The 467,096-nt window shown below is 43.1% G+C and overlaps 2 protein-coding genes across 4 annotated transcripts; both read right to left on the bottom strand.

Annotated features, from left to right (window-relative positions):
* Nucleotides 1-70,006: 70,006 nt before the first annotated feature.
* Nucleotides 70,007-166,297, bottom strand: IHH (Indian hedgehog signaling molecule). Its single transcript, XM_033944750.1, has 3 exons — nucleotides 165,887-166,297; nucleotides 107,915-108,176; nucleotides 70,007-70,926 (listed from the first exon to the last, which is right to left on the bottom strand). The coding sequence occupies exons 1-3, from the start codon at nucleotides 166,181-166,183 to the stop codon at nucleotides 70,265-70,267; spliced, it is 1,221 nt and encodes a 406-aa protein (XP_033800641.1). The 5' UTR covers nucleotides 166,184-166,297; the 3' UTR covers nucleotides 70,007-70,264.
* A 26,175-nt stretch (nucleotides 166,298-192,472) lies between these two features.
* NHEJ1 (non-homologous end joining factor 1) lies at nucleotides 192,473-463,266 on the bottom strand. Of its 3 annotated transcripts, XM_033947133.1 has the most exons (9): nucleotides 463,089-463,265; nucleotides 448,331-448,529; nucleotides 446,356-446,542; nucleotides 445,592-445,807; nucleotides 438,390-438,528; nucleotides 434,061-434,119; nucleotides 210,071-210,176; nucleotides 195,246-195,373; nucleotides 192,473-193,430 (listed from the first exon to the last, which is right to left on the bottom strand). In XM_033947133.1, the coding sequence occupies exons 3-9, from the start codon at nucleotides 446,521-446,523 to the stop codon at nucleotides 193,338-193,340; spliced, it is 909 nt and encodes a 302-aa protein (XP_033803024.1). In that variant the 5' UTR covers nucleotides 446,524-446,542; nucleotides 448,331-448,529; nucleotides 463,089-463,265; the 3' UTR covers nucleotides 192,473-193,337. The 3 variants fall into 3 exon arrangements, with proteins under 3 accessions (XP_033803024.1, XP_033803027.1, XP_033803026.1); XM_033947136.1 differs by lacking the exon at nucleotides 448,331-448,529 and having other exon boundaries at nucleotides 463,089-463,266; XM_033947135.1 differs by lacking the exon at nucleotides 448,331-448,529 and having other exon boundaries at nucleotides 463,101-463,264.
* Between the last annotated feature and the right edge of the window lie 3,830 nt (nucleotides 463,267-467,096).

Here is a 467,096-nt window from a genome sequence, read left to right on the forward strand (position 1 = left end):
TTCTGGTTGTCTTCTGATAACTCGCTTGCCAGGGTCTCCTGTCCATTTGTCGTTTTCTTCTTTCTTTGTACTAACCATCCATCTTCAATTTCTGTCCTCCCCTTCCGTTTCCCATTCCTCCCTCGGAGGACTGGCATCTTTCCTTTTTTTCGTGTCCATATCTGTAGCTGCAGAAATGGAGTCCACCATCCCCAGATCCACCATTTGTCCTTTTCTCAACTACCCTTTCATCCAGCATCTCTCCCTCCTTCCCCACCATCTCCGGGTCCACCATCTCTTCGTTTCTCTTCCCAACTTCCCTCCTATCCAGTATTTCTATCCCTCCTCCACACCATAACTTGTGTCCAACATCTCTCTCTTTCTGTTCCTTCCCTCCCTCCCATTGCCCACCATCTCTCTCCCTCTCCTGTTTTATTTCTTACCCACCCCACCCTCCACTCAGTCTGGCATATGCACATCTGGACCCCTCCTTCTCTCCAGCCTTCTATACCAGGGCCTGCCCCATCCTGAAGGCCTGCATGTTTTCTCCCCTTCTTCTTCCCAGTCTCACCGTTCCTACCTCCCTCCATCCCGGCTTCCTGATCTCCTCTGGCCCACCGGCACGAACCGCTGCCACCACTGCTGCTGCTGCTCTTCACTCGTATCTGCCTTCGCCTGGTCTCTTCTTCAAAGCAACCTGCTGAGGATCGCTTGCCAGCTGTAGTGAACCTCGCAGGCCGTTGTCAACCTCAGTAGCACGTTCCTTCTGACGCAGTCCCGCCTCTCCTCTAATGTATGGGACATAAGTATCGGGGTGGCCTATTCCAGACTTGGGGGCCCAGGGATTCGAATAGCTTTTTTTACACTGAACATGATGAGGGGATGGATGGTCAGCTTAAGATATTGTGTCTTTCTTACATTATGGAAGGAATGCGGAATCTTCATGTCCAATACCAGATTGCCAGAGTTTTCACCATAAATTGCTTTATGGTGATCTTGAAAAGAATCCTCCCAACAGCGGGCTAGCCTTCTCAAATTTGCCTACTCTGAAAATTCATCTAGCTGCAGTGTTCTGGGATAGTAGCAGTCTCTTGTGTTTCTTCTCAGCAGTCTGTTTGCACTGTTTAAGAGTTGTCTGTATCCTTCTTTGTACCTCTCGGTGTCTGAAATCAATACAGAGCCTCCTCTGTCTGTAGGTTTCATTATTTTGGAAGCTTTTTGTGGTGTAGAGAGATTGTACAGAATTTCCTTTTGTTTGCTGTAATTTCACCCTATCTCAGAAGCTCTAGGTAGTTGTCTAATGTATAGTTTTGTCCATTGTGTGGGGTAAAATTTGTATTCTTATGTTTAAATAGTATTTTAGACAGAATCCAGGCGCCCAGATGCCATTATAGAACAGGATTTCACAGCACGATATCAAGGTACCTAAAAGTGGCACCTACCAATAAAATTGTTCCCCATGATGCCCCAGTTGATATCTGGTGCCAACCCAGCCACCCCAAGATCTGTAAGGTCTCTAAACTAGAAGTCATCTTCTGGCCCACCAGTAGTGGATCTGAATCTCTTTGTAGTTGGGATGGATAGACTCCATCTCCATCCATGGAGTAGAGAAGCCTCCAATGTGTGTCTTTCGTCACAGGACTACTACGACGATTACTTATTTCTAGAGCGCTACCAGACGTACGCAGTGCTATACAGAGTCCATATAGCATCAGCTTTACAAAGGAAAGGAATGGGATTTGTATACTGCCTTTTTGGAGTTACACAACCCCAGTCAAAGTGATTTACAATATACAGGAAACTACGCACCATAAAAAAATACTTCAATGACACCGCTTTCAGCCTACTAGTGCAATCTGCCATTCTCAGCATTCTAGACTACTGTAATATTATCTACCTGAACTCCACAAAGAAAACTACCAGGAGACTAAAATTGATCCAAAACACCGCCGTTCGTCTCATCTATGGCCTAAAGAAATGGGAACATATCACCCCTTTCTATCACCAACTTCACTGGCTGCCTTTCCAATCCAGAGTGCTTTTCAAATTCGCATGCTTCTGCTACAAATCGGTAAATGGCCCCTCTTTAACCTTTACTACACCAACAAGAAATCCCGCAGAATTCAACTGTTCGCCTACCCCTCGCTAAAGCTTTGTCATCTCAAAAGATTACTAGACAAAACCTTTGCCTTCCTAGCAGCCAAGATGAACCCATGGCTTGCCCAAATGATACTTGAGGCCCCCACTTACCTTGGCTTCAGAAAAATACTCAAAACTTACCTATTCAGCAAACAAGACCCATAACCGCCCCCCTTCCGACATTACCGGGCCCCACGTGCGGCCCTCTCCCTCCCCCTCCTAAACGCTTCCTTCTCTCTCTTCTACCCACTCCCTTCTTCATCAGCCAAGTTCGGCTAAATGTGTTGTAAATCTAATAAATTGTTGTAAATCAGCATGTCAATGCGGATCCTAATGTAATTGTTGTGAACCGCCTAGAACTCGATGGGAAAAAAACTCGATGAGTATGGCGGTATATAAGAATAAAATTATTATTATTTTGTTACTGAGACAGTGACTTGCCCAGGGTCACAAGGAGCAGCCCTGGGATTTGATCCCACAGCCTCTGGGTGCAGGAACCCCCCCCCCCCCCCCCCCACTATACCATATGATGTACTGCAGAATTAGATGCCCATATACTGGCTTTTTAAAACTGAGATTTAGACGGCCATGCAATCTGGATGTCTAAATGCCAGTTTCCAGATGTCCAAACCATGAATAGAGCTTCTAAGATAAGGCCATAGCATGCCAAGGGCTGTGTTGACCATGGTGCTCCATGCCCTCCACAATGTACCTGTGACGGAGGAGGGGCATTAATTAACACAGCCCTGATGAAAGATTGAGGAGCACTGAAAAAACATTTGTTCTTCTGTGCATCCAGTGAACTGCTGTGATATTCCAGATACCTGGGTTTCTTAGAGTTGTAAGATCCAGCTGATTATCTGGCCAGCAGAGGCATAGCTGGGGTGGGGGGGGGGGGGGGTCCAAGAGGAGCAGCAGCTATTTCAAATTGATTTTGAATGAAATGATGTCTATGTGGATTGTCCTTTCAACTTTGCACTGGTACCAGGTTTACTAAAGGTCTGCTCCCCTGATGGCAAAACATGACTACACTTCTACTGACCAGCCATGATGCATGTTAGTTTTGACCTGTCCCGGAGGAGTAATAAAGACCTGACCCTCCCCAAAAAGCTAAATATGTAAAAAAAAAAAAAAGAAAAGGCCTCTAAACATTATCTCCTAACATCTCAACACAGCTGAATAATCTTGAACATGTGTTACACAATTTATTACATGGGAACATGGGTTTATACAGAGCAGTGAAAGGATTCTTTCAGGGATCTCTAATCCCCCCAAGACAATTCTGAAAACAATCGTAAGGAGAGACAGACAGAGAGACGAAATCCGGTAGAAGAGAGAGAGAGAGAGATGGGAAGGGCACTGTAAAGGAGACCAAGAGCGGAAAAGAGAAAGAGACCCAATGAACTAATACACCCAAAACATCATATTTTCACCTTTCAAATGTTGGGAAATGAGTCTTTAGTCATGAAAAGTAGATGAGGAGAGGAGCAGCTGAGACAGAGGGGGAGAGCTGAAGTTTGATAAATGTCAGAATGGCTGATGAGTTCAGAGTCTTTGAGATCATTAATCAGATCACTGTTGGATTAAGGTGTCCGTGGGCTGATTAGCTTCATCTGGTAGGAGGAAGCTTGCGAAGCAATAAATTACAATAAAGAGTGACTGCCAACATGAACTCAGATCTCATGTGGAAACCAAATCACAGCAGCTGTTTACCAACCACCAGGGACTTAACCTGGGACTAACGGAAGACAATAAGTGCAGAACCCTCAACAAAATACTTCTAAATCTCCCTTCCACAAAAAATCTTCAACACAAACGTGTTTTCCACTCCATGGCGTAAAAACTAGGAATGACCAGAACGGAACCTAACTACACCATATTCCGGAAGAAAATGAAAACTCATCTATTTGATACTTAATCACCTGTATCCTCTCCTCCCCCCTCCACCCCTCTCCCTATCCCCTCCTCCCCCCCCCCTCTTTAAGTCGCCTTGAGCCTACCTAGGTATGAGTGATGCAGAAATAGAAGATTAGATCAGATCACCAGGAGGCTAAACTGGGACACACGGCTCTAGACCACCAGGAACATAATTGAGGCAATGCATGCAAATCTATCTCATGAATATTCACTGATAAATACCTACTAACTTTCAGAAGCCTTCTATTGCACTTATCATTTTTTATTACCACATAATAAATATATTTATATCACATTGATTTAAATTACCAAACCACCCTCTCTGTGAACAAATCACACTACACAACGGGAATACACCATTGGGTCGGAAAACCTGGACTGGAGCAAAGCCTTTTCAATTCCTTTCAACACCACAACTCCCCCCCCCCATGACCGCCCCCCCGAACCCCTGATCGGCCCCCCTCCCCACCGACCTGCTACCCCCGCCGACCCCATGACCCCCCACCCCAATCCCACCCCCCATACCTTTGAAATGTTGGCCGGACGAACGGGTGGCATCGCGGTAGGGGAAATGAGGCATCTCTCCTGCCGCGATCATTGCTGTAAGGGGTAGACAGGTTGCTGGGGCCACTGAGCTGATCGCAGCAGCCACAATCAGCTCAGTGGCCCCTTTTTTGGCACTTAGACCTGTTTTGACTTTGTCTAAATCAAAAATGTATAAGTGCCGACTAGGCAACCTGCCTAAGGTTTTGGTTATACCTGCTGCACGCCTAGGTGTAGGTCGGCCCACCTCCCGCCCTTTTCCCTCCTCTAAACACGCCTGTTTTCTCTCTGTGTGTCTAGAGCAGTGGTTCCCAAACCCTATCCTGGGGGACCCCCAGCCAGTCGGGTTTTCAAGATATCCCTAATGAATATGCATGAGAGAGATTTGCATATAATGGAAGCGACAGGTATGCAAATCTCTCTCATGCATGTTCATTAGGGATATCTTGAAAACCCGACTGCTTGGGGGCCCCCCAGGACAGGGTTTGGGAACCACTGGTCTAGAGGCAGGGGAAAGGCCTAAGGTGGGTACTTGGACGATCAGGCTTTTTGATCATCCAAGTAGCCATGTAGGACACATTTTAGACGTTTTTTTATTTATTTATTTTTAATTTATAAATTTAATAATTAACAATATCAGATGATACCAAGGAAAAAAAGGTTTCTAACACAAAGTTTAACAATAATTGTACAGCACAAAAAAAATCCTTTTCAAGCCCACAATAATGGGGAGACATGCCACTTTACAACTAACAAAATTTAGGAAAACAAGAAGTTGGCTTTTGATTCAGAGGAACCACAACCATTTCCAACTAATTGGGACTCTAACATCCTACCTTTTCCTCAGTAGTGAATCATTTAAGGCAAAAGAAAAACAAAAATAAACTCATTTCTGTTCTCGAGCTATTAGGAATTGTTGCAATTGAATAGGATCCCAAAATATATATTCAATGTCTTGTACTTTGACAAGACATTTACATGGGAATTTTAGGTAAAAAGATGCCTCAAGTGCTAAGACTCTTGTTCTTAATTTCAAAAATTCTTTCCTTCTTAGCTGCGTTGCTGTTGAGACATTCTAACCAAATCTCCACAAAATTTGGTCAACCTATTTTTAAAATATAGTTTCATTATTAGCATTTTATCTATCTCATTCGTGCATGTTATTACCATGGTGGACCTACTCTGGATCACATCCTGAGCGTCCTCCAAAAACTCTGTCAGGCTTATATCATCTGCTACCAGGTGGTCCACCTCCTGGTCGGATTCTATTTTCTTTTGCGAAATATAATATCAATTATTTATCGGGAAATTTTCCGCATTGGATAATCCCAGTATTTCTTTAAAAAATTTTCTTAACAATATTTCCGGAGATAACAAATGAGTCACTGGGAAATTAACCAAGCGGAGATTCCTCGCTCTATGCGTATTTTCCAGCATTTTCATTTTAGACTGTAACACCGTAGAATCCTTAACAGCAGATACTGAGACAGATTGCAACGTATTACTTTGAGTTTCAACCAGACTTAATCTTTTATCCAGACAACTTAAGTTAGAATCTAGACGGGGTTTTTTTTTTATTATGAACCCCATAATATCTTCATATTAATTCATAATGGTAACCTTATAATTAAAAAAAAACTACAAAGCACACTATACGCAGAGAAAATGTTAATTATCATTTATATTTGGGGGGTTTCAAAGATGTCAAGGCAAATGACTTTCAAATATGCAATGTCACCTCAGTAATATAGTGCAAACTATAGACAGCAGATATAAATTCTCAAAACGGGCACATTTTGATCACTAAATTGAAAATAAAATCATTTTTCCTACCTTTGCTGTCTGGTGATTTCATGAGTCTCTGGTTGTGTTTCCTTCTTACTGTGTATCCTTTCTTTCATTTCTTTCTTTCTGCACTCAGGCCCAACATTTGTCCTTTTCTATTCCCTCCCTCCTTCCTTCCTATGTCCTTAGTGCCCCCAGTGCCTCCTTCCCATGTCCATAGTGTCCCCAGTGCCTGTTCAGTGTCCTTGTGCCTCTTTCCCATGTCCATAGTGCCCCAGTGCCTCCTTCCCATGTCCATAGTGCCCCCATAGAAACATAGAAACATAGAAAGTTGACGGCAGAAAAGGGCTATAGCCCATCAAGTCTGCCCACTCTACTGACCCCCCCATTAGGTCTGGATGCTAATGTCCTAGTGCCTGTCCTGTGTCCCAAGTGCCCCAGTGCCTCTGTCCTGTGTCCCTAGTGCCCCCAATGCCTCCTTCTCATGTCCATAGTGCCCCCAGTGCCTGTCATGTGTCCCTAGTGCCCCAGTGCCTCTGTCCTGTGTCCCTAGTGCCTCTGTCCTGTGTCCCTAGTGCCCCCAATGCCTCCTTCCCATGTCCATAGTGCCCCCAGTGTCTGTCCTGTGTCCCTAGTGCCCCAGAAACTCTGTCCTGTGTCCCTAGTGCCCCCAATGCCTCCTTCCCATGTCCATAGTGCCCCCAGTGCCTGTCCAGTGTCCTTAGTGCCCCCAGTGCCTCCTTCCCATGTCTGACGTCAATTTTGACATCGGAGAGGAAGTTCGGGCCAGCCAGGCAGCGATTGGCTGGCCCGGAACGTCCTCTCCGACGTCAAAATTGACGTCGGGAAGAAGGGAAGAAGCAGCAGTGGCAGCCCAGGGTTAGAATTGGCATGGCAGGGAGGGAAAGTGATCGCCGTCCTGGTGTCACCGCGCACAGCTTCGGGACGCTGTCCCTGAAAACGGGACATTTCGGTGTCCCGATGCATTGGGTCGGGACAATGGGACAGTCAGTCCAAAAATGGGACTGTCCCATTGAAAATGGGACGTATGGTCACCTTAATCATACATCAAAAGTGTAAAATTACATAAGGCAGATAAGATGCCTCAATGAAAAACATCCTTGCGCCAAATGAGACAAACCAGACCATCGAAAACCTCCATGACCAGCACTCAACGCTCAACAGGTATGTTATTATAGAATCCTAAGTCAGTTCAATGGGTGTGACTACATGCACCATGTGACAGTACAAGTTACATGCATCAGATGTGAGAATGGCCTGCCCATGGCTCCCTACAGTTGTAATAGGGGAAACACCCTCCAGGGATTCAAGACAAAGTTAGACAAGTTCCTGCTGAACCAGAACGTATGCAGGTAAGGCTAGTCTCAGTTAGGGCACTGGTCTTTGACCTAGGGGCCGCTGCGTGAGCAGACTTTTGGGCACGATGGATCACTGGTCTGACCCAGCAGCGGCAATTCTTATGTTCTTATGTGCTATCACACTTAAGCTCTACCTATAGAAACAGAGAAAAATGAAGGCAGAGAAAGACCGCATGGCCTATCCAGTCTGCCTATCTCTGCCATCTACTCTCCCTTCCACTTCCTTACAAATCCTGCATACTTGTCTCAAGCTTTCTTGAATTCAGGTACAGTTTTCATCTCAACCACCTCCAAAGGAAGGCTATTTCATACATTTACACCCTTTCTATGAAGAAGTATTTCCTCATGTTACTTCTCAGTCTGACCCCTTTCACCTGTAACCTATGCCCTCTCATTCCAGAGCTTCCTTTCAGTTGAGATATTTGCTTCCTGTGCACTTGTGCTATGGAGGTATTTAAACATCTCTGTCATATGATTCCTCTCCTGCTTTTCTTCCTTTCTCTTACATACTTTATGACGAGGACTATTGACAAGGGTTACCAGATTTGTTCAAGAAAAAAAGAGGACATGCAGCCCCACCCCATTTTGCTCCCAGCTCTGCCTCGTTCCTTCCCAACTCCACCCCCACACAAACCTCCTCTCTTCTCCTTTCCCAAGTCTGGACCATGTCTGGAGGACCTCCGAGCAAGCGCAGATGCAGTGACGTTACACACATCTGTGATATCATCACATCCACACATGCTCAGAGGTCCTGCAGATGCGGCCCCAAGTTCTGGGCCTTCCAAAACCTGGACAAACTGCTGGGTTTTGAAAATCTGTCTAAACACCCAGACAGTCCTCTAAACTGAGGACTTGTCCAGATTTTCCCAGGCGTCTGGTAACCCTATATGCAGTTTAGCAAAATAAAAATGTCTGACCATCTACAGATATATATCCCAGATATGGTCTCCCATTGGGTGGAGCAGTCACATGCATTAAAGGATTTGAAGTATACAGTCTTAATTCAAACACGTAAAAATGAAGGTGATATATCGAGATTTTTAATACAAAAAGAACAGCGCTTGATATACAACTGGCAGACTCTGGAACCAAAGGGTTTAAATTTAGATATTGAATGGCTAGCACTATAACCTTTGGAGGACACCCTATGATGTTGTGTTCACTTCCGGCAGTCGGATCGATTAGTAGTTCCGGTTAGTTACCATAAATAGCATGCATTTAGTGGAAAGTTTCAGACGGCCCGTCCATTTTGATCGTTCCTGAACTCAGCGAGCCTTTACTAGGTAATATTAGAATTTACAAGGTTTATAATAACGTAATTATACAGGTTTTCAGGAATTTAATAGTGTTTAGATTTTAAAGTTACCACCATTTAATTTGTTAAGTTTAGTTGACACAAACTGTTTGTTTGATTTAATTTTTTTAGTGTCCCTCTCTGACGAAGAGACGAAATCCGGATTGGGGGGACGGGAATCAATTCAGAAAAGAAAAAATATCCAGGATTTTACTGAAGCACCTGCACTATAATTTTAATTAGTCACCAATGAGAGTTAACAACACTAATTGCCCCCTAACACAGATAAGTATATCAAGTTGGACGGACCTAGAAGTTAGGTTTCAGTATTTAGGGAGGGCAGGGGACCTGTGAAGGCGATGATGGTCCCCATGAAAACCTCATTGTAGTGACATCACTATACAAAAAATTTTTGTTTTGCACAATTATAGATGGTTAAGTTTTTAATTGGACTATAGCTGTGATAATATTAATATATAGTAAATTGCGTCACAGATTACTAAGCAATTTATCTCTCTAACTTGTAGTCAATTTGACCATCTACAGAGACATACAAAAATCAGTCTTTCGTAAACTTTGCATATAAATAGGTTTTCAACAATTTCCTGAAGTTCATATAATGGAGATCAGTATCCCAGATCGCTGCTTGATATGATAATGATTGGTTATGATATCTTTTATATAAACAACCCTTAACTGAAGGAAAGTTGAATAGTGTAGCTATGTGCGAGGAACGTCTAAACTTAGAAAAGTTAAAATGCTAGAGCCAAATATCCAGGAGCCAGGTCATATAAAACTTTGTAGCACAGACATCCAAACTTAGAAACCCCTCTAGCCTCTGTATTATGGGGAACTGCTGCATTTTGTATCAGTTGAAGTTGGTAAAGATTTGTACGGTAACCTGCTAAATGAGTAAAAGATTCCAAGTTTTATTTAAAATTTGATAAAATGCTTATAAAAAATTTTTTAAATCGATTTACATAAATAAAAATAGGCATATAGAAATATATGAGACAGACATAAACCATGACTAACTTGAAATTCAGGGAAAAGGGTAGAACTACAATTATGTGAGGGGAGGGATAAGGGTTTGCCTAAAATGGCTAATTTATCAATGTTGTCTCTAGACCAGTGGTTCCCAACCCTGTCCTGGAGGAACACCAGGCCAATTGGGTTTTCAGGCTAGCCCTAATGAATATGCATGAAGTAAATTTGCATGCCTATCACTTCCATCATATGCAAATCTCTCTCATGCATATTCATTAGGGCTAGCCTGAAAACCCGATTGGCCTGGTGTTCCTCCAGGACAGGGTTGGGAATCACTGCTCTAGACTAATGTTTATCTGATCATTTGGTCTTAATTATTTAATAAAAGCATCAGTGTAAAGCAGGGGTAGGGAACTCCAGTCCTCGAGAGTTGTATTCCAGTCGGGTTTTCAGGATTTCCCCAATGAATATGCATTGAAAGCAGTGCAAGCAAATAGATCTCATGCATATTCATTGGGGAAATCCCAAAAACCCGACTGGATTATGGCTCTCAAGGACCGGAGTTCCCTACCCCTGGTCTAAGGGCTCCTTTTACTAAGGTGTGCTAGCATTTTTAGGGCACGCAGGAAATTACCGCACGCTATGCTTCTAGAACTAACGCCAGCTCAATGCTGGTGTTAAAGTCTAGCGCGCGTGGCGATGTAGCACGCGCCATTCCGCGCGTTAAAACCCTTAACGCACCTTAGTAAAAGGAGCCCTAAATAAGCGGTTATTAAAATAATACCTAACCACACGAAGCTTCCAAAGCATGAAAAACGATTTTCGGACTAGAGCATCATCAACCTGTTTAGTCATGGACAAATTCCAATCCAAATAGACTCTTGACTGACTCCATCCATCCTGTTTGTAGTTTTTGAACTGACAGTCTCCAGAACTTTCCACCGTCCTCTAAATCAGTGGTTCCCAACCCTGTCCTGGAGGAACACCAGGCCAATCGGGTTTTCAGGCTAGCCCTAATGAATATGCATGAGAGAGATTTGCATATGATGGAAGTGATAGGCATGCAAATTTGCTTCATGCATATTCATTAGAGCTAGCCTGAAAACCCGATTGGCCTGGTGTTCCTCCAGGACAGGGTTGGGAACCACTGGTCTAATGAATATGCATGAGAGAGATTTGCATAGGATGGAAGTGATAGGCATGCAAATTTGCTTCATGCATATTCATTAGGGCTAGCCTGAAAACCCAATTGGCCTGGTGTTCCTCCAGGACAGGGTTGGGAACCACTGGTCTAAATGAGATCTCTCACCAGAGACTTATACAGAGGCACTTTCACCTCCTTTTTCCTACTGGCTAGTCCTCTCCCTATGTGTCGTTCTAGCTTTTGCCGTTAAGATCATGGCATACTAATAATAATAATAGCAGTTTATATACCGCAGGACCGTGAAGTTCTATGCGGTTTACAATGATTAAAAAAGAATGCTACAATTGAGTAGAACTTACCTAGTTGGCAATTAGTGACTAACAGTATATGAGAGCAGCAGTTGTGGGAGAGATTGTGTGGATCAGCTACCTAGGTAATTCAAGAACAGATGTTTTTAGGTGTTTCCTAAATTCACCATAGTTGTTTGTATGCCTAAGTAATTTTTCCAGGTCTTTGCCCCATAATGCTGCTTGATAAGAGAGAAGATGTTGATGGTATCTTAAATTTACATCCTCTAACCAGTGGGGAGACGAACTTCGGGTGTGAGCTTCTCTTATGATTGTTGGTTGAGAAGGAGAAGAGGTCAGTTATATATTTAGGGGCTAAACCGTATAGTGCCTTAAAGCATCCCAGCTTAAACTTCGCACGTACCTCCATTGGCAACCAGTGCAGGAGTCGGTAGGAAGGGGTTATGTGATCGGACTTCTTCAACCCCAAAATCAGCCTAACCGCTGCGTTCTGCACCAGTTGTAGTCTCTGCAAGTTCTTCTGGGAGATTGCCCAGAGAACTTGCAGAGTCCCCACAAAGTCCTTCACCTCCTAAACTGTACTGTTTGCAGCCCAAATGCATTTCATAGCATTAAATCTTAGCTGCCACATTTCAGACCATTCTTCAAGCTTTGCTAGGTCTTTCGTCTACCCTATTGCAGATGTTAGGTATGACCTGAAAAGAGGCAAACCTTACCAGACAGCCCTCCTGCAATATCCCAGAGCTCCCAGGACACATTGGCACATATCTATGAATTTTTGGTGCCCCTGTTCCATGTAAGTGCCAGTTTATAGAATTACTTCCTATGCGTGCCCATATGTTTTATAAAATACACCCATGCATCACAACTCCATTTCCCCTCCACCCAGGGCAGAAGACAGAAAAGTAGAAACATAGAAGATGATGGCAGAAAAGGGCTACAGCCCATCAAGTCTGCCCACTCTGCTTACCCACCCCCTGTCTATGCCCTAATGACCCAATTTCCTTATCTTGACCCTCGTAGGGATCCCACATGGGTATCCCATTTCTTCTTAAAGTCTGGCACGCTGTCTGCCTCGATCACCTGCACTGGAAGCTTGTTCCAATGATCAACCACTCTCTCTGTGAAGAAATACTTTCTGGTGTCGCCATGAAATTTTCCGCCCCTGAGTTTGAGCGGGTGCCCTCTTGTGGCCGAGGGTCCCTTGAGAAAGAAAATATCATCTTCCACTTCGACACGACCCGTGAGGTACTTAAATGTTTCGATCATGTCTCCCCTCTCCCTACGTTCCTCGAGAGTGTAGAGCAGCAATTTGTTCAGTCTCTCTTCGTACGAGAGACCCTTGAGCCCCGAGATCATCCTGGTGGCCGTCCGCTGAACCGATTCAATTCTGCACACATCTTTACTGTAATGTGGCACACAGTACTCCAGATGAAGTCTCACCATGGCCCTGTACAACGGCATGTTCTTTCCCTATGTGTACTTTTTATGGACCTGTGTGGTCATTCAATATGATAAAACCCCTTTTCTGTGCATAAAACAGGTTTTGAATACAGAAAAGTTAGCCCCTTGGGTATGTTCTTAGTCCAGCTGTTCAGGGTTACCTACTGTCCTTATTATGGCACAGAGTGGTATAGGGAGCTTTACATTACATTAGTGATTTCTATTCCGCCAATATCTTGCGGTTCAAGGTGGATTACATAAAAGTTTTCAGAAATTACATAAAAGTTTACAGGAATAGCATAAGAGATGTCATAAGAGTTACATAAGAATTACCAAAGAGTTGTCGAGATCTTAAGATGGTAAGTGTTGGGTAAATAAAGGTATTTTAGCATTGGTTGGGTAGTTAGAAGCATATTAGAATATGCTATTAAGGGTATAGAGTGAACCAGATGGTAAGGGAATGAATACTCTGTCTGAGTAGGCCACAGGGACCTCAGAGGTCAGAAGACTGGATAATGCTAACCACCAGTGATTGCTCTTTACATCTTCATGCAGTCTTGTGGTTCAGCATGGGAAAGGATATAGACCACTGGGGAATCTTTACACTCATCAACTTCTACTGTCACTAAGACAAATTGTAATCTGTTAACTGAATATTATGGATGTTAACCTATAACCCATTCTGAGCTCTTTGGGAAGAACAGGGGAGAAAACAAAATAAATAAATCTACTCAAGGTGGTGAAGTCTGACATTATAAGGAGGAAGAGAACAGAAACGGTCCTCGCCTGGGATGTTTGGTAGAATGGACGGACCGAGTGGCTCTATGGCTTGAGTTACACTTGATTTTCACTTTATAGGTCACGATGTTTGCCAGTAGTGAGATGATCACTGGCTGAAAAAACCTTTAGCCAATCCGATTTCAGGCAGAGAATCACATGACTCTTCCACATCATAGAAACATAGAAACATAGAAATTGACGGCAGAAAAGGGCTATAGCCCATCGAGTCTGCCCATACCAATGACCTACTCCCTGACTTTTACTCCCCTATTGATCCCATGTGAATATCCCATTTTCTCTTAAAATCTGACACGCTGTTGGCCTCAATCACCTGCTGAGGCAGCTCGTTCCAATGATCGACCACCCTTTCGGTGAAGAAGTACTTTCTAGCATCACCCTGAAATTTCCTTCCCCTGATTGTCAGCGAGTGTCCTCTGGTTATCGAGGGCCCTGTAAGACTGAAGATATCATCTTTCATCTCTATACGCCCCGTGATATACTTAAAGGTCTCAATCATGTCCCCCCTCTCTCTTCGCTCCTCCAGCGAGTACATCCGCAGTTTTTTTAGTCTTTCTTCATATGTGAGATCCCTGAGCCCCAAGACCATCCTGGTAGCCATTCGCTGAACCGATTCAATTCTCAACACATCTTTCCGGTAGTGTGGTCTCCAGAATTGAACACAATACTCGAGATGAGGTCTCACCATGGATCTGTACAGTGGCATAATGACTTCAGGTTTTCTGCTGACAAAACCCCTACGGATGCAGCCCATCATTTGTCTTTGGACGAAGCCTTCTCCACCTGATTTGCAGCCTTCATATCATTGCTAATGATCACTCCTAAATCACGTTCTATCGTGGTACTGGACAAGGTTTCACCATTTAGTGAGTAAGTTCTGTGTGGGGTTTTTTTGCCTAGGTGCATTACTTTACATTTTTTGGCATTGAAGCTTAGTTGCCAAGTTGATGACCACTGTTCCAACTGTCGTAGGTCCTGCGTCATAAAGTCAGGTACACTGCTTTTGCCTACTATGTTGCATAGTTTGGTGTCGTCGGCAAACAGTGATACTTTTCCTCTAAGTCCTTGGGTCAAATCTCCTATGAATAAATTGAATAGTATCGGCCCTAAGACGGAGCCCTGAGGTATTACAAGCTGTTATTTCCTGATTAGCCCTTGCTCATGCTGGAATCAACAATTTGTCTTTATGGGATAAAAAGAGAACCATTGATAGCAACATGCACAGAGATGAGGTGAAAGTTATGGCCGAGCCTTGGGATTCTGGGCCATCTTGGCTGCTGTCGCATCTCAGCTGCAGAAGGGAGCTGGTACTGATTCGGTGAATGGGCCCCTGTAGCCTGAGGCTCATTTTCTCAGATGTTTCTTCTGGCACATATCATGATCAATGCTGGCAGTCTGTTTACCTTCCCCCCTGCTGTCTGCCACTTCCCAGCCCCTGGAGATAAGGGCTAGTGGGAGACAAATGATGAAGGCAGTGTGCAGCAGAGGGCAGAAAGGGTTCAGTACCGTTCACTTCTATATGTACACCCTGATGCATATGGACAATATATACTATACAATAGTTTAAAAAAAGGTCTGGACAATTTCCTGGAGGAAAGTCCATAGGCTGTTATTGAGAAAGACATGGTGGAAGTCACTGCTTGCCCTGGATCAGTAGCATGGAATGTTGCTACTCTTTGGGATTCTAGAATCTTGTTACTCTCTGGGATTCCGGAATCTTGCTATTCTTTGAGATTCTGTATGGAATGTTGCTACTCTTTGGGATTCTAGAATCTTGTTACTCTCTGGGATTCTGGAATCGCTATTCTTTGAGATTCTGCATGGAATGTTGCTACTCTTTGGAGTTCTAGAATCTTGTTACTCTCTGGGATTCCGGAATCTTGCTATTCTTTGAGATTCTGCATGGAATGTTGCTACTCTTTGGGGTTCTAGAATCTTGTTACTCTCTGGGATTCCGGAATCTTGCTATTTTTTGAGATTCTGTATGGAATGTTGCTACTCTTTGGGGTTCTAGAATCTTGTTACTCTCTGGGATTCCAGAATCTTGCTATTCCTTGAGATTCTGTATGGAATGTTGCTACTCTTTGGGGTTCTAGAATCTTGTTACTCTCTGGGATTCCGGAATCTTGCTATTCTTTGAGATTCTGTATGGAATGTTGCTACTCTTTGGGATTCTAGAATCTTGTTACTCTCTGGGATTCCGGAATCTTGCTATTCTTTGAGATGCTGTATGGAATGTTGCTACTCTTTGGGATTCTAGAATCTTGTTACTCTCTGGGATTCCGGAATCTTGCTATTCTTTGAGATTCTGTATGGAATGTTGCTACTCTTTGGGATTCTAGAATCTTGTTACTCTCTGGGATTACGGAATCTTGCTATTCTTTGAGATTCTGTATGGAATGTTGCTACTCTTTGGGGTTCTAGAATCTTGTTACTCTCTGGGATTCCAGAATCTTGCTATTCCTTGAGATTCTGTATGGAATGTTGCTACTCTTTGGGGTTCTAGAATCTTGTTACTCTCTGGGATTCCGGAATCTTGCTATTCTTTGAGATTCTGTATGGAATGTTGCTACTCTTTGGGATTCTAGAATCTTGTTACTCTCTGGGATTCCGGAATCTTGCTATTCTTTGAGATTCTGTATGGAATGTTGCTACTCTTTGGGGTTCTAGAATCTTGTTACTCTCTGGGATTCCAGAATCTTGCTATTCCTTGAGATTCTGTATGGAATGTTGCTACTCTTTGGGGTTCTAGAATCTTGTTACTCTCTGGGATTCCGGAATCTTGCTATTCTTTGAGATTCTGTATGGAATGTTGCTACTCTTTGGGGTTCTAGAATCTTGTTACTCTCTGGGATTCCAGAATCTTGCTATTCCTTGAGATTCTGTATGGAATGTTGCTACTCTTTAGGGTTCTAGAATCTTGTTACTCTCTGGGATTCCGGAAAATAAATCATTTTTCTTACCTTTGCTTCCTGGTGATTTTAAAGACAGAATAATATGATTAGAAAAATAAAATCACCAAGCAATAAAGGTAAGAAAAATGATTTATTTTCCTTTTAGTAATTAAAACCTGTTGGTTCTGAGAATATAAGAATAGCCTTACTGGGTCAGCCCAACGGTCCATCAAGCCCAGTAGCCTGTTCATTTGATGGCCAATCCAGGTCCCTAGTACCTGGCCAAAACCCAAGGAGTAGCAACATTCCAGGGCAAGCAGAGGCTTCCCCATGTCTTAATAACAGACTATGGACTTTTACTCCAGGAACATGTCCAAACCTTTCTTAAAATCAGCTACGCTATCCGCTCTTACCCCAACCTCTGGCAACACATTCCAGAGCTTAACTATTCTCTGAGTGAAACAGGGAACAGGCAATTTAAGCAGGCAGGAGCTTCTTCTGCCTGCGTGCATAAATCACTTTGAATATCAGCTGGTAAGATTGTAGAATTACATAGAAACATAGTCAAGCATGATGGCCCATCCAGTCTGCCCATCCACAGCATCCACTATCTCCTCTCCCTAAGAGATCCATGGAAACATAGAAATATGATGACAGATAAATGAGGGAGGGGGGTATTTATCTTAGTGTTTGGGCCTAAAGTCCTTTGGAGTGGTCAGAGCACTAGGCTGAAAAGCAGAGTTCTAATCCCATTGTGACCTTGGCCAAGATACTTAACTCTCCATTGCTATAGCTGTAGATATTAAGCCCTCCAGGGACAGGGAAATACCTTGTGACTCTTCATGAAATCCCCTTCTGTTTCTGTGTTATTGTACGGCAAAAGAGACACAGGTTAGACCTGATGAAGAGAGGACAACTCTCGAAAGTCTGTCAAAGATACATGAAATTAGTCCAATAGAAAGGTATAACTGACAGCTTGGTCTGGACACTTGTTTCGTTGTTTGCTGAAATGCAGAAGTTTCAGACTTCCTCTTCCCCTCCCCAGCAGGCTGACCTGGGACCCGGGAGCACTGCTGTTTCCATCTCCATGCCTGTGGAAGTTAATCAGTGTTCAGAGACTGGTTATAAACCAGCATTATCTTGTTAATGAGATGACATTAATTAGAGCTCAAGGTTCAGGAGGAAAGGTTTGATTTATCCAGCTACTATATTGTGGGAAAAGGAGAGAGCAAGACTGTGGTGAGAGAGAGACCATTTGAAGGGAGGGTGTGACAGAGAGAAAGAGAAACCATGTGTATTTGCACATGTATAAGAGAATAATATATTAATATTTACTCTGTGTCCCATATACTAATCCCTCAACAGAACATTCTATGAAATAATTTACCTAATGGATAGCTGGATCTTCAGAAATGCGTCTGATTAGTTTTATCCGCACCACTTGGGACTGCACAAAATTGTCGTCAACAATCCCCTCTGTATTTATTCTTTTTACCCAAAAAGACTCAGATATTGTGAAAAGTCAGCAATAATAAGAAAACACTTTCACTAAGAAAGATGCACGATGTCAAATGGTGTATTAATAATACAGTTCAAGCTAAATGACAATCTAAAAATGGAGGAAAAAGCCTCAGACAAGGGCCCTCCCATCTCCACAGTGGTGGAATAACGGTGGTTAAGCGTTCACCTCATTGGCAAAAAAACCTCCTTAAATGAAACAAGCTCTGTACTGTGTTATGTTTTGCTTGTAGAAGATATTAAAAGATAGATGAAAATATTTATCAACTTATCTTCTGTTGATCGGTACACCAACGGTGGCCAACGTTTCACAAATCTGCTGCCTCAGGGTGTAATGTAACCTTTATCATCAGTTACTCAATTCATGCAGCGAATCACGCACTTGCAACAGCATCTGATTACCGACGCATTGTCACTTCCGGTTATGACAACAGCATACTGGGAGTATTCAAATCCAGTGCGAGCTTTGTGGAGCCATCTTTGGATGTAGGAGATGCGTTTAGCGTCCCATTTAAAGGTTGATTTTTATTGGCGTTTTGTGAAGATATACACTGGTCCAATTTTAACTTTAAGGTTTTGTTTTGGTTCCAGCTTGATCGCATACTTTACACCCTGAGGCAGCAGATTTGTAAAACGTTGGCCACCGTTGGTGTACCGATCAACAGAAGATAAGTTGATAAATATTTTCATCTATCTTTTAATATCTTCTACAAGCAAAACATAACACAGTACAGAGCTTGTTTCATTTTAAGGAGGTTTTTTGCCAATGAGGTGAACGCTTAACCACCGTTATTCCACCACTGTGGAGGTGGGAGGGCCCTTGTCTGAGGCTTTTTCCTCCATTTCTAGATTGTCATTTAATATGAATTGTATTATTAATATACCATTTGACATCATGCATCTTTATTCTTTTTACCGACATCTCCCAATCATGCCTCAATTGAAAATCTCCCCTCTCCATCAACCGGTTGACTTTGACTAGGCCCCACGCCATCTCCCATCCTGCTGACAGAGAGGATGGGGGAACGATATCTGATCACACAATTGTAGCCGCAGGGAACCAGTTCATAATCAACCACAGGTCGTCCTTAACCTCAGGACTGGAGATCATTGACCTCCCCCCCCAAACGGAGCAACACGTGTGGCTCGTTCAGTTGAGACTGCAGGTTGTAAATCAGGAGCGATGGAGAAAAACGAACGATAGGGATGATTATGACAGCTATGAGTTGAGATTACAGGAATATTTGAGGTTATGTAAGGATGAGGGATGTAAATATTTTCAGTTGAAAATAAAGTCTGCAATTAATCGCTCTAGAGTTATACTCAACTGTTCATAAATTGACCAGTAGATTAGATAAGGGAGGTAGGGTAAAAGATCTTGATGCAGAAGGTTTTGGAGAATATATAACTAAATGGCAAACTCTGAATGAATTGATAGAGGTGGAGAAGATGGAACAAGGCGGAGTAGAGTGGGGAAGTGTGGAGAAGAAATGGGTAGCTTTAAAACTGGCGTCTGAAATATCAAGGATTATAGAGACCATGACAGCTCTTCTGGTGTCCTACAGCAATTGACTTTTACTATTTCAGAGATTGTTATAACATTGACTCCAAGCATTAGAAAATCTAGCAAAAATGTTCATTTTTGCATTATAATGCTCTTTTGCCAAAAATCAGAGGGTTATACGGAAGAATTACAGTCCGTTTTGAATTCAGCGACCCCCAAATCACTATAGGACACCCACTACAATTCATGCCCCAAAACATCTGTTGCACAGTGTTACACTCCTCCATGACTGAACTCTGGCATCACAACCGAGTGGCAGATGTGGCTCTGGACACCTTGTTGGACAGACCAGATGGACCTTGCAGGGCTTTATTTATTTATTCAGTTTTCCATACCGTTCTCCCAAAGGAGCTCAGAATGGTTTACATGAGCGTATCCAGAGGACCAATGAGTGGCTACACGGATGGTGCAGGGAGATGAACTTCGGATTCCTGAACCATGGAGAGGCACTGCAGGGACTTCAGGGACCAGACGGACTCCATCTAACCAGCAGAGGTAAGAACGTCTTCGGACACCGACTAGCCCGCCTGCTTCGTAGGGCTTTAAACTAGGTAAGTTTGGGGAGGATACCAGTGCAGTAAGCAACTATCCTGAGGAGAGGAGTCGCAGCTCCACTTCTGAGTCCGAGGTAAGTACTCATATTGCTAATGATTCTTTAGGAGCCACACTAACTCAGATGGGAAACTCCCCACAGGGACCTAGTAATCACAAGGTATGGAGGGCTATGTATGCTAATGCACACAGTTTAGCCAACAAAATTCTGGAATTGGAGACCGAAATAATGAATGCTGACCTAGATGTGGTGGCGATTTCCGAGACATGGTTCACGGACTCTCATGGGTGGGATATGGCTATACCGGGTTACAACTTACTTCGTCAAGACAGAGAGGGCAAGTTAGGGGGAGGGGTAGTACTATACACTAAAGATGACATCAAAACTACGAGGATCACAGATGTCAAGTACACCGGGGAATCCCTCTTGGTAAACCTGGCCAGAGGCAAACTAAAAATGCCTGTATCTTGGTGTAATATACAGACCTCCAAGACAACTGGAAGACAAAGACACAGAATTAATCAAAGACATAGAGAATATCACTTTACGGAGGGGCACTGTACTGCTAGGGGACTTCAGTATGCCAGATGCAGATTGGAACTCACTCTCAACAACAACCAGCGGCAGCAGAAGGCTATTAACCTCCATGAAGGGAGCACGACTCAATCAATTGGTATTGGAGCCACTAGGGCCCATGCGATACTGGACCTGGTCTCACTAACGGAGAAAGCGTCTCGGAGGTATCGGTAGGAGATAAGCTAGCCTCAAGCGATCACAACATGATATGGTTCAACCTCAGGAGAGGTTTCACTAAATCAAGCACGACAACAAAAGTACTCAACTTTCGAGGCACTGACTTCAATCGTATGGGAGATTTTGTCCATCGGGCACTACAAAACCAAGCTGTGACCGATAATGTGGAAGCTATGTGGTCAACCTTGAAATCTACCCTACACATAGCAACAAACCGCTACATAAAATCAGTAAGTAAACGGCGAAGAAACAATAGACCCCAATGGTTCACCGCACAAATCCTTCTTCAGGTATATTAGTGACAGAAAGAGAAACACGGATGGGATAGTACGCAGGGGACGTCTACGGCGAACTATCAAGACTCAACGTGAACGAAGCCATGGGACCGGACAATCTACACCCCAGAGTGCTCAGGGAGCTGTGTGACGTCCTAGCAGAACCGTTATCCGTACTCTTCAATCTCTCCCTGAGTACGGGAAGAGTCCCCTTGAACTGGAAAACAGTTAACGTCATTCCTCTGCACAAAAAGGGGTGCAGGGCAGAGGCTGTAAATTACAGACCGGTGAGTCTCACATCGATAGTGAGTAAACTCATGGAAGCACTAATCAAATGCAAATTAGACACGATCCTGGACGAGGAGAACCTACGCGATCCCCACCAACATGGATTCACCAAGGGTAGGTCCTGCCAATCCAATCTCATCAGCTTCTTTGACTGGGTAACAAGGAAGCTGGATTTGGGAGAGTCCCTAGATGTCGAGTACCTGGACTTCAGTAAAGCTTTTGATAGCGTCCCCCACCGCAGGTTATTGAGCAAGATGAAATCGATGGGATTAGGTGAAACACTAACTGCATGGGTCAATGATTGGCTAAGTGGTAGACTTCAGAGGGTGGTAGTTAACGGTACCCTCTCTAAAACGTCAGAGGTGACCAGTGGAGTGGCACATGGCTCAGTCTTGGGCCTGATAATTTTCAACATATTCATAGGAGACCTGACCCAGGGGCTTCAAGGTAAAATAACATTGTTCGCCGATGACGCCAAACTATGTAACATTGTAAGTAACAGCAATTTGTCAGACAGTATGACGCAGACCTGCTTTTATTGGAACATTGGTCCTTGACCTGGCAGCTGAGCTTCAACGCTAAAAAATGCAAGGTCATGTACCTTGGCAACAATAATCCGTGCAGAACGTACACATTGAATGGTGAGACCTTGGATAGAACTGTAGCAGAACAAGATTTAGGGGTGATCATTAGTGAAGACATGAAAACTGCCAATCAAGTGGAGAAGGCTTCATCCAAGGCTAGACAAATGCTGGGTTGTATCCGTAGAAGTTTTGTTAGTCGGAAGCCCGAGGTCCTAATGCCATTGTACAGGACCATGGTGAGACCTCATCTGGAGTACTGTGTGCAATTCTGGAGGCCACATTACTGTAAAGATGTGCTGAGAGTTGAGTCGGTTCAGCGTATGGCCACCAGGATGATCTCGGGGCTCAAGGATCTCTCGTACGAGGAAAGGCTGAACAAATTGCGGCTATACTCTCTCGAAGAACGCAGGGAGAGGGGAGACATGATTGAGACATTTAAGTATATCACTGGTCGTCTCGAGGTTGAAGATGATATTTTCTTTCTTAAAGGGCCCTCGGCCACAAGAGGGCATTTGCTGAAAATCAGGGGCGGAAAATTTCATGGCGACACCAGGAAGTACTTCTTTACCGAAAGAGTGGTTAATCATTGGAATGAGCTCCCAGTGCAAGTGATCGAGGCCTGCAGTATTTGACATAGTAGATGACGGCAGATAAAGACCTGGTCCATCCAGTCTGCCCAACCTGATTCAATTTAAAATTTTTTTTTTTTTTTTTCCTTCTTAGCTATTTCTGGGCGAGAATCCAAAGCTTTACCCGGTACTGTGCTTGGGTTCCAACTGCCGAAATCTCTGTTAAGACTTACTCCAGCCCATCTACACCCTCCCAGCCATTGAAGCCCTCCCCTGCCCATCCTCCACCAAACGGCCATACACAGACACAGACCGTACAAGTCTGCCCAGTAACTGGCCTAGTTCAATCTTTAATATTATTTTCTGATTCTAAATCTTCTGTGTTCATCCCACGCTTCTTTGAACTCAGTCACAGTTTTACTCTCCACCACCTCTCTCGGGAGCGCATTCCAGGCATCCACCACCCTCTCCGTAAAGTAGAATTTCCTAACATTGCCCCTGAATCTACCACCCCTCAACCTCAAATTATGTCCTCTGGTTTTACCATTTTCCTTTCTCTGGAAAAGATTTTGTTCTACGTTAATACCCTTTAAGTATTTGAACGTCTGAATCATATCTCCCCTGTCTCTCCTTTCCTCTAGGGTATACATATTCAGGGCTTCCAGTCTCTCCTCATACGTCTTCTGGCGCAAGCCTCCTATCATTTTCGTCGCCCTCCTCTGGACCGCCTCAAGTCTTCTTACGTCTTTCGCCAGATACGGTCTCCAAAACTGAACACAATACTCCAAGTGGGGCCTCACCAATGACCTGTACAGGGGCATCAACACCTTCTTCCTTCTACTGACTACGCCTCTCTTTATACAGCCCAGAATCCTTCTGGCAGCAGCCACTGCCTTGTCACACTGTTTTTTCGCCTTTAGATCTTCGGACAATTTTAAGAATAAATGGGATGCCCTTGTTGGATCTCTAAGAGGGTAGAGTTAAGGGGATGGTCATCAGAGTGTGATCTCTCAGAGGGTTAAGGGGGAGGGTCAACAGAGTGGGCAGACTTGATGGGCTATGGCCCTTTTCTGCTGTCATTTTTCTATGTTTCTATGTTCTATGAACTTATTCAGGTACTCAAGCAGTTTTCCCTATCTGTCCCGGTGGGCTCACAATCTATCTAATGTACCTGGGGCAATTGGGGGATTAAGTGACTTGGCCAAGGTCACAAGGAACAGCGTGGATTTGAAATCACAACCTTAGGGTGCTGAGGCTGTAGCTTTAACCATTGAAATCAAAGTGTAGTAAAAGTGAGCCACGAATAGGCCAATCAAACCATTGTGACATCACTGATGAGGTTGGCTATTATTGGTGGAATGAGGTATTATGATGTCACAATACCAGCTCTGCTTATCAGAGGCTGAAGCTTTTCACAATATTCATTTAGTTTTCTATGCTGTTCTCCCAGGGAGGTGCCACCAGATGCTCAATAGTATCTCAGAGCAACTGGCTTTATGCCCCCTATCGTCATCGGGTCACATAGACTAATTAGTTTTTAGAGATTTTTTTGTGCAATGCTATAATTTACTTATGTGTTAATTCAATAAATAATTGTTAAAGTTTGGTACACTTATCTTGGGTGGTTCAGCCAAGAGGGACAGAGTACTGCCAACATGTTTCACCCTATCCGGGTTTCCTCAGGGCACAATCCCTTCAGAAGAATAATTAGAAGTTTCAGTCCTGAGGTTTACTCCTTCCTTTATATGGGGAATGCTGGCTTCTGGCTTCTGTCCAAGGATTCAGGTATCTTGTAAGCTTGTGGCTCTGGCTCCGGATCCCACTCCCTCTCCCTCCCTCCGGATCCCTGGGATGACGATAGGGGGCATAAAGCCAGTTGCTCTGAGATACTATTGAGCATCTGGTGGCACCTCTGAGGGTCTGAAGATTCTGGTTATTGAGCAGTTGTGACATAGAAGACAACGTGGGGAGGGTTATAGCACGTATTTTTCTATAATTATTCTTCAGTTACAAGCCTACATACTAGTTCTCCCAGGGAAGCATAGAATGGTTTATTTAAATTTATTGGTGCTCAAGCGTTTTCCCTGTCTGTCCCGGTGAGCTCACATATTATCTAATGTACCTGGGTAATGGGGGGATTAATGACTTGCCCAGGGTCAGTGTGAGATTGAACTCACAACCTCAGGGTGCTGAGGCTATAGCGTTAACCACTGTACTGCACTCTCTCCCCTCTGCTGTTATTTACTGTGTCTTAGGGCATTCAATGACAAAACCAGAACTGCAACTCCCTGCATGCAATGGTGCAAACCCAGGACCGGATTAGTCAGTTTGGATGATCTGGAGCGAGGCAGCAACACTTGCAGCAGATTTTGTTAAATAAACATGAGTCCTTTACCTTTAATTCAGCATTCTGAAAAATGAATGGGAAAAGCTCTCTGATTAATTTAAACATTCAGGGAGCGCTACACAAGGTCTGTCCTTGGAGGCTAATTCAAGCTGATTAGTGAGGGAGAAACATGGGAGAGGGGAGATGGGGGGGGGAAGAAGGCTGGGTATAAAGGGGCGGAGGACCCTTTGCTCTCCAAGCTGCCAGTGCACATCAATCAGGTTATTGCGTGGCACACACTGTCAGCTCCTCACAGACCAGTCGACCAGCCGCCTACCTCTCCTTAATGGGATGAAATGCTCTTGCATCTCATGTTTATTTAGGAGCGGGTCTCCACTTCTGCTGTTCTCTTCTCACCCTGGCAAGGTCATTCTTCCTACAGCAGTCCCCTCCCCCTTTTTTTTCCCAAGGCATAGAAGCAGAGAGTATGAGACAGAGAGGGAGACAGCTGGAGAAGGTAAGGAAGAGAGAGAGACAGATGGGGAAGAGGAGAAAGGGTGAGAGGCAGAAGAATGGAAAGAGGAGAAAAGTATTTTAGCTGGTGAAAAGAGAAATCTAGAAAGGAGGAAGGCAAATGAAGATGTGGAGAGAGACTGGAAAAGGGGGCGAAGGGAAACCAAAGGAAGCTGAGGGCTATCAGATATCTCGGGCACCTTTGGGGTCCAGAAAGGAACTGGCCAGGACCTCTGGGAGCTGGATGTAAAGAGGAAACAAGACAAGACGCAGCTTTCCCCAAGCTCAGTCCAAAAACGGAGTGCTAATCCCCTTTCTGCCCTAGATCTCACTAGTTTGTGGAGTTTGCAGAATGACTTTGAATGTGACACCAAACTATTTTCAACTTGAAACTCTGACCTGTTCTGCCCTTGGCTGCTCTTCGGTCCTCATGACCTGTTGCCATATGTAGCTTCTTCCAAGAGTTATGTCCCTCTTTCTTCTACCTTATGCCCCCCATTTAGGCTTTCAACCATTGCAAGCTCCTCCACTGTGCTAAGGACATAAGAAAAGCCTCACTGGGTCAGATCAACGGTCCATCAAGCCCAGAAGCCCATCTTCACAGTGGCCAATCCAGGTCACTAGTACCTGGCCAAAACCCAAGGAGTAGCAACATTCCATGCAGAATCTCAAAGAATTGCAAGATTCTAGAATCCCAAAGAGTAGAAACATTCCATGCAGAATCTCAAGGAATAGCAAGATTCCGGAATCCCAGAGAGTAACAAGATTCTAGAATCTGAAAGAGTAGCAACATTCCATACAGAATCTCAAAGATCTCCAAGATGCCTGTTATATCTACCTCATCATTCAGTGCTATATACTCTAACTCTCCTATTTTATTTTTTTAGACTTCTATCATTTACAGACACTTCAAATTACCTTTTTTCCTTGTATCTACAGGTTGCTGAGAAGATGACAGGGATAATTTGGCATCTTTACTCTGGTTCCCTCCTAAGCTCTCTTGGCTTTCTTTCACCATTTTTTGAAACCTCTCTATTAGGGACTCCCTAAATGTTCTGATTCAACAGTATCCTTCAAGGATACTCCACACCAAACCATCTACTTCTGAGCAACTGTTGGCTCCCTCCCCCCTCCCCATCTTAGTTTAAAAGCTGCTCTATCTCCTTTTTAGATGTGAGCACCAGCAACCTGGTTCCATCCTGATTAAGGTGGAGTCCATCCTTTCAGAATAGGCTTCCCCTTTCCCAGAAGGTAGCCCAGTTCCTAAAAATTAGAAGATTGCTTCCAGGACTCCCCATGAATACCAAAATCTGCAGATGCTTGTCTCTTTTAATTCCCTCCCTTTTTCTCCCCCCACATGGTGTGGCATCTCGCAGCTCGCTTTCTCAGGGCAGCCTCCACCGGGCCATTCCCTCTGACCCAGCCTATCCAGGAAGCTGAATCAGAAGGGGCAGCCAGGTAAGAAGGAAAGGCCCAATACAGGCCGCAGTCCTTGAGTACGGCTGCTGCTGGGCCGAAGACTGCGTGCAAAGGTACACTGGGATCTGAGAGAGAGAGCCGCAGTCGGGCCTGCGGTTGGTTGAATCCACAGATGCAGAACCCGTGCAGACAGAGGACTGACTGTGTTTATATTTGTCATGGCTTTACAGAAAGTGTTCATATTGTTTATTAGTGAGTATTTCTTTGTTCTATTTATAGAAACTTGTGACTCCTGATGCAGATAAAGGTGATGAAAAATGGCTACTTTGATTCCACCAATTGGTTGTACCACGGACCCTTGTGGATAAACATTACATTACATTAGGGATTTCTATTCCGCCATTACCTTGTGGTTCAAGGCGGATTACAAAAGAGTTAAAGAGGGTGTTTTACAAAAAGATTTCTGGTCCTTTTTTTGGGGAAAAAAAGGATAGCAGGTTGATTTGGGGGTTCGGGGGGGTTAGAGGGATGAAAGGAGGAAGCTTGAGAGGTTAGGACTTTTTCAGGGATTTTTTGAAAAGTAGAGTCTTTATTTCTTTTCTGAAAGTTTTGTAATCTGGGGTCGTTGGCGATTTGGGTGTCTATTTTTGCTGCTTGAGTGGCTAGGAGGCCATCATATAGTTTTTTCCGTTTAACTTCTTTGATTGGCGGGTGTGTGAATGGGGTGTGAGTTTTCCCATGTCTGGTTGAGGTGGTTTGGATGAGGCGGTTGTTCAAGAAGGTTGGGCTATCTCCGTTTAAAGTTTTAAATAGTAGACAGTAGAATTTGAATAGTATTCTTGCTGGAATTGGAAGCCAGTGAGAGTTGAGGTATGCCTCTGTGATATGGTCGTGTTTCCTCAATGAGTAGATGAGTCTTAGAGCTGTGTTTTGAATTGTTTGTAGTTGTTTTGTTATTGTAGCAGGACACGGGAAATAGAGGATGTTGCAATAGTCTAGTAGTCCTAGTATTAGTGATTGTACTATGAGCTGAAATTGTGTTTTCTCGAAGAATTTTCTGACTTGTCTTAAGTTTCTCATGATATACATTAAAGACTTTAGCTACTGGCTTGGATTTCTCTCGTGTAGTTATTTTCCTCACTACAAATTATAGCCAATTAACTCTAATAATTGGCAACTGTTGGTTCTTAGTGTCGATTGGCCCCTAATTAGCCAATTAATTTGCTCACTAACTGCAATTTTACAAGCTAAGGGCCTGACTCTCTCTCTCTCTCTATATATAGAAATGTGATTTTATATATATATATATATATATATATATATATATAAAATCACATTTATATATGTATATATATATAGACAAACCTTATAGAACCTTATATATATAGAATCACATTTCTATATAAATATATAGGTAGACAAACCTATATATCTATATATCTATATATAGGTAGACGAACCTTATAGAATCGCATTAACATATAGTAAATGATGGCAGATAAAGACCTGTAACCGCATGCATTAGAATTTCATGATTAAATTAAAATGTCTTTTTTCTTTGTTTCTTCTGGGCCACAGACCTTAGACATCCATATCGTACTGCACTTAGGTGCCAACTACTGGAGTTGCCGTTGAAGCCTATTCAAACCGGATTCAGACTGTGAAAGTTTGCTCATTTCTATTCTAATTAGCAATCCGCTTTTTTGAATTCCATCCCTGTTTTCATCTCCACCACCTCCTTGGGAGGGCGTTCCAGGCATCCACCACCCTCTCTGTGAAAAATAATTTCCTAACATCATTCTTAAGTCTGTCACCCCTCAACCTCAATGTATGTCCTCTAGTTTTACCAATTTCCCTTCTGTCTGTATCATATCACCCCTGACTCTCCTCTCCTCCAGAGTAGACATGTTGAGATCTTCTAGTCTCTTCTTGTACTTCTTTTGACGCAAACCCTCTACCATTTTCGTCCTTTCCTTTGGATCACTTCAAAGTCTTTCTATATCCTTGGCCAGAAACAGCCTCCAAAACTGAACACAATACTGCAAGTGGGGCCTCACCTATGACCTGAACAGTGGTGAGACCCCATCTGAAATACTGTGTACAATTCTGGAGGCCACATTATCAAAAAGATGTGCGGAGAGTTGAGTCGGTTCAGCGAATGGCCACCAGGATGGCCTCAGGACTCAAGGATCTCCCGTATGAGGAACGACTGGGTAAGTTGCAGCTGTACTCACTTGAGGAACGCAGAGAGAGGGGAGACATGATCGAGACATTCAAATATATCATGGGCCGTATCGAGGTGGAAGAGGATCTCTTTTTCCTTAAAGGACCCACGGCAACAAGAGGGCATCCATTGAAAATCAGGGGTGGCAAATTTCATGGCGACACCAGAAAATATTTCTTCACCGAAAGGGTGGTTGACTGCTGGAATAATCTTCCACAACAGGTAATTGAGGCAAACAGCGTGCCAGATTTTAAGAAAAGATGGGATTGGCATGTGGGATCTCTTCATGGAGGTAGTTAGGGGGTGGGCCATTAGTGTGGGCAGACTAGATGGGCCCTGGCCCTTTTCTGCCATCATGTTCTATGTTTCTATGTGTGTCACATGACTTTTTGGCCAAGGAAAACCAGCCCTAAATCCCCGTGCCTAACGCCGGTGCGCACTGGACGTATTCTATAACAGTTTGCATAAATTCTACGAACACCCTTAATCTGCCCATGCTTCTCCCTCCTTTTCAAATATGCACATGCAGCACTTTATAGAATATGCCTACCAAGTTGCGTGTGTAATTTTTAATTTGTACAAATTAGTGTCACTTTTGAGGGGGTAATTACATAGTAACATAGTAACATAGTAGATGACGGCAGATAAAGACCCGAATGGTCCATCCAGTCTGCCCAACCTGATTCAATTTAAATTTTTTTTTTTCTTCTTAGCTATTTCTGGGCGAGAATCCAAAGCTTTACCCGGTACTGTGCTTGAGTTCCAACTGCCGAAATCTCTGTTAAGACTTACTCCAGCCCATCTACACCCTCCCAGCCATTGAAGCCCTCCCCTGCCCATCCTCCACCAAACGGCCATATACAGACACAGACCGTACAAGTCTGCCCAGTATTGGCCTTAGTTCAATATTTAATATTATTTTCTGATTCTAAATCTTCTGTGTTCATCCCACGCTTCTTTGAACTTATAGGTGCCAATTAGGCTTGTTAAACAATTAAGTTGTGTGTATACAACATAATAATAATAATAATAGTTTATATACCGCAGTACCGTAAAGTTCTATGCGGTTTACAAAAGATAAAGCACCATGGGCTAGATTCACTAAGCAAACCCATCGTGTACCGCTCGGTTTGCGCTCACTTTCCGACTAACCTTCCTCCAGACCCCATCCGCAACCGATCCGATCTGCGCATGCAAATGAGTAAAAAGACATGCAAATTTCTTAAGGCCTCGATTCATGAAACCATTTCTTCCAAACCGACTGGCCTTTCCGATCCAAAAAGTTTCAACTGCTGAGAACCAGTTGTTCACATCCTCGCCGACTTTTCCTGCCTAGCAACTGCCGCGTGCGTGTTACGAACCCCATTAAAAATATATATCTATCCCGCAAAAAATCCACAATATACCTAAACTTTAAATATATGTAAACTTTCATGTACATAAGCGTTAGAAATCTTTTTTTTTTTTTAATTTTTTGGAATGCGCATAACGAGCGCGGGAGTGAATCTCGGATTTGTAATGCGCATGGCGAGAAAATCGCGGATTAACCCTGTGCTCTCCTTGCGCATTGTACATTTCATATATCAATGCCAAATTAAAAAAAAAAAAAATCAAAAATAACTTTAAGGGCCAGCTATCCCTCCCCCCTTCCAGCTAGATTGTCGCGTGCATCTGACGTCACGGGGTCGCCTTCGTGCTTCATGGCAGAAAGAGCCGCACAGTCTCCTGGAATTCATAGGCTGTATATAACAGCGCGTGATCCCAGCGCATTCAACTGCTGTTAACTGTCGTGCCTTCTAGCAACTTAACAGTTCTTTTCCTGAGAGAAATGGGCGGAGCCCGCCAGTAATGTCCGTAATTAAACCCCGCCCCATTTCTATGCAGTGAAGTCTTAAAGAGCTAGCGAATGCGTTTTGTGCTTCAAAACCAACAAGGAGACAGTGCGCACGCGCGTCGATCGATGGTACAGCGAGACGTGGGGGCGTGTTTACGATTTGATCATTTGCATGGCCAAGCTTTACTGACTCGATCGGCCAGAATGACTCGGAAACGGATAGGACACGAATCGGATCGATTTGTGGACTTTAGTGACTATACAGAATTTGGGGGTAAGTGTGAAAATGTGATGCAAGATTATAGAATGGGGGGTGGGGGTGGTAGCGTCTACATCTCCTGCCCATCTTGCTCTGGCACGCATTCCTTTTGTCCCCTTCAGCTCAATGGTAAACAAGGTGAAGGAACTCGCAAACTGCCATGTGCGACAGTGGTCTGTCCCTGTTGCATGCAGTCCCCGAGTGCAGTCCTTCAGCTACTGCTTCATTGTAGAAATGGAACACCTTTCACTGGCCGAGGGCGGCCTTGCTGAAGAATTAGAAATAATTTAATTTGCTTTGCCTGTCAAGTGGCTGATGAGCGGAAAGTGGCTCTGTCAGAGCAGAAATTTATCTTCCCCCAGTCCAACATCAAATTTCAGCACTAATTAGAAATCCAAGTTCCCCCCTCCCCTTCCCAAAGGTAAACTGAACAGCGCCATTCTGGAAACAAATCACTCCATTAGTTGCATTGCTGTGGCTGTCCGCGCCCTGCGTCTTGAGTTATTAATGCAGGAGGGAGCCTTTTGATTAAGATGAATGATTGAGTAAGGAAAGGGGGAAGATTGGTTTTACCTTTTCCCTGTTCCCCTAGTGTCTCCCCAAGGACTCACCTCCTCGAAGGTCAGAGTTGTGCTCAGAGAGAAACACTTGAATTCCCCCTGCTGTAGAGAGCTTGTGGCCAGGAGAGTCACAACAAAATGGCAGCTCTGGGAAATGTCTAAACGGCCTCTTCCTGGACTTCCTTGCAGAGGGGTTGAAAAAGGCAATTTTCCCATCCCGTCCCAGTTAGTTTTGTCACTGTCCCTGTCTCATTCCTGTAAGCTCTGCCTTAACCGCACAAGCCTCGAACACTTATGATTTAAAAGTGTTTGAGGCTTGTGCAGATGAGGACGGAGCTTAGGCATTGGTGGAATGAGGCATTATGACATCACAATCTGAGCTCTAGAATGTTGTTACTTAGGATTTTAAAGTATTTGAGGCTTGTGCAAATGAGGACGGAGCTTAGGCATTGGTGGAATGAGGCATTATGACATCACAATCTGAGCTCTAGAATGTTGCTACTTATGATCTTAAAGGGTTTGAGGCTTGTGCGGATGAGGACGGAGCTTAGGCATTGGTGGAATGAGGCATTATGACATCACAATCTGAGCTCTAGAATGTTGCTACTTAGGATTTTAAAGGGTTTGAGGCTTGTGCAGATGAGGACGGAGCTTAGGCATTGGTGGAATTAGGCATTATGACATCACAATCTCAGCTCTAGAATGTTGCTACTTAGGATTTTAAAGTGTTTGAGGCTTGTGCAGATGAGGACGGAGCTTAGGCATTGGTGGAATGAGGCATTATGACATCACAATCTGAGCTCTAGAATGTTGTTACTTAGGATTTTAAAGTATTTGAGGCTTGTGCAAATGAGGACGGAGCTTAGGCATTGGTGGAATGAGGCATTATGACATCACAATCTGAGCTCTAGAATGTTGCTACTTATGATCTTAAAGGGTTTGAGGCTTGTGCGGATGAGGACGGAGCTTAGGCATTGGTGGAATGAGGCATTATGACATCACAGTCTGAGCTCTAAAATGTTGCTACTTAGGATCTTAAAGTGTTTGAGGCTTGTGCGGATGAGGACGGAGCTTAGGCATTGGTGGAATGAGGCATTATGACATCACAATCTGAGCTCTAGAATGTTGCTACTTAGGATCTTAAAGTGTTTGAGGCTTGTGCAGGTGAGGACGGAGCTTAGGCATTGGTGGAATGAGGCATTATGACATCACAATCTGAGCTCTAGAATGTTGCTACTTATGATCTTAAAGGGTTTGAGGCTTGTGCGGATGAGGACGGAGCTTAGGCATTGGTGGAATGAGGCATTATGACATCACAGTCTGAGCTCTAGAATGTTGCTACTTAGGATCTTAAAGTGTTTGAGGCTTGTGCAGGTGAGGACGGAGCTTAGGCATTGGTGGAATGAGGCATTATGACATCACAATCTGAGCTCTAGAATGTTGCTACTTATGATCTTAAAGGGTTTGAGGCTTGTACAAATGAGGACGGAGCTTTCAGGAATGGGGAAGGGACAGGAAAAGAACTCAATGGGATGGGACGGGGAACAATTTTTCCCCATCTCCACAGGAACTCAACTTCCCCATCCTGTCCCCGCGAGTTTTGTTGCTGTCCCTGCCCCATTCCTGTAAACTCTGCCTTAACCGCACAAGCCTCGGACATTTATGATTTTAAAGTGTTTAAGGCTTGTACAGATGGGAATGTGTGGTGCAGTGGTTAGAGCTACAGCTTCGGTTCCCTGAGGTTGTGGGTTCAAATCCCATAGTGCTCCTTGTGACCCTGGGCAAGTCACTTAATCCCCATTGCCCCAGGTACATTACACAGAGTAGAAGCCTGCCAGGACAGGTAGGGGAAAATGTTTGAATTATTTGTAATCCGCATAGATTGATTAACAAGTCAAAAAGAAAGATGAGGATAGAGCTTGCAGGACTGAGGAAGGGGCAGGAAAAGAACTCACTGGGATGGGTCATTCTCGGGTATCTTTTCCTGTTCTATGACCTGGGCAGTCACCTGCGGATACCCCTGTGACAGCCCCGCCCATGGACTCCTCCACAGCTTGATCTACAAGATGGCACTTGATCCACAAAGACCCAGAGCTGCTTCTCCCAGTCTCCCAGCTGTTAACCTTGCGTTAGAAATGGAGCTGACAGGATGAACTGAGGGTTCTTCTATGTTTGTTTAGCTTGAATAGAGCTCCTCTGGATGAAATCCTACTGATAAGTCAAATTGGAACGGGGAAGATCAGGGGAATGGACAGGTCAGGAGGTCTTTATCCGTCACTCTTTTCTAAGCTTTCGCGTCTATGACGATAACCCCCTGGTCTAGAGCTACAGTTTATATAAAGCAATCCTGAGCTGTTCCTAGCCGAATGAATCAATGGGCAATGGAGATACTACATAGCCGTAATTCTGTTCAGGGAGGCGAGGAGAGCAAGCCAAAAAAGTGAATCCATCTGTACACAATTATAAAGAGATTTGATGGAGAGAAGGGCAAACACTAGCAGCCTCTCCTGTCAACACTCAGCAACATGGCTGTGGTGGGAAAGAACGGTAAAGCACAGGAGGAGATTGGGTGTGGGAAAAAGACAGGAAGGGTGATGGCAGTGGGAAGCCCGAGAAAGGTTAAGGGATTTTCCCTCGGTGTATTGATGCACCTTCTTGACGAGATTGTAAGCTCTTGTCAGCAGGGACTGACAAAGGGCATACAAAAGGTATGTACAAGAAAAATAGAATCAAGCCAAACTCGGCGATGAACAATGCAATACAATACAAGCAACCACACCATCAAAGAGCACAAGAATGGGGAGAAGACTATAATATAGGCAACGAAGAGGTAAAAGAACCACAGGCGAGCCAAAATGACCCATTAAAAAAGGGAACGTACTATCCCCCCCTAGAGAGCATCCAAAAATAACTGGTATGCTACCACGAAATATACCAGGTATGTCTAGTAGGGCTAGAGAAATGATTAGGATATGAGATGAGGTTCAAAGGACGCAAATTCAGGAGGAACATTACAACATATTTTTCCAAGAGAGGTCCAGGCTTGTAGTGGAGGTCAAGGAAGTAACAGAAACGTGGAAAGTCTTGGAGAACATAAGAACATAAGAAGCGCCATCTCCGGATCAGACCTTCGGTCCATCAAGTCCAGCGATCCGCACACGCGGAGGCCCTGCTAGGTATACACCTGGCTTATTTTATAGCCCACCATATCTTTATATGCCTCTCTCAAGGAGATATGCATCTAGTTTGCTTTTGAAGCCTAGGACTGTCGATTCCGCAATAATCTCCCCTGGGAGAGTATTCCAGATGTCAACCACTCTCTGTGTGAAGCAGAACTTCCTGATATTAGTCCTGAACTTGCCCCCCCTTAGCTTCATTTCATGTCCTCTTGTCCGTGTCAAATTGGACAATGTAAATAATCTTCTCTGCTCTATTTTGTCGATTCCTTTCAGTATTTTGAAGGTCTCGATCATATCCCCACGCAGTCTCCTTTTCTCAAGGGAGAACAATCCCAGTGTTTTAAGTCGATCCTCATATTCCAGTTTCTCCATACCCTTCACTAGTTTAGTTGCTTGTCTCTGCACCCTCTCCAGCAGTTTTATATCCTTCTGAGGATCCTTAGCTGGGGAGGGGGGAGTGAGGGGTAAAGCCTGGGATTGGCACTGAGGATCCTTATCTTGGGGGGGGAGTGAGGGGTAAAGACTGGGATTAGCACTAAGGATCCTTAGCTGAGGAGGGGGGAGTGAGGGATAAAGACTGGGATTAGCACAGAGGATCCTTAACTGGGGAGGGAGTGAGGGAGTAAAGCCTAGGATTAGCACAGATGATCCTTAGCTGTGTGCGTGGAGAGGGGAGTGAGGGGTAAAGCCTGGGATTAGCACAGAGGATCCTTAACTGTGGCAGTGGGATGAGGGGTAAAACCTGGGAATAGCACTGAGGATCCTTAGCTGGAGGGAGGGGTGTGAGGGATAAAGATTGGGATTAGCACAGAGGATTTTTAGCTATGGGAGAAAGTATTCAAATCGATTCCAGGCTAAAATCCCACCTTTTCGAGGCTTCTTATAACTCCTAACCCCCACTAACTTGTAAAGGTCCCATGCCTGAGAAACTCCCGGAACCCCTCGTTGTCCTGTTTGCCTATTTGATTAGATTGTAAGCTCTACTAAGCAGGGACTGTGCAGAAATGTCTCCTAGATGGTTAAATCACTCATGTGGGTCTATCCACTGATATTGAACTGCCTCTGAATACCACCACAGACCGCTGTTGCCAAAGCAATCCAGGCTCAAAGTCCGCACTTTTGTGGATAAGTTCTGATATTCAGCCCATTATCATTTAAATGAAGCAGCCATATGGGATCATAGAAAACTCAGTCCTGTTTTTTGCAGTATGGTTAAGGTGGTTGATTGCTGAATGTCGCACTTGAGTGCTAAACTGGAACGTACGCAGGTGAGGCTGGACTCAGTTAGAGCACCTAAGGGCCGCCGCGTGAGCGGACTCCTGGGCACGATGGACCACTGGTCTGACCCAGCAGCGGCATTTCTTATGTTCTTATTCATCTCTGCGCACAGAAGTGACCCAGCAATGAATATCCAGGAATCCAGCTGATAATCAACCTGAACTCATAGATCTGGTCCAGGTTTTACCCTATATTTCAGTGTTTACAATGAGACAAATCCAGGGCTGAATCCACCATTCAAGCTGACCTGGATGAATTGGCAACCGTAGATGTGACCTTCTTGTTTTGCAGAGAATCCGTTCGTCAGAGCCCTACATCAGTGTCACACCAAGAAATACAGAAGAGAGGGCTGCAACGTGGATCGTCAGAGCACCAGGGAGGTTTCACAAGCGGGAATACAGCACAGACGGCTGAAGGGCAGATCTTCAGATTCTCATGCGAGTGTCACAGTGAGGAACACAGCACAGACGGCTGAAGGGCAGATCTTCAGATTCTCATGCGAGTGTCACAGTGAGGAACACAGCACAGACGGCTGAAGGGCAGATCTTCATTAGACTCCCAGGGAGAGAGGCTTTTATTTCATAACAGAAAACTAGAATTTCAAACTGAAATCATGGAGCATTCTTGTCGCCTGTCAGAATAATTCTGCATAAGAGCAAAATATACATAAGGAATGGAGAAAGTATTCGAAATAAGATTAATCAAAAATGAATATAAACATATATTTGGGGGAGGGGGGTTGTAATTCTCTTTATTTACACCATTAAGAAATAACAAACAATTCATTCTACAGCATTTCAATTTATAACATTTTATTGAAGGAATCAAATAAATATACAATTATATAAAAAAAGAGATATTCAATATAATTAGATTCACAATAATAATATTTCCATAGATATTTCTATCATTCCTCCAAAATATATTTCCATATGACCTAATCCATTCCTTTCTACATCCCCCCCTTCCCCTTCCTCCTACCCTTCCCCCCTCATTCTTTTTATTTCAATTTATAACATTGTACTAAAGAAATTAATCAAATAAACAATGTAAATTTCCATACATATTACTATCATCCCTCCCCCCCCCCTCCCACTCCCCTGGAATGGAAGGTGACACAAATTATCAGGTATTGGAATGCAATGAAAGTGCTCTAGAGGAAAGATTTTGAATATAGGGGTCCCAAATTTTCAAAAAGAGACGAGTTCATCTAGAAAATCTACGAACTTCTCAAACCTCCAACAAAATGAAACGATGGAGTTGATTCCTCCAATGCCAATAACTAGGCGGATCTTTCTGTAACCAATACCGCAAACTACATTTATGACCAATCATGAATGCCTTTTGAAATAAAAGGCATCTTCCTTGTCCAAATACCCCACAAGCAGCAGCTTTCCCAAATAACACCCCCTTGGGGATTCCACTAATTGACTATTCCATGATGAACCTAAATATGGTAGGATGGGAGACCAGAATGACTGATAAGAGGAAATTGCCACAAAGCATGAGAAAGTGTATTAAGAGCTTTATCACATTTAATACAATTAGGAGAATTAACTAAACCAGTGAAAAGTAAGCCCTAGTTAGCATTCCTTCCAAACACAGAACTACATCATTTCAAAGCTCGTTCAAAACATAACTTAAGCTGGGTGAGGAATAAATAGATGGATTACCTAAAAAAGAGTTCTCTTCTGAACTATGCATTATAGAACACGGATTGTAATGAACCAAGATCCAATATCGTCTCTTCAAAATGGCAACAAAAGAATGTTAACAGAAATAGAGGAAAATCTTTTAAGTGTACACTTCTCCCTCCGTATTCGCGGTTTCGATTATTCACGGTTTTCAGATTACTGGCTCCTCCCCCCAAATTACATCCACTTGCATAGAGAAATCGCTGATGCCAAGTGTTTACAGAGAGAAATCGACGATTCCCGGCCCTTTCTTCACCGTGTTTTGCCTCTCCTTCAGGAACAGGCCAGGTCTCCCACCATGTTATTCGCGGTTTCACCATATTCACGATGGCTTTTATTCACAGTTTTTCTGTTCTGTTAATCTCCTATCACATACAGAACAGAGATACACCCTCGCCCAATATGGAATAATCACAAACTAAAAATAGAAATATATAGACAACAGTTAAACTGAACCACCAGGAAACCAGACTCTGCATACAATGCAACACCATAAAAACAGTAACACATGTCCTCTAATACTGTGCAAAATATAAAGACAGTAGATGTAAATTTGAAAAAACTGATACATAACAATCACCACTTTACAAATTAACAAATAAAAATAAAACAAATAATGAGAAATAAAAAAATACAATTTTATTGGACTAATCCATTTTTCAATTAGCTTTCAGAGGCCAAATCTTTCTTCAGAACAGTACTGTTCTGGTATCCTGTCCTGACCTGAGGAAAAGAGGGTTTAGTCCAAAAAATTGCCTTATTTCCATTTCCTATTTATAAAATTTTATCAATACAGTTACAATATTACTCGATTCTAAGTAAAGCAACAAAAAAATCTTTATACCTTTTGATGTTTCTGCTTTAATCAACTTCTCTTTGCTCTCTTCTTTCTATACAGCGTTTGTCCTCTCTCCCTTCCATGCAACATCTGCCCTTTCTTTGCCCCTTCCACCCAGCTTGTGCCCTCTTTCTCTCTCTCTACCCCTTCCATCTACTGTCCACCCTCTCTCTGTCCCTTGCATCCACTGTCCACCCTCTCTCTGCCCCTTGCATCCACTGTCCACCCTCTCTCTGTTCCGTATGGCATCTTCCCTTTTTCTATGTCCTTTCAATAAACTGTATATCCTGTGCCCTTTCTCTCCTTTGTACATGATTCATTTTGGCTTCACCCCCTTCCCTATGCTCTGGTATCTCTCTCTTCTCCTTTCCTTCCTTCCTTCCCACTCCACCCCATGGTCTGGCATCTCTATCTCCTTCCCTTCTCTCCCCCCATGCCCTGGCATCTCCCTCCTATCTCTCCCTCTGGCACCTCCTCTCCTTTCTTTCCCTCTGGTCAGGCATTTTGTCTCCTTTAATTTCCCTTCCTTCCCCCCATGCCCTGGCATCTCTCTCCTCTCCTTCTGTCTACCCCTCCCACTCCATTATCTAGCATCTCTTCTCATTCCTTTCTCTCCTTCCTTACACCTGGTCTGGCATCTGCCTCCTCCCACTCCCCCCTGACATCTCTTCCCCCCCCCCTCCATGGTCTGGTAGCTCCTTTCCTTTCCTTTACTCCCTTGGTCTTGGCATCTCTTTCCTCTCCCTTCCCTGGTGTTCCTTCTCCCCACTCTCTCTTCCCCATTTCCCTTCAGCGTCCTCAGCCCACTCTCTCTCCACTTTCCTTCAGTGCACGCACATAAAAACAAGCAAGTAATTTTATATCATTTTCATTCTATTCATTCATAGAAATTAAAGTCTAAATAATACCAGTCACATAACAAAACATGATTTTACAAAAATAATTCCCTGCACAGGTATGGAGAACTTGGAATACGAGGAACGACTTAAGAGACTGGGATTGTTCTCCCTTGAAAAAAGGAGACTGCGAGGGGATATGATCGAGACTTTCAAAATACTGAAAGGAATCGACAAAATAGAGCAGGAAATAAATTATTTACAATGTCCAATGTGACACGGATAAGAGGACATGGACTGAAGCTGAGGGGGGACAAGTCCAGGACAAATATCAGGAAGTTCTGCTTCACGCAACGAGTGGTGGACACCTGGAATACTCTTCCAGGGGAGGTTATTACGGAATCCACCGTTCTAGGATTTAACTAAACTAAACTAAACCTTGGGTTTATATACCGCACCATCTCCACGAATGCGGAGCTCGGCACGGTTTACAGGAAGAAAGATGAGAGAGGAACTACAGTGGAGAGATTAAAGAGTTAGGTGTAAAGGGGGAAGGTGAGAGGCCTAAGAGGGGGGAAGTGTTACAGTTTTGAGAATAGCCAGGTTTTTAGGTGTTTGCGGAAGAGTTGGAGGGAGCTTGAGGTTCGGAGAGGGGAGGGGAGGTTATTCCAGATCTCAGTGATTCTAAAGGGGAGGGATGACCCAAGTTTGCCTACATGGGAAATACCTTTTATGGAAGGGAAGGATAGTTTAAAAATTTGGGAGGATCTGGAGGAAGTAGGGGTTGGGGAGTTCCAGGATAGAGGGATAACGGCAGGAAGGATGCCATGTAGGATCTTGTAGGCCAGACACGCACATTTGAAGTGGATCCTGGGGATTACTGGGAGCCAATGGAGCTTAGACAGGAGTGGTGAGACGTGATCAAATTTGCTTTTAAAAGCAAACTAGATGCACATCTCCTTATGAGAGGCATAGAGGGATATGGGTGACTAAAATTACGCCAGGTGTACACCTGACTGGGCCTCCACGTGTGTGGATCGCCAGACTTGATGGACCGAAGGTCTGATCCGGAGATGGCAGTTCTTATGTTCTTATGTCAAGCCTGCAAAGATTACTAGATGTCTTTCAGCAGCTCACCTCCCTCCCTCCCCCTTATCTTCGTGGCCAAGTCAAAATGATCTACCAACAATAAAATGTTAAAAACACAAAGCACACTGTACGCAGAGAAAATGTTAATTATCATTTATATTCTGCGGGTTTTCAAAGAGGTCAAAGCAGATGACTTTATGCAATGTTACCTCAGTAACAACTATACAAAAATAGACAAATATACCCCCTCCCTTTTTACTAAACTGCGATAGCGTTTTTTAGCGCAGGGAGCTGCGCTGAATGCCCCATGCTGCTCTCGACGCTCAAAGGCTCCCTGCGCTAAAAACCGCTATTGCGGTTTAGCAAAAGGAGGCCATAGTGCAAAATATAGACAGCAGATATAAATTCTCAAAACAGACACATTTTGATCACTAAATTGAAAATAAAATCATTTTTCCTACTTTTGTTTGGTAATTTCATCAGTCTCTGGTTGCACTTTATTCTTCTGACTGTGCATTCAATATTTCTTCCCTTCTTTCAGCCTCCTGTATGCTTCCTCTCCTCCAGACCTCATTCCCTCCCCAAACTTTTTCTTTATTTCACCCTGCCCCCTTCTATCTTTCTCTCTCCATGCCCCCTTTCTTTCTGTATGTCTATCTTTCTCTCTCTCTCTCTCTCTCTCTGTGCCCCATTTCTTTCTTTCATTGTTTCACCCTGTCCCCTTCTTTCTTTCTCTCTCCATGCCCTCTTTATTTCTCTATGTCTGTCTTTCTCTCTCTCTCCTTGCCCCATTTCTTTCTTTGTTTCACCCTACCCCCTTCTTTCTTTTTCTCTCCATGCCCCCTTTCTTTCTCTATGTCTGTCTTTCTCTCTCTTTCCGTGCCCCATTTCATTCTTTCTTTCTTTGTTTCACCCTGCCCTCTTTCTTTCTTTATGGATCCCTGTTCCCCCCCCCTTTCTTTCTTTCTCCCTGCTCTCCCCCATGCCACTGCCATTGGGAAACATGCTGCCACCTCCGCCAGGGAATAGGATGCCACTGCCACCATCGGAAACAGACCGGCGTCGAGTTCTCCCTGCTTCTCTTCCCCGTGGAGCCGACCAACTCTTGCTACCCGATGTCAATTCTAACGTCAGAGAGGATGTTCCGGGCCAGCCAGGAATTGACGTCAGGTGGCGAGAGTTGGTCGGCCCTGCAGGGAAGAGAAGCAGGGAGATCCAGCCTGTTCCCCGATGGCAGCGGTGGCATGGGGGAGGGCAGTGAGAAGGGAAGCAGGTTGGGCACCCCTGCTGTAGACGAGCCGCGAGCCGCACTCAAGTGGCTAAAGAGCCGCATGCGGCTCGCAAGCCCGACCACTGCCCTAGGGAGAACACTGGAGGGTGGCCAGCTGTGCATCCCCTTGGGGCTTGCACCCAGAGCAGACCGCCCCACCGCCCCCATGGTACGCCACTGCTCGAGGGTTTCCTGAATGCCCCAACCTAAGAGCATTCTCCTCAAAAGAGAGAAATAGAGACACCTGACGTGGGTAGAGAAATAAGCAGACATGGAAAGCAAAATTTCAAATCAAGAGAGCGCACCAAGGGTTGATATTCAGCCGGTAGCAGTGGTATTCCTGCATATTCCATGTCCAGGCACCAGAACTGGCTCTTTCGTACATGGTTACAGGTGATATTCAGAACCTAACCACATAATAGACACTGCAAAAAGCTAGGACTGACTTTGATGCTGTCTGATTTGACCACTAAATTTAGGCAGTTCTGAATATAAATATAGGAGTAAGGTTTTCAGCCTGTCTGCACGCACAATGCCCCCCCCCCCCCCCGAGAAATACACAAACTCTCTGGCATCCTTGCCAGGACCTGACACACAGAGACCAGACCCAGACTCCCCCCTCCCTCCCCCAGAGCAACTCAACATTTTCCCTCTTCTCCCTACATCTAAAACATTTTCTGACTCACATAACACTTTGCTGAGGGACAATTCTAGCCTTGCACCATCTTCGATTAACTTTCATGTCTCTAGGAATCCCCCATGAGATTTATTACATTTTTTTCATGAACTTCCCTCCCAGAACTAATCTGAAAATCACATAACTGCTTTACCTGTAGAGCAGTGGTCTCAAACTCGCGGCCCACGAGGCACATGTGACCCACCAGGTACTATTTTGATTAACAGTTAAAGGAAAGATTTATAAACTATAAAGAGTTTTATCTCATGCTAAATTGTCATTTCTTTAATAAGACATTAACTGTCTTTTCTGCGGCCTTCCCAAGTACCTACAAATCCAAAATGTGGCGCTGCAAAGGGTTTGAGTTTCAGACCACGGCTGTAGAGCATTATTTTGTTTCTAGATCTAGTTGAATGGACAGAGAGGAGCAGGAGAACCCCAGCCATGCCACTATTTGGGAGACTCTCCTGTGCCCTTGGGAAGGGCTCGGGAGGGGGGGGGGGAGCAGCTTTAAGATTTCAAACATAGCTTAATGGTAATGTGATGAAAAAAAAACATACAGGGTGGGAATTTCTTTCTCCATGTCATTTGGAGGAAGATGGAGCATTAATACCATAAGTTAAACAAGCATTTGAGTGCTGTGGTTCAGAGAGACTGAGATAAGCCAGAGAGAGTTTCAAGCAGGGCACAGGTGGTCACTTATCACCTGGGGAGGACAACAAGGACCTCTGTTAGAAGAAATATCCGCTTGAGCCACTGGAAAGAGAGACTCCTGTGTATTTACGAGGAACTGTAGTCATGGAAGCTTCGTGTCACCATCTTTGCTCTTTCCATGTGACCCACCTATAACCTTCTCTCATTATGGACGTTTAGTTCTGGGGTTGCTGTGATAAATCCCCCCCCCCCTCCCCAAACACCATCACTCACACGCTTCATTAGAAAGCATTTGAATTCACCCTTCTCCAAACCCCCAGCCCTCGGTGGCTTTTCTCAGGGGTCCAGGCCCATTGCTCTGCTAAGTGATTGGCAATTTCTATGATTACAGGTCATGTGACCCTGCCACGCGCTAACGATCAATGAGGGAGTGATAAAAGTCCACTTTGGGTGATTAGTTTAATGTGCTGCCAATCTCTAATTAGAGACAGCGGGACCCTCTTCCAGTCCAGGCAAAGACCATTCTACACAGCTTCTCAGGGACTATTTGCACTGCTTTCTCTTCTCGCCTCTCATTTCTTCCAGTCTTCTCTCATAGAAACATCGAGAAATGAAGACACATATTTATAAGAACATAAGAATTGCTGCTGCTGGATCAGACCAGTGGTCCATCATGCCCAGCAGTCCGCTCATGCAGCGGCCCCTAGGTCAAAGACCAGCGCCCTAATTGAGACCAGCCCTACCTTCGTACGTTCCAGTTCCGCAGGAACTTGTCTAACTGTGTCTTGAATCCCTGGAGGGTGTTTTCCCCTATGACAGACTCCGGAAGAACGTTCCAGTTTTCCACCACTCTCTGGGTGAAAAAGAACTTCCTTACGTTCGTACGGAATCTATCCCCTTTTAACTTTAGAGAGTGTCCTCTTGTTCTCCCTACCCTGGAAAGGGTGAACAACCTGTCTTTATCTACTAAGTCTATTCCCTTCATTATCTTGAATGTTTCGATCATGTCCCCTCAGTCTCCTCTTTTCAAGGGAGAAGAGGCCCAGTTGCTCTATTCTCTCACTGTACGGCAACTCCTCCAACCCCTTAACCATTTTAGTCGCTCTTCTCTGGACCCTTTCGAGTAGTACCGTGTCCTTCTTCAAGTACGACGACCAGTGCTGGACGCAGTACTCCAGGTGAGGTCGTACCATGGCCCGGTACAGCGGCATGATAACCTTCTCTGATCTGTTCGTGATTCCCTTCTTTATCATTCCTAGCATTCTGTTTGCCCTTTTCGCCGCTGCCGCACATTGTAATTTGTTTTCTCCCCAACAAGCTCAGAACAGGTTACAGGTTGCCATAGTTACATAAGGCCTACCTAACCATGTCATCTATTATCCCCCTCCTCTCTTGTAGAGATCCACTGTACTTGTCTCAAGCTTTCTTGAAATTAGATATACTTTTTGTCTCCACTGGGAGCAGTTCCAAGCATTTACTAGCCTTACCTTGAAAAAGTATTTTCGGAGGTTACTTCGGAGTCTGTCTTATTTCACCTTCATCCTAAGCTCCCTCATTCGACAGTTTCATCCACCAGTCCTCCAGTACCACTCCCGATTCTAGAGAAATATTGAAATGGTCAGCCAGCAGAGCCACCAAAACTTCCCTAAGTTCCCAGCATACCCTCAGATGCACACTGTCTGGCCCCATTGCTTTGTCCACCTAGCTCCTCACGAACACAATCCTCTGAAAATCGACCGGGTCTACTTCACCTCCATCCCTATTTAAGTTTCTTTTCTGTGGTTCTGAGGTAAATATTTGTTCACTAGGTTTTCTCATTTCTAGATCACTGTTTGGTTGGGACCAAGTTTCCAAGTTTATTATACAATTTGATTAATCGCCTAATCTATATTCTAGGCGATATACAAAATAGTACAAATATATAAAAACATAGGTAAATTATTACATAGACAAAAAATATTTCAATATTACAAAAACAAACAATATAGAAACAATAGGAAAGTTCTTTAAAGGTTACAATCTGTATCAAGTTCAATATATAAAGGTAACAACATTAGTAGGGAAGACGAACATAAAAAGAAGGAAATATAAGATAAAGAGGGATTGTAGAATCATTTATTCACTAAAAGCATCATTAAAAAGGAAACTTTTAAGCTTAGTCTTGAATTTGTCTAAGTTCGTTTCTTCTCTTATATAAAGTGGGAGATCATTCCAAGACTGGGGGGCAGTCACTGAAAAAATAGGAAGACGTCTCTTATTAATGACTCTCGATGAGGGAATGGCCAATAGATGTTGATCCTGAGATCTCAGTGTAAGGAATTAAAACTCTAAAAATGAAAGCGGGGGTTTGAAATGTTAATGATTTAAAAGTAAGCAGACATATTTTATATAAGATGCGGTGTGCAACAGGGAGCCAGTGTGATTCTTTAAGTAAGGGTGTGACGTGGTCGAATTTTTTTGCTTTATGAATTATTTTAATAGAGGCGTTCTGTATAATTTGAAGACGTCTGATTTCTTTTTGGGACAAGCCCTTAAATAGGGCATTACAATAATCTAGTTTGGAGATAACTAGAGAATGTATTAGAATATTTAGGGATTTTGCGCATAAGAACTTGGCGACGGAACGAATTTGTCGCAATCTAAAGAAAGTAGATTTAACCACATTGCTTATGTGATCGTGGTATGATAATTTATTGTCAAATGTTATTCCTAGGATCTTAATATTTTGGTGCAACTGCAATGGAGTGCCATCAATGGACATTGTCAGTAGAGAGCCCTGCTTTGATTCGTATGTTGGCTATTTATTTGGGATGAGAGTATCGATAACAGTATCGACAATATGATTGATTGTACAGAAGAGAATTCTTGGTGAAATATGCATTTTTAATATACAGTGACTATTTTGGGTTGAAATTTCCCATAGAGTGTGTAAGATCAGAGGTCCTTCTTTAATTATGAAGTATGCCTTTTAAACATTCAGGCTTTCCAGATTGTGACCCAACTCTACTGGAAATCACACAAGTATATAACCTCTCTGTTGTGAATCTTTGGTATTTCTGCCAAGCTAAGCACATTTGATCTTGCATAAAGTGTTTGCTGGGATCCAAGGGATCAATATTCCAAGCGATTTTTCCAGCCAGGAGAGGTTCCTACCTTGTTAAATCCCCTGTGCAGGGCATCCACCGATATTCATCAGCACTTAACCAGAGGCCAGAATTCAGTCTAATTCTGGTTTAACTGACCAAATAGGACCTATCTTTGGCCGGTTTAACTTACCAAGACTAAGGCTGAATATTGGCACTTAGGGAGGGGAGGGGGGGAATTCATCAACATGCGCTAACCACATTAGCATGCTCTAACGATTAGCACATGCTAAAATGCCCATTATGTTCCTAGGGGTGTCTTGAGCTGTGCTAAACATGGTTGATGAATTCTCCCCTTAAGCTGGTGCCTGGACATGGCTTGGTGTTGGACATCCGAGCATAAAGCCAGAGATGGTGATAAAAGTCACTGAATATGTAATAAATAAAAGAGGAAACCAGGCTGTTCGTGTGGAATTATATTTTTTTGTTCCGATAAGGGGATTTTAAGATTGCACTATGATAGTGCTAGGAGTATTTTCTAAAAAGCTTTTTACTAATGCTGTCTTTCTTTAACCCACAATGATAGAAGCACTCTCAATGCGATTATACTTTATATAACAGAGCACGACATCTAGTGCAGTGTTTTTCAACCTTTTTACACCTATGGACCGGCAGAAATAAAAGAATTATTCTGTGGACCGGCATCAGTCCGTGGACCGGCGGTTGAAGAACACTGGGCTAAGTCGTGGGCCAGACCCCGCCCATCTCTACCCAATCTCCACCCCAGACCCCGCCCCCATAATAGTGCTAATTGCACCTTGCACGTCCCTTGCCTCATCTGGAAGCCTTCCCTCTGACGTTGCAACGTCAGAAAGAAGGCTTCCGGTTCAGACGCAGGATGCCCATAGGAGCCGCTGCCCGTAGCTTTGTTCACTGAATCAGTGAGGAAGAGGGAGCTGGCTCAAAGATAACGCCGCATCGATCTCACTGTGGACCGGCGGTTGAAGAACACTATTTTGGGCCTGATGCACGTGCTGGCCCTGTGGACCGGCAGGAAATTTCTGTGGACCGGCACTGGTCCACGGACCGGTGGTTGAAGAACACTGATCTAGTGCATTAGCCCAGCCCTAATCTCGTGACTTATTCCATTCAGGTCACACTTTACTGTATCTGTGGAACTCCACTATTCGGTTTTCAGATGCAGTGATCCAATTTGCATCTAGTGGAGCGATACAGAGGCATTCTGATTCTCTTTCTTTAATTCTCCACTTCTTCCTAATCATTTTTTTTTTTTTTTACTTTTTTTTATTATAAATATGCAAATCTACAAAAGATAACTTAAACATGAAACAGACTAGTTGTACATATCAGAATTAATAAGCGGGAAGATAGTATTAATTATAAGTCAGTACAACCAGTGTCTCATGTCAACCAAATCCAGCAGGGCCAGTACAAAGAATTTCAGCTGAAAGTATATGTGTGAAACGTGGAAGAGATTTCCCAATGAGCATCCCAAACAACAAGATGTAATATAAATATTACATTGAGGTAATTTATGTCAACGGCCCAAGTCCCAGGTCTCCATACTCTGAGAAAATAACTAATAGAATGATGTTTGTCAGCTATTATACTTTCAAATTTGTTGGTTCCACCTTAGATAAGTCCTTCCAACAGTGCAAGATGTTTTTAATAGCCAAGTAAGATGTTAAGTATTCCTAATCATTTCTGACTGCTGTTGCATTCTGGGTGGAAGATTTTAGCATATTGTCCATGAGGACATCAAACTCCTTTTCCTTAGCGGCAGTAGCATAGTAAAGGGAGATAGGGTAATCTTAGAAGGGGCAGCATAGCAGTGATGTGGCTGGCAGGGACCCCAAGCCCTTAAGACTCCAAGCATCTCTGCTCTCCCCTCTTCCCCCTATAAGAGTGGGGGTTCTCTTAACTGCACGCTTTCCCTGGTACCTCTTAAATCCTTCTATTGTTCACTAGCAGTGAGCATGGAGTCCTACCCGCTGCTTACACCAGCCCCATACTCTCTCTGTGACATAACTTCCTGTTTGCGGGACCAGGAAGTTACATCAGAGGGAAGGCACGAGCAGAAGGTAGGAAGCCCTGCTTGTTGCTGGTGAAGAACAGAAGGATTTAAGAGGTGCCAGGGAGAAGGGGAGTGCAGTTAAATGACCCCCCCCCCATTGCCATGGGAGCATGGCGCTCTCCACCCTGGGCACTGTTTTCCCTTACTATGCCACTGCTTGGTGGTGACTTGGAATCAGGAAGCTTACACCACCTACTTTATCGAACAAGCTGACAGCCCTTCCAGCCAACTGGTCTTCATTGCCTGCAGTCAGAGAGGGACCAGCCCTCCCCAAATCCCAGCACAGGAATGACCCTAATTAAGATAATGAAAAGTGTAAATGAGGACAGACAGCTGTGATCACTTCTCTGCCCCCTGCATATCTGGGAAGGCCCAAGGGACCCGTTGGATGAAGGAGCAATGAGTAGCAGGGAGGCAGGAATAGACAGCACACTTTCTAACACATCTGTCAGTTTTAAGGACAATGGAGGAGAACATTGGTGCTGATCCTCAGTGACCCATTAGTTTTAATGCAGTTCGTCTGTCTCCTCATTCACTCTCCCCCTCTCTAGACAGCTCTGTGCCACTCAGGACCTGAGGGCTGCTGGAAATCAGAGTCACAACTCAAACACTCCATCCAAAATTACAGGGGAGCGCCAAAGGCTAGCCATGAACCCAAAGAGGTCAGTGGGGAGCCAGAGTGGCATTAAATTAGCTACAAAAATACTACAAAAAAGGTGTATTGTAAGAACATCCCCCTCCCTTACCTTCAGCCACCCAATTCTAGAACATAAAAATAGTATTACTGGGTCAGACCAATAAGAACATAAGAACATAAGAAGTTGCCTCCGCTGAGGCAGACCAGAGGTCCATCCTGCTCAGCGGTCCGCTCCCGCGGTGGCCCATCAAGCCCATTGCCTGAGCAGTGGTCTATATCTATCTATACCCTTCAATGGTCCAATACCAATGGTCCATCAAGCCCAGTAGCCCGTTCTCACGGTGGCCAATCCAGGTCTGGAGTCTGTAGAATGGAAAAGAATCTAAAAATCAGCCCCGCAACTCTCTAAACATTCATCCAGCAATGAAACTAGAACATTTCTCGCTTATAGCAGGTTTCCGGGTCTCGCTGCATCTTTTCAGCCATCTTGCTGTGGCTTTCTTCAGGGTATGCTCTGAAGTCTGCAGTGTGACTTTGGAAATAGTGAGTTCATTGACCTGATTGGGAACAGGGCAGTCTACCAATTTTAATTTTGGCGGGAAAGTCAGTTGGTCTCAATTTCCCTAGAATGGAAAAGTCTCTGGTGGGTTTAAAGATGGTAACATGTTCTCTCAGGGTTTCTGCAGCTGGCCTTGTGCTTCTAGCAGGTTTCCGGGTCTTGCCAGTTAGAAAGCGACGTTTCAGCCACCGTTCTGTGATGAACATATCTCCTTAAACTCACCATACAAAATATATTCAATTCAAAGAACCCTGTAGACTAGATACCATCACCTCTATAGCAAACAGCAGAAAATGCAAGATCCCAACCTGTGAACGAGTGAGACTTCTGCAGATCCCTACCCAAGAATTACTAACAGAATCCCTCACCTTGAGCACACACTCAGAACATGGAAAGATTACCCCCTCCCTCCACCCAGCTTAACCCTAGTTTAATGCGCTCCCGAGAGAGGTGGTGGAGAGGAAAACGATGATGGAGTTCAAAGACGCATGGGATGAACACAGAGGATCTAGAATCAGAAAATAATATTAAATATTGAACTAAGGCCAGTATTGGACACACTTGCACAGTCTGTATATAGACATCATTTACCTCGAATTCCAAAAAGTCTTCGACAAGGTACCCCACGAGCGGCTACTTAGGAAGCTGTGGAACCATGGGGTGGAAGGGGATGTTTACCGATGGATTAAACACTGGTTGGCAGAAAGAAAGCAAAGGGTTGGAGTAAAAGGCCAATACTCGGATTGGCAGTGGGTCACGAGCGGTGTTCTGCAGGGGTCGGTGCTGGGACCGCTGCTGTTCAATATATTCATAAACGACCTACCTGGAAACGGGGACGAAGTGTGAAGTTATTAAATTTGGGAATGACACCAAACTCTGCAGCAGGGTCAGAACCGTGGAAGAATGTGAAGACCTGCACAGGGAACTAAAGAAACTGGAAGAGTGGGCAAAAAGTGGCAAATGCACTTTAATATAGAGAAATGCAAGGTCAGGCATATAGGGAAAAAGAACCCGATGTTCAGCTACACAATGGGGGGATCATTGCTAGGGGAAAGTAACCTTGAAAGAGACCTGGGTGTGCTGGTGGATACAACAATGAAATCATCGGCACAGTGTGCAATAGCCTCAAAGAAAGCAAACAGAATGTTGGGTATCATTAAGAAGGGTATCACGACCAGGACGGAGGAAGTCATCATGCCGCTGTATCGTGCGATGGTGCACCCGCACCTGGAGTACTGTGCCCAGTACTGGTCGCCGTACCTCAAGAAGGACATGGCGATACTTCAGAGGGTCCAGAGAAGAGCGACGAAAATGATAAGAGGTATGGAAAACCTTTCATACGCTGATAGGTTAGAAAGGCTGGGGCTCTTCTCCCTGGAAAAGCGGAGACTTAGAGGAGACATAATAGAAGCCTTCAAAATCATGAAAGGTATAGAGAAGGTAGACAGGGACAGATTCTTCAGACTACGGGGAACCACAAGTACAAGGGGGCACTCGGAGAAACTGAAAGGGGACAAGTTTAGAACCAATGCCAGGAAGTTCTTCTTCACCCAGAGAGTGGTGGACACATGGAACGCGCTCCCGGAGGTTGTGATAGGGCAAAGCACGCTACGGGGATTCAAAGAAGGATTGGATAAATTCCTGAACGATAGGGGGATTGAGGGGTACAGATAAAAGTAGAGATAGGTTAGGAAGAGTATAGATAGAAGAAAAAAGGGGGATTATAGGGCTAAGTCAAGGAACACCTGACAGGTCATGGACCTGATGGGCCGCTGCGGGTGCGGGCCGCTGGGCGCGATGGACCTCTGGTCTGACCCAGCGGAGGCAACTTCTTATGTTCTTATGGCCGTTTGGGGGAGGATGGGCTGGAGAGAGCTTCAATGGCTGGAAGGTGGTAGATGGGCTGGAGTAGGTTTTGACGGAGATTTCGGCAGTAGGAACCCAAGCACAGTACTGGGTAGAGCTTTGGATTCTTGCCCAGAAATAGCTAAGAAGAAAAAATTTAAAAAATTAAAATTGAATCAGGTTGGGCAGACTGGATGGACCATTCGGGTTTTTATCTGCCATCATCTACTATGTTACTATGTAACCCCTGTTTTGCTTCCTCAAATGCTTTTGTCTTTAGAACCCACTGACTGGTCCTGAGAGCACATCATAGAAACATGATGGCAGATAAAGGCCAAATGGCCCATCCAGTCTGCCCATCCGCAGTAACCATTTTCTCTTTATCTCTCTGAGAGAACCCACGTGCCTATCCCAGGCCCTCTTGAATTCAGACAAAGTCTCTGTCTGCACCACCTCTTCTGAGAGACTGTTCCACCATCTTCCACCCTTTCTGTAAAAAAGTATTTCTCGTTACCGTCACTGCCATCCCAGCAGCGTGCCAGATTTTAAGAAAAGATGGGACTGGCATATGGGATCTCTTCATGGAGGTAGTTAGGGGGTGGGCCATTAGTGTGGGCAGACTAGATAGGCCGTGGCCCTTTTCTGCCGTCATTTTCTATGTTTCTATGTTTCTAGATATTTGGGTTTAAAATGTTTTCCATTTGCTTGTACAGAAAGAGAGCTCTTCAATATAGATTAAAGTTGCTAACTGGATCCAGGTTTGCCTGATGTTATTACTCTAGTCCTGGGTTTACTTAACTGCATTCTGGGACTTGTAGTCTTGGTTTTCGTAGGGAGTGCAGTGGGGAAATCAGAGCTAAAAGTCCCTACATGCAGTGGATCAACTTTGTTGGGCATAACTGGATGCCGTTGATAACCTTAATACAGACACTGGGACTCTTAGGACCTCTGTGGGATCGCTACAAGTCTGAAGAATCCTTATTCCCTGGCACTGCCACAGACCCTGTCCTGGAGGACCACCAGCCACTCAGGTTTTCAGGATAGCCCTAATGAATATGCATGGAGCAGATTTGCATGCCTGTCACCTCCATTATATGCAAATCTCTCTCATGTATATTCATTAGGGCTAGAGAATGACACAGGGAAAAAATCTATCCCCATCACTGCACCGTCCCTGGCCCACTGTCCCCTTCACCGCCCCGTCACCGCCATTCCCTTCACCACCCCGTCACTGTCACCGCCATCCCATTCACCGCCCCGTCACCGTCACTGCCATCCCATTCACCACCCCGTCACCGTCCCCGCAACATCCATACAAGCCTCAGTACTGCAATATTTAGCTTATTCCTTCCTTATAAATCAAAGTTCTGGCTACTGAACTGGAGAAAGAGACTTTGTTTATAAATTTTTATCCAACACAACTAATATACTACGGTACTTTATCCTAAAGCAAAGAAAAGAAATATACATTTTTTTTTCTATCTTTGTTGTCTGGTTTCTGCTTTCCTCATCTTCTCATTCAATTCCTTCCATCCACTATCTCTCTTCTCTCTGTGTCTTCCATTTGGTCTGTTATTATGCCTTTCCCTTTCTCCTCCCCCTTCCAAATTGGTCTAGCACCCATCTTCATCCCTCCGCTCCCCCCCATAGTCTGGCATCTCTGTCTTCTTCCCTGCCAGCATCTTCTCCCCACTCTCTCTTCCCCATGTCCTTTCAGCGTCCTCCCCACTCTGTCTTCCTCATGTGCTTTGTGTCCTTCTCCCCCCTCTGTCTTCCCCATGTGCTTTCAGCGTCCTTCTCCCCCTCTGTCTTCCCCATGTCGTTTCAGCGTCCTTCTCCCCCCCCTCTGTCTTCCCCATGTCCTTTCAGTGTCCTCCGATACAGGTGATCGAGGCCAACAGCGTGCCAGATTTTAAGGGTAAATGGGATGCCCATGTGGGATCCCTGAGAGGGTGAATGTAAGGATGGGTCATTTGGAGTGGGGGCTCTAGAGCAGACTTAGGGGGTGGGTCTGTGGAGTGGGCAGACTTGATGGGCTATAGCCCTTATCTGCCGTCATTTTTCTATGTTTCTATGTTCTTCCCCCCTCTGTCTTCCCCATGTCCTTTCAGAGTCCTTCTCCCCCATCGGTCTTCCCCATGTCCTTTCAGCATCCTTCTCCCTCCCCCCTGTTTTCTCCATGTGCTTTCAGTGTCCTTCTCCCCCCTGTCTTCCCCATGTGCTTTCAGCATCCTTCTCCCCTTCTGTCTTCCCCATGTGCTTTCAGCGTCCTCCTCCCCCTATATCTTCCCCATGTCCTTTCAGCGTCCTCCTCCCCCTCTGTCTTCCCCATGTCCTTTCAGCGTCCTTCTCCTCCCTCTGTCTTCCCCATGTCCTTTCAGTGTTCTTCTCCCCCCATCTTCCTTCCCCATGTCCTTTCAGTGTCCTTCTCCCCCCTCTGTCTTCCCCATGTCCTTTCAGCATCCTTTTCCCCCTCTGTCTTCCCCATGTGCTTTCAGCGTCCTTCTGCCCCCCTCTGTCTTCCCCATGTCCTTTCAGTGTTCTTCTCTCCCCATCTTCCTTCCCCATGTCCTTTCAGCGTCCTTCTCCCCCCTCTGTCTTCCCCATGTCCTTTCAGCATCCTTTTCCCCCTCTGTCTTCCCCATGTCCTTTCAGCATCCTTCTTCCCCCCTCTGTTTTCCCCATGTCCTTTCAGCGTCCTTCTCCCCCTTCTGTCTTCCCCATGTCCTTTCAGCCTCCTACCTCCCTCTGTCTTCCCCATGTCCTTTCAGCAACCTCCCCGTTCTGTCTTCCCCGTGTCCTTTCAGCGTCCTTCTCCCCCTTCAGTCTTCCCCATGTCCTTTCAGCGTCCTTCTCCCCCCTCTGTCTTCCCCATGTCCTTTCATCATCCTCCTCCCTCTGTCTTCCCCGTGTCCTTTCAGCATCCTTCTCCCCCTCTGTCTTCTCCATGTCCTTTCAGCGTCCTTCTCCCCTCTCTGTCTTCCCCATGTTCTTTCAGCGTCTTTAACCCCCCCTCTGTCTTTCCCATGTCCTTTCAGCATCCTCCCCCCTCTGTCTTCCCCATGTCCTTTCAGCGTCCTCCCCCCTCTGTCTTCACTGTGTCCTTTCAACGTCCTTCTCCCCCCCCTGTCTTTCCCATGTGCTTTCAGCATCCATTTCCCCATTCTGTTTTACCCATTTCCCTTCAGCATATTTTCCTCTCCACCCCACATTTCCTCCTCCCTGCCCCTTGCCTTCGTGGTGCTTTCACTACCCCCCCCCCCCCCCCCCCCCATGGACAACAGGCCCGGTCCGACAAACCTCCCTGCCCTTTACCTGTGGCCGGCAATGTCTAAACTGCCTTCTTACAGCAGCCGAAGTGTTGTAGTTGCATATGGCTGTCGAAAGCTCGTCTCTGCTGCAACCTGCAGTCACACGCAGCTTCAACGCTCCGGCTGCTGTATGAAGGCAATTTAGACTCATGGCCATGAAGGTAAGGGGCAGGGAGGGAGAAAGGGAGCTGTTTGAACTCAGCAGCTGCAGTAAGGAGGGCGGTGGTAGGGAGTGAGCACGATAGGTGACCGCACGCGTTCACTCCCTTAACTGCGGGGACAAGGCCATTCACCGCTCCACGGAGCAGTGAATGGCCTTGTCCCCGTAGCCACGGTGAACACAGGTTTTTCCTCACCGTTTTGGCGGGTTACCCGTGGCTAACAGCCAACGTGTCATTCTCTAATTAGGGCTATCCTGAAAACCCGACTGGTTGGGATGGGGTTCAGAACCACTGGCCACCTTCTCAAGGCTCCAGTCCACACTGGTCATCCAGTGGGAGTGGCAGGAGATGGCTGTTCTACAGGTACTAGGTCTCAGTGATGGATTTCAGGTCAAATTTTGTGGTTCTGCTCTTATGGCAAAAAATAAAAACCATATTTGTACTCTTTAGTGATTTGGGTTCTTTTATTTATACACTTCAAGCTCCTATAGCTGACCTACAAGTGGGTTCATTCTGCTGCCCCTCAATATCTCTCCTCTCTTCTCTCTCCTTATACACCTCCGAGAGAACTCCATTCCTCAGATAAGTCGCTCTTAACGTTACCCTTCTTCTCCACTGCCAATTTGCCGATCTTCCCAGCCAGCTGATTAACCATTCCCCTTAACTGTATCCAAGACATCCTGTTTAGATTGTAAGCTCTTTGGAGCAGGGACTGTCTTCTTTGTGACTGTACAGCGCTGTGTGCGTCTGGTAGCGTTATAGAAATAATTAATAGTAGTAGTGTGAAGAGTTTCAGTCTTTGGGATGCAGAGCTGAACTTGTGATGTCATAATGCCTCATTCCACCAATAAGAGCCAACCTCCTCAGTGATGTCACAATGGCTTGATTGTCCTGGACTCCCCTCTGCCCTCCAACGCAGCCAGCTTAACCATTCCCCTTAACTGGATCCATGACATCCTGTTTGTCTGTCTTGCCTGTTTAGATTGTAAGCTCTTTTGAGCAGGGACTGTCTTCTTACTCTTTGTAACTCTGCACAGCGCTACGTGTATCTGGTAGTGCTATTGAAATAATTTATAGTAGTAGTGGAGTTTTTTGTGCGCCTGTGCCAGTGCTTTTTGAAGAGATAGGTTACCTAGTTTTAAAGGGATATTTCATTTTCATTTATATAATCAATATAATTGAATATAATGAAAATCGAAAAATAACCTCTATAGCCCAGGTTTTGTGTTGGGCTTGGCTTCTATGGAACACAATGTAGAGAAATAGCACCACCTTGTGGTCCTTTTATGAAGTTCCTCATCAGAAAGGTTCGAGGAGTGTGGGCCTTTATTCCTTTTTTTATCATTTGATTTCTGCATTTCCAAAAAACAGTCTATTGTTCAAAATGCACAACTGAGAACATTTAAAACCAGCGAGGTCCTTATTCAGAAGCTAGGAAGGTAAAATTGCACTAATCTTCCCTTATCTGTGTAACAAAGCAATAACATTTAATGTTCAGTGGCGTGGCCTAAGCATAAATTTATAGATGGATATATTTCAGACTTTCAGCCAAGCTCTGCATTCAATTACAAATGCTGAAAGTGCTGAAGTAACTCTGAACAGATAATTTAATCCATTTAAAGTTATTCCTGCATTCAGACTTTAACATAAAGTTAGCTGAAAAGCAGATGAATTTTGCCATTCTCTGTATAAATTTTTGCCCTGTCCCCAGACCCAAATCCTGCCCCACTATAACCATATAATTTTTGGCCAGCAAGTTGTGTGATCAAATATTATTGTAAGGTGGCAGGTCTCTACAATATTGCTAAAATCAGACCCTTCCTTTCTGAGTGCACTGCCAAGACCCTTATCACCTCTCATCTAGACTACTGCAACCTGATTCTCACTAACCAGGGGTCCCCAAAGAGGGCCGAATCTAGTCGGGTTTTCAGGATTTTCCCAATGAATATGCATGAGATCTATATGCATGCACTGCTTTCAATGCATATTCATTGATGAAATCCTGAAAACCCGACTGGATTCGGCCCTCAAGGAGGGACTTTGGGGACCCCTGCGCTAAACCATCTCTCCCCGCTTCAATCTGTTCAGTACTCTGCTGCACGCCTCATATTCCGCTAGTGTCGCTATGCCCACAAGTCACTTCATTGGCTCACTATCCGTTTAAACTCCTCTACAAGAGTTTTCACTCTACAGCTCCTCAGTATCTCTCCTCTCTCCCCACATTCTGCTCATCAGGTAAGACTTTCTTATCTGTACATGTCTACTCTATGGCCATCTCCAGACTGTCCCTTCTACTTTGTTGCCTGACTAGGTCCATCAAGGTCCATCTCTGGCAGTATTAAGAACATAACATAAGAACATAAGTGCCTCTGCTGGGTCAGACCAGAGGTCCATCCTGCCCAGCAGCCTGCTCACGCGGCGGCCCACCAGGTCCAAGACCTGTATAGTAACCCTCTATCTATACCCTCCTATCCCCTTTTCCTTCAGAAAATTGTCCAATCCCTTCTTGATCTCCAATACTATACCTTGTCCTATCACGCCCTCTGGTTGGTTCTAAATCTGTCCCCTTTTAATTTTGCCAAATGCCCTCTCGTTCTTTCAGATTTCGAAAGTTTGAAGAATCTGTCCCTCTCCACTTTCTCTATGCCCTTTATGATTTTGTAAGTTTCTATCATGTCCCCTCTAAGTCTCCGCTTCTCCAGGGAAAAGAGCCCCAGTTTCTCCAGTCTTTCACCGTATGAAAGGTTTTCCATACCTTTTATCAAACGTGTCGCTCTCTTCTGAACCCTCTCGAGTATCGCCATATTCTTCTTAAGGTACGGCGACCAATATCGGACGCAGTACTCCAGATGTGGGCGCACCATCGCCCAATACAATGGCAGGATAACTTCTTTCGTTCTGGTTGTAATACCCTTCTTGATTATACCTAGCATTCTATTCGCTTTCTTAGTGGCCGCTGCGCACTGTGCCGATGGCTCCATTGTCTTGTCGACTATTACCCCCTAGTCCCTTTCTTGGGTACTCTCACTCAGTAACAGCCCTCCCATCGTGTAACTGTACCTCGGGTTTCTGTTTCCTACATGCAGGACTTTACATTTGTCTACATTAAACTTCATCTGCCATGTCGTCGCCCACTCCCCTAGTTTGTTCAGGTCCCTTTGTAAATCTTCGCAGTCCTCTTTAGTCCTAGCCCCATTAAATAGTTTGGTGTTGTCTGCAAATTTTATTACTTCAGACTCAAAAGTGCACTTGTTTGAAGCTGCTTCAATCCCAAACTCCAACCCACCTTCTAAGCACCAATATCTGTCTTCTCATTCCCCCTGTAATTCCTCCAACTGAGCACTGTGTATTGATGCACCTTCTAGTCCAGTTTGTCTGTCTTGACTGGATTGTAAGCTCTTCGGAGCAGGGACTGTTTTTTCTATGTTTTGATGCATAGCGCTGCGTATGTCTTGTAGCGCTATAGAAATGATAAGCACTAGGTCCCTTGCTTATGCTGTAGACTATATGGAGGGTCTGTATGGTGGGACTTCTTGCATAAAGAATGATTTGGTTTGAGACCAGGGCTAACCATATTTTGGTACCAGTTGTAGATTCAGTGCCAAAACCAGCCCAAAATCCAAATTTGGCTTTGTTTCAATTGAAAATTCCAGCTCATTTTCAACTGAAACCAAAACTCAGTGTGATGTGTGCACTAGAGAATGGCACGAGGACAAATATTTGCCCGTCGGAACTAATTTTCCTGTCCCTGCTCCATTCCTGAAAGCTCCGTCCTCATCTGCACAAGCCTCAAACGCTTTAGGGGCAGGGATAGCAACAAAACTCACGTGGACAGGACGGGGGAAATGGAGTTCCTGCGGGAACAGGGACCAATTTGTCCCCATGTCATTCTCTAGTGTGCACTTGCTCTCATTCCCACCCCATCTTGGACTTACCTGGGTCTACCTTAGCCTCCCTGGTGGGCCAATGTCTAATTAGGGCAAGGGCAATTCCCTCTCATGCTGTCTCTTCTTGCTATGTCATCTCTGCTTTCCACAGCTCTTGAATCACAGCAGATATATTGAGCACAGAGTGACATAGGGAAGAGTGATTAAGAGGAAGGGATTTGATATAGTGCCTGCTTGTGATTACATATTACTCTATATACATGTACGTATTTTGTACCTGTGGCAATGGAGTCACAAAGAGATGAAGTGGGAATGAACCCAGTTCCTCAGGTTCTTCTGCTATTGCCCAGGGGTTGAGGTGGCTGTGGATATGTCCAGGGGGAGGGAGTGGAGACTCTCTTTCTTCAAGGGAGAATGGAAGGAGGGAAGACAGGATGGAGTCTCTTATTGTTGGGGGGGGGGGGGGGGGGGGGGAGAGAGAGAGAGATTGCAACTAGTGTAGAGGCAGAGCCAGTTTCATTTTTGGGCTGTGAATTTCGATTACAGATTCTGTTTTGGCTGCACTTTCTATTCAGTCATATTGCCATACTGTGAAAGGCCAAAGGTCCAACAAGCCCAGTAATGTTTCCAAGAGGAGCCATACTAGGCCACAAGTACCTGGTTATCCCAAGAGTAAGATCGTTTTCATGCTGCTTGCCTGAGGAATAAGCAGTGGATTTTCTTAGATCCGTCTTAACAATGGTTTGTGGACTCTTCTTTTGAAATATATCCAAACTTTCCTAAGCTCGTAACTCTTTTCTCACATTCTCTGACAAGGAATTTCTGAGCTTAATTCCACATTGAGTGAAGAAATATTTCACCACTGTTTGTTCTAAATGTCACCTAAACCTTGAACTTTTGGAAAGAGTGAACAATTGATCCACATTTACCCATTCCACTCCTGATTTTATAAAGCGCTCCCCTCAGTCATCTCTTCTCCAAGCTGACCGGCCTTAGGAAAGTTGACATTCGGGTCACCCTTCTCTGAACCTTTACCAGTTCCACTATATCTGTTTTGAGATGCAGTGACCAAAATTGTGCACAGTATTCGAGGTGTGGTTAATAAATCAGACCAGGCTAATGTCGGTTTTGTGAACCAATTCTTTATGGTAATGAAATGGGACAATCACAATTGCAGAGGCAGTAATCGAACAATATTTACAAAGTCTGTAATGAGTCTCCCTTACAACCTTTTCTATTTGTTCCTCAAGAGAAAGGAGTATAGTGTAGGTACATTTTCAGAGATTATCACTTAAGTCTTAGCTGTTGAAGTGTGAGAGATGCTGGCTCTCGGAAGCTCCTAAGCAGGTGTCATGGTCCTGGTTGGCTGTGTGATGTTCCCCAGGAGTGGTTTGTAATTTCTTCTTCAGCGTCTGAAGCTAGATACCTGGTCCTGGTATAATTCATACCTGCTATATGGTCTGTGGCCCTGCTGGATATACACAACTGAGCCAAGCTTCTCCCTGGCTCGATGAATGGGTGCGTCAGGTTCCCTGTTCCCACTGTCCCACTTGCATAGGTGGAAATAAGTGTCAACAACCAACTGGGCTAACGTAATGTATCTTTGACAAGTTTTTGAGAATTATCCTCCCTTCATCGTGTCAATGGAGACGGTCAATGTTTTTCCTGAGTCCTTTTGTGTCTTCATATTTTTTGCATCGGATTACAATTCAGGGATCTCAAAGTCCCTCCTTGAGGGCCGCAATCCAGTCGGGTTTTCAGGATTTCCCCAATGAATATGCATTGAAAGCAGTGCACACACATAGATCTCCTGCATATTCATTGGAGAAATCCTAAAAACCCAACTGGATTGCGGCCCTCAAGGAGGGACTTTGAGACCCCTGGATTACATATACAAAATTCCTGGAGAAGTCAGCCTGTGAGCTTTTATTCGGAATGTCTTTCCCTTGTGGGTAGCTGGAAGGTCCTGTGACATGTGCTGACATTTGGATTATAACTCCCTATTGACATTTGAAGAATACAGCTTATCCAAAACACTTCGACTTCTTAGTGGTGCCAGAAAATGGGATCAGACAACACTGTTGCTTTTCCTTTCACTCTTAGATTAACTTTTAAAATGTTGACATTTCTTCATATAGGTGGATCTTTTGTCTTCTTCATAGCTTACTCTTCTCTGAGTATTACGATCCTCACAGCACAATCGTTTCGTAACACTTAGCTCCAGAGAAAGAGAGGATGGATTGAGATATTTGGGTTTTACTTCCATTGCTTTCAGTGGAAGTAAAACCCGGATGTCTCAATCCGTCCTCCTTTTTCTGGAGCCATAGGGTAACCCTAGTACTCTTTTCTCCACATCTAGTGATTCTATTTTTAGCTTGGTTGACCCTACTTTTTGCAACTCCCATCTTATCTGTCAATGGAAACTTATTTTCAAGGATTTATAGATGCATTTGATAGATAAGCAGGCCCGTCAACCTCTATCCTTTCCTTGTTTATAATTCTCGGTTTTCCTTTTTTGCTTTCTGCTTTTTATTGTAAAGCCCTGCAAAAGTATAACATTAGGGTGGTACATTGAGAATAAATACAATTTGGAAGTTGAAATTTTTGGTTAAAGGATTCTGCTAGAGTTTAAAGTGAACTCAGTGGTGGTATCTTGTAGCTTAGCTGTACATAATGAAGTTTTGAATGTGTTATGAAGTGAATTACATCTGTCAGTTGGTGTCGCCTACACTGAATTTGTACATCGCCGTTGCACATTGAGATCGTAGTGTTTAAAAAAAACGATACTTTCCATTTTGAGTTTGATTATGGGATGAGATGCATTGAAAAAGCTGTTAAATTGGTTTGGGGTTCTTCTCTCCTTCACTCCAAATTAGGAAGTCATCTATGTACCAGTAATCAAGGTGAGGAGAGGCCTAGCGGTCGAGTTGCTGCCTCAGCACCCTGAGGTTGTGGGATCAAATCCCAGGGCTGCTTCCTGTGACCCTGGGCAAGTCACTCCTCCATTGCCCCAGGTACAAAGTAAATGCCTGTAGGTATGTGAACCGCTTTGAATGTGTAACCACAAAAAGGTGATATACAACTCCCACTCCCTTGCCCCCTAACATCTGAAAGATTTGTTGTGACATAGCAGTTCCCAAAATCTGTAAATATATTGTTGAAGCTGAACTGACTGTGAAAAAGGATGAATTCAATTAGTTTTTAAAAAAATTATTGCTATGGGGCTCATTTTCAAAGCACTTAGACACACAAAGTATTATAGGTTACTATGGTACTTTGTATGTTGAAGCACTTTGAAAATGAGCCCCTATGTATTCATAGTTCAGAGAAGCTGCCCTTTGGGGTCTGTTTTATTAGAAAGAATGGCGACTGCAGAGGGTAAAAATGTGGGAATGGGTGAAAGATAGAAGGGAGTAAGAGGCTGGGGAAGGGGTGAGGGTGGAAATAGACCAGCCAGGAGGTATGAGGAGAAGGAAAGTTGATAGGTGGAAAATAAAAAGGAGATGAAGAATGGAAGGTAAGACACACAGGGCCAAAATATTGGACAGAGAGGCAGAAAAGAGCTAAAAGAGAAATATTAATTGTTAGAGACATGAGGAAAACAGGAAGAGAGAAGGGAAAAGACAAATGGATAGCAGCCATTGTAGCAGGAGTTACCAGAAGACAGGAAAGCAGAAAAGAAAAACTAGGACCAATGTGATTGGAGAAATAAAATGCTCAAACAACCAAGGTAGGAAATTTCACATCACTCAGTTAATTCCGTGCTAGAAGATGTTGGTGCCCACTGGAAGGAGAAAGGTCATATGATACTGGATTAATTCTGAAACTGAATGGCAGCTGTTTCTTGTGATTTTGACAGACAGATATGAGTTGCTTAGGTATCTTTTAAAAGGAAAGGGAAAACATGGAATGCCTGAGCCAGTGTTATTTTTCTTTGCTATACGCCAGGATGAATGCGCACAGTAAACTGGGCACAAGTGGGTGAGATTAGAACTCAGGATTACCATATGGCTACAGAAAAAGGAGTGATAACACGATCACAAATACTTGAAAATAGAAACATAGAATATGATGGCAGAAAAGGGCCGACGGCCCAACAAGTCTGCCCAATCATGATCCCTTCCACCCTAGAGAAACTATCCTCTATCATACTTCTGTAGCGACCCCACATGTTTGTCCCATCATCTCTTGAAGTCAAACGTTTCAGCATTCACATCTGTTATTTTTCAATTTAATGTTGAATTTCTTGTAAAATCTAGACTTATAAATAAAGTTGCTTTTATTCAAAAACCCTATATATTATGTTTTGGCCAATGTGCTCAGTACTCCTCCACCCAGGTCATATGCTAAATGCAAGGACCATGAATTGAATTGAAGGTAACCATCATCGCACAGTTGTCTTCCCACCTAAATGCCAGCAATCAGTTGGTTGTTAAAATCAACGATCTTTCCAATGTATCCTATATGTGTAAATAAGTACAACTACTTATCTGGAACACTGTCTTTCCAGCGGTGAGGTATCACAATCCAATCCAGGTCCCACCCAGTGTTATTATTCCCCAAAAGGTGCAAATGAATTCTTTAAAAGTCCATATTCAGTGCCTGCAAAGATCTCAGCTCGTGTCTGTTCTCCAGAAAGTCTAGAAAGAGTAGGACAGAGTGAAACATCCAGGTTTTACTTCCATTGCTTTCAGTGGAAGTAAAGCCCAGATGTCTCAATCTGTCTTCCTTTTTCTGGAGCCATATGATAACCTTCCACTGGCTGCGCTGAACGCCAGAGACGGTGGAATTGGAACCCAAGTCCTAAGATTCCTCCACTCTGTGTTCTGACTCTAAGGCTGAACAGTCAGGCTCAGAAAGGTGGTAAGGTGCAAGAAACCAAGAACCAGGCCTCAGGCCTTCAGGGAGTGGCAATATCATGAAATAAGAAAACACGTGGAGAAAGGAAAACTCAGACAGTCAGAGATGGTGGCTCTGGTCATTTTATTGGTCACATAACACCAAACGTGGTAAGTGGCTTTCACATGTATGCAGATGTAGCCACCTCCGAGTCACAAATAGAGCCACATCGGAAATGATCTTTAAATAATTAGTTTTCTTCCACGATTATTGTTTCAAATGACATATTAATATACTTTTATATAGTTTTTAAAACAAACCTTTATAGATCTATTTTACAGAGTAGAAAAATAAATAAATATAATTTCACCAATTTCAGGCTGCTTCTTCAATCACAGCCAGCGTATAGTGAGAATAATTATTCTAATAGGTTTTAAGACAAGTGACTGTGGTGGTCACTGACTGTGCAAACCGCAGCTCTAGTAGAGCTAACAAGGCACTTCTGGGTGTGGCCAAAGGGGCTGCAACTGGGGGGATCTTCACAGCCACCAAAACCCCATCCAGTAGAGGCACTCAAGATCATCTCTCAACAACACAAGAACTTCAAGCCCCAGAGTACCCTGTGATGGGGTTTAAGGAGACCAGGTACCAGCCTCAGAGAAGGCCTGACACACTTTAGGACAGATTCCTTAGTGACCAGAGCCGAAAGTACCCAACACCCCAAATCAAGCATGATTCGTGTCAGTTGATTAACAAATGATTTCACTTTGGATTGATGTTCCATTTGGAAAATCTGGGCCCCCAGACCCACCTCCAGGCCCCCCCATCCCCGCTCTAGCCCTGCGCCCACTCCCTGCCCAACGCGATTTGAGGAGGTTTTTCAAAACCTGGACAAAGCGCCAGGTTTTGAAAAGCCCCCAGACATTCCTCAAAAGGAAGACATGTCCGGGGAAATGTTAGGCCATCTGGAGGATGTGAGGTTTAGACCCATAGCCTTCAGCAAAGGTTCTGCTCTCTCTCATACATCCTCAACATGGCTGTGACACACAGGTCCAAAAAAACCAAGGCAGCCGGTCTTGCTTCAGCAAATGCTGTGAAGACTCTGGGTAAGAGGCAAAGGTGTGACTCCATCGCTCTCCCGTTAATATTTCACTAAAACAGTCCTTGGCAAAGTCTTCAGTGACCAGTTCCTGGCCAGATCCAAGGACCTCTTCTTAATTCTCACCACCTACTCCTTGATCTGCTGTTCTCACTTGGATTTCGGGGCTCTGTTCTGTCTTGGTTTTCTTCTTCTCTCATCATACTCCTCTACTACTTCAAGGCTTTGCCTTGAAACCTCTTCCCTTCTCCCTCGATATGTATTCCCTTGGTGCTCTGATCTCCTCCCACGGTTTCCCTATCATCTTTATGCTGACGACTGCCAGTTCTTTCTCTGACACCAGAAATGCTGGCAATAATCCAGGCCCAGGTCTCAGCCTGTCTGGAAATCTCATTGCCATCAAAAATTGAGCATCCTTCCCCCCCTAAACCCACCACTCCCATTCCTCCTTTCTCTATTTCTGTGGATAATATTCTCATCAGCCCTGTCTTGTTAGCTCTGTACACATCCAACAGACTGTAACTTTTTCTCTACATGACAATTTACACCAGTATGTACCATCCAGATGTTTGTGATACATGCATGGTTGTACACTTGAGGTACCTAATTATTGACATCTAGAACTCAGACAAACAAGGAATCGTTGATTTCCATAAATGGAACGTATCTCCTTTCAAAATGGTGCTTAAATACTACTTATATGGTTAAGCCTATGGTTGGCCTTGACTTCACTATTGATACTGCAATTATTTGTTGTCTTTGAAGGGTTGTTGGATAAAGGAGAGTTATAAATACTAAGCAAGAACATGTCTTTCTCTATAACATCACCACAGTTCCTCCCTTCCCTTCTGAACATTACTAATACCCTTATCCAGACTCTCATCACCTCCTGGTTAGGCAACACAACCTGCTCCTTCCAGATTTCCCACTACACCATTTCTCTTCTCTTCAATCTGTTCCTAATTCTGCCGCACAATCCCATAACCCCTCTCATCCCGTCCAAGTTTTATCAGTGTTTGATATGCTGTCCAATCGGAGACTTTTCTGATTGGTTTACAATATAAAATCTAAAGTTCGAGGAAAGGAAATGACATCACAGACAGCACAAACACATCCAGTTCAAACTCCTCTTGTTGACTTCCAAGTGCATTCGCTCTGCAGCTCCTCGGTATCTCTCCCTGCACCCCTTCCTGCACTCTCCATTCATCTGGCAGTCTCTTCTCTGTACCATCACCAACGCTAGATTCCATTTTCTCCTATCTTGCTGGATTAGATGTGCCATGCTCCCTCTCTGGCCTGTTGAAGTCCAGTCTGAAAACTTACATGGCTGCTTTTAACGCTAACCCCTGACTTTCCTATTGGTCCTAATTCTCCTACATCTCCTGTTTGTCTTGAATAGATTGTAAGCTTCATATGTGTAGTTCTGCGTAAGAAAGACATGTAGGGAGTTGGGATGCCATTGAGGGCTCTTAATATGTCATTGTTCACACCAATACTCTCTAACCAATAATTTGCCTGAGCAAGTGTGGGCTTCCCTCTCTTCATTCCCCCCTCACATTTTTTTCTTTCTTTCCCCTCTCAATCCTTCTGTTCTTTTCTAATGGTTAGGGCAGTAGCTTGAGGACCAGGGAGCTGGGTTTGATTCCCGTGGCAGCTCTTTGTGACTCTGTGACTTCAGGTACAAAATAAGGACTTGCATATAATATGTAAGCAGGGTTTTTGATCTTCAGGTCTATAAAATGCTGAGTGCAGTGGAATGGGTAACTGTGAATTACATGTTTATTCTTTGCAAAAGTACCAGGACTAGGGAGCTTGCAATGAAGCCACTGTTTGCCCTGGAATAGTAGCATGGAATGTTGCTACTCCTTGGGTTTTGGTCAGGTACTAGGGACCTGCAATGGCCACCCTGAGAACAGGTTATTGAACTTGATGGACCATTAGTATGACCCAGTAAGGCTTTTCTTATGTTTTATGTTTTTAAGTACTAAATTTAAAACAAACTGGAGAAAATATTTCTTCACTCAATGTATAATTAAACTTTGGAATTCATTGCCAAAGAATGTGGTAAAACTAGTTAGCTTAGTAGGGTTTAAAAAAAGGTTTGGATAATGTCCTAAAAAGAAAGTCCATAGACCGTTATTAAGATGGACTTGGGAAAAATCCACTGTTTATTTCTAGGATAAGCAGCATAAAATCTGTTTCACTCTTTTGGGATCTTGCCAGGTATTTCTCATATGGATTGGCCACTGTTGGAAACAGGATACTGGGCTTGATGGACCTTTGGTCTGTCCCAGTATTGGCAGATCTAATGTTCTTAGGTGAGCCAAGTCTAGGGCAATGAAGCTATTGTGACATCATTACTGAGGTTGGCTCTTAGGCATTGGTGGAATGAGGCATTATGACATCACAATCTAGCTCTGGAATGTTGCTACTCTTTGGGTTTCTCCCAGGAACTTGGGACCTGGGTTGGCCACTGTTGGAAACAGGATACTGGGCTTGATGGACCTTTGGTCTGTCCCAGTATTGGCAGATCTAATGTTCTTAGGTGAGCCAAGTATGGGACAATCAAGCCATTGTGACATCACTGCTGAGGTTGGCTCTTAGGCATTGGTGGAATGAGGCATTATGACATCACAATCTCAGCTCTGGAATGTTGCTACTCTTTGGGTTTCTGCAAGGTACTTGGGACCTGGATTGGCCACGGTTGGAAACAGGAGAGTGGGCTTGATGGACCTTCAGTTTGTCCTACTATGGCAACTCTTATGTTCGTGTGGGGAGACAAGAACATAATCCTTCCTTTCTTCTCCCCCCCTTTCTGCCTCCCTCTCCTTTCTTATCCACAGTATCTTCTCCAGACACTTTCTCTTTCCTTCACTTTTCACTATTTCACCCTCTTCATGTTCCATTTGTTCACTGAGACCCAGAAACGTTTTTCAGTAGTGACAGTCTAAAAGCAATGCCAGCTCTGGCTGACGTCTGCCTTCTCTCTTTTCTCTCAGCAGCCGCAATGTGTCATCTCCAGACCAGTCCCTGCTCTGGAAAGTAGATTTCTTTCTTTCTATTCCCAAAATTCTTTGGGTTTTCAGCTTTACTGCAAATCGAAAGTCAACGTAAGAAGAAACCGCCACACTAGTTGTTGAGGCTGACACATTTTTAAACACTTTCTCAGATGGTGAGTTGGGGCTCACTTGACCCTCCATGGCTAGGATTTTTACCTCTACCATGACCGTCTGTTCCAGCACTCTCTTATTAGAACCCACCGAGTGTGGAGCAGCCTCCAGGATTTACCGCATCAACATTATTGGAGGTCTCTTCTAACCTGTTTGTCAGCAGCAATTCTTCTTGAGCTCCGTGTACCATGAGACAGCCCCATTCTGTAAACAGTAATTTCTCATGGCTATTACTATGTTAGCATAAGAGACACAATCGGTATCTGCTTCTTTCAGCGAGTGACATGATGATATGCACTGTGTGAACCTATCAAATCCCATCTCATGGAAGAACTTTGGAACCCTGTTTATAGCATGGCTGCCATCTGGGACTCAACGAGATGGACTTGAAGAACCTGAATGCTAACACCATAGCAGTACTGCCAAAGACCCTATGTCTCTGCTCATCGGACATGGTTCGGTACATGCAAGAGTCAGATGGGAAATGTCTCCATAGACTTAAAGTGCAAAAATTTAACATCCTTCATGTCTGCTTCCTGCCAGTCCCAATTATTGCCCTCAAAGCATATAAAGACAGCACCATCTCTCCCTGAACACAGACCCTTTCCTCCTTCCCCACAATCCCTATCCAAAGATGACCACTGATAGGTCCTTATGTAAAATTCATACCAAACATTACTACATTTAATTGATGACCTTCCTCCGCCCTCCCTTCTCTGGCAGTCAAAGATCAACCAGAGCAATGGCAGAAAGCCAGACTCTGTGGCTATTCCTGCCTCTTATGCTGGGTGTCCTGATTTTAGTGCAATCACGTGTCATGGAAGAAGAGAAGCTGAAAAAGCCACCATGTCATTGCCTTGCTCTGCTCACAGTACTGTGTCCTAAGAAATTGAGAAGAACCTGAAGAGCTGGACAAGAACCAAAGGAAAGATGACAGAAAACTCAGCCTAGAAAGGGCTCTATGAGAGAGATCAGTTAACGTAGCTGCTTTTAAGAAAGATTTGTACAATTTCCTGGAGGAAAGGTCCATAGTCTATTATTGAGACAGACATGGGGGAAGCCACTGCTTGCCCTCGATCGGTAGTATGGAATGTTGCTACTCTTGTTACTCTCTGGGATTCCGGATTCTTGCTATTCTTTGAGATTCTGTATGGAATGTTGCTACTCCTTGGGTTTTGGCCAGGTGCTGATGACCTGGATTGGCCACCGTGAACACGGGATACTGGGCTTGACGGACCATTGGTCTCACCCAGTAAGGCTAATCTTATGTTCTGAAGAGGATTCTCAGAAGAAAGCTGGGGAGATAGGAGGACAAGAGAGAACTTAACTTGGAAGGAACCCTAAATGAGAGACCAAGAGGATTGTGAGAAGGAAGCTGAAGAGACAGGAAAGGAGATAGATGGAAGAGAACCGAAGATACATAAAGGAAGGGAGAAAACTCACTTCCAAAAGGACTGTCAGTACTTGTAACCTGTACTGTGTTGAAATCAGGATACTGGGCCCCTTGATTTGACCCAGTAGGGCCACTCTTAGGTTTTTACGGTCATTCCCTAAGAGAGATTCAGAGGATTCTCAGGAAGAAACTGGGAAGCTAGGAAAAGAGGTATATGAAGTTCCCTCCTTTCCCTTCATGGGACCACAATGGGGAAGGAAGAAATGGATATGTTGAGGAAGCTGATAGAGAGTAGGGGGGGGATAAGAAAAAAGATAAGGGAAGAGGGCAAAAGGGAGTAGGGGGTCCGATTAATGTATCATACCCTGGATCTCCTGTGGATATCATATACTTTTGTTTTCTGTACATGGCAGTAGTATGTCCAGTTGAGGACAGAAACATAGGTCATAGGTTTATCTGCCTTTGTTTTTCTATCTAGTATGCCCAGCCATGCCATCGACTATCCCTTCCTTTCCCTTAGAGATCCAACATTGTTCAAAACACAGGACGTATTCCCACCCTCCCGCCCCTTTCCTCTGTAACAAGAGAGGATACTTTAAAAGTTCAGTATCTCTTGCATCCATTGGAGCGGCCAGAATCTTTGCATTGTGGATGCGTTATGATATAAACGGGGGGAAGCTGCTACAGCTGCTGCATTCACCCCCGTCTCCTCATGCCACAGTTTGCTAGAATTGTGGTTCCCCATTTCCAGGCTACCACGTGTGCACAGCCTCGGGCCTGTCCCACCTGCTGGCTTCTCTCCTCTTCCTCTTTTCTCTTGGCTCAGCTGTCCGACTGGAGCATTCCCAGAGGGTGGAACCTGTCTTGGGACAGCAGCAGCCGAGCAAACCGATACAACAGATGTGAGTACCAGTGCACCCCATCCTGCTGGACCTCAGCTGGCCGGTGGACCAGACTATGGTAGAACCGCAGTGGCCAGAATACCAGTTGCGCCAGTTCTTGATCCTGGACCACGGCAAAGCATGAGGCAACCACACCATCCACAACTACCGTCCCATGCCGTGTGAGGGGTGCATATGCCCCAGTGTCCAGCACTGCACTGACCGCTGTGATTTGTGCAGGTTGGAGATCAAGTGCCCCTGCCACCAAGATGTACTGCCCAGGCTGTACACTGCTGGCGAACACAGGCTGGAAGTCTGTGAGAGACCTGGAGAAGTTCTTAGCCAGGAAAAGAAGGTGCGAGGCAGTGAGCGTTAGCTGACGGGGTGGAGCCTGAGTTTCGATCACAAGAAAGTGTCGCAGTGAGGAAGAGTCCTTGTCCAGGAAGGTGAGGAAGTCACTAAAAATGGGTCTGCCTGTTTTGTCCATGGCCAGAATGCGCTCTCCAGTCTGTAGTGTAGACACGGCCCGCTGCTCTCCACTTTTCAGTGTCACCAGGGCACCACCAGGGAAGCAGCCTCCTGTCTTAGCTGCTGCGGAGTGTTCTGGAAAAGAAAAGAAAAAGAGAAGGCTTAGTCCCAACCCAAGATCTGCTGCTTATTTCTGTGTATAAGATCTGTGTGTGTGCCTTCTGTGTCTGGTAATTAAGCGTTTTTGCATGTACGTGTGTGCATTTTATAAAAAGTGTAATGAGACCTCTGTGTGTACCTTGTGTGTGTGTGTTTAAGCTATGAAAATGAGATCTGTGTGTAAGCATGTTGGTGTATGTTTTATTTGTGTGCATAAGACTGGTATGTAATATCACTGTGTGGGTGCATTTTTTAAGTGTGGTGCTTCTGTGTGTATTTGTATTTTTGTGTGTTCACTCGGTGTCATTGAGACCTGACTTTGTTCCCTGCGTTTTATCTGTGTGTCTGTTCCTTATGTGTGGTACCGTTTTGTGTCTGTATTTTATCTGTCTGTGTTAGACCTCTGTGTGTCTGTATCTCTGTGTGTGTGTGTGTGTGTGCATTTTATCTGTCTGTGTTACACACACTCTCACTCAGAGAGGTCTAAGTGTGCATTTTATCTGTGTTCATGAGAGCTATACATGTTTACCTGTGTGAGTTTGTGTTTTGTGTGTGTGTTCCTTTGGTGGTACATATTTGTGTATGCATTTATACAATTCAGGTGGTAAAAGCTCAAAATTTTCTCACTGTGCACACTAGCTCCAGCCCTAACACACTCTGTAGTTTGTAATGCTACAAAACCAGGTTCTGCTGGGCTGCAGCACCAGGCAATAATGAACAGAGCCCGTCCCATTTCACTTTATCTCATCAGTTATAGAAGGAGAGAGAATAAAGGCACATAAGGTCCAAAACACCATGAGGCAATATCTCAGAGTCTGCCCAGTGCCCCACCACCAACCACATCCTCCTATGCAGAAATTCTGCACCTCTCAGACTTTGTCACTTCTGTCTCAGTTTCTCCATCACCCTAACCCCCTCCTCCCAGAAGGCCTTTCTATACACCCAACATCCTTTCTGGTGTTACTCCCGAGTCTGTCCCAGGTATATATCATGATCTCTTATTCTAGTATTTTCTTTCTATTACAGAAGCTGAGAAGAGATAGGGAGAGATGGTGGACCTGAAGATTGTGAGGAAGGAGGGAGAGATACTAGATGGGAGACACTTGAGAAGGTACAAGTGGATTGATATTTTACTGCATCAAGATTTACAAAGACTAGGGGGACACTCGATGAAGTGAAGCAGGTCGAGATTAAAGAAAGTCAAGACAACGGCAGTGAATGGTATGTTCAAGTATTTTGGATAAGAAGGGGAGGAGGGAGGAGGGAGTTGGGGCAATAGTTGGAGGAGCAGGTAGGGTCCACTGATGGCTATTTTGAGGAGCAGTGTAACTACAGCATGTTTGAAGGCATTGGGTACAGCTGCAGTGGACAGTGATAGGTTCACGATGCGGCAGATAGAGGGAATGACCTTAGGAGAGATGGTGATGAATAGACAAGAGGAAATGGGATCAGAGGAACACATAGTGAGTTTGGAGGAGAGAAAATGTGCAGATTCCTCCTTCGTGATTTCAGCGAAGGAAGAAAAGGCAGCAGGACGGGAGGAGGGAGAGGTAGAAGTGATTCAGTCGAGAACTCAAGGTTGATCTTGTGAACCTTGTCATGGAAGTATTGTGCCAAAGTCTGGGGAGAAAGTGAAGGAGGAGTCGGAGGTGAGAGCACTTTGAGTAGACCCCTTCACAAATCCTCTCTGTTGCTCAGCACGTTCAAACCGTGGTAATCCCGTGGTTACATTTTACATTGGCCCCAGAATGGGACAAGAGCAGTAGCAGAGGGCCAAAATGTACCAGGTTCCGGAAGGACATTGTGGCCCCTGCTCCAGAAAGTGCTGGTTTCTGAGGGAGAAGTCCAGTAGAATTAAAGGGTTAGCTTTTGGAGGGAAATATGAAACGGAGTCGGGGAGAAGCCTAGTCTATCTTCCTTAGGGGAGGGGGGCAGCAAGGAGAGATGCAGAAGTACAGGAGGTGGGTTACCCCATTCTGGGGTCCTGCTCTAGGGAAGGAGAAAACACAGGAGTTGCTAGTTTGATGGGTGGCCTTCTTCTGCAAAATTAGTGAGGCCCGGATTCTGAAAACTTTAACATCGTCACTAAACTGTTTTCCAATGGTTTAGCCTTCACGTATTTTAGCGGCAGATTATCAAAACGGCTTATCTCTGTCTTTAGCGAGGTTTCTAGCAGTCTCCGACACTGACATGCAAATGGGCTCTTCAGCATTAAAATGAGCACTCCGGTGGATTCTTAACAATAGCCGAGCCATTTCCATAACAGCGATGTCGGCTTTCGGTGACAAAAATCAGCGACTGATCCAGGGGTGCTGGTACAGTGACGGCACTGTTTAAACCCCCGGTATGGCAGTGTTGGAGACTGCTTGAAAGCCAACTGATCCCGCCCCCCTCCCCCAGCAGCGGGAGAGATGCCCATTCTCTCCCACTGCCACACAAACCCCCCTCCCAACCTTAAATTAGTTGACTGAGTGGAGGGATGCCTACTTCCAAATAGGCCTTCCCCTTCCCGGTGCATTCTGGGATGCACTGGGGAGGGGCCTGGGGCTCTGCTTGGCCCAGGTTGTATAAGGCCCCTCCTATGCACTGCAGATACACAGCATGGGATTAAAAAGATCCATCTGCCCTTTTATGGCACATTTTGGATGGTTTTCATTTTTGTTCAAAGAAGAGCAACTAACATGATTAATAAGATATAACTTTTGTCTTCTGAGAAAAGGCTTAAGAGGGGGGTCAATAAAATCCTGAGTGATGTAGAACAGGTAAACATGAATCGATTGTTCATTCTTTCAATAAATACAAAGATGAGGTGACGCTCAATGAAGTTCCATGGAAAGCAAATAGGAGGAAATAGCGGTTAGCCTAACCGGGTCTTAAAAAAAGGTTTGGCTGTTCTTCTGTTTTCATCCACTCGTATCTCAGCTGAGATTATATTCATGGACCTTTCTGACTTCACATGTAACTAAATTTAAATTTCTCCCCTGTTCCTCGATCTTCCATCTTTGCTTTGTATTCTGTTAACATTGTAATGGACCATAAACATAGAAACATAGAAAAAAGCGGCAGAAAAGGGCTATAGCCCACCAAGTCTGCCCATTCCAAGTATCCCCTCCCCTGAATTTACTCCCTTAAAGATCCCACGTGAGTATCCCATTTTCTCTTAAAATCCGTCACGCTGCTGGCCTTTATCACCTGGAGTGGGAGTCTGTTTCTATAACCATAAAGCCCTATGACCTCACAATGCAGATGGAAAGAGCTTTAGCCAATAGGAAGAGGAGATGCAAATGTTAAGAGCCTTAGCCAATAGGGAGAGGAGGAGATAGTGGATGCTGTGGCCATTTGGCCTTTATCTGCCATCATAGAAACAGAGAAAAAAGCAGCAGAAAAGGGCTGTAGCCCACCAAGTCTGCCCATTCCAAGTATCCCCTCCCCTGAATTTACTCCCTTAAAGATCCCACGTGAGTATCCCATTTTCTCTTAAAATCCGTCACGCTGTTGGCCTTTATCACCTGGAGTGGGAGTCTGTTTCTATAACCATAAAGCCCTATGACCTCACAATGCAGATGTAAAGAGCTTTAGCCAATAGGAAGAGGAGATGCAAATGTTAAGAGCCTTAGCCAATAGGGAGAGGAAGAGATAGTGGATGCTGCGGATGGGCCATTTGGCCTTTATCTGCCATCATAGAAACATAGAAAAAAGCCCACCAAGTCTGCCCATTCCAAGTATCCCCTCCCCTGAATTTACTCCCTTAAAGATCCCACGTGAGCATCCCATTTTCTCTTAAAATCCGTCACGCTGCTGGCCTTTATCACCTGGAGTGGGAGTCTGTTTCTCTAACCATAAAGCCCTATGACCTCACAATGCAGATGGAAAGAGCTTTAGCCAATAGGAAGAGGAGATGCAAATGTTAAGAGCCTTAGCCAATAGGGAGAGGAGGAGATAGTGGATGCTGTGGCCATTTGGCCTTTATCTGCCATCATAGAAACATAGAAACATAGAAAAAAGTAGCAGAAAAGGGCTATAGCCCCCCAAGTCTGCCCATTCCAAGTATCCCCTCCCCTGAATTTACTCCCTTAAAGATCCCACGTGAGTATCCCATTTTCTCTTAAAATCCGCCACGCTGCTGGCCTTTATCACCTGGAGTGGGAGTCTGTTCCAATGATCCACTACTCTTTCGGTGAAGAAGTACTTCCTGGAGTCGCCATGAAACTTCTCTCCCCTGATCTTCATCGGATGCCCTCTGGTGGTCGAGGGTCCCATGAGCCAGAAGATATCCTCTTCTGACTCGATGCGTCCCGTGATGTACTTATATGTGCCATATTGTTATTTGAATATTTTTATTGCCAAAATTGTGTATTGCTTATGTTTGACTTCTTCTCACTTCCTTCAAAAAGGTGCTAAATAAATTCTAATAAATAAACATGAGACCTGCATTTGTTTTTTTGTGTGTGTGCCTTGTGCGTTCCTTGTGTGTGCACGAGCTCTGTATGCATTCTTTGTAGGTTGAAATCTCAGTAGACCTTTCTCTCGCATTCAGACAGTACATTTTGGTCTGAGCTTGCCACACTTAAAAATACGCAAAATTGAACAGGGTAAATGTGTGGAAGAAAGGCGATGAGAAACAGTATACCAAAAAATAACATTTATACGGCATTCTGCTGCTACTCAAAAGTGTGATCAAAGAATGACAACACTTCCATTTGCTCAGAGATGTGCAAAACTCTGTTCGGGGGTTTTCTGCAGTGTTTGAATGAGATGAACTTTAGCTGAAGAATTATTCATGATCTTTTTATTTAATCTTTTGCTGGTATTTTGCAGATATGTTTTTAGGATTTTTATGTAGAAATTTTTTTAAATTAATGTTAAAAGCAATCGCAAAAGGGAAAGGTTGCGAAGGAAGAGACGATTCAAGTACAACCTAGTCTGTCTCCTCCATTCTGCAAAGGTGACATCTGAAGCAGGAAAGTCAGTGGAAGAGAAATGATTTTACTCCCTCTGGACCCTGCCCTGCTCGCTGCATCCCCACCTCAGCCCTTGGCTCCTTTCTGACAGCCTCGACCACGTCGCCTCCTCAGACGCCAGAGACACCTCGAGTTTGTTTTCACACCTCCTTGAGTTCCTCTTTCACCAGCAGTGCCACAGAGGCTCCCATTCTACTGTGGATGCCACAGAGTGTTTGCTGATGGTCGTACTGGTGGAGGTGGGAGGTGCCGTTTTAAGCATTGGTTGCTTTGAAGGACGACCGGCTCTGTTTATAGCAATCTCAGCCACATCCTTGGAATACTCCTAGTTGTGTGATTGTGGACTTGTCACAGGACCAGGTGGGGAAGGGACACAAGGGTCTTATGTATTCCTCGAAGACACCATAAAACCATCTGCACGATCTCCTACTTAGAAACCCAGTATGGAAAACTACAGGCTCCCTATTTCAAAACCCATTCAACTTCCCTGCACAAGGCTGACCCCTGTGCACACACAGACATTGGAATCGCATGTATATGAGCACACACACACACACACTGTATTTGAGCTGTGGAAGCAAATCTTTGAATTTCGTGTCAGTGAATTCATCTGAGGGATTTCCTAACGGTTAAAAGCTTCATTCATAGATACATTTTCTACGCTTATGCAAAACTTTTGCACAAACCTGAGCTCGGGTATCAAAAGAACAATTCCTCAAGGAGCAAAAGCCACGTTCGTGCACTGGCTTTTCACCAGTCGCTTTCCACCATCTCACGTCACCGTGGTTCATTGTCTCAGAACCGTAGTTAACTTTTGCATGCGTGGACTACGGCGAATGTTTATTACAGATGAGAGGGGGCTCTTCAGCACATTTTTTTCCAGGCAGGTAGGCACAGTGGTTAGAACTCCAGCCTCGGCACCCTGAGGTTGTGGGTTCAAATCCCACGCTGTTCCTTGTGACCCCGGGCAAGTCACTCCACACTCACAAACAACACACTGTGAACTTAAGGGCGTCTTTTACGAAGGTGCGCTAGCGTTTTTAGCGCACGCACCGGATTAGCCAAAAAACTACCGCCTGGTCAAGAGGAGACGGTAGCGGCTAGCACACGCGGCATTTTAGCCTTCGTATAAGGAGCCCTAAAAGTCAAAAAGCCACTACTAGGCTTCAGACTCGGGCCTGCTGCTAATTTTTTAAGTCACTCAATCTCCCCATTTGACCCGGGTACATTAGGCAGAGTGGGAAAACGCTATTTCTGGGCACAGAGTTCCTCCGTCTGAGAAAACATTGGCTTCTTTTTCTGCTAGGGGAGGGAGGCAGAGGCTGTTTAGAAGGGAAGTCCACTCGGACAGGTAGAAATGAATCCATGCAACCACCTCGGAGATGACTTGGGGTTTTCTTAATCTTGGAGAAACTCTGATTTGATTTCTCGGAGGATGTTGGCAGTTATTTCATTCTCAGCCCCCCTTTCTCTCATCCTTCCTAACACAGCCACACTCACTTTCTACAATGTATTAATAGTCCCTGCTCCAGACCCCACATGGATCCCCTGTAGCTTCCCACAGATCCCATCCCTAATTCATGCAACACTGTATGAAATGTTGCAGAACTTCCAGATAAACTGCTTCGGTCGTATCTCTCATGTTGGATTTGCAGTTAATCTTCTTGAGAAAACCCAGTTGGACTGGCCTGGAGGTCATGCTAGAACATGAGAATAACCTTACTGGGTCAGACCAATGGCCTTCACGGAAGCCAATTCGAGTCACAAGTACCTGCCAAAAACCATGCCACAGATCCAGGACTAGCAGTGGCTTCTCCCATGTTTATCTCAACAGCAGTTTATGGACTTTTCCTCCAGGAGCTTATTACTCTGATTCCTGCTGCTAATCCGAAAACGCACCCATATCCTGACTTATGATAGTATTTTCCCTAGAATGGACGGTCAGCTAACTGCTCTCTAGTCACTTGGCATGCATCTTTCACATGCCCTAAGAAATTTCCCTAATACTAAGAATCAGGCAGCAGTCTAGCAGTGAGGTAAGTGTTAGCTGGATTTTTGCATTAAATTTCACAGTTGGTAAGAGGTCACAACAAGCTTCTACTTCTCACAGAACAGATCTCTTGAAGATAAGAGTAGCAGATTTGGACGCAGCTGAGACATACTTGGACTGGACGAGCATCACCACAGGACTTGATGCTTGGACCCATGCTTTTCAACATCTTTATAAATGATCTAGACATTGGTACGATGAGTGAGGTAATTAAATTTGCAGACGATATGAGGTTATTCAGAGTAGTGAAGACGCAGGGGGATTGCGAAGATCTGCAACATGACATAATCAGGCTCAAGGAATAGGTTGCGACATGGCAGATGAGGTTCAACATGGATAAGTGTAAAGTGATGCATGTAAATAACAAAAATCTCATGCACGAATACAGGATGTCCAGTGCGGTACTTGGAGAGACCTCCCAGGAAAGAGACAAGTCGATGAAGCCATCTGCGCAATGTGCAGCGGCGGCGAAAAGGGCAAACAGAAAGCTAGGAATGATAAAAAAGGGAATCACGAACAGATCGGACAAGGTTATCATGCCATTGTATCGCGCTATGGTACGCCCTCACCTGGAATACTGCGTCCAGCACTGGTCGCCATACATGAAGAAGGACACGGTACTATTTGAAAGGGTCCGGAGAAGAGCGACTAAGACTAAGGTTAAGGGACTGGAGGAGTTGCCGTACAGCGAAAGATTAGAGAAATTGGGCCTCTTCTCCCTCGAACAGAGGAAATTGCGAGGGGTCATGATCGAAACATTCAAGGTACTGAAGGGAATAGACTTAGTAGATAAGGACAGGTTGTTTACCCTCTCCAAGGTAGGGAGAACGAGAAGGCACTCTCTAAAATTGAAATGGGATAGATTCCGTACGAACATAAGAAAGTTCTTCTTCACCCAGAGAGTGGTAGAAAACTGGAACGCTCTTCCGGAGGCTGTTATAGGGGAAATCACCCTCCAGGGATTCAAGACAAAGTAGATAAAGACAGGTTGTTCACCTTCTCCAAGGTAGGAAGAACGAGAGGGCACTCTCTAAAGTTGAAAGGGGATAGATTCCGTAGAAACGTAAGGAAGTTCTTCTTCACCCAGAGAGTGGTAGAAAACTGGAACACTCTTCTGGAGTCTGTCATAGGGGAAAACACCCTCCAGAGATTCAAGATGAAGTTGGACAAGTTCCTGCAGAGCCAGTATCAGTTAAATCGACCTAAATAAATCCAGGAAAAATTCCATCTGATAATGAAGGGAATAGACTTAGTAGATAAGGACAGGCTGTTCACCCTCTCCAAGGTAGGGAGAACGAGAGCGCACTCTCTAAAGTTGAAAGGGGATAGATTCCATACAAACGTAAGGAAGTTCTTCTTCACCCAGAGAGTGGTAGAAAACTGGAACACTCTTCCGGAGTCTGTCATAGGGGAAAACACCCTCCAGAGATTCAAGATGAAGTTGGACAAGTTTATGCTGTATCAGAACATATAAAGGTAGGGCTAGTCTCAGTTAGGGCGCTGGTCTTTGACCAGAAGGCCGCTGCATGAGCGGACTCCTGGGCATGATGGACCACTGGTCTGACCCAGCAGCGGCACTTCTTATGTTCTTATACAGAGAAGTAGACAGAGAAGACCTCTAGGTAAAGAATGATACGGGGACAAATCTGGAACTCAATTTTCCCGTCTCGTCTATGCAAGTTTTGTCGCTGTCCCTATCCCTGTCCCATTCGTGTAAGCTCTGCCTTAACTGTACAAGCCTCAAACACTTATGATTTGAAAGTGTTTGATGCTTGTGCGGATGAGAACGGAGCTTAGGCATTGGTGGAATGAGGCATGATGACATCACAGTCTGAGCTCTAGAATGTTGCTACATAGGATTGTTTGGTGCTTGTGCAGATGGAGTTTCTCACTGACTGTTAGTCCACTGGGGGAGGGGGAGGGAGGGAGGTTGGCAGGTAGGCAATGCAGGAATTTACGGTTTGCCCTGAGTGCAAATCTTGTAATGAATGATTTTCTTTCTTATCAATTTATTTATTAGTGTTTTAGTTATCGTAAACCACCTAGATCCTAGAAAGTTCAATAAATACTACAAATAATGGTGAAACGAGACATTGGATTCAGGGAGGAATTGTAGGGAGAGGAAGGGGAGATGAGACACTGCACCAAGTGGGAGGAGGGGAAGGGATGCTGGACCTGAGGAAGGAGAGAGGAGAGATGATTACCCTTGGGAGAGGAGATGACCTGCTGAATAGGAGAAAAGGGAGTGGAATAGGAGATGCTGGATCCATGGGGGTAGAGGTAAAGATGAAATGCTAGACCTGAGGGAGGAGAGAGAAGAGAGATGGTTACCCTTGGGGGAGGAGATGAAGAGGACCTGCTGGATAGGAGAAAAGGGAGTGGTATAGGAGATGCCGGATCTATGGGGGAGAGGGAAAGGTGAATTGCTAGACCTGAGGGAGGAGAGATGATTACCCTTGGGGGAGGAGATGAAGAGGACCAGCTGGATAGGAGAAAAGGGGGTGGAATAGAAAATGCTGGATCCAGGGGAGAGAGGGAATGGTGAAATGCTAGTCCTGAGGGAGGAGAGAGAGGAGATATGGTTACCCTTGGGGAAGGAGATGAAGAGGACCAGCTGGATAGGAGAAAAGGGAGTGGAATAGAAAATGCTGGATCCATTGGGGAGAGGGAAAGGTGAAATGCTAAACCTGAGGGAGGAGAGATGGTTACCCTTGGGGGAGGAGATAAAGAGGACCAGCTGATAGGAGAAAAGGGAGTGGAATAGAAAATGCTGGATCCATGAGGGAGAGCGAAAGGTGAAATGCTAGTCCTGAGGGAGGAGAGATGGATACCCTTGTGGGAGGAAATGAAGAAGACCTGCTGAATAGGAGAAAAGGGAGTGGAATAGGAGATGCTGGATCCATGGGGAAGAGGGAAAGGTGAAATGCTAGACCTGAGGGAGGAGAGAGAGGAGAGATGGTTACCCTTGGAGGAGGAGATGAAGAGGACCTGCTGGATAGGAGAAAAGGGAGTGGTATAGGAGATGCTGGATCCATGGGGGAAAGGGAAAGGTGAATTGCTAGACCTGAGGGAGGAGAGATGGTTACACTTGGGGGAGGAGATGAAGAGGACCAGCTGGATAGGAGAAAATGGGGTGGAATAGAAAATGCTAGATCCATGGGGGAGAGGGAATGTTGAAATGCTAGTCCTGAGGGAGGAGAGAGAGGAGATATGGTTACGCTTGGGGGAGGAGATGAAGAGGATCAGCTGGATAGAAGAAAAGGGAGTGGAATAGATATTGCTGGATCCATGGGGGAGAGAGAAAGGTGAAATGCTAGACCTGAGGGAGGAGATAGAGGAGAGATGGATACCCTTGTGGAAGGAGATGAAGAAGACCTGCTGAATAGGAGAAAAGGGAGTGGAATAAGAGATGCTGGATCCATGGGGGAGAGGGAAAGATGAAATGCTAGACCTGAGGGAGGAGAGATGGTTACTCTTGGGGGAGAAGATGAAGAGGACCAGCTGGATAGTAGAAAAGGGAGTGGTATAGGAGATGCTAGATCCATGGGGGAGAGGGAAAGGTGAAATGCTAGACCTGAGGGAAGAGAGAGAGGAGAGATGGATACCCTTGTGGGTGGAGATGAAGACCTGCTGGATAGGAAAAAAGGGAGTGGTATAGGAGATGCTGGATCCATGGGGCAGAGAGAAAGGTGAAATGCTAGGTCTGAGGGAGGATAGGGAACGGAGATATTGGCTCAGACAGTAAGAGGTTGGGCTTTGAATTGCCTTCTGGGGCAGAGGGTCAAATGGCTGAAGGTTTGCCCAGGACATCAGGGGGAGAGGGGGGTAAAGCTGGAGCGCAGCAGAAAACCCCCCTAGTTCAGCCCTCCGCCTCAATTGTCCCTCACCTTCTCCTCTAGTGCAGGGGGATAAGAGGAGAGGCAATAAGGCTGGCATGAACAGAACCGAGAAAAACTGCTCCAGTTCCTAATCACATCCATCTTCTCCTGTTATTTTTCCCTCAACCTGCAGCAGTTTATAGATCAGGAAGGGAGAAGCAGGCAAGCTTAAGATTTTCTTGTTTTGCTGGCGATTCCTGAGTCATTGGATCCAATATAGAAAACGTCTATATAGAAAACGTCTACTAGTGATTAGTAGTAGAGCATATTGACAACCAAGGAAGTTGGATTCAAATCCACTGAAACTCCTTGCGATCTTGGGCAAGGCACTTAACCCTTCATTGACTCAGATTCAAACTTGAATTGCAAGCCCTCCAGGCAAAGGGAAATACCTATGGCACCTAAAAATAACTCATCTTGATCTACTCCCCACCAGTATGTCAGGTGACAGAAGTTAGTACTGGAAGTGCTACACATCCCCTCCACCAGCATCCAGGATGTCAAAGGCAGGTCCTGTGATTGTGGATATCTCCAATAGGATTCAAGCTGCCCAAGACTGAGCTGTATCTCCAGCAGTTGGTGAACTGGGTGTATCTCTATGAGGATGTAGGCTGCCTTAGTTTGCAGTACATCTCTGTCTGATTGGGAAGCAGGAACATGCCAAGGCTAGGCATTCTGAACAGTGGCGTTAAGGGAACCGGGGCTACTTTCCCTCTTAAGCAGCAGCAGGGAGAGGAGTACCCATTCGATGATGTAACTGGTTGGATCTGTTACATCATCAAAGAAGGACTGGATGACAAACTCTTTTGCTGCCACTGGCGTGATGGTGGAGGCATAATTGCTGGCATGCTCAGCCTGAAGGAACCTGATGAGGTGTTTCTCTGTGTTCCTGAGATTAGGGTGTCGGTGCAGGTTTCTTCCAGATCCAGCAACTAAAACACCGTCCCAGCAAGTCCAAGAATCAGCAAGACATACCTCCCTCTCCCCACAAACCACACTGACAAAAATAATTAATCCAAATAAGAGACATCATAGTGGAACTATTTAAGCGGGCGCAATGCCTCCTTCTGCTCTAGGATCCCTGCCAGAATAAATGATCCATACAGGACACAGACCTCAGGTCCTGGCAAGGCTACAGCCCCCTTTGGCTGCAGGTCCGCTCTGCCCTGTGGTCAGTTGAGAGATTTCAGCCCCTTGCGGGCCTGGACTGGCCCTGCCCTGTGGTTCGAAAGGGAAGAATCAGTTCCCTATTCCCTTGCAGCTTTCCTATAAACAGTGGGGCTGGCTTTCTCTGAACTTGCCATAATTATTTTATTTTTAATACTCAATTTTATTTTGACTGTTTACCCTGGTTAAGGGGTTGGCAGAGCTGGAAGCTAAAGAGCTGATGTTTTTCCAGGGAGGAGGGTGGTGTAACCACCACAGGACCACATTTCTCCCTGGCTGTCTGAACCAGGAAACAATCGGTGGGACAAATCTATCAGATTTTCAAAGCAAAACTTGTGAAGATTTGGAAATAAAAGATGAACAGAAACATAATACTAGCAATCGTGGTAATGAAGGGGAAGTGGAATGGTATTAATGGTATGTGCTGTACATTTTTATTGGGGTGGATGAATGGATGTCATTATGTGATTTCTGCATGACTAGGATAAGCAGAACCTATGTACAATTTGAGCACATGAAAAGTGAAGGTGTTGATAGGTTGGGGGGAATTTGAAAATGTAAGGCGGTGCTTTTGTTTGACCGTTGACAATAAAATGCCTGGGTACCATTTGCTAAAGTTCAGAAGGTTTTTTTCCTCCTTGTCTTTTGGTGATTTTCTGTCTGAGGAAACTTAATAAGAATATTTAAGAACCGATAATCAGTCTGTGCCAGTCACCAAGTGTAAAGGCACTGACCACTGCAGACCCAAAGATTCAGTGCCAGGCTTATCCAGGGACTGGCCAGCCACTGAAATTAGGACCAGTTAGGTCTCTGCTTTGGCCTGACTCTGGTCCTCCCCCTGGACTCTCCCAGCACTAACTAGACGCTGCCAGGGCAGTATATGTGGTCAATTTAACCCAGTAGTAACGTCCAACCTGTTGGAATATGCTACCGTTGGACTTGAGGCAGGAAGCGAGTGTGTTGCAGTTTAAGAAGGGGTTAAAGACGGTGTTTGAGGTCTGAATAGGCTCTTGTGGCTGTGGCTTTTTTTTATTCTTTGTTGCAGAGCTTTTCTTCTCTCCTTTTTAATCACGTAGGTAAATTATTTGGGCGAGAGCTTGCGGCTTTGTGGGTTGGCAAAGTGTTGTCTTATGTTTTGGTGTATTGATGTGTTTATTGCATTTGTTCTGGGGGTTTATGTGATTTTATTACGCATGTTATTTTGTAACCCGCATAGAATGGTTGGGTAAGCGGAATATACATTTTTTAAACAAATAAGTAGTCTTAGAAGTATGAATACATAGGATAAGTATGCTTTTGGGTACAGACAGATATCGGAGTCAAGTTCCTGTGAGCAACCTGTGTAACCAGAGACCTGTGAGCAAGAGTGTAACTGCTGCAGTCTCCTGAGTTGAGAGAGAGCGGTGACTTCCTGTAGTGTGACTACAGTGCTACCCATCTCCTGAGCTAACTGAATCAAAGAGAGGAAGAGCAGAAGGGAGAAAAAGACCCAACCCTCAGCTGCCTTCAGAGGTCATAGAGGAGGCAGTAAGTTTCTTAGGGTTCCCCGTTCACTTTTCATCTGGTCTGTGATCACTTATTCTATACAGCACTGGTCGCTGTACATGAAGGAGGACACGGTCCTACTTGAAAGGGTCCAGAGAACAGCGACTAAGATGGTTAAGGGATTGGAGGAGCTGCCGTACAGCGAAAGATTAGAGAAACTGGGCCTCTTCTCCCTCGAACAGAGGAGATTGAGAGGAGACATGATCGAAACATTCAAGGTACTGAAGAGAATAGACTTAGTAGATAAGGACAGGTTGTTCACCCTCTCTGAGGTAGGGAGAACGAGAGGTTCACTCTCTAAAGTTGAAAGGGGATCGATTCCGTATGAACGTAAGGAAGTTCTTCTTCACCCAGAGAATGGTGGAGAGCTAGAACACTCTTCCGGAGTCTGTCATAGGGGAAAACGCCCTTCAGGGATTCAAGACAAAGTTAAACAAGTTCCTGCGGAACAAGAACGTGCGCTGGTAGGGCTAGTCTCAGTTAGGGCGCTGGTCTTTGACCTATGGACTGCCGCGTGAGTGGACTGCTGGGCACGATGGACCACTGGTCTGACCCAGCAGCCTGAATTCTTATGTTCTTATATATGACCCTCCTGAAAAATGCCTCTGCTGTAAAAGCAGTGTACCACCCAATCGTTTCCATCCCCTTCTTTGTGAAGCTCCTGGAAGGTCTTGGGTGTGATCAGATGCTTGTCCACTACATGACTCCCAAGCAGGATTTTGATGCCTTTTTACCACTGAGCCAGTGCCAGCCTTGTTGTTGAACCTATTTATTCAGCAGAAGACAGGGTGCCCTAGCCAGGCAATTCAACCTCAGCAGTGCTTTCGACCCAGCTGACCACACTATGCTCCTATCCCACCTAGATGCTACTGGCATCGCAGGCACAGCCTTGAAATAGGTTTTGGGGCTCAAATGACAAACTTTCCTCTGTCTGGACCACGCACTGCAGAGTGCCTCAAGGTTCTTGTTTAACATCACTGGGGAGCTGACTGGCATCCAGAGAAGTAACAATCCTCCGACCTTCAATGACATCCCTTTGTACCTTCAAAAGAGCTAGACGAGTCGACGGGATTATCAGCGTAACGGAAGGCTGGATGAGGGATCATAAACTAAAACTGAATTCTTCTTCGCAAATCCCTCAACCTCGACTGAAGACAACATCACCATTAAGGGCAAGCCCCTGGCATTAGAATCAATCATTAAGATCCTGGGAATGACACTAGATGGGAAGCTTACCATGACATAAAGGCTTTGCCACTCTCTAGAAACCTGCGATCTCTTCACTCTTATTTTGATCCTCTCCCCTTCTGGAGCCTCTCTCAATCACTAATCCTTAGCGTCCTGGACTACTGCAACATTGTATATCTCTCATGCCCTCAAAAGCATTACGACAGACTTTGAACCACTCGACACTCTTCAGGACATGTCTGGGGGGTCCAGATGACTTTTCAAAACCTGGGTTTTGAAAATCCTCCTCAAATTGCATTGGGCAGGAAGGAAGTCTGCACATGCTCGGACTTCCTCCCTGCCCATTGCAATTTGCGGACAAGAGCAGGCAGCGTGGAGTAGGGGGCAGACAAGAGCAGGCAGTGGGGGTGGGGCTAGGGCAGGGTAGAAAGAACTGGGTGGGCCTAGAGGCGGGTCTGATTGGAAAATCTGTCAACCCTAGGCGAATCCCCCGACCCAATGAGCTGGCCGGAAACCAGGGCTAGGTATATTTGACGATGGTCTGTCTGTGATTGGTGTTGGATTTGCAGATATGTAGTTTCTCAGCGGCTCTGCTTGTTCTGTTTTCCCAGTAGGAGGTGCACTGGTGTTCCAGGGCCTCATATGATATTTACATCATTGCCTTTTAATAAGTGGGCTAGTTGCCATTTCAGTTCTGGACGTCGGCGCTGTTTTGATATGGCAGAGACTCTGTGTGACTCTTTTTTGCAGGCTTTTATGTTACTTCACAATTAGACTGGCAGCGGAGTGTCTTTGTGTTGCTGTTACTGAGATGAAACCAGAATGTGAATGATTCGTTTGTAAATTGTGGATAATTAAGGGAAGAGTCCAACTCCGCTCCACATCTGTTACTGGAGCTATTTCTGGAAGTGCAGGATTTCCATTTAGGTTTTTGTCTCATTCTGTATAATTTGGGGTTAATCATTAACTCTAGTCCTCGCTTCCATATCAAATCATTTTCAAAGTGGTTTTACAGAGGTGAGGGGTGGGGGGTTCTTTATCGCATAGAGGACTCTTAAAAGCATTTAAATCTCAGGTCATGTTAATGTATTTCTAAACTATGAAGAACTTGAGATGGTGTTCGAGGGGTTTTGGGGTCTTTTCTGGCAAATGAAAATCTTTGTCATGTCCACATTTCCTTGTAGGCCTCAGACTGTTGGGTTCCCGTATGGCTCCAGAAAAAGGACAGATTGAGACATCTGAGCAGTGGCGTGGTAAGAGGGTGGGGGCACTCCTCTCTGCCCCGCACCTCTTCCCACTCCTCCCCTCACCAGCCGCGTGCTCCCCTTCCCTTCCCCCAAACTCTAGTTGGTCTCTGCCGCGAGGAACAACTTTAACATGCTCCTCGCCACTGCGTCATCTCTCCTGCTGACATCACTTCCGGGTGCTGCGCATAGCAAGTGCCATCAGCGGGGGACACGGGGTCGCAAGGAGCAGGTTGAAGTTCTAGAGGGGCATGCTTGCGGCAGGGGGAGATTGGGGGAGGAGTGGGAGGAGCAGAGACGAGGGCAGGGGAGGGGCGCCACTGCTGTCAGTGGAAGTAAAACCCGGATGTCTCAATCCAGCCTCCTTTTTCTGGAGCCTTATGGTAACCCTGGGTCACTCAGGATTTGCAGTAGGTCTCCACTAGGTTTGGATTCTTTTATACTCGTAGACCAGATCATCTACAGTTTATGTAACAAGCATTTGATTGCTTAGTCCTGAGGCTAAGGATCTCTTCAATATTTGGGGGATATAATTGATATAGATCAGGGGTGTCAAGCTCGTTTGGGAGGCCTGGAAACCTGTCCTATGTTTAGAATTTCCCTAATGAACAGATATGCTATGTATTTTCATAATGTGTAGGTGCCACACGCAATTATATCATGTGCAGATCCATTACAGGTATCCTGGAAACCTGGCGGGTTTATAGATCCCCGAAATTGCAGTTTGACACCCCTGAAAGAGGGGGCGCTGTCTGACTTTGGCCAAAGATCTCTGGCCACATTTTGTTTCATTTTTCTCAGACAGCTGATGAATACATAGATTTAATTCTATCATAGTTTTGGACAGGGAAGAAGTAGTTTATTTCAAAAGGCATGTCTGATTGGTCATAAATGCATTTTGCAATATTGTTTACAGAAAGATCCTCCTCGTTATTGGCATTGGAGGAACCAATTTCATCGTTTAATTTTATGTGAGGTTTGGGAGGTTCGTAAATTTCCTAGAAGAACTCATTTATTTTTGAAAATTTGGGACCTTTATATACAAAATTTATCCTCTAGAGCAAGAAGTATGATTCTTAATGCTTTATATTGAAGTTTTGGAAATGTTCTTTGCATTTTAATTCAAGGGTAAGGGTGGGAATAGGAGGGATGATAGTAATACGTGTAGAATTACTTGAATTGTATTTTTGTTTAATTCATTTATTACAATGTTATAATTATTATTAAAACAATGGGGGGGGGGAGAGGCGAATGGGGGATATGGGAAGGGGGAAGGAAACAGGGAGAGTGTTTTGAGAGATGTAATGGGTAATATGGAAATATATTTTGAAGGAATGATAGACATATGATAAAATTTAGATGGTGAATTTAAATGTAATGACTATTTTATTGTATTATATTATTGGATATTTATTGGATTCCTTCAATAAAATGTTATAAACTAATTCTATCATAGGATTCCTCCCCAATTCCAGTTTGCACTCTCGTTCCGATTGCCTGTCTTCCTCTCAGGCATATTCTACATTTGTCTGGCGGTTTCTGCCTCACTGAACCGCAGCCATCACCCCTCAACCCCATGCAAATACACACTGGGCTTTTCTTGATCTTTGTCTAACAAATCAATTTCATTGTTTAATTTTATTTGAGGTCTGGGAGGTTCGTAAATTTCCTAGAAGAACTCAGTTATTTTTGAAAATCTGGGACCCCTATATACAAAAATTATCCTCTAGAGCAAGAAGTATGATTCTTAATGCTTTACACTGAAGCTTTGGAATTGTTCTTTGCATTTTTATACTTGGTAATTGATGTCACCTTTCATTCTAGGGTCAGGGTGGGAATAGGGGGATGATAGAAATATATGTGAATTGTATTTTGTTTAATTCATTTATTACAATAATGGGGGGGGAGAGGGGTGAGGTTAATAGGGGGAAAGGGAAGGGGGAAGCAAATAGGGGGAGGGTATTGAGAGATATAAGGGGTAATTTGGAAATATATTTTGAAGAAATGAAAGACATTTGATGGACATTAATATGGTGAATTTAAATGTACTAACTATTTTATTGTATTATATTATTGTATATTTACTGGATTTCTTCAATAAAAATGTTGTAAATTAAATATCTAAAGAATACCTAGAGAATCTTGTCTCACAGAAAGGGGAACAAGTTGGGCATTCATATCAGCACGCACAGATTCAGACATCCAGGTACTTCTGTGGCAAAAGTCCTTAATTTTCAGGAAAGGCTAGCACACCCCAGTGACCATCTATTATTATTTAATTTAATCATTTATATCCTAAATGGTTTACATTCAGGTACTTTATCAAATTTCCTTACCTGTCCCGGTGGCCTCAAACTCTATCCAGTGTACCTGGGACATTGAGGGGATTAAGTGACTTGCCCAGGGTCACAAGGAGCAGCCAGGGATTTTAACCCACAACCACTGTGCCACACACAAACATGCCCATTTGCAGAGGCTGAAGATGGTAAGCTCTCTGGGAAAGGGGAGCCAAGTGTGCTAATCATTCACTGCATCCCTCCACTGACACTGTACAGTGCTGTGTACACAGAGCTACAGAAAACCAGCACAGCCTAGAGTTGTAAAAATACAATGGGCAAAACAATTAAAGAATTGTCTTTATTAAAAAATTATATTGTAAATAAACTTTAAGTAATAAAATATACACAATTCCAGAAAATAGCCAAAGCCTTTAGAACAGTAGTCTCTACCATGCTCCTTAGGGTGACTTGGTCAGCAGATCGAGTTTCTTTCTCCTAGGCCTCCGACCTGATCGCCTCAACTGCCGCTCTTTCTTCTGCTGTCGCTGCTTCTTGCGACCTCCCCTTTTCCTCGCTTTCTTCCATGTCACATCACCCGAAGACTCAGGTTCTTCAGCAGGAGACATTCTGAAAGCAGAAGAGACATCTGTGGGTAAACAGTGTTCAGCCAGTCCTAAGGGTCAGAGAACAGATACTGGAGTTTGTAAGCCTCGGCACAAAAGCAAACAAACAAAAACCAGGACTGGCCTAAAGCCTCCCTCCAGAAAGAGGTCACTGGACCGTTCTACTCTAAAGATTAAAAGTAGTCAGGGCAGAATAAGCCAATTTTGGATTCACCCCACTGTACTGTGGACTTCTCTTAGATTGCAACTGCAAGTGTGGATAAAACTAGACCCTGCAGCTGACTGGGTGCTTTCATAAGAAAAAGATTCCTTTCTACCAGTGTCGGAGAGCAGACTTCACTGGGTTCCCTCTGATCTCACGGACTAAAGGAGCCCAAGGACACAGAGGCTCAGGTGATAACGGCTGGACCCGAAACCTGCAGATATGGAAAACAATTACCTTCCCACTCCCTTCCTCCATAATGCAGCAACACAGAGGTTGCCAACTGGATCCTGATTTTCCTGAAAGAGTTGATCCAGTCCTAGGTTTATTCCATTGCATGCTGGGACTTGTAGTCTTGCTTTTCTTAGCGAATGTAATGGAGAAATTAGAACTACAAATCCCCACATGCAATGGGGTAAACCCAGGCCTGAATCAACTCTTTCAGGTGAATCTGGATTGAGTTGGCAGCCCTAAGACAAAATCCTGGGAAAATGACCCCACAAGGCAATGCTACCAGGGCTGAATGTGAGAGGAAATAACCCCAGCGATCAGTGTTTCTTCCAGCTACAAACTTGTTTCCAAAAACCCTGCACAGCTATTGGCTCTGAGTTCAAATGCCCTGCAGCTGAATGGGCAGCAGAAAAGACAATCTTGAGACATTGTCCCCACAGGAGCGTCTACTTAAGCTTTTCTCCTGCTACTGGTCCAGCTGCGGGAATGGGAGGCTGATTAAGCGGGTGGCGAGATAGAGTATATGTTGGTGATGGAAGGAAGCGGGGGAGAACAGATGCTGGGAAAAAGAGCAAGAGGCGGGGCAGGTGCTAATGAAAGACGAGATAAAGACATGGAATGGAAGCTGAGGGGAAGGATAAATTTGGAGGAAAATTGCTGGAATAAGAGGAAGAAAGTCCAGGTGGTGATACCAGAAGAAGGGAGTTAGAGGCCAGGATAAAGCATAAGAAAGGAAGTGTATGGAAGAGAGCAAAAAAGGACTGGAAGGGTAGGAGAGAAAAGATGAAAGATATTAAAAACTAGAGAGAAGGAGGCTGAGAAAAGAAGGAAGGCGGCCAAGGGAAGGGTGCAGGGGAGGGTTTACAAAGAGCTCGAGAGGCAGCCAACCCTTTCCCTTCTGCTCCCCTGCAATAGTAAGGTATAACTGCACGTGTCCCAGAAAAGATTGGAGTGTTCATAATGGTACGATACAAGGACTGACTCTGAGGGAAATTCCCTCCCCCCAGTGATGCAGTGTTACAACGACTGGCTTTGAGGAAAAAATGCACCCATGGTATGGCTGGAGATACGATAGAGGTTCAGTGCAGTGATGGGGGGAATCACTGAAGTAGGGGAGACTTGGTGGGATGATTAGGACTCATTGAGCTGGGAGCAGAGTTGAAGAGTTATGATGGTTGGGGGACAAGTAAGGGGATTGTGAGACAATAGTTGAGATGACTGGGGATCTGACAGCCTTCAGTGCCGTTAGATGATAGCAGTGATGGGGGAGACCTCAGTGAGGCCAGGCAGGAGGGGGGCAATAGGGAGGGCTCAGTTCTTGGTGCAGTGATGGAAGCACAGATGTTGACGTGGGGAAAGCCATTCTATAACAGGGCCCCTGGGAGGATCCTATTCTAGAAAAGGAACCATTTACAGGGTGAGCCATTATGCCAGTCATAGCACCTGCCTCTGCTGCCCCCCTGTCTATACCCCTTTGCAAACACACACAATGTAGTTTTAAGCCAAACGGGTATTTACAGAATAGGAGGAATTTTAGCTGTTACGCGTGCATAGGGAGGACACAGCCAAGTACATAGATAATCTTGGGCTCGCCCAGTTGTGCCTGGGGGTAAAGGGTCCTGCCTTTGATTTACTGCCTTTGTATATGCTTTTTACCAGCTTACTATGCTGACTTTCTCTGCCCCCAGTGGGCTCAAAATAAATTTTATTCAATCTCTGGTCTCCTCCCCACTTCGACACAGTGGTCCGCTAGTATCTGTCTGAATTCTGCCACAATTTTAAATCTGCCACCGAAACACCTCCCCCCCCCCCCCCCCCAAAATAACTGTTGAGCCCCACTCCATTCAGATTCACGTGATGTTTCCTATCTATGTATTTCCATTTAGAAAGACACTCTAATCCAGGGATAGGGAACTCCGGTCCTCGAGAGCCTTATTCCAGTCGGGTTTTCAGGATTTCCCCAATGAATATGCATGAGATCTATTTGCATGCACTGCTTTCAATGTATATTCATTGGGGAAATCCTGAAACCCGACTGGAATACGGCTCTCAAGGACCGGAGTTCCCTACTCCTGCTCTAATCCCAGAGGCTTCCACAAACTTAACAGACAGAAATTTTAAATTAAAGCAGCTCAATATAAAACTATAAAAGAATAATTGGACCGGAAAAAAAAAAAAAAAAAATTATCTGGAAAATGTTTCCTGATCCTGTCGTACTGAAGTCTGCTAAAGATTTCAACATTTGCATCTTCCTTCTACAGAAGTGCTTATTAATCTTTTTGTGACCTGATAAGAGAATGACACGGGGACAGAATTTGTCCCCACCCCTGGGGATAACCATGAAAAACCATCCTATGTCATTCTTGAGTGTCTATCTCCACACCGGCATTCTTCAATGCAAGGCTTGAGCATCAGTGACTGAGTCCATTCATACTCTGATTCCTAAGTGAGCCAAGTATAGGCCAATCAAGCCATTGTGACATCACTGATGAGGCTGGCTCTTATTGGTGGAATGAGGTGTGATGATGTCACAGTACCACCACTGGTTATCAGACCCTGAAGCTTTTCAAACTATTTATTCATTCAGTTTTCTATACTGTTCTCCCTGGGGAGCTCAGAATAGTTTACATGGATTTATTCAGGTACTCAAGCATTTTCCCTGTCTGTACTGGTGGACCCACAATCTATCTAATGAACCTGGGGCAATGGGGGGATTAAGTGACTCTCCCAAGGTCACAAGGAGCAGTGTGCGTTTGAACCCACACTCTCAGGGTACTGAGGCTGTAGCTTTTTTAACCACTGCACCACACTCTCCCCTTTATTTGGAAGCTGTCTTCTGTAGGGTTCAGTTTTCAAAGTGACCCCCCCCCCCCATCCCAATGGCTAATCCAAGCAAAGTAGATGTGGGGATTTAATCCTTTCAAACTGTTAAATGTTTTAATGCTGTTTACCAGTTCTCCAAGTTTTCAATTCATCTTCCTTCTTTTCTACAGCTTCTCACCCCAGACCCATTTACCCTTCTAACCCTAACTTCATATCACTCATGAAGCCATTGAATTGGACCAGACCTTGAACTCACTGCTCATTTTCCCTTCACCAGAGTGGACCCTACTGACCCCCAGTCTCTGAGTTTTGCTTTTTGGCCAGTTTATCCTTTTCCTTCTAGCTTCCAGACTGGCCAATGTGGAACAGTATCTAGAAACCAGACAGGCTACATCTACTGCACTCCTCTGTCCCTAAGACGGAGTATGCTTTTCAGTTTTAATTATACTCCTCCTCCAATCCAAGCTCAGGGCCAATTACAACCAGGTATTCAAGTTCTTTCCCACTCCCCGTGGACTTCAAATGTCAAAGAAATGATCCAAATTTGTTTGCCTAGATCTTTATGTGAAATCACACGACTATCATTCTGTAACTCAAGGAAAGGTAGACTAATGGTTAGTGCAGTGAGCTGAGAACCTGGATAACTGGGTCCCCATCCCCAGGCAAGTCACTTATCCCTCCATTGCCAGGTAGAAGAAAAGATTATGAGCCCAGTAGGGACCAGTAGATCAAGTTCATGACTCTTTACCTTGAGACCAGTGAGTTACAGGAACTTAACAGTTTCAGAAGAGAAAGATCTTGCCAGACAACCAAGACTTTTGTATATGATGATGTGAGCAGACACTCAGTGGACAGTTCATTCTTGTGAGCGTATTTACCGTGTCAGACTCTGGCATCGCCTCTTGCTGTCATCTACCTGCAGCTGATGCGACACCCATGTTTTACAGTCTCCTGGGGGTCCCAGCATCCCGTCTACTCCAGCTCTGGGGGACCCCTTCCATGCTGCACGCAGAGAGAAACCAGGGGGCAAGCCGGACCCACGCAGCTCTAGGAGAGAAAACAAAATGTTGTAACATCAAAAGAGCCCTATGGAAAAAATGATTTAAGTTCAGTGAGAAGGTACTTACCAGAGTGGGAGTGCGCACTGAACTGCAATCCTGAGCAGAGACCAGATGGAGCCAGTGTTATAGCAAGCTGTGTGTTGAAGGACCAACTAGGCCCCTGACCCTTCTCTGCTGGGGAACCTGGGAGCGATTGGGTCACCTCACCCAGATCCCAGAGAGAGACTTTGCAACAGTCCACCACCCACATTTTCAGATTTGGAGTCCTGTATCAGACCACCGGAAGGGGTGTAACAAGAACTTGGCACTGGGCAACAAAGAGCAAGATGCTTCATTGGCTTTGGAAAAGGCTTTTGAGCTGATATTCAAAATTAATGTTGCACTTGCCGGCGGCTGGGAAATGTGTCCTTGGCCTCTCAAAATATTTTCCAAGAATACACTAAAGGTCAAATATTACCTGTATAGTTGTGTAGGAAAAGAGTGGGGGGAGGGGGGCAGTCAAAATAATATTCGCTGAGCAACAGTAACAGCTGCTAAATTGGTCGTTGATGCATCTGGGGCCAGTTAGGCGCCAGCCGGCCAAATTCCTCACACAACTCCACATTTTTTAAAGTCAATCGGTAAAACTAGAGGACATAGATTGAGGTTGAGGGATGGTAGGCTTAAGAGTAATGTTAGGAAGTTGTTTTTCACGGAGAGGGTGGTGGATGCCTGGAACGCCCTCCCGAGGAGGTGGTGGAGAGGAAAATGGGGATGGAATTCAAAAAAGCATCGAAATGAGCAAACTTTCACAGTCCAAATCCAGCAAAGGAGATCGTTTGGATGGGCTGGAGTGAGCTTCAATGGCAAGGCCAGTAGTTGGAACCGAAGGACTCTACGGCCCAGAAATAGCCAAGGAAAAAAAAGACATTTTAATTGAATCATGAAATTGTAAGGCATGTAATTATTGATCAGACCGTTCAGGTCTTAATCTATGTTATTATTAATTCAGCCGCCTATCTTTCAAGTGGGCGTGGTTAGGGGGCGAAGTTCAAGTTCTATTGTATTTGATATTCCGCCTAAGTACAGTTTACATAAAATGAAACATCTGTACAAATGGTTCAAAGGTCATGATATAATAAAATAAAGAGGTAGACAAAGAAAAAGACACACTAAAGGGAAAAGCAGTAACAGACACATCATCTAAATTTGAGGTGGGGGAAGGACTTAGGCACCAGGAACTAGGCCAAGAAATCCCTGGCCTAAAATACGAATGCCTAACACTGTTGAGTTGGGTGCCAATAGGCATGACTCTGTAAATGGCTGCCTAGCAGTTGATTTGCAACCATGCCGAGTGGCGCGTAGAAGACAGGCACCGTTTATAGAATCAGCACACACTTTACGAGGGACTTTACGAGGCACTTCAAGATAGAGCTCTAAGAGCCCTGATCAAATCCCCCCCCCCCCCCCAGTGAAACTTCAATGACATCGATTTGATAGTATCATTCCATCAATCATTTCATAAGGAAATGAGGTCGTACTACACAGAATGGGACAGAACCCACTGCCGTTACTACCCACCATAGAAACAAGAATATCCAAATTCTGGGGAGTTCTCCGTTTGGGGAAATGTGTACCTTTCATGTCTTTGTATTTTGCGTTTCTCCACATTTGCGGAGCCATTTTTTCACAGGTCAGGTGTTTACAGCAGCAGTCTAAAAACAACAGTTCAAAACTGATCTCCACAATATACTCCAGGGGTGTCAAAGTCCCTCCTCAAGGGCCACAATCCAGTTGGGTTTTCAGGATTTCCCCAATTAATATGCATGAGATCTATTAGCATACAATGAAAGCAGTGCATGCAAATAGATCTCATGCATAGTCTTTGGGGAAATCCTGAAAACCCGACTGGATCGTGGCCCTTGAGGAGGGACTTTGACATGACAGAACATTTCCAGGCGAAAGAGGTTCCCTGGCAGACTGTCATTGTGCAGCTGCACGAAAAATATGTCCCAAGGAGTGGAGGTTAAGAATTCTTTTCAAGGCCCAGCTTTTGGATGATCCATTCTCATTTTTAGGCTCCTTCCCTATCTTTTCTACCTCTCTGGGCTCAGCTTCCCAATCTATTCCCTCTCCTAATTCATTCCTTCTTTCTCATTGCTGCCTCTCGTCCACCTGCAGGAGGTTTGAAACGCGTGTGCCAGCACTTGCTGGACTGAACATTATCTATGCGCATATTCCACCACACAATCTTATAAGTCTTTTTCTGTACATAAAATGTGATATTTTATCAAACTTCCCCCAATGTGACACCTCAGCAAACCAGCCTCTCTGTTGAACCAGCAGGTTCTCTGTACAGTAACACAAAACCCTGAAAAACACATAAGAAACCAGAAAACAGATTGCACAGATATACTTAACAGACAAAATACCCCCAAAGTACTGAAGTTTAATCAATCTCCATCCTAAAACCTAGACAAGTCTTCGGGTAAAGTGAAAGAATGTGGGACAGTCCAGAGGGAGGGAAGAAAAAAATGAGTTTATAAAAGAAAAGAAATAAATAACTGACCAAATTCAGTGAGAAATAAAAAGAGTTATTTCCGTAAACGTACACTGATCAAAGCCCAACACCAGACAGGTTAAAAGGAGGCGAGACTAAAGTAGGGTTACCACATGGCTCCAGAAAAAGGAGGACGGATTGAGAAATCCGGCTTTTACATCCATTTCTTTCAACAGAAGTAAAACCCGGATATCTCAATCTGTCCTCTTTTTTTCTGGAGCCATGTGGTAACCCTAGCTAGAGAATGACACGGTGACATAATTCATCACTGTTCCCGGATAACCACGGGAAACCATTCCCATGTCATTCTTTAAGGAGAGAGGGAAAAATCAGAGTCTGAATGGGCCCAGCCATTGACCCTCAAGTCTTGCATTGAAGAATGCTGGTGTAGAAGGACTAAGGTTGACATCATAGACACAAAAGAATGAAAGTCTCTGGTATCCAGATCTGAGATTGTGATGTCATCATGCCTCATTCCATCAGTGCCTAAGAGCCAACCTCATCAGTGATGTCACAATGGCTCGATTGTCCTATACTTGGCTCACATAAGAATCAGAGTATGAGTGGGTCCAGCCACTGACCCTCAAGCTTTGCATTGAAGAATGCTGGTGTAGAAGGACTGAGGTTGACATAGACACTAAAGAATGACACGGGATGGTTTCCCACTGTTATCCATGGGGACGGGAAAGGTGATTAATTCTCTAACCCTAGCTTAAAGCGACAGAAGGATGACTGGCAACTGCCCCACAAGACAGTGAACAATTGACAAACTGCTTCACAGAAATGCTAGAACTGACCAATGGAGATTCTGGGTGCCACATGATGATGTCAGAAGGCCTGTATACAGAAAAGTAGGATAAGGTAGCACCAGACATTCGCTGGAGACTGGAAACCCTGCAGCAGCAGCTCTATAACGGAGTGCAGTGCCCCTTCTGAAGCTGGGTATCTAGACTCTGTCCTAGATATTAGCATAAGCCCACACTGGCGCTCCCATTTCTGACAGTCCAATGGCAAGCGTGAATGGGAGGCCTAAGTGCAGTACGCACGCATGAAAAGTTCAGTATTCTGTCCGATGCCCCTCCCCTCCTGTGCTCCCATAGGTGTCCCTACAAGGTGGCAGTACCAATACCTATAAGCATAGGTGCCTGGTATCCAGCCACAATCTACCCCACCTCCACCACTGATCATCATCAGCAGTCACTGAGCCTCAGACTCTGCACATGGCTGCGGGTCTCAAACCCTATGATGTCCACGTCCCGTTCTGGGGCAGAACTATCAATCGCATGACTGCCCTTAGATTCTTCTGCTGCTGGTTGCAAGAAGTGGCAGTGGCTGGGCTATCAAGGGTGGGGAGAACAGAAGATGCCAAGGGTGGACACAGAAGACATCAGGTAGTAGAGCGAGAGAAATAGACAGAGGAGGTAAACACTAGAAGGTAGGAGAGAGGGGATAGGGAAGAGGGAATGGTGAATGTGAAAGTGACAGAGATGGAGGTGGGAGATGCTGGATGGAATGGAGAAAGAGAGAGGGAGGTGCTAGATGGAAAAAGAAAAAAAAGAGGAGACCTGCTGGATGGAAAGAGATATTAATCGAGGAGATGCTGGTTGAAAGAGAAAGATGGATATGCTGGATGAAGGGGGGGGAGGAGAGAGAAAGAAGGAACAAGCCAGAAAGAGGAGAGATACTGAAAAGGAGGATAGAGAAAGTTCTGAAAGGCCGTGGAATAAGAGGAAGTGGAATATGAGAGCCAGGGGGAAGGAAGGAGAAAGAAAGTTGGAGGAAGATGAAGTACATAGAGAGAACCTGAAGACTGGGTAGTCAGAATGAATTAAATCGGAACAGAAAGACAGAAAAATCAATCAACGAAAGCTGCAAGGAAAAGGGGGAGATCAAAACAACCTTCAACAGGTCACAGCAAGATGCCAAATAGGAGTATACTCACCTGAGCTGAGGAAGAATGCTTTGACTCTACAAGCTCATTGAAAAAAGGATTAAGTTAGTCTATGAAAAAAGTATCCTCTTACTTTCCATTTTTGTTAATAATTGGAATATGTCAGCTTTGAAATGTATGCCTTCTATCTTTACATTTTGCACATTACAGGAGGGACACGTGTCACTGTTTTTCTGGTGTTGCTCTGTACAGAGTCTGGGTTGTCTAGTCGACATATTTCCATTTGTAGTTCCTTATTCTAGACTGAGTGATGGTCTCTGGAATTCTCTGCCTGACAATACCATTTGCAATTTAGGAAACCTTTGGAGTTTTGGCTATTCAACAAGTATTTTAAATGACCATATTTTGTGTTGATATTTGCTATCTATTGGGAAGTTTATTTTGTCTTGTCTGATCTTTACATTATTTAAATTTCCGAATCAAATGTCATCTTTCCTTCTGTGATTGGTCACAGCTTTTAATATGGTTAACTGGCCAGAGCTAAGGATCAGGGCAGTACATTGAAAAATGTTGATGCTCTTGTCACCACCATGGAAAGGTATGAGAGATGAAGGAGATGGGTCCTTGAAGGGGTTCAGTGAGGTACAAATGGGGTTCAAAAGATCATGGAAGAAAAGAAATTTGAGATGGGGCAGAGGGTCAGAGACGGAATGGCCTGGAAAGACAGAGATGGAGTTGGGGCTGGGGAAGGAGAAAGCAGAGGGGGCAATAGGATTGCTGGAGAGGGGATGAGAGAGAGCGGAGAAAGGTCAGTAGGTAGATAAAGAGACTAAGGACTAGAAGGTGGAGAGAGAAGAGGAAAATGTTTCAAAAAACGATCGAGACAAACCTGGAAGAGAATTTAGAAGGCTGACGCAGAGACTGAGACAAACCCAATAGAAAAGTGCTCAGACAACAAAAACAAATTGTATTTAATATTTTAAGGACTGGTTTTGGTGTGTTTTTTTTCTATTTGGGGGAGGCGGAGGGTTGTTTTGTTTTTAGCAGAGTACAAAAGAAAATACATTTCTGTTTCTCTTTTACCAGCAATGCACTGCTTAGAGAGAGTCTGGTCTCCATTGCAGTGTTTCTGATTCTGAGGAGTGGCCTGGCACTTAGAGCAGCTGCCTCCGCACCCTGAGGTTGTGAGTTCAATTCCTACTGACTCTGGGAAGTCGCTTAACACTTAATTGCCCCAGGCACAAAATAAGGACCTGTCTAGAATATGTAAAGCAGCCTATCAAGTCCCACCCCCTTCACCCTTTATTTTGTATAAGAGCGGCTTAAGAATCATCTGGGATTGTCAGCTTACTCTGGAACAGGGATCTCAAAGTCCCTCCTTGAGGGCCGCAATCCAGTCAGGTTTTCAGGATTTCCCCAATGAATATGCATTGAAAACAGTGCATGTACATAGATCTCATGCAGAGTCATTGGGGAAATCCTGAAAACCCAACTGGATTGCGGCCCTCAAGGAGGGACTTTGAGACCCCTGGCCTAGGCCAGACAGGGGCAACTCCAGTCCTCGAGGGCCAGAATCCAGTCGGGTTTTCAGGACTTCCCCAATGAATAAGCATTGAAAGCAGTGCATGCACATAGATCTCATGCATATTCATTGGGGAAATCCTGAAAACCCGACTGGATTGCGGCCCTCGAGGAGGGACTTTGAGACCCCTGCCGGTATCAACAGTCCTTAAAACTGTTGGGGGTTTAAAAAAAAAAAACTTCTACAATTTAGCTCAGTTTGGAGTTTCTTTGATCAAAATTCATTTCACTCTCTTCTATTTTCCATCCTTATTTCTAAACTGACAATTCTACATAAGAACATAAGAATTGCCGTGGCTGGGTCAGACCAGTGGTCCATCGTGCCCAGCAGTCCGCTCACGCGGCGGCCCTCAGGTCAAAGATCAGTGCTCTAAATGAGTCCAGCCTCACCTGCATATGTTCCAGTTTAGCAGGTTGTCCAACTTTGTCTTGAATCCCTGGAGGGTGTTTTACCCTACAACAGATTCCAGAAGAGCGTTCCAGCTTTCTACCACTCTCTGGGTGAAGAAGAACTTCCTTACGTTTGTACGGAATCTATCCCCTTTCAACTTTAGAGAGTGCCCTTTCAGACTAACTTGAAGAACTACAAAACAAACCCCTGTAATCTGATTGTTATGTCAAGCTCATACATTTGGATGGAATAACACAAGAGAGTCAAATTCACAAACACAACACTCAGACGCGAAGGAGTGGAAAAGAAACACAACACTCAGTCTCCTTCACATCTGAAACTCATATATTTGACATTGACCACGTTTCACCCACACTCCAACATCATCATCACTGACTTCCACTTCAACACCAGATTAATTGGAAAATGTCAAGTAATTTTCAGATGGGCTTTCCACCCTGTTTGCCTTCACAAATTCCAAATATGCCATCTCGTGTTCTTTAAATGACCGTTATTGGTTGGTTTTACCAGGTCCGAGAGCTGCTCAGTTGGAATCCACTAGATACAATGCTTTCCTTTTTAAGCTCCCTCTGCCTAAAAAAAAAAAGTCTTCTTCTGACTATACATTGTGAACTCTTATTCAAGTGTTGGGAAACAATGGTTAAAACCTGTTTTTTCCATAAAGCCTATGGTACTTAAATGGGTCTGACATATCTGTGATGACTTTCTCCATTTTTAGGAAGAACTACCATCTCTTTAGGCCTCCCTTCTGTTCCTGGTTTTGTGCACAGGCCATCACCCAGAAATAAAAATACTCAGGGCTGGTGGTCTCCAAATCCTGTACAGTTACTATATAAACAAACAAAAACCCATCTGCTTTAAACACTGCTTGGTACTCTTCCTGAGTCACAATTTGAATATTTTTTGACTAGTGAGTTGTATGGGAGAGAGTTCCATTGCTGGAGAATATGAAATTGTGATACTGAACTGGAGGTACAGGGTTCGATGAAGGCTTTTCAGTGAATATCCAGCTTTACAGCCCTGCAGAGCTCTTGGGCTGTAGATTCTCCAAACCCCCTGAAGGCCCCGACAGTACTGATCTGAATTTGACTGGCTGAGCAGCATCTGCCTGTTGCCTGCTCAACCAATAAAATTCAGAGGAGTGCCCTCAGGGCCATTAGGGGGTGAGGCGAATCCCCTGAAGGCCCTGACCCACAGGCCACTGGTTTATATTGAGACTCTGGCCAATTCTGAATGAAAGAGAGAGAATCCAGGATCCACATAGAATTTGTGGTTGCTTTCAGTTATTATGGCAGGTACTTGTGCAGGTCCTGAGACCTAGGTGGTTTTTCAGGACCCACCCTTACCATCTGTTAGACAGAAGCAAAAATGAGAGAAAAGAACCTTTCCCTCCAAACCTTGAGCCTGAAAAGGCATGAAAGAAATTATTGGATCACCTTACGATCAAGTGGGTTAACCTTCAGCTTTGCCCATTTGCAGCTTTTTGGATCTGGTGCAAAGATATCGTTTACCTGTGGACAAGCGCACTAAGCTAAAAGCCAATGAATGTTGCAGATTTCTGCACTTGATTGAACAGTCTATCCCCAGCTTGTGCGTCAGCTGGTAAGAACTGCCACTGTGTTTTCTGATAGATGGCAAAAGCACTAGAGCCTTCCATCCCTACCGGACTAATACAGAAGTAGACACAGCTTCTTACTCCTGGGTATCTGGTGCCACCTGCTGTGCATCCCTGAAAACTGCAAGTCATCACTGGTCCAGAACTATAGAAAAAGCCCTACTCACTTTATCTAGTACCTAGGACCTTAAAGAGAGGTAGAATAACTACAGACTCCTGGGAGAATGGCCAGAGCTTACTGAGAAAGTAGGTAAAGTCTTTAACGAACAATGGCTTCTGTTTTTAAACAGCTGCTCAGCGGCAAGATAAGAACTTAGCTGGTCTCCTTTAGAAGAATGTTCCGCTGAACTGGATCAAGGGGAGTGATGGCTGTGTCCTGTGGCTTTTCATTTATGGGGGGAGGTGTATTTTCCAATTTCCATCTGGCCTTTTAAAATGATTCCAACAAAAAATATTTCATTGTAGAATTCATTAATCTGTGGTACCAAGATACCATTTGTTAAGGAATCCTATAGTAATTTTCACATGGCCAACTAGCACACACTAGCAGAACTCAAGTATGAAATTGCTGATCGGCTGTCAGTGATCTGTAACCTGACATTAAAGTCATCTGAAGTACTTGAAGACTGGAGGATGGCCAACGAAACGTCAATTTTTTAAAAGGGTTCCCAATGTGTTCCAGGAAATTACAGACTGGTAAGCCTTACATCGGTTCTGGGCAAAATGGTGAAAACTATTATAAAGAATAAAATTACAGAATGCAACATAGTTTAATAGGAGAGAGTCAGCATGGGTTTGGTCAAGGAAATCTTGCCTCACCAATTTGCTTCATTTCTTTGAAGGCACGAATAAACATGTGGATAAAGGTGAGCTGGCTAATGTAATGTATCTAGATTTTCAACAGATTTCAGTAACACAAGAATGAAATAAGCCTCAGTAGTCATCTTGGTCAATCCAGCGAGCAGGAGACAGCGGCTAAGTCCGGCTGAATATTAGGAGGAATGTTCCTTCATGAACCATAATGATCCCAAATAGTGCAGTCATACCCCTAGCTAAATGTGATTTTCTGTCCATCTCATGAATGAATTGGTATTACAGTTACATCCCAGATAAGATGGTTCACATCAAACAGACAACAGACTTCTGTAGATTCTGTCAGAAAGAACTGGAAGTGGATTTCTATACAGGAAGATAAAATAAAGATGGTACATCTCATCTATTAGACCCTTTGTAAAAATTAGAATATGACCACATCAGTCCTCTTTTTGGTCTGGCCCTAGGGTACTTATCCTCCCAATTTAACTTTTACAGATCATCAAAAAATACTCGTAACGATTTTATGTTTACGTACCCTTCTGTTAAGGCTTGTCATTACAAGAGATTTTTGAATAAGACATTTGCCTTTCAATTAGGAAAAATGAATTTTTGGTTAAGCCCTTTGATTTCCCAAATGTATTCTTATAATGTTTTTAGAAAGTTTTTAAAAACATACCTGTTTGATAAGTTTGTTACATAACTATATTTTTACTTTCTATTCCATTATTTTGTTCTACAGAATTTTATGTGTACTTCACTGATTGTACAGTTCTTCTTCTTTGTGACCCGCCCGGAACCATAAGGATGGGCGGTATACAAGAATAAATTTTTTATTATTATTTAGAACATTATTTAGAAAAGTAGAGGAATCATGACCCAAAGAGAATTATGGAGAATGAAGGAGACATCTCCATTCTGACCAATACGTTTGATATCCACTGTCCAACTTGGCTCTGTCAATTATGATCTCTCCAAATTCAAGCTTCTGTCCATCAGTGGGATACAGACAAGTTTTCCCAAGCAGAGCTGGATAGGTTGCCGGGAGATGTTATATCTTCTGAACTCTGGACCCTCTCTTTGGCATAATGCGAGTGAGCAGTGAATTTGAGAGACTGAGATCAAACTCCACATGCCCTGTCTTAGGAGTGAGGTTCATTCCTATCATGGTGTGCACACAAAACTAAGCTATTTGGAGACACTGACCTTAAGTCCAGTTTTTCTCCCTTCCAAATAAGAATTTCATGAGCCACGCTCCTTGAGATTTCTTCACTTGCTACCTTAGCCTTGGGTTTATCATAGAATAACATCCCTTTTGCAAATTCCAGACCAAAGTCAATCATATGATTCCATGCCATAGAGTCAAAATCCTTTCATCATCCTTAGTATCACCGTTTACTGCACTTGGTATACTCCCAAATTTTCATATTTGTGCTGATATTTATTTGTGGAATGAAATCATTTTGATGAGAGAACACTATGGTAGCCAAATGGTTAGTTAATACTCTGGTTAGAATTGGGCAAATACAAGCCAAAATCTGTACTTTTTTTTAGGAATTAGTACATCCAAATGGCAGATGAAATTGAATGCAGACAAATACAAAGTGATGCACATTGGGAAGAATAATCCAAATCATATTTAACCGAATCAGCACCCAAGAAGAAGGTCTAAGTGTCATTGTTGTGTTCAGTTTTATATCCCTCTGAATCCTCAAAAATCAGAGCTCTAAGCACAGACAGTACGCCAAAATCTTCCACCCAATGTGCAGAGGTGGCCAAAAAAGCAAACAGGATGCTAAAAATTATTTGTAAAAGGATAGTAAATAAGACTGAGAATATTATAATGCCTCTGCATCACTCCATGACACAACCGTGTTCAATTCTGATTGCCAAATCTCAGAAAAGATATAGCGGGATTAGAAAAGGTTCAAAGAAGAGCGACCAAGATGGTAAACGGGATGGAACTCCTCTCGTATAAGGAAAGACTAAAGAGGTTAGGGCTCTTCAGCTTGAACAAGAGACGGCTGAAGTGGTGTAGAATGTGTACAGGTGGATCGATTTTTCACTTTTTCAAAAAATTACAAAGACTAGGGGACACTCAATGAAGTTACATGAAAATACTTATAAAACAAATAGGAGGAAATATTTTTTTTTCACTTAGAGAATAGTTACGTTCTGGAATTCATTGCCAGAGGATGTGGTAACATCGGTTAGCATAGCTGGGTTTCAAAAAGGTTTGGACGAATTCCTGGAGGACAAGTCCATAGTCTGCTATTGAGACAGACATGGGAGAAGCCACTGTTTGCGCTGGATCGGTAGCATGGAATGCTGCTACTCTTTGGGTTTCTGACAGGTACCTGTGAGCTGGATTGGCCATTGTTGGAAGCAGGATGGTCTAACCCAGTATGACTATTCTTATGTTTGTTGATTCAGGAGGGAGTGCCTATAACTACAAGCTAATTGTTTTTTCCTTGATTTGTATTCATCTCTAGGATCATGCCATGTCCTGGGGATTTCCCTGAAGAAAGCTCTCCTATTGCTTGTTCTATTTCCGTGAGAGTTAATGGTCTCTTTGGCATTCCTTTGTTTTGTTCTATATGTCTAATACAGTCAAGGTCATGAATGTCTTGATCAGATATTGTTCAAATTGAATATAGATGTCTGTATAAAAAAAATTCTTCTTCCAGTGTAACAATGGTTCCTTTCTTCATTCTTATCACATTGATTCTTGTCTGGCATCTTTTTTTAGAAAGGAAGCCAAGAAGTTTCCAAGTATTCACACAATCTTTGACTTAAGTTGCAATTATATTCACTGTATTTTTTTGATGTTCAATGAATCAATTTTTGCTTAATCTTTTTCCACATTCTATTGGAGTCTTTATAGTTTTATTCTCCACATAATATTTTTCCAGCCTTCTGATACCAGCAAACCTGAGACTGGGTATGAAAAATTCAAGTAACAAATCTAAATTATAACCCTTTCAGTCTTGCTTTCCAGGTCTCCTAAATAATTGTTAATCCTCTGTTGATGGTTCATTTTCTTTTTTCAAGGTGATTGATCATTCTGGGTTTCTTGACTGATATCTACACAGTTTCCAAGTGGGAATTGGCCAGATTCTCAAAACTCACCATGTATTTAATGATGGATGTTGGTCTGTAAGGGCGAATAACTAAAGATCGCTCTCATTCAGATGCACCCAGCCAGGACCGATTTTCAGGATTCATGCAAATTTATCTCATGCATATTCAGTGTGGATATCTTAAACACCAGACTGGTTTGATGTGTCCCGAGGACTGAATTGAGAACCTGTGGTCTGATTAAACAACATCAGTGAAACATACATCAGTTCTGTTGTTAAAGGGGCCCAGAATTAGAACAGCAAAACAGCTAGCCAAATTTTAAAAAAAGACATGGTACGGGACCGTAGCATGACAAAACTCCTTGAGCATGCACTCAATGCCTACTAATTGCCATCATAAAACATAACGTATGGCTCTGGTACTGAGAAAGATCCAGTGTATTTAGTGAAGTACTCTCCTCCATTATGAAAACAATTTGAAAAATAATACTCTCCAATGTACCTTTTGGGATATCCCCCCCCCCCCCCCCGTATAAAAGAGGATGGCAGATTTCTTTATCTTTATTGATATGCTGGATTATTATGCGTTGATAATGATGCAAAGCTTTGTTCTTTTTTGCATATAGCTTGAAATAATTGGAAGAGCAGTAACAGTAGTCACGGTGGGAAGAAAGGCCTGCAAATGCAAATGGGACCAGATTAACGTATGTTGGGCCCTACCAAACATACATCTGTGAGCCCCACTTTAGGCCTTTGTTCACTTCTTTTCTCACCCCTCCCCCCATCACATTCACTTTAGTTGCTGTCATCCCTTCACTTGTGGTCTTACCCCAACTTTTCACCACTCCAGACGCGGCAGAGCCTAGGTGTGGGCCTGGCGGCAGTAACAGTGTGTGAGTGAACATGGGGCTGTGGCAAGCACATGCTTCAAATGGAGTGGCTTAATGGGTAGAGCTGGAGAGCTGCTACGTTACCTAGTTCCAGGAGGGAGGGCTTGGCCAGTCCTAAAGTTCTGGTGCATTATGGGTATTTCAAGGATAAGAATCAGGGACCGCAAATGGACTCTTTCCCCCCCTCCCCCTCCCCACAACAGCCCTTGCAGCCTAAATGGAGTGGAAGAGTAGCCTAGTGGTTAATGCAGCGGCCGGCAGCTCCTTGTGACTCTGGGCAAGTCACTTAACCCTTTATTGCCCCAGGTACAAAATAAGCGCCTCTGTATAATATGTAAACCACTTTGATTATAACCATGGAAAGGTGGTACATAGCAAGCCCCATCCCCTTTCTCTTGTCAGCACCCAGAGAAGAGAGCGGCAAAGAATCACCGAAAAAAGCCTTCATGCCAGAAGCTTGGCCTGCTGATTTCTGAGACAGTATTCAGTACAGTAAGATGTTGAGTACAGCATACAGATTGGCCAAAACTGAAACACACATGCTGCTGAGGCTATGCATTTCTTGTTTCTGCTGGAAACGCAAATTCACCTATGAGGTCCAGATTTTAGGGTACATCAGGAGCCTTTCCTGCCCCCTTCTGTACTTGCCAGCTAGGGGTAGATAGTGAATCCTCCCTTGGAAACTGCTCAAACGTTTCTGTGCAGTCTGCTCCACCCCAGCCTCAGCAACACTCACAAAACGCAAGAACACAGTACTCAAGGCCCTAGCTGAAAGGCTCTCAAACTGCATGGAACAGCCATCTTCTTCCATAAGAGCCATCAATAACTGGTGACACAGAGGACTCTATAAAGCTCCTGTGGACCCTCTCAGCCAGTGCTTGTAGATCTTACCTGATTTTACAGAGCAGTGAATGTGGGCTTTGGACTCATAGTACACCCAGTCAAAGCCAGCTTCCACAGCCAGTCGGGCCAGTAAGCCATACTTATTGCGGTCACGATCTGAGGTGGTGATGTCCACAGCCCGGCCCTCATAGTGCAGTGACTCTTCTGAATGGTGACCATCCTCATCCCAGCCTTCTGTGACTCGCAACTTTATCCCCGGCCACTGGTTCATGACAGAAATGGCCAGCGAGTTGAGCCGATCCTTGCAGCGCTGTGGGAAGAGAGAGAGAGAGATAGAGAAAGATTCAGAGGTGAGCAGAAGGATGCCAGAACTACCACAGTTACACCCCCTCCAGTGGTACAGCAGAAGGGTTCATACCCTTAGCTCAAAAAAACAGAAGTCATATGCTAGGGATTGTCTAGCCAGGGTCTATCTCAATAACAGAATGAGATTTCATTGATAGCAGGGAGGCTGGTGCCATAACTGACCTTGCAAGAAGAAAGATACGAAGAGAGACCTCACCAGTCTCCACCGGCCACACGCTGCCAAGACCCCTTAGAAGGAACTGGTTGCTAGCAGTAGAGGTATTCCCAGCCATGACAGAGCCCGTCAAAGGTCCTGGTTGGGTGACTGAGCTCTTACGTCAGTAACGTTTCACATTTCACTTCTTCTAGCACTGCATCATCTGTATTTTCTCCCACTGAGCACTAGAGAGTACATCTCACAGTGCCCCATCAACATGAGCAACAGACTTGCACAGATGGTCCCAGCCTCAATAGTCAAACACAGAGGGGCCGATGCAAAAAGGTTTGCTAATCTTTGCACATTTTGTCACTTAGCTACTGGCAGGGAACGTTGCCAACATCAGCAAAACTCCCAGATTCTGCCCCTCTTCTGCTTGGGATTGAGACAGTTGGTTAAGTGCCACTGGATCTTGGCATCGGGCCTACTGAGCATGATTTAAGCATGTAGAAGTCTCTCCTGCCTGCTGATTTTATAAAGGTTGATTCATTTTCTTCTAATGACTGGGAAATATTAACTTGTCATTTGTTTTGTTCAGATTTAGTTGATGTTTTAATGGTAACTTTATTTTATATCCCTCCGAAGAAATGGCATATTGTAAAAGATGATTTTTATGAATTTGTTTTATCTCATTCAATTGCTGGTGATTTAAACTTACATTTAGACCAGAAGGAAAATTCAGAGGTGAAGTACCTTTTTCAATTTCTTTCTTCCTTAGGATTTTCTTTCTTCCTTAGGTTTAGAAAAAACTCATATAAAAGGCCACCAACTAGATTTAGTGACCTATTCATCAAATGAATTTATTGATCCTAATTTAGGTTTCCATCACCCTATTTGGACAGATTCTATTTGGTCCGATCATTATATTTGTAATTTTAAAATTAATTGGCAAGAAAATACATTAGGAGCGATAAATGAAAAGAGTTCTAAGAAACTCATGTCAATTACTAGTAGAGGTCAAATTAATCAGGTTGAATTTTGGACCCATTATCATCTATTATCAACCTCAGGTTAAGAGGAGAATTTTTTATCAGTTGGAATGATTCTCGATTATTAATATTAGATGAAAAGAACAAGAACATGACAATGAATTATTAGAGTTAAAAAGATTAGTGAGAAAGAAGGAAAAAATTTAGAGAAGATCAGGCAAGGTGGAAGATAAATCAATATGGAGATTAGAGATAAGGAATTATAAAACCTTGATTAGGGAGAAACGAACTAAATACTATGCTCAAAAAGTAGGAAAATCTAATATAATAAAGAATTAGTAAAGTATTATTTAAATTAGTTAATAATCTCTTTAATATAGAATCTAAAACAAGATCAAGGTCAGAAAGTCCACCATCAGCAGAGGCTTTAGATCAGTACTTTGAAGCTAAGATCCATAATTTAAGAATTCACTTAGATTCAACTTTGTATGCAAATTTTGAATTCTTTTCAACCCAATCAAATGAGGGAATCAGGGCTGATATGTCCTGGTCCCAATTCAACTTTCCTGATTGGGCAATGTTTTGTAACTTATTTTCTAAGTATGCAAAAAAGAATTGCCAACTTGACGACTGTCCTTCAGTTTTAATGAGAAATGCTCCGCTCACTTTAAAATCAAAACTTTTTGATTGGATTGAATCATTATTAGTGGCTGGGTCATTTCCAAGGGAGATTGGTCAGATTTTAATCATCCCTATTATAAAGGATTCAAAAGAAACTGTAACTAATACATCCAATTTTAGACCAGTCGCTTCTATTCCCCTATTTACAAAAGTGATTGAAAGTTTAGTAAATGTGCAATTTGTGAATTATTTAGATAAAGTTGAAATTCTACACAATTTTATGGCTTCCATACAGGATATAGCACTGAAATCGTTATAGCTTCAGTAGTAGATCATATCCATAACCTATTCAAATCGGGTCCAAGCGCAATTATTCTATAACTGGATTTGAGTCGTGCTTTCGACTTAGTTGACCATGATATACTACTAGCATGCTTGGATTCCATCGGAATTTCAGGTAGGGTATGGAACTGGTTTCAAGGGTTTTTGAAAAAAAGTCTTACCAGGTAGTCAGTGCTGGTCCATACTCTACCAGATGGGTAAATGACCGTGGAATCCCTCAGGGTTCACCACTTCCTCCAACTTTATTTAATGTTTACTTAGCACCTTTATGTTATTTATTACATAGTTTACAGGTAAAATTTTACATTTACGCAGATGACATTTCAATACTCATCCCTTTAACCGAACTCAACTTCAAAAGTGTTAAATTATATAGCTTTTATTCATACACAAGTGGAAACTTGGACATCTACATTTAGATTGAAATTAAATCCAGGCAAATCAAAATTCTTTCTAGCTAGTCCTAATGAAAAAATTACTGAAACAACTTTACTTTTAAATGGTCAGTTTTATTCGATATCTCCTATTTTAGATCGGTCCTTATCTTTTAAGGCCCATACAGATTCTCTGATTAAGAGGTGTTTTATTCTTTTCTGGACACTGCGTACTATTAGTTAATATTTTGATTTTATATCATTTAAAATCCTGGGCCAATCTTCAATCCTTTCAATATTGGATAACACTGGAATTCGCACCTCGCTCAGATTGTTCACATAAAATACACCAACTCATATATCGTGGCAAAAATGGGCCGCAGCTTTATTGTCATTAAAAACAAACCTTAATAAAACAACTTATAACATTTTCCAATACAGTGTAGCTTATTCTCAAAATTCTGGAGCTACTCGGTGTTGAACTAATTCCTCTTCCAAAATTCTCCCCCATTCCCCACGTCCCTTTCGGCAAGACTCGCGCTGCGGTGCCGCAGAGTCCAGCCACCACCCATGGCAGTATCGCACATGAGCAGTTAACAAAATTTAATCACCAAATCTGTTGCATAGCTACACTGATCCAAAATTGTTTCCCCAACATAGAATTTTTCCCCCCACATGCGGAGACAGCTTAGCTACTCACTGCACACCCCCCTCCCCCTCCCGCATAAGAGGCCTCCAACAAATCCTGCACTGAACTCAAAAAAATATCAAGCCCAATATCAGACAAATGGACTCCATCTGCCCTAAACAACCCAGGGCAGTCAACAGTGAGCAAATCATGGCACAGAACTAAACCTCCCATCATACCCAGAAATCTGGAAACTTCAGAATTAACATGTTTGCGTAGGCGCTCAATACCTTCAACCTTATGAGCATCTCGCTAGACCAACCAGGGAATGATGCAAGACCATACAAAATGAGTGCCTGGAAAATAAAACGAGGCAGACAAAAAATCTTGCTTCATTCTCCGAATAAGTTCCACCCCTTTAGTATAACACAAATCATTACCCCCAACATGAAAAACAACCACTTGAGGTGAAGAAAAACTTCGAGCTTGCAGTAAAGTTGGAAGAAACTGCTCCCACAGCATGCCTCTCAAGCCCAGCCATCTGATGTGGACTCCCAAATGCACCAGTCCAAGGTTCGGTCCCCAACGAGACTCCTTTGCTCGGCACTGTGCCCAAAAGACATAGGAATGGCCATAGAACCAAACACAATGATCAGGCAGCAAGGAGAAACTGAAGCAAAAACAAGATTAAACACCAGCACTATCCGGCAAAGCGTGTACATAGCGCTGATAACAAGCCGAATGCCAGCGCCCGATCCTGCATAACAGACACGCAGAAGCTCCCCGCCCTGCAGCATAAGACGCCTCCCCAATTCTAAAGGAATGTGTTCCAAAATGCGTCGGATCACAACCAACCGCTAGTAAACACAATTTAAAAACAGCACCAAATTGATAACGCATTAACAGTGCAACATTGGCATGAAGAAGCCAAAATAAGCCCCCAACAGGCCGCACCGCTGCATACGCCCGAGCCCAAAGAACTGGACACACAACCCCAGCCCCCAGTGCCCGTAACACCACCCACACTCCAGCACCCATTTGGTCAGTTTTAGATCTACGAATGCGCAAACGCAAACAGCGCCCTTGCAAAACCACGTCCGAGACCAACCACCCAGTCTCTCCAGCAGCAGAAGAGGCCGGGGCAACGAGCTCGCTAATCCTCAGGGCTGCAAAAAAGGCGACACTAAATGCCACCTTGAACAGACACACTTCAAAGGCATCAGAACACACAGTAGGCAAAGTGTCCCAAAACTGCAACAACAGATCCGGAGAAAGAGGCAAACGCAAAGGCCTCACACCCCGAGCACTACTGGAACGCTGAAAGCCTTGAAATAATTTCCGTACCAAAAACGCAGCACAAGGATTAGCATAACCCAATAATTGGGACAGAAATGCCACGCTCGCTAAGGAAGAGCGCACTACACCGGGCAGAAACCAAAAACTGCACCATCATAGGCACCGGAAAAGGCAGACCGCCACTAGAAACTGGATCCGCCAAGAAGAGCAGAACATGGCGCCAGCCAGAGCAATAAGATTTCCAGGTATTCACAGCCAGACTATTCTGCAGCAGCTCCGTTAAGAATCCAGCTCCACAGCTCCACCGGCATCACAGTAGTTTCCTTGTCTGCCATGGGGGCTAAAGCCCAAAAACAGGCCCACTGGGAACGAGATAAGGCATCGGCAATCTCATTAAGCAAGCCGGGAACATGCATAATATTTAATTGCAAACAACGGAGCACAATCAGACGCAGTAACTCCACCAGCAACGGACAAAGAGCGGATTGCACATTAACAGCCTGCACCACCGCTACATTGTCCGAAAACAGCACCACCTTCCTGTGCTGCAAACGGTCACCCCAAATCATAATGGCTACCCAAACGGGAAACAATTCCAGAAAGCTATATTAGCACCCCACCCACGCCGTGCCACCAAACTGACCAAGCTCCCCCAAAATAGGCACCAAAACCGAAACCTGCAGCAGCATCAGTAAACAGGCGCAAATCTACCGAGGAGACCACTTCCTGCTGCCACACACAAACACCATTAAAGCTGTGCAAAACCTGATACCAGAGCCGAAGATCAGCCTTAACACCCGCAGTCAGGCGCAACCTATAATGCTTTTTAATAAGACCCCTGGACAAAATAGCCAAACAGCGAGAAACAACGCGACCCATTGGAATCACCCTGGACGCAAAATTAAAGTGACCCACCAATGACTGAATCTCTTGCAAAGTCAACTTAGACTTCCCCAAAGCCTCCCCAATGGCCGCACACAAAGTCTGCACTTTAGCCAAAGGCAGCCTAGATTCCATTCGAATAGAATCAAGTTCCACACCCAAAAAAACTAAAGAAGTAGCAGGCCCTTCTGATTTTTCAAACGCCAATGGCACACCCAAACTGGTTGCCACTGCCTCAAACACTGCCACCATCTCAGCACACTGAGAACCCGCAGGACCCCCGAACAAAAAGTCATCCAATGCAGAAAAGGCCTCAAAATAAGAACAGGACACTGAACACCCCATCGGCATGCCCTTGTCAAATAACCATTTTGGAACTGAAAACCCAACAAATGAAAGGAATCAGGATGGACAGGAAGTAAGCGAAAGGCAGACTCTATATCTGCCTTTGCAAATAAAGCCCCCGGACACAAACTGCACAGCATAGACACTTCCACATCAAAAGATGTATACTGCACTGAACAGAACAAAGGATCAATAAATGAATTCACACTGCGCTCCGGGTGAAAGGACAAATTATGAATCAGCCTATACTTCCCAAACTCCTTCAGTATCACCCCCAAAGGGGACACCACAAAATCTGGTAATGGAAGGACTGAAAAAGGACCAGCAATCCTTCCCAAACCCAACTCCTTCCTTAACTTATCCTGTACTGAAGATGCATTATGACACAAATGTGATAGAGGGGGGCCAGCAAAAGGAATAACAAAACCCAAATGAAAACCCTCCCACAACAACTGCGCAGCATCCTCCGCCAAACATCCAAAACTTCCAAATGAATAGGCGAAGGGGCTTTAGCCATGTAAGCTCCTTGGCAAAGATCCTGCGAGTCGCATTCCTGCACCCCGGCCTCCCCCACCACTACTGATACACCGAAAGGCTGGGTGGGAACCGGTACATTGACTGCAAAGGTGACGGGATTTACAGGATGCCCTCTCACACCACCCAGCATTGAACTGGAAACAAAAGGTACTGGGTCTCCCTCGACCAGCCGATGGCCCAGCACCTCCCCCCCCCGCCCATAAACCCCCGAGGAGTAACGCTGCACTGCGGGAGCAGAGACTCCACTCGCAGAGGCTCTCCCATAAAACCCAGACCCAAAGGAACCGGTGGGACGAAAGGACCAAGACCTGGCTTGTGTCATCTCCCCCAACCATAAATCCACATCCCGATAACCCCACGCCCAAGATTTGTCTGCCGCCAGACTTTTATGAAACTGCTCGTTGTAGTTTAACCACGACCAGCCCCCATAAGTCCGATAGGTCCGCAATATCATATCGGCTTAACGGAACAAACCCGTGTACAGAACCGGCCGAGCCGCACCAACTACCGCTGCATAAATATGAAAACCCAACAGCCAGTTCCTTATAGTACGCGGTACACAAAACTTCTTTCGAGAGCCCTCAGCCTTACCATCCTCCTTTTTCTTATCACTTTTATCATGCTCCTGTTCCAACAAGCAAAACACATGCTCAAATTTCCCTCTCAAAATTTTTTAGAAATACCACAATCAAGCGGAGCGATCTCACACCCACCGCAGCAGTACCAGAGGTACTTGGCACTGACCCAGCCACTGGGGCCTGACCAACCGTGCCAGACTGCCCTTCTAAACCAGGTGCACACTCAGCCTCAGAAGAAGAAGAAACTGAAGAAGGCTCCGAAGAATCATAAGAGTCCGAGGACTGCCAAACTGTCATCGGATCTCCCAGAACACCTCGCCTATGTGTCTTCTCTCTATCCAAACACTTGACCACATGTCGCAAATTTTTTTAAAACTTGCGGTCACGCAACCTCTAACTAATGGACTTCTGACCACCCAAAACCACCTGCCCAGATGCAGAAGACCCCACACCCCCACCCAAAACCCCACCATCCCCTGCTAACAAATCATACCAAACCCCCATAGACTCACCCAAAACAGCTGCAGGAGCATTACCAGAAGGTCCAGGTAAAGGGTCAGGAACAGACACTGCCACAGGATGCCTACGCGCCCAACCAGCCACAGACTCAGGGCCCACACGTTGGCGCGAGGCTGCCCCACGACCACCAGCAGCTCCCACTCTACATCGCAGGATTCATGAATTCATGTTTGAATCTTCTCGTTTCTCCACTTCTTACTTACTATCAATTTCGAAAAGATCTTAAAACCCACTTATTTAAACAATCAAATATACATTACTGATTTTCATATTATCTTTTTATTTGCACTTATTTTAGTTGAAATTATGTTATCCTTATTCATTAGTTTTAATGCTTGTATTAGTTACTCTGATTTTATTATGTATGATATTATTATATTGTATGCTGAGTTCCTAATTGTGTAAACCGCTATGAACTGCTGGTTAGGTGGTATATAAAAATAAATTATTATTCCTCTGTATTTAGTCATCAAAACCCTTAAAGGAAACTTGCAGAATACGAACTCCCTCTTCACACCTGATAAAGGTCCTCCCTAGGAGTAGCCCTAAGCAGGTCCGGCCAGCGAGCCTTCTCCGGAGTAGGCCCCACACTCAACACAATCAGGAAGCAGGCCTTTGACGGAAGAAGTGATTAGCAAGCTAGTCACACACCTGAGGACTAACCTCAGCTGCACTTGCTTACCCACTCCCACTCCAGCTGAAGTCTTTCTGTCTTCCTGTGCAATTTTTCCTTTACTTATTCGCCCCGATTTCTATCTTATCTGTCTACAATTCCACCTCCGCTTATACCCCAGGCTGTCTATTAAGATGTTTTTTGTATGTTGTATTCACGTTGTACGTAACATACTATGCCATAATCCCTCTGACTCAAAATTGGGCATGCACTCAATTTAATTGAAGCCAATAATTGAGTGCTAAGAATCGATTATAGGTTCTAATTGGCAACAAGTAGAATTTGCACGTGCATCTAGTCTATAATTCTTATGCGCGATCCGAAAAGAGGGCATGCTCATGGGAGGGGCATTGGCTTTCCAGGAATACGGCAGATCTGCGACTAATTTAGGCATGAGGATTTACACTAGGGGGTCCTTTTATCAAGGAATACCGCACGTTAAACTGCCTGCCGCGCTAGTCGCTAACGCCTCCATTGACGAGGCGTTAGTTTTTTGGCTTGCTGCGGGGGTTAGCGCGTGATGAAATGTCCGACGCGCTAACCCCCGTAGCACACCTTGATAAAAGGAGCCCTAGGTTTTAGCCTAAAAGTTGGCCATGAATCTTGGCGCTTCAACCATCACTTAACGAAGAGCGTTTTTCGGTGCCATATATGGAATTTAGTCCCCTGAATACTGTTTCTGCCAAAATTGTCCACTGCCGGTGTTCAGCTTATTCTTCCTGTTCACCGCCTCGGGCGAATTTCTTCATAAAGGCAAGAAATAAGTCCAACCGATGCAAATAAGTGTGCATGTCATACCTGTTTCTCTGGTTGCCTCTTTAATAAAAATAGATATAAAAAAAAAGTAGAATGAGTGCAATGCTGGGACTTTAACACAAGATCTAAGGATAAGTAGAAGGTCAGCCACATGATTTAAGGTTTCACATTAGGAACCACTGCCCAGGAAAAGCATTTAGATGTCATTGTTCATAATCATGTTGAAACTTTCTGCCAAGTCTGCAGCAGCAGAAAAAAAGAAAAAAGAATATTAGGAAAGGAATGGAGAGCAAAACTACTGCTACCATTGATTATTTCTGTAGTGCTGATAAGCGTATGCAACGCTGTACATTCAATATGCAACAGACGGTCTCTGCTCAGAAGAGCTTACAATCTAATCTAGACAGACAGGACATATGGGGAGGGGGTTGGGAAGTTTCTTGCAAAGAATGACAGGTTGGACATAGGTATGAGAAATTTAAACTGAGATTATCATGCCTTTATAGCACTCTATAGTTACAACCACACCTCAAATATTGACCAATTTGGTCAATGAATCTCGAAAAATTATATTGCAGAAATTTTTAAAAAAATACAAAAGGGGTGACAAAAATGATAAAAGGGGTGGGTGGGACTTCCCTGCAAGGAAAGGCTAAAAAGGCTAGGACTCTACAGCTTGGAAAAGAGACAGCTAAGGGGAGATAAGATAGAACTATTTAAAATCCCGAGTGGACTTGAATTCATTGTTTATTCCTTCCAGAATTGAAGCAATGAAGCTACTAAATTTAAAACAATCTGGAGAATATATAACATGTCATTAAATTGTGGAATCTGTTGCCAGGGAATGTGGTAAAAGCATTTAACATAGCAGGGTTTAAAAAGATTTCCTAAAAGAAAAGTCCCTAAAGCATTGTTCAGATGTACTTTGGAAAACACGCTGCTGATTTCTAGGATAAGCAGCATAAAATCTGTTTTCTTTTGGGATCTTGATGGACTTTTGATCTATCCCAGTATAGCAATACTTATGTATAGCTCCCATAAGCTAATTGAATTCACAATAAGTACCACCCCAACACCCTCTCTCCTAAACCAAACAATCCTAAATCAGTGGAACTATCCGGATAGCGCTGAGGCAGGTCAGTGGTCCATCGTGCCCAGCAGTCCGCTCCCGCGGCGGTCCTTTTAGTCAAAGACCAGCGCCCTAACTGAGACTAGCCTTACCAGCATACGTCTTTGTTCAGTAGGAACTTGTCTAACTTTGTCTTGAATCCCTGGAGTGTGTTTTCCCCTATAACAGCCTCCGGAAGAGCGTTCCAATTTTCCACCACTCTCTGGGTGAAGAAGAACTTCCTTACGTTCATACGGAATCTATCCCCTTTCAACTTTAAAGAGTGCCCTCTCGTTCTCCCTACCTTGGAGAGGGTGAACAACTTGTCCTTATCTACTAAGTCTATCCCCTCAGTACCTTCAATGTTTAGATCATGTCCCCTCGCAATCTCCTCTATTCGAGGGAGAAGAGGACCAGTTTCTCTAACCTTTCACTGTACAGCAACTCCTCCAGCCCCTTAACCATCTTAGTCACTCTTCTCTGGACCCTTTCAAGTAGTACCGTGTCTTTCTTCATGCTCGGTGACCAGTGCGTACATTAATCCAGAGAGATGCCACTGAATACATAGAAATGCATCTGTTATCTGGAGAAATGCCAGTAGTGCGGATCCTGGATATTCATAGAAACATGATGGCAGATAAAGGCTAAATGGCCCATCCAGTCTGCACGTCCGTAGTATCCACTATCTCCTCCTCTCCCTATTGGCTAAGGCTCTTAACATTTGCATCTCCTCTTCCTATAGGCTAAAGCTCTTTACACCTGCATTGTGATGTCATAGAACATTATGGTTATAGAAACGTGATGGCAGATAAAGACCAAATGGCCCATCCAGTCTACCCATCTACACTAACCATTACCTCTTTCTCTAAGAGATCTCACTTGCCTATCCCAGGCCCTTTTGAACTCAGAGACAGTCTCTGTCGCCACCACCTCTTCTGGAAGACTGTTCCACACATCTACCACCCTTTCTGTAAAAAAGTATTTCCTTAGATTACTCCAGAGCCTGTCACCTCTTAACTTCATCCTATGCCCTCATTGCAGAGTTTCCTTTCAAATGAAAAAGACTCGACTCATGCGCATTTACATTATGTAGGTATTTAAAGATCTCTTTTATATCTCCCCTCTCCCGCCTTTCCTCCAAAGTATACAGATTGAGATCTTAAGTCTGTCCCCATACACCTTATGATGAAGACCACACACCATTTTAGTAGCCTTCCTCTGGACCAACTATGGCACTGCGCAGATAGCAGAAGAAAGGCCCGGCAATCTGCTTCTGTATTTTGCCACAAAAACTTGATGATGTTTATCAAGTCACTTGGACTGTAGAAATCCAGAAGCGCAGTATATGCTAGGGAGTGAGAGACTGAAACGCATGGATCATGGAGAGACCTTGGGATGACAGTGACTGAGAATTAGAGAATGACACGGGGAGCGATCCCCGCAGCGAACCGCTGCGTGGCTGCGGTTTGGCTGCGGGTTATGGTGACCTCATTAGCAAATCGCCGCAGACGCGGGGACAAATCTTTTCACCGCCCGCAAAAACGGTGAATAGATTTGTCCCCGCAGGCCAATGTCCCCCCTTCTAGGAACCGCTATTTACCTGTGTTTCACCGTGCTCCTTATTTGTCAGATCAACCCTTCCTGCCAATAGAACCCGCCCCCCCCCCCGACGATCGCCCTCAGCCCTTCATGCCGAAAGAACCAGCCCTCCCCAACGATCACGGCAGGAGGGTACCCATCCCCTCCTGCCAGCTCCCCAACAGCCCCCCTATGATCACTGGTAGGAGGGTGCCCAACCCCTCCTGCCGGCACCCCCAACGGCCCCCTATATCGCCAATAGGAGGGTGCCCAACCCCTCCTGCTGGACCCCCCCCCAACGAACCCTCCCACCCCGGAACCTCCTTAGTCTTACTTTCCAAGTTGGACCGGACAGCTCCTCGCTCGTCTGGCCAGCAGGCCTGCCTCCGTCCAAATGAGGCGGGCCCGCCCCTCCCCTCCCCTGCCTAACCCACAGGATCCTAGGGCCTGATTGGCCCAAGCACCTAAGGCCCCTCCTATAGCGGGAGTGGCTTTAGGTGCCTAGACCAATCAGGCCCTAGGATCCTGTGGGTTGGGCAGGGTAGGGGCGGGCCCGCCTCATTTGGACGGAGGCAAGCCTGCTGGCCATACGTGTGAGGAGCCGTCCGGTCCAACTTGGAAAGTAAGACTAAGGGGGTTCCGGGGTGGGAGGGTTCGTTGGGGGGGGGGTCCAGCAGGAGGGGTTGGGTACCCTCCTGCCGGCGATCTTAGGGGAGGCCATTGGGAGGACCGGCAGGAGGGGTTGGGTACCCTTCTGCTGCGATTGTCGAGAGGGCCGTTGGGGGGGGGGTCTACAGGAGGGGTTGGGTGCCCTCCTGCTGTGATCGCTGGGGGGGGGGGAGACTTGCAGCCGTAGCCGCGGTCACTATGCTAATCACGGCAGGGAGATCTTTGCCGCGATTAGGTACAGCGGCCGCGTCTACTTACCATGTAGGCTAACATTGTAAGCATTTAAAGTACATGTCGTGTTTGTTTTTGCATTGCTAGCCCCAGGGGTGGTGGAAGATTAGTGATTGAAAAACTGTATGAAAAATAACTATTTTAAATTTAGTGATCAAAATGTGTCAGTTTTGAGAATTTATATTAATTAATTTTTTCTCTGCGTGTTTTGTTTTTGTATAGTTATTAACTAATATTTAACTAAGTTTTAAAGTTTTAAAGAATGTTTCCTTTATACGTAAATAAAGAAAAGTATATAAAATCGTACCCGTTTGAGGCTTTTATGTATGCAGCGGTGACGGTGACGGGGCGGTGAATGGGGTTGCAGTGGCGGTGACGGGGCGGTGAATGAGGTGGCAGTGGCGGTGACGGGGCGGTGAAGGGAATGGCGGTGACGGGGCGGTGCAGAGGATGGTGAGACGGGGACGGGGTGGTGACGGGGACCAATTTTTTCACCGTGTCATTCTCTACTGAGAATCACAAGATGGCAAAAAAATGAACAAAGCAGTGGCTGTTGCCTGAAGTATCCTAGGCTGCATAGAGAGAAGCAGAAGAAGCAGAAGAAAGAAGGTGTTGATGCCCTCACCAAGTGGAGGTGGAAAGAAGAGCAAACGAGAGCTGGCATGGTTAAAAGATAAAGTGAAAGAGGCTATTAGAGCCAAAAGAACATCCTTCAAAGAATGGAAACAACATAAGCACCGGCAAAGCATTGAATATGAAGAAAAACTTGCCAAAGAGGCAAAACCTCATAGTAACAACCTTTTTCAGGTTCTAAAATAGAAAACCTGTGAGAGAAACAAAGGAGCAAAAGGGGCACCTAGGGAGGATAAGGCCATAGCGGAGAGACTGAATGAATTCTTTGCTTTGGAAACCAGAAATCGTTTTCCAGGGTGACGATGTGGTGGAACTGAAAAAAAAAGATGAGGTGGTTCAGAGGAAGGGAAACGGAAGAGGGGGTTGGGACAGAGACCGTGTCTGAATTCCAAAAAGCCTGGGATAGGCCATGGGATCTCTTCGAGAGAGAGGAAGAGATAACATAAACTGGATGGGCCATCATGTTTCTATGTAACAAGACTTATGAGAAGAGACTGGAGGTCTTGAATATGTGGTGACATGATACAGACATTTAAGAACTTGAAACAACCTCTTCTGGAGATGTAGGGGGTGGCTAGAACTAGAGCACATAAATGGCGGTTGCAGGGAGGTAAACTTAGGAGTAATGTCAGGAACCTTTTCACAGAGAGGGTAGCAGACACCTGCAGTGCCATTCCAGAAGTGGTAAAGTCCAAACACAGCGAACAAACCCCAAAATGCAAGGGACAGACACAGGGGAGGCCTTGGAAATGCAACTTGGCTGTTGAGTTTGGTGCTAGGCAAGAGTAGTGGAAACGATGCCAGACTTCTACGGTGAAGTTTGGCAACTCCGGTCTTGTAAATTACTTTGTTGTGGCATGCTGCGAGTGAAGGGGGGAGGGGAAGACATTTTGACTGGTAAGTTGAATACTGTCAGCAATGCGTGGAGTCTTGGTTATAACCCTATCATGGTTAGCATGGCGGAGACTTGACAACCAGTGTTTAAAAGGGGTGACTGAGGGGCAGAGGGGCAGGAGCAACTCTGGTCACCTTGCTGGGCAGACTGGATAGACCGTGGGGCTCTTTGTCTGCCGCAGTTTACTGTGTTACACTATCCGGCTAGTAAACAGAATATCATCACAGAGAGGGTTACCAGATTTTACGTCAGTAAAATTTAGACCCCTCCCCCTAGACACGCCCCCAGGCCCGCCCAGTTCCATTCATCCCTGCCCCATTACATCCCAGCTCTTCCCTCAGCTCCACTTACAGCCCTGCCCTCACTGCTTGTTCACGCATGCGATGTGATGACATCACACACACACGCGCATGACGTCACTGCATTGCATCTGTGCTTGCACAAATGCCCCCTCCCGGCGCAATTTCATTCAGAACCCGGACAAAATGGCGGGTTTCACAAAGCCGTCCGGACCCCCGGACATGCCCGGGGAAATCCAGACATCTGGTAACCACGTCTGCACTATCCAGATATACTGAAGCAGTCCGAGGTTGGAAGATGGGCAGAGCCAGAGGTTATCAGGTTCCTGGCATAGGTTTCTGGACAAAAGTTGTCCTACCCTTTAGCCGGTGAGCAAATATCGCCAATAACCGTAGGACGGCAGCACCCACTGCTATACTCAGATATTTAACTCTGTTGACCGCTGTGGCTGAATATTAAGTTAGAGAATTTATACGTCCAAGTGGCAACGTGGAAATTGATTTTAATACCAGCATTTATATGGGTAGTTCTTTTCAAACACAGAACTTTAAGAATTCTATTCTATTTTATCCTTTTATCTTCTATACCGCAAAATCTATGTACATGTATATATAAAATCAGATGTATGTATGTATTTTCCAGCATAACTCCTAAACGCATGGACAGATTTCAACCAAACTTGGTATACATATCAATTACTATCTGGGAAAAAATACTGTGGGGGTGGGAAGGGGGTGACATGTAAAGAATCATCGAAAAAGACAGATATTGCTTTGACCAACTGTGTGAAGCTTGGGAATGATGTCACACTGTGTTGTGCTGTCATTGCTATAACATAATGTAATTGGCCAAGTGCAATCAAAGCTACATCTAGAGCTTCAAATACAGTCCAGCAGCATAAGGCCAGACTACAGGATATGAAAGAGAGAGCTGCTACATCTAGAGCTTCCGAGACAGTACAGCAGTGTGAGGCCAGACTACAGGATATGAAAGAGAGAGCTGCTACATCTAGAGCTTCCGAGACAGTACAGCAGTGTGAGGCCAGACTACAGGATATGAAAGATAAGTGTCTAATCCATAGTTTTCAGGCTCGCTGAGACACTTCCGATGCCCATTCTTGCTGCTGAGATTGGGATATCCTGGCAATGCTGGGTGATCAGCTAGTTCCCTATAACAAGACAGGACTCAATGTGGTTTACATAAAAAAAACTTATAGAAGGGCGATATAACAGTTTTCCTTTAAGAATGGCCTATTGAGGTTTGAAATAACAGTGTTTATAGATTTTTACAAAAAAACAAATAGGAATTATAGGAGTCATTTTATTAAGTCACACTAACTGATTTAGCACATGCTAAATGCTAAGGCACCATTATATTCTATGCTAATCTTTAGTGCACACTAAGGACCCAATAGTCTCTTAGGTAAGGAGGAAGATTATTCCAGCGAGATATAAATCCAAAAGAAAAAGTCTGGGACCCTTAAGCACATCAACACTTTACCCTTATTCTGTCTAATAAAATTCGTAATCAGTGGTGCTTGTGCCTCAGCAGATTGACCATGAATTAGTTTAAAAGTGTGACAAACACATTTAAATTTGATCCTCAATTCCAACGAAGAATTCTCAGAAACGGGGAGACACGATCAAATTTTGTTTCACCAAAGATCAGACGAGAAGCCGTATTTTGTATTAGCTGTAATCTCTTCAAGTTTTCTCTGCTTATGCTACAACATATAGAACTACAATTGCAAAATGATAGACTGTTTCAGAAAACATTTCCTTATTATTATTAATCTGCTGCTGGTAGGATGAGATGAGAGTCTAAAATAATTCCTAATACTCTTGAAGATTTTTTGACAAGTATACAGAAATTTCACCAGATTCCAAAGAAATATTAAAAGGCAGATCAACAATTTTGATTTTGAAGGATTTAGTTTCATTTGCTTTTGGGAGGCCTAGTGTTGCCATCTAGAGATGCATAATCAGATACTAGTGGAAAAACCACCAGGGATCAGAACTTACTTCCTGTAGAATATATACAGTATATCTATATCAAGTGAACAAGACTCTCCAGGTACTAATGAAAGAATACTCAATGTTGTCATATATACATTGAATAACAGTTATAGGGGAAAACACCCTCCAGGGATTCAAGACAAAGTTAGACAAGTTCCTGCTGAACCAGAGCGTACGCAGGTAAAGCTAGTCTCAGTTAGGGCACTGGTCTTTGACTTAAGGGCCACACATGAACGGACTGCTGGGCACGATGGACCACTGGTCTGACCCAGCAGCGACAATTCTTATGTTCTAGGTTATTTTTCCACCAAAGTTAGCCATATTTGTGTCATAATTAACGTAATTTTTTACATCAAAACGGGACATCTATTAATATTCAGTCCCACCCCCAATCCCACCCTAGTCCTGCCCCCAATTTCTTCCATTCATTTTTCATGTACACACAATATCTTATTATTTCATAATGATAAACATAACATTTTTTAAAAAACCACAAAGCACCCTATACGCACAGAAAATGTTAATTATTTATATTTGGGGGGTTTTCAATGATGTCACCTCAGTAACTATAGAAAAATAGACAAATATAGTGCAAAATATAGACAGCAGATATAAATTCTCAAAACTGACACATTTTTATCACTAAATTGAAAATAAAATCATTTTCCTACCTTTGCTGTTTGGTGATTTCATGAGTCTCTGGTTACATTTCCCTCTGACTGTGCATCCTATCTTTCATTTCTTTCTGCACTCAAGCCCAACATTTGTCCCTTTCTATTCCCTCCCTCCTTCCTTCCTATGTCCTTAGAGCCCCCAGTGCCTCCTTCCTGTCCTTAGTGCCCCCAGATCCAGTGTCAGTTCTCCTTTGTACCTTTGTTCCAGGTCTCCCTTTCTCTCTCTCCCTCCTCTGTTATGATCTTGCCTCTCTCTGCTCTTCCTCAGGGGCTCTCCCCCTCTGTCTGCACCTCCCAAAGTCCTGCTTCTGCCTCATGTCTTTCCCCTTTGGTCCAGGCCTTTATCTCTCTAGTCTTTCTTCTACTTACAACCCCCCCCCCTCCTTCTCTGCCGTTTTCTCTCCTTCCTTCATCCCTCCTTCCTATGTCCCCTCACTGCTTCCAGCCTTTGTCCCACCCCCTCCCAAAAAGCCTGCTGGCCTACCTCCCCAAAACCAGCCTTCCCCAAAGCCAGTCTGCCTGTCTACCTACCCCAGAGCCAGCCTGCCTTCCTGCCTCCCTCAGAGCTAGCCTTCCTGCCTCCCCCAGAGCCAGCCTGCCTGCCTTCCCCCAAAGCCTGCCTACCTCCCTCCCTCCCCCAGAGCCAGCCAGCCAGCCTACCTGCCTACAGCGGAAAACAAAAGCCTCCCTCCAGGCCCGATTTAGGTCCACCACCGCTGCTCCTCTGCTACAAACTACTCGAACCCAGAAGCCTTCTTTCCGACGTCAATTCTGACGTCGGAGAGGACGTTCCGGGCCAGCCAGGCAGTGATTGGCTGGCCTGGAACGTCCTCTCCGATGTCAGAATTGACGTCGGGAAGAAGGCTTCCGGGATCGAGTAGTGGCAGCAGAGGAGCAGCGGCGGTGGACCTAAATCGGGCCTGGAGGGAGGCTTTTTTTTTTGGTGCGGCAGGGGAGGGACAGGAAGCGATCGCCTGTCCCGTTGTCACCGCGCACAGCTTCCGAACGCTGTCTCTGAAAACGGGACATTTTGGGCATCCCGAAGCTCTGTGTGGGGACAATGGGACAGAGGATCCGAAAACAGGACTGTCCCCTTCAAAACGGGACGTATGGTCACCTTAGTCATAATCGAAGAAAAGGGACCAAGTCTTAGAAATTGAGTTATTCAGCTGGCTAAGTAATCAAGAAGATGCTGATTCAAATGCAACAAACTACATCTTTCTATCATTTCATTTGCCAGAGATCTATCGTCTCAATTAACAAAATTTTTTAGTTATACATAGAACCCAAGTGACATTGTTGCCTCGTTTCTCAAGTAAGCATGTACTAAGACTTGGTACCTTTTCGTACCAAGGCCTTTAAACTAATTTAAGATGTTTCCACCAATACCCAGTAAGAGAAATTAGATTGAAGCCATGGACTTTTGCACTTGGTATACACAGAAATTGCAACTCAGACACACTCAAGAATGGGGGATTTTTAAATCTTTTTCCATTTGTAAAAAGGTTCTATAAAATTACCCCAAGGGTTAATGATTAATAGCAGTAGAGGAGACAGTCACGCATGCAGGTGTGTTCCTGGGCAGAAACTAAATGCATTCATTCACAGACTGTTGCAAGTAAGTTTCAAATTTATTTAAATTTGATATAGCATCACTCTCACAAGTGCCTATGCGGTTTACAAGTAAGTTGAAAACATTAAATTAAATAAAGTACAAAAATATATACAATAAAAGAGACAAAGAGATGGAAAATAGAGGGAAATGACACACAAGGAGAGGGGAAGAAAAAAATACAATGTAATCATTAAAAGAAAACAAAACAAAAAAAAGGGACATAAAGGGAAGGTGTAAAGAGAGAGACTGGTTCAGTAGTGCCTCCAAATAGAAAGTTATGTTTCGAAAGCGTCTTTGAACATAAATGTTTTAAGTGAGAGATTGGTGAAACTGGGCCTCTTCTCCCTCGAACAGAGGAGATTGAGAGGGGACATGATCGAAACATTCAAGATAATGAAGGGAATAGACTTAGTAGAGAAAGACAGACTGTTCACCCTCTCCAAGGTAGGAAGAACGAGAGGACACTCTCTAAAGTTGAAAGGGGATAGATTCCATACAAACGTAAGGAGGTTCTTCGTCACCCAGAGAGTGGTAGAAAACTGGAACATTCTTCCTGAATCTGTAATAGGGGGAAAACACACTCCAAGGATTCAAGACAAAGTTAGACAAGTTCCTGGTGAACAAAAGCGTACGCTGGTAGGGATGATCTCAGTTAGGGCACTGGTCTTTGACCAAAGGGCCGCCACATGAGCAGACTGCTGGGCATGATGGACCACTGATCTGACCCAGCAGCGGCAATTCGTATGTTCTTATGCAGCCTTCTTGACGAAGATACTTAGGTAGAGCATTCCATAATGTTGGCACAGTAACCGAGAAGATGGTTTTACGTGCTTTGTCGTAAACAATTTGTTGGATGGAAGGGACTGAAAGGAGATTTTCTTGAGAAAAGCGTAGTGATCTGGAGGAAGTATAGGGAATTATTAATAGTCTTATCAATAAATGCCAGGGAATGATGTAGTTTTGACTTAAAAGTACATTTGCATGAGCTCCCAACTGAGGTCTTTCACTCCAGTTCTGGTTCTACCTGTGTGTACGGGTGTATGTCTCTGTCACACATTTTCTGTCTCTCACAAGCACATATGTGTCTCTAGTCTTTATCGCCTCTGTGTCTAACCATATGGCTCTTACTCATTGTCCTATTGTACTCTTCTTCTCTATTTGTGTTATGAAGCTCTGTGTTAGTAGTTTATAGAGTTACAGATAGCAAACCAGCAGATAAGGTCTCCAGTGGAATTTAATAACTGTTGTTTACAGCTGCACATTTTTCTTTGGGGTGGGGAGAGGGGAATGACTGACTTTTGTCCCTAGAAACAATTCCAGCAGTTGAGAGAGAGCCGAGGCGGAGTCAAGCAGAAGAGAGCGTCGCAGGTCATCTTAGCATTCTCTCACCTCAGCACTCTCTCACCTTTGTGCATCTGACACTCTCTTGCAGTGTTCTCCACTCTTTGGATCAAGCCATTGTGACATCACTGATGAGGCATTGGTGGAATGAGGTATTATGACATCACAATCTCAGCTCTGGAATGTTGCTACTTCTGTGTTGCTTTATTTGTGTGGCCACTTCCTATGTTAAAAAGCATAAGAGCTGCCTTACTGGGACAGACTGAAGGTCCATCAAGCCCAGTATCCTGTTTCCAACAGTGGCTAACCATAGATCAAATAGTAAAACAGATTTTATGCTGCTTATCCTAGGAATAAGCAGTGGATTTCCCCAAGTCATGGACTTCTCTTTTAGGAAATTACCCAAACCTTTTTTAAACCCTGCTAAGCTAACTGATTTCACCACATTCTCCAGCAATGAATTCCCCTTTCCCCTTCATCTTCTACCCCCTCATTCCAGAGTTTCTTTTCAAGATGCATTTGGGCCACCAGACCATTAATGGCCAGAGTAATCTGAAGTGAAGTGCTGTATATCATATCAGATGGCCCTTTGGCTTCCTCTATATTGTAGAATCTTTACTGTAGCTCAGGGAAAGTGAAAATTTCTGATTCTGCTGTTTTGCATGCCAACTCTGCTACCTTTAGCAGTGCGCTTCCCATAAGTTGCAGGAAAATCTAGAGTAAGGCACCTCTTTAAAGTCTAGCCCAGCTGATGACATCAGCTCTGCACCGTCTTTAGGACCTTCTCGAATGAAGTTAACAAGCTTTTTCAGCTTTCTTCATGTGTTCTTGGAATCTTCCTTCTCTGCTCGTGTTATTCATTAATCTATCATATCACTTTGGTTGGCTGCTTTACCAAAAACTGCTTATAGCAACATGCCATACGTAGAGATAATATCTGAGAATGTTCCCTCACTTTTTATTGCTCTTTTGAGCCACTGTACTGTGGTTTTTAAGATGTGGATCTTGAATGTCTTTTAAAGTGCTGTTCTCAGGAACTCACTGGCTACAGCTGGAGGAATGCTATATAGTGGGGCTGAGTCACCTCTGGTCCCCTGGCATGAAGAGCAGGAGGAGATGTTGTAAAAGGGTTTACTCTGGATATTCAGCAAGGCTTAAAAAAGAGAGCTGGGCTAAGTGGGAGGTGCAGCCTCGGGAAATGATCTATCAACACAACAGGCTCTGTTTGCTCCTTCAGAGGAGTCACACTCTAATGCAGGTCTTACTATCTTTCTGAAAAAGATACATTTTTCCTTCTAACCCCTCTGCTATACCACTCATAAAAACACTGGACGCCCAGAACTGGACCCAGCCCAAGAGTATTTGACACCTTAGATTAGGGGTGTCAAAGTCCCTCCTCGAGAGTCACAATCCAATCAGGTTTTCAGGATTTCCCCAATGAATATGCATGAGATCTATTAGCATACAATAAAAGCAGTGCATGCTAATAGATCTCATGCATATTCACTGGGGAAATCCAACTGGATTGCAGCCCTCGAGGAGGGATTTTGATACCCCTGCCCTAGACAAACCTTCAGATAAGCACCACCTATCCCACGGCAACTCAAGGCCTTTCTCCATCCCCTTCACATCTAGAGCCTCTCTATCCCTTCTGTACCCTTCCAGCCCAGCTTCTCTCCTTCCCTAACTCCACTCCTCTGTGTTGTCCAGCATCTCTCACCTTCCTGACCTCTATTCACAAGAATCTCTCTGATCCCTCTCCCCTCCACATCCTCTTTCCAAGATGTTCACTGGCTTCCATTCTGTTCATTACTCCCTCTGCAAAGGCATCAGCAAGTCAATTAGCTCTTTTAACACACTTGCCATGCCTGCTATAGGGCCTTGAACATTTGCGCATGGGTTCTGCTCCCTCTGAACTTCCTGTTACAGAAAGGTACATGTACAGATATTCAAGGCTCCATACCAAGTGTTGTGTTGACCAATTTTTGACATCATTGCTGACAGGCAGGGAAGCGAAGCTGCTGAACACCTGAGGAGGAGAATGGGGAGATGCTACCATAGGCATGTTGATAGCCATGACTACGTCTAGTCCATTTGGTGGTTGGGCCAGCCTTGCCAAGAAACCAATAGCATCAGTCCTACCTATGAAAGGCAATGCTGCAAATAGTATACAAGGCCTTGGACTGTCAACTAGGAAAATAGTAGAAGCCAGACTGTGACAGATTGGCTACACATAAACCACATGCTAACAGAATCCTCACCTTGGTTATATGACTAAACAGAGATCAAGGGGTCACATGAGTTAGAGGCAACATTTTACACTAGCCTTTGACATGGCCTAAGTCAGGAGTTGGCAAAATGTTTGCCGAGTAACAGGTGGGGTGCACATCAAGTGTACAGTACTCCCCTGAAATTCACAGGGGTTCCGTTCTAGGACCCCCGTGAATTTAGAAAAACCATGAATACAGTTTATAGGCAGGGGAGACAGGAGAGGGCAGCCGGAGCGCCGGTGAGTGAAGGAAATCACTCGCTGTATGCTCCAACTGCCTCTTCCTGTACTAAAGTCAAGCCTCACCAATCAGGAGCTGCTTTGACATGCAACTCCTGATTGGTGAGGCCCGACTTTAGTACAGGAAGAGGTGGTCGGAGCATACAGCGAGTGATTTCCTTCACTCGCCGGCGCTCCGGTTGCCCTCTCCTGCCTCCCCTGCCCAGTCATTTGGGGGTCAGAAAATACCGTGAATGACCGGGACCGTGAACCGCTGACCGCGAATTTGCGGAGGAGCATTGTATTTAATCAACAGATATCATATGAAACTTTATGAGTTGATGAAACTGTAACCTCAAAGGTGAAAGAATATTCCAATAAATTTTGATTTTGTAACCATTTAAAATCAAGGAGTGTTTTTGTGGGCACCCTGTACAATGATTGTGTTGTGTGCTTATTTATTATTCGCCTAATACAAAGCGAAGGGCAAATGAACAGACATAATAATACCATTACAAACATCAAACCATACAAAAATACAATAAAAACATAAAGCAGTTAACAGCCATCATCTTCAACATCTACAACATCCTCTCCACAACCACAAAAAAGATGGCGTTTCAGCAATCTTTCAAATGTCGCCATATTCCCTTGCTGCCATACTGTATATATTGTGGAAGGCTGTTCCATTCCTCTGGCCTAATGCAGGAGAACACCCCCGCCCTCGATGTGTGAAGTCTCAATTTCTTTCTTGTTGGGATCCGCAGATCCCAATGTTCAGAGGAACGCAACTTGGGAAGTGCAACATGATACGCCAGACAATCTGTTAGGTATTTCGGGGCCAACACCAAACAGACTTTGGTAAACTACCAACAACAGCTTATATCGGACCAGGAAATCCATCTTAAGCCAATATAACTTGATGTAATGTTCACCTTTTGTTAATCTAAACCAGTGGTTCCCAACCCTGTCCTGGAGGAACACCAGGCCAATTGGGTTTTCAGGCTAGCCCTAATGAATATGCATGAAGCACATTTGCATGCCTATCACTTCCATCATATGCAAATCTCTCTCATGCATATTCATTAGGGCTAGCCTGAAAACCCGATTGGCCTGGTGGTCCTCCAGGACAGGATTGGGAATCACTGATCTAAACAACGTCCCTATGATGGAACTTTGTAGTACATGCAACGTATGCAGTAGAGGGCACTCCGAGCAAAACGAGATTACAGTAGTCGAGACTCGACATCACAACCAATTGAATCGCCCCAAGAAAGGTAGGAGTTTAAAAGCAATACTCTGACAATCAGATGCTTTACTTATACAAGGTCTGACAATTAAGTTCATGAACTTGGCAGCACTGTACGATCAACTCGGAAAGGTTTCATAGCCTTGGTATATCAGTGTCTCACAGCTGTGTTCATGCTGACGTCTTGCTGAGTGGCATTCCTTATTGTTGTGCGTGTTTTTGTGTGCTGTTGTGAGAATGTTGGAGCTTGAATTAGAGCAATGAACAAACATGAAATTTCTTGTAAAAAAAAATTTCTTGTAAAAAAAAAAACTTGCAAGAGTCAGGGAAATCAGGGACATGGGGATAATGCTATGAAGAAAACACTATGTATAAATGGATTAAACGTTTTTCTGAGGGAAGAGACAGCATCACTGATGAAGAAAGGTCAGGTTGGCCAGTAACAAGCAGAACTGACAAAAAAACATTGCATACATTTGTCGAATTGTGCGTTAAAATCGTTGGCTGACTGTGAGAAGCATAGCAGACCAAATAAACATCAATAGAGAAACGGGAAAATATTAACTGAAAATCTTGGCATTACATTACATTACATTACATTAGTGATTTTTATTCCGCTTGTACCTTGCGGTTCAAAGCGGATTACATAAGAAGAGAACTGGACATTTCCAGGATGGTACATGACAATAGAGAATACAGTTTGAGGATAGAGACTTAATAACAGAATGATAGTAAAGACTTAATAGCATCGGAAGATGTTTTGGACGGCAGTGTTTTGGTTTCTTGGGGGATGGGGTGAGGGAGGTTAGGTAGATTGTATATGCTTTTTGAACAGCAGTGTTTTGATTTCTTTACGGAATGTCTTAAGGTCTGATGTTGTGGTTAACAATCTGGTGATGGAAGGTTCGAGTTTTGCAGCATGTGTTGCCAGGAGGCTATCATAAAGCTTTTTGCGGTGAGTACCCTTGAGTGGTGGGTATGTGAATGATGTCAGTGTTCTTCTTGTTCTGGTTGGAAGGTTACGGTTTAGGCGGTCATTTAGGTAGGTGGGTGCAGTACCGTTAATTACTTTGAAGAGTAGACAGTATAGTTTGAATTGAATTCTGGCTCGAATCGGTAGCCAGTGTGAGTCTAGGTAGGCATTGGTGATGTGGTCAAATTTTCCGAGTGAGTAAATTAGTCTAAGGGCTGTGTTCTGAACAGTTTGAAGTTTTTTGATCATGTTTGTGGGGCATGGTAGATAAAGGATATTGCAGTAGTCCACGAGACCTAGTACCAGGGATTGTACAATTATCCTGTAGTGTTTTTTGTCAAAGAATTTCCTTATTTTTCTTAAGTTGCGCATTGTGAAGAATGCTTTTTGGGTAGTTTTGTTGATTTGGGTCTGCATAGTGCAGCATCTGTCTATCTGCACTCCCAAGATTCTGAGTGAGGTCTGGATTGGGTATTTGGTTGCTTTAATTTCTAGGTCTGTTATGGATGGGTTTTTGTCCGTTTCAAGCATTAGGAATTTGGTTTTGTCCGAGTTTAGTTTCAGTTTGTGGTTTGTCATCCATTTTTCTACTTCATCCAGAATTATTTCCAGGTGTCCTGTTGAGGTGTGGTCTTGGATTTCAAAGGGGAGGAGAATAGTTATGTCATCTGCGTAGCTGAATGATGTTACATTTAGGTTGTCTAAAGTGGTGCCGAGGGAGGAGATGAAGAGATTGAATAGAATGGGCGATAGTGGTGACCCCTGCGGGACTCCGCATGGATTTGACCATGGGTTAGATTTCGTGTTGAGAAAGGCATGTGCAAAAGTGGTTCCTTCTGGCTCTTGCATCACAACAATTCACCAGCTCACATGGCACTGTCTGTGAGGGAGTTTTTAGCCAGAAAACAAATAACTGTATTGGAACACCCTTACCTGAAAGGGTTCCCAATGATTTTTTTATTTCACCCAAAGATAAAGGAAATATTGAAAGGAAGACATTTGGATGACATTCAGGACATCAAAGGCAATACGATGACAGTTCCGACGACCATCCCAGAAAAAGAGTTCCAAAATTGCTTTGAGGGGTGGACTAGGCAATGGAGTTAGTGCATAGCTTCCCAAGGGGAGTATTTCGAAGGTGACCATAGTGATTTTCAGCAATGAGGGATGTAGTACTTTTTCTAGGATGAGTTCATGAACTTAATTGTCACTCCTCATATGTTCATCCCTGTTATTCTCTCCTTTTGATTTCATAAACTGAACCACCTACTACCACTGCTGAAGGCTCACTGGTAGCTAAGGGACACAAGCCACTCTCTAGCATCATCTGAAATTCCACTTGTACCCCTCCATATTAGTTGTATTGGACTCAAAGCACCAAAGTTTAAGCTCCAGGATGTTCTGCAGTATGCACAAATTCTATAATGGCAGTTTCGTGTGGAACTGAAAGGCTTATTTCCCAAACCCTCTTTCTTAAATCTACCTCTCTGTATGCAATATAAACCTTCTCTCGTGCTCTAGGCATCACCTGCAGGGAAGGGAAGATGTGTTGAGCAGAGGAGCAGCCAGCAGGTAGGCAGGTGCACAGCCAGGAGGAAAGGGGAAGCTGGGACCTGAGATCTATAGTCAACTGCTTTGTTGAAAAGAGGGAGGCCAGAAAAGGAATGGTGAGGTTGGCGGGGTTCCTTCGCCCCTGCTAATAAGGAGGCAAAGAGATTTAAGAGGGAAAATAAGGTCAAAGATAGAGATTTGCTGAGGTGAGGGGCTAGAAAGGAAAGGAGAAGACTGAGGCCAAACAAGATATGGCAGCAAATGAGCAAATACAAGTGGAGCATTATGAGTAAGTAATACAGAGGTGGGCAAACTATAGCCTCCAGAGAAGTTCTAAATCTAGCCTGTAGTGGCAAAAGCTTGTTATTTCCTGATGGACTATGGCTCCCCATCCACTCCTTATACTTGTCCAGTTAGCCCTTAAGCCAGAGAGAAGATGGTCAAGTACCTGGAGATAAAATCAGAGGCTAAGACATGCGGTCGAAAGATACCGAAAATGTTTCTAATTGGACTGGGTGCCACCCACTTGATCAATAAGAACTTCCAAGCACATCTTGATATATTCTACCCTATGAACTCCAGAAGGAGGCGCTCTTTGCTTACTCAACCTCCAATACTTGCTTTGCTTTGCATCAGAGATGGTAACAGAAAGACTGACATACACCAGGAGCATATTATAGAGACATAGACAGTGAGTCAGAGGCAGAGAGTACAGAATGACACGGGGGGCTCAAATTTTTTTCCCGTCATGGCCCCACGAGTTGTGTCTCTGCCCCTGCCCCATTCCTGCAAGCTCTGTCCTCACCTGCATAAGCCTAAACACTTTAAAATCATAAACGTCCAAGGCTTGTGTGGTTAAGGCAGAGCTTACAGGAATGGGGCAGTGAGAGCAACAAAACCTGCGGGGATGAGGCGGGTAAATTTAGTTCCTGTGGGGAACAGGCAGTCAATGAATGATAGACAGCGAGGCAGAGATAAACACAGAGACAGAAAACAAGCGAGAGACACTGAGGGCCAGATGCACAAAACTCACTGTGTGTTTTACGATCATCGCTAAATCAGTTTTAGCGACAAAGTACTGCATCTATCAACACAGAAAATGGCCACTGGAAAGGTCCACCATTTTGAAGAGGGAGCAAGCATCCCTCCTACTGATCTGAATAAGGTACAAAGGGGGGGGGGGTCCAGGTGGCTACTGAGGCAGAAGAGAGTGGGATTTCATCCTGCCGATATTCACGGGGAGAGGGGGTGGGGGATCTGCCAAATTTTTTTTTATGTTCAGGGACTGTTGTTGAGAGGGGGCCATAGACGAAGGGGGGGGGGAAGGGCTGGCATGACACTTTTTGTTGTTCTTAATGGGGATCGATATTGTGCTCCTGTGCCCCTAAAAAAGAAAGTCTTCTGCCCTGAACAGCAGGAGGTTTCTTCAGGGCTTTTCCAGTAGTGATCGGATGGGATTATGGTGGATCTCCGTGAAACTCATTTGCACGTGAATCGCTTCAACATTGATCACTGTTTTGAAATCGGACAATTTGATGGCACCACAGCGACCTGTTGGATTTCACCGGCGACATTAGAGAATCTGGCCCTATGATAGGAAGAGAATGTGTCTGTGTGAGAGAGAGGCAGGGAATGCTTAACAGAGATGCTGAAATAGACTAGAAACACATGATAGAGACACTGAGTGAGAGACAGGGCAATTCATTTTATAGAGACACAGAGGCAGAGAGCCCTTAAGAGAGACAGTGAAACATTGGAAGAGAAAGAGGCAGGAAATGCATGAGAGAGACACAGAATGTGTGACAGAGGCATGCCTGTAAAGTGACCTGCATTTGAGACAGTGAGTCAGAGACAGACAGGGCTTTTCACTTTGATAAGTACTATGGTAGCACATTTTTGATTCTGTTTGTCGAAAAGAAGTTGTGTACAGAGGGAGAGCAGAATGAAAGCAAAGGTGCGTCCTTCCTCCCTCCCTGCCAGCCTTATCTGGAAGGGTCCCCTGACCTGAGTGCAGGGCAAACACAGCTCTTTCCAGAGTGACATTCTTGCAGAGATAAGATGGGAGAGAGATGCCTGCTATGTGCTGCTTGGGAAGGGAGAGTCTACTCAGACCCTAGGACTTGAGGAAAATGTTGTGAAACCCAGAGGTGGCTTGTGGACGAGGCAGCCAGGCTTCTCTCCTCCTCTAGGCCAGAGATTAAAGAGGTGTTGAGTCGGGGGTTATTTTTGTTCTGTCTCCTAAAGCCTGGGTTAAGACTGATTGTCCTCTTCTGAGCCCAGGGCATGTGCCTAAAGAAATATTGGAGCAGGAAGGCAAGAGCCATAGCGGACCTCAGAGGTCTGTCTGTTCGGCCTACCTCTTGTGTATTGGGGTGAGCAATGCTTCTTATCTTCTGCTTCTTCCTCTGAAGTCAGAATCAGAGGGGGAAAGGGAGCCTTTGTGGGATTTTTGAAATTTTATTTATTCAATTTTCTATACCATTCTCCCTAATATTCCTTAACCAGTGCTGCCCACAGAGCTACCATCCCTGGGAGGTAGCTAGAATCCTGGGTTGTATCCTACTCTGGCCATTAGGTGTCACTGTTGAGCAGTGACTGGGACTCCTTCTCTCACCTTTGACTTAGTGGACCATGGGAAATTGTTACAATGCTTAGTTGCAATTGGTATCAGAGGAGAGGTGTTAGACTGGTTCCAAGGTTTCCTTATGTCCCGCACCTATCAAGTACCTTTTAATTGCGATCTCTCTGATACCTGGAGTAATCCATCTGGCGTGCTGCAGGGGTCACCATTATCCCCATTGCTTTTCAATGTTTACATGTCATCTTTAGGTGCGCAATTGACCCAGCTGGGCAGATGACTTTACAATCATTATCCCATTCGCTACCTCTCTCTCGGAAGTTACTCCTAAGGCAACTACATTTGATGGAGCAATGGATGACTGAATTTAGACTGAAGCTTAATCCAGAAAAAAAATTTTTTTTTTTTGTAGTTTCATCACACCCGCTTGATACTAAAACATCACTGTGCAACAATAAACTTAGTTACCCTATTCAATCTACTATGAAGGTTTTGGGTGTAATACTGGACCAGGGCCTAACCATGAAAGACCAGGTGGACTCTTTGGTTAGAAAGGGTTTTTTTATTCTCTGGAAGCTTCGGTCCATTAGAGCATATTTTGATGCTTCATCATTTAGAATTTTGGTACAATCCCTTATACTGAGCCAACTAGATTACTGCAATATCGCCTATCTGGCAATTTCCCAGAAGAACTTGCAGCGATTACAACTGGTGCAAAATGCGGCAGTCAGGCTGATTTTTGGGTTGAAGAAGTTCGACCATGTAACACCTTCCTACCGACTCCTGCATTGGTTGCTGATGGAGGCACCTGTGAAGTTTAAGTTTGGATGTTTTTGCTTTAAGGTACTATTCGGTTTAGCCCCATTACTATTTAATATCTTTCTATCTCCACTCTTAACCTTAGCACAATCTATCGGATTCATGATCTTTGCCTATGCAGACGACATACAACTCCTTCACCCAATCAATATTTCCAATACGTCTGATATAAAAGATATAAACAATAAACTGGACTCCATAAATGATTGGCTTCATTCTAATAAACTTTCTCTCAACATAGATAAATCTCGTGGTCTTCTATTTTCAACCAAAAATTACATTACATTACATTACATTAGGGATTTCTATTCCGCCATTACCTTGCGGTTCAAGGCGGATTACAAAAGGTTAATTTAAAAACTGAGTTACAATGATTAGCTAGAGAGGTAGGTTGTAGATCTTATAGACATTTAGCGGGTTGTTGAGGGTGAGGTGGTTTGTAGTAGAGTTGATAGGTGGTCAAAGTGGAGGTTCTTTTGTTATTATTAGTGAGTAATGGTTAGATCGATCGTCAGTTTTGGTGTTACTAAGAGGTCGTGATGTTAATGCTGCTTCAGGAATTTCTTGAAAAGTGTGGTCTTTATTTCCTTTCTGAATGTTCTGAATGTCCTGAATAAAATTCTGAATTTCTCCCTGAAAAAATTTCTATTAAATCAATCCCAATTCAAATGGAGACAAAAATAAAAATCTTAGGAGTTATCATTGATAAAGATCTATCATTCCATGACCATATTAGTTCGGTAGTTAAAACATGTTTCTTTAAACTACACATAATTCGTTCATTGACCTCAATTTTAGAAACCGAATCTATCAAAATTCTTGTCCATTCTTTAATTATTTCTCACCTGGATTATTGTAATTCCCTACTCAATGGCCTCCCACAAAAAGAAATTTGACGTCTTCAACTTATACAAAACACCGCAATAAAACTCATCTATAACCTAGGTAAATATGATCATGTTACGCCAGCTCTGAAAGAAGCTCACTGGCTACCCGTGGCGCATCGAATCACCTACAAAATCATCCTTTTGTCATTTAAAATAAAATCTTCTCACCTGCCGCTATATCTTCACAAACTTCTCATTCCTCAGCGCTCTACTCGAACTTTGAGATCTTCAAATCAAAATCTCTTATTGATTCCGTCTATAAAAGAGTTTTATTACACACGAAAAATAAATTTTGCGGTAACAGCCCCGACATTGTGGAACTCTCTTCCACAACCACTTCGAGACGAACAACATCTTGACAAATTTAAGAAAAACTTAAAAACATTTTTATTTCGTGATGCTTTCTCTATTATTTAATTTCTCTCTTTTTAATTTCTCTTCTATTTAATTTCTCTCTTTTATAAACATTTCATATATTTTATCCCCATCCAACTTGTTTTTCTCCCAACCCCTCTTTCTCCTTTTTCTACCTACAATGTAACTTTACCCGTCCATTCCCTCTATCCTCTCTGTTAAGTCCGTCTTGTTAATGTCTTTAATGTTCACTATATATTATTTAAATTACTAAATAATTCTTCAATTGTTCTTATTCTTATCTGTCTTTTTTAAATCTAATGTAAACTGTCCAGATATTTGCTTGATGGTCGGTATATTAAAATTTAATAAACTTGAAACTTGATAACTGACCTTTTCTCTTTCTCAACCATTAGACGTAAGAGAAACTCACAACTTGAGTTTTGTTTCTCCACCGGTTAGAGGATGTAAATTTAAGACATCATCAATATCTTTTCTCACATCAGGCAGCTTTATGGGGTCAAGATCTGGAACAATTGCTTATGCTTGCTAATACTTTGGGGAATTTAGGAGACCCCTAAAAACACATCTGTTCCTGAAGTATTTAGGTACTGATTTGTACAATCTTATTCCACAATAACTGATCTCTAGAGCTGTTAGTCACTAGCTTTTAACTTTGTTAGTTCTACTCAATTTGTAGCATTTTTAATCATTGTAAATCACATAGAACTTCACGGTCCTGCGGTATAGAAATTGTTAGATTATTATCGCCGAGACTTTGCACGCTGCTTCTGAATCATCCCCAGCTTCAAGAAGCCCGAGGATCAAAAACCAGGACCAAAACTCAAAGACAGGTCTGCCAAGCAGCAGCACACAGCCAAGGCACGAAATACTGTCAATAATTAAAAACAATATCAAAGCCAGGACATCTCAAGACACCTGGATGCACATTCCTGGAATACCCACTCCCTGTCTCTATGGAGTAACTTGTGACTGGCATACACTTCACTTCCTCTTTCTTAGGCAAGCCGAGTTTGGATATGGGGAGCAAAGAAGCTGCGACAGTGTGTGGTACAGTGGTTAGAGCTACAGCCTTGGCACCCTGAGGTTGTGGGCTTGAATCCTGCACTGCTCCTTGTGACCCTGGACAAGTCACTGAATCCCTATCACCCCAGGTCCATTAGATAGAGTGGGAGCCCACCAGGACAGTTAGGGAATAATACTAATTTGTAATCCGCTTAGAAATGTAGGATATGTGGCATATAAAAATAGAAATTTCCTTCCTGTTACCCAGTGGCGTACTTAGGGTATGTGGCACCCGGGGCCCATCATTTTTTGACACCCCCCCCCATGTAAAAAAATATTTTTTGTAATGACCATGAAACGGAATAAATGGTCAGAATAGAAACAGGCAGTGAAAATTTTCTTATATTCCAAACATAACATAACCTAAATTATGTCTGAATTGTCATGACATCAGAAGTACATATGGAGTAGTTGCAGGTGATGCTTGGGACAGTTCTGATTGTGTTAGTTCGGTTTTATGTGTTTTTTGAATAGAAGGGTTTTTATTTCTTTTTGAAGGTTTTGCAGTATGTGGTCGATGTCAATTGGTTGTAGGGTTGGGGGTCGAGTGTTACAGCTCGAATGGCTAGGAGGTTGTCGAACAGTTTTTTTCTTTTGACGTTTTTGGTTGGAGGGTGTGTGAATGGTGCGTGAGTTCTCCTATGTCTGGTTGAGGTGGATTGAATTATTTAGCTGAAGAAATTAGTTACCCCCTCATCCCACACACATTAATTCTCTTCCATTTTTGTTCCCATTATAAAAAAACACTGATAAGTTCCCAGAAAAAAAATACATTAAAATAAGAAGTGAAAACAAAGGCCCCTACAGATGAGAATAGCCTAACTGGGTCAGACCAATGGTCCATCATGCCCAGTAGCCCATTCTCATGGTAGCCAATCCAGGACACTAATACCTGGTCAAAACCCAAAGAGTAGCAACATTCCATGCTACCGATCCAGGGCAAGCAGACACTTCCCCCATGTCTTAATAACAGATTATGGACTTTTCCTCCAGGAATTTGTCCAAATCTTTCTTAAAACCAGCTACACTATCTGCTTTTACCATAACTTCTGGCCACTTCATTTTTAAGTTTAGATCTTTCCTTTCAAACAGAGACCTTGCTAGATGTCAAATACAGCACAAGGTAACTTCAGATGGACTTAGCTGTGCAGGAAATGTGAATCTCCTCATACACCCACCATATAGTGCAAAAATGTGCAAAGGTCTGTTTTTTTCTTTCGATCACTACATAGCCTAATGCCACACAAGCAGCGCTGTTACAAACATATTCTGTAGGTCAATGCTAAGGATAACAAAGTTTCCTTCCTTGGACCAGAAGGAGATACTGATAATCCACTGGAAGAGATCCCAAAACAACACCCAAAGACCCACTCAGTGTGTGAACCAGTTGAGTGGAGTGAACTAACTGGGGGGTGGAAATGGGCCCGGAGTTTGCTCAGCAGAATTTCCCAGACCACCTCTTCCTCTCAACACATTGACACGCTGCCACCATCACCACTAGGAACACCTCACTGAGTAGGCCAGCTATGCTATAAACTTTATAAAACACATTATTATATTTTCTTATAAATCACATATTTTAACTGAACTCTCTGACATCCTCAGCCTTTCCATTCACAAAAATAGAAGGAAGAAAAGTTCCCATTTCCTGCTGTCTCATGTCCCTGGCCTATACAATATTTTTTTTCTGCAGACCCTTCAAAAGTCTGACCAAATCCTCGTTTCACTTGCATTATAAAGTACTGAGGATGCCATCTCTCCCCAATCCCAGGTCCTAAAGTCTAAGACAGTAGCGCAAACTAATGCTGCCAGATTCAGGAAAAAAAAATTTCGATTCAGCCTATTGAATTGGTTTTTCAATTCGATTTTCCTGCCCAGTTGGGTGATTTTTTTCAAAACTCCTGGTGAGTTTTATAGCTTTTTCACCCCCTTTGGCTTCTCCTAACCACACTGGCGCTGTGGTGTAAATAAAATAAAGAAACAAAAAGGACTTTTCCTCTCTCTGTTAAATCCTAGCTCACGTTTGCAGTCCAACACCAGCTCTGGCAGGATACACATTTCAAATCTGACATATTATAATCACAAAACAGAAAATAAAATTAATTTTTCTACCTTTTGTTGTCTGGTTATATTTCAAATCTTGTTGGTCCAAGGCTCTGGTTTTCTTCTGATAACTTGCTTGCCAGGGTCTCCTTCTTTCTGCATGCTAACCATCAGTCCTTACACATTTAAGCATCAAATTTAGAGTCTTTCTGCCAGATAGTCAAAGTGATTTAAGCGGTCAGAAGAAACACACACAAGATACAAACAAGAAGAACAAACGTACCCAGGTACACAATCACAGAAAATACACACACACCCAGAGGAAAACAGGTGCATCATCACACAGAAATATATACTGTATGTACAATCATACACAACAGCCACACAATCACCTGCAAGCACAAGAAAACATACAGATAGAAACATAGAAACACATATGCGCACATTGACTGATGGACAAAAGCCACAGATAACAAAAGTAATCTGTTGTCTTGCTGATTAGACTGGAATGTGTAAAATGAAAGATAAGGACTATCCATACAATTAACCACCTTCTACACACCTTTATATACGCACACTGCAGCATTTTTCATGGGATCAAGAACCTGAACTCTGGCCTCGTAGCTCACTGAACCCCCAAGAGGTGCCTTGAGAAAGCATATTATTCTGTACAGGGCTCTTACAGATCTTTATACAAGAATATAAGAATAGCCACACTGGGTCAGACCAATGGTCCATCAAGCCCAGTAGCCCGTTCTCACGGTGGCCAATCCAGGTCACTAGTACCTGGCCAAAACCCAAGGTGTAGCAATATTCCATGCTACTGATCCAGGGAAAGCAGTGGCTTCCCTCATGTTTTTCTCAATAACAGACTATGGACTTTTCCTCCAGGAACTTGTCCAAACCTTTCTTAAAACCAGCTACACTATCCCTCTGGCAATGCATTCCAGAGCTTAACTATTCTCTTAGTGAAAAAAAATTTCCTCCTATTGGTTTTAAAATCTTTTAACTTCATCGAGTGTCCCCTAGATTTTGTAATTTTTGACGGAGCAAAAAATCGATCCACTTTAACCCATTCTACACCACTCAGGATTTTGTAGACTTCAATCATATCTCCTCTCAGCTGTCTCTTTCCCAAGTTGAAGAGCCCTAACCATTTTAGTCTTTCCTCGTACGAGAGGAATTCCATCATCTTTACCATCTTGGTCGCTCTTCTTTGAGCCTTTTCTAGCATCACTATATCTTTCTTGAGATAAGGAGACCAAAACTGAACGCAATACTCCAAATGAGGTCGCACCATGGAGCGATACAGGGGCATTATAACATTCTTAGTCTTGTTAACCATCCCTTTTTTAATCATTCCCAGCATCCTGTTTGCTTTTTTGGCTGCTGCCACACATTGGGCGGAAGGTTTCATCATATTGTCTACAATGATACCAGATCCTTTTCTTGGGCGCTAACCCCCAAGGTGGACCCTAGCATCCGGTAACTGTGATTCACATTTTTCTTCCCAATATACATCATTTTGCATTTGTCCACATTAAATTTCAACTGCCACTTGGACGTGCAGTCTTCCCATTTCCTAAAGTCCGCCTGCAATTTTTCACAATCCGCATGCGTTTTAACAACTTTGAACAGTTTAGTGTCATCTGCAAATTTAATCATCTCACTCGTCCCAATTTCCAGATCATTTATAAATAAGTTAAATAGCACCGGTCCCAGTACAGACCCCTGTGGCACTCCACTGTTTACTCTCCTCCATTGAGAAAAATGATTATTTAACCCTACCCTCTGTTTTCTCTCTGATAACCAATTCCTAATCCACAACTGAACTTTGCCACCTATCCCATAACTCTTTAATTTTTTCAGGAGCCTCTTGTGAGGAACTTTATCAAAAGCTTTCTGAAAATCTAGATACACTATATCAGCCAGCTCACCTTTATTCTCACCTTCAAAGACGTCAAGCAAATTGGTGAGGCAAGACCTCCCTCGGCTGAACCCATGCTGACTCCGTCTCATTAAATCATGTTTCTGCTTAGTTTCAACAGTGCTTGGTGTTAGTTTGCTTTTTGATTTTGATGCTGACTGATCCTGTGGATGAAACACTATATGGACATTGTGACAGAACTGCAGTAAACCCTGCTGTGGAGTTTTTTGAGCCCCTGAAGCATTAACTGAGGCTTTTTTCTCCACATATTTATATGCTGTGTTTAGCTTAGTGTAAAATACTGCGTTTCTCTCTCACCCTATATTGTACTACAAAGTGGTCAGTGGAGTGATCATTACTGTGTCAGGCATTTCTGTTTTTTTCTTTGATAATTGAATTATGCTCTATTGATTTATAGAGTAATTGAAATCACCCATTATTATAGTGTTGCCTATTTCTCCAGCTTTCCTAATTTCTGAAAACATTTCTTCATCCGTCTGCTCGTTTTGTCCCAGGGGACAATAGTATAACCCAACCTTTATATTCCTTCCCTTCCACATGGAATTTCTATCCATAAGGATTCCACACTGCTATCTATGCCATGCAGAATGTTGATTTGATTTGATTCAATTCCCTCTTTAACAACCCCCCTCCCCCTTCAATTTGATCCACTCTATACTCAATACTCGGACTGGAAGAATGTCACCAGTGGGGTGCCGCAGGGCTCAGTGCTTGGACCCGTCCTCTTCAACATATTCATAAACGATCTGGAAATGAGTACGACGAGTGAGGTGTTTAATCTGCAGACGATACAAAGTTATTCAGAGTAGTGAAGACGCAGGGGGATTGTGAAGTTCTTCAACGCGACATAACCACGCTCGAGAAATGGGCAGCGACAGGGCAAATGAGGTTCAACGTGGATAAGTGTAAGGCGATGCATGTTGGTATCAAAAATCCCATACACGAATACAAGATGTCCAGGGTGGTACTTGGAGATACCCCCCCCCCCCCAGGAAAAAGACCTGGGAGTACTGGTCAACAAGTCAATGAAGCAATCTGCGCAATGCACAGCGGCAGCGAAAAGGGCGAACAGAATGCTAGGAAAGATTTAGAAGGGGATCACAAACAGATCGGTGAAGGTTATCATGTCGCTGTACCAGGCCATGGTACGTCCTTACCTGGAATACTGCATCCAGCACTGGTCGCCATACATGAAGAAGGACACGGTACTTCTCGAAAGGGTCCAGAGAAGAGCGACTAAAATGGTTAAGGGGTTGGAGGAGTTGCCGTACAGTGAGAGATTAGGGAAGCTGGGCCTTTTCTCCCTTGAAAAGAGGAGACTGAGAGGAGACATGATCGAAACATTCAAGATAATGAAGGGAATAGACTTAGCAGATAAAGACAAGTTGTTCACCCTCTCCAAGGTAGAGAGAACGAGAGGGCACGCTCTAAAGTTGAAAGGGGATAAACTCCGTACGAACGTAAGGAAGTTTTTCTTCACCCAGAGAGTGGTGGAGAACTGGAACGCTCTTCCGGAGTCTGTTACAAGGGAAAACACTCTCCAGGGATTCAAGACAAGGTTGGACAAGTTCCTGCTGAGCCAGAACGAACGCAGGTAGGGCGGGTCTCGGTTAGGGCACTGGTCTTTGGCCAGAGGGCCGCCGTGAGAGCAGACTGCTGGGCACGATGGAGGACTGGTCTGACCCAGCAGCGGCAATTCTTATGTTCTTATCCTTGCGATATAATTTGTATCCAGGTAGCACAGTGTCCCATTGATTGTCCTACTTCCACCAGGTCTCTGAGATGCCTATTATATCGAGACACTTCAAATTGTGTTTTTTTTCCTTGCTTCTAAAAGTGTCCAATCCAGGTCACAATCCTCTGAGAAAGCTAGAGACCAGGTAATCCAAACAATTTTAGCAGTCAAGTGCAACAGGACCGACAGTCTCATAGAGTTGGAGAAGATCCATCTCAGAAGTATACGATCAGGACACAGTCCTAGGAGACAGTCTCAGAGGAGCCAGGAGAGAGTAGCATCAATGTGGCCCTGTGAGCCCAAACGTATCATTCAGAGCTGACAAATCAACCACTTTCCTAAAAATGCCTCATTTGCCCTTCACTCCCACCCCATGTACTGCAAATTGTCCGACAGCCTAGGCAATTAGGCCCTGAATCTATAAAAGGTGCCTAGCCAATCTAGGAGCCTAACTTACCCCCTCCCCTCCTTTTATCAAGCTGTGCTGCGGTGCAGCGTGAGTTAAATGCCAAGCTGCCCATAGGAATAGAACAGGTGTCTCAGCCCAGCGTGGGGTGGGGGCAAGAGGGGGGGTGTTAATGACTTAAAAAGCTTAAACCAGCACCTCATAATTGGCTTATATTAAAGATGATGGTTCTTTGGTTTCATAATTCACTACATTTTGTTCCTTCATTTCTTACCCTACAATCAGGTGCCACCCTGCAAGTTTTGGGTATTCTTTTAGAATTTTCTCTTACATTTGAAGATCAAATTTCTAATTTATGGAGCAAGATTTTATATATTATGAGGAAACTTAGGTTAGTGGGTTTTTTGGAACATCATTTTGCACTATTGGTTCAGAAGTTGGTGTTGCCTCAACTTGATTACTGCAATTCTTTATATTTGAACTTAACATCAAAACTGATCAAAAAATTGCAGTTGCTCCAGAATATTGCAGTTAGATTAATTTTTGGTCTAAAAAGATATGAAAATGTTGCAGTGGAGGAGCATTTTCGATAGGTCGTCTGAGGTTGGACGTTTTGGGCAAGACGTCTACAAACCGAGCAGAAACAAATGTCCATTTTCAAAACTGCCAGACATTATCTTTTATTTTTGAAAATGACCTATGCATAAGTTTTGGTCCTTAGGATGTCTATCTTTTTTGGCCATTTTCAAAAATAAAAATGTCCACGTGAAAAACGCACAAAAGTAAGTTTCATAGACGTACTCAACTCCCTTGTCTGATCATGGCAGGGGAATCCCCATCAGCTGAGCTAGCGTTCAGGGATTCCCACTACCAGGATCAGCTGAACTGGCAGGGAGATTCCTCTTTCCCTCCCTCACAGGCACTGATCCCCCAGCCGCCTACACAGAGAGCCTCCGCACCACACCCCACTGACATTCCTCAACACCTGCTCCACATCAGCCGACACCCCAACAGCACTGGCAAGACCCTCCCCCACATCACCTGACACCCCCGACAGCATTGGCAATACCCCCACACACACATCACCCGACATTCCCGTACCTTGCACCGCAAAATCAGCAGCTGATGTTGAGTGAATCAGGGCCTTAGGCTCCTCCCACTACATCCAAAGATGCATTGGGAGGGGGAAGGCCTGTCATTCACAGCATGCGACCTTGTAGGCAGGAGGGCATGGGCTTCTCTTCTGCTGATTTTGCAGCGCAAGGTATGGAAGTGTCAAATGATGGGAGGGTTGCCAGTGCTGTCGGGAGTGTCGGGTGATGTGGAAGGGTGTTGCTAGTGCTGTTTGGGGTGTTGAGGGATGTTGGGGGAGGGGTGCAGTGCAGGGGCTCTCTATGGAGGGAAAGAGGAATCTCCCTGCTGGTTCAACTGATCCTGGAAGGGAATCCCCATCAGCTAAGCCGGCAGGAATTCCCGAAAGCAGCTCAGCTGATGGGGATTTCGCTGCCACAATCAGCTGATGAAAAGCCTATGGATTTGGTTTTTTTTTTTTCATTCTTTGGGCGGGTGGGAGGAGGTCATGACCACTGGGAGAGTAAGGGGGGGGGGGGGGTCATGCCTTAAATCTTCCAGTGGTCTTCTTTTCAGTTTGAGCAGCTTTGAGGCACTTAGACACAACTAAAACAGGTCTAACTGCCCGCATCTAAGTTCCCTCTAGGAAAGCTTTGATTATGGCTGGGGCCCATAACACACCTCCCAAAATGCCCCTTTGCTCTCTGGAAGCACAGCTTAGAAGTACTGCTGCACATCCCGAAAGCTGGTTTTGATTATTGGCACTTGAGTGTCCCTGCGGATGTCCAAGTGTTGACTTAGGCTGATTTTGGGCGTTTCAAAGTTTTGATTATGAGCCTCTTAGCGTATAAGAATCTTCATTGGTTATCGGTTGAGAGGCCAATTAAGTTTAAATCAGCTTGCATAATTAGTTGATCGTATATTACAGACTGACTCTTCAGATAATCTGTTTTCTCATTTGCATTATTCTTTCACCAGTTTATGTGGTATTTATTATTTATTTATTTCTAAAATTTCTAGACTGCGCTTAACAAATGAAACATTCGCAACGGTTCAGAGACAATCACGCAATCACGTAATAGCTTAATCCACTAACGATAACGTCAAGAACTGGAGGAAATCCTATGTTGGCAACCTTCTTCACTACGTGTAATGCAATGATCACAATTCAGGTTTCTTATTAAATATATCCACTGACAAAATTTCAGAGAAAAGCCTCCACATACAGTTGCGTCTTCAATAGTTTTCTAAACAGGTCCTCAGAATGCCAGGGAGGGAATTCCTTCACCTTTGCCATTCTAGATTTAGCATCCCAAACAGTTTTCTCATAGGACCCTCAGACTTCAGATTCCTCCCACAGGGTTTGAAAATTCAATGGAACAGATCCATACAAACTCTGATTTACTACTGATAACAACTTAAAGTAAACCCTTTGCACCACTGAAAGCCAGTGCAGCTGCTTTAACACCGGGGTAATATGTTCTCTGCGTGAGAAACCCAAAATCAACCTCACAGCAGAGTTCATCAATTGCTGTAATGCCTTACATTTAATCTTAGCTAGTCCCTGCTAAAGCATATTACAGTAGTCTAATCCAGGCAGAATTAATGCCTGTACTACTGAACAGAAATCATATGGAAGAAGCATTGGTTTCAATTGATAAAGTGTCCATAGCTATGAGAATCCACCCTGGACCATCCTGAGGATCTGCCTTCCCATTGAGATAGTATAGTCTAAACCAATGTTCTTCAACCACCGGTCCATGGACCAGTGCCGGTCCACAGAAATTTCTTGCCGGTCCACAAGGCCGGCACGTGCATCAGGCCCAAAACAGTGTTCTTCAACCGCCGGTCCACAGTGTGATCGATGCGGCGTTATCGTCGAGCTAGCTCCCTATTCCTCACTGACTCAGTGCACAAAGCCATGGGAAGTGGCTCCTAGGCGCGTCCTGCATCTGGACCAGAAGCCTTGGCTTCCAGATGAGGCATGGGACATGCAAGGAGCCGCTGCCCACAGCTTTGTGCACTGCATCAGTGAGGAAGAGGGAGCCGGCCTGAAGGCAATACTGGGAGCGGCATAAAATGGCCAGGCGGGAGCAGGCCAGAAGGTAAGGCATAGCATGGAGGGAGAGAATCAACAAAGGTAGGGGGAATGATTTTATTTTTGAATTTAGTGATTGAATTATGTCAATCTTGAGAATTTACATCTGCTGTCAATGTGCTTTGTGTAGTTTAATTTTGTGGTTAACCATTATGTGTTAATAAGATTATATTGTGTATCTGTGAAAAATTTATTGGAAAAATTAGTGTTACAATTAGTACTATTATGGGGGCGGGGTCTGGGGTGGAGATTGGGTAGAGATGGGCGGGGTCTGGCCCACAACTTAGGCCAGTGTTCTTCAACCGCCGGTCCACGGACTGATGCCAGTCCACAAAATAATTATTTTATTTCTGCCGGTCCATAGGTGTCAAAAGGTTGAAGAACACTGGTCTAAACAGACACCTAGGATTATCATCTTCCTTTTAACCTGCAGATTCATTCCTTGAACCTTGATTTCAGTTGGTACTTGACGACTACACTTTCCACTGATTGGAGGCGTAACACTATAAATGACAAATTCAAATTTCTCGACCCACAGACTGTTGTGTTCTCAACCAGGTCCGTGAACCCACTATATATACAGACACACTGCAGACCTGAAGAAAGCCACAGCATGATGGCTGAAACGTTGGTTCTTTCTACACAGACGCGGCAAGACCCGGAAACCTGCTACAATCATGATGCCAGCTGCAGAAGCCTAAGAACTATACATGAGAATTCAACAACTTTGCTTATGCTACCGTTACAATTTGGAATAATCTACTTGTTCACATGAGGACCGATATTAATTACTTAAGGTTTCAAAAAAACTTGAAAACTTTTTAAATGTAATTTGTTGCAATATTCATAGTATGATAATACAGTCAAACCTCAGTTTGCGAGTAATGTGGTTTGCGAGTGTTTTGCAAGACGAGCAAAACATTCCCACAAATCGTGCCTCACAAACCAAGCGTTGACTCGATTTACGAGCCCCCCCCATGATCTGGCATCCGCCCCCTCCCACCCCCCGTTTGCATCACCCTCCCCCCAGGGATCCGGCATCCCCCGTCCATGCGCCCAAACACAATCCCTTACCCCGATCTGGCACCAGCACCAATGCACAGGACGTGCTGGTGCCCGAAGATCCTCCCTCTTGCCTGGACTGGGCCTTGAGCATCTGCGCATGCTCAAGTCCTTCGGAGAGAGCGAGAACCAGAAGGCCTTGAGCATGTGCAGATGCTCAAGGCCCAGCCCAGGCAAGAGGGAGGATCTTCGGGCACCAGTACGTCCTGTATGTTGGTGCTGGTGCCAGTGCTAGATCGGGGTAAGGGATTGTGTTTGGGTGGGTGGAGGATACCGGATCACAGGGGGGGCAATGCGAGTGGGGGGGGGCGATGCTGGTTCTCGGGGGGGGCGTTTGCTGGCGGGGGGGGGGGGGGCGGAGCAGCCCTGGAACAGCACCGGGGGCCTCGGGGGGGGAGGGGGGAACAAATCAAGCAAGTTTCCCTTACTTCCTATGGGGAAACTCGCTTTGATATTTGAGCAATTTGGTTTATGAGCATGCTTCTGGAACGAATTATGCTCGTAAACCAAGGTTCTCTTGTTTTTGAATTATTAATTGTTTTTGTATTCTCCTGTAGATTTTATGGCTTCTGTGGATCTTTTCCTGCTCTTGAGTAGAGTTACAATTCACCACTGTTTTTAGTTTTAAATCCATGTGTTTTTCTAACAGGACTTTTAGGGACCCCTGAGGAAGACAACATTGTCGAAACACAGACCGTGTTGGGTCCACATCTCCCAACGGTTTTGGTCCTAGAGATATTTAATGTGGATTATGAATTTCTATATTTTTATATATAAAGCCTACATCTTGAACATCACTATCTCCACAGAGTTTTTCTTTTTGCTGGATTTGCATTTTCTGTGGAATTAAGGGTCAATCTCTTGCTCTCTGTGGATGTAAAACACCTTGAACCTTTTTGATATAGTGCAATTAATAAACTGTGGATTCGATTAGATCCATCTTTTCATTTAGTGCAATATGACAGCTTTTAAATTTGAAATTAAATAAGGAAAAAACTAATTTTTTTCTAGCAACACCTAATGACAGGCTCAAAGAAACAATAATACAGGTGAATGGGTTGGATTATAAGATAGAACAATCTATAAAAATATTGGGGGGTAACGTTGGATAAACATCTTACATTGGAAAATCATACTAATTTTCTGACTAAGAAATGTTTCTCGGTGCTCTGGAAGCTCCGTACCATTAAGAAGTACTTTGACGAAACCTCTTTTCGGCTGTTGGTGCAATTTTCCATTTTAAGCACTCTCGACTACTGTAACATTGTATATCTAGGGGCCCCTATGAAAATTTTAAAGAGAATGAGAGTAGTTCAAAATACTGCAGCCCGCCTTATTTACGGTCTAAAAAAATGTCACTCCTTTCTACCTGAAAGTACACGGGTTGCCGGTTGTTCAAGTTTTCATGCATCTGTTACAAAGTAGCGTTCGGTCTGTCACCAGGTTACTTTTTCTCACTTTTCTTGGAGTCATTCTAATAAAAATCACACGGAGAGTGCAGTTATTTACATATTTATCCCTCTGTAAAATCCTGCCATTATAAGAAGTTCCTCGATAGAACCTTTTCTTTCCAGGCCGCCAAATTGAATACAAGACTCGGTAAAATGATGTTAGAAGCTTCTTCTTATTTAGATTTTAGGAAATTGATAAAGACTTATTTATTTAACGTTTTTCTTTTAACTTCATTATGTTTTTTATCACTTGCATTTCTATCTATATGGCATGCTTTTGATTCTGAGGTATTATTGAAATGTATCTATAGCTCCTTGTTGTATTTCACCAGGATATTTTGATGGAATTGTATGTATTGTTTCCTGTGTTCTGAGCCGCTTAGAACCTCCCTGGTCTGGTGGCATACAAATAAATTATTATTATTATTAACTCACCCATCTTGTTTCTTAGGCTTCTGGATACAGACATCCGCTGAGAAGTTGCAATCTTTAAAATCTGTCTGCTCTTTATTTAACGATATCTGGTCTACTCTTCTCTTCCCTATTTTGGCGACACTTTTAAAGACCCATCGCTCTGAACGCTGCTCTTTTGAGTGACTGTTGGCCTTCCCCCCGTTTCCTTTTACTTTGGCACAAGCAGCCATCAACTTGCTGCCCGCATCGGATCCTGGAAGTGACATCAGAGAAAGCGCCAAAGCCGACGCCGGCAGCAAGTTGGTGGCTGCTTGCGGCAAAGTTAAGAAGGTATTTCGTCACTTTTCAGCACTTTTGAGCCTCGTTTCTTTAGGATCTCATCAGCTTGCAGAGCTTTTGTTAATCATTTATCATTGATCATTAAAATCCAATGTGGTACCGAAGACGAGAGGGTGGCCTACGTAACAACTATTTTTTTAAAAGGATTCCAGAGGTCATCTGCGAAATTATAAATGGTAGAACAAAATGACAGAGCAGATATCTAAGCATAGATTAGAGACAAAGAGGGAGAGTGTGGCGCAATGGTTAAAGCTACAGTCTCAGCACCCTGAGGTTGTGGGTTGAATCCCCACGCTGTTCATTGTGACCCTAGGCAAGTCACTTAATTCCCCCATTGTGAGCCCTCCAGGACAGACAGGGAAAACTGCTTGAGTACCTGAATAAATTCATGTAAACCGTTCTGAGCTCCCCTGGAAGAACAGTAGAGAAAAATGAATGACTAAATAGTGTGAAAAGTTTCAGCCTCTGGTAACCAGAGTTGGTATTGTGACATCATAATGCCTCATTCCACCAATAAGAGACAACCTCATCAGTGATGTCACAATGGCTTGATTGTCCTATACTTGGCTCACTTTACTACATTTTGATTTCTAGAGAGGTGCAGTGGTTAAAGCTACAGCCTCAGCACCCTGAGGTTCTGGGTTCAAACCCCCGCTGCTCCTTGTGACCCTGAGCAAGTCACTTAATCCCCCCATTGTCCCTGGTACATTAGATAGATTGGGAGCCCACTGGGACAGATAGGGAAGAATACTTGAGTTCCTGAATAAATTCATGTAAACCGTTCTGAGCTCCCCTGGGAGAACAGTAGAGAAAAATGAATGAATAAATAGTGTGAAAAGCTTCAGCCTCTGATAACCAGAGCTGGGATTGTGACATCATAATGCCTCATTCCACCAATAAGAGACAACCTCATCAGTGATGTCACAATGGCTTGATTGTCCTAGACTTGACTCACTTCCACTATATTTTGATTTCTAGAGTGACACAGTGGTTAGAGCTCCAGCCTCAGTACCCTGAGGTTATAGGTTCAAACCCACGCTGTTCCTTGTGACCTTGGGCAAGTCACTTAATTCCCCCATTGCCCCAGGTACATGAGATAGACTGTGAGCCCACCAGGACAGACAGGGAAAAAAGCTTGAGTACCTGAATAAATTCATTTAAACCGCTCTGAGCTCTCCTGGGAGAATGGGATAGAAAATTGAATAAATAAATAAATTTTCAACACAATGTCTAAGTCCTGTTTTGAATATTGTGCGAAAACATCCAAAACTCCAGTACAGAAAAAGCCCATTTTCAAAAATGGCCATTTCCTAGATGTGTTCGTCCTCAGTGCGTCTATCTTTGTAAACCTTTTTTTTTTTTTTTTTTAAGAAAAAAAATCCAAATGAAAAATGCACCAAAAAAACAAACAATCATTGGGAATTAGGAGGGACAAGAATTCTTAGCAGACTGGCCACCCAGACATCCCAGCGGTGCAGTGGGGCACCCTAGAGGTCCCAAGTACACGTCTCAACATAACCTCCTTCCATTTGTGCTGAGCCCTCCAAAACTTGCCCAGAACCTACTGAACCCAACTGTATTCCTCCCCAGTAGCCCTCATCCCTGCAGGTGTCACCTACATGTTAGTATAGTAGGTTTCTGGTGGGGTTTGATGGGATATGGGCCTGGGTCTCCTTCTCTGCAGTCCACTTTACTGACCACCAGGCTACTCCAGAAACCCGCTTGCTGCTCTTAGAGGACTGGCCATAACATCTGAAGCTGCCAAACAGGCTGGTATGTATTGTTTCATTTATATCTTTGGAGAGTGGGAAGGGGTCGGTGACCACTAGGGAAGTAAGAGGGGGGCCAAGTCTTCATGGCTCCGGTGGCTATCTGCTCAGTTTGGCCATCTTTTTGCAGGTCTAGCCTCAAACATCCAAGTTTTGCCTTTGATGTTTTCTGCAATATTCTATTATTGCAGAAAAAAGCTCAAATCATAAGTCCACCCTAATCCCGCCCTAAACAAGCCTCCAACATGCCTCCTTGAGATTTAGGTACACTAAGAAAAAAGCATAGAAAACTGTCTAAAATATGTGTTTCAACAATGGCAATTGGGGCATTTTAGCAAATACCACCCCCGCTATTTCACTAAGCCATGGCAGAGGTTTCTACCGCAGCCCAGAGCGCGAAACGCTCCGATAGAATTCCTACGAGTGTTGGAACTTTTCGCTCTCTGATGGCAGTAGAAACTTCTTTCGCAGCTTAGTAAAAGGGGGCCAAAATGTCTAAATGCAACTTTATGTCATTTGGGACGTTTTTCTCTTTTGAAAATGAGCCCAATTGCCAACATGGATTTAGTGAAGGGAAATCTTGCCTCACCAATCTACATTTCTTTGAAGAAGTGAATGTACATGTAGATATAGGTGAAACGGTTGATCTTGTGTATTGCATTTTCAGAAGACATTTGACAAAGTACCTCATGAAAGACTTCATAGGAAATTAGAATGTCATGAGATAGGAGGTAACGTCTATAATGCGTTAAGAACTGGTCAAAAGATAGAAAACAGAGTAGATCGACATCAGCGGTCTCAAACTCACAGCCCTCCAAGTACCTACAAATCCAAAATGTGGCCCTGCAAAGGGTTTGCGTTTGAGGCCACTGGTTTAAATGGTCAATATTCTCAATGGAGAAGGCTAAATAGTAGGGGGTCTGTGCTGGGACCACTTGTTTTTTCAACATATTTATTAATGATCTAGAGATGGGAATAACTAGATGACGTTTAATGTGAGCAAGTGCAAAGTGATGCATTTGGGAGAGAGGAACCTGAACTATAGCCACGTGATGCTGGGTTCTGTGTTAGGAGTCACTGCCCAGGAAAGGATCTAGTGTCATTGTTGAGGATACGTTGAAACCCTTCAACTCAATGTGCGGCGGCAGCTAAGAAAGCAAATAGAATGTTAGGAATGATCAGGAAAGGAACGGAAAACAAAGATGAAAATGTTATAATGCCCTTGTATCACTCTATGGTACAGCCACACCTCAAATACTATGTGCAGTTCTGGTCGCCGTATCTCCAAAAAGATATAGCGGAATTAGAAAAGGAACAGAGAAGAGCGATGAAAATGATAAAAGTTTTGGGATAACTTCCCTATGAGGAAAGGCTAAAGTGAATAGGGCTATTTGGCTGAGGGGGGATATGATAGAGATCTATAAAACACTGAGTGGAGTGGAAAGGGTAGATGTTTAATGATTATTTATTCTTTCCAAAACTATTTATTCACTCAACATGTAATTAAACTCTGGAATTTGTTGCAAGCAAATGTAGTGAAAGCAGTTAGTTAAGCAGGGTTTAAAAAAGGTTTGGATAATTTCCTAAAACAGAAGTTCATAAGCCATTATTAAGATGGACTTGGGAAAATCTACTGCTTATTTTTAGGATAAACAGCATAAAATCTGTTTTTACTCTTTTGGGATCATGGCAGATACTTGGGACCTGGGTTGGCCACTGTTGGAAACAGGATACTGGGATTGACAGAAGTTCAGTTTGTCCCAGTATGGCAACTCTTATGTTATAGTCTTATATCCTTCATCTATTCTGGTCTTTATCTTTTAAAATAGCATTTGAGACAGTTGGAAAGACAATGACTCAAGTCTAAATCTTTAACTACTAAATTTCAGTTTAATGATAGGGCTAAAACTGGGTCTTTTTCTTGCCAAACAAGAAGTTTTCTCTTCTTTTATCCACATCTTCTGTATTTGGTACCACAATCCCCTTGAAGGAGTCCCTCAAAGGTTGTCCTTGTTTTGGACAATCTTTTAAGCTTCTACCTTCAAATTTCTGAAGTAAAGAAATCTTTTTTTGTTCTCTGTCAAATATACTATTCATCTTTCGATTGATCAGAAATCACTGTGCCTTTGCTTCACTATTTAGTATTGTTCTTGGTTGATTACTGCAATTCTATTTTTTCAAGGTCTTCCCTAGTCACAACGGCACCGATTACAAATGATTCAAAACACATCAGTAAAATTGTGTTGTGGAGCAAAGACTTATCTAAAGAACATTGGCAACCCAAAACCTATAGGACACCATTCTTATTTTAGCTCATTGGACCTTTTGTACTGGACTTTGTACTGAGAAGATCTGCTCCTATGAAATTACACCTGGATTCAATATGCCATTCTTGATTTCAATTGGCCGCACCTGTATTGTGGAATAGCTTAGAGGGATACGGGTGACTAAGTTTTCGTCAGGTTACACCTGGCCGGGCCTCCGCGGGAGCGGATCACCGGACTTGATGGACCCAGGGTCTGATCCAGAGATGGCAGTTCTTATGTTCTTATTCGTTCTAAGGCTTCTTATACACTCAAGACTTTTTGTTATACTCAAGCATTTCTTTCTGCCTAAACCTCTACTAGTGATATGGACTTATATTTTGCCCTCTACACAAGTCATTGTGTTTTACACTTTTTCCACATGTTTGCTCCCCCTCCCCCACCCCACCTCCTTGTCTACACAAGTATCAATTTATATTTTAACTTTACCTTTTGCTTGTTTTGTCTTAGCTCTTATCTTTATATTGTATGCTTCTTAGATTATTTGATGTATCGCAATGTCCATTTGAAAACTAAGTCAGTGAACATAAGAACATAAGCAGTGCCTCCGCCGGGTCAGACCATAGGTCCATCCTGCCTGGCAGTGAGCTCCCACGGCGGCCCAAACAGGTCACGACCTGTCTGAATCACCAGAAGGGGCTCCCTTGCCACCTTGGTTTCCCATTGAGTCCTATCTTCCCATCGAAGTCCTAACCCTCCGGTCTTGCACATGCACGACCTGGTTGGGTTTCTATACTTATTACCTGGTTAGCTTTCTATACTTGTGTTACATCCCAGCTCCTCCCTCAGTGATGATAATATATTGAACAGGAATTTGCTCGTGTCGCTCAGACACCTGTGATGGTGAGAGTTTGAATGAAGAGCCAAAAACATGGCGTCTACATTACTTTACCTCACTAAATGGGAAATATTGGTTGAGATTCTGAGGTTCTCCTAGCTTTATCATCACTACAATTAAAAGGTAAAGGATAAAGGGATTTAATAGACTACCTTTTTCTGCTACAGCTAAAGCAGGTACTTTCTCTGTGCTTGGTGGGCTGATAGTCTGGTTTTGTACCTGGAACAATTGAGAGTCACAAGGAGCTGCAGTGGAAATCCAACCAGGTCCCCAGGATCTCAGCTCACCGCACTAACCATTAGGCAGTGGATTGCGCTGATGTTTATGTGGCATTTAAGTGGTAAATAGGTTGTGGACATGAACTCCAGCCTCCAAATGCTTTTCTTGCACAGTAGGGATGCCAACAAACGCTTAGCTCTACTCTATAAATGGTAAATAGAAGATTGCTTGGTGCCGGGAACCGTACGCCTAACTTTAGACGTGACCATTTACCCCCATTGAAACGTGGTATAAATCCTCACATCTAAATTAGGCATTGATTCCCCCACCCCTCCTTATTCTATAAACATGTGGCTAAATTGCAGGAATGCCCTTGCCCCCTTTTTGGAATCGTGCATAAAATTTACATGTAAATTTTGATTAATTCGAATTAGCACGTCTAATTTCGTGGTAAGATCCAAATTATCAGTGCCAATTGGCTCACTCTTCAATTAAATTACATGCACCCAAATTTGTGTCTGCAATTTTTTACACTTTTTATACCATTTATTTAGTCACTTTAGATTGGCAGCCTTATGCCAAGATTTGACAACAGTGGACTTGCAGAAAACAATTTGGCTATATTTTATGAGGATACCTGGATAATTCCTAAGCTTCTGGATGAAGTTGGAATTCTCCAATTATAGACAATTTTTGGTATTATAATTCTCAGCCGCTCCCACTACCCCACTTTCTTTGTCCTTTAAGGCTGTTCTTAAAATCTCCTTTTTCTCTATGGCATTCCCCTCTCAACCCAGATGAGTCCCAACTGGCCTTTGTTGTCTCAGAGTAGCGTGACGATTCCCTACCACAGTCCTATCCCTTTCCTTCCTTCTGTGTCGTACATTCGCTTACGTTTTAGCCTGACTGTAATTCTCCTTCTGCCCTTTAATTCCATGACTTTTGCTGCAAGTCCTCTTGTTTCATGTCCCCCTACCTTACACCCTTCAATTATCATTGAAATTGTAAACCACTTAGACATGTACTTTATTTGCAGTCCATTAAATAAAATTGAACTATGAACTGAATTGAATAATAATGATAATGAAAGTCTCTTGCGAGAGATTCCTGAGGAAATTAAAAATTCATTGGACATGAGCCAACATCCTATCATGGACTGGGGACTGATGAAACAGAATAAATGGTTATTCTAGAGCAGGTTAAGGCTTTATTATTTATGGGTGCTTTGGGGAATGAGTGGAAATGTGAGATTTTGTGGGGTCAGGGATGAGGAAGCTGATGGAAAATGGTTTGAGACCAATATGAGTTTATGGGACTGGCAGAGAATGTGAGATTTATTGGGGGAATGGCTTGGGACCAGTATCAGCTTATAGGATTGGGGGAGGGGGATATGGAAAAGATGCAATGAGTGAGGTGCAAAAACTGATCAGTTCTTGGCTTTCTTGGCGGAGGAGCCTGAGTGGGAGCCCTCTATATCCTCTTTTCATAAATAGCTCATTGCTCTTTGGGCACTCCATGATTTTTCCCCTATTCTGCAGTTGGGTCGAGAGTTGAGTGTAGATTCTCTTCTTCGGGCCCTTAAGGGGGTGCCTGGTTTGGTTTATAATGCAGAGCTTAGAGAATGTCACTATGTTGAGAGCTTACGCCTCCCAGAGTCAGGCCTATTGTATGTCTGTGTCAAAAATGCTCCGCTCTTGGGAATTCCTATTTTCATGGGCTATGGTTGTGTGCTCTTATTCAGGATTTTTGGAGAGCTCTTGTCTCTTTTGTGTGTGTGTGGGGGGGGGGGGACTTTTGCAGAAGCCGCTTTCAGTGGCTTCTCTTCCCATGTTATTTTCCCAGTTTTCTGCGTGGTCCATGCTCACCTCTTCTGAGAGGGTGTTCTTGGGCAAATGTTATGTGCTCGGGCAGAAATGTATCTTAAATCATTGGAAGTCCAGGGAGGCACCCTCTATTTGGCATTGGAGGAATAAACTGCATGAATTGATGGGATGGGAGGCCAGAATGGCGTATCACACTCGTAGGTAAAGTCGTGATTTTGTCAAGATTTGGACTCTATATGTACATATCTCCAACAGCCCATGGTCAAATCTTGAACAGACTTCACTTGAGTGCACACCCACCTAGGGGAGGTTTGTTTTGTGGGTGAGGGGTGGGTTAGCCTTTGTGGCTGGTTACCTTTTGTGTGTGGGTGGAAGAGAGGGTTGGAACCAGGGGAAGGGGGAGTTGGGATGGGGGGATTGTTTAAACTTGATGACTTACTGTTTGTTTTTTGTTCTACCTGTATTTGTTTTCTTGTGCTGTTGAGCTCTCAGATCTTTGACTGTTGTATTGCTTTACTCATCAATAAAATTGTTTTAAACTAAAAGAAGTGCTTTAGGAGGACCTCATATAGGGACTCAGCCTCTACATGGCCTATGAAATTTAATGTGGACAAATGAAAAGTGGTAGATAAAGGGACAAATAAATCTCAACCACAAGCACAAATTTCCAAGGTAGTTTCTTCCTCTTTTCTCACCCTTCGACACACCCACTCTATTTGCTCACGTCTTCAATTGGACTCTTTGTATTCTCTTATACTGCTTGGTTTTTTTTCAAAATTTGATTATTGCAACTCTGTTCTTACTGGCCTCCCATGCTATCAGCTGCATAGACTTCAGCTCAACCAAAATACTGCAGTTCGACTCCTGTACCATCGCTCTAAGTTTGAACAGATCACCCCTCATCTCAAATCTGCACATCCTCTTCCAATATCGTAGAGAATTCCTTTCAAATAGAACATTCTTCCATTCCAGATTCAATCACTGGGTCTCCCTTCTTTCTTGGGCAGCCTCTTGGTTCAATATTCTCCCCAGAGGGCACTTCACTCTTCACAGAAATGTCTTCTAAGGATCCCCTCGTTCAGACAAGTATTCTTGGATATCCATAGAAACTTGGTTTTCAGTGATGGCCCCATTCTCTCCCTTTATCTCAAAACAGAACGCACTTTGGCAAAACTCATTTCTCATTGGCTTTTGACTCATAGCTTTCCTTTGACCTTATCCAGACCGTATTTCTTTCCACCTAGATCTATTTCTCTCCATCTAATCGTACCTTTGGCATCTCTCTTTTGTTATTTTCCTTCCAATATTGTCCGTAATACATATCGTAACCGTTTCTACCCCTCCTTTTCTTAAGTCCTTCATTGTTGTTTGTTTTGCTTTGCTTTATGTATTTCTTGAGGGACTCTTCTCCCCCCAGTTTTACTTTGTTAACTGAGTAAGTTTAACTTTCTTTTAGATTTGCGGTTTGTCAAATAAACTGAACTGAACCCAAGAAGAAGATCTTAAGAGTCATAATTCACAATAAATTCAAATCCTCAGCTCACTACGCAAAGATGGTAACAAATTATTGAAAATAAGGATTACCCAACAAGATGTAAGAGATTTCAACACATTATTGACAATGAAACAGGGCAGCCACAAATCTCTGGTAAGAAATTATTCAGAAAGGGATTGAACATAAAATGGGAGAGTATTAAGATGTCTTCATGTTGCTCCATGGTGAAACCTTACCTCGACTATTCTGTGCAATTCTGATCACCACATTTCAAAATAGATGTGAAAGGTACAGACAAGAGCCGCCCAAATGATAGAAGAGGATGAAATGATTCCCTTAAGAGGAAAGCTACAGAAGTTAGGGCTCTTCGGCTTGGAGAACATAGTAACATAACATAGTAGATGACGGCAGATAAAGACTCAAATGGTCCATCCAGTCTGCTCAACCTGATTCAATTTAAATTTTTTTCTTCTTCTTAGCTATTTCTGGGCAAGAATCCAAAGCTCTGCCCGGTACAGTGCTTAGGTTCCAACTACTGAAGTCTCCATCAAAGCTCACTCCAGTCCATCCTCCACCAAATGGCCATAAACAGACACAGACCGTGCAAGTCTGCCCAGTACTGGCCTTAGTCCTTCAATATGTACTATTATTTTCTGATTCTAGATCCTCTGTGTTCATCCCACACTTCTTTGAACTCCGTCACTGTTTTCCTCTCCACCACCTGTCTCGGGAGCACATTCCAGGCATCCACCACCCTCTCCATAAAATAGAATTTCCTAACATTGCTCTTGAATATACCCCAAATTATGTCCTCTGGTTTTACCATTTTCCTTTCTCTGGAAAAGATTTTGTTCTACATTAATACCTTTCAAGTATTTGAACATCTGAATCATATCTCTCCTGTTCCTCCTTTCTTCTAGGGCAGGGGTAGGCAATTCCGGTCCTTGAGAACCGGAGCTAGGTCGGGTTTTCAGGATATCCACAATAAATATGCACGAGATAGATTTGCATCTCAAGGAGGCAATGCATGCAAATCCATTTCATAGATATTAATTGTGGATATCCTGACCTGGCTCCGACTCTCGAGGACTGGAATTGCCTACCCCTGTTCTAGGGTATACATATTCAGGGCTTCCGGTCTCTCCTCATACGTCTTCTGGCGCATACCTCCTATCATTTTTGTCGCCCTCCTCTGGACCGCCTCAAGTCTTCTTACGTCCTTCGCCAGATACGGTCTCCAAAACTGAACACAGACAGCTCAGCAGTGGAGAAGAGTGGAATAGATACATGTGAATCAGTTGTTAGGGAAGCAAATGGGTTTTGGAGACTTACACCCAGGTACAATAGGTTTTTCCTGTCTTCAGAGGGCTCTCACAGTCCAAGTTTTTATCTGACGCAATGGAGGGTGAAGTGCCTCGTTTCTCTGCTTTTGGGAAAGTACAAAGACCAGGGGACCCTCCGTGTGCTAACGGGTAGGGTAAGGGTAAGGCATTTGATTAATCAGCTTCCAAAGTGGTTTACATATGTACAGGAGCGAAGTGTTTGTACCTGGGGCGAGGGAGGGTTAAGTGACTTGCCCAGGGTCAGGAGGAGCCGCAGTGGAAATGAAACCTTCTCCTGGTTCTTTGCCCACTGCACAAACCATCTGGCTACTCCCCCACTCCTTAGCATATTTAATATTAATTTAAGAATTTGCTTTCAGCCATCTTACAGTTAAGCTATGCCATTTGTTGCTGGAAGAAAAGCTTAAGGTCATAAAAAGATGAATTTATAAAACATTTGGCCATTATCAATTATTAGGCATAGGAGATAATATTTCAAAATGACTCAACACAAAAGACTTCTCCCTAGCTACAGTGAGCCGCAATCTGTGACCCACCAGTTGCAGTCTGTGTGCAAATCTAGGCCAATCTCATTCTTATCCTGACACCCTGTGACCCGTTCACAAGTACGCACTGACCTGCAAAGCCACATTTCATTCCTGGGAGCCTGTGAAGCTGCCGACAGGTCAATGCCTAACTTTGGACTGCACCCATTTCGTTCTGCCATCAGCCGTCCACAGGCCCAGCCAGGTGAAGGAAGGGCTGATCAGGTAAACGGATGAGAAGAGAGGTGTGCGCTGGGCCCTCGGTATTCTGTTTGGACCCTCGTCTTTCTTTCAGGCTGTTCTTGACTGGCCACCTGGGTGTGCTACAGAGCTACGCAACCTGTCTCCTAGCCCTTCATTCTCTACCGTATCCCAAAGAAAGTTTTGAGCAGCACCTACATAACAGAACCAGCCCTGAATCATTCTCGGGTCAGGCAGGAGCAGGAATGTCATGCTGGAGAGAGCAACTACTCCTGTCCTCACAAAACTTGTGCTACTGAACCCCTTTCTGATACCCCATGGCCAATATATGCGCACATGCTTTGCTCTTTTTCCTAGACATCTGCTTCAAAGCCTCTAGCTATCAGCTCACATTTCTGCACACTCATGGAATAAAGGCTGTACGTTTTATTCCTGACCCACTCGCTGGTCTCAATGATCTCCTTCCCTTCACCTATTCTTCAACAATCTATGCTGTACGTGTGACACCTACATAGGGCTCCGATTAGGACCCACTCTTCAGCTTTCTGGGCTGCTTTCAAGGTTTAGTTACATTCTGCAGCTGTCAGTGCTGTATTCATGGTAGTGTACTATATCAATGTATTGATTCTTAGTATTCATATACCACTTATATCCTAAGAGGTTTACATTCAGGAATTCCCCTATCTATCCCGGTAGGCTCACACTCTACTTAATATACTTGGGGCAAAGGGGATTAAGTGACTTGCCCAAGGTCACAAGGAGCAGTGTGGGATTTGAACCCACAACAGGGTGAGTGCTGAGGCTGTAGTAGAGAATGACACAGGGACAAATTTTTCACCGTCCCCGCGGGAACTCATTTTCCCATCCCAGTGAGATTTTTCCTGTCCCTGCCCCATTCCTACAAGCTCTGTCCTCATCTGCACAAGCCTCAAATACTTTAAAATCCTAAGTAGCAACATTCTAGAGCTCAGATTGTGATGTCATAATGTCTCATTCCACCAATGCCTAAGCTCCATCGTCATCTGCACAAGCCTCAACCGCTTTAAAATCCTAAGTAGCAACATTCTACACCAGTGTTCTTCAACCTTTTGACACTTATGGACCGGCGGAAATAAAATAATTATTTTGTGGACCGGCACCGGTCTGCGGACCAGCAGTTGAAGAACACTGGGCTAAGTCATGCCCATCTCCTCCCAAGTTCCACCCCAGACCCCACCCCTATAATAGTACTGATTGCAACATCATTTTTTCCATTCATTTTTCATATATACACACACACACAATATAATCGTATTAACAACACGTAATGGTTAACCACAAAATTAAAATATACAAAGCACACTGTATGCTTCTCAACATTCATTCCTACCAGAAAACAGATAACCCCATGCAAATGCAGGACCAAAAACTAAAAGTACTAATATTTAGAAACAAACCCTAAAATGTAAGACTCTGCGTGCAGTACAACCCCAGAGGAAAAGAAACAAATGCATTTCTTCCTGAACAGACAAATCAATCACTAAATAAAAAAAATAAAAGCATTCCCCCCTACCTTTGTTGCCTCTCTCCCTTCATGCTGTGCCTTGCCTTCTGAACTGCCCCCCGGTGTTATCTTCGGGCTGGTCCAGAGTGCGATCAACGCGGTGTCTTCGGGTCGGCTCCCTGAGTGCTGCATTGCACAAAGCTGTGGGCAGCGGCTCCTTGTGCACGTTCTGCGCCTCATCTGGAAGCCTTCCCTCTCATGTTGCGATGTCAGAGAGAAGGCTTCCGGTTCAGGCACAGGACGTGCATAGGAGCCTTTTCCCATGGCTTTGTGCACTGCAGCACTCAGGGAGCCGGTCCGAAGACGCCGCGTTGATCACACCATGGATCGGCGACTGAAAAACACTGTCTTCTGCCTGATGGATGTGCTGGCCCTGGAGCCCAGCAGAAAATTTCTGGGGACCGGCACCAAACACTGTTCTAGAGCTCAGATTGTGATGTCATAATGCCTCATTCCATGTCATGATGTCATAATGCCTCATTCCACCAATGCCTAATCTCCGTCCTCATCTGCACAAGCCTCAAACCCTTTCAAATCCTAAGTAGCAACATTCTAGAGCTCAGATTGTGATGTCATAATGCCTCATTCCACCAATGCCTAAGCTCCCTCCTTAGCTGCACAAGCCTCAAACACTTTAAGATCCTAAGTAGCAACATTCTAGAGCTCAGATTGTGATGTCATAATGCCTTATTCCACCAATGCCTAAGCTCCCTCCTCAGCTGCACAAGCCTCAAACGCTTTAAGATCCTAAGTAGCAACATTTTACAGCTCAGATTGTGATGTCATAATGCCTCATTCCACCAATGCCTAAGCTCCGTCCTCATCTGCACGAGCCTCAAACGCTTTAAAATCCTAAATAACAACATTCTAGAGCTCACTGTGATGTCATAATGTCTCATTCCACCAATGCCTAAACTCCCTCCTCAGCTGCACAAGCCTCAAACACTTTAAGATCCTAAGTAGCAACATTCTAGAGCTCAGATTGTGATGTCATAATGCCTCATTCCACCAATGCCTAAGCTCCGTCCTCATCTGCACAAGCCTCAAACACTTTAAAATCAAAAGCAGCAACATTCTAGAGCTCAGATTGTGATGTCATAATGTGGGTCAGCAGAAGACATCACCCCTATTTTCCAACAATAAAAGATAGCAGGTTGCAGCCAGTGAAGAAGAAATTTGTACTTCCAGATCAGTGACCTGGCAGAAATCCACCCCCCCCCCCACTCCCCCTTCCCCGAAGAGCTACCCATTCTGCCATGCCAAATCAGTCCATTGGTGGGTCCCTCACCTGGGTCATGAGCCGGTCCGCCCCGCTGTTCTCCTCATCCTTGAAGATGATGTCCGCGTTATAGTTGGGCGTGAGCTCCTTAAAGCGCTCCGAGCTGCGGGCGATCTTGCCCTCGTACCTGCCGCTGGCCCCCAGGGTCTTCTCGGGCACGTTGGGGCTGAACTGCTTGTAGGCGAGCGGGGTGAGGCGAGGGGGTCTGCGGCGCCGCCCCACCACCCTGCCCGGCCCGCAGGAGCGCACGGCCGGCGCCAGCAGCAGCAGCGGCAGCAGCAGCAGGAGCGGACGGCGCAGCTGCATGGGATAGGCGGCTTCGGGCGCCCCATGCAGCGGCGGGGTCCCTGTCCCAGAGAGGCGAAGCGGCCGCGACTCGGTGCCTCTACCTGGCGCTCGCAGCCTCTTTATACCTGGCACTGCCCCGGTCATCCCTCCCCCTCCCTCCCCTCCCCTCCCTCCCTCTATCCTCCCTCCCTCGGCTCCGCTCTCGCTGCCTGGAAAGTGACAAGAAGCCGCACCCTGCCCTCCCCTCTATGTCCCCAACTTCCCCCCTTTGCTCACCCCCTTTTCTTTCCTCTCTCCCTCCTCACCCTGTTTTCTCTTTCCTTTCCCCCTTCACAGGTGGCTCCGCAAAAACCAGGTTCAGGAGGGGAAGGGGACGTTTAAGGCAGCATTTGGTCCCCTTGCGCCCTCCCCAGGAGCTGCCTGTCACTTGCCCTAAACGGTGCCTCCTCGGCAGGTCACCGTCCAAACCTGAGGGGGACTCTGGCCTTTGGGCGCTGACCAAACAGAGCAGGGTTGAAATTTAACCAGCTCTCCATTGTTCGGAATCAGGCCCAATATTTCCCCATGTGATCGAAGTTGGACAACAATGCTCTGCTGGGCTGGGCTTCCCCTGACCCGCTCTGGGCTGCCCCCTCCCAGGTGACTCAACCTCTCCACAGCCCCCCTTTGCCGGGAAGCTAATGGCCCAGGACAGATTAATGATTGAGCTGCAGAGTCAAGATCAAAGCGGGCAGGGCCGGCTTAACCCATGCAATCAAACGCTTTTCCTCGGGTGCAAATCACCTGCTGCCAAGATGCCCAAAGATTCTGTTGCTCGGGAAAGAAGAAGCCAAATGTGATGACTTCGGAAACCGTTAGGTGTCGCTGTCAACAGATTGCAATTAAGAAAGACTGCAGAATAGTTTCCACTCCGTGACAGTGGAGCGCGAATATAGTCCCTGCTCGAAAGAGCTTACAGCCTAAACAGAAGGGGGAGGAAGCAATTTGCTGCAGGGTAGCAGAGGCTGCCTTCTCCCACACTGGTTTTGGTCCTGTTCCATTACATTTTAGACAGACACAGAGACCTAACAACATCTCAAGGTCTAAGACACATCTCTAAACTCAAACCATCTACTTTAGGGTCTTAGATATCAAATAGGATCAGACACCTTAACATCAGGGATTAATGCTGTATTCATGCCTGCAGGGGGCTCTGCTTTTCATCTGTCCATGCCCTTTCCCTTCCCCCTTCTCCTGGTGTTTATATTTCTCTTAGCTCCTAAACTTTTCACTACTTTGCTCCCTGTTTGGAAATTTTATTTCTATGATTATGCTCTCTTCCTCTTTTTTATGAAATCTGGTTACAATGATCTATTTTACTCATTATTATTGCAATGTATTACACTTCTCCCGCCGTATTCGCTGTGATAGGGGATTAACAGAACCGCAAATAACTTTTTCTTATGTTCTTCGCTGTTTTCTATTAAAAACCATTGTGAATATGGTGAAACCGCGAATAACATGGTGAGAGACCTGGCCTGTTCCTGAACGAGAGGCAAAACACGGTGAAGAAAGTGCTGGGAATTGGCGATTTCTCTCTGTAAACGCTTGGCATCAGCGATTTCTCTTTGCAAGCTGACATAATTTGGGGGAGGAGCCAGCAAGCTAAAAAAACATGAATAATCGAAACCGCGAATACGGAGGGAGAAGTGTAGAATTTTTTCATGTTCATATTTTTAGATTTTGCATGCTCTTTAATGTTCTTATATTGATGATTTTATATCGTCATCGATGTTTTTAATTCTAATTATATTTACATTTTTTACTTTCTTTTCTTTTATGTACCTTCTAAGGACCCCTGAGGAAGGCTTAATTTGCCGCAACACGGCCCGTGTTCGGTCTAGGCTTCGGTGTTTGTTGGTGTTTAAAATTTGAAATGATGCATTTGAACTTTCTACTCCTGGGTCCAGGAACTGGCTCCATGTGGACGTCTCTTGTTTCTTTATGGAAGCCTGGTCTTTTGCCTGTCTTTAGGGGTTTCTTTTACGAAGGGGCTTAATGCGTGGAATAGCGCGTGCCTCCTTTTTGAGCAGGCGGTAGATTTTTGGCTAGCATGCCATAAAACCGCTAGTGCACCTTCGTAAAAGGAGCCCCAGGTCTGCGGTTGTCACAGCATGTCCCTCCATCGAGAACTGATGCCAGGGCTGCATTTCCCTCCCTTCTCCCTCTGTGCACAGTCCAGCATCTATCCATTCCCCTCTTCACCCCACATGCCTTAAAATCACCTCCAGTCTTCACCTGGGTAGCACCAGCATCAGTGGCACCCATAGGTTGCTCGTGGCCTGAAGTGGGGGGCTTTCTTTATGAACCATCCCCCCCCCCTTTCTGATGCAACTTCCTGCACCCTTAAAAAAGCTCCAGTGCTGCTGTCCAGGCAAAGACTGGAGATGACTTTGGCATGAGGGGAGGAAGGGATTGCAAGGGCTGGGAAGGGAACGGAGAGATACTGGACGGTAAATGGGATGGGGTGGGCTGGGGGACAACAAACACACACAAAAATTCCTGGTAGCACCACTGGTCCATGCTGCTGTAATGAAGAGTCTACTTTTTTGCACACTAGATAAAAGAGGCGATGCAGAGGGTGGTTTTGCTCAGTGAAGTGCTCACGGAATCCCAGTTGCCTATTAACTGTTGCTCTCATTCTGTGCCATCTTTGGTGCTTTTTCATTTGTTTCCGGGTCTCGCTGCATCTTGCCAGGTAGAAACTGACGTTTCAGCCATCACACTGTGGCTCTCTCATTTATCTTGTTCTTTCTGACCATTTCCTCCTTCCCACCCTATAACTTATTCTTGGGCATCTTAATTATTCTGTTCCCAAACCCATTCAATTCAGGCTTCAGTCACTTTTAGGAGTGGAGGATTAGCCTAATACTTAGTACACTGGATTGAGTTCAATTCCCACTGCTGCTCCTTGTGACCTTGCATAAGTCACTTAACCCCCCATAGGGACAGAGAAAGTGCCTGCATATAATGCACACAGTGCTGCACCACTCCAGTAGTGCTATAGAAGCCCCTCCCAGCTGCCTTTGGTTCAGTCCTCGGCTGAGTGCTTCCTGCAGAACCTTCAGCTGCAGGCCTTAAGTCTGAAATGAGTAGGACTCCCTTGTTGACTTCCTGAGGGATCAAAGACCTCCTCTGTGAACTGAACTCAAGTTTTCCTCTGGACAGTACAGAATGGTGCCACTCAGCCTCTCTTGAATTATGTCGTTTTTCTGCTCCCGTCTGCTCTCTGTCTTCCTCTTCTTCTCTCTTTCTCTTTCCCTTTGAAGTCTAATTCACTACTGCTCCATTTCTTCTTATACAGGTCTTCCTTCATTTTGTGCACATTTTCAGTTAAAATTATGTCCTTAACAGCTAATCTTCAGAATTCTCCTATGGTATCAGTGGCCTCCTTACCATAAACCCATGCTCCTATGATGTCCGAAAGAGGAAGAGTTAAGAACGGACCTTTTTTGGCATTTGCATCCTTAAACTGAAGCATTCTGTTTCTCCCTATCCTCTCAGTCATCTCATGCACTGGCTTAATCATTCTGCCTCCACACCCATTATATTCAGGCTTCAGTCACTTTTGCTGATTCTCCACTGAAACTACAGGAAGGTACAGATCCTGATATACACAAATTATTGCAATGCTGTCCAAGCGTGAGGGGCAAGGGACAGCAATCCATGCTGCATTGACTCAAGTCAAGAGACCTGCAAAGCTGGTAACCCCACTCTATCTTCTTGGAATCTTGTTAATTATCTTGTACAGAGCTGTTATCACTAATTACCTTAAAACAATCCAGATATACAGAAAAATTCCTTAGTGGTGTCTTTCTGTTCATATGTGCCAGAGTGTGTACAGAAACAAGTACAGGCAGTGCACTGAGAAGCAACATCTGTGGCATGCCACGATAGGAAGGTTCTCAGAGATATCCATCAAGCATGTGTGGTAGAAACATGATGGCCAATCCAGTCTGCCTTGGGTGGGATTGTATGTGATGATCTTAAGGTGGCCAAACAGGTTGAAAAGCTAGAAGGATGCTAGGGTGCATAGGGAGAGGTTTGGCCAGTAGGAAAAAGGAGGTAAGACTTTGGTGAGACCTCATTTAGAATATTGTGTACAATTCTGGAGGCCACACCTTCAAAAAGGATGGAATCGGTACAGACTACTAAAATGGGGTGTGGTCTTCGTCATAAGGCGTATAGGGACAGAGTTAAAAATCTCAATCTGTATACTTTGGAGGAAAGGCGGGAGACGGGAGATTAATAGAGACATTTAAATACCTACGTGGCGTAAATGCGCATGAGTCGAGTCTCTTTCATTTGAAAGGAAAATGTGTAATTAGAGGGCATAGGATGAAGTTAAGAGGTGATAGGCTCAGGAGTAATCTGAGAAAATGGTAGATGTGTGGAACAATCTCCCGGAAGAGGTGGTGGATACAGAGACTGTGTCTGAATTCAAGAGGGCCTGGAATAGGCACATGGGATCTCTCAGAGAGAGAGAAAGAGATAATGGTTACTGCGGGTGGGCAGACTAGATGGGCCTTTATCTGCCATCATGTTTCTCTGTTTCCTCCTCTCCCTAAGAGATCCAAAGTGCCTATCCCACACTTCCTTGAATTCAGACAGTCTCTGTCTCCACCACCTCTACCGGGAGCTTATTCCATGCATCTACTACCCTTTCTGTAAAATAAAGTATTTCCTTAGATGACTCCTGAGCCTATCACCTCTTAACTTCATCCATGCTGGAGTTTCCTGTCAATTAAAAGAGACTCTCCTCATATATATTTATGCCGCACAGATATTTAAATGTCTCTTTCATATCTCCCCTCTCCTGCCTTTCCTCCAAAGTACATACCATGGTCCTGATGCTGCTGTCCCTTTCTCCAGGTTACATGGTCAGTGGACCACAAAGAAAACTAGATCATTCCAGGAAGGTTAGAGAAGGCAGAAGCAGCGCTAGAAGGATGCCATGTCATTGGGCTGGAGGAGAGTGCTAGGGGTTACTGAAAGTATTTTGCAGGTAGCCACTAATTATTTACATTATATCCCCCCTCCCCTCTAATAAGTGGAGGACATCGGTTCTTCCTTTTCCACCACTCTCTTGGGGATTCTAAGGGACACCAAACAGATATGGGCGCATTGAGCCTGCACAGTACAAGCCATGAAGAATTCACCTAAATCTTACTGTGCAGAACTCTCAATTCTCTGAACAGTTCCTGGGGGGTGGGGGGCTGAGGCGCACCATTTCTCGAGTCTATGCTAAACAGGAGTGAGTTGCTACAAAGCTAGACAAGGCTTAATACTGCTTCCAGTTTCCCAGAAAGGAACCACAGTCATTTCTCGCCTCGTTTATCACATTACCTGGTTTTACTATTTTCTTTTTCTAAAAATACTTTCAAGTGAATCAAAGAGCCCTTTAAGCAGCAACTTGGTAAAAATGTCAGAATTCAAGAGGCTGTTAAACTGGTTCATTAGAAATACCAACAGGACGAATATCTATTGGGATTGAATTCATAGTCTGGACTGTCCTATTGTATGCTTAGGTTAAACTTCCAAGAGCTAGACTCCTTCCTAACCTTAGGGATTAAAAATCCATCTCGCATTAAGGTGGAAGAAGAAATCTTTTTTCTTACGGGTCCCACGGCAACAAGAGGGCATCCGCTAAAACTCAGGGGGGAAAGATTTCATGGTGACACCAAGAAATACTTCTTCACCGAAAGGGTAATTGATTGATGGAATGGTCTTCCACGTCAGGTAATCGAGGTCAGCACCACGCTCGACTTCAAAGGACGATGGGACAGACAGGTGGGGTTGCTCCAGAGGAATGATTAAAAGATGGATTCTCGAGGGAGGGAGGGTTCTTGAGTGGGCAGACTTGTTGGGCCGCCGGCCCTTTTCTGCCATCATACTCTATGTATCTATGTAACCTCAGAGATTAATAATCTAGTTTAATGTATCAGGCACCTCCATGAGCTCAGGAACTGCTTCAAACTTCAAAGGTCCATCCAGTCTGCCCAACATTATTAATTCATGATTAAATTGTCTTTCTTTGGCATTTCAGGGAAACAGATCGTAGATGTCCGCTACCACTGTCCTTAGCTTCCAACTACTGGAGTTACTATCAAAGCCCACTCCAGCCTATCCAAACCGTCTTGTCACTTGTCTTTTCTCCAGCCCCATATCATTTTGGTCACCTTCCTTTGGACTAGATATGACCTCCAAAACTGAACACAATGCTCCAAGTGGGGCCTCACCAATAACTTGAACAAGACCATCAAGACTTCTTTCTTCTGCTTGTTACACCTTTTTCTATACAGCCTAGCATCCTTCTGGCTACAGCCACAGTCTCAATATGTATGCTTTGGAGGAAAGGCGGGAGAGGGGAGATATGATAGAGATGTTCAAATACCTACGTGGTGTAAATGTGTATGAGTCGAGTCTCTTTCATTTGAAAGGAAGCTCTGCGATGAGAGGGTATAGGATGAAGTTAAGAGGTGATAGGCTCAGGAATAATCTAAGGAAATACTTTTTTACAGAAAGAGTGGTAGATACATGGAACAGTCTTCCAGTAGAGGTGGTGGAGATAGAGACTGTGTCTGAATTCAAGAAAGCCTGGGATAAGCATGTGGAATTTCTTAGAGAGAGGAAAAGATAATGGTTATTGTGGATGGGCAGACTAGATGGGCCATTTGGCCTTTATCTGCCTTCATCTAATAAAATAAAGCCCTAAGCGCACATGCGCACTCCCACCTGTGTGCTCCCATTTTCCGTGAGCTGTAGGGACCCACAGGTAGGAGTGCACATGCGCAAGGTGGCGCGGAGCCTGTTGACCGCGGCGGCTCGCACAATCACTGCCCAGGAGGATGTTCCCCACCCAATCACTGCTTGCTTCCTGCTCCTCAGCAACACCATATGATGCCTCTGCATGCCCGCAGGTCTGAGACACACCAACCAAATACCGCACCCTCTGGCCACGGCCGCACACTGCCGACTGTCTCGCCTCACTCCGCCGCTGCTACTTTCACCGCCGCTGCCCTGTGCGCCGATGCTGATGGCCACAGCAGGCAAAACCAACGCTACAGTGGAGGAACTCGAGCCTCTTGATCTCTCTGGCGCGCCCCCTAAGCCGACACCCGCAGCAGGAAAGAGCGTTTCCCCTAACCCCCCCTTTCCCTTTCGCGGTCTGGCTGGCTCCCTTATTCCCTTCACCCCCCCCTTCCCTTCCCGCGATCCCGACAAACCTTCCGATTCCAGCAGCGTCTGCAGCACTCTACACCCGCTGCTTCGCAGCCTTCTACTCCCAGCAAATCAGGGCAGTAGAAGGCCCCGAAGCAGCGTGTGTAGAGTGCTGCAGACGCTGCTGGAATTGGAAGGTTTTCAGGACACACAGCCCTTGCCGGACCTGAAGCAAGCTCTGGGGGGCGCTCTCTGATGTCCTTTGGCCTTTAGCCTCAACAGTAAGCGAATCATTTTCAAAACTTGAGATAGTAACCTGAGAGAGAGAAGGGCTAAGACCAAGAGTTCTTGAATGGGGGAGATTTGGGCTACATGTGGGAGAGACATACCTTCTCCTGTCCTTTTCAGTGCTTTGAGAAACTCTTTGAGAGTAATCATCATGTTGGGTCGTGTCCTACAGCTTTGTTCTCTAGGAGGGGAGTTTGTGGCCTTGACACTCTCTCTCTCTTCAAAGCAACTTCTGTAACATTACTTACTATTTTTAACACTCTGTCAAAATCCTTGGGTCTGATAGGACTTCGCCAGCATTTTGATCTCCTCTCTGGATTTCCACTGATTTTATCTGAGTCATTAGGAGAACCACTTAATGTCCGCTGGGGCGTTTGGCTATCATTTGTAGCTATGATGTCTGTAAGATTTGAGGCAGACTTTCGTTTGAAGGAGCTCTTCCTTAGAAAGTTTAAATTGTCTGTGCTTTTGCTTCTCCTGTAAACAATTTGGTTATTCTCTAAGTCTTTTACTACAATTTCACAGATCTTTTGTTCCGGACTGATGGGCACTAAGAGTCTCGGGCTATTTGGGTGCGCCTGATTTTTATCCGCATCTAACAAACAGATTCGACCCACACAGGGGTGGGGCGGTAAGGGACTATGGGAGCTGGCCAGATCGCGGGAAGGGAAGGGAAAGGGGGGGGGTAGGGGAAATGCTGCTGCTGCACAGGGAAGTGGTGTGGGGGGAGGGAAATGGAGGGGGAGGGAATGCTGCTGTGGCTGCTGCACAGGGAAGTGGTGGGAGAGAAATGCTGCTGCATAGGAGGCAGGGAGAGAGACAGATAGATAGAAAGAAAAGAAGAAAGACACAGGGGCAGGGAGAGACACAGAAAGACAGACAGACAAAGGGGGCCAGGGAGAGAGACAGACAGCGGAAGGGAGAGAGAGACAGAAATAAAGACACACAGACATATATTCTAGCACCCGTTAATGTAACGGGCTAAAATACTAGTGTTTCTATCTTTCTATAACCATACAGCTTTATGACCTCACAATGCAGGTGTAAAGAGCGTTAGCCTATAGGGAGAGGAGATGCAAATGTTAAGAGTCTTAGCCAATAGGGAGAGGAGGAGATAGTGGATGTTCTGGATGGGCCATTTGCCCTTTATCTGCCATCATGTTTCTATGTTTCTATAACCAAGTAGCTCTCTGACCTCACAAAGCAGGTGTAAAGAGCCTTAGCCTATAGGAAGAGGAGATGCAAATGTTAAGAGTCTTAGCCAATAGGGAGAGGAGGAGATTGTGGATGGGCCATTTGGCCTTTATCTGCCATCATGTTTCTCTGTTTCTATAACCATAAAGCTCTATGACCTCACAATGCGGGTGTAAAGAGCCTTAGCCTATAGGAAGAGGAGATGCAAATGTTAAGAGCCTTAGCCAATAGGGAGAGGAGGAGATAGTGGATGCTCTGGATGGGCCATTTGGCCTTTATCTGCCATCAGGTTTCTAATTCCTTACAACCTGTTCCTTGTAGGTACGTGTTTTAGTTACCGTATATTCTCTTGGAACTATTTACAGTAGTTGCATTTTGAAGGAACTTGATGTACCAGATGCACATGAGATTATGATGGCAATTGCTTCGAGGGAGAAAGGAAGAGGGAAGGGGGTGGAGGAATAGAGAAATATACTTTGCAATTAATTGCTCTAAATTGTTTCTATTTGTTGAGCATATGTGTAATGTTGTGTGGTTGTTGATAATTCAAACCCAGCTATAGGAGTTGCTTTTACCACATCCTCCAGCAACAAATTCCAGAAATTAACTATGCATTGATGGAAAAACTATTTACTCTTCTTTGTTTTAAACTTACTACTTGGTAGCTTCATGGTGTGGCCCTAAAAGAACAATCAATCAATTTTGTGTTCCACTTTACTCATGATTTTAGGATTGTAGGATGGGCGGAATATAAATCAATCAATCATCATCATCAATTTCTAAAGCTCTGCCTTATTTCCTTCCATTGGAATTATTCTTTTTAGCCTTTCTTTATAAGAGAATCATTCCTTCCCATTTATCTGTTTGGCTGCCCTTCTCTGACTTTTCTAGTTGTGCTCTATCTTTTTAGCAATGTAGTAACCAGAACTGCATGAAATACTCAAGGTACAACACATTATGATATTCTTCCCTTTATTCTTGATTCCTTTCCTGAGAATGACACAGGGGACAAATTTGTCCCCCTCCCCGCGGGAACTCAATTTTCTCCTCCCATCCCTGTCAGCTCTGCCTTAACTGCACAAGCCTTAGATACTTATGATTTGAAAGTGTTTTCGGCTTGTGCAGATGAGGACGGAGCTTAGGCATTGGTGGAATGAGCCATTATGACATCACAATCTGAGCTCTAGAATGTTGCTACTTAGGATTTAAAGCGTTTGAGGCTTGTGCAAATGAGGACGGAGCTTAGGCATTGGTGGAATGAGGCATTATGAGATCACAATCTGAGCTCTAGAATGTTGCTACTTAGGATTTGAAAGCGTTTGAGGCTTGGGCAGGTGAGGACGGAGCTTAGGCATTGGTGGAATGAGGCATTATGACATCACAATCTGAGCTCTAGAATGTCGCTACTTAGGATTTTCAAGCGTTTGAGGCTTGTGCAGATGAGGACGGAGCTTAGGCCTTAGTGGAATGAGACATTATGACATCACAATCTGAGCTCTAGAATGTTGCTACTTAGGCTTTTAAAGCGTCTGAGGATTGTGCAGATGAGGACGGAGCTTAGGCATTGGTGGAATGAGCCATTATGACATCACAATCTCAGCTCTAGAATGTTGCTAATTAGGATTTTAAAGGGTTCGAGGCTTGTGCAGATGAGGACGGAGCTTAGGCATTGGTGGAATGAGGCATTATGACATCACAATCTGAGCTCTAGAATGTTGCTACTTAGGCTTTTAAAGCGTCTGAGGATTGTGCAGATGAGGACGGAGCTTAGGCATTGGTGGAATGAGCCATTATGACATCACAATCTCAGCTCTAGAATGTTGCTAATTAGGATTTTAAAGGGTTCGAGGCTTGTGCAGATGAGGACGGAGCTTAGGCATTGGTGGAATGAGGCATTATGACATCACAGTCTCAGCTCTAGAATGTTGCTAATTAGGATTTTAAAGTGTTCGAGGCTTGTGGAGATGAGGAGGGAGTTTGTAGGAATGGGGCAGGGACAGGAAAAGAACTCGCTGGGACGCGAAAATGAGTTCCGGTGGGGACGGGGACAAATTTTGTCTCCATGTCATTCTCTACTGAGGATTTCAAGATATTGTCCATTTTGATGCTTGATCTTTGTTCTAGTTGGTGATCCCTAATGTGGAGCATTGTATTGTGTTGCTATAACTTGGGTTTTCTTTCCTCATTGCAACACTTTGTACTTATCCACATTAAATTTCAACTGCAATTTGGATGCCCAGCATCCCAGTCTCAAATTTATTTATTTAAGAAATTTATATTCCGCTCTATCAACATTTATAGGCGAATTCCAACAAATAAACATAATTTATAACAAACAAACGGACCTCCTGCAATTTATCACAATCCACATGTGATTTAACACTTTTCTGCCTCACTTGTTTCTCCCATTTCCAGACAGTGCTACTGTCTGTTTTCTATCTTTTAGCCAGTCCCAATCCACAATAGGACATTGCCTCCTATTCCATGGCTTTTTAATTTTCTCCCAGAGTCTCTCAAGAAAGATCTTGTTAAATGCTTTCTGAGATTCACAACTGGCTCACCTTTACCCACATTTATTCAGTCCTTTTTTTTGGGGGGGAGACAACCCAGATTGCTGTTGCAAAATTTTATTTGACTAATTCCATGTTGGCTTTGTTCCATTAAACCACGGCTATAACCAAGATGGTGTCTGAAAGGACGTGCTGAGCAGCCATTCCTCGGATGTCTTTATTTTACTCATTTAAAAAGTGCCTTCTCTTGTTATGCTGCAAAAAAGGAGGCGAAGAGCAGCGTATTTACCCTGTGATAGGTCCAATGGACTGCTTTGCCATTCCAAGACTTACCCTGAACATTTCCCCTCACTGCTTCCCCCACTTGAGGCAGAACACTGGAGCCTACCACCATTGCCAGCATCGAGAGGCTGACTGCAAGAGGGTCTCTCTCTACTCAATAAAGTTGTTGAGAGCCCCAGTGCAGAACTAGCGTAGCCCAAGGAGTTGCCGGGTCCCACAACTCAAGTGTGGTACAGACTGACAACAGTAATATAAGAACATAAGAACATAAGAAACGCCCTCACCGGATCAGACCTAGGTCCATCTAGTCCAGCGATCCACACACGCGGAGGCCCAGTTAGGTGCTCCCTGTTGGAGACCCGGATTTCCCGTATCACCGGATATGATCATGCGTCTCCCCTACTGAAAGCACTTCATTGGCTTCCAGTCTGTCTCAGAACCCAATTTAAATGCGCAAGTATAATATTTAAAATTTTGCATGGAATTTTCATGCATTTGGTTTTAATTTCTTTGAACTCTTTACAGCCTATAAAATCAAGAAGCTCCCAGATGTATAAATTGTCTTTTCCTTCTCTTAAAAGATTAAGACCGCTGGGTTATATTTCTCAATCTTTCTCATATGTTTTTACATCTATTTGGAACAAACTTCCGATTAAAATTAGAATTCTTCAATTTCTTCCAATCTTTAGAAAATCTTTTAAAAACACATCTTTTTAATAATTCTAAATGAGGATGTAGATTATATTAGGACAACTTTTATTACAACTACTAATTCCATTTCTGTTATTAAATATCTTTATGTAAACCAAATCGAGCTTCTAATTTAGAAGATGACTCAGTCTATAAATCTAAAGATTAGATTAGATTACTTCCAATAGAATGAATATATTGTCTGCATACGAATACAAGTGTTAACCCGCATCTAATTTAACCAAACCAAGTGTATCAATGAAAATGTTAAAGACTGTCAGGGAAAGTTGTGAGCCCTGAGGAACCCCACAAATTGGAATAAAAAAATGTGACATTTCACCTGCATATGATCAATTTTGCAAAAAGTTTTGAAACCAATTCAAGACTACACTTTAATAAAAGTTTTACTTGTTGGTTCACACCATCCTGGGTATCTACTCTTTTGCAGATTTTGGTATCCGCAAAGAGGCAAATGTTAAAAAGAAGAGGCCCAAAAACAGAACCTTGAGGCACACCACTGGTATCATCCCTTTCCACAGAGCGATCTCCATTGATCACTACCCTCCGTCACCTTTCACTCAATGTCAGGCTATGAAGGCTAAGAATCTGATATCAGGATGTAATTAAATTCCTTGATTAAGGCTGGGGAAGGATAGAACTGGAACAGTATCCTTTCCTTATAGGCAGTCATAGCCCTATGTTATTCTTCCCAACAGAGCAACAGCATCTAGAGATCTTAGCGATGGGACCAGATTTATTTATTTGGCCCTTCCAAATAACAGGAATGGGAATCAGATCTGTCAACCAATAAGAAACTAAGACAACAATAGTTCCACTGTCTCTGCCATGAGGAATCAGGGGATATATACATAAAGAAGTCCCTTCCCTCATTCAAGAAAGAAGGCATCAGAGGCTCATTTGCTCTATATTCCTATCCTGGAGCAGAACCTTCCTGGCTTGTGTAAACAACTTTAGGTCAGCAGAAAGATATGGAAAGAAGTAAATACATTAATTTAAAGGAGACAAAAACAGATCTTTTTTGGGTGTCCCCCTACTATACTCAGGGACCAATCATGTGGTTGCAGGTCTTGACTGATTTTGCCATTGGGATGTTGTCCTTTCCTGTCAGGTAGATGGTTCTGAGAGTCTTCTTGCCTGAGATGGCACTGATTGAATAATATGATATGACAGTGAGGAAAAAATGCCCTTCTAGTTATAAACATTCTTGGATTAGGAGTAAGGGTGTACAAATTATGGGCAGATCTACAAGAAATAGCAGAACTTACATAATAAGGTGCATACATGCCCTTAAATTCTAGACATTCCTTGATTGATAACCAATGCAAAGAACGTAAAAGTGCTATAAGAATGATAGACTGAAAAAAAATCAGTCTTACAGCAACATTTTGTACAGTTTGCAATCTTTTAAGTAACATAAAAGACTCTAGCGTTCTGGCTTCTCTTCCTGGAGGAGCAGAAGCATAAGATCCAGAACTGTGTGAGTGTTTTAGAGCAGATTCCACAACTAGAGAGTTATGTTGAAGTTGTGTTCTCTCAAACCCTGGACACTTTTGTATTCTGCACATCTTTTTAGGAGTGACCTGGTTTGCAAGAATTCATGTCCTACCAGTTTTTACTTAGGGTCTCTCTCATGACTCTTTGTAAAGGCAGTTTGATGCACTCATAAAGTTCTGAGTGAGGTTCTTTTTCTGTCTCCATTTTAATGGGAAGAGCTTAACTCATTTGTCTTACAAAGCCAGTAAATGATATACGCTCTGGAGAAGGATCAGAGGATATGCCATAGGATTCTTCTGCTAAATAGTGTGGTTGGAGAGATCTGAATCAGACTCCTCAAAATATTCCCTTCTAGATGAATCAGGATGAGTGCATCGAGAGGAGAATCGACTATGCACTGAGGTGAATTGATGCACGGGTCGATGCTCTGACCCAGGTAATAACTCCTCTGCCGATGAGGACACATGTGTGGAAAGAGGCCTTGCTGACTCTGATGCTTGATGTTGAGCAAGGGTGCTTGTCCTTTATCAATGCTTCGACATATCCTCAGGCTAGGTTGATGCAGAAATGGACGCCTTTAAAGCCCATGAAGACTGCATCTGCAGTATCCAAAAAAGCTCTTTTTTGAGCAAAGCCCAGATCTTCTCCTATGTGCAGTAAGACCACTGGTAATGTCCCTTTTCTTGGGGTGACTCCATTGACCACTCTCTTGGCTGCTTTCCACTCAACAATTTCTATAAATTACATGCACAAATGTTAGACTTGCCCATGCTCTGGCCCTGTGAATGTTTCCTTGAATTTATGTGCTGAGGGATGTGCATTCATCAAATATAGAACAGTGCTGAGTGCTTTCCTAGCATCTACCATGCAAGCACTGGTATTCTATAAATTTAAGCACCTTGTACAGAATGAGAGGGATAGTGGCTGATGCAAAATGAATAGGTGCTCTTGAATATTGGGTACTATAATATTTTCTAGAACCCTGATATAAATATGGGATGTTGTTGGTTATGTCCTGAATTCAGTCAGTCCCCAGTATATTCATTGTGGACATTAGAGGATAAACCTATTCCTTGGGATTCATCTTTGACAACCAATTGAATTTTCATGCGCAAATTAACAAAGTTGTTAATTCATGTTTTTTATCAGTTACGCAAGATTCATCAGTTAAAACCTCTTTGGACCAATTCAATTTCATCAAGATAGTTCATGCTTTGATAACAAGTAGACTTGACTATTGTAATTCATTGTTTTAAGGTATTATTCAGACAAGTTTCAAGTTTATTTAAAATTTCTTGTACCGCCTAATCAATCCTTCTAGGCGGTGTACAAAATCATTAAAAACATTTGATTAACTAAAATACAGTTTAAAAGAATAATAAACAACTTTCTGAGACGTATAAAAACATAATACAAATGGGAACAAAGGGAAAACGAGGGCTGGAACTACAAAGAAAAGAAAACATGTAAGGAAAAAAAACAATAGGGAGGGGTACTGATAATAAAAAAAAAACCTTCTAGGTTCTAGGTCGCCCTTAAAAAGGGCAGTTAGGTTTCAAAGGCATCAAGAAAGAGGAATGTCTTTAACTTTGTCTTAAAATCTTTAAGAGTTGATTTCTCACTTAAGTAATTCGGGATGCTGTTCGAGAGAGAGGGGGCGCTAACAGAAGACCTCATTGTGTTTATATGTTTCAATGAAGGTTTTGAGCTGTAGATCTTAAAGTCTTTGTTGGATTATAAGGGATAAAAAGGTTATTAATGAATTCTGGCTAGTTATTTTCTCTGGTTTTGAATGTTAATAGAAGAATTTTGTAAGTGATTCTGTGTTCTATTGGCAACCAGTGAGCTTTATATAAAAGAGGGCTGGATTCTATAAATGGTACATCAGCCACCTATAAAATGGCTACCGATCACATGTCAATCACGCAACGGTGCTATTTCCAGAATCACAGCTTTGTGAAAGGCAGGTCTTTAAAACCCTGGCCTACATTTCTGGCACCTACCTTTCATGTGAATCATGGCCTAGAAAGACACTTTATGACACCTAACGCCACTTCCAGTGTTGGCCACGCCAACAGTTGCATTAGGTACCATAAAGAGCTTCTGTAGCTGTGATAAGGGCACCATTTTTCTAGATGCCAGTAGGTGCCTACATTAAACAATTTTAATTGTGTTTAAATGGCTTCTGCTACCAGTGCCATTTACAGAATATTGGCCAAAAAGTTTGCAGTTGGTCCAGAATATAGCAGCTTGTCTTGTTGATGGAAAATATTACAGATCATGTCACCTCGAGTTTGTTAGAGCTCCATTGGTTACCCATCTTAACAAGAATTATGTTTGAAATATCATGTTTGGTATTCAAAGCTTTGAAGATGGATGTTCCTAGGTATCTCTGAAATGCTGAAGCAGTATGTTCTTCAGTGTTATCTCCACTCTTCACAGCATCAAATACTGCAGCTTCCTGGATTGTCACAGGTCAGATTGTCATCTACTAGAAACAGAGCTTTTTGCTATGCTGGACCTGCTTTATAGAACATCTAAGATTTCATAAGAATAGCCTTACTGGTCAGACCAATGGTCCATCAAGCCCAGTAGCCCATCCTCACGATAGTCAATCCAGGTCAGAAGTACCTGGCAAAACCCCAAAAAGTAGCAACATTCTATGCTACTGATCCAGGGCCAGTGGTGACTTCCCCTAAGTCTGCCTCAATAACAGACTATGGACTTTTCCTCCAGAAAATTGTCCAAACATTTCTTAAAACCAGCTATGTTAACCGCTCATACCACAACCTCTGGCAATGCATCCCAGAGCTTAACTATTCTCTGAGTGAAAAAAAATTTCCTCCTATTGGTTTTAAAAAAGTATTTCCATGGAACTTCGTCAAGTGTCCCCCCCCCCCCCCCTAGTCTTTGTAATTTTTGATGGAGTAAATAATCGATCCACTTGTACCCAATCAATACCATTGAGGATTTTGTAGACTTCAATCATATCTCCCCTCAGTCATCTCTTCTCTAAGCTAAAAAAAAACTAAGCTTTTTAGTCATTCCTCATACAAGAGGAATTCCATCCCCTTTATCATCTTGGTCGCTCTTCTTTGAACCTTTTCTAGTTCTGCTTTTCTTGAGATAAGACAAGTAGAATTGAACACAATACTCAAGGTCACACTATTGAGTGATACAAAGGCATTATAGCATTCTTAGTCTTATTAACCATCCCTTTTTAAATAATTTCTAGCATTGTTTGCTTTTTTGGCTGTTGCCATACAGTAGGCGAAGATTTTATCATATTGTCTACAATGACACACAGATGCTTTTCTTGGGCACTAACCCCCAAGATGGACCCTAGCATCTGTTAACTATGATTTGTGCATCACTTTGCATTTGTCCACATTAAATTTAATCTGCTACCTGAGCTTTTGCAAAGCAATAAAATGCTGTCTCTTTGTGAGCTCATGAACCCCACCCTTTTACAAAACCATATTCCTATGAGCATCGGAGCTGTTATCACTGTGGCTGGCGCTAAAAACCGTGCTATGGTTTTGTAAAAGTGGAGGTTACTTAGAAGAGTGTTAGTCAAGACACTGGCTTCAGGGGTTATTGGTATGGTATTTTTTTAAAGATGTTTTATTTTTTGAATTGCTGTATGTGATGCTGTATTGTAAACCGCTTTGATTCTTCGGTGTAAAGTGATATATCAAGTAAATAAATAAGAACATAAGAATTGCCGCTGCTGGGTCAGACCAGTGGTCCATCGTGCCCAGCAGTCCACTCACGTGGCGGCCCTTAGGTCAAAGACCAGTTTCCTGAGTCTACCCTTACCTGCGTACGTTCTGGTTCAGCAGGAACTTGTCTAACTTTGTCTTGAATCCCTGGAGGGTGTTTTCCCCTATAACAGCCTCCGGAAGAGCGTTCCAGTTTTCTACCACTCTCTGGGTGAAGAAGAACTTCCTTACATTGAATCCCTGAAGGGTGTTTTCCCCTATAACAGCCTCCAGAAGAGCATTCCAGTTTTCCACCACTCTCTGGGTGAAGAAGAACTTCCTTACGTTTGTACGGAATCTATCCCCTTTCAACTTTAGAGAGTGCCCTCTCGTTCTCTCTACCTTGGAGAGGGTGAACAACCTGTCTTTATCCGCTAAGTCTATTCCCTTCATTATCTTGAATGTTTCAATCATGTCCCCTCTCAGTCTCCTCTTTTCAAGGGAGAAGAGGCCCAGTTTCTCTAATCTCTCACTGTACGGCAAATGTCCGGAAAACCCAACTGGCTGGGTTTGCCCTAAGGACTAGATTGAATAGCACTGCAACATACAGATTTCAAAGTGCATCTTTGGCTCTGCCATTCCTCACCCCTGCCCCCTTATTTTTCTGCACTTTCAGTAAAATCAGTTTAGCAAATGGCAAGAAAGATTTTATAAAAATCTGTAAAACTATTTAGATTGAAAAATGTTTCATATATTTGGTTTTAACATTGAAAATCACTGACTTTTAAAACTTTATATTATATTCCTTTGGTGCTCTGTAAGATCATTTCTTGATTCCTCCTGCTGATTTGGATTTTTGTCTCCATGACAGCCAGCTAAGGAGGTTCTCCTTGCTTATCTCATTGCAGCCAGTGTCAGCTAATACATGGATTGTGATCACCTCCAGAAGTGCAATTTTAGGAGACACAGGAGCACAGAAACCCTGCCACCACAGAGGCTGCTGCACTGGGACTCCCAGCTATGCAGATTGATAATGGATACAAAGTGATATCTACATGAGCACACACAAGGGGATATATACCAGGCACTGCCTGATTCAGTTTTCATGTACTGTATATCAGTGTAATGGCTGCATGGGGCTCTTATGAAGATTCATTCTTTTTGCTGTCCCTGCTGTATTCAGGGAAATTCGATCATGTAATGCCACTCCTGATTAAGCGCCCACTGGCTCCCTATTTGACATAGTCACATATAAAATAGTGCTCTCAACTTTCAAAGCAAGTGTTTCCAAATCTCCAGAATTTATAAATAGACTTCTAATTCCATATACTCTAGCAAGATCTGTCCGCTCTAACACCCAGCATCTGCTATCTAATCCGACCCTTAGACACATTAGCACGACTCGTTCAACGATATTTTCAGTCACCATCCCCAAACTGTGGAATTCTATTCCAACCCAGCTACATCGTTAGATCAATTTAAATCTATACTAATCTCTGATCAATTACCTCTTCAGGGGAACCTTCAGTTTATAACCGGGTGTGATAGCTTCACCTACCGAAAGTGGGAGCGTCTGGGTCTATCTTTGTTATCTCATGTTCTCTGTGCGGATGGATCATTGGTGTCTTGGGAAGCTCTTAGGGAGGTGGGAGGGTGTTGAGCCTGGGGATTATTTTACCTACTTACAGCTGATGCATTATGTACATTCTTTGAAAGTGGAGGGGCTTCGTCTAGGCTTGGGCGCTAGACTTCAGAATTATTATACCCAATTTGCGGAAGTAGGCTTGTCCATTTCTTTGCTTCATGGGGCTTTGTCCCTTCTTGCTCCCTGTAGATCTTGAGATTCTTTGTGTCATCGTTGGGCAACGGACTTGGGCATTTCTCTGGCAGATTTGGATCTGTTTGTCTCATTAAACATATCCTGACTTTGTCTATCTCAGCTGAGCTTCGTGAATGTCAATTACTTGTTCTCCATCGGGGGTATTTTACTGGAATGCAAATATTTAAGTGGGGTCTGTCCAAGTCTTCCCAGTGCCTTTTGGAGCTGCCCAAGGGTCAGAGCCTTTTGGAGACAAATTGTACGTTATTTGGAGCACCTCTTGGGGACATCTATTCCTCTTACTTCAGTAGGATTCTTGCTGGACAAATTTGAAGCCTTCAGATTGCCTGCAGACTCACATAGCCTCTTTGTGAGGAAGGCAGGTCTTTTGGCTAAGAAAGTGATCTTGGAGGTGTGGATATCTGATACTTCTCCCTCCTTTTGGAGATGGCATAACCATCTCCACGATCTCATACTCTTGGAGAGAAGTCGGGTGCGAGGATCCTGTAGACAAAAAAAAATATTTTCTTCGTACCTAGGGTTTATATGTGGATTATCTGCCCCATAGAGCCCGTAGTCTTGTTTTGAATGCCTTGTGAATTGGCATTTCCCTAGCTGGGGTTTGGGACCCCCTTCTTCCTGGTGTACATCTCCTTTCTCTGCCATGTCCTCCTTTTTTTTCTGTTTGTTTGCTATTTTTTAGGGGAGATGGGGTTGGTGGGGGAGGTTATGCTATGAATTCTTGGGGTCCATAAAAGTCCAGGGCCCTGAGACGGCGATGTTTGTATCTTTGCTATGTAGTTGGGGATGATTGTGTACCATTATACTATTTGTTCATGGTGGTGCTACTGTTTTTACTGGGACTTTTCCATCTGCTTCGTATTTCTGATTAATATTTGGTGAACTGTCCTGTTTTTTGTTGGTTTTCTTATCAATAAAAAAAAAAAGTTTCAATCTAAATCTAGACTAAAAGAACATAAGAATTGCCACTGCTGGGTCAGACCAGTGGTCCATCATGCCCAGCAGTCCGCTCATGCGGTGACCCTTAGGTCAAAGACCAGTGCCCTAACTGAGACTAGCCTTACCTGTATACATTATGGTTCAGCAGGAACTTGTCTAACTTTGTCTTCAAATCCCTGGAGGGAGTTTTCCCCTATAACAGTCTCCAGAAAAGCGTTCCAGTTTTCTACCACTCTCTGGGTGAAGAAGAACTTCCTTATGATTGTACGGAATCGATCCCCTTTTAACTTTAGAGAGTGCCCTCTCGTTCTCTCTACCTTGGAGAGGGTGAACAACCTGTCTTTATCTACTAAGTCTATTCCCTTCAGTATCTTGAATGTTTCAATCATGTCTCCTCTTTTCAAGGGAGAAGAGGCCCAGTTTCTCTAATCTCTCACTGTACGGCAACTCCTTCAGCCCCCTTAACCATTTTAACCACTCTTCTCTGGACCCTTTTGAGCAGTACTGTGTCCTTCTTCATGTACAGTGACCAGTGCTGGATGCAGTATTCCAGGTGAGGGCGTATCATGGCCCAGTATAGTGGCATGATAACCTTCTCCGATCTGTTTGTGATCCCCTTAATCATTCCTAGCATTCTGTTCGCCCTTTTTGCCCTGCCACGCATTGCGCGGATGGCTTCATTGACATATCAACCAGTACTCCCAAGTCTCTTTCCTGGGGGGTCTCTCCAAGTACTGCACCGGCCATCTTGTATTTGTGTATAAGATTTTTGTTACCGATATGCATCACCTTACACTTATCCACATTAAACCTCATTTGCCATGTCGTGGCCCATTTCTCGAGCATGTTTATGTCACGTTGCAGGTCTTCACAATCCTCCTGCGTCTTCACTACTCTAAATTTGCAGATGATACGAAGTTATTAAATCATCTCACTCGTACCAATTTCCAGGTCGTTTATAAATATGTTGAAGAGCATGGGCCCAAGCACCGAACCCTGAAGCACTCCACTCATGATGCTTTTCCAGTCCGAGTATTGTCCTTTTACCCCCACTCTCTGTTTCCTATCCGCCAGCCAGTTTTTAATCCACCTGAGTATTTCACCCTCGATTCCATGGCTCACAATTTTTCAAAGTAGTCATTCATGCGGAACCTTATCAAACACCTTCTGAAAATTCAGATATACAATGTCGACCGGGTCACCCTTGTCTATCTGCCTGTTTACTCCCTTGAAGAAGTGCAGCAAGTTCGTCAAACAAGATCTTCCTTTGCTGAAGCTGTGCTGGCTGGTCCTCATCAGATTATGTCTGTCAAGGTGATCAATGATGTGGTCCTTTATCAGCGCCTCTCTCATCTTTCTCAGTACTGAGGTCAGATCCATCGGTCTGTAGTTTCCCGGATCTCCCCTCAAACCTTTCTTGAAGTTCGGCGTAATATTCGCCGCTTTCTAGTCTTCTGGAATCCTTCCTGATTTGATTGACAGATTGGCTATTAGTTGAAGCAGTTCAGCTATAGCCCTTTTCAGTTCCTCGATTACCCTCGAATGGATGCCATCCAGTCCCGGGGGATTTATCATTTTTAAGCCTATCAATCTGCCTGCATACCTCTTCTAGACTGACCGTCAACCCTGTCAGTTTCCCGTCTTTGTTTCCTGCATATAACCTGTCGGCTTCCGGTATGTTGTGTATATCCTCTTTGGTAAATACAGAAGCAAAAATTGTGTTCAGTTTGTCGGCAATGGCTTTGTCCTCCTTTAGCACTCCCTTTATTCCATGGTCATCCAACAGCCCCACCGCTTCCTTAGCAGGCCATTTCCCCTCACTATATCAAAAGAACGACTTGAAGCTTTTTGTCTCCTTAGCTATTTTTAACTCGTAGTCTCTTTTGGCCCCTCTCATCACCTTATGGCACCTGCTTTGATGTTGTTTGTGCTTTTTCCAGTTTTCGTCAGTTTTTGACCTTTTCCATTCCTTAAACGAAATCTTCTTGTCTCTGATTGCTTCCTTCACTGCTACAGTGAGCCACGCTGGTTCCTTGTTCTTTTTCCTTTTGGATCCCTTGTTGATACGCGGTATAAATTTTGTGCTTCGGTGTCTGTGTCCTTAAAAAGGGACCATGCTTGCTCTAGCATTTTTACAGTGCTTATCATCTTCTTAATCTTCTTCCCCACCATGAGTCTCATCCCTTCCTAATTCCCTTTTCAGAAGTTCAGTGCCGTGGCTGTCGTTCTGGATCGATGTTTTGCCCCCATATCCAGGTTGAAGTGGATCATATTATAATCACTGCTTCTCAGCGTCCCTTCTACTTCTACACCTTGCGCCCGTCTTTGTAGTCCTGTTTAAAGACGCCTTTGACTTGTAATTTTTCCCGTTAAACCTTTATTAGAACAGATGGGCCCCCCTCCTTATGCATCACCCCTAAATATCTTCCTTTCCTGTTTTTATGATGTAGTTCTTCCTTCTCTTTCCCTCTTGTTTTAGTACGACTGTGTGCCTTATTTTATGTCTCACCCCTATTTTAGATTTTTGTAACGCCGCTTAGAAACCTGATAAGCAGTTTATCAAATTTTAAATAAACTTGGAATAATCAGAACAGATCCCAATGAGTTTATCTTAGAAAGGGATTAGAAAGTAATTCAAGGTGGGATGTAGAAAGTAGAGGGCTGTGTGCTGAAGTTCTTGCTTGTCTCTAAGTTTACCATTGATCTACACACATTACAGCTAACTTACAATGGCGATACGGAGAAGCCACAAGGTGATTTTACAACTCAGATCAAAGTGTTAAGAAACAAAAATACTCAAGTGTGTATATAGCCACTGTATTATTTCTAATAGATGTCTGGGCTATTCTTAGAAGCAATGGGTTTTCTAGAATCTAGGGTGGGCTATTAATGAAGGCACTTCCACCCCTCCTCCCTGTGAGGACCAGCATTTCTCTCCTCCATTCTGCCCCTTCCCCCCCTCTCCTTCGGTAACCAGCATCGCTCTTAATGTGAGAACATTTCGTTGAATATTATTAATGTGAGGCAGAGTCTAATCTAGTCTGGGATTTTTGCCTAAAGTGGTTCAAGGTGACTTACAAAACAATTTTGGCAATACAGTTTAGTGCAAAGCAAAACCATGGTACATAAGCCAAACCAGGCCCACTGGTCCACCCTGCGGTATCAGTTTCTGAATATAAGTTGACCTGTTGGCACCTACTCTTCATTTGATTTGATGAAGCCATCACACAGGGCCCGGATGTGTGAATATCAATGTGTTAAACATGACAGAGACGTTCAAGGCTCAGACTGGTAACATTGGCAAGTGACTGGCATGCTCCTGCCTTAGCTTTACTCATAATAGTAGCAGTGGTGGGTGACTTGACAATCCCACACAATGACTGGCACATTTATTGCAATTTGAGTACAGATATGTTAGTGATGACTTGACTTTTTTATTCTCTCTTTCTTTCTTCTTCCCAATGTTCAACTCTCAGGCTTCATGTGCCTCAAACCACATCAGTCGTCCCTCCCCCCCCCATCCTACTCATAGCTTCCAATGCAACCTCTGGGCCAAAGTTGCCTATCCTTATTTTAGTGGCTGTGCTCTATTAAGGTACTTTCTGAGCTGGGCTCTGCTGTATTAAGTGCAGGAAGGAGTAAGTGCACTTTGTTTTGGACATGTTGTGTGCCAGACAAGTTCTATTTCAGCTGCCTTATCTCACTGTTCTGCAGTACAAATAAATCAATGTGAAATTAGCAGCAAAAAAAAAAAACAACAATTTGAAAATACTGTAAAGATTTTCCCAGCACTGACTGTCAGCTCTGCAGACTTAACCTGGGCAGGTCTTATGTGTAGTAAACCTGTTCCTGTTCAATACGTCTATAGAAACATATAGACGTTGGGCAGATAAAGACCCCAGTGGTCCATCCAGTCTGCCCAACCATACATGCTCCATAAATTAATTATTTAGTTTAAATGGTCCTTTTACTTAGATATTTCTAGGCCAGAAACCCACAGCCCTGCCCAGTAGTGTGCTTAGGTTCCATCAAAGCTCACTCCAGCCCCTCTTAACCATCGAAACCCTCCCCAGCCCGTCCTCCACTGAATGTTCATATACGGGACACAGGCCATGCAAGCCCGCCCAGCACTGACCTTAGTTCCTTCAATGTATACCCATTATTTTCTGATTCTAAATCTTCTGTGTTCATCCCACACTTCTTTGAACTCAGTCACCGTTTTCCTCTCCACCACCTCTCTCGGGAGCGTATTCCAGGCATCCACTACCCTCTCCGTAAAGTAGAATTTCCTAACATTGCATTTGAATCTACTACCCCTCAACCTCAAATTATGTCCTCTGGTTTTACCATTTTCCTTTCTCTTGAATAGATTTTGTTTTATGTTAATACCTTTCAAGTATTTGAACATCTGAATCATATCTCCCCTGTCCTTCTTTTCCTCTAGGGTATACATATTCAGGGCTTCCAATCTCTCCTCATACGTCTTCTGGAGAAACCTCCTACCATTTTCATCGCCTTCCTCTGGACCGCTTCAAGTCTTTTTATGTCCTTTGCCAGATATGGTCTCCAAACTTGAACACAATACTGCAAGTGGGGCCTCACCATCGACCTATACAGGCGACCTATACAGGGGCATCAACACCTTCTTTCTTCTACTGGTCACGCTTCTTTCTATACAGCCTAGCATCCTTCTAGCAACAGCCACTGCCTTGTCACACTGTTTTTTCACCTTTAGATGTTCAGTCACTATCATCCCAAGGTCCCTCTCCCTATACGGTCCCTCTTATCTCCCAGCAGATACGGTTCCTTCCAATTTCTAACCCCCAAATGCATTACTCTGCACTTCTTTGCATTGAATTTTAGTTGCCAGATATTAGACCATTCTTCTAACTTTTGCAGATCCTTTTCATGTTTTCCACTCCCTCCTCGGTGTCTACTCTGTTATAAATCTTGGAATCATCTACAAAAAGGCAAACTTTTCCTTCTAACCCCTTCAGCAATGTCGCTCACAAACATATTGAACAGGATCAGCCCCAGCACTGATCCCTGAGGGACTCCACTACTCACCTTTCCCTCCTCCAAGCGAATTCTATTAACCACCACCCTCTGGCGTCTCTCCGTCAACCAGTTTCTAATCCAGTTCACCACTTTGGGTCCTAACTTCAGCTCATCAAGTTTGTTCAAGATCCTTCTATGAGGAACCGTGTCAAAGGCTTTGCTGAAATCTAAGTAAATTACATCTAGCAATATGCCCTTGATCCAATTCTCCAGTCACCCAATCAAAAAATTCAATCAGATTCATCTGGCTCGATTTACCTTTAGCAAAACCATGTTGCCTCTGATCCTGTAACCCATTTTATTCTAGGAATTTCACTATCCTTTCTTTCAGCAATGCTTCCATTATTTTTCCAATAACTGAAGTGAGGCTTACCGGCCTGTAGTTTCCCGCTTCATCTCTGCAACCACTTTTGTGAATAGGGACCACATCCACTCTTCTCCAATCCCCAAAAACCACTCCTGTCTCCAAAGATGTTTTGAATAAGTCTTTAATAGCACCCACCAGAACCTCTCTGAGCTCCCTCAATATCCTGGGTTGGATCCTGTCCAGTCCCATCGCTTTGTCCACTTTCAATTTTACAAGTATAACATGAGTATGTGCTATGTATGCAGAACAAGTGCTAGGAAGGGATGCTGTATGAGGGGGGTGCTGAAGAAAATGACGCTTCCATCAATGGTCTGAAACAATGTCAAAACATAGAATTTCATTTCTGAAAATTGGCACTTAAGGAAATAAGATAGCACTCTTTTCAGCTACAGTGGCAAAATGATGCTCAGAATTTATGAAGTTGGTTGGTTGGGCTGCAAATTTTTCAACTCCCCGTTTTATGGGAGAAGTGGTAGGAGAAGGGATCACAAACAGAGAGGAAATGAAAGAATCTCTCTTCTGCTTCATGCTCTGCATGTCCAACTCCCCTTCAAGCCTTGCATTTCTGTTCCTGAATGACCCTGTGACAGGAAAATATGAGGCTCTCTCTGTGTATAGTTAGTGGGGGCTAAGAACTTTCCCCAGTGCTTATGAAGCCACTTTACTCTTGTGCATTTCTCACAGAGCCTGGGGATCATAGAAAGCCAACCTGTACCACAGACACAGAAAGAATTTCCCAAAGCTTTTACATCAGATTTTTATTGTACACAATTCCATTTAAAATAAACACTCCTGTTTTCCTGACAGCCCATAGTGCAAAAATGATGATCCCATGAAAGTGAGATGTCAGCACGACTGGGGGTGGGGGTGGGGGTGCCTCTGGTCAGCCACATATTTCACCCTGGACTTCACCCTTCCAAAAAGAACCAATCAGACTGGTATCTTGGCCAAACACCCTCCCCCCCACCTTTACATACATGTTTTCTTCCTGGGTGCAGATGACAACTGGATTGAAGTGTTCAACTCCATGAGGAAGCTATGGTGGTAAGAAGGATTACCACCAATTCTTTCCATAATTAAAAAGTCTAAAAAGCATTCAGAAAGGTGGTATTTGTGGGAGTTTAAAAAAAAAAGACTTTGTAAGTGTGGCAGGAGGTACTTTGACACTGCCAACTGTCAGGCTGTCTTTTTATGCTGGAGTAGGAGGGTCCAGGAAGTCAAATTAAGAAGCAGCTTCTTAACATGAGATCAGATAATAAAACCAAAAAGTTACTTCTCCTCATTAAAGAGCATTAGCTACCAGAATCACGGCTGTCTAGGTAAAAAGCACTCGTGCCCACCCATGGAGGGAAGATTCAAGGTTTGGGGCTGAAATTATCCAAACTACTAGGCAGGGTCTTAAAAGTTCTTCTTGAGGCGGGTATACAGTCCTCATCTAAAACAGGAATCTAAAAGGAAAAAGATTAAAAGCACAGATAAGAAAAATAAAGTAAAATGCAGGCGAGAGGCAGGCTGGTAGTGCTTCTTCACATGCCAGCTAAGGTTAAGGCAGAGGTCACTGTGTCCAAGACGGTCTTTCCAACGATCGTTAGCCGAATAAACCCTTTGCTTTCTTCTTCTTTGCTTTGGAAATGCTAAGCGATGCATTCTGAGACCTTGATTTAGCACAAACAGGAGGAATCTGAGGAGATGAAAAGAGCAGAAAAGAAAATATAAAATCTGTGTCCATACATCTGTTAATGTTCTCGATTCTTGTGACGGAATTTTCTTTTCTTTAAGGCGCTTCCTTGCATATGTGACCGTGGGCATTCCTAGTCAATAACTTGTAGCTCTCATCTTCATTTCTATTTTTAGTAATAAAACAAACAGTGAAACTAGCTTACAAAGCTCAGACTGCTTTCTCTCCTTTGTGATGGCATCAGCTCTTGAAAGCCTCAAAATGATCAGCAGCTCCCCTGGGCCTAGCCAAGTTGATCTCATTCCTTCCCGCCAGCACAAAGTCATAAAGACTGTCACATGCAAACACACTGACCAGTCATATACAATGCATGATGTCAGCTGTGACCCCTTTGCCAAGATGGCTTCTCCCAGAAGAACTGCAGGGAGCACTTAAAGAATTAAATTGGAAAATCATTATAAATTAGACTTTCAGCTCTTGCACATTGCCAGTGCCAAATGGGAGGTTTCTTCCTTTTACCAGGTGGTGGTAGCTGCCCTTTCAAAACCCATGTGATCCATTGCTCTATTCTTCATAGCACTAGAAGCCAATGCAAATCCTAGCTCAGTCTGGCACTGTTCCACCTTTACAGTAGTGTGTGATCTCACCACAATAACCTGGCACAGTGCCTAGGGCCCTTAAACTCGTTAAGTGCCCTGAACTTGGTGCGCTCTGCTGGAACACAGGCAGGTGATGCTGAGCTGTCTTCCCTCACTGTGCATGACACAGTAATATAGCAACAGAGCAGATGATGGAAGAAAAGACCAAACGTACGCAGGTAGGGCTAGTCTCAGTTAGGGTGCTGGTCTTTGATCTAGGGGCCGCCGCATGAGCGGACTGCTGGGCATGATGGACCACTAGTCTGACCCAGCAGCGGCAATTCTTATGTTCTTAGCTCAGTAATTCCTGACAACAAATGTTCCAAGTCATTGGTTCCGAAGGAGTTTTTTGCCCTGGGAAGTCAGCTGCTGGCAGAAAGGCCTTGGAAGCTACTAAAGCTGACTCAGAATGCTTCTCAACCCAGTCCTGGGGCACAGCCAACCAGTTGGGTTTTCAGGATATCCACAATGAATATGCATGAGGCAGACTGGAGACCAAGGAAAACAATCCATGCAAATTTATCTCGTGCATGGCTGGATAAACCAGCAAGCAGTGTGTCTTACCTGCTGCTGCTTCCTCCTCTATAGTCAGATTATATGAGGCCCTCTTTGTTAGATGGTGGCTGCTTAGGACCCAGCAAAGAGTTAATCCCTTCCCTTCTAAATAATTCCCTGTACTGTGTGGTTATTGCCCAGCCATCCAGCTCTCTAGGTCCCCTGCCAGACAGACCTAGCAACACATGCACTTGCGTTTTCATTAGGTCCTTGGTTTAGCATTAGTTTAATTTCACACTGCAGCTGAATCTAAGTAGCTACTATTATCAGAATAGCTCTTGGCTGAACATGAGGTTAGAATTAAATGGGACACATATTTATTTATTCAGTGGATGCAAAACCAGGGATCCTAGGACCAGACTGCCCCTGGACTTAATAAGAGAACAGTCCTCAATAATTTGCAAAATGGTCTGAATCTCAGCACAGCCACATAAAGGAGTCCCACAAATGCCCCAGCAGTGGAGATTAGCAGCCCACAATCCTCAGCCTGTTCTGAGTCTATCGGCAGGGTCCCCTTTCGATGGAATACATCAAACCAAAAGAGGCAGTGAAAGCAGGTGATTAACTGAGCCTTTATTTCAGAATATTCCTAATCTAGCAAGCCTTCCCTTCTACAGTCACTTACCGAAGCAGCTTCCCCACTGCCCTGTATGGCTGGTGCCAGGGGCAGAGCATCAGAGCTGGTCTGCAAGCCTCTCTCTTCGACCTGCTCTTCCTGAAGGGATGAAGAACTTACTCCTCTCTTCTCATCACCTGGAATTAAAAATGAAACCACACTATACTTCATTTGATGGAAAATCTCTGTGTTCAAGGACCACAAAGTAGCTCCTACATTAGTAAGGTCCACCTTTGCAACCACCACTATTCATGCAGATTTGCTAATACACTGGAGCTGATATTAAACAAAGGCCTCAGGGTCCATCCTCCTGCTTACTTCAATATCACAGATCCTCTCTTGATGCCCATTGCTTTCTTCCCTTATGCCTAAGGTGACCATACATCCCGTTTTGAACAGGACAGTCCCTTTTTCAGATTCCCTGTCCTGTTGTCCCCACTCAAAGCTTTGGGACGCCAAAATGTCCCGCTTTCAGAGCGGGCATTCTGAAGCTGTGAGTGGGGACAACGGGACAGGAGATCGCAGCCTGGATTCGGCAGCATCATCGCTCGGGCCCCGCTGACCCTCCTATCTCTCCCTCCCATGCGAACCCTGCTGACCCTCCCAGCAAGATGACCGAGCAACAAACCTCCCTCCAGCAGCGTTGGCATCCACAGAACGCTAAACAGGCTGCTTCGCGGCTTTCTCCTGCCGGTGAGTCTCTCTGCCGCGTCACTGATGATGTCAGTAGTGACGCTTCACCGTCAGGAGAAAGCCGCAAAGCAGCCTGTTTAGCGTGCTGCAGATGCCAACGCTGCTGGAGGAAGGTTTGCTGCTCGGTCATCTCGCTGGGAGGGTCGGCAGGGTTCACTTGGGAGGGAGAGATAGGAGGGTCAGCGGGGGTTTGGCTGGGAGGGGGGAGAAGCGGTCTGCCTCGCGTGCTCCAAGACCTGGCACCATTACCTTCTTCGGGCAGCAGCAGCGTTTACAATTTGCTGCTGTTGCCGGCTTCAGGCCTTCATCTCTGCCTGGTCCTGCCTACTTCCTGTTTTCATGAAGACAGGACCGCCAGAGAGGAAGGCCTGAAGCCGGCAACAGCAGTGAATTGTGAATGCTGTTGCTGCCCGATGAACTTCAGGACACCAGGCCTTGGGTGACAGAAGGAGGAAAGGGAGCAGAGGGGGAGAAAATTGGGGAGAGTGTTGCTGTACCCAACTGGAGAGAGAAGGAAGATGAGGGAAGGAATGAAAGGAAATGCCAGGGCATGGAGGGAAGGAGGAAGGTATGCCAGACCAAGGGGAAAGGAAGGAGGAGATGTCAGAGCATGGAGGGCGAAGGAGAGATGGAAGAAAAGGAAAGGAGAGAGATGCCAGGGAATCAGGGAAGGGATGATGCCAGACCATGGGGTGGGAAGGAAAGAAAGGAGAAGAGAGAGATGCCAGAGCATAGAAGAGGGGGTGGTGACAGAGAGAGAAAAATGGAGAGGTGACAGAGCTGAAATCAATCATGTACAAAGGAGAGAAGAGGCACAGGATAGATAGTTTATGGAAGGAGCATAGAAAGAGGGAAGATGCCAAATGGAAGAGAGAGAGAGGGCGGACACTGGATGGAAAGAGCAGAGAGGGCAATGAATGAAAGGGGCGAGACAGAGGGTGAACAGTAGATGGAAGGAGTAGAGAGAGGGAAACAGACACTGAATGGAAGTGTGAGGGACAGGGGGAGCAGACGCTGGAAGGAAGTGGGGAGGAGAAAGAAAAAAGGGCACATGCAGGATTGAGGGAAGAGGATAGAGTTTAGAGGATAGAGTACTGGAAGGGATGAGGGAAAGAGGTGGCAAGCTATAAGTAGACACAGTGAAAGAGGGAAATTGAGGACTGAATAGTAAAAAAGAATTTAGACAGAGGCAGAAAATAAATTGAGAAGGAAGACCAGGAGGAAGGGAGCGGAGAGAGAGATGCCAGAGCAGGGGGGAAGGAGAGGAGACAGATACCAGACCTGGGAGGAGGAAAAGAGGAATGAGCCAGATACTAGATCTGAGAGAAAAAAGGAGAAGAGAGATATGCTAAAATCTGCTGAGAGGGAAGGAGGGAGGAAGGAAAGAAGGAGAGAAAGAGGCAGAGAAAGGGGGGGGGGGGTTGTAAGCACATTAGAAAGACTACAGAGAAAAAGGCTTGGACGAAAGGGGAAAGACAGGAGGCAGATGCAGGACTATGGGAAGTTCAGACAGAAGGGGAGAGAGAGGGAGACCTGGAACAAAGGTAGAAAGGAGAACTGAAACTGGGAAAAGAGAGAGAGACCTGGACCCAAAGGGGATGGGGCTGGATTGTGAAAGAAATGTTGGATGCAAAAAAAAGAAAGATTAGATGTACAGTCAGAAGGAAGTGCAACCAGAGACTCATAAATCACCAGACAACAAAGGTAGGAAAAATGATTTTATTATCAATTTAGTGATCAAAATGTGTCTGTTTTGAGAATTTATATCTGCTGTCTATATTTTGCATTATATTTGTCTATTTTTCTATAGTTACTGAGGTGACATTGCATATTTTAAAGTAATCTGCCTTGACATCTTTGAAAAAATCCTGAAACTCGTAAATGATAATTAACATTTTCTCTGCATACAGTGTGCTTTGTGGATTTTTTTTATATTTTATGTTTACCATTATGAATTAATAAGATATTGTGTGTACATGAAAATGAATGGAAGAAATTGGGCGGGGCTAGGGCTGGGCTAGGGGTGGGGCTAGGGTGGGATTGGGGGCAGGACTGAATATTAATAGGATGAAAAAAATAAATGGTCACATTACTTATGCCATCTTTGTTACCACCAAATTCATTGGAAGACACTTCCATGAAGACATTTTTCTTTATGTTAAGAGCTAATGCAAAGTTTCTAACTGCATTAGGTAGATTCAGAATTTGTTGACACCATGCTGCTTTTTCAACCTTCACAGACCAAATTTTCCAGTCACTACTCCTCCAAACCGCTGGCAACCCTTAAACCACAATTTCTCCGAAACCACAGACCAAACCTTCAATTACTTCTCCTCTAAAACCACTTTTGTCCATTCAATCACCCCTCCCCTGAAACCACGTACATCCCTCCAATCACACTTCCTCTAGAACAGGGGTGTCAAACTCAAATACACAGTGGGCCAAAATTAAAAACTTGGACAAACTCGCAGGCCAATCTTGATATTTATTGAAAAAATGTCTACAATTGAGGAAGTTTTTCCTTCTCATCAGATATAACGATGAATAGGGCACAGGTGATGAATGTAGGCCATGCTCAATATGGTGAGAGGGAAAAAGAGGCAGGGAACAAAAAAGGGAATTGAGCATACCAAAGTGTGTTGGAAACACACACGTTGAAAACATGAGCATCAACAATGTGCAACAAATCTTTAATAAAAAATAATAAGATTAACCAAATAATAATTGTACAGTGAGCCTTTCGAATCCACGGTTTCAGTATCCACGGATTTGGTTATTCGCAATTTTTTTCTTTTTTTTAAATAAAGCTGCATTCCGGACCTTCCCCGCCTTCCTCCTAGCATCCCAGACCTTACCTGGTGATCTCGTGGGCTTTTGGGGCAGGAGCGATCTTCCTATGCTCCTGCCCCATGCAGATCACTCACAGCAAATGGCTCCTGCCCCGAAAGCCTGCTAGACCACCAGGTAAGGTCTAGGATGCCAGGAGGGAGGCGGGGGTGGGTCAGAGCCAGCCCAAAAGTTATTCGCGAATATTCAATATTTGTGGGCCAGCTCTTCCCCTAACCCTCGCGAATACTGAGGGGGAAGTGTACAATTCCAAAAGAAAACTGTAGACAATGTGTTTAAAAAACAATGATGTAAAGTACAACTAGCCCATGATTGACGTAAAATAGCTAATCCAAACTTAAAACGGAAAAACTACAAAGGAATTAAAACCAAAAAGGGATGAAATAAAACACCATGTGAATTAGCAACATATGTTTTAAAAAGCGTAAAATATAATCATAATAAAAACCATTACATGAAGCAGAGAAAACCAATAGGAATACAGAAAAACACTAGCACCGGAAAAGAATGAGTACCAGAAAACAAAATGCCAAAATTAGAATGTGATCAAAAGACTATATACAACAAGGGATTAAAAAGAAAAAAAAATATGACAAAAAATCAATACTTACCAAAAAAAGCAATTGCAGAATCCAGTGCTTTTGCGATGCTGTGTGAGACTGTGAAGAGAGACCGGAGAACGCTGTGGGAACTTGTAAAAATGTCAAACGTGATGACGTGCCTAATGGGAACGTGAGCTGATTGGGTCAAAAAACAGCTCTAGTAGACATTTGGTATTTTCTTGCGGGCCACATTTGGCCCATGGGACTGAGTTTGACACCCCCAGTCATTCCTCCTCTGAAACTATTGAACACTTTTAAAACCATCCACACTTCCAAACATCTCTCCTTCAAACTACTGGCAACCATCTAACCTTACCAACTCTAAAACTGACTCACTTTCCATCCTTAGATCTATCCCCCTAAAAAGCTGGCCACTCCTCCAAAAAGCACAGTTACTTACTATAACAGGTGTTATCCAGGGAAAGCAGTCAAATATTCTCACAACCCACCCACCTCCCCTGGTTGGCTTCTTAGCTGGCTTACTGAACTGAGGAGCCGCATGCCTACATCGGGCGGGAAGGTACTCGCACATACGGGGTGCGGACTATCGCAAACTGTCTGAATTCTTAAAGTGGCGATGCACTTTTAAAGTGTCTGTATCGGAGCTCCGTCGGTGACATCACCCAGATGTGAGAATATGCTGCCTGCTTGTCCTGGGATAACTGTGCTTTATCCTAGGACAAGCAGGCAGCATATTCTCACATATGGGACTCCCTAGCTTACTGCAATGGAATGGAGGAAGAGTTGGCTAATGAAGGAAATACATTTTATAATACTGCTTGGCCGAAGAGACCCTCTCTTCTAGACAAAGGTTCCAGAAAGGAGTGAGCATAAACACATAAACTGAGGACCAGGTAGCTGCATTACAGATATTCCCCACGGACTCAGGATAGAAGAATGCAACTGAAGTCACAATAGCTGAGATCTTACATGCTATCAGAGATTCTCCAAGTTGTGGTACAACAGGAAAAATGGAAAACGAAATACATAAGAATATAAGAACATAAGAAGTTGCCTCCGCTGAGGCAGACCAGAGGTCCATCTCGCCCAGCGATCTGCTCTCGCGGCGGCCCATCAGGCCCACTGCCTGAACAGTGGTCTCTGACTAATTTTACAAATTACCTCTAATCCTATCCCTCTAACCTTACCTCTACTCTTATCTGTACCCCTCAATCCCTTTGTCCTCCAGATACCTGTCCAGACCCTTCTTGAAGTCCTGTAGTGTGCTTCTGCCTATCACATCCTGCGATAGCGTGTTCCATGTATCCACCACCCTCTGGGTGAAAAAGAACTTCCTGGCATTTGTTCTAAACCTTTCCCCTCTCAATTTCTCTGAGTGCCCCCTTGTACTTGTGGTTCCCCATAATTTGAAAAATCTGTCCACTTTTTCTATGCCCTTCATGATCTTGAAGGTTTCTATTATGTCTCCTCTGAGTCGTCGCTTTTCCAGCGAGAAAAGCCCCAGCGTTTTCAGTCTGTCAGTGTATGAGAGGTCCCCCATACCCTTTATTAGCTCCCATACCCTTTATTAGCTTAGTTGCTCTTCTCTGGACTCTCTCAAGTACCGCCATGTCCTTCTTGAGGTACGGCGACCAGTACTGGACACAGTACTCCAGGTGTGGGCGCACCAATGCACGATACAGTGGCAGGATGACTTCCTTCGTCCTGGTCGTGATACCTTTCTTAATGATACCCAACATTCTGTTCGCTTTCCTTGAGGCTGTGGCGCACTGCGCCGACGCCTTCAATGTTGTGTCTACCATCACTCCCAGGTCTCTTTCAAGGTTGCTCACCCCTAGCGGTGATCCCCCCATCTTGTAAGTGAACATCGGGTTCTTTTTCCCAACATGCATGACCTTGCATTTCACTATGTTGAAGCTCATCTGCCACTTTTTGACCCACTCTTCCAGCGTTGTCAGATCTTTTTGGAGGTCTTCGCAGTCCTCCATGGTTTTGACCCTGCTGTATAGTTTAGTGTCATCCGCAAATTTAATAACCTCACATTTTGTTCCCGCCTCCAGGTCGTTAATAAATATATTGAACAAAAGCGGTCCCAGCACCGACCCTTGTGGAACTCCGCTCGTGACCCATTTCCAATCTGAGTAATGGCCCTTTACTCCAACCCTCTGTTTCCTGTCCGCCAGCCAGTTTTTGATCCATCGGTGGACCACCCCTTGCACCCCGTGGTTCCATAGCTTCCTTAGCAGTCTTTCATGTGGTACCTTGTCGAAGGCTTTTTGGAAGTCAAGGTAGATGATGTCTATGGATTCCCCTTTATCCACCCGGCTGTTTACCCCCTCAAAGAAGTATAATAAGTTTGTGAGGCATGACCTGCCCTTGCAGAAGCCATGCTGGCTCGACTTTAGCTGCCCATTGTTTTCAATGTGTTCCCAGATGCTGTCTTTAATCAGCGCTTCCATCATCTTTCCCGGGACCGAGGTCAAGCTCACCGGCCTGTAGTTTCCCGGGTCTCCCCTTGAGCCTTTCTTGAAGATGGGCGTGACATTTGCTATTTTCCAGTCCTCCGGAATCTCTCCAGTTTTTAAGGATAGGTTGCATATCTGTCGAAGTGGCTCAGCTATTTCGTTCCTTAGTTCCTTGAGTACCCTTGGGTGAATGCCGTCCGGACCTGGCGATTTGTCGCTCTTTAGCCTGTCTATCTGCCTGAGGACATCCACCTTGCTCACCTCTAGTTGGACCAGATTTTCATCCTGATCTCCTTTTACGATCTCCTCGGGTTCCGGAATGTTGGCTGTGTCCTCCCTTGTGAAAACTGACGTGAAGAACTCATTTAACCTGTTCGCTATCTCCTTTTCCTTTTTTACCACTCCCTTTCTGTCTCCATCATCCAAGGGTCCCACTTCCTCCCTAGCTGGTTGCTTCTCCTTGATGTACCTGAAGAATGATTTGAAGTTTGTTGCTTCCCCTGCCAGTCTCTCTTCATACTCTCTTTTTGCTTTCCTAACCACTCGGTAACACTCCTTTTGGTGTTTTTTATGCTCCTTTTGGTTGTCCTCTGTCTGGTCTTTTTTCCATTTTTTGAATGATGCCTTCTTATCACTTATCGCCTTTTTCACTGCATTTGTTATCCACACTGGGTTTTTTGTTCTATTTTTTTTGCACCCTTTCCTGAACTTGGGGACGCACAGGTTCTGTGCTTCGTGCACCGTGCCCTTGAGTAGGGTCCAGGCTTTTTCTACGGACTCCATCTTCCTTGCGGTATCGTTGAGTTTCTTTCCCACCATTTTCTTCATGGCATCATAATTTCCTTTTTTGAAGTTGAGTGATGTCGTTGTGGTTCTTTTCACCTTTGATGATCCAATTTCTAGCCTGTACTGGATCGTGTTGTGATCGCTGTTTCCTAGTGAGGCTAGTACTGCCACCTCCTTAGCGGGTCCCCCTAGTCCGTTGAAGATTAGGTCAAGAGTGGCATCTCCCCGTGTTGGTTCCGTGACCAGCTGTTCCATGAAACATTCCCTCGTGACCTCCATGAATTTGGTCTCCCTCATACAGTTCGAGTGCCCGATGCGCCAGTCTATTCCCGGGTGGTTGAAGTCCCCCATCACCACCACACTTCCGCTTTTGCATAACTGCCTCCGTTCAGCCTCCAGGTCCTGGTCGATTTCTTCCGATTGGCCAGGTGGGCGATAGTACAGACCCAATTTTATGTCCGTTCCTGTTCCTCCTGGTAGCTTAACCCATAGTGATTCCAAGTCATCCGCCCTTATTGTTGTTTCCATCCTAGTTGAAGGTATGGAATCTTTTATATATAGCGCTATTCCTCCGCCCTTTTTGTGTGACCTATCTCTCCTGTAGAGTTTGAACCCTGGTAAAGTCACATCCCATTCATTGTCATCAGTCCACCACGTTTCTGTGACTCCAATTATGTCTAGGACTTTTGTGCTGGCTAATACTTCCAGCTCTCCCATTTTAGCCCTTAGGCTCCTAGCATTAGTGTACAGGCAGTGTAAGTCCCGGTTGTTCGCCTTTCTTGCTGGTTTTCCTCGTGGTTTGGCGCTCCTGGCGACCCCCTCGTGAGCTGCCAGTCCCCAAGCCTCGTCTCGGTCATCCTCCTCCTGTGGTGTGTCTGTTTCGTCCTCAGCCTGTTTCCTCATTTTTGGTTGTCCCTCTGGATTCCGTTGTTCTCTGTTAGTCCTGTTTGTCAGTTTTATTTGTGTCCTAGACCCCTGCAATTTGTCCTTAGGTCCTTCTTCAAAAAATTCCCACTCAGTCCTGAGCCCTCTTTTACAGTGTCCTCGTTCAAGGTCCTTGGCCCTGGGCATCTGCATTGCGTCCTTAGGTCCTTTTCCCAAAAATTTCCACTCAGCCCCAATCCCTTTTTTACAATGTCCTTGCTCAATGTCCTTGGCCCTGGGCCCTTGTATTGCTTCCTTAGGTCTTTTTTCAAAAAATTCCCTTTCAGTCTCGAGCCCTCTTTTACAACGTCCTTGCTCAATACAGACTGCAAGGTATATGGAAATAGATCTCTAGGGATAGACTGACTCAACCTGGGATGAACAGGTGAGAATAGGTTCTGCAGGACTGAACTCCTTGTAAGAGAAAAGTCAAAGTTCTGTTGCAATCCAAGATATGAAGAGCCACGCCTCCAAGGTGAGAATGAGGCTTTAGAGAGAAAGGTAGAAGCACAGCTATGAAATATATATTGCATTTTGTGAGCACTGTTGTCCAGAATAAAGGAGGGGTACAGAAAGAGTACTTTATCCTGGTTAAAATGCTGTACAGGATGAGTCTCACACCCACTCTGGAAGCCTAATCCCTTGGCATGCAGAAGTGATAGAGATGACAAAGACCACTGTTCAAGAGAGAAATTTAAGATGTACAGAGAACAGTGGTTCAAATGAAGGATCTAACCATTTAGTGAGAATAAGTTGAAGATCCCAACCCACATTGATGGTGGAAGACATGTTTTAAGAAAAATTTGGCTGATCCTGCTTCGTAAATAAAGCAGTGCAAGGTTCTGATATGGGAGGTTAGGGGAATCTAATTTATAGGCTCTACACTCCTGTCCTCATCGTGTCCTTATATTATTGTATCCAAGCAGCAGGAAAAAGAACCACCTTACAGGATCTACACCCCATGGTGGAATCCAGAAGCAGTTGCAGCCTGATTGATGCATGCCAATTTGTGTTATTCTTGCTGAAAAATCTTTGGAGGAATCTAACTTTACAGACTCTACACCCATGTTAGTTTCCCCTCTTAGAGGAATGGAGCCCAGGTAATAGGAAAAAACCCACCTTACAGGCTCTACACTCAATTTGATTTTCCAACTAATGCATGTTTGTGCAGCACAGCTCATAGGAAATATGAAGAATAAATACTGCTGGAAATCAGAAAACTTGAGATGGAACCCATGTCATGACCAACTGAAGATTTTTTGGGAGGAGGGTTTAGGTGGTTATTGGTATAAAATGAAGAGAACCCTTCCATAAGGACTGTGAAAAGTCATAGGTCGGTTGATATGAGACCAACGTTGATGGTATAGTGAAGGCAAGCTCTGATTGATCTAGAAGAATTGGGCAGAGTTAGAACAAATTCCACTGAATCAGTTCAAGGCCTCTAGCACATTTGCTTCTATTTCAATGGCTGCCCAGAAACAGGTGTAGAAGGAAAATGTCTCTGATGTGAAGGAGGTTGTTCAATAGATCTCCTTGAAGAACAAGATTTAGACTTTGCTTTATTTAAAGTATTCCAAGTTTGCTAATGTTGAGCTAATTTTTGTGCAGCAACCTTGATGGGCTCGCCAAAAAGCTCCTTCCCTAGGCATGGAATATTGGCCAATCTATTTTGAAGATTGAAGTCTCTATCAGAAAATCTAAGCCAAGCTAGGCGTCTCATAGCTACTGACATAGCGAACACTCTGGAAGACAGTTGAAAAACATCAGAGATTGATCTTGGAAGATACGTCGCAGTCTGTGACAGAGTACGAATAATCCACTGAAATTCCAGAAGATGCTCTGAAGGAATGTATTGCTCAACATTGTATATGTTGTTGAAGATACAAAGACACGTAGAAAGTGTAATAAAGAATTCTGTTCAACAGCATAGAGTTTTGATAAAGGCAACGACCAAACTTGTCCATAGAATGGCCTTCGTGTCCCAGAGGCAATGGGGCATGAACTCTGGTAGGAAATATTTTTTTAGGATCGATTCCACCAATAATGAATGATGTGGAAGTTTTTAGGGTCGATTCCACCAATAATGAATGATGGAAGAAGTTGTGGACTATCAAATCCTGTAGTAGAGACAATTTTATAGAGTAAATTCATCTTCCCCAGAGCACCCTTGACAGATAAAGGCATCTCCCAATTTTTAAAAAAGGATCTGTTTAAACATTTCATGCAATGGCAATTTAAAGAGATCTTTGGAAGCCTCATGAAAGTTCAATATATTTTGAAATTCAGCATTTAATGAAGCATCAGCGTCCACTGAAACAGACAAATCTTTGCACAACTGGTTAATGTAAGCTGCAAAAGAGACTTCTACAGGAGAGGATCTTCTTCGGGAAAGTACTTCACCAACAGACTCGGGCTCAGAAAAGGAAAAACCACTCTGAGTCAGGCTTCGAATCAGAGAAAACATTGATGAAAAAATGAGTAGAAGACACCCTGCAACATTACCGGTACCGATCCAATGAAGAGGCAAAAGAGGATGGATGAACTTTCTGATGGCTCTTTAAAAAAGGAGGCCGACGGAAGGAGAACTCTGATGTTTTGGTCTGGAATGCCTCACAGAAGAAGAGGACTTATGGTGAGAAGAAGTAGAACTTCAATGCAAAGAACCATGCCTCGAAGAAGAACAGCGTTGAGAGACGCCTCATAGAAAATCCCTGAGAAGTATTTTGATGCTCCAGAGGATCGGTTGTATTGGTACCTTAATGCCACACAGTAGTATGGTCAGGTTGGACCAGTATCAAGGGAGTTGATTGTAGGAGATGCATGCAGTGCAACTTAGATAATAATGGCCATCTCTCTGTTAAGGAACTCATCGGTGATCAGGGCCCAAATACTGAAGACACCATTTATGGGGGTTGGCTATTGAAATAGGCCGCTGGCACCTACAGCACTTTTTAAACTCTGTCATAGGTTTCAACATGGGAAAAATCTCGTCGGTGAGATTAAACTCAAAGACGAAAGAAAGCCCCACTAAGGGAAAGACCCTCAAGGCCAAAGTCTGAGGTTCTAGAAAACTAAAATAAATATTTTTACTATCCTTTTTTTTATTTTTTTAAACTTAGAGTAGATAAAGTATACACAAAAACTAGAAAAACAACATAAAAGAAACACGAAGCGGGAAGGCAAGGCCGACTGAATAAAGTCCAGTCAAAAGAGACTTCTTTGCTCCGCGGAAAACGAAGAACTGAGGTACCGCAAGTTAGCACTGGGTGGGAAGGCACTTGTGATGTGCAATGCGGGCAGTCACAAAGCTTCTTAAAACTTAAAGTGACAGTTCAATTTTCATACTGTCTGTACTGGGCTCTGTGGATGACCTCTGTGGATCCCCTATATGTGACAATATGCTGCCTGCTTGTCCTAGATTAACCACTGTTCCTCCCCTACCCAAAACAGCTAAGAATAGTGGCAGCAGTAATTGTAGGCAGGGGTGGAAGGACCACTGGCATCTGCCAAGGCCTCAGCAAAAGCCCCCTCTTCCAACTCAATGGGGGCCCAGCAATACAGTACAATCACAGGAACTGATTGAGTGGCCTGATCTTGGGGTTTGGCAACGCAACGCAGTGCAGCACTGCACTTGTGGTAGGGAAGGCAGTTATTGTAGGGAAGCAAGATCATTTGCGAGACAGCAGGTAGCTCTGGGAGATATGCAGGGCTACTGGCGCTGCAACAAATATATGGCAAGGATGACAGCACTGGATATTCTTGGGAAGGCTGGCTATGGTATAACCTAATGAAAAGACTGGACTAACTTTATACCTATGACAATCAAAAGGTTTCACCTACAACTTGTATGTTGCCCCTTATTTTCAAATTTACAGGTTCTAAATTTTCATGTTATTTCTGCAGTTTACTCTCTTAAAAAAATTCCTGCTGAGTGAAAGCAGAATACTGTCTTATCATTCCCTCTGCAATTCCCCCACCTGAGCACGTTGTATAGAGGGTGGTGGATGCCTGGAATGCACTCTTGAGAGGTGGTGGAGAGGAAAACGGTGATGGAGTTTAAAAAGGCATGGGATGAACACAGAGGATCTAGAATCAGAAAATAATAGTAAACACTGAAGAACTAGGGCCAGTACTGGGCAGACTTGCACAGTCTGTGTCCGTATATGGCCATTTAATGGAGGATGAGCTGGGGAGGGCTTCAATGGCTGGGATGGTATAGATGGGTTGGAGTGGGCTTTGACGGAGATTTCAGTAGTTGAACCTAAGAACAGTCCCGGGCAAAGCTTTGGGTTCTTGCCCAGAAATAGCTAAGAAGAAGAAAAAAAAGAAAAAAAATTTAAATTGAATCAGGTTGGGCAGACTGGATGGACCATTCGGATCATAATCTGCCGTCATCTACTATGTTACTTTGTAGATGTACCTTCTTGTCCAGTTTGTCTGTAAATTCTTAAGCAGGGGTTGTCTTTTCTATGGGCTAGATTCACAAAGCAAACCAATTGTGTACCGATCGGTTTGCAACTCTTTTGCAACCAGATTTCCCTCCTGCACTATTCACTAACACCTGTAGCGATCCGATCCCGATCCTCCCATGCAAACTAGTGAAACCCCATGCAAAATAGCCAAGCGATTGATTCACTAACAATTGCTTGGCTTTTTTGAATCTGCCCCATAAAAAAAAAAATAAAATAAAAAACAGTCAGGCCTGTCAAAAAAACGGCTGAGGGCCCCCCTCCCCCAAAAAACAATCCCCCCCAGATAATCGATTCCCCCCCACGACCCACAAATAGCAGGAGGGATGCCAACTCCCTCCTACCACCAACTGAGTCATCCCCTGACCGGCACGCGACTCACCCCCTCCCCCCAGGCCTTGCACACCGCACCACCCCAACCGGCCCGGCCCACCCCTGGTCGGGCTTGGCCTGACCAGACACCTCCCCTATACCTAACAGTTAGAATCAGGAAGAGTGCTCAGTCCTTCCTGCTCTTTAGGCCTCCAGCGACATCTTCCAGAGCAGGAGGAACCGCAAAGTCCTCCTGCTTCCCTGATGATGCACCGCAAATGTAGGCCTTAGGCCCCGCCCCATTACATCATGTGATGCATGGGGAGGAGCCTAAGGCTCTGATTGGCTGAGGTGCCTCAGGCTCCTCCCTTGGGAGGGGCCTGTGGTGCCTGAGCCAATCAGGGACTTCCTTAGAGCTGAGCCTAAGGAAGTCCCTGATTGGTCAAAGTAATTGTCAATCAGGAACTTCCTTAGGCTCAGCCCTAAGGAAGTTCCTGATTGGCTCAAGCGCCACAGGCCCCTCCTAAGGGAGAAGCCCGAGGCGCCTCAGCCAGTCAGGGCCTTAGGCTCCTCCCTGTGCATCACATGATGCACAGGGGCGGAGCCTAAGGCCTACATTCGCAGTGCGTCATCAGGGAAGCAGGAGGAGGCGATGGAGCAGGAGGACTTTGCAGTTCCTCTTGCTCCGGAAGACGTTGCTGGAGGCCTAAGGAGCAGGAGGGACTGAGCACCCCTCCTGCTCCCAACTGTTAGGTACAGGGGAGGTGTCAGGTCAGGCCGGGCTGGTCAGGATGGTGTGGTGTGTCGGTTGGGGGTGGTACAGTATGCTAGTCAGGGGTGGGCCGGGCCGGGCCGGGGGTGGGACCCTCGCATCGGGTTGATTTTTTTGGTTTGGGGAGGGAGAGGGGAAGGAGCACTTGGGAGAGGGAGAGGGGGATTAATTTTTTTTAAGCCCTGACAGCAGTGACAGGAGGCTGCTTCTCCTGTCACTACTGTCAGGGTTCTAGTGATCCATGCAGTCTATTGGGGGCGTGTCTCCGATCACCCCCATTTGCATGCAGATGGTTGAGGAATGGGTTGGCCTGCCTCCAATTGCACACGGATCGGACACGGATCGGAGGGTTAGTGAATCTAGCCCTATGTTTTGATGTATAGCGCTGAATTTGTCTAGTAGCAATAGTAGAATGTGTTCTTCCTGAGTGATCTTGCCTGCTCCACTCATCTCACTTTTATTTTTCCAAGATAACACAGTAACATAGTAGATGATGGCAGGTAAAGACCTGCACGGTCTATCTAGTCTCCACAATAAGATAAACTAATGGCATGTGTTGCAATATAAGATATATATTCTTAATCTTGATCTGTCCTTGCCATTGTCAGGAACAGACCATAGAAGTCTACGCAGCAGTAGACATACTCCCCAATTACTGGAGCCACTGAAGCCCAGTCCAGGCTATCCAGATGTGTCTAGCCATAATTAGGGCTAGACAGATTGTATAAGTCTACCTGGCATTGGCCTTTCTTCCCCCCTCCCCCCAATTACTGGAATTGCCATCTAAGCACCACTACCTTTTATTTTACTTACAATCCTGTATGTTTATCCTATGCATTTTTGAATTCTGTTATTATTTTCACCTCCACCACACCACTGACATTTCTGAGTAGACAGAGGTTAGACAATAAAATGACTTCAGATAGCTTTCTGAGGATATCACCACGCATTAGTAATATTAACTGAAGAAGGCAAAGAGCTTTGTCTCGGCTCCTTCTCTCACCTGATAACTGGTGTTTGACTTCCTGTAACAGGACAGCAGTGTACAGATGCTGTAGACTTCCAGTGAATGCCATCCCATTTCCTCCTCTACATACATCTGGGAGACTCTGCAGGAGACAATGAGACCAAAACAATTTACCTGCATAATCTGTATAATACTATGGTAAATATATCTCTGGACCATAGGCACTTGTATTTATATCAATTCTGTGGCTGCTGGAAGTGTTCATGTCTAGATCTGGTTATTCTAGTACTCTCTGTACTGAAAACTATCTCAGAAAATGCTAACTCTATATTGTAACACCTTTACAGAAGCTCATGTATTGTAATATCATTACAGAAGCTCATGTAAACTGCTTTGAATTCACTCCCCAGTCATTAGTAGCAGTAGAGAAGTTTCCAATACACAATAGAATTACCCCCATATGCTCACCTCCTTGACTACTCCTGCTCCATCCCTGCTGACTCCACACATAATGGTATATTCACTCTTACAATGCTCCTGCTCCACACTTGCTGACTGCACTAGCTTCATCCTACAGCTCTTTAGCCCCCCCCCCTTCCCAATTGGCAGCTTCAACCCCATTTCTATGTGCTTTGAAAGTTAGCCGCTATATTTAATAAAACCATCAACCCAATCAATTAGTCCGTCAGAATTATTTGATAATCTGCCTTAAAATGTGGACTGTCTTCTTCAAATCCCTCAGAAATATATAATACAATATAACTATTACTTTCTACAATAGCTCTGTTTAGGTTACCATATATACTCGAATATAAACCGACTTGAATATAAACCGACTTGAATATAAACTGAGATAACCATTGTACACCAAAAGGTTGAATTGAATATAAACTCTATCATGGGGGAGGGAGGGGAGAGAGGGAGGATAAGTTATAATCAAGTGCCCTGCACCAAGCCCTCCTTTCCGACTTTCTTCCCTTCCTACCAGCCCTTGATGCCTACTACAGGCCTGCCTGAAGCACTGGTGGTCCAGTGGTGAGCTGAGACAGAAGCAATCCTTCCCACATCTTGTCCTGGCCGACTTTAAACCACCCCGCCTTCCTGATCTCTGCAGACTTTACCTCTAAAGCCCTGGTGGTCTAGCAGTGAAGTGAGGCAGGAGCGATCTGCCTACGCTCCTGCCCCATGAAAGCTGCGATCAAAAATGCCTGCCGTGAGTTCCCATTGCAGTCTTGCAAGACCAGAGGAACTCACGAGACTGCAACAGGAACTCACGACAGGCATTTCTGATTGTGGCTCTCATGGGATAGGAGAGTAGGAAGATTGCTCCAGCCCTGTTTCACCGCTAGACTACCAGATGAGGCCTGCAGGGGTCAGGGAGGGAGGCAGGGTAGTTTAGAATTTGCCGGGATAGGACGCAGGAAGGATCGCTCCTGTCACAGCTCACCGCTGGCAAGCTGACAGGAGGTCTGCAAAAGGTCCAGGCGGGGGTGGAGGGAGGGCACAGACCAGAGGACTCAAATATAAACTCAGATCCCCATTTTTGGGCTATTTTTTGGCCCAAAAATCTCGGTTTATATTTAGGTATATATGGTACATTTCTGTGAACTGGCCTGTATATGTACAGTCTCCTGCATGGTAAATCTGCATTGTTCTTCACTGTATAAACACCTTTACTGAATATGTACAGTCCTCATTGTATCTTCGCTGTAAATGTACAGTCTCTTACACTGTAAACCGCTCTGAACTGTTTGTGGTACTGCGGTATACAAAATAAAGTTATTATTATTATTAATTGTGTAGCTTCTCAGAACAGAGGTGTCAGGAAGCAAAAAACCTATTTTCCCAATCCACCTCTTCAGTAGCAATGCCAAGGACTCAACCTTCATCAAAAAAAGCAATCATTCACAGAAGTAAGGGAGTCAAGACTTCAACCAATCACATGTAAGAGCAACAAAACCATCCTATATCCACTAGCTAATCTATAAAAGCGTTTGTTAAGATGTCATTCCATGAGCTGAAAAAAGCTTAGGTTTTATTGATATAGGTCACACATACAAAGCAACTAAAAACGGGCCTTCAAGTACATTCAGATTCATCAACTACCAGAGCCTACTGAGACCCAAATACTCAGAAAATAAAGCTTGGAAGTACCATATATACCCAAATATAAACCAAGGGTAACCTTTATTTTCCCAAAAACAGGGGAGGGGGAAGGTTGACATGAGTATAAACCTATATTCAAGTATAGGTATTGGTGGTCCAGTAGGAGCTGAGACAAGAGCAATCCCTCCTTGTCCTGTCCCGGCCGGCTCTGCACCCCTCCCCAACCTGTTGCAAGCGTTCCCCTCTTAATGCAACACTCAACATGTTCAAGCAAATGGTTTTAAAAGATTTTTATATTATGTGAAAGAATTCATCCACGAGATCAAAATACAAACTTTCATTTGAAGAACGTGGTGCTCTTACGTCTTTGCAAAATGTCTATTCACTTATTATAAAGAGTGCTGATAAAGGTGGTGCCATAACCATTCCAGATAAAAGTAAATATATTTCACAAGCAGAATGTCATTTGAGTGTCAAGGAAGCTTATATTAGAATTACGTTAGATCCAACCAAAGTCTTCAATCAATAATCCGTTACTTAACATCGAAAGGACTAACCATGAGGGACTTAGGCTCCTTTTACTAAGGTGCCCTAGTGGTTTTAGCACATGCAGGAAATTACCACATGCTATGCTTCTAGAACCAATGCTGGCGTTAAGGTCTAGTGCGTGCTATTCTGCATGTTAAAGCCCTAGCCCACCTTAGTAAAAGCAGCCCTATAATTTTAACATCCAATTGCTCCTGTTTTGTACTTTTGGCTGAAAATTCAGGTTTATTTAAAATTTGATAACCACCTTATCAAAATTCAAAGCGGTTTTACATAATATATATATAAACAGGGTCTAATAAAAATGTACATTAAAAAGAAATTTCATACAGCCTCCAGGTAGACCTATTCTGTCAGCAAGAGGATCGTCATTGGAACCACTCTCCATGTTTGTTGACTCTTTTTTGAAAACAGAACTTTCTAAATGGGACTCAAAACCCTTTTTGTCAAGACAACAATTTTAACATGGAAGATGGCCCTTTTTCTCTGCTTACATTGGATGTGGCTTCTTTTTACACATCTATTCTACAACAAGATACAGTGGAAATAATTTGCAGGGTATTAGATGCCAGACCAAGACCTCATAACAGTTCTTCAGAATTCCTGGTCCATTTATCATGTTTAGCAATGTGTGAATTATTTTTTTATTTTAGATGTCAAATTATATAAACAGACTAGTGGAATGGCGATGGGAGCTATTTTTGCTCCATCAATTGCAAATTTATAGACCAGGTCATCTCCATATAATAAAGCTCGACTCGGTTTACAATGAAAATAAACTTAAAACTTACAATTTTGAGAATAACTAGATTTATAAGATTTTGCAGAAGGATTGAAATGAAACTAGTTCTCTTAACCTTTGGACAGGCTTCCATCAGGAGTTAACAAGTTTTGTCAATTGGCTCAATACATGTGATCGGCACATTCAGTTTGTTAAAACTTTTTCTGACAAATAAATTCAATTTTTGGATATATTGATAGTTAATGAAAACAATTGTCACCAAGAATTTTGAGAAACCCACAACTAGAAAACACTTTTCTTGTTTTTTCTAGTTGTCATATATGTAACGCAAAAAAATACGATCATGTCACTCCTCTCTTGTACAAAGCACACTGGTTACCGGTAGAATACAGAATTAGCTATACAATTCTTTTATTAACATTCAAAACCAGACAGAATAAGCAACCTGAATTCATTGACAGGTTGCTCATTCCATCTAACCCCTCTAAGACTCTTTGATCCTTGAATCAGAACCTTCTGTCAATTCCGTCCTTGAAACATATCAATAGAATGAGATCAAACATCTTTTACAGTGACCACTTCCACTCTATGGAACTAGCCCTACCTATTAACGCGAAGAATCATCGCTAAATCAATTCAAAACAAAACTAAAAACATTCTTATTTTTGGATGCATTTGAAACCTAACTGCCCTTATAAGGGTGAGCGTGGCTCAGTGTACAGGTGAAGGAAGTGATCAGAGACAAGAAAACTTCATTTAAGGAATTGTAAAGGTCAAAAACAAACAAAAACTGGAACAAGCACAAACAACATCAACGCAGATGCCATAAGGCAGTAAAAGGGGCCAAAAGAGACTACGAGGAAAAAATAGCCAAGGAGGCAAAGAACTTCAAGCCGTTCTTTCGATATATTAAGGGGAAACGACCCACGAAGGAAGCGGTGGGACCGTTGGATGACTATGGAATAAAGGGAGCGCTAAAAAAGGACAAAGCAATTGCCGACAAACTGAACACATTTTTTGCATCTGTATTTACTGAAGAAGATGTACACAGCATACCGGAACCCATCAGGCTATATGCTGGAAATGAAAACGGAAGGCAGACAGGATTGATGGTCAGTCAAGAGGAGGTGTGTAGGCAGACTGATAGGCTTAAGAGCGATAAATCCCCGGGACCGGATGGCATCCATCCGAGGGTCATCAAGGAACTGAAAGGGACCATAGCTGAACTGCTTCAACTAATAGCCAATCTGTCGATCAAATCGGGAAAGATTCTGTAAGACTGGAAGGTGGCGAATGTTACGCCGATCTTCAAGAAAGGTTTGAGGGGAGATCCGGAAAACTACAGACCTGTGAGTCTGATCTCAGTACCGGGAAAGATGGTAGAGTCACTGATAAAGGACAGCATCATTGATCACCTTGGACACAGGCTGATGAGGACCAGTCAGAACGGTTTTAGGAAAGGCAGGTCGTGTTTGACGAACTTGCTGTACTTCTTTGAGGGAGTAAACAGACAGATAGACAAGGGCGATCCAGTCGACATTGTATATCTGGATTTTCAGAAGGCGTTCAACAAGGTTCCACATGAACGACTACTTTGGAAAATTGCGAGCCATGGAATCGAGGGTGGATTAAAATCCACTCACGTGGATTAAAAACTGGTTGGAGCATAGGAAACAGAGAGTGGGGGTAAATGGGCAATACTCAGACTGGAAGAGCGTCACCAGTGGGGTGCCGCAGGGCTCGGTGCTTTGACCCGTACTCTTCAACATCTTTATAAACGATCTGGACATAGGTGTGACGAGCGAGGTGATTAAATTTGCGGACGATACAAAGTTATTCAGAGTAGTGAAGACGCAGGGGGATTGAGAAGATCTGCAATGTGACATAATCAGGCTCGAGGAATGGGCATCGACATGGCAGATGAGGTTCAACGTGGATAAGTGTAAAGTGATGCATGTCGGTAACAAAAATCTCATGCACAAATACAGGATGTCTGGGACGGTATTTGGAGAGACCTTCCAGGAAAGGGACTTGGGAGTTTTGATCGACAAGTTGATGAAGCCATCCACGCAATGTGTGGCGGTGACAAAAAGGACAAACAGAATGCTAGGAATAACCAGTGCTGGACGCAGTACTCCAGGTGAGGGCGCACCATGGCCCGATATAGCGGCATGATAACCTTCTCCGGTCTATTCGTGATCCCCTTCTTTACCATAGAAATGATAAGTAGTAGTGTTTCTAGTGGCATACAGTTCCACTTAGAACATAAGAATTGCTTCTGTTGGGTCAGACCAGTGGTCCATCGTGCCCAGCAGTCCGCTCACGCGGCGGCCCCCAGGTCAAAGATATGTGCCCTAAGCGAGACCAGCCCTACCTGCGTTCGTTCTGGTTCAGCAGGAACTTGTCTAACTTTGTCTTGAATCCCTGGAGGGTGTCATTAACAGGAATGTGGAACCATGAAAAAGAACAGCCTCAGCCACAGACAGTGTGCACCATAATGGCAGAGGTGGAGAAAGAATCCATTCTTTCAGATCACCTCAGATGTTAAATGTTTTGTGTACTCTCTAGTGTAGGCTCTTTCTCAGGGCTGGTGTTTATGAGGCAAACAAGGAGCTGCCCAGCCCTACACATATCTGAATATGATGGACACATAACCTGTTGATGGACCTTTAGACTCCCTTCAAATTTCTGCTCCGAGTCCCACCATGTTTAACACCAACCCTATGGTTTCTATATAGGGCAGTGTTTCTCAACACATAGTATGCATATCCTTAGTGTACGTGGCCTGGCCACCACGGAGGATGTTCCCACCCGTCCGTAGAAGCCACTGTGGCTGGGGATCTCACCTCCCTGCCCACCCCCTACCAGGGATCCCTCCCTCCCACAGTGAGGCAGATTTCAAATAGAACACAGAGAGGGAAATTCACACTTTCAGGAAGTGGGGAATTCCCTTACTATTTTACAAGAGGTTCTGCCAAATGTACAGCCTCTTGTAAAATATATGCAGGACCACACAGCAAAGTCCTTTCACGTACAGAGGGAGCTGTAGATTTTAGAAAGCTTCACGTGAGGATCACCAGTGTACAACCATTCAGCTCCCCCACACAGATATGGGAGCAGCTTTCTAAAGTTGTTGATCTCTCTTAAGAACCCCAATCCCAGCTATTCATGTGAGCTCTCCACTTCAAACAAGCCCCCACCCTAACTTCATGTCTCCTCCTCTATTAGAGCCCTGCTAGAGCACTCATCCCATTTCAGTCCACTTAGGGAATATAAACCCCATTATTTCATGTCCCCAGATGGACAACATCATGAAATGTGGCAGCCTTTTTCCAGCTATGGATTAGGAAAGAAAAATGCTCCTACACCCACCCTTTCCTAACCTGGGAATCAACTACCTTGATGACAAAAGACAAAGTACAGAGCCTAAGAATTACTCTCGACTCAAACCTATCACTCTCCAAAGACATCTCAAAAGTAGTCTCTTCATCCTTTTACTACCTCCAACAGCTCCGAAAGAAACTACTTCATGGATCATGACTTCACCCAACTGCTCTATGCTTTTGTCCTTACACACCTGGATTACTGCAACACTTTATTCAACGGTCTTACAGCAAAAAACACCAAACGACTACAGCAAGTTCAAAATGCAGCAATAAGACTACTGAAAAACTTACAAACTCATGACCCAGTCTCTCCAGCACTGATATTGGCCCACTGGCAGCCTGTAACCAAACACTGCATTTTCAAAGGCCTAATGTTGTCCAATTACAGACCCATAGCGAGTACCCCCTTGTTCACCAAACTGTTGGAAGGACTGGTCAACCTGGAATTAGTAAACCACTTAGACAAATTCAATCTCCTAAACGAACATCAATTTGGATTCAGAAAAGGATAAAGCACTGAGACAGTCCTAGGCTCTATCCTCAACCACCTATACGATCTCTTCAGTAAAGGTACCAGCGCCCTGATCCTACAATTAGACTTTAGTAGTGCTTTTGACCTAGTGGACCATCAAATAATGCTGAATTGCCTAGACAAAATGGGTCTCTCGGGAACAGTTTGGAACTGGTTTCAAGGCTTTTTAACTAAACGATCTTATCAAGTGGTCTACGACGGGAACTATTCTAACTCTTGGAAAAGCCCATCGGGAGTTCCTCAGGGTTCCCCTCTATCTCCCACCTTGTTTACATTACATTACATTACTGATTTCTATTCCGCCTCAACCTTGCAGTTCTGGGCGGATTACAAAAGAAACATCTGGACATTTCCAGGATGATTGCAAAGAGACTTCTGGACTTTTCCAGAAGAGTTACAAGAAGAAGAACATTTCGAGAGGAGTTACAAGAAGAATGGTGTAGTATAGTTTAGGGAATGGGATACGGCAAGGAGGATTGGGCTATTCCAGTGGATATACAATTCGGGATGCTGTACAGATAGGATATAGTGCAGTTTCAGTATATATGCAGTTAGGGAAGCAGTTGACAAGCTTGGGCTTTGAGGGGAAGGGTAACTGGTGAAGGAGGGAGGATGGGGGAGTAACACTGAGGGGAATCCAGGTTGGAGTTACGACATCTGTATAAATTTTTTGAATAGATGGGTTTTGATTTCTTTGCGAAAAGATTTGAAATCACTTGTTGTCATCAGCAGGTTGGAGATGGAGTGGTCCAATTTCGCTGCTTGCGTCGCTAGTAGACTGTCAAACATCTTCTTACACTGGGTGCCTTTGAGTGGGGGGTAGGTAAATGGAGTCTTAGATCTTCTTTGTCTAGCGGCGAGGTTTTGGTTCAGGCGGTTGTTTAGGTAATTGGGGGCTGAGCCATTTATTGCTTTGAATAATAGACAGTATAATTTGAATTGGATTCGCGCTTGTATTGGTAACCAGTGTGAGTCTAGGTAGGCAGTGGTGACGTGGTCAAATTTTCTCAGTGAGTAGATCAGTCTGAGTGCAGTGTTTTGGACTGTAATTGTTTTATCATTGTTGCAGGGCAAGGCAGTTAGAGGATGTTGCAGTAGTCCAGTAAACCTAGTACTAGGAATTGGACTACGAGCCTATATTGCTCTTTGTCGAATAATTTTCTGATTTTACGTAAATTGCGCATGGTTAGAAATGCTCTCTGGGTGGTCTTGTTGATATGGGCTTGCATTGTGCAGCATCTGTCTATTGTTACTCCCAGGAGTTTAAGGGTGGGTTGTATATGGTATTTGGTGGAGTTAATTTCTAGCTCTGTGGTGGAGGGGTTCTTATCCTTTTTGAGGAGTAGAAATTTTGTTTTGTCCGTGTTCAGTTTCAGTTTGTGGTCTGTCATCCATTTTTCCACTGTTTGTAGGGTTTTTTTCCAATTTTTCTGTAAAAGTGGGGTCAGGAGAATCGAAGGGTAGAAATATGGAGATACGATCAGCATAGCTGAAAGAGGTTACATTTAGGTTGTCTAGGGTGGAACCCAGAGAGGATAAAAAGAGGTTGAAGAGAGTAGGTGAGAGTGGTGATCCTTGAGGTACCCCGCAGGGGTTGGACCATGGATCTGATTTAAGATTGTTTGATTTAACTCTATAAGATCTGGTTTTATGGAATCCTTAGAACCAGTTATATACCCTGCCTGAAATCCCTATGGCTTCTAGTGTCTGTAGTAGGATGGTGTGGTCAACCAGATCGAATGCTGCGGATAGATCAAGTTGAATTATCAGCATCCTTCTGCCTTTGCTGAGGTGCTGTCGGGCTGTGTCTAGTAGGGTTACTAGTAGGGTCTCCATGCTGTGGTTGAATCTGAACCCCGATTGAGAGGGGTGGAGAAGATTGTGGTCTTCCAGGTAATTTATGAGGTATTGGGTAACAAGTCCTTCTATAATTTTGACATATATTGGTATTGAGGCGATGGGTCTATAGTTAGCGGGGTTATCTATTAGGCCTTTGTGATACTTTACAATTGGAGTGATTTTGATTTCTCCTAGGTGCTGCAGGAATTGACCTTCAGTGAGAGTAATTTGGATCCATTGCATGAGGCTGGCCCTAAATTTGGGGGTGGCGTTAGTTATCAGATATGAAGGGCAGTGGTTCAGGTCACATGAGGCTTGACTATATTTTTTGTAGAGTCGATTCATATCTGTCCAGTTTAGTCCAGACCCTGTCTGCTGCAATGGCTTCTCCTATTGGGGGATTTGTTGTTATCTCAACTAGGTGGGGTCGTGTGTTATTGAAGATAGTCCTGAATGTTGTGATCTTGTTTTTGAAGTGGTCTGCGAGTTGGGTGGCTGTTGGTGGGTGCTTTCCTTGAGCTGCTAGGTAAGGTTTGATGTCGCTGAGGTTTTTTACTAGGTTGAAAAGTTTTTTTGAGTCTATAGACTCCGTGCCTACCAGCTTGGAGTAGTAATCTTTTCTTGTTTCCTTGAGCTTGGTCTTGTATTGTTTGATAAGACTTCTCCATGCTATTTTGGATTGATGTTGGTTATTTTTTTTCCAGTTTCTTTCCATTTGTCTGCAGTGCCTTTTGAGTTGGAGAAGTTCGGCATCGAACCATTTGTCTGATTATCTGCAGATTTTGTGTTTTAATTTTATTGGAGCTAGCTCATTTAGGAATGTTTCGCTTAATGTTTGCCATTGCGGATGAATTCTTTGGGATCTATGGATTCGATTTCGGGATCTGCTTTATCCCAGAATGTGGTTGGTTCAATTTTTGGGCGGGTTTTGATGGGGGATTTGTGGGGTTTGTGTTTGTAATTGCATTGAGCCCAGTTGATATTGAAGGTGTATTTATAATGATCTGACCAGAGGGAGGGGTTCCAGGATCCGTTTGAGATGTGTATTTCAGGTGTGTGAGGTTGTTGTGTCATGAATGCTGCAATATCTAGTTGGTGGCCTTTTTCGTGTGTGGGTTGGGTCACCTACTACAAAAGCTAAACCTAACTTACTATATATACGAAGATGACATCTCTATCGTAATTCCTGTGACCAATGCCACCATAAATCACATCTCCCATATCATGTCTGAAATTGAACAATGGACTATCAATTTCAAACTGAAACTGAATTCAGAAAAGACGAAAATATTCTTGGCAAGCCCAAAGGACAAAATCACTACAACAATAATACATCTAAACGGTCACGATCACCCACTATCTAAAACGATAAAAATCCTAGGAGTCACCTTAGATACCCACTTGACCCTGATCGAACACACTAATTCGGTGACAAAAAGTGCTTTTCCACACTATGGAAACTAAAAACCATAAAAAAAATACTTCGATCTGCTATCTTTTAAAATACTGGTACAGTCATTGATTCTATCCACCCTGGACTACTGCAACGTCATTTATGTGGATATACCTAAAAAGAACCGTGAGAAAATTAAGAATTTTATGACACACTGTACTCACTGTCTGTTCAATGTTCTCTTCACAATTTGTATCCAGCTATTTGCTGGCTTTTTTAAAACCATTTCAATGTAAGTTGCCAAAAAAAAAAGCCTATGTATATCTTTCCTCTTGCCAATTTGCACCATGTAATCACTGACCGCCCAGTGATCTCTTCCTTATTTGTACACTGTAATTCGCTGTAATCTCTTCTTTATCTGTACACTGTAATTCGCAGACTGTACAGCTAATCTTCTCTGTGAACCGCCTAGAAGTTGCAAGATTATGGCGGTATAGAAAAATAAAGTTATTATTATTATTATTATAAATCCCTCTACAACATGACACCCAAATACTTCTCAGACAAACTTCCTCTCTACACCCCAATGAGAATGCTACGCTCCCAAGATGAAATATAGCTACATACACCATCAGGACACTCTCTCCAATTCCAGACAGCCTGGAAATGATCCTATTGCCATTTCTTACCAAACCTCTGGAACAGCTTACCTCCTCATATCAGAGCCCTTAAAGGACTTAACTTTAGAAAAGCTGTAAAAACCTACCTCTTTGCCTGGTCACTCCCTCAACACTTCACTAGCATCAGTAAGTAATCCTATATGAAGTGGTGGGAGTTCATTATGGGGTGCTGATTGGAGAGGGTTGTACTGCTGAAGGACCCTAAATGAGGAAGAGGGAGTACTGGTCTCAGGGCGAAAGTCTCAGTGGGGTGAGTGGGAAGATTTGGTATCAGGAGGGGCAAATTTTGGTGTTTACAGCTATTCCTACAGGAGGCTCTTAAATGTTCCTTGGGACAACTGTAAATACTGAAGTCTTACAATTCTCATTACGGACATGGATTTTCTATGTGAAATAGGGAATCCAAGTCTGTATTGTAGAGCTGCCCAGACCGCTCCCTCTCCCTACCCTACTCATGCCCCCTTTCCATGTGGCTAGCCTCTCTTTCAAAATGGCATTTACATTTTTGGATCTCTCCAGATGTTTAAATGATCCTGGGGGAGTCCTTCTACAATAAAGGCCACCTTGGGTGAATCTTTTTATAAAGGCAGTTAATAAATCCCAATAAATAAATAAAGAGAGAGAGAAAGAGAAAGAAAGAAAGGGAGAGAGACAGAAAATGGACAAATGGGAATAGCTAAGAAAGCATCAGGTACCTGTGTTACAGCCAGTACTGTGCAATGTTCACCCCAGAAATGCCGCAAAAGAGGAAGGCGTTTTAAATTTTATTGCTATGATTCAAAGAACATCTTACCTTTAGTATATCCCTTAGTACAGAAGAAAATTGTATTATAGGAACATCTCTGGTATGGAAACTATTCCTGTTATAAGAACATTCCATCTCACAAGAACATTCATCTATTCCTTAATGTGTTCCTTCCTTCTAACATTGTGCTCCTTGTAAAATCTTCATTTCCTGGTCCATCAATAACGAAAGTGGCTTCAGTATCTTAATGCTACGAGTGCTCACATCCCAAAAATATCGCCACACTTCAAAAACCACAATAACTAGACTTGAAATACTGCTGGGGACACAGGTCTGGATATCAAAGCAGATTAAACAGCATCACAAAGGAAACCCAAAGGAAAAGTGCATTGCAGTTTGGTAGGAGGCTGTAATATGTAATCTGGACTTTGATTACAGGCACTGCTCAGAGTGTGTCCTAATTTTCTCCACCAGCAACAGTCTCTCTGTCCCATCTTCCTGGTGTCTCTGCCAGTTGGATTTAGATTTTAGGTTTAGTTACTCGCTCTTTCCAACTCTATGGTTAAGGCAACTTACAAACAGGTACACACAGAACGTTATTCCCCTGTCAAAGTGAATTTAACAATCTAAAATTGTACCTGAGGCAATGGAGAGTGAAATGACTTGTCCAAAGTTGCAAAGAGTGTCAGTAGGAGAATATATGACCTCTGGAACTCTGTCCTTCCTAGATAAGAGTAATTCAATCTTCAGGCAGCCGGCAGCAACAATGAGGTGAGCCTGCTGCTGCCAGCCTGCCCTGGAAGCTGCCTTTCTGCAGGTGCCGCCTACAAGGGAACAGGCATTTGCTGCAAAGAAGTGGCTTCCAGGGCAGGCTGGCGGCAGCAGGCTCACCTCGTTGCTGCTGCCGAATGCTTAAGGCTGTAATTACAGCAGCTTGGGAGGAGGTAGGTGGGGGAGTCGGGAGCTGGAGAAATAGGTCATGAGGGGAAGGAGCATCAAAGGAAGGAGGTTGAAGAATCAACATCACCGATCGGGAGAAGAGAGGAAGGGAGTGGAGAAACAGCATGCAGGGAAAGAGGGCTGGAAAAACATTGTAGAAAGGAGAAAGTGCTAGAGAAAAGAGCATGGAGTAAGTTAGTGCTGGATAGGAGGGGAGAGATAGAAACAGCAGGAGAGGAGGTTGGATGTGGAGAGAGAGGGGCTGGGGGGTTGGAAAGAGAGAGAGAAAGAAGAACCCACATGAGAGGGGGGTTGAAAGGAGAGAGGGGGGGGCACCCATAGAAACATGATGGCAGATAAAGGCCAAATGGCCCATCTACTCTGCTCATCCACAGTAATCATTATCTCTTCCTCTCTCTAAGAGATCCCAGGCTTTCTTGAATTCAGACACAGCCTCTGTCTCTACACCCTCTTCTGGAAGACTGTTCCACACATCTACCACCCTTTCTGTAAAAAAGTATTTCCTTAGATTACTCCTGAGCCTATCACCTCGTAACTTCATCCTCTGCCCTCTCATTCCAGAGTTTCCTTTCAAATGAAAGAGACTTGACTCATGTGCAGTTACATTATGTAGGTATTTAAACATCTCTATCATATCTCTCCTCTCCTGCCTTCCCTCCAAAGTATACAGATTGAGATCTTTAAGTCTGTCCCCATACGCCTTATAATGAAGATCACATACCATCTTAGTAGCCTTCCTCTTGACCGACTCTATCCTTTTTATATCTTTTTGAAGGTGCGGCCTCCAGAATTGTACACAATATTCTAAATGAGATCTCACCAGAGTCTTATATAGGGGCATCAATACCTCCTTTTTTCTTCAGGCCATACCTCTCCCTATGCAATCTAGCATCCTTCTAGTTTTCGTCATCACCTTTTCAACCTCTTTCCCATGGGGAAGGAGTGTTGGAGGGAGGGAGAGAGAAGTACTAAAAGGGTACAGAGGATGGAAAGGGGGACTTATCAACAAGGTTAGAAACCCCTTTAAGTCTTCTTAGGACATAAAAGCCAGATTTAATTATAGCCAATATCTGTGTTGTGAATAATTGGGAATCAATAATTATTGCAAAAAAATATATACCAACTCAACTCTAAAAAGATTTTTTGGAAAATCATTTCATGAAATACTGCAACTACTGAATTTAATATAAGGAGAAAAAAAAGCCTCAGAACCCCATGAAATCTTGCTGAAAGACTGGAAAGGGTAAAGGGTATGTACCTCACTGGCTCCTTAAACAGCATTGATAAATGCTTATTAAATTTTGTTTTTTCCCAATTCTTTATTCATTTTTTCATTTTACATCAAGTGTACAATATTACATCAATTAAATCATACATATCTGCTGCTGCTCCCGGTCCAAGTCGGGAGGCACTGTGGTTCGAGGGTAGGTAAAGTAGATGTTGAAAAAGTTGATCAAACCCGATGGTGCAGCGTCGAGGGGGAGGATATTAACTGTAAATATCCTAAAAACCCAGCTACCAGTGAGGTCCACAAGACAGGTTTCAGATGTCAGAGAAGGCTTCCGACACAGGTGCGGATCGTGTGATGAGCCACTGTCACCCGTGGCTTTGAACTGAAAAATGAATTTGGCAAGGGAGGCGGCCAGAAACGAGGAAGAGAAATGCTGCTGCTGCACAGGGAGGGGGGGAGGGAAGAGAAATGCTGCTGCTGCACCCAATTGAGGAGAGAGAGGGAAGGAGGGAGAAGGAAGACGAGGGAGAGGAGAGGAACGAGAAATGCCAAGTCCATGGGAGGGAGGGAGGGAAAGGAAAGAAGGAAAGGAGATACCAGACCATGGAGGGGGAGGGAGAGATGCCAGGACTTGGGGGGAGGGAAGGAGACAGATGCCAGACCAGGAGAGAGAAAGGAGGGAGGGAGGGATAGAAAGGATGGAGAGAGATGTCAGGGAGGGAAGGCAAGAGATAGGAAGGGAAGATAAGACATGGAAAAGTAGATTTTGAGAAGAAAGCAGAAAAATTGAATGTTAAGTTAATGCCAAAGATGGATGCAAGGCAGAAAGTGAAGACAGAGAGAAAAACAGTCAATGGACAAGAAAAGAAGGCCCTGGAAACATAGTTAAAAGCACAGAAAAATAAAGTCACCAGACAACAAAGGTAGGGAAAATGATTTCATTTTCAATATAGTGATTGAAATGTGTCAATTCTGAGAAAGGAAAGATGTTAAACTTTAACTGTGAGGGCCGCAGAAAAAATAGATACATTAGATCAGTGGTCTCCAACTCAAAGCCTTTGCAGGGCCACATTTTGGATTTGGAGGTACTTGGAGGGCCGCAGAAAAAATAGTTAATATCTTATTAAAGAAATGACAATTTTGCATGAGGTAAAACTCTTTACAATTTATAAATCTTTCTCAGTGTTAAGATGCCTAGGAAATATAAAGAGAACAGTATATTGATGGACACATGGAAACATTGTGTTATGTTAGCAATTTAACTCCAAATCCAATACACAAATCAACAAATCAATCTTTATGGCTAAACTCCAAGATTCAAGTTGGCGGTTTTAAAATCGTGTGGAAGCATTGGATTATTGCAGGTACACGGACTCTAGGTGATGTTATTTTAAATGGTAAACTGCTTGATTTTTCACAGTTGCAACATAAATATGGTCTAAACAAATCAAAGTTTTAAATGGTTGCAGCTGAAGCAGGCTATTCAGGAGGGGTTCCCTGAATGGAAAAATCTTAGCAATCAGTATAGTCTGGAATTCTTATGCTTTCAGGCGGATTTCTTGGTATAAATTGATATCTGGATTTATGAATAAAAAAACAAAGAATGGTCTTAGAGACATTTGGAGCACTGAGATTAAGCATCAAATTTCTGCATCTCAATGGCCATGAATTTGGTCTTGGAGAATAAGATGTACAGTGTCTGCATCTATGAGACAAACTTGGTTCTTTTTGTTACATAGAGCATTTTGGACCCCAGTTAGATTACAAAAGTTGGATAGCTCTAAGTCTAATAGATGCTGGCATTGTAATCTGGAAGAAGGGACTTTAGATCATTTATTATACTTTTGTCCCTGTATCATTTGGGCCTTTTAGAAATCAATTTGGTCTCAAATTAATTGTTTATTAGAAAACCATGTAGCTCTATCATATGATTTGGGACGTCAATGAGAATAAAAAGTCAAATTTCATCAAGCAATAATAAACTTTTATTAATAATGACTGGAGTTGCCATTCAACATATCACCAGAAATTGGAAAAATTACACCAGACTTAATTACACCTTCTGCTGGAATTCGTTGTGCCATATATACAAAATGGAAAGAACAATTGCCATGCAAAAAGGGAATTATAATAATTTCAAAAAGATTTGGGGGCCATTGATAACATATTGTAATGATTAGAAACCTTTTTACACTGAAAGTATAATTATAATAATGGGAAGGGGGTGATATTTAAAGTGCTTTCTTTTTAAATATGTTTTTAATTGATCAACTGTATTTTAGTAATTAACCTATTCTTGTTTTTTACATTTATTTTCCCAATCCCCTTTTGTGTTTACCTTAAATGTTTCTCACATTTTCTATATCGATTGTATTTCTCCCCCTCTTCCTATTCGTGTTTAGGGGACTTTCAGTCCGTTTTTACCTAGTATGTAATTGTTGTCAGTCTTGTAGTTTTTTTATAGAAATGTATGTTTTACTTGTTAAATTTTTGTTTAAATGTTAATTTTAAATCTTGTTCAACGCTTTGTAGTTTCGAAAAAGCGTTTAATCAAAAATCTGAATAAACAATATATAGTTATATTATAGGTTTAATCAATATTTATGAATATAACACATGTATGTTATTTTTGATTACAATATTTGTGGAAAGGGAGGGTGGGGGAGGGGGTTATTTTATGTATTTAAGATAAATATAATCGAAAAAATGGACAAATGGACAAATGGACCCCACAAATGGACTTCCTTGCCTGTCATCTCCCCAGCACCACACTAAAAAACTCACTAAACTGCATGCTCTGCTACATAACACCAGGAAATGACCACAGTAAGTCCTGAATTTGAAAATTTCATATACCAAAACTCATTAACAGCAGAATACAACCTTATCCTAGGAGATCTAAACCTACACCTTGAAGACCAAGCACCACACCAGCAGAAAACTGTCTATCATTTCTCAATGCCTTATCCTTCCAAATCCTAAACCCACAAAACACTCATGAAAAAGGACACCAACTTGACATCGCAACCTTCATGACCCTTCAACCATCCACCCCAGAAATTCAAACACCTAATGGAACCTGGTCCACATCCCTCTGGTCAGACCACTACACATACACTTTCAACATCAACTGGACCAAGAACAAAACTACACCTAAATCCAAAAAAATAACCTACACCTCATGCAAACACATCGAGCCCTCCAAATTCTGGACAAAAATAGATGAAACAATCCAGGACTGTGATCCCAAGGACTTGATCTCACACTGGAACAATCTGACTACCAACATCCTTGATGAACTAGACCCACTACAAACCAAAACTAGAACCAGCAGAAAATCAGACAAATGGTTTGACAACAAACTATTCCAACTTAAAAGACAATGAAGACTAGAAAGAAAATGGAGAAAAACTAACCTAGATCACACGAAAACTGCCTGGAAAAAATTTAACAAACAATACAAATCACTACTAAAGGACAAGAGAAAAACACACTACACCAATCTAATAGGCACAGAAACCCAAGATAACAAAAAACTATTCCAAATATTAAAAGATCTAACAGACACCAAACCCTACATAACCACTAACAATACCCCACCCCCCTCAGCAACCCTCTTAACAGAACACTTCAAGAACAAAATTACAAATGCCAGAGCCACCCTCAATTAGAAGATGAAACATAGAAGATGACGGCAGAAAAGGGCTACAGCCCATCAAGTCTGCCCACTCTGCTTACCCACCCCCTGTCTATGCCCTAATGACCCAATTTCCTTATCTTGACCCTCGTATGGATCCCACATGGGTATCCCATTTATTCTTAAAGTCTGGCACGCTGTCTGCCTCGATCACCTGCACTGGAAGCTTGTTCCAATGATCAACCACTCTCTCTGTGAAGAAATACTTTCTGGTGTCGCCATGAAATTTTCCGCCCCTGAGTTTGAGCGGGTGCCCTCTTGTGGCCGAGGGTCCCTTGAGAAAGAAAATATCATCTTCCACTTCGACACGTCCCGTGAGGTACTTAAATGTTTCGATCATGCCTCCCCTCTTCCTACGTTCCTCAAGAGTGTAGAGCTGCAATTTGTTCAGTCTCTCTTCGTACGAGAGACCCTTGAGCCCCGAGATCATCCTGGTGGCTGTCCGTTGAACTGATTCAATTCTGCGCACATCTTTAATGTAATGTGACCTCCAGAATTGCACACAGTACTCCAGATGAGGTCTCACCATGGCCCTGTACAACAGCATTATGACTTCAGGCTTTCAGCTGACGAAACTTCTATTGATACAACCCAATATCTGCCTTGCCTTAGATGAAGCCTTCTCCACTTGATTGGCAGTTTTCATGTCTGCACTGATGATTACTCCTAAATCTCATTCTGCTGAAGTCCTAGTTAAAGTTTCTCCGTTCAAAAAGTACGTCCTGCATGGATTTCTGCTTCCGAGGTGCATGACCTTACATTTCTTAGCATTGAAGCCTAGTTGCCAGGTTGAGGACCAACTTTCCAATGTAAGCAGGTCCTGCGCCATATAATTCTGTAAACTGCATTCACTTACTATATTACATAGTTTGGCGTCATCGGCGAATAGTGTTATTTTACCTTGAAGCCCTTGAGTCAGATCCCCTATGAATATGTTGAAAAGGAGTGGACCCAGGACCGAGCCCTGCGGCACTCCACTGGTCACCTTCGATGTTTTAGAGAGGGTACCGTTAACCACCACCCTCTGAAGTCTGCCACTCAGCCAATCATTGACCCATGCAGTTAGTGTCTCTCCTAACCCCATCGATTCCATCTTGCTTAGCAGCCTGCGGTGTGGGACACTGTACCCCATCCCTCCCAAACGAACTCACAATTCATCCCACAGAAAAAGAATCAACTGCAGCAGACAGAACATGGTCTCAATTCCCCAACATACAATGGTCTGAACTCAATAAACTCTACAAAAAGTACAGCCACGCATCCTGTGACCTCAACCACTGCCCATCATATCTCCTTACAACCTCCAGCGCAAAATTCCGTACTCTACTTCTGCAATGGATACAAACCATGCTCACAGACGGCCTTTTCCCAACTGACCTCAGCGAAATCATCATCACCCCTATCCAAAAAGATCCAAAAGGACCAACAGACCAACCATCCAACTACAGACCCATTGCCTCAATATCTCTATAGGTCAAACTAACAGAAGGACTAGTAGCCAGACTCCTCACCAACTACCTAGAAGACCATAACATACTTCACCCCATGCAATCTGGCTTCAGAACCAACTTCAGCACAGAGACATTACTAGGCTCCCTTATTGACACAGACAGACAACACCTTAGCACAGGGAAAAAAATGCTTCTCATACAAGTGGACCTGACCGCAGCATTTGACCTAGTAGACCATAACATCCTACTGCACATTTTGGATGCAATAGGTATCTCAGATAAAGTATACTATCCCCTACTCTCTTCAACCTATACACTGCCTCTCTCGGAACATACCTGGATAATCTAGACATAACCACCTATAATTATGCAGATGACATTACCATCCTCATACCTTTTGATCAGCCAAAGACCGCCATGACTAACACACTACACCGAACACTAGAAACAGTAGCGGCCTGGATGAAAGATCCCAAACTGAAACTCAACCCAGACAAAACTAAATTCATCCTCCTTGAAAATGACAAAGTCCTAACCATAACCAATATAGAAATCAACTCAATCAACTACCCCAGCCATACCACCATAAAACTCCTAGGAATGACCATAGACAGATGCTGCACCATGCAACCACAAATACAGAAATCCTTCTCAGTTATGAGAAACCTAAGACAAGTCTGGAAATTTTCTGAAAGAACACAATTCCAGCTTATAGTACAATCCCTAATCCTAGGTCTACTAGATCAGTGGTTCCCAACCCAGTCCTGGAGGACCACCAGGCCAATCGGGTTTTCAGGCTAGCCCTAATGAATATGCATGAGAGAAATTTGCATATAATGGAAGTAACAGATATGCAAATCTGCTCCATGCATATTCATTAGGGCGATCCTGAAAACCCGATTGGCCTGGTGGTCCTCCTGAACAGGGTTGGGAACCACTGTACTAGATTACTGCAACATCCTCTACCTCCCCTGCACTGCTACTATGACTAAACAACTACAAACAATCCAAAATACAGCTCTGAGACTCATCTATTCATTGAGGAAACACGACCGTATTACAGAAGCATACATCAACTCACACTGGCTACCAATCCAAGAAAGAATACTATTTAAATTCTACTGCATGTTATTTAAAACCTTAAATGGAGACAGCCCGACCTACCTGAACAACCGCCTCATCCAAACCACCTCAATCAGACATAGGAAAACACACACCCCATTCATACACTCCCCGATCAAAGAAGTAAAACGGTAAAAACTATACGATGGCCTCCTAGCCACTCAAACAGCAAAACTAGATAACCAGATCTCTAATCTACTGAAACTACCCCAGACTACAAGATGTTCAGAAAAGAAACAAAAACTATACTCTTCAAGAAATTCCTGAAACAGCCTTAACATCACTTATACTATCCTTCCTCCCTCCCTCTTCCCGCCGCACTGAAACTATCTGACGTACTCTTTACCTCTCCAGAAATGATCTTCTTCTGTAAACCACAATTTATAATTCTTTTGGAATCCGCTTTGAACCGCAAGGTAATGGCGGAACAGAAATCTCTAATGTAATGTAATACTTCTAAAGCATAAGCTTGGGGTTTTTTTTCAGTTAATTAAACAACTGCCTATTGGATAACTCAAATTCTTAAAACCAGCTATTAAATATTTAATACAAACAAGTATTATCTTAATCAATTTAATTTTCATATTATCTCCCACAATTCATTTCATTACAGTATAACTTATCAATACTTAATTTATTAATAAATATCAGAATAATTTAGTCAGTGAACCTAATCCCCATCAACTCATACTCACTTCCCAACTTTCACACACATACTACAGTCATTGGGATTACTTTTATCCCAAACTGGATCTTAGTTAGGGTTAGATTCACTACGCAAACCGATTGTGTACCAATTGGTTTGCGAGCCCTTTGCGACCTTATTTCCCTCCTGCACTATTCATTAACCTGTGTAGTGATCAGATTCCAATCTGCATGCAAATGAGGGGAACTGCATGCAAAGTAGGTAGGGACGCGATTCACTAAAAAAAAGTTCCCGATCCGACTGGGCTGGCCAATCAACCCAAAAAGCGACTGCTGGGGACCAGTCGCAAACGGCTTTCCAACTCTCCTGCTCCATTGCCGCCCTACACTCTGCCCTGATTTTCCTGCAAGCAACAATCCTGATCTTCCAGCCTTGCTTTCTCCCCCATGTCCTCTCTGCTGCCTTCCCTGCAGTGCAAGCCCTTGGGTTTAAAGTGGGGCTGCATGCTGCAGTGTAGCCCCATTTTAAACCTGCGGGCTTGCACTACAGGGAAGGCGGCAGAGAGCAGGGCATGATCAGCTGACAGTCAGCAAAAGGGAAGAGGCTGCTGCCGCCAGGGTGGGGAGAGCAGGAGAGTCTGGTCCCGTTCAAACAGCAAGCCTGATGAGTCTGTGGGGAAAAATGCCGCCTTCCCCACAGTTCAGCCCGTGGTTTTAAAGTGGGGCTGCACTGCGGGGAATGGTGGATTAGAGCAGGAGTCTAGGCGGCAAGAGCAGCTGGAAGAGGAGAGCAGGAGAGTCAGCACGTGTACAAAAAACAAACAAACCAGCAATTAAAAAAAAAAATCCCTGGACACAAAACGCATGCACAGACCATCTGTAGGGAAAGCAGATGGTCTGCGCATGTGTCAGGATCACAAACTCGTGATCCGTGTGGTCGCAAGGGGGCGTTCCTCCAATCACCCTAATTTGAATTTTTTTGTGTTGTGAATTGATCGGGCCTGGTGGAATCAGCCACGGATCGCTCCGGGAAAAAAGGTTAGTGAATCTAGCCCATGATCATCTGGTCAGAGAGGCTTCAAACTGACAGTTGCACATGAGAATCAGTTTCTTAAACCCAACCGGCAGGCCTCTCTCTCATTCAACTCGACCTTTCTGCGGCATTCGACTTAGTTGACCATCACACACTACTCCAGACATTAGACGCAATAGGAATCTCAGGTAATGTTCACAAATGGTTCCAAAGCTTCCTCAAAACACGAACATACAAAGTCAAATCAAAAGAGCACATATCCGATCCATGGTCAAACCCATGTGGAGTACCACAAGGATCACCTTTGTCACCCATATTATTTAACCTCTTCATAGCATCCCTAGGCATAACCCTAGACGCCCTAAACACAGTATCATTCAGCTACGCAGATGATATAACTATCCTCCTCCCCTTTAATATTCAAGACCCCTTATCCACAAACCACCTGAAAATGATAATGGAAACGGTAGAAAAATGGATGTCAAATCATAAACTAAAACTGAACTCGGAAAAAACTAAATTCCTACTACTGGAAAGGGAAAAAAAACCATCTCTCACAGAACTAGAAGTAAATACAATCAAGTACCCAATGCAAAGCACACTCAAGATCCTGGGAATTCTACTAGACAGAAATTGCACAATGCAGTCTCAAATCCACAAAATCATCCAAAAAGCATTCTTCACAATACGTAACCTAAGAAAAATAAGAAAATTCTTCAACAAAGATCAATACAAGATATTAGTACAATCCCTAGTACTGAGTATTGTAGATTACTGTAACAGCTTATACCTACCATGCCCAAATTACATGATAAAACAATTACAGACAGTTCAGAACACAGCCCTCAGAATCATCTACTCACTAAGCAAATATGACCACATAACCAAAGCATACCTAGACTCACACTGGCTACCAATAAAAGCAAGATCCCAGTTCAAATTCTACTGTCTATTATACAAAGTAATGCATGGAACAGCACCCATCTACCTAAACAACAGACTACACCGTAACCTCTCACACAGATTAAGGAGAACCCAGAGCCTATTCACTCACCCCCCTCTCAAAGGAACACGACGAAAGAAACTATATGACAGCCTTTTAGCAACACAGGCAGCAAAGATCGATATTAACATCACCAATCTACTGACCAAATCAATAGACATTAAAGCATTCCGAAAAGAAATCAAAACTCATCTCTTCAAAAAGCACTTCCCATCATCATAACCTCACAAAAGTATTAGAAAATGCGCTCATGACTACCCTAACACCACCACCAGCAACACCTTGAATCCGGTCAGTATTATCTCCACTCATCTAAACAACAGAACCCGGACATTATTAACTCTACTCGTCTAAACAACCTATCACTATCTACTATCCATTACCAATTTCTCCTGGAAAAGTCCAGAATAACAATTGTAACTTAACGCATCCTTGATTAAATGTACTGTAAAGCTACTGGAAATGTCCAGTCTTCTAAATTGTAATCCGCTTAGAACCGCAAGGCACAAGCGGAATAGAAATCACAAATGTAATGTAATGTAATGTAATGTAATGTAATGTAATGTAAAGCATTCAGCTCAACACAAGACTGTGTTGCGCCACCTGGTGTATTCAGGAGCTGTATTTTCAAGGCTCACCAACATCACAACTTCACCAGTAAACTAAGCATGACTCGAGCAGGGACCCAGGGATCAGCTGACAAGCAGGAAACACACCCTCTATCAGGAAATCAAACTGCATGTGCTAATAACTGTTGACACCGATAGAGCTACGCTCTTAGTATCATTTGTTTTTGATTATGAAATTGTTCTTTAAAAACTCACAAAAGTTATTTGGGGAACAGAAAATATGGATATACCCTGACGTCGCAAAGACTAGGCAAGAACGGAGGAAATAATTTCTTTCTATGCGTCAAGATACTATTAATTTGGGAGCAACGTTTCTTCTAGCATACCCTTGCAAATGCTTGGTTAGGTATTTGGGAGTCAAATACACTTTTTTCTCTCCAAACCATCTGAAGGAATTCTTGGTTGTGAAGAAGATCATCAAGGACTGAGGGATAACGGAATTTTAATAGCTGGTGCTTAGATACATTAAGCCTATTTGTTAATTAAATTCTTCTTTAATTTTTCTCTCATATATTTTCTTGATTGACCACCCCTTAAAATTGGTGGTCTAAGAAGGGGATAAAGAAATATTTTTTTCTTATTTCTATAAGTATGAGTTTATAATACTTCTGTGTTGTTTTTGCCTCCCTGTGTTTATTGTAGCAAGATGTATTCTTGTAAATTTTGTTGAATAATAGAAATAAATAATAATTTTTTTAAAAAACTGCATGTGCTGAATGAACCCTGGGTCCCTGCTCGAGTCATGCTTAGTTTACTGGTGAAGTTGTGATGTTGGTGAGCCCTGAAAGACGCCAGGTGGTGAAACACAGTCTTGCGTTGAGCTGAATGCTTTATGACAGAGAGGCCTGCCGCTTGGGTTTGAGCCTCTCTGACTAAATGATCATGGACTAATGAACTAACTAAGATCCAATGACTGTAGTATGTGTGTGAAAGTTGGGAAGTGAGTGTGAGTTGATGGAGATTAGGTTCACTGACTACATTATTCTGATATTTATTAATAAATTAAGCATTGATAAGTTGTACTGTGGGAGATAATATTCAAATTGAATTGATTCCGATAATACTATTTAATAGCTGGTTTTAAGAATTTGAGTTATCCTATTAATATTTCTGAGAGAAATTGGTATATGTGTATAAACTTCTCTCATATCCAGAAGAGCAGACTGATTTTGGGGTCCCTAGAAGAGGTTTGGGAAGCTCCTCTCATCTACTACTATTTATCCTTTCTATAGAACTGAAAAGCAGACGCAGATCACAGGATTGTGTTGTTCAAGCAAATTCAGAGGTGAGCACATTCATCTAGCGAGGTAAAAGATAGTCCTCAGAGAAGAGAGTGAGTTGCCTTTCCTTGCCAATTTCAGCTCACAAATGCTTGGCAGAAGCCTTCGCCCGATTACTGCATTTCATCAAGAAAACTATTACAGACAATTAGTAGGTAAATATCACAAGAAAATGCGATGCTAAGGGAGCAAATGAGCAACACCTGATCCTGGAAAGAAAATAAAAAAAAGGACATAAAATTAGCAACAGAAGAGAAAGAGGCTTCATGAGCTTCCATTTATAACTGCAGTACACAAAGTGCTTTGGTGCTCGAAGGCAACCCCCAAACCCACGAGCAGAGGGTGTTTTATGTGGCGCTTGTGGCTAAGTGTACCTGGCAGCAACACACAAACCCCCTGGGTGTCAGAGTGTCTCTGAGCTCACGACAATGTATACACAGCAGTTATATTTAGTGCATGGTGGGGGCGTCTGCTACACACTGCTGTTTGTTTGGGACAGTGAGCAGAGCAGGGGTGCTGCATAAACAGAGCTGTGGTGTGTGATGAAAGCAAGGTGTTTGTGGAGAAAAGTGGTCAAGGGGAAAGAGGATGAGCTGGGATGGCTCCTGCCTGGGCTTTCTTTGGTTATCTATGTCAGGGGAGCCAGTGGTTTCAGTGCTGAATTGCCAAAAAGGTCATCCTGGGGGGGGGGGGTAGGGGGAAGTTCCCTGCTCTATATCTGTTCTGCTGTGGTGCAGTGCTGTGCCTGGTGTGTGCATACGTGCGTGCAGCTTTTGTAGCAGAGGTGCAGCCACGGGGGATGTTTTGGGAGCCCCCCCCCCCCAATACACTTTAAGTTTGGGCTTTTGGCTGGCAGGGGTCCAGAAGCCCATCCTCCACCTGCATCTTTGCTTTTCTGACTACTTGGGCTTGGCGACTTCCACCAACTTAGATATGTGGGGGTTGTGGCTGGGGTGAAAAGTGGCAGCAGGGTGAGGGAAAATGTTGTCCCCCCCCCCCAACATCTGGCTATGTGCTTTTTCTGTGACATCAGCATTGCTTATGTTGTAGCAGTTCTGATGCGACCTTTTATTAATACTTGGGTCTATCTTTTCTATCATGCAAGTTTACTGTTGAAAGCTCTTCTAGAGGCCCTGCGTTCGGAAAAGCTTTAGGGAGGTGGTTTTTTGCATGTCACAGATGGCATATCCTAGCTTAATACTGACCATGGCTTCTCTCGCTGGAGTAGCAACAAAGATTTGGCTAAGAGGCTGCTTTCCTTACATTTTATTATATTTATGAAAGGTGAGGCTACAACCTAGAGATGTTGTTTTCAAACCATGGGGCGATTTTTGTTCAACTAGGCAGAGTTCTATCTCCACTTATCTGCTTCTATGGGAAGCTCTCCTTTCTGAAAAACCAGTAGTTTTCACAACATATTGAATATGTAGCTCAACAAACAGAACTCTCCAGGTCTTACTCAATAAAGTCAATTTTCCCCCAGAAGAACACAAACAGGAAAAGTCGTCTTTGAATCGGTTCCTTCTAAAATGGCTGACGTGATCTCTCCAGTAATACCGTGAGAGGTCACAGCAGCCATTTTAAAAGGCAACTGCGAGGAGGCTGGAACAAAAGGGCCATGCTCCTACCTCGAAGACCCCCACTGAACCACCAGGTACTTTGATAGGTCTGGGGGGCAGAAGAGCTGCAGGTTGCTGACCCTGCCCTATCCCATGGAGCAACTCTTCCCTCCCTCCCTCCCTCCCCACTCATACAACATCTCTTTCCCTCTCTTCTCATCCACCCAAGCCTGTGCAGCATCTTACTAGCCTTTCTCTTCAGGCTGATGGCAGCTTTCCTGTCCTCATCCATGCTACCGGTAGCTGACCTGAAGCCTTCCCTCTGATGTAAAATGCAGCACAGGGAAGGTTTCAGGGTCAGCTACCAGTAACATGGAGCAAGGATCGCCGCCAGCAGTCTGAAAAGAGCGAGCGTACCGAAGGAAGGTACTATTCCCATGGAATCCCCGAACAAAGATGATCAATCCCCATGAGTCTGAGGACCTGAATGGAATCCCCATGGACCCCGTGGTCCCTGTTCCCATGCAGCTCTGTACTCTAGAACAACACAATACTTTAAGCTACCCTATCCTGCACCCCAACAAGTCAATTGGGGAAAAAAACTATTTGAGGCCACCTTCGAATTTCAAGGCCCCAAAACCTGGAACAGCCTGCCACTATACCTATGACAGACCTCACCATACAGCAAAATGTTCAAGGCATATGTTTTCTCTCTGTCATTCTTCCGATAGCCATCCAATTGTTAATCCAGCTGCATACTGTAATTGGGCTGGACCCCTGAAATAGTCTTATTGTAAGCCGCTCTGAATTCTTATAGAAATTTGCAGGATATAAGAAATTGTAAGGTATAGTATGTTACATCCAAGAGTTTTGAGGTTACCATCAGTGGTTCTCAACTCAGTCTCTGAACACACCTAGCAAGACAGTGTCCAGGATACCCTTAATGAATATCCATGAGATATATGTGCATACAAGGGAGGCAGTGCATGAAAATTTAACCTCATGCATATTTATAGTAGAAATCCTGAAAACTTGACTGGCTAGGTCTGTCCCGAAGATTAGGTTAAGAGCACCTCTTTAACTTGTCAATTTAGCATTTTCCAGGTTCACCAAGATTTCTTTCAGTTCCTATACATCAGTGTCTCAAACTTTTTTTTAGCTCTGGCACACTAAATGGAGCAAATGTTTCTCATGGCACGCTAATATAGCAAATGTTTTTCGTATCACATAATTGAAATTATAAAATTGGAAAACCAACAAAAAATAAATTTGAGAGTTATTTAACGTTCTTTAAGCTATGGATGGGTAATTGTAACAATAATGAAACTAAGTTAGCTAGAATAGAATTGCTAATCAATGCAATAGATGAGCTTGTTTTTGAGTGCAAATTAACTCAAAACGCAGTTCGATAGTCGACAAGCAAACTCGTATTTCATCACCCATCTTCTAAAGGCGTTCTCTTTTTTTTTTTTTCAATTTAATTTCTGTCGGGGCTGAAAATCCAAATTCACAAAAATAAGAAGATCCAGACGGTAACAAAACCTTTGTTGCTTTGTTGCTCAAGTTAGGTTACCTACTGCATAAAAAAATAAAATTACTTATCTGAGCGGTTGCATCCTTATGCACACAGACTCTCATAACATTGACAGACTCTTGCATATGTGATGCACATGTCATCTATTGGAATTTTTTAAATTAAAGTAAAATTGTGGAATCTCTCGTGGCACATCCAGAATCTCTTCGGGGCACACCACTGTGCCTTGGCACATAGTTTGAGAGGCACTGCTATACATTATCACCCTTGAAAACCATTTTTTCTTATATCTTCTTCCTTAAGACTGAAGCAAAGAATTAATTTGGTCTCTGCTATGGCCTTATTCTCCCTGAGCACCCCTTTTGCTTCTTGATCACCCAAATGGTCCCACGGATTCCCTCAAATGTTTTCTGATTCTGATATACCTAAAAAAAAGTTGTTACTAGGAGTTTTTGAGTCTTTGGCAAGTTTCTCTTCATATTCTTTTTTAGCATTCTTTATCAATGTTTTGCCAGTGCTAATATCTCTTATTTTCTTCATTTGCATCCTTTTTCCATTCTTAAATAGCCTTTTCACTTCAGTTTTTAACCACGCTGGCTCTTGTTTTCTTTTCTTTCCACCTTTGTTAACAGGTGGAATACATCTGGTCTGGGCTTCCATGGTGCTATTTTTAAATAATGTCCATGCCTGATCTTTTTAGCTTCTTTTTAATAATTTTGCTCATTTTATCACAGTTGCTCTTTCAAAACTTAAATGCTGCTATGTTAGATTTCATCTGCAAAGTCACTCCTGGTATCAGCCCTAATTTGATCACGTTATGATCATTGTTTCCCAGTGGACTCAACACAATTACCTCCTGTACTATGCCTTGCATTCCACTAAGGACCAAATCTAAAATAGCAGCCCTTCTTGTTGGTTCCCAGACTAGTTGCTCCAAGAAGCAGTCATTTCTTACTTCTAAGAATTTTACCTTCCTAGCACTCCCTGATGTAACATGCGGTGGCTACTCTCACGATCCCCGCCTGCGTCGGACTTCCGACGCAGGTGGGGATCATGAGAGGAGCCACCGCCGTGTCTTTCAACAAAAACAAAAAAAAAATACTGCTGCACAGGGAAGGAGGGAATGCTGCTGCTGTACAGGGAAGTGTGGGTGAATGCTGCTGTACAGGGAAGGGGGGAATGCTGTTGCTGCTACACAGAAGGGGGAATGCTGCTGTTGCTGCACAGGGAAGTGGGGGAGAGGGGGAAAGGGAAAGGGGGCCAAGGAGCAATCTTGGTTTGCTTTGGGGGGAGACAAAAGGGGGCCATGGAGCGAGACAGAAAGATAGGCAGGCAGCGCACGAGAATGAAAAACAGACACACAGAAAGACAGCAGGCAGGGAGAGAAACAGAAATAAAGAAACACAGACAGGCAAAGGGGGCCAGGAAGAGAAACAGACAGAAAGAAAGACAGACAGTGGGAGGGAGAGACACAGAAAGAAAGAAAGACAGATAGACATATTCTAGCACCCGTTAATGTAACAGGCTTAATGACTAGTATATATACACATACATACATACATACACAGCATATAATTAAAAGAACTTGCACATTCCCATATAGTACATCAATATCTCATCAAAAATGTGGAGAAAAAAACCCTCCGTTTACAGAAGTGCTGTAATCCAATTCCACTAACCAAAAGGTTATTTATAAAGGATAGGCTCACATTTTTTCATGGGCAAAAAAAACCCTCTACCACTATTTATTTGTGTTTTCTTAAAAATCCATAACACTCTGTAAATGTGATGGTTCATAAACATCATCCAAAAAGTATATGAAACAAACATTGGGTGTCTTGAAAGGATTATGTCATAGTTCTATATTTCTTTCTTTTTTTTTTGGTTTAAAACATGTTTATTAAGAAGAAAATAGAACAAACAAATCCAAAACATTGGAACTGGGAACAAGATCCAGAAACACCGCAAGGAAAATACAGTGTACAGTCCCCCAAAAACACATAGTAAGGTGGAAACCCCATCTGGGCACCCGTACAACACAGGCCAAACAAGGCCCCAGTCCCACAAACCAGCGAAGAAAAAGGAAAACACCGTATAAAAAGCAGCAGCACAGTCTGTCAGTTTACTCCCATCATTTTTTAGAAATTCCCTACATACAAACAAGTACCCCTCTTCCCCTAACCCCACCAATCCCCCTTCCTCAGCGACTAAGGGAAGAAGAAAGAAAGAAAAAGGTCTATATTTCATATAATATTGATCATTCATGCATCCAAAAAAATGCAAAAACAACTGATCTGTATCCAAGAAGCAGCCAGTGATGTTGGAATTATTGTGAACTTGAGCCCCTGAAGCAGTGGTGGACCAAGGGTATGACGTGCTATGGATACAGCTTGACCTCAGCGCTGCGTTCGATACTGTGTCACATACAAAGTTTCTAGGTCTACATTCTGTTGTACTAAATTGGTTTAATTCCTATTTAGTGAATCACTCATAAGTAGTTGCTTGGGATTAATCTGTTTTAAAGGGAGTCCTTCAGGGATCATTTTTATCATCCATACTGTTCAACTTGTATTTGGAGCCAATAATTCAACGGTCTGGGCATTAATTTTTATCAATTTACAGATGAAATTCAATTGTTAATTTTCTTCAAAGGCAATCAAAGTGAGGCTCTGGCTAATTTAAATTTGAAATTGGCAAAGCTAATCAAATGGCTTTATCATCATGAATTGTTTCTTAATGAGGAAAAACTGAATCCACTACTGTTGCCACCTGTGCTTCAGGGTGCAAAGGGAGAGGAATGGCCGTAGGAAAAAGGAGGTACTGATGCCCTTGTATAGGACTCTGGTGAGACTTCGTTTAGAATATTGTGTACAATTCTGGAGACCGCATCTTTAAAAAGATATAGACAGGATGGCGTCAGTGATCTTGGTCATAAGGCGTATGGGGACAGACTTAAAGATCTCAATATATATACTTGGAAGAAAGGCAGGAGAGGGGAGATATGATAGAGATGTTTAAATACCTATGTGACATAAATACGTATGAGTAATATGTGCAGCAATCCTTTGTACTGTTTTTGGAGAACACAGATAAATATGCATGAGGCGTTTGAAAGGAGACTTCATAGTGAAAGGGCATAGAATAAGGTTAAGAGGTGATAGGCTCAGGAGTAATCTAAGGAAATACTTTTTTTAGATGCATGGAATAGTCTCCCGGTAGAGGTGGTGGAGACAAAGACTGTGTCTGAATTCAAGAAAGTGTGGGATAGGCACGTGGGATCTCTTAGGGAGAGGAGGAGATAGTGGATGTTGCAAATGAGCACATTGGATAGGCCATTTGGCCTTTATCTGCCATCATATTTCTAAATGCAACTCTTTGGGGTTTTAGTTTACTTGGAATCTTGGGACCTGGGTTGACCCCTGTTGGAGACAGGATACTGGGCTTGATGGACCTTCGGTCTTACCCAGTAAGGCTATTCTTATGAATGATTAAACAATTGAAACCATTCTTGGAGAAAGTTAACCCGATCAAGGTTGTGTACTTTAGTAATGAGTAGATTGTTTCAAAGCATTACTCAAACGTTTGCAATTGGTATAAAACACAGTGGCACACTTTGTTTCAGGAATAAAGAAAAATAATCATCTCTCTCCTGGTTGGGCCAGCTTACACTGGTTACCCATTTCTTCCAGAATTATGTTTAAAGATCCATGTCTAATGTTTCTTTTAAAATAGAGATTCCAAAATATTTGTCAGACAAGTTGATGCACTATGTTTCTCCACCCATACTGCGATCGTCCCAGCAGTTGTTTCTTGTACTATTGTCATCAGCAAGAGAATGGGCCTTCTGTTATGTTAGGCATGTTCTTTGGAACTGACAGAACTATCTACCTATCTCAGTTTTTGTAAAGCAGTCAAAACTTGGTTGGTTGTGGAAGGATTTGTCTGAAGGGACTTTGGACAGCTTGGTGAGTTGGGCTTATTACTAGCAGTTTTTGGTGTATTAGTTCAGTTTCTCAACACGTGGTACGCGTGCCCCGGGGGTATGCGGGCCGCTCATTGAGGGTATGTGGACTGACCTCTGCCACTGATGTTCCCTGCATGCTGCCCGCTGCCGCTCCCCACCGCCATAATTGTAGAAAGGGAAAGGCTAGGCGCGTGCAACGATTGCATGCCGCTAGCCAACAAGCCTTCCCCCGACGTCAGTTCTGACGTCGGAGGGAAGGTACAGGCCAGCCAATCGCTGCTTGGCTGACCCAGACCTTCTTTCCGACGTCAGAGTGGCAGACCGGAGGGGAGGGGTGGGGTGGGAGGAAGAATTGGCGGCAAGTAGGCCAGGCTTCGGCCAGGCAGGCTGGTTTTGGTGAGGCAGGGAGGAAGGCTGGTTTCAGGGGAGGGACAAATGCTGGAAGGCAGTATGGGGGACATAGGAAGGAGAGAGGGAGGGACTAAACTGCCAGTGTCTCTCCCCACCTATTGTTTTTACCCTTAATGTGCGCTTTATTTAAATATTGTAGTTCTTCCCTCTTTCCCCATTTGTGTGTAGTTAACTTACTTGCTCTTTGTCAACGTCTACTAAATTAACATTGTCTTGTTTTTAATATTTTAATTCCAAAATGTTTTGTTACTTTTAAAGACTCCTTTTTATTATTGCTGTACACTGCCTAGAAATTTGAATAAGCGGTATAACAAATATTTTAATAAACTTGAAACTTGAGAGAAAGAGAGTTGGAAAGAGCCCAAGTTATGTAACTGGACAGGAAAATTATTCCAAAGCTCAGTAATTTTAAAGTAAATAGATTTCTCAAATTTTCCAATATAGATAACGCTTTTTAATGAGGGGAAAGATAATTTAAGCTTTTGGAGAGATCTGGTAATATCAGGTGTCGCAGAATTCCAAGACAGAGGAACTAAAGGGGGGAGAGTGCCATGCAGGTACATTTAAAGTAACCCCTAGAGATTACTGGGAGCCAGTGAAGTTTTACCAAAAGCGGGGGAAACACGGTCAAATTAGCTTTTTGCAAAGATCAGCCTAGCCGCAATATTCTGGATCTGTTGAAGTCTTTGAAGATTTTTCTTGGTTAGACTTAAATAGACCGAATTATAATAGTCCAACCTCGAAAGAATGATTGATTATACAAGGACAGCAAAATGTTGGTGGTGGAAACAGGATTTCACTTTTCTAGCATATGGAAGCTAAAAAAAACTTTTTTTTTTTTAATCAGAGAATTCAGATGGTCATGGAATGAAATTGTTGAGTCTATAATGACACCCAAAACTTTACTTGAGAATTCAATCTGCAATTTTGGCCAATCAGGGACTTCCTTAGGCTCCGCCCTAAGGAAGTCCCTGATTGGCTCAGGTGCCTCAGGCTCACCCCAAAGAATCAGCCAACAGCAATGGAATCGCTATCTTTAGTGAATTTGGGCCTTTATAACTGTATTGTAACATCTTTATAGAAGCTCCTGTAAACCGAACTGAATTGACTCCCCAGTCCAAAAGCTCTCAATAAACTTAAGCTATCACTATTTGGGTTAAGGACTGTCGTCTCTTAGGACTCTCAGTCTAAAATTGCAGATGAAGAGCTCCAGGCCCAGTGGCGTAGTAAGGGTGGGGGGTGGTCTGCCCTGGGTGCTGGCACCTCTCTGCCCACCCATGCCATGTTCATGCCCTCCCTTCCCCACCCCTGTAAAATCTTTGCCAACACAACTACTCTAGCCTGATGCTTGTGCTGGCCTGGTTCCCTCTGAAATCACTTCCGGGTCACAGGGCCAGGAAGTGACGTCAAAGAGAAAGCCAGCACGAGCAGCAGGCAGGAGACGCTACTAGCGGTACGGGGGGGTGGGAAAGGAGGGTGGGAGTGTGGGACAGAAGGTGCGAGGGAGGGGTTTGGTGTGGAAAGAGAGAGGGGCACCACTGCACCGGTCACCTCCTACCCTCACTACACCACTGTCCAGGCTCATCTCGTCTCCCCCACTTTGTTCTTATTGCAACAGCACATAATGCACCTCATTTCCAATCTTACCTTATATTAAGCAAAGTTAAAATTGTGTGCAGTCTATTTCAAGAGAGCTGGATGTACTCCTGCTAAGTTCCATCTTGCTCCTCAGCACAGGAACTGTAGCAGATCACTTGATTAACTTTATGGCCTTGCAAAGGTAAAGGAACTCCAAAGTAGAGACAGGAGTAGCCATTGAGGGCTTGCTCTGCCTTGTGAACCCAAGATAAAAAGGAGTGGCAATTGAATCATCCAAGAGCAAACAGCACCCATGGCATCAAGAAATAAAAGGCTGTAAAACCAGACAAAAGCAGCTGTTGAAAGAGCAAAGTGTAAGAGATAAGGATGTGAGCTGTAAGATGTGGCTGCATAGGACGAAGCCCTCTGGCCCAAAGCAACTCCCCTTCCCATCCACAACAGGAAACACTTGGACTTTACCAAAATTCTGCACCCCAATGCCAGACCTTCTCTTTTGTTTTTAATTTTTTTAACTCTAAACCATACAAGTACTAGCCTAGCAGGTAGAACCATGGACTGAGATTCAGATATAATAATAATAATAACTTTATTCTTCTATTCTGCCTTAGTCAGCTGACTTCTAGGGGGTTCACATCGAAGAGGGCTGGACAATCAACGAATTGCAGAAGGTAAATGGTGAAGGTACAACATATTACACGAGGAATAGACAGAAAAAAAAAATAAATTTAGGATTAGGAGATGAATCGGTCAAACAGTACAGTTTTAATTACTTTCTGAAAGGCGCCGTAGGTCAGTCAGTACTGCTGTTTGCTTGCTTGGAACATGAAAGATCTGTCCAAAACGGATTTGTGTTTACAGCCGGTGATCCTTGGGTATGCAAATGTCTTACAGTTTCTGGTTAAGTCAAAAATGATTGGTGGTGAGGGAAACGTTCTGAAATATGCAGGGCTGAGAGGTCAAAGTGAGTAACGATTATAACACTAGAGTCAAGACTTCTCAGAATAAATATCAAAAATAGAAGTTAGATGAAATTCAAATACAATAAAGTAAATGCACTTTTACATACACTCAGATATGTGTAATCCGACCAAGAGCCATAGCTCCTATAGCTGAACCCACTGTCCCATCACTGTGTATGGCTATAATGCAAAATGATAGTATTGGAATGCATTATAGCCATACACAGTGATGGGACGGTGGGTTCGGCTATAGGAGCTTTGGCTCTTGGTCGGATTACACATATCTGAGTGTATGTAAAAGTGCATTTACTTTATTGTATTTGAATTTCATCTAACTTCTATTTTTTATATTTATTCTGAGAAGTCTTGACTCTAGTGTTATAACAGTTTCTGGTAAACCGCGTGGGGTTGTGTAGTACGAAATGTGGTTGAACATAGGAAGGCACTAGTCCCCCAGTGACAAAGAACAGCTATGTTACATTACATTACATTAGAGATTTCTATTCCGCCATTACCTTGCGGTTCAATGCAGATTACAAAAGAGTTATAAACGGTGGGTCAGGTGGCGGGAAGAGGGAGGGAAGGTATATGTGATGTTAGGTCTGTTGAGAACCATTTGAAAAGAGTAAACTAAAAATAATAATAAAAAATAATTCATTTATCATTACTGTACCAAAATTACACACAGAAAACATAATAGTAACTTCAGCCAGTATGAAACGATTCTGTGTTAAATGGGGTGTTTGTGAAGTTTACAGGTCTAGTGGCATCCAATGTTAAAGTGGGTAGATGTTACAGACTGCATGTTACACACTGTAAAGAAGGGTTTAGGTGCAACAGTTCCACAAGAGCTGGGCTCGCTGCTATCCTACGCAGGCACAAGTTGGAAGCAAACGTTTTGAGACCTGGAAAAGTCTCTTCTTCCTTCTTTTAGCAGCTCTCTGCTGCCCTCTGCAGGGGAGACCACCTTTATTAAGCAGCTGTCTGATGAACCCTTCAGACTGAGACAGAGCAGTCAGGAGTCATTGCATAATATAGAATTTTATTTGATCACTTTGCTTTCTGTATGGTGGCTCCTTTAATTCATTAAATGAATAACAGCACCTGCAGCTGGATGTACTGCCACTGCAGGAAAATAGGATTTGATTCTGAAGTCTGACTTCTGCTCCTTGCTTTGTACAGAGCAGAGAATGTTGCAGAGCCAAGAGTCAGATTTCCTTGTGATGGAGGAAGAAAGCAACACTTATAGCTGAGATCTGGAGAGAACAGGGGTAGGAGGGAGAGAGAGTAGTTCTTAATCAGAGGATAGCTTGGGAGGAGAAAGACTGTGATGTTGAAGCCTTTATAGAAGCTAGTTCTAACTGAGTTGGAACCTGATGAAGCACAAAGAAAATAACAGCCGAATAGTTCTAAATGTACTGAATATATTAGTTCTGAGTTTCAGATTAAGGTAAATGCAATCATTTATTCCCTTTCTGCACCAAGACAAACAGTGCCAGCCTCCAAACACTTACAATTCAATTATGGCCTGAAAGTAATGGGAGATAAAGTGATTTGCCCAAGGTCACAAGGAGTTCAGTGGGAGACTTCTAATCACTGAGCCACAATCTATCCCAGTGTTTCCCAAGTTGGTCCTGGAGTATCCCCTTGACAGACAGGCTTTCAGGATATCCACAATAAATCTGCATGAAATTGATTTGCTTATACTGCTTCTATTATATGCAAATCTTTTCATGCATATTCACTGTGGATGCCCAGAAACCCTGACTGGCAAGGGGGTACTCCAGGACCGGACTGGGAAACAATGATCTATCCCACACTCTTGTCAAAGTAGTGGGGTCCCTATAAAACTGATGCAAAAAGCAAAATGTTGAAAAACTAGAGCTATGGTGACTAGATACAGATACAATATCCTATGACATAACAAGAATGACCAAGCAAGCCAGATGTTTCAGGTACCTTTCACCCATATTCTTCTTTCTCTGATCCAAATATATTAAATATCTCCCCACCCCACTCATCTTCCTCTCCAGCAATCTCCTTCCCATCAACTTGGCCCATACCTATCCAATGTCTTCTAACATTCTTCCCACCATGTGTTCATCCAAATCTTCCTTCCATTTGCAGCCATCCTTATTCCCCTCCCCATCCAAGTTGACTCCCCTTCTTCTATCCTGACCTCTACTACTCTACCAGCCTGATCCACAATTCTCCTTTGTCCACCATTTCTGGGGTTTTAGTGCTCTTCAGCACCAGGGTCAGCTCCTGTGATGAACAGAGCCTCCTCATACACAGTGTCTCAGAATTTGTGAACATCATAGAGGTGATTATACAGAATATATGGCTTCAGATTTCACCTCCCTCCCCCAACATATTAAGAATCCATTTTAAAATCTCCTGAAGATCAGGAAAAATTAAGAGGATCAAACTTCAGGAGAGGCTCCAGGATGTTTGCTTCTTAGTGATCCTATTAAGAGCACGGAATCCCCATTATCTTTCTATAGCATGATGATGGAATAAAATTATAGAGCATTTCTACTCAACTATAAAACTTAAATTACTTTCATACTTCAAAGAAAAAAATAGCAGGGGGGTAGACTTCATCAGGCATCATTTAAAAATCAAGCATCATTTAAAAGCCAAAAGACTTTAAAGATGGGGTGACACCACAAAGTCACAGAAGCAACTCAGGTCACCTTTCTGGGAAGATTGGATGGACTATGCTGATCTTTATCTAATTTCATGTATTATTTGTATCATTTTTCTTCAAGAACAAAGAAAAGTAATGCAGAGAGATGTACAAGATGCAGGCAAGATTTATTTTGAACAAACAGATTGTTGTGTACAAATAGACCACTTTATACAAAATATGGGACCCGACACGGTCCATGTTTCGATCAATACGTCTTCTTCAGGGGTCCCATAAAATGGTGGATCCAAAGGACACGCAATAATAATGCCTGATCTGTAAGCTGTTTATTTAAGTGATGGAAATGTACTGCTGAAACAGTATATGATGACAAACTTAAAAGATCTCAGTATGCATACTTTGGAGGAAAGGTGGTAGAGGAGAGAGATGATGGAGACATTTAAATATCTATGTAGCATAAATGTACATGAGGTGAATCTTTTTTAATAGAGAGGAAGCTCTGGAATGAGGGGGCATATAATGAAGGTGAAAAGGGATAGGCTCAGAAGCAACCTACTTACCTAAGAAAATACTTTTGCATGGAATAACCTCCTGGTAGAGGTGGTGGTGGTGGTGATGATAAATAAATGTATCTGAATTCAAGAAAGCTTGGGATAAGTATATTGGATCTCTAAGGAAGAAGAAGAGATAGTAGATGGCATGGATAAGTCAACTAGATAGGCAACATGGTCTTTATCTACTTTCATTTTTCTGTTTCTTTATTTACCTTGCAAGTCTTCTATGCTCAAATTCTTTTCTATTAATTTTTATTCAGAGAGGTGTTTTCGGTTTTGCTTTAGTTTTCCTATAAGGAATGGCGCCTTAACCCTTTTGTCTGCCATAAAATATGTGAGGTATTTTTTTACATTTGGAATCTAGCCAATTTAATTTTTGTACTAAGACAACCTTTTCCTGAATTCACATCCACTCATCCAATGAAGTTTTTGAAGTCTTGGCTTCTACCTGGATCAATTGTTTGTGGATGGTTTACTATCAATCCAAAATAGTTCTTTCAAGACTGTCGTGTTGGGGTGCTTGCCTATTCTCTTGTTTTAAGTATTTCATGGTAGTAAGGTTTCAACTCCTCTTTTTATTGCTTGGTCAGTTTCTTCTTCTGTTTGGGCCTTTGCCTCCTGCCATTGTCTTGGCAATCTCTCTGTAACAGCTTTGAGAAAAATGTTTTGTGGAATGGCCCAATTCCAAATTTGATTTGCTTCTTGGCAAAGGAGGTGAGATCTAGTGCCTCCTTGTTTGTTGACATAGTACATAGTGACTTGAATGTTTGTGAACACTAGGATCACTTGTTTGGGAAGATGATCCTGAAATGTGTGCAGTGCTCTGCGAATCGCTTGCGGTTCCAGAAGAATTATATGAATGGATTTCTCTTAAACGGTCCACTTCCTTGAGTATAAAGGCAGTCCAGATGAGCTCCCCATCCTGACAGACGCATAAGAACATAAGAATAGCCTTACTGGGTCAGACCAATGGTCCATCAAGCCCAGTAGCTCGTTCTCAAGGTGGCCAATCCAGGTCATTAGTACCAGGCCAAAACCCAAGGTATAGCAATATTACATGCTACCAATACATGGCAAGCAGTGGCTTCCCCCATGTCTTTCTCAATAATGGACTATAGACTTTTCCTCCAGGAATTTGTTCAAACCTTTCTTAAAACCAGCTATGCTATCCGCTCTTACCACATCTTCTGGCAACGCGTTCCAGAGCTTAACTATTCTCCGAGTGAAAAAATATTTCCTCCTATTGGTTTTAAGAGCACTTTCCTGTAACTTCATCAAGTGTCCCCTAGTCTTTGTAATTTTTGACAGTGAAAAATCGATCCACTTGTACCCATTCTACTCCAATCAGGATTTTGTAGACTTCCACAGCGGTATTTTAAAATAACATCCATGCCTGGTTTACAGTCCTAACCTTTGCAACCAATCCTTTTAGCTACTTTTTAACCAAATCTAAAATAGCACCCCTTCTGGTCAGTTCCCGGTCCAGTTGCTCCCTCAGCTGTTTCTTTTACCTCCCTAGCATCTGATGTGGAGAAACATGAAATAGAAGGCCTATGGAGAGGTTTGTTGGGGATGAGCCACCACTGTACAGATTAATGGAGAAGAGAGGTGACTAAGATCTGGTGGGAGAGCGGATCTGTGGCCTGAGACCACTGAGAAGCAAGAGTCCATTGGGGATCCCTGAGATGAACCATATCAGTTTCCTTTTTCTTTTGGTTTTATTTTCCTCACATAAATAGCCATCATTTTTATTGCTCCTTTCAACTTGGACCACTGTTTTTCCACTTCTTTTATGCTTTCCCATCCTATCAGCTTTTTCTTCAGGTACTCCCACATTTTTTCTAAATTCCGCATGCTTGAAATCTAGGACTTTGAGTTTTGTGTGGCCACCCTCCACTTTAGCTGCTACATAAAACCAAATGTTCACTTCAGCAGTATATCAGCATTGTTTATTGCAATTCATAGAAAAGAGAAGGACCAAGAGTGTATGGGAAATCCCAAAACACATTCTTGGGTAGGAAGCCAGCTTATCTCTTCTATGATGGGCATAGCTAAAAAGAGGAGACAGAGGGGACATGATCGAAACATTCAAGATAATGAAGGGAATAGATTTAGTAGAGAAAGAGAGATTGTTCACTCTCTCCAAGGTAGGGAGAACGAGAGGGCATTCTCTAAAGTTAAAAGGGGATAGATTCCGTACAAACGTAAGCAAGTTCTTCTTCATACAGAGAGTGGTGGAAATCTAGAACACTCTTCTGGAGTCTGTTATAGGAGAAAACACCCTCCAAGGATTCAAGCCAAAGTTGGACAAGTTCTGCTAAACTGGAACGTATGCAGGGGCGTCACGTGACCACTCACAAGATGGCTGTGTGATATTTTTCCTCCGCTCCAGCCCGCGTTTCAAATATCTTTTTCGTCCCCTAGCAACATCGGCTCAGGTCAGTGCGACGCATATTTTCTTTCCGAATGGCTACTAAACCGCATAAGCCCGACGGCGCTTCCCACTCTGCCTCTACAACGGCGCATAATGCATCTAAAAGAACTAAACATGAACCCCCGTCGCCAGTTAAGGCCGCCGCAGCCACGGACCACGAGGACTCGTTGTCCCACGATCTTCAAACCCTGCAGTCCTTAATGCAAGAAAATTTAGCTGCTACCGTCGATATAAAATCTGAAATCGGCAACATCCTACAGCAGCTAAAGCAGCACAATGCACGGATCGACCTTACCGAAGAAAGGCTGTCAGCCCACGATACCCAATTCCTCGAGGTACAGAGAGGCCTTGCAAAAATTTCACTGCTGCAACGTGATATTGATGACCTCTCGAATCGTATGAGACGGAGCAATGTGAGAATCATCGGGATTTCTGAGGGGACGGAAGGGAAAGATCTTATGTCCTATCTTAACTCCTTCATACCTGAAATCTTGCATATTAAATTTGATCCCCCTCTTGAGATCGAAAGAGCACACCGGGTACCTTCTGGCCCCCCATCTCCATTGAAATCAGCTCGTCCGATAGTGCTAAAATTGCTGAGATATACACAAGCTCTACAAATTCTGCAGTCTGCAAAGGCTCAGCCTTCCTTGCTTTTAAATGGTAAGAAAATATTCTTCGCTCCTGATCTATCAAAAACTTCAGCGCATAAAAGAAAAACTTTTCTCTCCATGCGCCCTCTATTAAAAAGCGTTGGAGCTCAATACGGGCTTTTTTACCCTGCTCGTATGAAAATCACATATCGTAATACTACAAAGTTTTTTGATGAACCACAAGATCTTCAGAAATTCCTGGATGACAACGCTAGCGCCATGACCTGAGCCTTGTGACTGTTCTAGCTTTCTACTTTGGGGACCGCACTCATCTATTTGGAGGTCTGGAGGGTGCCTTATTACACCTATCTTGTTGGCATGAGACCCCATGGATGGAATATCTTTTCACCTTCATATTTTGCCTATCAGCATGAATACCCTTATTTGATTTACTCTTTCTCATCATTTTTATTTTTGGATTTTAATTTAACATATTATAGAGCTATAAACAGACTATTTCTGCTCAACTTACAATGTCCTCTGTTGTTCATAATTACTGAATGAATATGGTTCACATACATATTGCATCTCTTAATGTTAAAGGAATCAACAGTCCTATAAAAAGAAAAAAAATCTTACACTACTTTAAACACCTGGGAGCCAATATATGCCTCATTCAAGAATCTCATCTCAGCAAAGAAGAGGCACACAAATTAGCTGGAGGCTGGATCCAATACTGCTTTGCAGCCCCTGCTCTAGGGAAAAAAAACAGAGTCATCACATTAATCAGCAAGTCTCTTCACTTCCAACTTGCCTCTCATCAGTTTGATCCTGCTGGTAGATGGTCATTGCTTGAAGGAACCATTGAAGGTCGACCTTTGACTATTGTAAACATATACGCTCCGAATACTGATGACCCCTCCTTTTTTCAGTTTCTCAAATCTGTTCACAAAACATCATTGACATCTAATACAATTGTCGCGGGCGACTTCAACTTTCCTTTTGACCCATATCTGGACAGGTCGTCTACCTGTCGTCCAGCTAAACTCCGAGTTTGAACGTCTGTGAAGCAACTTATGCATACATTTGGCTGGTCTGACGTCTGGCGGATTTTGAATCCTGAAGAGCAGGATTTCACATTCTTTTCTGCACCTCACAAGACTTTCTCTCGAATTGATTATCTTTTATGCTCCAAAGACATATTATCAACAATCACTGGTGCAAAAATCCATGATATCACTGTTTCCGACCATGCAGCTGTATCTTGTTCCATTCATTGGTCTGCACCTATCTCAACTAGACCCTGGAGATTGAACAATATTCTTCTCCAAGATGATGACTTTGTTTCCCATATTACTACCACATCGAAATCTTTTTTCGCTACAAATACAAACTCTGTCACCAACTATTCTACCCTCTGGGAAGCATATAAAACATGGTTTCGGGGCGAAGTGATAAGCTACTCAGCTTTCCGACTTCAACAGAAAAAAAGTGATCTCCAGAGATTAGAAAATGAAATACATAATACGGAGACTCTACTGCATCAACGTTTTGATCCTTCCACTTACAAATCTCTACTACAACTCAAATTCCAATACAATGAAATTTTTAGCAATCTCGCCTCTGTGACTCTGTTTCGCAGATCTGTTACATATTACGCCTCTTCTAATAAATCTGGCCACCAACTTGCTCTGTATCTGAAGGGCAAAAGAATGAAGCAGCGAATTTCACACATCAAAACTTCTTCTGGGTCGATTACAACTTCTACTCAAGACATCTTGGAAGAATTCAAAACATTCTATAACTCCCTCTACACTTCTGAGTCTTCTTCCTCGATTTCCCAGATTGAATCTTTTCTTCAGTCTACTGACCTACCTTCCATCTCTGAGTCTCAACGTCAAACTTTGCAACAACCAATTACTCTTTCTGAAATTTCCACAGCTATCTCCTCCATGGCTTCAGCAAAAGCACCCGGACCTGACGGACTCCCTTCAGAATTTTACAAGTCATTTTCATCTCTCCTCTCACCCCATCTTCTATTATATTATCAAGACCTTCACAATTTCCCCAATAACCTTCGCCGCTTCCATGAAGCAACCATCGTTATCCTGCCAAAGAGACACACAACTAGTCAAGAACTACCGACCTATCTCACTGTTGAACTTGGACTATAAAATCTTTGCCAAGCTACTTGTCCTTCGACTAGAAAGAATTATACCATCATTAATACATAGAGATCAAGTTGGTTTTTTGAAAGGTCGCTATGGTGCTGATAATACCCGTTTATTGTGTCATATCCTACACTCTGCCCGGTCTATACACCAACCTTTACTACTAGCATCCCTAGATGCTGAGAAGGCGTTTGACCGGGTAGAGTGGAATTACTTATTTTGTGTTTTGGCTCAATTTGGTTTCCCAAAACCACTCATAGATCAGATATCCCTGTTTTACAACAGTCCTACTGCAAGTATATTGGTTAATGATGTTCTTTCTCCTTCATTTACCCTTCATAGAGGCACTAGGCAGGGATGTCCCCTATCCCCACTTCTGTTTAACTTAGCTTTAGAACCTTTGTTATCTGCTATTAGGCAATCTGATTCCATAAAGGGCATTACCATAGCTAACTGTGAATTTAAAATCTCGGCCTACGCTGATGATGTCTTATTGTATCTATCTAACCCTGAAACTTCTCTAAACTCTCTTGTGCACTTAATCTCTTCCTTTTCTATTCTTTCTGGTTATAAGGTAAACTGGGATAAAACGGAACTTATGCCCCTAAATATAGATTGCACTCCTTTTACCATTCCTTCATACCCTTTTACCTGGGTTTCAACTTCCCTTAAATATCTGGGTATACCCTTTGATAGAGATCTTGCCTCAACATCTCAGTTAATCTCGACAAGAATAACCTCCCAAATTAAGGATCTCTGTGCTTCCTGGACTCCGCTACATCTATCCTGGTGGGGCAGGCTTGACACCATTAAAATGATGGTCGTCCCAAAAATCACATATATGCTTAACATGTTTCCCATATTGTTCCCTCCTATATTCTACAGACAAATTGAAAAACTATTACTCGAGTTCCTTTGGAATGAGAAACCCCACCGAATCTCATTGAAAAAACTTAAAGCCCCAAAACTTATAGGGGGAGTAAATTTTCCAGATCTTTTTCAATATCACAAAGCTTTCATTATCCGTCAAGGTGCGGAATGGTTATCCTCCCATGACTCATGTGACATACCCAATTGGCTTACACTTGAAAGAGCACTCTTCCATCCTTTCCCTCTTCTCCGAATACTGGGAACTTCTCATATTACTAAACTTTCTCATAACCTCCTTATACGCCATACGTATAATGTTCTTATGGATCTTGATAAACGCCTTGATCATACATGGTTGAAATCTACGCACTGCCTTCTCTGGGGTAACCGTCAACTTCTCATTGATAAAAAAACCATAAATTGGCCCGTGTGGTATGAAAACCACATTTGGGATATCGCCTCTCTCTGCCAACCTGATGGCTCCTGGCTGTCTTTTCATGATTTGATGACAAAATATTCTCTTCCTGCTTCTCAGTTCTACCAATGGCTGCAATTACGCTCATCAATCAAGAAATCTGGCCTTTACATGCCTTTTCACACCTCCACTCCCTCTCTCCTCCTCCTATCCCATCAGTTTCTAGCTCTTGGACATGCAGCCTCCAAATTCTATAAACTTCTATCGTCTATCTCTCCCAATCCTATCATATCTTTAAAGGCTTCCTGGGAATCTGATCTTGGCTCTCCTATCTCGGATTCTGCCTGGAAACATATCTTACATTCCACTTTTCGTACCTCTAGATCTGCTTCCATTTTACATAGCATGTTTTTTCTCCTCCATAGAGCTCATTGGACTCCCCATAAGGTCCCATAGAATTAACCCCTCTTTCTCGCAATCCTGCTGGACTTGCAATTCGGAACCTGGATCACTTACTTTTTTCCTGTTCGTCTATAAGAGAATACTGGAAATCAGTCGAGATAACAATATCCTCAATCTTGCATATCAATATTTCTTTAAATTACCAGATGCTATTGTTAAAATCCTCTGCAGTTGAGGACCATATATCCACAGCTGATGCTCAACTATTAGATATTCTTTTGACCTTAGCCTTAAAAATCCTCCTTGGCTCCTGGAAAGACTTATCAAAAGTCTCCCACTTACACTGGTGGAACCTAGTTTGCCTGACATACAGGTATGAGGCTTATTTAGCTAAATCCTCTAACTGTCATACCAGATTTCAATCTGTCTGGAGTTCTCTTTAAACTGTTTTTACAAGCTCCTTAATCTTCTTTTTTCTTACTTTGTTTTTCTTTAATTCAGTCTACTTCTTCACTTGTTTTCTCCTTTGTATTATTATTATTATCCTATTTACCTGTATTCATGCTGGAATGTTATTCTTAGCCATAAGGGCTCATTCTTCGAATGTTCCACTGTAGAGTTGATGGTTTCGATGATTTTACTTATCTCATCAGTTTCATGTTTATATACGTATCTAGCAATGTTATTGTATGCAAGTGTGATATTTGAAATACAGCTCATCTCTATGTACCTTGTTATATTTTCAAAAATTTCAATAAAAATACCTTGACTTAAAAAAAAACTGGAACGTATGCAGGTGAGGCTGGACTCATTTAGAGCACTGGTCTTTGATCTGGGGGCCGCCGCGTGAGTGGACTGCTGGAAATGATGGACCACTGGTCTGACCCAGCAGCGGCAATTCTTATGTTCTTATGTTACCTTTCACTGCAACTGTTGCCATGCTCTACCTTTTTGTGTTGCGAGTGTGAGTGTGTAAAGCTTACAATGCAGCTGTCCATGCACATTCGCTCTCTTCAGTCAATATGCAGGGTATTACCCTATACATTTTAGTGCCATGGACCTGGAAGGCTTCATCGGTTAGAAATTTATCAGATATGTTTTCTATACTATTCCTCATACCCTACTGTACTCTGGACAGACGCCAATAGCTCTGGAGGAGTGGCTGCATTCATTTCCCCGGCACAGGGCATGGCTGGGAGAGACTGAGATGTATGCCACAGACAGCGACTTATTTCCTTCTGCACGAGGAAAAAAAAAATATAAGATGACAAGGCAAAGGAAAGAAAACAGAGTAACTAGTAATTGAGCCATTTTTTTTTTTTCAAATGGAATTTTGCCCGAGTAAGTAGCTACTGTATTTGATCTCACAGCAGCAAAGGACGTGCGCTGAGTCACCACATAAACCACTTAAAAGTCAAGAGATTTGACACATAAAGAAAACAAACAAAAAAAATAGAATAAAAAAATACCCATTTCTAAAAAAACAGAGATGTTGCATTAGCCTCTGCAACCTTAGTGTACACAGAGCTCAGAAAGAGGGGCACTGATCGCACAGTACCCCAGACTGCTTTGTAGAGTGATGGGGTGCAAGAAAACGAGCTGAGCTGAGCATGCCTAATGGCATCAGGTTACAATGTGTATGTAGCTCATGAAAGACGTCACTGAACAGGTTTATTTCTTTCTTTACGATATAGATCTATGTTATTTGAGAACATCTAGATAATGTGAACGCTGTCTATATCCCCCAAGATACAGAGATTTAAAGGGGGCATGGTTGGAGCATGTCCCAGATAGACATGTCTGTCTCATTTTACAATGGAAAGGCATATCTAGATTTTTAAACATCCATGCTGGCCTTTGATTTGTCCCACGTCATATATACTTAAGAAAATCACGCACTTCTCCAAGACACAACTTCTTAGCTCCATAGAAAACTAAGAATTGATGGTCCTGTGGGCTGACGTCGGGCAGGAAGGCACTCATGCATGTGCGGCATGGGTGGTCTTGAGACTTCTCCCAGCTCCAGCTAAAGAACTGATGTCTCAAGCAAGGGGTAAATACAAAAGCTGATGGCAAGCTCCTTCCCTCTTTGACATCCATCCACTTCCTCAACTGCCTCAACTCTTTGATACTTCTTAAGTAAATATTATGACATCGCTTATGCTGTTCCTGCAAACTTTTAATGTAATTCTTGATAACTTTGATGTAATCCGCCTTGAACCACAAGGCATTGGCGGAATAGAAATCACTAATGTAATGTAATGTAATGCCTGACAGGTTCCTTGAATACCCCTCCTCACTCCTGGCTCCCACCAGGGACTTTCCCTGGTATCTAGCTAAGTAGGTAGTTCATAGAATGGGGATTTGGGTCCTTTTACTGTCTGGGATCTGGAGTGAGGAGGACAACTTGGTTCTCCCATCAGTCACTTAGTCACAAATCTGGGTTGCTGCAGCCAGGAATCTGCAATGTCTTGGCTAAAGCAACACAAAGGCTGAGGATCATCTTTTTTTCACCATCTCAGTTTCTAATATTGGTACTCCCGTTGGAAGTGCCAGCAAATGGGAAGTGCACTCCTTCACGTCTTTTAGCTATCTTACAATAGGCTCTGCTACTGATATAAAGATAAGCTCTTCCTTTTGTCTAAGATTTATGATCTATTTCATTGGACTTATTTAGATAAAATGAATCAGTGATGAATAAGAGCTAGCTCAGATGTTGAATGGTTGAATACTCTGATGGATCCAACAACAAATGTGCTTCATATTGTTGAGTGAAGAAGGAAGTGTTTGTTTTGCCAATTTAAGAATGTAAGAACATAAGAATTGCCGCTGCTGGGTCAGACCAGTGGTCCATCATCTAGCCTTACCTGCGTATGTTCTGGTTCAGCAGGAACTTCTCTAACTTTGTCTTGAATCCCTGGAGGGTATTTTCCCCTATAACAGCCTCCAGAAGAGCGTTCCAGTTTTCCACCACTCTCTGGGTGAAGAAGAACTTCCATACGTTTATACGGAATCTATCCCCTTTCAATTTTAGAGAGTGCCCTCTCGTTCGCCCTACTTTGGAGAGGGTGAACAATCTGTCTTTATCTGCTAAGTCTATTTCCTTCAGTATTTTGAATGTTTCGATCATGTCCCCTCTCAGTCTCCTCTTCTCAAGGGAGAAGAGGCCCAGTTTCTCCAATCTCTCACTGTACGGCAAATCTTCCAGCCCCTTAACCATTTTAGTCGCTCTTCTCTGGACCCTTTCGAGTAGTACTGTGTCCTTCTTCATGTATGACGACCAGTGATAGACACAGTACTCCAGGTGAGGGTGCACAATGGCCCGGTACAGCGGCATGATAACCAGCTCTGATTGTGATCCCCTTCTTTATCATTCTTAGCATTCTGTTTGCCGCCGCCACGCATTGCGCGGACGGCTTCATCGACTTGTCGATCAGAACTCTGACTCTTTCCTGGAAGGTCTCTCCAAGTACTGCCCCAGACATCCTGTATTCGTGCATGAGATTTTTGTTACAAACATGCATCATTTTACACTTATCCACGTTGAACCTCATTTGCCATGTCGATGCCCATTTCTCAAGCTTGATTATGTCACGTTGCAGATCTTCGCAATCCCCCTGTGTCTTCACTACTCTGAATAACTTTGTATCGTCTGCAAATTTTATCACCTCGCTCATCGTACCAATGTCCAGATCATTTATAAAGATGTTGAAGAGCACAGTTCCAAGACCGAGCCATGCAGCACCCCACTGGTAATGTTCTTCCAGTCTGAGTATTTTCCATTTACCCCCACTCTCTATTTCCTATATTCCAGCCAGTTTTTAATCCACGAGAATATTTCACCCTCAATTCCATGGTTCGCAATTTTCCGAAGTAGTCATTCATGCGGAACCTTGTCGAACGCCTTCTGAAAATCCAGATATACAATGTTGCCCTTGTCTATCTACCTGTTTACTCCCTCGAAGAAGTGCAGCAAGTTCATCAATCAAGATCTGCCTTTGCTGAAACCATGCTGGCTGATCTTCATCAGACCATGTCTGTCAAGGTAATCAATGATGTGGTCCTTTATCAGCACCTCTACCATCTTTCCCGGTTCCAAGGTCAGACTCACCAGTCTGTAGTTTCCCCGGATCTCCCCTCGAACCTTTTTTGAAAATTGGCATAAAATTCACCACCTTCCAGTCTTCCGGAATCTTTCCTGATTTGATTGACAGATTGGCTATCAGTTGAAGCAGTTTACCTATAGTCCCTTTCAGTTCTTATGTTCTTACCCTGGGATGGATGCCATCCGGTCCCAGGGATTTATCGCTCTTAAGCCTATCGATCTACCTGCATACCTCTTCTAGACTGACCGTTAACCCTGTCAGTTTCCCGTCTTCATTTCCAGCATATAGCCTGATGGGTCCGGTATGCTGTATATATCCTCTTCAGTAAATAGAGACGCAAAAAATGTGTTCAATTTGTCGGTGATTGCTTTGTCTTCCTTTAGTACGCCCTTAATTCCATGGTCATCCAACGGTCCCACCGCTTCCTTCGCAGGTTGTTTCCCCTTAATATATCGAAAGAGTGGCTTGAAATTTTTCATCTCCTTGGCTATTTTTTCCTCATAGTCTCTTTTGGCACCTTTTACTACCTTATGGCACATGTGTTGATGTTGTTTGTGCTTATTCCAGTTTTCGTCCATTCTTGACCTTTTCCATTCCTTAAAGTTTTCTTGCCTCTGATCGCTTCCTTCACCTCTACAGTGAGCCACGCCGGTTCCTTGTTCTTTTTCCTCTTGGATCCCTTGTTGATACTCGGTATATATAGATTTTGTGCCTTGGTGATTGTGTCCTTAAAAAGGGACCAAGCTTGCTCTAGCGTTTTTACAGTCCTTATCCTCTTCTTAATCTTCTTCCCCACTATGAGTCTCATCCCAGTTCATTAGCAATATTTCTTACAAAAATGTAAAAAAGAACCAAGGTCCAAAGTCCAATTTATGTGACTATCTGCTTAGGGAAAAGCATTTAAAGCAGTGTACAGTCCAATGAAGCTGTGGCCAATTGTACTTTGGCAAAACTGGAGGCACTATGGAGATAAAGAGATCTCCCTAAGAAAAAGCATGCCAACCACTCATCTCCCCAAAAAATTTAGTGGAAAAAGAACTGAGGTCAGGGACAAATGCCTTCTTCCTCCCTCTCAAAGAATATGACTCAGAAAATCATCCTCCCCCCACACTAGTCAGAACTGCCCCAATTAATTTCTAGCCTCTTTCCCACCAGAATTTAAAGTTATGACCAACGGACTTCCCCACCAAAATACCAAAATTCAAATTTGCAACTAACAGACTTTCTTACCTCAATTACCTCAAGCCCCAGCTGATCAGGTTTGTGGATCCACTATTTACACAATAGACTCTCAATTAACTGGCACTCATGGGGACTGATAGATGCCGAATAAATGTAGTTTCTGGTTGTTTGAGAGTTACTATTAAAAATAGGCCTAACTATGCCCCCTACTATGCCATACCATAAACTGTTCCAGATAAACTACTAGATATGTGGTAGGCAAAGTGTGGGCATCCTCAGGTGTGACGTGTCAAGTTTACACTTAAATTTCCTCCAGAAATCGATTTTCATTTTTATCTAAAGTATTACAGTATTTCTTATATTTTTTTTCTTGTTGCTTGAGAGTTCTGGTTAACAGAGAGTCTTCTGTAAAGACGAATTGCAACCTCACAGCACACTGTGAAGAAAGCCACATGATGGTTGAAATATTGGCTCTACCTAGCCAGATGTGGCGAGATCCAGACAACGGTATCAATCATGATGCCAGCTGCAGAAGCCTAAGAGAACAAGTTAGCAATGGGCTAAAAAACAACAGTATCTGTGGTCCTCTCACCTGAGTTAGTAGCAGCACAAACCTCACCATCCCTTAGAAGAAGGGGACTGGAATGGAAAGACCACGATACTAATTAATATTCCCCAGTATTTCTCATTAACAGCAGAGTATGTTCTGAGCGTGACATGACATGCTTGTGTCATCTTAGATCTCAAAATAACCTCCTCATGTCCTCCAGGCTGCAAAATTTCTACATTGTTATTTTATAATTACTCTGGTCTTTTCTGTGAAAATGATGGGAGAACAAAGGAAGGGTTGAATTTCTTTAATTGCAGCACTGAGCAACCAGGCCTGTCCTCCCTGATTATTTGATGCGTAAGGACCTGTGTAATGAGATGGAAAATGAGAGGCAAGAGAGGATACAGTTACTGTCCTTGTGATTTGCTGAGCTCTCAGACCAGTCACTGAGCACAGCTGAGCTATGAGAGAGAGCGAGAGCCCTCTGGAAGGGCTGGCTGCACTTCTTTCTTAAGTGTGTTAAAGTATTAAGGAGCAACAACATTGAATATCCAGATTTGTGTAGCTAGCTAGCTTAATAATAATAATAATTTTATTTCTTATATACCGCTATACCATAAGTTCAAAGCGGTTTACAAAGAGGGTCGTGCCGGGAGAGGGTGCAGTGTTTACAGCAGGAGACATATGTAACTGCCTAAGGGAACAAAAGATAAAAATAAGACTGTATTTTTTGTGGTCTGGAGTTGTCCAGTTAACTTATTTATTTATTTATTTATTTATTTATTTATTCGATTTTTAGCCCGTCCTCCCAAAAGAGCCCAGAACGGGTTACAAAGTACATCCATAATAATCCAGACAGAGCAGAGATGACATTTTACATAAATTACAATATAGACATGACAATAAAACATATGTACTAAGTAGCATCTGGTGAGATTAAGTGACATAGTGCGTTGACTGGGTGGCATTTCAGGGTGAATGACTAAGGCGCTGGGTTAGTAAAGAGGAAGGTTCCTTCCTGAAGTTCCAGAGTCCATCTAGTGATCTGACAGATGGAGGGATTGTGTGCCAAAGTGTGGGTATGAAATGTGAGTAGGAGCATTTGCGGGCAGTTTCAGTTTTTGAGGGAGCGGCCAGAAGGTATGGTCAGTCGTTTTTCTCCTTGGGACCTCAGTGGTCGTTTTGGGAAGTAGATTTGTAGTTTAGTTTTCATGTAGTACGGAATTGTTTCATGGAAGGTTTTGAAACTTAACTGGCACTATGGTCCCGACGCTGCCCCTGGACCTCGCACAAAAGCATTGGCTATGACTTTAGCAGCCAGCGCTGATATTCAGAAGCACTAACCAACTACCTGCTCCCAAACATCTCCAAATAGCCCCACGTAAGCAATTTAACCAGGCAGGGGCCTCTCCTGCCCGGTTAAATTGCTTGGAATATCGACCACTAAGGGCTCCTTTTACGAAAGTGCGCTAGCCGAAAATCTACTGCCTGCTCAAAAGGAGGTGGTAGCGGCTAGCGCGTGCTATTCCGCACGTTAATACCCTAGTGTGACTTTGTAAAAGGAGCCTTAAGTTTTTATTGAAATGTAAGATTTTAATAAATTGATATATTTGCAGTGGTTTACAAAGATTGCATACATAATTCAAACTATTACAACTATAGCCTAAAACTTACATAAATGGTCACAAATTACTCAATGATCATCATGTTCTTCCAGAAAACACCATAGCCAGATCAGAGCTTCCTACTCAGACATCTAGAGAACAAGTCTTAAGGACCAGCAGAGTTTTAAAGTTCTTGTTTTCTTCTCAGAGATAAAGGTAGCATATTCCATAGTATAGGACCTGAGATGTAAAAAATAGTATTTTGATATTTGATAACCTCCACAGACTCCAACGGATTCAGAATGCCGCGGCCAAGCTCATCTTCGCTAAAAGTAAATTTGACCATGTCTCCCCGCTCCTGGCCAAGCTCCACTGGCTTCCGATAATCGCCAGGGTCCACTATAAATGTGCCTGTTTAACTTTCAAAATCCTATATGGTATCCTCCCTCCCTTTATTCCTCTTTCTTGGAATTCCTCAAACCCTAATACCACCAGATCCTCGCACAAATTAAAACTATCCTTCCCCTCGCTAAAAGGCATTTCCCACACAGGAAAGCTAGGGACCTCCCTCCACTTCAAAATCACTGAGCTTTGGAACAACCTTACCTCCTCTCTTCGGAACTTGAGTTCTCTCCAAGTTTTCAGCAAACATCTGAAAACCTGGCTTTTCTCAAAAAATGTAAGTCTCCCTCCAACTTAGGAATCAAGGAAACTCTTATATCTTGGCATTCCAAGTCCTCTAAATTTTCTTCATACTTCTACCTCTAACCCTCTGTTGTAGTTCCTTCCTATTTCTCCTACTGTAAACCGCGTCAAGCTCTACGAACGTGGAAATGATGCGGTATACAAACCTAAGGATTAGATTAGATTAGATTTTCCCATTCGTACCTCCAGTCGCAATACCTCTGGTGATCTCAAACACCTTGCTAGTTGGCACAGATGGAATTTTGTAACCAAAACTGCTAAAGTCTGTTTTTCAGCGACTTAAATACAAAAGTATCTTGTACCAGATCATATATTCAATTGGCAATCAGTGTAGTTGTTCCAAAACTGGTGTGATATGAACCTGACAAGAACCCCACTCCCCACTGTTTTGGAAGCCAAATTCTGGGCTATTTGCATCGCTTTCAAGATATTCCTCGGAATTCCTAACAACAAACAATTAAAATAGTCAAAACATGGGAAGGCCAAACTTTGAATAACTGATCTACAATTCTCTTTAGAAAGGAAATCTTTCAAATGTCTAATTAATTTCAATCTGTAAAAAACTTTTTTTTTAACAACATTCAAGACTTGACCCTTCATGGCTAATTTAGAGTAATTGCACTCCAAGATCACTTAATGTGTATCCACTATTGGGATTTTCGCTTCCTGCCTTGTCCTGCGCCGCTCTGTGAATGGCTGCCCTAGTTCTCACGAGAACTGGGACAGCTATTTACAGAGTGGCACAGGACAAGGCAGGAAGTGCAAAACTCGCACCTGCCTACTTGCCGCTCCAACTCTGCCACTGCCACTGGGGAGAAAGTCGGATGGAAGGGCAGGAGGCTGAAAGCTTCTGCCCTACAGCGCTGGTCCGCCATTCATGGAGCGCCAAGACAGGAAGCGAAAAACTCACACCTGCCTTCTTGCCGCTCCAACTCTGCCGCTGCGGAGAAAGCCGGATGGAAGGGCAGGAGGCTGAAAGCTCTGGCCCTACAGCACTGGACCACCGGAGGAGTTAAGGTAAGGGGGGGACCCTGCCTGCCTCAGGTTCGGGAGCCCTGCCAGAGGAGATGATTACAATGATTAGCGTAGATAAGTTTAAGAAAGGTTTGCACATGTTCTTGGAGGAAAAGTCCATTGTTTACTACTGAGACAGACCTGGGAGTAACCACTGCTTGCCCTGGGATTGCTAACATAGAAACATGATCTAATCTAATCTAATTCTTAGTCTTATATACAGAAATCATCTCCTAAAAATAGGAGTTATTCATTGGAGCTATAGCCTAAAAAGCGATAAAATATAGTGGTTTTTAAGGTTTTGCAAAAGATCTGAAGAGATAAAAACATGATCTAATTTGAGGAGGTAGTTCATTCCATATCACAGTTAGTAAGTATGGAAAGGAGTGTGAAATTTTACTAATGGACTAATGATGGAAGAGAGTTTATACATGAGTTGTTCTTGTGCCCAAAGATTTCATGGTGTTTAGAGATAAAGACATCAAAGGAACAAATAATCCATGTAAAATTTTAAAGACTATTCAGGCACATTTAAACTGAACTCTTAATTGACATGGAAGCCAATGTAATTTCCTCAACACAGGTGATACGTGATCACATTTTTTCTGTCCAAAAATCAGTCTGGCTGTAGCACTTTGAATCGATTGCAGCATTTCTCATTCCCTTTGCTTAATCCCATATAAATGGAGTTACAGTATTGAACCAATACTGCAAAATGATCTTGATGGAACAGATGATAAACTTTTCGCAGCATTTTTTGGTAAGATTATTTACCTGGCATTGAAAAGAGAGAGAAGAATCCAAAACAAACCCCAATACTCTAGAAGATGATTCTGTATGCAAAATATAACTGGAATTAAGGATAACTGAAGATAGCAAATTACCAGTTTCTGGGCCAAACTATAATAAGTTTTTGTCTTTGTTGCATTAAGCTTCATATGAGCCTGAAGTGACCAAGATTGCAATTTAGATATACAGTGGAACCTTGGTTTACCAGTATAATTCGTTCCAGAAGTATGCTCGTAAACCAAATAGCTCGTATATCAAAGCGAGTTTCCTCATAGAAAGTAAGGGAAACTTGCTTGATACGTTCCCTCCAATTCAAGGCCACCGGCACTGCTCCATACCCACCCCCCAGAGAACCGCCATCGCAGCCCCCCCCCCCCCCGCGAACACCCCCCCCCCCCCGGTGATCCGGCATCCCCCACCGAGCACCCAAACAGCATCCCTTACCTCAATTTGGCACCAGCACCAACGCACAGGACATGTCAGTGCCCGAAGATCTTCCCTCTTGGCTGGGCTGGGCTGGGCCTTCAGCATTTGCACATGCTCAAGGCCTTCTGGTCTCGCTCTCACCGAGATTCTCGGAGATCTCCGAGAATCTCAGAGAACACGAGACCAGAAGGCCTTGATCATGCGCAAATGCTCAAAGCCCAGCCCAGCCATGAGGGAGGATCTTCAGGCACCGGCATGTCCTGTGCATTGGTGCTGGTGCCAAATCGGGGTAAGGGATGCTGTTTGGGTGCTTGGTGGGGGATGCAGGATCACGGAGTGGGGGGACACGAACGGGGGGGGATGCCGTATTGCGGGGGGGGGGGAATGCTCGTAAATCGAGTGAAGCTCGGTTTCTGAGGCGCTGATTTTGCAAATGTTTTGCTTGTCTTGCAAAACACTCGTAAACCGAGGTTTGACTGTACTATTATTATGTTTATGTTTATTATTTTTATTAAAAGTTTAACTGTACTTCGATTTGCCAACAGCAGGGAGTATAAAATTTAAAAAATAAGAAATGAAAAGAACGTCATAAAAATTATGAAAACAAAAGAAGAACAGTAAAGGAAGTACAGAAGAAAAATAAAATTTAAACTAGAGTTTATATTAGCTGTAAAGTTGCTCAAATTTGGATTAATTTCTACCCTTTCTTCTCCATTCTTAACCTCTACTTAAATTGACGTATAGTCCTTGTACTTAAACGACTGTATAGTCTTTGTATTGTCCAAATGTACTCCACTGTGAATGTTTGATTGTAGGCCTTTCTGAGCTACTGGGAGGATGGGATAAAAATCTAAATAAATAAATAAGTGATCATCATCTCGATGGATCTTAATTTATAGCATTTTTATGTGGTCATATAAATGTTGAAAAGAATCGGAGACAACGAAGAGCCCTACGGGACACCACAATCTGGCGTCCACGCAGTAGATGTCTGACCTTCAAAGTTTACCACATAAGAGCGTAATGTAAGAAATCCTTTAAACCAGTTTAGAACTTTTTCTTCTAATCCTATATCTGAGAGTAATTGAATCATGGCTGACTACATCAAAAGCAGTGGGAAGGTCAAATTGTAGTAAAATGGCATATCGATTCTGAGATATTAAGCTTTGATGGTAGATAAAGGACAAATGGCCCATCTATTCTGCCCATCCACAGTAACCATTATCACTTCCTCTCTCTAAGAGATCCCAAGTGCCTATCCCATGACTTCTTGAATGCAGACAGTCTCTGTCTTCACTACTTCCTCCGGGAGACTATTTCACATATCTACCACCCTTTCTGTAAAAATGTATTTCCTTAGATTACTCCTGAGCCTATCACCTTTTAATTTCATCCTATGCCCTCTCGCTCCAGAGCTTCCTTTCATATGAAAGACACTCGACTCATGCGCATTTATGCCATGTAGGTATTTAAACATTTCTCAAGAAATTAAATTGTTGATAACAAAAATATCTAAATAATTACAAAAATGTTATCAGCCAGCAGTGTTCATTTAATTTTAATTTAATTTTAATTGTATTTTATTTCTTATATACCGCCAAAGCCATGGAAGTTCTAGGCGGTTTACAGTAAGAAGAGCTGGACAATCAGTGACATAGTTACAATGAAGAATCAATGAATAAAAGTACAAAGAATGCAAATACAGTGAGAAAAAGCTGGACAATAAGTGACAAGGTTACAATGTAGAAGCAATGAATATCAGAGTACCTGGGAGTGATGGTAGACACAACACTGAAGGCGTCGGCGCAGTGCGTCGCAGCCTCAAGGAAAGCAAACAAAATGTTGGGTATCATTAAGAAGGGTATCACGACCAGGACGAAGGAAGTCATCCTGCCACTGTATCGTGCAATGGTGCGGCTGCATCTGGAGTACTGTGTCCAGTACTGGTCGCCGTACTCAAGAAGGACATGGCAGTACTTGAGGGAGTCCAGAGAAGAGCAACTAAGCTGATAAAGGGTATGGAAAATCTCTCATATACTGACAGATTGAAACAGTTAGGGCTTTTCTCCCTGGAGAAGCGGAGACTTAGAGGGGACATGATAGAAACCTTCAAGATCCTGAAGGGCATAGAAAAAGTAGACAGGGACAGATTTTTCAAATTATGGAGAACCACAAGTACAAGGGGGCACTCAGAGAAATTGAAAGGGGACGGGTTTAGAACAAACGCTAGGAAGTTCTTTTTCACCCAGAGGGTGGTGGATACATGGAACGCGCTTCCAGAGGCTGTGGTAGGCAGGAGCACGTTACAGGGCTTCAAAGAAGGTTTGGATAGGTTCCTAGAAGACAAAGGGATTGAGGGGTATAGATAGGTGTAGAGGTAGGTTATAGGGTTAGGTGTAGGGATAGGTTATAGGGTTAGGTGTAGAGGTAGGTTATAGGGATAGGAGTAGAGGTAAGTATAGGGATAGGAGTAGAGATAGGTTATAGAGCTAGTCAGGGACCACTGCTCAGGCAATGGGCCTGATGGGCCGCCGCGGGAGCGGACCACTGGGCGAGATGGACCTCTGGTCTGCCTCAGCGGAGGCAACTTCTTATGTTTTTATGTTCTTACAGAATAGGAGAGATGATGAACAGACAAATTCTTAGGTAACAAATCGGTTGAACAGTTTCGTTTTTACTAATTTTCTAAAACTAAAATAGGATGAGGAGTGGGTGATAATGTTTCCCAGCCAAAATCAAAATGGTGGAGAAAAAAAGCCTCAAGAATAATAGAAACATGGCAATCCACAAAGGATTTCAAGCCCCATATAGTCTTATCACAGGTGTAAAAAAACTCCACCAATACAAAATGCAACTTTCTAACTGGTAACAAAATCCACCACTGTGCAAAGGGAAAGAAAAAACACTACTTAGCTTTGAACGCTGGAATGCTCTTTCTCACTTCTGCATTATTACTCAGCACATTTCCACAAAACTGTCATGGCCAACGTTAATGTCTCCAACAAGATTTGCCATGCATAGGTTGCATCAGGGAGAACTGTCAGACTAACAAGATTCTTGTTTCGCAATGCATAGGTTGCGTCAGGGAGAACTGTCAGCCTTATGCTTCCAAGCGTTTGTCCCAACTCTGTGCACTGAATGCCACCAAGAGAAGCTTAAGTTTGAAAGGGGTTTTAGAAACGAAATATCCAGTGACGTCACATCCGGTACCACAGTGCTAACAAAATACAGCTGACTGATGAAATCAATAAAACACACACCATTCGATCTGATGGTTCAAATCTTTAGGCCAAATTGTATCGCAATAAAAAGTCCAACACTGCTCATGTTGATATAACAACCTTTTGATGTCTCCTCTCCGTCATGGCATGGGAACATGTTCCAGTACACTGCAAGAAAATTCCTCAAAAGAATGTTTTTTCTCAAAACAATGACAGCAAAGGTAGGAAAAATGATTTTATTTTCAATTTAGGGATCGAAATGTGTCAGTTTTGAGAATTATCTCTGCTGTCTATATTTTGCACTATATTTGTCTATTTTTCTATAGTTGTTACTGAAGTGACATTGCATATTTTAAAGTCATCTGCCTTGACCTCTTTGAAAAAACCCTGAATATAAATGATAATTAACATTTTCTCTGCATACAGTGTGTTTTGTGTTTTTTTTAATTCTGTGGTTACCATTATGTATTAAGATTATATTGCGTGTATATGAAAAATGGATGGAAGAAATAGCATTACAATTAGTACTATTATTTTGGGGGTGGAGTCAGGGGCAGAGCATGGGCAGGGGTATAGTCAGTTGATATTTATTAGGCTTGAACAAATTGAGAAACACTGGACTAGACCATTGATCTGACCCAGTAGGGCTATTCTTATGCTATTGAGACAGACATAGGGAAAGCCATTGCTTGCCCTGGGATTGCTAGAATGGAATGTTGCTGCTATTTGAGTTTCTGCTAGATACTTGTGAAATGGCCCCTAATGGAAGCAGGAAAATGGGCTAGATGGATCATTGATCTGACCTAGTATGTATTCTTATGGTATGGAGATGGACATTGGAGAAGCCACTGCTTGCCCTGGAATCACTAGCATGGAATCTTGCTACTTTTTGGGGATTCCATATGGAATGCTACTACTATTTGTGGTTCCAGTTTCTTGCCACTCTTTGAGATTCTGGAATAGTGCTACTATTTGGGTTTCTGCTGGGTACTTGTGACCTGGATTGGCCACAGAAGCAGGATAATGGGCTAGAAATCAGGGATCTCAAAGTCCCTCCTTGAGGGCCGCAATCCAGTCGGGTTTTCAGGATTTCCCCAATGAATATGCATTGAAAGCAGTGCATGCACACAGATCTCATGCATATTCATTGGGGAAATCCTAAAAACCTGACTGGATTGCGGCCCTCAAGGAGGGACTTTGAGACCCCTGGGCTAGATGGACCATTGATTGGACCCAATAGGGCTATTCTTATGCTATTGAGACAGACATGGGGGAAGCCACTGCTTGCCCTGGGATCGCTAGCATGGAATGTTGCTACAGGTGGAAACAGGATACTGGTCTATATGGACCACTGGTCTGACTGTTTTTGTGTAGGGAGGATTTTCCTTTGAAAATTAACATAAATTAAAATTTTAGCCATGAGTATTTCACTTTATACTGCTGAGCGAAATACTATGCAAAGAGTAGATAAATAGCATTAATGCAAAATAAATAATGCAATACTGTACATTAATCTGTGTTACAGAAAGTTAAACTGAATTTTTTAAAAAGCTTTGGTTACTTGTATCTAAAAAAAAAAAGGTATTATCCGTTATGTCAATTGTTACACCACAGCAACCCTGCCAATAAATTTGAGATGCTAGCAATTAACCTGCGTTGCTGCTACTTGGTAAACAGACTACGCACTTAAGATTTATTTCAGCCATCAGAGCAGATATATTTAGACTGAAAAGAAATCCGACTCTGCTTGCAGCTATGTATCTGGGCATAGAAATTCTACACAAATCACCAGGAGGAGGAAACCCATACAACCAACATTATGGATTGAATGCAGCCATCAGAGCTAACCTTCCCAGTTCTTAGAACAAATGGCCACCTCGCTATAGGGATGTTTTTATTTGAAACCAATCTTAATCACATAGGCTTTAAAGAAACTCCTGCTTTTATTACTTTGTGTCAAAGGTGAAATTGAGGTTGAATGAGGAGAAAAGCTACTCAAAAACAGACGGCTGCAGACCCTGCTCAGATCCACAACAGCAAGGCAATGTAATGGATGCCTAGCTCTAGGCATTTGACAAACGTTAACAGGGCTTCCAGTTTTATCAATTGCTTGACTGGATTAAAACTTACAGGGCACAGAAATAATATTCATTCCCCAGGTATTTTAGAAATAAAACCATTCATGTCTATTTCATGGATCATTTTTATGACAGAGCTTCCCAAACCTGTCATTGGAGCCCTAGAGCCAGTCAGGTTTTCAGGTTATCCAAAATAACTATGCATGAGATGGATTTCCTTATGCGTGTTAACCTCTCTCATACTTAGGCCTGGATTCTATAAATCATGCCTTGTTAGGTGACTAATTTAAGTTGAAAAAGCCATATAAAACCAATTAAAAGCAGTTTGCCTAACACCATTGTAGGATGGGCTAATGATGGAAGTGCTCCCATAGGCGCGATTCACATCAAAGGTAGGCCTTGAAAACCCTGGTCTACATTTCGGCACCTACTTTTGCCGAAGGCACAATTCTACTAACGACATCGTAGCATGACTGACACACGATCAGAGACAAAATATTCAGGTGCCCCTAAAGCACTGTAGCTTGTTGCCTGCACTGATGTTCTGGATGGTGTTCATGTGTCAGCTATTGGTAAGGTGACTATACGTCCCATTTTCAACTGGACCGTCCCATTATTGGATCGACCGTCCCATTGTCCCAACGCTGAACTGTCCTGTTTTCAGGGACAGCATCCCGAAGCTGTGCGCGGGGACAACGGACTGGCGAGCACTTCCCCTCCCTGCAGTGCTAAAGCCTACCTCTCTCCCTCCAGTGCCGATTCAACCCCTCCTCCTCCCCCCGGTCCACCGCAACCACTGCTTCTTGACACCCAGAAGCCTTCTTCCCGACGTCAATTCTGACGTTAGAGAGGAAGTTCCGGGCGATTGGCTGGCACGCAACTTTCTCTCCAACGTCAGAATTGACGTCAGGAAGAAGGCTTCTGGGTGGTAAGAAGCAACGGCTGTGATGGACCCAGGGGAGGGATGTTGAATCGGCGAGGGAGGGAGGTAGGCAGGCAGGCAGGCTTTGGCACGGCAGGCAGGCTTAGGGGGAAGGGGTGGGACAAATGCTGGAAGGCAGTGAGAGGGGACATGGGAAGGAGGCACTGAGGGCACTAAGGACACAGGAACGAGGAACTGAGGGCACTTAGGACATGGGAAGGAGGCACTAGGGCAGGGGTGTCAAAGTCCCTCCTAGTTGGGTTTTCAGGATTTTCCCAATGAATATGCATGAGATCTATTTGCATGCACTGCTTTCACTGAATGCTAATACATCTCATGCATATTCATTGGGGAAATCATGAAAACCCGACTGGATTGCAGCCCACAAGGAGGGACTTTGACACCCTTGCACTAGGGACACTAAGGATATGGGAAGGGGCACTAAGGACATAGGAAGGAAGGAGGGAGGGAATAGAAAGGGACAATTGTTGGGCCTGAGTGCAGATAGAAAGAAAGGATGCACAATCAGAAGGAAACGCAACCCGGACTCATGAAATCACCAGAGAGCAAAAGTAGGAAAAATGATTTTATTTTCAATTTAGTGATCAAAACGTGTCAGTTTTGAGAATTTATATCTGCTATCTATATTTTGCACTATATTTGTCTATTTTTCTACAGTTACTGAGGTGACATTGCATATTTTAAAGTCATCTGCCTTGACATCTTTGAAAACCCCCCAAATATAAAGAGGAGCCCGAGACCCCGTGTCGATGGGCGAAGGATAACACGGGGTTGGCAGGCCTGCGTGTCGCCCATCGGCTGGGGCGGTCGGGGGGGGGGCGGTGAATGTAGGTGCGGCGTGATTGGCCAGCGGCGAGCAGGGCCAAGCTTTAAATCAATTGGAGGAGGCTTGGGTGCGTGGGGGGAGGCAAGTCTATTTAAGGGGGAGGCAGTGGAGGACTCAACCGTTTGGGTCCTCCAGAGCGGGCTTTTGTTGGTTCCCGTCGAGTTCTGTACCTGGTGGTGACATGGCGGCGCGGTCTGCGGCGGTGGTCGAGTCGGAGATTGATCAGGTCAAAATCTCGTTCCGGGCTGGCGATTCGTTGGTGGAGGACCCGGATGAGCAGGTGGGTGCTGGAGGCGGGAGAGCGCAGGGCAGACCAGAGAGAAGATCCAAGCGCGATGCGCAATCTGCGATCGCGCTGTCTGGCTCTGTAGGCCATGCGGGTGGGCGGGCTTCGGGGATGGGAGGAGTTGAGTCCGCGGCGGCGGTGTGCAAGGGGGCAGGGCAGAGGAAGTCCGGTGGGACGAAGAAGTCGGGCAGGCAGCAACCTGTCCGGCCAGTGGGCCAAAGCTTCGATGCTCCTTCTAGGGTGCTGGAGTTGGGGAGGGAAGTTCCAGTTGCTCTGTCGGCTCCCAGCGCTGCGTCTAGGCAGACGGGGTTTCCTCGTACAGCCTCAGGGGCTAGTGCTGAGGAACTTCGTGCTGCCCCCCTTTTGGGGGTGGATGGGTCGGCCCGAGTGGAGGGAAGAGCATTTCAGCCATCGCCCCAGCCCTCTACCAGCTGGGGGTCGGGTGCATGGGGTCCAAGTCCCATGGGTCCATGGGGGTCTCCTTCCGGTGCATTCCCGTGGTGCTCAGGGCAGCAGGGTTGGAGCTCGGGTTCGTTCCCCCCCTCATGGGGGGGTAGTATTGCTCCAGGGTGGACTGGTGGCTCATTGCCTTATGGGGTTGGGGGCTCTGGTTGGGGGGTGTCGGGGGATGGTTTTCTGGGCTCTGTTCCTGGTTGTGGTTTCTTTTCACAGAGTCCAATGGTGGTACCGGATCCCTGTTGGAGTGCAGTTGGAGCGGCTCCAGGCCCACCTACAGGCAGCGTTGATGGTGTTGCTGATCGGCAGCGCGGTGAGAGAGCTTCAGTGTCCTCTGCGTGGGAGTCAGCGGCTATTGGCGGAGGCGCCGCTGGTCCCTCTTCGGATGTGGTGGTTGCTGATCGTGGCGTCACTGTAGTGGAGCGAAGATCGGTGGTGTCTGCGGAGGTTGCTGCGGGTGGCATCTCTTCAGCAGTGGATGGACCTTCCACTTCGGGCAATGTTGCGCCTGCTGTAGTTCCTGGGGGGAAACCTTGTGGGAAAAAGGGTAAGGGGAAGCGGCGGCGCAGGAGGGATTCGTCCTCTTCGAGTCGGTCTTCATCATCGTCTACTTCTTCCTCGTCGGCATCCTCTTCTACAGGGGCCGGGCCGGTTGGGGACGTGGGTCTTACGGGAACTAGCAGCGCAGCTCCGCAGGGTGATGGTCGGAGTGTGCCGGCGTTGGTCGCTTTGACTGAACTTTGGGAGTGGGTACCGCGCGATTTACGGCACAAGATTAGGCGCATAGATATCTTTCGTCTTATGGAGGGTAGGGCGCATCGGCGTAGTCGGAAGAAGTCCAAACGGGAGGCGGGCACGGCTAAACCTTTGCTAGTCACGCGGTCCATTCTTAATTGGATGCGTTCCTTCATGCTGGCTAGTGTTTGGGGGAGAGCTCGCCCTGGGGATTATGGTTTGTTGTTAGCATATGCTGATTCAGTGCTTGACACGTATCAGCGCTTCGGTGGCTGGACGTGGTTGAACTATGATGAGGCTTTTAGGGATAAGATGGAGGAGAACACCCATATGTCGTGGGGCACGCAGGATGTCAACCTGTGGCTTACGCATATGTCCTCCAAGCCTGGGACGGTCTCTGCGAGTGGGGGTCGTGCGTTGGCGGGAGCTACTGGCGGCAGACGGCCCTTTCGGTCCGGGGTGGGGGTTGGGTCTGGGGGGGGAGGGCTCAGCGATTTGTGTTGGCGGTTCAACAAGTCGAGCTGTCCCTTCTCGGACTGTAAATTTCGGCATGCGTGTTCCCAATGTGGACAGCCGCATTTCCTGCTTAAGTGCCCCAAGAAGCCAGCTGGAGGTCCTACGGGGGTTGGCAAGTAGGAGTGGGTCGAGTGCGGTTCCCACGCCGGTTTTGGTGGATGTGTTGGGCCCGTGGCTGTGTCGCTATAGGCCTGTGCGTTTAGCTCTCCTGTTAGAGCGTGGGTTTTCAGTTGGTTTTGAGATTCCATTTCGGGGGGAGTTGACTGGGGTGCGGGCGCGTAATTCGTCCTCCGTTACTCATTTGAGTACCGTTGTCCGCAAAAAATTGGAGGAGGAATTACGTTTGGGTCGGATTGCCGGTCCTTTCCGGGAGCAGCCGTTTCCGGTTATGATGGTGTCTCCTTTAGCGGTAATCCCTAAGAAGGAACCCGGTAAGTTTCGCCTCATTCACAATTTATCACGGCCTGTTGGGGCTTCTGTGAATGATGGTATTCCGCGGGATCTTTGTACTGTGCGTTATTCCTCGGTTGATTGTGCTCTGCGGCTTATTCTTAGGGCAGGTCGAGGTGCCTTGTTGGCAAAGGTTGATATCGAATCTGCCTTCCGGTTATTGCCCGTTCATCCTCAGTCTTATCCATTGTTGGGCTTTCGCTTTGATGGTGCTTATTTTTATGATCGCTGTTTACCTATGGGTTGCTCTATCTCATGTTCTTATTTTGAGATGTTCAGCTCCTTTCTTCATTGGGTAGTGGTTCAGCGGTCTGGGCTGGATGCGGTGGTGCACTATCTTGATGATTTTCTGTTCATCGGGCCTGGGGCTTCGGATGAATGTGCGCGTCTAAGAGGAGCTTTTGAGTCAATGGCTGCTGAGTTTGGGATACCTTTGGCGCAGGACAAGTCTGAGGGTCCTGTGACGTCCCTGGTTTTCCTAGGGATTGAGTTGGATTCGGAGGCTTTGGTGACTCGTCTTCCGATGGTTAAGGTTCAGCAGTTGCTCGGGATTATTGAGCGGGTGTTATCTACTCACAAAACTACCTTGCAAGTAGCCCAGTCCTTGGTGGGTTCCCTTAATTTTGCCTGTAGGGTTTTGCCCATGGGTCGCGCTTTCTCACGTCGGTTAGCTGCTTCCACATCTGGGGTGTGGGATAAGCGGCATTTCTTGTGGCTGTCGGCGGGCGTTCGGGCGGATCTGCGTATGTGGGCTTGTTTTTTACGCGACTTCAATGGCTATTTGCCTATGCAGGCTCCTGAGGTGTCTAATTGCGACTTAGAGCTGTTTTCTGATGCGGCTGGAGGGGTTGGATTCGGTCTTTACTGTCAGGAGGCATGGTGTGCAGAGCGCTGGCCACAGTCTTGGGTGGAGAAGGGTATCACGCGGAATATTACGCTCCTGGAATTGTTCCCCTTTATCGTTGCCTGTGAATTGTGGGCTGACAAACTGCGGGATAGGAGGGTAGTGTTTTGGTGCGATAACCTGGGGGTGGTGGAGGTGGTTAATAGACAGGTTGCACATTGCTTATCGGTGAATGGGTTGGTGCGAGCTTTGGTTTTGCGCTGTCTGCGTCTTAATTTGTTTCTCAGAGCACGGCATGTGCCTGGTTTGCAGAATGGCATTGCTGATGCTCTTTCTCGTTTCCATTTTTCGCAGTTTCGTCGTCTGGCACCGGAGGCTCACAAGGAAGGTTCTTTGATGCCGGGGCATTTGTGGAGCCTGGTCGAGAAGGAGTGTGGGAAATGCTCCATCTGTCTGTAGCACCCGCTACTTGGTCTCATTATTCAGCAGGGTTTCGTGTGGTTGCTACCTTTTTGTTCAGCAGGGGTTGGGCTCCTGGGGATGTGGCCGAATCCTTTCTTGAGGATTTCGTGTTGGATTCATGCAGGGCCCGGGTTTCCCGACGGGTGGTGCAAGGGTGTTTGGCTGGGTTCACCTTTTTCTGTCGGGCTTTGGGCTGGGCTTGTCCTGCATCGGGTTTCCTGGTGCAACGCCTACTTTGGGCTCTGGGAAGGACGGTGCCTAGCAGGCCTGATTCTCGTTTGCCTATTCGGCATGACTTGCTTGTACAGCTATTGACAGTTCTGCCTGACTTGGCCCGCTCCCCGTATGAGGCTGGTCTGTTTCGGGCTGCTTTTTCCCTTGCATTCTTTGGGGCTTTGAGAGTGGGGGAGTTATTGGTTAGCGCAGCTGACAGGGTGAGAGGGCGCGGGTTGTTAGTTCAACACGTGCGGATGGGTGACAGTGAGGTGGAGATTCATGTTGCCAGTTCTAAGACAGATCAGGTTGGGCAAGGTCAGTGGTTAGTACTCCGTAGGATTGAGGGTTGTATTTCTTGTCTGGTGACTTGCTTGCGAGAGTTTTTGTTGATACGAGTTGCAGTTTCCCCTATTTTGTTTGTTCATGCGGATGGGGTTCCTCTCTCTCGGTTTCAGTTTCTGGCGGTGCTGCATCTGGCTTTGGCGCACTGCGGGGAGGACCCTAGCTGCTACGGCACGCACTCCTTTCGGATAGGTGCGGCCACCAGCGCTAGTGCGGCTGGGATGCCGGAAGCTGGTTGGGTCATTGGGTATCCGGAGCTTTCCGCACTTACATTAGACCGGCAGGGTCGGGTAGGGGGCAAAGGAGTAGTCGGGTGGCTCAGTAATTTGCGGGTTATTTTGTGGCAGGGGGAAGGGGTCATGGCTCTTGTCTGCTGCAATTTGTTTTTTCTGCTTTGCAGGTGCTGGGCGGAGCTGTCCTGCTGTGTGGATCATCGGCCATTCCTTCATACATTGGGGGCTGGCGAGAGGGCCTTGTTGCGCCCAGGAGGTCGACATCTCAGGCTGGGACATCTGGGTGTCAGGGTATCCTGGTGGGGACAGCGGGGCATGAGGTGGCATCAGCTTTTGCCGTTTTTGTCTCGTTTGCGGTCTTGCCCTCGTCGCCCTGATGTGATTCTTCTTCATTTGGGGGGTAATGATGTCGATGCATTGTCGGCCAGGCAGTTGCTCAACATCATTAAGGATGACTTACGGGTTCTTTTTACTTGGTTCCCGGGTACGCGGGTCATTTGGTCGGATGTTATTCCACGTCCTCGGTGTTTGGCTTCTCGTCGCTGGACTCGGGGATTTGCCAAGTTTAACCGTCAGGTTGGGAAGTGGGTCGAGTCCCAGGGTGGTAAGCAGATTTTGCACGATTGGGTGGAGGTTGGTTGTGCGGGGCTTTTCCATAAGGAAAGGGTTTATTTGTCTGATGTGGGGTGGGATCTGCTTTTAGATGATTTTGCGGTGTGTTATGAACGCGTTCTGGGTTTCTGTTAGCCGCTGCTCTGTTTCTTGGGGGGGGGCCTGTGGGAGCACAGGCCTGTGGCGGATCTCCCGAGCTACTGGGTCATTGGGGCTCATCAGGTGATGAGCGGTGGGCCGGCGGGGTGCCGTGCCTGGTGGGTCAGGTGACCCGGATAATGGGGCATGAGGGACATGCCATCCCTCTGACCCTTGCTGAGGTGGCAGGGTCGAGAGCACTGAATGTTTTTATGGGTAGCTCGGGAGGAGCTATGGGAGTTTATGTTAATTAATGTTATAATTGAAATTATAATATGTTAATTGTTATAATTAATAAAATGAGCTGCGGCTAATTACCATCAATAGTAGTCTGTGTTTTTGTAGTAAGAGCAGAGGAGTATTGTGGGCCAAGGAGTTGGGTTATAGGGTGACAACGGGACGTGTCCAGATCCCGCTGTTAATTTAGTGATCAAAACGTGTCAGTTTTGAGAATTTATATCTGCGGTCTATATTTTGCACTATATTTGTCTATTTTTCTACAGTTACTGAGGTGACATTGCATATTTTAAAGTCATCTGCCTTGACATCTTTGAAAACCCCCCAAATATAAATGATAATTAATATTTTCTCTGCATATAGTGTGCTTTGTGGTTTTTAAAAAAAAATTTTTTATGGTTACCATTATGAATTAATAAGATAGTATGTGTACATGAAAAATGAATGGAAGAAATTGGGGCGGGACTGACAATTAATAGATGGCCCATTTTGATGAAAAAAATTAATGGTCATGTTAGCTACGGGTAAAGCATGAAATACAGATGTATCTCTGCAAGATTAACAGGAAAGCAAAAGGAGATAAAGCAAAGTTGTTTTGTTGCAATTCAATAGATATTTTCTGAAGACTGTAGATCATGTCATTACTCCTCATCCATAATGTGATATTAAAGAACATGAGATCTCCTATGATATTTATGTGGGTGATAAAGAGATTATGTACTTACCTTGGTAAGCTCTTTTCCAGTAGATAGGTGAGGCATTCTAAACAAAAGGCTTATTTCCCCGTACTCAAATGGACTGCAGAAGGAATCCACTCCAGATTTTTCACTCTGCTTCCAGTGTACTTCACAGATCAGCTTAGTGCCCTCTAGCAGTCAGTACCAAAGCATAGAAAGGCACCCACACATGTGAAGTAGAGGCACCAGTAACCACAGGCTATTGTTCTGCTCATAAACAACTAAACTGTACCGTTAACTGCCAACACAGGCATCAAAGGAGCTCAGAAACTACTCCCTAACAAGTTGAACATATATACAGATTCTTCACAACCCTGAAGGGCTGGCCGGTCACCAAGAATCAGCTTGGAGAAGACTGAGGAGACTGGGGCAGCTTCTTCTGCTGTTTACTCATCTTTCTATACAGCCTAGCATCCTTCTGGTTACAGCCACCACCTTATCACGGTGTTTCGACGCCTTCAGATCCTCAGGCATTATCACCCCAAGGTCCCTCTCCTCGTCCGTGAATATCAGCCTTTCACCTGGTGCATATATGGTTACCTTGTATTTCTACCCCCAAATGCTTCACTCTGCATTTCTTCACATTTAATTTTAGTTGCCAGACGTTAGACTATTCTTATAACTTTTGCAGATCCTTTTTCATGTTTTCCACTCATCCAGGGTGTCCACTTTGTTACAAATCTTGGTATCATCTGCAAAAAGGTGGACCTTACCTACTAACCCTTTGGCAATGTCATTCACAAACATATTGAACAGAATCTGTCCCAGTCCTTGAGGCACTCCACTACTCTCCTTTCCCTCCTCCGAGTGAATTCCATTAACCACCACCCTCTGGTGTCTGTCCGTCAATCAGTTTCTAATCAAGTTCACCACTTTGGGTCCTAACTTCACCCTGTGAAATGTATTTAAGAGCCTCATATGATGAACCATGTCAAAGGCTTTGCTGAAATCTAAGTAAATTACATCTAGTGCACATCCTCAATTCAATTCTCTGGTCACCCAGTCAAAGAATTCAATCAGATTCATTTGACATGATTTACCTTTAGTAAACCCATGTTGCCTCGGATCTTGTAGTCCATTAGATTCTAAGAATTTCATTATCCTTTCCTTCAGCAATAACCGAAGTGAGGCTTACCAGGCCATAGTTTCTCATTTCATCTCTGTGACCACTTTTGTGAAGAGGGACCACATGGATTCAGGAAAGGGAAATCATGTTTGACGAATTTACTCCAATTTTTTGAGACTGTGAACGAGCAAATTGATAGTGGGAAGCCGGTGGACATAATATACTTGGACTTCCAGAAAGCGTTCGACAAAGTTCCACATGAAAGACTTCTCAGGAAACTACAAAGCCATGGCATAGAGGGGGATATACAAAGGTGGATAGGCAAATGGCTGGAAAACCGAAAGCAGAGAGTGGGCATAAATGGGAAGTTCTCCGACTGGGAGAAAGTGACTAGTGGTGTACCACAGGGCTCGGTACTTGGGCCGATCCTTTTTAATATTTATATCAATGACCTGGAGGAAGGAACAACCAGTGAGATCATCAAGTTTGCAGATGATACAAAACTATGCCGGGCAATCAGATCGCAGGAGGATAGAGAGGAACTCCAGAGCGACTTGTGTCGGTTAGAAACATGGGCGGAGAAATGGCAGATGAAGTTCAATGTGGAGAAATGCAAGGTAATGCATTTAGGCAATAAGAATAAGGAATACGAGTATACAATGTCAGGTGCAACTCTGGGGAAGAGTGAACAAGAAAAGGACCTGGGTGTACTGATAGATAGGACCCTGAAGCCGTCGGCACAATGCGCGGCAGCGGCAAAGAAGGCAAATAGAATGTTGGGCATGATAAAGAAAGGAATCTCGAGTAGATCGGAGAAAGTTATAATGCCGCTTTATAGGGCAATGGTCAGACCACACTTGGAATACTGCGTCCAACATTGGTCTCCCTACCTAAAGAAGGATATAAAACTGCTGGAGAGGGTGCAGAGACGAGCAACAAAACTGGTGAAGGGTATGGAGAAACTGGAATACGAGGATAGACTTATAACACTAGGATTGTTCTCCCTAGAGAAAAGGAGACTGCGTGGGGATATGATCGAGACCTTCAAAATACTGAAAGGAATCGACAAAATAGAGCAGAGAAGATTATTTACATTGTCCAATTTGACACGGACTAGAGGACATGAAATGAAGCTAAGGGGGGACAGGTTCAGGACTAATGTCAGGAAGTTCTGCTTCACTCAGAGAGTGGTTGACGCCTGGAATGCCCTCCCAGAGGAGATTATTGCGGAATCGACCGTCCTAGGCTTCAAGAGCAAACTAGATGCATATCTCCTTAAGAGAGGCATATAAAGATATGATGGACTATAAATTACGCCAGGGTACACCTGGCAGGGCCTCCGCGTGCGCGGATCGCCGGACTTGATGGACCAAAGGTCTGATCCGGAGATGGCAGTTCTTATGTTCTTATGTTCTTATCTTCTCTTCTCCAGCCTTACGGAACCTCTCCCGTCTCTAAGGATTTATTGAACAAATCTTTCAGAGGACCAGCCAGAACCTCTTGGAGCTCCCTCAATATCTTTGGATGGATCCCATCCAGTCCCATAGCTTTGTCCACCTTCAATTTTTCAAGTTGTTCATAAACACTTTCTTCTGTGAATGGTGTGGTATCTACTCCATTCTCAGGTGTAACTTTGCTAGCCAATTGTGGTCCTTCTCCAGGATTTTCTTCTGTGAGCACCGAACAGAAGTATTTGTTTAGCACATTTGCTTTTTCCTCATCACTCTCCACATAGTGGTTCATACCTTAATTTAGTCTTGTAATTCCATTTTTTTGTCTTTCTCCCTTCACTAATATACCTGAAAATAATTTTGTTTTCCTTTTTTATATTTTTAGGTATTTGCTCTTCTGCCAGACTTATTTCTCTCTTGGCTTCTTTCAGTTTCATCTGATATTACTTTCTGTACTCTTCTTCTTGAGTACTTTTATATTTCAAGTTTCAAGTTTATTAAAAGTTGGTTGTACAGGCAATGTCAAGTATTTCAATGTGTATAACAATTTAAAAATAGGGGACAAAAATAAAACAATTTTATTGCAAATAAACATAAGTATATACGTACAAATTTAATTATCGATACGAAAGGAGAGGGGAGGATGAATTACAATCTTTAAAGAAAATAAAGAAACATTTAAGGAGAACACATCTGGAGCGTGACAAAGAATAAATATAAGAAAATAGATAAGCGTAGAAGAGAAGGTGGAAAAGTTTGCAACCTATACATTGGGTATGATTAAGTATTAGAGCATAAGATTTAATGGTAGACGAGTTATCCTATCTATGTCTCAAATGCATCTTTATACAAGAAACTTTTTAAAGAACTTTTGAATTTTTCTAATGAGGGTTCACCACGTAAGTAATTTGGTAGGTTGTTCCACAGCTGGGGTGCTATAACCGAAAAAATAGTAGATCTCCTAGTACCTATTACTTTTAAAGAAGGGATAGTCAGTAAATGCTGTTCTATTGATCTAAGTGTCCTAAATGGAGAATATGGTATCAAAAGATGACAACTCTTTTGCCTTTATTTTTTCTGCCATTAGTTTGGAGAACCATATTGGTTTCCTTTTTCTCTTATTTTTATTTATTTTCCTTACATAAAGGTCAGTAGCCTTTTTATTGCTCCTTTCAACTTGGTCCACTGTTTTTCCACTTCACTTATGTCCTCCCATCCAATCAGCTTTTTCTTCAGGTACCCCCCCATGCTACTACAGTCTGCAAGTTTGAAATCCAGGATTTTGAGTTTTGTGCGGCTGTCCTCCACTTTGGCTGTTGATCACTATTTCTCAGGTGGGCCCTCACTCAGACATTAGAAATACTTTCACCATTTGTGAGCACCAGATCCGGTATTGCTTTTTTCCTTGTGGGTTCTGACACCATTTGTCTGATCAGAGCCCCTAGAAAGGGATCCATGATTTCTCTACTTCTTTCCAATTCTGCAGATGGAACTTTCCAGTCTGCATCCGGCAGGTTGAAATCACACAGCAACAGCACCTCCCCTTTCTTTCCCAACCAGATCTTTATCAATTTTCTGTGATTGAGTTGGAGGTCTGTAGACAACAAGAACATAGATAGAAGTTCCATCTTCTCTTTTCAAAGTGATTCATATCGCTTCTTCCTTTCCCCAGACCCCCTGTATTTCAGTCGCTTGGATATTAGTCTGTCTGTATGGTATGTGTTTTAACAGTTATTTTTGCCCCTGAAGCAGCCTACCAGTGAAATGTGGACTTGTCAGGCAGCTACATTTGAAACCTGGGAGTATTTTAAAGATTTGAATGAAAGACTAAAAGACTATTTTATTTACGATCTACTTCTCTGTTTTCTTCCATAAAGCATATGGTGACAGACTTAAAGACCTCAATATGTTTATTTTGGAAGAAAGGCAGCAGAGGACAGATATGACAGAGAGATTTATATATGTCTTGAAATAAATATACACGAGGAAAGTCTCTTTCAACTAAACTGTACAATAAGGGAGCAATGGATAAAGGTGAAAGTGGATAGACTTAGCAGTAATCTAAGGAAATACATCTTTACGGAAATGGTAGTTGGAACTGTCCTGGTGAAGGTGGTGGGTACCAAGAGAGTGTCTGAATTCAAGAAGTATGGGACAGACAAGATTTCTAAGGGAGTGGATGGGCCATGTGGTCTTTGCCAGCTGTCAGCTTCTATGTTTCTATGTAAATTAATTTAAAATGGTGCAGTTCTTTCCACTACTTTCCTCCTAAAACTTACTGTATTGTTTGCATTCTTACAATCAACTTTTTTAAGTAAAGCCACAGAAACTGAATTGCAGGAATTAAAAGAAGAAAAAATTGCTGACTACATTGCCTGTATAGATTAATTTTCTATTAAAAATAGCCTAGTTTTCTAGATCAATCTTAAGGAAGGACCTTTTCATATTTGTCTGCAATGGAATCCAAGTGCCACCTCTATAGAGTTTTATTTTTCTAGGATGTTTAGCTCTACCACTACATATAACAGAGCAGGAGTTTTCTGAATTGACTTTTATTTGCCTTCATGTAACCCCCACACTGTTGAACAACAACATGCATTCAAAATTTCCTAAGCTGCTTCTACCGTTTCCCTTTACTGAATCATACACTTGATATCATCCACATTAGAAAAGTGGGTCACCTTTAAACCAATAAGAATTGGACCTAGCAAGTTAGTGAAACAATTACTGTAGAAAGTCTTGAAGGACTCTCTACTTTACTTCCCAAAGATGAGAAGAACTTATTCCCAATTGCTACACCTTGGCCTCCGTGAGAACGGGTTGCTGGGCTTGATGGACCATTGGTCTGACCCAGTAAGGCTGTTCTTATGTTCTGCTTGACCCACAGGGTAAATGTGCTGTTTACTGCCCTGCCCATTTCCCAGCACTCTTTCTCCTCAGTGGTTCCCCTCCCGTTCTCCTGCTATTGCCCCTTCTGTTTCTCTCTATTCTGCCTTCTCAGTCATTTTTTTTCTCTTTATTGCTCCTTTCCCATTACTATCCTGTACATTCATTAGTTCCTATATCTCCCTCTCAGTTCAGGCTTCTCTGTGCTGCCTCTTTCCCTCCTCTTTATTGAATTCTCATCCCTATGCTTCCCCTTTCTGCCATCTCTCTCTTTGCTCAGCAACTTTTTCTCTATCTACCAGTAAATGTATTACTTGGCAAGACATGCAAAACTGTCATGCCAATAAAGTTATCTTAATCTGCTTATTTCCCCTCCCTTTGCCTATTTTCTTTTCTTAGGCACTTCCTGTGCCTCTTTTCTGCACCTGCATTCCCATGCTTCCTCTCTCTCATTCTCATTCTTGCTCCCCCCCCCCTTGCAGTTGCTATACTTTTTTATTGCCCCCTGCTTTTCCCACTCTCTTCTCAGTGATCATTTTGTTCCTGAAGAGTGAGTCATCCGCATCAGCCAGTCCGTTGTATCGATGGAACTGTACTATTATCTTGCTTGAAAATACAATAGACTCCCAGTTAACCAGCACCCATGGGGATTGATAGATGCCGGATAAATGTAGTTTCTGGTTGCTTGAGAGTTACTATTACAAATAGGCCTAACTAATACATCTTCTCTCGCATCATGGGGTAAAGACCTAGAACAATTGCTTTCGCACACTACTTATAAGGAATTTAGGAAACGTCTGAAAACACACCTGTTCCTAAAGTATCTAGACAACTGATCCTCTCTTCTCTCTCCCCTCTAGAGCGATTAACTTGTTCTATTGATCACTCTCTCCTCAAAAATGGATTTCCTGTTCTATTAACCCTCTTTCTTCCTCCCCTCTTAAAGTCAATTAATTTGTACCTTTGCTTAATCTTTGTAAACCGCATAGAACTTCACGGTATTGCGGTATATAAGCTGTTATTATTATTATTATTATTATTATTATTATTATGATATTAAAGGGTTTGAGGCTTGTGCAGATGAGGACGGAGCTTAGGCATTGGTGGAATGAGGCATTATGACATCATAATCTGAGCTCTAGAATGTTGCTACTTATGAGGAATTTAGGAAACGTCTGAAAACACACCTGTTCCTAAAGTATCTAGACAACTGATCCTCTCTTCTCTCTCCCCTCTAGAGCGATTAACTTGTTCTATTGATCACTCTCTCCTCAAAAATGGATTTCCTGTTCTATTAACCCTCTTTCTTCCTCCCCTCTTAAAGTCAATTAATTTGTACCTTTGCTTAATCTTTGTAAACCGCATAGAACTTCACGGTATTGCGGTATATAAGCTGTTATTATTATTATTATTATTATGATATTAAAGGGTTTGAGGCTTGTGCAGATGAGGACGGAGCTTAGGCATTGGTGGAATGAGGCATTATGACATCATAATCTGAGCTCTAGAATGTTGCTACTTATGAGGAATTTAGGAAACGTCTGAAAACACACCTGTTCCTAAAGTATCTAGACAACTGATCCTCTCTTCTCTCTCCCCTCTAGAGCGATTAACTTGTTCTATTGATCACTCTCTCCTCAAAAATGGATTTCCTGTTCTATTAACCCTCTTTCTTCCTCCCCTCTTAAAGTCAATTAATTTGTACCTTTGCTTAATCTTTGTAAACCGCATAGAACTTCACGGTATTGCGGTATATAAGCTGTTATTATTATTATTATTATTATGATATTAAAGGGTTTGAGGCTTGTGCAGATGAGGACGGAGCTTAGGCATTGGTGGAATGAGGCATTATGACATCATAATCTGAGCTCTAGAATGTTGCTACTTATGAGGAATTTAGGAAACGTCTGAAAACACACCTGTTCCTAAAGTATCTAGACAACTGATCCTCTCTTCTCTCTCCCCTCTAGAGCGATTAACTTGTTCTATTGATCACTCTCTCCTCAAAAATGGATTTCCTGTTCTATTAACCCTCTTTCTTCCTCCCCTCTTAAAGTCAATCAATTTGTACCTTTGCTTAATCTTTGTAAACCGCATAGAACTTCACGGTATTGCGGTATATAAGCTGTTATTATTATTATTATTAATAATACTATACCCCATACTATGCCATACCATAAACTGTTCCAGACAAACTACCAGCCATGTGGTAGGCAAAGCATGGACATACTTAAGTGTAGCAAGTTTACACTTAAATTTCCACTAGAAGTTGATTCTATTTTCAATTTTATTTAAAGTATTACAGTATTTCTTAGATTTTTTTTCTGGTTGCTTGAGAGTTCTGGATAATTGAGTTCCGGTTAAAAGAGAGTCCACTGTTTTCAACATTCATGGTTGCAGTAGGCTAAGGCTAGAAAAAAATCTTGATCATTTTAAGGGTTTACTTAAAAGTCATTTGTTTAAAAAAGCATTTACACTACGACAACCTTCATTACCAGACTCTGTTCATGAACTATTAAGGAAACACAGGGTGGTTCCCGGCCCTTTTTGTCCTTCCCTTAAATGTTCTTCTTTTCTTTCACAGTTGTATTTCATACCCTTCAACCTCACATTTCCTGTTAGTCAAAATGTCCAAGTTTTAGTTTTGTTTTTTTGTGTTGTAATTTTTTACTTCTTAAATCTTTTATTCCAATTCACTTAGAAATCCTGATAAGTGATTTTATCCATTTTTTTTTCAGTTCTAAGATTTTATTGATTTTAATATACAAAGGTACAGGAAATGTTAACCAGGCAAGATACAGGCAAGCTGTACAAAAGCAAGGAATCATAGAATATTATCTGAAAGGAGAGGATCAGCATAACATGTAGCCATAACCATATATTGTATCCAAAGCACAGAGAGACACTAGAGCCAAACACCTATAGAGATGTAAAGGATAAGCCATGATACGACAGGTATGTTATATTGTGGATTATCTATATCCTATCTCAATAACTAAATATCATAAGCCTGTATTGCAATAAGAATTGACTGGACTCCAGATTTTGATATAGGAACTCGTTGACGTGTTTTTTTTTGTTTTTTTTTTGCTATAATGCTTTCATACTTTACGGTAAGGCATAACGTATCCACCAGGTGACGTAGTTCACCTTAGATAGATCTTTCCAACAATGCAAGATATTTTTGAGGGCCAGGAATAGCAAGATGTTAAGCAGCCTCGCATTGTGATCAGGCAGTATGTGCAATAAACCATGATGATCCAATATGACAATGCGCAAACTTAAAGATCCATGTATATCTAAGATTGCAGAAATGGTTTCCCAGATTTTACTCCAGTAGACTGCTAGATGTGTACAGTCATAGATCATGTACATTAAGGTGCGTTCCTGAGAATTACACGACCAACACATGGGAGAGAGTCCATTTGAAAACTTTGCTACCTTAGATGGAGTCCAGTGTGTTCTATGCAAGAGGAAAAACATGGATTGGAGAACGCCTGTAGAACGAGAGGATTTAAACATATTTTTCCAGACTTCCTACCAAATCTCTTCCTCCAGCGTAAGTTCCAGATCTCCATGCCAAATGCTCATCATGTTCGTCAGAGAAGAAGTCGAAGATCTTCTCATAAGGACATACCATCATGAGACAACTCCTTTTTTATTGTTATTGCTTAATGATGTCTGAGAAAGTAATTCTGGGATATACAGTAATTGCCCTACTTCCAGAAAAAGAGCATTCAAACAGTGTCTCAGTTGTATCCAATGGTACTGCTGATGGAGAGGTAAGTTGTAACGAGTTTGTAATTCAGCAAAGGACATCCATTCGTTATTAAATCCTGTAGAGTCCAGATACCACAATTCTGCCACCATATCCAATTAATTGATCTATCCTGTATCTTAATGTGATCATTATGCCATAGTAGTATTTGACGAGATTCGTGCCATTTAATTTCTATCAAGATATCATAAGCCTCGAGTACTACATGAGTGGAGTAAAATATGGGTTGTTTCTTATCCTTCGAGTGTAGAGGAGTGGAAAGAATGGAGGCGAGGCAATTCTTACCATATAGGCTTTGTTAAAATTGTAGCCATATGGGTGAATTAGTAGTGGAATCAGCATCCAGCCACATCGATCCATGTCGCATGATGAAAGCTTGATGATAATGCAAGAAATCAGGGAAATTTACCCCCCCTCCCCCTCCATGGTTTTGGATTGTTTTAATTTATGCAACACAATACGTAGTTCTTTATTCTGCCATAAGAATGCACTAAGGCAATTTTTGATGTTGTAATATGTGCATCATTTGAACAAAAATGGCACCATGCTCAGAAAGTTATTTTGATACCCTGGGATGTATACCATCTGGTCCAGGTGATTTATCATTTTTTAATTTGTCAATTTGGCTTAGTACATATTCCAGATTCACAGAGATTTCTTTCAGTTCCTCCGCATCATCACCCTTGAATACTATTTCCAGTTCTGGTAGATCTCTTACATCTTCTGTAAAGACTGAACCAAAGATTTCATTCAGTCTCTCTGCTCTGGCCTTATTCTCAAGATGATGATACTACCCAAGATACATAGTAACATAGTAGATGACGGCAGAAAAAGACCCAAATGGTCCATCCAGTCTGCCCAACCTGATTCAATTAAAATTTTTTTTATTTTTTTTTTAAATTTTTTTCTTCTTAGCTATTTCTGGGCAAGAATCCAAAGCTTTACCCAGTACTGTGCTTGGGTTCCAAGTCTTAACAGAGATTTCGGCAGTTGGAACCCAAGCACAGTACCGGGTAAAGCTTTGGATTCTTGCCCAGAAATAGCTAAGAAGAAAAAAATTTAAAAAAAAAATAAAATTTTTTTAAATTGAATCAGGTTGGGCAGACTGGATGGACCATTCGGGTCTTTATCTGCCATCATCTACTATGTTACTATGTATCTTGGGTAGTATCATCATCTTGAGAATAAAGCCATAGCAGAGAGACTGAATGAAATCTTTGCTTCAGTCTTTACGGAAGATGTAAGAGATCTACCAGAACTGGAAATAGTATTCAAGGGTGATGATGCGGAGGAACTGAAAGAAATCTCTGTGAATCTGGAATATGTACTAAGCCAAATTGACAAATTAAAAAGTGATAAATCACCTGGACCAGATGGTATACATCCCAGGGTATCAAAAGAACTCAAACATGAAATTGCTGACCTGCTGTTAGTGATCTGTAATCTGTCGCTAAAGTCATCTGTAATACCTGAAGATTGGAGGGTACCTGAAGATTGGAGGGTGGCAAATGTTACACCAATTTTTAAAAGGGTTCCAGGTGAGATCTGGGAAATTACAGACCGGTAAGCCTGACTTCCATACCGGGCAAAATGTTGGAAACAATTATAAAAAATAAAATTGCGGAACACGTAGACAAACATGATTTAATGAGATGGAATCAGCATGGGTTCAGCCGAGTGAGATCTTGCCTCACCAATTTGCTTGACTTTTTGGAAGGTGTCAATACACATGTAGATAAAGGTGAGCTGGTTGATATAGTGTATCTAGATTTCTAGAAAGCTTTTCATAAAAGTTCCTTATGAGAGGCTCCTTAGAAAATTAGAGTCATGAGATAGGAGGCAATGTTCAATTGTGGATTAAAAATTGGTCATTTTTCTCAATGGAGAAGAGTAAACAGTGGAGAGCCACAAGGATCTATACTGGGACTGGTGCTATTTAACTTATTTACAAACGATCTGGAAATTAGAATGACGGATGAGATTATTAAATTTTGTAGATGACACTAAAACAGTTCAAAGTTGTTAAAATGTATGCAGATTGTGAAATATTGCAGGCAGACCTTAGGAAATTGGAAGACTGGGTGTCCAAGTGGCAGATGAAATTTAATGTGGACAAATTCAAAGTGATGCACATTGGGAAGAATAACTCAAATCACATTTACCGGATGCTAGGGTCCACCTTGGGGGTTAGCGCCCGAGACAAGGATCTGGGTGTCATTGTAGACAATACGATGAAACCTTCCGCCCAATGTGCAGTAGCGACCAAAAAAGCAAACAAGATGCTAGGAATTATTTAAAAAGGGATGGTTAACAAGACTAAAGATATTATAATACCTCTGTATCGCTCCATGGTGCGATCATCTGGAGTACTGCGTTCAATTCTGGTCTCCTTAGCTCAAGAAAGATATAGCGGTACTAGAAAAGGTTCAAAGAAGAGATGATAAAGGGGATGGAATTCCTCTCGTATGAGGAAAGACTAAAAAGTTTAGGGCTTGGAAAAGAGAAGGCTGATGGGAGATATGATTGAAGTCTACAAAAATCTGAGTGGAGTAGAATGGGTACAAGTGGATCGATTTTTCACTCCATCAAAATTTACCAAGACTAGGGGACACTCAATGAAACTGCAGGGACATACTTTTAAAACCAAAAGGAGGAAATATTTTTTCACCAGAGAATAGTTAAGCTCTGGAATGCGTTGCCAGCAGTTGTGGTAAAAGCAGATAGCGTAGCTGGTTTTAAGAAAGGTTTGGACAAATTCCTGGAGGAAAAGTCCATAGTCTGTTAAGACATGGGGAAGCCTCTGATTGCCCTGGATCGGTAGCATGGAATGTTGCTACTCTTTGGGTTTTGGCCAGGCAGTAGTGACTTGGATTGGCCACCATAAGAATGGGCTACTGGCCTTGATGGACCATTAGGCTGACCAGTAAGGCTGTTCTTATGTTCTTAACTGTCCACCTCATTCTTATGCAGAACTCTCCTCTATCCCAGGACCCATCCTTAGAATATAAGTTCTTGGGGTAAAGAGAAAATTCATAAAATTGTCTACGGTTATAGCTACAGATAGGATAACAGAAGTAAATATTAGAAATGAGACTAAAGATTTCATTTGTATGTATGTATGTACATTTACACATAAAATTTATATTGTATCCAAGGATATATTAGGGAGAAGGAAAAGGTGAAGAATTAGTTGCATTATTGCTAAAAATATCCCTGGTTAGCTAGGCAGTGAACAGTTAACCCCCTTCTCTTCTGAAATAATAATAATAGTAATAAAAGAGTGAAGAGTAAACAGTCAAACCACTTTGGAATGTGGCAAACAACATTGCTGGAATCTCAGCCCCAGACTGAAGTTGGAACTCATCATCAGACAGACCCATTCAGACCAGCTCTCAGACAAGAGGGCCAAAATGGAATCCAGAGCGCGAGAAACATGTCAAGGGGGAACCTTACAACCCAGCATTTCAAGTCATGTGACCAGTTAATAAATAAGAATCACTGAACTGAGAGGGGGAGCAAGGAGCTCTTGAAAGAGTTCTTGCTTCTCATCACATGCTCTTGTATAGCAGGGTGGGGATGTTTAGACTGGCTAGTGGCCAATGTCCATGCTACATTCCAAGCAGTAAAAATCGACCCTGCCTGAGCAGGCGTCCAACTTCACAGGTAGCACCAGGGGGCCAGGAAAAGCCATTAGGGAAGTAACAGTTTTACAGCACAGTAAAACCTCTGCTACTGGTCTTTTTTCTAGGTCTTAGTTATGCTCTCTATGGGTTTAGCTGGAATGCAACTCTTACTGCTTTTCTATGAATCAATGCAAGCAATGACAAATCTCTAAGGCTATATATGCCTGCCACCCTCAATCATCTTCCATCTTCATTTCCAGATTTGCTCATGTTTGGTATCAAACCTCAGATCCCATTATCTGTGCCCCCTAGAAAGTACTGCAGGCAAGTGTAATTGATAGACAGGTATATTTATTTATTTATTTAGATACTGTGACCATCCTATGCAACAGACAACTCTGACAAATCTCTCAATAGAGGGATAAATCAGATAAGAGCTCAGATGGAAGCTGTTCTATTAAGAACATAAGAATAGCCTTACTGGGTCAGACCAATGGTCCATCAAGCCCGGCTCAAGGTTCTATTCTTGGGCCTGTTCTTTTTAACATTTTTATAAGCGATATTGCTGAAGGGTAAGATGTGCCTCTTGCAGATGATACCAAAATTTGCAATAGAGTAGATACCCCAGAAGGGGTGAACATCATGAAGAAAGACCTAGCGAAGTTTGAAGAATGGTCTGAAATTTGGCAGCTAAAATTTAATTTTAAGAAATGCAAGGTCATGCACTTGGGCTGCAAAACCCCAAAAGAATGGTACAGTTTAGGGGGTGAAGAACTTATGTGCACAACAGAAGAACGGGACTTGGGTGTGATTGTATGTGATAATCATTTAACCCTACCCTCTGTTTGGAAACTTGGATTCCTAATCCACCACTCAACTTTGCCACCTATCCCAATATTTAAGATCTCTCACTTCTATTTGGCATGGTTTTGGAGCAGCTTTACTAGTCTCATTTTCTCCAGTGAAACTGATATTTGTGTTTAGCATGCCTTCATTCCGGCATCTAAATTTTGGCACTGTTTCTTGAACCTATTCCTATGTTATTCCTGAGGAATGGTTGACAGCTTAGCAGCCAAGTTTCAATATTTATCAATGCAGAGATATGCATTTGGGGGGTTCAGAAATTTGAGAGAACTGTAAACAACCCAGTTTCTCTAACCTCTCACTGTACGACAACTCCTCCAGCTCCTTAACCATTTTAGCCACTCTTCTCTGTACCCTTTTGAGTAGTACTGTGTCCTTCTTCAAGTATGGAGACCAGTGCTGGATGCAGTATTCCAGGTGGGGATATACCATAGCACGGTACAGCAGCATGATAACCTTCTCTGAACTGTTCATGATCCCCTTCTTAATCATTCCAAGCTTCCTGTTTGCCCTTTTCTCTGCCGCCTTGCATTGATCGGACGGCTTCATCAACTTGTTAACCAGTACTCCCAAGTCTCTTTCCTGGGGGGTCTCTCCAAGTACTGCACCGGACATCCTGTATTCATGTATAAGATTTTTGTTACCGACATGCATCACCTTACACTTATCCACGTTAAACCTCATTTGCCATGTCACGGCCCATTTCTCGAGCGTGTTTATGTCATGTTGCAGGTCTTCGCAATCCTTCTGCGTCTTCACTACTCTGAATAACTTCGTATCGTCTACAAATTTTATCACCTCACTCGTCGTACCAATTTCCAGATCGTTTATAAATATGTTGAAGAGCACGGGTCCAACCACTGAACCCTGCGGCACTCCATTCGTGACGCTTTTCCAGTCCGAGTATTGTCCGTTTACCCCCACTCTCTGCTTCCTATCCACCAACCAGTTTTTAATCCAAATGAGTATTTCACCCTCAGGCTCGCAATTTTTCGAAGTAGTCGTTCATGCGGGACCTTGTCGAACGCCTTCTGAAAATCCAGATATACAATGTCGACCAGGTTACCCTTGTCTATCAGCCTGTTAACTCCCTCGAAGAAGTGCAGCAAGTTTGTCAAGCAAGATCTTTCTTTGTTGAAGCCGTGCTGGCTGGTCCTCATCAGATTGTGTCCGTCAAGGTGGTCAATGATGCGGTCCTTTATCAGTGCCTCTACCATCTTTCCCGGTACTGAGGTCAGACTCACCGGTCTGTAGTTTCCCGGATCTCCCCTCAAAACTTTCTTGAAGATCGATGTAACATTCGCCACTTTCCAGTCTTCCGGAATCCTTCCTGATTTGATTGACAGATTGGTTATTAGTTGATGCAGTTCAGCTATAACCCCTTTCAGTTCCTTGATTACCCTCGGATAGATGCCATCCGGTCCAGGGGATTTATCATTTTTAAGCCTATCAATCTGCCTGTGTACCTCTTCTAGACTGACCGTCAACCCAGTCAGTTTCCCCTCTTCATTTCCCACATATAGCCTGTCAGCTTCCGGTATGTTGTGTATATCCTCTTTGGTAAATACATATGCAAAAACTGTGTTCAGTTTGTCGGCGATGGCTTTGTCCTCCTTTAGCACTCCCTTTATTCCATGGTCATCCAATGGCCCAACCACTTCCTTCGCGGGTCGTTTCCCCTTAATGTATCAAAAGAACGGCTTAAAGTTTTTTGCCTCCTTGGCTATTTTTTCCTCATAGTCTCTTTTGGTCCCTCTTACTGTCTTATGGCACCTGCTTTGATGTTGTTTGTGCTTTTTCCAGTTTTCGTCCGTTTTTGACCTTTTCCATTCCTTAAACTAAGTCTTCTTGTCTCTGATTGCTTCTTTCACCGCTACAGTGAGCCACGCCGGTTCCTTGTTCTTTTTCCTCTTGGATCCCTTGTTGATACTTGGTATATATAGATTTTGCACCTCAGTGACTGTGTCCTTAAAAAGGGACCATGATTGCTCTAGAGCTTTTATATCGCTTCTCTTCTTAATCTTCTTCCCCACTATGAGGCATAGGATGAAGTTAAGAGGTGATAGGCTCAGGAGTAATCTAAGACAATACTTTTTTATAGAAAGGGTGGTAGATACGTGGAATAGTCTCTCAGAAGAAGTGGTGGAGACAGAGACTGTGTCTGAATTCAAGAAAGTGTGGGATAGGTACATGGGATCTCTTAGAGAGAGGAAGAGATAATGGTTACTGCAGATGGGCCATTTGGCCTTTATAATAATAATAAGAAGAGTTTATATACCACAGGACCGTGAAGTTCTATGCGGTTTACAAAGATTAAAAGATGGTTCAAATTGATTGAACTTTACAGAGGTGAAAGAAAGTGGTTAATAGGTCAAGAGAACCGTTATTGAAGAGAAAGAGTAGTACGGGTCAGCTGTCTAGATACTTCAGGAACAGATATGTTTTTAGGCATTTCCTGAATTCCTCATAAGTAGTAGGCGAAAATAATTGTTCTAGATCTTTACCCCATAATGCTGCCTGATATAAGAGAAGGTGTTGGTGTTTTTTGAGTTTATGAAGTTCGAATGTGAGCTTCTCTTATGCCTGTTGGCTGAGGAGAAAAGGTCAGTTATGTATTTAGGGGCTAGTCCTTATAGTACTTTAAAGCAGAGGCAGGCGAACTTAAACTTTATGCGTGCCTCCATCGGTAACCAGTGCAGCTGTCGATAGTAAGGTGTCACGTGATCAAAATTCTTCAGCCCGAAAATTAGTCTGACCGCTGCATTTTGCATTAATTGTAATCATTGCATATTCTTTTGGGAAATTGCTAAATAGGCGATGTTACAGTAATCAAGTTGACTCAGTACAAGGGATTGTACCAGAATTCTGAATGCTGACATATCAAAATATGCTCTAATGGATCGAAGTTTCCAGAGAGTGAAAAAACCCTTTCTGATTAAGGAGTCTACTTGGTCTTTCATGGTTAGGCATTGATCCAGTGTTACACCCAATACCTTCATAGTAGTCTGAATAGGGTAACTAAGTTTATTGATGCATAGTTGTGTTTTGCTGTCAAGCAGATGTGGCAAAGCGCCGAAAAATTTTGTTTTTTCTGAATTAAGATTTAGCTTAAAGTCAGTCATCCATTGCTCCATCAAATTTAGTGCTTCTGATGCCTTGGGAGTAATTTCCGAGAGAGAGTTAGCAAATGGGATGAGGATCGTAAAGTCATCTGCGTAACTGAATAATTTTATCCCCAGCTGGGTTAATTGTGCACCTAGTGAGGACATGTAGACATTGAAAAGCAATGGGGATAGCGGTGACCCTTGCGGTATGCCAGATAGATTGTTCCAGGTATCGGAGAGATCATAATTGAAACGTACTTGATAGGTACGGGACATAAGGAAGCCACAAAACCAGTTCAACACCTCTTCCCTGATACCAATAGCATCTACACATTGTAGCATTTTCCCATGGTCTACTAGGTCAAAGGCAGAGCTCATATCAAATTGCATGATCAGGGCATTGAGGCCCTTGCTAAACAAGAGACGCAGATTATCTAATTTGACAAATTCCTTGCCTAATCAGATGACCTCTCTCAGGTATTCTTTCCCCTTATAACCATAACCCCAATGTATTATGTAACATCTTTCTTCTCTCATGTATTCTTTCCCCATGTTTCTCCAATTTATTATGTAACATCCTTCTTCTTGCATTTTGTAATTCGCTGATTGTCCAGCCTTCTTTCTATATGAACCGCCTAGAAGTCACTTTGACTATGGCGGTATAGAAAAATAAAGTTATTATTATTATTAAGATAGCCGCAATTACTGTCTCAGTAATGAACAAAGGTCTAAAACCGGATTGAGTTTCATGTAAGAGAAAGAACTGATCAAGATATTCCATCAATTGGGTATGTACCAGTCCCTCCATGATTTTTACAATAAATGGAATGGATGCTACTGGTCTATAGTTGGTTACCAGTGCTGATGATTCTTTACTATTTTTTGGAATTGGGGTTATTATTATGTGACATTTATTAGTGAGGAACTTCCCATTTTTTTAGGTTATGGGCTAAGTAGTGCAGCAAAGATAGTTTAAATTCTAATGGCACCGCTTTCATAATTTCCAGGGGACATGAGTCCAGAACGCAGTATGATTTAAAGCAATGTTTCCCAACCCCGTCCTGGAGGACCACCAGGCCAATCGGGTTTTCAGGCTAGCCCTTATGAATATGCATGGGGCAGATTTGCATGCCTCTCACTTCTATTATAAGCAAATCTCTCTCATGCATAATCGTTAGGGATAGCCTGAAAACCCGATTGGCCTGGTGGTCCTCCTTTGGGAACCACTGATTTAGAGTATTTGTTATATAGTTTGATATAATTATTCCATTCTAAATCTTGAAAGGAACTCCAGATCATGTCTGCTGGTATTTCATTTCCTTGTAAATTAGCTAATTGATGATCACCAGGGTCATTTGTTGAACAGTTGTTTCTTAGGTTTTTAATTTTTTAATCGAAATGTTGTGCTAAATCATTTACAGAGGGTAGCTTAATATTGTGCATGGGTTGAGTGTAGCGTGTGGTGTCAAATAAATTCGTGATCAAGTTGAACAGCTCTTTTGTATTGATTCCTTGTGAACCAGTGCAAGTTAAGTTGATTTTAGTAGAGTAGAATGCTTTACATTTGTCTTTTATCAGTTGTTTGTAGATTTTTGTTAGATCTCCATTTGTTACGGTCTGCCAATTCTCCTGGTTTTTTCCAAATTCTTTCCAGTCGTCTTACTAGTTATTTCATTTTTAGAAGTTAGATGTCAAACCATTTGTTATATTTATTTTCGCAGCTTTTGCTATTTCATTTAGGGGCAATTTTATCTAAAATGGATGTGCTAGTTTTCATCCAGTGATCCCAAAAATTGACTCCTTCACCTATCTCCGCTTGTAGTTCATATTGTGACCAATATTCTTCTGGATTAATATAACCTCTTGTGTGATGTTCTCTTTTTATTCTCGGATGTGTTTTAGATTTTAAATGAGTCCAGATTAACTTGAAATAATAAGTAAAATGGTCAGACCAGATATTGTGACACCAGGTGCCATCAGGTAGAGAGATGGCAGGGTCTAAAATTTCCTTTGTTGATATGGCTACCACATCTAAGTGATGGCCTTTTTCATGTGTTTGTGTGGGTAAAGGGAGATTGTAATTAAGTAGGGATAGAAAGTTTTTAAGTATCTGAATTGTCCTCTTCATCTAGGTGTATGTTTATGTCTTCTGCGATGATATTGTAGGAAGGACTAATTGAATTATGTAGAACAAATTCACAGAAGTCCTTTTTGGCTTTTTGCCAGCTTTTCAGTGAGACATAGAAAAATATGCAAGATAGGGATTCTTCTAGTTGATTGTTACTGATTTTACAGGCTAAAATTTCTAATTGATTGGTCATTTTGGAATCCAATAGTTCGAACTCAAATCCTTCCTTAAGAATAATTGCTAATCCTCCCCCTTTTTTGCCCTCACGGTTTAGTGTAAGGATTTTAAAATTATCTGGTAGAAGATCAATTATTATTGGATCATCTTCAGACAATAGCCATGTTTCAGTTAGAAAAAGATAGGCTATTTGCTTGCTGATGATCCAATCTTTAATTAGAAAAGCTTTATTCCTGACAGATCTAGTATTAAGATATGCACAGGGAATAGAGGCGGATGTGATAGATTTGGTAGGAGTAGTGGTTCTGATAGGTTTTACTTCCCTTATTCTTTTTTAAGGGTTCGTTGATGTCTTCTTTTATTTGAGATTGCATTAATGTGATTTATCCTGTCTTCTTATGGGTTAATTATGTGCATGATTGATAGCTCAGGGTAATGGATTGAATGTAATAGTGGATAGAGTGAGTTAACATCTTTGATGCTACCGCTTATTAGATATATCAATAAGATGAATAGGAAATTCATGTTTGCAGGGTAGTGTGTTTCTTCCTGTCGCAAAAGCTATATTAGTTTCCCTAATATTCTCGAATTATAGGTTGTTTGGTTGTTAGGCAGATTGATACAGTTCTTACATAGAAACATAGAAAATGATGGCAGAAAAGGGCTATAGCCCACCAAGCCCATCTTAAGATGATACAGATAGATATAGCTCTTAAGATGTAGCCAGTAACTGGTAGTGGTGGTTGAGCTGGGGGAGTTCGCTCTCACAATTTAAGTCATACATACATCTAACACATGCGTTCAACAATCATTCCTGCGTCTAATATATGGGTCTAATGTATGTGTCTAGAATATGCATCTAATGCATGTGCCTAATATATGCATCTAATAAATGTGTTTCACATGACTAATACATGCATCCTATGTGTCTAATACATGCGTTTAGCAATCACATATGTGTCTAATACATGCATCTAATGCATCTAATACATGAGTTTAATGCATCTAGAGCATGCGTCCCAGGTGTTTACTACTACATGCGTTTAGCAATCACATATGTATCTAATACAAGCATCTAACAATTACACATGCATCTAAGAATCTGGCAAGTAAAGCGTGGAAAGCAAAACTTTGGCAAAAATCTTAATAGATAAAAAACTTAGCAAAAACCTTAGCGGGTCATAGGTATCGGTAGTAGCAGGTAGGAGGGCAGTAGCAGGTGGTCAGCTCTAGCTACTGTGGGTCTAGGGTTCCCAGCTGCTTCTAGGGGGGGGGGAAAAAGCACACTCACACGCCTGGCCCAGTAAGAAGAGAGGCGGCTTGGGAGCCCTGAAGTCGTTGGTCTCGGCGTAGGATGCAGGTATCGGTGGGGGGCAGGCGGGAGGACAAACTGTCCTGCAGGAGATCTGTGAAATCTGTGAGGCTCTTCACCAGCTTTGTTTTGTTTTGCACCGGGTCCGATCTGTGAGGTCTAATATAGCAATGGAAGGCTGGCTACTGCCAAGAGGTCAGGGGTTCTAGGCCTGATTTTAGGACCGCTGGGTGCTTCAAGTCAATCGCTTCACAGAGGCGCCGTTGGTGCTGCTGCTTTTTAAGGTTATCCCCGCTGCCATCATGTTTCTATGTAACTAAAATTCAGTGCAAAGAAGTGCAGAGTGATGCATTTGGAGAGTAGAAATCCGAAGGGGATCTATATGCTGGGAGGCTGATATGTATGGATGGGGAGAGGGACATTGGGGGGGTGATGATTTCTGAGGATCTGAAGGCAATGAAGCAATGAGACAAGGTAGTGCAGGAAAACTAGGGACATCCCTCTCCTTCAGAATCACAGAACTCTGGAAACATAGAAACATAGAAAAGTGACGGCAGAAAAGGGCCAAGGCCCATCAAGTCTGCTCACTCTATTGACCCGCCCACCCTTCTAGCTACGCTTTGAGAGATCACACTCTTATGTCCCATTCCCTCTTAGAGATCCGACATGAGCATCCTATCTGTTCTTAAAATCTGGCACGCTACTGGCCTCGATCACCTGTGCTGGAAGCTCATTCTAATTGTCAACCACTCTTTCGGTGAAGAAGTACTTCCTGGTGTCACCATGAAACTTCCCGTCCTTTATTTTCAGCGGGTGCCCTCTTGTGGCCGAGGGTCCTCTAAGAAAGAAAATATCATCTTCTACCTCAATAAGACCAGTGAAATACTTAAACATCTCAATCATGTCTCCCCTCTCCCTACGTTCTTCGAGAGAGTATAGACGCAATTTGTTTAGCCTTTCTTCGTACGATAGATCCTTGAGTCCCGAGACCATCCTGGTGGCCATTCACTGAACCAACTCAACCCTCAGCGCATCCTTACGGTAATGTGGCCTCCAGAATTGTACGCAGTACTCCAGATGAGGCCTCACCATGGTTCTGTACAATGGCATTATGACGTTGGGCTTCTGACTAACAAAGCTTCTCCGGATACAACCCAGCATTTGCCTAGCCTTGGATGAAGCCTTCTCCACTTTATTGGCAGTTTTCATGTTTTCACTAATGATTACTCCCAAATCTCGTTCTGCTGCAGTCCATGCCAAGGTTTCTCCATTCAATGTGTACGTTCTGCACGGATTATTGTTGCCAAGGTGCATGACCTTGCATTTTTTAGCATTGAAGCTAAGCTGCCAGGTTGAGGACCAATGTTCCAATAAAAGCAGGTCTAGCGTCATGATGTCGGACAAATTGCTGTTACTTACAATGTTACATAGTTTGGCATCATCGGCGAATAAAGTTATTTTACCTTGAAGCCCCTGAGTCATGTCTCTTACGAATATGTTGAAAAGGATCGGGCCCAAGACCAAGTCCTGCGGCACACCACTGGTCACCTCCGACGTTTTAGAGAGGGTACCATTAACCACCACCCTCTGAAGTCTACCACTCAGCCAATCGTTGACCCGTGCGGTTAGTGTTTCACCTAATCCCATCGATTTCATTTTGCTCAATAACCTGCAGTGGGGGATGCTATCAAAAGCTTTGCTGAAGTCCAAATACACGACGTCCAGGGAATCTCCCAGATCCAGTTTTCTTGTTACTCAGTCAAAGAAGCTGATGAGGTTGGATTGGTAGGACCTACCCTTGGTAAACCCATGTTGGTGGGGATCGAGTAGATTCTTCTCATCCAGGATCATGTCTAACTTGCGTTTGATTAGTGTTTCCATGAGTTTACACACTCACCGGTCTGTAATTCGCAGCCTCCGTCCTGCAACCCTTTTTGTGCAGAGGAACCTTACTATCCCACTTCGGAATCTGAGCTCCCTCCAACTATTCCGAAAACATCTGAAATCTTGGCTGTTCTCAAAAATGTAATACTTCCTCCCTCTATGGTATACTAAGTCCCTCTAAACATTCTTTATACTAAGTTTCTGTAACCCTTCATTGGAGTTCCTTCTTTATATCAATTCCTGTAAACCGTGCCGAGCTCTACGATTGTGGAGAGGATGCGGTATACAAACTTAAGGTTTAGTTTAGTTGTAGCCAGAAGGATGCTAGGCTGTATAGAGAGGCATAACCACCAGAAGAAAGGAGATGTCGATGCCCCTCTACAGGTCATTGGTCATTTGCAGTATTGTGTTTAGTTTGGGAGGCCATATATGGCAAAGGATATAAGAAGAATTGAAGTGGTTTAGAGAAAGACGACAAAAATTGTAAGGAGAGACTGGAAGAGCTGAATATGTATACTCTAGAGGAGAGGAGGGATAAGGGAAATATGATACAAACATACAGAAATGTGATATAGAAACTTGTACTGAAACCATGAGAAATCCTGTGTAAATTGTAACCTGTTAACTGTATACTATGTATGTTTAACATGTAACCCATTCTGAGCTCTTCCGGAACAATGGGATAAAAAACTAAAATTAAATATTTGAAAGGTATTAATGTAGGACATTGGTAAAAATAGAGAACATAATTTGAGATTGAGAGGTGGTAGACTTAAGAGTAATGTTAGGAAATTATTTTTCATTGAGAAGGTGGTGGATGCCTGTAATGCCCTTCCAATGGAGGTAGTGGAGAGAAAAACGGTGACGGAATTCAAAATGCTTGGGATGAACACAGAGGATTTACGGCCTGAATCCCACCAAGGAGATGGTTTGAATAGGCTAAAGTAAGCTTCAATGGCAACTCCAGTAGTTGGAACCTAAGGACAGTACCGGGTGGACTTCTTTTTTTTTTTTTTTTTGTAATTCTTTATTCATTTTTATAACTTACATCAAGTGCATCAAAAGGTATCAACCATTTTAATTTACATATATCACTTGAAATTCTACAATTCTTCATATTAAATAGAATTATCCCTTTCCCTTCCATCCTTTCAATATCTCATGCTTATACCATATAATAAAATCCCCCCTCCACCCTCCTCATTCTTACATTTGTACAAATCAGGGAAAATAATACTTATTCATTGCAATAATTTGTTAATGGCCCCGACACATCTTGAAGGTTATTAAAATTTCCTTTCTGAATAGCTAATGTTCTTTCCATTTTATAAATATGACACACTGAATTCCACCAAAAACTGTAGTTTAATCTATTCCAATTTTTCCAATTACATGTTATTTGTTGTATGGCGACTCCTGTTAAAATAAGTAAAAGTTTATTATTTTTGGAAGATATTTGGCTCTTAGCCCTCATAGACATTCCGAATAGTACTGTATCATAAGTGCTATATTACTATATATCTTAATGTTTTCCAAGTGCATACTAATATTTTATTGTCTTTATATAATCTAGGCATTTTGATACTGAGAAAATGGCACAATCGCAGAGGAAACACGAGTCGCTATTCCAACCATAACCAATCTGGGATATTGTCGATGGGCTCTGGGAGGATCCAATACATACCTTGGTGCATAATATAGGCTTGATGATACCTATAAAAGTTTGGAAAATTTACCCCACCCTCTGTAATCGGTTTTTGTAAAGATACTAGAGCAATTCTAGCCTTTTTGCCCAGCCAAATACATTTTTTAAGAATTAAATTTAACTTTTTATAGAAAGACCCCTGAAAAAAAACTGGTATCATACCCATTTGATAACAAACCACAGGGGAAATCATCATTTTAATAGTTTGGACTCTTCCGCACCAAGACAGATGTAAAGGATTCCATTGCTCACACATTTCCGTTACCTTCTGTAATAAAGATTTTTCATTTATCTTCATTGTTTCTTCCAGAGTATTTTTTATCCAAATGCCTAAGTACTTTATTCCATCCTCTTTCCATAGAAAGGGAAATGAATCAAATAAACCTTTTGTACAATATACATGGGTCACGTGACGCTATGAGCCGGTGAGACGTCTCTCACATCGGCTCCGGGCCTCAATCCGCACACGCGAGCCAAACCGCGCTGAAATTCATCCTGGCCGGGTCCCCCGCAGACGTCCAGCATCAGGCTTTGATGGACCACTACCTGACCCGGTCTCAAGAACCGCCGCGATCGAAGCCGGTCAGGGCGGGTAAGCAAAAGACAGCTCCGATCGTGTCCAAGATGGCGGCCGCATCGGGGACGGCAGTTGCAGAGTTCACTGATGCCGCCCTCACCGATATCAAGACGGCGGTGACCCAGGCACTGGGGCCACAGTTGGAGGCTCTAACAGCTAAAATGACCCGAATGGAACAATTACTAACTGATACCACGGCCCGCACGTCGGAACTGGAGCATCGTGTATCTGCATCTGAAGATACTATCACATCACATGAAATAGACTTGACCTCCTTACAAGAAACTGTACACAGACAGGCTGAAAAAATTGATGACCTGGAAAATAGGTCCAGACGCAGCAACTTGCGGTTTCTGGGGATCCCAGAACTGATCCCTGATGCTAATTTACCTGCGGAATTGGAAAGCTGGCTGGAATTGGAATTCCCGGAGGCAGTGGAAACTGGCACTCTATGCCTGGAGCGGGCTCACCGGTTGGGAAGGAGGCCAACACAGGAAGACAGACCGAGAGTGGTAATAGTGAAATTCCTGAATTACAGGCACAAAGCTGCAGTTTTACACCACTACAGGATTAAAAAAGATGTCTTAAAGATGCGAGGATCAACTATCCGCATTAGCCAAGATTACTCGACGGCTTTAACTGAAAAAAGAAAAGGCTTTTATCCACTTTGTAAACGCTTGGAGGACCTTAAACAGCGTTTTCTGTTTCTGTATCCGGCAACCCTGAAAATTCAGCATGCACACACATGGCATTCATTCACAGAGGCTTCTGAGGCAGCTGACTTCATCAACACCCAGCTGGACTCCCAAGGGGATCCTCCTTGAAGATCATATCACGTAATTGTATGGGGTTTGGCTAGGATGTACTTTCAGGATTTTACAATTGAATCTATTGTTATGTTATGGCTTTCTAGTTTGAGACTGTATGTCAAATATTTAAGGATTGGGGCACCGTGGGTGTCTCCTCGAACCTCTTGCATATACCTCCGGGATATGCTAGTTGGGATAGTTGGGGAGGTGGGGGGAGGGGTTGGGCTTGAGGGGGGGGGGTGGGAACAGCCTTGGGGGATAGAACAGGAATCAGTTTTGTGTATTTCACAGGTCAGATTAAAAATGTATATGCTATGTTTACGACTGCTGCTAATGCTAATGGATTTGGTTCATGTGCTGACCGTCTGGGGGAGGCTGGGCGCCCAGACGTGGATTTGGAGATTCACTGTCACTATGCAATTTCTAGGGGGTACACATAGGGGATAACACACTTCGAGTAATTTCCTGGAATGTGGCCGGTATAACATCTCCTGTAAAGAGGACCAAAATCCTGCAACAATTGAAACGCCACAAGGCGGATTTGGCCTGTTTGCAGGAGACTAAATTGACTGCTGAGGAGCATGAGAAATTGAAGCGGGGATGGGTAGGATCTGTTTTTCATGTATCCTCTACAGGCAAGAAAGCTGGTGTTTGCTTGTTAATACGAAAGGGTTTGAAATGTGTAGTCACATCATGCCATAAAGACGAGCTAGGTAGGTCATTGCTGTTGTATATAACACTGCAAGGCACTGCTTTTCGATTATTAATAACTTATGGGCCAAACAGCTACTCGACCACATATTTTAATTCGTTGATTACTCTAGGCCTTAAGGACACTTCAATTCCTCTTCTAGTGGTGGGGGATTTCAATCAAGTTCTAGATGCTTCACTTGATCGATCCAGAGTGTCTGGGTCTCCAACTGCAACCGACACTAGGGGACTGCCCTTTTTGTGCAAGTCCCTGGGTATGGTGGATCCCTGGCGGTTACTGCACCCGTTTGAACGAGACTATACACACCAGTCACGAGCACATGGAACTTTTTCCAGATTAGATTATATCCTCATAACAGAATCCTTGTTCTCGCGAATAACAGAGGCGACGATAGGGCCATTAGCCTTGTCCGATCATTGTCCTATTTGGTTGGATATATCCTGGACTGCTCCCCCCAAGGGAGACTTCCGGTGGAGATTTCCCTCCTATCTGGCCGATGACCCATCTTTCCAAAAATATTTACAAACTAACTGGGAAGAATTTTTAGCAAACAATGGGCAACATGTACATACCCCGGATCTATTTTGGGACACGGCTAAGGCAGTACTTAGAGGGGTGATAATATCATATGTATCAGCACGCCGCAAGAGAATCGCCCAGGGTATTATTAGACTGGAAAAGCGATATGCACAATTGAAAGCCAAATTTCTTAACAACCCGTCGCGTCAGCTCAGTGAAGATATGAACTCAGCGCAAGTAGCCTTGAATGCACTATTACATGAACGAATCAAGCGTTCTTTATTCTACAGAAAATATAGGTTTTATCGTTATGGTAATAGAACCGGCAGATTGCTAGCCACACTAACTAAACACTGGCAGGATGGTCGATACATATCCCGAGTGAAGTCTGGGACGCACACTTATCTTACAACACCATCCGACATAGCTGAAGCGTTTTACACACACTTTTCGAACTTCTATGCTAGTCATACTACATCAATGGGGCCTGATGTTCTTGACTATTTGGAAGATGCGGGTATGCCTAAATTCACTGACCTGCAGAGATCAACCTTAAACAGACCCATCCAGGGCACAGAGATACAAAGAGCAATCACACAATTAAAATCGCACACTGCCCCGGGACCAGATGGGTTTTCTACAGAATTTTATAAAACAATGTCTCTACAGGTGTGTGAACCTCTCCTGGGATATTTTGTGGTGGCGCTGGAGAAGGGCCGCTTTCCTTTACATGCCAATGCGGCCACCATAACATTAATACTGAAACCAGGCAAACCTGCAGATGAAGTAGACTCCTATCGTCCGATATCCCTCCTAAATGTTGATATAAAAATACTGGCCCGCCTATTGGCAAATCGATTGTCTCCACTCCTGCCATTAGTGATTTCCCAGGCTCAGACGGGGTTTGTCCAAGGCCGCCATTCGGTGGTGAATGTTAGGAGGGTGTTGCTAGCAATGTCTAGAGCTCAACAAGCGTCCAACCCGGGCATATTGGTCAGTCTAGACGCTGCAAAGGCCTTTGACCAGGTTGATTGGACATACCTATTTAAGGTACTGGAATACATGGGAATAGGGGGTTGGTTTGAGTCTTCCTTGCGGGTGTTATATGCGTCACCAACAGCGTCCCTATTGGTCAATGGTTTTTTGACACAGCCATTCAATATTGGTAGGGGCACACGTCAGGGATGTCCACTATCCCCGCTGCTATTCATACTTTATCTAGATCCTCTGCTACGAACTTTATTAAAGGATGATATTCTAGTTGGGCTGAGGGAGGGCTCCTCTCAGATAAGAGTACTGGCATTTGCCGATGACATCTTACTTACACTCGCTCAACCACACAGTTCCTTGAAGCGTGCCTTGGAGATATTGGATGAATTCCACATATATTCCGGCCTGACATTAAACAAACAGAAATCTCTAGTGCTTCCATTACAACTCTCACTATGTGAATCATGGTCCGACCCCTTCTCTTTAGTATGGGCCCCAACATCTATTCGATACTTGGGAATTCGTATACCGAGAGATCTGGCAACACTCTATACACTTAATGTTCGCCCACTGCTTACCCAAACTACACAACGGTTGCAGGCATGGAGATCCTACCCACTGACACTAATGGGCAGGATTGCGTTATACAATATGATGATGATCCCGCAGTGGCTGTATGTTCTACAAACTTTACCCATTTATTTGCTACACAAACATATCCGGCTTCATCATCGTGCATTGTCTCACTTTTTATGGCGAGGCAGGAGATCCCGAATCCCCCTAGGCAATTTAACTTTGCCTATCTCTCAAGGGGGTCTGGGTCTCTTGCACTTGGGGAGGTTTAATGAGGCTTGTTTACTGCGGCACTTGAATGACTGGTTTTGTGGGACATCTCACTTCTCAGCCACGAGGGTGGAGTGTTTGGCACATGCCCCCTATCATTTTAGTTATATGTTACATGTCAAATGCCTTCCTAAACGGGACGCCAATTATGGGGATGTGTTTCTCCTACCCCTGCGTAGACTTTGGAGGAATCTCTGCCGGCGATTAGCCGTTCGACCTAATGTGACTCCATATCTACCGGTGGCTGGTAATGGAGATTTTCTTCCAGGTATGGATATGGGCGCCCAGACCTGGTGGAGAGGGAGGGGGCTATTTTATTTATTCCATGTAATGCAATCTAATGGACAATTACAATCTTTTCAAATGTTATGTGATTCATCAGTACTAACACCGGCGGATTGGTTCCAATACAGGCAGCTCCATCATTATGTCACTACCTTATCGGAAACAGCCTTATCTGACTCTATCCGAGACCACCTATCGAAAGCCATCTGCCTAACGGCACAAGAACCTGTACCACTGCGAACCCACCATAGATTTTTACAAGAATTGGCTGGAGAATTGGACTATGCTTTATTGGCATCGCAATGGACACAAGATTTACAGATTACTATTTCAGTGGACATACTGAAACGGAGCTTTTCAATGGGCATGAAACTTCAGCTGTCGGTAGCAGAAAGGGAACGATATTACAAGTTTCTAGTCCGGGCATACTTTGCTCCTGTTCGGGCATTTCGGGCACGTATCAGTCCTACTGATTGTTGTTTGAAATGTATGGCCCCGAGAGCCTCTTTGGGTCATATGTTCTGGCACTGTCCGGGCATTCAGGCATACTGGAAACGTATCTGCCTACATGTACAATCTATCTGGAAATGCACTTGGATACCTACCAATACGTATTTATTCACGTTAAAACTTACTATGAGGCCCATTCGACCGGGTGCAGCGGTGTTTGCCAGAAAGGCTATTTTCGTGGGACTTAAAACTATACTTCAATGCTGGTTGTCACCACATACCCCAACAGTTTCCCACTGGCGCACGCAAATGATCCAGTTAGCAGGTTATGAGCGATTATCTGTTACAGACATGAACTCTAAGGCTGGTGTTTTATACCTACGCTGTTGGATACCATTTTGTTCTACACTAACACCGGTTGTACGCAGTAGATTGTTGAATTGACCTAACTGTTAGAGGCTGTTCCCACGGGGGGTGGGTGGGGTGGGTGGGAAGGTGGGGGGGGGAGTTTGAAGGGGGTTGGCAGGGGTTGGGGGTTATTGGGTACTTATTGGGTACAGTTATGATATTTAGGTAAACTGCTTGATGATCTGGCTGATCTTGTCTCTATGTACATGTAAAACCTAATAAAACTGTTTTAAACATACATTAAGTGGAAGAACTTCTGATTTGCTCCAATTAAATCCTGAACATTTTTCAAATTTCTTTATCAATTCAAGCAAGCATGAAATGGTTGTTTCAGGATTTCTCAAATAAAGCAAAATGTCATCTGCATAAGCAGAGACTTTATATTCCCGATCTACTTCTAATGTTTGGGGCGCAGAAAAAAAAAAGAAAAAAGAATTCAATCATGAAATTGTTAGTTACAGGGCTGACTGGATGGACAATTCAAGTTTTTATCTGCCGTCATTTACTATGTTAGTCACAGAGCATTGGGATGCTCCTGAAGGGTCCCTTAAAGTAGTTAAGACTATGGCTTGGCTGAATCTGGTAGCACAAGAGTATCAGCTGCTGTTCGCTCAGCCCTAGGTAGATTCCTTGGCAGTGCAGGTAACCAAACACATGTCCCTGCCAAGGAATAGTTAAGCTTTACAAGAGGTTTTGGTAAGAGTGGTTAACATAGCTGGTTTTAAGAAAGGTTTGGATAATTTCCTGGAGGAAAAGTCCGTAGTGTTGTTATTGAGAAGGACACGGGGGAAGCAAATGCTTGCCCTGGATCAGGAGCATAAGAACATAAGGTCAGACCAAAGGTCCATCAAGCCCAATAGCCCGATCCATGTCTTTTTCAATAACAGACTATGGACTTTTCTTCCAGGAAATTGTCCAAAACCTTCTTAAAACCAGCTACGCTATCCGCTCTTACCACAACCTCTGGCAATGTGTTCCAGAGTTTAACTATTCTCTGAATGAAAAAATATTTCCTCCTATGGGTTTTAGAAGTATTTCCCTGTTACTTCATCGCGTGTCCCCTAGTCTTTGTAAATTTTGATGGAGTGAAAAATTGATCCACTTGTACCCATTCTACTTCACTCGAGATTTTTTAGACTTCAATCATCTCTTCCCTCTGCTGTCTCTTTTCCAAGCTAAAGAGCCCTAACCTTTCTAGTATTTCCTCATACAAGAGGAGTTCCATCCCCTTTAACATCTTGGTCACTCTTCTTTCTTGAAATAAGGAGATCAGAATTGAATGCAATATTCAGGTGAGGTCGCACAATGGAGAGATACAGAGGCATTATAACATTCTTAGTCTTGTTAATCATCTCTTTTTTAATATTCCTAGCATCTTTTTTGCTTTTTTAGCCACCGTCGCACATTGAGCGGAAGGTTTCATCATATTTTCTACAATGACACCTAGATCCTTTTCTTGGCCACTAACCCCCCAAGATGGACCCTAGCATCCAGTAACTGTGATTTGGGTTATTCTTCCCAATGTGCATCACTTTGCATTTGATAACATTAAATTTCATCTGCCACTTGGACACCCAGTCTTCAAGTTTCCTAAGGTCCGCTTGCAATTTTTCACAATCCGCATGCGTTTTAACAACTTTGAACAATTTAGTGTCATCTGCAAATTTAATCAGCTCACTCATCGTTCCAATTTCCAGATCATTTATAAATAAGTTAAATAGGACCGGACCGAGTACAGATCCTTGCGGCACGTCACTATTTACTTTCCTCCATTGCGAAAAATGACCATTTAACCCTACCCTCTGTTTTCTATCCGTTAACCAATTCCTAATCCACAACTGAACTTTGCCACCTATCCCATGACTCTTTAATTTTCTCAGGAGCGTTTCATGAGGAACTTTGACAAAAGCTTTCTGAAAATCTAGATACACCACATCAACTGGCTCACCATTATCCACCTGTTTATTCACACCTTCAAAGAAGTCAAGCAAATTGGTGAGGCAAGATCTCCCTCGGCTGAACCCATGATGACTCTGTCTCATTAAAGCATGTACGTCCACGTGTTCCACAATTTTACTTTTTATAATTGTTTCTACCATTTTGCCTGGCACTGAAGTGAGGCTTACCGGTCTGTAATTTCCTGGATCTCCACTGGAGCCCTTTTTAAAAATCGGCGTAATGTTGGCCACCTTCCAATTTTCAGGTACTAAAGATGATTTTAACGACAGGTTACAGAGCACTAATAGCAGGTCAGCAATTTCATGTTTAAGTTTTTAGTACACTAAAATGTATACCATCCGGTCCAGGTCGATTTATCATGTTGCAGTAATTTAGGTGAGAGGTTATGACAGTGTTGGAGATTTTAGCAAAGGCAGTTTCGGTATAAAGGAGAGGGTGAAAGCCCAATTGATCGTGGTCAAGAATGCTCTATTACATGTTATTGTAATTTCTATTTAGACTGTTATCCATATTGAATCTTATTGGAAAATAAAGGGCAATAAAAGCCATTATAAATTATGCTTCTGGATAGGTCCTTTGCAAAGAGAATATAGAGGAACCAGAAATATACATTACATTAGTGATTTCTATTCCGCCATTACCTTGTGGTTCAAGGCGGATTACATAAGAATTGTTATGATATTAAGAAGTACATAATGAATATTCTGAACATTTTCTAATTTGCTGAGGAGTAGATAGTATTGCAGGTGAAGCTTGGGACATGTCTGGCTGTGTTATATTGGTTTTATGTATTTTTTGAAGAGTAGGGTTTTTGTTTCTTTTTTGAAGGTTTTGAAGTCTGTGGTCAAAGTCATCAGATTGGTGAGTTGTCTGCCCAGTCTCGCTGCTCTGGTGGCAAGTAGGTTGTCATACAGTTTTATAGGCAGTCTAGAAATTTTAGACAGAAATAAAATAGGGAAGGCTGTTTCAACCATTTATATAGAAAAACAATAGAACATTTCATAAAATGAATGACCAGCAGACTAAGAGCAAATTGTAGTAAATATTTTTTCATGTAGTGATTAATTAAGCTGTGGAATTATATATCAGGTGGCATAGATGACTAACATAGTGAGGTGCGAAAGGAAAGTTCCTGGAGGAAAAAAGTACATAAAAATGATTAGTCAGACTTGGAAGAGTCATTACAGTCCTTATCCCTAGAGATGAGCTATGAGAAACAGATGTACATTTTGAGATCTGCAGGGAACCTGTGACCTAGACAAGCCATACTCCTGGACTTGATGGACCTTGGTCTGACTCAGCCAGACAAATCTCATTTCTTCTTCTCCCTACCTGATCTCATTATCCTAGGGGTCCTCGGTTCCAGTCCCATGCTTTCTTGAAATCCAGTACTAATCTTGAGCGTACCCCAGCTTCAGCCTCATATTATGATCCCGTGTTTTAGAATGACTTTTCTACTTGAATAAGGTTTCTTGTACTTCATCTATATTATTCTCAAGCATCTTCCTTAGATTTGACTGAACAGGCTAATCCAAATCCCTTTTCTCATTATATGCTTGCAAGAATGCAAAAAAATAGGAATAGAGCTGCATTTTGTGACTTAGTTTATGATTGATTCTCTATCCAGATTAGCATATTCTTTTTCATGTTTGCTGTGTTTTTTATTTCCTGTTTTTTTTTAGCTATTTAATGTTGATTTGAGGTGGTTCTTTTTTTGGTTTTATTTTGTATTTTTTTGTTTTTATTTTGTACCTTGCCCAGAAAGCCTTACAGCTTATGGGAATATAAAATAACCAATAAATACCCTCTTCTGAATTATGTACAGTTAGCCTAGTAAGAGTATAATCTCTACCTATGCACTTGGTTAGTTCCCTTTCAGCTTTTTTTTCTAGTAGTATAATATCTTTTATGACCTAGTCATGCTCTGCTAACACTGTGTAGAGTGTGCTATGTAAAGTTGATTTAAAGAGGACAGCACTCTTCACTTTTCTTGAGAGGGAGTTGTGACTCTTCAACTTTCCCATCCAGCCACCGTGGCAAGCTCCCACCTGCCTCCAGAATGATTGTTCTTTCTCGGAAGTGTGGGGGGAGATTGGGTTTCCTGCCATCTGGAGCACCCCAGCTCTGTTTATGGAATCCTTCTATTCTCAATGAAACATGTCAGTGGCCAAAGCAAAAAGCTAAAATCTGAAAAAGAAAGGAGTGTTTATAGCTATGGTGTAAACCATTTGTATAACACTGTAATGGATGGTGTATGTCAAGTGACTCTGCCTGTCTCTTTCTCTGTCTACCTATATGTCTCCAACTAGACAACATTCTGTATTAAATTCTATTATTTCTCTTTATTAATATGCAAATACAGTACTACTATATTTCTATAGTGCTGAAAGGTGTATGCAGTAGACAGTGCAGGTGTATTTAATATTCAGTAGACAGTCCTTTCTCAAAAAAGCTTACAATCTCATTTGGACAGACAGACAGGACATCTCAGGGTTGGGGTGTTTCTAGCAGAAGGAATGATATGATGAGTAGAGGTGAGTCAGTTAAGAGATGAAAGCAGCTTCCAAAAAGTGGGCAGTTAGCTCGGATTTGAATACTGCTAGAGTTGGAGCATCACTTATTGACTCTGGTAGCCTGTTCCAGGCATATGGCACTTGCTGAAAGAAGGAACAGAATCTGGAGTTGGTGGTGGACGAGAATGGTACAGATAAGAGTTACTTACCCGGGAGGGGGAGAGGAGGAAGCATAGGGGGAGATAAGTGAGGAGAGATATTGAGAGGCTACAGAGTGAATGCACTTGTAAGTCAGTAAGAAGAGTTTGAACTGTATTCAGAAATGGATTGGGAGCCAATGAAATGACTTGAGATAGAGGGGTAATATAGGTGTGGCAACTCTCATGAAACATGAGCCATGCAGCAGCATTTTGAACATGTGAAAAGGCAGAAGAGATGGTTGAACGGAAGTACATTGCAGTAGTCTAAGCAAGGAGTGATGAGAGCGTAGATAAGGGTTTTGGTGGTGTGCTCGGAGAGGTTGGTTTTTGGAAATATAGAGGAAGCAACAGGTTTTACCAGTTTGTTGGATATGAGCGGAGAAGGAGAGAGAGGAGTCAAAGATTACTCCGAGGTTGCGAGTTGACAAGACATGGAAGAGGAAAGCGTTTTCCACAGAAATAGAGAACGGCGGGAGGAGGAGGTGGGTTTAGGTGGAAAGATAAAGCGTTTTAGCCATAATAAGTTTTAGATGGCGGTGAGACATCCAAGCGGCAGTGTTGGACAAACAGGCTGAAATTTGGGCCTGAATTCCTGAAGAGATATCTGGTGTTGAGAAGTAGTTCTGGGAGTCATTAGCATAGAGGTGATGTTGAAAACCATGCAGTGTACCGAACGAATGTGTATATATGGAAAAGAGGAGAGGCTTCAAGATAGAGCCTTAAGGTACACCGAAAGACAGTGGGATAACAACAGAGAAGGATCTACCATTACATATGCTGAAAGTACGATGGGAAAGAAAGGAAGAAAACCAGGAGAGAAAAGAACCCTGGATTTCCAGCGAGGAGAGCATATTGAGGAGTAGGTGGTGATCAACAGTATCAAAGGCAGCAGACAGATCGAGAAGGATGAGGATAGAATAGAGGCCATTGGATCTGGCCAGGAATAGATCGTTAGAGACTTTAGCAAGGACAAAAGCCTGATTTTAAGCGGGTCAATATGTTGAGAAGAAAGGAAGTCCAGACAGTGATGGTGAACAGCAAGTTCAAATAGCTTGGATAGGAAGGGGAAGAGGGAGATGGGGAAATAGTTAGAGGGGGATGTGGTGGTCTAGTGAGGGTTTTTTGATGAAAGGTGTAACTATTACTTGTTTGAAGACATTAGGAACTATTGCAAAGGAGAGTGATATGGTGAGGATGTAACAGATGAAAGAGATGATAGTGTGAGTGATAGCTCCGAGTAGGTGGGTGGGAATCAGATCAGAGGAACAGGTGGGTTTGGAGGAAGAGAGAAGGAGAAAGCTTTCCTTTTCAGTGACTTCAGAAAAGGAGGAAGAGGTGGCAGGGGTTGATGGCAAAATGGACAGCTGGAATGGAGTGGTGGAGGAGGTGATTTGGCTGAGAATTCAAGGTGGATCTTGTCATAGAAGAACTCTGCCATCGTCTGGGGGGGAAGTGAGGAAGGGATAGGAAGTGAGGGTACTTTGAGTGGAGAATTGATTGTGGCAAAGAGACAGTGAAGGTTATGGTTGTAGATTGGAAGGCGTCAGCATGAATTTCAAGTGTTTGAAGTCAGCATTTGTGTGGGATTTGAGCCAAAGACGTTTAGCAGCTCAGGCACAGGAGCGCAGGTAACGGATGTTGGGGATCAGCCAGGGTTAGGATTTGGCACGTCTTATAGGATGTGAAATGAAAGGGGCAAGGGTTTCAATCGCAGAAGAGAGAATGGAGTTATAGGAGAGGACAATTTCATCAAGAGACTTGTGCGACAGTAGTTGAAAGGAGGGAAAATGGTAGGAGGTTTGTGCCAGAAGACATATGAGGAGAGACTGGAAGCCCTGAATATGTATACCCTAGAGGAAAGAAGAGACAGGGGAGATATGATTCAGACATTCAAATGCTTCAAAGTATTAATGTAGAACATAATCTATTCCAGAGAAAGGAAAATGGTAAAACCAGAGGGCATAATATGAGGTTAAGGAGTGGTAGATTCAAGAGTAATGTTAGGAAATTCTTCTTTACGGGGAGGGTGGTTGATGCGTGGAATGTACTCCCGAGGGAGGTGGTGGTGAAGAAAATGGTGACAAGAGTTCAAACAAGCATGGGATGAACACAGAGGATCTCTAATCAGAAAATAATGGGTATACATTGAAGGAACTAAGGCCAGTACTGGGCAGGCTTGCACGGCCTGTGCCCCTTATATAGAGACCACATCTGGAATACTGTGTGCAATTTTGGAGGCCACATTATCGGAAGGATGTGCTGAGAATGGAATCGGTTCAACGATTGGCCACCAAGATAGTCTCAGGTCTCAAGGATATCCCATATGAAGAACGTCTAGGTAAGTTGCAGCTTTACTCTCTCAAGGAATGCAGAGAGAGGGGTGACATGATAGAGATGTTCAAATACATTACTGGTCGTATTGAGGTGGAAGAAGACATCTTTTTCCTTACAGGCCCTAAGGCGACAAGAGGGCATCTGCTAAAAATCAGGGGCGGGAGATTTCATAGTGACACTAGGAAGTACTTCTTCACCGAAAGGGTGGTTGACCGTTGGAATGATCTTCCACTTCAAATAGTTGAAGCCAGTAACGTGACTGACTTTAAAAACAAATGGGATCAATATGTGGGTTCACATCACAGATGAACTTGGGGGGGGAGGGTTATTTGAATGGGCAGACTTGTTGGGCCAAAGGCCCTTTTCTGCTGTCTTATTCTACGTTTCTATTGAGTTGAGGATGGGCTGGAGAAAGCTTTGATGGAGACTATAGTAGATGGAACCTAAGTACACTATTGGACTATTGGGCAGGGCTCTGGTTTTCAGGCCCAGAAATATATAAGAAAAAGGACCATTTAAACTAAATTAATTTATGGAGCATATATGGTTGGGCAGACTAGATGGACCACTTGAGTCTTTATCTGCCATTATTTACTATGTTACTATGAAACAGTGGTGGAGAGTGTGTCAGGGTCAATAACCTGAAGGTTCCTAAATGTATGGATAGTGATTGCTGGGTTGGGGGGAGGGTGATGAATTATAAAGGTAAGCAGATGATGGTCAGAGAGGGGAAGAGTCGAGGTGCAGAATTCAGTGGTAGAGCAGTTGAAGGAGAAGACAAGGTCAAGGCACTGGTCTTTCTGGTGCATAGGGGTGTTGGAACACAGCTACCTCCAGATGAAAAGTACTAATTTAAAAGCTGAAATCTTATCATACTTTCTATAGAGCTTGATGTACACTGCTTATCACATAGCGGCTACATATGTAAGAAATTATTGTATGGACCTTCAGAGTGCAGCTGGGCAATACATTCCACCAGCTGCTAGAGTCTTCGTCAGTCCAAATTTTATTGAAATTTTTTTTTCTTTAATATCTTAGGGCTCCTTTTACGAAGCGCGCTAGCCGAAAAACTACCACTTGCTCAAGAGGAGGAGGTAGCGGCTAGTGTGTGTGGCATTTTAGAGCACGCTATTCCACACATTAAGGCCCTAACTCGCCTTCGTAAAAGGAGCCCTTAATAATTTAAACTTTTTCATATTTTTTTGTTTTTCATCTTTGTGAAAGATACCATTTAGTAGAGAGTTACAATAATCCATTTTTGAAATTACTAGTGAATGAATCAGAATGTTAAGGGAATTATTATCTAAAAGAGGGGCCAGTGATCTAATCATTCTTAATTTATAATAACAACTTTTTACTATTGCACTTATTTGAGGACGGAATGTTAGTTTATTGTCAATTAAAACACCTAAAATTTTTGTAGTTGAAATTAATGGAAGTGGAATATTTTCAATTATGACTGGGGATATTAATTGATCTCCCTCTTTTCCGGAGAAAAGAAGAGTATTTGTTTTTAGAATGTTTAAAGAAAGCTTGTTTGTGTTTAACCATTCGTGGACTTTGCTTAATTTTTGGTTAATTGCCTGAATCTCATTTTGATTATTCGGGTTAAGGGGGTGCAGTAATTGTAGGTCGTCAGCATAAGCATACACCGTAAATCCTATTGATTGACAGAGGGTCAAAAGCGGAGCTAAATAGATATTAAATAATAAGGGAGATAAACTAGAGCCTTGTGGTATGCCAAATTTTGAATGATAGGATTTAGATTCTGAATTCTTAAAATATACTGATGAAGTTCTATCAGAAAAGTAAGAACGAAACCACTCAAGAGCTTGATCTGCTACTCCGATAGAAAAAAGACGTTGCAATAAGAGATGATGATCAATGGTATCGAATGCTGCATCATCTTCTAAGCTTTCTAATCAGCGCTCCCATGCAAAGCAACAAAAGACGTAAAATTCACAACCTTATTCTCAAGCAAAGCAACAATTGTCCTTTTGACTGTTTTCTAGACAGCATTGCCAACATCTCCCTGTATCTACCTCCCAGACTCCCCATAGGAGGCCGTTTGCTCTTTTTTCACCAACAGTGGTCTCTTGTCACAAAAGACTGGTGGGTGCTTCGAGTCATTACTCAGAAGTATGGCCTATTATGGATCAAAAAACCTCCAAACCACCGCCAGAAGAGTCTCTCTTCACCTCCCTCCAGAAAACCCTAGAGCTCAAGGAGAAGAGGAAACTAGATCTGGCATGGCCAAAAAAGTGCTATTAGGATCACGATAATGTGATCCTGGCAAAGTTTGAGTAGAGCTGTGAGAGGGATCAGAGGAAACTCAGATAGGACACTGTTTTCCTCAATGGAGAAGAAAGTCTTCCAAAGTCATGTGGTTGTGGGCAAAGAGTCTGGAACAGAATTGTGGAAGTTTGTTGGTCTGAGGAGAAGCGATCTATGTGCGGCAACTTGGTCTTCAGTCCATATATTTTCTTCTTGCTACTGTTTAGAACACAACTTCAGAAGAGACAGTCTGTTTGGACAAGCAGTTCTGTAAAATCTATTCTCTAATTAAAGTCAACTTTCCTTCCAACCCTATAGGGTTTCACCAGACTCCTATATATTTAGTGTTTAACCTCTTCAGAAACATGATCCTAGCAGTTTGGGAGTCCCACATGTGAGAATGTTATGCCTGCTTGTCCTTGGAGAAAGCAAACAGGTAGCAGGTATTCTCAAGAGGACCGCAGGCATATATTCCCACAACCCACCTACATTCCCTAGTGACAGCAGGCATAATAAACATTTATTGTAATCTGCTTAGGTTGTAGGTGGAAAAGAAAATTTTAAAATAAATAAATAAATGATGGCAGATTAAAACTTCCACGGTCCATCAAGTCTGCCCAAGTCACATTCAAGGCAACGTTAAACCAGCAATCCAGTAATTATTCATTTTACTTGCTAAGTTCCACTACAATATATCTTTCCCTCCCCCCAAGATAGGCAAAACCTGTAATCAGATGATATAAATGTGGTATAAAATACCCCTACTTGCTCCTGATCCATCCTGCCACATACATGACACAGACCATAGAAGAAAACCAAAAAAACTCTGTGAAGTGATGATGTTCCTAAATGGACTTTATTTGAAATCATCCACCTAAAATAATTCCAGCCACATAAAAATAAATCATCCATATAAGAGCCTTAAAGGACCTATTCCGCTAGGGATACAGGACCCAACACGGTCTGCGTTTCGACAAAAAGTCTTCTTCAGGGGTCCCTGGGGTCCTATAAAGGTGAGTACGTGGGAAACAATTGTGTGGTGAGCCGGAAGTGAGACACTGCTTGCATTTGCAATAGAAAGGGCATAGAAGTCCATCTGGTATCAGCTCCACTGTTCTACTGCTGGAGTTGTCATCAAAACTAACTCTAGCCCATCCAGATCTGTCTTGCCATATATTCTTTCAACCCTCCCACCTCCCCTAGTTGGCTTCTTAGCTTTGTTATTGAACTGATGGTCCTGCGAGCCGGTGTCAGGCAGGAAGACACCTGCACGTGCGCAGTATGGGCACTGCCTAAAAAATTTAAAGTGACAGTTCACTTGGTAGTGTGAGAATATATGCCTGCTGTCCTTGGAGAACAACTGCTACAGGTATCTTCACATTATATGTGTAAATGTGCAATACACTCACCCTTCACCCTTTTGAAAGTACAGTCAAACCTCAGTTTGCGAGTAACGCGGTTGTTGAGTGTTTTGCAAGATGAGCAAAACACTCGAGCAAATTTTAACTCGCAAACCGAGCATTGACTCAATAAGCGAGCTGCTACCATACCACCCCACCCCGGGAACCAGCTTCGCTTCTCCCCCGAGGCCACCGGTGCTGCTCCTTCCCTTCATGACCGAGATAAGTGTTGCTGTCCACCACCTCCCCCCACTGACCGGCCCTGTTCTTACTGCAGGGCCTTGAGCATCTCATAAGAATCTCATAGAGGGTAAGAGCCAAAAGGCCTTGAACATGCACAGATAATCAAGGCCCCACAGACGCCCAGCACTGAACCAGTGGCAGGCACTTTAAGCACCAGCACACAGGTAAGACCAGGGCCAGTTAGTGGGGGGAGGAGGTAAACAGCAGCACTGATCTTGGTCGCAAAGGGAGGGAGTAGCGCCTATGGCCTTGGGGGAGAAGTGAAGCCAGTTCCTGGGGTGGTCTCAGGGGTGGGTGGGTCAAAGTGGAGGACAGCAGTGGGAGAAGTGTTGGACCAGAAGAAGGGATATGGGGGGGATGGAGGAGGAGAGATGTTTTGTCAGTGGAACGAATCATCCAAGTTGCCATTATGGCCTATGGAAAACTTTGCTTTGATATACGAGCACTTTGGATTACGAGCATGCTTCTGGAATGAATTATGTTCGCAAACCAAGGTTCCACTGTATATGCCATTGAAGATAAGCATGTACTTGCAGAAACATAGAAATATGATGGCATATAAAGGCCAAATGGCCCATCCAGTCTGCCCATCCACAGTTACCATTATCTCTTCCTCTCTTTAAGAGATTCCATGTTTTCTTGAATTCAGACAGTCTGTCTCCACCACCTCTTCCGGCAGAGCGTTCCACACATCTACCACCCTTTCTGTAAAAATGTATTTCCTTAGATTACTCCTGAGCCTATCACCTTTTAACTTCATCCTATGCCTTCCATTCCAGAGCTTCCTTTCAAGTGAAAGAGACTCGACTCATGCACATTTACGCCACATAGGTATTTAAACATCTCACAAGAACACTATCATAGTGACAAATAAACAAAAAATTTGGAAGCTCACTGTGTGAGGCTGATGAACGTCGTTGAAAAAAGGAAGTCTATTTAACACCGGCGGATCTCTCCCAGTAGCGCTCTCTGGCGCCAGAGCTAAGTATTTTCAGCTTTTTTGTATTTTGAAGCTTTATAACTTATAAACTATTTATAAAAATGATTAAAAAATTTAAATTATTACTGTGCACAATAGTGGGGTTTTCCCTCTTTAGATTTCTTAACATTGTGTTGCAGGTGTGAGTTTTTTGCCAATGACAATAAGAACGCCAGCTGTAAATCATCAAAGATTGCTGTGTGATAAAAGCTTTTGAGGCTTTTTCTCCACCTGTTTTGGATCTTAATGTTAGATTTTGGAGAGGTAGCCCACTGCTGGTGAGCTTATTTAAACATCTCTATCATATCTCCCCTCTCCCTCCTTTAGACTTATAAAACAGTATCACCTTAATTTCCATTTTTTATTTTTATGTATTAACCTTGAAAGTGGAGTAATATGGCTACCACACTACATTATATAAAGATGTCTCTGTCCTTATTAGGAGTGTGAAAATCAATTTCAATATTTCCTTTTGGAAAGAAAGTCTTAGAACTTCCTCAAAGGGAAGAAAATGTGTTGTACATGAGGAACACACATATGTCAAAAGAAGATGAAACAAATTAATGCTGGGAATCAAATTAACGCTGCTCTTATTGAAAAGTGGCTATAGCTACACACACACACACAAGAAAACACATCCATACATAACAAAAATTGCTTCCTGACATCCATCCAGCTTATTTGGGAAAGCCAATGAGTATAAATAGGCATTCTTTTCTTTTTTCCCTTGCCCAGAAATGAACATTTTCAGAACTCTGTTAGGGGTGCTGTCCTGCCTGGTGTTTTGCTTTGAACATCTGCCTCTACCCCTCCTCTTTCCCTCACTCCAAAAGAAACAGATGTACAAATGGTTAATGTGGAAAAAGCTGCCCGACCACTTGAAAAGGCGCTGGTATAACATAGCTGGTAACCCACTCTGCTCCAAGGGTCTCAGCTTCTCAATCCTATTTATAGAGCTCTCATTGCTCAACCTGGGGTAGAGTCTGATGGCTGTGCTACCACAATCTACAAAGCGTACTCCCTTTCTCACTCCCTTAACCCCTCAACTCACAACCCAGTAATTAGCTGAACATCAGGGGTGTCAACAAGAGGGCCCTCAAAAATCAGATCTCAGGTACAGCAGACTAAAGCCGTCTGCATGATGCTACATTGCCTGACTCTAATTGTGCTGTCATGCTCTGGATAGAAACATCTTAATGGCCAGACATTGTAAAAAAATTTATTTAAATCTCAAGATACTAATAAGTAAATCCAGGGACTCGGTAACTCTTCAAAAATCTGTTACATGTATCTTCAGACATAGGCAGCCTATTAAGCTAAGATACTTACCTGTAGCAGGTATTCTCTATGGACACCAGGCCACAAGTGTTCACAAAAGCCCAGTGAGGTGCACATTACAAACGGGACAGTAAGTCCTCACAATATGGGACTACCTAGCTACAAGCTGCCTTCAAAAGAATAGAGGAATAATACAACTAAGGCAGTCTCTAAGATTGCTTTTGGGGGCAACAATTCTTTTGTTGAAGGCAGCCCCACTTGAAACACTTTACTCTTACGCAGATGACATCTTTGTTCTCCTCAAGACCGACTGGAACCTCACCAACCTCTCTGCGAACATATCCTCATGTATATCGAACCTTCAATCCTGGGCCCACACTGTGCAGATGAAACTGAACGAATCCAAAACAAAACTTCTCTGGCTCGGCCCAAAACTGGACCAACTGCCCACCTCCATCCCACTGTCCTCTGGCCCCACCCTGCATCTTGAATACTCAAGTAAAATTCTGGGAGTCATCATTGATTCTACACTTTCCTTCAACGATCACCTCAACTCCCTAATAAAAAAATGTTTCTTCAGCCTTCACATGCTAAGGAAAGTGAGAACACTTTGCCGTCCTTGTCCAATCCACCATCCTTTCCAGACTGGACTATTGCAACTCTATCTATCTAAGCCTAACAAAGAAAAACCTTCAAAGACTCCAGAGGATTCAATGCCGCTGCTAAGCTTATCTTCTCAAAAAGCAAATTCGACCACGTCTCACCACTTTTGTCCAAGCTCCACTGGCTCCCGATAATCTCCAGAGTCCACTTCAAATGCGCCTGCCTTATTTTCAAGATCCTACACGGCATCCTCCCCCCTTTTATTCCTCTTTCTTGGAATTCCTCTAATCCCAATTCCACCAGATCTACCCAAAAACTGAAACTTTCCTTTCCCTCTCGAAAAGGTGTTTCCCTTTTAGGAAAACTAGGTTCCTCCCTCCCTTTCAGAATCACTGAGCTCTGAAACAATCTTACCTCTCCTCTTAGGAATCTGAGCTCCCTCCAAATCTTCCGTAAACATCTGAAAACCTGGTTATTTTCAAAAATGTAACTCTTCCTCTCTCTGGTTACTCTGTCCTAAATTTTCTCTTCATTTTGTCTTTTCCTTTCACTGGAGTTCCTTTCTACCCTAACCCTTGTTAACCGTGTCGAGCTTTGCGAATGTAGAGATGATGCGGTATACAAACCCAAGGTTTAGTTTAGTTTAGTTTAGCCTAGAACTGAAAGAAATAGGCCTGGGGAGGTTGGAGTACAATTCTAATCACCAAAGAGATTCTGAAAGACTGATTTGCCAAAACTACTGTAAAATCAGCAGTCCTGTTCCAGCCAGTAGATGCTATGTTGCAGTGTTACAAATCTCTATGGTGGAATTGGAAAAGTAGCCTGTAAAGAGCTACAATTATATGAAAAACAACATATGAACTGAGAGGCAAGGCAGAGCAATATAAACACACTTGGGTCAACTTACAGTAGACTCTCAGCTATCCAGCAGCCATGGGGATTGGGAAGATGCCGGCTAACTGTAGTTTCTGTTTGCTTGAGAGTTACTCCAAAAATAGTTTTGTCTCCCATCCCACCTCACTCTCATCCTCTATCATCACCTCCACACTTGTAGGGTTCCTCCCTTCCCACCCTCTTTTCTGGTCTGGGTCCTTTCTCACCCTTCTTTCACTCTCCTCCCTCCCCCCCCCCACACACACACTTAAGGGTCTAGCATCCATCCATCTTCCCTCCCCTCCCCCCACATATACTTCTGGTTCATCTCCCACCCCCCATTTGTCCTCCTTTCCACCACTCAGGTCTGGCTTCCCGGCCCCCTCATCTGAAGCAGCAGTTAGTCAGCAGAAGCAGCGCTGTAAACAGGCTGCCTGTGTCCAGCCCCGGCAGGGCCTTTTCTCTGCCATGTCGGAAGTGACATGGCAGAGAAAAGACCCTTTCAGGGTTGTTGGGTCAGGACTGCTGCCGCTGCTGCTTTGGGAGATGGAAGGAGAACGATTTTTTGTTGTTTGAGTATCAATTAATAGGGATTCTACTATAGTTCTTTGAATCTCCATAGTCAGATCCCCATGGGGTGGTAGATAAGTGGGTGTAGGGGATTCTGGAGGTGGTTTGGGGGGCTCACCATGACCTAGAAGGGAGTTGTAGTGAGATGATGGCATGGCACCCTTTTTGTGAAGTTCATAGCAGTGCCCTGTAAGGTACCCCATTACTTAGGTGCCATGTCTGGGTGTCCAGTCCATCACTTTGCAGACCCCTCCCATGTCCAACAGGGCTTGTTCTAAGCGTTTTGGACTTGGATGAAATATGGTGTAAAGATGGGCGATTTAGCGGCTTGGATGATCAGATCAGCAGGATGTATAGTTAGACGATTTTCGAAAGGAAAAAAACATGGACGTATTTTTCAAAAATGTGGCCTACGCTGTTTTTTTTTTTTGACTTTGGACGAAAACGGACTTAGACGTTCCTTTTGATTATGCCCCTCCATGTGTACAAGTTGTGCCTGGAAATTCGAAGTGATGAGACAGGTAGATTGGGGATGAGCCTGTTATGGTTTTGAAGCAAAGGCAAGCCAATTTAGGGCTCCTTTTACTAAGGTGCGCTAGCGGTTTCAGTGCGTGATAGACGCTAACGTCTCCATATAGCTTGCGTTAGTAAAAGGAGCCCTTAAAGATGACCCTTTGCTTCCACAGGCAGCCAGTGTAGTTTTTTGTAATACGAGCTTACATGGTCCAATTTCTTGAGGCCATAAATGAGGAAGACTGCAGCATATGAGAATTCTATATACATTTTGCATTTTTGTTTGGAGATTACTGGGTATAAGATATCTTCTAAATATCTGTTTCTACTCCCTGCATCATTCCTTGTATGAAGGTAATCTCTGTTACAGGCCTCTAAATGTTACTTTACTTTATTTCATTTGTTTTATTAGTTGAGGAGACCTAGTTTCACAGTGGGATAACAAGGCTCCATTCAATTAATTAAGTCAAATTTCTAGCCCATCCTCCCAGAAGAGCTCAAAACGGGTTACAACTTCACATACAGCAGATATACAGAACAAATTTAAGGAGGAAAAGCAGAAGCAGAAATTCCTTTGTACATGTTTTGGGTACTGAGCATGGCAAATGATCAGCAACAACGATGCAAATTCACATGTAAGATGTACAGAACAACAGATTAAAGGGAAGAACAGCAACAGAGGGATAATATTTATGAACCACATAAAACAGTGGTCTCAAACTCAAACCCTTCGCAGGGCCACATTTTGGATTTGTAGGTACTTGGAAGACCGCAGTAAAAAAAAGTTAATGTCTTATTAAACAAATGTTAGTTCTATTAAAGGAAAGATTTATAAACTATAAAGAGGTTTTTTTTACCTCATGCAAAATTGTCATTTCTTTAATAAGACATTAACTATTTTTTCTGCGGTCCTCACAGTTAAAGTTTAACATCTTTCATTTCTCAAAACTGACACATTTCAATCACTATACTGAAAATAAAATAATTTGCCCTACAAAATTCTTCATTGCTTCACCACATCCGTTTGACACCAAAACACCTCTATGCATCAATGAACTTAATCACCCCATCCAGCCCACCATAAAGATACTAGGCATAACTCTAGATCAAGGCCTAACCATGAAAGACCAGGTGGACTCCTTAATCAGAAAGGGTTTCTTCACTCTCTGGAAACTCAGATCTATTAAAGCTTATTTCGATACGTCGGCATTCAGAACCCTGGTCCAATCCCTTGTACTAAGTCAACTTGACTATTGTAACATCGCCTACTTAGCCATTTCCCAAAAAAATATGCGACATTTACAACTAATGCAAAATGCAGCGGTCAGACTAATCTTCGGACTAAAGAAATTCGATCATGTTACATTGGCTACCAATGGAAGCACGCATAAAGTTTAAATTCACCTGCTTCTGCTTTAAAGCGCTAAAGGGACTTGCTCCTAAATACATAATTGACCTTTTCTCCTTCTCTGCCAACAGACACAAGAGAAGCTCTCATTCCTACTTCGTTTCTCCCCCCCCCCCCCAGTTAGAGGTTGTAAACTGAAAAAACACCATGAAGACCTTCTTTCACATCAAGCAGCATTGTGGGGGTAAAGACCTAGATCAACTGCTTTCGCCCACGACTTATGAGGAATTCAGAAAACGTCTTAAAAACTCAACTGTCCCTAAAGTATCTAGACAACTGACCCACTCATCTTCTTTCTCCTCCATAGTGATTCCTCTGTCCTATTAGTCTCTTTCTCCTCAAAAACGCATTTCCAGTCCTATTAACTCTCCTCTTCTCCCCTCTTAAATTCAATCAGTTTGTACCTCGCTTAATCTATTGTAAACCGCATAGAACTTAACGGTATTGCGGTATATAAACTGTTATTATTATTATTATTACTTTTGTTGTCTGATGACTTTATTTTTCTGTGCTTTTAACTATGTTTCCAGGGCCTTCTTTTCTTGTCCATTGACTATTTTTCTCTCCATTTTCACTTTCTGCCTTGCATCCATCTTTGGCATTAACTTAACATTCAATTTTTCTGCTTTCTTCTCAAAATCAAAGTTTACATGTCTTACCTTCCCTCCCTTTCTCTCTCTCCTTCCCTCCCTATTTCCATGGTCTGACATCTCTCTCCTCCCCCCCCCCCCCCCAGTGTAACATTTCTCTGTCCATTCCTCCTTTCTGCCCCCTGCAGTCCATCTTCTTTCCCTTCCTCCTTTTTGGCCCCCCTCCCAGTCCAACATTTCTCCCTCCTTTCCACCAGTCCAACATTTCTTTTCTCTCTTCCTCCTGCATGCATCTCTTCTGGTCCTCCTTCCCTCAACCAAACAACATTTCTCTCTCTCTCCCTCCATGAGTCCAACTTTTCACTCTCTATCCTCTCCTCCTTCCCCAGTGTAACAATTTCTCCTTCCCTCCTTTCTGTCTTCCCCTCTCCATGAGTCCAACACTTTCTCCCTCCTACACGCTTTCTCTCTTTGTCCTTGCCTCTTCCCTCAGTGGAATCCATATTTCCCACCCCCCCCAACCCAACATGCTCTATCCCCATGCACCATCTCACCCTCCCCTCCAGTGTGTAGCATCTTTCCTTTCCCTCCCTTTCTGCCAGGTCCACCAGCACCTGTTCTCCCTTCCTTTTACCTCCCCCTTGTCCAGCAGTACCCATTCTCCCTTCCTTCCTCCCCTTGTCCAGCAGTACCCCTCCTTCCTTCCTTCCTCCCCTTGTCCAGCAGTACCCCTCCTTCCTTCCTTCCTCCCTTTGTCCAGCAGTACCCCTCCTTCCTTCCTTCCCTTGGCCAGCAGTACCTGTATTTTGCAGCCACGGTCTTGTACGCAGTCTTGCACACTAGGCAGGAAGAGAGGCTCCGGTGCAGGTGTCAGCTGACTTGCAATTTCCTGCTGCAGTCGCGTATGCCAGGACTCCTGCCTTCGCGTATCCGAATCGGGAGGCCGATTTTTAAAAAAAGTGAATCAATTCAAATCGGAAATCAGGCAGCACTAGTATCAACCTCCTTCTACTATCTGCGCGAGCTACAAAAAATTTGTTCTTACTTCTCAGAGAGAGAATTCACCCAACTGCTTTACGCTTATGTCTTATCACGCATGGACTACTGCAACACACTGCTTGTTGAACTATCTGCAACAAACCTGTAAAGATTGCAACGTTTACAAAACAAATCAGTTTGTCTTTTGAAGAACCTGTCTATCCTCGACTGTTGCTCCAGCTCTGGCTGCTGTACACTGGCTACCCATTCAGAAGCGTTGCATCTTTAAAGCTCTTACATTAGCTTTCAAATTCTTCGACAGGAAAGCGATAAAAACCCACCTTTTTTCCTGACTCTCTTAAACACACCCCTAAACTTTATTTCTGCCCCAGCAAATTTATACAGCCTCGCTGTATACAGATGGAATATTGTGTTCAATTTTGGAGGCCACATTATCAAAAGGATGTGCTGAGAATAGAGTCGGTTCAGCGAATGGCCACTAGAATGGTCTCAGGACTCAAGGATCTCCCATATGAAGAACGTCTAGGTAAGTTGCAGCTATACTCTCTCGAGGAATGCAGAGAGAGGGGAGATATGATAGAGACATTCAAATATGTTACTGGCCGTATTGAGGTAGAAGAAGATATCTTTTTCCTTACAGAACCTACGGCAACAAGAGGACATCCGTTAAAAATCAGGGGTGGGAGATTTCATAGCAACACTAGGAAGTATTTCTTCATCGAAAGGATGGTTGATCGTTGGAATGATCTTCCACTTCAGGTAATTGAGGCAAGCAACATGCTCGATTTTACGAAAAAGTGGGATAAGCATGTGGGTTCACTTCGAGGAAGTGCTTAGGGGGAGGGTCCTTAGAGTGGGCAGACTTGTTGGGCAGGTGGCCCTTTTCTGCCGTCATATTCTATGTTTCTAGATGTAACTTAGTCTCTAGTCGCACTCTCGGGACTCAACTATGCAAGATCTTACCCCCTCTCCCCACTACATGTACCTATACTAAGAATGCCTAAAATTGTCCTTTACTTCGATTACATTGTATTTATAGCTGCTTTACTGATAGGGCCTATCATTTGCCATGCTACTGGGCTCAGCCCCCAAAACATGTATTCATGCCAGCAGCCAGGTGCTATTTTGGGGCCCGCGATCTTGAACCCGATCTCACACTCTGGGCAGGAAGAGAGGCGCCAGCGTCAGCTGATTTTCATCTTCCTGCTACTGTCACATATGCCAGTATTCCTGCCTTCGCATATTTGCCAGATACGTGAAGGCAGGAGTCCTGGCATACGCGACGGCACCAGGTAGTTGCAAATCAGCTGATGCCAGCATGATCTCGAACACTGGGCAGGAAGAGAGGCTTCGGTGTCAGCATGAACTGAGTTGCAACTTCCTGCTGCCATCGCATAGGCCGGGACTCCTGCCTTCGCGTATCCAGCAGATACACGAAGGCAGGATTCCCGGCATACGCGATAGGTTGAAGAGCAGTGTCAACAGTAAAGCGGCCTTGAGGTACACCATATTTGAGTGGTTTAGGACGTGATAGGTGCGATTCTAGTAGTAAACTTCAAGACCTATTTTTTCAGGAATGAAGAGAGCCAGCATAATGCCGTGCCACTGATGCTAATGTCGGTAAGTCTGGAGATGAGGAGAGCTGGTATACAGTATCAAAGATGGCACTGAGGTCAAGGAGAACAAGCAGCGCATATTCTCCCTGGTCAAGGAATTTTCAACAATCATCAATAATGTCTAATAGGACTGTTTCAGTACTATGGGATTTCCTGAATCCTGATTGGTAGATTGATAAGAGCGTTTTAGCTGTTTGCAAAACGTTGTAGTTGTTGTAGGACAACTTTTCTAGGATCTTCGATATAATTGGGAGGTTTGAGACTGGTCTGAAGTTGCTTGGCTGATCTGGGTCTGCGTTCGGCTTTTTTAGGATAGGACAGACCACTGTGGTTTTCCAGATTGCAGGTGCTTCTCCGGTTGTTAGTGACCTATTGACTAGGGAAAGAATTACGGTAAGTTTAGGAAGGCTTCTTTAAGAGGTTTCAAAGTTATTCAGGGTCTTTGGGACAAGATAAAAGGTACTAAAGGGCTATTACTGTAAGGTATTATTTCAATATATTGCATTGCACTGTGTTATGATTTTAGTTTATTTTATTAGTATTGTGTTTTTTGTAAAGCAATTCATTTAGAAAATGCCTAAAAACTAGGTTATTTTAGAAATTTGTATAAGATGACTTAATATTTTTGACTTATTCTATTTCGTATTTTCACTGGGTATGCCTGAACTCTTGTAGTCTGTTAACAGCACTGAACTTATTTAGGTACATGTGGATTTGGTTGCCAGTGAATGTGGTGACATCAGTTAGCTTAGCAGGGTTTAAAAAAGGTTTGGATAATTTCCTAAAAGAGAAGTCCATAGGCCATTATTGAGAAGGCTTGGTGAAATCCACTGCTTATTCCTAGGATAAGCAGCATAAAATCTGTTTTATTACCGAGGATCTAGCTAGGTACTAGGGACCTTGGTTGGCCACTGTTGGAAACAGGATCCTGGGCTTGATAGACTTTTGCTGTCTCAGTACAGCAATTCTTATGTTATGTCCTGACAGTTTCTTATATACTTTTGTACAGTGATGTATATACTGTATCTAGCAGCACTACAGAATGATAAATTGCAGTTGTAATAATGACAGTTCTAGAGTACAAAACCACAATGCAAAATCCTACCCGAAGAGTGTTATCAAGATTTACCAGCAGTGTCCTAAGCTATCATGTTTGAGACATACTCAAAGGGAAATGGGAAAAGTATTCTCTCTTTACTGTGTTGAACCTCTTTACCCACAACTCATATTTTCCCTTCCCTGGCAGCCCAATTGCTACAAGTGTCATGGTCTGTTCCTGAGAACAGGAGCCCCTTCAGGCCTGTACATGTGTATAAGAGGACAGGAATCTGCTTAGGGCAGTACAGCATAAAATTCCAACCAAACATTAGCCACAATATAAGGGTGGTGGTCAGCAAGTGGGAAATGCCTCCATCTGGGACAGAAACCTCAGTATGGCTCCGTACATCTGTGTGCCATACAAACTTTGTTCTATGTATTTCTATACTTAAGGTCCAACACAGCTTGAATGCAAACATGTGCATCTCTGGGTAGGCTGGATATCAGCACAACCTAACAAGAGGGATCATGTCTGCAAAACAGCACACAGATGCACACAATTCCTAACTTCTGTTTGTTTTTATCAGGAAAGGAATGATGTTAGAATGCCTTTGTATCACTCTATGGGTGCGGTTGCACCTCAAATACTGTGTAATTCTGGTCACTGCAACTCAAAAAATATATAGTGGCATTAGAAAAGGTGTAGACAAGGACAACAAAAATGGTAAAAGGGATGGGACAACTTCCCTATGAGGAAAGGCTAAAGTGACTAGGGCTCAGCCTGAAGAGATGGCTCAGGGGAGAGATCTATAAAATACTGAGTGGAATGGAGCAGGTAGATGTGAGTCACTGGTTCAGTCTTTCCAAAAACAGTAGGACCAGGGGGCATGTAATGAAGCTACTATGTGGCAGATTTAATACTAACAGCTACATAAAAGCTTCCTTTCGTTTGTTAGTTCAGCCATCGATACCGAGTATCCTTGATTATTGTAATATAATCTACCTGGGTGCCTATAAGAAAATCTTCAAAACACCACGAGTGGTTCAAAACACTGCTGTCCGACTGATTTTCGGTCTGAAAAAATGGGAGCATGTTACTCCTTATTATCAAAAATTACACTGGCTACCGATTGAGGCTAGAGTGTTAGAGTTTTATTCAAATGTGCATGTATCTGCTTCAGATCAATCTTTAGTATGTCTCCGGGTTACCTTGTTTCCCATTTCTCTTTAAATCACTCCAATAAGCCCACACATAGAGTCCAGTTAGTCCCATATCCTACTGTCAAATTGTGTCATTTGAAGAGATTTCTCGAGAGAACTCTCTCTTTCCAGGCAGCCAAAATGTACGCCTGGTTTGGCAAAATCATGCCAGGAGTCTCATCCTATTATTTTTTTAGAAAACTATTAAAGACACAATTATTTGACAAATTTGTAACCCAAGCTTCCTAATTGCTTTTTAAATATAACATATACTGTGTACATTCCAGAAATTGATGTATCTTTTTGAAGTTTATCCAAGTTTATTAAATAATTTGATTAATCGCCTATTCCAAATTCTAGGCGATGTACAATTTCTTAAATAATCAAATATGGGTAACGAATCAAATATACATAAATCATAACAAATTAAAATAATGAATACAAACATTCCTATACAAAGTTTAAATCGATCAAATTAAGTAACTTTTACATACGATATCAACACAAAAGGGAAAATTATTAATGGATTACAATCTGTGTTTAATTCAACATATTTAAGGTAAAAACATTAGGAGGGGAAACAAATATAGTTTATAATGAAATATGAGATAAAGAGAGACAAAACCATTAAATGTATTCACTAAAAGCATCTTTAAAAAGGAAACTCTTAAGTTTGGTCTTAAATTTGTCCAAATTCTTTTCCTCTCTTATAAATAATGGGAGGTCATTCCAGGACTGGAGAGTGGTTATTGAAAAAATAGTGTGACGCCTCGTATTGATAACTTTTAATGAAGGAATGGCCAGTAAATGTTGGTCTTGTGATCTCAACAGTCTTGAGGTAGAGTAAGGAATTAAGACTCTAAAAATAAAGGCAGGGGTTTTAAATAATAAGGATTTAAAAGTAAGCAAGCATAGTTTAAATAAAATATGATGTGCAACTGGGAACCAATGTGCCTTTTTAAGCAATGAAGAGACGTGATCGAATTTTTTGGCTTTGTAGATAATTTTAATTGAGGCGTTCTGGATAATTTGAAGACGTCTGATTTCTTTTTGTGGCAGACCTTTAAACAAGGCATTACAATAATCGATTTTAGAGATTACTAGAGAATGAATTAAGATATTCAAAGACTTTGCGCATAAGAATTTAGCCACAGAACGAATTTGGCGAAGTCTATTGAAAGTAGATTTGACCACCTGGCTTATATGATCATGGTAAGATAGTTTGTTGTCAAATATTATTCCAAGAATCCTAATATTTGGAGTCGTCTGCAATGGAATGCCTTTAATACAAATGGGAGAAAGAAGTCTATAGCAGTCTTTCCATGGAAAGAGCATAACGTTTGTTTTATTAATATTCAAGGCTAGTTTGACAAAGAGGTAACTGTAATCTTTTGAGAGAAGAGATCGAGAGCCTGAGACCACTGAGATGGTCTGAGATGGAGCTTTGCAAAGGGGGTAATGTGGACTATGGATGTCATGTGTCTAGCTGAAATGGTTTGTAGAAGACAAACTTGCTTGCAAAGCTGAAGCAAAATGTCCTGTCTTTGTGGAGGTAGGAAAGCCCATAGATGAACAGTGTCGAGTAGGGCTCCTATGAATTGCAGTCTTTGAGATGGTTGAAGTTGAGACTTTGGAAAGTTGATTTTGAACCTTAGTTGTTGAAGAAATGTTATCATCTACTATATTGTGGAACATACATCTTGAGGCGAATCTGCTGAGTTTGTCAGCTAGAGTGTTCTGTAACCCTTGCACATATATGGTCTTGAGAAATATGTTTTGAGCAATTGCCCAGTTCCAAATGTACTCAGCTCCTTGATAAAGAGGGAGAGAGCCTGTTTCTCCTTGTTTGTTGATGTAATACATTGCTATTGATTGTCTGTGTGAACCAGGAGGACCTGATTGGAAGACTGCTCTGAAAGGTTTTTAGAGAATTTTAAATTGCACTCAGCTCTAATAGGTTGATGTGTAATGTCTTTTCTTGAACAGACCAGCGACCTTGCTTGAGACCATCCAGATGAGCTCCCCAAGCATACATGGACACTTCTATGGTGAGTAGTTTCTGATATGGAGGTATGTGAAAAAGTAAACTGATGGAAAGACTGGCCAGATCCATCCACCACTGAAGAGTTTGACAAAGAGGTAACTGTAATCTTTTGAGAGAACAGATCGAGAGCCTGAGACCACTGAGATGGTCTGAGATGGAGCTTTGCAAAGGGGGTAATGTGGACTGTGGATGTCATGTGTCTAGCTGAAATGGTTTGTAGAAGACAAACTTGCTTGCAAAGCTGAAGCAAAATGTCCTGTCTTTGTGGAGGTAGGAAAGCCCATAGATGAACAGTGTCGAGTAGGGCTCCTATGAATTGCAGTCTTTGAGATGGTTGAAGTTGAGACTTTGGAAAGTTGATTTTGAACCTTAGTTGTTGAAGAAATGTTATCATCTACTATATTGTGGAACATACATCTTGAGGCGAGGCAGCTTTTACCAGCCAATCATCCAGATATGGAAATACTTGAAATCTGTGAGTATAAAGGATTGCTGCCATGATCTCTAGGCACTTGGTGAATACTCTTGGAGAAGAAGCCAGGTTGAAAGGCAGAACTTTGTACTGGAAGTGTTGATGAGCTACATGAAAACATAAGCCTGTCTTTAAGCCTCTTTGATGTCCAGGGAGCATAGCCATTCATTTCATTCTAGAAGAAGGTATAGAGTCCCTAGAGATAGCATGCAAAACTTTTCTTTGACAAAGTATTTAAGTCTCGGAGGTTGAGAATTGGTCGAAGACCTCCCGTCTTCTTTGGGATTGGAAAATACCTGGAGTAGAACCCCTGATTTTTCTGAGGAGGAGTTACTTCTATGGCTTTTAGTGGAAGCAACGCTTTGACTTCCTGAAGAAGAAATGTCTGTTATGATGTGAAAGAGGACTCTCTTGGAGGGCAATTTGGAGGTATTGTTAGGAAATGGAGTGAGTGTTCCTCCTTGATGACCTTGAGGACCCAAGAGTCCGTCGTGATGAGAGCCCAATGTTGATGATATAATTGTAGCCAACCTCCAATAGGTTGGGGAAGAGGCTGAGAGGGAGATATGGTTGTTATGTGCTCTAAAAGCATGTCAAAAAGACTGAGCTGGCTTTTGAACAGCTGAAGTCTGGGTCTTTTGAGGTCGTTGCTGTTTTTGTCTCTTCTGTGGTGGTGGTTTGGAAGAAGAGGATGTTGCAGGGTATCATCTCTAGTAAGAATAAGAAGCTGGTTTTGGAGCAGACTTAGATGGTTGATTTTTAGTCTTTGATATATTCAAAAAGTTCCAATTCTGCTCATGTTGAATCAGCTTTAGACTAGCAGCCTCTATTCTATCACTGAAGAGTTCTTCCCCCAGGCATGGAATGTTGGCTAAATGGTACTGAAGATTAATATTCATGTCAGACTCGAAGCCAAGCAAGACATCTCATCGCAACAGACATGGCAGATGCTCTGGACGACATTTCAAAAGCATCAAATGCCGTCCGTGCCATATATCTTCTGGTTTGTAGGAGGCTGAGGGTCTGCTGAAAATCTGTAAGATGTTCTGGGGGAATATACTGCTCAAAGTCAGCCAACTTCTTTATAAGATGTTTAAAATAAAATGACATGTAGAAGTTGGCCAACATAGAGTTATTGGTAGAGACTGTAACCAAATTTGTTCATAGTCTGACCCTCATGCCCTGGTGGTGCAGAAGAGTAAACCCTGGTACTGGAGGATTTTTAAGGGTCAATTCCACAAGCACGTTGTAGTTGTGGTGTTGTAGTTGTGGTATGTCAAATCCAGGACAAGAAATTATTCGGTAGAGCAAGTCAGCTTTTCTTGGGGCTGCAGTAACAGAAAGAAGGCCTCCTTAAGAAGATTATACAATGGTAACTTGAGAAGCTCTGTAGGAGGTTCATCATAATTTAAGGCATCAAGGACCTCTGCTCTGGGCTCAGTGTTAGCCTCTAATGTGACATGAAGGGTTATGCCCAACTGTCTATTGTATTTAGTAAAGGAAAGTCTTTCAGGAGGAGGATCTTCTTGGAGAATGAGGAAATGGATCTGAAGGTATGCCATATGACTCAAGGGCAGACAAAGTAGGCTCACACTCTGATTCAGTATGGTGACGTGATAGATCAAAATAAACTGCAGGCACCCCAGGTGACTCTGTAAGATGAAGATTGTAATGGAGAAAGATGAGAATGACAAGACGATGCTCTTCGATGTCTATGGTACCGATCCAATGAAGATGATGAAGAGGAGCGACAAGAAGTTCTCTTATCGCTGGAATCATGTCAATGCAATGTAGAACAACTTTGCCTCAAAGTAGAGCGTCTAGTTGATGAAGAGCGTCAATGTGTCGAAGAAGGACATTGATGCTTCGATGATGAGCAATGCTGTTTTGATGGATAATGTCGATGCTATAATGTGGAGGATCGATGCCTCGATGGAGAGTGACACCTCGATGGAGATCTGGAATCAGTATCCCGTGGCCTCGAGGTGCTATGCTTAGGCTATGCCGGTACCAAGGGAGTTGATGTTAGCACCGATGTTGCATGCAATTTAAACATGTCACCGATCTCCATCCTGAAAAACTCATTGAGTTGCTCCTTGAAGAGCTGCACCAGTACCCTTCACTCAACAGCTGGTACCATTGGTGCGGCAGGGTATCGAGGGGTGGGTGACCTCGAGGAGGATGCACACCCTAAAGGAAACACAACCTGCAGAGATGGAGAGCGATGGTGTTGGCATTTGGCATGCATCAAGGGACTCGATGCTGTAGAGGCCTGCGATGTTTGCTGGGAAGAGGATGGCTTCTTAGCTGGCTTCCCTGATGCTGGAATCTCGTCCAATGCCAATGCTGGTACCACAGGCTCAGAGTGTGTCCATGGCTGAGCCGAAGAGCTTCTCTTGCTGAATGCCCATACACTGCAAACATCAACTATGCAGATCAGTGATTGAAATAGGCTGTTCGAACCGACAGCACTTTTTAAAACTGGTCAATGGTTTCGACATGGACAGAAATATTGTGGCGGCATGTAATTTTGTAAACCGCATAGTATTTATGCAGTTTATAAATTTTTTAATAAATCTCAATGATGAGATAGAAGAAAAAGCCCACTGAGGAATGACTTGAAGGCTGAAAGGCCTAAGTGACCAAAAATATATTAGTTCTTTAGCTTGAGTGCCTGAATAATTTGTAATCTACATAGAATTGTAGGATATGCTGAATATAAATTATTTTTTAAAAAACCAAAAAACTAAGTATAACAATATTATTAAAGTGAGGAAAAAACAACGTCCAAAGGCCAGTCGTAGAAAAACAATATGGGCTGAAGGCAACGCCAACTGGACAAAGTCCAGAAAAATGAAGAACTGAGGAACCACGAGCCAACATCGGGCAGGAAAACACTCATGCATGTGCAGTGTAGGCAGTCACAAAGTTTCTTAAAACTTAAAGTGACAGTTCACTTTTAGCACTGTCTGTACCAGGCATCGTGGATGACATCACCCATATGTGAAAATATGCTGCTTTCTTGTCCTAAGATAACTAATGTTTTATCAATATCAATGCACCTCCAATGTCCACTGCAGCTGTAGAGTGCTTGAAGGTCAATGCCCTCAATGCGGATGTACTCGTCTCAAATTTAGATTCACCAAACAACTTTTAGAAGCATTCTTAATGTCCATAAAGACCCCAGGTGTCATCTTTTGATAAATGGTATAAAAGTATAGTGTGTTGAGGCTAAAAAATGTCAGGCATAAACTAAGAGTCATTCTCTAACATTATATTGACATACTGCCCATACTTCCTGAAACCACTAAGGATCTTCTATTTTTGTGAAACTGGAAGAAAAGTAACCAATACAAAATCAAATAATGTTAATAAAAAAAACCAACAACTATGTCCAATGTTTCGTGATGCACCAATGCTAAAATGGTCCAGCTAAAATTGAAGAAATACTACAATGTAATGAAAAAACGAATTTGGGTTTTTTTAAGTGAAAAAGGAGTGAAACAGGTAGGAAAATGCTAAAAAAGAATTTTTATAGTAAACTAAAGAGTATACTCAGAGACCATGGAAAAATGGCAATGGCTGGTTTCTCGGAACAAAATAGAATCGAGGTAGACACCGAACATTGACAAATCATTCCACACATGCTCAATATACTACTCTAGATGTCCACAATCCATGTATAAGGGCTGCATATTCTGCTTATCCCAGTTTCCCTGTATTCAATTCCAGTTTCCCTGTATTCCTCCTGAGCTCGGCTCCTTTCTCACCTTATTATTGTAATATATGATAAGGTTCAGTGTCTCCCTCCTCCTGGGCTCATGCAGATAATATAACACTAGTGTATTTTTCTCATATCATACTAATATTCTGAGCCCTGCTTCTCTCTCACACATCTGAAGGAGAGCACTGTTTTCTTATAACTTCCCAAGCTCTACTCCCCTCCTTCCTTCCTTCCTTCCTTCCCCTTCCTTCCCCTTCCTAACGACTCCTACACTGGCTGCCGATGGAGGCGCGCACGAAGTTCAAGCTAGGATGTCTCTGCTTCAAAGTATTAAATGGTCTAGCCCCAAAATACATCACAGACCTCTTCTCATTCCCAACCAACAGACATGAAAGAAAAACACACATGAAATTTGTCTCCCCACCGGCTAGAGGGTGCAAATATAAGAGACACAATCAACAACTGCTATCATATCAAGCAGCCATATGGGGTAAAGACCTAGGAAAACTAATTGCGCACACAAACAACTATGAAGAATTCAGGAAACACCTAAAAACTTACCTATTCTTGAAATACCTAGGTAACGAACCGGAACATCAACCCCCCTCGTAACATCACCACATACCTGAACTTGCAAACTGTTAACCCCAACCCCTAATCACTAAATATGAACACTCTATTCAACTTACGGAACATTTCTATTTCTGTGTAAACAACTTGGCACTTCCTGGCCTTGCAACACACAAACTGATGTTAACATTATTAATGTTATCAGATGTACACTGCTATACTCTTCAATTCGCTGTACGTAAAGTTTCTCTTTATTTTATTGTATTTACAGTTTCTTTTATTGTGAACCGCCTAGAAGTCGCAAGATTGTTGGCGGTATATAAGAATAAAGTTATTATTATTATTATTATTATTACTCCCCTCCACTAGAAGAGGCATTCTCTTATTTCTGTGTAACCTCATGTAATCTGCTCCTCTCTAACTCCTGTATTCTGAGAGAAAATTCTTGCATACTTGCATCCTCCCTATATCCCTGTAACCAACTGGGTCTACTCCCCTATTACAATTGTTCTGGAACATTATTCCCTCTGAGCTTATTTTCCCAATTTCAGTATTGGTCTTACCTCAACTTCCAGCTCTCAACGAGGAGCTGAACACACATTTTCCATCTTGCCGAAGGCCAGAAGAAAATCAACCTCAAATCTTGGGGTGCTTCAGATGGGGTAAATACAAGTAATAAATAAGCAAAAAAAAAAAAATAATCAAGACCCAAAGAAAGAAGAAAAGGAAGCAATGGAAGCAATGTCTTTAATCTGTTTTCAAAAAGTAGAGACTTATGTTGTTGGGGGTTTTTTTTGTCTTGAAAGAAGAGAAGAAGATGATTTTTTTCACAATACATCTAAAGCTGTCGGTCCTTAGCAAGCCAGAGAGTTACCCTCCAGCTGCCGTATCAGCCATAAAACTAAAGCCCAGATGAGAACACATCATGCCCACAGCTGGGAATCATAACATGAGCAACACCGTGGATGAGCAGATTGTCAACGGTCCAGAGAATTCCTGTCTATTTGGATTAAATACAATTCAGCGAAGGAGTAAGAAAACTCACAGAATGAATGTACAAAGCGATGAAGAGGTATAGCACAAGCAGTGGCAGTTGCTCACACCAGCCAATTACTGCAGTGATCAGTTCAGCATTCCTGCCAGAAAAGGTAAATGGGTGCTGAAGTTCTGGAAGGGACCTGAGCCAAGAGGTGAATGAGACAGCATTCAACAACTTATTGTACAATCTCTGACTAAATTACATTTTTCTGTAACCTAGGAAGCAGTGTTTTGTTATGGAATAAGTTGCCAGATAAGTTGAAAACTCATCAATTTTTGCAAGATCATTTGACTTGCGCTTAAGCTGGGGCAGACTTATGTCTTTAAGCTGACAGATGTTGTAGTAAGATGAAGCAGATTGTTTACTGATGCGATGTCTCTATTTTTGATTGTGTATGTTTTTAGTGTAACCTGCTTAAGTTATTAGACAGGCTAGAAATAGGATAATAAATAAATCCCGCATAACCAAAATCCACAATCTCTCTCAAATACAATCTACAACTGAAAACAATCAAGACATCTTCCCCATAAAAATTTAAAGATAATGAAGGGCAAGGAACCAATCAAGTCTTCATATTCTTCCACAGCCATAAATTACACACCAAGGGAAGACAAATAGTTTCAGAGCAAGAGGAACATTTCTTCCAGTGGCTCAAACGGAGCTTTGGTAAGATCTCACAGAACCACATTAAATTCCCATGAAGGGAACGGTGGCTTGATCGGTGGTCTGGTGTTGTGAGCACCTTTTAGAAATCTGGTGACGTCTGGATGAGACGCTAGTGTAGATCAATGGTCCTGAGCTCTGAAACAAGAGAGCCCAGCGACTTGACCCGAAGCAAAGCCTATTGGGAAATCTGGTGGGAGGGGGAGTTAGCAATGCTCTCTATCAGAAGTGGCTGAGATTTTTGTTGTCTCTGTTGTCTAGGATGCCTCTGGATAGTAGGACGAGAGGACATGGAAGGCTAATTACAATAACCCCTGGAATTGTAGTAAGAGGAGCATCTAAAAGTAGTTAAATATTTATGAGATGACTGCCCTATTTGCGAAGACTGATCATTATGTTTTTCAATCTCTTCTGTTAGTTCTTCAGTGCAGTCTCCAAAGAGATCACCACCTATGCTTGGAATGTTGGAGAGGCAATCTGAGACTGAGGCATCCAAATCAGAGATTCGAAGTCAGGCCTGCCTTTGCATTTCAATAGACACTGCTGAAGTGTGTGAGGTGGCAATGAAGGCATCAAAAGTGGATTTGATCATATATTTCCAGGTCTCCAAAAAAGTGTCGAACCAGATGTTGAAAGGGTTTGAGCTGGTCCAAAAGAAGGTGTTGCTCAAAAGTTAGCAATTGTTTTATTAGACTTTAAATAAAAGGTCATGTATAAATTGTAATTGAGTATTCTGTAGCAAGCATTGATGCTTGAAATACACTTGTCCAGGGTTTTACCCTCTCTGCTTGGTGGTGTGCTGGCATATGTGCGAGAGCTATTAGCTAATTCAACTACTAGATATTGGTGCTGAAGCTGAGGTGTATCAAACCCAGGGCAAGTTTGTATTCTATAGAGAGAGTCCAATTTGCAAGGAGCTACTGGGATAGTAGAGATGTTTCCTAGTTTTTAAATAGGGATTCCCTCATGAGGTAATGAAGGAGAACCTTATTGTTGTTTTTAGGTCATTTCTCATAATCCAAGGCCTGTACAAGTTTTGCATGAGGATATTCTTCAGACTCTATGCTAATAGGGAGTGCTTGTCACGTCTCCCCAATAAAGCTGGTAAATGATGAACTCTGAGGCAGAGATCTACGACATGAAAGGGGTGGAGATGGGTCAGATGGCATACCATAAGATTAATCTTTTATTGCATTACTAGTGTTTAAGCCCGTTACATTAATGGGTGCTAGTAAAGCCTCCTTCCCTCACATGTCCTCTATTTTCAGCCCCCCCCCTCAGCCCCCTTCTCCCATCTGTTCCCTTTCAGCCCGAGCCCCCTTTTCTCACCAGCAGCATTTCCCTCCCCACTTCACTTCTCTGTCCAGCACCACCTCTTCCCTGCTCCCCCTGTCCGTCTTCATTGCTCCCCTGGCCCAGTAGCACCTCTTCCCTGCTCCCCCGGTCCAGTAGCACCTCTTCCCTGCTCCCCCCATCCCTCTTCCTTGCTCCCCTGGCCCAGTAGCACCTAGTGTTTTAGCCCGTTACATTAACGGGTGCTAGAGTAGATGTCTGTCTGTCTGTTTGTTTGTTTTTTATTTGTCTCTCTCTGCTTGGACGCTGTCTGTCTGTCATTCTTTCTGTCTGTGTCTCTCCCTGGCCCCCTGTCTGTCTATCTTTATTTCTATCTCTATCCTCTTCCCTCAATCCTGCATGTGCCCTTTTTTCTTTCTCCGCCCCACTTCCTTCCAACGTCTGCTCCCCCTGTCCCTCAGACATCTATTCAGTGTCTCTCTACCCCTTCCGTGTACTGTTCATCCTCTGTCTTGCCCCTTCCATTCACTGCCCTCTCTTCTCTTTCCATCCAGTGTCAGCCCTCTCTCTCTCTGTTCCATATGGCATGTCCTCCTTCCTTTCCCCCTTCCTTTTTCCCTTGGTCTGGCATACCTTCCTCCTTCCCTCCATGCCCTGCCATCTCTTCTTCCCTCCAAGCCATTCTCTCCCCCTCTGCTCCTTTTCCTCCTTGAACTTCATTGGGCAACAGCATTCACAATTCATTGCTGTTGCCGGCTTCAGGCCTTCCTCTTTGTCGGGTCCTGTCTTCATGAAAACAGGAAGTAGGCAGGACCCGCCAGAGAGGAAGGCCTGAAGCCGGCAACAGCAGCGAATTGTAAACGCTGCTGCTGCCCGAAGAAGCCAGGCCTTGAAGCACCTGAGGCAGACTGCTTCTCTCCCCTCCCAACCCAACCTCCGCTGACCCTGCTATCTCTCCCTCCCATGCGACCCTCCCAGCGAGATGACCTTAACAACTAACTTCCCTCCAGCGTTGGCAGCCGCAGCACGCTAAACAGGATGCTTCGCGGCTTTCTCCTGCTGGTGAAGCGTCACCGATGTCATCATCAGTGACGCTTCACTGGCAGGAGAAAGCCACGAAGCAGCCTATTTAGCATGCTGCGGCTGCCAACGCTGGAGGGAGGTTAGTTGTTAAGGTCATCTCGCTGGGAGGGTCGCATGGGATGGAGAGATTATACGGTCAGTGGGTCCCGGAGTGAGGATGCTGCCGCTTAGTGAGTGAGGGGAGGAGTGCTTGCACGGGTGGAGCTGTGCGCCAGGCCTCAGGTAAAGAAGGTATGCCCCCCACCCCCCAAAAAAAAAAAAGTGCGTGTGTGAGGAATGACAGGGAGGCGGGCAGGGAGAGAGCTTGCCTGCTTCTTCCAGCGGTTGGTGGAGGAGGGGAGTGTCCAGAGTGATCCCTGGCGCCGCGTTCTAAAATAGAATCCGGCCACGGATCAGAAAACACGGCGGCAGGGATCACGAAACCCTAAGTGTGCATGCGCGCTTATGGTTTTATTATATAGGATAATTAGAGTTATGTTTCTTTCTTTTTTCACTAGAATCCTTGCATATAAGAGAGTGTGGATGGGTGGGGAATGTATTTTGAGGAGTTAAATTATTTCATTATAATACTAAAATCATATCATAGGTATTATTGTTGTTTTATAATTAAGATAAGAAGGGGGGAAAATGATGTTTAATGTAATAATTGTATAGTAAATAGTGTGTTTTTGTGCAGTTTTTTCTGATTTATCATTTGTATTGCACTATTAAAGTTTAAAAATCAATAAAGATTTACAGATAACTCTAGGAGGTCAGCAGAGGAATGTAGTGACAAATTTGAGTGAGACCTCGATGTAAGCTATCAGAGGCCTCTGAAGCAGAGCGTTGAGACTGTGTTGATGAACATCGAGGAGAAGTAGGCATGCTATGTGCTCTAGACAACAATGCATGTGTTGAGCAACTTCTAGATGTTGCAGTTTGACATTGAGGTGTCCTAGAGCAATGCTTCAATGACTCCATGGTGTGTGCTCAGACTGGACTAAAGTACAGGTGCAGAACTTACATGGGGTGTGTCTGAGGTAAAATAGCCTGCTCTTGCTACAGCGGTGCTCGAAGCTGCTCTTGCAGCATGGCACCAGTACTGATGTCAACAAGGGTAGAGTAGGCGTGTTGAACTGGGTGCTGAGGCATTGGGAACCTCAATGGAAAGGCACGCCTCTGAGGAGACACCAGTTGCAGGGATGCTTGGAATGTATCAATGGAGTTGATGCTTGGGACAATGTCAAAGCATGTCTAGTAGGGTAAACATGTTTGTGATTCTTAGACATAAGAACATAAGATTAGCCTTACTGGGTCAGACCAATGGTCCCTCTAGCCCAGTAGTCCGTTCTCACAGTGGCCAATCCAGATCACTAGTACCTTGCCAAAACCCAAGCAGTAGCAATATTCCATACTACCAATCCAGGGCAAGCTGTGGCTTCCCCATGTCTTTCTCTATAACAGACTATGAACTTTTCCTCCAGGAAATTGTCCAAACCTTTCTTAAAACCAGATACGCTATCCCCAGATACAGGGACAAATTTTTCCCTGTCCCCGCGAGTTCTTTTACTGTCCCTGCCCCATTCCTGCAAGCTCCATCCTCATCTGCACAAGCCTCAAACACTTTAAAATCATAAGTGTTCAAGGCTTGTGTGGTTAAGGCAGAGCTTACAGAAATGGGACAGCGACAGTGCCAAAACTCGCAGGGACAGGATGGGGAAATTGAGTTCCTGTCAAACAAGTGGAGTCTCTGCTGCTAGTGTCAATGTTGGAGTAGAACGTGGTTGAATGCTGGAGTCTGTCTCCAGCCATGCTTGATGTCGTTGAAGCTGTACTGAAAAGCTTTTCAAATTGAAGTATATGGGCATTGAGCGACCTCTTCTGCATAAGAGAGCAGAGGGTGCATGAAATGTCCTGATGATTTGGACCAAGACATTGTACACACCAATTGTGCTGATCAATGCCCGATATGCATCATTTGAAGCTGCTAGATGCTTTGGACATCGAGGGGAAAACCACTGATATGAAGTCAAAGGGCTCAATCGCCTAGGGAGCTCAAGTAGAATTCAATACAAAAATGAGTTGATGCTCTTGGTACGGAAAAGGTTTTGGGGGCTCAAAGTCCCAAGAAATGAAAAATATTTTAAAATGGAAAAAATTTTAACAGAACATAGGAGAACTGAAAAAGGAACAATAATATATGAGAAAACCAAGGCAAAAACCTGAAAGGGAAGGCATCCAAAATGCCAACGTTTGATGCACTGAGAACTCGGAGAACACAGCTTCTAGGTTCTGCAAAAAAAATGAGCCCACAAGCCAATGGGTGGGAAAGCACCAGCACGTGCACGGTACAGGGGGTCCTTAAAAGTTAAGGTGACAGTTCACTTTTGACTGTCTGTACCAGGTTCTGTGGATGATGTCACCCATGAGAGAATATAATTCCTGCTGGTCCTTAGAGAAAAGAGAATTTTCAGTAATCTATTGTAGAAGTAATCAAGCCCAAGCCATTTTTTTCTATTTCAACGATCAAAAAGTACAAGCATATTTGGCACAGGTATTTGATCTTGAGAAAAGAAGCAGATATTAGCTTCTTAAATTGAATATCAGCTGTTAAATCAGAGTCAATTCATACACCCAGACATTTTTACAGCTTTCTGGTATTGGATTGCTTTACTCTCTAGTGTAGGATTTATAGTCGGAAAAGTCAGGAATTTATCCATAATACAATGATGATTTTTTTTTTAGTGTTTAATTAAATTGGTTATCATACATCGTTTTGGAGATTTGAGAAAAACAAACATTGGTATGTAACTGGAAAAATAATGTGTACATCGTCAGCATAAATATAATATGATAAGTGAAAATGATTTGAGGAGCTTGCCCAGAGGACTAAAACAAGTATTGAACAAAATATGAGATCAAGATGATCCTAGTGAAACCCCATATTCTGGATTCCATGAAGGAGAATAATCACCATTCATAACAACTCCTGTTTTTCAGAAAAGAAGCAAACCAGTTTCACACCCTTGCTTAATCAAATGCATTGTTTCTGAGTATTAGGTTCAAGCAGCAAGTACATTGAAGCGAAAGGTAAAGCAAGGATCAGTTGCTTTGTAGATACTTTCCAATGAAGTAGATAGATTTCAAGAGTTACCGTAATCACAATACCTATGATCTGATGAGGTTTAATTCTGTTGGTTAAAGAAATACTAGTTTGTTCCTAACAGAATTGGATACAGGAATCTGGTTAGGGCCTGCTATGCCACTGGAATGCAAAGACTGTTGGGGTCAAGGAAGAGGAACTGCTGTGGACTTTCTGATTGATTCTGTTCTTTTAAGATAACAAGAGAGATCCTAGAAACATTCCAGAGTGTGGTTTAGAATAAAATGTAGGCGGCCCCATTTCTTCATTCACATAAAAATTTGTGAATACCTTTGGCAAGAATTTAGGATCAATACAATTATATAATGATGAAACTGAGTCTAAGGCTTGAAGTTCACTGACTTTTTGAAGTAACTGCTACTAGAAATAATACCTTGCAGATTATATTTTTGACATGGCCCAGATATTTTTTGTGATATTAAAAAGAATCTATAACGTGCTTATAATGATGAGAAACAAACTGTATTCTAGCACTAATAAGAAAGTGCCCCTTGCATAATTACTGTATATACAGTTTGCTAAAGGCTAAGCAGTACAGCAAAAATACCTGTTGCAAAATAAAAGGGAGATGCATGCAAGAACTCTGGCATTCTTGGAAACATGCTGGCAGGATGCCAGGATCAGCAGATGGCAGTCACCCCCTCCCCCTTCTACATATATATGCATCGCTGCAACTGACACAGCCACAAGTTAGTCTGACCTGGACACTTGCCCAGCTTCATTTTATTTTAATGCACTGAAGGACAAGCAGGGATCATGGAGAGAACCGGTGGATGCCAATCTGCCTGGCAACTGGAACCAGTGAGTCAGGCCCCTACACATACACACATACAACGCAGATAAAACTGTCAGATGGAATAAGAAAACATTAAAACACAAAAGGACAAGCACATCAGAAAAGGGCTTCTTAAACTATAATTAAACTCTGCACAAATATTGACCTTTGGAGGGACACATGCTGGTTGTAGTATATTTACTAGTTTTAAAATGGGACAGACCACAAGCTGCTGAATGGCCAAATACTACTTCAACTCACAGTCTTAACCCATTTATGTCCAAAGCAGTGGGAGTGAATAGGTGACTCCACATAGCAATCCAAAAAACATTCCATGTTATTTTCAGTGTCGCACCACTTGTGGTGAATTACCTCAGGGATGCTGATCGCAGGTCTCTCTTCCTGAGAAACATACTTCAAAAAGTCATACCCTCTTATTCAACTTCTAAACTATCCCCCTCCCTTTGCACCACATAAACCCTCCAGATACACCATGAATTCTTTACAAATAGTTTACCCAGATACTATAAGGGGGCTACTGGAAATGGGTAATGACTGGTTTGTCCACAAAACAGAGGTCAACAGTGTTTACTGACGTACCTCAGAGCCACTGGGAGGGTGGACATGGAAAAAATGAGAAGACTGCAAATTCCATAGGGGGCCCTGTTTTGCTGGTGCCTTTTTTATTTTTTGCCTAAATCTGTAGTTCTCTATTTTTAGCACCTTGGAGTGGAAAGAGTCTAAGAGCAGCTTGAGGTTAGGTAACTGCATTTGTTGACATCACCATAAACAGCAGATAAAAATCATACAGCCTACCTACCCATTTGCCCCTCCATATTGACTACTAAGATTTCTACTTCCTCTCTCGCCTTCAGAGATCCTCTACGAATAGAAAAAACGAAAATTACAGACAACCATTTGGCCTCTCCAATCTGGCCACGCACACAACAGATTTATATATAAAATTTATAACCCACAACTGTCTAAGCAACTCACAAAACTTTTATAAAATCAAGGACAGATAACAGGAGTGTCAAAACTAGGTCTTGACAATAGAGAAATAATGAAAAATTAGGTTCTGAAGTGGGGTGCCTGGTCAGGGAACCCCATGAATGGAGTGCTTTGCCCATGGGCCACATGTTATGCTGTCCCTATCTGAGCCTCGGCGTAACTATGACTGGCTAAGTTATGTTAGCTTGATAATTTGGCAAGATGTATGGAAAAGATACATTTTTCTTTAAAAAATGATTCGTTTTTCTTTAGTTAGTAGTGACAGTATGCAACCCTGAAGGAATGAAACGCGTTGGTGGGGGCTGGTGAAATCATGCAGTCATGAAAAAGCTAAGTTGACTTTAATGCACGTATAAGCATTGATAAAAATTGAAAAATTGAAATTAAAAAATAAGATCAACAGAATAAATAGAGTTTGATTCACACGTTAAAAATGGATCAATGAGGAATGCTGCCACACCAGAGCTGTTGCTTTGGGTGGCGTTCTGAGAATCCAATAACAAGTGAAGTTGGATTTAGTGCTATCGTTTGGCCTCAAGCATCAGCTGGGATGGAGACATGGTCAGTATCAATGCCCACGAGCCAAGATCCACTCCAACATAACCCGGAACCATTCCTCCGAGGCAGGCATTGGTAAGTGTTGGTTCAGTGACACCCTATGAAAATGCTGGTACCGAATCAGAAGATTGGGCCCCACTGCTTAGGAGACTAGTGCATTGAGAGCGGCCTTTGCGGCACAACACTTCTTAAGTATTGGTGGTGCTAATGACCCAGACCTCCTTGCACCATATTTCAAAGGAAACCAATATTGGTGCTTCTTTGCCTTCACTCGACATATCACATTTTTATTTTAACAAACTTATATCCCGCCTAAGCAGGTTACATCTTATTTGTTGATATTATGATTTGATAATGTTTGTTTTTAATATTGTATTATTTTTCCCAGGGGGATGGGAAATTTATGTTTATCTTTTGTTTGTCGCATACTCTAATCACAGCTCTAAATAAATTAGTAACATTCAAATGCTAAAATTGTGTTTGTAAAGTGCTCAGACTCTATAACCAATTGTCTAGTGGTAACACCAAACTGTGATTATTGTTGGGACCATCGTCTTTACAGTTCCAATAATGCAAATGATAGAAATATCTTTTGTTCGTATCATATATTTAGCGACTAAAGGGCAATCAGGATAATATGTATGTAGCCAATGTGTAAACCGCATAATTTTATGCAATGTATAAGTTGTTAAATAAATAAACAACATAATATAACAAACAATAATATGAATAACAGCGGGATCTGGATAGGCCCCGCTGTCCCCATATAATCTCACCCCCTTTTTGCACCAAGACTCTTCCCTTAACTTTACCACAAATACACTAGAGACTTTCTTTGATGGAAAATTAGCCGCAGCTCAGTTTATTAATCATAACACTTTAACATATCATAACCTCCATTAACATGAAAACAAAGAGCTCCTCCCAAGCCACCCAATTACAAAATATTCAGTGCCCTCTACCCTGCTGCCTCAGCAAGGGTCAGAGGGGTGGCATGTCCCTCATGCCCCTTTTTCCGGGTCACCTGACCCACCAGGCACGGCACCCTGCCGGCCCACCGCTCATCACCTGATGAGCTCCAATGACCCAGTAGCTCGGGAGATCCTCCCCCAAGCTACCTCCCACTGCCTAAATCACAGGACGGTGGGTGGGAAAAGCCGCCCTGGAGGACCCTGAATGGCCGAGTCCTCCACTGTCACCTCCTTAAAATCTCACCCCCACGCGCCACCCCTCCTCCCTCCAATCTCTTCAAAACTTCCCTACCTGACAGGCCCTCTAACCTATCCTACCTCTCCTCACTACACCCCACTCACTATCCACCCCGGCCGATGGGCGACACGAGGGCCTACCAGCCCCGTGTTATCTCCCGCCCATCGACATGGGTCTCGGGCTCCCATATAAGAATTACTCATCCTGCATCTACCAATCCCCATTAAATAGTACTTATCTACTTAAAAAAGTTTCCAAAAATACAGATGTTTTTAAAAGCTTCTTAATAAGTCAACAAGAGCGATGTTGAATGCCAATGTGTCTTCGGTGTTGGGTCTGATGCAGGCAGGACCAACGAGGTCCTACCGGTGCCCAATGTTAAGGCAGGAGGAGACCTCCTTGATGCTGTTGTACCCCTAGTGCAGCTCATCAAGCCAAAAGGACTGATACCTCCGATGTTGATGGATCGACCATAGAAATGTCAAAAGGTTTCTCATTGTGGGCCTCTCTGCTTTTTTTGTGTTTCTGCATTTTCAAATAGAAAATATATCGACATCAATTTTTTTCATTCTACATTGGAACTTGTATCCAATTAAAACTTATGTTTCCACTTGTGAGCATATCAAATCTAAGAGCTTTTTCTGCACTATTCGCTTATCGTGCACCTAATCTGAAATTTATTGCCCATGTCTGTAGTTCAAATGCATATGCTAGTATTTATAAATCAATTAAAATGATTCTGTTTCAAAAATATATTGTTTACAAATAAGTGTTAGTCCAATTGTAACTCTTCGCTTAACTATTCGATTCTACATTGTAGTCTACACATTACAGGAATAATTATCCCTGGTCTTATTTTTCTTTAATTTCTTTTGAGCATTTGTTGATGTCAGTGGAATATAAGAATGGATAAGTAAAGTAGAAGCCTCGTGCTCTGCTCCACAGAATAACAAAGACTCTTGGTCCTGCTCTTTCACGCTGGGTGGAAGTATGCAGAGTGATGCTACCATAGATGTTTTAAAGCTACAGAATGCTGGGTAGTGTCCTCTGTCGGATGATCAGTGAGTAAAATGGTAGAAAGAGAAACAGAGAGAGAGAGAGAGAGAGAGAAAGAAAACGGGTTAGTGTTGTGCACACAATGACTTTCTTTAATGAACCTCACTCCTAAACTCTACTATCTATGCGATTATGACTGTGTCCCTGTGCAAGTGAGAATGCACAAGTACTGCTGTGCTTGTCCACAGTAGAGTAGAAATGTCTATGTACAGACTTCCACCTGGAGAGCATCTAACTTGATCAAGCATGGCTCTGTGTGTACACTGACAGAGAAAATTGTCTGAGCATGTGGCCATATGAAATGAAAAATGGTCTTTTCCAGCATGATATGAATACACACAGATCTTTTAGGAGCGCCCAGCAGTGCATAGCAGTGATACTGGGAGAATGACTGTCAGCAAAGGAACTTCTAGGAAAGCTCTGAATAAGGCCTCATTCAGTCTGAAGCAAAACCCTGTTAAAGCACACAGAAATCCTTTGAGTAACGTAAGCGAGGGGAAAAAGCTCTCTATAATTACCAGCAACTGGTACAGACGTCCTGTGCCCTCAAACGTGTAATGCTGGAACCACTTTAAAAAGGATTGCAGTATTGAAGGCCCAGCCTGGGGTTTTTCAAGGAATGCCGTCATGAAATGCATCCATGCCTTTCAAAAATAATTCTGCTAGGGACTGAAAAGAAAAAAAATGAGAAACCTCACTTTAATCGCTTTCCGCCACTGAAACTAAAAAGCAGGAAGAAAAAGAACAAAATAACAAGTTTTCAATTAAATATAATTAGAAAGATAAGTTCTTGGCTGTGACAAAAAAGCATTAAGTGCTGAAGACGGGTTAGTGAAGCTTAGGAATACCTCCCCCCCCCCCCCTACACACATACACAACCTCAATAAAGGCAGACACAAGGTTTCACCCATTAGCTTCACTTGCACTTAGCGGCATCGGACACATTCATACATCCTACTCTTTCCATGCATACAGACAGTTCCACCATACACATTGCATCAACCTGCCTCTTTAGGTCAATAATTTCTGAGTACTTGCATTATAACATCCAGTACTACACCCCTGTATCAATTCCCCTTAAAAAAAGCAAAACCACACAGCACTTTGCCAATGCATCTCACTCTTGCCCTGTAGCAATGCTTGCAATCCTGGTCTCGAATAGCAAGATTCCAGAACTAGAGAATGACAAGGGGACAAATTTTGTCCCTGTTCCCGCAGGAAGTCAATTTTCCCATCCCGGCCTTGTGCGTTTTGTCACTGTCTGTCCCATTCCTGTAAGCTCTGCCTTAACCGCACAAGCCTTGAACACTTACGATTTTAGAGTGTTTAAGGCTTGTGTAAATGAGGACGGAGCTTGCAGGAGTGGGGCAAGGATAGGAAAAGAACTCACTGGGACAGGAAAATGAGTTCCCGCGGGGAAGGGGAAAAATTTGTCCCCATGTCATTCTCTATCCAGAACCCCAAATTGTAGCAGCATTCCATGCAGAATCCCCAAAGAGTAGCAAGATTCCATGCAACTGATCCCAGGGCAAACAGTAGTTTCCCCCAAGTCTATCTCAATAGCATACAAATATAAGAATAGCCATAATGGTCCATCTAGCCTAGTATCCTGCTTCCAATTCAGGTCACAAGTACCTAGCAGAAACCCAAATAAAAGCAATAACAATCTAGAACCTCAGGGATTAGCAAGATTCTGGAACCCCAAATAGTAGCAGCATTCCATTCAGAATCCCCAAAGAGTAGCAAGATTTCATGCTACCAATCCCAGGGCAAGCGGTAGCCTCCCCCACTTATGTTTCAATTGTCGACTATGAACTTTTACTCCAGGAATTTTGGCCAAACCTCTTTTTTTAAAACCTAGCAATGCTAAACGCTGTTGCCACATACTCTGGTAATGAGTTCTAGAGCTTAACTATTTTAGTGAAAATTTATTCCTATTTATTTTAAAAGAATTTCCATCCCAAGATATTGAGGGAGCTCAGAGAGGTTCTGGTAGGTCCTATTAAAGATTTGTTCAACAAATCCTTGGAGATGGGAGTGGTTCCTGGGGAGCAGAGCGGATGTGGTCCCTATTCACAAAAGTGGTCGCAGAGATGAAGCGGGAAACTACAGGCCGGTAAGCCTCACTTCAGTTATTGGAAAAATAATGGCAGCATTACTGAAATAAAGGATAGTGAAATTCCTAGAATCAAATGGGTTACAGGATCCGAGGCAACATGGTTTTACAAAAGGTAAATCATGCCAGACAAATCTGATTGAATTTTTTGATTGGGTGACTTGAGAATTGGATCGAGGGCATATGCTAGACGTAATTTACTTAGATTTCAGCAAAGCCTTTGACACGGTTCTTCATAGAAGGCTCTTGCACAAACTTGACGGGTTGAAGTTAGGACCCAAAGTGGTGAACTGGATTAGAAGCTGGTTGACGGACAGATGCCAGAGGGTGGTAGTTAATGGAATTTGCTCAGAGGAGGGAAAGGTGAGTAGTGGAGACCCTCAGGGATTAGTGCGGGGGCCGATCCTGTTCAATATGTTTGTGAGCGACATTGCAGTAGGGTTAGAGGGAAAAGTTTGCCTTTTTGTGGATTATATCAAGATTTGTAACAGAGTAGACACCGAGGAGGGAGTGGAAAACATGAAAAAGGATCTGCAAAAGTTAGAAGAATGGTCTAATATCTGGCAACTAAAATTCAATGCAAAGAGATGCAGAGTAGTAATGCATTTGGGGATTAATAATCAGAAGGAGCCATATGTGCTGGGTGGTGAGAGGCTGATATGAACGGATGGGGAGAGGGACCTTGGGGTGATAGTGTCTGAAGATCTAAAGGTTAAGAAACAGTGTGACAAGGCAGTGGCTGTTGCCAGAAGGATACTAGGCTGTATAGAGAGAGGTGTGACCAGTAGAAGAAAGAAGGTGTTGATGCCCCTGTACAGGTCGATGGTGAAGCCCCACTTGGGGCTTCAATTGTGTTCAATTTTGGAGACCATATCTGGCGAAGGACATAAAAAGATTTGAAACGGTCCAGAAAAAGGCAACAAAAATGGTAGGAGGTTTCTGCCAGAAGATGTATTAGGACAGACTGGAAGCCCTGAATATGTATACCCTGGAGCAGGGGTGTCAAACTCAATCACACTAAGGGCCAAAATCCAAAACACAGGCAAAGTCGAGGGCCAGACTCCACCCAATCTCTGCCACAGACTGCACCCCCATAATAGTACTAATTATAACACAATTTTTTCCATTCATATTTCATATATACACACACACAATATAATCTTATTAAAACATAATGGTAATGGTTAACCACAAAATTAAACTACACAAAACACACTGTATGCTTCTCAACATTCATTCCTACCAGAACATAGATAACCCCTATGCAAATACAGGGCCACAAACTAAAAGTACTAATACATGAAAAAGAAACCCTAAGATTCAAGACTCGGCATGCAGTACAACCCCAGAGAAAAATAAACAAATGAGCAGTGCAAAAGACAGCAGATTAAAACTCTCAAAATTGACACAATTCAAACACTAAATTGAAAATAAAATCATTCCCCCTACCTTTGTCGTCTCCCTCCCTCACCACTGCGGCTGTGCAGAATATTACTGGAGGCAGGAGAGGTACTCATGCTCCCCCATCCATGAGCATATTGTACTGTTGGGCCAGAGCAGTAGGGAGGTGGAGCTAGAAGAGGAAGTCAGGAGGGGAGGTGGAGCTGGAAATCAAGAGGGCAAGCCTACGGTTATAATCAGTGTATCCCCCCCCTCACTGCCTCAATTTTCTCTTATGGTCTGGCTTCCTCCTCTCTTTAGCAGTAATTTAATGGTGCCGGCCAGTAATTTACACTGCTGGTGTGGTGTCCATTTGTGCATGCCAGTAGCACACTAGAAATGAATTTAACTGTGCCTGCCCCAGCTGGGAAGCATGTACCCTAGAGGAAAGAAGGGACAGGGGAGATATGATTCAGACGTTCAAAGGCATTAACGTAGAACATAATCTATTCCAGAGAAAGGAAAATGGTAAAACCAGAGGGCATAATATGAGGTTAAGGAGTGATAGATTCAAGAGTAATGTTAGGAAATTCTTCTTTACGGAGAGGGTGGTTGATGCGTGGAATGTGCTCCCGATGGAGGTGGTGAAGAAGAAAAGGGTGACAGAGTTCAAACAAGTGTGGGATGAACACAGAGGATCTCTAATCAGAAAATAATGGGTATAAATTGAAGGAACTAAGGTTAGTGCCGGGCGGGCTTGCACGGCCTGTTTCCCATATATGAACATTCAGTTGAGGATGGGCTGGGGAGGGTTTCGATGGCTGGGATGGTTAAGATGGGCTGTAGGGAGCTTTGATGGAGACTCCAGTAGATGGAACCTAAGCACACTACTGGCCTAGAAATATCTAAGAAAAAGAACCATTTAAACTAAATTAACTTATGGAGCATGTATGGTTGGGCAGACTGGATGGACCACTTGGGTCTTTATCTGCCGTCATTTACTATGTTACTATGTAATTTCTCTGTGTCCCCTGTTTTTGTGCTTTTTGAGAGAGTGAAAAATCACCTCACTCATTCCCTGTAATATTCCTGATAATCTAGGTCTGACGTGGAACTCTGACAGTATACCTCGAAAAAGGCTGGATTCACTTCCAACTGTACCTAGGAATTGGAGTGACCATAGGAGTCTCCCTCTGAAGAAGACAGAATTTGAAATGCCTTGTTCCTTCTCTTAAGATCCCACTTCAAAAAAAGTGCGTCTCCCCCTCTCACCTATGTTAAATGTACAGAGCTGCGTACGCCTTTCAGCATTATAGGAGTGATAAAAATCGTACTAGTGGTAGTAATCAAGTCTATACAAACTAAATCAAAAGAAAAATAACTGTGTTGGGTTTGTTTTTTTTTCATTATTACCAGGGGTCCTAATATACCTTTCCTATATTAACCAGCTCTATACCAAATACTAATTGAAAGAAGAAAGTTTTACATTTTCTTCAATGTTAATGCCATTGGACATGCACCCTTAATTGGGAGAGTCCCCCTTCAGGCCAGCACTACTGAGCACATGCTGATAGCAATTAATGCAAAATCAAGGCCTGATTTCAGTCCTGCCCTGCCCTATCTAATTATTCTAGTACTACATAGCTATGTCAATGCATTTCAGTCCTGATCTGCAGCACTCCAATATCCATTATAATCTGAATGAGCAAGATAGTTTCTATAGACAGAAAGCACAGTTACTTATTATAACAGGTGTTATCCAGGGACATCCACGGAGCCCCGGTACACACACTTTAAAAGTGATCGCCACGTTATGTAACTTAGAAAGTTCACGATGGTCCGTAGCGCGTATGTCTTCCCGCCCGATGTAGGAGCGCAGTTCCTCAGTTCAGTAAGCCAGCTAAGAAGCCAACCCGGGGAGGTGGGTGGGTTGTGAGAATATCTGCCTGCTGTCTCTGGATAACACCTGCTATGGTAAGTAACTGTGCTTTATCCCAGGACAAGCAGGCAGCATATTCTCACTGATGGGTGACCTCCAAGCTAACCAGAATGGGATGGTGGTAGTGTTGGCCTTTAGGAAAATAAATTTTGTAATACTGACTGACCGAAGTGCCAATCCCGTCTGGAAAAAGATTCCACACAGTAATGTGAGGTGAATGTATGAACCGAGGACCAAGTAGCAGCTTTGCAGATTTCAGACAGTAATGTGAGGTGAATGTATGAACTGAGGACCAAGTAGCAGCTTTGCAGATTTCGTCAATAGGAGTAGATCGAAAGAAAGCTACTGAAGCTGCCATAGCTTGAACTTTATGGGCTGTGGCACAACTCTCCAGTTGCAGCCCAGCCTGAGCATAACAGAACAATATACAGGAAGCCAACCAGTTAGAAATCATTCTTTTAGATACAGGATGCCCCAACTTGTTAGGATCAAATGAGATAAAGTTGAGGAGATGTTCTATGCAGCTTTGTCCTGCTGATATAATAGGCCAAAGCTCACTTGCAATCCAGAGTGTGAAGTGCCGTTTCTCCTGAATGAGAATGAGGCTTAGGAAAAAATACTGGAAGCGCAATTGGTTGATTGCAATGAAACTCGGTGATGACTTTCGGCAGAAACTTTGGGTGTGTGCGAAGTACCACTTTGTCATAGTTGAACACTGTGAATGGTGATCTGCCACTAATGCTTGAAGTTCACTCACTCTTCTGGCAGAAGTGAGTGAGATGAGAAAAATAACTTTTCATGTAAGGTATTTAAGATGAGCCATAGACATTGGTTCAAATAGAGGCTTCAAGAACTTAGCAAGAGCCACTTTGAGGTCCCAGACCACTGGAGGTGGTTTAACATTGAAAAGTCCTTTCATGAATCTAGATCACAGGATGAGCAGTTAGGGGTTGATGAAAGGCTGTGATAGTGCAGAGATGGACTCTAACAGATGTAGACTTGAGTCCCAAGTCAGACAAATGGAGAAGGTAATCCAAGATTAGTGAAACTGAGTTGAATGATGGATCATAGTGATGAAGAAAAATACCAGGAAGAAAAATGGGTCCACTTCTGCTGATAGCATTGCTGAGTAGCAGGTTTCCTGGAGGCTTCTAAAATAAGTCTTACAGGCTGAGAAAAAGGAAGTTCAGCTGCATTCAGCCCGAGAGATACCAAGCTGTCAGGTATAGAGACTGAAGGTTGGGATATAGAAGTGAACCTTGACTCTGCATAAGAGATGGAAATATCAGCAGAAGTATTGGCTCCTTGACACTGAGTTGAAGTAGAAGGGAGAACCAAGGTTTCCTGGTCCACTGAGGAGCTATGAGAATCATGGTGGCTGACTCCTGCTTGGCTTTGACAAGATTCTTTAGAATGAAAGGAGTGGGTGGAAACGCATAGAGAAACTTGCATATCCAATCCAGTAGAAATGCATCAGCCTCCAGACGGTGAGGCGAGTAAAGTCTGGAATTGAACTGGGACAACTTGTTGTTGGGGGAGATGCAAACAAATCCACTTAAGGAGTGCCCCATTGAGAAAAGATGGGATGGAGAGCTGCAGAGTTGAGCATCCATTCGTGAGGTTGAATAATTCTGCTGAGCTTGTCTGCTAAGTAATTCTGTTCCCCCTGAATGTAGACTGCTTTGAGATAGATGTTTTGAGCAAGTCGCCCAAAGCCAGATTTTCTGAGCCTCCTGACAAAGAAGGAGAGATCCTGTGCCTCCTTGCTTGTTTATATACTACATGGCTACCTGATTGTCCGTACGATGCAAGAGGACTTGGTTGGCTATGAGATGCTGGAAGGCTTTGAGGGCATAATAGATCGCTCTGAGTTCCAGAAGATTGATACGGAACTTCTGCTCTCTGGTGGACCAATGACCTCGAGTCTGAAGACCATCTAGATGTGTCCCCCAGGCATAAGTTGACACATTCGTAGTCAAAACTCACTGATGAGGAGGCATGTGAAACAGAAGACCTCTGGAAAGATTGGAAGATATCATCCACCACTGAAGCGACTGTTGAAGAGACAAGGCTACAGAAATGTGTTGCGAGAGAGGATCGGTCACCTGAGACCACTGCAAGGCCAGAGACCATTGAGGTGTTCCGAGATGGAGCCTTGCAAGAGGAGTCACTTGAACTGTAGAGGCCATGTGGCCCAGAAGAACCATTATTCACCTGACAGAGATTGACTGGAGCCAGGACAGTTGATAACAAAGTTGAAGTAAAGTGTCCTGACGATCCAGTGGAAGGAACGCCCTCATTTGAGTGGTGTCAAGAAGATCCCCAGTGAACTGAAGTCTTTAAGACGGCTGAAGTTGTGAAGTCATTTAAGTGATGAATTGACATCGTGATGTGAAGGGTCTTTGATGAGCCAGTCATCCAGATAAGGAAAGACTTGAAGACCCTGAGACCTCAAGGACGCTGCCACCATGACCAGGCACTTCATGAAGACTCTAGGAAAAGATGCCAGGCCAAATGGTAGGAACTTGTATTGGTAGTGGTAATGTGCCATTTGAAACCTGAGATATTTCCTGGAAGCCAGATGAATTGGGATATGAGTGTAGGCTTCCTTGAGATCCAGAGAGCATAGCCAATCATTGTGAGCCAAGAGGGGATATAGAGTGGCTAGAGATAACATGTAAACTTCTCTTTGACCAGAAACTTGTTGAGGGCTCTGAGGTTTAAAATCATTCAGAGACCTCCCGTCTTCTTTGGTACTAGAAAATAGCAGGAGAAAAAACCCTATGCCGGGCCAAATGGTAGGAACTTGTATTGGTAGTGGTAATGTGCCATTTGAAACCTGAGATATTTCCTGGAAGCCAGATGAATTGGGATATGAGTGTAGGCTTCCTTGAGATCCAGAGAGCATAGCCAATCGTTGTGAGCCAAGAGGGGATATAGAGTGGCTAGAGATAACATGTAAACTTCTCTTTGACCAGAAACTTGTTGAGGGCTCTGAGGTTTAAAATCATTCAGAGACCTCCCGTCTTCTTTGGTACTAGAAAATAGCAGGAGAAAAAACCCTATGCCAGGCCAAATGGTAGGAACTTGTATTGGTAGTGGTATTGTGCCATTTGAAACCTGAGATATTTCCTGGAAGCCAGATGAATTGAGATATGAGTGTAGGCTTCCTTGAGATCCAGAGAGCATAGCCAATCGTTGTGAGCCAAGAGGGGATATAGAGTGGCTAGAGATAACATGTAAACTTCTCTTTGACCAGAAACTTGTTAAGGGCTCTGAGGTTTAAAATCATTCAGAGACCTCCCGTCTTCTTTGGTACTAGAAAATAGCAGGAGAAAAAACCCTGGTTCTGTTGATCTACAGGAACTTCTTCAATTGTGTTGAGTAGAAGACGGGAATGAATTTCCTGAAGAAGAAGCGAGGATCAATGAGGGTTGAAAACAGACTCTCTTAGAGGATGATTCAGAAAGATGGTAAGGAAATGTAGAGAGTAACCCTCCCAAATGAATTGTAGAACCCAGAGATTGGAGGTGATGAGCTCCCAACGGTGGAAACAGAATTGAAGATGACCTCCGATTGGTTAGGGAGAGGCTGATGTAGAGAAATTGCAACTATGCTCTCGAACAGCAGGTCAAAAAGACTGAGTTGATTTGGCGGGAACGGCAGGCTGAGCTTTGGGAGGACACTGTTGTTTTGGGGTTTTTTTCTTTTAAGGCCTCACTGGAGCAGAGGATTCAGCTGAAAAGCACCTCTGATAAGAAGTAGGAGAAGAAGGCCTAAAAGGTCTCGATGAAGAGGTTTTACTAAGGTGTCCCATCGAGTCTCATGAGCAGTAAGCTTTTGAATTGCAGTGTCTATAGAGTCCCCAAAAAGCTCATCACCCAAACAAGGAACATTGGCTAGTCTGTCCTGAAGGTTAACGTCCATGTCAGAGACTCTAAGCCACGCCAATCTTCTCATGGCCACAGACATAGAAGAGGCTCTGGAGGTCAGCTCAAAAACATCATAAGCTGAGCAAACCAAATATTTCCGAAATAAAACAATTTAAAGCAAAATTAAAAACATTCTTGTTCCAGATGCCTTTGGACAACTGTCCTCTTAAGGACAAAAATTAAATTAAAATTATTACTTTTTACCCTAACCTATTGTGTTTTCCCTTTGCTTTTACAATTGTAGTTCTTCCCCTTTTTCCTATTGTCTGAAGTTGGTCTATATGTCTTATCAGTGTCTTACTAAGACTCTTAGATTTTATCTAGTATCCCCAGTTTTAATATGTTTTTATGTAAATTTTATATTGTACACCGCTTAGAAACCTGATTAAGCGGTTTAAAAAATAAACTTGAAACTGAGTGACAGTACTGACAGGGCGCTGGAAACCTTTCATCTTATAAGAAGGGATATATTTCTGATACCCAGGAAATTGCTTGATGAGATATTTCAAATAACAAGAGAAATAGAAATTGTAGTTGATGGCTCAATTAGCCATCATGGAATTTTAGTATAGTCATCAGCCAAATTTGTCCATAGTATGGCCCTCTCTACCTTTGATGGAGCAGATTTCTTTAGAGTAAACTCCACCACCAGAGACTTATGAGGACGTTGAAGTTTATTAAATCCTAGAATGAAGACTATTTTATAGAGAGAATTCAATTTCTTGGGTGCCACCAGGACAGAGAGAGGAGATTCCCAGTTTTTGTAAAGAGTCTCTCCCAAGATCCCATGTAAAGGAAGTTTGAGCATCTGTTTAGGAGGTTGATCATAATCCAAAGTTTCCAGAAATTCTGCATCTGCCTCCAATTTAACAGAGAGGTCCTTTCTAGCTGTCTAATAAAAGAGGTAAAGGAAAGCCTCTCAGTGGGAGAAGAAGCTCTAACTGGAGAATGCCTTGGAGACTTCGATGCAGGAGAAACATCTGCTTTGGTAGTGGAATGCAAAGGATCTGGATTTGATCATTTTGTAAATCAGAGGCCGGCAGAACAGAGGGAGAACGATGCTTTGACTGGTGCCGATCCTGTGTCACAGCCTTGGAATGTTTACGTTTACAGGAAGCCTTCCCGGACTTCAATGAACCCTTTGCTAGAGCGCCTGGAAGAAGATGAATGACGCTGAGAAGATGGGGACCGGTGTTTAGAAGACCGATGCTTCGACGCAGGACTGGAAGGAGTGGAGTGGTGCCGAGAGTCCTTGCGGCGTACCAATGAAGCATCGATGGTACCAGAGGTCCTGGCAGTGTTAGGCTCGAGCTGGGCCGGTACCAGAGGAGTCAGTGTCAGGAGAAGTAGTTGGAACTGGTCCCCAAACTCCTCGAGCTTCTGTCTTAAGGTAAATATCGGTACATGTGGCTTAGTCGCCGGTACCACAGATGCTGCGACATATTCCAGAGAGGATGACTCGGATGACAAAGCACCCTTCAATATTGGAGCCGGTCGCTGTAGGGATTTATGCTTGGTCGGCATGAATGAACTCAATGTCTTAGTGACCTGCGACCCTGTCTGGGAAGGTGGTGGCTTCTTAGCCAGTTTACCCGAGGGAGCAATGTGGTGTGACGCCGGCGTCAATGCTGGTGTCTCTGGCGGTGTTGTTGACATTAATATTGGAGATTTCGACGTAGATGGTGTCACCGGTGTATCCCCATCCATGCTGACACTGAAGAGTTTCTCTTGCTGAAGAATGTGATTTTTTTATGGTGTGCTTCTGAAGGGTAGAATAACATGTACAGGATTAGATTCGGTGCTCTGGACCCAAACACTGCAGGCACCAACTATGAGAGTACTTAAGAGAAACAGTGTGAGAATAATGACCGCATTTTTTGAAACCCGTCAGCGGGCGTGACATCGACAGGAACACCGCCAAATTGAACTCGATGGCTGAGGTGTGACTAAAGGCCCCGCTGGACAACCTGTGGATAGCTGCAAAAGAAAAAAAATTTAAACTCTTGCTTTTTTGGGGTGTTCTACGTGAAATAAAATAAGAAGAAAAAGAAAAGAATATATTTAAAAAGAGCGGGAGGGGGAAGGCAAACAACTAGAAAATGAAGACCACTAAGAAACGCGACTTCAATGCTCTGTGGAAAAAACGGAACCGAGGAGCTGCGCGCCTAAGTCGGGCAGGAATAATAATAACTTTATTCTTTTATACCGCCATAACCAAAAGTTCTAGGCAGTTTGCACTAAAAAATTTTTATTTTTATTTATTTTTTTTTTTTTATATACCGCCATACCCGGAGAGTTCTAGGCGGTTTACATCAATTACATTAGGATCTACGTTAACAAGCAGATTTACAAACAAATAATCGATTATGTAATAAGTAAAAACCGAAATTGACAGAAGATGGGAGGAGCTTGTTGAAGATAGGGAAGAGAGAAGCTATTAAGAGGGGGGGAAGGGGGGCAAGGTGATAATGTGAATGGGTGGGGCCATTAGGGGTCTTGTTTGCTGAATAGGTAGGTTTTCAGTGATTTTCTGAAGTCGAAGTAGGAGGGGGCCTCGAGTATCATTTGGGCCAGCCATGGGTTGAGCTTGGCTGCTTGGTAGGCGAAGGTTTTGTCTATGAATCTTTTAAAGTGACAGAGTTTTAGCGAGGGGAAGGCAAACAGTTGAGTTCTACGGGATTTCTTGTTTATGTGATAAGAGATTGAAGTGGGGGTTGATGTAGCTAGGAGTAGAACCATTTACCGATTTGTAGCAGAAGCATGCAAATTTAAAAAGGACTCTTGACTCGAATGGCAGCCAGTGTAGTTGGTGGTAAAAGGGGGTGACATGTTCCCATTTCTTAAGGCCAAAGATGAGACGCAAGGCGGTATTTTGGATTATTTTTAGTCTCCTGGTGGTTTTTTTCGTGGCGTTAAGGTAAATGATGTTGCAGTAGTCAAGGATGCTGAGGATGGAAGATTGTACCAGTAGGCGGGAAGAGGTGTCGTCGAAGTATTTTTTTATGGTGCGCAGTTTCCATAGTACGGAGAAGCTTTTACTGACCATGTGGTCAGTGTGGTTTTCTAAGGATAAATTTTTGTCCAGCTGGACAATCAGCGAAATACAAAAATACAGTAAAAAACACAAATATTTGTAAAATAGAATTTCAATAATAAAACTCACTAAGTAATAAACTTATCAAACAAAGTGGTCTTAATTAATTTCCGAAAACTGCAATAGGATAACATAGCTTGCTGAATACATTTACTTAACCAAGATTGTTGCCTACCAGCTTGAAATGCTAGGGTCCTATCTAAGAAGGTCTTATATCTACACCCATTAATTTTGGTGTGGGCTATTGCAAACTTTCTAATAACTTTTAAAGTGTCTGTACCGGGACTCTGTGGATGATGCCACCCACATGTGAGAATATGCTGCCTGCTTGTCCTGGGATAAACTTTCCTCCCTTGGAGTTAAGCTCTACATTTATGCAGACAACATTACAATAGTAATCAGATAGATCAGATAACCCCTCAGAACATACACTCCTATCATGGAGTTACCCTATGATAAACTGTACCAACCACATGCAATGGGTAATCCCAACGCTGGTTGGACCACAGACACTGAAAACCACGCCACAATTATATTACTAAACCAAACTCGGAAAACCTAATAAGAATCCAACCACAAACACCAGTGTTCTTCAACCTTTTTACACCTATGGACCAGCGGAAATAAAATAATTATTTTGTGGACCGGCAAACTACTAAGACTTAAATTTAAAAAACTATTTCCGCCCCGTCTCTGTGAGCTCGGTCCCCGCAAACCATCTGATCCCATCTGCACAAGCCTCAGTTATGATTTTATATTGAACGTATTTTATTAAAGTATAAAAAGAAACAATATTCTATACAATTGTCATTTTATAAATAGAAATAATACAAAGCAAGGACCAACAAAAATCCCTATCTCCTCTCCCCTTCACATATATCCCCTCTACTATCAAGAAAACTGAATAAGCCAAATTATTACAGAATGCTACACACAAATATCATGCTAACAGAATACCGCAGTCACACAACAGGAATAATGTTAGGGGAGTGCAACTAGGGCAACTGCCCCTGGTCAGAAAGATCCCTAAGCCAGCTGGAAGCTAAAGAAGCACTGCCTGGGCTTTGCAGTCCACAGTTATGTCTAACACCAGCTCTAGCATGATATATATTTCAAATCTGATATAATCTAATGACAAAATAGAAATAAAATTATTTTTTCTACCTTTTCTTGGCTCTGGTTTCTGCTTTCATCTTCTTTTCACTCTCTTCCTTCCAGCGTCTGCCTTGTCTCTTCAATCCAGCATCTGCCCCTTCCATCCACTGTCTGCCCTCTCCCCTTCCATAAGGCATCTGCCTTATTTCTATGCCCCTATCCCCTTTCCATTCAGCCTGTGTCCCCTCTATCCTTTTTACATGATTCAGTCCAGCTTCACTGCTCTCTTCATTTTTATCTCTCCTACACTAGATCTAGCATCTTTGTTCCTCTCTCTTTATTTCTCTGCTGACCCCCTTCCCAGCATCAATCTCTCTCTACTTTCTCATTCCTCTGTCTCTCCCCTTTCCCTCAATCTGATCTCTCCATTCCACCTTGACCCCTTCCCCTCCTCTAATCTCCCTGCCAGCTGTTTCCTTCCTTTTTTCCTTCTCCCTTTCCTCCTCCCCCTATCCAATAGTAACTCTCTTCCCATCCCTTTCCCTCCTCCCCTCCCAGCAGCATCTCTCCTTCTACCTCCCTCCAGGTCTAGTAGCAGCTCTCCCTTTATCCAGCAGCTTCCCAGCCTCCAACAGTAGCTTCCTCCCCTTCCCTCTCCTCTCTCCCCTCCCAGCAGCTCTCAGTACTTGCCTGCAGCAGCGATTCACTTAGGCAGCCTTGGGTCATTTGATGGGTCGTGCAGCCTCTGAGGAAAGAGGAAGTTTCCAAAGTGAATCACTGCGTTGGCAAGTACGAGAGCTGCTGGGCGGGGAGAAAGCTACTGTCGGAGGCTCCCCATGATCTCGCTCACCCCTACTCCCAAACTCCTGCCCACGCCCTGCACATTCACGGCGGCAACCCCCCCACCCCCCAAACAAGCCAGTGCAAACAGCATTGCACCGCAGGCCCTGCCGCCCAAGACGAGCTGGAGGCACCTACCCACCGCCCTGCCGTCGAGTCACATGAGTAAGCAACCCGCCGACAGGAAAGCTCAGGACCAGCGCCGCATCGCTCGCTCACCCGCGGACGCTGTCAACAACCCGCCGGCGGCCAGCAAACATGGCATGACCCCACAGCCGCATGGGCTCAACCTGCTGCACCTGGAGGCACCCTCTCAACCGCTGGGTGCCCGCATGCATCCCACACGTGGGTGGATCTTGCCACACAAGCGAGCCATCATGGAGGGAAGGCCCAGACGCTGCCGATGGCCCCAATCCACACGCCGGCCCCGCGCACCTGCCGCTAACATCACCTCAGCCAGGGAGTCCAAGACTGGTGCCGTAGTGCTATACACCTGGAAGGAAATTTCAGCGCATCGATCTCGCCAGCCCTGCGCAGACTGGCGGTTGAAGAACACTGACATATACTAATGAAGTCATACCTCAATCCCATGTGGATATGTTAACACAAGATCAGTGATAAACAAGACTGAAATGATAAAAGATCCGCTCACTGAATTACAACCCGGCTTTCTATTTCTAATCGAAACATGGATACCATTGCAAGATGGCACCAGATTACAACTACTTTGCCCAACAGATCACAAAACTACCCACCTATCGAGAACTGGTTGCAGGGACGATGGTCTGACAATGCTGCACAAATCATCTTTTCACATCAAAATCATGGAATCTATAACTCTCACCTTAATGGTAGAAATAAACAGCGACACTTCATACTATTCTACTTCCCTCTGCATATTATTCTACTTCCCTCCTGGAAAGTGGCTAAAAGCTGAACCACAGTTCTCAGACATTATCTCAAGAACCAAGGTACAACATGACTCCACCTAGATTCAACCTCAAACTCTCAAACCCTAAAACTCCTTGACCTCTTAAATGAGCTAGACCTCAAACCCTTGTTTCAACAACCCACATACGAAAAGGTCCATCAGATAGATCTACTTACCTCTTCCATTTCAGCAAAAAGCACAATTACCTAGAATTTAATTCCCTATCCAAAGTACCATGGTCAGACAATCTACTCCTAAAATTCAACATATTCTGGAAAGAGTTATCAATAACCAAACAGATCCCCCACCTCCAAATAGCCTCTTATTATAGAAACAAAGTAGCCCCTGGATCATACTGGAATGAAATAGATAACTCATTATCCCTCCCCATTCCTGACCAAGACTTCCTGGACCACTGGAAAACGACAATGAACACATCCTAAACAAACTCATGTAGCAAAAGAATCCAAAGATCAGAGATGTGGTTCGACTCAGCACTTATGTTCCTAAAAAGAACTTGCCAACAAGGCAAGCACAACTGGCTTAAACACTTGTCCCCAGAAAACAAGACTAAGTAGCACCAGAAAATCCTAGAATATAAATCACTACCGACATAAAAAAAGAAAGAGTAATACTCTACATAGATCAGCACAGAAGATAATCCTAAAATGAACAAACTGTTCTCAAAATTAGATAATTTGACCCAACATGAATAAGATCACAAATAGCAACAATCCCTCTATTCCAACAGTCCCAGAACTAGCCAACTGTTTTAAAACAAAAATTTGTTCCACACGAAACCAACTACCCCCCACCAATCCAGCTAGACCCACTGCAACAAAACCACCTATGGAAAAACCAACAGACAGATCTTGGAATGATCTTGAAGAGCTTACATTCAAAGATAGCTTCTCCTAAAATACTCCAAAGCATACTGCAGCCTTGACGCCTGTCCTTCTTACCTGATCAAAGCAGCCATCCCAACAACCATAGGAAAAATAACCCAATGGCTCAACTATCACCTACAAACTGGCCTTTTCCTCAAATCAGGAGGAGGAATTATCTTAATGCCCATTCCTAGGAATCTAAAACTCAACCCCTCTAATGTGACCAATTATTGGGCCAGTAGCTTCCATCCCCATATTTATCAAAATAATGGAAGCATATGTCACAGAACAACGCAAATGTTCCTTACAATGCTTCAATATCCTCTACCCTTCACAATTGGGATTCAGAAAAATCACAGCATTGAGACGGTGGTCGCAGCACTAGTAACATATGGCAAAGAACTATGTTGCATAGATGGCATAGACTTTCCACTAGAACTAATCTTAGTAGTAGAAATTGACAACCACCTGTCCATGAAGAGCCATTTGCAATCAATAATAAAACTATCTTTTCTTGTGATGAGAAAGCTATGAACCATCAGAAAATACTTTGAAACAGAGGCTTTCCAAATTTTAGTGCAATCCCTAATCCTATCCTGACTAGACCATTGTAGTGTAACACTAGTTCTTTCTCTAAAACGTTGCTATCGCGTCTACAACTAGCTCAAAATGCAGCAGAAAGACTCATATTCGGACTATGTGTCTGGGAGGGAATGCATGGATGGGAGAACATCGCAGGGGAGGGGACATAGGCATCCTGGGACTGTCGGCCAGAAGAAGCCCTTTCTGGATACGTCAATCGCTCCTCCTAAACTTACTTGCTCCACTTCATCACTGACGCTGACCCATTCTGCTTCTATTCCTTTCTCTCCTCTCTTCTACCTTCCAAAGTATTTAGATCAATGCTGTCTTTTTAAAATGTTTATTTTATTTTTATTTTTCCTCTAACTCTACTTTTCACTTCACTATTACCCTCCAGGTACTTTAGTTAGATTATGAGCCTTCGGGACAGTAAGGGAATTTTCCAAGTACCTTTCTTATTTCTAATCTTAATGTATATTTTCTGTAAACCGCTTAGAACCTAACGGATGTAGCGGTATATAAGAAATAAATTACATTACAAAATAAATTACATTACTATGGAAATCGGAACACCTACAGCCCTACTACATGGAACTACATTGACCACCCATAAATGCAAGAATCAAGTTTAAATTAGGCATCGCTGCCTTTAAGATCCTGACAGGGAGTGCCCCCGACTACCTAACAGAGTTGGCCATCCTACTCCATGGTGCCTCCAACAGATATTCCACCAGAAATGTTTTCCACTTAAAATTCCCAGCATGCAACATATAAAGTCTACCAGGCAAATTACCTTATCCATCCAATATAAATTAGCAAAATACTGGAACTAACTACCACTTACACTGCGATCTTGTGACCCCTAACTCAGGTTCAGAAAACTTTTAAAAGCATTTCTGTACCAAGATAGTAAGCCAACCCGGAAATAACTGAAATGGCAATTGTAAAAGCTCATTTCTAAACTGTCTAATGGAACTTCTGGGACATAACAATGAGCCAACGATGACCTACTTGAACTTGTAACTATGTATTTGTAACTATGACCTAACTGTACTGACCTACCTGCACTAGCAACTCCTATTGCATGTCCGTGTCAAACTGTCCATTGTAACTTCCTGGGTAACTGACCTCACCTCTTGTAATGTAACTGAATAGGTAAAGGCAAAATAGAAAGCCTGATTAATATGACATATATCAAGTACTGTAATAAATATAAACATATAAATTAATGTGCTTTAAGTCAATTAGCATGTGTTAAAAATAAATGTGTGAAATGAACTGAAGAAACCTGAAAATTGGGGAAAAGGCTCAAAAGAATCAAAAGCGACCAAAAATGTTTGTCCTGTGCATATTTCAAGGGTGCATCAGTGGTACCAAATGCTATGCTGGCTGTGTGTGAATAGGATGAGACTTACATATCTGGAATGTAAGTTGTTACACCCACAACCATCCTTCTCTGACTCCCAGCACAATGCCACAGAACCTAAGAAAGCATACAACCAGATTCTGGAAATAAACCCAGAAAGAGAACATATGTGGGGAGGCTGTTATATAATTTTATGGTGTGTGTGTAATATGTTTCTATGTGTACAACTCTCTTTCCTGCTCTCCCTGGGGCAGTGACAGGGATTTGGCAGAGAACCTGTAGTTCTGGCCCTGTGGTAACTGCCCAGTATCCCATGTAATTTAACTGCACCCATCAATAACACCATAAGCCCAAGACATGCTTGAGGAGATAACCTCAAAAATCTCCATACTGAGGCCATCTGCAGCCGAGAAACCACAAGCCAAGCTCACAATGGAGGAAAGAAAGGCAGTTCTGAGGATTCCAGCTCTGCCGAAACTTCAGAGAATGCACGCCAAACCTTAAAAGGAAACAAGTCTCTAGGGAGCCAGGATCCTGAGGGGAGGGGTAGCAGGAGACACTTTCAGCCTGTCCCCATCCACCCTCCCAATCACCACAAAAATATCCCAAAATAAAAATAATCAGATCAGTTTGTAGTTATATCTTTATGTGAGAATTCTGTGACACAAGTTTAATCAGGCCAAAAATATCTAAAACAAGGCCTGGACCCTAGGGAAGACGCTTCTAAGCTAGTGCTTTTCTACCTGTGGAAGGAGCAGGTCAAAGAGCATGCAGAAGCTGGAACATAACACTTTCATTGACTCAATACGCTTCAGATGCACTCTTCTTTAGAAAGCTCTTTTGTTCACACAAACAGCGTGGTCAGAAATAAATAATAAAATGAACTATTTCTAGCAGTTAAAGTGCAATAAATGCTACTGTTTTAGCTGAGCAACTGTCTCACTGCAGGGCTAACAGAAGCCTCCCTATCCAAAAGATGTTCTCCTAACCCCAGCATATATAGAGAAAATGTAGTGTGGACAAACTTCAGGAGCATCGGAAGTCTCGTTTGTACTGGATTGACATACTGGATCACATCTAATCAAAGGCTCTTTCCAACTCTTGGGTATTCATCACTCCAGGTGCCCAAATGATTAATGGCATTAGCCAATGTCAGATTTACAAACCACATCAGCTATTCACACTACAAGGGCTGTGCTTGTATGCAAACATCCCAGCCTTCATTTACAAGCCTTCCCCTGTCGCAGAAAACCTGAAATATCAGATAGAAGTAGAACACTACAAACCGCTATGCAACAGTAAGCTTTGTTGCTGCCCTAGAGACAGAGGATGTCTGGAGGAATCATACAAGGGATGCTGTACACAAGAGCAGCAGAAAGTGAAGGAAAGTTTAATATATAGCGATACCACTGCCCCCCTGAGGACAGGGAAGCATAGGAAAAGGAAGAACTGAACGAACCATGGAGCCCTTCATAACAGAATAAAGCTTGGCAAGATTTCACTTGGGGTGAAAGCTACGTAAATGCTGCCATGAGGAGAGTGCAGAGGGCTATGTGTTGGGAGAAAGGTGCGGGGACAAATGTGTGTGTGCCTGTGTGCATTGGGAAGAAAAGTGGGAGTGTGTGCACCCATGTATATTGGGGAAAAAGTGAAAGGCCAGGAGAAAGTGTGCATGTCTAAATTTGATAAGCCATGAAGGTGCTCACAACTTTGAGTAAAGAATGTTCATGCCTTTTTAAGGCTCATGAATATGGATGAGGGTTTGAGGGCTCATAAATACTGAAGAGAACTCAGAAATCGACTGTTGCTCTTGGCTGCTCCCCCTTTAGATCTGGCTCCAGTTCATGCCTGGAAGCAACCTAGAAAAGCCCAGATGTACACATTCTGAGAACAGGGCCATATTCACAAAAAGTGGGACATAACCAAAACAGCCCCTACTGGACCACTCTTGACCCATACTGAAAATGACAAGTATTGCAGCCCCCCCAAAAAAAAACAACCCAAAAACTGAGAATGCTCACATACTGTAGACCACCACTTGTTATCTTCTGACACTGCCTCCCCCGCTGTGAAGAGTCTATTCATTCTATACCTACAGGATGATGGAATAAAGAATAGCACCCCAATAAACACAGAGCTCGGGGCAGGAGTCAAGATGGCGGCAGCAGGAGATACCACAGTGTAGCGATTGTACCAACTGTTGAGTGAAGTTTGAAGCCTTGACCTGAAGAGGAAGGGGGAAATGCAAGACCTGTACCTTTCCTGCTGAAGATGGGGTTGGAGCCACTTCTGGACAACAAACACGAAACCATTTGTGGCTTCTGTGGCAGAGGATTCTTTGGGGAAGATATGCTGCAATGGGGAGCTTGTGCCAACTGAAGGTGGGGATTTCTCCTTCAGTCCCGAAATATGCAGCATTCCCTTGGTACCCAGAAATAGAAGCGACAATGGAGCTGCGGCTGATGGAGCTTTTGTTTTTGCTCTGGTTCAACTACACAGGGTGGTCTTTGATGCAGGCTCTTGAGAGTGTTCCCTGCAATGATTGAACTGTGATGGCCTCTGGTGTGCGTGTCCCTTGGAAGGTGAAAGATTACTCATGTCCAGGGAATCTCAGCTCAACAGAAGCGGGGCCTCCATGGTATCATTTGGATAGAAAGAGGTACTTGTGGCTATAAAGTCTCTCTAAATGCATTTGGATGATTTTTCTGGAAAGATTGATTCTTTTAGAGAAATTTGTCCCCAACCCTGCAGGATCTATCTCCATCCTCACAAGCTCTGTCCTCATATGCACAAGTCTCAAACACTTATGATTTTAGAGCATTCGAGGCTTGTGCAGATAAGGACAGAGCTTACAGGGAAGAAGCAGGGACAGAACTCACATGGATGGGATGGGGATGGAGTTATATCCCACAGGGACAAAGTTGTCCCTGTGTCATTCTCTAAAATCCTAGGTATCAGAATCTAAGGAGGGATTGAACTTTATAAGATCATCACAGGGTATTTTAGACATTAAATTTAGTGAACTTCAAGTTTTCAAGTTTCTTTATTTTTGATATACCGTTTATCAAATAGGTATCTATACGGTTTACAATAAAATAGATTTTTTTTAAAGAAATAAAATAAGTGTACACTTGGTATGTAATTTGAAAATTCATAAATAAAAAAAAGAGAAATAAAATAGAAGATATAGCTTATCTAAGTTAAAAGAAAATAAGGAAGACTGAACGGACCAATGTACACGAAATGAAAGGGAAAAGGAGAGGGTAAGTTATTAAATACTGTACATTGAGATAAAAATAAAAGGGAGAGAGAGGGGAGGGAAAATACATTATGGTAGGGCTCGCTTCGAAAGAAACATTTTTGTTATTTCATGATACTCCAAAAAGCTTCATGAGAATGATTGAAAGAGCAGAGGTTAGAGATTATAAGCATTTTTGAAAAGAAAAGTCTTGAGTTTAGATTTGAATTTGTCTTGAGAATTTTTTAAATGGAGATCCAATGGGAAGGTATTCCAAAGAGAGGGAGCTGTGACTAAGAAGATAGATTTGTGAGTGGTATCATAAAAGAGTTCACGTATTGATGGAATGGTAAGTTTTGATTATTGGATCAGAGTGTCCTGAACTATATGGAATCAAGAGTTTGTCAATGAAGGCTGGTTGATTGAAGTTTTTCTTTTTGAATGTTAATAAGAGTATTTTATAAGAAAGATGATGAGTAATGGGTAGCCAGTGAACATTACGAAGAAGAGGAGAGACATGGTCATATTTTTTTGCATGGTAGATTAATTTAACGGCAGTATTTTGCAAAAGCTGTAGACGGCGGATTTTTTTCTGAGTAATGCCTTGACAAAGGGCATTACAGTAATCAATGTGTGAGATTATGAGAGAGTGAATCAAAATGTTGATAGAAGGGGCTAAAAGAGAACAAATGGAACGGATGAGCCTTAGTTTATAGAAACATTTCTGTGTGACTGCACTAATTTGTTGATGAAAGTTTAGGTCCTTATCGAGGATAATTCCGAAGAGTTTAATTTTGGTAGTTATTTGAATCGGAGAAGAATCAATACAAATGGGTAGGCAAAAATGTTCATCTGTTGAATGTGAGAAGAGAATGCCGGTCGTTTTAGAGCTATTTAATGCAAGCTTGTTCAGATGGAGCCAAGAGCTGATTTTATCGAGTTTGTGGTTAATTTCTGCTATTTCATCAGATTCTGTAGAATCTAAGGGGTGAAACAGTTCGATGTAATCTGCGTACGTGAACACAGTGAATCCTATAGATTCTGCTAATGTAAGTAAAGAGGCCAAGAATATGTTAAAGAGTAGTGGCGAAAGGATTGAACCCTATAGATTCTGCTAATGTAAGTAAAGGGGCAAAAAAGATGTTAAAGAGTAGTGGCAAAAGGACTTAACCCTGAGGGACTCCGTAACTTTGATAGATGATAGAAGATATACTCTCATTAAAGCTAACTTTATAGTTTCGGTTTTGAAAATATGAGGTGAACCATTGCAGAGCTGTTCCAGAAATGCCAATAGATTATAGTCTGTTAAGAAGTAAGAGTGATCAATGGTGTCGAAAGCAGATGTGAGGTCTAAAGATATCAGAAGAGAAGATTTGCGGTGATCTTTGAAATAAAGAATAGCAGTAGTTAAACCTATTAGTGATAGTTCAGTTGTGTTCGAATTCCAGTTTGGTAAGGGTGGAGGGCATTTCGAAAACTTATTAAAACCTATTTGTTTGAAAAATTTTTGACTTAATTATATTAGCTTTTATGATATATTTTTATTCATTATACTTCTATTTCTATTTAATTGGAACTGCCTGAGATTAATTAATTTTGATTCTGACTTTTGAATTAATTGTAATTTGGATTTTTCCTGGGAAACCATTTGATGATTATTGTAATTCGCTCTATGTCCAGTTTGTCCGCCTCGAACTGAAGGTTTGGCAGTATATAAAAATATAATTATTATTATTATTAGTTTTTTCTGCAAAGTTGGAAAGTTGTTTGAAGACCAGTTTTTCAGTGAGTTTGGCTAGAACAGGTAGATTTGCAAAAGTTGGCAATTTGATCTTCAGATATATTTGTTTGTTTAATCTTAGGAAAAATTAGAGCTGATTTCCATGAGGCAGGCATACAGCTCCAATAAGGAGCACCTAACTGGGCCTCCGCGTGTGCGGATCGCCGGACTAGATGGACCTAGGTCTGATCCGGCGAAGGCGTTTCTTATGTTCTTATGAAGAAATGGTCCAAAGATTGTGAAATGTTTTTTCAATATAAAAGGAGGTATGCTCTCAAGTGAGTTATTTGGAAGCTTTAGATTCCGTATTGTTTTCTTCTAATGAAGGTGGACGTAAATCAGTGAGGGAGCTGAATGAGAGAATGTTTTCCGAGGCAGGAGAAATTGATGTCTCGGAATTAGAGGGATGAATGAATTTATTGCACACAGTTTTGATTTTGTGATCAAAATAGTTTGCAAGGTCTTGCTCTGTGGGTCGATTTGGGTTGGAAGTTGGTCTTCTGGCATATGGAGAGAGTGAGTGGATAATGGAGTAAAGTGCTGAGGAGTTCCATGCATTAGCTATATGCTCTGCATAGTATTTTTTCTTTGCTGTTTGTAGAGATTTTTGTATATTTCCATAGCGTAGATGAAGAGCGCTTACATCTCCATAGATGTTCAAAGGAGCGTAGCTGAGTCCGTAGAAGGGATAATTCTCGATTGTACCATGGCTTCTTTTTTATGGTAGAGATTTTGTTATAAGAATGGAAAGGGGCTAGCGAGGCTATCATTTGTTATGTTTTAGAAGACCAAGGGCTCCTTTTATCAAGGCGCGCTACGGGGGTTAGCGCGTCGGACATTTCATCACGCGCTAACCCCCGCGGCAGCCTAAAATCCTAACGCCTTGTCAATGGAGGCATTAGGTACTAGCGCGGCAGGCGGTTTAATGCACGGTATTCCGCGCGTTAAACCGCTACCGCGCCTTTGTAAAAGGCCCCCAAGTTTTAGATTGCTCTTCTAGAGCAAGTATGGAGAATTCTTCCAGATGTATTTTGAAATAATTGTTAATTGAGGTAGGGGTAATTTTGCTGTAATCTTGCATATTGTATGTGTATGAAATGGGATGGATGGTATTATTAGATTGTTGTAAATTTAGACTGATTAGAGAATGGTCTATCCAGGGTAGTGGAAGAGTTTGAAGATTTTGGAAATTCAGATGAAAGATTTCTGGACATAGATCATATCAATTGTGTGGCCTGCTGTATGTGTGGGATTATGAATGAGAGGGGTTAGTGAAACATCAGATGTTAAAGATAAGATGTCAGAGGTGAAAGTGTTATTGAGGGCATCAAAATGAATATTAAAATCTTGCTGTGAGAGATGCAGAAATCAGGGATGATAGTTTGGAGCAATGTCAGTAAGTCCCTAGAGATAGGGGGAGGTAGGTATAAAAGTTGAAAGTGGAGTGGGTGGGGATGGGAAAGAGTAAATTGAAGAATTTCTACAAGAGAAGAATTAGAGCTGGATGATTCAAAATTGAGTGGGAGAGAAAAATGGTAAATAACAGCAACACTTCCCCCGATCTTGTTTGCGCAATAGAGGGAGTGGAAGGTGAAGTTGTTTGGACAGGCTTGGTTAATATAGGCATCTTCTCCCTCAGATAGCCAGATTTCAGTAAGACAGAAAATATGTAATCCATGTTGTAAAATAAGATCATGTACCAGATCATGCTTATTTTTGATGGAGTGGACATTTAAGAAACCTAGTTTAATGTTGATTGAGGGACTTGAGGGCTGGGAGAAGTAAGGGGAATAGGAAGTAAGTATCTAGAGCATGGTATGTTTGAGCTCAATAACTCCTTATTGCGCTCCTTTGGCATGCGCTGCAGGTAGTATTGAATTTAAAGAAGAGGTTACCGGGCAGCGGTCTTCAAGTAAAGTAAGCCTGGGGAGACAATAATGATAGGGTAAGCTAACAGACATACAAATAAATGACAAATAAAAAATAGCAAGATAGGAAACAAATATAACTCACAAGTTTATAAAGTAATTAAAGCAAAGGAGGTAAAATATAACAGAGATATAAAGTAGCAAAAACAATATAGTAGAAGCAATGAGCAAAAAAAAAACCCCCCAAAAAACCAGAGCCAGGCAGAAAGCATCAGTAAGTGATTGACCAGCTGGTGATAATAGAGAAAGCATGGTCTTGGTAAATGATAAGCTATTAATACATTATAAACTGGAAGCTAGTGCAAATCAGCTGAACTTGAATTTAAGATTTGTGAATTTTCCTAAAACTCCAGTTTTAATATCTATGGAAATGGTTAAGAAATATCGAAGAGAGGTTTTACAAATCTCCCAAGAATCTATGCCTCCAATAACTATAGCATTTTATATAAGGGCTAAGGGGTTGGAGGAGCTGCCGTACAGCGAAAGATTAGAGAAACTGGGCCTCTTCTCCCTAGAACAGAGGGGACATGATCGAAACATTCAAGGTACTGAATGGGATAGACATAGTAGATAAGGACAGGTTGTTCACCCTCTCCAAGGTAGGGAGAACGAGAGGGCACTCTCTAAAGTTGAAACGTAAGGAAGTTCTTCTTCACCAAGAGAGTGGTAGAAAGCTGGAACGCTCTTCTGGAGGCTGTTATAGGGGAAAACACCCTCCAGGGATTCAAGACAATGTTAGACAAGTTCCTGCTGAACAAGAACAGGTGCTGGTAAGGCTAGTCTTGGTTAGGGTGCTGGTCTTTGACAAGAGGGCTTCCATGTGAGCGGACTGCTGAGCTGGTCTGACCCAGCAGTGGCAATTCTTATGTTCTTAAAGATCAATCTGTGGGTATTTCATCTGATAGCCTGGCGGTGACAAAATTTTCTGAAATATTCCCAACAAGAAGCTAGTCCTGTCCTACTTTGATAGTTACATTTGCCCTTGAACCAGACTGTAATTGGATTTTGATATTATATTTCAGATATAAGGATACACTGTTTTGGTGTCATCACTGCCACACACCTTGACTCACACTGGCTCCCAATACAAGCAAGAATACAATTCAAATTTTACTGTCTACTATTTAAAGCAATGAATGGAGACAGCCCAGCCTACTTGAACAACCGCCTTATCCAAACTGCTACAACCAGGCTACGGAGAGCCAGACACCATTCACGCACCCCCCCAATCAGAGATGTCAAACGCAAAAAATAGTACGATGGCTTATTGGCCATGCAGACAGCGAAACTTGACCACCAACTATCCAATCTACTGATCATGACACCAGACTACAAAACTTTCAGAAAATAAATTAAAACCCTGCTATTCAAGAAATCCATCAAGACAAACTAACTCCACAGGAAGCATTTCAATCCCCCAAAAATAATCTGCTCAACTATGTAACTCTTCTGGAATTGTCCAGATAACATCTTTTGTAATCCGCCTTGAACCGCAAGGTAATGGCGGAATAAAAGTCACTAATGTAATGTAATCATATTTTTTATGTAAAATCTATTTTTATTAAGGAAAAACTGTCAAACAACAATACAAAAACAAAGGAAATTACATTTGCAACAAACAGAAGAAGAAACAACCCACAACCCCCTTCCCTACCCTAGTAGAATGTTTATTACAAAAGGCAAGCAAAAGGGATCAAACAGAGATCAGTACCAAAACAGAAAAGAAAGTCTGCTAAACATTCATCGCCAACATCCATACTCAAAACCTGCCCACAGATACCAAACCCAGAGTCCAGGAACACAGCCTAGAAAGAGAAAAAGGGATTATATAAGACTCAGAAAATAGGTAGGGGGGAACCCCAATGCAAAAGGAAAACTAAAAAACCCCAATGCAAAAGGAAAACTAAAAAACCAAGAGATCCAGAGAAAATAGGACAAGACTTACTTCCTTTAGTGAGATGTATCTCCCAACCTATTTATTATCTGACTTTGGGATCTCAATGCCAGGGATTGCAAGACAGGCTCCCAAAGGGACAAACAAGCACAGTTACTTACCTTAACAAGTGTTATCCAGGGACAGCAGGCAGATATTCTCACATGTGAGTGACATCATCCATGGATCCCCAGTACGGACAGCTTTAAAAGTGCATCGACAATAACTGTCCGCACCGTGCATGTGCGAGTGATTTCCCACCCGACGTTGGCTCTCGGTTCCTCAGTTCCGTAAGCAAGCTAAGAAGCCAACCAGGGGAGGAGGGTGGTTTGTGAGAATATCAGCCTGCTGTCCCTGGATAACACCTGTTATGGTAAGTAACTGTGCTTTATCCCAGGACAAATAGGCAGCACATTCTCACATGTGGGACTCCCTAGCTTACTAGAATGGAATGGAGGAATGAAGAGCTGGCCATTAAGAAAATAAATTTTGTAATGCTGCTGGGCTAGTGCCCATCCCGTCTGGAAAAAGATTCCAGACAGTAGTGAGATGTGAATGTATGAACTGAGGACCAAGTAGCAGCTTTATAGATCTCATCAATAGGAGTGGAACGTAAAAAAGAAACTGGAGCTGCCATAGCTCGGACTTTGTGGGCTGTGACAAGACTCCCCAGTTGTAGCCCAGCCTGAGCATAACAGAAGGCAATACAAGCCGCCAACCATGTAGAAATAATTATTTTGGATATAGGACGTCCCAACTTATTAGGATCAAAGGAGATGAAAAGTTGAGATGTTCTATGTGGCTAAGTTCTCTTAAAAGTAATAAGCCAAAGCTCGTTTATAGTCTAAAGTATGAAGAGCCGTTTCTCCAGGATGACAATGAGTCTTAGGAAAGAACACTGGAAGTACAATGGATTGATTGAGATGGAATTCAGTGACTACTTTTAGAAGGAACTACAGATGTGTGTGAAGTACAACTCCCAGTGTCTTTAGTATCTTCCTAAAAGAGTAATAAGAGTGAGCTTGGAAAAATGAGAGTACTCAACCAAGAATTAATTTTTCCTGCCTGGAAAGCAAACGTCCTAAGAATCTCTTAAATCGAATAGCTTTTAAAGGTGGATACATAAACATATTTTTATTTTGAGTATTCCTGTTGGAATTATACAATTTAAACTGAGAGGAGAGATAATCTGGAACCAAACCATATAGCGCTTTAAAACAAATACATACTCTGGAAGAGGATGCAAGGCCAAAGGGTAGGATTCTGTATTGATAATGTTGCTGCACTACCTGAATTTTGAGGAATTTTCTGGAGTTCAGATGCACTGGAGTATGAGTATAAGCTTCTTTCAGATCTAGAGAGCATAGCCAGTTGTTGCGATCTAAGAGGGAACATAAAGTTGCCAGGGACAACATAAGAAACTTTTCCTTCACTAGAAACTTGTTCAGGCCCCTGAGGTCTAAAATTGGATGTAGACCTCCTGTCTTCTTTGGAATGAGGAAATACCTCTCCTGATTCCTTTGGAGAGGTGGAACCTCTTCTATTGCTTTGAGAAGAGATTCTATCTCCCAAAGAAGAAGGGACATCTGCTGAGGACTGAAATTGTACTCTCTTGGAGGATGATCTGGAGGCATAGTGATGAAATGAAGAGAATATCCCTCTTGAATGACTTTTAGAACCCAGAGATCTGTGGCTATCAATTTCCAATGGTGATAATACAATTGGAGCAGATCTCCGATTGGTTGAGGAAGAGGAACAGCGGCTATGCTCTCTAGAAGATGGTCAAAATGACTGAGCAGGTTTTGGGGGAGCTGCTGATTGAGATTTCTGAGGGCGCTGTTGCTTCTGCTTGTTCTGCTGTGGTCTAGGAAAAGCAGCAGGTTTTGAAGAAAAACGCCTTTGATATGAAGAAGGCTTAAAAGATTTAAAAGTTGAAGGCTTAGGCTTGGATTTAACCAAAGCATCCCAATATTTCTCATGATCAGTGAGCTTTTGTGTAGTGTTTTTAATAGTCACCAAAAAGCTCCTCTCCTAAGCAGGGAATGTTAGCTAATCTGTCCTGAAGATTGATATCAATATCTAAGATTCTCAGACATGCGAGACGTCTCATAGCCACTGACATAGCTGAGGCTCTAGAAGAAAATTCAGATGTATCATAAGCAGATCTTGCCATATACCTTCTAGCTAAGGTAGGGGTGCAAAATATTTGATGAAATTCTTGCAGATGTTGAGAAGGAATAAATCTGTCAAAAGAAGGCAATTTCCAAATTAAATGCTAAATATAACAGGAGATATAGAAATTGTAATTTAGTATTCTGTTCGCCAACATGGAATTTTGGTACAGGCGACATCCAAATTTATCCATAATGCGCCCTTCACGCCCTGGTAGCACTGAGGCGAAGACTCTTGATGGAGTAGATTTTTTCAAAGTCGACTTGACCACTAATGACTGGTGCTGAAACTGTGGTTTGTCAAAACCCGGTGAAGAAATTATTTTATACAGGGAGTCCAATTTTCTGGGAGCCACTGTAATGGTGAGGGGCGTTTTCCAATTCTTGTGCAGAGTCTCTTTGAGAATACCATGTAACAGTAGTCGGAGAAGTTCTTTAGGAGGCTCATCATAATCTAAAGCCTCCAAGTATTCAGCACTATAGGCAAAATCAGCTTCTAGCTTCACTGGTAGCTCTTTTCCCAACTGCCTAATAAATTTCTTAGCATTAAATTTTAGCTGCCAAATTTTAGGCCATTTTTCAAGCTTCGCCAGGTCTTTCTTCATGTTATTCACACCATCTGGACTGTCTACTCTATTACAGATTTTGGTATCATCCGCAAAGAGGCAAATCTTAACCGACAGCCCTTCAGAAATATCATTTATAAAAATGTTAAAATGAACAGGCCCAAGAACAGAACCTTGAGGCACACCACTGGTAACATCCTTTTCCACTGAGTAATCTCCATTGATCACTACACCCTCTATCACCTTCCACTCAACCAGTTTTTGACCCAGCCCATCACTTTGGGACCCATATTGAGGGAACTCAATTTATTTATGAGATGTCTGTGTGGAGCACTGTCAAAGGCTTTGCTAAAATCTAAACACACCACATCTCATGTACTCCTCTCTGTCTAATTCTCTGGTCACCCAGACAAAAAAATTGATCAGATTTGTCTGACAAGATCTTCCTCTAATGAATCTATGTTGCCTCCGATTCTGTAATCCACAAGATTCTCTGTTTAAAAAAGAGTTTCCATTAATTTGCTTACCACAGAAGTCAGACTTAATGGCCTATAATTCCCTACTTCTTCCTTACTTCCACTTTTGTGGAGGGACCACATCCGCCCTTCTGGTACCACTTCCGACTCTAGAGACTCATTGAAAAGGTCAGTCAGCGGAGCAACCAGAACTTCCCGAAGTTCCTTCAGCACCCTCGGATGTACATCATTCGGCCCCATCACTTTGTCTACCTTTATTTTAGCTAGCTCCTCATGAACACAACCCTCTGAAAATCGAGCAGGATCTATCACTCCTGCATCCCTATTCACGTTTGTCTTATATAGTCCCACTCCTGGCGCTTCAGCCGTGAACATAGAATAGAAATATTTGTTAAGCAATTCAGCCTTTTCTTTATCAGTTTCTACATATTTCTTCCCTTCGAGACTCACAATGCCACTTTTGCACTTCTTTCTTTCACTAATATATATAAAAAATGTCTTTGTCTCCCTGCTTTACTGTGTCAGCTATTTTTTCTTCAATTTTGCATCTATGCTTTCCTGACTACAAGACCAGGCTCTCTTAACTTTTCCAGATATTTTTGCCTGTCTTCCTCTTTCTATGATCTTTAGTAGTTTATAAAAGCTAATCTCTTATTCCTTTCCTTCTCAGCTACTACTTTTGAGAACCAAAGCAGCCTTGTTTTCCTCTTACTTTTACATACTTGCCTCACAAAAAGGTTTGCCACTCTTACAATTACTTCTTTCAATTTTGCCTACTGCATTTCCACTCTTTCCAGATGTTCCCATCCAGACAACAATTCCTTGAAGCAGATTCTTCAGACTAGCGGGGACATCAAAAACAAGAGGTCATTCAGAAAAACTGAGAGGGGACAGATTCAAAACGAATGCAAGGAAGTTTTTCTTCACTCAGAGGATGGTGGACACCTGGAACACGCTTCCAAATGAGGTAATAGGACAGAGTACAATACTGGGTTTCAAAATGGGGCTGGATGACTTCCTGGAAGCGAAGGGGATTACAGGGTATAGATAGAAGGTTACTCTACAGGTCATAAGCGAAAAGCGTATGACAGTTTTAGGGTATGAGCACTATCAGGTCTTGGACCTGAGGGGCCGACGCGTGAGCGAACTGCCGGGCACGATGGACCTCCGGTCTGACCCGACAGGGGCAATTCTTATGTTCTTATGTTTAGCAGGGTCTGCTTAAAAAAAGGCTGATCATAGCGTTTAAATATCAAGTCCCAAAGAACTAAGAATTTTAAACACATATGAATCCAAATTTCCTTTTTTTTCCTCCCCAAATTTCCTACTTTACAGCTACTTTACAGCTACTTTACAGCTCTACTCAGGAGTAACATTAGGAGATCTTTCTTCAAAAAAAGCATGATGGGAAATAAAACCAGCCTCCATTTAGAAGTGGAGTAAATGTGCCAGAGGATAAGAAGTATGTCCTTAGTAGCAAAGAAATGAAGAGACTGCTCTGATCGATGGTATTACTACAAGTAAAAAAAAAATTGGTTTGTAGCTATCTTGAAGAAGATGTCCATGAGTTTGAGCTCTATTAGTAATTTAAATAAATGAAACCTCAAAGCTCCACAGGGTGCATCTTACTTTTCTCATATGTCACCCCGTATATGGAGACCTAATACTAGCACAGGTTTCAACCTCTGGAGAAAAAAAAAAAAAAAAGAGAGCAAAAACTCCCTAACAGAGAAAAAAATGTGTATCTAAAAACCTGTGATAGTATTGAGTCTCTATGTAAAGAGAGCTCAGACTCATAGACAACATCTCCAAGATAGCTACAAATTAATTGTTTATTTATTTTCTATACCATTCACCCAAGAGAGCTCAGAACGGTTTACATGAATTTATTCATAGAAATATAGAAACATGATGGCAGACAGCCCATCCATTCTGCCCATCTACAATATCCATTATAATAATAATAATAACAACTTTATTTTTGTATACCGCCATACCCAGGGAGTTCTAGGCGGTTCACATCAATTAAACAAAACTTAATAAGAAATTACAATAAACTATATTTACAAGTAAAGAAGATATTGGAACAAAATTAACAAGAAATTACAATTGATCATGGTTACAGTTGATCATAATTACAAGCAATGAGGTGATGAAGGTAAGCATGCGAGAGGGGGGAATGAGTAGGTCATTGGAGTTAGTGAAATGGGGGAGATCAAAAAGAGGGGGGAGGGGACCGGAAGAGTTGGGTCGTTTGAGGGAGGGGAGAGAGAAATGGAAGAGAGGGGATTAGGGATATTGAGCGTGGAATAAATGAGTTTTGAGTATTTTTCGGAAATCAAGGTAGGTGTGGGCCTTGAGCAGAATTTGGGCTAGCCAAGGGTTCTGTTTGGCTGCCTGGAAGGCGAAGGTTTTGTCGAAGAACCTTTTGAGGTGACATAGTTTTAGACATAGTTATCTCTTCCTCTCTCTAAGAGATCCTACGTGCCTATCCCAGGCTTTCTTGAATTTAGACACAGTCTCTGTCTTTACGCATCTACCACCCTTTCTGTATAAAATTATTTCCTTAGATTACTCCTGAGTCTATCACCTCTTAACTTTATCCTATGCTCTCTCATTCCAGAACTTCCTTTCAAATGAGACTTGACTCATGTGCATCTACATCATGTAGGTATTTAAATGTCTATCATATCTTCCCTCTCCTGCCTTTCCTCCAAAAGTATACAGATTGAGATCTTTATGTCTGTCCCCATACACCTTATGACGAAGACCACACACCATTTTATTAGACTTCCTCTGGACTGACTCCATCCTTTTCATATCTTTTTGAAGGTGTGGCCTCTAGAATTGTACACAATATTCTAAATGAGGTCTCACCAATGTCTTATACAGGGACATCAATACCTCTTTTTCCTACTGGCCATATCTCTCCCTATGCACCCTAGCATCCTTTTACCTTTTGCCATCAACTTTTCAACCTGTTTGGCCATCTTAAGATCATCTATCTAATGTGCCTGGTGCAATGGAAGGATTAAATGACTTGCCCAGGGTTGAACCCACAACCTCAGGGTTCTGAGGCTGTAGCTTTACCAACTGCACCCTACTCTTGTTTTTTGAAAACAAGGATAGGCTCTATGATACTCATCTGCAGAGCAAGAAATAAACTATCAAGAGGAAGGAATACAGGGACATAGTAACATAGTAAATGACGGCAGACTGCCCATTAGTTATACCATTAAAAATACATGATTAAATTAACTTGTCTCGTCTTTGATATTTCTGGGTCATAAGACGTAAAGTCCATCTGGTATTGTCCTAGTTTCCAAATGCTAAAGTTGCCGTTTAAGCTCACTCCAGCCTATCCAACCATCCTATTTGCAGGTCCCTTCCCAAGGGACCCTCAGTCACAAGGGGGCACCCGCTCAAACTCAGAGGAGGGAAATTTAGTGGTGACATCAGGAAGTATTTCTTCACAGAAAGAGTGGTAGATCACTGGAACAAACTTCCGGTGCAGGTAATCAAGGCCACAAGCGTGCTCGACTTTAAGAATAAATGGGACATCCACGTGGGATCCCTACGTGGGTCGAGCAGCACTCAGACTTGATGGGGTGGGTCAGTAGAGTGGGCAGACTTGATGGGCTGTAGCCCTTTTCTGCCGTCACCTTTCTATGTTTCTATGATATCTACCATAAAGTCTGACCAGTAACATCCTCATGTTCCAAGTTAGTGGAGTTCCCATTGATGCCCTACCCAGCCCATCCTACACCAAATCACCACATATGGGACACAGACCATGCAGGTCTGTCTAGTACCAGCCTTAGTTCTTTAATTTACATCCTTCATTTTCTTTACTTTTTTCCCAGTATATTTTATTGGTATTACATCCTTCATTTTCTAATTAGAGATCCTCTATGTTTATTTCACGCTTTTTTGAATTCCATCACCATTTTCCTCTCCACCACTTCCCTCGGGATGGCATTCCAGGCATCTACCACTCTCTCCGTGAAAAAGAATTTCTTAATATTGCTCCTGAGTCTTCCTCCCTGCAACCTCAAATTATGCTCTCTAGTTTTACCATTTTCTCTTCTCTGGAAAAGATTTGGTTCTTTATTAATACTTTTCAAGTATTTAAATGTTTGTATCATATCTCCCCTGTCCCTCCTCTCCTCTAGAGTATACATATTTAAGTCTTCCAGTCTCTTCTCATACTTCTTTTGGTTCAAACCCCTCACCATTTTCGTTGCCTTCTTCTGGACCGCTTCAAGTCTTTTTATATCCTTCACCAGATATGGCCTCCAAAACTGAACATAATACTCCAAGTGTGGCCTCACCAATGATCTGGTTACTCCTCTTTCTATATAGCCTAGCATCCTTCTTATAGCCTAGCCACCGCCTTATCACACTGTTTAGATGCCTTTAGATCCTCAGACACAATCACCCTATGGTCCCTCTCTCAATCAGTGCTTATCAGCTTCACATCTCCCAGCTCATACGGTTCCCTCGGATTTCTAAACCCCCCCCCCCCCCAAAAAAAAAAAAATCATCACTCTGCACTTCTTCGCGTTGTTTTTTAGTTGCTGAACGTTAGACCACTCTTCTAACTTTTATAGATCCTTTTTCATGTTTTCCACTCACTCCAGGGTGTCCACTCTTGTTACAAATCTTGGCATTATCCACAAAAAAGGCTAACCTTACCTTCTAACCCTTCAGAACCAGTCCCAGCACTGATCCCTGAGGCACTCAATTACTCACCTTTCCCTCCTCTGAGTGAATTCCCTTAACCAACACCCTTTGGCTTCTGTCAATCAACCAGCTTCTAATCCAGTTCACCAATTTGGGTCCTAACCTCAGTCCATGGAGTTTGTTTAAGAGCCTCCTATGAGGAACTGTGTCAAAGGCTTTGATGAAATCTCGTAAATTACATCTAGCGCATGTCCTTGATCCAAATCTCTGGTCACCCAGTCAAAGAATTCAATCAGATTCGTTTAGCACGATTTACCTTTAGTAAACCCATAGAGGGGCATAATCGAAAGGGACGTCTAAGTCTGTTTACGTCCATCTCTTAAGTCGTCCAAAGTTAAAAATAGCCTAAGACACATTTTCAAAAGATATGGCCAACTTTTTTGTACTTTCAAAAATCGTCTAATTATACGTCCAAGCCACTAAATCGTCCATCTTTATACCACATTTCCGTCCAACTTTCCATCCAAGTCCAAAACACCTAGAACAAGCCCTGTTGGATGTGGGAGGGGTCTGCAAAGTGATGGACTGCACACCCAGACATGCCACCTAAATAGTGGGGTACCTTACAGGGCACTGCTGTGAACTCCACAAAAAGGGTGCCATGGCTTCTCTTTACAACAGCTCCCTTATAGGTGACGGTGAGCCCCCCAAACCACCTCCAGAATCCCCTAGACCCACTTATCTACCACACCAATAGCCCTTATGGTTGCAGGAGCCACTTATATGCCAGTAAAAAAGGGTTTTGGGGGTGTATAAGGGAGTGCACATGTTTAAGTATCAATGCAGTGATTACAGGGGCTTATGGGCACGGGTCCTTCTCTCTATGGGTCCCTAACCCACCCCCAAGACGACTTAAGCTGCCTCTGGGCTGGACGACTAGGTTTTCCTATGCCAGGCGGCCAGGTGATGATGGTCTGGAGGCTGAAATTTAAAGATGTGAATAAAATTTTATGGAGGTGATCATTGGGGTAGTGTGTGGGGGTCTGTTTTATGTGTTTGCAGTGCTTATCTGCTGACTTTAGGTGGGCTTTTGTGACAGACCATTTTTTACATGGTCTAAGTCACAATGTCCAAGTTCCGTTGATCCCAACCTGTATAACTTTCGGTTATACATGCTGTACGACTAAGTCTAAGCCAGCCCATGTCCCGCCCAACTCCTGCCCTCAACACGCCTCCCAAAACGCCCCGTTTAGCTTTGGATATTGAGCCTCACTATGAAGGCCTAGGTCGTTTAGAAATACGTCCAAAACCGGTTTTTATTTTTGGCGCTTGGACGTTTCTGAGAAATGTTTGTCCAAGTGCCGCCTTAGGCCGGTTTTTGGATGTTTTTCTCTTTCGATTATGAGCCCCATATTGCCTTGGATCTTGTAATCCATTAGATTCTAAGAATTTCACTATCCTTTTCTTCAGAAACGTTTCCATTATTTTTCCAATATCTTAAGTGAGGCTTACTGGCTTCTCCTGAACGCTGAATGTAGGAGCTGATCTTTTCTCTGTATCAGCAATAGTCTTATTTGAATAAAAGCAACAGTTAATCTATGTTTTGAAAACATTGAAGTAACAGGGGCTGTGAGGGAAAGGCCATGGTGACAATAATATGACCTGAATGGAGAAGTGCTGAGGAAGCAGTAGCATAACTATGGTAGAGACAGGTAGGTGGTTGGAGGAGGGAGAGAGTGCAATATCAGAATAATAAAAATGATTTACAAAAAAAAAAAAAAAAAGAATAAAAAGATACATGAGTGTCAACAGGGCATTAGAGAGGGTAAGTAATGTGATGAAGGCCGATTTTACCGCAATAAAAGTGCTCTAATGTTTAGGGAAAATCTGCAGTAGTGCCCTGTATACAGGAAAACTGGTCCCTAAGTTCCTCCCTCAATTTTGTGCACCATAAGAACATAAGCAGTGCCTCTGCTGGGTCAGACCAGAGGTCCCTCACGCCCAGCAGTTTGCTCATGTGGCGGTCCATCAAGTCCAGGACCTGCATAGTAATCCTCTATCTGCACCGTTCAATCCCCTTTTCCTTCAGGAAATCATCCAATCCCTTCTTGAAACCCAGTAGCGTAATCTGTCGTATCACACCCTCAAGAAGCGCATTCCAGGTGTCCACCACCCTTTGGGTGAAGAAGAACTTCCTAGCATTGGTTCTGAATCTGTCTCCTCTTAATTTTTCCGAATGCCCTCTCGTTCTTGTAGTTTTCTAAAGTTTGAAAAATCTGTCCCTCTCTACTTTCTCCATGCCCTTCATAATCTTGTAAATCTCTATCATATCCCCTCTAAGCCTCCGCTTCTCCACGGAAGAGAGGCCCAGCTTCTCTAATCTTTCGGCATTTGATAGATTTTCCATACCCTTTATCAGTCGCGTCGCTCTCCACTGAACCCTCTCGAGTATCGCCATATCCTTCTTAACGTACGGCAACCAATATTGGACGCAATACTCCAGATGCGGGCGCACCATCACCCAATATAACGGCAGGATAACTTCTTCCATTCTGGTTATAATACCTTTCTTGATTATACCTACCATTCTATTCGCCTTCTTTGAGGCCGCTGCGCACTGTGCCAACGGCTTCATTATTTTGTCCACCAGTACCCCTAAGTCCTTCTCTAGGCTACTTTCACCCATTACCAGACCCCCATCATATAGCTGTACTTTGGGTTTCTGTTTCCTACATGCAAGACTTTACATTTCTCTACAATAAACTTCATCTGCCATTTATTTGCCCACTCTCCCAGTTTGTTCAGGTCCCTTTATAAATCATCACATTCCTCTTTATTCCTAACCCCACTAAAAAGTTTTGTGTCATCTGCGAATTTAATAACTTCACACTTCAGCCATGTTTCTAGGTCATTTATGAATACATTGAACAGCAGCGGTCCGAGTACCGACCCCTGCGGAACACCACTCGTGACCCTTCTCTAGTCCGAGTAGTGGCTCTTCACTCCTACCCTTTGCTTCCTACCTGCCAACCAATTTTTGATCCATCTAGGTACATCCCCTTCCACCCCATGGTTCTTTAGTTTCCTAAGCAGGCATTCATAGGGTACCTTGTCGAGGCTTTTTGGAAATCCAAGTATACGATGTCTATGGGGGCCCCTTCGTCCATTTGCTTATTTATTCCTTCGAAGAATTGCAATAAGTTCGTTAGGCATGATCTTCCCTTGCAGAAGCCATGTTGGCTTGTTTTCATCAGCTTATTCCTTTCTAGATGCTCATCGATGCTGTCTTTTATCAGCCCTTCCGCCATCTTTCCCAGACTTATCGGTCTGTAGTTCCCCGGGTCGCCTCTCAATCCTTTTTTTAAAGATGGGTGTAACATTTGCTATCTTCAAATCTGCCAGGATCACCCCTGTTTTCAGGGATAGATTACAAACCTGCTGTAGTAACTCCGCTATTTCCTCTTTTAGCTCTTTCAATACCCTAGGGTGGATTCCGTCCAGGCTCGGAGATTTGTCAGTTTTTAATCTATCTATCTGCTTGAGCACGTCTTCGAGGCTTACCTCCATGGATGTTAACTTTTCAGGTTCTGGCACGCTGGATGTGTCCTCTCTTGTAAAAACTGACAAAAAGAACATGTTTAGTCTATCCACCACTTCCTTTTCCTCCTTCATCACTCCCTTCCTATCTCCCTCATCCAGCGGTCCCACCTCCTCCCTTGCCGGCTGCTTCCCTTTATCATATCTGAAGAACGGTTTGAAATTACGCACTTCCTTGGCTAGCCTCTCGTCTCTTTTTGCTCTTCTAACCATGCAGTGACATTCTTTTTTATGTTTCCTGTGCTCTTAACAGATTTTTCTTGTTTTGGCCTTTTTCCGCAGCCGGAATTATTTTTTCTTATCTCCTATCGCTTTCTTCACTTCTTTAGTTATCCACGCAAGGTCTTTTGTTCGGTCCTTTTTGCATCCTTTTCTAAATCTGGGAATATACAGATTTTGTGCTGCGCTCACCGTGTCCTTAAATAAAAACCAGGCTTGCTCCACAGTCTGTGATTTCTTTGAGCTGTTCCTTAGTTTCTTTCTTACCATTGCCCTCATCACTTCGTAGTTTCCTTTCTTGAAGTTAAAAGTTGTCGCTGTGGTTCTCTTCCCCTTCAATATTCCTACTTCGACTTTGAACTGGATCATATTGTGATCACTGTTTCATAATGGTCCCACTACTTCCACTTCCTTTGCTGGTCCTCTTAGCCCATCTAGGATCAGGTCCAGAGTGGCATTTCCTCTCATCGGTTCTCTGACAAGCTGCTCCATGAAGCAGTCCTGTATTGCCTCCAGGAATCCGGTTTCCCTAGCGCATTTTGAGTTTCCAAGACTCCAGTCTATCCCGGGATAGTTGAAGTCTCCCATAACAATAGTGTTACCGTTTTTGCATTCCCACCTCATTTCAGCTTCCATTTCTTCATCGTTTTCTTCAGTTTGCCTAGGTGGACGATAGTACAGGCCCATCTTTATCTTGGGCCCATTCCTTCTTGGTATTTTAACCCATAGCAACTCCAGTTTGTCGGTTGTTGCCGCTGTGTCCACTCTGGTCGAGTGTATGTTGTCCTTTATGTATAGGGCTATTCCTCCTCCTTTCTGGTCCGACCTATCTTTGCGATAGATTTTGTACCCCGGCAGTACTATATCCCATTTATTTTCTTCATTCCACCATGTTTCAGAGACCCCAATGATGTCTAGGTTCTCTTTTATGGCCATGACTTTTAATTCTCCCATTTTGTTCCTTAGGCTCCTCACATTAGTATACATGCAATTTAAGTCCTGGTATTTTCTTGTCTTCTTTTCCTTTTCCTGTGCTACGTCCTTCTTATCATCCCTTTCTTGTTGTGTCAACTCTTGTTGTTTGCCCGTTGTGTCTCCCCAGCATTTTTCCCACTCAGTATCTTCTTGGGATTCCTTCTTCCGAATCATCAACACCTGGTCGACTGTCGGCTTTCCCCGTCTTCTTAGTTTAAAGCCTGCTCTATGCCTCTCCTGATGATGTTTGCTAAAAGTCTAGTTCCCGCCGTGCTCAGGTGTAGTCCGTCCCTCCTAAAGAGCTTGTCCAGTTTCTCACGAAGTGGAATCCCTCTTCCTCACACCATCTCCTCTTCCAGGCATTTATTGATTGTAGTTCCATCTGCCTCTTCACGTCTGCCCTCGGTACCAGTAGGATCTCTGAAAACGCTATCTTCTTGAGTCCTCATCTTCAACTTCCTTCCCAGAATCTTAAACTGTTCGATCAGTGCGTTCCTGCTGTAGTCTCTCCTGCTGACATCATTTGTCACTGCAGTCTTTCCTTCTCCGCTCCTGCTAGGATCCTTTCAATTCTGTTGACGACGTCTTTTGTTCTTGCTCCTGGGAGGCAGGTCACTAGCCGATCCTCTCTCCCTCCTGCTATGTGGCTATCCACTTGCCTTAGGATTGAGTCTTCCACTAGGATTGCAGACCTTCCCTTCTTCAGTTTTCGCTCCAGTCGCAGGTCTGTGTCCTCGGTGTGTTTTACTGCTTCCTCTTCTAAGCACCGGCAAGACCTTGCCTCCCCTTCCTGCGGAATTCTTCTATGGGCTTCTTCTTCTTTGGAATCAGATTGCTCTTTTCCTCTATTCCGTGCAGGTGTATCTTTGTCCTTCCTATGTTGTTCATGCTTTTTTCTTCTATTCCATGCGGGTGTATCTTTGTCCTTCCTACGTTGTTCGTGTTCTTGTTCTTCCACCCTCCAGTAGGCCTCTTCGATGAACTCCTCGAGCTCCCTGACTTGTTCCTCAATGTGCCTCTCTCTCTCTGGGTATTCAGCTGTCCTGAGTGGGTCTTCTGTCCTGAACGGGTCTTCTGTGATGCAAAGTCCCTCCAGTTCTTGAATCCTGTGCTTCAGTCGACTAACTTCCTTCTTCAAGCTTTTCAGCTCCTGACACCGACTGCATACATACGACTGCCTCCCCTAGAGGAGGTAATCATACATATGGAAGTCCGTGCAGTACACTGGGAAGCTCATCCTCTGGATTCCCTCTGCTTCCATTGCTATCCGCCTATTTGGAGTACTCTCTATTAATGTACCTGTGCCTTTTTACTTGTGTGTGTGTGTGTTCTCTTCTGTACCTGCTTCTTCCTTGTGTGTGTGTGTTCCTTCTGTGCCTGCCGCTTCCTTACTTTTCTGTCCTTCCCTGGTGTCCTTGGTTGTAGTGACTTGCCCTTCGCAAAGGCGCACTCACTAAGGCGAACGCCTTTGCCCCTCGTCTTCGCCGCATGCCGAATGGCTGCGCCATTGGCTCCTCCCCTTTTAAGGGGGAGTTCGGCGCTGCCTCTGCTGACGCAGTGGGGGTGGGCGGAGCTTACTCTTGCCACTGCCCCAAGCTACCTGTTCCTCTCTGCCTTCTTCGGATCTTTCTTGGTTTTTTCCTTCTAGTAGCTTGTTCTCCCTTCCTCCTTCTCCTCGCTACTCCCTCTCCTCTTCTCTCCCAATGCTCGGCACCCCGTGTGCCGCTTGGCTCCTCCCCTTTTAAGGGGGAGTTTGGCACTGCCTCTGCCGACGTGGTGGGGGTGGGCGGAGCTTACTCTCGCCGCTGCCCCAAGCTACCTGTTCCTCTCTGCCTTCTTCGGATCTTTGCATTATTCTTAAGAAGTGATCTAACCAGGAAACAGTTGTTATTCTCTGTGTGTGTTTAATTTTAGACACTGGAGAGCTAATCACTATTAGAGATTATAGATTAGAGATATTCTGTTCTGATAATTATTTCTGTTACATAACATCGGGTGAAATACTGTATGATCACCAAAATGCCCCCTTCTCCATTTTGTGCACTTTCTCCATACTGTCCCTTCTCCATTTTGTATACCATGTGCATTCTGAGAGGACGTGGCCTGACCAGCAAGGCACTGAAATTCCTTTCTACATGTTTCATTCCAAATTACCTTAATGTCCTTTGGAACAGCAGTAATGTGAAGTTTGTAAAAAAGAGTTGCAGAATCTAGTTGAGTGTTATATGGGAGAGGCCCAGTTGCAGAATCTCTCTCAGAGAAAAACATGAAGGTGAAAACCAGTTGGTCTGGCAACCCTAAGGAAATCAAGATGTGGCTAATGTGCCATAGGAAAATGAAAACATTACCAGCATACTTTATGAAGACGGGGATGCTGTACCTGAGTGATGAAAATGGGATCAATGTATTGTGAGATGATCATGAAATCTTTATTTTAAAAGAACATGAGTGCAAACAGCAAGGTGAGATGAAATGAGACCTTCCTGTCACTGAATTACCCTACACTATGCACTTATTTCTGCTCCGCTGACTCTAACAGGAGGGAGTCTCTTACCTTCCTCTGGATAACCACAGAAAAATAACAGAAAGGCAATCGGAAAAGAACCTCCCCATGAGCTTCAGACTTTCTTTCAACCAACCCCACCATATAATCACACAGAGTCTGAAAAAAAAAAAAAAAGATCTGGAAACTGGAAAGGGAAATAAGGGTTAGGTTAATAAAAGAATCATTCACTATTTTCCTAGGTGATGTTGCCAAGGGGCTACAAGGGAAAATTATTTTATTGCAGATGACAAGATGATTTGGAATAGGATGGACATCTTTGAGGGAGTGAATACAAATTCTCTTTCTCTCTTTTAGAGAGAGGTGACTTGTGTGGCATGCTCCAATGTTTCAGAATACTGAGTTGATGTTCAAATGTTTATCATCTAATTTTAATAGATTGCTCATGACTGTGTCCAGGGTTTACGCAATACTTTTATAGAAAGAATCTCAATGGGATCCTACTCAATTAAGAAGAGAAGGCACAGAAGAAAAAATGTATTAACAAAACAACACCTTGAATTATATGCAAAGAAAACAAAGTTACTTACCTGTAGCAGGTGTTCTCTGAGGACAGCTGGCACATATTCTCATATGTGGGTGATGTCATCCATGCAGCCTGGTGCAGACACTGCCTTAGTGTATCATCACTTTCAATCTTTGAGGCAGTGCCCCCATTGCACATGGATGGGTGCTTTCCCATCCAATGCTCCAGTGCGTGACCAGCAGTACAATAGAAAAGGTAAGAAGTCAACTCTAGGGGAGACGGAAAGATTTGACATAACTGCTTGTCCAAAATTGATATCCTGCCTGGAATTTTGCTCCACACAACAGTGAGAGGTGAAGATGTAGAGGACCATGTCACTGCTTTGCAAATTTCCTCAATAGAGGCAGAGCAAAAATGTGCTACTGAGGCAGCAATAACTCTTTGTTTATGGGCAGTGACATAGCCATGAAGGGCCAGCCCAGCCTGAGCATACATGAAGCAGATACAGTCAGCCAGACATGCAGAGATGGTATGTTTGAAGATGAACTCCCTAAACTGTTGGGATCGAAGGATACAAGAAGTTGGGAGGATTTCCTATGAGATTTTATAAGATCCAGATAATAAGCTAAAGCACGTTTGCAGTCCAAAGTATGGAGCATTGACTCATCAGGATGAGTGTGGCTTAGGGAAGAAAAAAGAAAGAGCAATGGATTGACAGGTAGAATTCTGATACTACCTAAGGATCATGGATTTTGGATGGGTTTTAAGAACAACCCTGTCATGATAAAATCTGGTATATGGGGATATGCCACAGGAGCTTGAAGTTCACTTACTTGGCCAGGCAGAAATGAGAAAAATGATTTTCCACACAAACATTTCAAATAGAGCTTTCATGAAGGCAGTGATGATATTAAGGTCCCATACTACTGGAGACGTTTGGATAGGAGATTTGGTATGGAACAACCCTTTTATAGGCTGGGCCACCACAGAATGAAGAGAGACAGGTTTTCTATCAATCTTTGAGTGGAAAGTGCTAACAGCATTTAAATGTACCCTCAGTTTGTTTTTAAGCCAGAATTAGAAATATGGAGGAGGCAGTCCAAAAGGGATGGAAGAGAGCATGAGAAAGGTCTAATACTCTGGATGCATACCAGACAGAGAATCTCTTCCATCTGAATTGGAAACATTTCTGTGTAGAACATAAGAATAGCCTTATTGGGTCAGACCAGGCTTCAAAGAGTAGTGGTAAACGGTATCCCCTCAAAAACGTCGAGAGTGACAAGTGGAGTGCCACAGGGCTAGGTCTTGGGCCCGATGCTATTTAATATCTTTGTAGGGGATATGACTCAGGGACTTTGAGTTAAAATTACACTATTTGCCAACGATGCTAAACTATACAACATTGTGGGCAGGGCATCAGAACCTGACAGCGCAACCAGGCCCAACACTATGAAGCAAGACCTGCTTGTATTGGAAAAATGGTCCAGTACTTGGCAACTAAACTTTAATGCCAAGAAATGTAAAGTAATGCACCTTGGGAGCGGAAATCCATGCAAAACATACACCTTGAACGGTGAAAACATAAGAACTACTGCAGAAAGGGACTTGGGAGTTCTCATCCGAGAAGATATGAAAGCTGCTTATCAGGTGGAGAAAGCTTCAGTAAAGGCCAGACAAATGCTGGGTTGCATCAGAAGGAGCTTTATCAGCTGAAAGCCGGAAGTCATACTACTGTTATACAGATCCATGGTGAGACCTCACCTAGAGTACTGTGTCCAATTTTGGAGGCCACTTTATCAAAAGGATGTGAAGAGAATGGAGTCGATACAGAGAATAGCCACTAGGATGGTCTCAGGATTTAAAGACATCCCATATGAAGAACGCCTGATCAGACTGCGCTTATATTCTCTCAAGGAGCACAGAGAAAGGGGGGGACATGATAGAAACATTTAAATACATCATGGGTCACATCAAAGTGGAGGAGGAAATCTTTTTTCTAAAGGGTCCCACGGCAACAAGAAGGCATCCACTAAAACTTAAGGGAGGAAGATTTCATGGTGACACCAGGAAATACTTCTTCACCGAACGGGTGATTGATCGATGGAATGATCTTCCCCACCAGGTGGTCAAGGCCAGTAGCATGCTTGACTTCAAGAGTCGATGGGACCAACAGGTAGGAGTACTACAGAGTTATGCTCAAACGATAGATACTCCAGGGAAGAAGGGTTCTTGAGTAGGCAGGCTAGTTGGGAGGGAGAGTTCTTGAGTAAGCAGACTTGTTGGGCCATCGGCCCTTTTCTGTCATCATATTCTATGTTTCTATGTTTCTTTGACCAATGGTCCAATCAAGCCTAGTAGCCCGTCCTCACGGTAGCCAATCCAGGTCACTAGAACCTGGCCAAAATCCAAGGAGTAGCAATATTCCATGCTACCGAATCCAGGGCAAACAGTGGCTTCCCTTATGTCTTTCTCAATAGACTATGGACTTTTCTTCCAGGAAATTGTCCAAACTTTTCTTAAAACCAATTACGCTATCCGCTCTGGCAACGCGTTCCAAAGCTTAACTATTCTCTGAGTGAAAAAAAATTTCCTCCTATTAGTTTTAAAAGTATTTCCCTGTAACTTTCTAGAGGCTTGAAGTATCAAAGCTGAGAGATGGGCTAAGCTAAGTCTGGGTCTTCAAGAACCACGCTGTCAAGGCGAGGGAATGGGGGTCCAGGTGAAGAAGGGACCCTGTACTCAACCTCCAAACCCAATATGTTATTCGTTCCTGTATTAAGCTCTTGTAAACCATGCCGAGCTCTATAATTATGGAGAGGATACGGTATATAAACTTAAGGTTTAGTTTAGTTCTGTGTGATTAGTTTTGGAAAAGGTTCTAACCTCCACAGTTCCATAAACGATAGTTCTAGAAGGAAAGGTAACCAAATTTGGTGTGACCAGTAAGGCACAATTAGAATCATGGTTCCCTGATAACGCTGCAGCTTGAGAAGAGTTTTCCCTATGAGAGGTATAAAGCATACAAAAGTTTGTTTCCCCAGTAAAGCGGGAATGTATCCATAGCTACTTGATTGGAAGCATGACTTGTAAACTACTTTGGGTGAATCTCTTCATGAAAAGGTAGATAAGAAATCTAAAATAATAAATACCATATGTTGCTGAAGATTTAATAAAAGGCAATAAATTTACTGAATGGAGATTGAGTATTTTATTTTGGTCACCATTTGGGGGTCACCTAAATGTTCACTTGTTAAATGAGATCATATCAGAAAATTTGGGAATCATTGCCCTAGGCCAATGGAACATAAGAACATAAGATTTGCCACTGTTGGGTCAGACCAGTGGTCCATCGTGCCCAGCAGTCCACTCACAGCGGCCCTTAGGTCAAAGACCAGTGCCCTAACTGAGACTAGCCTTACCTGCATACGTTCTGGTTCAGCAGGAACTTGCCTAACTTTGTCTTGAAGCCCTGGAGGGTGTTTTCCCCTATAACAGCCTCCGGAAGAGCGTTCCAGATTTCTACCACTCTCTGAGTGAAGAAGAACTTCTTTACGTTTGTACGGAATCTATCCCCCTTTTTTTTTTAATTGATATTCTTTTACAAGTTAAATAAACAATACTTGAAAGGAAATACATCAATTTAAAAAGAAAAACCAAAAATAAAATTATAAAATAATTCCACACTAGTAACCATGATTAAAGTCCACATTAAGGAGAGAGAGAATCAAGCAAATTCCAAGGGAAGTTGGACTTCAAGAAATAACTAAATTAATCAAATTACAGAGTACAACTGGAATCAATTATTAGCCTGGTTAGGAGATTCCATGGAAGTCTCTGGGCCTTTTGTAATTGCTTTACCCTCAAGAAAAAATTCTAACTGATCAGGTTCATAAAAATATATCTATTATTCTGATATGTAATGCAACATTTACATGGGAAACGTAACTGAAAGGTTGCTCCCAAATTCAAAGTTGACTGACGATAAGCCAGAAATTTCTTATGTCTTGCGTCCATTTCGATACATCAGGAAATATTTTGAATCCGTGAAATTTCACATTATCAGTCCTATAAAATAGATGAAGAATTGCATCCTTATCTTGAAGAAAGACAAAATTTATCAATAAAGTAGCTCTAACTGAAATTTCCTCTTGAGATGTCTCTAGCATACCAGTGAGATCCAATTCTCCTGGTGATGGTTCCTCCTTTTTATTCATCCACTTTTAGAAGATTACGGTAATATGGGCGGAGAAATGGCAGATGAAGTTCAATGTGGAGAAATGCAAGGTAATGCATTTAGGCAATAAGAATAAGGAATACGAGTATACAATGTCAGGTGCAACTCTGGGGAAGAGTGAACAAGAAAAGGACCTGGGTGTAATGATAGATAGGACCCTGAAGCCGTCGGCACAATGCGCGGCAGCGGCAAAGAAGGCAAATAGAATGTTGGGCATGATAAAGAAAGGAATCTCGAGTAGATCGGAGAAAGTTATAATGCCGCTTTATAGGGCAATGGTCAGACCACACTTGGAATACTGCGTCCAACATTGGTCTCCCTACCTAAAGAAGGATATAAAACTGCTGGAGAGGGTGCAGAGACGAGCAACAAAACTGGTGAAGGGTATGGAGAAACTGGAATACGAGGACAGACTTATAACACTAGGATTGTTCTCCCTTGAGAAAAGGAGACTGCGTGGGGATATGATCGAGACCTTCAAAATACTGAAAGGAATCGACAAAATAGAGCAGAGAAGATTATTTACATTGTCCAATTTGACACGGACTAGAGGACATGAAATGAAGCTAAGGGGGGACAGGTTCAGGACTAATGTCAGGAAGTTCTGCTTCACTCAGAGAGTGGTTGACACCTGGAATGCCCTCCCAGATGAGATTATTGCGGAATCGACCGTCCTAGGCTTCAAGAGCAAACTAGATGCATATCTCCTTAAGAGAGGCATGTAAGGATATGGTGGACTATAAATTACGCCAGGTGTACACCTGGCGGGGCCTCCGCGTGTGCGGATCGCCGGACTTGATGGACCGAAGGTCTGATCCGGAGATGGCATTTCTTATGTTCTTATGTTCTTATGTTCTTTAATATAGCCTTTGTAACGGTGGCATCTTATTTTCTGGAAATTTCAAAACTGATTTCAAAAAGGAATAAAATATATCTCTAGGTGATTGAAATTTGGAGACAGGAAAATTTAAGAGTCTTAAATTCAAATTCCGGTTTACATTCTCCAAATTTTCTATTTTCCTAGTGAGCAAAACTTTTTGTTTCAGGTGTAAGTTAGTAGATACTTTAACTTCTGCCACAGTTTTTTCTAATTTGTCCATTCTAATAGACTGGTGTGGGAATTTTTCATCAAAAGTGTTAAATTGAGTATTAGAATTGTAAACTGAAGAAACAAACTGGGAGCATACCTTATGCAAAGATTCCAAGGCACTCCAGATCGCTTCCATGTCAATCACCGATGGTCTGATCAGAGGAGCTGGGAGAGATACTCCTGGAGGCTCCACAAAAGAATCCGCCTCTCCAGTCCCTGCTTCACTCCGAATTTCACGTCCTCCGAGCTCAGATGCTGGCTGTGGGGAAGTCTCATCTGGGATCAAAGGCGAAACCTGCAGCACCGACAGAGATATCAACTCCAGCGCTTCCTGGGCTGCTGTAGGCATCCCCGATGTCGTCCCTGGGCGCGGAGGAACTCCAGGTTCCAGCGGGCTGAGTGAGACTTCGCCCTCCAAGACCAAGGTCTGCCCACCTCGGTCAGCAGAAACGCCCTGTCCAGCTGAAACAGCATAAGCTGTTATTGCTGTTTGCCGCGTCAAAAATGTGGAAGAGGAGGCAGGAAGAACACTCCTCTGCTTACCCCTGCGTTTGGGCATGTTACAGAAGAAAAAATGGTAAGTTCCCAACAGAAATTGAAATAGATGCCATCAAAGTGCAGGAGCCACTCAACAGTGTGACTCACTCCGTCGCCATCTTGATTCTCTCCCGCCTATTCCGGAATCTATCCCCCTTTTAACTTTAGAGAGTGCCCTCTCGTTCTCCCTACATTAGAGAGGGTGAACAACCTGTCCTTTTCTACCAAGTCTATTCCCTAGTCTGTTCAACAAAGACACAATGATCAACTGTGTCAAAAGTCAATGACAAATACAAAAGTAGTTATCAACAAAACCACTTTCTTTTATCAAGCTGCTTCAATAGCAAATAAATTTGTTGCTACAAAAAATACCTCATTACCATGTCTCAGGCAGTTTCTCCAAATGGGTTAGTTTTGCAATAACAGGAAGGAACTTTATTCCTATGCCAAGGCATATGGAGTATAATCTCAGTCTCTAAATTTACTGATAATGCTTGCCGAAGAACTTGTATTGTACCAAAAAGAGCTTCCCTCTGGAGTTTATAAGATATGACATCTATAGACAACCTATCCAGATGTGTTTGGAAATTCATTTTGATCAAGTCTGTATGGGCAATTATTTCAGTGTCTCTGTTCCACATTTTATCAGTCTCAGACTGCATTTCTTAGTATTTGGGGATCTTCCTTCTCTTCAAGGTGTTCACAGAACAATTGCTTGGGACTGAAACTTTAGTATTAATGGGCTCCGCATTAAAGGTGCCCTTATGCCTGTCAAAATGATCCTGCAGCTGATGAATGACATCCCTGAGGTGAGGAGTGGGCTAGAGGTAGAGCTGCTGATTGAATCCCACTGATGCTTCCTTTGATCCTGGGCAAGTCAAATAATCCTCCACTGCTCCATGTACAAAATAAGTACCTGTATCTATGTAAACCACAAAAAAGAAGTATACAATTCACATCCCCCCTTCTAGGATTTAGACCCAAAATGGAAAATTGGAGATGGGCCTTTCTAAATCCAGGAACTAGTTTAAGCTTCTTTTTTTTTTTTTTTTAATAAAAGGACTCTACAAATGTCCGCCCTTTCCAACTGAGACAGAATTATATCTTGTTTTAAGGATACATTTAAGAATCTGCTCAAATATGGACTTACTGCACCTCTATAAATACCATGAAACAGATGTCAAGCACATTAGTCAGTTGCTGCACAGTGTCAACTATTTCTTCCACTGAGACCAAAGGTTATGTTAGCATTTTTTGAATTGCATAGAAACATGATGGCAAATAAAGGCCAAATGGCCCATCCAATCTGCCTATCCACAGTAACCATTATCTCTTCCTTTCTCTAGAGATCCCACGGGCATATCCCACACTTTCTTGAATTCAGAGACAGTGTCTTCACCACTTCTTCCAGGAGACTGTTCCACGCATCTACCACCCTTTCTGTAAAAAAGTATTTCCTTAGATCAGTGGTTCCCAACCCTGTCCAGGAGGACCACCAGGCCAATTGGGTTTTCAGGCTAGCCCTAATGAATATGCACAAGAGAGATTTGCATATAATGGACGTGACAGGCATGCAAATCTGCTCCATGCATATTCATTAGGGCTAGCTTGAAAACCCGATTGGCCTTGTGGTCCTCCAGGACAGGGTTGGGAGCCACTGCCTTAGATTACTCCCGAGTCTATCACCTCTTAACTTTATCCTATGCTCTCTCATTCCAGAACTTCCTTTCAAATGAGACTTGACTCATGTGCATCTACATCATGTAGGTATTAAAATGTCTCTATCCTATCTCCCCTCTCCCACCTTTTCTCCAAAGTATACAGAATGAGATCTTTAAGTCTGACCCCATACACCTTATGACGAAGACCACACACCGTTTTAGTAGACTTCCTCTAGACCGACTCCATCATTTTTATATCTTTTTGAAGGTGCGGCCTCCAGAAATTGTACACAATATTCTAAATGAGGTCTCACCAGAGTCTTATTCAGGGGCATCAATACCTCCTTTTCCCTTACTGGCCATACCTCTTCCTATGCACCCTAGCATCCTTCTAGCTTTCACCATCACCTTTTCAATCTGTTTGGCAACCTTAAGATCATCACATACAATAACATACATGCATCACATACAAGTCCCTCTCTTCTGTCGTGCACATGTTCTTTACCCCCTAAATCGTACCTTCGGGATTTTGCAACCCAAATGCATGATCTTGTATTTCTTAGCATTAAATTTTAGTTGCCAAATTTTAGAACATTCTTCAAGCTTCGCCAGATCTTTATTCATGAAGTGTGGAAGGGAGAGAGGAGAACAAAAGTGGAAGGGAAGGGAAGTAGAGGAGAGAACGAGAGTAGCACATACTGGATGGAAGGAGGGGGATAAAGAAAAAAGGGCACATGTTGGATTGGGGGAAGAGGATAGAATTATTGAAAAAGTGGAAGGAGTGAGGGAAAGAGGTGGCAAGCTATAGGTAGACACAATGAAAGGGAAATTGAGGACTGGAAGGTAAGAAAGTAGACAAGAGGTAGAAAACATTGAGAAGGAAGAGCAGAAAAGAAAAGGAAGGGAAAGGGAGAGATACCAGAGCATTGGGGGGAAGGAGAGGAGACAGACACCAGATCTGAAAGGAGGAAAGGAAGAGAGAGATGCTAAAAACCACGTGGGGGAGGAAGGAAAGAAGATAAATATGTCAGAGGGAAGAAGATGGGTGCTAGATCAGTTGGGAGGGTGGGAGATGGGAGAGTCAGATAGTTTCTGGTAGAGGCATAGAAATACAGTAGATGCCATATGGAAGAGGCAGAGAGAAGGCAGACAGTGGATGGAAGGAAAAGAATGATGAGAAAATGAGAAAGCAGAAACCAAACAACAAAGGTAGAAAAAAAATTATATTTCTTTTCAGTTTTGTTTAGGAATATAGTAGTATTGTAGCTGTGTTGATAAACATTTATAAACAAAGCCCTGCCAGCTGAAGATCTCTTCCTCTAGTTCAGCAGCCAGAATTCTGATTTATAAAATTATAATTGGACAGAAAATTGTTTTTTTTTTATACTTTAATAAAATAAGTTCAGTATAAAACTATTTGAGGCTTGTGCGGATGAGATCAGATGGTTTTTGGGGACAGGGCAAGGACTGAGCTCATGGAGACGGGGGGGATAAAATTTTTCTCCATGTCATTCTCTATGACAAGACCTACCTGTAGTGAATCCATGTTGCCTCCAGTCCTGTAATCCACAGGATTACAGAAACTTCACCATTCTGCTTTAAAAGCGCTTCCATTAATTTGCTTACCACAGAAGGCAGACTTACTGGCCTGTAATTCCCTACTTCTTCCTTACTTCCACTTTTGTGGAGAGGGACACCCTTCTCCAATCCTCCGTTACCACTCCCGACTCTAGAGACTCTCTGAAAAGGTCAGTCAGCAGAGCCACCAGAACTTCTCTAAGTTCCTTCAGCACCCTTGGATGTACACCATCCGGCCCCATTGCTTTGTCTACCTTTATTTTAGCTAGCTCCTCACAAACACAACCCTCTGAAAAATCGAGCAGGGTCTACCACTCCTCCATCCCTATTCATGTTTGTCTTCTGTGGTCCTGCTCCCAGCGCTTCAGCCATGAACATAAAACAGAAATATTTGTTAAGCAATTCAGCCTTTTCTTTATCAGCTTCTACATATTTCTCCCTTTTATCTTTGAGTCCCACAATGCCACTTTTGCACTTTTTCCTATCACTTATATTTCTAAAAAATGTTAAAGACAGCACCCAAGAGCAGAACATGTGGATCCTAAGACTAGTGGCATTTACATTACTGTTGGTTAAAGTATGAAAAAAATGCATCCTCCCTCGACATGCATGTCTATGGCTCCCATATATCCAGTCAGAAAACTTCCAGCGTCCTGTCCAGACATTAGACTGCCAACTTTGGCCCCTGATGTAGCTATTTTAAAGCAATTACAACCCCCACCTTCCCTTTTCTGATTTTAAAACAACATTCCCGGCCTTTCACACTCACACCCATTGTGTTCCTGTTTGGGTAGAGGCCAAGACATGTCCCGGCCAGCGGCCTGATCTTTCACTCCAACATAACCCAGAAAACTGGGATGCAGGATTACAGGCAGAACAACTTTAAAGGAACAGCATCCTGTCATCTCTACTATCCATTTATTTTCAAATTTAATTTCTTGCCTTTGCAAAAAAAATAAAATAAATAAAAATCAAAGGCTCAAGGTAGATAACAGCAGCTAGAAAAAGAGAAGTAACAATATACTGTATTATATTTGTTTTACATATCTGGTTTAATACCTCTTATTGTTATGGATCATGGGTATTTAATTGTTCAGTAAGAAATCTTTAAATTAACAGGAAACATTACACAGTATCCAAGAAACATCTGCTTCAGTGACTGGTAAGACAGCATCAAGTGACTGTGCCCCAATATATTCACGTACAGTCGGGAGCAGGGAGTTTTCTGACACTTCCACTGAGACAGGCAAAGAACATCAGAAACGATTAAAGGAAAGTATTTAAATTCATTCCATCTATAATAATAATAATACCTTAGTTAGCGCATGCGCACTATGATTGAAACTCTGTACCTCTGTGCCACTTTAAAACGCATGCGCAGTTCAATAGAACCACCGAGCAGGGAAACGTCTCAGCGCACAATATGCTGTTGGTATTCCACAGCGAATGGGAACTGATTTTATTGGACTAGGGTCCAAGCCAGACTTCAGAGGCAAAAGGGGTCAAATAGGAGAAGGGAACTAGGGGAGTAAAAAAGGGGTAGGTGGGAGAAGGGGGCTGGATCTGGGGTCGGTATTGTAAAAAGGGAACATGTTAGAGAAAGGAGCAGGGAGCTGACAATGGGGATGTGTAAGAGAAGGGGGCTGGGAGCAGAAAAGGGGATCTGTGTGAGAAGGAGGCTGCAAAAGGGACATATGAGAGAAAAGGACTGGGACTGAAGTTGGGGGCTAAAAAGGGGTATGTGAGATAAAGGGGCTGAAGATAGGAGTTGGAAGAATAAGTGAAGGTTGATGGGAAAAGGGGGAATGGTGAGGGAGTTCTATGCAGCTGAAGAACAGAGAAAGGGGACAGATTGATGAAGTTGATGAAAAAAGGTGGAAATAGGAAAGGTAAAAGGGGAAATAGGAGCCTGAATATGGGGCTAAGACATAAGAAGAATAGCCATACTGGATCAGACTAATCTAGTCTAGGAACCGTTAATGTAACGGGTTTAAACACTAGTCTTACTATATCTCATAAGTCTCAGCAAACCTTTGTAATATGTGCATTAAGGGGGGAATTCGATAAGGATTTTTCATGTGTGAAAGAGCATTTCTAACATTATCCCAGGGGTTATACTTTCAATAGTGCACGTGGTCCCAGGAAGGCCTGTGTCTTCATGCAACTTGGTGTGTTCAGGGCAGAGTTACAATTTGCACAATGATTATAAATACACACATACACAGTTTATGCACTGCCTGCTCCTGAGCAGTTTATCAGGGTCCATGCTTTCAATCTAGCCGAGATGTCTGAGTATGCGCCTTGCCCTTTGCCTTTTATAAAAGCTGCAGGAGGAGTCACTCTTTGGTTTCAAGATCTGCCAAATTTTTTTAATTAACACACTGTACCCTTTATGGCTCATCTTCCCCTTAGCATTTTAAGTGCTACACTGACATTACAAATCATCTTGGGCTCATCAAGTGAAAGTGAAACCACAATCAGCTGATTTCACACTCAAAAAGACTTCATAAATTAATAAATCAGATTACTATCTTTTTATACAAAGCTGCCATCGGTAATCAACCTCCAGAAACCCTGCACTGCTTGCTCATCTTCTCATTGTTCATTCAATCTATATTCTGTTGAAAAAGAGACCAAAATGAGCTTACTAGAAAAAAGAGTATATCTATTCTTCCTTCTTTCTGTTCTCATACTATACAAGACTCTACTCTGCTTTTTTGCTAGTCCCACTTGTCCGGGCGAGTTTTGAAACAGCCCATTATCATGGTGCTACAAGGAGGGTTTGTCAGACTCGATATTTAATGAGGAACTTTGCCTGTTGTTTTATTACTAAAATTTTTTTTAAAAGGAGATGTGCCTTTTTTAGTTTCAGATGCTTGTAACGTGGCAGGTTTTTATGGGTTGGGTGAAGTAGGTTTTCCTGTAAGAGGCATCTCACGTTAAATAATCTGCCTGGCAGGAAAGGCTCGGGACTTTGCGTTTCCTCTGTAGAGCCCTGAATCTGAGCCCCTGACCTATCATTCTGTCACTTTGCTGAGCAGAGTGGAAAAGAGTGGAAAAGAGGAGGCTTAGGGGGGACATGATAGAAACTTTCAAGATCATGAAGGGCATGGAGAAGGTAGACAAGGATAGATTCTTCAAACTACGGGGAACCACAGGCACAAGAGGGCACTCAGAGAAACTGGAAGGGGAGAAGTTTAGAACAAATGCCAGGAGGTTCTTCTTCACACAGAGGGTTGTGGACACATGGAACGCGCTTCCGGAGGAAGTGGTCGGGCAGAATACGCTACGGGGATTCAAAGAGGGATTGGATGGATTCCTGAAGGATAGGGGGATTGAGGGATAGATAAGGGTAGATAAGAGTATAGATAAAAACAAGGGGGCTATAGGGCTAAATCAAGATAACATGACAGGTCATGGACCTGATGGGCCGCCACGGGTGCGGACTGCTGGGCGCGATGGACCTCTGGTCTGACCCAGCGGGGGCAAATTCTTATGTTCTTAGAAGAGAGAGTTGGAACTGTGGATGGTCTAGTCAAAAACCTTAATAAAAGGGACAGTAAACAGTAGAGATGGGCAGAGTGGGTAGGCCATCTTTATCTGCTATGTTTCTAGAAGAGATTATCAGTGTGAGAGCTGAATAAAACTCAATAAATTTTAAAAGTTAACTAAGAACTACAGAGAAAGGGTCTTTCTGCCATTGCACAAATCTATGGTGCATCTACATTCTGAATACTGGGTGCAGATCTCTACACTCCAGCTCAGAAAGGATATAATTATATGTAAAAGGGGACCAAACATGATGAGTACAAAATACTGGTAACTTCCACACCTGCAAAGTGACAAAAACAGAAGATGGCAACCAAGGAAGAGCATAAGGGAGGCATATAATATTACATTACATTAGAGATTTCTATTCCGCCATTACCTTGCGGTTCAAGGCGGATTACAAAAGAGTTATAAACAGCGGGTTACATTGGAAATCATTGGAGATTTCTGGAGGAGGTAAGGATTAGGATAGGTAAAATCTGTGAAATAGGGAGTAGGTGGGAGGACGGGAGGTAACTGATGTTAAGATTGTTTCAGCATGGAAAGTGGAACATGTCATTGTCCTATTACACCAGGACTTGGGATACCTGATGAAACAGGGAGCAAATTTATAGCACAGACAGGAAAGTGCTTCTTGCCCCAGAACAGATACACAGTAGGATCCACTGGCATAAGACATGTAAGAGGTAAACAGTATGACTAAGTTTAAAAAGGAACTGGACACATTTATAAGAAAACAGTCAAGAGTATTTCACCTCTTGCCTGGATTACTGCAACATGCTTCTCGTGGGTCTTCCGCTAACTCATCTCTCCCCCTTTCAATTTGTTCAGAATTCTGCTGCACGCCTTGTATTCCGCCAGTGTCATTATGATCGCGTTACACCTTTGCTCAAGTCGCTTCATTGGCTCCCTGTCTGCTTCCGCACACAATTCAAACGCCTCTTACTGACCTACACATGTACTCACTGCGGCTCCTCAATATCTCTGGTCTTATCTCTCCCTACACCCCGCCCAGTAACTCCATTCTTCGGCTAAATCTTTATCTGTACCTGTCTCTTCTACTCCCAACTCCGCCCCTTCTACATGGCTACGCCATATGCCTAGAACAACCTGCCTGAACCAGTACTCCAGGCTCCATCCCTGGCGGAATTCAAATCCAGGTGAAATGCCCCCTTTTTCCTATAGGTCCCAACTCTTGCAGCCTGTAATACACTATATCTGTTCTCATTCCCTCTGTAGTACCTTCCCCCCAGTGATAGAAGTATTTCCAAAAACTTGTAGTTTGTCCAGGTTTTGGAAGGCCCCCGAGCTCAGGGCTGCGTCTGGAAGGCCTCTGAGCATGTGCGGACATCAGTGTCCAACTTGTCCAAATCTTTCTTAAAACCAGCTACGCTATCCATTCTTACCACATCCTCTGGCAATGCGCTCCAGAGCTTAACTATTCTCTGAGTGAAAAAATTTCCTCCTATTGGGTCTTAAAAGTATTTCCCTGTAACTTCATCGATTGTCCCCTAGTCTTTGTAATTTTTGACGGAGTAAAAAATCGATCCACTTGTACCCGTTCTACTCCACTCGGGATTTTGCAGACTTCAATCCTATCTCCCCTCAGCCGTCTCTTTTCCAAGCTGAAGAGCCCTAACTGTTTTAGTCTTTCCTCATACAAGAGGAGTTCCATCTCTTTTACCATCTTAGTTGCTCTTCTTTGAACCTTTTCTAGCACCACTATATCTTTCTTGAGATAAGGAGACCAGAATTGAACGCAATTCTCCAGATGAGGTCACACCATAGAGCGATACAGGGGCATTAACCATCCCTTTTTTAATAATGCCTAGCAACCTGTTTGCTTTTTTGGCTGCCGCCACACATTGGGCGGAAGGTTTCATCCTATTGTCTACAATGATACCCAGATCCTTTAGGGGTACAGATAGGAGTAGAGGTAGGTTATAGGGATAGGAGCAAGAGGTAGTTATAGAAATAGTCAGGGACCACTTCTCAGGCAATAGGCCTGATGGGCCGCCGCGGGAGTGGACCGCTGGGCAAGATGGACCTCTGGTCTGCCTCAACGGAGGCAACTTCTTATGTTCTTAGTTAGCAGTGCAATAGCTTGGGTAGGTGACTAATTTTAGAATTTTTCAGGTGGGGGAACACAGGGGAACATGCAGAAACCTTCAAAACTGCAAAATCCAGAGAACCCCCACCCCCACCCCACCCAATTCACCTCACAGGCTGCGACAGCATTTACACACTGTGACCTGTGCTGAAATGCTGGAAATGTGATGCAGCCTGCCACATATCTCTTACAGTAGCTGGAATAAGAGCAACACTGCCTCATGCTGGGAATGCCTCCATGATACTGATCTTTGGGCTACCAGTCAGACTCCATGCCTGACTGCACCACCACCCCTGCAGACCGACGGACACACTCAGGAACAGGAGGAGGTGCGGAACGCAAATGGTACCTTGCAAGACACTGCTGAGTCTCCTAGGTATGCCCAACAGCCTGCGCCGAACTTTGTCCAGCAGGAGGAGAAACTGGGATGGCCTGAGCTCTTCAGGTACCCAGTGGGATTGGCCTGTCAGATGCAGACCCATCTGCGAGTTCTCCATGCAGGCAGAGCTGAATAACTGCTCAGAGCACAAGAAATCCCGAAAAAAGGGATGATAAACACCAAATAAAATAATAAAAAGGAGGGAGCAGAACAAACACTCCTGCTGACATTCATTCAGAAGGAAAAAAAAACTATAGATGGAGCTAGAGAGCAGAAGGAAAGAACTGCAGGTGGAACTAAGGAGCACAGAGAGAAAATCTGGATTTGATGTCTTTTGCATATGGCCCGCGGCCATTGGGATACTATCCACTTGTCTAGAATGTCTCCCCTATTGCACTGGAAAACTTATTAGCCAGAGAGATGGAAGAACTGCCAAGCGAACAAAGTGATCAATAAATGAATTTCTCTCTTAATATCTGTCACATATTTCTATGCAAGCTAGAGTGATCAATGTCAAAGAAAGGACACTTGGCTTGAAAGATCACTGGTATGATCTTCTAATAGTAGATGGATACAGCGCTATACTTCTTGGGAAACCCTCTGCCACAGCTAGAAACACTATGGACTGCACATATCTCCTCATGAAACAAGGATTTTTTGCATTGGTTTGAGTTTTTATAATAAATTTATGGCTTTGTGCTTCCTTCCATTAACTTAGATCACCAGCCCCCTCCCAATGGTTCTGATAATTAACAATTATGATCACTCCAATACATCACCTCCCACCCTAGAACAATCCTGTTAGAAAACATAATTCAACACCAAACTTTAAACATTAAATTTTGCTCTGGATATATGTACATAATTAGGGCAAGTTCCAAATGCCATTTAGGTTTCAGGTTTATTTAAAATTTGATAATATCGCCTATACAAGACTTCTAAGCGATGTAACATAGAAACACAATGGCAGGTAAAGGCCAAATGGCCCATCCGCAGTACATGATAAAAGCAGGGACATAGTACTACAGCTTAAAATATGGACAAAATCAGACAAGGACTAACCTGATACAGAAGGGACAAGGGTATAACTACAATAATTATAGAAGAGAGACAAATAAGGGAAGTACAATTGGGTTAATAGAGGAAATGTCTGCGGCCTCCTATGATTTTAAGGGGGGGAAAAAGGGAGCTTGGAGCATAGAATTTTAATCTTCAAAGGCGTCTTTATATAGGAAAGACTAAGAGAGCTTCTGAATCTGACAAGAGACTGTTCTCTAAGCAGAGAAGGCATAATGTTCCATAGCTAAGGTGCATTTATTGAAAATCTCTCGTTTCTTCCAGTGTTGATATTTTAAGGGAAGGTATTTGATCCACAGAGTGCAAAGTCCTAAAGGGAATATACGGAATTAATCATTTGTCAAGGAACGCTGGAAGGTTTGTCTGTCGGATTTTGAAACAAAGGAGTATAATTTTATATGTTATATGATATTGAATTGACAGCCAGTGGGCATTTCATAGAAGAGGTTGAATTTTTTTTTTTTTTTTTTGAATTAGTGATCATTTTTATAGATGCATTCTGGATTAGCTGTAGTCGCCTTACTTGTTTTAAAGTGATGTTTTTATATAATGAATTACAGCACTGTAGTCTAGTTTGGAAATGATGAGGGAGTGAATGAGGGTATTAAGAGTGGCCGGGTAAAATGACTATTTGAAAACTGCCCCACCCTTCCTAGAGATTAAAGTACGCAGTAATAGTTCTTTGAATTAGTGTCTGTCAAGACCTATGGTTTTGCTTTGAAAGCAGCTGCTCTTTGCCACATAGTAGAAGCTGCTGCCTAGGCAGTTGCCTGGTGTGTGTAATGGATATGTTGGCCTTGAATATGTGCATTCTAAAGCTGTGATGTTTATTATCAGATTTGATGTACTGCCCTTCATACCAGAGCAGTTTATAACAACAAATTAAAACAAAGCCTGCAATGGAAAGGCCAAGCAACTGGATCAGATCTGTAGTTTGGTAGGGGAGGGAATGCTAGACAATCCAGCCCTTAGGCTGAACACTTCCAGGACCTCTACTGTGCACTAGACAGAGAAAGGGATGGAATGAAATTATACAATAGGAAATGAAGTCATACCGAGAGTCTATGAACTTTTGAGAAAATAAGATGTGCCAAGACCAAGGATATAGGGCTTGGCAGGGGGTCAGGACAGTATTCTCTCCCCCTTCCCCCACCTCAAATTGCTTCAAAAAAGTTTAAAGAGAGACTTAGAAACATTAAAAATATCTGGCATGGCTTGCTGTGGTACCATGAAAACAACAACAGAGTAAGAGCAAGATTGATTTACCCTCAAAGCTGTAATTGTTCAGATCAAAAGCTGTACCAGGATTCTGACAGACATCTACTGTATACTCGAATATAAACCGAGGTTAGAAATTTGGGTATGTGAGTGCCATTTGTCATCCCCACCAGAACACCTGGCCTCAGTCACATATGCAGAAAACAGGGGGGAAATCCCCTTTTCAAATACAAACCCACAAACTAAAAGTACTGTTGTACACAAACAAAACCCTAATATGCCAGACTCTGCACAAGAGAAATAGGAAGAAAATATAAAACAACAGATGTAAATTTTCAAAGTTGACATATTTCAATCACTAAATTGAAAATAAAAACCATTGTCCTCCCTTTGTTATCTGGCGATTTTGGTTTTCTAGTCATCTTGTTCCATCTTTGCTCTTAACTCTGTTTCCAAGGCCTCCTTAAGCATTTGCTGTTTCTTTCCTCTCCTTCTCTTTTTGCACTACATCCTTCTTTGACGCTGATTTTCATATTCAGTTTTCTTCCATTTTTCTGCCTCCATCTCAAATCTATCTTTCCAACTCTTCCCCTTCCCTCCATCCATGTGCACCATCTTTCCCCTCTCTTCCTCTTCCCATATGCCCCATCTCTTCACCTTCCCTCCATGTGCGCAATCTCTTCCCTCCTTCTCCACATGCCCCATCTCTTACCCCTTCCCACCATCCATGTGCTACCATCTCCTTCCTCTTGCTGCCCGCGGCCTCCCCTGCACTGTTCCTTTGCTGTGGTCCACCCCAGTGGAAACAGGAAGTTGCTTCAAAGCAGGGTAGACCATGATAAAAGAAAAGTACAGAGGAGGCCACCATCTTAGGTACCCCTATCTTCCACTACCCACTACCCCCTGCCACAGACTGACATCGCACTTACAATCCAGATGCTCCAGAAGCCGACACCGATGCTCTGTGTCGGGCTGAAGGGCCTTGAGCATCTGCGCATGCTCACGACTTGCTGGACTCCCATCAAGAATCCCGGAGAGGGCAGGAGCCAGCAGGCCTTGAGCATGCACAGACTCAAACCCTTCAGCCCAACACAGAGAGTCGGTGTTGGCTTCCAGAGCATTGGGACTGTTAAGTGTGATGTCAGTCTGGGGCAGGGGGGAGTGGGTAGTGGAGGATAGGAGTGCCGATCAAAGAGGGGGGGGGGGGGGGAAGAGCAGTGCCGGTCATTGGGGGGGGAGGGATAGCAATAGTCATCAGTGGGGATAGCAGTGCTGATCATCGGGAGGAGGGGAGAGATAGCATTGCCAGTCATGGGAAGGGGGTGGAGGATAGCCGAGCCAGGCATCTGGAGGGGTAGAAAGTAGCATTGTTGGTCATCGGGTGGGGATGGAAGGAAAAAAAAGGCACCATCATCCAAAGGAGGCTCGAATATAAACCAAGAGCCCCATTTTTGGGCCATTTTGTTGGCCCCAAAATCTTGGTTTATATTCGAGTATATATAGTAACTGGACAGAGGGTATGTGCAGAGCACGAGTACCATATGCAGAGCCAAGAACTATTGGTATTCAGTATCCCATTATCAGTACAGAATATGCATCTGCTACAAAGGGAGTCAGTAAACAATCCTATGTACTGCCTCCTTTACCAGGAGAGAGAGAGAGAGAGGCTGAGGCTGAGGCTGAGTGTGTGTGTTTAAAGAAAGGAACTGGTCACATTCACTATGGCCTAGATTCTCAAAAAAACACATTAAAAAGCAATAGCCTGCTATAGCAGCCGTTCTGATAGCTAATTTTAAAAAGCGAGTTATATTCCAAAAAAGCTCATGTAAATGGAGGTTGGCAGAGAGTAGCGAAGACTCACTAAATTTGCATGTGCCCATTGCAGAAAAACACAAAAAACCCCCACAACAACAGAGGAAGAAATGTTAATAATAATATATACCGCAGGAACGTGAAGTTCTATGCGGTTTACAATGATTAAAAATAGTACAAATTGAGTGGAATTGACAAGTTAATACTAGTGAATCGTGGCTCTAGGGATCAGTTAAGTGGGAAAGATTGCACAAATCAGTTGCCGAAGTAGTTCAGGAACAGAGATGTTTTTAGGTCTTTCCTAAATGATCCTAAAATGTTTCCTAAATGTTCACTCTCTCCCGCTGCCAAGCAACCCCCCTGCAGCCGAAGAGATGCCCACTCTCTCCCGCCGCAAACAAGCCCCCCCAGCAGTGGGAGAGATGTCCACTTTCTCCCGCTGCCAAGTGAACACCCCCCCCCCTTCAGTAGCGGGAGAGATGCCCATTCTCTCCCGCTGCATCAGAACACCCCTCCCCCAACCCCTCTTCACCCGTACTTTTAGATGGCTGACTGGAGAAATGCCTACTCCCTCCAGTCAGCTGGCCTGCTTCTTGCAAAATGGGCCTTCCCCTCCCTAGTGCATCTTGGGCTCTGATTGGCCTGGATGCCTAAGGCTCCTCCTATGAGACATCCAGACCAATCAGAGCCTTAGGCCCCTCCCTGATGCATCCGGGGAGGGGTCTGAGGCTCTGATTGCTCCAGGTTGTAGAAGGCACCTCCTATGGGAGGGGCCTTAAATAAGCTGGGCCAATCAGAGTCGCAAGCCCCTCCCCAGTGCATCCCAGGATGCACCAGGGCTGACTGGAGGAAGTAGGCATTCCTCTGGTCAGCCATCTAAAGTACGGGGAAAGAGGGGTCAGAGGTTGGGGGTGGTGTTGTGATGCAGCAGGAGAGAATGGGTATCCTTCCTGCTGCTGAAGGGGGGGTTCGCTTGGCAGCAGGAGAGAGTGGGCATTTCTCCCACTGCTGGGGGGGGTGTTGCTTGGTGGCAGGAGAAAGTGTGCATCTCTCCCACTGCAGGTAGGGGTCACTTGGCAGCAGCAGTGAGTGGGCATCTCTCCTGCTGCAGGGGGGGATGGCTTTGTTTGTGGCAGGAGAGAATAGGCATCTCTCCTGCTGTAGGGGGGGGGGGCTTCAAAATAGTTTTACTAGCTGTCTCTGACACTGCCATGCCAGGGTTTAAAACAGTGCTGTGACTGTACTGGCACCCCTGGACCAGTCGCTTATTTCTGTCATCAAAAACCTACGCCACTTTTAGAAAATGGTTTGGCAATTTTATGAATTCACCAGAGTGCTCATTTCAATGCTGAAGAGCCCATGTTAGTGTTGGGAGACTGCTAGAAAACTGGGTAAAGACAGAGATAAGCCATTTTGATTATCCGTCGCTAAAATGCATGCAGGCTAAACCGTTGGAACTGGCTAAATCGCTAAAACTGTTTAGTGATGCCGTTAAAGTTTTGAGAATCTGGGCTTATGTCCTTTATCAGTGAAGTTTTGCATATGCCACATGCAGAGTTAGGATCCAATATTTATTTTTTTTTTAACTTGCCAGTGTACAGCCATGTTTATGTTATATGCTTGGCCAGCATCCAATCTAATTCCCTGTAAATGCCAATATAAATATAAATAAATTCATTCGTTATACACGGCTATAGCTTCCCTGGGCTACTGCTTCAGTGTTCACTGTTTAGGCTTGTTCCTCATGGGCCTTATAAGACTGCTGCCAAAACAGGTGAAACCAAGATCTGCCAAAAGATTTAGCATGAAATTAGAGAATTTACCTCTCCACTGAAATTAGCCAAATATGTTAGTATTTAAATAATCCAGCAGCACCTCCATTCCCTGAGTCTCCAGAGCAGAACTAAAACAAAGAAGCAATTCATTTAATCTCAGCCCTGACTTTCTGCATTTTGTCAAATGTACACCAAAGTCAGCAGCAAACAGCTCTTACCTTGCACATCCCCAAGAGTCAGCGAAACACCCAGAGAATGTATACAGCAATCCTCACAAACCTAAGGTTCCGACGGGGGTTTTGTTGGGGAAACACCCCCCCCCCCCCACTTCACTTAATACAGATCGCGGCGGCGGGTTTGGGGGTTATAACCGCCCTCATTATACTGGAAACTTAACTGTTTCCCTGTTTATTAGGGAAAAAGTGAAGTTTTCAGTAAAATGTGGGGGGTTACAACCCCCCAAACCCCCACAACGCGGCGCAATCTGTATAAAGTAAATTGGCATCGGAGCCCTTTAAAACAGTCATTTTCTTCGGTGCACGCCTCCACATTGCGCTCAATTGTCTGCGCGCACATTTGAACCGGCGCGCTTTTGACCTGACACCGTGACGACAGATGAGCCTCTCTATATGTCCCATCAAGAGCACTTAGATTGATCAATCAGAAACGCCTAATAGTTCCATCTTATCAAGAAATAGTTCATGAACACATTAGGGCAGCTACTTTTCCGCAACTTTGGAATTCTACACCATTAACACTTTGATTGACAGGATCAGTAGATAAGTTTAAAATCAAATTTTAAAAATTCCTTTTTTCTGATGCCTACGAAAATAAATAGAAACATTTCAGCACGGGAGAAATCTTGTAAAATGACACAAGATATTTTGATTTTTCATTTTAAACCTTTTAAAATTAAATTGTAATTTTATTTTATTGTATGTAGTAATTTCATGCAACTAAGTTTTTGCTACCTGGATTTAAGAAGGTTTATGACCCTTGGTGCAACTTTATTTAAAACTTACCCCCCTCCCCTTTTACAAAAACGCAAAAGCGGTTTTTAGCACAGGCTGGCGTGCTGAATGCTTTGTGCTGCTCCCAACACTCAGAAGAGTTCCTATGAGCATCAGGAGCAGCGCAGTGTAGTGCACTAAAAACCCCTTTCACGGTTTTCTAAAAGAGGGGTTAGAGTCTCACTAAAAGAATGGACATTACTTCTTGTTTTCATTTTTTTGTTTTGTTTTGTTAAGTATTATAAGTATTATAAGAATTTAAAAAAAAAGAATAAAAAATATATATACAAAAAAAAAAAAAAAGTATTATAAACCAAGTTTTCCAGATTTTGATTTCTAAAATGTGGGTTATAAATCTTGAAAATTAAACTACATTATGAGTAGCCAAAAAAAGGACTTTAGGAAGAGAGAGCAGCACCCTAATACACCGAAAGTGTGAGCACAACAAGAAGAGAATCTCATCCCATAGCACTGACCCCACCCAGGCGGTCCTTCCTGCAACAGGTACAGGCCAATTGAACTTACTTCACAGCAGATATGGCCTGAAAAATTCCTTATATACCACAGCTACCTTGCGGTTCTGTGCGGTTAACAAAAATTAAAACACAGGTGTATATGGTATATAAACACAGCTCAATGTCTTTCTAAGTTTCACGTTTATTAGGTGTTTATATACCACCTATTAAGGTTTATCTAAGCGGTTTACAATCAGGTAGTCAAGTATTTTCCCTATCTGTCCCGGTGCACTCACAATCTATCTAACATGCCCTATGCCAGGAAGCATTTCTCTCCCCATCACTAAGCACTTCTTACCCTTCACAAACACTAGTAAAAGAATATGGTGTCAATAATGAGCCAGAGGCAGTCAGCATTTCCTCAAACACAGACCACTGCTTGCTAGGCCAGACCCAGATAGTGTCAGACTCCTCCAGTTTGTTTAGGTCCCTTTGTAGGTGTTCACATTCCTCCGCGGTTTTAACCCTGCTACAGAGTTTAGTGTCATCCACAAATTTTATAATTTCACAGGGACGAACTGGAGGAGTGGGCAAATAAATGGCAAATGAACTTCAATATAGAGAAATGCAAGGTCATGCATATAGGGAAAAAGAACCCGATGTCCAGCTACAAAATGGGAGGATTAGTACTAGGGGAAAGTAACCTTGAAAAGGACTTGGGTGTGTTGGTGGATACAACAATGAAGTCAACGGCGCAATGCGCAGCAGCCTCGAAGAAGGCAAACCGAATGTTGGGTATTATTAAGAAGGGTATCAAAACCAGGACGAAGGAAGTCATCATGCCACTGTATCGTACGATGGTGCGCCCGCATCTGGAGCACTGTCCAATATTGGTCACCATACCTTAAGAAGGACATGGCAATACTTGAGAGGGTTCAGAGATGAGCAACAAAAATGATAAAAGGTATGGAAAACCTTTCATACGCAGACAGGCTGGGGCTCTTCTCCCTGGAGAAGCGGAGACTCAGGGGAGACATGATAGAGACTTTCAAGATCTTGAAAGGCATAGAGAAGGTAGATAAGGACAGATTCTTCAGCCTATTGGGAACTACAAGAACAAGGGAGCACTCGGAGAAATTGAAAGGGGACAGGTTTAGAACAAATGCTAGGAAGTTCTTTTTCACTCAGAGGGTGGTGGGTACCTGGATGCGCTTCCGAAGGTTGTGAGAGGACAGAGTACACTACGGGGTTTCAAAGAAGGATTGAATAAATTCCTGAAGGACACGGGGATTGAGAGATACAGATAGAGGTAGGGATAGGATTATGAAAGGGTATAGATAGAAGGATAAAGGGGATTAAAGGGTTTTAGACAAGGATCACCTTATAGGTCATGGACCTGATGGGCCGCCACAGGAATGGACTGCTGGGCGAGATGGACTTCTGGTCTGACCCAGCGGAGGCAACTTCTTATGTTCTTACGAACTGAATGTCCAGGTTTTTGGCAGTGACCGGAAGTTATTCAGGTTCAGTCTGTGTTCCATGCCATACCTGCATAGCTAACCAGGCATATTTATGTGCAATTTATGTGGTCCAACATACCTGGTTAGCTATACACTGAATATCATCGGTGGCTGCATAATTTCTCATGCCAACCCAACTCTGCTCCCAGACCACTCCAGCAGTGACAATCAAATCAGATACTGCTGAACATTTGCTCCTGGAACAGCCAGCATGATTTAACCAGACAGCAGCCTCTGCTGCCTGGTTCAAGTGCTTTGAGTATCAACCCCTAAGTTATTTCCCTAAAGGTACAACAAATAGAATAAAAATACCTTACATTGAAGGAGAACTTACACAAAACTGGTCTAGCACTGATTGTTTTGGGGCTGGCTTACACCTTAAAAAGAGATACAAAGCCCAGATCACCCTCCGTGTTCAGCTTTCTATGAACTGCATAATGCAGGAAGGAAATAAAACTTTATATAAAGAAAACATGGCCTTGTGTTGTTTTGTTTTTTTTTCTTTCCTCTCCCCACTGGTGACCTGACCCTGCCCTGTGAGCTCTTCCACAGGGCACAGAGAGCAGCAAAGGAAGCTGAGGTTTATCAAAAGTGTTTTTGCCCCACAAAGATTGCAGCAAGCCAATTACTGTGTACAAGCATCACATTCCCAGAGCTGGGAGCCAAAGTCAACTTCTAACACGCAAAGGCAAAATCCTGCTAGGATGCAAAGGTTTTACATTTTCATTTTCTCATGCCTCTCCTGTTTGTCTTCTGGGGCACTGAGTTCACTCCAGTGACTGGTGGATCTGGCGTGAAAATGATGCACCTGGGCACACTGATCTACTTTACTGACACTCAGCAAATTCAGATGAGCTTTCAGAAAAAGTATGTCAGGCACCACTCATATGACAGAACAGTAAGTGACCATCACATTCAGTTAGGCTAGAGCACTCTCGTGCTCTAGAAATACCCATTTCACAAAGCAGTGGTTTATAGTGTTACTAGTGTCATTTAGTTAAAAAATTATGAAATAAACGCAATTTCATATATTATTCATTTATAATCACCTAAACCAAACTAAATTAGTCTAGAAGAGCAGCATATGTTCTGCTTAGCCAGCTGCTTAGAATACAAATAAACCCTGAATGGGAGAGAGCTTCCAATGAACATAAGAGAAGCCATGCCGAATCAGAGCAAGGTCCATGGAGTTCAGTCTGAGTCACAAATAACCAGCAGATCCCAAAATTAGATCCATTTCACATTCCGTAGTTCATTTCCAGAGATGTGATAGCTCCTGGCTAATAATTTGTCCAAATCTCTTTTGAAAGCTGCTTTCATTTTGTTTTAATGCCAACTAAACTAGCAAACCAAAGTCTGTTGATAGAGCAGAAAGAATCATCCAAAATTCGGCAATCCAATTGATTTTTGGGTTAAAAAAATGGGAACACGTAACTCCCTACTACAAAAAACTTCACTGGCTGCCCCTTGAAGCAAGAGTGCTGTTCAAATTTGCCTGTCTCTGTTTCAAATCCATTCTTGGTTCCCCATTTTAACTTAGATTGTTCATCCAGACCCACACGCAGAGTCCATCTGTTTAACCATCCAACACTAAAGGCCTGAACAGAACACTTGCTTTCCAAGCAGGTCAGCTGAACAATTGGCTGAGTAATATTATCACGCACTCCTCATCCTACCTAAGTTTCAGAAAATTAGTAAAAACAAACTTGTTTAACCGATTTGTAACCTAAGACCTCTTAAGCCTTATCTCTCCAACTCTAACCAAATTGTTTCCCAAGATCTCTTATGCCTTACCTCTGTATCCTGCTCACCTGTACTTTACATTGTACCCATATTCGCTGATTGTCCAGCTCTTCTTTGTTGTAAACCACCTCGAACTACTACGGCTTTGGCGGTATATAAGAATAAAATTATTATTATTATTACTCTACCAATCTGGATGAAGACTACTAATAAAGGAAATTTTCCTTATTTGGCCGATTGACCCTGTTCAGTAAATTCCAGAATGTACCAAGAAGGGTCAATCACCACCATTTTCCAAGATGGCAGTGCCAGAGGCAGAGCCAAGTAGGCATTATCCTGGGGAATGGAGTCTGGAGGACATGGGGGAAAGGCGGTAGACACCAGAAATATTTTTTAAATCAGGGAGGGGGTATTGGGTCAGTGAGGAGGGAGTAAAGTCAGTAAAGAAGGGAGATGGTGGGCATGCACAGGAGCATAAGAATAGGGACAAAAAGGGGAATGCTTCATCTGCATGGGGGTACTATATGGACACAGAGGGGTAATGCTAGACATGGGAGGGTATATGGATACAGAGAGAAGATGGCTAGACAAGGGGGATAATAAGAAAGCAGAAGGAAGATGCTGGACAGGGGGGCATAGAGAGACATATAGAGGTGCGATACTGTACACAGGGGGAGGAGATCATAGAATGGCGAGATGATGAAGGCAGGGAGATGAGCATAGGGGAAATACTAGAAAGGGACATATAGGAGACATAGAGAAGGAAAATGCTGAACAGGGGCAACAATACATACATAGGGCTAGAAGATGGATGGTGAAAATAAAGAATGAAGAAATGCAAAATGGTCAGGAGACCCTGGCAAGTGAGTTAAGAGAAAACAAAAGAAAACGGAGACCAACATGATTTGAAGAATATAATGACAAGATTAGAATATATCAGATTTGAAATATGTTTCCTGCTAGAGCTGGTGTTAGACATAACTTGGGACCGCAAAGCCCAGGCCGTGATTCTTTAGCTTCCAGCTGGCTTAGGGCTCTCTCTGACCAGGGGGCAGAAATACTATTCTTGTCATGTGTGACTGCAGTGATTTTTCTGTGTGGCATTCTGTAGTAATTTGGATTATTCAGTTTTCTCGATAGTGGAGGGGATATTTGTGAAGGGGAGGGGAGACAGGTGTTTCATTGATCCTTGCTCATTTGTGTTTATAAAATGACAATTGTACAGAAAGCACAGTTACTTACCATAACAGATGTTATCCGGATAATCAGGCAGATATTCTCACATGTGGGTGACATCATTCACAGAGCCCGGTACGGACAGTTTAAAAAGTGTACTATCACTTTAAGTTTTGAGAAGTTTTGCAACTGCCTGTACCACGCATGCACAAGTGCTTTCTTGCCCGATGCCCGCTCGTACACCTCAGTTCCATAAGCAAGCTAAGCAGCCAACCAGGAGAGGAGGGTGGGATGTGAGAATATCTGCCTGCTGTCCCTGGATAACACCTATTACGGTAAGTAACTGTGCTTTATTCCAGGATAAGCAGACAGCATATTCTCACTGATGGGTGACCTCCAAGCTAACCAGAATGGGATGGTGGGCGTGCTGGTCTTCAGGAAAATAAATTTTGTAATACAGATTAGCCAAAGTGCCCATCCCATCTGGAGAACGACTCCAGACAATAGTGAGAAGTGAAAGTATGAATTAAGGACCAGGTGGCAGCTTTACAGATTTCCTCAATGGAAGTCGATCTAAAGAAAGCAACAGAAGTTGCCATAGCTCTGATTTTGTGGGCTGTGACACGACTCTCTAGTGCCAGTCCAGTCTGAGCATAACAGAACGAGATACAGGCAGCCAGTCAGTTGGAAATCGTTCTCTTGGAAACAGGATGCCCCAACTTTTCTTAGGATCAAATGAGACGAAGAGTTGGGGAGAAGTACGATGAGGCTTTGTCCTGTCAATGTAATAGGCCAAAGCATGTTTACAGTCCTGAGTGTGCAAAGCGGTTTCTCCAGCATAAGAATAAAGTTTAGGTAAAAACACTGGCACAACAAATCAACTGATTGAGATGAAACTCCGTGACAACTTTCGGTAGAAACTTGGGATGCGTGCTTAGAACCACTTTATCATGGTGAAAAACTGTGAAGGGTGGATCTGCCACCAACGCTTGTAACTTACTGACCCTCCTGGCAAAGGTGAGAGCATTAAGGAAGACAACTTTCCAGGTGAGAAACTTGAGATGAGTGGTGGCCATTGGTTCAAATGGTGGCTTCAACAACCTGGAAAGAACCACATTCAGGTCCCAGATTACAGGAGGAGGTTTGAGAGGTGGTTTCACATTGAAAAGTCCTTTCATGAATCTGGAGACCAGTGGATGAGCAGTGAGAGGCTTTCCTTCAACTGGTACATGAAAAGCTGTAATAGCGCTGAGATGGACTCTGACAGATGTAGATTTGATCCCAGAGTCAGAGAGATGAAGTAAATAATCCAACAAGAAATCTATTGATAAGGAATTTGGATCATGATGATGAAGAATCGATCCACTTTTACTCATTCTACTCCATTCAGGATTTGAAGACTTCAATCATATCTCCCCCTCAGCCATCTTTTTTCCAAGCTGAAGGGCCCTAACCTTTTTTGTCTTTCCTCATACGAGAGGCATTCCATCGGCTTTTTTTTAACCTTTTCTAGTGCTACTATATATTTCTTGAGATAAGGAGACCAGAATTAAACGTAATACTCCAGGTGAGGTCATACCATGGAGCCATGGAACCATCACTTTTTTAATAATTCCTAATTAGTCTTCTTAACCAGAAAAGTTGTGGATTTCTGCAACTCCCGGATTGCGGGTTGGGATTGAACAACTAGTGTATGGAATCCAGGAGGGTACGTAACAGAATGATTTTTTCTGTTGTAATTGTCTTGCTGAAGTTTGACTTATTCTTGCTATATAGCACCTAGTGTGAATTCCTTCAAAAAGGCAGTTAAAAAAAAATCCTAAAAAAAATCTGTAATTCGCCACAATTTATTTTGTATCCAGAATATACACTGTACTTTAAAATTCTCAGTTGTTCAGGGGCAGATTTGGAAATAAAAGCACATCACTTGTTTGCATATAACAAATTATTTTGAACATCTCCAGAGACTCATGTACTGTGTGCTGAAAGCTTCTAAGGTCAGGTTAAAAAGGAGGAATGGGGAAGAGAGCCGCCCTATCGGTTAAACAAGTTTGTTAGAGAACTAGTTAAAACAAACTTGTATAACCGATTTGTAACCTAAGAACTCTTAAAGCCTTACCACTTTAGTCTGCTTACATATACTCAACGACCTTACATTGTGACTATTTTGCTGATTGTCCAGCTCTTCTTATTGTGAACCGCCATGCAAAACTTACACCCTTAATGGCGAGATCCTAGCAAGGACTGTAGCAGAACGGGACTTAGGGGTGATCATCAGTGAAGACATGAAGACTGCCAATCAAGTGGAGCAGGCTTCATCTAAGGCTAGACAAATCATAGGGTGTATACGTAGGGGTTTCGTCAATCATAAGCCTGAAGTCATTATGCCATTGTATAGATCCATGGTGAGACCCCATCTGGAATACTGTGTACAATTCTGGAGGCCTCATTACCGCAAAGATGTGCTGAGACTGGAGTCAGTCCAGCGAATGGCCACCCGGATGGTCTCAGGACTCAAGGACCTCCCGTACGAGGAACGGCTGGATAAGTTGCGGCTATACTCACTCAAGGAATGCAGAGAGAGGGGAGACATGATCGAGACGTTCAAATATCTCACAGGCCGTATCAAGGTGGAAGAAGATATCTTCTTTTTCAAAGGTCCCACGGCTACAAGAGGGCATCCGTGGAAAATCAGGGGAGGGAAGCTGCACGGTGACACCAGAAAGTACTTTTTCACTGAGAGAGTGGTAGATCGCTGGAATGGTCTTCCACTTCAGGTGATTGAGGCCAGCAGCGTGCCCGATTTTAAGACAAAATGGGATCATCACGTGGGTTCTCTTCACAGAGAAAGGTAGGGGAGGGTCATTAAGGTGGGCAGACTAGATGGGCCGTGGCCCTTATCTGCCGTCTATTTATTTCTATGTTTCTATGAACTACTATGCCTTTGGCGGTATATAAGAATAAAATTATTATTATTATTATTACAGCTTCTTAATATAAATGCAGGAAAACTGTAACCCATATACAAGCACTCCTAGTTCTGTTATTTTTGTATAAGGTCATATGCCATAAGATAAAGAACTGTAAATAAGAATTTCCAGGATATCCTGTCAAAACATTGGGCTGCTTCTAAACAGATCATGAGGCCTGACTTAGAGAGATGAACAACATTATCAATCTTCGAGTGTTATTCAGTAGAGGATGTTTCTTTGAAAGACCCAAATTAGTCTCTGAACCGAAGCATCTTCGCTATAACTTTGACAACCACACTTACTACAGATATAAAAGTGTTTATGAGGTGCAGCTTGCTGGATCATTGCCTTTATATATCAATGCCAATATTGCATCCGTTAGTGAAGCTGAAGCTGTACATAGAAATACTTTGTTGTCAAATCTATTCAATACTGCTACAAATAGGTCTTGAAAGAACGTGCAGAAATCAAAGTGATATCCATTATCATGGCTTGTGCTTTTTTGAATGGATAATCAGTGCCTTATGTATCCTCCAGCTCTACAGAGAGACATTTTGTCTCCAAAGTTCTTTTTCCTATGGCTGCAGAGTACTGTTACTGCTGAATGCTATCAGTGAGTATTACAAGTTTGCCACCTGCAATACACTACAGAAAAGAAGAAAACCACAGCTAAAGGGCAGACGTTGCATCAACTCATGCAGAAACTTAACCACCACAAATATACAAATATATACACAGAGTGAAGCAACAACAGAGTGACACAGAGGAAGACAAACACAGGCAGAGTGTGGCAGGACCTGACTCACCTTCCCTGGTCCCTTCATGTGGTGACAACCTCCTTCTTCTACACTAATCTATTTCTAATTTCTCCTTTAATGGAGGGGAATTCTGGCTCATTAAACTGGTGATTCATTGTTAAGTGTTTTGAGTGATTTGTTCGGACATTAGTCTGCCATCCCATGTGCATCACAGAGCAACTGTTCAGAATATAAAAAACTCTCCATGTTTCTTATTCTATACCTTTCCTTCTGAGGTGGCCAAGTTCCATCACTGTATTAGCCTTAAACCTTCAATTGTTATATTCTAGGAAAATGTCTGATATCAGCAGGGTATGTACTAGAGCAGGGGTGCCCACACTTTTTGGGCTTGCGAGCTACTTTTAAAATGACCAAGTCAAAATGATCTACCAACAATAAAATTTAAAAAAACACAAAGCACATTGTACACATAGAAAATGTTAATTATCATTCCTATTCCAGGGTTTTTCAAAGAGGTCAAGCAGATGACTCTATGCACTATCACCTCAGTAACAACCATACAAAAATAGACAAATATACCCCCCTCCCTTTTTACTAAACCACGATAGCAGTTTTAGCGCAGGGAGCTGCGCTGAATGCCCAGCGCTGCTCTCGACGCTCAAAGGCTCCCTGTGCTAAAAACTTCTATTGTGGTTTAGTAAAAGGGGACCTTAGTGTAAAATATAGACAGCAGATATAAATTCAGACACATTTTGATCACTAAATTTAAAATAAAATAATTTTTCCTACCTTGTCTGGTGATTTCATGAGTCTCTGGTTGCACTTTCTTCTTCTGACTGTGCATCCAATCTTTCTTCCCTTCTTTTAGCCTGTATGCTTCCTCTCCTCCAGACCTCATTCCCTCCCCCAACTTTTCCTTCTTCTCTCCCTTCCCTTTCTTTCTCTCTGCCTCCCTTTCTTTTTTTTCTGTTTCTCTTCTTTCCTTCTGTCTCCCTGCCTGCCCTTTTTCTTTCTTTCTCCCTGCCCTCCCCCAAGCCACTGCCAACGGGGACCAAACTGCCATCGGGACCAGGACCCAAACTGCCACCAATAACAGGCCCGAAAGCCGATGCCGCCCCAAGCTGTCCCTACTTCGGCCAACCAGCATCGCAATCGACCTATTGGGGGAAATGCTGCCGGGTCCTGCCTTCGCGGAAACAGAAAGTAGGCAGGACCCGGCAGCAAGTAGAGGAAATGCTTCACTAACCTGTCTCCCGCCTTAGCCCGTAGCGAACGCTTGCTTCAGGGCTCTCAACATGTGCGTGCCAGCCTCCCCCCCTTCCCCCCCCCGGACATAACTTCCGGTTTCGGAGGGAAGAGAAGAGAAGCCGGCACGCACACGTTAGAGCCCGGAGCATAAGTTCGCTACGGGCTGAAATCTTCAATCCGGGTTTTTTTCAAATGTTCAGCAGCCACGGCAGCAGATGACAGCTGGGCGGACCGCCCAGCTAAAAGGCCCTAGGGAGAACACAGAGGAAGGCTGATCGGCCCGGTAGATCAGGACGGCAACACGAGTCTAGCGATCGACTCACGTTGCCTTCCTGAGCTACTGGTCGATCGCGATCGACGTGTCGGGCACCCCTGTACTAGAGCAATTTATTCAGAGAGGCATTGGGTGATATGTGGAATTCCTGATTCTCAGTCTTCAGATCCACCCACAAAAATGAAGAAATCATCCTCCACTCTGCTCTCCTGCCAATCTCTCTTCTCAGCGGATACGAACATAAGAATAGCCTTACTGGGTCAGAATAATGGGCCATCTAGCTCAGTAGCCCGTCTTCATTTTGGCCAATCCAGGTCAGAAGTACCTGGCAAAAACACAAACAGTAGCAACATTCCATGCCACTGATCCAGAAGTGGCTTCCCCATGGCAGTCTCAATAACAGACTATGGGCTTTTCCTCCAGGAATTTGTCCAAACCTTTCTTAAAACCAGCTATGTTAACTGCTCTTACCCACAACTTCTATCAACATGTTCCAGAGCTTAACTATTCTCTGAGTGAAAAAATATTTCCTCCTATTGGTTTTAAAAGTATTTCCCTGTAATTTCAAGTGTCTCCTAGTCTTTGTAATTTTTGATGGGAGTAAAAAATCAATCCACTTGTACCCATTCTACACCACTCGGAATTTTGTAGACTTTGATCATATCTCCACTTAGCTGTTTCTTTTTTCCAAGCTGAAGAGCCCTAACCTCATTAGAGAGGAGTTCCATGCCCTTTATCATCTTGGTTGCTCTTCTTTGAACCTTTTTCTAGTTCCGCTATATCTTTTTTGAGATAAGACAACCAGAACTGAACACAATACTCAAGGTGAGGTTGCACCATGGAGCGATACAGAGGCATTATAACATTCTTAGTCTTGTTAAACATCCCTTTTTTAATAATTCCTAACGTCTTGTTTGCTTTTTGGGTCACCTCCGCACATTGGATGGAAGGTTTAAACATATTGTCTACAATGACACCCAGATCTTTTTTTCTTGGGCGCCAAAGGCTAACTGAAAAAAAAAAAAGTAAAAGCTTTAGAATTCAAGACAAGACAAATATGACTTGGAAATCTGTTCCAAAACATGGGTGCTAAGTAAAAAGAAGCTTTGCATCAAGAGGATTCCCAACTGATTCTATTGGCTACCAGCAGTACCACCAATCTGTTGAGGGAGTATAAGGGATAGTTAACAAATTCAGATAACCAGGTTCTAAAGTATGGCTTGTGAATTAACATCAAAATTTTAAATTGGTAACCAAAGATACTGTAGAAAAAGTGGAATAACTTGATCAAATTTACTTTTATGCCCTAGCGATCTGATAGCTGTATTTTGCAAGGTTTGGAGATGTCTGATGTTAAAAGTTGAGATTCCAGCATAAACAATTGCGACAGTGATTATAGCGTGATCGAATTTGAGCCGATACCGGGCGTAACGTCACAAAAGAAATCTTCATAGCGTGATCGAATTTGAGCCGATACCGGGCGTAACGTCACAAAAGAAATCTTCATAGCGTGATCGAATTTGAGCCGATACCGGGAGTAACGTCACAAAAGACATCTACTGTAGGGGCATTTAATTTTCGAAGGGTGGCTATGATAAAATGAAGAAAATGGTTAAAAAGAAGCTAAAAGGATCAGTTGCAAAGGTTAGGACTGTAAACCAGGCGTGGATATTATTTAAAAATATTGTCATGGAAGCCTAGACCAGATGTATTCCACGTACCAGCAAAGGTGGAAAGAAGAGGAAACGAGAGCCAGCATGGAAAAGGTGAAGTGAACGAGGCTATTACAGCCCAAAAAACATCCTTTAAACCAGGGGTATCCAACCTTTTGGCCCAAAAAAATGTTTCTGGGGCCGCGCAAACACTGCAGCAAGACAGAGGGAGCCAGCAAGACGGTAAACACCCGGGGGCAGCAGAGGAAAACACTGCATCGCCCTCGACCAGGGCTGCACGTCTAAAGGATCCAAATTAAGAAAATAAGAATAAACACAAGCACTGGCAAGTTAGATACAAAGCACTGATAAAGACAGCTAAGAAAGAATATGAAGAGAAACTTGCAAAGAGGCAAAAACTTTTTTTAGGCACATCAGAAGCAGAAAACCTGAGAAGGAATCTGTGGGACTGTTGGATGACCAAGAAGCGAAAGGGGTGCTCAGGGAGGATAAGGCCATAGCAGAAAGACTGAATGAATTCTTTGCTTCGGTTTTTACAGAAGAAGATGTAACAGATCTACCTGAATTGGAAATGGTTTTCAAGGGTGATGATGGGGAGGAACTGAACATAGGAATATAAGAATCACCGCTGCTGGGTCACACCAGCGGTCCATCGTGCCCAGCAGTCCGCTCACACGGCGGCCCCCAGGTCAAAGACCAGTGCTCTAAATGAGTCCAGCCTCATCTGCATACGTTCCAGTTTAGCAGGTGAATCTGGAAGATGTACTGAGCCAAATCGACAAGTTAAAAAGTGATAAATTGCCAGGACCGGATGGTATACATCCCAGGGTACTAAAAGAACTCAAATATGAAATTGCTGACCTGCTGTTAGTGATCTGTAACCTGTCGCTAAAATCGTCTGTAGTACCTGAAGATTGGAGGGTGGCCAATGTTACAACAATTTTTAAAAGGGGCTCCAGAGGAGATCCGGGAAATTACAGACCGATAAGCCTCACTTCGGTGCCGGGCAAAATGGTAGAAACAATTATAAAAAATAAAAATTGTTTAACATGTAGACAAACATGATTTAATGAGACAGAGTCACCATGGGTTCAGCCGAGGGAGATCTTGCCTCACAAATTTGCTCGACTTCTCTGAAGGTGTAAATAATAATAATAATAATAATAACTTTATTTTTGTATACCGCACCAGAATAGTTCAGAGTGGTTTACATGACAAGAGACTGTACATCTACAGCGAAATTTACAAATAAGTCAATCAATCAATATAACTTAGCAAGTTGGGAGCAGGCAAGGAGATAGAGAGGTTATAAACAAGTCAATCGACGTGGCTTAGGAAGTTGAGTGCAGGTAGGTAGGAGGTGCAGGTAGGGAGGAGGCAGGTAGGTGGGAGGTGCAGGAAGGTGGGAGGTACAAGGCATAGTTAAAAGTAGAGTTACAAGGAGGGCGGGAGTCAGATATTTGTCAAAGAGATAAGTTTTGATTGACTTCCTGAAAGTTTGGTAGGAGGGAGAATTAGAGATGAGAGTGGATAGACATTTGTTCCATTTGCATGCCTTGAACGCCAGGGATCTGTCAAGGAATCTCTTGTAGATGCAGCACTTTAAGGACGGGAAGGCAAACAAGTGGGCATTATGTGTGCGGGTGGGGCCCGGACAGAAAAGTGATCTGATAGGTAGATTGGAGACGAGCCTGTTAGGGTTTTGAAGCAGAGGCAAGCAAATTTGAAGATAAGCCTCGCCTCCATAGGCAGCCAGTAGAAGGGGCTTATAGGGTCAGATTTTTTGAGATTATAGATGAGTCGAACGGCTGCATTCTGAACGAGTCTTAAGCGTTTAATGGTTTTTTTAAATGAACCTAGGTAGATGATATTACAGTAGTCTAGGATGCTCAGGATTATTTATTTATTTATTCGATTTTCTATACCGTCCTCCCATTGGAGCTCAGAACGGTTCTACATGCATTTATTCAGGTACTCAAGCAGTTTTCCCTCTCTGTCCCGGCAGGCTCACAATCTATCTAACGTACCTGGGGCAATGGGGGGATTAAGTGACTTGCCCAGGGTCACAAAGAGCAGCGTGGGTTTGAACCCACAACCTCAGGGTGCTGAGGCTGTAGCTTTAACCACTGCGCCACACTCTCCCCTAGTGATTGGACCAGTAATCCGAAGGAGAAGAAGTCAAAGTAGTGTTTGATGGTGCGGAGTTTCCAGAGGGTACCAAAACATTTTTTAATCTGAGCATTGGTGTGGACTTCGAAAGTAAGGCAGCGGTCCAGGATGACATGTGGATAAAGATGAGCCAGTTGATATAGTATATCTAGATTTTCAGAAAGCTTTTGATAACGTTTTCTGAGTGTCTTTTGCCAGGTACTTCTGACTTGGATTGGCCTCCATGAAGATGGGATATTGGGCTAGAACTCAGGGGTAAACTCAATCACATTAAGGGGCCAAAATCTAAAACACAGACAACGTCCAATCTCCTCCCCAGACCCTGCACCTTAATTGTAACACCATTTTTCCCATTCATTTTTCATATATGCACACAATATAATCTTATTAACAACACATAATGGTTAACCACAAAATTAAACTACACAAAGCACACTGTATGCTTCTCAACATTCATTCCTACCTATGCAAATACGTGACCAAAAACTAAAAGTACTAATATATACAAACGAAACCCTAAGATTCAAGACTCTGCATGCAGTACAACCCCAGAGAAAAAGAAATAAATGTATTTCTTGCAAATATAGACAATTCAATCACTAACTCTAGATACAGTATCAAACTTCGGTTTGCAAGTAACGTGATTTGCGAGTGTTTTGCAAGACGAGCAAGACACTCAGAAAACTTTTGTCTGTCAAACTAAGCATCACCTCAATAAAAGAGCACTTACAGCTTCAAGCAGCGCCACTTCAGGGGATGCTTCTTCCATCCATTGGACAGCCTTCTATGCCGGGTACCTTCTGCACCATGCTGGAGAGCCTCTGAGCCCACACAGCCGAGCGCTGTCCCATCTGCATGTTGCATATAATCACACATGTCAATCATCGATGTTGTGCGTGTTTATACATGGCGCTCATGTGGGATGGTGCTCGGCTGCGTAGGCTCAGGGGTTCTCCAGCGTGGTGCGGAGGGCTGGCTTGCGGACGGGGGAGGCATCTCCTTGAGGCGGCGCTGCCTGCAGCTATACAAGGATCCCGATGGGTGCATGCAGCTGGCCACCTACAAACTGCAGCACCCGGCAGGTACACAACCCTGGGCCACCCCTCACCACTTCCTCCCAGTTCCTTGGCACCTTTTGAGTTGTGGAACAAATTGTCAGCATTGCCATTATGGCCTATGGGGAAAGTTGCTTTGATATACGAGTACTTTGGATTACGAGCATGCTTCTGGAACGAATTATGCTCATAAACCAAGGTACCACTATATATATATAAAATCGAATGCTTGAGTACCTGATTGTAAAAACTGCTTAGATAACTTTGATAGGCGGTATATAAAAATCTAAATAAACTTGAAACTTGAAAACATCTATGTATGTATATGTATGTATATATGTATGTTCCAGCATAACTCTGAACTGCATGGAAAGATTTCAACCAAACTTGGTATACATATCACTACTATCTGGGAAAAAATACCAAGGGAGTGGGAAGGGGGGGTCACACACACAGATACATCCGATTTTATATAGAGAGATGGAGCTGTTTTGACCAACTGTGTGAAGCTTGGAGAATGACATAGACATTTAACAGTATATGTTCCAGCATAACTCTGAAATGCATGGAGAGATTTCAACCAAATTGGGTATACATATCACTTACTATCTGGGAAAAAATACTTGGGGTGGGAAGGGGGTGACATGTGTTTTATATAGAATGGAGCTACTTTGACCAATTGTGTGAAACTTGGGGAATGTCATACAGTCAGTTAACAGTATATAAGGAAGTGCAGCTGTGGTGGCGTAATCACTGAATAAAAGTCTATCGATACCGGAAGATTGGGATAAATAAATATCTGGGCCGGGTGATCAACTAGTTGAAAATAAAATCTTTGTTGTCTGGTGATTTTGGGTTTCAGACCATTCCAGTCTCTGGCTGCGCTCTTAACTGTGTATCCAGGGCCATCTTATCCATTTGCTGTTTTTCACTCCTTCACTTTCTACCATAAATCCATCTTTAGCATTAACTTTTAACATTCAACTTTCTTCCATTTTTCTACTTTCTTCTCAAAATCTATCTACTTTTCCATGTCTTCCCTTCCCATCTATCCATGTGTACCATCTCCTCCCTCTTTCTTCTCCCCTATTCCCATCTATCTATAAGAAGCATTTCTTCTTATCCTTCCCTGCCACATCCATTGCTGTGCACCATCTTCTCCATCTGTCTCCTCTTCCCCTCCATCCTTGTGCACCATCTCATCCCTCTCCCATGGTCAGACAACTCTGTCTTCCCCCTCATATGGTCTGGCATCTTTCGCATCTCCTTCCCATAGCCTGGAATCTCTCTCCTCTCCTATGGGCTGGAATCTCTCTCTCCTTCCGAGATCTAACATCTCTCTCCTTCTCTCCTCTCGGCAGTCTGACATCTCTCTCTTCCCCATGCATCTCTCTATCTTACTCCTCTCCCACCACTTTGTCCAATAATTCTCTCTCCCTCCCTCTGCCCAACAATTCTCCTCTTTCTTCAACTCCTAATGTGCACCATCTCTCTTTCTCTCTCTCAGACACCCAATTCTCCCTTTCTATTCCCTCCCTCACCTCAGCATCTCTTTCCCTTACTCTCTCCCTCCTTCCATTCTATGGTTCTCTTCTTCCCTTCATTCTATGTCCCAAGTTCATGCCCCCTCCCTCCCTTAGAACATAAGAATTGCCATCTCCGGATCAGAGCCTGGGTCCATCAAGTCTGGTGATCCGCACATGCGGAGGCCTCCATCAGGTGTACCCTGGCCTAGTTTTAGTCCCCATATCACGGTATGCTTCTCAAGGGAGATGTGCATCTAATTTACCCTTATCCGTATCACTCTATGCCACTCTTAAGGAGATGTGCATCTAGTTTACCCTTAAATCCTAGAATGGTGGATTCTGCAATTACTTCATCTGGGAGAGCATTCCAGGTGTCCACCACTCGCTGCGTGAAACAGAACTTCCCGATATTCGTCCTGGACCTGTCCCCCCTCAGCTTCAATTTATGTCCTCTAGTCCGTGTCACATCGGACATTGTAAATAACTGCTTCCCCTGCTCTATTTTGTCGAATCCTTTCAGTATTTTGAAAGTCTCGATCAGGTCTCCTTGCAGTCTCCTCTTCTCAAGGGAGAACAACCCCAGTCTCCTAAGTTGTTCCTCGTAGTCCAGGTTCTCCATACCTTTCACTAGCTTCGTTGCTCGTTTCTGCACCCTCTGTATCATTTGTCCGAAGTTTGTGCTCCCTCTTTCTTGAGTCCAAACATGCCCCTCTCCCTCCCTCCATTCTGTGCCACAACTAGGTGCCTCCCTCTGGCGGGTCTCTTTCGTTTTCATTGGTGCCCCCGGGTGTATTATCTTCTGGCCAGTTCCCTCGTCCTCACTGCCGCAGTGTGTACAAAGCCACGGGTTGCGGCTCCTAATTGTGTCCTGCGCCTGAACGGAACAATGTCAGAGGGAATGCTTCCGGATGAGGCGCGAGGAGCCGCTGCCCGCAGCTTTGTACACACTGCAGAAACGAGGAGAAGGGAGCCAGCCAAAAGATAAAACACTCGGGAGCGGCAATGAAAACGCCACATTGTACCGCGGGCCTGATCCGGCCCACAGGCCTTGTGTTTAACACCTGTAGGCTAGATGGATCACTAGTAAAGCTATTCTTATGTTCTCTCTCACTCCCCTGGTGTACAGTACCTTTGCAGAGTTAAAAAGTCTTCCATGGTGTAGTGCCAGCATCAGCCTTACTTACAGGCTGCCTCCAGCCTGCATTGCACCTTTCCCTCAGACACATCCCGCCCTTTCTGATGCAACTTCCCATTTTCACAAGGGGTGGAAAGGGTAAGAGGGAAAGGCACAGTGCAGGCCACAGAAAACGTCCTTACCTTGCAACAGGGGTTGCACGGGGGAGTGAAAGAGCCACAGGCAGGACTGGAACTGGAGGAAGAGATGCTGGACCATGTAGGGAGGGGAAGACAGGAGGGAGAAACTTTGCAGAACTGGATTTCTGGTGTCCAGATTTTTGGATTTCTATTGTATTTCCTTGGACCTTTCCCATATGTATACTCTGACCATTATTTTCTAATACCAAGTCCAAATTGGAGGTCTGGCAGGTGTACCGTCTTTCTGTTTTGAGACTAAGCTTATTCAATATGTTTATTGCTCCACGTTAGCTATATGTTTCCCAAATAATGTCTCTCTGTTTGAAGTTAAGAATGAGAAGTTGTTGAATGCTTTATTACAGCGCTTTCTGTGGCAGGGGAAGCACCTTCAACTCTTGATCAAAACTACTGCATTGCCAGAGAGAAAGAGGGCTTGGAACTTCTCAATATGTTACCTCACAATCTGCTGACATATTAGCACATAAGCACATAAGCACATAAGCATGGCCTCTGCCGAGTCAGACCATAGGTCCATCATGCCCAGCAGTCCGCTCCCGCGGCGGCCCCCCAGGTCAATGACCTGTAGTGATCTATTACTCAAGAGCATTTTGTCTTGTATAGTAACCCTCTAATTGTACCCCTGGATTCCCTTACCCCTCAGGAATTCGTCCAATCCCTTTTTGAAACCCAAAACCGTACTCTGCTCAACCACCCCCTCTGGAAGCGCATTCCAGGTGTCCACCACCCTCTGGGTAAAGAAGAACTTCCTAGCATTTGTTCTAAACCTATCTCCCTTCAATTTTTTTGAGTGTCCTCTAGTTCTTGTTGCCCCCGCCAGTCTGAAGAATCTGTCTCTCTCTACCTTCACTATACCCTTCATGATCTTATAAGTTTCTATCATATCCCCTCTAAGTCTCCTCTTTTCCAGGGAAAAGAGCCCCAACTTCTCCAGCCTCTCAGCATACGAGAGGTTTTCCATGCCCTTTATCATTTTTGTCGCTCTTCTCTGGACCCTCTCGAGTATCGCCATATCTTTCTTTAGGTACGGCGACCAGTACTGGACGCAGTACTCCAGATGCGGTCGCACCATTGCCCTGTACAGCGGGAGGATAACTTCCTTGGTTCTGGTAGTGATACCTTTTTTGATAATGCCCAACATTCTGTTCGCCTTTTCAAAACTCAGACTATTTCACTTGCAAGTCACTGGAGCAGACCATGTCAGCTACTACCTCCATGAAGCTACTTCCTGCCTTCCTACCATATATAAACCTTTCCTCACATGCCACTTGAAATGGCTTGTAAATTTTATCATATTGATCCTGAAACAACTCCTTTGTTGCTTCTGTGACACAACAGAGCATTTCCACCAGGGAGAGAGTGTAGTGCAGTGGTTAAAAACCACGGCCTCAGCACCCTGAGGTTGTGGGTTCAAACCCATGCTGCTCCTTGTAACCCTGGGCAAGTCATGTAATCCCCCCATTGCCCCAGGTACATTAGATAAATTGTTAGCCTACTGGGACAGACAGGGAAAAATGCTTGAGCCTGAATAAATTCATGTAACCCATTCTGAGCTCCCTTGGGAGAATGTTATAGAAAATGGAATGAATAAATGAATTGTCTCATTGTATATCTGTCATGTTTACACAATACTGGCAAGATCAAGCTGCCATCACCTCAATAGCACAGAAGGGGTTAAAAAGATGTTTCACTTACCTTACACAGAAACTTCTCCAGAAAGCATTTCTCATCAAACACTTCCGTCTCTAGGCGGCCTATGATGAAAGGAAGTAGGAAATTTTAAGAGAAAAGAGGACAAGACACCATACTGTATGATGGCAGAATTACCAGAGCCAGAAACTTTATTGATTTCTTTAGTCTCTAATATTCAAAATTTATTGTCTCAGAATCGCTGGGCAATATTATTATAGTTTGATCTTTCAACAGCCTTTGAAGCAGTTCATCACGACACCTTGATATGATATTGGGTCAGATCAAGAAGTATTAAGTTGGTTTAAAAGTTTTTTGAGATCTTGTCAGGTATATGCTGAGGGTAAATTTTCTTCTATACGGAGATCAATTTGCGATGTACCACAGGGATCCCCCTCTTCTTTTTAATATTTACCCGACTACTTTAAGGAAACTTAAGCTAACAAGCTTAGAAACAATTTATACCTATGTAGATTATATTTTCATTTTCTTGAAGGTAGACCCAACATTAACGAACTTAATATCCGACGTTAATTCATGTATTTCTAGACTTCAAGGTTGGGCTACCAACATTCAGATGAAACTCAATACTACAAAGACTAAGGGCTCCTTTTACTAAGGTACGCTAGATGTTTTAGCGCACACTAAACGCTAACGCGCCCGTTATATTCTATAGTTGTCTGGAGACCATTTGATGACTGAATTTTCCTCCAAGGTATTAGGCTCTACCTTTCACTTTCTTTACAACTTCAGATTAACAAACTTAGTTAGAAAATGTTTTTTCAATCTTCATATGTTTTCTATCAGCATCACTTTGCTACATTAGTGCAGGCGATTATATTAGCTCATTTGGACTATTGCAACTCTTTATACATCTGTTTGAGCAAGGGTAATTTAAAAAGGTTGCAATTAGTCCAAAATACAGCAGACAAAATGATTTTTGGAAAAAAGAAGTTTGAACACATCTCCCCTTTGTTGAAAGTACTTCATTGGTTGCCAATTCATCTTAGAATTAAATTTAAATGTGCTAGTATAATTTTTAAAATTATACATGGTATCTTTACATCGTTAGTAACTATCTCATTCAATTCCTTATGACCTACAAAAAAGATTTCCTCACGAGATTAGATCTCTTATCTCTCTTCATCTATTTAGGAAATCCCTGAAAACCTATATTTTCTAAGCTCTAGATGAATACAAAAATTGATTTTACTTAGTATTGTGGTGGGCCAATTAATTTTGACTTCTTTTCTGCTCTATTGTTTTCCCCTTTACACCAATAATGTAAACTGAGTCAAGCCCCAGTACTTGGGGATGATTCGGTGTATAAAGCTAAGGATTGGATTGGATTATTTTGTTGAGACCCTTATTTTAACAATTAAACATTACCATTTTTAGTTATTATACTAACAAGGGCCTAGATTCACTAAGCAAACCGATCGTGTACCAATCGGTTTGCGACCCCTTTACGACCCCGACCTGATTCACTAACCTTCTGGCTGCACCCAATCCGATCCACGCATGCAAATTAGGGAAATGGCAGCGATTCACCAACATTTTTCAGGCACACCAACTGGGCTGGCCGATCCAAAACCAAGCAACTGGTGAGGACCAGTCGCTCACTCCTTTCCTGCTTTCTATGGCGCTGAAATACCAGCCCTGTAGCCCTGAAACTCCCTGCTTGCAGCCATGGATACGAGAAACTCCACTGTGAGGGAAAAATGAAGCCCCGACTTTCCTGCTCTCTGCCGCCCTTCCCCCCACAGTGCAGCCCCGCTTTAAAACCACGGGCTCACACTGCGGGAAATGGCAGCAGAGAGCAGAATAGTGGGGGCGCGTTTCCTAGTTCCGTAGTCTGGCAGTTCCCCCCTCCCCCTCTGCTTCTAGGCTGCAGCGAGGTTCTCCCTACGGCTCGCAGCCCGGCACCCCTGGATCTTTGGGAATTCAGCTTCTTTTTTTATTTTTTTGGCCTGCCTGCTCTTCCCTTCCTGCGCATGTGCTGGGATCAATGTAAAGCGATCCGGGCAGGCTGATGGAGGCATCCCTCCAATCGCCTCCATCTGCATATTCTACTTTGAAGAATTTGCCAACCTGCCCGGATCAGGTCCGGATCGGGCAGGTTGATGAATCTAGCCCAATGTCTCTAGGCCTTATCACTCCAGGTTATCAGATTGTCAATCGCAGGTACTCCCAGGTTAACAGTCTTATCAGGTTTTATTTACTCCAGGTTATCAAATTAACAATTTATCAGGTTTTTTTCACTGTGCTGTCTGAATCCCACTATACAGCTACAGCTTACTGTAGTGTCTTGTTCTCAGGTTTTTGGGCTGAAAACAAGAACTCCTCTGAGTTGCCAAGCACTGTTAAGAGGCTCCTATTCAGCCAACCCTTACTTCTGCAATCTTAGTGTTACCAGCCAGTCTCCATTTGTTGAGCAACTTCCTTTAATAATATGAAATAAAGAATAAACTCACAACTGATGACTTCAAGGCAGTTCAACTTTCACAGAATCCTCTCACTCTACCAGCTTTCCTATTACATTACATTACATTACATTAAGGACTTCTATTCCGCCTATACCTTGCAGTTCAAGGCGGATTACAAAAGAGCTAACTGGACATTTCCAGTGAAGTTACAACAGTATTGGTTGGGGTTTTTTTTTTGGTTACAAGGGAGGAGAGGTAGCTGGATTAATTCCAGGTACGTTAGATAGATTGTGAGCCCACCGGGACAGATAGGGAAAATGCTTGAGTACCTGATTGTAAAAACCGCTTAGATAACCTTGATAGGCGGTATATAAAATCCTAATAAAAACTTGAAAAAAAAAACCTTGAAGAATTTGCAAATTGGATATTAAATTGACTGTACGTTACTGTGTGATATAACAAATAGATTACAGTTAGAGTACAAATAAGATTATGTTACATTTCAGGGATCTGAATACTTGGTTGGTGTTTTGGGGAGGAAGAGATTATTTAAGTGGAGGTTTTGGGGGAGAATTTATCTAGGAGGAGGGGGAAGGGTTGGGTTAAGATATCTGGATAAATTTTTTGAAAAGTAGAGTTTTGATTTCTTTTCAAAAAGTTTTGAAGTCGCCCGTTGCCGTCAACGGGTTGGAGATGGAGTGGTTAAGTTTTGCTGCTTGCATCGCCAGAAGGTTATCAAACATCTTTTAGCGCCGAGTGCCCTTGAGTGGAGGGAAGGCAAAAGGGTTCGGAGTTCTTCTTTGTCTTGAGGTGAGGATCTATTCAAGCTAAGAGTGTGTCCACACCTTGTGGAAATAACACTGTTCTCCAGACTTAGATAGAGAACCCAAGCTGTGTTAGATTGTTAAAAATAAAGGGTGAAAAAGCCTGGTGGGCGAATAATGCTACACTCAGGTTCTCATATAGCCATACTGTCTCAAATATGACAATAGTTCTCTCTCACTGGAGAAGGGTGGGGCTTAAGCTCTGTGAATGCAGCCTAGCTCTCTGGGAGAAGCAAGGCCCTCTGGGGAATTAAGTCCACAGAGCATACCTTACTCATACATCTTAACATAAAACACTTAAAACATGTTCTTATACAAGAAACTGAGCAAATGCCCACACAAAGTGGGGGCAGAACAATTTGTATAGTACTGTACATTCAACATGCAACAGATGGACCCAGTTCAGAAGAGCTTACAATCTAATTTGGACAGATAGACAGGACATAAAGGGGGTGTTGGGGAATTTCTTGCAAAAAGGAAGACTTGGGGACATTATGGGAAAATATTTCTTCATGTGAAGGTAATAGAGATCAAAACAGTAACAGAATTCAAGAAAACCTGGAATAGGCACAGAGGGTCCTTAGTCATGAAGTAATGAACGCCACAGTTTGGCTGGGGTCTTTGATATTGCACCAGGGAAGTACAGACAGTTGGGTTTGTTGCTCTCTATTTTTTTTTTCTAGAACCAGACAGCAGAGAACCACAGGCTCCTCAGCTCTGGCACATCTGAATCATAACCAGGAAAAACTAAACAAACCAGGAAAAAAACTAAACAGCTATATATTAAGCTACTACTAAAAAAAAGCATTAGCTAAATCTAAGTTAATAGCAGATATAAGGATAATTGACTGTAGAGGATGAATTCAAGCCTCTAACCTACTGCCCTTGGAGACTATATGATATGTATGCAGGAAGGCTTTTTCAAGAATCCATCTCCAGAATGAATATCAGTGAAAATGCTCATTTCTCCCACACTATGCCCTTATATAAAGTATTTAATTAGCATTCATTAACAATGGTCTATAGACCCATGGTATCAGCACAGAAAGCACATATGGGGGAAGCGCTAGGATAGCGAGCCTTACCTCTGCTCAGCATGGCTCCACTCTCCCTGTAGTCCTGAATTTCCAAGTCCTTCTGCAACAAGAGTGCCATCAGTTGCTGTGACTGATGTTCCAAGGCAAGATTCATTCTCATCAGAGGCTGCAGAAGATGGCGGGAAACCTGAAAATTACCCAAGACCTCAATTTAATATGTGTCAATGTAGAAAGAAAGGACTGAAAAACCTACAAATCATTCAGAGTGATTGGATTATTCATGTTAGACCCAGGAACTGGACTTCCAACTTCTCTATCACTATAGGTGTGTGTGCATCAAAACATCTCATGAGAACACTTATTCTCTCTCTCTCTTTCTCTCTGTCTACACCCGTCCTCATCTACTGCTATGGTCAGTCCCTGCAAAAAGACCACACTTGCTGGAGGAATTTAAGATTAAAAGAACATGAAAGTTGCTCAACTGGATCAACCAAGGGTCTATCTAGGCCAATATCCTGTTTGCAAACATATACCTGGCAAAGTCCCAAAAGTGGCAAGATTCCATGACACCTACCCCTAGAGTTAAGCAGTGGTTTTCTTCAGGTTGAACTTAATGCTTTATGAATTTTCCCTCCAAAAATTTGTCTAAACAAAGCTACATTAAACACTTATACCATTTGTCCTGGCAAAGAGTTTCAGAGAGTGAAAAAACATTTTCTTCTATTTGTTTTAAATATGTTACTATGTAAGTTCATTGAATGTCTCCTAGTCCTTGTACTTTTTGAAAGAGTAAACAATCAATTTGTGTTTACCTGTTCCACCTTATTCAGAAATTATAAATCTCTATTCTATCTCCCCTCAGTCATCCAGGATTCCAAACTTTAAGAAACTCTGGACATACAGCAAACAAAATGTCTCGGTAGTCGTCCAGGAAAACAGTTTTGATTATCGGCACTTGGAGATCCCAGCAATTAGGACATCCAATTAGGCATTTTTTGGGATGTTTTAGTTTTTTGATTATGCCCCATTTATGAAATATCAAAGAATTCATGGTTCTGTAGAATCTATACTTGCCCTTGGATTGGTAGAATGGAATGTTGCCACTATTTCAGGTTCTGCCAGGTACTTGTGATCTGGATTGGCCACTGATGGAAACTGGATGCTGGGCTAGATGGACCATTGGTCTGATCCAGTATGCCTATTCTTATGTTCTTAATGGTGCCTGGATACATGACCCCCAGATGAGGATTGTCACTGAAATTTGCAGAACAGGCATATTGTGATGGGATATAAAATAGAGGGAAACTACCTGTGAAATTGCCAAGAAGGCTCATAATGCCTGGTTCCCACTTAGCTGGAAGCTCAGACCCCTTCCCCCCCCCTCCCCCAAAAAACCACACCTGCACTTAGCAGGAAGAGCGGGAAGCCATTAAAGCAGGGGTCTTCAAAGTCCCTCCTTGAGGGCCGCAATCCAGTCGGGTTTTCAAGAGAGCTATGTGCATGCACTGCTTCCAATGCATATTCATTGGGGAAATCCTGAAAACCCGACTGGATTGCGGCCCTCAAGGAGGGACTTTGAAGACCCCTGCATTAAAGCATACATTTTCAGCAATGTGCTTTTCAGTCTACATAAACCAATGAGATCCTCAAACACAAAGTTCCTGCAAAGTCTAGCTCTAAAGGCCTGATTATTTAGCAAATATAAAGCACACATATTCCTTACAGAGATACATAGGCTAGCAACATTTAACACACACACATAGTTTTCTGGGGCACAAATAAAGGCTGGCTGAAAATACACTTAGAAAGACTTAGTCATTCTAGCTGTATAACCACCAATTTCACCCACAGAGATTTAAACCATAAGAATAGCCTTACTGGGTCAGACCATGGTCCATCAAGCCAAGTAGCCCGTCCTCACGGTGGCCAATCCAGGTCACTAGTATCTGGCCAAAACCTAAGGAGTAGCCATATTCCATGCTACTGATACAGGGCAAGCAGTGGCTTCCCCCATGTTTTTCCCAATAACAGACTATGGACTTTTCCTCCAGGAACTTGTCCAAACCTTTCTTAAAAACAGCTACACTATCAGCCTTTGAAAACTTAGGTAGGCCTAAGCACATGACTCAGAGAGCTCAGCAGAATCTTCTCTCTTTCTATAACTGGCTTAGGAAGCACCCAGGGGAACAAAGCGCTCCATTCTGGGTCCAAAGGCAGATACCACTGAGATCTGATCCCATCCTGCTCTCCAAAGTAAAGAGAATAGCAGAAAATCTCTGTTGTCTATTCCACTGATAGCTGGGTGACAGCACCCTCTGGTGTGGACTGAGAAACCAGTATTCCACTACAGCTTATAAAAATGTAAATCATTTCATACTAAGAGTCATTCTGTGTACTTGGGTAGTAATGACCTGGCAAACATACGTGTGAAGGGTGGCACTTCCTAACAAGTGTAACCTCACCATATATCCCCTTGAACTTTCACATTTGGGCTTTCTTGACCATCTACTTCTGTCTCAAAGGTGAGAAAACTTTGGGGCTCTTCTAGTTTCCAACTGTTTTCTTATCAGGCTGTTCAGATGTGGAACAGTCTTCCATTAGAAATAAGAAGCCTAGATGTGTATATTATTTTTCATAAAGTTTTAAAGACCTACTTTTTTGATAAATGTTATTTTTTTATATTTTAACTATATGTGTTCCCCTTAATGTAGGGTTTTTCTTGTTGTAATCTGCTTTGAATCTGAATTGAAAAATAGCAGAATATAAAAGATTGATTAGATTAGTTGACTGGAGTTCATCCACGTTTGTATGACTATTCACATTACTGTAAGCCACAGAGACAGTTAATAACAAAACAAACATAAAATTTTATTTATATCCCGCAAAACCTTGCAGTTTGATGTGGGTAACAAACAATAAAGAAAACTGTATTTCTACAGAAAATTATGAAAGAAAAAGAAAAATTCCATAAACAACATTAAGCATTCAGGGCTAGATAGCTTGATTTTATCTTTAGCTACCCTTCCTTTTGTTTTGTTCCCTATATGTTTTCTTTCTATTTGATTATTGGAGTTCTTGCCCTTTTCCCTTTTGGTACACACCCAACTGATGGAATATCTCATCCAGTTCTCTCTTTTGCACAAAACTCAATCTGGTTTTAGGCCTCTCTTTAGCAATGAGACAGTAATTGCGACTATCCTAGATAATTTACGCTACTTGTTTAGTAAGGGCCTCAATGCCCTGATCATGCAATTTGACATGAGCTCTGCCTTTGACTTGGTGGACCATGGGAAACTGTTACAAAACCTAGATTCAATTGGAATCAGTGGAGAGGTATTAAACTGGTTTTGAGGTTTCCTTATATCCCGCATCTACCAAGTCCTTTTCAACTACGATCTCTGATACATGGAGCAATTCATCTGGCGTGCCACAGGGGTCACCATTATCCCCTCTGCTCTTCAATGTTTACATGTCCTCATTGGGTGTGCAATTGTCCCAGCTGGGGATAAAACTATTCAGCTATGCTGACGACTTCACGATAATTATCCCATTTACTACTTCATAGAAACATAGAACATGATGGCAGAAAAGGGCTACAGCCCATCAAGTCTGCCCACTCTGCTTACCCACTCCCTGTCTATGCCCTAATGACCCAATTTCCTTATCTTGACCCTTGTAGGGATCCCACATGGGTATCCCATTTATTCTTAAAGTCTGGCATGCTGTCTGCCTCGATCACATGCACTGGAAGCTTGTTCCAATGATCAACCACTCTCTCTGTGAAGAAATACTTTCTGGTGTCGCCATGAAATTTTCCGCCCCTGAGTTTGAGCGGGTGCCCTCTTGTGGCCAAGGGTCCCTTGAGAAAGAAAATATCATCTTCCACTTCGACACGTCCCCTGAGGTACTTAAATGTTTCGATCATGTCTCCCCTCTCCCTACGTTCCTCAAGAGTGTAGAGCTGCAATTTGTTCAGTCTCTCTTCGTACGAGAGACCCTTGAGCCCCGAGATCATCCTGGTGGCCGTCCGCTGAACCGATTCAATTCTGCGCACATCTTTACTGTAATGTGGCCTCCAGAATTGCACACAGTACTCCAGATGAGGTCTCACCATGGCCCTGTACAACGGCATTATGACTTCAGGCTTTCGGCTGACGAAACTTCTATTGATACAACCCAATATCTGCTTTGCCTTAGATGAAGCCTTCTCCACTTGATTGGCAGTTTTCATGTCTGCACTGATGATTACTCCTAAATCTCGTTCTGCTGAAGTCCTAGTTAAAGTTTCTCCGTTCAAGAAGTACGTCCTGCATGGATTTCCGCTTCCGAGGTGCATGACCTTACATTTCTTAGCATTGAAGCCTAGCTGCCAGGTTGAGGACCAACTTTCCAATGTTCAAGAAAGGATTGGACAATTTCCTGCTGGAAAAAGGGATAGAGGGGTATAGATAGAGGGCTACTGCACAGGTCCTGGACCTGTTGGACCGCCACGTGAGCGGACTGCTGGGCACGATGGACCTTGGGTCTGACCCAGTGGAGGCATTGCTTATGTTCTTATGTTCACCCCCAAAGCGACAGAAGTTTTAAATCGGATGGAGCAATGGATGAATGAATTCAAACTGAAGCTAAACTCAAGAGAAAACAAAATTTTTTATAGCATCGCCACACCCACTTGACACTAAAGCATCAATGTTTCAAGTTTCAAGTTTAATCACATTTGATGAATCGCTTATTACAATATCTAAGCGATGTACAATTTAAAAACCATCAGATGTTGGTATTACATAAAATTTAAATAAGTCAGACATTAGACAGACAATTTTTGACAGACATGAATGAGTAGGGAGAAAGGGGAAAGTTACAATTTTGTTGTTTGTTAGAATTTACATAGAAGGGAGAAAACAGTAAGAAATAAAGGGGTAAGATAAAATTTTGTTAATTATTGTAAAATGTTAGAATTTTGAGTAAATCGTATCGTGAATCAAATTTGAGTATATCGTATCATATATCAAATGCGTCTTGAAATAGATATGTTTTTAAAATTTTCTTAAGAGACGAGATCTTTTTCGCTTTTAATAAAATTTGGAAGGGAGTTCCACAATGTAGGGGCCATAACGGAGAAAATATCATTCCGTCTGGTGCCGATAATTTTCAGTGAGGGGATTGAAAGTAAATTCGATGAGGATGATCTTAGAGTACGTGCAGAGTTATATGGAATAATCATTATTGATATAAATAAAGGTTCGTTGGAAATTAGTGTTTTGTAAACCAGAAATAAAATTTTGAAAGTGATTCGGTGAGAAATGGGAAGCCAATGAGATTTGATAAATAATGGGGTCACGTGATCATATTTTTTTGCTTTGTAAATTAATTTAATTGCTGTGTTTTGGATCATTTGAAGCCGTCTTTTTTCTTTCTGGGTTATGTTAATTAAGAGGGAATTACAATAGTCTAATTTTGAGATGATTAAAGAATGAACCAAAATGTTAATTGATTTAGGGTCTAAAAAGGTAGAAATTGAACGAAGAAGCCGAAGTCTATAAAAACATGATTTAACTATTTGGCTAATATGGCTGTGGAATGATAGATCTACATCTATTATTACCCCAAGAATTTTCAGTTGAAGTACAGATTCTAGAGGAGTGTTATCCAGTATGAATGGTATTTTTGAAGTTATGTTTCCTTTCCAAGTAAATAGCATAGTTTTTGATTTTTGAGTATTCAGAGCTAGTTTATTATTGTTTAGCCAGTTTTTTATTAGTTCTAATTTATCATTGATGCTTTTTATTTCTTCCTTTTTTTCTGGATTGAGGGTGAATGAGTTGAATGTCGTCTGCGTAAGAAAAGGCTGTAAAGCCTAGTGATTGTGAAATAGTAATGAGAGGTGATAGAAAAATATTAAATAAAAGAGGCGATAGTATTGATCCTTGAGGTACCCCATAAGTAGAGGAAAAATTTGCAGAATAAACGTCATTAAATTTAACTAGAGATGTACGGTGTGCATCAATAACCTTAGTTATCCCATTCAACCCACTATGAAGGTATTGGGAGTAACACTGTACCAGAGTCTGACCATGAAAGACCAGGTAGACTCCTTGATTAGAAAGATCTTTCTCACCCTCTGGAAGCTTCAGTCCATTAAAGCTTACTTTGATGTCCAATCATTTAGAATTCTGGTGCAATCCCTTATACTGAGTCAACTTGACTATTGTAACATCGCCTACTTGGCACTCTCCCAGAAGAACATGCGGCGATTGCAACTGGTACAAAATGCAGCGGTTAGGCTACTTTGTGGACTGCAAAAGTTTTATCATGTAACACCTTCCTATCGACTTCTACACTGGCTGCCGATGGAGGCACGTGTGAAATTCAAGTTTGGCTGTTTTTGCTTCAAGATACTTTACAGCTTAGCCCCTAAATATAACACAGACCTTTTCTCTTTCACAACCAACAGACTTAGGAGAAGTTCACATCCGAACTTTGTTTCTCCACCGGTTAGAGGCTGTAAATTTAAGTCATCACCAGCTTGCCCTGGCATTTCTGGACATCTGAGAATTACAACTGTAATACTGCTCTTTAGCACCATTTTTCATTTGTTTCAACTTGCCTTTTGGGTTTTTTCTGCTCTCCTCATTACATTGAGAAGTTCAGTGCTATCGCACCAGAAGGAAGCTTGGATCCTCCGAAACGGAGACCCATAGAGCTTCAACACACTGCAGCATGAACGATGGACTTACTGTGATTTCACCGATGCTATTGCTTTGTGAGATAAATACCTCTTTGTTTTTGGTCTTCAAAGAGTTCTTTATACATCTGTACTTTTGATGTCACCCAGCAAGTCGAACCTCAAATTGATTCTGGAGCAATAATATATTGCACTAGAGCATACTAGAGAGATCAGATGTAATTATTATTTATTGCATGATTTTGCACGTTATTTTCACAATTCACTTAGGCTCCAGGGATGTTTCACACTCTAATAACCCGGTTGGGTTTACACAGCTTTCAACTCGATACTACAGGTTTGCCCTGATAATTGAGTTGTGCAAACTGAGGACCCATCACCAAAACTAAAATTTATATTAATGTTTATTTGGTAATGTTATATCTCCTGTGATCTCCTAGTATTCTCTATTACTTAGGAGGGATTTTTCTCTGTTAGTGATATTCAGGTTATTCTTCCCTATTGAGTTTGTGCGTTTCACAAGTACTTTAGGACCCTGGAGCATGCTGTCTCAGGGGATACTTACCAGGCTGCCACTGGCCTCCCCACAGTAGAAACCCCAATGGAAGGGTAGGTCAGAGAGTTCACTCTTCACATGAATGTTAAGTTTGCTATCATTTCTCTGGCAGGAGAAGGAGGCAGAGCTATGATCAGTCTGGCCTCCAAGAAGCAAGGGCTGCAGCAGCTCCGACAAATGTTTTAGGAAGGAGCAGACAGGAGCTTTCAGGCGTTTGTTTAGTTCCTGTAGAAAAGAAAAAAAGAAATCCATCAAACATGAAGAGCAAAAATCAGATGAAGAATAAGCTTACCCTTAAGCTTGGGAAAATAAAGGAACCATGGAAAATAATAATAAAGCAGAGAGACTTTCACAGACTCAATGGAGAGTTTCACATTAGGATGGGCAAGATTGTAGCACAATACAAAGAATAAAGTGGCACCATCAGACCACTAAGAGGCAGTTGGAGTCTGCAGCCTGGGGCAACCAGTGTGTGGCCCAGAGAATCTACAGCTAACGGCAATCAAGTCTATATCCATTTTATAGCACGTCACCCGGCAGTGATAGAGAAACACCCAGAGTGCTCCTTTTACTACCATTTTAATATTAATGACCTCATTGTACTACATTTGCATGGCAGCGTCAGAGACTGCTAGGAAAAGGCCATTCTGATAATCGGCCAAGAAAATTACTGGCATGCTAAACCGGCTAGAACCGTTTTAGCCACCATGTTAAAGATATGTTAACTTGTGAGAATCCTCCTGCTAGTCCACCAGACTCTTCTTTTCCCTTACCTTGGACCTGACTTGAACAATACTGGCATCCACCTCTTCATGCCACACCCCAGTGAGATCTGATATCAGCAGTGCATAGCCAGTCTCACTGAAACAAATCTTAGCCAAGAACTTGGAGTTTCCAAAGGCGATGGACCTCCATGGCTGCAGCAGAAGATCCAGATCCATATCTGCCAATGCTCGTATTCTACAACACAGGAACCACCAGTTTAAAACAAAACACTTTTATAGTAGCTCATTTCTATACTTATAGTTTTAATTTATTGTTAATTATTCTAATTAGGACAACAGGAGAACTCTCTATATTTCATTACCTGTAAAGAATCAAACATTAAATAAGCACACAATATAACCCTAAGACTATCTAAGAAACAATTATTACATAAAGCATACAATAAAATCCTGAGGCTCTCTATACTAGTCTAATAGATTCCTAGTAGTTTAATAAGGTTAATTAATTAATCATCTCAATAACAAGATGCAGACAGTAGTCCAACAGCAAGTTTCAAGTTTATTATAACTTGATATACCGCTTTAAATATCAAAGCGGGTTACATTGTACAAAATTTTAAAAACCAAAAAATAAATTGTTAAAAACAGGGGAAGGACATATAGATACAAAAATTCAATTGACAAGACATGGAAGAGAAGGAAAATGGGAGGCGTTACAATTCTCAAAATAAAATAAGGAGGTAAAGGAAAAGACTAAAATGAACCCTTTTATCTAAATCCCAAACGTATCCCTAAAGAGAAAGGTTTTAAGGTTAGATTTGAAATGATTAAAATTAGTCTCTTGTCTTAAGAGTTATTCGGATAGAGTTCCATAATGAGGGTGTAACTACAGAATAAATGGTTTTACATGTTGAGTCATAAAATAATTGACAAACAGATGGAACTGTAAGAAGGTGTTGTTGAGATGATCTAAGCGAGCGTGGAGTTTCATACGGAATCAAAAGTTTGTCAATAAACACGGGTGAGTGATTGACCTGAACTCTGAAAGCAAGAGAAAGAATTTTGTATGTAATTCTATGAGAGATGGGTAACCAATGGGACATTTTTTTAGCAGAGAGGTCACATGGTTGAACTTCTTAGCAAGAGGGTCGCTATCCAGTCTTTTGCTTTGAGTGTCACATGTATGATTTTCTTCTGGTTGGTAAGAAGTTATGTATGTGCTCACTGCAAAGAACCCCTAGCTCTCAGAGAACGAGTACGTTGCCTTGAGGCTAGAGTAGCAGATCTGGAAGAGCTGAGGGAGACAGAGAAATACATAGAGGAGACCTACAGGGATGTTGTAGAGAAATCTTTCCTCCAGTCTGGTAGCCCCTTTGCTGCCTTGAAGGAGAGAGATCTCCTAGGAGAGCAACACCCTGGTGAAGTAAGAAATAATCATATAGCTAGGACCTGCCCACCAGGGGGGATACAATATCCTCTCGCACCAAGGATGTGTCTCCAGGTGCTTCTGCCCAGGAGGGAAAAGTTAGGACAACTGTTGTAGTTGGTGATTCGATCATTAGGCATGTAGATAGCTGGGTGGCTGGTGGGCAAGAGGATTGCCTGGTCATTTGCCTGCCTGGTGCAAAGATGGCGGACCTCACGCATCACAGATAGGATTTTAGATAGTGCTGGGGAAGAGCCAGCTGTCTTGGTACATATAGGTACCAATGATATAGTAAAATGTGGGAGGGAGGTTCTAGAAGCCAAATTTAGGCTCTTAGGTAGAAAGCTGAAATCCAGATCCACCAGGGTAGCATTTTCGGAAATGCTCCCAGTTCCATGCGCAGGACCCAAGAGGTAGGTAGAGCTTCGAAGTCTCAATGTGTGGTTGAGACAATGGTGCAGGGTTGAGGGATTTAGATTTGTTAGGAACTGGGCAACCTTCTGGGAAAGGGGGAGCTTGTTCCAAAAGAATGGACTTCACCTTAACTGTGATGGAACCAGGCTGCTGGCGCTAATGTTTAAAAAGGAGATAGAGTACCTTTTAAACTGAGATGTGGAGGAAAGCCAACAGGCGCACAGGAGCAGAAGGTTCAGTGTGAGGTATCCTTGGAGGATACTATTGAAACAGGATATTTAGGGAGTCCCAGTAGGGAGGTTCCAATAATGGTGAAAGAAAGCCAGGAGGCTTTAAGAGGAAGGCACAGTAAGACTCAAATTTTCCCTGTCTTCTCATCAGCCTGTAGTTGTAAGGAAAAAAAAACACAATTTGAAGTGTCTGTATACAAATGCTTGAAGCCTAAAAAATAAAATAGGAGAGTTAGAGTATATAGCACTGAATGATGAGATCGATATAATAGGCATCTTGGAAACCTGGTAATAGTTCTAAGCGGTTTACAATAAAGAAGGGCTGGACAATCAGTGAATGGGTACAATCAGCAAAAGGGTACAATCAGCAGATACAGTCAGCGAATGGGTACAATCAGCAGATACAGAAACAATTAATATATGTAAGCAAGGAACTGGTACAATAAGGGTCAAAGTAAGGAGATCGGGAAGGAAGGTACAGAGGGAGGTCTTGGGGAGCAAGGGTAGGGTAAGGTGTCTTAGGCTACAAATCGGTTAAATAGATTAGTTTTTAATAATTTTCTGCAGTTTAGGTAGGATGAGGAGCGCGAGAAAATATTGCTCAGCCAATCATTTATATGACCTGCTTGGAAGGCTAGAGCTCTGTTCAGGTATCTTTTGTAACGGCAGGCCTTTAGAGTTGGATGGCTAAAGAGATGAGCTCTGCGAGTGGGTCTGGATGGACAATCTAAGGTAAAATGGGGGACCGAGCCATGGATGGATTTATAACAGAGGCAGGCAAACTTGAACTGCACTCTTGCCTCCAGGGGCAGCCAGTGGAGTTTTTGGTAGTAGGGAGTTATGTGTTCCCATTTTTTCAGCCCAAAGATCAGTCGAATTGCTGAATTTTGGATGATACGTAGTCTTTGAATGTTTTTTTTTTTAAGGATCCCAGGTAGATAATGTTGCAGTAATCGAGTAAGCTCAGGATGGAGGATTGCACCAGTAAGCGGAATGAGGGTGCATCGAAGTATTTTCTGACTAGTAGGTCGGTGTGAGATTCAAAGGTGAGGTTGCGGTCTAGTGTCACTCCGAGAATTTTTATGGCATCTGTGATGGGAAAGACTTGACTGTTCAAGGAGATTGATGAGTCTTTGATTTTGTCGTTTGGACTGACAAAATGAGCAGACAGATGAAGAAATGTTTTCAGGAATTAGGAAAGCTGGAGAATTGAGCAACAGTATAATAATGGGTGATTTCAATTACCACAATTGAGAAGCATATGATGATTCACACATGTTTTGATATCCAATTGAAGAGGAGTAAACAACATAGAGGAGTGGCTTAGCTTTGATGAAGCTTACTCCCCAGTAATATTTCATAGGAAAGGGGAGTGGCGGTAGCCAGTTTTAAATCCTGCCTTGAGTGTCTGTGAACCACGATGCCATTTTCTCCACTGCGAACGCTGGAATCGCAGCAACACTGTTTTGTTGGTAAACCCCTGATGCAGCCTTGACAAGCGAAACGGGGAATCCCTGTTGGGTGATCTGGAAAGGGACAGTTGGAGTCTGCTTCTTGAAAAGACCGACAGAGAGTTGAATATGGTTGGAGCCGATGCTGAAGCTAAGTGCCCCTTTCCACTGTTAATATATCTCTCAGTGCTGAATGACTGAATTAATTCTTTCCTTCGATCCTTACGGTTTTCAAAGGTGAAGATGCAGAGGAACTGAAAGAAATCTCGGTGAATCTGGAAGATGTACTGAGCCAAATAGACAAGTTGAAAGGTGATAAATTGCCAGGACCGGATGGTACACATTCCAGGGTACTAAAAAATCTCAAAACATGAAATTGATGACCTACTGTTAGTGATCTGTAACCTGTCGCTAAAATTGTCTGTAATACCTGAAGATTGAAGGGTGGCCAATATTACGTCGATTTTTAAAAAGGGCTGTAGGGGAGATCTGGGAAATTACAGACTGGTAAGCCTCACTTCAGTGCCGGCAAAATGGTGGAAACAATTGTAAAAAATAAAACTGTGGAACATGTAGACAAACATGATTTAATGAGACGGAGTCAGCATGGGTTCAGCCGAGGGAGATCTTGCCTCACTAATTTGCTTGACTTCTTTGAAGATGTGAATAAACATGAGTATAAAGGGGAGCCAGATGATGTAGTGTATCTAGATTTTCAGAAAGTATCATATATTTGACAAAGTTCCTCATGAAAGGCTCCTGAGAAAATTAAAGAGTCATGGGATAGGTGGCAAAGTTCAGTTGTGGATTAGGAATTGATTATCGGATAGAAAACAGAGGGTAGAATTAAATGGTCATTTTTCTCAATGGAGGAGAGTAAACAGTGCAGTGCCGCAGGGGTCTGGACTGGGACCAGTGCTATTTAACTTATTTATAAATGATCTAGAAATTGGAACAACTGTTCTGTGTTTATAATCTTTGTAAACCTCGTAGAACCTTTTGGTAACGCGGTCTATAAGCACAATGTTATGTTATGACACTAAACTGTTCAAAGTTGTTATAACACATGCGGATTGTGAAAAATTGCAGGCAGACCTTAGGAATCTGGAAGACTGGGAGTCCAACTGGCAGATTAAATTTAATGTGGACAAATGCAAAGTGATGCACATTGGGAATAACAACCCAAACCACAGTTACCAGATGCTAGGGTCTACCTTAGGGGTTAGTACCCAAGAAAAGGATCTGGGTGTCATAATAGGCAATACGATAAAACCTTCCGCCCAATGTGTGGTGGCAACCAAAAAAGCAAACAGCATGCTAGGATTTATTTAAAAAAAGGGATAGTTAATAAGACTAAGAATGTTATAATGCCCCTGTATTGCTCCATGGTGCGACCTCATCTGGAGTATTGTGTTCAATTCTGGTCTCCTTATCTCAAGAAAGATATAGTGATGATAGAAAAGGTTCAAAGAAGAACGACCAAGATGGTAAAGGTGATGGAACTCCTCTCGTATGAGGAAAGACTAAAAAGGTTAGGGCTCTTCAGCTTGGAAGAGATACGGCTGAGGGGAGATATGATTGAAGTCTACAAAATCCTGAGTGGAGTAGAACAGGTACAAGTGGATTGATTTTTTAGTTGGTCAAAAATTACAAAGACTAGAGGACAATCAATGAAGTTACAGGGTAATACTTTTAAAATCAATAGGAGGAAATTTTTTTTTTACTCACAGAATAGTTAAGCTCTGGTACCCATTGCCAGAGGTTGTGGTAAGAGCGGATGGTTTTAAGAAAAGTTTGGACAATTGTCTGGAGGAAAAATCCATAGTCTTTTATTGAGAAAGACATGGGGGAAGCCACTGCTTGGGTTTTGGCCAGGTACTAGGGACCTGTTTTTGCTACCGTGAGAACGGGTTTCTGGGCTTGATGGACCATTGGTCTGATCCAGTAAGGCTATTCTTATGAAAATATATTGAGAAGTCAAACAAGGAACAAGACCTTACACCAGAAGGATTAGAGTCTACTCTCTTATCATTAAGTACAGGAAGAGTCCAAGGGAATCTGATACACCAGGCAAACTTTCAGCCATGTATTCCCTCATCAAGGGGCAGCTCAAGACTCACCCCCATGTCCAGCATCTTCTCTTCTTACCTTCTATTTATTGTATTGTCCAGCACATCTTACCTTCCAATCTCCTTCCTCCTCCACAGTGTCCAGCACATCTCCCTTTCCTACCTCAAGTGGTGTTCAGCCTCTCTCCTCTTCTCCACTCCCCATGGTGTTCAGTATATCTCTCCTCAGATCACCAAGATCCACTCTCCTCCCAAGGTATTTAGCATCTAATTTCTGTCCCCTTCTCAAGATATTTAGCAGTTTTCTTTCTTTCCCTACTCTCTCTGGGATGATGCCAGCTCAGTAATCAGTAATCTATAGAAGATTAATCGTAGCCGGTACAGGGTCATGGGCATTCATACATACTCAAGGCCTGCTATCTCTCGCCTCCTCTAAAATTGGAAATTTAGAGGCAATGCAATCCATGCCAGTTAATATGAGCTTTATGGAGATAATGTGACTGTTGTGTTCTTGCTGCCCCAAATCTGGGCCACTTGAAGTGGACAACTAGTCCATCTAATGGTTGTGCTGGCCTGGAATAAAAGCGAGATAGGAAATAAGCTTTGGTTGTACTTACAGAAAGGCAGAATATCCAAATCCATGACCATAAAATATACAGTAAAAACAAGAGAGGTACCATGTTGGGTCAGACCAAGATCTATTGTGACCAATATCCTTCCTCTGACAGTGACCAACTGAGATCTGCTTTGTTGCTTATTCCTAGAGAAATGCAGTAGTTGTCCCCAAATCTGTCTGCTAATAATTGTTTATGGACTTTTTAATCTGGGAAGTTAGCCAAACCTCTTTCTATATCTAGCAATGCTAGATGCCTTGACCACATCCTCCTCTTCCTCTAATTTGTTTTAAAGCTACTACTGTTATTTTCATGGAATATCCCATCATCACAGAAGTATTTGAAAGAGTAAATAACCATTCCCTATTACTTGGTCCACCCCACTCATATTTTAAAAACCTAGGTCATAACCCCTCTCAGTCATCTTACCAAGCTGAAGAATTTTAGCCTCTCCTCACAGAACTGTTCCACCTCCTTTATCATTTTGGTTGCCCTTTTATATGTTTCAAGTTTCACTGTATTTTTTTTAGATGGTACAATCAGAACTACACACAGTGAAGTGAAATCTATACAGAGGTATAATAATATTTTCCCTTTTATTCCCCATCCCTTTACAAACAATTCTTAACATTTTATTTGCATATCTGACTGCTGCTCAAACTGAATGGAGAATTTCAATGTACTATCCACAATAATTCAAGAGAGCCTTTATTTTTATGTATTACTTACTTTATTTAAAATGCCTATCAAATCTTCTAGGCGGAGCACTAAATAACATCCATAAAATCATCAAATAGAACAGATAGCATCTAAAACAAAACAAAAACTCTGCAACCAACTGCCCGGCATAGTTTTGTATCATCCGCAAACTTGATTATATTACTTGTAGTTTCCTCTTCCAGGTCATTTATGAAGATATTGAATAAGATGGGCCCAAGAACCGAGCCCTGGGGAACACCGCTTGTCACTTTCTCCCAGTCCGAGAACTTTCCATTTATGCAAACCCTCTGCTGTCTGTTTTCCAGCCATTTGCCTATCCATCTTAGCATATCTCCTTCTTTTCCATGGCTTTGTAGTTTCCTCAGAAGTCTTGCGTGTGGAACCTTGTCGAACGCTTTCTGGAAGTCCAAGTATACTATATCCACTGGTTCTCCGCTATCAATCTCTTTGCCCACCTTGTCAAAAAATTGAAGTAAATTTGTCAAACATGACTTCCCCTTTCTGAAGCCGTGTTGACTAGCTCTCATCAGGTCATATTTTTCCAGGTGTCGCTCTATGCTATCCTTAATTAGTGCTTCAACCATCTTCCCAGGAACCGACGTATGACTCACAGGTCTATAGTTGCCCGGTTAAAATTCCAGGAATAAATGGCCTGGAAATGAAGATCGGCATCTACTATCGACCCCCAAAGCAGTCCGAAGAAATTGACGGAGAAATGACAGACAAGATTAAACACAACTGCAAGGAAGGCAACACAGTTATCATGAGTGACTTCAACTATTCAGGAATGCACCTCCGGCTGCATTAGAGAGACCAAGTTCTTGGATGCTGTAGGCGATTGCTTCCTGGAACAACTTGTCAAGGAAAATACTAGAGGAAATGTAATTCTGGACTTAATTTTAAATGGCCTGCGAGGACCGGCACAAGACGTAGAAGTAGAAGGGACACTGGGAAGCAGCGATCACAATATGATCCGATTTGATCTGGACACAGGGGAAAAATATCGGTCCAAAACAACAGCCATGGCACTGAACTTCCGAAAAGGGAATTACGAAGGGATGAGACTCATGGTAGGGAAGAAGATTAAGAAGAGGATAAGCACTGTAAAAACGCTAGAGCAAGCTTGGTCCCTTTTTAAGGACACAGTCACCGAGGCACAAAATCTATATATACTGCATATCAACAAGGGATCCAAGAGGAAAAAGAATAAAGAACCGGTGTGGCTCACTGTAGAGGTGAAGGAAGCAATCAGAGACAAAAAAACTTCATTTAAGGAATGGGAAAGGTCAAAAACGGACAAAAACTGGAACAAGCACAAACAACATCAACACAGGTGCCATAAGGCAGTAAAAGGGGCCAAAAGAGACTACGAAAAAAATTGCTAAGGAGGCGAAGAACTTCAAGCCGTTCTTTCGATATATTAAGGGGAAACGACCCGCGAAGGAAGCGGTGGGATCGTTGGATGACCATGGAATAAAAGGAGCGCTAAAAAAGGAACAGCAATTGCTGACAAACTGAACACATTTTTTGCGTCTGTATTTACCGAAGATGTACACAGCATACCGGAACCCATCAGGCTATATCAGGGGTAGGGAACTCCAGTCCTCGAGAGCCGTATTCCAGTCGGGTTTTCAGGATTTCCTCAATGAATATGCATTGAAAGCAGTGCATGCACATAGATCTCATGCATATTCATTGGGGAAACCCTGAAAACCCGATTGGAATACGGCTCTCGAGGACCGGAGTTCCCTACCCCTTGGCTATATGCAGGAAATGAAGACGGAAAGCTGACAGGATTGACGGTCAGTCTAGAGGAGGTGTGTAGACAGATTGATAGGCTTAAGAGCGATAAATCCCCGTGATCAGATGGCATCCATCCAAGGGTCATCAAGGAACTGAAAGGGACCATAGCTGAACTGCTTCAACTAATAGCCAATCTGTCGATCAAATCGGGAAAGATTCCGGAAGACTAGAAGGTGGCGAATGTTACGCCGATCTTCAAGAAAGTCTGACCTCGGTACCAGGAAAGATGGTAGAGTCACTGATAAAGGATAACATCATTGATCACCTGGACGGACACGGGCTGATGAGGACCAGTCAGCACGGTTTTAGCAAAGGCAGATCGTGTTTGACGAACTTGCTGCACTTCTTTGAGGGAGTAAACAGACAGATAAACATAGACAAGGGCGATATACCTTGTATATCTGTATTTTCAGAAGGCGTTCGACAAAGTTCCGCATGAACGACTACTTTGGAAAATTGCGAGCTATGGAATTGAGGGTGAAATACTCACGTGGATTAAAAACTGGCTGCAGCATAGGAAACAGAGAGTGGGGGTAAATGGACAATACTCGGACTGGAAGAGCGTCACCAGTGGGGTGCCGCAGGGCTCGGTGCTTGGACCTGTGCTCTTTAACATCTTTATAAACGATCTGGACATAGGTGCGACGAGTGAGGTGATTAAATTTGCAGACGATACAAAGTTATTCAGAGTAGTGAAGACGAAGGGGGATTGCAAAGATCTGCAATGTGACATAATCAGGCTCGAGGAATGGTCATCGACATGGCAGATGAGATTCAACGTGGATAAGTGTAAAGTGATGTATGTCGGTAATAAAAATCTCATGCACAAATACAGGATGTCTGGGGCGGTACTTGGAGAGATCTCCCAGGAAAGGGACTTGGGAGTTCTGATCGACAAGTCAATGAAGCCGTCCACGCAATGTGCGGTGGCAGAAAAAAGGGCAAACAGAATGCTAGGAATGATAAAGAAGGGTATCAAGAACAGATCAGAGAAGGTTATCATGCTGCTGTACTGGGCTATGGTGCGCCCTCACCTGGAGTACTGCGTCCAGCACTGGTCACTGTACATGAAGAAGGACACGGTATTACTCGAAAGGGTCCAGAGAAGAGCGACTAAGATGGTTAAGGGGTTGGAGGAGCTGCCGTACAGCGAAAGATTAGAGAAACTGGGCCTCTTCTCCCTCGAACAGAGGAGACTGAGAGGGGGACATGATCAAAACATTCAAGGTACTGAAGGAGATAGACTTAGTAGATAAGGACAGGTTGTTCACCCTCTCCAAGGTAGGGAGAACGAGAGGGCACTCTCTAAAGTTGAAAGGGGATAGATTCCGTACAAATGTAAGGAAGTTCTTCTTCACCCAGAGAGTGGAAGAAAACTGGAACGCTCTTCCGGAGGCTGTTATAGGGGAAAACACCCTCCAGGGATTCAAGACAAAGTTAGACAAGTTCCTGCTGAACAAGAACGTGCGCTGTTAGGGCTAGTCTCGGTTTGGGTGCTGGTCTTTGACCAGAGGGCCACCACGTGAGTAGACCGGTGGGCATGATGGACCACTGGTCTGACCCAGCAGCAGCAATTCTTATGTTTTTATAGATCTGATTTTGTCCTGGAAGTAATGTGCGAGGTCATCTTCGCCTGGACATTGTATGAATGGGTTTGTAGTTAGTTCTTCGGTGGAGATCAGTGTAGTGAAGATCTTGTAAAGACTTTTGGTTGAATTTTCCAATTGGCTGATTAGTGTATCATAGTATGTTCTTTTGGCTTCAGCCACCGCTAGCTTGTATTGCTTTATCTCCTTTCACCAGATTGTAATGTTCTTTCCCTTGTTTTTTCTTCCATGCCCATTCTAGCCTGCGCACTTGCAGTCTGTGGGATTGTAGTTCCTTCGTGTACCACAGATTGCTTTTCTCTTTCACCTGTATGTGTTTGATTGGAGCTAGCTTGTCAAGGGCTGAGGTGGAGAGACATTCCCAGGAGGCTATGATCTGCTCTGCGTCTCCTCTTGCTGGCTCCAAGTGGGTTGTGATTTCTTCCCAGTATTCTGTCATTGGGATTTTGCCTCGGGATTCTCTTAGTGCCATTGGTTTGGGTATTGTTAGCATTGGCTGGGTTAATTGCAGGGTGGAGGTGAGGAGATAGTGGTCGGACCATATGGTGGGTTCCCAGTTGGTATGGTCAATTAGGGGATGGCTTGATCCTGCTGATAGGGCGGTGATTACATCAAGACTATGACCACCCTTGTGGGTTGGTTCTGGAGGAAAGGTGTTGAATTCTTTGAACACGTGAACTTTGGGGTCAGAGTTGTCTTCCAGATGTAAGTTTATATCTCCTAACAGTAGTAGACTGGTGAGGTCTGCAGCATGGTACGCGATCAGATTAAGGAGTTTGTCTTCTGCTAGGCTCTATCTGCTTGGCGGTCTGTAAATCAGTAATATGCCTATGTCTTGGTTCCCTTTGGGGAAGCGTAGGGAGCAGACCAGGTATTCCAGTTCTGGTTTGGTGCTGCTGTCAATGAGCTGTACCATCAGTGTTGATTTGTAAAGTAAGCTAAGTCCCCCTTCTCTCTTCAATGTTCTGGGTGCATCTGATAGAACTTAATTTACGAAGTACAATAAAACACGTTTTGCTTAGATTGAAAATTTGGGGATCATGAGATAATGAAATGAGATGATCAGTGTGATTTCATGTCTAAAAAGGTTGATGTATTTGGGGTTGAAAGACCCCCTGTGAACCAGCAAGTAAGTTTTTTCTTTATTTAAAACTAGTTTGTGATTTCTGAGCCCATTTGCCACTGAGTCTAGACAACTTTGTGGTGTGCTGATATCAGAATAGTATGGGTTAGTAGGAAAAAGCAATATAATGTCATCTGCGTAAACATGGAATGAAATATTAAAAGATTGAATGAGTGTACCTAGGGGGCTGATGAATAGATTGAAAAGGAGTGGTGCTAATATCGAACCCTGAAGAACTCCACAAATCAAAGTGCATGTAGGGCTGATGAGTTTGAAGTGAGATTACCTTGTAGGAGCAGTTGGACAAAAAAAGAAAACTATGCATGTTCAATACCCAATAGCCCAAGAGATGCAAGCAGAAGCAAGTGATCTACCAGGTCAAAAGCAAAAGATAAATCTAATGAGATAGCTAATACAATGTTTATTTGTCTAGTTGAGAATGGATTTCACCAAGTACTGCAGTTAAGATGGTTTCTGTGGTATAGTGTGCTTGGAAACCTGACTGTCATGGGTGAAATGCAAGTGATTTTTCCAAAACGAATGAGATTTGGACATAAACTATTTTTTGAGTACTTTTGAAAGGAAATTTAGGTTTGACACTGGTCTATAGTGGGCTGGTACATATTGATCAAGAGAAAGTTGATCGTACTAGTGTACATTTCTATTTTGCTTACATCTTATATCTTATTCAAATGTTAATTATTAAGTATTGTTTTGACATTGTAACAGCCTACTATGCCATATTTTCTATTATTTTAATATTTTTACTGTTGTAATTATCTATTGCTTATTTTAGGTTTATTCTTGCTGTACACTGCCTTGAGTGAATTCCTTCAAAAAGGAGGTAAATAAATCCTCAAATAAAATAAAGTGAGTTACATTCAGGCTTCACAATCTGTACTGAAAGCAATGAAGGCTTAAGTAACTTTCCTAAGATAAGACAAAGGAAGTCATCATGCCGCTGTATCGTGCAATGGTACGGCCGCATCTGGAGTACTGTGTCCAGTACTGGTCGCCGTACCTTAAGAAAGACATGGCGGTACTTGAGGGAGTACAAAGAAGAGCAACCAAACTGATAAAGGGAATGGAAAATCTCCCATATACTGACAGATTGAAGCAGTTGGGACTTTTCTCCCTGGAAAAGCGAAGACTTAGAGGAGACATGATAGAAACCTTCAAGATCCTGAAGGGCATAGAAAAAGTAGACAGGGACAGATTTTTTAAATTAAGGGGCACCACAAGCACAAGGGGGCATTGGGAGAAATTGAAAGGGGACAGGTTTAGAACAAACGCTAGGAAGTTCTTTTTCACTCAGAGGGTAGTGGACACATGGAACGCGCTTCCAGAGGCTGTTGTAGACAAGAAAACATTAAATGGTTTCAAAGAAGATTTGGATAGATTCCTAGAAGAAAAAGGGATTGCGGGGTATAGATAGGTATAGACCATTGCTCAGGCAATGGGCCTGATGGGCCGCCGCGGGAGCGAACCGCTGAGCAGGATGGACCTATGGTCTGCCTCAGCGGAGGCAACTTCTTATGTTCTTAAGAGGGGTCGCCAACTTTTTTCACCTTGACGGCCGCAAATTGATATTGAGAAAGCTCAGAGGCCCACAAACACCACCATTCCCTGCAGTGGCATCCTTCCACTCTCACCTCTGTTCATCTGCCTGCCAGAGCCCTCCAAACTTACAAATTTAGAAGTGTTGCTTCTTCAGCCTTTCCAGCCCCCCTTTACCTACTCTTTCTTAAATCCCCCTTCAACCTTCACCCACTCTCATTGCTTCTGTTTGAAAACAGTGAGCAAGTGTAGGGGCTTTTCTACTGTGATTCAGCTCTCCATGTAATCTTGAGCTGCATGGGGCAGGAAGCTCAGGAGTATCGAAGGAGTTGAAGCTGAGACTCCCGAGCTTCCTGCACCATGCAGCTCAAGTTTATAGAGATGAATTGCAGTGAAGCTCTGCGGTAGCACACATCCTCTGGCAATGTATTCCAGAGCATAACTATTCTCTGAGTGAAAAAATATTTCTATTTGTCTTAAAAGCATTTCCATGTCATTTCATTGAATCCCCTGTTTTTTGTACTTTTTGAAAGGGTGAAAAATTGATTCACTTGTACCCATTCTACACCACTCAGGATTTTGCAGACCTCAACCACATCCCCCTTTGTCTCTTTTCTAAGCTAAAGAGACCCAAGCTCTTAAGCCTTTCCTCATACGATTTGTACTGATAACCCCTGGGACCGTTTTCAAAAAGATCACAAAAAGCTGCTCTTGAATAATAATACCGTATTTGCCGGCGTATAAGACGACTTTTTAGTACCTTAAAATCCTCCCCAAAGTCGGGGGTCGTCTTATACGCCGGGTACAGTTTACATGCCCTTACTTGCGGGGCTGGATGTACTCAGTCGCGCGGCTCTTCTTCTCCCTACCTTCTCTGCTTGCAGCACAGAGCCGAACGGAAGTCTTCCCGACGTCAGCGCTGACGTCGGGAAGACTTCCGTTCGGCTCTGTGCTGCAGGCATGGCAGGTAAGGAGAAGGAGAGTAGCCTCGCGGTACCAAGAGAGAGGGGCGGCCGCCCCGCCCCGGTTGCAGCACCGCTGGCCAGGTCCCCTTACTTTTGTGGCACTTCCCCGACCGACCGATAACAGCCCGGGTCCGACAAACTTCCCTGCCCTGTAGCCGCGAATCTAAATTACCTTCTTACAGCAGCTGTAAGAAGGTAATTTAGATTCGCGGTTAAGGGCAGGGAAGTTTGTCGGACCCGGGCTGTTGTCGGTCGGTCGGGGAAGTGCCACAAAAGTAAGGGGACCTGGCTGGCTGTGCTGCACCCGGGGCGGTAGAGAAGGAGGGGGGGGGAGAAGGACGCTGAAATGCCATGGTGAAGACAGGAGGGGGGGGGGAAGGACTCTGAAAGCACTTGAAGACAGAGGAGGGAGAAGAACGCTGAAAGCACATGGGGGAATACAAAGGGGTGGAGAAGGAAGAAGGGGTCGTCTTATACGGCGAGTATAACACAAAACTCTATTTTTTAACTAAAAGTTGGGGGGTCGTCTTATACGCCCAGTCGTCCTATACGCTGGCAAATACGGTAATAATAACAGTTTATATACCGCGGGACCGTGAAGTTCTATGCGGTTTACAATGATTAGAAATGTTACAGATTGAATGGAATAAACAAAGTACAGACTTAGTGATTGATAGTTCTAGCGATCGTTTGTTGAGGACTAAGATTGTATAGGTTGGTTTCCTAAGTATTTCAGGAACAGATGTATTTTTAGGCATTTCCTGAATTCCCCATAGGTAGTAGGCACGAGCAATTGTTCAAGGTCTTTACCCCATAATGATGCTTGAGGTGCAAAAAGATAATAATCCCCTAATCATGTAGGAAGGTTTTATTTATTTATTTATTCAATTTTCTATCCCGTTCTCCCAAGGGAGCTCAGAACGGTTTACATGAATTTATTCAGGTACTCAAGCATTTTTCCCTGTCTGTCCTGGTGGGCTCACAATCTCTCTAAAGTACCCGGGGTATTGGGGAGATTAAGTGACTTGCCCAGGGTCACAAGGAGCAGTATGGGTTTGAACCACAACCTCAGGGTGCTGAGGCTGTAGCTTTAACCACTGCGTCACACCCTCCCCTCCAGTGCGCCTCACCCTCCCCTCCTATGACAGCTGGATGAACAAGTGTAAGCATAGTAGCTATGCAGGGTAACTTCCAAGACGAGTACTAGAGAAAAAGACATCCATAGTGGCAGCTGTACACGCATAGAAGGGGAAAAATGCCTATCTCTACCTTGCTACAATCTCACATGCCATGTCTGCTACACAATGTTTGCATGTTTCATCACACATGCTTGCTTTACCAATTTTGCCAAATTGTGTCATACTAGGTTATGCATGCTTTGTAATACCATGTTTGCTACACTATGCTCGCCATGCTGTCTCACCTTACCATATTCTGTCATATGTTTTACCATGCTTTAACTGTTTTGTCATCCCTGTCAGACAATATTTGCCATGTATCTTCTAGCACAGTGAATCGCAAACTATGTGCTGTGGCATAATTCCACCAGGAATTTAAGAGTACAAGTGGATCAATTTTTCACTCCATCAAAAGTTACAGACTAGGGGGCACTTGAAGTTACAGGGAAATACTTTCAAAACCAATAGGAGGAAATATCTTTGCATTGCGAGAGGTTGTGGTAAGAGCAAATAGCATAGCTTGTTTTAAGAAAGGTTTGGACAAGTTCCTGGAGGAAAAATCCATACTCTGTTATTGAGAAAGACATGGGGGAAGCCACTGCTTGCCCTGGATTGGTAGCATGGAATGTTGTTACTCTTTGGGATTCTAGAATCTTGTTACTCTCTGGGATTCCGGAATCTTGCTATTTTTTGAGATTCTGTATGGAATGTTGCTACTCTTTGGGGTTCTAGAATCTTGTTACTCTCTGGGATTCCAGAATCTTGCTATTTTTTTAGATTCTGTATGGAATGTTGCTACTCTTTGGGGTTCTAGAATCTTGTTACTCTCTGGGATTCCAGAATCTTGCTATTCCTTGAGATTCTGTATGGAATGTTGCTACTCTTTTGGGTTCTAGAATCTTGTTACTCTCTGGGATTCCGGAATCTTGCTATTTTTTGAGATTCTGTATGGAACGTTGCTACTCTGGGGATTCCGCATGGAATGTTGCACTCTTTGGGGTTCCCGAATCTTGCTTACTTTGATAATGGAATGTTACTACTCCTTGGGTTTTGGCCAGGTACTAGGGACCTGAATTGGCCACCATGAGAACAGGCTACTGGGTTGGATAGACTATTGGTCTGACCCAATAAGGGTTCGGGTCTGCACTGCTCCTTGCAACCCTGGCAAGTCAGTTGGTACCCACTGCTCCAGGTATAATAGATAGATTGTGAGCCCGCTGGGAAAGACAGGGATAATGTTTGAATACCTGAATAAATTCATGTAAACCTCTCTGATCTCCCTTTGGAGAAAGATATATTTAAAACATTTTTTGAAGAAATAAGTCCCTTATTTATCTCGAGTGTAAGCTCTGTGGAGCAGGGACTGTCTTCGAGTAGTACTAGCAAAGTGCAGTCCAGCCACAGAAGACACTTCTTCACATTCTCTTCAGGAAGGCCCCTGAAAGGCTTCATCTCCAACAAGGTCGGAGGGGGAACGGCACCGATGCGGAGGCAACGTAAAGACAGCGCGCGCCAGGAAGTGAAAGGGCGGGAGAAGGGGCCGCGCTGCCACGAGACCACGCCGGCTCGCGCCTCTCTCTCTCTCTCGCCCTCCTCCCCTCCCCTCCCCTCCCCTCCTACCTACCTGCGCGCGCACCTCCTTCCCGTCGCCCGTCCTCGGCCGCGGTCTGCAGTCAGTCTGAAGCAGGACCGGAAGTGACGCGGGACCGAGGCCAAAGGCGAGGCTTTTCCGCCAGCGCACCCAGTTCTAGGCTGAGATTGGGGACCAGTCCTGGTTTTGAACTTCCAGCCCCCTCGTTTATTTGCTTTCCTAATAGTGTTACGTCAGCCGCTGTGATGTCCCATAATGCATCTGGGCAGGTCGCTCGGAAGCCCAGGGATGGCTACAAGATCTTTGGATTCTCGGGCTTGAAATACAATTAAGTTCAGCATTGCGCTGTTTTTATCTGTAAAAACATTTGTGTAAATGCTCAGCTATTCTTTCATTTAATCCCTCACTGACTGGAAACAATTTTTATTGACCAAAAAAAGATCAGCAGACCCAGAGGAAAAGAACAGGTCAGAGAAGACAACGAACATAGGCGGGAAATCCGCCTTCAGGACAAAGACATGAGTCATTTACAGCCCCCACAAACCCCCAACCCCCCCCCAGGCTCTCCCACCATCCCACCCTCCCAAGATGGAGGGGAACGCAAGGGCAGCGCCAGGGACCCCCGGAGCCCGAAAGCCTCCCCACCCCAAGAAAAAAAGGCAGTCGAAACCCATATAGAAAAGAAAAACATCAACAAAAGTCCCCCAGGGTCTGGACTCTGATGACCCCAGGGCACGCAAATGAGCAAGGCCTTACCCCCCCCCCCCCCCAGAGCAGAGAGATGCAGGGGTCCAGAACAGGCCAAGAGACTGCACCATTAAGCTAGGGTATTAAGTGACAAGGAACGCAAATAGGGGTCCCAAAGAAGCAGAAAGCACCGGCGATGTTTAAGAGAGCCCCCCCACCTCACGCACCTCCCAAAGAACTAAGACGGAGGATTCGGTGAGGTCCACTGCTGCATGATGCACCTGCGAACCAGGAGACGCACTTTACGGCACAGCCAACGATCTCCCCTGGGCAAAGACTTCCTGCCTTTTAGAACGACAAAGGTGGTCGCAGAATACAATTCTATATAACATCTCCCTCCACACCTTTGGCTATGAGGGTGAATCAAAAATTAAAGGCAATTTGTTAAATTACACGAAAACCAGAAAACAGCTAGCGAAATGCAATATATCTACACTTCCCCCTCCGCATTCACGGTGAGAGGGGAACAGCAAAGGCAGCGAAGAGAGAAAAACCGCAAATAACTTCATGCTATTCATGGTTTTTCTGTTAAAAAAAGACACAAAACCGCAAATAACCTGACCTGTTCCAGTGAAGAAAGTGCAGCTGGGAGCAGCGATTTCCCGTGATATAAATTTGGGGTGGGGCCTTCGATCAAAAAACCACGAATAACTGAAACCGTAAACCGCAAATATGGAGGGGTAAGTGTACATTGCCTTTTGAATAGTTCATGGCCCCACGTCCAGGCCCATTCCGGCCTGCGCCACCCCATTCCATTCCCGCTCAGCCCCACACCCCTCCCCTCCTTAACCTGCACGAGCGACGTTGGACAGCATTCACTCATGCACTGGTGAGACACAATGACGTCGCTCATTGCCATTACCTTTTCAAAACACAGACAAAGTGCTGGGTTTTGAAAAGCCGTCTGGATCCCCGCACATGTCCTCAAAAAGAGGACATCTGGTAACCCTAATCCAGCGCTCAGCCTTTAGTTGTGTGGCAGCCACAAGATCAGAAACATGGATGCTCCATTGCAAGATTGCACCTTCAAAGAACAGTGGTGCGCTTTCTTTGGGCATAGGGTGTGAAACCTGTGGAAATTCACTGTCACTTATTGTTTATTAAAAGCATCTAAGTGCTGCTAAGGACTGGGAGAGTCAATTCAGAGTGGTTTATATGAGCTTTCTAATGGTGTTACAATACAGAGTTTACATTTACTAGGACATTATTAAACATTAATCAATACTTGTACTTTTGTAAAGATGTTACAATAGGGTCATTCCATGTCAAGTGGACCAGGAACATACGCTCAACCCCCTTGAAATCCAACCAAATTTTACAGAGGTGTTGTCTAGGGTCTCAAATGAAACTCTGCAAAATTTTTTGGATCTATCTCAATTTGGTCAGTTGCTAGGGGTGGTTCAACAAAAGCAATCGATCCACTCCCATGCCTCGTGTGACTTAAAACGCAAACTTTGCTTAAGCACTGCAGCAGAAGGAAACTACCTAGGAGTCTGAAATTTTGCAGTTTGGTACGGGTCTGATGATGAGGCCAGTGTAAAAGAAATATTTTAGCCATTGAAAACACTTGACTAATACTGACATTTCTGAAGATCTTTAGACGTATATATATATACATTAAAAATGTTTTAATAATGTGAAACAATATTGTCTTGATATTATAATTAAAATATGTGCAGGGGGAGCTGGTTGGGATTTGAACCCATGACCTCTGGAAGATGAGCACAGGGCTTTTATAACCACCTCAGAATTCGATCGTCTTAAACAAGTGAAACAAGTGTATCCTACCATGAAAAGTAAGAAGTAGGTGCATTCTTCTTGTCAAGTTCTTAATAATAATTTCATCAAGTGGGAAATATTTAACCAATACAGTCAGAGGACGCATGGACAACTGTATACCTAAATATCAGAAGGAATTCTGAGCCAATTTCATCAGGAAATCATCGGCCCAATCCTGCTGTACATCAGTCATGGAAGTGCCAGGGATTTGGAAAAATGTACAACTCTCCTTCCGTATTCGCAGGGCTTAGGTACAGAGCCGGCCCACAAATATGGAAAAATTGCAAATTATTATTTGGGCCGGCTCTGACCCACCCCTGACTCCCTCCTAGATCCCCAGACCTTACCTGGTAGTCTAGCGGTGACATGCGGCAAGATCAATCGTCCTACGTTCCTGCCCCGTGCAGAGCTGTCATCCAAATTGCTGCCATGAGTTCCCATTGTAGTTATTTTATATTTATGTAACACCTTAAGAACAAGAGGCCTCCAGACCCAGTCAAAGGCCTTCTCTGCGTCAAACTGATCAGCAACAATGATATTTTTTGGTTACTCAAATGTCGAAGTGATACCAGAATCGCTCTTATGTTCTTAATTGCTGTGCATCCCTTAACAAACCCAACCTTAGACTCCTCAATTAAAGTGGGCAATATCTTTGCTAGCCTATTTGCCAATATTTTTGCATATAATTTGGCATCCCAGTTCTACAGAGAAATAGGATGATTTGAACCAGGATCATTACATTACATTACATTACATTAGTGATTTCTATTCCGCTTGTGCCTTGCGGTTCTAAGCGGATTACAAGTTAGAAGACTGGACATTTCCAGTAGCATTGCAGTACATGTAATCAAGAATGCGTTAAGTTACAATTGTTATTCTGGACTTTTCCAGGAGAAATTGATAGTAGATAGTAGATAGTGATAGGTTGTTTAGACGAATAGAGATAATATTGTCCGGATTCTGTTGTTTAGACGAATAGAGATAATACTGTCCGGATTCAAGGTGTTGCTGGTGGTGGTGGTAGGGTAGTCATGAGAGCATTTTCTAATACTTTTGTGAGGTTATGATGATGGGAAGTGTTTTTTGAAGAGATGAGTTTTGATTTCTTTTCGGAATACTTTAGTGTCTATTGATTTGGTCAGTAGATTGGTGATGGTAGTATCGATCTTTGCTGCCTGTGCCAGATCCCTGCACAAGTTTGAATGATTTTGATATTATTCTCATCTTTATCACATAATTAAACATGTTCAGTACCAGATGACAAATACTGTCTTGAAAGATGCTCTAAAATTCCATATGATACTCATCTGGGCCTGGCGTCCTCCAGAGCGGAAACTGAGTCCCCAAAGCAGTTCACTTTCAGCTATGGGAGCATTTAGCATTTCTCTTTGGGAAGCTGAAAGTTTGGAGAGACACAGATTATCTACGGTAAGTACATGACACTGTCCATTTGATTCTCTACCTGCACCGTGTACAAAGTAGTGTAGAAATCTTTGAAGATGGCATTAATACCCA

This window comes from Geotrypetes seraphini, chromosome 5, assembly GCF_902459505.1.
Source record: "Geotrypetes seraphini chromosome 5, aGeoSer1.1, whole genome shotgun sequence".
Classification (NCBI taxonomy): domain Eukaryota; kingdom Metazoa; phylum Chordata; class Amphibia; order Gymnophiona; family Dermophiidae; genus Geotrypetes; species Geotrypetes seraphini.

Excerpts from the sequence above, each read along its gene's own strand:
- IHH (XM_033944750.1), bottom strand. The coding sequence starts at position 166,183 with ATGCAGCTGCGCCGTCCGCTCCTGCTGCTGCTGCCGCTGCTGCTGCTG. Across the intron at positions 108,177-165,886 it reads CGGACCGGCTCATGACCCAG|CGCTGCAAGGATCGGCTCAA; the intron begins GTGAGGGACCCA and ends CTCTTCCCACAG. Across the intron at positions 70,927-107,914 it reads TCACTGCTCTGTAAAATCAG|AACACTCCGCAGCAGCTAAG; the intron begins GTAAGATCTACA and ends TTTCTTTTCCAG.
- NHEJ1 (XM_033947136.1), bottom strand. The coding sequence starts at position 446,523 with ATGGATCTGGATCTTCTGCTGCAGCCATGGAGGTCCATCGCCTTTGGA. Across the intron at positions 438,529-445,591 it reads GGGAGGCCAGTGGCAGCCTG|GTTTCCCGCCATCTTCTGCA; the intron begins GTAAGTATCCCC and ends GGTAATTTTCAG. Across the intron at positions 193,431-195,245 it reads GCAGTGGGGAAGCTGCTTCG|ATTCCTCCTGTTTGTGCTAA; the intron begins GTAAGTGACTGT and ends TCATCTCCTCAG.